General features: G+C 46.8%; 1 protein-coding gene and 1 non-coding gene across 3 annotated transcripts; one reads left to right on the top strand and one right to left on the bottom strand.

Moving 5' to 3' along the window:
* Positions 1-103,702: 103,702 nt before the first annotated feature.
* Positions 103,703-555,563, bottom strand: PCNX4 (pecanex 4). 2 transcript variants are annotated; one of them, XM_069638903.1, is made up of 11 exons: positions 555,349-555,563; positions 546,324-547,065; positions 420,193-420,372; positions 419,620-420,110; positions 342,146-342,252; positions 288,612-288,734; positions 224,474-224,837; positions 203,075-203,178; positions 107,979-109,039; positions 107,245-107,431; positions 103,703-104,338 (listed from the first exon to the last, which is right to left on the bottom strand). In XM_069638903.1, exons 2-11 carry the CDS (start codon positions 547,010-547,012, stop codon positions 104,087-104,089), a joined length of 3,558 nt encoding a protein of 1,185 aa, XP_069495004.1. In that variant the 5' UTR covers positions 547,013-547,065; positions 555,349-555,563; the 3' UTR covers positions 103,703-104,086. The 2 variants fall into 2 exon arrangements, with proteins under 2 accessions (XP_069495004.1, XP_069495005.1); XM_069638904.1 differs by having other exon boundaries at positions 103,948-104,338; positions 555,345-555,482.
* Positions 555,564-562,823: 7,260 nt separating this feature from the next.
* On the top strand, positions 562,824-562,974 carry LOC138527700 (5.8S ribosomal RNA). The gene has a single exon (XR_011284004.1). It is a non-coding gene; the product is annotated as a 5.8S ribosomal RNA (ribosomal RNA).
* Positions 562,975-572,406: the final 9,432 nt, after the last annotated feature.

Genomic DNA, 572,406 nt, shown 5'->3' with positions numbered 1-572,406 from the left:
GCCACCTGGCTTCAGCCAAAGTCTATTGAAGGTTGCAATATATGTTAACAAGTCTTGGTTTCCCTGCCAGAGGAATACAAGTTTGTTATCCACTGCTTGTTCCTGGTATGGCGAGCAAACAGTTTTTCCATCTCTCTCTGGAACCTCCCCATAGTTCTGTAACAACAGATCGTTATGGGTCACCAACGGCACCGACCAATCCGCTGCGCTTCCACTCAAGTATGATAGGATGAAAGCTACCTGAGCTTGGTAATTTGGAAATGCCCCAGGGCGACAAAGGAAATGAAGGCGACACCGATTTATAAATGCTGCATACTTCCGTGGGTCCCCTGAAAACCTTTCTGGTGGTGCCAGGGAATCTGTTCCAGGCAGCGTGATCTGTACTGGTGTGGGGGCATGAGATGGTGGAACAGGAGTTTGCATTGGTGGATTTACCCCAGGCAGAGGAGTCTGCCCTGCCTGCGATTGCAAGAATTGTCTGCCGATTTTGTCGGTGCGCTCCCTGGTCACTATTAAGTCTCTCTGGAGTGCATTAGTCTCTTGTCGGGCTGAATGAACCTCAGCACGAAGGTCCCCCAACAATTGGTCAATTTCTGATGTTTCCATGGCGCCCAGGTGGATTATTTATGTGAGGCTTTGCGTTCTGTTACGCTCACCTGGTATCCACGGGGACGCCACCCAGCCAGCTGGTCTTTGATGCCCTTCCTGATGGTTCCCCTGTGGTCTCGGTGTCAAGGGAATTCTGCCTGGAAAATGAAGACTATGTCAGGACTGGGCGACCAAGGTAAGTAGTTTAATCCCCCACCTCCTTATATTTCCAGCCCCTCCAGGTTCTCTTCTCACCTGGTTGCCGGAATCAGTGGGCTTTCCGCCTGCTCTCTGGGCAGGGGCGCGTTGGCTTTTGTGGGTGCTGGCAGTCCAGTTACTTCACTGACTGCGACCCTTGTAGTATCTTTCAGGTAGGTCTTATTGCAATGAATGGTGTCGTATTTCTTGCATGCCTTTTGTCTGTTCTAATGTCTCTTTTTATCTCCCCTAGGGGCGTGGAGTGTCCACTCGGAGAACGGGATGTGCTGGTTCTCACCGGGAGTTGATGGCGCGCTATAGCGCTATGATGCGGTAAGGAGGCGCTTTGCGTAGCGCAGCGATGCCTTGTCCTCACTGACCTGTGTTTTTCCCTTTGCGTAGGTCGCGGAGAGTACCCAGCGCAGATGGGGTTTCCGGAGCAGCGCCGGTCAAGATGTAACCAGCCAGGTAAGTCTTAGCGCTTTTATGGTTGTAATGTCTCTAGTACCTCCGTTTATAATGTCTTTCTCCTTTTCTCAGGTCCCTCGATCCGGGCGGCGAACTCCTCCAACAGAGATGCACAGGAGCTGTGAGCGGAGATGGATGAAGATTGCAGATAAGATTCTACTGCTAACGATGTTTCTTTCTTTTTTCTGCAGGTCCGGAATTCGTCGCGTTCGCGAGAAGCTGGACACAGTGAGCGGCAAGTTGCTAGAAGCAAAGTAACGCGAAGCGTGTGTTCTTGTTCGGGTGTGGTTTAAATAGCCACTGTAAAGTAGTCCAGGTAAAGTGTTTTTTCCCTTTTCGTAGGTCGTGGAGAGTACCCAATGCAGATGGGGTTTCCGGAGCAGTGCCGGTCGAGAAGTAAGGAGCCAGGTAAGTCTTTAAGCGCTTTTATGGTTGTAATGTCTCTAGTACCTCCGTTAATAATGTCTTTCTCCTTTTCTCAGGTCCCTCGATCCGGGCGGTGAACTCCTCCAACAGAGATGCCCAGGAGCTGTGAGCAGAGATGGATGAAGATTGCAGGTAAGATTCTGCTGCTAACAATGTTTCTTTCTTTTTTCTGCATGTCTGGAAATTCGTCGGGTTTGCGAGAAGCTGGACACAGTGAGCGTCACGTTGCTAGAAGCAAAGTAACGTGTTCTTGTTCGGGTGTGGTTTAAATAGCCACTGTAAAGTAGTCCCTAGGCCACCACTCCCAAAGCACTAGACCGCATAGCTTGGTTCTAGGAACCCAGCTATGTGGATGCCTCCATGTTGGCTGAAAGCCTTAATAACGTAGTCCCTTAAGCAGATGCCTCTCCCAACTGATGAGCCTGGCACCAAAGGTGCCAGGACTGGCCCCAAGAGGGCTTGAAAAGTGGAAGTCTGGCCTTATTAAAGATCCACGCCCTGATTCAACCTGGCTTGTGGGCTTGCCAGTGGGGGTCAATTGCAGCAACTATGAGATTAGCAGAGGAGGAAAGAAGGGAAGGAGGAGGAAAAGGGGAAAGTCTTGAGGTGCTTTCAGAATTTAAGGTCCTTCTCAAGACAGAGGGAGGGGGAGGCTGTTCCATAGGAGGGATCCAGCGGAGGAAAGTGAACAGCCCCCTGCTCTGTTTAGCGAAACGCTTTACACACAGGGAGTGGGTACAAGAGGAGCATAGAGGACTAGAAAGAGAATATTTTGTAAGAGAGAGTTGCAGATAGTGTGATCCCATGCCCCAGACAGCCTTGTGGATGATGCAGAGGGTTTTGAATTTGATCCGTGCAGCAACCAGGATCCAGTGGAGACTTTTTAGGGCAGGACAGATGCGATTCCTGGGTTGAAGGCCAAGGATAAGTCTTGCTGCTCTGTTCTGTATTAGCTGAAGGGGTCGCAGAGTGGAAGACGGTAGATTGAGGAAAAGGTTGTTGTAATAGTCAAGCCTAGAGAGAACCAGGGCTTGGGAGACATTGAGCTTCTGGGGGAAAGTGAGAATGGGGAAACTTCCTTGAGAAGGAAGAGATGAAAGTGGGACTTGGCAATGTCCTGAGTGTGAGGGAGGAAGGAGAGAGAGGAGCCAAAGATAATTCCAAGATTTCTGACTTCAGAAGGAGCGGGGTGGGGGGCCCAAGGCGAGAGGCCAGAGAATGGAAGAAGGAGGGAGCAGGGGTCCCAATGGGAAGGATCTGAATTTTGCTGGCATTGAGGTAGAGCTTATTGGAAGTGCACCAGGCCTGGATGGTAGATAGGCAGTCGGGGATGAAAGTAGGTGCGAGTGAGTCAGCAGGGAGTCTGAAACAGAGTTGAATGTCATCTGCATAACAATAGAAGTTAGGGGAGAAAGAGGAGATGAGTGCCAGCTGAGCAAGGTAGATAGTAAAGAGCCAGGCGAAGAGGATAGATCCCTGGTGGACACCACAGGTGGAGAAGGAAGTAGGAGAGGAGAAGGTGACCAAGATGACTTGGAAGAGGTCAGCCATTCCAGTGCCCGCTCCGAGATACCAAGGGTATCGTGGAGCCTTTGTATGAGGATGGAATGGTTGACCGTGTCAAAGGCAGAGGAGAGATCAAGTAGGATGAGGATAGCTGAGGAGTTGGAGTCCAGGGATGCAAGCAGTTCAGAAGAGCAGTTTCTGTGCCTCTGGATGATCGGAATCCAGATTGATGATCGCTGAGACCACCGACAAGTTCAGTGAGTTGAGTTGGGGGCAAGGCCAACTTCTCCAGCAGTTTCCCCAGGAAGGGGGTGATTGAAATAGGGCGGTAGTTGGGATGTAGAGGTAGGGTCTGCTGAGCAAGCGCACAAGGGAGTGCTTGAGGGAGGAGGGGAACCAGCGGCGAAAGAGTGGTTGCAGAAATTAGCTAGAGCAGGGGCAAGAAAGCCAATGTTGTCCTTGGTGGTTCTGGACGAGCAGGGGGAACTGTTAGGGAGAATTCTCTGTTTAGGCTGAATTTCCTAACCTAGTGAGTCCGCCAGCAGCTTTGCTGGATTTCTGGAGTTTGTTTTTTTCTCCTGCCAAGAGTGAGGCTCTTTTTCCTCACACTCTTGGACATGATTTGAGGTGTTCCTTTGATGGTCTGTGTTTTATGGGCTATGGGGTCTTTTACTCCATAGGGTCTCATGTGTTTTTTCTATGTGTGTTACACAGCACCCTCAGTGCAGTAACACAGGGGTGTCCTAGAGGACCCCCACCATAGACTCCATACCCTGGGTCAGACTACTGTCCCCGGTGGCATGTAAAGTCACCATTGGCTTTACTAGTCCCAAATTTACTAACAGAACCAGTACAAACCATCCTATTGTGGACGTACTGGTAGGGGCAATTCGATTGCCGCTGGGTCTGTTTGAGGGGGCACTGTCCTGTCCCCCCTCGTTGAGTTTTGGCTGGTGGCAGTGGATACTACTCTTTATATTCGACCGCGAATATAATCCTATGGGATTTTCCCATTGTTCGAGGCAAATACTTTTTACATAGCCTCTAACATACCGCCGGTTTGTTAATTTAATATCAATTCTCCGGTTGGTAGTTTTTGCCAGAACTCGGTTTTAAAATGGCGTTTGTGTTCGCCTCTGTAACTCCAAACCAAAGGTCGAGCCCTTTGTTCCACTTTTGGCGGGCTTCTAGTGCCACTCTGTCTGGGTACCACAGGGGGTGTGGGAGGGGTTTAGGCACCTTGGACTAAGTTGCCTTGCCAACTCAGGTCGCACTCTTGCGTGATTGGCCCAAGTGGTGAGCCACCCCGCTCACCACTTAGCATGTTTGATTGACAGCTAGGCTGAATGAATGGGTGTTTCTTGCATAAAAGCAGGGCTTTTGGGACTGGAACTTCAGAAGTCGCCACAGGACCTGAAAATCCGAAGAGGGAGAAGCTGAGCCGACCTGCTACGACGACACCACCGGTGGAGCCCTGCTGAACCGACTCACCACTTCCCAGCGACAGAGGAGATCTCCCTTCTGGAGAGTCTTCTTCCCTTGACTGGTGGGAACAACCAGTTTACCTTCTTTTCGCTTCCAGGACGTCCAAGTGGTCGAATTGCCCGTGCCAAGCACCCCGGCAACCGGATAGCCACTTACCACTGAACCGCGAATAAAAGGACCGCTCCTTTTTAATTGAGAACTCCACGGCTGGTTTCTTCCCTGGCAGTGCAACGACCGTCTGCTCTCCTCCATGACGAGATCTTCTCTTCCCCCGGTCGAAGCACCCGCTGCCAGGAACCACTGCCTCCGCTGGAACCTTCTCACCATTTTAAGGTACCGTGTCCGCCAGGCCTCCCTTTCTATAGATTGCTACAAGGTGACAGTAAATCCTTAGCCTTCTGGACTGGGCTGGCCGCCTTGACCATCTAACTGGTCCCTTTCTCTGTCCAACTCTTTCTGAACCATTTGAGAGACTTTTGTGCACTTTTTAACCGTGTGACCTTGGACACATTTCGTCCGGAGCCTCTTAAAGTGGGTCCGGCCGTTGGAACTTTGACTTTACGGTTTTATCCTGCCTTCTCCTCTCACTGTGTTCTTCCGAAAGTTTTGGGATCTGTTTATATCTTTGCTCTGCCTTTCTCTCCCTTTTAAACTGAATTAGAGTGCCATCTGCGTTAAGCGCTCACCGCTGTCTGAAAATAAGTGGTGCTTTACTTAAGACTTGTCTAATATTCTTTTTAGGGAGTGTATATACTTTAGTGACTGTGTTTTGGAACTGCTTGATATTAGTGGCAGTGTGTTTAACTAGATGTGTTTTTAAATAAATAATTATACCTCTTTTACACCAAGCTCTGGTCAGTGTTTGCTTGTACTACTGTGTTCGTTTGACCTATTGTGTATGCTCTGTATACTGCCTAACTCTTCTTGAGAGAAGTCTGACTGCTCAGCCACAGCTACCAGGTAAATCTGGGTGGTACAGACTGCTACCAATTGGGTTTACTGCCAACCACCTGTAGTCTTAAATCTTTTGCAGTGGTCCCAGAGGGAACTGCACAGGTTTCTGCCTAACAGGAACCTGTTCGGAAGAAGCCTTCATAGAGTGGACAACTCTGGTAACTTCTTCAGGTGTAACAGGGGTGACGGAGGAGAGGGCGGAAGGAGGGCGAGTGGCCAAGGGAGGCAAGGGGGTGTGGGATGGGTTAGGCGGGTGAGTAACAAGGGAGTTCAGGATGTCCTGAATTTTGGTGGCAAAGGGAGTGGCCAATATGTTGCAGAGAGCATGGGAAGGAAGAGGGCAGGAGGAGACTGCGGAAGGGTTGGCTAGCTCTGCAGATTTTGAAAAGTTAAGCTGTGTTATTGGATGCACCAGATACCTGTACCTGAATGTGCACTCTTTTCTTGGCACGGATGGAGAGTCTGTATTGCCATTGGAGCAGGCCAGTTTGTCAGAGGGTGAACCTAAGGTTTACCACTTCCGTTCGGCTGCTCTACACTTTCGTTTCAGGGCTGCATGTTTGGAGTCATACCAGGTGTTAAACCTGAAGGGGAAGGGGGGGGGGGGGTTCAGGCGGATCCTCATGTCTGGGGCAAGGATGTCAAGAGTATTGGTGATGGCTGAGTGAAGGTGGCTGAGAACAGAGTCGTGGTAGAGTCTGAGGTAGGGGGCAAGGGAGGATGAAGGAAGGCATCAGCTGACACTCGTTTCATCAGGCGAATGTTCGAGAATGAGGCTGGTAGGGCATTGAGGGTGCAGTAGGAGGGCTGAAGGGACCCAGGTAGAAGGAGAAGAGAGAATGGTTTGACCAAGATAGAGGGGTGACCAAAGGGGGAGCTAGAGAGAGTTCAGAGCGATTGATGATGTACAGGCGTGTGTCCAGCCGAGTGGGTTCGGACTGGAGGGGAGAATGCTGTCTTGCACCCCACCACTGTATCACCCGATGGAACTCCTCGTTGAAGGATATCTTGTCCGCAAAAGTCCCAATACTTGCATCCACTTCGCATCCAGGAACTCCTGGAGAGGTATCATGTGAAGTCTGCAGAGGTGGACAAGGCCAATGCAGGATGACATCATGCCCAGCAGCGACTTGATCAGACTTCGCCGTCTGTGCTGATGATAAGCGTTGCACTTTGCCTTGTATGGCTACCACCCTCTTCTCCGAGGGAGACGCCAAACATGTTACCATGTAGAGTTGGGCATCTAGGGACAGCACGTCTTGAGATGGCGTCAAGCAGGACTTTGGATAGTTCATGGAGAACCCAAACTCCATCAGCAGACGTAAAGTCCTCTGTGTGCTTGCTTTATCGGGAATGCACCAGTCAGTCATCCAGTTAAGGGTATACGTGGATGCCTTGTAGACAAAGATGTGCCGAAGGGCAGAACCTTGAACTGGTAGTGCTGACCCTGAACGATGAATCGTAGGAACTTGCTGTGTTCCTTATGAATGGGGATGTGGAAGTAGGTGTCCTCCAGATCCAACAACCTCATAAAATCTGCTTCATCCAGTTGGCCGAGCATGTGCTGCAACCCGACCATCCAGAACATTTGTCACCTTGAATTACTTTTGTGATGATGCAGATCTAGGATTAGCCTAGAACTCCCCTGTTTTCTTTAGAACCAGAAAGTATCTGGAATATACTCTGGACCCCCAGAGACGCTGGGGAACGGGTGTTCTTTTGCCCCTTTCTGTAACATGGCCTGTGTCTCTTGCAGAAGCTGTGGTCTGTGTTCTTGTTGCGGAATACGAGGACACCTGCATTGGAACTCCAGGTGTGCCCCTGTCCGATAGCATCCAGCACCTATCTGTCCATGAACGTCTTTTTCCACGTGCTAACTTCGCCAGCCGGGCTCCCACTGGGGTGCATAAATGGGGGCCCAAGGCCACAGCTGGTTCAGACCTGCTTGTCGGTCGGAGCTCTGCCCTGCAGGCGGTGCAGGCGCTGACTTGAGAGCGACCCCTGTACGCTTCTTACAGGAAGGCTACCGGTATGGGGTAGTATAACCCTTGGAAGATCTGCCAGGTTTTCCTCTGGATGAACAAAAGGATGACAGCCGTCATTGCTGCAAGGTTCCCAGGGAGCGCACCATCTCTGTGTCTGCTTTTTACTGCTCGCAACGACTCGTCGACTGCCTTGCCAACAAGGTTTTCCCCATCACACGGCATATCCAGCACTTATTATTTTTTTTTAATGTATTTCCTTGAATTTTAATCAAAAAGAAGTTTTTAATTTTTACAAGGGACTTCGAAACCAAACGTGTTTTCCGGAGTCCTGTTTTATCGCCTTCCTAGTTCGAAGGAACCAGCGTCCACCTCTTCGACTGCAGTATCGAGGTCAGACTTTTCTCCGACTTTAAGTGGCCCTCTGAATGTACCAGGATGGTTTATCGTTAAAAAGGCTGATTCTATTAGCTTCACCATTGTCAGAGTCCATCGTGTTGTCTCTCCTGAGATTAGCATGTTCCACACAGCTTCTTCATCCAGCGTTATCGCCCCTTGCAAGCGAGGTTGAAGATATGTGTCTCTGCTTTGTTGTGTCATAGGGCACTGGAGCACTAAATGTTTCAGTGTTTCCACTTGATCTATTTTCTCACATAGACGACAGCTATTGTCCATCGACAAGGAGCGAATGGCTAGAATTTCGTGTCTCATCAGTAGGTTGAGTCTGGCCTTCAAGAACGTACCTCGCATACCTTTATTTGGGAATTCATGCATGAATTTTGAGGTTTCTTAACTTTGTTAAACGTCGGCGGGAGATGAGCCAATAGTTTGTTGGTGCTAGCTGTGTCAATCGTCTTGATCCAGTCCATCAGTTCCATTTTCAATTTCACTCGATCTGGGTTGGTTATCAGGACTTCTTCCGAACAGGCTATTTCTCTCAGGATGTCTTGCTGCCTTGCCGCCCAGTTCTTGAGAGCCTTACATGAGCCTCTCTTGAGTTCTTCTGCGATTATGTTGTAGATTGCCATGGTGTCCGTCATCAGGATTTTTCTAAATAGTCTCACCTTCTTTTTGCTCTACCAATGAGGCCAAGGAAACCAGGCCCAATTCTCGTCTAATCGCGGGCATAGATGTCGACTTTGGTAGGCCCAGTACCGATTTCCAGACGTGACCTTCCAACTTCTGCCATATGGTAATTGAGATGTTTAACGATGATTCCATGCCATGGATGATCGACGGGACAACCTTCCCCTTATAGAAGTTGATAGCTGGCAACAGCGAAAATTTACCAAATTTCTTATCCACCGATCTTGATTGTGCTGTTAGTATTTTCACCTTGGTCCATAGCTGGTCTTGCATCGCTTTATCTCTGGTCGAACCGTCTATGGTCACCCCTAAATATTTGAACTCATTGACGACTTCAATTTTTGTTTTGTCCAGAAAGCATTTGGGCGGTCGAGACTACTTCTTTGTTGTTTTGGTCAAAACTAGCACTTTTGTTTTTGCTATATTGATTTCCAGATTGTTCTCTTCCGTATATCTTGCCAAGTTCGTTAATTTACGTTGTAGTCCAATTTGTGTTTGGTCGATGATAATGGCATTGTCTGCATAGAGGAGTCGCGATATGTTTGTTTTTCTGATTTTAGGTGGAAATGCTCTGATTTTTTTCCTCGTCAATTTGATAGTCCCCGAGGAAAGCAATAAATAGGGCAGGAGCTAAGGGGCATCCTTGCTTGACGCCTCGCCTGACCGGTATCTCCTTTGACAGTACTGCTTGTTTGTTTAGTTTCACCCTGATCTTAGTATTGGCGTGCAATGCTTTTATCGGATTCAAAATCGACGCAGGGCATTTCCAGTCGTTTAACTTGGCCCACAATTTTGCTCGGTCTATTTTGTGAAAAGCTTTCGACAGGTCTACAAATGCAAGATACACTCTTGGAGCTCCTTCTCTCACTTTGGCCTTCAGTAAGATGTTTATAGCGGTGCTTCCATTTTTCTGGAAACCTGTTTGGAAGATGTCACTACATGGAGCAGTTTTGGCCCAGCTTTGGAGGTGGTCTAATAACTGTGATGCAAAGATTTTCCCCACAATGTCCAGGAGTGTTATAGGCCTGTAGCTTTCCCGGTCTTCTCTGCCAACTTTATTGGAAACGGGGACAATTATGGCCTTCAGCCAGGTTTCAGGGTTCATGTTTGTATTTCCTCAGTGGGGAAAGATTTTGCTGATTGCGCCCGCCCATGCTTTTGGCGATTGTTTCAGGTCTAAGTTGGTCAAGCCATCCGGGCCGGGAGTTCTCGATGTTTTTAGTTTGTTGATGGCATTTTCAAAATCGGCCACGTTTGATACGTCTACCCACGATGCAGTGGAGTCTTCAACTACCTCAGGTGCTCTCCCTTGTGGGAGGTCGAATTAGCCGCTTGATACGTTTCCCATTTTTCTTCTGACACTGCGTTTGCAATTTCTGTGGATGAGGGCGAGTTCATTGTTTTAATTAGAGCCCAGAAATCACTTGATTTTTTTTGTGCTAAGACTCCTCAACATTTTTTTTCGGCGTCTTGTTGGTACAAAAGAAGTCTGTGATGTTTTAGCTAATGTGTTTTAGCTAATGTTTGTACCCTTTGGTTTCAATTTGCCATTTCTCGCATGCTTCTTTGGTGTTCGTTTTCTTTGCAGTTCTCTTCCATTTCCGTACAATTTTCCTCTTTTCGACTACCAGTTTATCGTAGGTGTGCTTTGGTTGTGCTGCCTTACTATGTTTACCGGAGACTGGTCTTCTGTATGGGAGCAGTAGCGGGAGATCGTTTGGACGCTCTACACCACCCTCGGGTGCGTGTGCTTCATCGGTCTGTCCGTAGTTGCTGGTTATCTTTAGGATGTCGGCTTCCATCAGGCGTAACCGGGATTGCTGGTTATTCACCTCCACATTGAACTTATATGTTTGATTGTCTGGCTGCTTTCCTTGCCATGCACAAGTCAGGAGGTTATGGTCACTATGCATAGTTCTTTGGACTTTGTACTCCAGAGAATACTGGGCAAAAGGCCTTGGGAAGCGTAGATATAGTCCAAGGTGGCTTTAGAATTCAGGTATTCCAAGTCGAAATGTTAACTTGGTTAGGGAACAGTGTTTCGATGTTATGTAAATTTCTTGGTTTGGCGACAGACCTCCAGGCCTTTCCACGTTTGGCAGTGTTTCCTTGTGTCGCCCTATCTTTTACGTTCAATTGGGGTCCAGTGCAATCAGCGTTCAAGTCGCCGCACATGATGAAGTCGATCTTTTCAAACTCCAAGTAGACCCAATCTATTGTTTCCCCCATTTTCCTGCAGTAGGCTTTTGTAGTCGTCCGTTGGGGGGTTCCAATATGTATTTATTATTGCTAATTGGATAGTATGCACCTGTTCCCGCACTGTAGTTTGGTGGATCTGTGTTGTCAATATGACCAGCATCTCATATGATTCTATTAGCTTCCTCTGTGTGGTGAAACCTGAACCCATTTGTATTGCTGTCAAGAGCCCCGAAAATGGGCGACCCAGCAGGCCCTTTACAGCCAGGGATATTTCTACTTCAAATCCATCTAGGGTCAGTTTTTCTAACAGCCATGTCTCTTGGAGACATACGATGTCCAGGCTGCCTAGATCCACGTTGCTCGCAGCTGTCAGATGTGCATGACCTTGCGTGTTCCATGATCCCAAGGTAAGTCTTTCAGTAACTGCAACTGTCCATGTATTGGCTGATCCTATGGGAGTTGGTACTGGGGTCGGTTTTCGCTGCTATCTCTGTGGTTTTGGGTTCAAGGTTGATTTGAGCCGCAACCATGGACCTTGAGGTGCTGTCGCCACTTTTGTTTTTTCCGAATTTCTATCACGACTTTTATCGGTTGACTTCCTGTGTGTAATAATCTCTGGACTGTGGTTGATTTCCCTCTGGTGGTCCTCTGGTCTGGACCATGCGTTGTAGTTGCGCTGTCCATTTTCATAACTTTCTTTCTCAGGTCTGTCTCTCTGTTCATGTGGCTTCTTGTTTTCACTGTTGTAGCTGAGCTGGCGACGACGATGATATAGGTCCTCCTGGCGGGAGTGCCTATTTGCAGTGAAGTTCGTCTTTTCGCACCAGTCTTTGCCAGTTCGATTTGCTTGGTATCGCTCTCCTGTTCTAGATGTGTATCAAGGTCTTCGTTCATCCGTGCCTTTTGGATGTCGCACTTTGTCTTCGCTGATACTTGAAGGTTTTATTTCTGACAACATGAAGCCAATTTTCTCCATTTCTCTAACTGCGTTCGAGTTTATATGTTTGATCCCTGCTGCCTTGACATGAGGATATGCCTTTGCTGTATTTCCTCTGTGATAAGGCTCCACTAATTTTATATCTTCTGACTTGATGCTTTTTAGTGTTATTGTTTTACTTGTTATTTTTTAGGATAGTTTTCCTATTCAGAATCATATAGCCTTCAATTTTTTTTGTTTGTTCAACTTTGAACGTGCGTTCGGCATCGTCTGTTCTTGTGGTGATGTTATTTTGTCTTCTTTGTTTTCGATGATGAACACCTCCTGGTCTAGAATGGCAGGGGTGTCTTCCCAATGTTGCGAGAGGTTCATCAGATCTGTATCTTTCAAGAACTCTTCAGCTGATCTTGGGGAGCTGCTAGTATTTCCCGCCTTTTTCGTTGATCCAACGGCTTCTAGACGTTCGTTTTCATGGGTTGTATTCTTTGGGTTTGGCTTCTTCGGTTTTTGGTTATCTCTGGTGAGTGCTCGTGACGTCATAATCGCTGGATCTTTGCTAGTTACTTTAAATACCACCGGGGTACTTATGGCAGGGTGGTTTGCTGCTCCCATTTTCGCTGATAAAGTTGAGCTAGTACGGGGTGGGTCCCTGTTTTTTTTCTTTTGCCTTTTCTTTTATCTCCTGCGATGCGTCTGGTTCTTTCAACCTATCTCTGGCGTCATTCTGGCTCCGTTGTGTTTTCTCCATTATCGTTTGGCTTTTCTTCTCTGCTTGGAGCGACTCCACTAGCTTTTTCAGATCTTCTACTTTTTTCTCCCAGCATTTGTGATGGTTGGTATTTCTTTCTTCTAGGGCGGTGATGTAGCCTTCAATGTAGGTCATTTTTGTTGTTAAGCTTGCAAGAACTGAGGCATTATCTTGTACTCCATCTTTTATCGCCTCGTAAAGTTTGCAGAATGGGGATAAGGCGATCGTAATAGCTGACATTACTGTTAACATGTCAGGTTTTTTGCTTGATGAATCTTTTAGTGTTGATGAGGATATTTCACTAGGCCGTCTGGTTTTAGGGGATGGCATCGTTATCAGTGGTCCCCCAGGAGTTTGGGACCCCTCCAATGTTGCATTGTCCCTTGAGTGCTTTCCCGATTGTTTGTATTCTGACATGTTCAATGTCATGGACCCTCTGCTCCTGTGCCCTAGATGATTATTTGGGTCCTGGGCCCCCGTTCTGGCTGGGGTCGAAGATTTTTGACTCGTACTGATGTGGATTTTGGTCCAGTCAAGGCAGTGGTCGTTCATCTGTGGGGCCTTTGTACTGTCCACCTGTTTGAAAGGTGGCCTTTCTATGTTAGATGTTTGAACCTGTAGCCTTCTTTCCTCCTCATGGGGAGTTATACGCCCTTCTTCCTGGTGGTCCTTCTCCATTTGTTGGGTTTCATTGTTTGGCAGTATACTTTTGTCCCCTTCCCCCCACCCCCCCCCCCCCGCACAGTTGGTTCCTCGCGGGGGTAGATGGTGTGTTGATATCCCTTTGTGCTTGGTTAATGTCTGTTTTTTCCTTTTGCCGGTGACCTCTGAGGTGGGCGGGGTTCACCTATCGGTGTGCTTGGAACTTGATCTCGCACTGGATCAGTTTTGCGAGATTTGCTAACTGGCGTAATTTCCTGGACGGCTTCTAAAATTTCTGCATCTGACAATTCTGATTCAATGGCCAGTTTTCTTTTTTGGTGGTTGCAGAAGAATGCTTTTAGAGTACCCGACATCAGGGTGGTTGGAAGCCATTTCGGTTGTGCTGCCCTTCTTTTATAGGGTTTCTGTTGCCTGGTTGCTGCCGGTTTCCCCTTTGTCGGTTTTGTATCGCCATTTTCTTGTTTTTTCTTCTGCGTTTTCAGGTTTGTGGTGTTAACTTGAACTTTTATTTGTGTCATGGATTTAATGTCATTTTTTTTTCTTTTTGTTTTTACCGGCGGTTGATTGGCCTCTGATTCTGAGACAGACTCTGAGTTTTCGTCCTCATTGGTTTCTACATCGTTGGTTTCGTCCTCATTGGTTTCATCACTGTCGTCACTCTCCTCACTGATCAGTCCAGATATTGCCTTTTTTTATTGGATTGATTGATACCTATGGACTTTTGTAGGCTCTTTTCTGTGGACAAAGGCACAATGTTCTGTGCAAGCCTAGGCTCCGTGTGCACTAAGGCCATAGTACACATTTTATTCTTTTCTGTATGTTGATCCAAATGCTGATTTGGATTAGGGTTTCTTGGGTTCCGTAGGTGGATTCGGAACTTTCCGCGTCCACTGGCCGGTTTCGGGAGCTTTCGGCAGCTATGACGGCTGCGCTCTGAGAGCTTCCGGTCTCATGGAGAACTGGCTCCGCCCCCTTCGATGATGCGATTGCCGGCTCCAGCGCAGCTCCAGGAAGGGCAGGCGACGCGAATGCCGACATACTGGCACCCCCACTTGTGTCTTCTTTTGCTGTGCAGCGCTGCTCAGGGTCCAACAGAGGCCACCCATCGAAGACCCGCTCGCCATGTTGGTGGTTGGTTGGGTGCTGCACGCATCGCGTGGGGGTGAGTGGCTTGTGTCTCCGCTGTCTCTGGTATTGTCTTGTGTTTCTTGGCTTTCATGCCTTTCATGGGCTTCTCCCTCAGTCCTCAGTGTGCCGTGAGGCATATGGCTCGGAGACTGACCCAGACTTGTTTGGGTCATGTCGTCACTGTGGAAGTCTTTAGTATTAAGCACCTTTGCTGTAGTTTTGGGGTTTTTGGTGCTTCTAAGCCGACAGCGGCTCTGCTCCGAGTCCATATCTGTGGCTGGATCATCCGGCTGATCCTTTCTTACACTTTTCCTCTCTGTGTGCTTTGTTTGTCTTAAAGGTTTCCCATTAGGATCCATAACTCACTTGCTTACTTACTCGCGCGGATCCCGCGGACTCCTGCAGACTCCAACTCTCCTCCCCATCTGGCGGAAGCCTGTCTCCGTGATGTCCACTGCCACTGTGATAGCGTGGTCTGAGGCTAGTTCCCCCTTCTTGAAAAAGTTCTAGAGCTTTGACCTTCTTGTCCCATCTTGTACCATAGTTCCTGGTCATATCGGGGACAAAATGGTTAGGGTGCTAGCTGCCTTCATGGTTGAGGCTGCTGTATAAATTATCCTCTTGCCCATTGCATCTAGCTTCTTCCCCTCCTGATCCAGAGGTACCATGGCTGCCAATGATGCAGTCACTGAACACTTCCTGGCTATGGCCGAGACCTTAGGCACCTGGGTGCTGAAACTGGTACCCTGTACTTTTTCTCCAATCTGTCACGCTTGGGCGAGGCTGTACTCGGGTTCTTCATTAGCTCTAGGTCTTCCTCCCAGATGTCGTCCAGCAAGGGAACGGACATGATGGTCTTTCTTCTTTGACTCGCGCCACTGGTACAGGAACGCCTCTTTCTTAGTCTCCTCGGGAACCAACTGAAACAGCTCAGAGGCTCTTGACATCATGGAAGGAAAAGATCCAACTTCGTCCAGTGGGGAGGCCCTTTGGGGCTCTTCTGTGTGTGGTGTTTTTCCGTCAGCCGGGATTTCTATGACCAGTGTGTGCAGTCGTTATAATATTCAGCGATGCGTCTCTCGGTCTAGGGGAGAAGAAAGCCAGTGGCATAGGGTCTAGACTGATGCGTGTCCTCTTGCAAGCAGGGGACTTAGATCCTCCCCCTTCGTGATCTGTGTAGTAATCATCAGGAAGATTATCGTCTCCCTCAACAGAACTTGAGTAAATCTGCTCTGGTGTATCCGGACCAGCCCGTGGGTCCACATACCGAAGAGGTTCCATCAGGGGGGGGGGGGCGTGGGGCTTCTCCTTCTTCCTCTGAGGGGGCTGCTGGGTTGATGCAGTTACTGGGTCTTTCCCTGACCCCAGAGTGCCCGCTGCCCATGTTGCTGTCTCTGCAGCTGTATCTCACCTCAAGGGTAAGGGCACCCGTGGGGTAGTCGTGTCAGACACTTCCTTTGCGGACCCACTCTCCTTCATGGTGGATGTCGACATAGCTGATTATGCGCTCGTCAAGGCCCTCGTTGACGGAGCCATTGTTGACTCAGTTGACCTGGCAGGCTGAGAGATCTTAGCTTTGTAGAGTCCTCTCCGGACTTGTGCCTTGTCGGTTTATCCATTGACACACAGAGTTTGGACAGGTTAGGGACTTTCTCTCAGAAGAGGCCTCTTTCGTCAGAAGGCTCACTGTGGAGGCTGATGGTGATCACATTCTTCCAGACTCAGGACCCACATCAGCAGTGAACCCAGTGGAGCCAGCGTCGCAGAGCTTGGCCTCTCTTGGACCCCTGCCAGCGGGGCGTCCTCAAAGGATCGGTCCTCGGACCGGCTGGTCGTAGATGCGGCCTGACCCTGCCTGGAGACTGAGTCAATGGCGTTGCTCTACTTGAGCCACACTGACAGTCTGCTGTAGCAGATTTCTTTGAGAAACCATGGCACACCTCGCATCCCTTCTCATCGTGGTACGAATGCAGGCAATATAAGCATTTATGATGCCGATCTTCCATGAATACGTTTCTTAATCCACACTTCGCACAGAGTTTGAAGAGGCTTCTGCTTTCCTTCCTCAACTCAGACATGGCTGAAAGGTGCAAAGTAGCCCAAGGCCGGGCCGTCTCGGAACTTCGATAACAATCTGACGGTGAATGAAGATCTTTACCGACAGAGGGTTCCCGCTGCTGGTCTCTGTCCTTTGTCGAAGATGATCAAGCAAAAATCGGTCAAAATTCTAAAACTTTTTATGGAAAAAAAATAGAAATGGCACAAAAATAGTTCAGAGAGCAACTTGAAGACTCCCAACACTGAAGCGTGCGGTAAAGATCTGAAGATGGCTACCAGGGGTGGAGCTTAGGGAGAGGACTGTCATTGGATAAGGACACTACGACCCAGAGAACAGTGATTGATTTAGAGGAGAAAAACATTTTTAAAGTGAAAGTGAAACAGTTTTTTCTTTTACTGAGGATTCCCAGCCTGACAAAGGGAAATATTTATGAACATGTGAATCCTGACCAGACCCTATGCTGGAGAAGGGTGCACATCTCTGCAACACCCACCATGAATGATCCACAAAGGCCACTCGGTCACAGCCATAGCCATAGCCATGAGATACATCCCACCCCTGCTCACCCCCAGATAATACCAGCATGCAAGTTGGATGCTTTGCAAACCTGGCACCCACTCAGCCACTGGGGGGGACAAGTCTCTGAGGTTCTCATACCCCTGCATAAAAATACAGTTAGCTAAGATAAGTGGTTACCTCCTGTTGGCTCCAGACTGAACACTCTTTTTCCAGAGCAGCTGTGGCACACCTCACACCAGTGTTCTGGGGAGGACTAGAAGACCTCTATTCCTTTTCGAACGTTAGACCCATGGGATAAATTCCGGGTGAGGCCCCTCCGTATCCCACTAATTGTATATGTTACATCCTTTTTGTAGAGCACTCTTCTGCTAGCCTCATGGCACTGTAGCTCTCCAGGGAGTCTTTCTGCCAGCGAGCATGGTTTCCTTCGGGCTGAGGCTCAGCATAACATAATAAATGGCATGAGGTAAAATGTTGCATCATTCGTTCTTTAAAGACGGAAGTTAACACTGCATGCAGAAAAGCATCAGATATTGTAAACTATCCTTTACCGATACTTCTATCCTGGTAATACTGCTGTTGCTATGAGCAGTTGTGATGTAGTATGTGGTTGGCTATGTCAGTTGCTGGCGGATGGTTATGTGTTAGCCCTGATTGTATCATGACTGAATTTTAGCATTACGGTTAATCATGTGCATGAACCTTCAGTGGGAAGTTGGGTTGGTTCCTCCGGCTCATTGACTACAAATTGACGGAACTGAATTGGACATAATTTACATCTTAAGACATAGCTGGACCTAGCAGAACTTTGTATCTTTATCAATCACAAAACTCATCCCTTTGCGTCATTTCGCAGAACTTATAAATCTGAAAGGAGTGGTCAGCCATGGGAGTAGTATGCTTGGCTGCACTAATGTGTCTGTATTATCACCAAGCTTATTGTGAGAAACGGTTAAGTCGACTGGAGTTTTAGGATCGGACAGATCATAGAATCAGTTTTCATGAACATAACAAAATGGATAAAAAGGGACGCATCTTGTGTTTTAGGCTTATTGTTGTCAGAGTGGACCCCCAAGTCCCTACAGCCACCTGCCAATGTTGCAGGAGCCGATGAACAAGTTACTTTCTTACCTGGTAACGTTCTTTCGATGGGATGGTCCGACGACATATTCCATATCTATGACAGGTAATCACCACAGCTGTGCTGCTTCGGAAACTTTTTTCGGCGTCTGCGTCCTGCGTCAATGACGTCGATGCGCCGTCGTCGAGGACCTCCTCCGACGTCATCCGATGTGATAAGTAGGACGCACGACGCCCGTAGCCTCAGTTGTGGTTTTTTCCCCCAGAACGTGTGACATTAGTCCACTGCCAGTCAGACACAAAGCCTTGCGGAACGTAAGCTGCAATCGCAAAAGAAATTCTGCAGTGGGGAAGGTAGGGAGGGAGCGATATGGAATACGTCGTCGGACCATCCCATCGAAAGAACGTTACCAGGTAAGAAAGTAACTTGTTCTTCGAGGGGCTGGGTCCTCCGACGTATTCCATATCTATGACAGACTCCAAAAGCAGTACCAGAGCAAGGAGGAGGGAAAGAATTTAGAATCAAAATTTAGAATTGCCAATCAAATAGCAGAGCAAAGGACTGCCTTGCCAAATGCCAGATCCTGTCCTCGGATGGAATCGAGGGAATAGTGACGTACAAATGTATGTACTGAAGCCCAGGTGGATGCATCACAGATGTTGCGAATAGGAACACCCCTCTGCAGGGCAGTAGATGCAGCCATACCCCTGGTAGAATGGGCCCGCAAGCCAGCCGGGGGGGGGGGGGGGGGGTCCTTTACCCGCCAAGCGGTAACACTCTGAGATGGCCAAAATAATCCAGCGAGACAAAGTCTGTTTCGTCACAGCTTGTCCCAAACGCTTTCCAGCATAACCAATAAAGAGTTGATTGTCCACTCTGACCCGGGACATGCGTAAAACATAAAAGCTTAAAGCTCTCCTAGGATCAAGCCTATGGAGCCTCTCCTCTTCCTTACCAGGATGTGGAGGAGGATAGAACGCCGGAAGAACAACCTTCTGGCTCAAATGAAATTCCGAAACCACCTTCGGAAGAAAAGAAGGGCGAACTCTAAGGACAACCCTGTCCTTGTGAAATACAGTGAAGGGTGGCTTAACTGAAAGTGCCTGTAACTCACTCGCTCTGCGAGCGGAAGTAACCGCAACTAAAAAACACAGTTTTCAGAGTTAACAGCCTCAAAGGGCAAGAATGTAAAGGCTCAAACGGAGCACCCATAAGAAACTTAAGAACAAGGTTTAAATCCCAACCGGGCACCAGGAAAGGTGACGGAGGGAACACATTAGTAAGCCCTTTCAGAAACTGTGAAATTAAAGGGATTTTAAAGTAGGAACACTCTTCAGACAAGCGCTTAAAGATGGACAGCGCCGCCAGGTAACCTTTAATGGTACCCACTTGTAAGCCCCTGTGGGCCAAAGAAAGTAAAAAGGACAGACCCATGGGGATGTCACATGCAAAAGGATCCACATTCTGAACTCTGCACCAGTCGCAGAACTTACACCAACGGTACAGAGACTTTGTTGCTGGCCGTCGGGCCGAGAGCAACACTTCCATCACGTCTTCAGGGAGGTCCTAATCCTTATACCTCAACCTTTCAGAAGCCAAGCGCGAAGGTTGAGGGATCTGACCTCTGGATGGAGAACCTGACCCCCCTCCCGTGAGAGCAGATCGTCTCAGTAGGGAAGACGACGTGGAGGACAGATGGACAAGTCGAGAAGGTCCGAGTACCACGTCCTCCGAGCCCACGCCGGAGCAATGAGGATCATCCGGGAACCGAACTTCCGTAACCTCCGCAGCACTAGCGGGATGACGGGGACTGGAGGAAACGCGTACAGCAGTGGGAATGACCACTCCACCACAACGCGTCTCCTAAGGCTCCTTTTGGAGGAAATTCCCGCAAGCAGAACCTCTCGCACTTCCGGTTGACACTGGAGGCAAAGAGATCCACTTGAGGGGTCCCCCAAAGGGCGAAGATCTCCAGGAGAATCTCCTGAGCCAACTCCCACTCGTGAGAGACCGTGCTCTGCCTGCTCAGAGCGTCCGCCGTCACGTTTTCATCTCCGGCCAGATGAACTGCCGAGATCGAAACTTCCTGCTGGATGGCCCAGAACTCGAGCTGCATTGCCTCCCTGCACAGAGGACGTGCCCCTGCCCCTCCCTTTTTGTTGAGGTAGTGCATGGCCACTGTGTTGTCCGTCAGGATCAGGACATTCTTTCCTCGCACAGTCGGCAGAAAAGCCTTCAGGGCTAGCCTGACGGCCCTCAGCTCCAACAGATTGATGTGGAGTCTGGACTCTGACGGAGACCAACGACCGCTGACTGTCAGCTCGTTGGCACGAGCTCCCCATCCCGTGAGGGATGCATCCGTCACGATCGTCACCTCCGGCAAGGGAAGCCAAAACGGAGCCCCCTTCATCAAGTTGCCTTCGACGGCCCACCACAGAAGGTCCTGGGCGACCGAGGGCGGCACCTGAACCGGGTCCGACATCCTGCCGGAGGACTGCGACCATTGCATCTTGAGTGCCCACTGCAAAGATCTCATCCGCAGGCGAGCCTCTGGCACCAGAAGAATGCAGGATGCCATGAGGCCGAGCAACCTCAAGAACTCGAACGCTGGGAGCGTCTGGGCATGCTGAAACATGTGTACCATCTGCTGAATGTGAAGAGCCCTCACCTGGGGAGGAAAACACTGCCCCAGGGAAGTGTCGAGCACTGCTCCGATGTACTGGAGCCGCTGTGTTGACGTCAAATGGGACTTCTTTAAATTGAGGGAGAAGCCCAGCCTGTGAAGGGAGTGGCAGGTGATGGACAGATGATCCAGGACTTGCTCGGGAGAGCTCCCCCTGATCAACCAATCGTCCAGGTAGGGGTAGACGTGAATCCCCCCCGTGCCTGAGATGCGCTGCCACCACCACCATGAGCTTGGTGAAAACCCTTGGGGCGGAGGTCAATCCGAACGCAGGACCCGAAACTGAAAGTGCGAGTCGCCAAACGCGAACCTCAGGTACTTCTTGTGCTTGGGATGGATCGGCACATAGAAGTAAGCATCCTTGAGGTCGAGAGACACCAACCAGTCCTGAAGCTGAAGGGCCTGGAGGACTTGAGAGAGAATAACCATCTTGAACTTGTCCTTCCTGAGGAGTTTGTTCAAACCGTGCAAGTCCATGATGGGTCTCAATCCCCCGTCTTTCTTCGAAATCAAAAAATAAGGGGAATACCATCCCTTGTTCCTCTCCGCTACAGGCACCAGTTCTATGGCGCCTTTCTCCAGCAGGGCTTGAATTTCCTGCGCAAGGAGCGGATCCGGACTCTTCAAAGAGAGGTTCCCTGGTGGATTGTTGTGAGGCCTCTGCCGAAAGGGAAGACAGTAGCCGTGGGTTATGATCTCCAGAACCCACACATCGGAAGTCATGGCACGCCACTCTACAAGATGCTGCGCCAGCCTTCCCCCAACCGGCAAACCATGGGACATGGCCTCATGACTGAGTGGTCACGGATGCGGCATTACCTGAGGGCAAAGAGGCAACTGCCCGAGCGGCCTTGGCACCACGGGTACCCTGTCGTCCACCTCTGGTACCCCTGCGTTGGCCTCTGACTGCTAGCACCTCTCGCTTTACTGAAGGACGAGTAATAGCGAAAGGAACCACCCCTCCATTGCTGTCTCCTAGGACGAAAAGGCAGAGGTTGGAGAACTGCAGCGCCCAACGACTTCGCTGCGGCTTTGGAGGTCTGCAACCTCTCGAGGCTCTCGTCAGCCTTGCTGCCAAAAAGGTGTTCACCGTCAAAGGGCATGTTGAGGAGCCGGGACTGCACATCAGGAGCAAACCCCGACTTCCGCAACCACGCAAACCTGCGTATCACGGTGCCATGGACCTGCTGACACATTCAGCCATGTCCAAACCCGACTGAACGGACTCACACATGGCATCCTTACCATCCTGGACCATAGCAAGGAAACCATCCCGTTCGTCCCCTTCGGGAATATGTTCAGCCGCTAACGCAACACAGTTCCACAGAGTGTGTGTGCAACGAGACAAGGCACATATGGAGTTGGCCGCCTGAAGCGCCATACCATCCGAAGAAAACACTTTCTTCGCCCAGCCATCAAAACGTTTGTCGTCCCTATCAGGAGGGATGGTAGGGTACGACACCTGCTTTGCCGGGGCCGTGGCCGCCTGTACCACCAAACTCTCCGGAGTGGGGTGCCTGGTCAAGTAGCAGGGGTCGCTACTGGCTGGACGGTATTTTCACGACAAGGACCTGCCCACCGCCGGGAGACTCTCCGGAGCAGTCCAAGCTGCCGCCACCCTTCTCTGTAGAGCCATATGAAACGGCAGTACCGGGTCAGTTGGGGGACCAACATCAAGGATGTCCGTGAGATCATCCTGCACAGACCATCCCAAGTACTCGGAGACCCGAGCCATAAGGCGCCGGTACGAGGAATCGGCATGAGAGCCAGGCTCAGGCCTACAAAATTCCACCTCCGGAGAGGTGTCCAGTCCACTGGTATCATGCAGTGACTGCCTCAAATCGTCCAATTGGCTATGGCCCGAGACCATCTAATCTGGAACCTGATTAGGAACCAGGCTATCAGAATCCTCATCCACCTCCGAAATATATTCCAGCTGGTGAAAAGAAGGCACCCGAGAGTGCTTGCTCTTAACCAGAGCCTTTCTAGGGGGTTCCCCCGTTCAGACCAGGTGTTCGAACTCTGTCTCCTAGTACCATGGCCACAAACATTAAGGCTGTCACCTGGAATGTGAGGGGACTGGGCACCTATCTTCGCCGCAACAGAATTAAATCCTATCTCAGCAGGAAAGGGGTGGGCCTGGCCCTCCTGCAGGAAACCCACCTAACTGGAGAGTCCACCGCAACGCTCCAAACCCACTGGGGAGGGCAAGGGTTTGGATCCTCATACTCCAGATATGCCAGGGGGGGTGTTCACATGGATAAGCCCCCAAAACCCCTTTCAACTCAACAAAGCCGACATAGACCTAGAGGGAAGGTACGTAATACTGTGGGGCCATATTGAGCAAATGGAAATATGCCTCGTAAATACATACTTGCCCAACAATGACATACCTGCACACCTAGATCGAATGTATGCCAAGATCACGCAATACAGGGATGGACTCTTTATTTGGGGGGGGCGATTTTAACTGCGTCTGCAACCCAGAACTCGACAGATCCACCCCTCTTCCCAGGGGCCCTCCGGCATCCACCGCAGCACTTAACGTCATGCTAAATCGCCTGGACTTAATAGACATCTGGCGTGAGCAACACCCGAGTGCCCGATGCTACTCTTACTTTTCCTCCCCACACAACCTGCACACCAGGATCGACTATATCTTCACCGGCAGAGAGAGTCTTCCCCAGATCAACACAACTAAATACTTGGGACGAACCATCTCTGATCACTCCCCCTTACTGATGGAATTGAGCACCACAGGACCCAGATCGGCCATACCCACATGGAGGATGCCCACAGAAGCGTTGAAAGACCCAGCATTCAGAGATGATCTCAGGGAGTCTATTGTGAACTACATATCGGAAAACAAGGACAGTGTGGAACACCTTGGCATAGTTTGGGACGCCCTGAAGGTAGTGACACGAGGAGAAATCATAGCAAAGGCTGGGGGTATCAGGAAACATCTCAGAACTGAACTTGAACAGCTGGAAACCGACATTGAACGGCTGGAATCTGGAGCTAGCGCTTCGCTGCAATCAGAAGAAGAACTCAAGCATGCTAGAATCAAATGCAAGAAGGCTTGGGACAGGCTGGCCAAGTTTGATTACACCACTAGGACCAATAGGGCACACGCCCAAGCAGACAAACCCGGAAGACTGCTGGCCTGGCTATGCAGAAGAGAGCATCCTAAACACCCAATCACATCCTTGAAAGGCACAGACGAAACACCACTTCATACCCAACAGGGCATCAACGATACTTTCAGCCAATTCTATGCCAACCTGTACTCCCACGATACCCAGGTGTCTCCAAGCGTGATTTCGGATACCCTAGACGAAATAGGCTTGCCCAAACTATCGCAAGCACACAGAGAAACTCTGGAAGCAGACATCACCAAAGAAGCCATAACCGAAGCAATCAATTCCCTGACCACTGGCAAGGCCCCGGGCAGCGACGGGCTACTCACTGAATTCTACAAGACTTACGAACCTGAGCTAATCCCGTTACTGCACGAGGTTTTCCAAGAAACCTATGAACGAGGTATCCTCCCGGGAAGCATGCGTGAAACATTGGTGATCCCAATGCTTAAGCCCAACAAGCCTGCTGATGAATGTAACTCTTACCGCCCACTCGCCATGCTCAACTATGACGTTAAGATCCTGACAACGATCCTAGCTAGGCGGCTCTCCAGGGCTATAGGAGAGGTGGTGCATCCCGATCAAAACAGCTTTATACCAGGCCGCAACACCACCGCCAACCTCCGCAGGCTCCAACATGTTTTATCCCAGACCAACCTGGGCTCTGGCTCTTATGCATTGCTCTCCTTGGACGCCATCAAGGCGTTCGATTCCATCTACTGGGAATGGCCGCTGGCGTCGCTTCGCGAATTTGGCTTTGGAGAGAGGTTCATCAGATGGATTGAAGTCCTGTACACCAAACCGAGGGCCCGAGTGAAATCTGGTCGACACATATCTGCAGCTTGGGACATACAGAGGGGCACTAGGCAGGGTTGCCCTCTCTCCCCCATGCTCTATATTCTTGGCCTTGAACCCATTGCCATCTTCTTCCGAAAGCAATTTTTTGATGCTGGCATTCAACTGGATGGCACTGATCACATAATATCCCTATACGCGGACGATGTTCTCCTCTACATAAGGGACCCACACCTAAATGTCCCGACTATGTTAGACGTCCTTGGTAATTTTGCCAGGATATCGGGTATACAATTCAACAGCAGCAAATCCTGCCTCTTCCCCCTGGGTGGCCTGAGAAGAACACACCCAGACGACCTACCTCCGCTGGCAGTGAACTGGCACCCCAACACGTTCCGCTACTTAGGAGTCAATATATATCACACACCTGACCTAAATCAATTGGGTTCTGGTCCCGACTCCCACTATCTATGATGGGAAGGGCGTCGATCGTCAAAATGATTGTCCTCCCCAGATTCCTCTACGGATTTCAAAATGTGTTTTACTATATCAAGGCTTCCTTTTTTCGATTACTGGAGACACTCCTTAAGGATTTTCTATGGGGGAAGGGCAGACACAAAATGGCGCTTACCACACTGACCCTCCCATACCGCCAAGGCAGCATCCAATTACCAGATCTTGAGAAGTACTACTTGGCTGCCCAGCTCAGCTTCGTAGCCAAATGGCTGGCCGATGACAACACTTCAGAAACGACATTATTACAACACCCAATAGCCCCAATCCAGCTGAAGGAAATCATCTGGGCCCCCCAACATCTTGCAGGCGAAACCCCCTTGTTGGCCACCCTGGGAAAACAAGTATGGCACAGAACAAAATCGCTCCTCCGCTTGAAGCATGCATATACCCCCGACATTCCGCTCCTTTCTGACTTATGCCAAAACAGCGTCGACCTAGCGACCACCCGACTATGGGAACGACTAGGAGTGTACACCTGGGGTGACCTACATGAAGAGGGCACCTTCCGTGACTTTACCTCCTTACAACTAGCAGATGATATACCCGCTGGCCAATTCCTTTGGTACCTAAGGATCCGGAAAATAGCGCAAACCAAATGGGCCACGTGGCCTGAAGAACCCGAGACCAATCCCTTCATTACACTACTATATAGCCTGGGCGATGGGTGGAAGCCATCGCCCAAGTGTCCCAAATATACAAACTCATGGACAGGCCCAAGCCCTGAACTAAAACTCAAATGGGACAATGATCTAGGACAGGAATTGACTACCGCAGAATGGGAAAGAGCACCATCGTTCCATAAAGAGGTTTCCAGGAACTCCAGATTCAGACTAATCCAGCTTAATGTTCTGTATCGCACATACCTCACCCCACACAGAATTGCCAAGATCTATGATCAACCCCAGCACAGCTGCCCATGGTGCGACAGAGATAAAGCCGACTTAATGCACATGTTCTGGGAATGCATCAAGGCCCGACACTTATGGGCTGGCGTCGAGAAAACCTGCAGAGACGCGGGCATGTCTAGATACGATTGGACCCCCAAAGAATGCCTCCTGGGTACTTACCCCAGGCTAGCTAAAATCAAGCACACGACAAAGCTTATGGACCTGGCTTGCATCCTCACCAAAAGAACTATCGCTATGGCTTGGAAGAGACCAGATGGCCCACGCTTTCAGGTATGGCGCAACAAGCTTGAACGCTGGGTAGGGGCAGAGACTGTGGCCTGGGAAGAAGGCATCGCCAGATCTCCCGATGACGCGAGTCGAGCATTTGAAGCTTGGAAGACCCTTACATGGGCCCTGCTCCATCCCCTCAATGACTATAAACCTCCTTGAATAACCCTCCCCTAACGTTCTGATTGCTTTACGATCCAATCACCTCACCAACCCCTCAACATCGCTGATACAAGGTCCTTAGCCCCCCCTCTTATGACACTTCTTCCTCCACTATTCCTTTGAGTCTCCCCCTCAAATGATTTTGCTTGAACGTTGGAGACTTTTGTTGTTGTTTCCTCGTTTTGTTTGGTCCGGAAAGGTATTGTTTTTAACTTTTCCTGTTTATTAAAGATTTGTCTTGCTACCACATTTGCTTGCATTACAGTTGGCAATCACTCCCTTGTTGCCCTTGTACCTGCTTTAAATGCCAATAAAGATATTTAAAAATAAAATAGGGGGTTCCCCCGTGCCACGGGGTTCCTCCGACACCCCGGCCTCGAAAGGCGTCGAGTGAATCGGCGCCGTCGTCGAGAGAACAGGCATCGGCGCAGAGAGGATTGGCGTCGACGTCGAGTAAATCAGCGTCGACGTCAGATGCAGCGCCGCCAGCATCGACGGCGTCAACACAGTCCTCGAAGCCGGAGCTCCGAGCGTGTCCTTCTACGACCTGAGCGTCGACGGCTTTGACGACTTCCTCAGAGCCGGAGCCTCGAGAAAGCCCGTCGACGCCCTCGACGCCTCAGGCGTCAATGTCTTCCTCGAAGACATCAGAGGTGCACACGGTCTCAAATGCGTCGAGGACCGGGACCTGGAACGGGTACGTCGAGAACGAGTCCCCTTGTCCGAACGGGACCTCTCCCGTGACTCGTGCCGACCACTCTTGTGAGCGGTGTTTTCCCAAAGGAAGCCCATTCCTCCGGCGTCGCACGGCTGGTGGGGTAAGCAACGTGCCGGGCAGAGTCCTCAGAAGAGGACCTGGAAGACGACCGCTGTCGGCGCTTCCGAGAATGCCTCGAAGAGGCCGAGGAGTGGCGAGACCGACTCCTAGAAGGAGACCCACGAGACTTCCGACGACGACGCAGAGAGTCACCTCTCGAATCATCCGTCGAAAGCCCCGCAGACTTAGACTTCCGGGGCTTGGACACCCGACCTACCGACAACTTCTTCTTACTTTCCCGTAAGGCTTTGGACGTGAGCGACTGGCAGTCGATACAGTAATCCATGTCGTGGGCCTCCCCGAGGCACCAGAGGCAGGCGTCGAGCGAGTCCGTCACCGACATCTTGGACCCACACTCCCCGCACTTCTTGAAGCCCGGACGCGGGGTCGAAGACAAAGTAGAAGACATCTTCTTACAAAGGATTTTCTCACAAAAACGAACAGGTTCGAAGAACCGAGAAGAACAGAACTCCAAAGAGTCGAGGCGTAACCGAGATTCACGAAGCAACACGTTCGCGGAAAAAACGGAACTGAGGCTACAGGCGTCGTGCGTCCTACTTATCACATCGGATGACGTTGGACGTCGGAGGAGGTCCTCGACGACGGCGCATCGACGCAGGAAAAAGTTTCTGAAGCAGCACAGCTGTGGTGATTACCTGTCATAGATATGGAATACGTCGGAGGACCCAATCCCCTCGAACTTCCTGTTCTTGGCCTACTCACACTTGCTGACCTTAATTATGGCTTCAATGTTCTGCCATTGAACTTCCTTGATTATTGCTTACACTCCCAACTACTGGCCTGCAACGGCGGCCCTTCCTTTAATACTGGAGTGAGGGGTAGGGGGGGGTGTAAGTTGAGTGTTTGAGAATTGAATGGGTGCCTAAATGTCATTGGGATGTGGTGGGTGTACTTGATGGTTTGCATAAGAATGCAGATATTAAATCTGCGGTGTGTGAGCAGGGAGCAATGGGGGTAGGGAAAGACATATGTAATGGGGCGAGAGAGCCATAAAGAGGACATACACAGTCGTGATGCAAGAGGAGGAAAAAGTGACAGAGGAGAAACATCTGAACAGAACAGAACAGATACATACAAAAGGAGTAAGGAATACACAGCATGTCCTTGTTTTTATTCTGAATTTTTAAACAATGCATATCAATGTAAATGCACAGATATAAAAGACATGGAACTCTCCTGTCCATGGCATGGTTGTATCCTTTATTGTGAGTCTGGTAGCCTGGTGAAAGTAAGCCTTTGTGGCTTGCTTGTAGCATGGTCGCGGAGACTTGCATCATGCTTATGTCTTTCCATTGAGGAGAGCCCGTGGCATCGTTGGAGGCAACCTTGTGGGAAGCAGTCCATGGCATCACATAGAAACGATCCCTTCGCCCATGCAAATAGAGGGGCGGTGGGGGGGGGGGGGTCTGATATTCTTGTCACTGAGAGACAAACAGGCTTTGAGATCATCTGGGATACCTGGGGACCGCCATTTTACATTGCAGGAAAGAACAAATAAAATGAAATACAGACGCATGCCTACAACAGAGTAAGACGAGTGACCAGAATAAAGGAAAGAAGATTTCAAATGACGGCAGTCATTCATATCCCAGCCCTTGCCAATGCTGCTGCCATAAGCCCCAGATCTGCTGGAAAAAAATGCTATCCTGTTCTGGAGACTTTTAAATAAGGGTTGAGACCCTCTGTTGGGCTGCAGGGCATTGTGAATCCATCCACGACCAAGCGAACAGAAATCAGGCTATTGAAGTATTATATAAACACAGTTGTCTGCCATTTCACCTTTATGTTCGCTCTATCCCAGAATAATGGTAATAGGGTAGCCTGTACTTTTTATCCCAAACATTATTTTTAAAAAACTTCTCCTTCCAGAATTTCATCCATTCGGAAACATGTTGTGCCTAATTCACAGAGCGTTTTACAATGGAGTTTTGTCATTATAATACGCTTCTGTGAATTAGGCCCTTAGTGCGTCATCGCTGTACCTTATACATTTCATCCTTTGTGGTGGATACAATATCACGTTTTGCTGGTGTGAGATATGTCAAAACGTGTCGCAAACTGCTGAAGCTCTTGTAAGTCTGCCCATTGTTTAACAAGAGCGATTTAAGATTTCCTTGGTAACGCAGTTACCAGCACGTCCGACAAACTACAATACCCAGTATTTCTGGTCTCAGAGAACATATATCCAGAAATGTAAAAATGGTAAACCAGCATAAATGTTAATGTTCACTCTACTGAATGATCAAAAACACTTTCTATATGGTAAACCAGCATACATTTTATTGTTCGCTTCACTTAATGATCAAAAAACACTTTCTAAAAATCCCTAATTTTTCGAATACCAGCTTCTTCCCATTAACGAAACTAATTATCCTGATACAGCCAACCACTGCCAAATACCTCATAACAGAGTGAATAGGGTAACATTCAAGTATAAAAAGTTTCAGACCATGCCAGCAAAAGTGCATTATGAGTTAAATGACCATTTACTTTTACAAATCAGGATTTCCAACGTCTAAGCAGGAACCTGTATGGGTCTCTCCAAGCGAACAGAATATTGTTGGTTTCAGGGTGGCCACTTATCAAAAGGGCGTATCCGATCCCCCATGGCTGCTCAATAATAAAAACAAAGTTTGGAAGGACAAGTCAACGTCAGAAGGTGTAGGGACTGTGATGAATTCCCATGTTTGTTGCTGGAAGATGTGTAGAGGGGATAAGGAAGTGAAGCTTACCCTTTGCGATTCCCCATTTTTACTTCATTTTTTATTTTTTTACTTTAAATGGTATGTTTGGTATCCAAACTTTTAATTATCTTCTCGGTTTGCGGCTGTCGTTTGCTTCGCAGTGTCGTTTTTATTCCATGATGTCTATCCAAAATTGAATGATTGTGAAGATTAGAGCCTTGTCGGTGCCACTGAGAATTTGGGACCATCTTTCATGTGTATCTAACTGCTTCTTCGAGATGCCAAAAGTCTCTGAACAGATTTGGTTTCTCTGTCAAAGCAGGACATATAATCAGTAGATGGAAAAGAGATTCCGTGGCGTTTTCCTGCTTGCAAAATCTGCAGTATACATTCTTCGTGCCTATTTGTTTAGTTTGTGCTAAATACTCCAGCGTTGGGAGTATATTCAAACGAAAAAGCAGGTAGAGATCTCAGATCTTTTGATCGGGAAATGGAACTAGATATTCTGGAAGTTCGTTTAAGGCTCTGGTTTGTTTCGCATTTGAGAAATCTTTTGTAGTGCGTTTGTTGTGCTTGTGTTTTCATCCAGTCGTTGCGTTGTAATTTGCGTTTGGCATATTGTGGTGTTTGGATCAGCATCTTTACGGAGAATTCTTCCCGTTGAATCAGTTTCTCAATCTGTGTTGACCACTGGGATAATGCAGTCACGTGCATTGCGTTCTCTTTTTTTTTCTCCAGAGAATCTCGATTGCAGGGATTTTTTCGTTTGCTATGATTTTTTTGTATAGATGAATTTGTTTCCACACAATTATTGAATCGAGTGATTGTAATGCAAGTTTGTGGCAAATTCTCAGCATCGGAAAGTCAGATGGTAATGCTAGTGTTTTCCTCCAAAAAGTGGCTTTGTACAATTCAACACTTGATATGATGTTGATTGATTAGAGTTTCTGCGGCGTAGGTAAGTATTGGAACTACATTTTGTTTGAATAGAGCTATAGCCGGTTTGATTGAAAATTTGCCAAATTTACTGTGAAAAAACAGCCTTGGCGCGCGAACGATTGGGCTTGTTTCTAGGTGGTCTTTCCATTCCTGTTCATTAGAAGATGGATTGATCATTGCACCTAGATATTTAAAGTGCTTCACTGTTTTGATGGTCTTGCCTCTGAGTGTGACTACTGGCGATTTTTGTTTGTTCCCTTTTTGATTTGACAGCATCATCAGTTTTGTTTTCACCATATTAATTTGTAGCTCATTGTCAATCATGTATTGATCTAGTTTGTCGAGGCTGGTGACTGTTTTATCTAGAATTATGATGTTGTCTGTGTAGATCAGTGTTTGGATGGCTTCGTCGTATATCTTCTGAGGATTCGTTGCTGCGGCTTGGATTTGATCGACATTTAGATTCACTGGTTGTCTGGCAGAGGTTGATCCCGCTTTGTGTGGCTACCACACAAAAAAAAGAGCTACTAATTGAGGTGGGATAATGCGCCAACCAGTTTTCTTAAAAAGAATAAGAAAGTAGAGCCTGTGCAGGACTAACAGTTATTATTGAATGGTGAGGTATTGTTTAAGTTTTTGTGGTGAGTCAAAGTTCAAATAACATTCTGAGAAGGTTTTGTTTCCCAAAAAATATAGTTTTTTAAAAAATTATTTCAAAGAGTATTCCATTCTACCAAAGGTAACGAAAATAGTGGTTCCAAAATCTGATTTTGCTTCTCACTGGTTTCCAATCTGGTGTTAATCTTACACCAAAGGTAACGAAGATAGTAGTTCCAAAAGCTGATTTAAATGATCTCTAGTTTCCAATAAGGTATTAATCTCTCATCTGGTATTAATATCTCAACACGTGTTTCCCCATTTTAAATCCAATGGTTCATCAGAAGAGATTTCATGAATAAATTGTTCTAAAAATTAACAAAAGTATATAAAATAAACATTTCTTATTTTTGCATACTGTGGTGTTTCAAAATTCAACTATATGCTAACAATTGTGCAGATTTATCTTCATCTTAAAGGTACATAAATGCATTTTTTCAAAATCAGATTTTTTGATATAGTTGCTTCATTCAATAGAGAGGTCTCATAATGACTAGATTTGGTAGTTCTGTTAATGTTAGACAGATGACTCACCCTAGGTTTCAATTGGTCCTGGTATGGTGTTTAAGGCTAAAGTGTGGTCTCAACTGTAGTTTGTTTCTCTGATGGTTACATCTTCAGACTGACATGATGTGCCCCAGGAGGATGGGAAATAGGAAGACAGAGTAGATGTTTAGAAGGGGTAGAATCTTAGAAAGATTTTTGAAAAGTAAACAAGTTACTCATCTAAGCAGCAGGTTGTACTAAGATCGTTATTTAGCTTACCTTGTGTGTCTTTATGAAGAAAAAGTGGCTATGGTGAGCCAGCTGGTTTCCTGTTGCTTTATGTATGAGGCACAGGCTTAGTGAGAGAACTTCGTCTTGCTGACAGTTTTGATCGGTCAGTGTGGGTTATTGGATACCGAGGATGTGCCTCATTACTCCAATTTCACTGTTTGTGTGCGTAGTCGCGGTTTGATATGATTCTTGATCTGTGTTCTTGTCACAGGCTTAGTTTGAAAACTTACGCTATTTATAGCCCGAAATATGTGCAGAAAACGTGATGACGTCATGCGCAGCTGCGTGCACTCATGCAGCAGTGTCATGGCGTCACCACGTACGTATGCACGCCCATTTTGTAATGGGAAATGTGACAATCTGCGGGTTATGCAGTGCGCTATTGAAATAGCTGTAATTTGTGTTAGCGGGTAGATGTATGACCATGATTAGATAGAGTAGGGGAGAAAAGTACTTTATATAAATAAAGTTCCGGATCCTTGGAGAGATGTTTGAGAAATCTCAGAATTGTTGATGGATTTAGTATGAGAAATTATAAGTATCTTATTCTTAAGTTTGAAGGCATTGATTTTGGTTAAGAAAAAAACGTGGTAAAAAGAGAAACATGAGAATAGAAAATAAAAAATAAAGTAAGCGGGGTTGCTAGGCTCAGCTCCTGCATTTTCAAATTGAAAGATAGTATGGCAATTACATTGTTACATTTACTTAGAGGCAGTTATACATCTCTGTGTCGCAATTCAAACCGGTAATGCATGTGTCCAACATACATATCCAATTTGATTCTTTTTGGCATAGGAGGCTCTCTTTATTTCCTCCTCTCGCTGGCTGTTTAACTTTTTCCAGGCCAAAAACTCAAAGTTCTTCTATGACAACGTTTTGATGGTCTGACGTTACATGTACTGAGAAAGGACATCTAAGGTCTTTGTTTCAGATAGCCCTAAGGTGCTCAAAGATTCTGACATTAAGAGCCCTAATTGTGCTTCCAACGTAAGTTTTTTTCACAGGTACATTTAATCCCAGAAATAACATTCTTGGTGTTGCAGTTTATGAATTGATTGACAGGTTTTTTTTGTGTCTAGGGGGAGACCCCCTACCAAGTGATGTCAGCACCAGCTGTGGTACATGGCAAATCCCCCAAGACCTCTCCCCTACTCTCAGCTTCTATGTGAGGTCCAACAGCACTGCTTCACATTGGCGTATCGAGGCTCGGTGTGTAGTAGTTGACTCCAGTATTTTGCCAATCCAGATTGAGATTACAGATGCAAAATTTACTGCACTTGTTCTCAGCCTCAAAATGCGGATTGTGGATCGCTTAACTAGAATATAGTGACACAATGGAAGTAGAAATGACTAAGTGTGTTAGAGTAGGTAAGCGAGAAAGACGAGCTTAATGGGAGGCAGAATCTGACAGCCACCATGACAGGCTGTAAGAATCCAAGATTGTGCCCCAGAATTCGTGTTTCTCATTTGCCTGTATGCCACCAATGAAGACACAGATGTTGAGGGCAGGGGCGGACCAATCTGCAAATCTAAATAAATTACCACAGAAGCCTCACATGAGCATATTATCCAATATCCCTGAGTATAAATGTTAGCTGGGTGAAAGGGTTGGACTTTGGAGAAAAAGAGAGAGAGCAGAGCGAAGGTGAGTATGAGAGAAGAGAGTAGGGAGAGGAAAGTATGTTAGGGGGCAAGAACAGAAGAAAAAGATTGATGACGAGCAGGAGAGGTCAGAAACGAAGGTAACACCAATACTAATTTACATCTCATCATACATACATTAAAAGCAGCATACTTACGTGAATCTCATTACACGGGTCAAAATGCGAAAATAATGCATTAAAAGTGCAATACCATAAAAATCATCCAATTTCTGATGGAAAGGTATTTTTTGGGAAACTTTCCACCTATAATGGGGATTTTAAGGTTTGCTGTCTCTAGCAATGCTTTAATATATAATGACTAGCTGCGTGTCACGCTGTGGGATAATCGGAGCTACGATAAAAATGTTCTTGAAATAAAATTGTAATAGTGGATAGCCTAAGAATTCGGACCAACCAATGATGCCTGATCTCATAGTAATGAGGACACCGGAAACATAACATAAGTGATTGTCTCTTTGTGGCACGTTTTGCATCTGCAGTGTTTATCATCGCAAGGATTCTTCCAACTGTCAACAGTGGTAAATCAGGCAAACTATGCAAATTAAAATTTAAATAATAAGCAATGCATTATTTCCAGATCATTTTCATATCCTGGTTTGCTTTTCCAGATCAGGTGGGCCAAGGATCACCTTGACATCACCATCTTAGCTATCAATACACCATTAAATGGATGCCAATAGGCAGATTTAACTGCTCGTTTATTGCAAGACACCCAGATAAAGACACTGATGAAGACTTACAAACCGACAAGAGAAAAGAAGTTGTGGTGCCACACTGCCCTTTGCACAAGGCATCAATGATGATGACCAGAAAAACCACCAGAGACCGACAGGAAGGAAATTAATGGTCTTCAGTAACCTACAGTAGCATGGGCCCATAAAAAACAGAGCGTTTGTTTCTGAACTCAAAGTAAACCATCCTGACTACAAACAGCTGTTGAATGTTATCACGTTGAGTCAACCCTGAAAGAGACCGATATTGGGCTTTGTAAATGTCCCTCTTCACTATTTTGGTCTGGTTAGGTAGCCCCTGATGCGATAGGGCTAAAAAGGAGGGCTTAGTCATGGCTCAATTAGTCTTGATGTGCTAATGGCTAGGCATGTGATGGACGTCTGCAGGGGGATTTGTGTGTACTGTAAGGTGGTGAGAGGGGAGACTGTTAGCTGGGAGACCAGGCAGCAAGCCTCACAAGGCAAAACACGCGCAATCCTGCCCGCCTATCACTGTTCTCTTGCAGACAGGTCCCCTTTCGCGTCCTCACATTGCCACTGTTGGTTTCTCACTCCCCTATTCTTTGTACCCCATGTACAACAAAACAAGGCTCGTGGAATTTGCAGATGGGGCAGTTTGGAAACAACTCATTATCATAAGATATTTGGGAGTCAAGAGCCTTTGGTTCAGGGATAGTTCAGCTTGAAAGTGTAGGATTGCAGCTGCCAGTTTAATCTTCTTTGGTATTTTGGAAGGAGAGCTAGCATGCTCAGAAGCCTGATGGGATTTTTACCCTTTAGGGCGTCATCCATCGGCCAGCACAAGGAGTGTTGGGCGTTCATCAGGAGGTCGGAGCAGGGGACAGAATCCATGCTCATTTCTCCTTCAGGTCTACGCTGTGATCTCCCACAAGCCTTAAACTCCACTCACGCAGTGCATGCAGTCACAGGCTAAAGTGGAATCCCCCTTCCCGCTCTTACTGGCCATAATGCAAAAGATAGGCAGCAACAGAACTTCGCTTTCAGAGTGATACTGCAACCCTGACGGGTTCTTCACAATGAAATGAGGAGCAGGAAAGATAGACGGTGAAGCTTGGATCTCTCCTCGTGCCCCACGAATCTTGGTGCACCCACCCTGAGCCTTACCAGGGCTGCACCAGCTGCAGAAAGCTGAAGAGAAGCATGTTGCAGTGAGAGAAAAGGTGTGGAGTGGTGGAATGGACAGTCTAACACTGCAATCTCTAACTTTCAGTCTCCCTGGCCTCTTTCTAAGTAAGGATCTCAAACCATATTTCTTACACAACTCTATGCAACAGCTAAAGGATCCCAGGGCAAAATCAGGCATGCAATAGTCATTTAATTTTAAGGGCTGACCTTTCAGGGGTGTGGGGGACAGTCAGGAATTAGCATATGCACAAGCCGTCTTGTCTCCACAGGAGGTCTCCTTGAGTCGGAAAGTATCAGCTCACCCATTAAGAGCTTTTTTGCACTGCCCAAAGGAAATGTCTGTAAGAGATCGGGGTGAACTAATTTGTGCTTGGTATTTAAAACGTTTAAATATTTTGCATGTTTTCTGGGATGAGTGTCAGAGAATTGTGTTTGCATGGTTTAGGAAGACCTGTTTTAGCCTAGTGGGCTCCTTATGGTAACCGGTTCACTTTCTACCATCTTGTGCCATGAGCTGTTACTTCTATTGTTTATGAGTTTGTAAGGTACAGTATATGCAGTTTAGGTGCTAGCTCTGCCATATAAAGCCCAAGCCTGTAGGGTGCAGTAGAAGGGAATTTAGGGGCATAGTGCTGCTGACTAAAGGCTCATTATGCAGTATGTGCAATTCAGGGGGATAATTCTGCCATTGCACACAGCTCTGCCAGTATACCTCAATTCTGACCTGCGGCATCCCTGTTAAAATCAAATAATGAACCACTCTGCCAAGATACCCCAGTCCTGTCCTTCGGTGTCACAATGCTGTTCCAGTACTATATAACACACAGCTCTGGCAATACACCTCCAAGCTGATCTGCAGCACCCCCTTCTGTTCCAGTACTGAAATAGCCACAAGGCTGCCAATGTGCCTCAATCCCGACCTGCAGCATCCCTTCTGTTCCAGTACAGAAATACTCCCAGGACTGCCAATTTGCCTCCATCCTGGCCTGCAGCATCCCTTCTGTTCCAGTACTGAAATACTCCCAGGACTGCCAATATGCCTCCATCCTGGCATGCAGCATTCGTTCCGTTCCAGTACTGAAATACTCCCAGGACTGCCAATGTGCCTCCATCCTGACCTGCAGCATCCCTTGCTGATCCAGTGCTGAAATACTCACAGGACTGCCATTATGCCTCCATCCTGGCCTGCAGCATCCCTTCTGTTCCAGTACTGAAATACTCCCAGGACTGCCAATATGCCTCCATCCTGGCCTGCAGCATCCCTTCTGTTCCAGTACTGAAATACTCCCAGAACTGCCAATATGCCTCCATCCTGGCTGAAAAGCTGTGTTCCAAATTACAAATCATTACTATTCGGTAAGAACATTTCCTATTATTTTCTTGACCATCAGATATACGTTATTGTCATGAGATGAATGACTCAATAGACAGATTAATTTACTGTATTTTCTCTATTATTTTTCCCTCCCCCTATTTTTGTCTTTGCATATGAAACCATATATATATTTTTCTTACCCTAATCAATCCTCCCCTACTCTCCTCCCAATTGTCTCTGCTTACATGCAACTATTTCATTTGAATGTTGTTCCATTTCTTGATGTATGTCAATGCACAAAATTAATTTTGCAATATAATTTAGCCCTGATTTGAAAAGGACGGCTGGGTCCACCGAAACACTTGTCATCACTACAGGGCAATTGTTTTCTTAATACACCATTATATAATTACAACCCTATTGAGTGGAGTTTTTATTTGATGACTTGGTGCATGAATGTAAAAAGTGTAACAATAACTTTACAACCTTTTCCCCAAAACGGAGTTGAGGAACCATTAATATTCTTGTTACTAAGCTCATGCGATCACCACTACATATTTTCGAACAAACATAAGGGAGCTAAGGTCTACTTCTAAGAGTGTCCACTGTGAAAAGGTTCCTCAGCCTTTGTTGCTCCACTGTGAAAAGGTTCCTCACCCTTTGTTGCTTCAGTTTGGATCAGGACACTACAAGACCTTGCTGACCAGGATTAAACCAAGGTACCCAGTGAGATGGCCGAATATCTAGAAACTAGAGAAGAGGATTCCATTAACTTATTCACTCCAAAAGGAAGTAATGTTCATGCGTTTGCATCCAATCTGCCTAAACCTCGAGAAGATCTTTGCTACAAATTTATTAAACTTGAGAGAGCCTCACGCCGAGAAGTTGATAAATATTGGGAAATCATTTCCCTTAAAAATTATATAAGTAAAGAACAAATACCAAGGGGACTGAGAATCCTAATTTTTCCTGATTTTACACTAGACAAAGATAAAGATTTGGCAGAACTTTGGGAAAAGAACTTGAATCTAAGCCCTAAAAACAAGCTAGAACTGTTGGTTGAACATGCTACCAGAGAACATAAAAGGATTACTGAGCAAATAGACACTATTAACAAGGAGATTACGGAAGCTAAAGCCCTAGAGGTTACAAAAGAAAAAAAAACGACCAAAAAATGTTTGAGATATTAAAAGACTATATGAAATTAAATTAAGGAAAATTAGAAAATTCTTTAGAGATGACCGAGATTACCAAGATGATAAGGTGTACACTTTTCAAGACAAATATAAACAATTCACAAAACCACTCTAGACCAAGTACTCCAAACACATGACCAGGCAGCTCGGATGCAGATTCTGAAGGTGATCAAGACAAAGAAACAGATAAAAAAACAAAACAAACAGATAAAACGACTACAGGACTAGGATTCCTTAATCAAATCAGAAGATACAAAAAAGGTAATAGAACCATGTATCAAAAACAAGTTCGTTTTTTACTTCCACCTCAAATGAACCAACAACAACCAGTCTCAGGCGTAGGGGACAATGTGGGAGAGGTAGATTCAGTGAATCCAGATGCCCTAGAAGATTTCAGATGATTAACAAGAGCAGGAGCGAGAGAGGCAGCGAAGAAGACAAAGTAAACAATCTTGTTTTGAACTTATCCAATCGCATTCTGAAAACAGAAGAAATTTCCTTATTGAATAAAGGCTTTACTTTTGCCCCGACAACAGATTACAACACTATGAATGTACACATAGACTTATTTAAGTTTGTCAGAAAACAAACTCAAAAAATAGTTTGCCACTCAAGTGACTAACACAAACCAACAGAGGAATTTTCAGACAACAAGAAGCGAACTCACAATTGAAGATTTGAATAACATTCATCTACTAAGATCGTTGGAAGACACCACAGAACGTCCCATTCACGTAACCTTACATGAACTACAAATACAACAAAGCAGTCTTGCAACAAGGGAAATGAAAGCGAAATTGAAATTAACACCACAATTGCTGCCAGAAAATCTAGTAGAGGCCTTCTACAAATCAGTGACCAAGGACCTAAATGATGAATTTGGTACAAGGAATAAAAGCAGAAAACCTAAAGCTAAATATAAATTTGATAATCTCTCACGAATGGAAAGAAAAGTGCTCCATGATTTGCAACAAGATTCTAATCTGACTATTAAGGCAGCCGACAAAGGTGGAAAAATTGTGCTGATGAACCGTGAGGATTATATAACAATGGCCTACAATCATCTAACAACACCTTTATGTTATGTCAAATTACCATCAAACCCGAAATTGGAAACAATTAAGGAACTCAGAGAAGCAATCATAAGTTGGCACCGTCAGGGTCTCTTAACTGATGAAGAAAACCAAGCACTAGAAATCAAAGATCCAATACTACCGACCATGTATTTTCTGCCTAAAGTACATCTAACTTTCCATTTGATTCCAGAGGGAAGACCTATTCTGAGTGGAATAGGTTGGGCTACTGTCAACATGGCAGAATACATCGACAATTTACTTAGACCTAGAGTAAGTATAACCAACTAATTTCTTAAAGATACAACATCAGCTATTAATAAGCTAGTAGGAGTTGATTGGCAAACTATATACATTTTGGCCACATGGGATGTGAAGGCACTCTACACATCGATCAAACACGATACAGCTTTGGATACTATAGATTATACTTTTTCCCCAGGATACAGCATCAAACTACCAATCAATCAAGATGCTCAAGGAAATGTTGCTTCTAACATTAAAAAACAATGTCTTTCTTTTTAATAAGGAGTACTACAGACAAACCCGAGGCGTAGCTATGGGTGTGAAATATGCCCCGGCTTTGGCAAACCTGGTAATAGCCATGTACGAGGACCAATATATATACTCTGATATAGACTACGAAGACAATGTTATTCTATGGCTTCGTTACATAGATGATGTTTTTCTTATCTGGAAGGGGGATGATGACAAATTGCAAGCATTCAGACAAAGAGCCAATCAGAATTCACTGGGAATAGAATTCATTGGAACCTCAAGTATATCAGAGGTTAACTATTTGGACTTACCGATCTACGTGGATGAAAACCAACTGATGACCAAAACCTACAGGAAACAAACGGAGGCGAACTTAACTTTGTTTGGTACCAGCTGTCATTACAATACGGTAATTAAAAACATCCCGAAAGGGGAATACATATGAGCTCGAAGGAATTGTACGGCAAAAATAGCCTTTGATGAAGAATGTAGGTTGCTCTCAATGCGATTTTTAGCCAGAGGGTATTCCAGAAAAAATATTACAAAAGCACGTGATCAAGCAAGGAAATTAAACAGAGAGACAACACTGACCCACCAGCAAGCAGACAGGCTGTCAGCCTGAAAAAATACGGTTTATTACAACATACTGCGCCAACAATGCTACGTTAAGCAATATCTTAAAAAGGAATTGGCATCTTTTGTAACTAGATCCTCATATTAAAGAGTTCATTGAAGACAGCCCCTCAGTGACATTTAAAAGAGCAAGAACGCTGAAGAACATTCTTAGTCCTTCGTTTTTACCAGAAGAGAAATGCACAGAAACGGCATAGTGGTTACCACAACTACCAATGGGATTTAGAAAATGTAGCACTTGCTCCATGTGTCAGTATGCAATGAATAATATAGAAGTTTTTGAAGATGAATATGGCACCAAGTACAAGATTACTGACTTTATAAACTGTAAAACCAAATTTGTAATCTATGCAATCATTTGCCAATGCAAAAAATGTACATTGGAAGTACAATCAGAGAGATGAGAGTAAGAATCTGTGAACATATGTCGAGCATTGGCAGTCAGAACGTAAACCTACCACTGGCATCTCACTAGCAAAAATATCACCAATTAAGCAATAAAAAAGACATCAGATACTTGGGACTAAAAAGAGTAACCCTTGGACCCAGAGGAGGCAATCAAGAAATTAAATTGAGAGGAAGCAAAATTAATCTGTCATTTTCGGACAGTGGAAAGAGGCTTCAATTCCAATAATGAGATGTCTCAGGAGATCACAGATTATAATGAATTATAGAAACATTAACAATGCAAGGACTCTGTGTCAACCTTAGGAACATGCAATCCACGCTCCACTTAGAGAATTAAGCATTAGCACACAGATTTTTGAAGACGTAATTATACTCTTGTTTTATTCGCACTTCTAAACTAATATTGTTAAGAGACATGCGACCCACAGACCATTTTAAATCATCAGTAGATAAACTTTAAAGATGCAACTTCATTCTCACTCTATTTGCACGTCTAAACTAAAACTGTGAAGAGATATGCGACACACAAAGAATAATGTGTTTTGTGGCAGTGGGACTCATCATGGTATATTTCATACAGTAGAAAAAGAAATAGTATGCCAGTTAATATAACTATGAAGTGCTATTCAACCCAACACAGGATTAATCATTCCAAGTTTTACTTGGCAGGTTGGGATTGATCCCATGACTTAGTCGCTTTTGCTGAAAAGCTGTGTTCCAAATTACAAATCTTTACTATTCGGTAAGAACATTTCCTATTATTTTCTTGACCATCAGATATACGTTATTGTCATGAGATGAATGACTCAATAGACAGATTAAGTTACTGTATTTTCTCCATTCTTTTTCCCTCCCCCTATTTTTGTCTTTGCATATGCAACAATATATATATTTCTTACCCTAATCAATCCTCCCCTTCTCCCCTCCCTGTTGTCTCTGCTTACATGCAACTTTTTCATTTGAATGTTGTTCCATTTCTTGATGTATGTCAATGCACAAAATTAATTTTGCAATATAATTTAGCCCTGATTTGAAAAGGACGGCTGGGTCCGTCGAAACACGTGTGATCACTATAGGGCAATTGTTTTCTTAATACACCATTATATAATTACAACCCTATTGAGTGGAGTTTTTCTTTGATGACTTGGCGCATGAATGTAAAAAATTTAACGATAACTTTACAACCATGGCTTATTTTAGCCACGCATTTCCCAACATATTTAATCAATTGAATTAGGGAGAATCGACCATATAGTCTATTGATTTTTATCATCTGAGCCGCTAGCATGATTGCTTTCTTTTTAAAATAATTGATAATTTGAGCTTTATTAGGACTAACCATTTCTGGAAAGCCCAGGTAAATAAGATTCTCCTCCATTTCTAGTCTTACCTCCTTCATCTTCTATATACACTTTGGATTCCTTCTTGTTTTCCCAAACCTTAAAATGTATGTTTTTGCTGGATTTATTTTCAGGTGACGATTGTTGGTCATATATGAATGAAAAGCATTTATTAGGCGCTGCAGGGCGACCTGGGTGCAATCTAGCAGTATAGAATCGTTGGCATGTGCTAGCCACATAAATTAGTGAGCGCCCAATCTGGGTGAAATAAAGCCTGCTGGCCCTAGGCATTCCTCAATATTAGAGACATACAAGTTTAAAAGACACAGGGCTAAAACACACCCTAGTCTTAGCCCAGTGTGTGTGTAGATGTTTTTTTAAAGTTATCCTTGATGGTTTCATCTAACTTTTATAACTGTCTCAGTATGTACATAAACAATAATACTTGGGAGTCCCTCGGGAATTACCCACTGCGACAATTTCCTCCAAAATATGTCTCTGCCTAATAAACTGAAGGTGGCAGGCAGATCTAATGATGCCATAAAAATGGGAACAGAGGATTTGCCACAGGCCCCTTCCTGTAATCAATTGATAAGAAGTCCATTAATGTTAGTGCTTGTGTTTTTATGGAAGCCAGTTGGATTTACTTTTAGGTATCCAGTAGAGCTAGCCCAATACTCCAATTCCCCTAATTAGCAGTGCAAAGATTTTACTGTCGACATCTAATAGGCCAATTGCCGGCCTATAGTTTTTAAGATTCATTTTATCCCCTTTTTTGAAGATTGGCACTACGTGAGAGGTCTTCCATGACCCAGGGGTCCTCTGTTGAGATAGAATATGCTTAAAACATGAAAACAGCATGGGGATCAAAGCATCTAGGGCTTTCTGAAAACTCAATTTGATAGTAAATTAGGACCACCAGCTCTCGAGCAACTGGCTTTATTGATAGCTAGACATATGCCTTGTATATCTATATCAACATTTAGTGACAAATATAATGCATATACAGTCTGCACCTCAATGTCAAGATATACCTTTTCCCCCCTATAGGTCCACAAAGTAACCCACCCACACATGCTCCATAATAGAGTTTACTTGACCCTCAGCTTGATTTGTTTCAAGCTAATTTATTAGTGTCCAGAAATTAATTTCCAATTTCCCCGCCAGTATAGCTAACATTGTTTCACCATTTCATTGGAGTAATAAGTGACGGTTCTGTCTAGACCAGTTCTATGTCTCAGGCATCTTTTGCCTCACGTTGTTTTTATGTGCATGGACTAGTTTATCGAAAAAGTGGGCATGTTTTTCTATTCCCAAATTTCTTAAGTGAGGTCATTTCCCTGCTAAGATTTCCCCTTATAAAGGTATTGAAGAAATTAGAGGTAAAAGTAACCATCTTCCATTCGAGTGTCAGTCTTAAAAACACCACCGATTCGTTCATTAAATCTTGTCATTTTTTTATCATTCCTTTTTACTCAATTATTCCTGAAATTACCAATTCAGCCAGGCCCGCAGCCATGGGATTGCCCACATATACATCGAATGCTGACAAGATCATATTAGGATCGCTTATGGCACCATACAATACCCTGAAGGTTGGGCATTAATTATACATTTCCTGAGAGACAAACATATAATCTGGTGTTGAGAAGGAATCTCCTCTATGCCATTTATACTGCATTGGGGATATTCCCTACCATATTCCGATTAAGCATATGCGTGCCCCAAACCTCTTGAGTGTCCGCCCAAAAACTACCGTGGCATTCTTTGTTGGTTTGTGGTATAGGCTCATTGAAGAGACCTTTTGCTCTCTCTTCCATTATTATTGCTTAATGTACAGGTGGAGTTGAGGGAAGTTCGCCATGGTCTTGATTTCAATGTATGTTGAGAATTGAAGGATTTCCACTCCTATTACCATACTCAATAGATAGGACAGTAGCTAAGGCTCCCCTCAGAATATTGCAGTGTCTAATCAACTTAAAGCCTGCATTGTTTTTAATGCATTTAATTAGGCCCCCGCTGACAGGTGCCTAAACCAACCATGTATTGTCAATTAAGATGCTACATGATAACCATCCAAATATACCTTTTCCGTTAACCGCGTTTCCTGTACCAGTATTATTGTAAATGTTTTCAATAAAGCACCTAAATTAGTGTTTGTTAGCAGATGAGAGTGCCCACATACGTTCCATGAAACGACACTAAGCTGATCACCTTGACTAAAGCTGGAGATTGGATTTCATGGGCCCAGAGTTATGGTAGTAAGTGCACCAATAAGCCAAGTCCAATCATTATCACCAGACCTTTTGTCACAACCCTCGCCCAAAACCCCCTCTGGCAAACCCATTGGCCAGGTGGAGTCAGGACACGGGCCTCTAGAGCCTGGCATCCTCTTCAAAAGCCCTCATGGGGCCAGTCCTGGCGCCTATGGCACCAGGCTCATACACCATGAACAACAATGTGCTTGGGAAATACTTTATTGTATTCTCAGCCAACATGGAGGCATCCACATAGCTTGGTTCCAAAGAACCAAGCTATGCGGTCTAGTGTTTTGGGTGTGGCAGGCCTGGCACTACTTTCCCTGGTACTACTTTACCTGGGCTATATAAACCACACCCTGACTGCAGAACATGCTTCGTGTTACTTTGCAGCTTGCAACGTGATGCTCACCGTGTCCAGCTATTTCCTCGAACCTAGGAGAAGCAGAACCTGCAAGGAGACAAAAGGAACATCCTTAGCAGCAGCATCTTACCTGCAGTCTTCATCTTTAAACACTTGCTGCTACTGAAAACAGCTTCCTCGAATCTGCACGCCTCCCGGACAGAACGACCTGAAAGAGGAAGATAGAGGCAACATTAAAGAAAGCTGTAGAGACATTTACAAATTACGAACTGCTCAAAAGGCTTACCTGGCTGGTCGCCTCTCGGCTGGCACCATTCCGGACATTCCACTCGCACTGAAGAACACCGCGACCTACAAGGAAGGAAAACACAGGTTAGCAAAGGCAAGACTTCGCAGCGCTGCGCATAGCGCTTACTTACCGCATCTTAGCGTTCTTAATGCGCCATCATTTACCAGCGGGGCTCAACCAAGCCAGTTTGCCGCGCTGAAGCTCTGCATACCTAAGGGAGATAAAAAAGAGACATTTTAAACAAAGAAAGGCATGCAAGATAGCAACAAAACTAAAGAACAACAATAAGACCTACTTGAACAATATCAAACGGGCCGGCGTCAGTGAAGTAACTGGACCGCACTCGCCCATGAAAGACAACGCGCCCCTGCAACGAAGGCAGGATGCAGAGCACGCCTAAATATACCACAAGGTGAGGTGAGGGCGCCAGAGGGACTGAACGCATACAGGGGTGGAGGGAGGATACTTACCCCAGTCGGTCAGTCTTGAACACAGTCCTCCTGTATTTACAGGCAGAACCTTCCCCGCAGACCACATCAGGGCAAAGCTGAGAAGCATACCAGCGAGTAACCCAGCTGGGTGGCGTCCCTGTGGATACCAGGTGAGCGTAACAGAACACGAAGCCTACCATAACAAATCCACCTGGGCGCCATGGAGACATCAGAAATGGACCAATTGGCCCAATTACTAGGAGAGCTTCGTGCTGAGAGGTTCATTCTGCCCGACAAGAGACTAATGCCCTCCGGAGAGACCTAATAGTGACCAAAGAACGCACTGAAGAGATTAGCAGGCAATACTTGCAATCACAGGCAGGACAGACGCCTCTACCTGGAAGCAATCCAATGATGCAAAACCCTGCCATACTACCCACTCCGGTACAGATCACGTTACCTGGAACAGTGCCCTTGGCAACACCAGAAAGGTTCTCAGGCGACCCACGGAAGTATGCAGCATTCATCAATCAGTGCCGCCTTCATTTTCTTTGTAGGCCTGGAGCATTTCCAAATGACCAAGCTCGGGTAGCTTTTGTCTTATCATACCTGAGTGGTAGTGCAACAGATTGGTCGATGTCGTTGGTAACCCATGACGATCCTCTATTACATGACTTTGGGGGGTTCCAGATCTTTTTGCTCGCCATACCCAGGAACAATCAGTAGACAATTAACTCTTGTCCCTCCGACAGGAGAATCAGGACTTGTTAACGTACATTGCTACATTCAACAGACTGGTTGCCGAAGCTAGGTGGCCAGAAAACAAAAGAACCACGTTATTCCATCGAGGCTTACGAGGCAGATTAAAGGACGTCTTAGCCCAGGTGGTTGATCCACCCAGAGACTGTGCAGAATTCATAAATCTGGTCGTGCAGCTAGACCACCGGTTTCAGGACCGAAAGGCAGACCGGTCTAAGACGGACCCTCGGACCGTGTATGTTCGACCAAGTGAAAAAACACCCCGTGTACCTGAAAATGCTGTAGAACCCATGCAGATTGGAGGGATACGGCCTCCATTAACAAAATAAGAGCGGGACAAAAGAAGACAACAGCTTTGTTTGTATTGTGGGAAACCAGGACATTTCCTGAAGGACTGTCCAGTAAAACACCCAAGAAGAACATTCGGGGCCACAGAGAAGGATGAAGCTAAGGAATCGGGAAACTACCAAGCTCGACAAACGTAGAGGTCAGTTTGTCGAGTGAGAAGAAAGAGTTGCTGACCTCGCACTTTGCAATACCAGTGATCTTAATTAACCACCAACAGTCGTCAAGAATAAATGCCGTTGAAGCATACATCGATAGTGGAGCAGTTGGAAATTATATTGATCAAGAACTGGCAGCAGAGATGGGGCTTCCTTTGTGTTCTAAGCCAACTATGGACAAGGTAACCACTGTGGATGGGACAGAAATCGCTTCCGGACCAGTAACCCAGTGCACAGCCTGGGTAACCTTGCTGTGTCAGGACGGACATCGGGAGTCTATTTCATTCGATCTCATCAAGGCACCTCAGTTCAGGCTAATACTAGGGATGCCATGGTTGGTTGCTCACAACCCTTTGATAGACTGGCGGGCACGAAAATTGACCTTCCCCGGTGACTGCTCCCCTGCCTGCTGTTACCAAGAGGAGAAACCCGACGTCTGTATCCCCATGACTCCCGGAGCGACAGTATCAACCATGGGAGCAACTAATACCTTGCCAAGTGAATACCATGATTTCCAGGATGTTTTCCGAAAGAACCAAGCCAATACATTGCTGCCGCACAGGCCCTATGACTGTCAGATCGACCTTGTTCCTGGTGCACAAATCCCTTGCGGCAGGATCTACGCTCTCACAGAACCAGAAAACCTTCATTTGAAATCCTATTTAGACCAGTACCTTGCAAAAGGATTTATCCGTCCTTCGAAGTCCCCCGCAGCCAGTCCTTTGTTCTTCGTACCGAAAAAGGAAGGAGACTTGAGAACCTGTATTGACTACCGCGCATTGAACCAGATCACTGAAGAACCGCTACCCCTTGCCACTTATCCCTGAGATGCTAGACCAAGTTAAAGATGCCCAGATTTATACCAAATTGGACCTTCGAGGAGCGTACCACCTTGTCCGAGTCAGAAAAGGAGATGAATGGAAAACCACCTTCCGTACTAAGTACGGCTTGTTTGAATATCAAGTCATGCCCTTCGCGTTATGCAACGCTCCTGCGGCATTCCAATATTTCATGAATGATGTCTTAAGGGAGTTAATTGATGTGTGCGCCTTAGTGTACATAGACGACATCTTGACATCTTAGTATACTCAGCCTCGGAACAAGATCATGTCAGGCACGTTTGTTCAGTCCTCACCAAGCTCCGTCAACATCGCTTGTTTGCAAAGCTTGAAAAAGGCTTTTTTCACGTCACCGAAGTAGAATTTCTTGGTTTTATCCTTACTCCAGGAGGCATCAGAATGGACGTGCACAAGGCAGATGCCATTCTGAAATGGCCTTCACCGACGTCTCTGAAAGGGGTACAAAGCATGCTGGGCTTTGCGAACTTCTACCGCCGGTTCATCCCAGACTTCGCTCAGGTTGTGCACCCAATCACAGTACTATTACAAAAAAACAATAAAAAGTTTGCTTGGACCGAAGAAGCAGAAGAAGCCTTTCAGGAACTTAAAGGTTTACCTCCACTCCAATCCTGTGACATCCTCGTCCAGACCTCCCTTATGTCGTTGAAACTGATGCGTCCAGTCTCGCAATGGGGGCTGTCATTTCACAGAGAGACCCGGAAACCGGCCAGCTACATCCTGTGGCCTTCTGGTCGAAAAGGTTCTCACCTCCAGAGATTAATTATGCCATCACAGACAAGGAACTTCTGGCTATCAAATCCGCCTTAAAGCCTGGAGGCACTACATTCTGGGGGCTAGACACACCATTACAGTCATCACAGACCACTGAAACCTGCAATATCTCAAAACAGCCAAGGCCCATTCCTCGCGCCAATTACGGTGGGCCCTTTTCTTCACCGAATGATTATGTAATCACATTTTGACCAGGAGTCAGAAACAGAAAGGCGGATGCCTTATCTCGCATGCACATAGATGAAATAGTATATGCAACTCCAGACACAGTACCTATTATACCTGAAGACAAACTCTTGGGTATCACGACAGCCTTAACACAAGCAGAACTACGAAAAGAAATCCAACGGACATTGAACCCTGATGCCTCCCTCGCATTGCAAACTCAAGGAGAACATATACCATCAAGGACCACCTACCCTTTTTTAGGGATCTCCTATATTTACCCAAGAAGGAATTACAACAGCATATTATTTCAAACTATCACGATTCACTGATCGAAGGGCATCCTGGAATCGCCAAAACCCTAGCTAAGGTGAAAGAGAACTTTTGGTGGCCTACCTGGCGTAAGGACATCATTCAGTATATTCAGTCCTGCAGTGTTTGCGCACAAAATAAATCACAGAAACAAAAAACCATCTGGTCTCCTACAACAATTGGACATTCCTCCAGTTCCATGGCACACTCTTTCCCTTTACTTCATCACTGATCTACCTCCAAGCCAAGGGTTCAACACCATCCTTGTAGTTGTGGACGTATTCTCGAAGGTGGCCCATTTTATTCCTCTGAAAGGCCTCCCAGATGCAGCCACTTTAGCAAAAGTGTTCCTGGAGGGCGTGGTTAAGCTACATGGCTTCCCTTCGGTTCTGGTCTCTGATCGAGGCAGCCAGTTTGTTTCAAACTTCTGGAAAAAATGCTGTCCAATGGCGCAAATCGACGTTCGGCTATCTACCAGTCACCATCCCCAAACGGACAGCCAAACCGAGAGAACCAATCAGACACTCGAGCAATATTTACGGTGCATGCTGCACCACGAACAAAGGAATTGGAAAGACCTACTATGGATAGCCGAATATGCATATAACAATTCTTTGCATTCAAGCACGGGACAAACGACCTTCTATACCCTTCATGGCAGACATTCACGTACCTCTGAACTAGACCTTCCAGCCAGCTTGGAAATGCCAGCAGTAAAGACTCTACACACAACCATTACTCAGGCTTTCAAAAGGGCAAAGGGACACCTTATTCATGCCAAAGAAAAACAAAAGAGATTCGCCGACCAACACCGGAAAAAGGCCCCTGATTATCAAGTAGGAGACAAAGTTTGGTTAGCCGCTAAATTCGTACCCATCAAGGGAATCCAGACCTTTCATCCCAGATTCTTAGGACCCTATACCATTAAGGCAATTATCAACCCAGCAGCCGTGAAACTGGATTTACCACCTAATCTACACATCCACCCGGTATTCCATGTGTCCCTCCTGAAACCAATGCAACCCGGCACACGGATTGGGACACCACCTAAGCCCATACTTGTTGACGGACAACCAAAATTCAAAATCAAAGATATCTTGGACTCTAAATACTCTAGGACCAAGCTATATTATCTCATCGATTGGAAAGGATTTGGACCACAAGATAGATCCTGGGAGCCCAGTGAGAATATCCACGCACCACATCTAATCAGGAAATTCCATTGGAACTTCCCAACCAAACCTGGGCCAGACAGAAAGAACACCATGGGAGGGGCCTTAGGGGGGAGTGCTGTCACGAACCTCACCCAAAACCCCCTCTGGCAAACCCATTGGCCAGGTGGAGTCAGGACTCGGGCCTCTAGAGCCTGGCATCCTCTTCAAAAGTCCTCATGGGGCCAGTCCTGGCGCCTATGGCACCAGGCTCATACACCATGAACAACAATGTGCTTGGGAACTACTTTATTGTATTGTCAGCCAACATGGAGACATCCACATAGCTTGGCTCCTGAGAACCAAGCTATGCGGTCTAGTGTTTTGGGTGTGGCAGGCCTGGAACTACTTTCCCTGGTACTACTTTACCTGGGCTATATAAACCACACCCTGACTGCAGAACATGCTTCGTGTTACTTTGCAGCTTGCAACGTGATGCTCACCATGTCCAGCTATTTCCTCGAACCTAGGAGAAGCAGAACCTGCAAGGAGACCAAAGGAACATCATTAGCAGCAGCAACTTACCTGCAGTCTTCATCTTTAAACACTCGCAGATACTGAGAACAGCTTCCTCGAATCTTCACGCCTCCCGGACAGAACGACCTGAAAGAGGAAGATAGAGGCAACATTAAAGAAAGCTGTAGAGACATTTACAAATTACGAACTGCTCAAAAGGCTTACCTGGCTGGTCGCCTCTCGGCTGGCACCACTCTGGACATTCCACTCGCGCTGAAGAACACCGCGACCTACAAGGAAGGAAAACACAGGTTAGCAAAGGCAAGACTTCGCAGCGCTGCGCATAGCGCTTACTTACCGCATCATAGTGCTCTTAATGCGCCATCATTTACCAGCGGGGCTCAACCAAGCCAGTTCGCCGCGCTGAAGCTCCGCATACCTAGGGGAGAAAAAAGAGACATTCTAAACAAAGAAAGGCATGCAGGATAGCAACAAAACTAAAGAACAGCAATAAGACCTACCTGAACAATATCAAACGGGCCGGCGTCAGTGAAGTAACTGGACCGCACTCGCCCATGAAAGACAACGCGCCCCTGCAACAAAGGCAGGATGGAGAGCACGCCTAAATATACCACAAGGTGAGGTGAGGGCGCCAGAGGGACTGAACGCATACGGGGGTGGAGGGAGGATACTTACCCCAGTCGGTCAGTCTTGAACACAGTCCTCCTGTATTTTCAGGCAGAACCTTCTCCGCAGACCACATCAGGGCAAAGCTGAGAAGCATACCAGCGAGTAACCCAGCTGGGTGGCGTCCCTGTGGATACCAGGTGAGTGTAACACCTTTTTACTTGTTTAGCTTTAACAAGCTAATAGATCGATTTCCCGTGTGACCACCAGTTATTTAAAGTGTTAAATCCTTCATATGCCGGGGAGTGAAAGCATTCAAATTATCATTCTAATTAAACAACTTAGGAGGCTTCGGCCCATAAGGTGCAAGATCATATCCCAGCTGTCTCAGTGCATCAGCCTCACTAATTAGGGTATTGTGCACAATCCTGGAAGTAATTTCTATGGTGACAATAGTTTGTTGTTGGATCAACAAATTCAACTAAAAGTCGATATCCTGTGATGAAATTAGTCTGAGGCTAGGGATTTCAAATAAGAACCCAAGAATAGTTGATCTATTCCAAAATAGTGTTTGCGTCCTCTTTAAATAGGTGCTCAAACAATAACCTTGATGGGCACGCTGAGGAATGAGCATCCTGCCACCTGTTGCTTTTTGCTGGAGCATTTCTTATTCCCCCATATTCTATCAAAAACTTGGCTGGACTTAAAACTCCTCGGCTCAGAACTGGAAAGAGCACCTCTTAAGATATGCGTTTGACCCTTTGGTTGGATTTGCCCCTCTCCATTGAACACTTCCTTCTTTATCAGGTTTCGTATTCTGTTTAATGACATCTATATTAGCGCAATCCAACCTACCACCAGGGGGAGAATTTGGTGCACTTTCTCCATTGAGACTTTTTCCTTCACCCCGAGAGTCCTTTTCATAGCAGCCTGAAGGCTCTGGTGGGGCAACTTGGACCTCTTCCTTACCTTTGTTTTTGGCAGCCTGTTTTTCCCTTTCCTGTCGTTTGGGCTTTACTTTGAATATTTGCAGTTGAATCCTTTCTTGTATTAATACCATAGTGCTGATTCCCTGCTACTTGTTATGCAGACATTTTCTGGAAGACTTTTTTATTCACTAATCATTTTTTTGGTTTTCCTTTTTTGAGGCTGTTTCACAGTTTTTTTAAGACAAGTTATTCACTTCAGTGATATTTAAGTTTTCATCTAGTGTTATAGGCTCATCCTCCAAGTCTATTAGTGTCCTACTGTGTACAACACTTTAATTTACATCCTCCCAGAGTCCATAATCACAATAGCCCCTGTCTCTGTGCTACTAGAATCAGACACTCTTTCTTGATGCGTCGGGCAGGCCGCATGGAGTACTGTTGTGGTTTTAGGTCCATGGCCACCTCCCACTTATCCAGTTTGACTTTTATTACTTTTAAGAGTGTTGTATCTAATTTTACATTTGTGCTAATATTGTCATAAAGATTCACAAACAAGGTCAATACCAGGTGTAGTGCCATCAGTGATGAAGGTCCTATGTTGCCAGTTTTGTTGAGTTCATGAACGCATCCAAGGTCTTTAGAATGACTCATTGCAGGGGAGGTGGTTGTGGAATTCTTTGTCAAAGATGATTCAAAGTCTGTAAAAATTGAAGGCGTATTCAGAAAGGACTCTTGTAAGTCTAGTCTCATCATTTCGGTCGCCATTCCACCCCTCTTCTGATCTGCGTTAGGCAAGTCCACTTGCCCATCTACTTCCAAACTACTAGTACTAGTCAAGGTTTAACCTCCAGGATTAGCTTGACTGGGAGCATATTGAAGCCATACATTGCAACACTTGAAGGCACGCTCCTGTATGCTCACACTAGAATAAATACAACCCACTAGGGAAAAAAGGGCAAGAGATTTCTTGCAAGGACAACAAGTTTAATCGCACAAAAATAAAGATGCAAGCAAAGAACTCTGCTGCTCGAGAACGTTCTGGCTCAAAGTAGTACAAACAGAAGCTTATATGGCATCACCCCATCATCACGGTATAGTACAAAATCTGCATGGCTGGTTGGTAAGATCCTATACAGCTCATCTCTCTAGCGACTGAAGGTCAGACTCTTCACATGTTGCTATTACAGAGTTACTTTTGTAAGATAATGCTACTACATTATTATGGCATGCACCTGGGAAGCTTGGGGACTGGTACAGGGGGGAGGAACACGATCATGCTGACCCACACATTCTTTGCCCAGTTCATATCACACTCTCCGCTTCCACCCTCATTTTGAGCTATAATGTACTCCTTCCTGTACCTCGTACTACAAAGGGTGTATTTATGGGATAAGGTGAAATGGTTGTGTTTGTTTAGATCTTTTATGGCTATTGGTTTTACAGTTGTGGTCTGAGGTCACCCATTATCACAGAATTTCAGGGGTCTTGGACTGGGTCAGTGGTGGGTGCCGTTACTCCTGGTGGGCTGGTTGGGGGTTGGATGTCTGCTGGTGGCCTGGCTGTGATGAATGTGTGCCGCAAGGAGTCTGGTGCGGTCTCATGACCTTGCAGGGCACATTCCTTTTTGGGATAATGAGCAATTGCAACAGTTAAGGAAGGGATGTTTCTGTGGGAATTAGCAGCACAGGTTTGTTTGCCCTCAGTGTGTGGGCCTGTATTTACCGCGCAGCCATGCAGGACTGAATGTGTCTAACATTTCTTCAAAATGGCGCCTCTTTATATGCGCGCACTAAGCCTATACATCGATAATTCATGCAATATTGTGTTTGTATCAGTTTTCTTAGGACGACCTTATACCCCCTGGTACATCGCATGTCTATGGGGCTCGCCTCACTCGAAAGCACCTAGGGCAGTGGGAAAGGCCGATTTCCTCCCCAACACACTGTACACCTTATTCAAATTTGTATGGCCGTTTAGCATGCTGGGAAAGAAATGTTATATTCTTTCCTTTAACCACAGTCAATGATTTCAGTCATGTCGAGAAGGTACAGGGCTTGGGTGATAAAGGGAGGGCGGTTGCTGTGGTAAGTGCCATAGTTCCCAGTACTGACTGGACTGCTCGAGTACTTGTGTTACTGCCTTTGCTTTTACTGTTTAACTCTTACATTCACAAACGGGTGCAATGTTAGACCACCTGGATTCAAGGGGGCTAACCTGTGACTCAAACCAGTCAGTCCACCCAACTGCACTCTGCAACATGCTCCACGCAGACGCAGGGTTATTCTGTAGTGCTGTGCTACTTCAAAATCCTTCCTGGTGGAAACAGCCACTCTGCAGCCAACGGTCCTGCAGCTCAACTGCAATCTCCAGCAGATATACACTGCTCTGCCAATACATCTCAATCCAGATCAATCATCAGCTATCTCTATACAAATAATGGTTCTTAAGCGATAAACTGAGTAACATGACCAGGAACTCTTGATGTACTTCTGACAGTGTTCCTAGACTTTTATTTTTAAAAGAAATTGTTCCGGAATGATTTAGTATTAAAATAAGTCTAGGAAGAAATTGAAACTTGCACTGAACGTTCCCCTAAACAGCAGGAGCATGTGTTTGGGGGCTTGGATTGCACATAGGAGCGGGCGTGGCGATTGGGTTTGTGGTGAGCGGTGCAGGCCAGTAGGGAACATAGTTCCACTACGTCTTTTCCTACACTTTGACCACTGACTTCTGAAATGGCCTATAAGGCTTCTCGAATGGAATGGCAACGATACCTTAATTATGGGTAATATTGGTATATAGGTCAACATTTACCATGTCCATATATGTAACATTTATTTTTTCAAAAAAACCTAAGTATCTTGAAACAAGTGACTGCCTTTGACAATAAGTCTTTTCTATGATATTGTTGTCTACTGGTTCTATTATCCCCACACAATGCAAGGCTATTGCCTCATCCGGACTCCAAAGTGGATTTTCACAGTAATATATTTTTCATAGAGTAAAAATAGCTGGTGGTTTTATAACCTCTTGGATCAATGCCAACTAATGCTCCACCTCGATTTGCATGTCTAATTGTGGTGGAGCTTCAGAGAATTAAAGGCATGGTCTAGTAAAAATGTTTATTGTCCCTACGGGTCGGCCATGTTTTTTTAAGCCTAAGTGGCTCGATTTTAGAAAACTTTCCTATGGACCTTACCCGAGTTTTCGTCCATTAAACGCACGCGAAAACAGGCACCAGGGAGCTGCCATTTTGTGATAATCCCATAATTTCCCCCATCGCCCTGGCTGACCTGCTTTTGCGGCACTAAATAATATCCCCCGCCCCTGAGCCTGACATTATCCAAACATTCATATTCCCCGCCTCTCTCCGTGACGTTACTGTGCTGCGTAGGCAAACGCGCCCAGTCGTCTTCTACGCGACTCCACTCAGAACCCGAAAACCAACACAGACCATCTCACAACACAGCGCGCCACAATTCGGAATATGAAACTGTACTTTAAAATCAAACAGCAACACGGTACATTTGGTAAAGTACATTTATTTGACATTAGATGTTTAGAGAATATTCAGCAATTGCCATATGAACTCCGAAAGCCATTTATTTTCTTTTATCTGTATCCGCAATGGTACACAGGGTGTTACTTTTCGTTAAAAGAAGCACTTTGGAAGCACGGTGAACCGCAAGGCTGTTCCATCAACTAGGCACTAGTCCATCATAAAGGTTGATATGTTGCTTCTAGCCACTAGTACAGCTTAAGGGCATGTGGGCCCTTGGCGATCGTCCCATAAAATTGTCAGTGTGCTCCAGTTGTTCACACGAAGCTGCAGGTGTCTACTGTAAAAGCCATCTGCTGGTGTCTCAAACCGATGGCAGTAGCAGAAGGGGAGCAAATACCGTTATGAAACCAAAAAAATTATAATTAGTCTCGCCAGCCGATCTTCATTAATATTACTCATTTTATTTATTACAGCCGATCAGAAACTATTTGCTTGCAAGGATAGTTCAATGGAGTATGGTCGGCTCTAAAATCAATGCGAAAAGTAACGAAATAAATTGAGGCCAACACACAATGATAAACGACAGTTAGTCTACATGCGTGAGGAATGATATGATATATGATATGGCATTTGTAACGCGCCTATACTCAAGTGTTTCAAGGCGCGACGAGGCAGGTGGGGAACAAGGGCAGACAGACAACGATCCTACTAGGCCAGGTGTCTTTCTGATCGCGCATGGGGAAGGGGGGGGAGGGGAGGTAAAAGTGCTGTACATGGTTAGTTGAATACAAATTAAATAATAGGGCCAGCTGGTGGCAAGTGCAAGGTAAATGCCGGGAGAAGGGGCTGAAGGATACAGAGACAGTCCCGTAGTGCAGCTAGGCAGTGCAGGGAAAAGTGGCGGGGCCAAGGACCGAGATCAGTGAGACCAGTGGACCTGCATGCCCATGTGCCCACTACGAACACATTTTCCTTGCTTTTCCTAGCTCTTCATTCATTCATTTATTCATGCATCCATTCATTACATCTTCATTCCGGTATAAAAGCGTGTAAAGATTTACTTACATTATATTTGAAATTTCCATTGTCTCTCTTCGTAGTGCAGTCTGTAAAACAGACCGTGCTCTTGACAACTATTTTTCATATACTGAACTAAAATGAAACTCGGTCTAGTTTCTGAATTTTCTGCCTTATCGTCTCTTATGTTATTGCACACCCCCTTCAAATGTAGTTCTTTCGGCATGGTCCCTGTCTCAAGGTCAAAAAACAATAGACCCTTATACTTCCAGTGCGACTTGTGGGCCTCACCTGGGCGCAAGCTGAAAATCAAAGCCGCTGTCCTTCGCATTCTTTATTTGCAACATCACGTAGTATAGGCATCTGTGAGAACTTGAAGTTTAGAATCCCTCTATGTTGTGCGCCTCAATGTGCAAATGCGAACTGGCTTCTCTCCCAAATGCCACGGCGCGCTCTAAGTGCCCCAATTTTGTCCCCGTTGTCTGCAAGCTTTGCAGCCCAAATTGAGACATTTAATTTTTGGCGGAAGGTCAGGGAAAGTATAAAGTACCACAGGAGTTGAGTTAAAAGTGAGATTTATTATTTGTTTGTTTTATTATTTGCAATACGCAAGCCTCCCCTCCGTTAACAGTGCGCAACTGTGCGCAACATTTACATGAGATGAGACATGAGAAAAATATATACATACACATATATGAGGTGAATGTAGAGAATTCAAAGATGACACCCAGCTTGTTCGCCACCCATGATGGTGAAGGTAGGGGTTAGGGTTACAGGTACACTGTACAATAACATTTATTTACAAAAAGACAATCGTACTGCAATTATTTAAACCAGGATTTGTACTTCACAACCAGCTGTGCTTTGGGTGGGCATGGCACAGTCGCAATGTTCGGTGGCAATGGATCACTGCTCTGTACAGAAACGTCCAAAATTCCATATCTGTGCTTCTCTAACACAGTAACAATAAGGCCTTTCACAAAGTCGAACTGCAATTCATCATAGACTGGTTTGATCACCCATTGCTTACTTAGTTTTGAAAACACCTTAGTGTAGCGAGGCATCCTTACTTTACCCCTAGTCCTAGATTGTTCACGTCTGACATTGCTGTTATGGGCCAAGACCGCTAGTAGAGTGCGATGTTTCATGCCCCGAAAGCTAAAATGCAAGCGCTTTGGCCTGTACTTTAGGCACATATTGTGGAACACCTCCAAATCTCCTGTGTGACAGAATTCTGTCAGTCCTCTCAAACCTCGATAGAGTTTTGTCGAAAACAATCTTCTCAATGGCTTTGTGTGTCGGTGAAGATGGAATCAACCACTTCTTCTTCCGTGCCTCCTCTGGGGACAAAGGGCCATGTTCACATTGGTGGAAATGTTGATTTGCTGTCCAGCGGAAAACGTTGGTACAGTGGTGCATCAGTGACCGCCATTTTTCGAGTAGTATTTCCACTGACCCTTCACAAGTTTTTGAGCTCCACCAAAGATGGTTGGTGATAGAATGGGACCACTGCAAAATACTTTCAAAACCCTTTTTTTTCCTGCAGCCGATATTTTCTTACTGATTGATTTAGCAAGATGCCATACGTCAAATTGATGATTAATATGTGGGAACTGCTCTCTCATTGTCTTGGCAATTGAAACGTGTCTGTCCGTGGCTATGAGGTCGATGTGCATTCCCCTTGATTGTAGATATTCCACTGATTTTATAAATCCTAGTTTCTCCATGGCCACTGACGATGTACATTGTGTTACCTGCACGACCACCGAACTCACAATTTTCTTACTATCCATGTCCTGAAAGTGGTAGGTGCAGTACTTGGCAGAAAATCCAGGGCTGTCGCACTGTCCATCGCCGGCTAGCCTGAATCGTTTGCCTTCGAATGTACTTGCTAGAGACAATTGTTCAATTTTCCAAGCATCACTAATGGCCGGAAACAGATAATCACGTTGGTATATGTAGTACAGCGCTTTAGAAATGAAATGGAGTCCCACAAACTGAAAGAAAGCCTCTAACTTTCTAAAACTGGAGCCACTAAAAAGTGATGCAGCTGCACACAGTAGATTGCCTGCTGGCAGTTTCCCCAGCATCGGTTGTGCAGACCATGAGAACCTACAATTTAATCTACAGGCGGCATTTATTTTGACGTTACTGCCTTTTATTTGACGAGTCATATTAATCAATGGCTTCCCACATACTTTCCCTCTAATGGAATGCACACATTTCAGCATACTTATAATTTCCATCAAACAACTGTCGAATACAATGTATTTGCTCTCTTTCATTAGACTGTCTTCCTGCGTCAACGTTGTTTCGGCCTGTGACGTTGTGGAGATGTAAACACATTGGAAAGTAATATCGCTGATATCAAGTTCTGATGTGTCTATGGATGCTGCGACTGGTTCATTCTCTGTCATTTCGACACCTTTTACTTCAACATTGATGGGAGAACACAACAATGTCGATAGGTTTTTGGGTGGCAAATTTTTGGCGGGTGTAGATTGTGTGAATTGATCTGCAACTACTTCAGAGCTATCTTCAATACATTCAATAACATCTTCTTGTGGTGGTGCGGTCGCACTGTAGCTATGGTCCAATGCAACTTTGCTGTAGTCTCCAAACACAGTTAATTCATGTTCTGGCCATTGGACATGAGCATCTCGAGCCTGAACACGCCTCGCCTCAATTAATAGTTCCTCCATAGTGTACATGGTCTGGCAAGCAACATCTCTCATTCGCTTCACTGTCTGTGTATGTATAGTTCTGACACCCACGGGTAACTGGAGGAGAGATTGGAAAAGGGATGTTCAGTTTAAACACAAGATAAAGTCTAGTCCAATTGACTGGAAAAAAAACAAAATAGTCCCCAGCACAAACATTTTTTTAAAATAATGAACGGTTTGTAACTAAACTTTTTTTGTTTTTTTTTCTTTGCAACTTTTTTGACTCGACCTTCAACATCTGCACGCTGTAGCTCAGATTCGTTTCCGCATGTCCTCCCTTCTTCTTGCGCTGCAACGACTATATTTTCTGTATCCGCATAGACAGCACGGAATGAGGCTCCATCGTCTCCCTGAAACATAGTACTTTCATTACTATGTATCAAAATATTGTTAGCATAAAACACACGTGAGGACGAACACACGGGTACATCTCAATAGCCAAACACGATTTAAACATTGTGTGCAACAATCAAACGACAAGTATTCGACCAGTGATGATCTATTTCGATGGAGCGGTCAGTATCCATACCTCTGGCTCTGCATGGACTGCCATGAATGGTTGTATTGGAGAGGAGGCATCCGCATCTCCCTGAAACACAGTACTTGCATTAGTATGGTTTTCAATATTGGAAACATAACACACACTTGGGGTCGACGGCACAGGTACATATAGAGAGATAACCACAAATGATGCATTGTCTAAAACAATCAAGGAAAATATAAGTATGCAGATTTCATCGACTTATTTCTCCGATTCCTTTACATCTGCATCATCTACATTGGATGTTGTGATTGTAGTGGAAGCTTCGTCGTCTCAAGCACTTGCGTTAATAGGGAAGAAAGTATAGCAAATGGAATCACGTTATATGATCACGCATGATGGAGCTGTCAGTATCCATACCTCGTGCTGCTGAAGAATATCTATGGATGTTGCAAATGTAGTGCGCACTTCCGAAAGCTGTTGCGCCAATTCGTATACGCATAGTCCCGCTTCCACTTCCCCTGGAATTACTTGAATGTCAGGCTCTGCATCAAGTGCAGGGGTTGACGCTCCATCAACTGCCTGAAACATAGTACTTGCATTTGTGAGGATTACAATAGTGAAAACATAACACACACCTGGGGTCGACAGCACAGGTACATATCAACAGCTAACCAAGAATGAAACATTGTGTAGAACAATCAAACGACAAGAATTGCAGCTCTGATGATGACGCTCGATGGAGCCGTCAGTATCCATACCTCCTGCTGGTGAAGAACATCTAGAAATGTTGTAGATGTGGCGGACGCTTCAGCATCTCCCTGAAAGACAGTACTTGCATTAGTATGGATAACACTAATTATAACTGGAAAAAAACACCAGTGGACGATAACTAAGGTGTATATCAATTGGAAAGCACGAACCAAACATTCGGTAAAATAATTACACGATAGAATAAAACTATTACTTGACATGCATAAAACAAGTCTGTAGCGGATTAGCCTAGTATTACCTGATACGTGCTAGAAGTGGTTGATAACTGCGACCACGTCAAGGATGTAGAATGTTCTTGCTTCAGATTCAAGGGATAGTCAAGAAGTTGTAAAGGTAAATTAATGATTGATAATGAAATGCCAATATTAAAAATAGCCATGTAAGGCGACAGAATACTTGAAAAATGCTCAATACAGCACAGTTCCCTGTTCCCATATATATACATTGCGTTTGTGGGTTATGAAATCGAAAAAGAATATATTGATAAATGTCATTATTCAAAAAACTATACACTCATATCAATATCGAAATTATTACAAGGGATAGAACACCTACAATATCTATTAATCCATTCGGCTACCTACACACTACCGCAAGGCCTAAAGCTAAATCCGGACACTTGACTCACCGGTGGCGGAATGTGGACGAATAGAGTGGGAATAGCGTTTGAGCAATTCGTGTCGTTCGCCGTTTATTCTTCTTTGTTACCCAAGATGTTGTGTACATGTCCAAGGAAAAGTGCCGGCTGCAGATGCGGTATTGATCACCCCTCTTGTCCTGTAAGACTTGTTGGACTCTACTTTCCAGCTCATCCAGTGGATATCCGCAATGTCTGACCCATTCTCTTATTCGATCAACAGTTTTCGGGAATACATGCATTGTAGTGCCTTCAGATTTCGCATGGGTCTTCGAAGGGCAACCGCTAATCGAACAGGCAGGCATTGTTGATAAATCTGAAAAGTAAATATCGACATTATTATACAATCTTCAAGAATAAAGATTTGATACAAAAGTAAATGAATCATACAATGATCAATAAAAGGTTTGTTTTGGTCGCACGAACTATACAAGTTCATTATGTGCGGCTTAGTATTTGCATAAATTGCAGAAATGTATAAATTATGTGACTAAAATCTGAACATGTGACTCGTCCCTTGGATGTTCTGTCTTGCACGAGAAGGAAACATGCTTACATTATAGACAGGACCCCTGAAGGATGCAATTCGATGACAATAGACACAGATGAAAATAAATAGATCTATTGATAGCATAGCAATGGAAACTCAAGTCAATGCAATGAGACCAATGAACATAGCACTAATTTGTACTCTACTCGCAAATAGATAGAAATTTAAAAATCTGCAAAATATGACTAGGATACATGGCCTTACCTTGACCAACAAACAGTTGGATTCAGCAAGCAGAGCAGTATGTTGCAGGAGAATAGGTGGGTGGCCACAGGTAGCACACTGATGGGTTTGCTCTAAGCGGTCACAGAAGTTCACGGATAGCACGACGACGAGCAGATTAGCGTAGATCTCAGTGGTTGCTAGGTAACACGTTCAGGAGTTGACTTGCAAAGCACAAAGATGTTCTCATGAGACATATCAAGTGGTTTATAAAGTATTAGAAGCGGGGGTGTGTTTGTGAATGAATGACGTATGTATGTCGTGGTTTTAGGGGGTGACCTGCTTCAAGGGGAGGCCTGGCTGGAGACACGGGGTCTGAGGAGGCCATGTGACCGATGGCCTCTTGGCGTGGGATACCTTTTGAAGTGTACATGCTGTTTGGCACCTTGGCCTTTCGCGCCCCTGACAGCCCCCCATGCCAGCGCTCATCCCCGGGTGCGAACCGCCTTTGATAGAGGGGGTGGGATGGATGGGACTGGGGCGTGCAGATAAGGCACAGGAAGAATGCTGAATGGAGACACACTTATGTGGATTGCAGGGGGGCGGCCTGCTTCAAGGGGAGGCCTGGCAGGAGACACGGGGTCTGAGGAGGCCGTGTGAGCAATTGCCCCTTGGCATGGGATACCTTTTGAAGTGTACATGCAGTTTGGCACCTTGGCCTTTCGCGCCCCTGACAGCCCCCCATGCCAGCGCTCATCCACTGGCGCGAACCGCCTTTGATAGTATATCATTGCTTATCAATAACAAATGCCACATACCGGAGATTCTTGTGAGTACAGACCCACACTTCAACCGGTGTATTATAGTGGTCAAGACCCTAAGGCAAGGCCTGTATAATCCAATGGTAATTGTTAGTATAGATATATGTGTGACTTTTATAGAGACATAACCTACTGAAAGACTTTGAACAAGTGTTATTTAGTGCATGCATTATCGAGAATATGTTATGTTAGCTTAGATAGATAGTGACCACCCTGCTTCACAGCAACCAGACCTTCACCCATTCGGAACACAGATGTCGGACGTCCATCCTTGATTGGAGACACACTTGATTCATTTAAAAAATCGAAACAACCGTTAAAATATATGTGGTGTTTTATTTTGTATCTTATTTTCATGACCCAAAAATACAAGGCTTTAAAGATTATACAGGTCAGGTTGCAGCACAGCGAGAGAAAATCCCCTGTACTGACCGTTGTCACTCGGGAACGTTTCTCTAATGGCACGAACGGCACAGGCGGGTATCACTCTTCGAACGCGGTGTCCAAGCCTCCCGTGGAGCCACCATGTAAAGGAACGATAGGCCACCAGCCTGTACCACCTGTGAAAAGGAATGAAACAAACTGTTTTTAAATGACCAAGATAAGTTTAATAAACGTTTGTTGTCAATGACAATTCTTGTAACTAATGGCATTCTGCACGGACAAATGCTATCTAGACAATGCACACTATTGAACGAATTACATGCGTTACAATGATAGGTAGATGTAATTTTGGATATAGTAGAAGAACATGAAATAGGAGTGACATGACAAGCAGAGTATACTTACTCGTTACTCGGATTACGAGGACGAACAGTTGCGCGAAGTACCATCATTATTCTCAACACGGCCCGTGTGAGGCAGGCTGCCCTGAAGTCTGGCAGCTCGGTGATCCATTGCGGTCGTGGCTCGCCTTCCGAAATGTAGGCCAGGCATCCCGAGTTTTCTCGGCAGCAGCAGTTCTCCTCCTCGGTTGGCATTAGCTCGCACCGATTGCATGTGCACCAGGTGGAGACGCCGTCCATGCGAGTAGGCCCAGGCTCTTCATCTGTTGATTCGTCCTGCCAACTGCCGTCCGAATCCCCATCGTTTTCGCGTGCTTCCCTTTCCAGTAGTTCCTCCTCGGTATACTCGGGCTCGTACATGTAGGGCATTATTGTAGCCATTATGTGGTAAACAAAGTAAAATAATTTACCGAGATGGTACAGGTGTTCACACGGGCTACAAGTGGCGAAGGTAGCTGACCAGAGCACAGAAACAAGTCACAAAATACTCTAAGTAAGACAGAGAGAGGAATGGAATCGAAAATCTGCTGCTGTGTGTTGTGAAACGGTCTGTTTATACTTATTGAGGAAAGAGGCGTCCTGCCATTTCCATGGCGACACGTCATTAGCTGAAGCGCAGCGAATGTTGACACGAGACGTGCTTTGGCATTGGGAAATGGGCGGTACGAGTCTGTTGATGACAGGCTCAGGGGCGGGGGAATTGATTTAGTGCCGCAGAAGCAGGTCAGCCAGGGCAATGCGGCAAGTGATAGGATTATCACAAAATGGCGGCTCCCTGGTGCCTGTTTTCGCGTGCGTTTAATGGACGAAAACTCGGGTAAGGTCCATAGGAAAGTTTTCTAAAATCGAGCCACTTAGGCTTAAAAAAACATGGCCGACCCGTAGGGACAATAAAAATGTTTACTAGACCATGCCTTTAAGGGAGGCATATGCACTCCATATTTGGTTTGAATCTTTTACTTCTTGTTGGATGGTATTCATAACATGTAATGTCTGGCCTTCACTATAGGGATTAAGTCACTCTTTAGAGAAACCTGCTTGTACTTCAGGATGGGAGCCTTCATGCGTAATTTTTGGGCAATAGAAAGTTACTTTGGTTCGATGATAACCATGGATCCTTTTCTAGCACATTTCTTTTTGACCTTACCCTTCATGGGGTGGTTTGTCCCATACACTTAGAGCCGCACCTCTTTGCCCCCGCACCTCCCAAAATCCCTTCTTCACAAAGACCCATTATGTCAGGCGTGGGCTTCAAAATTCAGTTACCCAGATCTTTTGAATATATATTTTACGAAAATGACTAAGTCCCCTGCCTAACTGTGTTGGTGGCTTGTGAGGTCGTCAAGGGGACTGGATGTCATCACAAGGGAACATGGGTGGCATGGTGAGATCCCCTTGCTACCCCCCACTGTGCCAAGTGCAGAAGGCAAGGTTTTGCCACCGTTTAGCCATATATGCTCCTGCCTCTTTAAGGCAATCAAGGAGCAACAGTCCTGCCCAAATGGTTCTATGTCATTCTCACATTTTAAAGCACGAACCCAACAAAAGATAGATTTTTTTTTCCTTCCACACCCTCACCCTCTCCCGCTCATTCTCTCATTACTCGGGGGTTTTAACCGCCAGTCTACCCCTTTAAACAACCCAACACCCACTTCCTGCATCAATACATCCATTCTCGCCACACATACCCACACAAACACATACACGCACACACAAAGTCATAAACTCACCTCGGATTCCTGTGACTCGTGTGCAGCAGGGGCTTACACTGTGCGATTTAGATAGACCTCTCTGTGCGGTCACAGAGGAGTCTTTCTAAATCAATCTTTTTTCATTTACGGTACAGTGAAAAAGATCTTTTCACTTAGTACAGCCCACATTCAGCTCCCCCTTGCATGTGTGCAGAATCTGCTCTAAAACCTAGCAAGAGATGGGCCTAAGCTAGGCCATGACATAACTGGCAGTGAACCAGTTCTCACACGAGGCCTTCCCTCTCATACAGTTAAGAACAGATATGCTAGGGTAGTCCACCCTGAGGGCAGGGCCAGAGTGTGACAACAATAGAAATGATAGTCCAACAGGAAGAACTAGCCAGCCCCATGTCCCGCCTCCGAACTGGAAGCCCTCCTCAGGGGTGGAACCCACCAGCCAGGCACTATGCCAGCAACCTAAAGAAAAGTGGGAGTTAGGAACTCCAACATGGTGGGTGCAGTTCATCAAGTTGCGGTCCAGCAGACACTAGAGTCTCACCCGGGCCCAGAAAACTATTGCTCACAGGTCCCCTGTGACAAGCATTCAATTTGAATCCCCTTACACCAGAGGGGAGCATGTAGATGGAGCCTAAGACTTACAAAGCCCCAAGGCGCAGTCAGCTGGTGGTGGAGTAAGGAGGAAGAGCTCATTTGGAGCCAAATGGAGAGTAGAAGCAGGAGCTGAAGACAGGAGATTGGAGGAGAGGCTCTGGAGCCTGGGGAGAGCAGAGATACAGGGGGGAAAGAGGCCATGAAGACTAGGTTAAGGCAGAAAAAGGAGACTGCAGTGAAGTTGCAGGAGGCTGGGGGAGGACAGACATTGGGCAGTGGGGGTGTTAAGAGGCCACACAGGCTTGGAGGATTAAGGCCTAGAGGGCCAGCAAGAGAAAGGCCAATGTGTTTGGGAGGAAATTGTCCCAGCGGGCTGGGAGGAGAAAAACCCAGTGGGATGGGGAAACGAGAGCTGAAATGATGGTAGAGAGGGAGAAGACCCTGACTAGTATATGAGAGGTGCCCTAAGGGGTGAAGAAGATGGGAAGGAGATTAGATGGCTGGTACAAAAAACAAAAGCACTGATAAGCACAGAATAGGTGATGGAGAAAAGAGACAGTAAGTGGAAAAGTTGTTTTAAAGAGGTGGAGGAATGGGGAAACATCAGGAAGGGGAACGAGGAGGTGATAGAAAGAAGTAAATGGAAAATGTGCAACATGAAAGGAGCAGGTGAAGCAGTAATAGAGTGGTACAGAGAGGTAGAGGTGTAAAAAGAGATGAGATGTAGAGTGAAGAGGTGGTGGACCCAACGATTTAAAGGGGTACAACGTAGGTGAGGTGCAGGGGAAAAAACGTGCAGCGAGAATCCAGGGAGGGGAGAAATTGAGGTTGGAGAAACAACATCCTGGGAGAGGGGGAAAATAAGGGAGGCCTTAGTGACAACCTGGTCCAAATCTTGGGTTGCCACCACCCATACCGTGCCTTGGATCCTTGCTGGAATGCCAGCCCCTCAAGGCCCCACTTACAGAGTCGGACTATAGCTCAAGGAATGGGAAGCAAAAGAAGGGACTACATGGATGATTAGTGGCTAAACCGCCTACCCATCCCACTCAAACCTGATCAGAAAGTGCACTCTAAGTTTATAAGCAGGGTTGTTCAGGCAAAAGTGCCAGTGTTTGAGAATATGTGAAAAGAAGTCGACTGGGAGACAGGGCCTCTTCTAAATATCTTTAGTTCCTGCCTTGTACGCTCAACACCATTGAACCAGGCTTTTAGCCACTTTTGCTGCGATCGAGACTTTTGAGTCATATGGTCCCACTCAAGAATCAGTGTGTTGGTTCTTTATGCAGGGTACCATTGGGACGATTCAGCATTTGAGGCGGTCAAGTCAATTGCTTCAAATGGTTTAAGTTGTGGTGAAACAATACTTCTGCTGGATTGAGTCAGCATTTGAGACGGGAGAGTCAATGGCTTCAGGCAGGTCAAGTAGATATGCATGCCAGTTGCTTTGTCAGGCACCTGCTAATATAGTCACATGGTTGTTCAACACCCACAGAGTTTAACTGCGCTAACACTGCTCCAATTCCAAATTCACGGGCGTCTGCCTAAATGGTAAACTCCTGTCCATAATCTGGGATCTTTGGAACTGGAGCCCTGCACAAACTATCTTAAAGCTTGACAAGCTTTTTGGCAGGCATGAGTCCAAGCGACCTTCTTTGGCATCTTTTTGAATGTCAAGTCATTCAAGGAAAGGGGGAATAGTCTCATATTACTTGATGAAAGATCTGTAATACCCAATGAGGCCCTCACCAGAGTGAGTGGTAGGGATGTCCCTATCCTTCACCACCTTTATTTTGCCTCAAGAGCCAATTTCCTACTGCCACCCAATTAGTGTGCTTAGTAAGACTCAGTAACCTGTGCTATCTGGCACTTTGAAGCCTTGCGAGTCCAGCTAGCCTTCTGCATGACCCGAAGAACCCATTTCTGGAGAGATAAAAGGTCTTCCTAGGCATAGCTGTAGACCACAACATCATCTAAATAATCAATGCTGAACTGTTCTAAACCAGACAGGATTCGGTACACCATCCTCTGAAAGGTGGAAGAGCCCTTCTTTAACCCAAAGGACATAACAGTGAAGTGCTCTTCCGCTGTGGAGAATGCAGACCTCTTCTTTGCTATCTGTCAGGCCAACCTGCCAGTACCCGCCGTGAGGTCAAAAGGTACCAACAAACTTTGCAGCACCTAACTTGTTAATCATTTAATTTGCCAGCTGTATGGGGTGAGCATCTGTTTTGTTCACATAATTGAGCCCTCTATAGGTACCCCTACCCCAAAATAAAAGCTACATTTAGTGCTCCTACTTCTGGACTTTTTAGGAACCAGTACCACAGGACTAGCCCAAGGACTATGGGAAGCCCAATAACCCCCAGGACCGACATCTCGTGAATTATGCTCTTTACCAGCTTACTGTCTCCACTGTCAATGGCATGGACGCACCAATCTATCCGGCCAGTGGTCAATGAGAACAGACCTGCAAACTGACCCAGCAGTTGCTGGTAGCCCCGTAGCTGTTGTTCTGCTAAGTCAAGGGAGATGTGTATTCCCTACAGTGATCCATATGCAGACAGAGTGCAACAACTCTGAGAGGGGATCAATCTCCTGCTCAGTCTCATCGGTCACTGGAGGCTACACCAAGTCATTCCTGTGCAATGCAGTTAGAGACAGTTGACATGAAAACCCTTGTGCGTGTCTGCCTAGGGGCCTTTGTATCAAGGACGTAGTTCACATCACTGATGTTATCCAGAACCACATATGACCCTGGTCACTCGGGAAAGAGGACAGGGTTTGAAATGTCCAATAATACAAACCATTTGTCGTGGAATATATGATGTCACTGTGGTTTTCTGGTCATGCCAGTGATTCATTAGCTGCTGACCAAGCTTCAGGTGTTTGGTACTCTTTTCCATGTTCTAGGCCATCCTGGATCTGAGCCAAAGCACACAATCCACTATGTTGTGGGAAGGACTTTGGGGGTTACCCTCTCACACCAAAGTTAAGGGACACCTAACAAGATGACCAAATGGAGGTTTAAAGGGACTCAACCCTACTCCATTCCAGTAGGGACATAAGGTATGACAGGAAAACAACCAATTTTCTCCTCAAGTGTTCTTCCAAGACACAAATCAGGTCTTTCACGGTCTTGTTGAAATGCTCAGTTGGGGCCCATGTCAGAGATAACGACCATGGCTAAAGTTGTACCGGTTCCCTGCAGTGGCATGCAGGATCTAAAGGACCCACAATGTCCATGCCAATCTGCTCTAAATCCGCTCTAAAGGCAACCCAACTACTGATAGTGGAATTAAGGGGGCCTTAGTCGCTCAACCTGGTTTCCTGGATGCGTTGTCAGCACTGTATGAGAACACAAAATCTTTGTTTTTAACATCCATCCAAGGTAGTAAAAATGGGCAGACATGTCAGCTATCTTGGTCACTCCTAAGTGTGCTGTCAGAGGAATGTTGTGAGCCAAGTACAGATGGAGCCTCCTGTGGCATTAGGGTAATGCCAACCGCTGGCTGGCCCCTGCCTCAGTATTCTTGTGCAAACGGCACACAAGACCATTCTCCCGGAAAACTTAAAATCCCAGGAGTGTCACCCTGAGCCAGTGTCTCTGCCTGCTCACTCTGCTATGCTGGAGTGGGGGAAGTCTATGTGAGCCTGTAAATATTCTGAGCTGGGCTCCCAGCTGAGGACAACTTGCTCAGTTCTGGCAGGTCCCCGAGATAAAAAAAAAAACTAGCTCATTGTCAAGCTCAGATGGTTCTTACACCAGTTGGCAACCCGAAGATCACTGAATCCTGTACCACAGCAGTAGGCACATCCAAGACACCTATGCCTTTATCAGGAGCAAACACCTCTGTAGCCTGTGGATCAGGACTAGATGCTACTGGGATATCCATTCTCTCGCATTGTCTAGCAGGAAGTATCTCTGGGCACATGGCCACAGTACACAGGCAGCAGAAAGGACTTGATCCAACAGCCGTGTCACCCCCACTGTTCCCCTGTGGATGGTTAGGGAGAAGAGCTCGTCTCTTCAGTGATAGACTTCTGTCTTCGCCTATGAGGCAGAGGGCTTTGGAGTAAACTATATTCCAACAGATTTCCAGTGAATCGTTCTTGAAAAGGGAACATGTCACAGGATATTGGTCCAAAGAAAGCCAGTTGTAAGGGGTCCAATCCATGCTATTTTAACGAGTGCCCTTTGCATTCTGACATCATACTGCCCCCTCCCCTCCAGCCTACTTCTGCAGGGGTCTGTCCTGATACAGTCTTGTTTCACCATCACTGTCTTGTGGTCAATGCTGAATTTGACTTTTATGGCCTTCATTGATTAATGGTGCGTCACCCTTTCTCAACTCTCATGCTGGACTTCCTTTGCATCTTGTACTTATGGTGGCCCTGAATCATGCTGTTCCCATCTTCATCCTGAATCCTGGCTTGCAACATTGTGTGTTACTACTGACTTCTGCAATAGTATTCGCTCTCCCCTCTTGCTTCTCCGCTCTTTTTGACTGCTTACTCTCTGTTCTCTCCCCCTCTCCATCTCCTCCCCTTACTTTCTTCTATGCACTTACTCTATCAGAATTGTCCCTGAACCTAGCATGATGGCAACCTGGTCCGTCTCCGCCCTCTTCACTTACTTGCCCCCCCCCCCGCCCCCAAGCACTATCTGAAATGTCGTCAGGCCTAGTAAGACAGTTGCTTGTTTTGTTCCTCCCCTCCCTTTCTGCACCCCTCTCCCTCACCTTTTGTTTTTCCCCAGCTCTACCAGAAATGTTGTCAGGCCTAGTACGGTAGTCGCCTGTCTGTTTCCATTTCCTTCCCACTCTCCCCCTCCCTTACTTATCTATGTCTTAGCTCTTGCACTATCTGAAATGTCGTCAGGCCGAGTACGATAGTTAATTTCACATCCTTACTGTTCATGGCCTGTAAGAATGTCACAGTACTTTCCCTTGTTTCCTCCCTGCTTTGAAACACATTGTGTATATGCGTTATATAAATAAAATATCATATTGTATCATACCCAGAAACTAATATGATGGAACCTCCTCTCAGTTTACCCCTCTCCTCTGGCTAATCCAACTCCATTCCTTCTCATGTCTGCTGACTTCAAAGAGAAACCAGTGGTCAGCACCGTGGTGTGACTACATATTGTGTCCAAGCAGGCATGTCTTTGAAGTAGATAACCAGTACACTCCCTCAAGGGGTTTCCTGTTCTGGGAAACAGGGAACATCTATTCCAAGAAACATCAAACGGAGGACGCAGCTTGACCTCCAAACAGGGATGGCTGGGTGGGATCCGGCAGAGTTAATCCACATGGATGTATGTGAATTCTTCGAATGTTTCTCCTAATGGAGATTTCACTGAATCCATTTCACCGAAAAGCGAATTCTTTTTACTTTTTCAACTTTGTTTTATATGCAGGGGGGCGACGCCCTGCAGCCCCCCTTCACTCCTCCCTACCCTAACTTATACCCTTACCTCACACCCCACCTATTATGCATTACACATATACCATTTCCCCTACCTTTTTTCGGTGAAATATATTCAGTGAAATCGCATTAGGGGAAATGGTATTTGAAGAAATCTACAGTAACAAACCCACATGCCACTCCCATGGAGAAGGATCTGGCCCAGGTTTACAACTAAGTGACACCAAATTTCTTTTTGGCTGTATAACTGTGTGACCTCAAGAGCTCCCATGAGAAACCAGCGAGTGCTTATCTTTAAAGTTTATCTGTGGAAAAGGGAGTCTGGCTACAAAGGCCATGCTCCCGACTGCTCTGGGGTTCACTCCAACAGGCTGTACTAAAAAAAGCACACGACCTTCGAACTAGCTCTACTGCCACTGCGTAGATGGCAGAAGACTGGTACAGCCAGGGCACATGAATGCACTATGCTTTTAGAAAGGAGCTTTCTGCAAAGTGATCTGATTAGCAGACCTCAGCTATAGGGACATAATTACCAGCATTGTTTTATGTAATAAAAAGCAAAACGTTTAGGCCATACTGCCCTCTCAGATGGACATTCTGTCATCATGTTTTTTGTTTTGCTGAAGTCATTTTACTCTGCTTTTAAATTGTTGTTTTGTCTGATATTAAATTATTGTACACTTGTGGAGTAACAGCTGAAATAAAAGTATTTTGAAGTGACCTCAATTACCAGTTTTCTACAAGGGCATAGCAACATATAGCACCGTGTAGAGCACTGACAAATATGTTTTCTAGAGGAAAGATGTTATTTATTTTTAACTGATCAAGTGTGCCGTCAGTGGGTTGACATTAAGCAACGTCTGCCCTTAATGACTACATTGCTAGTTGCTATATTCTTTTCACTTCATTTGCCTGCTTTACTAAATCGCATTCTTGTAACCTAACATCCTTTGTCATTGGCCAGTCGTTCATGCAAGCCTTTTCTGATATTGCTGTGATACTTTGATATAATGATGTGCTGGCTTAAAAATGAAGGCAGACCATTTTTGCAGGCATTATCTGCTATAATGAAATTAGGTAGGTAGGGGATTTTGTGAAGGCATTTTAAAGTTACTTGTCAAAAAACCTATATTACACTTACATGGACCACCACACATTGACCATCGCACAAAACATTAATTTATATTGTTTGTGTCATATTACACCTCAATCCCTAGTGGAGAGTAAGCTATGCAGGAATCCATAACACTGCTGTAGTGTCACACAAGCTTGCAATGCTGCCGGGCTAGATCATACCACTAAAACCCAAGCAAAGACAATTATTGTCTTGAGTGAGACACTGCACTGAAGTGTAAATATGAATGCCTTGTAAGCAAAGGAGCAACGGTATATAAAGAAAGATATTACGGCTACTTCACTTTCGAAAAAAGGCCTCGTCTCTCTAACTGAAAGGTCTGTTATAAGGTTCCCCTATGTCTCGATGGGTAGCGGGGATGTTGCCTATGTAACATTTGTTGTCCGGTAGGAAACAAGGGCCTGAGACTAGCATGCACACAGTTCCCCACCGTATGCAGGTAACCATTTCGAACATTGCAGACTATTAACAACATCCCTGCAGCTGGCACTCTAGGCAGCCATATAGTGTTGCCTTGATCTAGAAATAGTTATTTCGTATTACCCCCAACTCATGAAATAGGCGGAAGAAGCTTAGGAGAAGCTATCACCAGCCTACAACACTTAAGCTTTTTGGTGCTAAAGGGTATGGGCATCTAGGCCCTCACATTTACCTATACAATGCTATGAAATTAATTGATGAATGCATCCAGGATTCCAGCTAGAATTCCCACAACACCAAAGAGTTTTAGGAATATTGTTTGAGAGTAAAGGTACTCTGAAGTAGGTGTTCACCGAGGGTCAGGATCAGAGTATGCAAAGTAGAAGCAAAGGGCCCTACACCCCTCGAGTGTATATCCATCTAAAAGTGCCCCCACACTCGGGCAATATTGCTATTGTACAGTCCAATTCCATGGCACAAGCCTTGAGGCAGTGGCAGCACTTCCAACAGCAGAGGAGCAGCTCTACTTCACTCACAAAGTCCACAGTAATGATGCTGCCAAAACCAAATGGGTGAACCAAGGGGTTTAATTCAGAACTTGTATTCAGGCTAGAAGACATGACCTGTGGTGGACACTAGGGCATTGTTTCTCTTGATCCTATTAAAAGTCCAAACACCTGCACCAACGCCATAGATTTAACAGCAGGGACGCTTACCAAAGCAGGGTATCGACATGCTGGAAGGAAGATCAGCCTCTTGCTCCCACAGATGTCAGGAACTATACAGGGACCCATCACCCATGGACTATTTACCAGCCAGGCACCAATCCAAACATTCCCATCGCGCATTAACTGCAGTTCGAAGTTTGCAATCAGGACTCAAACAAAAGCAATTACTCCCAATTCTCACTGCCTCCTAGTACTTCTTAAGAAGATTCTCCTTCACAACAGAAAATGTAACTGATGCAATCCCTTATCCTCTCTGACCCATGCAACTGCAATAGCATGAACCTCAAGTGGTAATGAAGAAAGCGACATAACTGACTCTAGGCATTAAGCCCTGGGCCAATCACACTGGCGCCGAATACTCTTTTCCAGCCGGATCCATAAAGTCTTTTGAAAGAAAGGGACAAAATACCTGTCTTAATGTCAAGTAACCGCAGGTGAACCTCAGCAAGGAATCGCCAGTTAAATTGTCCTAAGAAAGACCACATTGGATGCATACTCATGAACTTTGTAATAGCCCCAGGAGTAACAGCAACATTTATGACATTTCTGAAATGGAAACTCCTGCAATATACACTTCCCTCAACAGGACCCCAATGGATAGCCCGATTACAGGGGCCTGCCATCTTGTGCATGAAATTGCAATATTACTCCACCTCACCACCTTGTACTTCCTCTTCCCCTCTCTTCCTTCCTACTATCTCCACATAGATAGCATCCTGAAGTGGGTTGCTTTGCATTTTGTTGCTGTATAAACCATTAACAGAATAACAGAAAGATTATGAAGAGTTGCTTCAGATGAAGGCAAGTCTAAAGTCAAAGTTCACAGGCTATTCTTGCATACTTGACTGGTATAACCTGATGCACCAGCATTTGGAACAAACATGTTGACAGTTCAGCTTCCCCTTTCGTAGTGGGTGGCGTGCAAGTATATCAATGGGTCAACACCCCATGAGATATGCAAGATTCCAAGACAAAGGTACAGGATTCCAGAAAGTCATCATGCCAAAAAACCACTCAGTTTTAAGAGGACGAGAAGGGGGTGCTAGATGGGTCATTCAAGGATTTTTTTGGTTAAATGGGAGAATTAAAGTTATAATTTGCTACTCTGGTGCAGTGAGCCTATATTTATCCCTGACTAATTTACAGACATTTCTCTGATGGGTCCTGATCTAAGGAACCAGGTGTGGATAACCTCCGTGCCCACTGTTGAATTGCAGGTCGCTGCGGGGTCGGGTTGCACCATGTGTTCGGTTTCGCTAATGTGAACTCCCTTGAATAGTTGGCTATGGGAACTAAACTGGTTAGTGACAGCCATTGGAATCCAGCCCTTTTCTGTCAGAGTGCTTTTACCTACAACCTTATGTACAATCCAGTGCAGAGGCTTCCTGTGTTTGAGTGAATGTGAGCAAGGATGTGCATGTATATCTTTGGCTCTGACCGCCTAGAAGCACCAGGCCAGAAGTAATCCTGTAATCTGTTACGACCAGTTTATAGATGAAGTCGTGGGATCTGTGTTTGATCTCAATCAAACGTTGGAATTCTGGCAAGTCCAATCAGCCTTTCATTCCTCGTAGGTTAATAAAAAGGAGTACCACTGAGTTGGGTAACAAAGATCTGTTATCAACATGAACATGCCCCATTTGCTGTACACATACTCTCGGTATTCTATGTCATGCTGCACTGTGGTTAGCATTTGGGGTCCCCCCGATCTACAGCTGTTTCCTCAAACGGGGAGAGTCTGCTTTAGTTACTCGAAGACCTTTGAGGACCAGTCCCTAAATATGGTAGATGAGAAGGTTGGACATTAAGAAGGTGTGTTGGAATCTGACACCCTTTGAAGATCTAACTTGACTGCAGAAATCAGACTTCTACCTACTGTAAGGGTGCAGAAGTACGAGTCCGACACAATGTGGTTGGCAAAGACTTAATAGATGAAAATAAAGAAGGGAAAAAAACGAACTATCCCCAATACAAAGAGGGGTTTCCCCGCCTCAACTAAAATACTATGGAGTCTGTCAGGATGTCCAAAGTAAAGAGCCCACTCTCCTGTGTCAAAAATCTATTTGCTTCCCTTACACTTTGAACTTAAACTAAAGAACTGGGGGGGGGGGTTAGCGGCTCAGCATTGAGACTGTGGTCTGAGGGCATGCCTCTGTTCCTCTGGTTATAGTGCCGGTTGTAAACAACAAAGTTCCATGTTCACCAGGTTTCTCCAAAACAGTTCACAAGAAATGTTTTTGTTGCATCACAGTTGTCTTCACTGAGATTCCTTTTGGCATATAGGTTGCTTCAGCTCTTTGGCCAGGGGATGACTCCTTCCCCTCTGGTCCCAGTTCGTAGTGCTAGGAGGACGACTCCCTCCCCATAACCTTTCTCATGTTTCCGATTGCTCAAGTATCTGTAGGGAGAATGTCTCCCTTCCCCTGCCTTCCTCAGGCTTCTGAAATAATATAACACTTTTTGGGGAATATCTCCCTTCCCCTGGCCTTCCCTTCTCAGGCTTCTTGCCAGTTTGTGTTGTCAGTGGGAATGGCTTCTTCCTCTGGCTTCCTTTACCTTACGTTATGCAGTCTACCTGGCTTATCACACTGCCAGGTAAACTATGAGGAGGTACCAAGGCTCTTTCTTCCTTTTTGACAGGTCTGGTCCCAGACTTGCTTCTTTTGTGTGGCCCTCCTGGATGGATTTGGTTCACTCTCCTGCCATGCACTATCGTGCGGTCACTGATATGCAAATGCCCCCCCGCCCCCCCTAGTTAGGGTTCCAGGCCCTATGTCTTCGTCAGTGCAGGTCTCAAACTCCCCTTGTTTGTGTGGCTTTCCCTCCTTTATAGTACTTGGCAGGAGAGTGAACAAAGTCTATTGTGCGACTCAAGGTAAGCCAATGCCCCTTCACCTTGGTCAGGGTCCAAGACCCTGTATTCTGGACTTGCTCTCCTCTTTTGGACTCTGCACTACCTTCTCTCCCAGTCCGCGACCGTTCTGGGTCTTCCCTGGCATCTGCAATCAGCTGTGGGGCTTACCTGACCCTCGTGGTTTCTCTGCGGTGGCTCCACACCAGTACACTTGCTTTGGGTGGCGCGTGTCTGCTTTCTCCTGCTGTCCTGTTGTAAGGCCTGTAAAGTGGTTCTCCCATTCTGGACCGGCCTTGTAGCTTCCCGCTCCCTACTCGGCATCCCGGTCTGTTTTCTTCTCTCCTGTGCCATGCTGGCTCTCACGGCTCCTCCAGGGAGGCTCTAACGTATTTTTCAGTCCTCCTTTCCTTTTTATGTTTAAAATGTCCACATTGAATGGAGCACGTACCATTGTTCCGCGGTATGCTCCTTATTCCTCTGCAGATCATCTTGGTCTCAGTTTCTTGATATAGTTCATCTAGGTAATCCCTACTCTTCCTTGTTTCAGTAGGTCTTACGAGGATGGGATCCTCTACTTTACAGCAATTATATAGAGGTATTGGGAACTGCAGAGGCAGGTGTAGAGTAGGAATATAAGGGAGGTAGGGGTGGAAATATTGTGTTCTCCCATAATAGTCGTCACTGGCCCCAAAGGGTGTTTCTTTCTCCATGAGATCCTCCTGTTGATTACCACCCCCAGGGGCACTATCAGGTAGCAGCCTCACCTCCCTGGCCTCATGGTAAGGGGCTCCCCCATGGGAGCAGTGACAATACTGTGGGATTTGTCACACTACCTTGGTGAGAGTGAGGCCAGTGCTCATCTCCCTTGACTTAGTGGAACCAGCCATGTCAAAGTGTCTGTGGTCAATGAAGCCTTGGTTGCCCTTCCTGGGTGGAATCAATATCAAAGAGGACAATTGATGCACTCAAAAAGGAGTAGAATTCGGACAACAACAGTTCTGTGTCATATGTATACAGAGATATTCTTTAATGTCCATTCATCATAAAAATATCGCCAACACGTGTTTCAACCTCTTATTAGCTGGTTTTCATCAGGGCTTTAGACATCACAATGCAATTACAAATATTACATAAGGCAAGAAAAATATTCATATACTGACCAATAAACAGGCATAAAGGCGCGATGAAAAAAATAATACATGAAAACATAAGAAACACATTCCCACTATAAGTATCCAATAAATCAACCAATTCTATTGCAAATGCAAATCAATCATTTGGGCATGCCAGTGCTCATATAGATTCTCACCTATTAACTCTTTTATTAATATCAAACCTCTCCAGTGTCCACCATTAACACTCATTGTGTCTTATGAAAACTGTAGTGGTCTAATCTAATCCATTCCATGCACCTAACATGACCCAAATTAATCCACAATTGAAGTTTAGTGTTGATCAATAGTAAGTGTTAGAACGTCTTCACTATACAGATTCCCAATGGTTCTTCAGAGCATCAGAACCATGTCCAGCTTGACTAATCAGCATTATGTTTCTCTCACTGTTTTGTTTAGGGAAATGTGTTGCCTGCTTCAGCATGTACTGGTTCAAAGGTCTGCCATGCGCAGCCATTGAGAACAGTGACGAAATTGAGATCTGATGTCCTTGAACAGACAGCGACTAGCACGGCAGACACTAACATTAATTGTTTGGAGCTTAAGAACCTTACCCCATACATCTTGCTCGTCTTCACTTTCTTCAGTACATACACATCTTATTAACTTCAACAAGAGAAAAAAAGGTTACTCACTGTAGTGACTACTGAACTCTTAGACCCCCTTCCTGCATACTGTGTGTTCCTTCGTAGGGTCTGGAGAAGAGCCGTTTGCAGTGCAAATTGTGCCTTCCCCATTACTTTGAAAGGCATACAGCTGGGGGGGGGAAGGCCCCACTTTTCCTCCAAAGTTGGGATTTATTGGTGCAGGACACGGGTGATAAAGTGACCGTAGTTCTGTTATTGCCACCCCCCCCCCCATATTGCTGGTCTGTAATAAGGCCCATGCTGCTGTGAATCGCAATTGCAGGATAGGAGGGACAGATGGAAGTGGAAGCTGAAACCACCAACAGTCACAGGTCTGAAAAGTAGTGGTGCCAAGCTTCTAGATGAAGTGTCAGCCTGCCTCAACCACAGACTCTGGACCCAGGCATCAATCACATTTCTTTATGGCATCTGAGGCTGGCGCGGAGGAGGGGGGACTCTGCTTCCGGCAATGCGTGCTCGAGAGCTATCAGGCTGGCGTGCCGTGCTCCTCTGGAAATCCCAGAATCCCCAAAAAGTGTGGGCCCAGGGATCCTGCCTGCTCTGTTCTTGTGAGTAATGCTTGTTTTTCTTTGTGAAAACCAACAATGACTTTGCTGTTTGTGAATTTCCATTTTTAATTGCGTTTTGGGAGAGGAATGAAACAGTTCTGTTCCACCGAGTGTAAGGTCCAAAATGCACGCTTTATGATGTGGTGTGAACTTGGTGGAATGCATCCAGATTGTGCTGATTCCACAAGATCCTGCCCCCTTCCCCCTGATTCTTGACCTCTGCCAGTGCAGATTTAAAAACGGTCTGTCTCTTGTGGGAGGTCTACCACCAAGGCTGCAATTTCTCTCCACAGGTGCTGGGTTAGCTGCAGTTAAGAGAATCAGAATGAGGGTGCCTTATATGCAGGGGCACATTGGAATACGTTTTTCTGCCATACGATTTCAAAAGCTTAACTTCCTTGGAGAGAAGAGCTGTTGAAAGACCCGAAGCACATCCCAGAGAATGACAGCTTGCACATAGTGAAGCCACTGCCACCAAAGAGGAATGTAGTAGAGGAGGAGAGTATAAGCAAGGAGCATCCATAGCAAGTAATGCTAGGTGTCTCCAATATTTTGTTGATGGGAAGGCAGGGCTTCTTGGGCCATTCGACTTCCATGCAGACTGAAAAGCCAGAGTTCTGCTAGGACCCTTCCTCAGGTTGATCTCTGCCAGAGCTGGGAAACCAAGGAGCATGGCTAACGCTGCCATTTGGACTATCGATTCTACCCCCGAGAAGAGGAACTACCTGGAATAGGGTACCCCTTCCAGGGTATCTGTGAAAACAAAGAGCCACTTACATTAGGGGCCTTAGACTTCTTTCTGTGAAAACCCCTGAGACAGGCTGGAGTCTGTTCTTTAAAACACTGAGTGTGCTGCAGGCAACAGGCATCCCACCAGTGTTCGGGTGCCAGGCACTCTAGAAAGAGTGCATAGGAATCCGGAGCCAGAAAAGGACTATTGCACAGCACTCAGTGAGAGAATCCGGGCTACACTGAATTTCGTTGGAATAGTGTATATGGCAGATCTACAAACTGTATTGCCTTGCCGAGGTAAAGGATCTTCTGCTCAAGACTGGAAAGGTTCACATAGCCTTGGCATTCTATGCGGAAAACTTTGTTTCATCAGATCATATGGAGAGAGCAATTACTATTGAATGCAGTAGCAGATTTGTCTGCCACCAATCACTTGATCATCAATACCTCTGAAAGTAAAATGACATTGAACAGGCAGAGTAAAATAACCAAATTCACTTGGATACTAGACTGGACAACTCTCCATGTACATACTGAAATTCAGTGTCTGGCCTGGTAGCCAATTACAGGGCTCTGATTTTTCGCCTATTTAAAATGGAGATAAAATGAATGTACTTGGCCGCTTTGTTCAGGTGGTTTGGTAGGAAAGTGGGACGATTTCGCCAATCGGTGCTCACCGTATATATAATCAAAAATGTACTTCAATGATATATTGTTTAGAAATCCTAGCGACAGATATAGATCCACGGCTAACAAAAACGGAAGGGATATTTTGGTGACCATGTCTCGGTAACCCTAAAAATACTCCTATTATACCGTTAATTTAACAGTGCATAAGGTTTTTTAGTAAACCATAAATGCACTATAAAATACAATTTAAACAAAAGATTTCAGTTTCTGAACCATTCTAAAGAAGCTGAAGATGAATATTTTCAGAGAAGACTAGGAATTTCCAAGTTGGCCAAGTTATACAGAACGAACTCTGTGTGCATGTAATGTATAGTACATAACAGAGTATTCCAAGAGATGTGGATAAACCTCTCAGTATTATGGGGAAAATCACAATAGTTTGCATCATGATAGATAGGGCTGTATGCCAAACTGCTGCACACAGATATTCTTATGGCACACTTTATTAGGACCCAATGGCACTTGGTTGGGCATTTAGGCCATGGATATTGCATTTCTTAAAGGGATGGTCTAGTAAAAAATGTTATTGAAAAAAGAGATAGGCAACATAAAAAAAAAAATACTAGCATTCTCTTTTTTAAAACTTCCTAAGTAAAATTTTGAGCTATTCAAGCTCAAAATTCGCAAAAGCAAGCACATGGGCGCATCCATTTTGTGAAATGGAGGCCCTCCTGGGCTGGCTTTTGCTTTTGCGGCACTAATGAAGGAAAAGCCAGCCAGCTGTAGTAAACAAAAGCTACCGCTGGGTGGCTTTCCCTTCATTAGTGCTGTAGGCGGAGGACGGGGACCGGAGACCAGAGCAGGAAAGCTGCAGCTGAATCTCGGTAAGTGCTATTTATTTATTTTTTTAAAATAAGCACTAGCTGCGTTTTTTTTTTTCTACGTTTTCCGGGCTGGAGGAGCCCGGAAAACTTAGAAATAAAACCGCAGCTTTAAAAACGTTGTATTTATGTTTGCAGTCGCTTCAAAAGCGACCGCAAACATAAATACAACGTTATTGTGTTGGAAAACGCTGCGGTTTTTCTTTCCAAGTTTCTCAGGCTCCTCCGGCTCAGAGGAGCCTGAGAAACTTGGAAAGAAAAACCGCAGTGTTTTCCAACACAACCGCGTGTGTTTCTGCCTGCTGTGGAAGCCACAGCAGGCAGATACACAACGCGGTTATGTTTACATGCCGCGCAGTGTTTCTACCTACAGCTGATTTCCCATTTGGGGCTCTCGGGCTCCGCGTGGGGAGCCCGAGAGCCCCAAATGGGAAAGCAGATTCAGGCAGAAACAACGCAGTTTTCCGCAATGCCGAGCCCGAGAACCCCAAATGGGAAAGCAGATTCAGGCAGAAACAACGTGGTTGTGTTGGAAAACGCTGCAGTTTTTCTTTCCGAGTTTCTCAGGCTCCTCCGAGCCGGAGGAGCCTGAGAAACTTGGAAAGAAAAACCGCAGCGTTTTCCAACACAATAACGTTGTATTTATGTTTGCGGTCGCTTCAAAAGCGACCGCAAACATCAATACAACGTTTTTAAAGCTGCGGTTTTATTTCTAAGTTTTCCGGGCTCCTCCAGCCCGGAAAACTAAGAAAAAAAACTGCAGCTAGTGCTTATTTAAAAAAAAATAATAAATAGCACTTACCGAGATTCAGCTGCAGCTTTCCTGCTCTGGTCTCCGGTCCCCGTCCTCCGCCTACAGCACCAATGAAGGGAAAGCCACCCAGCGGTAGCTTTTGTTTACTACAGCTGGCTGGCTTTTCCTTCATTAGTGCCGCAAAAGCCAGCACAGGAGGGCCTCCATTTCACAAAATGGATGCGCCCATGTGCTTGCTTTTGCGAATTTTGAGCTTGAATAGCTCAAAATTTTACATAGGAAGTTTAAAAAAAGAGAATGCTAGTATTTTTTTTTATGTTGCCCATCTATTTTTTAAATAACATTTTTTACTAGACCATCCCTTTGTTATTAAAAATCCGAAAATAGAATCATCTCTTGAGAATCATAATATTGAATCCTAATTTAGCGCTTCATACCAGACCCCCCCTGCTTCTAAGCACTATATTAACAAATTATGATTACACAAATTAATGAGACCCTGTCCAACGTTCTCTGAAGAGTAAAACGCTAAATGGTCCTTGCTGGGATTTCAACCTTTGAAAGCAGTTTGTACACACATCTAGGAGCCAAGGCTTTGACCAGTTCAATTCGCTTACCAGATCAAATTGTAATACAGGTTTCTAAAAGTAAAAGGTAGTGATTAAAGAAACTGAATGCATCCTTTCCTGAGTCATCTAAACTTCCAAGCACCTGGAAAGGGCCGTCCTATAAGACAGCCAGCAAGAAAATTAAGAAATCCTTTAGTGTCCCCAGAGTTACACGGCATAGTCCATCTATAAAACGGTTGCTCCCACTAGCTCTAGTGTCCAAATGAATAAGATAGTACTACAAGCGGGTGCACATCCTGAAGTACCACACATGGGCTACATCAGGCAAGACTTAAACATTCATTGAAGTCTCAATACACGAACCCATCCGAAGAGCGTCCTCCTCTCACCAGCTCTTCTTCCAACAGTCTCTCACGCATTCCAGTTCCAGCACTCATTCACATACATCCCATGCATCCACCCACACACACACACTTACTAAACACCGCCCTTCCCTAAGCAGGGAACACAGAAGAAATAACAGGGGAAACATAAAACATTAGGAGGATGGAAAGAGAGCAATTCAGAACTATTGCTAAAGTAACCGAACATGAACCAAATAAACAGTTGTGACATAACTCAGTTATTCATTACTATTGCACATGCCAACTACATATTCTTTGAACATTTTAGGACGGCTAGATAACCGTCCACACTCTCACCGTTTCCACCACCTCTTTGCCACTTCTTTCAGTCAAACTAGTAGGATCCCTTCAAACTCCTACCTTTACTACCCTATTCACATTCCAGGTTCTACCTTTCTCCGTCCTGATGGCATTATGAAAAACATGTTTGATTCTACACGGTTTTGACCACTTCAATGGACCTTGCCTTAACACCTCGGGTAACTTCATTCTTATAAGATCACCCGAACTAAACAGCATCTTTTGACTGCTTTCCTCCGGTCATACTCGATTTAGTTGTACAACTGCCTCTCTTTGATATGCAATATTCCACTTTGCTCTCTTCATCCACGGAGGGCACATATTATAATTCGCCTTCCTCCCCCTACTCAACTCAAAAAGGAGATACACCTGTCATTATGTGTGGCAAAAGGTTTAAGTTACTTACCTGTAACTATTGTTCTCCAGTATGGGTCTGGCATGAATTCACATGCTCATGAATATTCCCCGTCAGGCTGGGAATTCTCGGTAAACGAAAACAGTTTCACTTTCACCTAAAAACTGTATTTCTCCTCTAAACCAATCCCTATCCTCTGGGTCATACTGCCCCCATCCAATGACAGTCCTCTCCCTAAACCCTGCCTCTGGCAGCCATCTACAGATTTGGTAAGCACATAAAGGGCAGTATGACCAAGAAGAGCCGCAGAGCAGCTGGAGGGAGGTTTGCATGTGAATCCATGCCAGACCTATGCTGGAGAACAATAGTTACAGGTAAGTAACTTAAACCTTCTCCAGCATGGGGTCTAGCATATATTCACATGCTCACGAATAACTACACAGCAATACAAGGTTACACAACCACGGGAAGTGGCAAGGTTCAACAGAAACACTTACCCCTAGACCAGACGCACCTCAAGCGACCAGGTTGCGTAGAACTGCCTGGCCGACTCTGGACTTCTTCCTGGAATCCCTGTCGACGCAGTAGATCTTCGTGAAGGAATGCATGTGCTTCCACGTTGCAGCCCTGCAGATGTCAAGCAGGGGCACACCAGAAAGGAACGCTGTTGTCGCAGCAATCGCTCTGGTGGAATGGGCCTTCGGACGGCCAGGCATAGGCCGATTCGCCAGCCAATGACAGTGTACGATGCAGCCGCAGAGTCACCTTGAAAGGGAAGCCTTGGACAAGGCCTTTCCATGGTTCACAGGACCAAAGTTCACAAACAATTAAGAAGTCTTATGAAAACTCTTTGTGCATGTTCTGTAGAATTTCAAGGCACGAGCAACGTCCAGCGAATACAAGGCCCTCTCTGCCGGCGACAAAGGTTCTGGGAAGAAAACCGGTAACACCAAGGGCTTGTTGAGGTTCTGACAAAACCTTCGACATGAAAGAGGCGTGTGTATGCAGTACCACCCTTTATTAGTGGAAAGTCAGATATGGTTGCTTGCAGGATAGGGCCTGAATCTCACACACACACACATCTAGCAGAGGTGATGGCCACCAGGAAAGCCTTTTTCCACGAGAGAAACTTGAGTGGTGCGGGATGCATAGGTTCGAAAGGTGCCCCCATGAGCCTTGTTAGGGCCACACTGAGTTCCCATGCCGGGGCAGGAGCCTTCACTGGCGGGAAAGATCGGAAAAGCCCCTTGAACTCCTTGACGAGTCTGTGGGACCACAGCGAGGATCTTCCCGGGGGTTCTGGTGTAGGGTGAGATGGTCGCCAGGTGTACCTTGATGGGTGTGTGAGCCAGTCAGCTTTTACCAAGGACAGCAAGTTTGGAAGTAACTGAGGAGCCGTGACCCTCAGAGGGGCAATCTTCTGCGACCGGCACCACATAGCAAAACGCTTCCACTTATGGCCGTAGCAATCCAGAGTCGACAATGCACTGGCTTTGGTGAGGACTTTCCTGCAGTCCTCTGGCAACTCATAACCTCCAAACTCTAAGGCTGCAGGAGCCATGCCCTCAGGTTCAGCGATCCTGGGTAGTGGTGAAGGATTGCGTCTCTCTTTGCGGTAACTTCACTGGAGTCGATGCGACAGACTGAGCAGGTCCGGATACCAAATCTGCCTTGGCCACGCCGGGGCAATGAGTATCATCTTGCATGGACACTGAGTGTGTTGACGCATAGCTGGAGAGGATACTGGGAAAAGTGTTCAGAAACAGACCTTCCCATGCGAAGAACGTGTCCCCCAAGCTCCTCGGTTGGTTGAATCTGCTGGCAAACTTCTGGCATTTGGAGTTTGCCGCCGTGGCAAAAAGATCGATTGGGAGTCTGCCCCCATTTGATGAACAGGAGGTCCACCTGATCTTGACGAAGTTACGTTTCCTGCTGAAGGAGTCTGCAATGGTGTTCTTGACGCCTGCCAGGTGGAGCGGGACAAGGAACATCCGGTCCAATGGCCCAGTGCCACAAGTCCTGTGCTTCCTTGGAGAGCGTTTGGGACCGAGCACCCCCTTGCTTCCTGATGTAGAACATGGTGATGTTGTCTGTGAAGATCCTCACCACCTTGCTCTTAAGCGATGGTAGGAACGGCTTGAGGGCCCGGACCACAACCCATAGCTCCAGGATGTTGATGTGCAGAACCGTCGCCTCTGGAAGCCATAGACCTCTGGCATGTAGAGGTCTGGTGTGAGCCCCCCAACCTTCTAGAGAGGGATGCGTGGTGACCGTGTCCTGGTATGTCAGGTTTTGAAATCCCATCCCCCGGGTGATGTGGGAGCGCACCCCCCACCACTCTATCGTCTGACAGAACTACTTGTTGAGGGATCTTGTCTGCAAAACTCCCAGAAACTTGGATCCATTGTGCATCCAAGAATTCCTGTAGGCGTCGCATCTGCAACCTGCAGAGACAGACGAGGTAGATGCAGGATGACATTGTGCCCAGTAATGACTTGATGGCCCGCACCATGGCTGTCTTCACTGACGACAGTCGCTGCACCTTCCCTTGAATGGCTGCTAGCCTTTCGTCCAAGGTTGACGCCAGGCAAGCCACTGTGTTAAGTCTGACAACGAGGAACAGTGCGCATTGCAAAGGCATTAAGCAGGACTTCGGGTAGTTTACAGAGAATCTCAGCTCTGTCAGAAGTCTCTTTCGTGTGCTTGTCGGCCAGTTCGCGAGAGCGGGCGCGTATCAGCCAATCGTCCAGGTACGGGTATACGTGTATGTCCCTGCAGATGCAGATGGGCCGCCACTGGGGCCAGGCATTTCGTAAAACACTTTTGGAGCCGATTTCAAGCCGAATGGTAGGGCCTTGAACTGGTGTGAACTTCCGATCCGATGTTTCCTGTGGATGGGGACATGGAAGTACGCGTCCTTGAGGTCCAACAACATCAAGAAATCCCCTTTCTCCAGTTGGATGAGCACAGGCTGCAACGTGACCATCCTAAATTTTTGGGACTTCAAGTACTTTTTCAGACGGCGCAGGTCCAGGATGTGTCTCAAACCCAGTCTTCTTTCGTACCATAAAGTATCTGGAATAGACTTGAGAGCCACGGAGCCATTGGGGAATTAACTATCGCCCTTTTACGTAAAATGGCTTGCACTTCATCCAAGAGCTGAGGGATGTGCTGCTCCTGACAGGGAACCGGTGGAATACCTGAGCACCTGCGCTGGAACTCCAAGGTGTGACCCTGGGTGACAGCATCCAGCACCCATCTGTTGGTGGTGATCTTCTTCCACTCGCTGTCTAACCTAGTCAGCCGGCCTCCCACCGGGGTGCACGAGTGGGGGCCCGACGTATTGGCCGGTTCAGGCTTGTTTGGTAGCCGGTGACCCTGACCTCTGCTACCGTAGGCCTGAAAGCGACCCTTGTAGGCTTCCTACGTGGAGGATCGGGGTGGATGCCTGTATGATGAGAATCCCTTGGATGATCTGCTCGATTTTCACTTGGAGGAGCAAAAAGGCGGCGAGCGATGATGCTGAAGAGTGCCAAGGGAATGTTTCCTCTCCGTACCGGTCTTTATAGCTTGAAGGGACTTGTCTGACTTCCCGAAGAGATTTTCATCAAAGGGAATGTCTAGCACCTTCGCATGAACATCCTGACGAAAGTTGGTGGCCTTCAACCATCCCTACCGATGAAGGCAGACTCAGTTTCCCATCTGCCAGAAACCTGTGTCAGCAAGGTCTACTGCCACTGTAATACCTCCCATTCCTGAAAGAGGGCGAGAGCTTCCATTTGCTTGTCATCGGGGAGGAATTCCAGGATCGGGCCCAGCTTGTACCCAAGCTCCTGGTCGTATCGGGCCAAGGCAGCTAGAGCTTTAGCCGCCTTGATCGTGGATGCCACCGTGTAAATGACTTTCTTCCCCATGGCGTCCATCTTCTTCCCATTGTTGTCCGGGAGAACTGATGGTGAAGCTGGGTTAGCCAAACGTTTCTTTGCAGCAGCCAACACTACAGAGTCTGGCGACGGTTGAGATCTCAAGCACTTGGGTGTGAAGTCTGGCACCATGGATTTCTTCTCCAAGTGGTCTCGTTTGGTTGGAGCCGTGCATGGATTCTTCATGATGGATAGGACTTCCTCCCAAATGTCATCCAGAAAAGGTACTGCCATGATAGTCTTCATCTTGGACTCTTGTCGCTGATACAAGATGCCCTCTTACTTGGCTTCCTCTGGCACCAGCTGGAACAGCTCAGAAGCCCTGGAATGATCCCACCTCGTCTGGTGGAGACACACTATTAGGAGGAATCCAGGTGCAGTGATTCATTGTCTGCAGGGACGAAGTCCTCATCTTCGTCAGTTTCCGTGGCTGTCTCCATACCAGTATCCATGTGCATATCCGGGTCCGCTGGTGGAGTCGGGCCTGACGTGGAAGAGGCTGATGTGGAGGCGTCGGATGATGCTTTTTCTTCTTACGCGGAGGCTGACCTTGGCCCTGGTGGCACCACAGGTGCTTGGCGCAATCTCTGCTGTATCCCGGTCACTAGGATGTGGAGAGTCGACAGAATGCCCATGGATATGCCCCTCGGCTGTGGAAGGAACGATGAAGCGCTAGGCCCTGCGCTGTTGCCAACCTCGTGGAATGTATGATCGGACTCTTGGTGGTCGTCGTCCATGGATGAGATGTCCATTGGTTGAATGCAAACCTTAAAGGGCTGTTTTGGGGCCTCCTCACCCCAACCCTTTTTTCCTCCCTGAGGGTTTTGAACTGGGATCTGGATCAATGTCTCCCCCCCACCCCCCCAGGGGTGATTGCAGACTTCGCTGCTGCCTCAGCGGCCGTATCGCGCCTTGGAGGCAGGGATACCCATTGAGCAGTAGGAGCCACCCTTGCCCGATTAGCACCTCCCGCCACTGTGGTCGTCACAGCAGATGTTGATGTGGTGGTCGACAAGGACTATGTCTGTTCCAGTTGAGCCTGCTTGGGCTGCACAGCCGTCTCTTCCTCGGGCCTAGGCTTTTCTGATTTCTCCCATAACTTGGCCGGGGTGGACAACTTCCTCTTTGAGGAGGAGCTCGATGGTAGGCTGGCTATGGAGACGGCTGGCAATGGTGATTGCGGCTTATCCAATCTGGGACCTTCGTCAGCGGCGAACACGGTGGAATCTGACTTGCAGTTCTCGGCCTTATCTTGGACCCCCACAGATGGGGCAACCTCAAAGGACTTTGATCTCTTCCCAGAGGGAGACCGCTCTTCGGACCGGCTGGTCCTGGGAGAGGCATGACCCTGCTCTGAGCATGGGGCAGAGGCCTTGCTCGAATTGAGCCATGCTGCCAGCCTGCTATGCCTGTCCTTTGTCTTCTTCGAGAAGCGCAGGCATATCTCGCACCCATCCTCGTTGTGGCCCGGGTGCAGGCAGCAAAGACATTGTAGATGTTTGTCCTCCACAAATACGTTCTGTAGCCCACATTTTCTCATCCGTCATGTTCGGAGGGAGCGAAGTAGGCCCAAGATGGCCTTCCAGAAAGTTTGACGAAACTTTGCCCTTGAGGGGCAAAACTTCACCGACAATGGCTCCCCGTTGCAGGCCGATGAGGAAAGAGCACACAGGCTCTGATGGAAACAAAAATCAAACTTTTCCCCAAAATAACTTGGGGAAAATGTATAAATCGCTTAGAGAGCAACATGAGAACTCCCAACACTGAAGCGTGCGGTAACAATCTGAAGAAGGCTGCCAGAGGCGGGGCTTAGTGAGAGGACGGTTGTTTGGATGGGGCAGTATGACCCAAAGGACAGCGATTGGTTTAGTGGAGAAATACAGTTTTAAGGTGAAAGTGAAACTGTTTTTTCTTTTACTGAGGATTCCCAGCCTAGCAGCAGGAATATTCTGAGCATGTGAATCCATGCCAGATCCCATGCTGGAGAAATCGATGCACCTCAATCCTACTTTCCACCACTTTTTACCAATTTTCTTCATTTGCCCCAAGCCGACCTTATGCAATCTTTTATCACCTTGTTGAATACTCTGGCCACACCATTGACCTGGGCATGATATATAGATGTTTGTTTATGTTCCACTCCGTTTTCCAGCAAATACTGACATCCTTCACCCTTAAACACTTGTTCTATGAAAACAATCACATCCTTGGTCGTTATACTCATAGTAATCTTCATCTCTACCCACTTGGATAGTAGATCCACCAAGACTATATAATACTTCTGAACACCCTTGTTCCAAATGGGTCCCACAATGTCAATTCCATCTCGATCCCATAGCATTTGAGGTACTGAGACCGAAGTCATGGAACTCTCCATGGTCACCAAACTTTTCACTCAAAGTACATGGTACCCAGTTCCTTACAGCTGACTCAACCTCTAAATCACATCCTCGCAACCAACACACTGCACGCACTACACAGAGGCTACATCAGGTGATACTTATACATTTATTGAAGTCTCAATACACAAGCCCACCCAAAGACCATTGTCCTCTCACGAGCTCTTCTTCCAACAGTCTCTCATCCATTCCATTTCCAGCACTTGACTCAAACGAGCAAGTTACTTTCTTACCTGGTAACGTTCTTTCGATGGGATGGCCCGACGACGTATTCCATATCTATGACGGTAATCACCACAGCTGTGCTGCTTCGGAAAATCTTACGACGTCTGCGTCGATGACGTCGATACGCCGTCCTCGAGGACCTCCTCCGACGGTCGACGTCACCAGATGTTATAAATAGGACGCACGACGCCTGTAGCCTCAGTTGTAGTTTTTTCCCAGAACTTGTGGCATCAATCTTCTGCCAGTATGACCACAGAGAGCCTTGCGGAAACGTAAGCGGCAATCGCATAAGAAATTCTGTAGCGGGGTAGGCAGGGAAGGAGCGATATGGAATATGTCGTCGGACCATCCCATCGAAAGAATGTTACCAGGTAAGAAAGTAACTTGTTCTTCGAGGGGATTAGGTCCTCCGACGTATTCCAGATCTATGACAGACTCCCAAAGCAGTATCAACGTAAGGAGATGGGAAAAGAATTTAGAATATACAAATTTAGAATGCCCAATCAAATTGCAGAGTAAAGGACCGCCTTGCCAAAGGCCAGATCCTGCCCCCGGATAGAATAAAGGGAGTAGTGACGTACAAAAGTATGGACCGAAGCCCAGGTGGCTGCATCACAGATGTTACGAATAGGAACACCCCTCTGCAGGGCAGTAGAGGAAGCCATACCCCTGGTAGAATGGGCCCGTAAGCCTACCGGAGGGTCCTTACCCGCCTAGCGGTAACATTCGGAAATTGCCAAGATGATCCATCGAGACAAAGTCTGCTTAGTAGCAGCTTGTCCCAAACGCCTTCCAGCGTAACCAATAAAGAGTTGATCGTCCACTCTAACCTGGGACATGCGTGAAATGTAGAAGCTTAAAGCTCTCCTAGGATCCAGCCTATGGAGCCTCTCCTCTTCCTTACCAGGATGTGGAGGAGGATAAAATGCCGGAAGAATAACCTTCTGGCTTAAATGAAATTCCGACACCACCTTCGGAAGAAAGGAAGGACGAACTCTAAGGACAACCCTGTCCTTATGAAACACAGTGAAAGGTGGCTTAACTGAAAGTGCCTGTAACTCACTCACTCTGAGCGGAAGTGACCGCAACTAAAAACACAGTTTTAAGGGTTAACAGTCTCAAAGGACAAGAATGCAAAGGCTCAAAGGGAGCACCCATTAGAAACTTGAGAACAAGGTTCAGATCCCAACCGGGCACCTGGAAAGGTGACGGAGGGAACACATTAGTGAGCCCTTTCAGAAACTAGGAAATTAAAGGGATTTTAAAATAAGAACACTCCTCAGACGAGCGCTTAAATATAGACAGCACCGCCAGGTAACCTTTAATGGTACCCACTTGCAGGCCCTTGTGGGCCAAAGAAAGCAAAAATGACAGAACGACAGGAATGTCACATGAAAAAGGATCCACATTCTGAACCCTGCACCAGTCGCAGAACTTTCTCCAACGGCAACGGTACAGGGACTTTGTTGCCGGCTGTCTGGCCGAAAGCAACACCTCCATCACGTCTTCAGGGAGGTCCAATCCTTATACCTCAACCTTTCAGAAGCCAAGGTTGAGGATCTGACCTCTGGATGGGGAACCTGACCCCCCCCCCCTCCTGTGAGAGCAGATCGTCTCGGTAGGGAAGACGACGTGGAAGGCAGATGGACAAGTCCAGAAGGTCCGGTACCACGTCCTCCGGGCCCATGCCGGAGCAATGAGGATCATCCGGGAACCGAACCTCTGTACCCTCCGAAGCACTTGCGGAATGACGGGGACTAGAGGAATCGCGCACAGCAGCGGGAATGACCACTCCACCACAAACGTGTCCCCTAAGGCTCCTCTTGGAGGAAATTCCCGCAAGCAGGACCTTTCGCACTTCCGGTTGACACTGGAGGCGAAGAGATCCACTTGAGGGGTCCACCAAAGGGCGAAGACCTCCAGGAGAATCTCCTGAGCCAGCTCCCACGTGAGAGATCATGCTCTGCCTGCTCAGAGCATCCGCCGTCTCGTTTTCGTCTCTGGCCAGATGAACTGCCGAGATCGAAATTTCCTGCTGGATGGCCCAGAACCAGAGCTGCATCGCCTCCCTGCACAGAGGAAGTGACCCTGCCCCCCCTTTTTGTTGAGGTAGTGCATGGCCACTGTGTTGTCCGTCAGAATCAGGACATTCTTTCCTCGTTCAGTTGGCAGAAAAGCCTTCGGGCAAGCCTGACTACCCTCAGCTCCAACAGATTGATATGGAGTCTGGACTCTGACGGAGACCAACGACCGTTGACTGTCAACTCGTTGGCATGAGCTCCCCATCCCGTGAGGGATGCGTCTGTCACGATCGTCGCTTCCGGCCAGGGTAGCCAAAACAGAGCCCCCCCCTCATCAGATTGCCTTCGTCGGCCCACCGCAGAAGATCCTGGGCGACCGAGGGCGGCACCTGAACGGGGTCCTACATCCTGCCAGAGGACTGAGACCACTGGAGCTTGAGAGCCCATTGCAGAGATCTCATCTGCAACCTGGCCTCTGGCACCAGAAGAATGCAGGATACCATGAGGCCGAGCAACCTCAAGAACTCGAACGCTGGGAGACTCTGGGCATGTTGAAACTTGTGCACCATCTGCTGAATTTGGCGAGCCCTCACCTGGGGAGGAAAACACTGCCCAAGGGATGTGTCGAGCACTGCTCCGATGTACTGGAGCCGCTGAGTTGGCGTCAAGTGAGACTGCTTTAAGTTGAGGGAGAAGCCCTGATCAACCAATCGTCCAGGTAGGGGTAGACGTGAATCACCCCTTTCCTGAGATACGCTGCCACCACCACCATGAGCTTGGTGAAAACCCTCGGGCGGAGGTCAATGCGAACGGCGGGACCCGAAACTGAAATTGCGAGTCGCCAACCGCGAACCTCAGGTACTTCTTGTGCTTGGGATGGATCGGCACATGAAAATAAGCGTCCTTGAGGTCGAGAGACACCAACCAGTCCTGAAGTTGAAGGGCCTGGAGGACTTGAGAGTAACCATCTTGAACTTGTCCTTCCTGAGGAGCTTGTTCAAACCGTACAGGTCCATGATGGGTCTCAATCCCCCGTCTTTCTTCGAAATCAAAAAATAAGGGGACTACCATCCCTTATTCCTCTCCACTACAGGCACCAGCTCTATGGCGCCTTTCTCCAGCAGGGATAGAATTTCCTGTGCAAAGAGCGGATCCGGACTCTTCAAAGAGAGATTCCCTGTTCGATTGTCATGAGGCCTCTGCCGGAAAGGAAGACAGTAGCCGTGGGCTACGATCTCCAGAACCCACACATCTGAAGTAATGGCACGCCATTCTACAAGATGCTGCGCCAGCCTTTCCCCAACCGGCGAAGCATGGGCCTCATGACTGAGCAGAAGCGGCTGCGGCGTTGCCTGAGGGCAACGCAGAAGCGGCTGCGGCGTTGCCTGAGGGCAAAGAGGCAACTGCTCGCAGCCTTGGTACCTCGAGTACCTTGTTTTTCACCTGTGGCACTCCTACGGTTGCCCCTTTGACTTAAAGCTCCTCTCTCTTTACTAAAGGATGAGTAATAACGAAAGGAACCTACCCCTCCATTGCTGTCCGCTAGGACGAAAAGGCGGAGGTTGGCGGACTGCAGCGCCCAACGACTTCGCTGCAGCTTTGGAGGTCTGCAACCTCAAGGCTCTCGTCAGCCTTGCTGCCAAAAAGATGTTCACCATCAAAGGGCATGTTGAGGAGCCTGGCTTGCACATCAGGAGCAAACCCGACTTCCTCAACCACGCAAACCTGCGTATTACGGTGCTCGCCGCCATGGACCGGCTGACACAGTCTGCCATGTCCAAACCCAACTGAACGGACTCGGACATGGCATCCTTGCCATCCTGAATAATAGCAAGAAAACCATCCCATTCGTCCCCTTCGGGAATATGTTCAGCCGCTAAGGAAATACAGGTCCACAGATTGTGCGTGAAACGTGACAAGGCACATACAGGGTTGGCTGCCTGAAGACTTTCTTCGCCCATCCATCAAAATGCTTGTCGTCCCTATCAGGAGGGATGGTAGGATACGACACCTGCTTTGCTGGGGCCATAGCCGCCTGCACCGCCAAACTCTCCCGAGTGGGGTGTGTGTGGTCAAGTAGCAGGGGTCACTACTGGCTGGGTGGTAATTTCTCGGCAAAGACTTGCCCATTGCCGGAAGACTCTCCGGAGCAGTCCAAGCCGCAGCCACCCTTCTTTGCAGAGCCATATGGAATGGCAGTACCAGGTCAGTGGGTGGACCTTGGTCGAGGATATCCATCAGGTCATTCTGCACAAAATCAACTGGGGGCGCCGACCACCCCAAGTAGTCCGTGACCCTTGACATAAGGCGCCGGTACGATGACTCTGCATGGGTGCCAGGCTCAGGCCTACAAAACTCCTCCATCCGGAGAGGTGTCCAGACCACTGGCGTCATGCAGTGACTGACGCAGGTCCTCAATCTGACTATGACCAGAAAGAATCTCATCTGGTACCATGTCCGGAACTAGCCCATCTTCAGAACCCTCTTCCACCTTGGAGATATACTCCATAGGCTGGAAAGTGGGCATTGAATAAGGGAGAAAGACATGTGTTGCCTTGGCCAGAGCCTTTCTAAGGGGTTCCCCCGTTCCACTGGGTACCTCTGACACCACAGCCTCGAAAGGCGTCGAGTGAATCGGCGTCGACGTCGAGCGCGGCGCTGACTGCATCGACACAGGCCTCGAGGGCGGAGCCCCAAGCGTGTCCTTCGACAGCCTGGGCGCCGATGTCGACCTCGGCGTCGACGTCTTTTTCGAAGACTTCACAGGTGCACACGGGCTCGAGCACGTCAAGGACCGGGACCTGGAACGGGCATGACTAGAACGATTCCCCTTGTCCGAGCGGGACCTCTCCCGCGAATCGTGCCGACTACCCGAGCCCGAAGGCGTACGAGCGGTGTCTCTAGTACAGACACGGCCGACCCCTCTGAGGCTTGGACAGACCGGAGCCCTGCGATTCAAGTATCGCCAACATATTCTTCTCGAAGGAAGCCCATTTCTCCGGAGAGGAACGCTTGGTGGGATAAGAAACCCGCCGACGGGCGGAGTCCTCGGATGAGGACGGGGAAGGCGACCGATGACTGCGCTTCCGGGAGTGCCTCGAAGAGGCAGAGGAGTGGCGGGACCCAGTCCGGGTCCGAGACCCCCTAGACTTACGACTACGATGCAGAGTGTCACCCCTCGAATCGTCCGTCGAAAGCCCAGTGGACCTCGCCTTCCGGGACTTGGACACCTTACCGACCGACAGCTTCTTCTTACATTCCCGCAAGGCCTTGGACGTAAGTGACAGGCAGTCGACACAATCATCCGTGTCGTGGGCCTCCCCGAGGCACCAGAGGCAGGCGTCGTGCGAGTCCATCACCGACATCTTGGACCCGCAGTCCCCACACTTCTTGAAGCCCGGATGCGGGGTGGAGGAAGACATCCCGATAATACTTCACAAACGAACAGGTTCGAAGAACCGAAAGAACCGAAACTCCGAAGAGTCGAGGCGCGCCGAGATCTCCGAAGCGAACACGTTCGCGGAAAAAACAGAACTGAGGCTACGGGCTTTGTGCGTCCTACTTATAACATCTGGTGACGTCGGCCGTCGGAGGAGGTCCTCGAGGACGGCGTATCGACGTCATCGACACAGGACGCAGAAAGATTTTCCGAAGCAGCACAGCTGTGGTGATTACTGTCATAGATATGGAATACGTCGGAGGACCCAACATACATTCCATGCATCCATCCATCCATCACATTCTACTCAGCACATTCCACTCACACACGCCACAAGCATAGTACACATACCGAGAAGACCTCATTGCACCCTCTATCAGTTTGGTTTTTCAACATGCACAGATTAATTTAGATGCTCACCACTTAAAAGCTTTTTGTTTCAAGATTCCCTTGTTCCACTTTGAGATATATGTATAATTAGGGTAAAGGATATAGGTGGTATGGGGTGGGTGTGGTTTGGAAAGGGGGTTTTATGATTAAAATAAAAAAAATGTTAAACCATGAGATAAATCGAAGTAATTTTGTCCAAGTAAACCGACACGTAATTTCGTTAGGCAAAGAATATAGAACCTCCCTCAGTTAACTAAAGACCAGCCACTCTCTTGCCCTGCACCTGTTGAGAGTACAATGATATATGATATGGCATTTATAAGGTGCCTATACACAAGTGTTTCAGGCGCGACGAGGCAAGGGAGGGTGAACAGATGGAAGACAGACAGCGATCCTACTAGGCCAGGTGTCATTCAGATCGCGCAAGTGCATGGGGAGTGGAAGGGGAGAAGTGCAGTACATGGGATAAAGAATAATAAACAATAAGTAAAGTACGGCCAGCTGGTGGCAGGTGCAAGGGTAAGTGCAGACATCAGTTGTCATGTGCTGGTAGTGGAACTGTAGGGATACAGAAAACAGTCCCTCAGTGCGGGGGTTGCCAGGAAGGCAGTACAGGTGTGCGACTGGCGGGGCAGGGGACCTGGGCCCGAGATCAGAGGTTGGCCACGTAACCAGTGCAGTTTCAGATTCAGCCAGGACGTCAGCAGGGAAGAGGAGAAAAAGCAGAAGCAAAGAGAAAGGTTTTGAGGTGCTTCCGGAACCAGAGATGATTCTCCTCAAGTTTCAGGGAGGCTGTTCCAGAGAGAGGCCCCAGCCGAGGAAAGAGTTTTACCCCCAACTCGTTGCTTGGAGAAGCAACTGATCCTGAGGGAGTTGGAGGCAGAAGAGGGAAGAGCTCGAGAAAGAAGATATTTAGGAAGAGAGAGCTGAAGATATTGAGGCCCCAGGCCCCAGAAGCCTTGTGGACAATGCAGAGGGTTTTGAACCTATTCCTCGAAGCCACTGGGAGCCAGTGCAGAGATTTCAGTCCTGGAGATATACGATCCCTGGGCTTGCGGCCAAGGACAAGTCTTGCAGTCCTGTTCTGGATCAGTTGCAGAGGGCGGACAGTAGAAGCAGGCAGATTTAGAGAGGCTGTTGCAATAAGCCTAGAGAGAACCAGAGCTCTGGAGACAGTGAGCTTCTGGGGGAAGGAGAGGAAAGGAAGAATACCTCTGAGGAGGTGCAGCTGGTAGTGTGACTTCTTAGAGAAGTCAGAGATGTGAGGAGAGAAGGAGAGTGTGGAGCCGAAAATGACCCCAAGGTTTTTAGCCTTACAGGTGGGAGCAGAAAGAGGACCAAGGGAGGCCGGCCAGAGAGCGACAGGAAGGGAGGGAGCGGGTGTTCCAATGAGGAGAATCTCAGTCTTACTGGCCTTACGGCAGAGATTATTGGCGGCACACCACTCCTGGATGGTGGACAGGCAGTCAGAGATGAGAGGGAGAAGAGGTGGCTGAAGGTAGACTGAAAATGAGCTGTCGGCCGCATAGCACTGGAAGTTGGGGCAGAGTACAGCAAGGCAGTGGGCAATAAGTGCCAGGTATTGATTAAACAGCCAGGGAGAGAGGTTAGAGAGGTTAGACCCCTGGAGAACACCACGGGTAGAGATAGAGATGGAGGAGAGGAAGGCTCCAAGCTGAACCTGGGAGGGTTGATCACAGAGCAAAGAAGTCAGCCACGCCAGGGCCTGACCGGTGATACCCAGGTTATCACAGAGACGGTTGAGCAGGATGGCATGTTTGACCGTGTCAAAGGCAGAAGAGAGATCAAGTAGGATGAGGACAGAAGGGGTGTTGGAAACAAAGTTGGAGAGCAGGTCTTCACAGATGTTCAGGAGAGCAGTTTGTGCTTCTTGCAGCTCTGAAACGAGACTGATGATCCTGGAGACAGCCAACAGATTCAGTTTGAAGATTGAGCCGTGAGATGGCCAGCTTTTTCAAGAGTTACCCAGGAAGGGAGTGATGGCGATTGGGCGATAGTTAGCCAGGCAGGACGGGTCGGCAGAGGATTTCTTAAGAAGAGGGTGCAGTTTGAAGGAAATGGGAAAGGGACCTGGGCTGTGTAGTGGGGGATGGGCTCTGGGGACGCATCTGCAGCAGGGCTTTTAAGACATCCATCTCCTGCCAATACAAGACACATGCCGTCAAACTTCTTCATAGGTGGCAGTATGACCCGATCGCCCTCTCTAGGATGTTCCCGGACGTTGACCCGGAGTGCTGGCATGGATGTGGGGAAAAAGCCGACTACTGGCATATGTGGTGGTCATGCAGGAAGGTCCAAGCTTTCTGGTCAGAAGTCCTGAGCTGGCTAAGGGAGGCGGGAGAGGGGGTTTATCCACAAGATCCTATCCTGTTAATGTTTGGCCTTCAGCTAAGGGAGGAACACTGGGAAGAACTCCCGGACCTGACACACTCGTTACTCTTGGCTGCCCGAGCGGCTTGGGCTAGAACATGGAAGAGGGCCACCCTACCCACGAAAAGAGAGTGGGTAACTGTGGCTAAGGATATCTACTTCATGGAAAGACTCACAGCGGCCATACAGGGCTCAAGCGCCCAGATAGAGATGGACTGGCTGCAGTTTATGGAGGCATTTGGCCACACAGAGGGAATGCCCGGAGAACCGCGGGGTGCCATGAACCGGCCCGAAACCACCCTTAGCATAGGACACTTTGCCTCAGTCTTGGGGGAGTCGGTTAACCACTGACGGCTGTTAGCCCGGTCGGAGTTGCCCCAGGAGAAGTGCTAGGGACAAGCAGTGTTTGCGTCCCGAGTCAATGGGTTTGGGGGGAGTTGGGTGGGGGGTGAAAACTTCAGGGATTTATGGTTTGATTGTGGTGTTATGATGGGCATCTGCCCAAAGGTTTACATGCTGTAAAAGCTCTCTGTTACCATTAAATACCAATAAAAATGGATTAAAAAAAAAAAAAGAAAAAAAAGACGAGGGTGCACAAGGGAGTGCTTCAGGGGGGAGGAGAAGACTCCAGTGGTGAAGGAGTGGTTGCAGAAGGCAGCCAGGGCCGGAGCCAGGGAGTCAATGTGGTCCTTGATGGTTTTGGAGGAACAGGGATGAACCGTTTTGACAAGACTTTCATAGATCAGACTTGTCTAGAAACATTGTCTGGAAAAAACAGGGGAAAGGCAGAAAAGGAGACAGGAGAGGTGGCCGAAGAAGGGCCAGAGGGAGAGCAGGGAGTAGAGGGAGGAAGGGAAGAGGACGAAAGGGAGGACAGAATGTCCTGAGTTTTAGAGATAAAATGAGAAGCCAGTGCCATGCAGAGGGCCTAGGAAGGGACAGGAGAGGTAGATTGGCCAGTCCTTGCAGATTTTAGAGAGTTCAGCCGAGTTGTTAGATGTCGCAGAGACACGGGCTTGGATGTGAGCTCTCTTCTTGGTGAGGACAGAGAGCCGGTATTGCCTTTGGAGCATGCGGCAGGCCAGTTTGTCAGAGGATGTACATGAAGCACCCATTTCCTCTCAGCCTCCCTGCACTTGCGTTTAAGGGTGATGAGGTCTGAGTCGTACCAGAAGTTGCACTTGGCTTTGGGCTTCAGGTGGATCCTCATGACAGGAGCAAGAACCTTGAGAGTATCACATATAGCAGAGTGGAGCATGGAAAAGGATGTGTCAGGGTGCGAGTCAGCCAAAGGGGGGGGGCATGAGAAAGTGGTGGCGAAAGACTCAACTAACACGCGCTTCATGGGTCGGATGACCGAGAAGGTGGGTGGCAGTGATGGAGTTGGCTTGGCCTGAGGGGTAGATAGGGTGAGCTGGGAGGAAAGGAGAAAGTGATCACTCCAGGAGAGAGGAGTAGTGAGAGGGATAGAAAGGGGAAGGTCTGAGGAGATCAGAACATCCAGAGTGTTCCTTGCAGAGTGAGTCAGGCCAGAGGGGAGAATAGAGAGTGAGAGAGAGTCGCAAAGGTCACCAAAGACTCCAGAGGAAGGACAGGAAGCATCAAGGTGGATGTTGAAGTCTCCAAGAACCATCTCCGGTTCCGGAAGCACCTCAAAACCTTCCTCTTTGCTTCTGCTTTCTCTCTCCCTCTCCCCTGCTAAATTCTTCACTGAAACTGCACTGAATCTGCAACTGGGCCACTCTCAGCGACCTCGGTCCTGGGCCCAGCCACTCTCCACTTGCACTGCCTCCCTGGCTACCCCTGCACTGCAGGACTGTCTCTGTAGCCCTACAGCCCCCCCTTCCCAGCACTTGTCTGCACTTGTCTGCACTTACCTTGCACTTGCCACCAGCTGGCCCTATTTATTTATTTTTATTATACTTACTTTGTACTGCACTTCCCCTCTCCCCTTGCACTTCTTCCCTTCCCCCTACCCCTGCGCGATCTGAATGACACCTGGCCTAGTAGGATCGTTGTCTGTCTTCCCCTTGTTCCCCCCCCTCCCTGCCTCGTCGCGCCTTCAAACACTTGTGTATAGGCGCGTTACAAATGCCATATCATATCAAGAAGGAGGAGTTGAGTGGTTGAGACCAGGAGGGAAGAGGAGAGGTCTGTCCACTCAGAGAGGAAGGAGATCTGACCAGGTGGCCAAAAGATAGAAGCCACAGTAATGGAATGAAAGAGAGAAAGAGAGAAAGAGAGAAAGAGAGAAAGAGAGAAAGAGAGAAAGAGAGAAAGAGAGAAAGAGAGAAAGAGAGAAAGAGAGAAAGAGAGAAAGAGAGAAAGAGAGAAAGAGAGAAAGAGAGAAAGAGAGAAAGAGAGAAAGAGAGAAAGAGAGAGAGAGAAAGAGAGAAAGAGAGAAAGAGAGAGAGAGAGAGAGAGAGAGAGAGAGAGAGAGAGAGACTGCAGAGGAGGCATTCGAAAGAGGAGTAGGCCTGTGTAGGAATGACAAAGGCAGGAATCCACTCGTGGAAGATAAGGGCTACACCCTCTCCGGAATGGTTGGACCTGGGCACGGAGAGGATCTTGTAGCCATCAGGGAGGAGAGTGTCAAAGCTTGTGACAGAGCTGGCCGTGAACCATGTCTCGGTGAGACCGAGGACATTGAGGTCAAGTTCCTCCAGAAGGTGGCAGATCTCGGAGAAGCATTTGACAGCTGAGCGAGAGTTTAGAGTGGCAATATGGAGAAGGTTGCCGTCCTTGAAAGACTTCCGGGGAGGGGTACAAATCAGAGGTACGCACTGCAGAAGTGTAGAGGAAGCCCGAGTGGGGGCAGAAGTGGAGGGAGGAGAGGGCAGGTAGCCAAGGAGGAGACAGCAGGCGAGGAAGCTGTGGAGGGAAGAGAGGGGACAGCAGGAGAAGAAAGGAAATGTATGAGGCGTGGTTAGCGTCTATCGAAGAGGAGAAGGTTGGCCTGAGGGCTTTGGACCAAGACGGTACCATTCACATAAACATTAAGGATGACCTTAGAGGAGTAGAAGGAGGTCAGGAGGGCCTCCCACCAGAGGCCACCATTAATGGGAGAAGAGGAGACGGGAGAGAGCACAAAGACCATATTTAGGGTCCATAGGTCTGGCGAGGGAACGACAAAGAGGATGTCAGTGAAATGTTGCCTGGAGCAGGCACTGGTATAGGCGTCAGCAATAGGGAGGCCTGGGTTGGAGACCAGGATGTCCTTTTTAAACTTCTTCCTACCAGATTTAGTGAGGAGAGCAGGATAGCCAATAGAGAAGCAGTTAGAGAAGATAGGAGAGACAGAGAGCACCATAGAGTAGGTAGTGAGAGCAGAGGAAGGGAAAGGGAGAACACATCAGACGAGACAAGTTGAACAATTGGACAAGACGACAGACACTCCGATGTTAAAGACTATCACAATGCTCCCTAAGTCTGAGGTGAAAGGCCTAGGTTTCACAATGCAATTTTAAATACTTCCACAATGAAATTTTAAATACTTTCACAAAGCAATTTTAAAAAACAGGAGAAAAACACACCTAAATTTGAGAGTCCTGAATAGAGGGGGGAAAAAGGCCTAGGTTTCACAATGCAATTTTAAATACTTTCACAATGCAATTTTAAAAAACGGGAGATAACACACCTACATTTGAGATTCTGCTAGGTGGACGGTGGGGGAGGGGGGCAGGGTACAGTGCGGGTCGCCCCCGGTAGATGGCTGGCAACTGGCTGCCCCTGCGGACACCTGCAGACATGACCAGGAGCCGCCTCTATGGGAGCCACCCTTTGCTTGGGGGCCCTTCACCGCTGAGGCTGCCGGGCTCTCAGACACTCTAAGATCTGTAAATGAGGCATGACTTAATTGTGAGGTGAGATTTCTTCTTCAGGCAGTATAGCTTTTCCACAAGACAAAGATTAACATGAAATAACGTGATCATGATGCGGGCAATATGCGCCAACTTACTTGGATATGGTGATCGGAAACATGACCTTCAGAATCAGGTTGTCCATCTCTGGGATCTCAATGAAATTACAGGACTACAATGTAGGTTTAGCTACATATATGCATGCATATATAACTCAGTTAATGTGCTTTTGGTCACTTTCAGTAAAAAACTTCAAATATGCCAGTAGGCTCACAACATTGGCTGTCAAATTGAAAAACAAGCAAAACAATAACATGTATGCATATGGTACAGAACATAATTAAAACGCACTTTATTTTTTTATTTTAACACGTATGAAGCTTTGCACACACATCTTTCGTTGTCCAGCCGAACATCAAATCCAGCAATTTCTTTGCTGGACACATAAGTTATAGCACACAGGAATAACAAACTACCGCTAATAACAACAATGCAATTGCTCCAAAGTGGGTGTTCCTTTGTATAGCAAGTCTTACTGGGTGTATGAAATGTATTTTTTCACAGGCAGATGTGTCGGAGTGTTTTCTTTGTATCCGTGTATGTTCTCACTATCATTTGAAGAGCAAAGCTGCATCCGATAATGCCATAATTTTCTTTGAAAAGCTCTTTTCAATATGGTAGTTGCTTGGTTCGGTCATTTGATTATGGTTATACCAAAGGGGTGGCCGGGTCTCTACCAAGCCCATCTGTACAGGAAAGGTTTGCACTCTGTGCAGGCCCGCCCCTTAGGTTAAATAAATACACGATTAGACAAAAAGGTGCCAAACCACAACTGAAGGAGCTGCGGAATGGGGAAAGGATTGACATTTTTAAGTTAGTCCAGAGTAATTTGTTTAATTACTTTTCTGGGGTTGGATACTTTTTGCATAATGTCAAGCAGGTGGCTGGATGGGGAAAGGTGGAAGTGTTCAGGGACGAAGAGAGGGTTGGGAGAAAAAGTAGTCACGGGACATTTTTCTTTTTCAAAACGTTTAGCATGGGCTGGTGAGCGAAGTGGACCAGAGGTAGTGTTAGAAGAAGTGTGGCAAGAATATTCATCCAATCGGAGGGTGCCTGACACTGCCATGACAGGGTCAGGCAAGTACAGAGATTGGTTGAGTGCTTGATTGTGTTGCATACCCATCCAATCTTAGTGTGGCTGGTGCTATCAGGTTTAGCAAAAATCTGATTGGATTAATGTAAAATAGGAATGAGAAAACAAGCACACCTACAGTTCTATCCTTACGTAAGTATGAAACATCACACGTATTATTCTATCCATAATTGGGTTGACTTTAGTCATGGGAATTTCACAAGAACAATTTGATATTAACTACGGATGAAAGACACAGGATTCCAAAAAAGTCAATGGTATGTAAACAAAGTGATATTTAATATAAATATTCAGACAATATGTACATTTGGTCAAACAGGTTACCTGCTGTCAAGAACACCATTCAGAAGTCACATTTTAAACTGTAACTCGAAATTAATACAAGTTACTTGGCAAATTGCTTATAAATAATCAATGCATAGGTGTTTTATACAGCATATTCATCACAAAATAGGGAATGTATAAGGAGGAGAATGAAAAAGACGTGGTTATGTAGTGTCTTTTGTTCCAATCGCTCCATGGCAAATGCCAGCAGTCTTATGTCTGTTAAAACGGTTGTTCCTGAATCGTTGGCGAGTCAAGTTCTGTATTAAAAGCCACAAAATACTACCTCTTACTCCAGTATAAAAGGACATGATGATCCTAAAACAAGGGCACATTGATGGGTTCTGAGGAATAAATTGGGTATCCGAGTGGTGGGTCTGCGGCTTGCACAGTTAGGTTTCTTAAAAGTACCGGGTGAGCTTGTATGCTGTATCGTTCTTCATCATCATTTGTGGCATATAAAAGTTCCCAAGACAGGTTTGCCCATTGTCCTCGGACAGCTTCTGCATTTAACTTGCCAACCTGCACCAACAATTCCTGAAGGGTAAGCACCCGGCCCGTGTAAACTCCCTGTAAAGGAAATTAGATGGGTCATTCATCATGTGAGGCTTTTCAATATGAAACCATGTGCAAACTACAATAACTGTTAGCACAAGATTGGCACTGCAATGAGGGGTGTGAGCAGGGATGTGGGTTGTATAGTAAATATCATGTGATTAAGTGTCTTAGACCTTTCTTTGCCTTTGTATCCGATAACAATTGTTAATCATGTGCAAACTTGTCGCTCCGATTTGCCAAATGAATATCACTCTTTTTAATAAACATTCCTATGTGAAGTCAGGGGTCTGCAACCTGCCGCTTTTCAGATGTTTTGGACTATGACTCCCGTGATCCCTCACCATTGACTATGATGGCTAGGGATGAGTAGTTGTAGTGCAGAAAATCTGAAGAGTGAAACGTGGCAGTGCCCTGCATTAAATTAATATCAAGGCTGGGGATATTTAAAATGTCCAATTCAAAGTCACAGAACAAAGTACAAACAAAATCAAAGGAGTATGCAAAGCGTTTTTGTTGATAGCGAGACTTTAAACTGAATCCCAAGGCACAAAAGCAAAGCTCTGTAACTGCGTTTGTGACATTCCCATTGATTTAAAGCTCGACACCAGATACCACAGCATGCTCAAAAGGGGCACTTCATTGACTTTTGAAACAGTACTTTAAAGGATTATTCAGTTTGTTTGTTTAGTATTTATTATGCGCACCGGACCCTGGGGTATAAGGGCGCAGAAGGTAAGAAGATGTACAGCTTAGAGCACGGTTACAGGTTACAATAGTCATAGGTTACAGGCGAGTAATACATGTGTCAGGTAACAGACAGGTGGGAACAAATTCATGCATTCATTTAACATTTGTTGTCGTCAACCAGTTGATCACATTTTGCCTGAATTTGGTGAAAGATTGTTCTAGCCTCGCAGTGATAGGTAGTTCAATTCCACAATTGAGCAGCTTTGACTGGCAAGCTAGCTCCGCCTATTGTGGCGAGTTTAAATCGGGGTACTTGGAGGCGATTGGTGTTGGCTAGTCTAGTTGAGTGTGTTCTGGTGAATCTGTCCTTTAAGTATTGTGGGGCTTTATTATAAAGTGATTTGTATGTGAGGGATGCGGTTTTGAGTCCGATTTTCTCGTGTGTGGAAAGCCATTTGTGTTTCCTTCTTGTTTCTGAGATGTGTTCTCTCTTGGGAATGTTCAATGCTGCTCGGAGGGCATTATTTTGCTGTATCTGAATTTTGTGGATGGTGGATTTAGTAGCTCCTATGTACAATGCGTTGCAGTAGTCTAGTTTGGAGATGATTAGGGCTCTGGCTAATGTTAGACAACTGTGCTGAGATAAGAATTGTTTTCCTGCTCTGATTAGTTTACATGTGTAAGCTGTTGATGAGGCTAGGGAATTTACTTGTTTGGAGAATAAGTCAAGGTAAATACCCAACGTTTTTACTTCTTTGGCTACTTGTATACAGTTCTCATCAATGATGAAGGAGGAGTAGTTTGTATTTAGTTTATTAATGAGGGAAGCGGTGCCTAGGATAAGTAGCTCGGTTTTATCATCATTCAGACATAGGCCATGGGTTGCCATCCATGCCTGAACGATGCTGTAGATTTTGTTCACTAGTGCTAAGTCCTTTTCGTAGTCCCCTGTGAGTGGGAGGAGGATCTGGGTATCGTCAGCGTAGTTAGTATACACGATACCTAGGTGGTTCAAGTCATCAAACAGGGGCTTAGTGAAAATGTTATAAAGTGTTGGTGAAACGCAAGATCCCTGTGGCACGCCGCAGGTGATGGGGATGGGGTCTGCAGCTGCAGTAGGTGAGAAGACCCTCATGGTGCGGTCGCTAAGGATGATTGGATCCACACTATAGCCTCAGTGGAGAAGTGTGCTGCTGTATCTAGGTGGTTACACAAGACTTTATGATCTACTAATTCAAATGCGGCAGATAAATCTAATAGGAGAAGTGCTGGTCTTCCAGAATCTCGTACTTTATCTATTTGGGCTTTTAGATCAATCAATGCAGTTTCTGTGCCGTGTAGTGGACGGAAACCGGATTGACAGGAGCCTGGTAGTTGGTTTTGTTCCAGGAAGTTCTGGATTTGGATATATGCCACCTTGTCCAGAATCTTCAATAGGAACGGTACGGTAGTAAATCAGGCTATAATTAGTGGGAATAGCCGGGTCTAAAGTTGCCTTTTTAAGGAGTGGGAGCACCCGGCCTCTTTTAGGTTGCTCGGGATGGTACCCGTGGTAAAGGAGGCATTAATCAACTTTGTGATGAACGGTGCTAGGTCTCGTGCAGCATCTTTGATGAGTTGTGCTGGGACAGTGAGTCTACCGGCACAGGCAGATCGTCTTTTCTCACTTATCAAGCAAAAGCTAATATGTGGCCTAAAGGTTAATTTGTCGAACTCAGACCCTTGAGTTCTGGTTATCGAGGCTTGGGAAACTGACCAAGAAAATCCCAGGATTCTAAGCAAACCAATGTATGAACCCATTCTCTAAAATGTACAGTGTGCAGTCTAAAACTCCCAATTACATGTTCATACCTCCCTCTACAACTCTTCCTGGTATCCAATCTGAAGGGCACCCTAAACCATATATTCCATGTAGCGACCCTCATGCTCTTGTTACAGTAACTGTTCTATGTAAAGCACTAATCAAGCTCATACACATTTTATAATATTGATAAATATGCTGCTCGATACTTTAAGGATTACCTAGAGGCCAGATTCCAGTGGACTATTCGATTTTGTGAGATCTTGTAAAACTGACAGCAATGTTCATCTTTGCAACTATTTTAACAATTTCCTCAGAGAACTTTTTGGGAGCAATGAAACACAGGCTCATTAAGGTCCTCATAACCTACCAACAGCCATAGAATTCTTCACGCTCTAGTTTACTTTCCGGATAGTATTTGTTTTCTTACCATGTTAGGATCATGCCCCAGAGAAAACAGGTACGGCTTCTCTTGCAAAACTGCTTGCTGCCATTCTGCATCGGATACCAAACCTATATACCAGTCGTTCTCATATTCTTCAAGGTAGTTTAAGAGTTCTTTGAAATCTTCCAAGGGACCCAAGCTAGCTTTGTCAACCATAAGCTTGAAAGCATATCTAGAAGGATGGAAACAAACAGTATTTTACACTTTCTATTTACAATCATTTATATTAAACATGGTAATATATAAAAGAAAAATGGCAGAGAAACCCATGTGAGAAATGTTAACGTTTCAATGTAGCCTAGGACACTAGACAGCAACCAAGAAATATTAAACCAGTAAACTTGCATAACTGGATTTCCACGTAAAAGCATGCAACAAAGCCAAGTGACGCATCTTGTTTACTGTGTGCCAAGTAGTGATCAGGAAAAATGTAGATGAGAAATTACTGAAAGTGTACACTTGACTAGGTTCTTAGAGTTTCACAAAATGTGGACTGAAACATGCAAACCTCCCACTTGAATAATGGCAAAAGCATTCATTAGAAGGCATACGTCAAAACAGCTTCATTTTTATAATGTAGGTAAAATAACATTCTTCCTTGGTAGAGTCAGAAACTTTGTTTTCATGAAGCAGGGTCATATCCCAGAGGTTCAAGAAACCTTGAAAGAAGTACATGTGCACCAATCCATCCAGTGTGTTCAATAACCATAATATATTACCTGAATGCTTTGAGGGCAAGTTGGAAAAACTCTGGTTTGCCTGCTAACCAATCCAATTCCACAGACCAAGGAATGCCACCAGAGTATGCTCTAAACAGGTAACTAGGGCTGGGAACAGTGTGCTCGGTCCCAAACAAGCCATAGTAGGAAGATAATATTCCTTGAATGTACAACTCTTTTAAAGTGGTGTCTTTAATCATTTCTTCAGTCAAATTGGTTGGTTTATCTGGCAAGTGATGGAAGTCCAGCTGACTTAAAATGAACTGGTACCAGTCGTTTGGAAACAGCCGTCTCATCTCATGCAGCCTGTTGCTGGGTACAGAATGGACTCTCCAGTCCTCGGGTAAACTCAGTAACTTTGAATATGTACAGCTGAACTCTACTAATGGGACATTTGAAATGCGATTCAGCTGTCCCCTGTCAACAGCTGGAAGCCCAAAAGTAACAACACTGAACAGTTTATTAGCCGATAAGCCTTCTATCGAATCGCCGCTCATGCTGTGCGTTTCTATAGTTCCTGGAATAGTTAAAATGTTACTTCTTGGTTGTTTGATTTCTTTTGCTACATTTGTCTTTCTGTTGGATTCTAGATCAAAAAGATCATCTTCATCATCATCTGACCATTCTTCCAGAGCATCAGCGTTGAAACTTATACTGTCCTTGGTGCTCCCAGATTTCTTAATTGTATTGCTCATTTCTTCTGGTTTCTGAATTTGTGTTTGAAAAACCGGGTTGTCTTTAGTGTCTCCCACTTCTTCAACACACGTCTGTGTTTGTGACCTTCTGTAACAGTAGTGCACAAGAGTCCAAAGAAGGACTTTAATGAAATCATCTTTGAATTGTCTCAGATTTTCATGTGCATCAATGATTCCAGATAAAACGTTCCTTGCATCAGAATACAATCTTACTGGAAGCACGGCACACGGGGTTAGGATGTTCCCAAAATGATGGTTAAGAGACAATGCTGAGCCATGCTCTTCTTGCTCAAAGGCCATTTCAAAGACCTCATCTACTCGACGAGCTTCTGCAGTGTGGCATGACGTTTCCTGCAATTCCAATCCCTGAAACATAAAAATACAATTATTACTTATTTCATAATAAAAACAATAAACGCTTCCCTTTATTTCTTGGACGCCAATCATGACACCTTTTAGGCATAAAGTAGCCATGTAATGTTAGTTAATACCCTCATAAAGCCATCCACCTATTGCAATGATCGAATTGTTGAAGCTTCTAGGGTGCTCTTCAGTGTTTCTGGTGCCTTGCTTCTTACCCTTTCTATACCACCTCAGGACTCTTCCATGCGCAGTGGGATGAAGTCTTTGTGCTCCCACCTAATGGCACCTTGGAGAATGCGACTGGTTTACTTATTTGATATTTGTAAGGAAACTATACAATAAATGGTGTTTCAAGGCGCCACAAGACAAAAAAGGGAGCAAGGGGGGGGGGGGAACAAGGGAGACAAATACAATAACGTTCCTACTAGGTTTTATGAAATTTGGATCGTGCAAGTGTAGAACAAGATGTGCGAGGGAGAAAGGGGTGGGTGGGAGGTGGAGTGCCGGTCTGTGCAAAAAAAGCAAAGTGCGAGGCTGGGTAGGGAAAGCAGGGTAAGAGGAACGGGAGCAAGTGCTCAGGGAAGGTAAGGAAGGCAAGTACCAGGGATTGGGGTAGTGCAGGTCCAAATGCTAAGTGCGAGGAAGGGGGGTGGACGGGGCCAGCGCTGGAGCGCTGTAGAACTCAAGAGAACAATTGCAGGCAAACCAACAGGAAACTCCAAAAGGCCCCTCAGTTTCAAAATAGGGCCCCACAAGGAGCCAAGCAGCAGCATCCCCGGCCGGGATCAGGGCCATTCACTCAGTGAATTCAGCCCCTCGTCACAGCAGGGAGGCCAAACAGCCAGCAAGACGCTGCTCAGCACCAACAGAAAACCAAACAAGCTTGAGACCAGGAGGAGAGGCCGCACTCAGCCATGGAGACGTGTACCTCCCGGGGCCCCGAGCCCCGTAGGAGAGGTTAGATGCAAAAGAAGAGTCAGAGGGTTAGGCGGCCACTCCTTGTCCAGAAAGTGATATCCCCACACTTTGTTCAGACCAATGAGGGAGGCAGTGCTGCAGCACCTCACAAACAGCAATCCAGTCACTGTTTATGGCCACCAGCTCCGCCACAGCAGTAGCACCAACACTAACAGCCACCAAGACTCCTGGGAGCCTACACACCCAAACCGCTGCAGAGCGCTACGCCGATCCTCACAGGGACGTCCGCTGTAGCAAACGCTGCGTCCCCATGTACAGGGATCACACACACCCAAAACAGCTTACCAAATGTGGCCCACAGCAGATAGATCCCGCGAGCTTCCCCTCACAGACTCAAAGTGGAGCAACGATCCACGGAAAGCTTTATGAGCCTGTAAACCCTCAGCCAAACTATATCCTGCGAAACAGTGAGATGGAGGCAGCCTTCACCTTATTCAGCTCCATGCACGGCTTCCATATATTGAAGACGCTCTCCTCTGTCCTAGGTCCTTCTCGTTCGTATCTGCAGCGAACGCACTTGGGCACCAGCACCACGGATCTCCTCAGCTGCATGCCGTGTCCCGCCAGCCTTCCTGTACAGTTACACCACTTGCGGCCCAAAGTTCCGGAGCCACCATCTGCACCAGTTGATTGTTAGGTACTGATTGCTGAATACCACTCTTTGAGGCTTTACCCGTCCCCCACACCTTTCTTTCCAAATTCTGCTCCCCACTCCGTTTGTGCGTTCCTCGTTCCCCACTCTGCATCACTGGTTAGAGTTTTCCAAGGTTGGGATTGTCTCGCTATCGCAGAGCCATTGCGCACGATGTGTCAACCAATAAATGTGATTACTTTGAAAACACCAAAGTGTGAAAATAAAATCTCAAACTAAAATTTGAAAATGCATCTTTACACATACTTTAGTTGTGCTTGTAAGTTAAACCAAGTATGTATGTTCTTGATGCTCCTGCTGCCTTTCTGACCATCCACCTTTTCTATCTCCAAACTATTTTTTTAATTCCTGTTCCCCATCCGGTATTCATGCAATTCTCTGGTTACGCTTCACCTCCCCTTTTACCCTGATGTCATTTTCTCGTCCTTTCCACAAAACGAGGAGTCGGTCAAAAATGTGCATTTTATTTTTAAAGTGAGTCTTCACCCTATATTTAACAGGCTGGAATTCCCTTTTATTCTGAATTATTTTTAACCATTGCTTCTATTTATTTTGGTTTTGAAAATATTTTTTCGAAACCTTTAATCTTCCAACTGTTATTTTTTAAATAGAACATAAGGTGCCACTGCCGGTTTAGCCCTGCGTATATCCCAGTGGTGTTGGTGCCAGGTGGAGTGGATGGCCTGGTGCAGAAGGGGGCTCGGTATCCTATAGTGAGGGTGCGCCGGAGTCCCGTTGGATGCTCTTGGTCTACCATATAGAGGGAAAGTGAGATGTCTGGGTCGCCATATAGTGGTGCCTCCTCCATGACGGGCAAGGGGGAGGTCAGAGGATAGTCTTAAAAAGAAAATAACATGCAACAGTCCCCAAGGGAAGCCCTCCTCTACAGGGGACACGTGAAACAAAAGCAAGAGAATGGAGTGCCGTGTATGGCCTTGGAGGCAGAGTTGTATCTTATAAAAACCAATACACAGGAATGGAACGGTCTCTGGAAATCTGTTTTTTTTTGTTCTGCTGTACATATACAAGGTGCAGGAAGTGGGACAGATCTAGGCCTCCTGCAGGAACCAATGTGTACTTTAGCCTTTAAGAACAAAACATTTTCTGACTGCATGCCAGTATTCCTATCCACAGCCCCATATACAGACATAAATGTTTACAACTAAACTAGGACATGTGTCACTGTTCCCTGCCTGACACTAGGAGTGTGTTATGAGGGGAAGGGCAGGGGTTACAATTGGGACCAGGTGCCCCCACACACTCGGTGATGTAGGGCCTGGGGTGCTGTGGGAAGGATTCCCTGGTCAACTCCACAGCACCTAGGTCAGCGGACAGGGAATTGTTATATTGATACTACGTGAGCATCCGACTCTCTTTGTAAGAATATGCAGCACAATGCTATACGTAGCACTACAGGGACGAATTACACGGGCCCTTCAATATAGGCCACATGGGCCAGAAACACTTTGCGCTCTCATACTGGTAGCTGTAATACAAGACTGGCAGGACACTGCTTACCATCAGAGCGAAGGGGAGTGTGGCTTGTGGAGGGGTGCGCCCGAAGTTGCCCTTGCTCGATATGGAAATCTCGCAATTGCACGCGCGTGCGAGACCTACAAAGAATCCAAGATGGTGGCCTGGCCTTGTAAAAACTCAGTCCAGGGAAGGCGATAAAGCCACGCCCAAGCACCTTCATTGAGGAATCAATTTAACACTAGCCCAAATACTGCACTAACTCATAGAATCATACACACATGCAGACCCTCACTGCGAGGCCAGTCCAAGGGGCAGGAACACTGACACATGGGTAGTGGCCCAGGGAGCACATAGGTGTTGATATTTAGAGAAGGATCAGTTAAAAAAAGGAAGGATAGGCTGGAAAAAGAAAAGCGGTTGAAGGTGACAGGAAGAGAGAAAATGGTGGCCGAGAGAGTAAGTAGTGCATATCCACCTCACTAAGGCCTTGACACTGTTTACTCCCTGATAAATAACCTGGTCCTATCAGTCATGGCTTTCGGTACTGCCCATGTTGCAACAATTAGTCTAAAAGCCCTTGGGCTACTGGTATCCCCCTTTCTTTCCTGCAATCTTTATCCTCAAATTTTGCTGTGGATACGTAACCACGATAACCATGGCGCTGCGTTGAATTGTCACAAGAATCATTCCCATAGATATCAAACATTATCCGATGATCGTGGTTATGTGCCAACACTTGAAAATGCTCCGCCCCACTGCCACTCTACATCTGCACCCATACTCCTTTTTTAGGCCCCCCCCCTACAAATTGCATAAATCTTTCCAATCAAACTCGTTTATCACTCGTTACCATGACACTTTTTTTCGAGTGTGTCTTGGGATTTCCCAGAGGGAACCCCACGGGATACCGCAGTGAACACAAAAACAATATTACCCAAAACAAGCTCTCCAAACATCACAAAAGTGCCCAGCTCACCATTCAGTCTTCTTTCCCACACCCCACCCCTACCCTGATGCCAAACTACCCATTTCCATTTATCATCTGAGCACTCTTTTTTGCCTTCCAGCAGGACTGTCACGGGAATTGCTACCACTGAGAATGATGGCTTTTCATTCCTGAAACACCCCAGTGCTGCAATGTACTATGGGAGATATATAAAACATTTTTGAACCAAGGCAACCTTTCCATGTCCATTTAAAAAAAAAAAACAGAAAACGAATGAAATTAAACATAAAATGAACATCAGCGACACGCGACAACTTGCTTTTCATTTGGTGCAAATCCATCAAGCGGTTTTCTCTGCGCACATGTTCAGTGGAAGCACCTTTTTCAACTAGAACCGTCAAAAGTTATTAGCAAGAGTTCAGGGATAAGGGTACGCACATTGGTTTTAGCTTTACTATGGGAAGGTGACTGCAGCCATATATCTCCTCAACTGTGGCCCTATAATATCTCTCTGTATACATACAGTCAACATCATGTACATGTGATACGACTGTTGAGCAAAGGAGGAAGGGGCTGTGCATGCCTCAACAGAGATGATGTTGCAGCACTGCTTGGCCAACTTCCAAAATCTTCACTTAGAGCCTTAAGGCAGTAGAGCCTGGCGAAGTTGTGGGCCGACTGACAGTGTCCACTGGTGAAGGTGGTATAGCCCAAGTGGGTTCGATTTTAATAAAGCTAACAATGCAAATAATTCTGTTTCTGAAAGGGAGGACTGCTAATCTGACCAACCCCCTTTTCCTGCTCCATGACAAAATTATACCGTTGCGTGTGTTTGCGAAGACAGTCTCTGTATGCACACCCAGCAGCAGCCCTGCAATGACCACAAGGCAAGTTTAAATTTCACATGTGCATTCCTGACAGCTGCTGTAACACAAAGTTACAGCAGGCTGAGGTGTTTTTTAAAACTATCTGCACATCTGATCCAAAACATAACTGTAAACTAGTCAGCCTGGTGGCATGTAAAAACTACAAATAAGCCATGCCTGGGTTGAGATGGTGGTTTCTAGGGTCACACAATTATACAGCCACAGCAATTTTATATCACACTAGTATCAGGTTGATGAACATTGCTCGGGTGACAGGGATGCGTATTAGCTGTCCTCCCCATTTCCTGCATAAAAGGGACTCTGGGTATGAGTAAAGGACATTTGCCACAACTGTCTGGATCGGACCCCTTTTTACAGGCTTGCATTGGGCTAATCCTGTGACATTTTGCCCTTCAAGGAGGAGAAATCCTCTCCTTAATGGATTCCTCTTTCAACTCTTATAAGAGGAACTCACTGGACATCTGCTGGGAATACAGCCTCTCCCAAAGTAGGTGAAGACCGACTGCATCCAAGACGGAGGCAAACTCTATTCTGAGTTGTACCCAACTCAGAATAGAGGGAACAGTGAAGGTGACACTGTTGATGATCAATGCTGATCTGCTGCCCGTGTACTGAAACTGGGAGCGCGATCACTGGAGGTGAAGGGCAGCCAGTAGGTGGCAGACAACCTCCTGGAGTGGAGGTGCAGGACCAAGGGCTAACCTTGTCCTTTAAGACGCTGGATGGGGCCTCCCAGCAATCCAGAAGTAGCCGGAACCCGGTTTCATCTCCTCAGGATACCTTTCAGTAGGTTTGATGATGCTCAACGTACTTGAGTTGTTACAAGACCTGCAGTGCCACTTTCAGTACTCTATGCATTTTTCAACCGCTTAACTGCCTTTTGAAATGCTGCTCGACCCATTGAAGTGGACCACCTTGTCTAAACCTGTGGTAGCAACTGATTGCAATGCAGACTCAACCTGCTGAAAGCTGTCAACTCGGCATAGCCGAAGTATCATTTCAATGACGATGCCATGCTGTCTTGAACCATTGGAAGTTATGGACTCAACCACCCCTCAAACAGGATCGATCCCATAGAACAGACTTGACGCTGAGTCACCAGTGACACCACATGACAAACGGCTCGACATCAGTTCAATTGCAGTAAAAGTGCCTAAAGACCTGGCTTGAAGTGGTCGAGCACCCAAGACAAGAACTAATCTGGTCCACTTTAAGGGAGCATGGTGACATGTAAGCCCTCCTTCTTGCCTTTTTGAGAACATTTGCTTGCACACGGCCATTGCTGCTGAAATCTCTTACCTTAACACCCAGAGGGCCCTATCTCAAAGTTTTCTTTCCCTGTGTTTCGCTTACATGGCTGGGTCTATTGTGTTTTTTATTAGTTATGTTCATTGATTGTTTTTATTAAAATCCCCATTTCTACAGAACCTTGATCGGACATGCTTATATTTGATACCACTGTACTATTGCCGTTTTGGGTTGCAACTGTGGCAGCTCATAACCCTCCATAAAGGAATAGCCTACCCTCAGAAAACGTTAAGAAAAGAGGCAAAGAAGATATACTTGTCGGGGTGCACATATTTCACTTATACGATTGGCATTACTGCTTCTTTAGTAGTAGTTTGGGTCTGAGTAGGCGGTTGAGCTACAACTCATCTCTGTAATCCTGCAGAGCAGTAGTCATTTCATCACAGCACCCTCCACATTGATGCTCTGAGGATTTCACATGAAGGTAGGCAGGTGTGAAACGCTGTAGTGCCAGCTATGCCTTGGGCTCAGTGCACTGTATCCATGGATGCCCAGCATGTCATGGCAGTGATTGATACAGATATGATCCAACATGTCAGGCTACGCCTTTATGGAGACCACCATAAATTAGAAATAAGCCAGTCAAAAGAGATGGATGCACCCTGAGGTGAATTGGTTCTGTGTTTCTTGATGAAGATGGGGTGTTCCATTTGTTTTACCCATGCCGACACTATGAGGATCATCTTGAAGGGTAGTTCCTAGAGATGCCAAAATACCTTTGGCACTGTTGGAATTGGTTGGAAGGCATACAGGAATTTCTTCTTCCGTGGGATTGTAAATGGGCCTTCAAGAGATCCTTTTTTCCAGAGCCTGCTCGCAAAGTGTCGGCACTTGAGTTGTCCTTAGTGATTAAAAGATCAAAGGGCAGGACTCCCCAAGCAATGCTGCTATCTTGAGGTGGCAGAGTGCATTGACTTGGGGGTGATAAGAGGTTTACTTCTAGGGAGGCATCCGTGTTGATCATAACCTGGTACTGCGACATCTGAAAAGGAGCTCCTTGCATGAGATGTGGGCGCACCATCTTAAAGCTTGCCAGAACTCGTGGGTGAGGGCGGTGTTGCCCATCCAAGCTCCCGTGACCCGCAGCCACCAATGCGTCCAGAAACTCTTGAAGAGGCCTCACCTGGAGCCTGCAGGAGGGAACGAGGTGGAGGCAGGACGACATCATGCCCAAAAGCGACTTGATAGCTTGTACTGTTGCGGATTGTGCCTCCGACAGGTGCTGTACCTTCCCCAGGATGGCTGTCACGCTCTCCTCCAAGGGGGGTAGCCAGGGATGCGACCATGTTGAGACAGGCGCCCAGGAACAAAGTGTTCTGCGGTGGCTCCACGCAGTACTTCCTTCGGTTAATTGATGGAGAATCTGAGTTCTGTCCGCAGGCGTACTGTCTCCGCTGTGCGCTGGCTCGCATGCGCGCAGAAGCGGATGAGCCAGTCCAGATAAGGGTAGGACATAGACGCCTTTGCGACATAGATGCACCACCATTGCGGCCAAGCACTTCATGAACAACTGATAGTGCCGCCCTGGGACTACAAACAGTTGGAACCTCCGATGCTCTTGGTGAATGGGGACGTGAAAGCAGATGTCCTCCATGTCCAAAGTCGCCAGGAAATCCCTTTCCTCCAGCTGGTCGAGCATGTGCTGCAGGTGACCATCCTGAACTTCTGGGACTTAAAAGTGTTTGTTGAGGCATCTTAAGTCTAGGATGGGCCGCCTGACCTTTTCCATACCAGAACATATTTGAAGTACACTCGGAGCCTGGGAGCGCTGAGGGACCAGTCAATCGCCCCTCCTGGTGCCGCCTCAAACTCTGGTGAGTTGAGCACGGTGGAATGCCATTTTGGCCTGTGTGAGAAGAATTTTGGGGCTAGTGGGAGACATCAGGTTAGACCTCTAGGAAGAAAGAGCCACTACCCTGACTTGAATGAGCAGGGATTCTGGCCCCTTCCCAGACCGTCTGACGAACGCCTAGCAAACGTCATCTTGATCTGCCCAAGATGGGCTGAATTCCCAGCAGGCAGCTGAGCACAGATTCTGAGAATGCTAGAGTGAGGTTTGAGGCATCTCTCAGCCTGCCAACCAGTATACTAAGGAAGGTGAAAAGGGTGACTGTGGCCTTGCAATTTCAAGTAGCCCTTTCTCCGAGTCAAAGGTTCTTGCCTTCCATAACCCTTAGCAAGTAACTTATAGCAATTGAGTGGCGTTTGCAGACTGCCCCTTCCTGCTTGCTCGTAGATGCTTGTTTTGATGCACATGGGATGCAAAGTGTCTATGTGAAAGAGACAGAAAGAGAGAAAAACAGAGTGGGAAAGAGAAAGAGAGGGATATAGACAGAGAGAGATTGACAGTAGCAATGTGAGTTAGTGAAATTAGACAGTCTGCAAGACGCCAGTGGTGGGAGAGCAGGTTTGCTTGGTGTCTTGCCTTGTAAGGCCTTCTACTGCTTCCTCTGACTAACCGACTCTCCTCCACAATCACCTGCCAGTTTACATCAGACACATATGCATACATACCTCCCTACAAATGGCCACCACAGGCCTAGCCATTTGCACATTAACACTAGGCAAACCACCACTAAGCGCCCATCTTCTGCCCCATCATGCTCTCCCATATCAGCGGCTAACCAGACGCAAAGCACTGTAGACTGTGTAGAGATTTTATATAGTCTTTATCTCCACAAGGATTTCTCCTTTGGCTGGATATTTGCGCCCATGAGTTACAAGTATTGTCAAAGCCCATAGCCCTGGATATAGTTGCAGTATTCTCACAGACCAGCATGTAATCACTAGCCATAGGGCAGCAACCTGACATCACTGAGGTCAGGGCAAGGTTCTTCTAATTGAGATGTGTAGATACCCACTTACGTTCTTGTGCCATCTCCAGACTCTGGCTAAATTGCTCTAGTAGACCGGCTTTCCTGGACTACAAACCGGGAAGTGTCCGGGGACTGGAATGATTGTGAATGTCAGAATTTTGTCACAGATCTCAGGAGCCATGTATTTAAGCTCTGGGATAAAAGATATGGATGATTGATCTTGCTTCACATTCCGATCAGCAAGTAAGGTCTTCATGGAGAACTGAAAGAAGGAGACGATGCAGAAACCAACCCCTGCCCCTGCAATGTTTGAGCTATTAGGATTAATCTGGCACGCCGGCTCCAGGAACCTGTGTGACTCTCCAAATGAGGATGGTGGAGGTAGCGGGGGCGTGGGAGGATATGATGAAACAGAATATAGAAAACTTTCTAAACAGTGAATCAAAAGAATTCCCAGAGAGACTTGTTCTTGATTGCAAAGTCTGGACAGTTATAGTTTTTCTATCTGCTGAGGCAGACCGGTATACATCTGGAACACCCCAGTCTGCAAATAGCTTGTTGAACACTCATTTGTGCTCCTGCCATTATACATTGTTGGGAATGTCTGCCTTTGCATTGTGCTTAGTAGGTTTGCGGCCATTAGCAACAGAACGTTCTTCAGTGTCTGTATGGATAGAGGTATTTTTCCCCCATTATTGCTTAGTGCTGTCTGGGTGAAAATCTATTTTCCCACATCTGAAAGAGAAAATAAAGGGCTTGAAAGCCGGCAAAGTCTCAAGATGTGCATGTCTCTCGTCTTTTCGGACTGTGACCATGCAACCCAAACTGTTCTTGCTTGTCGATTCTGAGCACTGCAACATTAAATCGAGGCACTGGTTAGAATGGTAACCTCTGGACCTGGATCCTGAAAATGATGGCACTGCCATCCCATTAGAATTCCTGGGAATTCAGGCATTCACCACCTTTTAAGCGATACATGTCTTGTGTGACAGGACCGATGTGATAGGACCGGGGTGAACCTGTGGGCCAGATACCACCACCTCAGTAATGTAGGCCATTCTGAAGGTACAATAAGTAGCTTCCAGGCCTGCCCAGTCCACCACCAGTCTCAGTATAATAGCTTCCCATAAGAACGTTCAGGGCGATGGCTTGCTAAACTCAAACTGAAAATGGGGCAGCTTAAAAGTTTGTCTTCGAAAAAGTAGACAATTGAGAGGTAGCTCACCCAAAAGCCGGAACGTAGTATCCCGGGCCCCTCTGGCATGAAGTCCTACACAAACAAACTGGGTAACCCGACGAGGCTAAGGATCAACTCGGGGTCTCCCATCGAGCGAGATGTCCTAGCTATAGCAGCCCTTAAATACTGTGTAGCCATTAGAGACACCCATGCAGCTTAACAAGAAGAATTGGTTGCCTCAAGTACGTGCAAAGGTCCTGATCCTAGTCCACAAGATCTCACTGCCCTTCCTGTATAAAATGTTACAATTTAGGAAAATGGGCTGACTATTCTGGAAATAGGGAACAACTTGCTAGAAGTCCAATATAAGTTTGTAGACAAACCTACTCAATGAGCCGCTACTGCAGATTGTTAACTGCTTACACTTTGGTTAGTGGCAACATGGTTTGGAAAAAGGAAAGGTTCACCTGCAGAGCCTGCTCGCGCATGAGTCCAGAGACCAAAATGGATGTGGTTTACAGCCACAGAGTGCTGCCAGGTGCAACCAAGTCTTACACTGTGTCCCAACCGTAGAACGAGCCTATGTGGAGAAGGCCGATCACATGCACAGCAAACAGAAATCCAAGATGATGACTCACCTACTTGGACACTCAGCCGCAAACCCACGCACTGATGCACATAGCAAACAGCTGGGTAGTTAACAGTTTCTAATAAGTGTTTACAATTAATTAAGGTAGCATATTTAGGGTCAGGACATACAATGAGGAACAAATCATGTAGACACAGTTACTGTATTACAGCCAAGATGGGCTATCAGCGTCCGTTCTAAACAAATGTTAACAATGACTAGAACATTACGTAAGCACGCCCTTGCGGACGTCGATAAGTCAATATTTAAAGCAGCCATTTTGGATGCCTCTGCGTTCTCGATGGGATTCCATGCGATTCTCCTTGCATCCTACCTACAGGTAAGAACGATAGACATCCAATATGATTCTGCAAGAGACACCGCCAGCAATTATTAGGATAGGTAGCTAATCACCATTGTTTTGGCATTGTAGATCCATATAGAAGGGACGTAACGGAACAAAATACGCCTGTCTTAGCGCATGACGGCCATAATCTCTGCTCACAGTGTGCCTAGTGATAATGTCACGCCGAGGTAAGAAGTCTATCGGACTATACATAATGAAAAGTTACAGGCTGACCCACACATTACAAATGGTATCTGGTCATTATGTTTTTTTTGTAGACGCCCACACCTGGAATGAACGAGTGTGAACATGGAGTGAAACTCGCTTGATACAGCATTTCCATATATTGGGAGGTAGGAATTTTGAAACTCAACTATTAAACCACACAACAGTGTTGAATATACACACGTGATATAAGTGACATCACTTATTGTATAACATTTTTCAGGTTGCAGTACAAGAACAGAGTATTGAACACATGCAAGCACAGCCAATCAAGAAGATTATTTCAAAAAAGGTAGCAGGCGCTCCTCTCCAGAAAGAACATGGCATGATAACCTGTTCTGCGATGAGAGTTTGCAGCACACGCCTTTTGCTCACTGTACCTTTCACAGATGGGAAATATCCATTTGCATATCAGTCTTTGTCCCGCCCACATGGCCAGTCCAGCACCAAAATGATATGGCAATTCCTCTCTGAACAAGAGTACCAACAGCAACCCCATACACGTGTTTCAGCCTTGTTGGGCCTCATCAATGAGGTGAAGCTGTGCCTCTCTGAGTGCATTGAGCAGGGAGTCCACGTCTGGTTGTCCCCAGGTAACTCAGGGTGACCAACCCCAAGTTCCTTGAAAATATTTCAAAAAAGGTAGCAGGCGCTCCTCTCCAGAAAGAACATGGCATGATAACCTGTTCTGAGATGAGAGTTTGCAGCACACGCCTTTTGCTCACTGTACTAGATACAGAAAAATACAAAAAGGAGGCGAAAGAAGAAGTAGAGGAGAAATCAGGAGGTTTGTGGCGAAGGCGAGAACCGAGCATGGCAAACTGTCGAGGAGAAAAGGAGGGGAGAAGAGACAGAGGAGGAGAGTGTTAACTGAAGGAGGAATGGAGTAGTGACTAGAAGGAGGGAGGCAAGATCAGAGAGGTTCAGTCTGGAGCAGAGTACTTCCTGAGGTTCTTAGCTTGGTAGAGAAAGATTAACCAAGTAGGTCCCTCCACAAGATGTACAGGAGGTCAAGTCTAATAACCACGGGCCAAATGGAATCCTGCAAAGGAGCTTAAAGAGTTGGACAGGTTGCCCACTTTACAATGATGCAACAGGCAGCAGTGGTGGTGGTGCCTAAGGTATCTAGGTCAAGAAGCAGACTATCAACATCCTCACAAAAAAAACATCTCAGCCCATTAAATCTCCAGGGAAGGAAGTGGTTTGGTTCGCTGCCAGGAACGCAGAGCCTGAGCAAGAATGGAAACGACTGAGGACTACGCCACAAAAAGGAAGACCTACTGCTAATGACAGGTCTCACCTCAGGCATCTTTGGCCTTGGTTCTTGTGAATGGCGGCTGTCTAAGGAAGGCACCCTGATGGTAAAAGAGACTACCACCAAGGTGACCCCTAAAGATGGAACCCAACTGTGAAAACCACTCCAAAGGGTAAAAACCATCCACTTCTAGTGACAAGGTTCAAGATTATAGAAGGAATCCTGATGGAAGAAGAATGGACACATGGAAGCTGGTCCAAGGCAAAGGCAGAGCCGAAGATCTTGAAGGCAATCTAAGAGGACCAACCAGAATAGGAAGAATCAGGCAGGATTCAAGAAGGTAGCAAGAGACAGGTCAGAAAGAGGGTAAATACCGAACATACACTTAATAAGGCGTGGGGCACATTTCCAAGTAGGTCCTGTTATAATGCAGCTGCCATTTCTCTGCCGAGCACGACGCGAAAGAAAACACCACCGCCATCATGTTAAGGGTGTAAACGCAACACAACAGCCACCATTTGGGACTCGGCCGTTATGCTGTGCAGCCACGAGAGCAAGGAGCCGGCGCTGTACCAGTAGATGCACACGAAGGCTCAATCTTCGTCAGAACAACGCGTAAGGCACAACACCCGCTTTGTTTTCTTACATTCCCAACCACATACATAAACCCTAATGCCTTAGTTTTCTAAGGTTTTAATGAGGAGACTTGGTTATCAGAATCTGGCTATCTCTCTGCCTGTGTAAGCTCCTAGTAACAACACCTGCAGGTATGATCTACAAGGCATACATGCAACCAATGGCTTTCACACTGTGGAAGCAGGGGAAAAATAAAAGAAAAAAAAGAACACCAGGGTTCCTAGCACAGATTGCGCTACAGCCTGTATGAAAACGATCCCTCGTCACATGTGCATCTCATCTCTCAGTGATCATAACCTCTCCAAGAAGTAAACCCTTTTGCCTTTTCAAGGACCTAAGAAGGCAGCTTTCATGCTTGGGCGAACAAGAACAGCTTCCTTTCAACTGAAGGATAGGTCTAGATTCTATAGAATCTGTAATGTGTGATAAGTGCTCGTTTTGCGGCATCCAATTGGTCGACTTCATGACTATTCGTCCAGGTAAAGGTGAACCAATTCACCTTTGTTTCTTCAAATGTGCTGAAACCACTGCCGCATTCTTCAATTACGCTATTGGGAGGATTTTTTTATTTTATTTATTTAGCGGACTTACATCAGCTTTTCAATATGCACAAGTGAAAAACAGAATACATAATATAACATTTTTACACAGAAGAAAAAAGACTACTTAAATCTCACAAATATCACATCAACAACATAACATTTCTCATAAAATGAGATGGTATAGTCATCCTTTTTACAATTCTAGCGTCAAAAAAGAATTAACAGTCGCTATTTGTACTGAAATATTTGCAGCACATAGGATATATGGCCACCGTTGTTCAGGAATTAAAGAACCTAGATAATTGCAATGGCGTCCAAAATAGGTAATTCTATGACCGACTAGTGATGGACAAAACGTAATTAAGTGTTCAAGCGACTTTTCTGAATCTTGATTTAGACCGAAACGGCAAAAGTTCAGCTGCTTAGGCATCATCTTGCGTCTAACTTGTATCTCTATAGTAGGCCACAAATTGAAGCGCAATCGTAACATTGCAGATTGTGTAACTGGTGCTGGAGATTTTAACAGGTAAAGTTCCATGGTCCTAATATGTTTTGGCTGAAAAAGCGGTTCACAATTATGTTTATATTGCAAACACTTAGTCCAAGTGTCAATCCATCACAACGGTATAACATTTTTTGCTTTATCCGGATTAGTGACTAATATGTCAATAGTAATATCCGCATTACTGAGTATAATATAGACCTCCTTCATCCAGCTTTGTACAAATGTATGGGTTGACAAAAACAAATAAGATGATAGTGTCTGCAAAATGTTGTTACACTGTGTTGAAATCAAACATTTGCGGAATAAAGCACATAACCGCCAGTGTTAGAGAGCGTGAAGAGAAACGAGACCTAATTCATACTGGAGTCAAGGTCCAGGTACGCACTGCAGTAGGTGGAAGATCCTCCTCCAAAATTGAGCTTCTAATCTATCCAGCGAATGTTGTGCCAAATTGCCTACGTTTCAAGACCATATAATAGGCATGGGTTTGCTTTTTGGTTCCAATATAACAAAGCTGGTTTTAGTGTAAATTTGCAATACCGGTGCAAGATGATCTTTGTTTGTGAGATAGCAGTGTCTAGTTTGTGTTCCACACTCTCCAACTGACCTTTGGCATTAATAGATCCCTCAAAGGTCATTCCTAAGTATGTATATCTTTGCACTATCACTAGTTTTGTTCTATTGATCACCCATACAAATTTGTTATGACAGGTCTTAGTAGCTGAATAGGTTACAATTTGGGTTTTGTTTGTATTGATTGTCAGTTAATTTATTTCGATATACGAGTTAAAAGCTGAAAGTAACTTTTGTAGACCTATCAGTGTTTTTGCAATAAGAACTAGGTCCTCAGAATACATTTTGATAGGAACTCCATTGAGAATTGGCAAATCTGAAGATACTTTCCTGAAAGTTTCCCTGACGTCCTGGATGAAGTAATTGAAAATCGCGGAGGCAAGCAAGCACTGTTGTTTGAGGGCCTGTGCTGTAAAAACAGGGGCGGACAGCAGGTTGTCTAAAGTGAGTCGAATGCGAATTGATGTTTCTGAATGAAGTGCGTAGATGATATCACGCAGAGTCAATGGGCAATTGTCCCTAGTTAGTTTTGGCATAAAAATGACACGCGATAGAGAGTCAAATGCAGCGTGTAAATCTATGAACGCAAAATACACTGATTGTTTGATCATCTGATAAATGCCCTACTCAATGCCCTACGGGACACCAATGATCCTAACACTCTGATTACCGCCTATAATGAGACCATGTCTAAAGCTATTGATGCTATTGCCCTGCTAAAACTGCGCAAAAGTAAGCCCATAGCTCATCTTAACTCGTGGTTCACCCCAGAGCTAAAAATACTCAGGACTAAAAAAAGAAAATTGGAATTACGCTGGAAATCCTCCCCCACACCTGAAAACAAAACAAACCTCGCCATCATCACTGCCACTTACAAAAATAAGATAATCCAGTCCAAAAAAGAAACCTACAACAGAATAGCCCAAGCCAGCTCCAGTACTAGAGAATTATTCAACATCCTAAGAGAACTAGAGAACCCCAACCCCCGCAAGACACATGCACTAAGGATAAAGCCTGGTGCACCAGTATACAAAACGCCCTTTCTAACAAAATGAAAGGACTTCAGACCAAAATAGGCGACAAAAGATCCCAACTTGCAGTCAACATTCCAGTACCTATCCCCACCTCACACATTAATTCAGGCTTCATGTTTAAAAAAGTTACCATACCCGTAGTTCAAAAAATCATTGCGTCTCTTAAACCATCTAATTGCAAGGGCGATAGTTGCCAGGCCCAGATCATAAAAGATGCAGCCAGAGACCTAGCCCCATTCATTACTAAGATCATAATTCCTCCTTCGCTAGTAATTCTGTCCCAAGTAACCTCAAACAGTCCTGGGTCCTACCGCTACTAAAGAATCAGACCCTCGACCCAGCTATACCCACCAACTATAGACCAATTACGACAGTCCCCTTTTTAAATCTTGGATAGAATTGCCTACTTGCAAATACAAGACTATCTTGAAACGCACAAATTACTCGGAATTCGTCAATCTGGCTTCAGACCTCAGCATGGCACAGAAACCGCCCTTGTTGACCTCAAGAGCCAGATCGATGAATTGAAAGATAAAGGAAAGACGGCCATCCTACTCCTCCTGGACCTCTCAGCGGCCTTTGATCTGGTGGACCACTCTATACTTTGTGACCACCTATCATCAGCTGCTCATTTCTCCAGTTCTGCAGTTTCCTGGATCCAATTTTTCCTCGCAAACAGAACAATGCATGTGTTCTCACCATCGGCAGCTGCTGATCCCAACACCCTTCACCAGCGGAGTCCCCCAAGGTTCATGCGTCTCGCCCACTTTGTTCAAGATTTTTACAAAGCCACTATTTGACAAACTGGACCGTCTGGGTGTCACCTACACAAATTATGCAGACACCCAGATACTCCTACCCCCATCAGGAACTCATGATATAGATGTCATACGGATCAACGAAGTCTACACCATCATTCAGGCATGGATGGCCACACATGGCCTCTGCCTGAATGATAAGACAGAGTTACTCCTAGATGGCTCACCTAACAACCTGCTCAAATTAAGTCCTCGCTATACAAGCATCCTCATTGATGGGAATAATATACCCATAGCCAAACATGTAAAAACTCTAGGTTTTTACCTCGATGCACAGTCTAACCTAACTAAACAGATAAACATGACCTCATCTGCCACTGCCTGCACCGGCAAGCTGATCAGAGCCTGTAGACCTTTACTATCTCCCGCCAGCTGCCTTACACTGGCGAGAGCGCTCATACAATCCAAATTGGATTACTTTAACAGTCTCTACCTAGGTGCCAATAAAGCCATTCTAAATAAATTACAGATCATGCAAAACAACGCGCTCAGAGCAGCGTTAAATATTCCCAAAAGAGCACATATCAGAAAGCAGAAAGCAACACAAGTGGCTCTCTATGCATGATAAAATTGACAAAAACTATCTGCCTCACTCACAAAGCGCTTAACTAGCAAGCCCCCTCCCCCCACCTCCCTATCTCACAGACAAGTTCACATGGAAAGTGTCCAACAGAACCACTAGATCGTCTAACATACCATGTCTGGTGGTGCCCAGATATAATTTAAAAAGAGTCGGTGGCACTAGCTTCCCGGTATTAGCCACCCAGCTTTGGAACACCCTCCCTCAGAATATTCAAACGATTCAAGCATTCAACAAATTTCAGAAGCCATGTTATCACATGGTTACTCAACAAAACATAAATGCCACAGTTTTAGATACCACTGACCTGGTGGGACTGCATAATTTGTACATATGTTGCCCTGTACTATTGCTATGACCTTAATGTTTGACTGTATAATATGTATAATTTGTATATATATCTACCTTTGTGATCTTACCTTTAACTGTTTAAACTGCATCTCTCATGCTTACAACTGTCTTTACTATGCCATGTATCCATTAATGTACTACCAGCGCCCAATTACCTCTGGGTCAGGTGCACGATATAAATAAAATAAAACAAACATTGTGTCTTTAACGCATTGAGACACAGGAGGTTAATATTTGTGCCCATGCCCGCGACAAAACCAGACTGTTGAGGATCCCGAAACTGCCCGGCTTTGGTCCAGGCATTAAAGTCACGTAGAATGAATTTTGCAAAAAAACTTGCCCGGGGCGTCCAATAACGCAATTGGCAGATAGTTCTGCAGCAGAGTGCGATCGCCTTTTTTAAAAATCGGTACAATTATAGTGGTTTTCCACGACAAACGTATAGTTTATGAAATCAACACCTGTTGGAAGATTTTGTCCAGGATCATGGCCCAGTAGTGAGGATTAGATTTAAACATGACATTGCTGAGCCCATCCGGGCCAGCAGCTCTCGAGGAGCTTGCTTTCTTGATAAATTGCTCAAAAATCATTGGCGAACATTCAACTGACCAAGCAGTTGAACAGGATCTAAAAATTAGGCGGTCAAACTCTGTGTCTGCATATAGGTCAGTATAGTGGGTCACCCATTGTTGTTCTTTAACACTGTTAATTTGGGCTTCAGCTTGTTGTTGACGAGAACAGTGATTGAATAAGGCCCAAGTCTCTGCCGAATGTGTTGTGGCTATGACTAAGCATGTGTTCACTGTCCCTTTGTGTCCTCTGATCCATTGCCGATAACTACACTGCACTGAGTTTAGGGCTTGGCTTGGCAAACACCTATTTGATGCCAGAATAATCCTTCTCTGATTTTGATATTCTGTCTTTCTAGTTTTAACTTCAGGGTCAAATGCATGTGTTTAATTGCAAGTGGTGACCCGCACTATCCCTAAAAGTATTCAATATAAGCTCCAGTTTATTGTAATGTAACACATGTGATCACAATTATTAGTCACAAAAAACGTTCTTGTGCACAGTTTATTAGCAAAGTCTGTCAGCCGACAAGTGTTTCGACATTCAAGTCGTTCTCAAGGCCTACTTCTTGTGGTTTTCAAACAAAATTTGATGCTCCCAACATAATATTTAAATCAGCGAATCGTCACCTTCTAATGTCATCATCAAAATGTGAGACATCTCAGTCGTATATCTGTGCTGGTTCCATGTGTCTCGGTAAATATAGAAGCCCCCAAGCAGCTATATGGTATCTGTCTCTTTGTTTTAGCAGTGTTCATCCTATATAGATGGGCTTAATCCCAGACTACATGTTCGTAATGCTGTTTAGGCCAACTGGAGCTTATATTGAATACTTTTAGGGACAGCGCGATAGTAAATTAATTGCAAGTGGTTAACCGCACTATTTACTGGGCAGTGATAGGCATACCCAGCAATCTGACCATAGCATCGCCGCAGGCCCCTCACATTCATATTTGATACGTGCAAAGCGCACACCAATAGGACTCTATGCCTATTCCCTTTTTGTGACTTTTTAAATGCATGTGTATGTTTGCTCCTTTGTTGAGTTGAAACCATGATTGTGTTTTTAAAAGGCAGGAGGTGGTTTGTATATTGTGTCGTTGAGTAGAGACAGATGTTACGATCAACTGCTCGATTAAGTGTGGCCAATTTAGGTGCTGACCAACGGAAACGCAATTTAGCATTATTGACCAATAATTGCTGATGCATCCATGGCCTATTACTTGGTGTCATGGACCAATCAATATTTAAAGACAAGAGATTATGGTCACTTTGATCTTGAGTTACAATCTCGAAAGAACGAACTTTCCCGAACAAATTTGAACCAACAAACATGTAATCAATAATGCTATTGGCAGAGTCCCGATGCCATGTAGGGTGTGCAGGGATGTCTCCATCAACCACCGTTTAGCATGTGGAAATGTCTCTCCATCATGAAGGAAGTCATCTATTCACCTCCTTTCAGTTAGATTTTATCTTATTAGATAGTGACATAAATCTGGATTGTCTAACAATTATGGTGTCCGTTATGTCTGGAGACATCAATACTAAATCGAGTAGACTCACCAACCCTGAATAAAAAGCTTCGTCGATCAGCCCTGCTGGATTACGGTATATATTTACAAGGCGAGTTTATGCTGACACAATTCTGACTAAATGGATAAAGGAACTTACGGAGTCCCTTTCGGTGATAGAGAAGCCATTACACATTAACACCCACCATCATACCAGACGACGGTCTGCCTTTAGCCCCAAGTATGGTCGGCAGTAGTACCACTTCATAGTTATCCCAGGATGGAGTATGTGTGAGCCACGTCTCCTGGGGGCAATAATATCATAACTAATAGGGAGACCACTGATAAAAGACTGCAAATGAGAATGCCCTTGTGTATTCCAACTCGCCTCCCTGAGAGAAGAATGAGGAAGTTGGATTGGTGGTTAGGTCATGTGAGATGCTTCGGGATACATACGATTCAACACGTGACCCTAAATGGCCCAGGTGCTTTATTTAAAAAGAATCATCCGCACAATTAATACAAGGGAGACTGCTGGCTCGCTGTCTTTTGATTATTTGCGACTATTAACCATATCTTTATCCCCATTATCATGTATGTCCCTTCCCCCCCCCCCCCCCCCCAAAGGGGTCACTCAGACTGCTTTTCATTCTAAACAAAGGAGGGGGGGAATACATTGTAAAGGAGATAAAGATCATGTTAACAGCCGCATTAGTGGAGGTGCAGACTGTCCCTGTCAAACAGTTTACTTATGTAATGAAATGCGGCCAACTGCTTGAAGTGGGCCGTATCTCATTCCAAAAGTAAACACTCTTGGTGGGCCGCATATCGCGGGATGGAGGGCAACATTTGGCCCGTGGGCCATATGTTGTGCACCCCAGCCCTAGATAAATATTTGCTTGTGGGATTTGATGGTCCATTCTCAATGAGCTCCTTTCTGGATCCTGAGCAATTAAGAAGCCCATCTCAAATAGTTTCATTTTAGCCTTTCATAGGGTGACCAGACGTCCAGGTTTTCCTGGGACAGTCCGGGGGAATCCCCTTCCATCCCGGGTCCCTGGGAGTTTTTTCATTTTAGAAACCCCGTCCGGGGTTTGCACGGCTGGGTGGCTATATTAATTAAAATCGTAATTATTTTTCACAACGCTTACAGAAATTTGAATTTGGAGGTTTGCCTCGAACCCCTAACCTTTCAGGTACAAGTCTCAACACACAGACTGTTCCACAGCGTCAGACGTGGAAATCATTTTACAGCAAGCCATGTAATATCAATCAGAGTTAACGCTTGTTTTGAATTAACATGCCAGGATTCACAGACAAAACTGCACAAATGAGTTCATATACAGTTTATGCAAAGGAGAAGTGCTGGAAATATGGTTGGGTGGTGTGTTGGGGGAGGGGCAGTAATTGGTGGGCTGCGATGGGGTAGTCCCTCTTTTATGTTCTTGGTTGTCCAGGTTTTTAGTTTTGGAAATCTGGTCACCCTAGCCTTCCAGATGGTGTTGAGAACACCAGAAGGTATCCGCAGTGTCACAATCGAACATACAGTGTCAGATATAAACTCAATCTGGTCAATATCTTCCAAACAGATGTCTTTGAGCGCCACCCAATATATTGAGTACACTACGCCTGTTCAAATTGTATGGCTCAAAAGTTCCCTCTCTAGACTCATAATCAGAGAGTGGCAATCAGAGTTATGCCGTTGTGCATGTCGTGAGACGCCCTGGGTGTGCACTATCATCTTGGTAGCAATTCGCTGGCTATCTGATTGGGCACTATGCCTCACAACATTGGAATGGTGTAGTTGTGAAGTGTTTGATACTGAAGAATTTTTCAAAGGGCCAACAACAGGGATTGACTGAATCGTAATGTTATTCGCCAAAGGGAGGATTTGAATACGAACATCAGCGTATTTAATTGGTATATTTACCCATCTATGTACAACCTTAAGAGTCCTATGACGAACCAGATGAACCGGAATGTGGAAGTGCGCATCTTGCAAGTTGGCTGTAAATAGCACGTTTTCGGAGTAGCCAGTGCATTGTGCCGTACAACCAGCATACAGAATATCAATATATAAATATGTTCACAATCATGGGAACAAGGCATCCCGTGCTGGATACTTCTGATTGAAATGTCTGACAATCTAACACTGGGTTGTCCAACATGCGGCCCGAGGGCCGCAATGTGGCCCTCCAAGCCATTTTATGTGGCCCTCCAAGCCCAAGATCACAGACAAAGCATTAGGGTTACTTTGTACATTTTGTATTAATTTTATACTCAGTGAGTGTTGTGGCTGCAGTTTCAGGGTAGGAATTGTAGTCCACACACATTACGATTTCCATTGGCTGAGAAACAGCCAATGGAAATACTGTTACCATGCAAGGAAGGTTGTAGTAGTGGAAATAAATACAATAGATACAAGCCTTGCACAGTAACACTATTTCCATTGGCTGTTTCTCAGCCAATGGAAATCATAATCACGTAATGTGTGTAGGTGGAATGACGGGCACACAGCGCCACCTTCACACATCGGCTTTGCCGAGCCCAGGGCAGAGCCTGCGTGAGTCAGCAGCTCAGCCCAGCCCAGCCCAGGTTCTCAGTGCCACATGCTCCTCCTTCTCCTGTGGGAAGTACTGCCTGCTATATTTTGCGACGTATGTTTGCGGCATGCAGTGCTTTTGAGCCTCCATGATCCTGCTGGCCAGATACACCGAAACACAAGTATCTGGCCAGCAGTATCTCGGAGGCTCAAAAGCAGCATGGGCTGCCTTAATGTTTGAACATTCCGCCTGGGGAGGGAGGGTACAATTTGCATCCCGTTTTACAAAAACCTCACCCTTGGGTACTGTTCAAAATGAGTCACAAAATGAATGATTTTCCACATGATTTTACCGCATATGGGAATGAATTCTTTGCCAAAATGGCTAAGCAACACAATCACGCCATCCATACTCGGAAAAGCAGCACAGCAGGTAAAATGCCTGGGGTTCTATCTAGTTTTTGCAACTGACAAGTGCTAATCTGGACGAGGCAAAACAGCCCTTGGGGGGTGTCCGTGCCCCTGTTGGAGGAAGGCCAGCTGGGGAGTGAATTTTCAGAGTGCATAACACCGTAGCCCACCAGATCCAAGACACTGTGGTCTTTACAGCAGACACCATGAGGTCAATTCCCTTCCCGGTTCCTACACCATGGCCTTCATCTCAGCTGGAGTGATCCAAGTACCGGCGTACCGGCCGCCCCTGGGCGCTGGGAGAGGAGGGCACCCGGCCATGTCTAGTTCTTCATACTTTGAGATTGTGCTCACATTGCGTTTCTTCAATTAGGTTCACCTTTGGGTGATCGCTTTTCCACATTTTATCTGTTGAATTGGATTATGCTTCTTTCATTAACACAGAAGTAATGAATGAATTGGAGTAGATAAGCTGCCATATGTATTAGGCACACTGCACAGGCAGCATCAATCATTAACACAGAAGTAATCAATGTGTATTACAGAGATAAGCTGCCATATGTATTAGGCACACTGCACAGGCAGCATCAATCATTAACACAGAAGTAATTAATGTGTATTACAGAGATAAGATGGCATATGTATTGGCACAACACTGCACAGGCATCAATCATTAACACAGAAGTAATGAATGTGTATTGCAGAGATAAGCTGGCATTTGTATTGGGCACACTGCACATCCTCAGGCAGCATCAATCATTAACACAGAAGTAATTAATGTGTATTACAGAGATAAGATGGCATATGTATTGGCACAACACTGCACAGGCATCAATCATTAACACAGAAGTAATGAATGTGTATTGCAGAGATAAGCTGGCATTTGTATTGGGCACACTGCACATCCTCAGGCAGCATCAATCATTAACACAGAAGTAATTAATGTGTATTAGAGAGATAAGCTGCCATATGTAAAATTCAACCCCATATTTGAAAAAATATTCTTGGAGGGGGAAACCCCCCCCAAACCCTCCCTAGATCCTGATAGCTCCCTCGCTACGCTCGGTCGCCCCCATTATTTCAGGAAAATATTAAACACGTATACACTGAAAGAAATCACAAGCAACTGGCCTCGGATCATTTGATGGAGGGGCTCCCTTAGATACTCACTGCCCCCGACACCAAAAGCTATCTTTGGGACTGCATGGCGCATCATTGCCTGTGATGCTATTGTGTCAAAGGTCACACAATATCACTTTTTAATATACTGCTTTGGGTGAGGTTGTTGACTTTTGGCTCACCGGCCCACCGGGTGGCAAAAAGCTAATGCTTCGGCCCCACATTCAAAAAGGTTGGACAAGCCTGATCTAACACATTGCAGTTGTAGTATGCAATGCTGCCGCCTGCTGGCCAAAGCTATATGGTGAGCGTAGACTGCACACATTAAAAAGCTGCACTGCAGAATGGGGGATGTGAGATGGTTCAAACAGGGAGAACGTGGTGACTGATCCAATGAAAGCGAATTTATCAATAATGATTTTGCCAGTGATCGCTTCAATCTCTCGAGATGTGATCTGTTATTTCATAAACGTGTCGAATCAGCAACATAGCACACCGCGGGAATACATTGTAATGCTCCACATACTTTACCACTTACGTTTTAATTATGTTTGAATTAAACAAAGATACAACATGCACAACAAAGTGAACTCTCTTAAAGAGGTTTAAAATTGAACATAAAAATTGGGAAGTGCAGTCAGCTCCCAGCGAAAAAAGGTAGTGGAACAACTGTGGTCTCGGCTGAGGAGAGGGTAGGTGGAAGCATGTGACAAGGTGTGGGCTGGGCATTCTAAAAGTCTAAGTGACTAGTAACTAAGGCTCTTATTACAACTTTACACTTGCACAGGGACATGAATGGACAAATCCTCCATAAAGAATGGTGAATATGGCCGTAAAGAGTAGAGGAATGGTAAACAGATAAAAATAAAAGTCGTGGAACACCGCTCCCAACCGTTCCCGCTCACATCCATCACTGGCTCCCAGTTGAGATTCCGGCCCATATGCACTGGGCTCTAGACCCCTGCCGATCTACTAGGAGTACACAAGCACGTCCGCCAGACGGCTGCAGCCAGCTGTGGCCAGGCCAGCATAGGCTAAAGTGTCGCTAGACCTAGACCCGAAGCGTAGGGAGGCATCCTGAAACGTGAAGACAAGCGTGAGCAATGGCCAAAAAGGTCAAATAGTTTAAGTTAAAATGTTGGTGCAGCGCATCACATTTCAATTGCCCTATGGTGCGGTTTGACCCTCTCGCTTTCTTTTCATCCCAAGTGGTCCGGAGAACCTTTTGATGAAGTCTGTCGGTTCAAAGTGGCGACAGTAGACCAAGGAGCCAAGGCCTAGAGCCATTTGAAATGTTGTAAACCCTTGTATCATTCTGCTAATAGGAGGCGAAGGGACCCGTGGGGTCCAAGTGAGGGCTATTCGGAGACACCTCTGTGTAACAGCGATTAGGGATCGTGGTCACGTCTTGAGAGAACGGTGGTGGAAAGGCTCCTAGGGCTTAAAGAACAGTGTTCTATACTTTAGTGAGGCTGTAACCAGCGGCCTTGGCTACACTGCTGGGAGCCGCTGCAAAGTTATAAAGTCACAAAGTCGATGGAGCAAAGGAGCCGAAGGCCTCCTGAGACTTGAGGGCCCTAAAGGGACGGCATGCCATGTTCTTGAAAAGTAGGCATGAAAACCATATATTATACCTTATTCCTAGGGCAGAATTATCTGCAAGTATTTAAGATAAATTGATAAACTTCTTTCAGCCAAATTCTAATTAAAGTACATTATAGTAATACACCTTGAACGATTTTACTGGTTTAATGATTGGTTATGAAACTGGCTTTGCTGTGTAAATGTGTAGTGAGCAGGGAACACTGCTGCTAGGAAGAGCTGGAGGCGTGGCTTGCCGGGATACGTAGAAGAGGAAGGGTTGAGAGGCGTCAAAAAGGCACACTCGACGGCAAAGTGTTCTGGGCTGCTGCTGGCGCTGTTACAGTGGTCGGACATCAGAAACTCAGTAGCCCACGATTGCCTTCAATGGAACGAGTGAGTAATCATCGTTCATCAATAGTCCTCCACCAGCGACTCACACACTCGCACACCTCTCTATTTATATACTATCTATTTATAAACAGTTGTACTTGTTTCGTGCTATGTGGCATATTGTTTTGTACCGCGCACTATCTATCTGTTACGGAAGCACCTCAAAACCTGCACTGCCTCACTGTCAACCCCTGCACTGGGGGACTGTCTCAGTATCCTACAGCATTATTTTATGCTACTTACCTTGTACTCCACTCCCCCCCCCTCCCTGCCTCGCCACGCCTTTAAACACTTGTGTACACCCAGTAGCGCTGTCCTAGCTATGAAATGAATAATTTTAATAAAGATCTGATGGTGAGACTAATTTCATTTTTTATGTTTTTAGGTACATCATTCACTACTGTCTGTGTCACGAGTACCAGACACCGGCGGACGGCTTCTACAACCGCCAGTTGCTTCTCCGCGTGAACAACGTTACCACCCTGACCATTTTATGGGACGATCGCCAAGTACAAGTATGCCCTTACGCGGTACTAACGGTTAGATGCAACATACCTACCGTTGTGGTGGCCTAGTGCCTCGTTGTTGGAACAGCCATGCGATTATCAGTGCGACCGAAGAGCTTATTTTTATCGTAAACCAACACCCTGTGTACTGCACACGAACATCGCTTCCCTCAAGACGAACTATTTTGGATCGAGAGCAAAGAAAAATGCAAATCGCTGAATATTCTCTAAACATTTGATGTCCAATAAATGTACTTTGCCAAATGTACAATCTTGCCGTTTGCTTTTAAACCACAGTTTCACATTCCAAATTGTGGCGCTGTATTGTGAGATGATCTAAGACCCTGTGTACAGCAAAGGACCATCGCGTTCATCAAAACGAACTTTTTGGAACGTGAGCAAATAAAAATGCAAATCGCTGAATATTCTCTAAACATTTGATGTCAAATAAATGTACTTTACCACATTTACAATCTTGAGGTTTGATTTAAAAGTACAGTTTCATATTCCGAATTGTGGCGCGCTGTGTTGTGAGCTGATCTGTGTTGGTTTCCGGGTTCTGTGTGGAGTCGCGCAGAAGACGCCTGGGCGCGTTTGCCTACGCAGCACAGTCACGTCACGGATAGAGGCGGGGAATATGAATGTTTTGATAAAGTCTGTTTCAGGGGCGGGGGATTTGATTTAGTGCCGCAAAGGCAGGTGAGCCAGGTCGATGGGGCGAAATGATAGGATTATCACAAAATGGAGGCTGATTTCGAGTGCGATAATGGGCGAAAAGTCGGGTAAGGTCCATAGGAAAGTTTTCTACGATCTACCGATTTATGCTTACAAACACATGGCCGACCCGTAGGGACAATAAAAAAAAAGTCCCGGAACTATCCTTTAAGTTTTGACTTTTAAACACCATGTAACAGTTACTTTAATTTTTATCTGATATTTTACATTGTTGCACTAGCACTTAGCCTGAGGTTCTCCCCACCCCTCTTGGGTCCCCTTAGCACTTTCCTCCCAGGCTCTCTCCCAGCACTTGTCCACTCCTCTCCTCCTTCCATGCCCATCCCCTGCACTTCTCCTCAATGCACCTGCAAGGCCGAATACCACAAGGCCTAGTAGGACCACAACTGTATATTTACTGTTTTTGCCATTATTTCTGCTGTTCACTTCCCATTTAGCCTTGTGGCGCTTTGAAACCCAATTCTGTAGTATAAAGCGCCTTACAAATGCTCAAAATAAAATAAATAAAAATACAATAAAGAAAGACCAGACATACCTCCTTGGTAGTATCCCGCTGGATCTATTTTATACCTATCCTATATATTGTGAGCTCCCATTAGGCGCTGCTAAATGATTGGACCCGAGGTGGAGGTAAATGAAGTGGCCTCAGTCTCTCCAGATACATTTAGCGTGGAAGTTACTGGAGCCGACGAGGGTGCCACTGGACATTTTCTTTTTTTTAAGTCGGTATCATCCTTTAATGATACATTGGGAATCGTGAGACAGACTATGGCGGCCCACAAGTGGTCAGGTGCTCCCTCATATCCGAGCACTTAAAGGCAAGAACTCAGAGACATTGAGCCATATCCAAGCTACAGCTAAATTTATATTGGATACTATGTACCAGATTACCTTTAGATTTTTTTTTCTTCTCAAGAGCGGATTGCAGTTGTAGTTTTCACTATCCCAAAGGATACGGCAGACGAGCAATTGAAAAGAGGTAAAGGATTATGGTAAAATCGTATAAATGAGTACTTAATAACCAGGAGATTTAAATGTCATGGGCAGATTCCGTCTCATATGCGGATGCCTCAATTTATCCTTGTTGACCATTTGACCATAGTTAAGGGTGGACTTCCTTTGTGACATTGTGAAAACGGAAGTCGTCGTGCCCAGTGAAGTAGTTGTTCCAATGGCTCAACATGTGAACTCTATTGAACAATAATCCGTTTCGCAGCTCATGCATAGACTGGTTCAGTTGTTCATCCCTACTATTTAGCCTATAGACCATTCCACACTAACAGGCCGATTCATGGAATAATTAGCGCCGCGCAAGTGGGCAAAAACGTGCGAATCGCAGTGGAATAGCGAAAATCGCAGTGCAAGTGCGAAAATCGCACGAAAAGCAGCGCACATCGATTCATGGAAGGCCGTGCGCGAGAAAACCAGCGGATGTGCGATAAAAAAGTGCGCGGCGCACGTTGGCGCACAGGCCATCTAACAGCGTGCGCCAGGTCACAGCGAAAATCGCACAGGCCACAGCGAAAATCGCACATAGCGCGGCGCACGCAACAAAAGTAGGCGGAACACGGGCGTAACACTCGGAATGGGGAACAACTTGCCAAAACGTGGGCGTCACGGGGGAAGTACAGGGCACAAGTGCGCAGAACGCCCACACGCTCGCCTACAACACGTATTCATGGAATAGAATAGGGCAAAAAAGCGCACGGTCAAACCAGCGCACAGGCACAAACACGACCGCCACAAGAAAGCAGGCGGTAGCGTCTCTGCGGCTGTAAGAAATGTGCGCCAAAAGGTGCACCAACAAATAGCACCTATATACTGCCATAATGAATGTCCTATACTGTGGCCCTCCAGGACAAATGACGTGCAAAGGGGTACCCACAAACACGGACACCCGCTGACAAAAAATACGTGTGCGTGTATCCCGGGGTGCGCGGGAAGTCTCACACGCGATTTGGCCGGGTACGTGTATTTCAGGGGTGCGCGGGAAGTTCCACACGCGATTTCAGCAGGGTATGTGTATTTCAGGGGTGCGCGGGAAGTTCCACACGCAATTTCATCAGGGTACGTGTATTTCAGGGGTGCGCGGGAAGTTCCACACGCGATTGGCCCAGTGCGAGCAGGGTACATGTATTTCAGGGGTGCGCGGGAAGTTCCACACGCGATTGGCCCAGTGCGAGCAGGGTACGTGTATTTCAGGGGTGCGCGGGAAGTTCCACATGCGATTTCAGCAAGGTATGTGTATTTCAGGGGTGCGCGGGAAGTTCCCCACGCAATTTCATCAGGGTACGTGTATTTCAGGGGTGCGCGGGAAGTTCCACACGCAATTTCATCAGGGTACGTCTATTTCAGGGGTGCGCGGGAAGTTCCACACGCAATTGGCCCAGTGCGAGCAGGGTACGTGTATTTCAGGGGTGCGCGGGAAGTTCCACACGCGATTTCAGCAAGGTATGTGTATTTCAGGGGTGCGCGGGAAGTTCCACACGCAATTTCATCAGGGTACGTGTATTTCAGGGGTGCGCGGGAAGTTCCACACACGATTACAGCAGAGTATGTGTATTTCAGGGGTTCTGGGGAGTACCACACGTGAATTGGCCGTGTGGGCCCTCCCAGGTGTACGCTCCACAACCTCCACGGACCCTGCAGGCAGCCCACACCACGGGGGACTACCTTGCACCCATGCTCATGTCCCGCAGGCAGCCCATCCACCATGGGCATGCCCCCCAGCCAACCCACATGTCACCTTGCACTACTGATCAACAATGCATGTCTCCCACCACCCCCACCCCCCAGCCACCAGGGGCAGCCCCCACCAGGCCCCCACCCATGTCTCCCACCACCCCCACGCCCCTGCCACCATGGGCAGCCTCCACCAGGCCCCCACTCATGTCTCCCACCACCCCCACCCCCCAGCAGTGCAGGTGCAGCCTCCACCAGGCCCCCACTCATGTCTCCCACCACCCCCACCCCCCTGCCACCAGGGGCAGCCTCCACCAGGCCCCCACTCATGTCTCCCACCACCCCCACCCCCCGGCCACCAGGGGCAGCCTCCACCAGGCCCCCACTCATGTCTCCCCCCACCCCCACCCCCCTGCCACCATGGGCAGCCCCCACCAGGCCCCCACCCATGTCTCCCACCACCCCCACCCCCCTGGGCAGCCTCCACCAGGCCCCCACTCATGTCTCCCACCACCCCCACCCCCCAGCCACCAGGGTCACCCTCCACCAGGCCCCCACTCATGTCTCCCACCACCCCCACCCCCTGCCACCATGGGCAGCCCCCACCAGGCACCCACCCATGTCCCCCTGCACCCCCACCCCCCAGCATCCAGGGTCACCCTCCACCAGGACCCCACTCATGTCTCCCACCACCCCACCCCCCTGCCACCATGGGCAGCCTCCACCAGGCCCCCACTCATGTCTCCCACCACCCCCACCCCCCAGCAGTGCAGGGGCAGCCTCCACCAGGCCCCCACTCATGTCTCCCACCACCCCCACCCCCCTGCCACCATGGGCAGCCCCCACTCATGTCCCCCTGCACCCCCACCCCCTGCCACCATGGGCAGCCCCCACCAGGCCCCCACTCATGTCCCCCTGTACCCCCACCCCCCAGCCACCAGGGGAGCCTCCACCAGGCCCCCACTCATGTCTCCCACCACCCCCACCCCCCCAGCAGTGCAGGGGCAGCCTCCACCAGGCCCCCACTCATGTCTCCCACCACCCCCACCCCCCTGCCACCATGGCCACCATCCACCAGGCCCCCACTCATGTCTACCACCACCCCCACCCCCCAGCCACCAGGGTCACCCTCCACCAGGCCCCCACTCATGTCTACCACCACCCCCATCCCCCAGCCACCATGGCCAACCTCCACCAGGCCCCCACTCATGTCCCCCTGCACCCCCACCCCCCCAGCAGTGCAGGGGCAGCCTCCACCAGGCCCCCACTCATGTCTCCCACCACCCCCACCCCCAGCAGTGCAGGGGCAGCCTCCACCAGGCCCCCACTCATGTCTCCCACCACCCCCACCCCCCTGCCACCATGGCAAGCCCCCACCAGGCACCCACCCATGTCTCCCACCACCCCCACCCCCCAGCAGTGCAGGGTCACCCTCCACCAGGCCCCCACTCATGTCTACCACCACCCCCATCCCCCTGCCACCATGGCCACCCTCCACCAGGCCCCCACTCATGTCTACCACCCCCCCCACCCCCCAGCCACCATGGCCACCCTCCACCAGGCCCCCACTCATGTCCCCCCCCCAGCCACCATGGCCACCCTCCACCAGGCCCCCACTCATGTCCCCCTGCACCCCCACCCCCCAGCCACCATGGCCACCCTCCACCAGGCCCCCACTCATGTCCCCCTGCACCCCCACCCCCCAGCAGTGCAGGGGCAGCCTCCACCAGGCCCCCACTCATGTCTCCCACCACCCCCACCCCCCAGCAGTGCAGGGGCAGCCTCCACCAGGCCCCCACTCATGTCTCCCACCACCCCCACCCCCCTGCCACCATGGGCAGCCCCCACCAGGCCCCCACCCATGTCTCCCACCACCCCCACCCCCCAGCAGTGCAGGGGCAGCCTCCACCAGGCCCCCACTCATGTCTCCCACAACCCCAACCCCCCAGCCACCAGGGGCAGCCTCCACCAGGCCCCCACACATGTCCACCTGCCCCCAGGTCCTGACGATACTCAATCATGGCAGTAATGGGCAGCATACCCAGCACAAACCCCCAGGCAAGGATTGCATCCACCCACATAATGAATGCAATTACATGATACAACCCCAATGGCAAGTATGTAAATGAACACATGTCCGTCACACACACATACACAATGGGTGCAAGTGAATGTCAAAACCCATATCATGACATGTATGAAACCAATGAGAAAATACCACAAGTGAAAGTAAAAAAAACATGTATTCAAGATGAAAAAGAAGTAAACAAATCAAACATACAACAATGGGGATAACAAAATAAATGGTCCATGTCCGAGAACAAATGTAAAAATCAAAAAAACAAAGGAATCCAAAAACAAATGTTGTCCAAAGCAATATCTCGTGGAAGGAAAATAATGAAAAACCATTGCCTCATGGTGAACACAAATATTAATCAAAAAAATGTTCCTTCAAAAAGCAAACTATACACAAGAATATTCCAGGGTCCATGAGCCCAACACCATAAATGAAACCTACTACTACCTAATGGAAAAAAATATATACAGAAAAGTGGCCATTGTCCGAGCGGTCCAAAAAAATCTCAATAAATAAAGGAAACCTAACACTAACTAAATAACTATATACAATGGCAGCGGGCAAGTCCTGCGGCTCACTCTGATGTTGCCGGCCAGGGCATCATCGAACTCCATGTCGATGTCCTGGAGGCGGGACTCTGTCCTGGCCCCGAGGTCTCGCAGGCATAACCCCATGTTCAGCTCAAACTCCCTGCGAGCCTCCTCGAGGCACTCAGCCCGCCTCAACGCCCGACGCATGGAGAACTCCGCCCCGACCATGGTGAGCCGCTCCTCTTCCGCCCGCTGCCGCTCCGCACCTATCCGCTGGACCAACTGCTCCCACACGGAAGACACTACCGTCCCAGGGTTCCCCTGCCCTCCGGCCGATGCCTGCCCCTCTGATCTTGATGGCCCCGAGTCATGATGCCTCCCACGTCGAGCCCGCTGCTGCCTCCGACGCCACTGCCTCTGCCAGCACGACGGCATCCAGGCTGATGGAAACCACCGACGCCGTCGTGCACGTGCCCTGCCCGATGATGCCGTCACATCTTCCATCTGCTGGGGTCCAGTTGCTGTGTTGTCCACCCCTGCTGGACCTCCGACTCCCGACTGTGGCAGGGATGGGATCCCCACCGAGCTGGCTGCATTGGTCAGGGCAGGTCCACAGGGGGCCCTGGTGGCATCTGGGCCGGAAGACGGCAAGGAGAACGACTGGTGTATAGCCTGCACAGAGGAGGAGAGGGCCGCCAGATTGGCCAACACATGCAGGAAACCCCCGAACATGGCCGATCCCAATTGGGCCACGTCGGCACGGTGCACTTCGTGATGACGTGCGTGCTCCTCCCGGGAAGCACGCACGGCATCACGAATCACAGCCGTGCGCATCGCGACCCCAATCAGGACCTTCTCCACACGGCCAGGGGTCCCCTCGTCCGCAGGTGGAGGGGAGTCAGGTGACATGGACATCCCCTCCACCTGCGGACGGGCCTGGGACGGGGCATCCCTGCTGGTGCATGGTGGTGCACTCACAGGGTCGGGGACAGCGACATGCAGAGGCCCCTCCACGGTGACCTGTGCTGCCTCCTGCCCCTGGCCCTGGACTGCACCACTTGCACCAGCAGGGATGCCCCCACCAGGCCCCATGTGTGCCCCAGTGGCGGCCTCCTCCTCCTCTGTGCAAACCACCAACCTGGATGGCTCCTCACCGTCTCCCGCCGTAGCAGGACCCTGTGGGGGCTCACCCACCCCTTCCGCTGCAGCCGTGGGGGCATCCCCGCTGCCTTGCTCCACAGTGCCGTCTCCGCCCTCTTCTTCACTAGCCGCTGCGTAGAGGGAGACAAAGAACACAAGCATCTGGGTACTGTACAATGGTCCCCTAGACAGGAAGCAATAGCAGATGAGCACCACTGTCAAAGTACACTTCCATCATGTCGCTCCACAACACATGGGTCAGTCCAGGCAAAACACACACAGTAACAGGCATGGTGCATGCCATGGACATTTCCATGCATGTCCAATGGACTCCTGAAACATTCAATGATATGTAACTCACATGCATCATGGGTCATGCCTATCACATGCACACACTTCACCTCAGTCACATCCATCTGGCCCCATACACCCCAAACACAGCGGATACAAGGGTAATTTGGCTGCTTCACTGAATCTGTGCATTGTCACACACATGTGTCATGCATCCATGGCATGCACAAGTCACAGACACGGCTACCATATATGTACCTGGCATCAGCACCCATCCCTCACCCCCACCCATGTCCAGGAACAGAGACTGGCATGCTCTCATGTTTAAAATCTGCATAGGGCTCCACATGTGGCATTCAAACACATGCAACAACCATGTGGTTCACACATCACTGGTCGCACATGCATTACCATGATGTCCCTGCACACATACATGCATACATGGCCTATGGCACACATACAGGCAAGTATCATAGAACCAGCACACCGCAACATGCCCTGTCTCACACAGTAATGCTTGGACACTTACCGCTCAACTCCAGACGGGTCTCCCTCTCAAGGATCTGGGCGTGGAGCGCTGGGCGTACGCGTTCCAGGACCCTCATCTGGATGGAACTCATGCGGCCCCGGCCCCCCTCCACGAGGCGCTGGGCCTTCACAAGGGTCCTGGACCTCAAGTCCTCCCAGCGCTTCTTGATCTTCTGGACGTTGCGGGTTGCCACCCCCTCCGCGTTGATGGCAACCACACAGTCGGCCCAGATCCTCTCCCGTCCTTCCTTGCTGGCGCGGGACGATCCAACGAGGGCATCATACTGCCCCAGGACATGCTCCACCAGGACACCAACTTCGGTGGCAGTGAAGCTGGTGCCCCTCTGCCCCTCTGGCCTGGGGTTGCCACTGGTGCCAGATGTGGAAGTGCCCGACATGGCAACCCCAGAGGCAGGTGTGGGTGGGCAACTGGGTCCTGGGGCTGGGCTGTGGAGCGATGTAATCCCAGTCGGGAGTCTTCAGTTCCAGCAGGGGTGGTCACAGCAACTGGACCCCTGCAGATGGCTGATGTGCAGGCACCAAATGGCAGGGCACGGTGGCAGCAGGCAGGCAGCAGCAGATGGCACGTAGGAGGCTGCTCGGGGCACTGGGGGGCAGTAACTCGGCCTTCTGGGTAGGAGCGTGGTCTTCCGTGTGTTTTTGCGTGGCCAGCTTGATACGGAGTGATTTGGCACGTGAAAATCCTGCACGTCAGCGTGAAAATCGAGGAAAGGCCCTTAGAGCGTAAGCGCGTCAGCACGCATACGCGATTCTATTAGACCAAAGTCCCTCAGCGCGTAAGCGCGTCTGTGACCTGACCCGCACGGGTGTTCCCCACCCAGCATGTGATGACGGAGCACACGTGGAAATACTGCACGTCAGAGTGTCATCGCGTGTAATTGGACAAAAGTGCGCGTACACGCGATTGGCCTATGTACATGTATTTTAGGGGTGCGCGGGCACTTACACACGCAAGTACGTCAGCGCACCTGTATCCCGTGGTGCGTGGAAATTTCCACACGCCATTGGACTGGGAACTGGATTCCAGGGGTGCGCGGGTCACACGCTCGCCTACAACACGACACGCGCAAAGCATAAATTAGCGCACTTACAAAATAACAAGCTCAGACGCCAGGATGAACATACCGTTCCTAGCAGCAGTGGCCGTGGCCTACCAAAGGAGGAGGAGGATAGTCAGGGCCAGAATATTCACACCCAGAACCAGCCTTTTCGGGATGCCCGACGACCAGGTGTATGGGAGGTACAGGTTTCCACCACACATAATACTGGACCTGGTGAGTGAGTGGGAGGATGACCTCACATCACCCACCCTGTGCTCCCAAGCACTCAGCCCCCTGGAGAAGGTCCTCAATGCACTGCACTTCTTAGCCACTGGATCATTTCAGCGGACAAGTGCCATAGTGGGTGGGGTGTCACAGGCCACCCAGTCACGCTGCCTACACCAGGTCTTGAACATCATCACTGCACGCCCATCAGTCCGCAGGCACATATACCTGCCCAGAACACCTGCAGAAAGGCATGCTGCCGCCCTGGATTTTTACGGTGTGGCACGATTCCCCAAAGTGCTAGGTGCCATCGACTGCACCCATGTGGCTCTACGTCCCCCCAGGGCATCTGAGCACATCTATAGGAACCGCAAGCACTGGCATTCCATCAACGTGCCGGTAGTATGTAATGCCAAGGGAATCATCACCTCAGTATATGCCAACTATCCCGGGTCCACCCACGACAGCTTCATTTACCGAATGTCCACCCTAAGCCGGGACCTAGAAGCTGGGCGGCATGGCGATACATGGCTGCTTGGTGAGTATGAATGCCACTGCACATGCATGCATGTTGGATACTGAGCAAGGTCACAACCCCACCAATGATACCAATCACCACCTCCACAGGGGACAGTGCCTACCCTCTCAGCCCCCACATGATGACGCCAATTCGGAACTCCACAACGCCACCCCAGGTAAGATATAACGCAGCCCACATTACAACCCGGGGCATAGTGGAGCGCACATTTGGAGTGCTGAAGTCACGCTTTCGCTCCCTTGACCGTTCTGGCGGGCAGCTGTTGTACGCTCCCCCAGTAGTGTGCAGGATCATAGTGGCAGCATGTGTCCTGCACAACGTTGCAACACGCCGGGGCCTGGCCGTGGACATGGTGGTGCCCCCCCATCCCCAACCACATGCACAGCCGCTGCGCATGGGAGGGGAAAGGGCACGGGGGGAGGCAGCCCGTACACAGCTAGTGGCTAATTACTTCACATAGAAATCACACCCCTGTGGAGTGCACACTGCCCTGGCACATTCCATCTGACAACCAATGATGACTCAACCTGACACTGATCCTGAATGTCTGGAGAAAGAACCGTTAAAACCATATCAGCCTGAGATTGTTCACCTGGAAGTGTCACAATGTGTGCATCCCTACCCACACTGACACCACCAATGCAGTTTTGTGAAGTTACAAATTCAAGCATCTGAAATGAATACCCACTTGCAAAATGCAACAAGAGGACAGTGCCATGTCAGCCAACCCAACCCCAGCACCGCCACACGACACACCGTGCCATGTCATGCTATTTGCACGTAAACAAAGTAATCCCCACAACATGACACTAGTGTCACAATGTACAGTGTCCCTATTAGAAACTTGCAACACCTGAAATGCTCACAGTAATGCCGGACCAACAACAAACTTGAGCACGTACTACCATTAACATGACATCACTAATGTATAATATTAGTAGTCTCACCACCTGGAAATGCCTGCACTCCCACTGTAACGCTCACCTGGTTCCCACGGAGGCGCGGCGTCGAAGGCGCAGAACTCTGAAGATGGACAGGCAGGGCCCCTCTATTCTGGCTTCCCTGGCTCGTTGGATACCCTCCTGTGCGTGAAAAGGGAGTATTACCAACTGTGGAACAATGCTCAAGCCTCCCACTCCCTTCCAACCCTCCACGATACCTCCTCCACGATTCCCCGTGAAGCCTCACCTTAGGGTTTGGAAGGATGAGCTCTCCATCCTGCTTCTGATGCAGGGGCGCGTTGAAACCCAGTTACTTCACTGGATTGAGGATTGTTGGGAGTTCAGGTAAGCTTGACTGTTCAGGTAAGGCGCTGTAAAAGTTCTGTTCAAAAGTTCAAGCTTAATAATAATGTTCGTTGTCTAATTGCAGCAAGCGCTAATGCTTATGTCTTTTTCCGCTTAGGGGCCGGGGTTCGGAGTGCCGGAGATATGGCGCCGACCCGAAGTGAAACAGTTCTGGATGAGCGCTCAGGTAATGTCTTTCCATTCGCTCATTCAATGTCTTTGTCTTTTTTCCCCATAGGGGCCGGGGTCCGGAGATGCCAGGAAGCGGCAGGACCCGAAATGCAGTGGGAATAATCCAACAGGTAAGACTTAAAAGGAAACTGAGCTTTCCTTATTCCTTTTCTCCCTCTCACCTTTGTTCTTGTCTTTTTTCCTCTAGGCGCCGGGGCGTAGCTGAATCCGGAAGATCGCTGCTGAAGATGGAAGCGCCTTGCAAAGGTGAGTAAAATGCAGCGCTGCAGCGATCGAAACAAAATGCCTTTAAAATGATGTCTTCCTTTTCAGGGCCGTTGGAGAAATGACTCCGGGATGCAGATTTAGCAGGTAAGGGCTTTTCTTCTCCTATCCTCTTCCTTTCTCCCCTTGCAGGTGTTCCAGGGTGCTGGCAGGCGTGGCTGAAGTCAGGATGCAGGAGCTGACACGGTGAGCGTCCAGCTGCTAGGTGCAGAACAACGCGAAGCATGTGTGGCTGTTCGGGTGGGGTTTAAATAGCCTTGGAAGAAGTTCCTGGTATGTATCCTTCCACCAATCAGGTATGTATCCTTCCCCGACCACGCCCGGGTGGTGAAGTAGTCCTACAGGTTAAGTAGTCCCATTCAGGCCTCAAGAGGGCCTGGATGAAGCAGCAAGGTCTGCATCAGGTAAGTGTGCACCCAAGCACTTAAACACATATCCTCTCCTATGAGCCTGGCGCCTAAGGCGCCAGGACTGAGTCCAAAGGGCCCCGACTTGGGCCCGCTGAGACTTCCCTGGGGAAAATGATGTCTGCCTCTGAGGTTGCTGGGCCCGGCCTGGCTCCTTGGAGGTAGGCATCATGACAGTACCCCCCTCAAGGCCCCTCCCAAGGTCTTTTCCTCCGGGGGTTTTGGTTTGTGCGGGAATCTTCGATGGAATCTTTGAATTAATCGTGGTGCGTGAACATAGTTACTGGGTTCCCAAGATCTTTCCTGAGGTCCATATCCTTTCCAATCAACAAGATAGAAGAGTTTCGACTTAACTATCTTGGAATCTAAAATGTCTTTCACTTCGAGTTCTAATTCTCCATCAATTTGGACAGGGCCTGGGGGCTCAGACAGTCTGGTTCCAGGTTGTACTGGTTTTAGAAGAGATGCGTGAAAAACGGGATGAATCCGCATGTTGGATGGTAAATCGAGTTTAAAGGCCACTGGGTTGATAATAGCTTTGATGGGGTAAGGCCCAATGACTCTGGGATTAAAAGTTCGCTGACCCTTGAGGGGTAGATGTTTAGTTGCTAGCCATACCTGATCTCCTACTTGGTAAGGAGGAGTTTTACTTCGGTGCAAATCAGCGTTTTCTTTATACTTTTTCTTGGCTTGCTGTAAGTGGGTTGTAGCTTCTTTGAAGGCTTGGGTTATTGTGGAATGTAGGTGATTTACTGCAGGCATCTCCAGGGTCAGAGGTGGATCTAGGTCAGAGGTCCGAGGATGGTGACCATACAGGGTATAAAAAGGAGTCTGTCCGGTTCCAGAATGCACTGAATTGTTGTATGCATATTCTGCAATCCAAAGGATGTCCTTCCAATTCAACTCGGATTGGTGTAACATGCACCGCAGATATTGCTCGAGAGTCTGATTGGTTCTCTCGGTTTGTCCGTCGGTCTGGGGGTGGTGGCTGATGGATAACCGCACGTCTATTTGTGCTAGTTGGCAACATTTCTTCCAAAAGTGGGAGATAAATTGACTTCCACGGTCTGAGACTAATATGGAAGGGAAACCATGTAACCGCACTGTATTTTCCATAAATTCCTTGGCCAAGGTGGAAGCTGACGGCAATCCTTTTAAAGGGATAAAATGGGCCATTTTGGAGAATAGATCCACTATTACGAGAATCGTGTTGTAACCACCACAAGGAGGCAGGTCAGTTATAAAGTCCATTGACAAGGTGTGCCAAGGTGCTGGTGGAATGTCCAAAGGTTGAAGTAGGCCGGCTGGCCTTTTCTTTTGACTCTTATTTTGGGCACAGATTCCGCAAGACAACACAAATGACTATGTCTTTTCTCCAAGAAGGCCACCAGAAGTGGCGTTTGATCTTTTCTTCTGTTTTCGCGATACCGGGGTGTCCTTCCATTAATGATTCATGATGACGGGTAATGACAAGTTCCTGCAATTCTTTACTTGGCAGAAATAACCGCTCTTGGAAGTAGGGTAAATCATCCTTAACGGTGTAGTGAGGACCCTTTTGACTCCATTCCAGTAAGGCAGAAGAGTCAAAAAGCTGTTTTACTTGAGCTTGGATGTCCTCAATGGTTTGCAATGAAGTCAAGCCCAGAATTCTTTGTTCCGGTATGATTGGCACAGGTTCTGAACTCGAATTGGGTTCTTCCATGCCTATCCGGGATAATGCATCTGCCTTACCATTCTTGCAGCCAGGGCGATAGGTAATTACAAAATCAAATTCCGCAAAGAATAAAGCCCATCTGAGTTGTCGCGAAGATTGAGCTTTGGCCGTCTTTAAATACTGCAAATTTCTGTGGTCCGTAATTACGGTGATGGTGTGTCTTGCACCGAGAAGATAGTGACGCCAAGCCTTGAAAGCTGATTTAATAGCCAGTAGTTTTGTCGGTAATTGCGTAATTGAGTTCAGGTGGAGAGAATTTTCTGGACCAAAAGGCTACAGGGTGTAGTTGGTTAGTTTCTGGGTCTCTTTGCGACAGGACAGCTCCCATGGCCGAACTGGATGCATCGGTTTCCACGATGTAAGGGAGATCTGGGCGCGGGTGCTTCAATACAGGTGCAGAGGTGAATTTGGTTTTCAGGTCCTGAAAGGCTTGTTCAGCCTCAAGAGTCCATTCAAAGCGTTTGTTTTTCTTTAGGAGAGCTGTGATGGGTTGAACAGTTCGAGAAAATTCCAGGATGAACCTTCGATAGACATTGGCAAAGCCAAGCATGCTTTGCACTCCCTTCACAGAGCTAGGAGATGGCCATTTGAGAATGGCGTCCACTTTCCGCGAGTCCATTCGGATTCCTTGAGGTGTCAGGATGAATCCGAGAAACTCCACTTCTGTGGTATGAAAAACGCATTTTTCGAGCTTGGCAAATAATTTGTGCTGGCGCAATTTCTCAAGAACTGCCCTAACATGGTTTCTGTGATCAGATTCTGAGGAGGAAAACACCAGGATGTCGTCAATATAAACGATGACACAAACATCGATAAGTTCCCGAAGAACATCATTCATGAAGTACTGAAAGGCGGCAGGTGCGTTGCACAAACCGAAGGGCATTACTTGATATTCGAAAAGCCCAAATTTGGTGCGGAATGCAGTCTTCCACTCGTCGCCCTCTTTTATACGTACCAGGTGGTAAGCTCCTCGGAGATCTAGCTTGGTGTACACACGAGCATCTTTTACTTGGTCGATAAGCTCAGGTATCAGGGGCAAAGGGTAACGATTCTTAATCGTTATCTGATTTAGGGCGCGGTAGTCAATACAGGCCCTAAGGTCTCCTTCCTTTTTAGGTACGAAGAACAAAGCGGAAGAGACTGGTGACTTTGATGGGCGAATGAAACCATTGGCCAGGTATTGATCCAAATACTGGCGCAAATGCAGGTTCTCAGGTTCAGTAAGAGCATAAATCCTACTACAAGGTAGTTGTGCATTAGGTACCAAGTCGAGTTGGCAATCGTAAGATCGATGGGGAGGTAAGGTGTTAGCCTGCTCTTTCTGAAAAACGTCTTGGAATTCTTGGTATTCAGATGGTAGCTGTACAGGGGTGGAAGTTACAGAGGGTAGACCCATAGCTGGATTCCTTGGGTAACAGGTTGGTTCACAATCAGGAAAAGTTATCTTCTTTGCTCGCCAGTCTATTCTCGGATTATGTGTTTCTAACCAAGGGATTCCAAGAAGTACTTGAAATTGTGGGGCCTTGATCACATCAAACACGATTGCTTCCCGATGTCCGTCCTGACCCACCAGAGTGATTTCAACTGTGGAATGCGTTACAGGCCCTGAGGCTATTTCGGTTCCATCAACTGTAGTAATTACATCTTGGGTTACTTTCGGGCGGAGAGGAAGCTTAATACTGGAAGCCAATTCACGGTCTATGTAATTTCCAATAGCTCCACTGTCTATGTATGCTTTTATAGCATGCAACTGCTGAGGCTGCTTTGGGTTCACAAGCACCATTGGCATGACAAAATGCGAGGTCAAAGAGTTTGTTTTCAAGCTCGGCAAGCGGACCCCTACGCTTGTCGGGCTAGGTCGTTTCCCGAACCAGGTGTCAATAACTCGTTATCAGTGGCTCCAACCACCTTCTTGGGTGGTTTAACTGGACAACTTTGAAGAAAGTGATCGGAAGTTCCGCAATACAGACAAAGTTGCATTTGTCGCCTTCTCTCTCGTTCCTTCTGCGTTAATGGTCCTTTAACACTGCCAATTTGCATAGGTTCGGAAACGTCAGTACTCTTGGAGTTAACGTGGGTCTTGATAGGTACTCTGGTTTCATACTTGAGCCGATCTGCTTTTCTATTTTGAAGTCTGTGATCAAGTTGAACCACTAAGTCTATGTAGTCTGCGCAGGCCTGGGGTGGATCTACTAGCTGAGCTATAACATCTTTAAGCTCTCCGCGCAGGCCTCGATGAAACAATGTGATCCTTTTATTTTCAGGCCATCCGGTTTCCACAACTAGTCTATTAAAGGTGGCGATATAGGACAAAAGATCCTGATTACCTTGTCGTAAGGATAGCAGTTCGTTGTCAAGGGCCTGTCCCTGCGAGTGTCGAGCGAACAATCTTTCCATGCTGGCCTGGAAGCCCTGGAAATCCCGGAGAATGGGATCATCCTGATTTACCAATGGAATAGACCAATCGGCAGCACAGCCACTGAGGTAAGATAGTACAAAGGCTACTTTGGTCTGGTCGTTGGGGAAGGCCCCGGGCCTGCATAAAAAGTGTAAACGGCATTGGTTCATAAAAACGGCATATTTCTTGGGATCCCCGCAAAACGTTCCGGCGGGGCCAAAGGCATGTGTCCAGGTAGATTGATTTGTACCGGGTTATTCGAACCCATTGTTGTAGAAATATCTCCGGAAACAGGTAAATGAGTGTGCTCTGCCTGGCCCTGCAATAACCTTTTGGCCAGATCATCAGTTCTTTCCTTGGATAGGATTAGTTCCCTTCTGAGAGCATTAGTCTCCTGGCGGGCTGAGTGCACTTCTGCCCGTAATTCCCCTAAAAGATGGGCCAGCTGATCTGTCTCGGAAGTCTCCATAGTGCCCAGGTGGGAAATTGGGGTAAGGCTTCGCGTTCTGTAACGCTCACCTGGTTCCCACGGAGGCGCGGCGTCGAAGGCGCAGAACTCTGAAGATGGACAGGCAGGGCCCCTCTATTCTGGCTTCCCTGGCTCGTTGGATACCCTCCTGAGCATGAAAAGGGAGTATTACCAACTGTGGAACAATGCTCAAGCCTCCCACTCCCTTCCAACCCTCCACGATACCTCCTCCACGATTCCCCGTGAAGCCTCACCTTAGGGTTTGGAAGGATGAGCTCTCCATCCTGCTTCTGATGCAGGGGCGCGTTGAAACCCACTTACTTCACTGGATTGAGGATTGATGGGAGTTCAGGTAAGCTTGACTGTTCAGGTAAGGCGCTGTAAAAGTTCTGTTCAAAAGTTCAAGCTTAATAATAATGTTCGTTGTCTAATTGCAGCAAGCGCTAATGCTTATGTCTTTTTCCCCTTAGGGGCCGGGGTTCGGAGTGCCGGAGATATGGCGCCGACCCGAAGTGAAACAGTTCTGGATGAGCGCTCAGGTAATGTCTTTGCATTCGCTCATTCAATGTCTTTGTCTTTTTTCCCCATAGGGGCCGGGGTCCGGAGATGCCAGGAAGCGGCAGGACCCGAAATGCAGTGGGAATAATCCAACAGGTAAGACTTAAAAGGAAACTGAGCTTTCCTTATTCCTTTTCTCCCTCTCACCTTTGTTCTTGTCTTTTTTCCTCTAGGCGCCGGGGCGTAGCTGAATCCGGAAGATCGCTGCTGAAGATGGAAGCGCCTTGCAAAGGTGAGTAAAATGCAGCGCTGCAGCGATCGAAACAAAATGCCTTTAAAATGATGTCTTCCTTTTCAGGGCTGTTGGAGAAATGACTCCGGGATGCAGATTTAGCAGGTAAGGGCTTTTCATTCTCTTCCTTTCTCCCCTTGCAGGTGTTCCAGGGTGCTGGCAGGCGTGGCTGAAGTCAGGATGCAGGAGCTGACATGGTGAGCGTCCAGCTGCTAGGTGCAGAACAACGCGAAGCATGTGTGGCTGTTCGGGTGGGGTTTAAATAGCCTTGGAAGAAGTTCCTGGTATGTATCCTTCCACCAATCAGGTATGTATCCTTCCCCGACCACGCCCGGGTGGTGAAGTAGTCCTACAGGTTAAGTAGTCCCATTCAGGCCTCAAGAGGGCCTGGATGAAGCAGCAAGGTCTGCATCAGGTAAGTGTGCACCCATATCCTCTCCTATGAGCCTGGCGCCTAAGGCGCCAGGACTGAGTCCAAAGGGCCCCGACTTGGGCCCGCTGAGACTTCCCTGAGGAAAATGATGTCTGCCTCTGAGGTTGCTGGGCCCGGCCTGGCTCCTTAGAGGTAGGCATCATGACACCCACCACTACCAACTGTGCAGTGTTGGCGCCTGTAGAGTTGTAGGTGCACTGCTGCCAACATGGACCACATCTCCAGACTAGAGGTCCTTGTGTAGACATGAGGAAGGGACCTGCAAATTGGGAGGTAGACACAGAAGATGAGTTACACATCAATGCAACATGCAGTGTACAACACAACAGCATTATGCACTAGGAATGTATACACAGTATTGACTACAGACTGCCCACACAGCTCATGGGAGTCCAACGTCACTGTGTAATTCACTGTCACTTGGGCACACCCTTTGCAAGCCCATGGAAACGGGAAGCAGGAGGGGTGTGTGACTCAAACCCAAGCATCTGAACCAAATACATTACAAGCCTGCATGTGCCCAGCCACAATGCAGCGTATGCCCACAGGAACCACGGAAGCCAACAAATCGTCCCAAAAAAATGGGGAATAAAAGAAATAAAAATAAAAATGAAAAAAAATAAATAAAAATCAAAAATGGCCATTGAAGGGCCCGGGGGGGTTGGGGAGGCCACCCAGGAGGTCCGAGGACAGGATGCACACCAGAACCCACCTGCGTGGATCCTGGGAAAAAAAAAAAACACCTCCATGGGCTCATGGCCCACACGGCTACCCTATTGTGGGAGTATCACTGCTGTCGCTATTATCACCCTGTGCAGCTGCATCCGGAGGTGGTTGCACTATGGGAGGCAGCCCACGCAAGGCCCTAGTCTGCTCCTCCATGGCTGCAAGCATGCGGGTGTGGTAGGTCTGGTTCTGGAGGATGAGTGTGCGGAGGTCCCCATGCAACAACTCACGGGATGCCCGGACCTCCGCCCTCGTTGCCTGCATCTCAGCTGAGAGCGTACGGGTGAGACGCTCCAGCTGCTGTTCTGTCCTTTGGTGTGTAGAAGCCTCAAGCTCAACAAGAGTCGTCCTGAGGTGAAGGAGCTCCTGCCTCAGGGCTTCTCTGTGGCCCTGGGACTCAATGGAGATGGCCTCCTGCAGAGTCGCCAGTGCCGCCCGCCTGTCCCTGTTGGACCCCAACATGTCCTCCCTGTGTGACTGGCAGATGGTGTCGGTTGCCTGCTCTAGTCGCTCCATCAGCCTTTCAGGGGGGACAATGGAAGTGGCCACCCTATCCATGGCCCGAGCCATCATCTCGGATGATGCTGCCTGTTGGGTTGCCATACCGTAAATGGATTGCTCCCATGCAGTATTGCCAGGTGCCGTACGCCCACCACATCGGCGGGCACCACACCTGTCTGGGGCAAGGCGAACTGCGCCTTGCTGTGCCGACACTGCCTGAGGCTGCAGGACTGCATTCCCCCTCTGATCTGCTGGCCCAGGAACAGGATCAGATGTCGCGGAGTGTGACCCTGCATCCGTAACCACCAAAGGCGTAGCTGCCAACACTGACATCCCCATTGAGGGTTCTGACCCTGGTGCAGGTGGGTGAGACAGAACAGAATCCCTCCCTGGAATACTCACCTGCGACGGCACGTAGGTCTCATCCGAATCAACACCTGAGTACAGCTCGGGGGAGGTGCAGCCAGAGACACCCCTTGAGAGCAGGACCTGCAGCACTTGTGGGTTCTCACCCACCACCACACCACGTCCCTCACTGGTGGTTGGTCGGCCCTCGGGCCCCTCCTGGGTCAGCACCATCTCCACAACCCCAGCAGTATCAGGTGCGTCTTCCCCTGCAAAGACATAAAAACAAAGAAATGGAAACAGGCATTAGCACCATGGCACACAATGAGGGCTGAGAAGCAAGAGAAACAGTACTTGTTTGACACATGTCCCACATGACTAAAACCCTCCCATGCATGCAGCCTCACTGCGTATGAAGGGCAGGCAAATGGCACACACTGATGACACCAAGATTGAAGATGAACACATTTTCTGCATGCTGCCTGGCAGTGGCATCACACATTGGCCTGTGATTGGCAGGTGAAACACACATGCCATCACACAGATGGCATGTACCATTGCTATTGAGTGTAGATGGAGAGGAGGGCAGCACCTATGCACACTGTCCAGTTCCCGCATGTAATAGCTTTTCTAATTCTAACAGGTCAGATTCTTCACCTGGAGCTGCCAGTCCGAAATGGTGCAATTGCACAGGGACATGTTTGAACAAATGATATCCAGGTAACAAAGTCACTCAACTTTACCATAGCCATGTCAGACATGTGACTAGAGGACTGCGACATGCCTAGTAAAAGTGGTGCAATGGTAAATATCTGACTAAATGAACAGTGCTAAATTTTGTAACAATGTTGTGGCAAGGTGACACTTCAAGGGCAACTGGCGTGCAGTTGGACTACATGTCTACTGTTGGCAGAAGGGATACAGCTATGGCCAAATGCAGCTGCGCAGGATGTATTGCATGAAGCACATGGATGACCCATACGACTCGGGCGCACACACTCTCACCTGGCACACAAACAGAAGCCCTCACACACACCATGCACATGGATGACACACATGCACGTGCACTCACCGGACAATGCCTCGTAATCAGGGAGATCTCCCACGCCTTGGATCTGTTCCTCCGTGACGTAGGTCCCAGCGACTGACTCATGTGGAGTGAGTTCCATGTCTACTACTGGAGACCCACCTCCAGTCACTAGAGTTGCGGCATGACTTGAGGCCAGCTTACTCTTTGCCCTGCGCTTTAGGTCATTCCAGCGCTTATAGCAATCATTGGCTGTGCGCCTCACGATTCCAAGGGCACTTACGATGTCCGCAACGGTCTGCCAGTGTGCCTGGCGTTGTGCAGGTGTGGTCTTGGATCCTGCAACAATGACCATCTCGTTGTCATGTGCGGACACATACTCGACAAGTGCATTCAGTTCGTCATCCGTGAAGCTGGGCTTCCTGGACGGCCCGGACTGTGTAGCCGTGTCTGGGGCATCAGCCTGTGCCGGACGAGCACTCTTCCTCTTCCGCTTGGAAGGTGGTGGTGATCCTGAGTGTCCTGCGCCGCTCTGGACACTAGGGGCAGGAGCCCTGGTGGACTCTGTATCAGGAGTGTGGGATTGCACACTCAGCATGGGAGTTGGTGCAGGCATTGGCTCTAGTGTGATGGTGTCAGGGGGAATATCAGCAGCATGGACTAGGACCGACACTGTCCGGGCTGGGTGTGTGAGGGCTGGGGTGGATGGAGCCGCAGCTGCCCCTGCAGCCTCTCCGCCCTGCCTACTTGGTGCAGCAGATGACCTTGCTGCCCCAGATGCACGTGGCATGGTGACATCAACGTGCACCAGCGCACGTGTCATAGGCCTGCTGACCTGGAAGTCAGCCATGGAGTCAGCCAGGTCTGGTGCCACAATGGGCTGGTCCAACAAGGGCTGAGCATGGATGGTGTCAGCCACATCAGCCTCAACGGGGGGGAGGGGGATTATGGGTGCCCTTGACTGGTCCTCCACACATGGGGGGACAGGCTCACCCTGCAAGTAACGACCACGTCCCCTACCGGATCCACCACGGCCACCACTTGTGGCTCTTCCACCTTTGCCACCCTTACGGAATCCTCGTCTCCCAACCATGGCACTGATGTTGATGTGCGTATGGGAGTGGCTGTCAAATATTGTCCTGGGCAATTGGGGGTCAAAGGGGTTGGGTACCAGATGGTAATTGTACCCTAGTGCTCTTGCAAGGCTGATTGTAACCCCTGGGGAAAGATGACGGGTCACGCTACGCACAGGAGCCCCAAAAAAGGGCGATGACGTGCACGCAACCCATCCTAGACCACGTGTGCAGAAAGAAAAACCTGCACTACGCTGTGGCACCCAGTAACACAAGAATGAACGTATGCGTGTCACACGCAGCCTAGATTGACCTCTGAAGGGGTAGACTACACACGGGGCAAGCACAGATGTTAGATACGTGCGTGACTCACCGTCTGCCAGGTAAAAGAGCGTGAAAAAGGAGCGCGTTTGGTTGGCAACACCCCCGCCAAAAGAAGATTTGTACGCTGTCTGAGGAGACAGGACAACAGTAGAAGGGAACACTGTTTGAGGGAACAGGCCCAGGTAAACCAGTAAAAGAGAAAAAAGAGAAAAATCTGTCAGAGGTAACAGGGAATACGAACTTGAAACGCCGTGAAGTAAATCGCGTGTGAACCGACAAGAAGTACAGAATTCACCCACTCGCTCTCCACGAAAAGCACGTGCGAGGAAATGGTGTTCTACGCGTACCTTTTATACAGGCCCACACGTCCAACGTCACTTACGCGGCGTGTACGCGCTAGGGCCATTTCCACCAATTACACGCTTTGTGACTTATGCGTGTACGGCCATTGCCACCAATTACACGCTTTGTCACTTCTGCGTGTACGGCCATTTCCACCAATCACACGCGATGAGACTCTGACGTGCAGTCTTTCCACGTGTGCTCTGTCATCACGTGCTGTGTGGGAAACACCCGTGCGGGTCACGTCACAGACGCGCTTACGCGCTGAGGGCCTTTGGTCCAATAGAATCGCGTATGCGTGCTGACGCGCTTACGCGCTAAGGGCCTTTCCTCGGTTTTCACGCTGACATGCAGGATTTTCACGTGCCAAATCACTCCGTACCAAGCTGGCCATGCGTAAGCACACGGAAGACCACGCTCCTGCCCAGTAGGCCGAACTACTGCCCCCCAGAGCCCCGAGCACGCTCCCACCTGCCATCTGCTGCTGCCTGACTGCCTGCTGCCCACGTGCACTGCCATTTGCTGCCTGCACATCAGCCAGGGGTGCTGTTGCTGTGACCACCCCTGCTGGAACCGAAGACTCCCGACTGGAATTCCATCGCTCCACAGCCCAGCCCCAGGACCCAGTTGCCCACCCACTCCTGCCTCTGGGGTTGTCATGTCGGGGCAAACATCATCTGTGACCACTGACAACCCCCGGCCAGAGAGGCAGAGGGGCACCAGCTTCAGTGCCACCGAAGTTGGTGTCCTGGTGGAGCAAGTCCTGGGGCAGTATGATGCCCTCTTTGGAAGTTCCCGCGCCGACAAGGAAGGACGGACTCGGATCTGGACTGACATCGTGACTGCCATCAACGCGAAGGGGGTGGCAGTCCGGGACTTGCAACATGTCAGGAAGCGCTGGGAGGACTTCAGGTCCAGGACCCTGAACAAGGCCCGGCGCCTCTTGAAGGCAGCGGATGCCCAGGGGCACCGGGGCCACTTGTCGGAAGAAGAGATGGGGGTCCTGGAACGCATATCCCCAGCGCTCCAGGTCCTAGAGAAGCAGACCCGTCTGGAGTCGAGCGGTGAGTGTACATGCATCCTGGTTGTGAGCAGGGCGTGTGGTGATCATTCGCCATTGTGCCGGTTGCACATCTGTTTGTATGGGGTGGAGTATGGGTGGGGGTGTACAGGGCCGTGGGGCTGACACATGCGAGGGCTGTAATGTGTGAGACATGGATGGTGCTTGTGTGTGTGGGCTTGCATGGCAAATGCAGTTGTGCGTGCACACATGTTTGGATGAATGTGTATGTAAGTAGACATGTCCGTGATGTCAGGCATGTATGTTGTTTTCGACTGCATGTATGAGCACTGTGTACATGTGCGTGTATTTGACAAGGGTGCAACAGTGATGCAACATGGATGCATGTGACAGCGGTATGTGGAAGCCTGATTGGCAGATGTGACATGGATGCCCGTCTGAACAGTGCGACACTTGGCAGAGGTGTAGACATGCATGCAAGTGTGGTGGTGTGTGTACATGTGTGGTGCACTTCCTGTGTTGCATGTGATGTCTGGCTCCCCTTTGGCTGCTCATGCTGTTGTATGTGTAGGGATGGTGCTGGCAGTTGCGATATGGCTGTGGTATGGCTCATGTGTGCCAGTTGCAATGACATGTGTGTTGGGGATTGTGATGACATGTCTGAGGTTTGCCAATGCCACTCATGTGCAACTGTCATGCGTGTATGTGTCCATTGTACAGTGCCCTGATGCCTGTGTTTTGTTTCTCCCTGTCTGCAGCGTCAACTGATGAAGAGGGCGGAGAAGGTGCTGTGGAGCACAGCGGCGGGGATCCGACCGCCAGCCGGAGACGCAAGGCCCGGCTCCCCTCCCGTGTTGTCATCTCGTCGGGGAGTGAGGAGTCCGGTGCCACGTCCCAGGCCGCAGCTGCCGGGGGGAGGTCCAAGAGGCGGAGGTTGCAGTTGGACTCCTCGGCAGCAGAAGGGGCAGCTGGGACCCCACAGGGCCCAACAGCGGAAGATGGCACGGAGTCATCCAGGTTGGTGGGGGGTTTGGTGGAGGAGGGGGCCGCGCAAGCACCAGAGACAGGGTCTGGAGGTGGGGATCCCACTGGTGCTAGTGGTGCAGTGCAGGACCAGGGACAGGAGGCAGCACAGGCGGCCGCGGAGGTGCCTGTGTGCAATCCTGTCCCCGATCCTGTCCCTGCATCATCTTGCACCAGCAGGGATGCCTACGTCCAGACCCGTTTTCAGGCAGGGGATGAGCTGACGTCAACTGGCCTTCCTCTGCCTGCGGACGTGGCCATCCAGGTCCGGGTTGAGCCTGTCCTGGCTGGTGTGGCGTTGCGTCAACGGGCCATGCGAGGTGACCTGCAGTCTTTTCATGGAGAGACTGCACGTCATCTCGAATGGCTCGTTGACCACGTCAGCCTGCTGGGACAGGTCACCCAGGCCGGATTCCGCTGTCTGATGGGGCTTGCTCCGACCCCCTCCTCAACTGGACCCCCTACGCGCCAGTCGTCCTCTGTGCCATCTTCCCACCCATCAGTCACCTGGGTGCCCTGTGGAGCTGCCTCTGACGGTGCGGCCAGGCTGGTGGAGGAGGCATCCCTGCCACAGTCGGGAGTCGGAGGTCCAGCAGGGGTGGCCACATCAACAAGTGCACCCCAGCCGGCGGAGGATGTGCAGGCAGCAGGAGGCAGTGCACGGGCAGAGGCAGAGCAGCAGCAACATGGTGGGAGACATGAGTGGGGGCCTGCCCATGGTGGCATGGGGGTGGGGGTGCAGGGGGACATGAGTGGGGGCCTGGTGGAGGCTGCCCCTGCACTGCTGGGGGGTGGGGGGTGGTGGGAGACATGAGTGGGGGCCTGGTGGAGGCTGCCCCTGCACTGCCGGGGGGTGGGGGTGGTGGGAGACATGAGTGGGGGCCTGGTGGGGGCTGCCCATGGTGGCAGGGGGGTGGGGGTGGTGGGAGACATGAGTGGGGGCCTGGTGGAGGGTGACCCTGGATGCTGGGGGGTGGGGGTGCAGGGGAAATGAGTGGGGGCCTGGTGGAGGGTGGCCATGGTGGCAGGGGGGTGGGAGACATGAGTGGGGGCCTGGTGGAGGGTGACCCTGCACTGCCGGGGGGTGGGGGTGGTGGGAGACATGAGTGGGGGCCTGGTGGAGGGTGACCCTGCACTGCCGGGGGGTGGGGGTGGTGGGAGACATGAGTGGGGGCCTGGTTGGGGCTGCCCATGGTGGCAGGGGGGTGGGGGTGGTGGGAGACATGAGTGGGGGCCTGGTGGGGGCTGCACCTGCACTGCTGGGGGGTGGTGGGAGACATGACTGGGGACCTGGTGGAGGGTGACCCTGCACTGCCGGGGGGTGGGGGTGGTGGGAGACATGAGTGGGGGCCTGGTTGGGGCTGCCCATGGTGGCAGGGGGGTGGGGGTGGTGGGAGACATGAGTGGGGGCCTGGTGGGGGCTGCCCATGGTGGCAGGGGGGTGGGGGTGCAGGGGGACATGAGTGGGGGCCTGGTGGAGGGTGACCCTGCACTGCCGGGGGGTGGGGGTGGTGGGAGACATGAGTGGGGGCCTGGTGGAGGGTGACCCTGCACTGCCGGGGGGTGGGGGTGGTGGGAGACATGAGTGGGGGCCTGGTTGGGGCTGCCCATGGTGGCAGGGGGGTGGGGGTGGTGGGAGACATGCGTGGGGGCCTGGTGGGGGCTGCACCTGCACTGCTGGGGGGTGGGGGTGGTGGGAGACATGAGTGGGGGCCTGGTGGAGGGTGACCCTGCACTGCTGGGGGGTGGGGGTGGTGGGAGACATGAGTGGGGGCCTGGTTGGGGCTGCCCATGGTGGCAGGGGGGTGGGGGTGGTGGGAGACATGAGTGGGGGCCTGGTGGGGGCTGCCCATGGTGGCAGGGGGGTGGGGGTGGTGGGAGACATGAGTGGGGGCCTGGTGGAGGGTGACCCTGCACTGCCGGGGGGTGGGGGTGGTGGGAGACATGAGTGGGGGCCTGGTGGGGGCTGCCCATGGTGGCAGGGGGGTGGGGGTGGTGGGAGACATGAGTGGGGGCCTGGTGGAGGGTGACCCTGGATGCTGGGGGTGCAGGGGGACATGAGTGGGGCCCTGGTGGGGGCTGCCCATGGTGGCAGGGGGGTGGGGGTGGTGGGAGACATGAGTGGGGGCCTGGTTGGGGCTGCCCATGGTGTAAGGGGGGTGGGGGTGGTGGGAGACATGAGTGGGGGCCTGGTGGGGGCTGCCCATGGTGGCAGGGGGGTGGGGGTGGTGGGAGACATGAGTGGGGGCCTGGTGGGTGCTGGCCATGGTGGCAGGGGGGTGGGGGTGGTGGGAGACATGAGTGGGGGCCTGGTGGAGGGTGACCCTGCACTGCCGGGGGGTGGGGGTGGTGGGAGACATGAGTGGGGGCCTGGTTGGGGCTGCCCATGGTGGCAGGGGGGTGGGGGTGGTGGGAGACATGAGTGGGGGCCTGGTGGGGGCTGCCCATGGTGGCAGGGGGGTGGGGGTGGTGGGAGACATGAGTGGGGGCCTGGTGGGTGCTGCCCATGGTGGCAGGGGGGTGGGGGTGGTGGGAGACATGAGTGGGGGCCTGGTGGAGGGTGACCCTGCACTGCCGGGGGGTGGGGGTGGTGGGAGACATGAGTGGGGGCCTGGTTGGGGCTGCCCATGGTGGCAGGGGGGTGGGGGTGGTGGGAGACATGAGTGGGGGCCTGGTGGGGGCTGCCCATGGTGGCAGGGGGGTGAGGGTGGTGAGAGACATGAGTGGGGGCCTGGTGGGTGCTGGCCATGGTGGCAGGGGGGTGGGGGTGGTGGGAGACATGAGTGGGGGCCTGGTGGAGGGTGACCCTGCACTGCCGGGGGGGTGGGGGTGGTGGGAGACATGAGTGGGGGCCTGGTTGGGGCTGCCCATGGTGGCAGGGGGGTGGGGTGGTGGGAGACATGAGTGGGGGCCTGGTGGAGGGTGACCCTGCACTGCCGGGGGGTGGGGGTGGTGGGAGACATGAGTGGGGGCCTGGTGGGGGCTGCCCATGGTGGCAGGGGGGTGGGGGTGGTGGGAGACATGAGTGGGGGCCTGGTGGAGGGTGACCCTGCACTGCCGGGGGATGGGGGTGGTGGGGGACATGAGTGGGGGCCTGCTGGAGGCTGCCCCTGGTGGCTGGGGGGTGGGGGTGGTGGGAGACATGAGTGGGGGCCTGGTGGGGGCTGCCCATGGTGGCAGGGGGGTGGGGTGGTGGGAGACATGAGTGGGGGCCTGGTGGAGGGTGACCCTGGATGCTGGGGGGTGGGGGTGCAGGGGGACATGAGTGGGGGCCTGGTGGGGGCTGCCCATGGTGGCAGGGGGGTGGGGGTTTTGGGAGACATGAGTGGGGGCCTGGTTGGGGCTGCCCATGGTGGCAGGGGGGTGGGGGTGGTGGGAGACATGAGTGGGGGCCTGGTGGGGGCTGCCCATGGTGGCAGGGGGGTGGGGGTGGTGAGAGACATGAGTGGGGGCCTGGTGGGTGCTGGCCATGGTGGCAGGGGGGTGGGGGTGGTGGGAGACATGAGTGGGGGCCTGGTGGAAGGTGACCCTGCACTGCCGGGGGGTGGGGGTGGTGGGAGACATGAGTGGGGGCCTGGTTGGGGCTGCCCATGGTGGCAGGAGGGTGGGGGTGGTGGGAGACATGAGTGGGGGCCTGGTGGGTGCTGCCCATGGTGGCAGGGGGTGGGGGTGGTGGGAGACATGAGTGGGGGCCTGGTGGAGGGTGACCCTGCACTGCCGGGGGGTGGGGGTGGTGGGAGACATGAGTGGGGGCCTGGTGGAGGGTGACCCTGCACTGCCGGGGGGTGGGGGTGGTGGGAGACATGAGTGGGGGCCTGGTGGAGGGTGACCCTACACTGCCGGGGGGTGGGGGTGGTGGGAGACATGAGTGGGGGCCTGGTGGAGGGTGACCCTGCACTGCCGGGGGGTGGGGGTGGTGGGAGACATGAGTGGCGGCCTGGTGGAGGGTGTCCCTGCACTGCCGGGGGGTGGGGATGGTGGGAGACATGAGTGGGGGCCTGGTTGGGGCTGTCCATGGTGGCAGGGGGGTGGGGGTGGTGGGAGACATGAGTGGGGGCCTGGTGGGGGCTGCACCTGCACTGCTGGGGGGTGGGGGTGGTGGGAGACATGAGTGGGGGCCTGGTGGAGGGTGACCCTGCACTGCCGGGGGGTGGGGGTGGTGGGAGACATGAGTGGGGGTCTGGTTGGGGCTGCCCATGGTGGCAGGGGGGTGGGGGTGGTAGGAGACATGAGTGGGGGCCTGGTGGGGGCTGCCCATGGTGGCAGGGGGGTGGGGGTGGTGGGAGACATGAGTGGGGGCCTGGTGGAGGGTGACCCTGCACTGCCGGGGGGTGGGGGTGGTGGGAGACATGAGTGGGGGCCTGGTGGGGGCTGGCCATGGTGGCAGGGGGGTGGGGGTGGTGGGAGACATGAGTGAGGGCCTGGTGGAGGGTGACCCTGCACTGCCGGGGGGTGGGAGACATGAGTGGGGGCCTGGTGGGGGCTGGCCATGGTGGCAGGGGGGTGGGGGGGTGGGAGACATGAGTGGGGGCCTGGTGGAGGGTGACCCTGCACTGCCGGGGGGTAGGGGGGGACATGAGTGGGGGCCTGCTGGAGGCTGCCCCTGGTGGCTGGGGGGTGGTGGGAGACATGAGTGGGGGCCTGGTGGGGGCTGCCCATGGTGGCAGGGGGGTGGGGGTGGTGGGAGACATGAGTGGGGGCATGGTGGAGGGTGACCCTGCACTGCCGGGGGGTGGGGGTGGTGGGAGACATGAGTGGGGGCCTGGTTGGGGCTGCCCATGGTGGCAGGGGGGTGGGGGTGGTGGGAGACATGAGTGGGGGCCTGGTGGGGGCTGCCCATGGTGGCAGGGGGGTGGGGGTGGTGAGAGACATGATTGGGGGCCTGGTGGAGGGTGACCCTGCACTGCCGGGGGGTGGGGGTGGTGGGAGACATGAGTGGGGGCCTGGTGGAGGGTGACCTGCACTGCCGGGGGGTGGGGGACATGAGTGGGGGCCTGGTGGAGGGTGACCCTGGATGCTGGGGGGTGGGGGTGCAGGGGGACATGAGTGGGGGCCTGGTGGAGGGTGACCCTGCACTGCCGGGGGGTGGGGGTGGTGGGAGCCTGGTGGAGGGTGACCCTGCACTGCTGGGGGTGGGGGTGGTGGGAGACATGCATTGTTGATCAGTAGTGCAAGGTGACATGTGGGTTGGCTGGGGGGCATGCCCATGGTGAATGGGCTGCCTGCGGGACATGTGCAGGGGTGCAGGGTAGTCCCCCGTGGTGTGGGCTGCCTGCAGGGGCCGTGGAGGTTGTGGAGCGTACACCTGGGAGGACCCACACGGCCAATTCACGTGTAGTACTCCCCAGAACCCCTGAAATACACATTCCCTGCTGGTATCGCGTGTGGAACTTCCCGCGCACCCCTGAAATACACGTACCCTGCTCGCACTGGGACTATCGCGTGTGGAACTTCCCGCACACCCCTGAAATACACGTACCCTGCTCGCACTGGGACTATCGCGTGTGGAACTTCCCGCGCACCCCTGTAATACACGTACCCTGCTTGCACTGGGACAATCGCGTGTGCAACTTCACGCAAACCCCTGTAATACACGTAGCCCGCTCCCCCAGGCCCGATCGCAGGAGGAAGTTCACGCTAACCCCTGAAATACACGTAGCCCGCTCCCCCAGGCCCGATCGCGTGAGAAAGTTCACGCGAACCCCTGTAATACACATAGCCCGCTCCCCCAGGCCCGATCGCGTGTAAAAATTCACGCGAAGCCCTGAAATACACGTAGCCCGCTCCCCCAGGCCCGATCGCGTGAGAAACTTCACGCGAAGCCCTGAAATACACGTACCCTGCTGTAATCGCGTGTGGAACTTCCCGCGCACCCCTGAAATTCACATACCTTGCTCGCACTGGGCCAATCGCGTGTGGAACTTCCCGCGCACCCCTGAAATACACGTTCCCCGCTTGGCGTTTGCTGTTTGTCAGCCCGGTGAACTGGTCCAGGGTTAGCGCAGCCCTTTGCGATGATTTAGCGATTTTGATGGCTTTTCCTTGTGCAAGGGCGTTCTTCGGGGCGTTACTGGCGCTGCTGCAGGGTCGCTGCGATTCTCTGCGCCACGGCTGGTTTGGGAGCCTAAAATCCATGAATACGCTGTGCGCGGAAATCGGTTTTAGCGCACGTGCCTGGCGCAGACAATCGCACGCGGACACTCTGCGCCAGCCGCTTGCGACACTTTTCTGCGAAATTCTATGAATTACCCTGTAAGGGTAGTTCTAAGAGGCTTAACATTTATCCAGGACAGCCTAGGTTAAGGGCCATGAAACCCAACGGTGCTCTTTTAAAGAACACACAATGCTCCACTAGTTAAAGCAAGATAATCAGAAGACATTATAGTGTTAAAACAAGGGGTGGAATGTTGGTGAACTTAGTCATGGAGAGATTGGAAAAAAAGCAAACAAAATTAACAAATCGTAAAAGTTAAACACACATGCCCCCATTAACCTGAATCCTTGTTTGGAAACTATATTAAAGTCTTTAGCATTTATTGAAAGACTGTTAGGGAAATTAGCAAACCCGATAGGAAGCTTAGGTCCGGGTGCAGCCCTATAGGTACCTCGAAAACATAAGGTCTCCTAGTTGGGGTGGGTACAACTAATCTTATCATTAGAAAATCCTGTAATGATAATTCAGCTACCCCTTTATTAGAATCTCTTTTACAATCCTCAAAACCAACCATTTCCCTGATAACCCTTCAAATTATTGTTCCAAGTAACATAATAGTATTAAAACAGTTTCACATAAAACTCAATCCACACATTTAGGAGGGATTGACAAGAGAAATGGTCACTCAACATTTCACAAGGAACCTTCCTTATTGCATTATAGTTACCACTGGAAGTAGATCCCCTTGGTTTCCACCCTTAAGCATCATGACAAGGAATCTACTAACACACTATGTACCAAAGCAACTCACTGGAGTAATACACATCACAGGCCTTTCGATTCAATGCCGTCCATGTAATTATGGCCAGGAAAGCACAGTTGATCGGTAATTCCAATTGAAAAGAATTTGAAGGTGACTGTATTGTCTTGGGAGGATAGCTCAGGGACAACATGCTCACCTTGGAAGCAAGACGACATGGAGCACCACAGGTTCGAATCCCGGGTCCGCGCTTAGAAACCTCTGGGTATTAGGTGCGTTCTACATAACCTATCATAACTAGAGGAGATTTCTTCCCTATTAGATTTTCGGATTCTAACGATGCTGGTTTGGAGAGAAAAAAAGTAAATCAATGAAAAACAAATCTGACATCATACATTGATCCTTCATTTTTGATCCATCTGCAAGGGCTTTAGATGTACTATTTGAAGAATCATACATTTAATAGACCCTCTAGAACACCAGCAGAATTGGAAGTTTCAGCCCATTACAAACAAGCCTAACCATCATCACTGAAAAATACCAAGACATGTAGCTTGCCATATTGTATTCAAAAGTGCAAATGCCTTCCTAATATCCAAAAGATTCACCCCCTTGGCAGATCACAATGTGGAATGACTAGATTGGGCGGTTCCTTTGAACCCTCTCATTTTTCCGTTTCTCATCAATTTAGAGAACAATGTTACAACTGAACACAAGGTGGAAATTATATCTCAACATAGCCCTCATCATATCAGAGATACACAAAGGGGGCCTTTAGAGGTTCATTTTCAGATGGAGCCCCTGTTCTGAAAAAGAGTAATCTTGGTCACCTCTTTTGATAACATTATAGACTAGAGTAACCCAATTAATAATTATGCCCCCTTCAGCCTAAATCAGAAGCATTTTCCATTTTATCGAGCAATGTGGTTGGCTTTAATTCCAAATATACTAATGAGTGGTAACCTTTTGATAAAAATGTTGATATGATTGTGTTGCAGGAAAACTGGTGTCGTAATACTCCTAGTATTTTTGGTTTTATTTTGAGACTAAAGCCACTCAACTATTTGTGGAAGAAATTTAGGTGGGCTTGCAACATGTGTAAGCTTCGCTTGATTGCTCACTTTCACGGTATGCAGTGTTCATATCAAAAATGTTATAGTGAAAGAAACATATCCAGTATTTTATAACGAAAACCTGTATACCAAATGCATTTTGGGGCTGGGTAAAGGTTTACATTTTTTCGGGAAACATTTGGGGTGGGTTTTTAGGGGTGGTAAACCAGGGGTTGTGGGGAGCCCCCCTAAACCCCTTCCCAAAATGCATTCACTGTAAAGGTTTTCGTTATAAAATACCTGAGATATGTGCATTCACTAAAACGGATTTTCGATATAATGACATTTAACAACATTTACAAGTAGATCTTTTAAACCACTTGTTATACCTCTGTTTATTGTTATCAAATAATTCCTTTTTGTATTAAACTTTTTTTCCAACCAAGTGCGTCATAACATGGTAACGCAATACTTAACCTTTATATGTAGAAACTTCCCCCTAGTCCCCACCCCTCCAGCTCTAGCTAGTAGATCCTTAAACCTCCTTAAACTGCCATCCCGTCCTCTCCATTCGAAATTCCCAGTGCCTGCAACCTCCTCGGAATGTACAAGTGTGCTGTGTCTTTAATTGCATGGTGTATGAAGGGTGACCAAACCTCGTTACATTTTCTTAGGGAACCTCGTATTGTCGCTGTCCTCTTTTTCACATCCACCGTATCCCATCCGCTGTAGTACCATTGTATGATAGAGGGGGCTTCTTTCTTTTTCCACTGTTTAGCTATGCACCTTTTTGACACCAGCATTAAGCTGGCCCATAGCCTTTCCGCTCCACCCGCCAGTTCCTGCCTCCCCTGCAATATTACCCCCAGGAGCATCTCTGCTGGCATGAATTCTCTGTCAATTCCCATTATTTCTAGAACTTTTGTCTTCACTTCTTGCCAGAAATGTCTGAACCGCTGACACCCCCACCAAATGTGTTCCATCGTTCCAACTTCCCTGCATCCCCTCCAGCATTCTGCTTGGGTCAAGGGGAACATCCTATGGAGCCTCTCCGGATTGTAGTGCCATTGGTTTAACACCTTATATTGTAATTCTCTGTGTTGCACTGAAGTGTGCGAGGTGAACTAGCTTTTCAGTACCCTGTCCCATTCCTTGAATGTCTTCCCTCCCACCTTTCGCCATTTGTCCCTCAGGGCTGTCCCATCTTCCTCCTCCCCCCTCCTGTACGATTTTGTAGAATGCCGATATTAGTCCCTCGTTATCCTCTGAGGCTGAAGTTAGCTTCTCCCATTCTGCGTGTTCTCTTGTAACCCCTTCCACACATTGTGGGTGTACCTGCCCAGTGCCTTAGTTGGTGGTACGCGAATAAGTCCTCGTGTGTTAGGCCCAGATCTCTTTTGCCTTCTATATATGCTTTGAAGAGAGTTCCCTCATATAAATCTCCTAGCATCCTTGTCCCTCCCCCTCCATCCACCGTTTAAATCTAGAATACTCTCTGCAAGGTGGAAAATCCCGTTTGCCAAAGATAGGCGTCTTCAGGGATGGCCAAGGAGATAGCTCACATCTCTTGTTTAGTTGGTCCCAGACTTTTATGGCGTTTTTCGTTATCGGGTTCTCCCAGAGTCCCTCTGGCTTGTTGGCCATTCTCATCCCTGAGATTTTCCACAGGTGTCCCCCTGCCACACCCTGCTCTATACAACACCCCGTGCTTCCCATTTTCCGCCCTCCCCCATTCCAGCAACGCTCTCAGCTGCGCAGCCTGGTAGTATTTCATTATATTAGGCCATGCCAACCCCTGCCCCCCGGGCCATGCTCCTAAATAATATCTTGCTCCCTCTCCTCGGTTTCTTGCCTCCCCAAATATATCCCATGATACAGTATATTCATTTTAACTATAGCTATCCTTCTAAACCACGAGATATAGAGTCCTTTTCACCTCATTAAATCTGCCTGGATTTGCTTTATTAAATGTGGATAGTTTGCCCCCACTATTTGCCATATGGATGCTGTTAGGTTAACCCCGGGTATCTGACTGGTCACTGCGCCCACCTAAACGGGTTGCTCTCTTCCAGCTGTCGTCTCTGCCTTTCGCTTATAGATATGTTTAATATCTCGGACTTCCCAAAATTGACCTTGAAACCCGACACCCTAGAGAAGGTCTGCATTTCCTCCATGATTGCTGGAAGCGATCTTTCAGGTTCAATGATGATCAGGATCACGTCATCGGCAAATAGACCTATTTTATGCTGTGTCCCTGCCCAGCCTACCCCATGGATCTCCCTGTTCTCCTTAATCCGATGCGCAAAGGGATCCACCACCAAGGCAAATAGGAGAGGGGAAAGCGGGCAGCCTTGCTTTGTTCCTCCCTTTATGGGGAAGGGATTAGTCAGTCCCCTATTTACCCGAGGGTCTCGGTAATTAGCCTGAATTATTTTCCTAAACTTCAGTCCCAGTCTGACCCTTTGCAGTGTTCGCTCCATGAAGGCCCAGTTGACACGATCAAACGCCTTCTCGGCGTCTAGCATCATTAGACATGTGGGTGTAGCTCCTCCCGTCCTCCCCGCCTTGTCAATGATATGCAATATTCTTCTTCAGTTGTCAAATGTGCTCCCTTTAATAAACCCGGATTGGTCCTGATTCACCAGTCGCAGAAGTATTCCCTCTAACCATGTCGCTAGTATCCGCGTATACAATTTAGCATCAACATTAATCAATGCTATAGGGCGGTACGAGGCGCATTGATGCAGGTCCTTCCCTGGCTTCGGGATGAGAGTGGTATGTGCCAAATTCATTGATTTAGGTATTTCCCATGTCTCACGGAACCAGCTGAATACCTCGACTAGGTTTTTGGCTAATGAGTCCTTGAACGTCGTCTGAAAGCCTGTCATTAGTCCATCCTCCCCGGGGCTCGCGTTTCCCTTCAGATGCGCTATCGCTCTTAGCACTTCATCATAGGCTATGGGATCCTCTAAACGGTCTATTTGCTCCTGAGGCGCGACTCTTCCCACCCCTTCAGGTATTTCCCTTGTTCCTCCACCACTGGCTCCTCCCTGTATAGGGCAGTGTAAAACTTTCACCACCTTCCGCTTCCCACCCTCTAACCCCAACCTGTTTACCCCCCCTTATCATCCAGGACATCCATGAACGCCTTCTGTTCCCTGGCTCGTATCTGCCGTGCTAGCACCATCCCCACCTTATTGCCATGTTTGTAGAACCTCTGCCGGCTCCTCAGTAGGATGCTCTCTACCGCCCTATTGGTTATCTATCTGCACTGACCACTCTCATGGGCTAATCTTCTGGCCACTTTATTAGTTCCTTTTTCCTTATGCACCCTCTCCAGCTCCCTTATCTCCCCCTCTAGTTTCCTCTCTGCTTCCCTCCTTTCCTAGGGCTTCCCCATTGCGGCCCTTATGAAGTGTGCAGCTTGAATCTGTCCCATCTTTCTCCCAAGTCCTCACTTCCCTCTCCCTTCTCCATGAAGGGACGTATCTCGTTTTCCGTTTGCCGCCTCACCTCGGGGTCTCTTAGGATGTATTCTTCCAGTCTCCATCCCCTCATCCCTCGACTCGTGTTTCCTCCCTCCCATTCTAGTGAGATCATCATCTGGTCTGAGATTGACAAACTGCCAATCTGTGTTCTGTTTATTGTTTGAACTACCCTTCTAGTTGCCATGATGTAGTCTATTCGGGAGTAAGTCTTGTGGGCGTGCGAGTAGAAGGAGTAATCCCTTTCTTGTGGATGGTATATCCTCCACACGTCATTCCCTCCCTCCTATTGGAATCTTTTCAGCAGATATTTGGACATTGTTCCCGTTGCGTGACCCCTCATACCTCCCGACCTATCCTACACCAGATCTGCTGCCCAAAATGCAGGCACTAACAAGGTTTACGTTATAAAATACTCGAGATATGTGCATTCACTAAAACGGTCTGTAAAGAATTTATTTTTATAATTGGTTTTGAATTGATTGTATTTAATGTGATTTTACAAGAAAAAGAGATCTAATATGTTTAATAACTTGAAATAAAATAGGTTCCCAGTAGTTTGAATGGGTCGTTTGGGTATCCTCAAATAATGAACGGAAGGCAAATGCCAGGCTCTTCCAAGCCAAAATAAAAAAGATCTGTTCACATGACAGCACCCACAAAAGAGGCAAATGCTTGATTTCAGACAGGGATCATCACCCTTGAGTTAGATAAGACTAAGGAACAGGGAATAACCAGGTGGTCTCTGACTCAGAGAGACATGGTAAATCACTCTGAAATTGCATCTCAATCTGCATCACAACCTACTATTACCAGAGGGAACATACTGGTGCAGACTCCAAAACAATAATCAGGTAAGGTGAATCCTAAATAACAACAACTGCATAGTCATGTGAAACCACCCCCCAAAGTGTGTTATCGGACGTACCTGTAGGGAAGATAATTTAGCCCAGTAGGAGGTGGAGCATGGATATCAACTAAAGGGGTGCTGAAAATGTGAGGTCCCGGTTAAGGTGCATAAAGTTCAGAAAATATGCAAAGGTAGAGGTAGTCCTTCGTGGTGCCCCATAGAGTGACAGTTTTAACTATGGTGGGCACGAGACAGTTTACTGTATCTCAGAGGATATCAGTTAGGTCATAATTTCTCCCCATTCCCTCTGACACAGGACATAATCCAGAGGATCAGAAAATATCAAATATGCAGGGGGAAATTGTTCCCGATGACCCACCAAATTAGCAGGATGTGGCAATTGCAATAGGTCTATTTTATTTAATTAATAGTTTTTTTTATAACGCGCTTGATACCCGAGTTCGCTTCTAAGTGCAGATCTGGGATTCGAACCTCTGTTGCTCTGCGTCAACTGGCTTTCAAGACCAGCACTATGCCCCTGTGCTATCCTCCTTTTACAAGGATACCCGTTATTGATTCAATTCTTCATATTTCCCTTATCCTGAATCTGGATACAAATGGTCTTGGTGATAACACAGCCTCATGATGAGCATGGAAAATATAATCATTCCATCCAAAGCAGTGCAATATATATAACTAATATTATAAGGTTACAGAATTGGGTAAGAAAACAAGGAGATTCCTCAATGAATAAATGCATACATTGGCTCAGTCATATAAAGGATTGCCACATTGTTATTCAGGAGTATATAGTGTGAGCGACATGCTTTGGTTCTTCGGGTGACCATAACTGTAATTATATTTGCATCAAGCTACAAAATCACCACCTGGTAGAAGGAACTTTGCCTATTACATATAGAGAATCACCCCAACCGGCTAGTCTATCCAACTTAAAGCATTGCCCCAAATCTCTTTGTAACTGCGCAGTATGGGTAAAAGCTAGTTTTGGGGCAATGTAATGGAGGAGCAACAGGGATATCCTGGCAGGATTGCTCAGAAGTGGGGGAGACGTGTAGACTTATTGATTACGCCCTGGTAAACGTGAATTGTCTTGCATTGAAAAGATCAGTGTTTGTCCCAGGCCTAAAAATGGTCACCATCTGCTCACAATGAAAATGGGTCGGTCTCTTAAAATATCACAGAATGTCATTACTAGCTCTTTAGCTAGTAATGACAACTGGAGACAAATACGTTTGCTGTCCCCCGATAGAATCAGGATGTGCCCTCAACATTTACAAAAGTGTTCTTCCATTATTTTAGAATGTTCTTTGGGGTATATACAACTATTCAATTACTATCTGGGATACATACAAGAAAGTGGCAAATGAAAATATCCCTCTGGTTCTGAAACCAATTCTGGAAGTTACAAATGGAATGTTAGGGGAGAAGAGAAACACCAGGTGTGATGCTGAATTCAGAGTGGCTAAAAAGGAATTCTCTTTTTGCTTTAGAATAACGAAAGCTGTAATGAGATCAATATATCAACTGCCTGCTCTGCACGTACATAACTTGATTGGTGCTAAGAAGTGTGCCCTTGAAGAAAACAGATGAGAAACTCCAGAAAACCTCTAAAACCACTAACTATTATAAAGACTTATGTTATATGTGCCTCTGGTGGCACAGGCTCACCTTCTGAATTACTCACAGACACTGAATTATTTTCACATATTAATTAGTAAACCGTAAAAAGAGGATGGGAATGATACAATGGGATTGGAAACATTTTTTATCAGAGCTCGGTTTTGATTTTAGACTATCAATATCGCCAGTTTCAGGCACTCAAATCTGGGAGATAGCCCATGGCCTTGATAGGATTCCCATCGAATTATTTAAGGAAGAGTCTTGTATTTGGGCCCCCTGATCTGACCGGTTTGTTTATTGCAATTAATAAGTTAGTTCTTGAAATACGTATCAGCAGAAATAGTACCACCATACAAAAAAGGAAGGGAGAGTTAAAACCCATGCAATTACTGTCCTCTCAGTTAGACTCTGCCAGAAAAATATATGGTAAAACATTCTTGTTCCGATTAGGTTGTGGAATAAAGGGGAAAAACATGCATAGTCACTGAAAGGTTGGCTTCCAAAAGGCAGTGTGTACATTACAGCAAGCATACAGGATCTCACTGTTATTGCTGTATGCCACACTGAAAACAGAATGTCTCTACAATGTCTATATAGATATTACTATGGCCTTTGATGGATTCCCTCAGATGGAAATCCCTGGCCGCATATCATATGCCTAGATGTGTACTTATAATGCTAAGGGATCTCCATCATCAGAACTCTGCTATAGTGAGATTTGGGTGGGGGCGGGGTTGGGTCGGTCCTGCACTAGAGAAAACTAGAAACTTTACTTACCAAATCTGGCAACCTTCTTTCGATGGGATGTTCCTCCGATGTCTTCCAAATCTATGACAGGTAATGTCCACAGCTGTGCTGTTTTGGAACATTTTCGGCAGAGGGCGTCGATCCAATGTCCCTCGTGGGCCCCCGCCGAGGACGTCACCGGATGTTATATATAGGACGCATGACGCCCGTAGCCTCAGTTGTAGTTTTTTTCCCAGAATGTGTGGCACCAATCTCCTGCCAGTCTGACTGCAGATAGCCTTGCGGAAACGTAAGCTTCAATCGCATAGGAAATTCTCCAGAGGGGCAGGTTGGGAGGGCGATGTGGAATACGTCGGAGGAACATCCCATCGAAAGAACGTTACCAGATTTGGTAAGTAACTTGTTCTTCGAGGAGATTGTGTCCTCCGATGTATTCCAAATCTATGACACTCCCAAAGCAGTACCAGACTATGGATGTGGGAAAAGAATTTAGAATACTCGATCAAATGGCGGAATAAAGAACCGCCTTACCAAAGGCCAGATCCCGCCCGTGGATTGAATCCAGGGCATAACATTTGACAAAAGTATGTAGAGAAGCCCATGTGGCTGCTTCACAAATATTCCAAATAGGACCACCCCGCTGAAAGTCAGTGGAGGTAGCCACTCCCCTAGTAGAGTGAGCATGTAATCCTACCAGAGGGTTCTTACCCGACAGACGGTAACACTCCGTAATAGCGAGGATAATCCACCTTGACAAGGTCTGTTTGGTAACAGCCTGGCCCAAATGATGTACAGCATAACCGATAAATAGCTGATCGTCCACTCTGACCCGGGACATCCGTGAAATATAAAAAATCAGAGCTCTCCTAGGATCCAACCTATGGAGCCTCTCCTCTTCCTTGCAAGGATGCGGAGGAGGATAAAACACCGGAAGAACTACCTTCTGGCTTAAATGAAATTCAGACACTACCTTCGGCAGAAAAGAAGGCTGCACCCGAAGGACAACCCTATCCTTATGGAAAACAGTAAAGGGTGGCTTGGCTGAAAGTGCCTGCAACTCACTCACTCTGCGAGCGGACGTAACCGAAACCAAGAACACCGTTTTGAAAGACAACAGTCTCAAAGGACAAGACTGCAAGGGCTCAAACGGAGCACCCATCAGAAACTTCAAAACCAAATACAAATCCCAAACCGGCACCTGGAAAGGGGACGGCGGAAACACATTAGTCAGCCCTTTTAGAAACTGCAAAATCAAAGGGATCTTAAAGTAAGAACACTCTTCAGATGAGCTCTTAAATATGGACAGGGCCGCCAGGTAACCCTTAATGGTACCCACTTAAAGGTCCTTGTGGGCTAAAGAAAGTAGAAAGACAAAACCATAGGAATGGAACATTGGAAGGGATCAACATTCTGTGTCCTGCACCAGTCGCAGCACTTACGCCAACGGCAACGGTACAGGGACTTTGTTGCTGGTCACTTGGCCGAAAGCAACACCTTCATCACATCATCCGGGAGGTTCCAATCCTTGTATCTCAACCTTTCAGATACCAAGCGTGAAGGTCGAGATTCCTGACCTCTGGATGGAGAACCTGACCCACCTCCCTCGAGAGCAGAACCTCTTGGTAAGGAAGATGCCTTGGAGGGCAGATGGACATTTCTAGAAGGTCCGGGTACCGCGCTCTCCTGGCCCAATCCGGAGCCACAAGGATCATGCAGGTCCCGAACCTCCGCAACACTTGAGGAATGACGGGGACTGGAGGAAACGCGTACGGCAGCGAGAATGACCAATCCACCACAAACACGTCTCCCAAGGCTCCTCTCGGAGGAAATTCCCTTGAGCAGATTCTCTCGCACTTCCGGTTGACACTGGTGGCGAAGAGATCCACTTGCGGGGTTCCCCAAAGGGCGAAGATCTCCAGAAGGACATCCCGAGGCAACTCCCACTCGTGAGAGACTGCGCTCTGCCTACTCAGAACGTCCACCGCCACGTTTTCGTCCCCGGCTACATGAACTGCCGAGATCAACAGACCTTGTTCGATGGCCCAGAACCAGAGCTGCATCGCCTCCCTGCACAACGGAAGTGACCCTGACCCCCCACCCCCTTTTTTGTTGAGGTAATGCAAGGCCACTGTGTTGTCCGTCATGATCAGAACACTTTTCCCCCGTACAGTCGGCAGAAAAGCCTTCAGGGCAAGCCTGATGGCTCTCAGCTCAAACAGGTTGATGTGGAGTCTGGACTCCGACGGAGACCAACAACCGCTGACTGTCAGCTCATGTGCATGCGCACCCCATCCTGTGAGGGAAGCATCCGTCAATATCGTCACCGCCGGCCATGGTTGCCAAAACAGTTCCCCTTTCAGCAGGTTCCTTCCGTCAGCCCACCACAGAAGATCCTGTGCGACCAAGTTCGGAATCTGAACGGGATCCAACATCTTGCCCGAGACCTGGGACCACTGCAGCTTGAGAGCCCATTGCAGAGATCTCATCCGCAGTCTGGCCTCCGGCACCAGAAAGATGCAGGATGCCATGAGGCCCAGAAACCTTAGGAAGTCGAAAGCCGGGAGACACTGGGCACTTTGAAACTTGTCCACCATCTGCACAATGTGATGAGCCCTGACCTGGGGAGGCGAACACTTCCCCAGGGATGTGTCTAGCACAGCACTGATGTACTGGAGCTGTTGGGAAGGTGTCAAATGAGGCTTCTTGAAATTCAGGGAGAAGCCCAGCCTGTGGAGGGTGCGGCAGGTGAGACCGAGTTGATCCAACACTTGCTTGGGAGAGCGTGCTCGGATCAGCCAGTCGTCCAGGTAGGGGTAGACGTGAATCCCCCCCTCGCCTGAGGTACGCTGCCACCACCACCACCACCACCACCACCACCACCACGAGCTTGGTGAAGACAATCAGGGCGGAGGTCAAACCGAATGGCAGGACCTGAAACTGAAAGTGCGAGTCGCCAGCCGCAAACCTCAGGTACTTCCTGTGCTTGGGATGAATCGGCACATGAAAGTATGCGTCCTTGAGGTTGAGAGACACCAACCAATCCTGAAGCTGAAGGGTCTAGAGGACCTGAGAGAGTAACCATCTTGAACGTGTCCTTCCTGATGAGTTTGTTCAACCAACACAAGTCCATGATGTCTCAACCCTCCGTCTTTCTTGGAAATCAAAAAATATGGGGAATACCATCCCTTGTTCCTCTCCGCCACAGGCACCAGTTCTATGGCACCTTTCTCCAACAGTGATAGGATTTCTGGCACAAGGAGCGAATCCAGACGCTTCAAAGAGAGCTTCCCCAGTGGATTGTCATGAGGCCGCTGAAGGAAGGGAAGGCAGTAGCCGTAGACTATGGTATCCAGAACCCACACATCTGAAGTAATGGCCCGCCATTCTCTGAGATGCTGTGCTAGCCTGCCCCCAACCGGCAAACCATGGGACATGGCCTCATGACTGAGATGTAGTGGCTGCGGCAGTGCCTGAAGGCAAAGAGGCAACTGCCCGAGCGGCTTTGGCACCACGAGTTCCCCGACCACCACGGGTACTTTTTCGCTGCCCCCTTTGACTGGAAGCCCCTCTCGATCTACCATAAGTGGAGTAGTACCGAAAAGAACCTCCCCTCCACTGTTGTCCCCTAGGACGAAAAGGCGTAGGTTGTCGCCCTACAGCACTCAAAGACTTTGCTGCAGCTTTGGAGGTCTGCAACCTCAAGGCTCTCGTCAGCCTTGTTGCCAAACAAATGAACGCCGTCAGAGGGCATGTTCAGAAGCCGGGATTGCACATCCGGGCAAAACCTGACTTCCGCAACCACGCAAACCTGCGTATCGCGGTGCTCACAGCCATGGACCAGCTGACACTATCTGCCGTGTCCAAACCCGATTGAAGGGATTCGCACATAGCATCCTTGCCGTCTTGCATGAGGGCCAGAAGGCCATCTCTTTCTTCCCCCTTTGGAATATGCTCAGCCTCCAAAGACGCACAGTTTCAAAGAGTGTGTGTAAACTTTGCCAAGGCACAAGTGGAGTTGGCCGACTTCAACGCCATACTCCCCGTAGAAAATAACTTCCTTACCCAACCATCGAAGTGCTTGTTGTCCCCATCAGGAGGGATGTGTCATGATCTCTGCTTCCAAGAGGTCAGGACTTGCCCAACTCCCTTGGAAGCAGACCCATAACCCAGGTTCCGAGCGCCAGCCGGTCCCAATTGGGACCTTTTGGACTCTGTCCTGGCGCCGGTGGCGCCAGGCTCATAAATGTGCCCAGTCCCAGCGCTGGAAGCGCCGGGCTCATAATGCTTGGGTGGACTTACCTGCGGCAGACCATGCTGCTTACTTACCTGCCAGTTGAGCCTCTGATCCTCTTCTGTTCGGGACTACTTTTCCTGTTGGGTGGGGCAGGAGCCACTCCCTAGGTTCAGAACCCTGGAACTCTTCTGGAAAGCAGGGACTCTTTTCTTTCCTAGGCGTGGCTGTGGAAGGAGACACCTAAGCACTACAGGAGGCTATTTAAACCACACCCGATGGATGAATCTTGCTTTGTGTTATTCTGCATCCTCTGCAGCAGAACGCTCATCGTGTCTTCTGCATCTGATCCTGGGCCTAAGGAAAAAGGCTTACCATCCTGAATCCAGTCTTCAGCAACACCTATAAAGACAAGAAAGAACAGGTTAGCATTACGGTCTTCAGTGACAGCGCTCCTTTTACCTGATCCATCGGCTGTCATCAACGCCTCGCACTGCATTCCGGCATCTGAAGACAAAAGCTTACCAATTCTGCGCACGCTCCGGAGGTCTTCGGCGCTGCATCCCGCATCTGAAAGATAAAACAAGGTGCGTTTAAAGACTTTGGGGAACTTAAATACTCACGAGCCATTACTCCTTTCGCATCTAACCCAGTGGGTATTCCGGCACCCTGCAGCCACTCCGAACATATACCTGCAAAGGAAAAAGACAGTTAGAGCGCGCCGTGAAGCAGGCAGCAAGCGCTTACTTACGTGCTTCAAGGCGCTTCTATTCATCACACGGGCTCCATCTTCGCCATCGCCGAAACCCTGCAAAACAAGATACAACATTACTAAAGACTTTTAAAGACATTTGAATTACTCGAAACTTACCGTGCGTGAAGAAAATGACGGACAGCAGTCCTCTGAAGTCAAGAGGCCTGCTTCCCTTATCCAGTGAGGAAACTGGTTTCAGCACCCTGCTCCGAAGCAGATGGAGAGCACGGCGTTCACTTACTTAAGACACCTTACCCTTCAAGTCAGACATACAGTGCACAGGGGTCCAGCCCAAAGAGCCAGCCGTGTGTTACACATCACCTTAGAAGATACGGTATACGCCCAGTCAAGACCGGCGCCTCTACGGGAATCAGGTGAGCGTTACAGGATGGCAGGGTACACAGCCTGCATCAAGGTGGCCGTAGGCAACTGCACCACCAAACTCACCGGAGTAAGGTGCGCCGATAAGTAGCAGGGGTCACTACTGGATGGGCGGTATTTTTTCGGAAACGACATGTTAACTACCAGCAGACTCTCCGGAGCAGTCCAAGCCGCCGCCACCCTCCTTTGCAAAGCCACGTGAAACGGCAATACCGGGTCAGTGGACGGACCCTGATCCAGGATATCACCCCAAGTACTCAGTCACCCTCGACATGAGACGCCGATAAGAAGATTAAGCATGCGCCCCAGGCTCTGTCCAGCTAAACTCCACCTCCGGAGATGTGTCGAGGCCACTGGCGTCATGCAACGACTGACTGAGTTCCTCCATCTGACTATGCCCAGACAAAAGGTCATCAGGGACTTCAGGATGCACAGGCAAGCCCATCTCCGGATCAGACAGTTCATCAACCTTTGAAATTTCCTGCAAAGGTTGGAAAAAATCCAGTCTAGGCGGAGGAACAGACCTGGGCTCAAAAACAGGCCTCACAAACTTATTGCAAGCCTTCCTCAGAGGTTCCACAGCCCTCAGGGGCACCTCCGGCAAATCCTCCACAAACGGCGTAGAAATCTGCGTCGACCGAGACACTGACTGCGTCGATGACTTCTTCGAGGGCGGAGCCTCGAGATCGTCCCTCGCTGGACACGGCACTGATGGCGCCGACGCCTTCTTCCAAGGCTTCCCAGGTTTCGACTGTCTTGATGGCGTCGAGGACCGGGACCTGGACCTAGCACGGCTACAGCGATCTCCCTTGTCCGATGAGGACCTCGACTGCTCCCGATGATCGCGCCGACCTCCTGAGCCCGAAGGCGTGCGAGTGGTGGACGGAGCCCGTTCTCTGCCAGCTTCTTTCGAAGTGCAGATGGAACTGTGCCTTGCAACTGAAAAATCGCTAGCATCTGCTGGCAGAATAAATCCCATTCGGCCGGCGACGAAGACTTGGTGGGACAAGTCAACCTTCTGGCGGCGTCCTCCTCCGACGAGGAAGGAGACCAGTGACAGAGCTTCCTAGAATGCCTCGAAGCAGAGGAATGGCAGAAACCACTCCTAGACCGAGACCCCCCCTAGTTTTTCACCTATGCAGAGAGTCGCCCCTTGAGTCATCGGTCGAAAGCCCAGCGGACTTCGATTTACAGGGCTTGGACCACCTACCTACCTTTAATTTCCCCTTACGCTCCAGCAAGGCCTTAGACGTCATGGACTGGCAGTCCTCGCAGTTGTTGGTGGCGTGGCTTTCGCTTAGGCACCAGAGGCAGATGTGCGGGTCCGTGATGGACATTTTTGACCCACAGTCCCGACACTTCTTAAAGCTCGGCCTCGGGGTAGAAGAAGAAGACATTGAGCGAAGAGAAGAATCGAGCACGCTGAGATTCCAAAGCAAACACGTTTGCGGAAAAAACAGAACTGAGGCTACGGGCGTCATCCGTCCTATATATATATATAACATCCGGTGACGTCGACGGGGGCCCGCGAGGGACATTGGATCGACACCATCGACGCAGGACGCCCTCTGCCGAAAATGTTCCCAAGCAGCACAGCTGTGGACATTACCTGTCATAGATTTGGAATACGCCGGAGGACACAATCTCCTCGAAAAGGCAGTGTTGTAAGGCGGCCTTCTTGAGAAATAACTATATCCATTATCAGCAAATATCTATTTGCAGGAAAATGCACCAATCTCATCCAGTGATAAATTAGGATCTTACTGCATGCTGTGGTGAATCCTGCTGAGTCCTCACAGACACTTTACCTAAAGTCTCCTCCCAGGTGGCTATTGAAAGGCTACCTGATCCTAACCCTTGGAGGTGGTATTACCTGGGAGGATCACCTGGAACGAGAAGGGCCCCAATGGAATAGGACTCCATTGGATGAGATGCAGTATTTGTCTCTCTTAGAGGATGACATGTAAGTGATGCCCGAATATGTCAGGGCTTGTTGTCAGAGATATTTCTATTTATAAATGTATTCACCCTTGGGGTGCCAAAGCTTGTCTTAATCAGTTGTTTTTAGCATTTCGGTGCTGGACTGCCCCAGGGCAGGACAAAGACTGATATGTTTGGGATATTTCTTCTCTGTGAAAGATAGTGAGCTAAAGACTCTGGGTAAGTCCCTCGTAACCAGGACTAATGTCTGGCAGAGGGACTCCCAGGACCCCCCTTGTCAATTTAATCAGTTGTTAGACACAAAGCTCCCCCTCATAAAGTTATCCACATTTATAATGGTAATAACTCCTTCTGATAGAGCTAGCACTCCTTTGATTTCAAAACATGCATTGACTTAAATGTCCTCCTGAAAACATGATTAATAATGGAAGTGAAGTTCATTTATTTAAACGTGTTATGCAGGGAGAAAAAGCGAATTGTAACTTTGGGGACTTCAAGTCCCACAATGCGCAAAGTACTGGGATGAGGAAGAGGGATCTGGATGCATTAGACTGCGAGATGTAGTCTAATGATGTTAACGACCCACACCCGAGAGGGACTTGGGAGTATAAAGGGCCCCCTCAGGTGCAGGCCATGAGTTGCAGTAGTATAAGCAGGAGAAGCAGAGGGTGGTGTACTGTGCGTGACGCCACGTTGCAGCAGCAGCTGAGTTTGAGGGGCAGCAAAGACACCGGGGCCACCATGAACTGGCAAGCGGATGCTGGGATCGAAAGTGTCTCTGCCCTCAAGCACTGTGTCTGCAGAGACTGCACGGCAGGAAGCGTTATTGCGGAAGTCTTTCCCACTGAAGAGCTTGTGTGCAGAAGCTGCATGGTGGGAGGCATTCATTTTGCAAGCTTTCCCCAAAGTGAAGTGTGCTCCGGTGGTGGGCGAGCACCGGAGCACTTCTGGAGCGAGAACCGCTCTTTCCCTGACTGGCGCGGATTGCAGGCAGCAGGAGATGGCAAGCTACCTTGGAGCAGGAAGCAGAGAAAACAGAAGACACAAAGGCAGCGGAGTGAGCGGACGCGTATGCAGCACCCGGTGAGTTCACTGGCTGAATGTGTCCCCGAAATGCTCCGTGATCACCCGCTGGCCAGTCTTACTAATTTTGAATGCCAAACTAATGTTCAGAGGGAAAAGTGGAGGATTGGGCATAACTTTGCATACCAAAATAATCAGCGAAGGTGGCAGAATAAGAACTTTGGGGGCCTTTGGAATTCTAAAGAAGATAACTACCATTGCCAAAGCCAAAAAACGGCAATAGCAAAAGACAAGTCAAGGATAGGTTTAGTGAGTCCCCGGAATTAGGCCCATTGTATATGGGGACGCTTGGTAATTTGGTACATGATTACGATTCAATTAAATCACAACACTTTTGGAATTGCTGCCTTAATACTAAATAGACAGCAGTGCACATTGCACTTTATCAGATATGGGAAGACATTGAGAACAATTATATTTTAGAAATTTTACATTGAGAGGGATTTTAAGGTATCCTACATTTCAAGTCTAGCGTTCACTATGGTTGTAATTTGTGATGTGTCTTGGGTGAAATAGTGTATGTATTTGTTTTAAGAATTATGTATGTAGATGAGATATTGTATTTATTAATGCGTGAATGATGTATAGTTTAAATTGAATATGTATAATTAGGACGTGTAAATGTCAATTTTGAACTAAAACACATTAAATAAAAAGACCTTTACAGTAACCAATATTGCCCCAACCTAAACAGAGCTGTTAAGAAGAGCAATTGTAAATTCTATGGTCACCAAGAGGAAGAGGAATTTATTAAGAAGGACCCAAACAAGCATTGTCCAGACCCAAGAAGAGCGAGGGTGATAAAAGGTCATTGTCAGCATTTGATCGATACAAAAGTGGAAAAACAAGTGGGACAGAAGAACTGCCCTCATGATAGTATTTAGGGGGAGAGGAGTGGAATCTGCATCGCAGGTGGCAATCCCAAGGGTGGAACTAGCAACGTCAATGATTTTTATGTTTACCTAGCAGAAGTAAACCCATAAGGAAGTTGCTGACACTGATTTTGTTGAAACTAACAGACTTTGTTGTAGCAGAAGAGCTGCCCTCCCTATAGTCAGCATTCAGGAGGAGAGGAGCATAGTCTGTAATACAGGTGGCATAAACAGCACCAATGTGGTTCATGTCTTTTGTAGAAGAAGTATTCATTTCTGAAGCTGTTGAAAGACTAAAGACTTTACAAAGCGGTTACAGAAGTTGTTGAAAGTCGAAAGACTTTGCTAAGCTGTTACTAAATGAACTTTACCACAGACGTACCTGAAGTAGAGTTAAAAGTTGATGGCCCTGCCAGGCGAGTATACCAGGGAAAAAGGACCGCTTACTTTTGGACCTGGCATTAGAGTGGACCAGGTGGAAGATATTAAAGTACTCTGTTGTGGTTAAAGAATGAAGATGTGGCAAGGTCACTACCTTATATTTGGAATCATTCTGACAAATTATTTCTATTGCCAATAAGGAACTGTGAAAGAGCTATTGATTCTCAAGAGGTTGTGTTGAAATGTTTCTTACCAGTGCATGGTTTGAAATTGGGATTTGGTGAGCAGGCGCTAAAACCAGCTTGCGTGTGTGGGGAATCACCCTGTAGACAGGAGCTACCGCACAGGAACCAGGAGATAAAAGAGATGCTCCTTTAACTTTTTGTCCATTTTGTATGAACCATTCTGTTTAAATGTGAATGATATGTTTTCTAATTCTTCTTTATTAGCGTAGTCAAATACTGAAAGATAATGTCACATTTACATGTTTGGAAGGCACCAGTTGGCCCTAGGAGCCAAAAGTAGCTACTGGTAGCTGTTGGTGTCAGGGCAACCAGGCTCTACTATGCTCGAAGTAGGAGCTAAAGCTCCCCTCAATTTCAAATCCTGCCAGTGGAGAAACACACATTTGTTATTTCTTTTTTTTTTAACTTTCTTTTAACACACGGCCCAACACACAACATAATAGGGCATTCATACACATATGCAAGTGGGTTCTGGATGAGATCTGGGTGTAGGCATCACAACATACAGAGGGGTAATATACACATATACAGAGGGGGTGAGTTCACATTGATCTTGCAGCAGGTGTTCAGTATCGGGGGCACAGTTCACATCAGTTGGGGGGCAAGGGTGTATCCGGCCTTGTTGTTGCATGCCAAAAATACAGTTTAAGTGGATTCCAAATGTCTCATGGTCGGGATTTGTCATTTCTGTTGGAACTATGGGAAGTCCCATTGAGAGACTTGTTGGAGCAAGAAGAACATTGTTTTCCAACTGTGTTATAAAACTGAACTTTCCTATTTTGAACTATGGATAAAAAATTCCTGATTTGAATCTGGGGAAGGGAACATTACGGAGGTAACAAAGAGAAAAAGTATATGTTTGATATAACTGTGGATTTGTTAGATTTTGAATTGTCATACATTTCCTACATATGTTTGTTGCATGTATAAGCGTGAGGGAAAAGATTCCTTTTGTTAGCGTTTCCTTTAGTTATTTTGATAGGCAGGGAAATTTTCATTAGGATAGTGAGGCGTTTATCAAACCCTTTTAAGTTAATAAAATGGCATTTTATGGAAAACCTTTCCAAAGTTGTACGCCTCACATTTCTGAACCCTCACGGCGATGATTATGCAATGCTAATCTCTATCAATTTGACAAAGACCAATAATGGTTCGGAAATAAATTGGGGAAAACTAATTATTTGTACCCCAAAAAGAAAGAAACTGTAGAAACTGAGGAGTTGGAGCATTTTCTTTAGGCCTCAGTTTTAGGAAAGACGGGCTGGATTAATCAAATTGAGAAAGGTAACGCCTCACTTGTTCGCAAGTCAGGCAGTTCTTTGGTGACAGGGCTATTAAACACTACTTACAGGTGTACAAAATGCAAGCACCATTGGCCACAGTGTAGAGTCAATAACTTGTGCATTACTGGAAACTTCTTTCTAAAAAGGGTCCATGGTCTCCTAAGAAGTGCATCAAATATGATCCATGTTGAATTAGATATGAACAGTATCGAGTTCAAGGTACAAACTACACACTTGCAGCATTGGACCCGCCTATGGAACAATCAGAACCTAGGGTGACACAAAGAAGCTAGGCTAGAAGTCCTGAACACTGAGTGCACAAAGTGCTACCTTGGTTGGATCTATGTGACCACTGAGAAAATAACATTTAGAACACCAAAATACTGAATGTTGTTTTCCATCACACATTTTCTCGCAATTATATGCAGGGGCAGACCTCCCACAGCTCGCCCCATACTCCCCTTATATTTTTGATTACCCTATTACCGTCCTACATATAATTGCGTGGAAATTTGCTTTTTGAAATGGGGATATCTGGGGATTGTGGTTAGTAATTGTGTAGGTTTGGTGACAGATGCCTACCAATTTTGGTTGACTGAAGATTACACAGGGAAATCTTTAAAGTGTCCACTGGTACAGTTATACTTGATGTACAAATCAATAAGAGGGTATGAAAAGGATGTTGAGGTGCTACATCCAACTCGTATGCACAGTCGTTTAAAAATAAATGCACTGCAATATCCTTCTGTAAGCTACAGTATGGAAAAAATTACAGTGAAAGGCACTTCAATTATGTATCAGTAGTTCAGCTTATATCTATATCTTGTCTGATCTGAAAACGTAGGTATGATTTTAACTACTTTGTTTAGAAATTATGTAACATTAATTAAATCACATGTAGTTTAGTTTATATTGCATTATTTTCTATCAAAATAAAGCATTAACAACAATTATTGCTTTTCAATTAACTTTATGTACTTATTTTAAGGTGTGTTTTATTGTTAGAAAGAAAATAAAGGCATATATGACAGTAGAATTTGATGGGACGCAATCTGGAACTGAGGTGCAAGTGTGTTCCACAATGTTCAATACCCAATCATCAATTTATATTTCAATCGAACCCTGTTTGCTCCTGCCTCTTACTGGGGTGGAGAAGGAATTGACCAGGGTAACCATGGAAGCAACACTACACTCATATACAAAGAATGCACATTTATATTCTTAAAAGGAGGGTTGGATGAACATTTAAGGGTTCCTAGTGGACCTATAAAAGAACAGGATGGCTACCCTATCCGTACTATGAAAACCTAATGTAGAGCGGGTGAGGGGCTACAAAATACAAGCTCAGTGTGCACATTCCTAATTCTCTGGAACCTGATGTGCCATATTCGGCAGCCAAATGCTTGTGCTAAGGTTTAAGTCTCACTATTTTGGGATTCTGGGATTTTAGGATGTTGAACTCCTAAAGGGTCTAAAGGGGTCCAAGCCACTGGAACATAGGAATGTACAGATAGAGGTATAACAATGTGTGATGAATCCTATGGATCCCTCACTGAAACCTTGCCTAAAGTCTCCTGCTAGGTGGCCAGGGAAAGGCAGACGCTTACCGATCCTGACCTTGGGGGTGGTGTTCTGCAGGAGGATCACCTGGGAGGAGAAAAGGGCCAAGGGAGTAAGGGGTACTCATGGGATGAGACACAGCATTTGAGGATTTCGCCCAGCTACCAAAGTATCTGATGGCTTGTTTCCATAATAAGCCAATGGTTCCACGGATTAACCATTTGAATGTAGTTAGAATTCACCAGCAACCCTGTGGTGTTGGAAGGAACAGCTTTTAAGAACCTCAGAAACTCAGACCGGTAGAAGTTTTCCTAACTCCCAAAGGCATCACAAGAAGAAGTTACCGAAGACTTAAAGCCTTATGACTGAAGATTCATATTCCTCTTTTCAAACCTGCATTGTGACTAAATCTGATGACACCCCATTGATTAAAGGTCCTAAAGAGTAGAAGTCCAGCCTTGGGTGAAGAAATAGTTGAGAAACCTAACTTTGTCATCAGGGACTTCAAGTCCCATTAGTCCCCCAGTATGGAGACAAGGAAGAGAGAGCTACAGGAACAAAGATGCAGGTGTGGTCAGCTAATTGGTAATAATGACCCACACCTGAGGGAGACTGGGAGGCTTAAAAGACCCCCTCAGGTGCAGGTAAAGGAGAAGCAGAGGATGCAAGACTGGAGAAAGAGTAGAGGAGCCAGAGACGCCAGGACCAGTGCGTGTCCAGAGAGGGTCTGTGCCTCCAATACGGCTAACTGCAGAGACTGCATGCCAGGAAGCACGAGAGGGAAACGCTTGTCCATCCAGAGCACATTGTGCAAAGATTGCGCAGCGGGAAGCAGAAGCAGTAGAAGCAGCCGAGAGGTTCCAGGTGGCTGGGTTGCACCCGGAACGCTCAGGAGCCACGGCAGCTCTAATTCAGCGTGGCGAAAATGCAAAGGCGATCCAGAGCAGTGTGTTTGCCTGACTGATAGAAGCCTCAAATACAGTGGTCCATCGAGCAGTGAACGGGGTATACGGGAGCGACTTGCCTGGTGAGTCTGCAGCATATGAATGATTCCAGGACGCTCTGATGCTGGCAGCATGTGTCTGCAAGACCGTTTCACTTGCGAGTGATAGAGGACTGTGCAGATGAATATTACGAGTACCGAAACCAGCGAAAGCAGCATTCCTTAAAGATAAAAGAGCTACAACTGAGTTTGCAGGTTGTGGAAATTCCTACAACCCCGTGGGGAAGTTTCGTTAAAATCCAAGTCGCACAAGCAATACCCAAGCCAAAAGGGGTGACAACTTGGCAATACTGTTCATCATATATTGTCAAAGACCAGAGGGAAATGTTCAAAAGCCCCAGGGTTGTACAGACCAGTGCTCAGATTCTGGGATACCAACATGTGTAGTTGATACAAAACTACATTGCCAAAGCCAAAAGAGAAACCAGAGAAAACTGCAGACTTGTCACTAGTGGCAACTAGGCTGCGCGTCTGGAGAAGGTTATCCAGCTGGAGGGGAGTAGAGTTGCAAGTGAGTCCGTAAGGGCTCAGATGAAAGTTCTTTTCCCTAAAAGAAGTTGAACAATATGTTGCCAAAACATTGCATAGCTGTTAATGTACCAGGTTGGAGGGGCCACTGTGGTACATTTTCTTTAGTATTAGTCGGGCAGGCAAGTATACCCGAATGTCACCAATGTTGTGGTGACGCACCTGTTATGAGAAGTAAATCAGCTATTGTGGCATTGTAGGCTTGGATGAAGAGTAGACCAGGCATCAGTTGATACAGTGCAACAGTTGATGAAGTGTGTAATTGTGGCAACCAATATTTGTGACACCAAGAAGAGAACTGTATAAATTTACTTTTGAAGAGTGGTGGTTCTTTAGCAGTCCTAATATGATAAATCATCCTGACAAAGACAATTATTTTTGTTTATTGGAAAAGACATACATGAAGATTGTCCTATTTTGAAGTATTATTGAAGTGGTAGAACTTTATTGACTAACTGAAATTACCAAGAACTGTGTTGGAACTTTTTGGACAAGGATCAGCATTTCCTACCTTCCTTTTGGAACTGTTGAGCAAGACGTAGCACACATCTGGGGCAGGGAGCACCCAGAAGAGACATTGGTTATACTTTAAGCTTAATGATGCATTATGTTTTCTGTTAAATGATATTGCCATGTATTTCCTTATTATGTTATTGAATGTATGAGTGCGAGGGCCGGATATCCTTTGAAAGAGGGTTTCCTTTAGTTTATTTTAGGCAGGAATTCCTTGTTGGGGTAGATATAGTGAGGCGTTTAACCAACCTGTTTAATTTAATAAACTTTGAAAATCACTCATAAAGTTGTCTGCCTCACATTTCAGACCCCTCACAAAAGCAAGAGTGTGGGCTAAATGGACCTAGTGCCCACGTTCATGTCCCTATTCTACACAGAGATAAAGCTCCCTGCTAATTTCCGGTCCCAGGATTTTTAGAATGCCTCCACATGCTTTCTTGGCTGCTTCAGTGGTTGTTCCTAAATTTCACGGTTGTCGCCTGGGATGTATATGGCACATGCTTATCGGACAGAAACCTGTGATTCCCATTGCCTTAGGGGATACTTAACCTATTAGCTGGCAGGGATTCCACCTACCCCTACCATGCCCTGGGTGCTTCTCAGAATTAATATGTCACTCACCAACAAGGATCACCTTCTTAGGCTGAGCGTGCCACAGAACCAGATTTAGTTCCTTTTAGGTATGGTTCCCTGCCTCCTGCCAGGCTATTGGATCTAGCCCTCTGCAGGCTTGTAACCATACCTTATTTAAGACTCTTTGGCATAGTCTGGTCAAGCAAAAAAAGCCTAGAGGTCCAAACTACTACTCACTGATGAGGTCCAACAAGGCTGAAACTTTTTTGTGAGTGCTTGTGGTCTCGTGCAGAAGGGATGTGACCTAGCAGCTCGGGCTGGACTGCCCCTTTTAGCGTACAACCAAGCCTGATTTGCATATTGTCTTTCCTCTTCTGTAATAGCTTGGCAGGCGAAGAACAATGGTCTGCAGGGTTTAGGACCAAAAGGTGGAAAAGGGGACTGTTGAAGAGAAAACATTGCCGCTGGGTGGAAGGCCGTCTCTATCTTTGTGAGGGAAATGCCTTTGTTGCTGCCAACAAAGGAGGTAAAAAGGTGAAATAATAAAAGAGAAGTAAAGCTGCTGCCCAAGGGACATGGCCTTGTATTTTGAAAAGTACCCATCTGCCTTAGAGCCAAAAAGACTGGCCCCATCAAAGTGCATGCTTATTAGTTTTCCCTGTATACAAGGTTCAAACTGTTGGGAAGGAGCCTCGTGCTTTTCTTCATTCCCAAGTGAATTAATTAGGCAAGAATTCTGTTACTGTTTTCTAAGCACTACAGGAGTCCGGGGGGAGGAGGGTCACTAACTAAAGATAGGTAGGATTTAAATATAAGGCACAAATAATTATTTAGCTGAATATATTTGTAAAACTGTTAAAGGTTAGTTAGCTTTTCTGAAAGCACGGTAAACAGCAGAATCATCTGTCAAAAAGAATGCCGCCTATACTAAAAATAGACTACAGGCAGGTTGGCAGAAAGCATGAGGTAACTCAGCAGCTGTTCCCTGTCCATCACAAGCCAATGGAGACTAAAAAAGATTCAATGCACGACAGAGTACTATGGGAAAGCAGGTTTTTTTTTGCAGAAATTACTGGACCAGATGAAATATAAGTATATGGAATGAAGTGTTGAGAGTATGGCGGCAAGATGTGTTTATGTATGAATGTTTATAACATAGCAAATGATGCTAAGCAAGAGCTACAATGTGATCCTGCAGAGGCAGCAGTATGTTAAGCAGGATTGGTCCAAATGTAAACCTGGCTATGTAACACTGGAGACTACAGCATCCCTTGTATGGCAAGAAGAACAGTTTTGGATGAGCTCAGCCGGTATCTAGTGACCAAGTTGAAGAGTATATAAAGGCGCCTGCTTGCCATTAGTCTGGAGGAGCCAGCCAAGGAAGACCGCATGCTGGTCAGAAGGGCAGAGTCCTCTGCCATTCCCCCCACCCCTAATACTCATCTTTGTACAGATTAAAGGTTTGTTATCCTTGCAAGATAGACTCATGGCCTTAATTCCCTACAGGAGTGCATTTACTCTGGTGTGAGCGTGATCAGGGGGTACCCTAATATATTTAAGGGGTATAAGTATGGCCTACCTTACAGTGGTGACCCCGACGAGATACTTAGTTTCTTGCCCCTGTACATTGCGAAGCCCCAGGCAGGTCAGCCACGCCCATCTGTAGTGATCAGACACCTAAATCAAAAAACCCATGTATCCTGAGCGACTTTAGTAGAAGCCATTTTAAAAGAAATCCCTTCCGCTCACTGAAGCAGGGCGTGGCTCCAGACAGGCCAGCATGGGGACTTCGTAAAGGGAGGAAAAACTCAAGTGAACAACGCCCATGTGAGTATACTCCTGCAAGTGATAACAAAATGGGAACATGTATGTATGGTATTATGGTGATGTGAATGATATTATGTGGATGTTGTACAAGGTGAATGGAGTAGATGGAATAGTGCTTGGTGATGCAGTATAAAATAGGACTTTTGGTGATTAGGAATAAGATTGGATAGGATAGATTGGATTTCAGCTGATGTGTAAAGGAGTAGATTGGATAAAAAGTGGGTCATGCATTGAAATTGTCACGTATTTCTGTTTTTTTACTTTCTATAATGGAAAGGAAACCTCAGCATATATAAAATACTGAGATGAAGGGGATCCCCAGGCGTAACAGGTTGAGAAGGTAGTACCACACATTCTTCTTCTTATGACGATAAAAGCAATAAGTGGTATCACAAAAGTAGTGGCTCGGTATAAAGGAATGGGCCTGGATGGTAGTCTATTTTTTGTATATTTGCTCTTGCTGTCTTTTGCGGTAAAAAAGGAAGGAAGGGGGATGAGTCGCCGTGTGTGTATGGGTGAAATCAAAGTGAGAAAAAGTAAGGGGGGTCGGGGGGGGAAAAGTGGGTTGATCTGTATTTTTGAAGCATGTGCAGCATAGCAGTATGGTTTAAGTGAAGCATTAGGGATGCGGGCAACATTATGGAGGAAGAAACTCCAATAAAATACATGCATAGTGTTCTGCCACTGTGTTGTGACAGAATAAATAAACAATTGATAGTAGAAACAAAGGAAGGGGGGACGTCCTGCTCCTGGCCAGAGCAGGGCTCGCATAACAAACATGCTAGAAAAAATGTCCATCTTTGTAGCAGCAAAATATGAAGGGAACAAGTCCCAAAAAAGAAAAGATTCTAGATCTCTGTCAATTAGTTGAGGATGTGGAAGATCAGGAAGGTGAAAAAGAGATCCAATGTAAGGGGATATACCCCATAACGCCTAAACCTGCAGTAGGGTATAAAAACCCAGTCTATAAGCTTCCAGTGGTAGAGAGAGTCACAATAGGATTATCAGGATTAGCAACTAGGAGGGGGGTCCCAAGAGCTTTTACATCTCCATATAACCCATCCACAAGCTCGAATATGCCTGTAGCATTGGTGTACCCAGAGGGTCCACAAGTCGACATTGACAATGAGTTAAGAGCATTGCGGGAAAGGTTGGTCAGGTTACAAGAACCTGAAGAAGTAGCACCAGAAATAAGGGTACCAGTGCAGAAAACAGGGGATTGGAGGTCATGAGATTTTTTGTTTAGGTTTAACGCTGAGGCAATAAGAAGTATTCGTGTTGAAAAAGATAATGGCAGAGTGTATGGACGGTCCTAGGACAAGTAGAACAAACAAGGGAAAATGGAGGGGAAGATCAAGGTGGTAGAAATAATGAAGAGGCAGGGCAAGAAGGAGATCAAGGACAGGAGGCCGTGAGAAACCTGTCCATTCCACAAGAGGCAGTGAGGCGGGACAGACCAAGAAATAGAACAGATTTAATCGTGGTAGTTCAAGATCAGAAGAATACTAAAGGGGTAGAAAACTAAATAGATATGCAGATGCCTCGAATACATAAAAAAAGTAGGGATAACGCAGTATGCCATGGCCTCAAATGGATAAAAATAATTTGATTAAAGCTCCCCCCCCAGCTTATAGCTGGAGCTAGTAAATGGATACATGAATTAGAAAACAAACATCAGGGGTAGCCTTAGCACTTGGAGACTTAAGAGTCTACTGGTCACCATAGTTAGGGACATGTGGGCAAGGGCTGGGATAAGTCTTGCATATAATGAACATCATGGAGCAATCTTTGATGAGGTAAGGACAAGGGTATGGAATGCCCTACGAAGGATGTACCCAGATACCCCTGACTTACATTCTTTAATGCAGTGCACAATGGGTGATGATGAGGACCCAGTTAGGTTTATTCTTAAGTTACAGGAAATGTGGAGAGTTGAGACAGTACCATTTTTCAATTCTATTGTGAAGAGCGGACTGCCAAAAGAGGTCCAGAAGGCACTAGATAAAATTGTGGGAATTGAAGCCAAAGGGTGGGCAGAGATACAAAGTATAATAGTCCACAATTGTAAGAAAATCATGTGGCGGGACAGGGAGACAGTCCAGAAGCAGCAAATGGACGAGGCAAAACTAGTGGAAAACAAACTAAATAAGGTTGTCGTTCAAGCACCAGCAAGGCACCAGCTGGGGAAAGGACAGGAGATACTCAACAAATGGGAACGCCACAACTGGGGCACTATGGGGTGGGGGGGCAGTACCCCAACCCACAGTGGCAGTGTGAAGGAGCACCAAGGGGAAAAGGAGGATTTCGAGGAGCAGGAGGCTTTGGGAGGATAGGGCCTCGGGGAGAAGGATTGGGAAGATCAGTACTGGTATTGCGGGAAATTGGGCCATTTCGCAAGGGAACACAGGAACAGGCCTGGGATGAGATTTAATTATGGGCCACCACCTCCAGGGTAGGGATTCCAAGGGCCTCGAGGAAGAAAACCACAGCAATTTGGGCGAGGGGGTCAAAAATCAGTTCCCCTATGGAGCTGACAGGTAAGGGCAACAACTACAGCACGATGAGGGAACACAGTTTAACAGAATGGCAGGGGGCACAGGCGCCCCATGCCAAGGAGTTACAATGACAGGGGAGGCCCTTTTTCATTCCCCGAGACAAATACATATTCTGATTAGGCCAGCCCACAGAAAGCACTCATATTCAATCCTATTAATAACCGCACACCCTGAAGAGGAGCCCTTGGTGGAAGAGGAAATAGGCAATTTATATTTATGGTAGATTCAGGTGCAACTAAATCATGCATCATGGAGGGGAACTTTCCATTATCGGGTAAACCTCTTTACATGCAGGGATTCTCTGGGGCTATTTTTACAGTTCCATACACTGAGGAGCCGGATATAAAAGTGGGAGGGGAGTTAGTACAGTCTCCTTGTTATAGTCAGAGAGTTCCCCTGTGAACTTGTTGGGTAGGTTTCTGCTCAGTACAATAAATATAATTGTATTATTCACAGATCAAAGGGTAGTGTGTTCCACTTCAGGGATGTGTGAAACTCAAACAATGGTAATAATGCAATAGCAAGGGAGTCAGTAGTACATAGGGTTCCTGTGGTCCCAGACATATTTTTTGTTATGGTATTAAGGAATTAGTAAATGCAGTGGCTCAAATTGCGACAAAGTTGGCAAGGACCTACAGATTTTATTTCCCGACCCATGGTGCCACCCGAGATGGTGGCAGGGACAATATTCTCATCAGATTTACAAGGACTAGTAGTGTCAGAAAAAGAGCAGTTCTAATTGGAACAGACCATGTTGGGTGCGAGTGGCGCACAATATTATGTGTAGACCTGACAGTGTATTTAAAGAAAATGACTGATTAAGAGTTATTTGAGGACAGTGAACAAAATGGGGAGATTATTTTGGAAATCTGCATCCCCTGTGATATCACGGTGCAGTATAAGGAGGTACAGAGCCCTTTGCTGGCAGTGGTAACTCAGATGTTTTTATTTTTTGAGGAGGACATGCGATGTGTGCCAGCTTAATTATGGACTGTTAATCCACATGATGTTGGGTTACTGAGAGCTGTGACCCCAGTACAGATTACATTGAAGTCTGGTGCTTATCACAAATATCCAGTATGTGGATGATCAGTTGGTATGTAGTGAAAAGGATAATCCGTGCAGGAGGGATTCTGTTGTATTATTTTAATTGCTGGCTCACAAAGGGTACAAGGCAGATACAAAGAAGCCCCAATACTGCCAACAGGAGGAACTATACTTGGGACAACTCATTTTTGTAATGGGAAGAAAATAATGCGGCACCAGTACGCACCGCCCCTAGGTCCAGTACTGTGAAGGAAATGTAGCAGTATTTAGGGCTTATGTAATTATTGAAGGGGATGGATCCTAGACTACGCAGTCTACACAAGGCCACTGTTACAAAGTCTCAGGGAATGACAGAGGACTTAAAGTACATTTTAATGGACTGACATAATTACTAGACAATTTGAGGACTTGAGCTATTTGCACAGCCCCTGTTTTAGCAACTCCGGATTATATAAAGGAGTTTTATTTATTTTCCCATTCTGATGAACGGCTCATGTATTGAGGGAAGGAGACATATTATATGTTAATGGGTCATAAATAATTGACATGGGGACGGGACGGAAGCCCACAGGGGCGGTAGTGGCATGCAGTAAAGGGAGGGAGAAATAGTGACCACCCCGGTAGAAAGCAAGACCACAGTCCATACACAGCATTGCCCATATTAAAACTGGACCATTATTATCTGGGGAACTGATCAGCCCCAGGTTTAAACGTCCATATGAGGTAGTGTTCTGTACTCCTCTCTCCATCCGTATGAAGGAGTTAGATATTGGGTGCATCTCTTGAATGTCCCAAGAGCACCTTGGACGGGGCAAAGTTTAGTAAGGGCATAGCCAAAGAAGAGACATTTTTGAGGATCCATACCAGGGTGGTGTGCAGTGGCACACACCTGCTTTTTTCTTCCTTTTCTCTTTTTGGCATATATTTTTTGGAAGGTCCAGAACCCAGTCGGCCCTAGTGGAAAAAGGGTCTCTCTCCCCCACTCTACTTTTCTTTCTTGATAACCTTTTTTCTCCTCTCCAGAAATAAGCAAAGATGGCTGACCGACCTCTCTGTTAGGTAGGGATAAAGTTAAAATAAATTACATTTGTTTTAGAAATGATGTAGTGCCTCTTTTTAGTACTATGATGTTTTGTATGACACTGGTTGTGGTTGTTGGGGTGGATGAAGGTATGTTTGTTATCTGGGGTGGCCATATAAAGGGGGGGGGAATGGACAATCGGAAAATAATGCTAGCATAAATGTTTATGAAACAAAAACACAATCACAAAATGTATCACTTTTTACGGCCACCCCTACAAGTTTTCTTAGACGAATGAAACGGGAAGTATGAATGACGTATGATTCATATAAGGGATTGGGCTTTGATACTATTTCTGACATCCAGAGTGTAAAAACATTGAATAGCTGGTACTCTGATATGTGCATTGCAGGAAGGAGTATAATCAATGAAAGCTGTTACGTGTGTGCACTTATCCCGCACACATCAGGGGTTCCTAAGGTTTTAGTTCCACATCCAGTCTCAATTACAGAGGCACAATGCTTTGCACATCTTGCACTGTAAGGGATAAAGGGCACATTCCAGGCACACAGTGTGCAGTTGAGGAGCATTGATCTATACCCAGCGTTATGTAATGGCAACACAAAATACTGCCAGTGTCTACAAGGACCGTATTTCTCCTTGGGAGGTTACTCAAATGACAACGACAAATGGCAGGGCGCCACAGTGATGTGCCTGGCAGAGGGGCTGAACAAGTTCAGCGGAGAAGCCATGTCCCACATAGAGACTGTGTGCACAAATATGGTCCCAACACATCACAAGGCGGACACGGATTGCAACAATGAAGAAGCCAGTGCAAGTAGATTGAGCCATAGACTCAATGAAGGAACAGTTCCTGGTGGCACAAACACACAGTGCAACCACACTCTTGTGATACCTGGTATGACAAAAATTACAGCAGGGGTGATGGATTACTACTGGGTTTGTGGCCGACAAGCCTAACTGCACCTCCTGCCATCTTGGAGGGGCAAGTGTTCACTGGCCACTCTGCACTCAGTGCTAATCATAATCCTGGAAGAACAACCGAAAGGAGAAAGAAATGTCTGTCTAGGTGCCAACAGCCACTAAACAGCACCTAAAGAAGCAGAAAGAAGCTTGCAAATTACACAAGAATTTGGTATGCTGCCAGACCAAGGACTATTTCAATGGCGGGGAAGAAAGAAGAAATCAAACTGTCTCAAAAGACTGTTCCGCACTGCTCAGAGGAATACCTGACAAGTATCGGCTTTTTAGCTCAGCAGAGACTCTCTTTTTCATCTTTTTTGTCTCCTGGGGTACACTTTTCTACCCCGGGAGGATGCCGAGAATGGGTCACTACCCCACGTCATCAAGGCGGTGCACAATCTAGGTGTTCAAATGAAGAAAGAAGGTGGAGTTCAGAACACAGATTGGCTATTGCTTGCCTTTGATTGGGTTGTGTCATGGCTGGACGCAGCAGTAAAAATACTGGTTCCTGTGATTGTGTTCTTCTTAGTTTTCTCCTGCACGTGCCAATGGGGTCTCTGATGTGTTCCTATAGTCCTCAATAGTGCAAAGATGATGGTATCAATTGGGGGGATATATAACACCTTGCCATATAATAAACAGCGAAACACAAACTAATATTTCTGGGGTTGTAGATATGTCGGGTGGGGATGAGTTTAGTTTTTTACTGTAAACGTATCAAAAGGGGGGGAACGTTGGGAAGGAGCCTGGTGCTTTTCTTCATTCCCAAGCGCTTTAGAATTAGGCAAGAATTCTGTTAACTGTTTTCTGAGCACTGCAAGAGTCCAGGGGAGAGGAGGGTCACTAAATAAAGATAGGTAGGATTTAAATAGAAGGCACAAATAATTATTTAGCTGAATAGATTTGTAAAGCTGTTAAAGGGTAGTTTGCTTTTCTGAAAGCATGGTAAACAGCAGAATCCTCTGTGCCAAAAAGAATGCAGCCTGTGCTAAAAATAGACTACAGGCGGGTTGGGAGAAAGCACGAGGTAACTCAGCAGCTGTTCCCTGTCCATCACAAGTTAATGCAGACTAAAAAAGATTCAATGCACGACAGAGTACTATGGGAAAACCGGGTTTATTTGTAGAAATTACTGGACCAGATGAAATATAAGAATATGGAGTGAAGTGTTGAGAGTTGGCGGGAAGATGTGTTTATGTATGAATCTTTATAACAGAAAATGATGCTAAGCAAGAGCTACAATGTATTCCTGCAGAGGCAGCAGAATGTTAAGCAGGAAGCAGGATCGGTCTAAATGTAAACCTGGCCATGCAACACTGGAGACTACACCATCCCTTGTATGGCAAGAAGAACAGTTTTAGATGAGCTCTGCCGGTAGCCAGTGACTAAGCTGAGGAGTATATAAAGGCGCCTGCTTGCCATTAGTCTGGAGGAGCCAGACAAGGAAGACAGAATGCTGGTCGGAAGGGCAGATTCTTCTGCCATTCCCCCCCAATCCTCATCCATCATCAGATTAAAGTTTTGTTATCCTTGGCCTTAATTCCCTGGAGGGGTGCATTTACTCTGGTGTGAGCGTGATCAGGGGGTACCCCAATATATATATAAGGGGTACAAGTATGGCCTACCTTTCAAAACCCATACGTAGGGATCCAGGAGTGCTTCCTGGGCATAGTCCCATAATCCATTGAGCGAACGACACAATCTGCCATGTGGAAGCCCATTTCTGAGATTGAAATTCATAGCTTCTTGGCCATCATTTATCAAATCATGAATCAAACATTCATCTGAGAAGATAAATTGTAGTGGTCTCAACCAGCACATTCTGTAAGGTGTTTATATTACATTACATTTGTTATGCGCACTATTGACCCTCGGGCATAAAGGAGCAGACTACAGAAAAGGACAAAAAACAAAACCGACAGAGTAAGTCAACAATAAAAGGAGAGGTCCAGGAGGCCTTAAGGAGATTTTGCAAGATCCCCAGTCAGAAGACGGTACCGTAGGGAGTATCCGAGTTTTTTAAAGATGTCAGGCAAATAAGAGGGTCTTCAATTCCTTCTTAAAAGTGAGGAGAGAGGAGTGCCTCCTCAAGCTTATGGGGAGATTATTCCAAAGCGAGGGGGCCTTCACATTAAATGCTCCCTTTTCTGCTTTTGATGTCTTCCATCTTGGCTGTATGGTCTGGTTTAGGGAACCCGATCTCAGAAGTCTTTGACTACACTTCTCTTTTATGTACTGTTGTAGATATGCTGGCCTTATTTGAAGTCGGCATTTAAAAACTATAACTAGCACTCTAAAATTAATCTGGGATTCAACAGGGAGCCAGTGCAAGGAGCGTCTAGCCTCGGTTACAGGGCTGTTCCTGGGGAGTCTGAGTACTACTCTGACCACCCAATTCTGAGCGACCTGAAGTCTATGCAATTCTCGTTGATGGATAACCAGCTGGGGACTGCCACAATAATCCAATTTAGCACCCATTATTGCCCTGGCTGATGTCTCTGCGCTTTCTTGGGAAATCATGGGCCTCAAGTGAGCCAACAATTTAGTGTAATAAACTACCCCCGCCACCACAGACGAAACATGTGCTTTCATACTTAATGTCGGGTCCAGTATTACTCTTAAGATTTTTGCTTTTGATAATGGGGAGATAATATCATTTACCCAAGTTAAATGCACTATAGGCTTGATCTAAGTTGTTGAGCACCTTAGAACTGCCTACAATCAGCAGCTCTGTCTTGCTGCGGTTCAGAGCTAGGAAGTTGTAAAGCATCCACTTTTCAATCAGTGCAAATACTCTATTAACCTCCTCCTCATCATCATTTTTGTGATGACCCATTAAAGAGATGACACATGTTGTCTGCATAATTAGAAAACACAACCCCCTCCTTCTGAAGCATGAAGAAGAAAGGGGTCATGAACAGATTATATAGACATGACGACAAGCTTGCCCTTTGTGGTACCCCATAAAGAACTGAAAGAGGGGTAGCTTCGGCCGTGGCTGAACAAACTCTGCTTGTTCTGTGCTCCAGAAATGAAGCAATCCACATAGCTGCCGAAACAGAGGTTTGCAACCTCCTGTAGCCTTGAGATGAGGATAGAGGGACACGGGCTGGTGTCAACATCAAAACAGTTAGTGTTAAGACAGCCCAACCAGTCCAAAGTGTGGCCAGATACATGTGTAGGGGAATACATTAATTGGGAGAATCCCAAATGGTCTAAAGACTGTTTAAGCTCTGCAGCAAGATGATCAGTGTCTGTTCCCAACCAGTAGTTAAAATCACCTAGAAGAATAAATCTAGAGGTTGGTTTAAGTTGTGGTAAAACGTATGAGCCAAGAGCCTCAGCCAACTGCAAATTGCAAGAAGGTGGTCGATATAAGAGCAGAAAGTTTATGGTAGTCTCTGCATTGAGGCCTATTTTAAGATGAATAGATTCAATACCTTCTAAAATGAAACCAGGAGACTCCCAAACTGAGAGTGAGTCCTTCACAATTATAGCTACTCCACCCCTTCTACCTTCTAATCTGTCCTTCCTCAGCATTACACATTGTTAAAGCGCAGATATCTAAAGTATTTGACTCTACATAATTATTGACCTCTATTAAGTGTTTAACTAGAGATCTTGTGTTCAAGAGCAGGCAGCGTAGCTCTGATACCGAGTTTACTACCCGAGAGAAAATTGTAATAGTCTCAGCTTTACTAACCACATCAGTTGAAGATTTGACTCCCATATCAAACAATGTTGTTTTATGTTTTTGGTATTAGCAGTATCAATTATTGGATTACTTGTGGAGGTGATGGAAGCAGTCGGACTGTCCTTTCGGATTCCGGGTCCTCCCAAGTTCACACTACTCTCATGTACCATCTGACCATCCATCATAAGTTTATTACAAACTGGGAACAGCGGACCACTAGCCTCCTGGGTCTGTGGTTTGTTCAGATTGGTACTAGACTTTTGTGGGGGACCTACCTTTCTCTCTAAGAGCATGCCTCTACTTCGGTCGAAGGATTTTGTTTTCTCCACCATTATTGCTCTCAATACATCCTTGACCCCATAATGAACTTACTATGCTGCTAGCGTCCTGAGTGCATCCCTGTTGCGGACTGGTGCAGACTGGCCCCAACTCGTTCGCGCCGGGTTTCTACAGAAGAATGCTTCCGGACTACAATCCTTGTGGGGGTTGTAGTTCGGAGCTTGCACATGCCTTCAAACAAGGCAAACAAGGTCGTGCTTCTAAAACAGATGCAAAAAGTCAATTACAGACAGCTACAAGTGCGTTCAGTGCCAGAACGTCAAACTATGAAAGCCCTGAAAGTCAAATGCAATTTTAAAAGGTTCAAATTACTAAAACTCTAAAATATAAACAGAAAAGCAGTTCAAGCTGCTGGTTTATTGCAAGATTAAATAATTAATTCATATCTTCAAGCTTTTTCCTCTCCTTGTCAAGTGGCAGGATGGGGAAGGTATAAACCTTTGCTTCCCTTGTGGAAACCTGACTCGCCACAATCTGAATAGTGGGTGGAGAGGAAAGGTGGGTCTGAAGGAGTTTAGCGATGCTTCTTGGCCAGGTCCTCGCTCGTGGCCGGGTGGAGGCGGAGGTAAGCTTGAATAACACAGCCACAACAGTGTCAGAAACCACAACACTGCAGGGCCGAAGTTTTCCATAGGGCGCTACAGCTTATAAATATCAGCAAGTTCATACTGAGACTGAGGGAGCAGCCTCTCTAGCCACTCAACCACTTTCCTGATGGTCTTTTTGAATTGGACATTAGCCATCCCATAGGTTGAGATTTTCTGTCTACCTGAACTCCAGCTCAAGAGATGGTCAGACACCAAGGTGGCCAAACATTAACAAAAACATTAATCCTGCTCATAGAGCTCTTGAGGAAAGTCACCCATATTACCTTCACCCAAGGACTCATGCCTAAAAGGGACAGGCTCACCTTGAAAGATCTGCCAAAATGTAGACAGCAACTCCAATCTGCAAGCAGGAGCAAATGGCAAGCTCTCCTATGCCTCTGCAGAGATTGGCTGGTGATTGGCAGTGGAGATGTTGAAGCCACACAGGAAGGAAAAGCAGTAGAGCGTGAGAAGGCATTCGTCTCCATGTATGGGGAATACACCAATCTCACAAGTGTGCAGCATATTGGTGAAAACGCGTAACTTTTTTTTGCCAGAAATCTTCTCGCAGCTTTGGGTAGAGCAGCTTCTGGGCAATGGAACCCTTACCAGAGCAGGAGGGGATTCCTCAAAGTCTGAACCATACACCATGGTGCAGAAGGGATGATGGCACTTCTTTGTCAATGAAGATAGGAGCCTAGAAGAGCAGTTGCTAGGGGAACGGGACCTCCTCCAATCTGGCTACTTCTTATACTTCCCTCCTTCCTGGGGATGAGCCTCTCTCGCTATTTGGCTTTCTACTCAGAGAGGGGTATTAGCCTTCAAAACAAAGGGCTCTTAAGAAGGCAGAGAGTTGGAGAACATCTTCTCACCCTTGCAGAGAGTGGCGCAGGTCTTCTCAACAAACTTCCTCTGGATTAGCAAGAGCTTCACTCCTGTGTCATGGATGGGATACAAGCATCAGACACAATGCTTATGAAAGTTGTGCACCGATGTGATGTTCCTGGAGTCCTTGCATGGCTTGACACCAAAGTCCTTCTGTGAACTCGTGATGCAAGACAAAAGCAGTGTTGCAAGTGTGCAGGACAAAAGTCATGCCTGCCGAGCACAGGCAACAATGAGCCACTGGGCCCCGTGATTGATGAGTTTCTGAAGCAATACTTGCACCTGGAGGATATTTATAGGAGGAAATGGTGTGAGAAGGAATACATAAGAAAATGGGTACACCGATGTTCCTCATCGGCCATACCTGTTCACATCGTCACCTTCATTTTTGAAAAGATACTTCAATAGAGATAGAACATTAATAATCATGTTATTACATCTGTATATAGTGCTTTGTGGCAGATTACATCCTTTTGTTTAAGGTGGCAGTTATAGGTATAATTACTACACAATTTAACAGTACTTTTATACATTTAGCGATTTAACTTCACCTTAATATTGACACAGCAATATGTGAAGCCTCTTTCCAGCACTAACATCCATATCAGTCGATCTTGAAATCGGCACAGATAGTGTGAACCAGGCAACAGAAAACCTAAAACGTTAAGAAAGACCCCATTGTTTTGAATGAATAAAAGCAAAAATGCAACACTTTATGGTAGTTACCTTAGCAAACACAAGCAACTAACAATTAGAAATAAATCGCACAAACATGCATGTTCAATGTGAACACAAAAAGGTGCACGTTTTGTTGGCATCTATTGGAGCAATCAATCAACACAGGTTTCTCTTTTCCCGGCTTTTCTTTAACTTCTTACACTCACTCCTTTTTCAAAGCTTATTTTCCATCCTTTCATAAAAATGTTATCTGTAGCCACTTAGGAGGTTGAACGGGCCTGGACATTTGCAAACAGATTTTATTTCTTTGAAGATCAGTTACAATTGAAAAACCTCATGCCCTAAATTGCACTTTACTTTTTAAATTATTTATTGTCTGAAACATTACATGATACAGACCAACATTTCAATTGCAATGTAGTCCTCTGCTTACATTCAAACTTTACATGGACTCCATAGTAAATAAAAGAATCCAACTTTTCCTCATCGCTCTATGGGCTCCTTCATAAATCAATTTCTCGAATAGTGTACCTTCTCCAATTCTTTCCACAAATGACACATCCTTTGTGGTTCAGTTCCTTCCGCTCTTTAAGTGCCCTTGGCTGCTCCTAAACCTAGACTGTTAAAATCTACGTTCCCTGTGAATACTTCACCAAATACCAAGTTCTTTTATTTTTCAACAGCATTTTTTCATGTGTCCTAAATACTCACAACCAAAATGGAAAGAAATCTCTACAGGACCCCAATATATGGTACACATATCCCTCATTTCCTGCATCTAAAGCAGACACCTATGGTCACCAACTCCCCTGAACCTTGTTATATAGCCCTGTTGTATATATGTCTGCAAAAACTGAGGGGAGCAATGGTTTATCCCATTGCACCGTAATTCTTTCTAAGGAATTGAGACTTTTCTAAACCGCTGTGTAGGAAAGCTTTGAATCTAGTAACAAGATGAAAGCAAACATTTTCTGTAGTTTTCTTTGCTGCTCGAGCAGCAACTTAAAAACCTTTTATTGATATGCTTTGTGCATATATTGTTGCATTTTTGGAATAGTATGGTGCAACCGAGGTACAGTTTGATAGCATTTTCCGAGGGCAGGGTCATTTTCAGGAAGGCCTCCTTTAGCCACATGATGGCATCCCCTGCTCCTTGGGTGCCAGACACCTCAACTACAGGCGTGCCTGGCTGTGGGGTGGGAGCTGGACACGTTTTGTGATTATTCAGGGCAATATTGCTGTCCCCAATGTCCAAGAACCTCTTCTTGGCCTTGGTCCCAGTGCTCTGTAAGTTGCTGTAGCGCAAGTGGAATTAGAAGTTGTAGAGTCGGAGTTGCAAGTGCAGGATCATCCTGAACACCGCACTCACAGTGCTGTGAACTGAGGATCCTAGGGCCCTCTTAAAAGTGGCTGCCAAGGCAGCATCTAGGTCCTCATTTTCAGCTGACCATTTGTCAGCCTTGTTTTGTCAGTTGCCAATTCCTGCATCTACTGCCCAAGAACTCTGTTCTTTATGAATTGGTAGCAGTGTGGTGTGGTTTCATTCCCTAAAGGTCTGCAGCAAGTAGGTCTAGAGTAGGCCTCTGCCCAAATGGTACCATAGGTTCGTCGCTATTACATTGGGGGCCATCTCTTTCTGCACAAGCTGCATGCGTCCAAGAAGCAGTAGGTTTGAGCTGGCCCTCTCTCCTGGTGGAATGTGGTATAAATTGTCTCCTGCGTGAGGCTTGGTGCTCAGACTGACAATGGCCTGCCACACCTCCCTGTGCCTAGTGCTTCTGGCTTTGCACAGAAGCTCTGACCCAGATACTCACGTAATCTGCCTGCAATAAATAGAGCTTACTAAGGAAATGCTAGCCTCTCAAGATGTTATTAGGGCCGAAATCTAGATTCAGTTTAACTGGATTGTGATCACTTTTTGGACTAGAGGGGAAAATGAAAAATGTCTACACTATAACATTCATTCACATTTATTAGAATGTTCTCTATAAGACTACAGCGTATCACCTCTTTAACAGGTCCGTGTTGCCTGAATATCTCCTATAGCTTTTTCCATTACTTGCCCAAAGGCCAGCTTTTAAATAGATATGGATGGTTTCAAAGGCAAAATGCTATGGACTCTTGGCCTTCTTGGCTGTAGACCCCAGCTAGAGTCATCAGCAACGTCTTTACAAGCCGACCCTTGCTCAATCTGAAGACTGAAATCACTAGCAATAAGTTAATACATCGATTCTTTAAACATGGTGATTTTTCCAACTTTTCAGAGTCTCTTCCCTACATATCACTGAAATCCCCCCTTTACAGAGCTTGTTGCAAAGGGCTTTCCACAAAACAACATGAGTAACCCTGGGAGTCCTCACAACATTTCTTTCATATTCTAAGCCCATCAAAAACAATTTTGTAAAGTACAAATGTCCTAAATATCATTTTCAAACATATTATTTCATCCTGATATAATTAAGGATTGATTTTATTTTTTAAAAATGTGAACATTGATTTATCAAAAAAGAAAAACAATCATTCAGTATATCAAAAACACAAATGTAAAATCCATACAGCTAAACAAAGACCAAACACAGACCACAAGAGACTTCTATTATCTTTTTCATAGCACAACCAATGCAAACTGGTTTCGATGCATAGCCTCCTAATTCCGATGGCTGCGTCTTCACCAAGACATTGACATTTAAAAAAAAAAAAAGTCTCCACTACACACAACAGTAAAAATCATACTTTTCGCACTTCTGTTGTCAAATATTGACCAATTGTGTCTTTCATTTTTGTTGGGAGGATTATGAGTAACATACCTCTTCGTAACCAAGTTCACTGCTAATAACTTCATCGGAGTTGACTTCTCTACCAATATTAGTCATCCTTGCCCACGGGCAGATGTTAATACTCACATTGATCTTTCCCAGAATCTTTCCCCCCCCCCCCGGCCCAGATTCATCATTTCAGCTGCACTACCCACCATATTTCCATTTCTTTGTGGTTACCTTCTCTTTGTAACAAAACTGTGCACCATATTAGCTAGAATAACATTACTATAAAATGTAGTTCAACAAAAATCACAATCCAAATGAGTGCACCCTTCGACTAGAGCGCTCTGAGAACAGTAATGTGCGTCTAACGCTGCCGACGGTAACACTACAAAAAGACACAAAACGAACATCTGTGTATGCTGTGCAAATAGGTACGAAGTACTATTCAGTAAATCCCTCACTGAGCTAGACCTCTCTCCTTACCTGTTGATGCCGCTCGGCGTCCTGTCTATCGCGCTCTCGTGAATGAGTCACGCTTGTTCTTCATTATTTCTACTTTTAAATTGGGTCACATGCAGGTGCACTTGAAATCGTCTGAAACAATATGAATGCCTTGAGGGACCACACGGGTGTCCTCCACAGTGCCAGCTCAGCGATGGTGCTCCACTGAATGTTTGATGTGTGGTGAAAGGAGTTAGTGTGTCAATCCATGGAAACCACGCAATCACGCAATCACGCATAGGGCTGACTATTGCCAATGTATATGAAATTTCATTGGCAAGAAACATTCTTTTTTCAAATAATTGCAAACCAGAAGTAATCTGGGTTATACTTTTATTCAGATAACTATATCCAGTCTGTCAAAGACCAGTCTGTGCTATCTTTTTTTTTTTAAAACATTCCTGCAATTCCCTTCCCAAAAATTTAAGTTGTTAAATGATGCATATTTACAGCATTGTGAAACATGTTTTTCAGTAAAGTGTAATTGTATCTAAATCTCATAGAGTCAACTACTATTTCATTTTGTTGGGGAAAGTTCATCATATTGACAAGTGATCAATTTTGAAAACGTACATGGTCACATGGCCAAATGCTTTAGATGTCAAACCTCGTTCTGTGATCTGCTGGTTGCATAATCTGTGCAATTGATGCTCAACCTATGATCTTATCTCAAATTCCTTGTCATCCTATCGTTTTACCCTGTTGCTTTATACCAGCGCCCTTAAAAGGGAAATGGTCGCAAAACTACAATATTCCACCTAGTTTGCCTAGTTCTCGGTCTGCTACACCATCCACTCTGCTTAGTCACCTAATTTATTTCCTCTATCATAATGAATACACAGAGCTAACTAGACGTTTAGGCAAAGTGATCAATATCTCCATCCAGTAGGTACAGCTACAGATCTACTGCTCAGAGTGTTAATAGTGATACATATCGCTTTTATGGATGCGTAGGGTTGGAATGCTGCACTGGTCTTACCGGACTTGGGCTTGAGGACCATTAGCAGCCCTGTCCTCACCCCCCTGAAAAGTGGTAATTAACGCTATATTGAAAACACTTAATATCAATGACATGCGAGGGCCATCTTGTCCACCTAAAGTTGACAATTACCATGCCTGCCACAAAACCATACTACGTCTCAGACTATGACTTTCCTTTAACATTGTGAACTTTTTGGTTTTATGAAACTTCTAACTTCTCCCTACACAGCAAATGAAGGGACACACATACAATATGAAGGACACTGCCCTGTGCAACACTGAATGCACCCAGCCAACACACACCATTGGACTGAAAAATGTTTTCAGAGCCTTTTCATCAGATTTAATTTTTTTGTCCTTTCTTACAGTTAACATTTACACTGGCACTGGTCCTCTCTATGCAAGATTGCGTGATTTCCATGGATTGAAACACTACATCAACGAGGTCATTTTTAGACACCAATGACATTCAGTTGAGCACCGTCACTGAGCTGGCACTGTAGAGGACACCAGTGTGGAGCCTACAGGCACTCAGATTGTTTCCGACGAGTTCGCAGGGGTATGCACTTGACCCGATTTGAAACTACAAATAATGAAGAACAAGCACAACTCATTCACGAGAGCGCGATAGACTAACAGGATGCTGAGCAGCATCAACAGGTAAAGAGAGGTCTAGCACAGTGAGGGACTTTGGCACACTATACACAGATGCTCCATTTGTGTCTTTTTGTAGTGTTACTGGCGGCAGTGTGAGACACACATTACTGTTTTCAGAACTCTCTAGTCGAAGGGTGCACTTATTTGTTAGGTCAGACGTTACGTTACGGTCTGCATCTTGAGACTCACAGAACACCACTTGCACCAACAGTGTCAGCTGAGATGATTTATTACATCATTGAGGTTTATTCTGGGTCATAGCACCATGCAGTTGGATGCACGCATGGTTTTACTCTTAACATTGTAGCTAGTGAGATTGATACTGGTCAAACCCGTTATCACCTTTTCTTTTCTGTTTCCCTTTCCTCCTCTTGTTACATTTAAAACTGTTGACATGCCTATTGTGCGGATCAAATTAATTGGATCATTGGGTTATTGCATCTGGATGAATCCTTTGGTTTCTGGAAACAATCGTGCTAACCATATGAAAATGTAATGACGGTGGCGGGAGCACATTTTAATATATACTGCATGCCTATCACGACCGCACACTGATCACTATTGTCTAGTATTATTTTGTTCTACATTCGGTTCTTGTCGCACCACGGATTTGTCTGGGATCCCTGTGGCTTCCTGCATTGCAAAAACAAGAGTTGATGGCTGGAAGGTTCAGAATGAATCCTAACCTCTGGCACTGCTCTGGGGCAACCCTCCAGACCATCGTCCTTCACCTGCAAAGCCATTACAGAAGGGGAAAGAACATGGGCAAATCAGGCTTGTTCCCACCCCAAAAGGGGCAGTCCAGCCCGAACTGCTAGGTCTCATCCCTTCTGAACGAGACCACAGCATCCCCAGGCATGTTTCGGCCTATTTGGGCCTCATCAGCGAGGAGCAGCCTGGGTCTCCAGGCCCAACAGGCACAGGACACACGTCTGGGCATACCTATCCCACTTTGGGGAACAAAGCAGAAACAAAATTATTGCATGCACAGCTATTTGCCCCGATGATGGACAATATGTCCGAAATGCATTGGCATAGTAGCACTTTGGCATAGGACGCTGTAAAGTGGTCATTTTTATGCAAATACAGTTTTCTCTTGTCGCAATCTAAGCTTGATATTATCCTTATTCAATGAAGAAACCTGAGCAACATTACAGCTATACTTTATAGCAATTTCATTCTAGCAAATACACTAGACCTAGGGTGTGCAGCTCTCACTGCTGGCTTGTTTAAGCCAAGGTCCACAGTTTTAATTGGCAGTTGAACTATTTTGTGGTTCGGCCCTTCAGACAGATTCCCCTTTTTACCAGTAGAAGGGAGTCATCCTCCTGGTATCTCATGTTTCTATTCTTTGGTTAGTGGTAGGGCTAGGGTGGGAGATTGGACAGATGTTTTGGACTTCCATCTTGACGGCACGCATCCCTTTATTACTTTGGTTAGCTATGGGAAACCCCCATAGTGATAGGGAAAGACAGGTTTTTACTTTATTGGTTGAATAAATATATTGTTGAAATGTCACAACTCCTTACTCCACCTCCCCACAGTGCATCATTTGGAAACCAAAGTTAGAAAATGTTACCGTACTGACTTCTGTACTCCTAGTCTATAGCCTCCTTTCCTACATACTCATGGGGATACCTTCCAGGGGACGGAACCAGAGCTCTTTCCTGCACAGCTTAGAAAAGAAGTTTCCCTTTAAAAGAGGTTTGTGTTGCACGGTAGGCGCAGCAGCGTGGGCGTGTTTAGCCCCGCATGGCAGACCTTGGAGCCGCTAGACGGGTCAACTGAACCAGGATTATTTAATGGGGGGACTGATGACGGAACATATGGAGGAAAGAGGATTATAGACTAGAAGTACAAAAGTCACTACAGTGAGTAACATTTATTTTCGTACTTCTACGCCCCCATCCCTCCATACTTATGAGAAGATTAAAATGCATCAGAACACCTCTAGGAGGCTGGAACATAAATCTATCCGAACAAGTTTTTAAGAACCACTGGTCCGAATCTGGCATTAGACCTAGTAGCTGTATCTATGCAATAATGCCTGCAAAAAGTAGAAGGTGAAGCCCAAGAAGCAGTTCTGAAGATAATGTCCCAGGGAACTTGTTTCCGAATAGCTATAGCTGTAGCCTTCGCCCTGACAGCATGTACATTTAACCCTTTTGGAATGATTGTCTTTTGAAGGTGGTAAGCTTCAACAAAACAAGAAACAATTCAGCAAGTGATAGTCGCTTTAGATGCTAACACACTTGAGTGAAAACTACTAAAAGTAACAAATAGGCCATCAGAGACCCTGACATCTTTCGACTGGTTCAGATAAATTTTGAGGACGCGCCTAACATCAATGTAGGTATGAGAGTGAAAGGTTTATGTGAAAGGATAAAAGTATCGTGGGCAAAAAGGAAGGATGCGTTCATAAAACCAGCTTCTCTTTATTACATGTATGGCTCTGAAGCAGATAGAGTGTGAATCTCACTTATTCTTCAAAACGAGATAAACGCCATGAAAAAAAACAACATTTTCCATGACACTAATCTAAATTTGCTGTGGCCATTTGCTCAAAAGATTTCTGATAAAGGGCTGCAAGCACAATGCTAAGGTCCCATGTAGGGTGGGGCATTGCAACTGTTGGTTGCAACTGAAGAAGACCCTTAAAATTTCTTTTTATGATCGGATTGGGCATCAAAATTGGAAGAACATGCAAGCCTAAATATGCACCAATCGCTGACAATATGACCTGCATGATTGAACCTGGACCCCAGACGAAGACAGGTGAGACAGAAAAGAAGGCATTTTATAGAGAGAAGCTTTGATGCAAGTGATTATTTTACCACCCAATGGCAAAAGGGAGGCGGCAACAAAGCGTGCAGAGAGAGAAGGCGTGACAAGAAGTGCAGTCGACCCATGGGTGCTCCGGCGCCAAGCACTCTAAACAAAGCCTATGTGAATTTGCTGCCATGTAGTGCCTACCGCAAGAAGAACAGGCTAACATCCTGTTACACTGGTCATAAATGCTCTGACAGGTGGTGCCAGATGGTGGGTGATGGAAGAAGAAAATTGAGGTAAAAAGTAAACCAAGCAAAACATTCACCATGTGCTGTGCTGAGCGTCCAGTCCCAGTGAAGCAGAGCAACGGACAGACCGTGTGTTGCAAGGGGGGCAGGGCCAACAGGGATAATCACGTCCATTCTGCCACACCTACCGGACAACAAACATTTTTTAAAGAGAACGGTTCTTTTATATGCTGTGCAAGAAAGAGCTCCGCTAAGTATGGACGAAAGGGGACGGGACGTAGGAGTATTAGATTTACCAAAATTGTGTGGTTGTGGGCAGATCACCTTCTCTTTCTGTGCCTCAATTAAGTGTCGAAATTGGGAGTTTATAACAGACTACCTAGAGAAGTTCTATATAGCAAGTAAGCAAACAGTGAAAGCCACTAGTTTTGGCTGTGGTATAGACATTGTGAAGAGAATATATGAGGAGTGGGAAAGACGGGTGAGTAAGGGAAAGAGGGATAGTGATTTGCCAGAAAATTTTTTCTTTTATGGAGCTGTCTGCAGATTAGGGAGAGGCTGGGTGGTGCAGTGCACAGGAGTAGAAAAAAGTAGAAAATTACATAACACTAAAACTTTCTTCAAAGCAGTTCAGGGGGTTTACAAAGACTTATACCTCAGCAACTAGATTGAGTAGCAACTATTTGGAAATAGTAAAGTGGAATTTCCCACACAACACTACGCCTTCAAATAAAAAATCTTTGACAACAGAGGCTGGTTACAGCAGGGGTGGATTATCGCACATTGTTCCAAGTCAGTTGGTAGTAGCTAATTCTAGTAAACAAATGGCTTCTATAAGACCCAGATGAAACATGTGCGTTTTAATAATGGAATTCAATTGATAAAACTAAATCGCCCCTGGATCTTGATAGCAATTGAAGAGAAGTATAGCAACCCATCTGCGTTTAACTGGATCCATTACAAAACATTTGGAAAGCTGTACTAGGATATAGTGCTTTAAGGTGAAAGGCATAGGACAGCAGAGTTTATTTACAGCAAGGCTGGGGTATGGCAATTGGCTGTTACAGGATCCAGTTTCTGACGCATACTTTACAAACAGGTAAACTATACACATGGTAGAAAATACAAAGCACACTTTATATGTACCATCACAAAAGAATGGTTTTTCAATATGTAACATTCACAATTTAATTCAACACGGAGCACATAAATAATTGTATCCTTAAACGTGCTTCCACAATAAAAGCCTTTTTTATTCCTCTACTTACATAATATAAATATGTACTCCATTTCCAAGCCTATGGAAAGCATAATATTTTACCTATGTGTGCTTTGTGAACTTCTTAGCAGTTTTGTTCCTGTTTAAATAAATGCTTCTTGCTTGTGGTCTTTAAAATAAAGGTTGAGTCCAGCAGGTATTCGTGTAAAATACAACCGTACGTACGAAGAGGCAGGCAAGCCATGTTTTGTCATGTTGCTATAAGATGTTGTACAAATGGGTACAGGTGTTTCAGTTTGCATAATTTACGCAGAATTCACCCGATTATTTTCATCTTGGCTCAATGTCACCTCATTTATATGTCTTAGCCCAATGTGAAAACAGCATTTGTTGCAAAAGAATCCAATAGAAATCATTTGCAACTGACCAACTGAAAGGTCCATCGAGGCTGTATGAAATTTAGGGGCGGTCCTCATGGAACATTTTCCGAGCGACGTGGGTCAAATGACTCAATTTTAAGGAAGCATTTTATTTGTTATTTAAAATGTACAATTTTACACTAAAAACAGACCATTACGTCACAATGTAACAGAAAAATAAAATATTCCATAAACGTATTTTAAGGAAGCATGGCTACAACCCTAAAATCATAGAGGTTGTTAGACTATGTGGTGGGTCAGAAGAACAGACTCAGATTTTCCATCTCACTGCTGATATTTATTAAATGAAAGGTGAAAACTATCATCTTTCCCTATGCTAAGGATGTGCCCTACCTAACAAAACTAAGCTGCTTGTCAGTCGTCAGAGCACAAATCAAGATCAGTCCACTGTCCAAACAAACCTATTTTAACCCCATCTCTAGTAGACCAACAAAGCACAGGAGAATGACTTCCATTCTCCTGTGACATGGTTCTTCACCAAGTTCAGTTCAATAGTACTTCTTGGTAACTACGTTTCATCAAATCACACAGTTTCAATACTGGGTTCGTCAAAGTTTCAACCGTCTTTCAATTGATTATTCTTTTACTTCTTGTTTTTTTCTAGTTGGGTTTGCCCCTCTCCTTTAATGGGACAAGTTTATTCCTTTCTCTTTGTTCAGATTTAAGATTTTCCGTTTGTTCAATGTCCACTATCTTGACTGGGACGAGTTGGAGGGTTCCATTATTGATTATCTTGTCCTTCATTCACTCTTAATACTATATCTCGACTGGGACAAGTATAAATGTTCCAGTAAAGATCCTACCTCGCTTAATTTATTCTTGACACTATCTCAACTTGGACAAGTATGAGCGTTCCAGTAATGATCTTTGGTCCCTCTCCAGCTCTCCTGCTACCTGGATTGTTCAGGGATAACGTCACTGGGGTTTCTAACAGGCAGGGACCCTCTCCTTTTGTCAAGTTGGCTTCTTGTTTTTTCTGTAGTTTCACACATGGTTTTTGAGTTCTTTCTTTGGTCGGTTCGCTCCCCAATACCTCAATGGACGTGGTATCTTCTGCATTGTTCATGAACCCCGAGGTCCACCACGACTTGCTTGCGGTCACGGCACCAGTTATCTCTCGCCCGGGCTCAGGACGCCTTGCGTCCACCTCGGTTTCTCGCATCTCCTCACCAATGCTGCACTTGGGCTTATTTCCGGCATCGGACACAATACACCCAGATGTCCTTCAGCTTACCTCTGCTAGCTGATTCAAAATCGCTTCACAAGTGATTCCTAAGTGACTGTTGGCTGTGTTGGGCTGTGGTGCTGCCGGCTTCTTTCCCATGGTCTTCGCTTCAGCGACTGCGACCGTGCCTGCAAGATTGCTATTGGACCATATGGTATGCCTGACCACCCCCACCTGTGACGAACTTTCACAATGAATTTTTGAACTTTTTGAACTTTTTGTCTGTGTGCCGCTTACGGCTAATTTATTTGTATTTTGGTTTTAGAGTGCCTTGGCTCCACCTACACCCGCCCATTTTCTCCCGGCAATCCTTCAACTACCTCGTGAACGCGCTTCAGCGCGCGCTTCACAAGTGATTCCTAAGTGACTGTTGGCTGTGCAGCGTGTAGTGGGCACTGCCTCTACGCTTGATTTTTAATCTGCGTACCTTGTGTTTTTTAACTTTACTATCTTTTTAACTAATAATAGATTTGTATTTTTCTATTGTGTACGAATATAATGGTTTAATAGTTGGGATATAAATGCGACGTCGTGTTTACTTCCTGAGATCAAACATGTCGGATTTGGCCCCGTCCTCTCCACCTCCAGTAAATCAGAAACGTAAGCAAATGGGAAGTACTCCACGGCCACGTTCTTCCTCACGCCCATGTCGCCCTAAAATTGATATAACTAAGCCGATAGTTGTTTCCCATGATATTCAACAGATGTTTTGCCCTTTACCCAAAGAGGCACAGGTACCTAATAGCATTTTGTCCTCTAATTGTGTTACTACTAATAATTTTATCCCCTCGACAACTTATAACCCATTATGTTTTGTCTCTGATGTTACAATGTTAAAAGGTAGTGAGATATCATTTCTACCGAAAAGAAGCCCCCGGTTATTAGCCACTAAGTCAGCTCCTTCTATTAATCTAGATATAACTTCTTGTGCTAATAATAACCCACCACTTTCACAATTGACTGCGAAAACGTCTCAAGCTCAGAACCAGGGCTTCTCTAGCAAACTCACTACTGGATTAGGCTCAGTCTCATCTATACCTTTACCTATTTCAAGTGTGCTACCTGAATCGGATACATCCACTAAACCTACTGTTGTATCTTTACATGATAGCTCTATGAGGGACCAAGTCGTTATCGAATTACACTCTAACTCACCCTTCAATGAGGATAATTTGGAATCCGACATTAACTATGAATTACCCGAAGTTTATCATCTATTCGGATGATGAGAAATCAAGGTCAGTTTCTTCTTACACAGCTCCTACTCCGCGGAGGCCTCAAATCACCCCTATTCTTGATGCTCAACCTGAGCCTCTCCCTCTTTCTCAGTTACCCTCCTCCACTGTATCACTTTCTTCGTCAATATTAGTTGAAACCACCCTGCATGCGATGAATTTAGCAATATCTTCCTTATTTAAACTATATGAAACTCTAAATGACAAACTCCAAAAACAAGATAAACTTATGAAGCTAACCAGATGGCAATCTCAGTTACTTTTACAACGCCAAAAAACAAACATAGGACCTACTCCTAACCTGTCTGAAAAAGTACAGTCTCCTACTGTAACCCTGGCGCCTTTGGGCGTTTCAGGCCTCCCTTTTTTCCGCAAATACAGGAAATCTGCTCCCCCGCCAAGAATACTGTTCCTGAATGCCCGTCATCGACTTCTGGCCCAGCAAACAACATTGGAGCCAACCTTCAGCCTCTCAGAGAACCATTTACAATTTTCTCGGGTCCATTCCAACCCAAACCTATTGAGGCTTTGATAAGAAGCCCATGGAGAAAAAAACTAAAAATTGCTCCAAACAACATATCCCCTCATCTATTGCAAAATCCTTTTTGAAGGGGCTGAAGTTACCTACAAAACAAAATGCAAAACAAAATAATAAAATCATTATGGCGGCTAAAGCAGTTCAAAATAAATATGCCAAACTTACTGCTGAAAATAAATCAAAAGAGCTCTCTGCTGAGAAAGAACTGGCAGAATATTCTCCCTTAAATAATATCGTGGCATTGATAGAGAATAAGCCCAAGATTCTACCTAACTCACAGAGTCAAATTAATACTGTACAAACAAAAGTATTAGAGGCTACTGAACTGTGTATAAAACGAGCTGAGCTACGCAAAGAGATAGATCTCTATTTGAATACTAAATCTACCAACCCGCCTCCCATCGAAATGAACACCACTGATGTTAATAACTTGAAAGATGGTTGTATTATGTTATCACAAAAAGCTACGTTACCCCAACTGTTTCACCCATTCATTACGAAGACAGCACCTCAAGATTTGCCCCCTGCACTCATGATGTTTGAGAATAAATCAGGCCCTTGTAATCTCCCATTGAAGACAGTACCTCAAGATTTGCCCACTCCACTTATGATGTCTGAAAATAAATCGGGCCCCTGTTCTCTCCCATCGGAGACAGTACTTCAAGATTCGTCTCCTCCACTTATGATGTCTGAGAATAAATCAGGCCTCTGTAATTTTACAACGATGCCCCCCACTTTGGATTATATTATATCCTCAACTATAGAGCAATATATGCTGAAACAGCTACCAGCTGAGAATAGAACTGTTGCCCTATGTAATGAAAGACCAACAAAGCAGCATTTATCTACTATTATTTCCAATGAAAAGCAAATGCAGACCTTCTGTGATGGAACGGGCTCTGTCTTTAACTGCGCCCGTTATTAATACTGATAAAAAACAGTCTGGCCAGAAAAAAACGGATACAAAAAGTAATCTTCACTCACTAGTAATTAAATGCAGATCTACACCGTTCCCAGCCTATGATTTAAATCATTCTTGTTTATTGGCTATCTTTAGTGATATTTATGCTCTTGAGGATATCAACTCAAGTGACATCGAACAAGTGGAATTTCCATCAAGTCATGATCTTTCTACAGCACGCATCTGGATGCGCTCAAGAGTAGTGCTAAACACCATATGGGCCGCCTGATCCACGCTGTGGGACATGGGTTTTGAACTCTTGAGTGATAATATAAGAGACACGTCAAAGATCGTCCCGTATGTTAATGAACAACAATTAGAGAATCTTCTAAAATGAATTTTAATGCCCAACAGATTAAGCAGCCGTGCAAATGCCAATGTTCCACTTCTCAAAGATAAACCAATTTCCTGCAAACAGATCTCGTTTCTGAGTTGGAATACTAGAGGTTTTCGCCATCTTTTTTCTACATCCTCTACTAAACTTAGAAAATATGATATTATCCTGCTACAGGAAACATGGCTTCTGCATTGTCCGTCTTGGGATGGTTATCATTCTATCTTAAATCCCGCAATTTCCGCTTGGAAAGGTCGACCCATGTCAGGGTTACTGTTTCTGATGAAAACCTCTCTGACTATGTCGATCATATCATATGAAGCTCCAACGCCATATATTCAATTTGTGCAATTAACCATCGCAGAAGTTCATTATTTCATAATTAATACATATTGGAATCCCCCCTTTTCAACGGATTCATATTTGAGGGCTTTAGAAAATATATGGGTGAAAATATATCGACATCCCAAGCAGTGCCATGTTATCTTAGCAGGAGATTTGAATTTGCATTGTTTAAATAAACCAAAAACATCTCTGGGTGATAGTTTGCGGTGTTTGAATATGTTTATTCAATCGAAAGATATGCTTATGGTGAATGGGTCTTTTCCGGAAGACTGTCCCCCCCACCCTACTTGGAAAAGAGGTAATTCTATGGCAATCATTGATTTTATATATGTTAGCCATGACTTATTCAATCTATTAAAAGGGTTCAAGGTCCTGGTAACCTCTGACAGTGATCACAACATGTTGAACCTAAACTGGCTATATAGTGGTGAAATTATCTATTCCCCCAAGTATATCACTATGAAGGGTACATTTGAGGCGAACTCTGCTCGGAACCGACTACGGTGGTCTAGACCCAAGCTACTGCATTTTACAGAGTTACTTAAAACCTCTTGTACGATCTCCCGTGATCAAAATAATGCTGATTGTGACTATTCAAAACTAATACACCAGTTTGCTACAACACAAAAGCTATCGAGATCTTCAACTGCTCCACATTGTTTTGATATAAATATGCAGATGGGAAAAACTATTTAGGAAAAAAAAAAACTGGCTATGTCCTTACCCGTTGACCAGCGGTGGGCTGCGTGTAAAATTATTAAGACTCAATATAGGAACTGGAGAAGATCTTATCGATCGACTCTGTTCCAGAAAGATGGTGAATCAATGTTGGCTAAAGTCCTAACAAAACATTCTGCAGGGTGTTGGTCCCTAATAACTGGAACCTATAAAACCTCACAGTGTCAAATGCCGATTAATGATGTTGCTCCTACAGCATGGCGAGTCCACTTTTCCCGTCTTTACGCTCCACCTCCGTCTGCCAAATATATACCACCTGTTAATCTAGAGGGCCCCTTTTCGATTGCCTTTACTATTGATGACATCCTTTATTACATCCACAAGGCCAGTAGATCGCGTGCCCCTGGCCCGGATGGGCTCTCTAATGCTATGTTGAAACAGTTTCCGGACCTATGGGCACCGATCCTATTTGAAATCTTCTCGCAAATTATAACCACTCAAAAGATCCCTAGTTCATGGTGTACTTCACCGATTGTCCCTATTTACAAAAAGGGCGATAGACATGATCCTGCCAATTATAGGCCTATCGCCCTGCTGGACGTCCCGGGCAAAATATTCGCCTCCTTAATTCTAAGAGACCTTAATCAATTGATCAAATCATCAAATATGCGAGATAGGTTCCAAACAGGCTTTGTTGCAGGTAAGGGTACGGCCATTAATATTGTTACCTTAACATCAATTAAAGCCCTCTGCCATCAACAAAAGCAGCCCCTTTATATATCCTTTGTGGACTTTAAGGAGCCTTTTGATTCTATAGATCGCAATTTGATGCTACATAAATTGTTATCAATGGGTTGCCCGCAATCACTGATCAAACTCATTGCTCTTCTGCATGAAAATACGTCAGTTTGTATTCGCTTAACCCTTGATGGTTTATTGACACCGCCCCTCCGAACATTCCGAGGACTGAAGCAAGGGTGCATTCTGGCGGCTACAAAATTCAATCTATTTATCCTAGACATGGGTGATAAATTTAAGAACATTAACTCCGATGCTCCCAAACTAGGCTCTGAGCAGATACCCTGGATTTTTTACGCAGATCTCATCTTGCTTTCAAAAACTCCAGCTGGATTGCAAAGATTGATCAATGGGTTGACTGAGTATACTGTAGAAAATGTCATGACCATCAATCTAACTAAAACCCAAATTATGATGTGTCATAACTTCAAAATGACCAAATATTCTCAATTCAATTAATTAATTGTGACCCAATTTTGATTACATCATCATACCGATATTTGGGCACGATGATTGGTTGCAATGAAAATGATAAAGTCTTCCAATTGGATCTTGAATCAAAGCTAAATGCTCTGATTTCTCAATCTAAGGTTATACTATATACATTTGGAAAATGTACATGTAATCATATATTAGCATTTTATACTATGAAGGTTAAACCTATCATTGCATACGGATCTGAATCTGCCCCGATGCTACCACGATCTTTTTGGGACAAAATGCAAGGCAGATATTGGCGCTCACTTTTTAATCTCCCTACATGTGTCTCTATTGCCATTCTCAGATTCGAACTAAGGTTACTGTGTTTATTTAGTGCTGTTGCGTGGAAACTGATAGCTTTTTTGAGAAAGTGCATAATATCTTTACAACATATGGACATCTCTTATATTTTGGGACAATATCTAACATCCTCTGATCATCAGTACCCAAAGAAATGGATTAATACCGCATTAAATATTCTCATTGATGCTGATATTTCCCTTGATACTCTGATCCATAATCCAAACCGAGCTAAAATAAAATTGTACCAAAGAGATTGGATATATACTCTGGACAAATGCTATCATCTTAAAGATTGGAATATAGCTCAGTTTGGCCAAAAGAGGTTCAGAGCCACTGAATTATATATTATCAAATATCCATCTCCTAAATTTAGAGACGATTATATGCGCTTTCACCTTAATCTTTGGCATACCAAAGATATACTGGTCAGACGGAAATTATTAGACATCAATGAGAATGTTTGCCGATTTTGTAAAGACTGTACCTCTATTGAAACACTGAAGCATGTCATCGCTTTTTGTCCAGCACTGTCTACTATGCGCTGTAAATACTTCTTGCATTGTTTTAAAGAGCAGACCATTACTGATCCTGAGGAATTATGGCAAAATATTTTTGGTGCAAGACGAATGACAATCAGACTAACAACTGGCTTTTTAAATGAATTGTTCTAAAAAACAATGGCCCAGATAGTTATTAATGCACAATTATTCCTTTTATTATTGCCTGTGATGAATTTTTGAAATTTTGTAAAAAAGTGTAATTCAAATGTATTTTTAAAAAATGTTTTATGTGTTTATTGAAAGGTTGTCTAATACAGCCATACAATAAAAATTAAAAAAAAAAAAACTCATGGGCTCTCTCACTACCAATGGTCCTTTCTTTTATGACGCTGCCCTTTGATTTCCCCAGCGTAATGTCCGTTTGCTTCATACTCTGTATTCTTAGAGTGGTTTTCTTCATCTGGGTACCATACAAGATTTCCTTCACAGGTATCAGAGTATTTGGAAGACAATAACATTCTGGTTTGTTCTTCATATCTTCCTTCACTGGATGTTTTTGAAGGTGTGCTAGTGATATGCTGCTTATGGAGTTCCTCAAAAGAACCCGAGTCTCTGTCCCCAGAGGAGGAGTCTTTCCCGTTGAGGTCCCGATTGCCTCTAACCCTATGGTGGGTACGAGGAGCGGACTCACCTCCCTAGGCTCACAGGGAAAGGCTCCCCCTGGGAAAAAGGGACGGACTCCCACGATTCATCACAGCAATCTTAGAGACTCCTTTGCATTATGGGAGGCTTGCACAACCTGTATATCGCAAGTTTCCCATTATATGTTATGCTTCCTTTTTCCATTGGTGCCCATCCTTCACACCAGTACAATTGCCCAATTCCCCTCTGGTTTCATTTCTGAGGCTTCTAGCGTAAACCCATGAATAGAGGGCAACCTGAAGAGATTTATATTCACGGGACAGGGTTTGAAATGCATTTTTTCCCCCTGTGGTTTTCTCTCGAGTGGCAAAAACGTACACACGCCATACAAATGGTTTTTCTATGATGCTTGTTTTATATTAAATAATAATTTTACTTTAGACATATGACCCCTCAAGACTACCTCCAAAGATTCCAACCATGTCAGTGAGCTACTCCAGCAAGACCGGGGATGCCAGTGGCAGGAATCTGCCATTAATAGTGGGATACCATTCCTTACCCATGTTAAAGAAGCATACTGTCCCTGGTCAGTATGAATGTATGCAATTTACAGAGCACAAACCTATCTGGTAAGCAACAGAGTGGTACATGTAGGAGACGCATGAGGGTACAGAAGGGTGGAAGAAGAGCTGGAATGGGAATGGTGATAAGGGGAGGTACGAGCATCAGAGAAGTATGGTTGAGTGGTTCCATGTGGGAAGACCTAATTTTAAAGGTCTCAAGAGAAAAAGACTGATTTACAATGCACGATTTTATATTTGTATTTCTTATTTATATAGCGCACCAAACCTGGAGATGTCTAGGTGCTTGTACTTAAGAAATTGGTTACAGTGCTTATGGTTAAAGTACAGTACGTGCATGGGGTAAATACAACATACATAGCAGTACAGCGGTAGGTACCTCACAGACGAAGTGCAGGGTTTCAAATGTGCACCTTAGGGGAGCCAAACCCCATTTTGCAGGGTGGCCACATCACAAAATGCAGAAGGTTAAAGGCAAATTAATGGCGCCTAACCCCATGTTGCAGGGCGGCTACAGCACAAAAAAGCAAGTTAGGTAAGTTCATCAAATTGTGTAGCCACACCTCATGTTACAAGTTGCTTAGACAAATAATGAATGTCATAGCATGTGGGTTCATCAGATTATAAAGCCACGCCTAGTGTTGCTGGGGGCTTAGGCCGGTAGTAAAAAGCAAGTATGGTGGGATCCTTCTCGTGTGTGAAACCGCATATCTTGGTAGCGGGGGCTAAGCAAGTGGTAAGGGATGAGTCATGTAGAGGAAATGCTCACAGAAAGAGCTAATGGCAATGGACGATTGCAGGACAAATGTAATTACTTGCGGTCGGAGGAGCAATCATGCTAGATGAGCTTAGCTAGGAACAGCAATGATAAATCAGGTACATTGCAATATGATATAGGTAGATAGCACAGGGCTATATTGACAAGTAAGATGAAGTATCAGGAAAATGAAAGTAGGTAGCGCACAGCTGTAAAGTCAATCAGGTAGGAATGATGTGGGTGAGCAGCGCACAGCTGCAAATGTCAAATCAGGTGAGTTTCAGGGAGGACCCAGTATTAAATGCAGTTAGGTTACAATGAAGAAATAAATCCGGTAGTGAGCGTAGTTCGAGTCCCATGTGCAGATATGTGGACGTCTCACCTCGTGTTGCAGGAAATTACGCAGCACGTAATTGCAGGCAGACAAGGGAGTAGGGGCTAGATTGGACGAAAGGGTGTAGGAGGTACGAAATAGTGGGGTGCCCGTGAGGGATACCAGTGGTAGAACAAGGTGAATCCCGTAATCCGCCAAGGTGTACACAGTATAAGATTGTATGTGCCGATGGGAGAAGGGATAGAGGGGGAACATTCTCAGATCAGAGCCTGGGCTCGGTGGATGGGGAGTCAGACAGGTAAGGAGTCGAGTAGTTGGCATCAAGTCTTACACCTTGCTAAGGCGGTATGGTGGCGGAAGAATTGGTGGAGGCCAAAGATGACAAGGGGAGGGGGTGGCGCTGCGGCCGCTCGGTCCGCCCCGGACAGCCCCAGACAGGCATTGAGCCTTATAAGGGGGCTTTGCAAGGGGGACTCCAGCAAGCCTTCTGGCTTGGATCTGGGCAGGTATTTTATCGGAAAACCAGCATTGTAAAGGTCTTTTTCTCTTGAGACCTTTCAAATGCAGTTTCTTTTTTTGTTTGTTTTAATATTCAGGGGGTTTCACCTCCCCTCCACCCCCAAGCCTCCATTGTCCTCAACCGATCCCCCACCATCTCCCGTGGGATTTCACATAAATCTGGCATTTTGCTGCCCAAACCACCATCTCTCGGCCCCCTCCCCATCCCCACAAACCAAAACTCATACATGCACACAACACACACACCAATGCACATGCACCCACACATTTAACCGTTCTCCTCATCCTGCACTTCTGGGCCCCGTCAGCCCCTGTGCGCACTCGTGTGCGATAGAGGCATGACAGTTCCATTTAGAAAGACTGCTCCACGCGGTCACAGAGCAGTCTTTCTAAATCTTTTTTTGGTGAGAAACACATCTTTTCACCTAGAATGGGTTCAGTGGAGCAATAAGCAAGATGTTCTTTGAAGAGTAGGGTTTTCAGTTCTTTTCTGAACTGTAGGATGGAGGAGGAATTCATAACCGTTTGGTAACTTGTTCCAGAGACGGGGCGATTAGCAATATCATGTAATCGTATTAAATTTGGGTTTTATATAGAAAAAAAATAATTTGCCAAAACAGAGCAACTCTAGGGTGCTCAAGAGCCCAAAGTCGGGATTTCTGTGAGTTAGCATTGGGGATATTTGGGTCCAAATAAGATATATGCCTCCTCTTAGGCTAGCATTAGGCAGTGCAGACGATAATTGGGATGCACAAAGTTAAAGCGGATGCCACTGAAATAGCCATTGATATGGCAAAGGAGGATCTATCCTCTCTAAAGAAGTATGCTTTGTAGGCTTGAGAAGGTTAGATGGCACTGCTTGTTGATAGTAAACAGTAAGGTTGCGGGTGATATGGTTGGCACCACTGAGTACCCATAGCTCACAAGTGAAACTTCATTTGGAGATATTGATCCTCATTTTTCCTTGGTGGAAATTCCAGCCAAACAGTTGCAAATAGTTTTTACTGAATCTATTTGGTGGCTTGTGGGCTTTCGGTCACCTGATGGGCCAGGAGGATAGCTCAGGGGCAGCGTGTTTGTCTTGGAAGCAAGACAATGTTTAGTAACACAGGTTTGAATCCCAGGGCTGTGCTTAGAAACTGGTCCCCAGTATTAAGCGCATTACAAAAGAACAATTATATAAAATGCTTACATAATTTTCCCATTCGGGACAATACAGCAAACAGAGGAAAGGACCCAGTACAGAGGTCATTTACAAGGAGGAACAGGATACCAATAGTGGATTGCTACCTGCAACATGATATAAGTGAGCATGCAGGGCAGAGGATGGGATTTACTGTAAATGTTGTTCACAATTACATGCATCAATTGTGAATTGGGTGGTTAGATCCTTATTTAATGCCTTACTCTATTTTGCAACTTTGCTACAATTTTAGGTTGTAAATAAAAGAAATGTCCAACTTACCTAGGCTGCCAGTTCTAAATGCAGATTGCAATGCAGTTGCTAGGCTTGGAGACATTTGCTGATAGTAGACTGTATCTGAACAAATACAGGCTGATGCACCCACTGCTCCAGGCCAGCTTCTTATAGGTCTGGGAAACCCAACAATAAAAATTGGAAGAGTGAAAAGTGCAAGTAAAGGGGAAGACAGCACAGCTGACAGGAGGATGAAAGTCAACACAAAGGGGAAGAAGATAATGTTGAGTGTGATTAGACTGGGTGAGGATTTACGTCGTTGCTTCTTCTCTGTCCAAGATGTCAGGAAAACAGTAATTGCAAATTGCAACTTAGAGATCAACTGACCTAAACGATCCCGAATTATTGCTACCTGTATGGACAAAAACAAAGAAAAAACAGGTCAGGATTTTGTTAGCCTATTACTCTCTATCAAGCCAAAATGAAGCAGATATTCAGGGTGGGACAAATTCGGTCACAAGCATGCCAAAGCTTATCTAATTCAAGAGTCCATCACTTCTAGTTTCCCTCTTCACCAAATGTGGACCGTGTTGATTGTCCAATAATCATGGTCATTGACCAGATGCCTAGTCATGGATAAAGATCCTGTACTCTATATTTAAAAGTAATGCAATGGGAAAGTTACAGAAGTGATGCAGCAGAGGCAATTAAACGGAGTATATTATTACAAGAAACAATAACATGTCTAGTCAACTGAACAGCATTCCCAACTGACACAGAGTTCACTTACAACAGGCATCCCACAGAGGCACAGACCACACTGTCACAGACACCAACACAAACAGTAAGGCTTTACACTACGAATTGTTTACCCTTATAAAAGATAGCATAGGACAAACTGACATCAAACCTATCAGTCCAACCATTTGCAAACTAATTTAAAAGAAATTCCCAAAGATACAAAGACAACCCTCCTGCATGGCTCCTTGGTGGCATGGTCGTGTACAACTAATCAACCTGCAAAAACATTAGATTATTCATTGAAACCGCTCTTTTCAGCATAGATGCAATCTGCAACACAGTCTGGTGAGTAAACCCTCTCTCCTTTTAATTCTCATGGGGGGGGGTACCCTCAAATCTAAATGGCTATCACCACTCCCACTTTGTTTAGGTTACCCCCACTACTGTCCATTGAGATATGAGAAGCAGACACATATACTACTGCCTAGACTGGTTGCCTCATGCATACATGCTACTAAATTTCAGCTCAACCCATGTTGCACTGACCACTACTTTCTTCATTTAATGTGACTGAATTGACACACCCGCGTTCTGTCTCAACTTCCAAGCTTTGAGAAACAAAGGACACCAAAACCAAGTTTGCAAACTTTTACAATGTCTTCAAACTGAAAACTGGTCATTCTACCTTTTTCTGATGAAGTACCATGTTACTAGCACGTGCTTTTGTCAACTCCTGTGTTGCTCTTGCAAGCAACACTCCACATGGGACATAAGGTCATAGACGCCTTATGCTTGTGCAATAATTAAAACTTTGCAACACCAGTCATGCTATGTTATGTAGTGCAACAAGGCTGGGCCACTTGAACTGGTTAATTTATACTGCTAATCAGTTTAACCTCTCGCTGAAGTCTTACGAACTCCATTGTGCATTCAGAGAAGACATTACTCTGGGGGTAGAGCGTGCTTGATTTAATGACCGATGCCAAACTGCCAATACAATTAAAATTCCTAGCAGACAACTTTTATGCCATTATGACCGATTCATTTTTTCTGGGATCTTTTCTTTCGAAAAAGATCAGAGATCAACTGCAGAGGTGGTGGGGTGGTCTAAAAAATGTGTCCTCATCCCAACAATGGTATAGCCCACCACTAGCACTACCCCTAATACTACAGAATAGTGCATATAGAGAGAGCACTCATGAATAACTCGCAGGTAATTATTTATTAGCAACCTCTTGCTTTTGTTTGAATAACAGGCAGGTCAATTTTGATCAGAAAAGACTTACAAGTTATAAAGGCATTCCCAGGAAGGAGTATTTTGCTTACCTGCAACTCCTGTTCTCCAGCATTGGTATCTTTCATGGATTCCCTAGTAGCCCATCCATGTCCTTTTGGGTGCATTCTGTCCCAATCAATGGGACGTCGAGTATCTAGCTCCACCCAGGAGGTCCTCTTCAGATTCCAACCCCAGAGAGCTAGCGTAGTGCAGCCTTTCGCAGTACGAGGTGGTTGGTGGGCATGTGTGAATCCATGAATGATACCAATGCTAGAGAACTGGAGTTGCAGGTCAGCAACATACTCCTCCAGCATTGGATCTTTCATGGATTTACATGCTTTTAAAAAAGAGTATACATCAGTTTACATTCCTTCATTGGAGGTGGTGAGGGAGAAAGGCATACTTTATTGAAATAAGCATTGTAGGACGCCTCTGCCGAGCTTTGTTTCTGCCTCTCCTTGTCCCTCCATGCAGTAATGCTTCACAAAAGGTGTGGGGTACTGGCCAGGTTTCTGCTCTGCAAATGTCTGACAGGGGAACCCCAGCCTATAAAGCCGCTGAGGAACCCACTGCTATGTTAGAAAGGGCCCTTGCAAGGGTCTATTGGTTCGTGAATGCGCTACTGCAATTGTAGAAGAAACCAGTCTTACGATTCCTTTCTTAGAAATAGATTGACTCTTGTTAGTGGCCCCAAAAGCCACACACAGTTGTGATGTGCATCGAAAATCCTTAGACCTGTGTATATAGAATAACCTAACTCTTTGAAGATCGCGTGAATGCAGAGATTGTTCTGTTGGGGTAGTCAGATTTGCGAAGAATACTAGTGAGATTACTTACGGGGATAGGAGGTGGAATTCTGACAGTGCTTTCTGGATGGATTTGGTTTTAGGACGAACTTGTTCTTCTCAAAACGCACGTATGGAGGTTTAACGGATAATGCATGTATTTCAGATACCTGTCGAAAAGATGTGATTGCAACCAGAAAAGTGGTCTTCCAGGAAATGCATAGGACCCGTTTGTGGATTCTGCCCTGGCTGATTTCAGAATGTTTCTGCATTCTTCTGTGAGTGGGATTTGTCAAAATTTAGTGAAGTCAGGTCTTTAAGCGAGACCCCAGTCGTGGTGCAACACCTGCAAGTTGAATATCGAGATCAAGTCAGGATCCTGACCTAGAGGGAATCGGATGGTCCCGAGATAGATGAAGGAGGTCGGAGAACCAGGGTTGCCTCGCCCACGTTGGTGCAACCAGAATGACTGTGCACTTGTATGTTGTGATTATCTGCAGGACTTGGCGTATCACCGTAGTCGGGGGAACACATAAGCGAAGATCCCTTCCCATGATATCGCATAAGCTTCTCCTAGGGACTGGTGATGTGGGTGCGTATATCTGCTTGCGAATTGGGGAAATGTTTTGTTCTCCCACGTGGAGAATAGATCGATCGATGGTTGGTGTTCCCCAACACTTGTGTATAAGCGCATAATAAATAAACAATCATGCAACCGGCAGTTACTAATCGTGCGACTGATTGCCGGCCCTGCAGAGTTGGTCTCCAGCCTCATTTTCCTTACCCGGCAGGTGAAATGCTTTTAGTTGGATGCTGTTTTTGATTGCCCTATGCCATAACTGCTAGGCTTCTGTGGACAGTGCTCTTGATCTCGTACCCCTTTGTTTCCTTACATAATACATGGTGGTTGTGTTGTCTGTCAACACTTGGACTACCTTGTTCCTGAGTATTGGTTGGAACGAGCAAAGCGCCTGCGACACTGCCTTTAGTTCAGGAGGTTGATATGGAGTTTGGTCTCTGCAATGCTCCAGTGGCCCTTTACTGATCGGTGATTGGTGTGAGCACCCCATCCTGTCAGTGATGCATCTGTGACTAAGGTTTCTTAAAAGGGGTCTCCATGAACGGCATCCCTCTTGTGATATGAGGAGGCGTCAATCACCACTGCAATTATTCTGTTAGTAGTGGTGCTACTGTCAATTTGTCAATCCTGTCGCCTGAGACCATTGATCCGCCAGAAGTTCTTGCAGTGGTCTCATCTGTAGTCTGCAATGTTGGATTAGTGGTATGCAGGAGGACATGGTTCAGAGAAGCTGCATGCATGTCCTGACCGATACCTTGGTGCCAGGGTAAAATTTGGTTATCAGATGGGGTATTGACTGTCCTTTCTAGGGAGGTTGAACCCGTCCTTCGGTGGTGTTGAATTGGGCTCCTAGTTGATGACTCGAAGCAAGACTGAGTTTATCTCACAAACCGAGGCGTGAGAGGGTGCCCAACACGTGTTGGACTGCGTTTATTGTTTCTGTACATGATGGTGCTCGTATTAACCAATCATCAAGATAGGGGTATATGTGGTATCCTATCTTTCTCAGAGACGCGGTCACTGGAGCTAGGCATTTGATGAATGTCTTGGGGGCTGAGCGCAATCCGAACGGCAGGATCTTGAATTGATAATGGTTGGTTCCAACTACAAACCTTAGGAACTTCCTGTGTACCTTCCGATTGGAATATGAAAATATGCATCTTTGAGGTCCAGTGATGCCAGGAAGTCGTTTTTGTTTACCACCTTTATGACTTCGGGCAAGGAGACCATTTTCAATTTTAGCTTTTTGACGAATTTGTTTACATCTCTTAGGTCTAGGATTGGTCTCCAGGATTTGTCTAATTTCCGGACTACAAAGAACCTGGAATACGTGCCCTTGCCCCTTTGATGCTTTGGGACCTTTTCGATTGCTCGTTTTATCAGTAGTTTTTCAACTTCACTTTTCTGGATGTTTAAGTGCCGTTGGTGGTGTAACCGCGGTGGAGTCGGAGGTGGTCTTCCATTGAACTCTATCATATGTTTTTCCCATATGAGATCTCTAACCTACCTGTCCATGGTGATTTGTTCCCAATGTTGCAGACGGTACTGCAAGTAGCCTTCAACCTGCTGATGTTTGAATGTGGGGGCTCGGATGCAATGGGAGTCAGGCCCGCTTCTGTTGTCTACCTCTCGAGGTAGATGCGGTCTGTCGTCTCCTTGGAGCAGTTTTGTAGTCCTCCTGTTAGTAAGGATAGGATCCTCTATATCCTTGGTAGTATGTCTGAGAGTAGGAAGACCCTTGTTGCATATCTAGCACCTTCGATTACAAGTCTGGTCTGAAATATGTGCAGTTTAGCCATGCTGGTCTTCATAAGGCATCCATGTTGCAAATTAGTTTGAATCCAGTTTCTGCTATATCAACAGCAATGTTGATAGCATGATTTGATGAGTCTTCTCCCTCTCGCAGGATGTCGAAGGCTTGTTTGCATTTGTCCTCTGGCAAGTGTTCCTATTCTGGACCCATTATGTTCCACATCTCGCGGTTATATCTTGAAATTAATGCCAGGAAATTTGCCACCTTGACTGTAGTGACACCTGTTGCCAAAATCATCTTGCCAAAAGCATCTTGTTTTCTGCTGTCGTTATCTGGGGGTATCGTGCACTTCTGGCCTTGTGTGATATTTCCTTCCTGCTGCTGCCGATACCACTGAGTTGGGGGTTGGTTGTGATGTCAGGCCTTTCGGGGACACATCTGGTGCCCTGAATTTCTTTTCCAAGCAGCCTTTCAATGTTGGCTCTGAGAAAGGTCTTTTCATTAACAGCAGTCCCCCCCCCCCCCAAAACGTGATCTAGAATGGGGGTAGACACTGTTCTACATTTCTGCATTAAATCAAAAAGGAAGCAATCCTTCTGTTCAGAGGGAATCCGACCAAATTCCTTGCATGCCTTTTGTACTGTAGTGTGGAAAGTGCCTATTTCGTCCGATGGTGACTGTCGAGACGGTTCCTCTGATACTTGGTCTAGGCCCATGTGTCTTCCCAGTCGTCTGGTTGTGGAGATTGGAAGGTAGTACTGTCTGTTTTTCTATTATCGCCATCGTCGGTGGTCGTCAAGTGGCGTTCTCCCTCTTCGTGGTCCCAATGTGGCGATTGTATTGGTCTTGGAGAAAAGTCTTGTGTTCTCGCCGGGGTTCCTGGTCTATTTCTCTGCCGATGTGTCATAGGCTTGCTAGGCGGCTCCTTTGGTGGCGATCTTGCACGCCTAGTTGGGGTATCTTTAGCGTGACCGCTTCCCTGTTCTTGCAAATATTCTTTGGCAGATTTCAGGGCATTCCAGAGGGACCCGGTATCTCCTCAGGCATGTGTGGTTGCGCCTGCCCAGATGGTAGTCTCTTACCAAACTGTTAAGATATGATAGTTATTTATATAGCGCTTATACACAATGTGTTTCAAAGCGCTTCAAGGCAAGGGAGGGAAAATACAATGAAATTCTCACGGGCCATGAACAACAACAATGTGAAATTAACCATCGTACTCAGGCTGGTGACATTTTAAACCGTGCAAGAGCTAAGACACAGAAGAAGAAGGGAGGTGGGTGTAAGGGACATGGAAACAGACAGGCGACTACTGTACTAGGCCTGACGACATTTCAGCTAGTGCTGGGTGTGGGGGATCACAAGTAATGAAAGTGGGAGGAGAACAACATTGGTTGCTATCATACTAGGTCCAGGGACAATTCTGATAGTGTAAGTGCCTAGAGAAAAGTAAGAAGGGGAGGGAGGAGTGAGGGAGAAGGGGGAGGAAGAGAGAACAGAGAATAGAACTGCGAAAAAGATCAGAGAAGCAGAGGGTACAGCGAATACAGTTGCAGAGGTCCTTAAAACACAATGTTGCAGAGAACACACACACCGTGGGTAATAATAAGCAGCGCTCGGATACCTGAGGGTTTGTAGCGTTATATAAAAGCCTAATTATTATTATTATTATTATTATAAGCAAGGATTCAAGATGACGGCAAGCACAGCATCATTCAGGGCCACCATGCGAGATGCAAGGGAGGTACAGCATGAGAGTTTAGAAGGTGAAGCACCAAAAGACAATGTGTACTTAAGTCAAATTCATGCATTAGCAACAGGTCGGTGATGGTGAAAACTGTAAAGAATCAAGATAGTACCTGCAGTGATCGGGTGTATGGGGGGGGTGGAAGAAAGGGAAAGGTGGGAGGGGAAGCAGGTGACAAGAGATCAGGGGGGCACACAGACATCACAGGAGACCAAGGAGGGGGTGGGGAGCAAAAGGATCACGGGGACCAGGGAGGTATGTGGGGGGCAAACAAACATCACAGGGGACCGGGGAGAGGGTTGGAGGGCACATGGACATCACAGGGGACCAAGGAGGGGGTAGGGGCACACAGGCATCACAGGTGCCCAGGGGGAGGGGCACACAGACATCACAGGGGACCAAGGAGGGGTCACACGGACATCACAGGGGGACCAAGGAGGGGGGTGGTGAGCACACAGACATCACGGGGGACCAGGGAGGGGAGTAGGGGGCGCACAGCCATCACAGGGGACCAGGGAGGGATCACAGGGACATCATGGGGGACCAGGGAGGGGCTGGGGGGCACACAGAGGGGTGTAGGGAGCACACAGACATCACAGGGGACCACGGAGGGGGTGGTGGGCACACATCACGGCAGACCAGGGAGGGGATGGGGGGCACACATACATCATGGGGGACCAGGGAGGAGGTGGGGGGCACACAGACATCAGAGGGGACAAGGGATGGGGTGAGGGAAAGCGGGTGGCATTCCGGTGACAGACAGGGGCTTTGGTTGCGGGCCTTAGGTGGTAGTGGCTGGCTCCGAAGGAGGCACCAGGTAGAATAAAATCAGCAGATGGAACAACCGAAGAGGGAATTGCGCGTAGCGCAAAATGCTGGCCTCGGAAGTCAATGCAGAGCATAAATATACACAAAGTATTTACAGTCCGAGATGAGATGAGCGTTGCACACCATCAAATCAATATGTCCCTAAATTCATCAGCCTTACCCCCCCCCCTTCCCAGAAATGTGCAACATCAGTTGGTAGTTCAGCGCGATGGAGGGTGCTGGGGATCAGGGGGAAAGGGCTCCGTCCACAACAGGTAAGAGTGAAGAAAAAAGGCAAATGAGACTAGACTGCGACTTGGACTAGAGACTGCAGAGTGGTCCATATTTGCAGCAATAACAAAAATTGTGGGTTAAGCAGAGGTTCTGCCAGCTGGGGCAGGTCTATTGGTGTTGGTCCACCTTGATCCTTAGGTCCTGGTGATCGCCTTAATCTTGGGAGATCTTAGGGGTGCCTCAAATGGGGAGTACTGTTCCTCGTCTGAGAAATGGGGTGCGTATTCCTGTTCGAATTCTGAGTTAATATGGTGTTCCAATATTTGTTCAGGTAGTATCGAGGAGACTGGGGACAAGAATGGCTGCCTGTTAGTGCGTATTATGGGCTGATCATCAGTTTTCTTGGGTGACTGCAAGATTTTGAGTGGCAGTTTTATAACTATTGGTCTTTCTTCTGTCATTACAGAACCTTCAGCAGCCTCTGATTTCTTTGCCTATGGCTTCAGTGGTTGTTTTCCAGTGGATGTGTGAGTTTTGTGTTGATTTGAACGATTTCTCAAATTTTTCTCCTCCGATGTCTTTCTTGCCGTGTTTTGCAATTTCTTTTTGTGTCCCCGTTGACAAGGACTTTTTAGTAGCATTCTTAGTCGCCTCGGCTGTCGACAATGGTATCACTATTGGAGATTGTAAGGGTGTAGAGAATATTCAATGCACCGCCAACTTTGTCATCAATGTTTCAATTGCCTTAGACCGATTAGTCGGTAGGTTCTTCGTGGACAGGGTTGCTGTCGACAGGCGTGCCATGGACGCTGTCATCGTGGAGGACTTAGTAGTAACTGGTCTGACCGTTGAGGGGGCGGTCGTCAATGTCGTCGACGACGACTGGTTTCTTGACCACAGTCAAGGAGACGGTCATGACCGTCAACGAGGATTTTGATTTAGTTGACGATGAGGATTCTGGCCCTTTTGCCTCGCCAGTCATCGGCAGGGTTTTCGTCCGCGGTGGTTCTGTTATCGGCAATGTCGTCGACGGCCAGACGTTTGTTATCAATTTTCCCTCCTTTTTGAAAGAGATGGCAATCTTTCTTCCGACCTGGACCGGACCATTTTTTAGGGGTCTAGGTCTATCTGCCCTGTCATCCACCACACTTCTGGAGGGTTCTGCCACTGAAGGGGAGGAGGTGGGGGGGACTTTTTCATTCGGTACCTGTGCAGGCTGTCGGGTTGGTTTTGTACGATCGAACCGAAAAAAAAAAAAAAGGTCAGACCGTACAAAACGACCGAAAAATGCTACCACCAAAGGTTCGAACACCAAAACCTTTGGTGGTAGCATTGCAGGTAAGTAAAAATAAAAAAATTAAAAAAAAAAAAAAACACCCTGCTCACTATACTGTGTGGCATAGTGAGCAGGGTGTTGCGGGGGACACCCCCGCAGCACACCCGCAAAAACAAAACAAAAAATGAAAAAACGGGCGGTGCAGGGGTTTCCCCCGCAACACCCCGCTCACTATACTGTAAAGTATAGTGAACAGGGGTTGCGGGGGAAACCCCTGCAACCCCCGTAGTATGTAAGTGTGTTTGCATGAGAAAGGTGCAAACTTTTGGTAGTTGGCACCTTTCTCTTGCGAACATTCCAGCCGTGGCAAAATCAGCCGCGATCGATCACTTAGAATCGTCAGGTTGGAGCTTGGCTTGCAGTCCTTGACCTCACTTTGGAAACTTGTCGACTTTGGGCAAAAATCACACTTGAAGTAAATAGTGAGGCCAACCTTTTGAATCATGTTATACATGCACGGAGGGTTTCTCGGAGTACCTGGTATCGTGGGTTGGTAAGGACAGTTATGATTCACCTTTTGGACATTGGTTGAAGTACTATTCCCTCACTGATTGATCATCATCTGGCTAAAATGGAGGACAGGACACAAGTCTTTGACCGTGCCCAATCTACTGACTTACTGGCTTTACGCCCCAGATATGTACAATTATTTTTATTTATTTATTGCATTTGGTTATGCGCCCAAAACTGGGGGTATCACAGTGTAGGTTACAAGAATATTTACAGGCTTAATTGGTTACAAGAAGACTTACAAACTTATAGATTGCATGGTGGATTTGCTTTGAACTGGTTACAAGAATACTTTCATGATGATTAATTACAGGATGCAATCAAACGTACATGGTAGGCATAGTTAGAGTAAAGACAATGTGATATTTGCCAATAGTAAACAAGGTTCAGGGTCAAAGGCCTGGAGAACAACAGTGTCCACTGTATAGCTAGAATTTATTAAAGATCCAGGTTTTTATTAGTTTCTTGAATTGCAGGTGGGAGGGCTCGTTGAGATGTTGGCTGGGAGTGAGTTCCACATTCTGGGGCTACTACAGGGAAGCTGGCACTACCTGTTCTGGTTCACTCATCAGGGTCTATCTGGGAGTAGTCCACAGAGTTACTTGACCAAATATGGTTTCCTTGGTTTGGTGCAATTCATATTATATCTCAGGTTTGATATTTTCCAGTGTTGTCTTACACTGGGGCTTGGACGGGTATACCGCACAACCTTAGAACCTGTAGGCTTTGTGGTAACGCAATGGAGACAGCTCGACATGTCTTGACCCAGTGCTCTATTCTTTTACCTATGTACGATAGAGGATATGAGCCATATCGTTATATAGGGTCCGATAAATTTTGGAATCTTTTGTATAGGGCAGAAGCCCTTGTTCTTACCGCAGGTGCGAACCACATCTGGGAAACGGTGAAACATCGGTTGTGTGTCTAGGTGTTTTCTATCCGTCTTGTTTCTTTGATGGTCAGAATGGTTTCTTTTTAATTGTGTGTAACCATATATAATTGTATGTTTGTAATTTTAGTGTATGGTTTTATGTAGTGCGAAAAGTTAATTTAACCACATGCACTTAAAAGAAAAACGATATATATGGGATACATTACTCACCGTAATCGTATTTCTGATGCTTGTATTTGCTTAGATTCACATGCTGTGCATAGGCCGACATCTAGTGGAAGCTGCGGAGTATTACAGTTTGTTTTTCGAAACTCGAAAATGGGCGTCGACACAGGCGTGCCAGTATTATTATCCCTAGTGTGACGTCCACTGTACCCAAGATCCCTCACGCGTCTAGGATCCTCAGATTGTATTTTTTCTGACATGAGGAAGCATGAGGAGTAGCGTGAGTACAGATAATCCAAGCAGATAGACAGAAGGTAAGACTACAAGCAATCATGCGCCTTCTCTCGGAGGGGAGGAAGGGTGGGTCGCATGTGAATCTAAGCACATACAAGCATCAGAAATACGATTACGGTGAGTAATGTATCCCTTCTGAGGCTTGTGGAATCTGCTTAGATCACATGCTGTGCATAGATTAGCGAGCAGTACCAGAAGAAGGAGGTGGGATGTGAGAAGGGTCATGAGCAAACAGGTGTCTTAGAACCGCTTGTCCCACTTGTGTATCTGTCTTGGAATGAGTGTCAATGCAGTAATGCTGAGTAAAAGTGTGAATAGAGCTCCAAGTAGCTGCTTTGCAGATGGTGTCGAGGGGAACATTTGCAATGAAAGCCAGAGTGGCCCCAATGCCTCTAGTAGAGTGGGCTCTTGGCGTAAAAGGCAGAGTCTTTTTAGAAAGAGAGTAACACAGCTGTATACAGTTGATAATCCACTTCGAGATAGCGCCTTTAGAGACGCGATCTCCCTCTCTGCCTGTAGCTACGGAGACAAACAGTTGATCTGTTTTCCTTAGCGGTCTGGTCTTATTTACATAGTAGAGGACCGCCCTACGCACATCTAGGGTGTGTAGTTTCACCTCAGCCGAGCTTTGCGGGTTCTGGAAGAAAGCCGGAAGCTCGATGGACTGGTTTACATGGAACTTTGATATAAATTTAGGTGAGAACCTAGGGTGTGTGCGTAAAACCAGTTTGTCTTTGTGGATAGTAAAGAAAGGATCCTGCACTGACAGCGCCTGAATTTCACTGACCCTTCTTATAGATGTAATGGCTACTAAGAAGGCCGTTTTATAAGTCAGGTGTTTGAGACTACTTTTATGCATGGGTTCGAAAGGGGGGCCCATGAGCTTAGCTAGCACCACATTAAGGTCCCATCCTGGCAGTGGGTTTGAAATAGGAGGGTGAAGTCTCTTTACTCCTTCCATGAAGGCTTTAACTACTGGTACTTTCCACCACGACACCCTGTTATGGGATGTGGTGTAAGCCGAGAGGGCTGCCAGGTGTACTTTCAGAGAGTTAAAAACCAATCCTGCATCCAGCAGGTGGAGCATGTATGTCACAATGTTGGAAGGAGTGCAATTAACAGGATTGATTTGTTTATTCTGGCACCAAATAACGAATCTCTTCCACTTGTCAAAGTAACAGTGCCTTGTGTTTGGTTTCCTGGATTCTTTTAGGATGTCCATACACCTCTGTGGTAAATTGAGATGTCCAAACTCTATGACCTCAGGAGCCATGCTGCCAGGTTCATTGAGTTGGGTTGTTGGTGCACTGTCTGACCTTGTTGCTGGGACAGTAGGTTGTACCAGGCTGGAAGTTTGATGGGCTCGCACACCGCCATCCTGCGTAGGTGTGGAAACCATGGTTGTCTCGCCCACATGGGAGCAACTAGGATGAGCGTCATCGATTCCTTGTTCATTTTGTACACCACTTTCCTGATGAGAGGAGTTGGTGGAAAAGCGTACGCAAACATCCCAGACCAGTTCATCCACAGGGCGTTCCCTTGGGAGTCTGGCTGGGGGAACCTGGATGCAAATCCTGGGCATTGTTTGTTTTCGCTTGTGGCGAATAAGTCTATAGTGGGGAAACCCCACTGAGAGAAGAGATCTTCTACGATCTTTCTGTGAAGGACCCATTCGTGTTCTTCTGGGAGGGAGTCTCTGCTTAGAGCATCCGCTAGGGAATTGAGCTCCCCTGGAACATGTTGCGATGACAGGAAGATGTTCCGTTTGAGTGCCCATATCCAGATTTTCTGGGCAAGCTTGGACAGATTTGGCGAACGAGTCCCTCCTTGCTTGTTCAGATAGAACATGGCTGTCGTGCTGTCCGTCAGGATTTGCACCGACAAGTTTAGTAGATGGGGCTCAAACGCCTGAAGCGCTCTGAATACTGCCAGAAGCTCTAGCAGGTTTATGTGGTTCTTGGCAACTGAGTGAGACCAGAGACCCTGAGCTGTGTGGTGGAGATGGTGAGCTCCCCACCCAGTCAGGCATGCATCTGTAGTCACCACTGCTTATACTTCGGGATCGTAAAAGGTTTTTCCCCTTGCGAGATTCTCTCTTGTCCACCAGTGTAGGCTCTGTACAAGTGTTGGCGAAACGACCACTAGATCGTCCCACTGACCACTTGCCTGAGACCACTGTTTCGCCAACCATTCCTGCATGGGACGCATGCGCAGTCGCGCGTGGGGGACCAGGTAAATGCATGATGCCATCATGCCCAGTAACCGCATTGCTTTGCGTACCGTTATTTGTTGACCGGACTGATAATGTGGAATTTGCAGTAGTATATTCCGAATTCTTTCTTCCGAAGGGAAGGTCAACCCTTTCTGAGTATCTAGGATTGCTCCTAGCAACTGTTTTGAGGTGCTTGGCACCAGGCTTGACTTCTTCTCGTTGATTGAGAAGCCTAATTCGTGGAGGAGGTCGATAGTCCTTTGAATGTTTGTCCTGCAAATCCCTGGGGTTTCCCCCGTTATGAGCCAGTCGTCCAGATAAGGGTACACTGGGATTGCCTCCCTGCGTAGGTGTGCAGCTGCCACCGCCAGTACCTTGGTGAATACCCTTGGTGCTGAAGTTATCCCGAAGGGCAGTACCTTGAATTGGTAGTGGCGACTGTCCACCTTGAAGCGCAAGTACTTTCTGTGCGCCGGGAGCATGGAAATATGAAAATAAGCATCTTTCATATCCAAGGTTGCCATGTTATCCCCCTTTTTTAGGAGGGGGATTACCTCTTGTAGCGTGGTCATACGGATTTTTTGGGGCTTGACATACTTGTTGGCAGGCCGTAAGTCCAATACTGGGCGCATTGTCAAATCTTTCTTTGGCACAAGGAAGTAAGTTGAATAGATACCCTTGTTTACCTGGTGTCCTGGGACGAGTTCTATCGCGTCCTTTTCTAGCAGAATGGCGATCTCCTCGAGAAGGATCTTCTGATGTTCTAGGGAGTGTACTCTTTGTCGTGGAGGGTGGTTGCGGGGACGCTGCAGTAATTCTATACAATATCCTTTGGACACTGTTGACAGCACCCATCTGTCTGAGGTGATCCCTTCCCAAGCCTGGGTGAAGTTGGAAATGCGTCCCCCTACTGGGGTTGCGTGGGAAGGGACCCTGAACTGAGCGTCACTGCTTTGGTGGAGGCGTGCCACCTCCTTTGTTGGGGCTGCCTCTGCCTCTTTGTTACCCCTGCCGTAACTTTGGGTAGACTGCTGGTTGTTGTTCCATTGTGTACCCTGTCCCTGGGCATAGTTGCCTCTTTGTGAATTTTGGCCGCGTGGGCGACGAAAATTACTGTTCCCCCTCTGGTTAGGGGGTTTGTTGGTAAGCTGGCCAAGGGATTTGAGAGTCTCGTATTCATCCTTGGCATTTTTAAGTGCGTCTTCGACCGCTTTCCCAAACAATAGATCGGGTTCCACCGGCTTGTCTATTAAAGAAGCCTGGGTTTCTGTTTTGAACCCAGACTGCCGTAACCACGCATGTCTTTTGATAACAGTACCTTCTGCTATCAATCTTCCTGCGTTGTCCGCGGCGTCGAAGGTTGCTTTTAATATGCAACCAGACACGGCTCTCCCTTCTGCCGAGATCCGAGCCAGCTGGCCCTTTAACGGTTCTGGAGCAGAGGCAATGAGCGCCGCAACCTCTTCCCATTGATGGCAGTTGTAACTGGCCAACAGGGTGGTGGAGTTAGCAATCCTTGCTTGGTAGGCGGACGTTGAGGCTACCTTCCTGCCAAACCCGTACAGTTTCTTGCTCTCCTTGTCGGGAGGAGCTTCTGACGATAAGGGTGTCCCCGCCCTCTTCCGAGTGTTGGTGACCACTAGGGAGTCTGGTTTAAGAAGTCCCCTTATATAAAGAGGGTCAGACTGGGCTGCCCGGAAGAGTTTTTCGACTCTGGGGTTGACGGCTCTGGTGAGGTTAGGATTCGCCAGAGACGGATCTATTCTCCGTTGGATGGACTTAAGGATAGGGATGGTCTGAGCGACCGGCCTCCTTTCTCCCACCAACTCTTCTGCGAAGTCCCTTTCCTCCTGTACACCGTGGGTGTCGATATGAAAATGTTCTGCTGCGCGAGCAAGAACTTCATTAAGGAGGGGCTGGTTATCAACTGGCGAGTCGGTAACTGGGGCTTCGCTCTCTACCGGGGAATCTACTCTGTAAATTTCCTGCTCATCTTCTCCCTCCTCTAGGTCCTCATCATCCGCATAGTATTCAGTGCCGGTTTGTTCCTCCATAATCTCAAACTCCTGATCCCCTTCAGGGAAAGCTTGTCCCTGGTATCTGGGGTGTGGAGTAGAGTATGGAGTAGAGTAAGGCTGCACCTCGAAGGGTTCAGGTCTTTCGAACCGGCCCTTTTTACTTGTTGGGATAGGGTCAGAGGAGCCTGAGGGTGTGGCCCCTTGAGGGTCATACGAAAGAAAATGTTCAGGGTTTTTGTCATAAAAATCAGCCAAGGAAGACATCCTTGACATGACCCTGTCTATGTCTTCACTGGACCATTCTTTGGAACAGGGGATGACTTTTGTAGGTAATTTAGAGGACTTATCAAGAGTACTCTTGTTGGATGTTGATGTCCCAGTAAACTTGTGTTTGTCTGACTGCCTAGGGTGGAGGGATGGTTTTACATTAGTGGAAGGCTGTGCTTTCCGCTGTTTCCCCCCCTCCCCGTGCGTGGAAAAATGTTTTCCCTGCCCCTTGGAGGCCCCAGAGACTTCTCGACGCCTGGCGTCGAGGGTCGGGAGAGGTATCTGTGTGTTTCGAAAGTGGGGCCTCGCTGGTGTTAACTGCGGCCTCGGTATCTTGTAGCGCGGCCTGAGGGTGGAAGTCGTCTTCGTCTTCCGACGATCGAACTTCCGTTAATCTAGGGAGCGAGGCACTCTTGGCAAGAGTGGATGATTGCCTTGCGTCGTGAGGCGATCTCGATCGAGAGCGCCCAGAGGACACCGAGTCGGACCGTTCTATTTGTGCCTCTTTCCGAGAAGTCGACGTCGTCGAGGTTCGGTTGGACTTAGTGTGCTTAGTGTGTGTAGGGTGTGTAGCGCTTGCGTCGCCGGGGGTCTTCCCCATAGCCGCTCTGCCGGACGACCTTCCGAGGTCGGGGACCTGCGCTCGGCAGTCTTTCGACGCCGTAAAGCCCTCGCCGTCCGAAAGTATGGCGTCGCTGCCATCGCTGAAGGCGCCCTCCGCCGCCATGGCCGCCTGCCTGGCGTGGTGGGCCCAACGCTTTGTCGAACGGTCCTTAAGTGTCTTAGGCTTAAACCTACTACACGCTCTGCAGTTCGCTTCGGGGTGGTCCCTCGGCAAGCAGAGATTGCACGTGGCGTGCCTGTCGACCCAAGGGTATTTGCGGTTGCACTTGGGGCAGAATTGGAAAGGGGTACCCTCCATACGCACCTTGAGGCAGCAGGCTAGTAAGTGTAGGAAATATATAAGGTGTACCTATATATCAAGAATGAAGAGTATGTACCACCCCCCACTCTCCCTACTTGTAGGGCCGAGGCCAGCGGCCTACTAGGCCCGGGCCGAGGCCAGCGGCCTTCCGAGGCCCAGATCCGTCGTGCAGCAGCCGACGGTCGATGTCTTCTCCAGCCGTCGTCGAGGGTCGACGATGGGGTGGGGAAGGATGTCAATAAAGAAGTTAATGTTCAATAATTAGCAAAAGTATGGCTAAGGCCAGGGGACTCCGCAAGATGCTTCCGACCAGTATGGCGGAAAAAAACAATCTGAGGATCCTAGACGCGTGAGGGATCTTGGGTACAGTGGACGTCACACTAGGGATAATATTACTGGCACGCCTGTGTCGACGCCCATTTTCGAGTTTCGAAAAACAAACTGTAATACTCCGCAGCTTCCACTAGATGTCGGCCTATGCACAGCATGTGATCTAAGCAGATTCCACAAGCCTCAGAAATATATATATACACACACACAGACATTATATATAAAAAATAGGGCCCATCTCCTTTTCCTGTCCTTACGAGTTTTTGTGCTAAAAGGTAGCCCAAATATCAAGTCTTCCTGTATGTGGTTAGGGTAGAGACAGTATATGCACTGAGCATGCCGGTCTCCCTGAAACATTTTTAATGCCACATGTTTGACATGCCTTAAAAAGGGCTGTATTTCTTCCATTCCCAGTATCAAGGCACTCATCTGTTGAAAGAGGAGTTTGTTTTCCTGGAGAATTACAGGTTTCATGAAATATCTTCAAGGATTTGAACTTTTTCCTCGGGAGAAAATGTCTTGAGGACTCCTCCGCATTATGTGTGGTTAGAATCTGAAGATGGCCTCCTGGTTGGGGCTAGATATTCGACGTCCGTTTGGTTGGGGCAGAGTGCACCCAAAAGGACTTGGATGGGCTACTAAAGTGAGCATAAAATCTTTATTATAGGCTATACTAATAAGGTTACTGAGGATTCCCAGCATGTCAGCGTGGAATATTCAAATCATGTGAATCTATGAAAGATCCAATGCTGGAGAAGGGTGTCTGTACAACAATAAGGAGAAGAAGGGGTGAGCCCGATTATGAGGGCATGAACAACGTGGGATACTGACCAGGGACAAAACAAAAAAAAACAGTTGCCGCACCTTCAGACCCATTCCTGCAATTGAGAATCCATCCCAAGCCATCAAAAATCAGCTTTCACCTTACAATTTGTGCCAGTCATCCACAGTTAACCCTAATACGCAATCTTTAAGGGCTTGTGTAAGTTTCCAAGCAACAGGGTTGAATCCAGCCTCAGAAAAATTATTTTTGTGGATTGTGTGAATTCCAGCTCCACCTTTCTCTTCGATGTTTGTCAGCATCAATCTCTATATATTATTCTGAATCGATCCAGTCTGATGTCATACTGAACTATCTCCTGAAACTGCACAACTGTAACAATGTCAGTTTTTCTTCAAGTGATTGTGGCTTATTTGTTGGTATCTTTAAGATCAGAGCAATGATTCTAAACAAGTACATTTTCTCAGGTCAGTCAGTATGCCTATACTAGATTGGACAGGCTGAGTAAAATAATGTAAATGCTCAATACAGGGTTTTAAGTGGCTGGCTACTGTTTTGCTCCTGCTTCTAACCTGGAAGAGACTAGTAAGCTTAAAACTAAGTTCGTAGGAGCTCCTTTTTGCTTCCAAATTCAACTGGTGAATTAAAACATGCATATGTGACATTAACTAGCGTTTTAAAATGTAAATGAATATGAATACATGTAAATATAATGGATCATAGATAATGAGCAAAAGTGTGCATCTCATGTGGAAGTTAGATTTGCAGTGTGCTGTGTTCTCACTCCTGGTTCACAAGCGGTAGCTCCTGCCTAGTGGTTAATACCTGGCACCCCAGAGCTGCTTTTAGCTCCCGCTAATCGAATCACAATTTCAAAGCCCGCAATAAAATACTCTTCTGCGAATATCCAGACTTAGACATAATTGTACCACATCTCCCAAAAGGTAATCTTTCTCGGTTTCACTTGTCTTGGTCAGCCATTCTATGCTGGTTCTGTGGAGTGATTAAACCACAACAGTCAAAAAGTAATAAGTCTCTGGATCTCTTCACTTGTTCAGAGCATCTATCCTACGTTTTCAAAATAGCTGTACCAAAACTCCCAATAGAGAATGTTTCTCTGGTTCCTTTGTCCTTGCCAGTGTCTCTATACTGGTTCCTCGGGCCACTGAACAGCTGTCAACAAGCAATGTGTCTCTGGACCACTTGACTTGGTTAGCGTCACTGTGCTCAGAGTATTTGGAATATTCGCACCACAATTTCCAATAGATACCGATGCTCTATTTCACTTGTCATTGACAGTGGCTCTGAACTGGTTCCTTGCAGAGAATGCTGCATATTTCTCAATGCATCTCTGGGTCACCTGATTTGGTCAGTACCTCTGGGCTTGATCAATGAAGTTACTGAATTAACATTCCCAAAATGCTTTTTGTCTTCCAGTTCCTTCTGTGTGCCTCCAGTAGTCTCACTCGGGTGTTCTGCTGTCTTTCGGCCTCAAGAACCACTTTAAATTCTTGGCCAACTTACCCAGCCTACCCATCCCCTCCCTAAAACTATCTCCATAGCCCACAGGTTTGGTGAGCAGATATTCTGTCTAGCGCCCACTTCTCAGCACTTGTCTTTACTACAAATCTTGTACTCACCTCTTTGCTGGTGTGGGCTCAGATAGCTTTTTTAAACTCTGTGGAATGAGGGAAGTTTGACTTAACAATAAGCATCCCTGCAACCCCCGGGTCTCGCAATGCTTGAATATCCGGGAAACCATTAGCATCTCGGTTCTGTCACCCTCTTCTCATTAGGTCTTTTTCAACCGCATCCAGCGCAGCTCTCTGGTGTGCATCCTCCCTCTGCAGAAGGGTCCTCAACTACGAACCCACCCCTTTCCAAGCGATCTTCTATTTCTTTGAAATGCAACCCAGCTAACCTCAGATGCTCCCTGAAAGTGGAAAAAAGTCTCCTTCAACTTTCTGTTCAGCGAATGGTGTAACTTCATCACAATTGTCACGAATAACTTTGCGTTGAACCAATCGATTTCCACTCATAATAAACTGATTTTTCTTAAAGAATTTTGAAGCCACTTTGACATAACCATCCATCGATGGGTCACATTCCTTATCTGTGGACAGCCTCCAATAAAATGTTTCACTTTCAGTTTCAACACTTCATTGCCTGACTCTTTCATCTATGGTCTGTCACAATGAAACGAAACTATAGAGACAACTGGGCAGTAATCATGTTCTTCAGAGTCTTCTTCATGTTGGTCACACTCAAAGAGGTAACCAGGGCAAACAAAATCTATAGAGATTTTCTTTCCATCTTAAATATGCTCAACTTCAACTGAGGTTCATGTAAGACGCAATCCTTGCAAGAAACACAAGAGCTCTTCCAGATCCATTTTAGCTCAAAAAGTAGATAAGACAAATGCTTTGTCTGCATGGTGAATTAAGTTTCTATTTTATTCAATTTGTATACCGCTTTAGTCAAAGGGACACAATTGTGGAATCGCTCCACAGCCAACATACATGACAGTGTCTTCAGTTCAATGACAGGGATTGTGGTCCCTTCTCACCACCTAGTTCTGCCACACACCCACTTATAAGGTTTACTTTTCCCAGAAGCTGTGTGCTAGTTTAGTGCTGGACAAAACTTGGAAACAACATTGCGGGTAAGCGATCCACACTTGTGAATCCCTCTGTGTTCACACTTTCATTGGTACACTGGAACAGCGAGAGCTGCGGTGCTTACTGCTGGTTTAGTACCTTTGACAACATGGCAGGGCATTCTATGCTAGATAGCGATCGCTTTTACTGCTGGTTACTCAGCACCTTTGACAGCAGGGTATTCTATGCTTTGGCAGAGTCTTTTGTAATGTGGGATAACTGCTATAAATTAATCTCTTATATTTTGATATTACAGCAGAGGGGATTCTGAAGTCTTATGAGCTGTTCGGTGAAGTATTATTAACAGTATATATACTGAGCGTGGACATAGCTTCAGGAACAAAAGGATCACTGAACAAGTCATAGGGCGAGGGAACAAATTGCACAATCATTACAAGGAGGCGGGGAACTAACAACGGGGGAAGGTGGGCAATTAGGCAGCAAAAGATCTAACAACCATGGGCGAGCGGACCACCAAGTCTCAAGTTAAGTGGGGTGTGGAGATTGCGTGGATCGTGGCGAACCAGACGAATGAGTCGGACAAGGATTCGGCATGTTCAATGTGATTTTATTCAAATAATACGAATATGCCCATCTATCCCTATTGCTACGAGGGTAATTCCCTACCTACTAAACTAAGGGTGCTCCTCAAATGTCCAAATCAAAATTAGTCCTCTGTCCAGAACCTACTTGCCATTTGTCGCTGCCACTTCATAAAAAAACATAACAAAAATAGACCAGAGCAGTAGCCTTACTAGTTGGGTGTTGCCTGGTCAAAATACTTGAGTTCCTACCAGATAATGTTAATAATAAAAGGGTCAAAGTTAGTCAGTATTTCAGACTATAGTTCTCATGCCTCTTTTCAGGTTCTTCATGACAAATCCCAAGTCTTCACACATCAAATACTTTCCGTTCTTTTAAAATGGTAAAAGTATTTTTTGAGTGCGATTCCCCCACCTTTGATCTGGTCTTTGATAAGGTCCTTGATGTGAGTTAGAGCAATGGAGTGTCTCTTCCCAATCTTGATCACAACGGTTTGTATTTCTAGCACTTCGCAAAGCCCCCTGGCCCCTTCAAGTGTAACTTAACCGTCTCTCGTGGGCGTCAGCCCGTATCCAATGTTTGGGATTTTCGGGCTCTCGTAACCTTTTAGCTTCCCCAGCCTCGTATATCAATGTCACTTGTTTTTCTAGGGCTCCCCAAAGCCCTTATCCTCCAATATGCTTAGTTCAGCAGGATCTCGATTTGGTGCCTGGTTGTGTCCAGCGTTCACGTTTTCCAGGCTGCGTAACCATCTTGGCTTCTCCAGCACTCAGGGACACAAACATTTGCCCATCTTCCCACGTTACCTTCTCGGGAGAGTTTGCTTACCTTTCGCCGGCCTGCTCGTCATGTGTCGCACTTCTCATGCAGAGGTCAGTGATCCAATCTCTGCTCTGTGGTCTGGCCTCGGTGTCAGTTAACGACCCACAGGCCCAACATGGCTTTGGCGTGGTCGCGCCACCAGGGGAGACGGTCCTTCTACGTCCCAGTCTCATCGTCTGCATCAGCTTAGTTGCCTGTCGGGACACCAGCCTTCCGGCATCTCTCTTGCGATCAGCTCACTCTCTAAGCTACCACTGGCTCCACCGGCTAGCATGCCTCTGCCCCTCCAGGATGTCTTTCCGTCAGAGGCTCACCCCTGCGTAAGATTTTTTTCTCCTCCACTCAACGTTCATCGACTTTTGAGGTTTGCTGCTACAAGCAAAAGGGGTGTGTCGTTCCTCTTTGACTGTTGAGCTCAGAGAGAATCCAGCACTACCTGAAGCCAAAGAGATTGAAGTAATGTCACTATTTGTAGAATCCAAAACAGAAGTAACATCAGTCTTTTGGATTCCCATATATGCAGACAATGTATTCTTGATAGGGAGCTCCTCTTTGGAATGGAAGTCCTTATCCCCTAGAGCGGAGTTACTCCCAATGAGGTCCCACTTTCTCAGACCCCAAGTGAGTGTCTTACTTAACGGGCTCACCTGCCTAGCCTCAAAGGGGACGGCCCCTCAGGGTAGAAGGGACTAATAGTCCAGATTTGTGACATACCCCTCCTGTTTAGCAAGTGGCTCCCCCTTGAATGGGAAGAGGGAAACAGCTCAAGATTGCCTTGCCTTGTTCTTTCCCTTTTTGATGCTCCACCGAGAAACAAAAAGGTTGCAGATCTAAAAACCCTTTCATAACCTGGGCATTGGAATCTTTCCTTAGACTCATCCAGGTTAGGGGTGAGTGGCCTGTCACAACCCAGAATCATCTTCCTGTTAAGATAATAATACAGGCTTAAGATTGCCCATGTGATGGCCAAGGCTTCCAATTCAACTGTCGCACTTGCTCGTCCTCTAGTGAACAACTTCCTGGTTGTATACGAGATGCGACATTCCATTCCATCATGTTCTTGTGACAACACAGCTCCCAATCTGACCTTAGAGGCATCAGTCTGAAGGATGAATTCTCGGTTGAAGTCCAGCATTTTCAAGAGCGGTTCTTGACACAGTATTTGTTTTAAACCCTTGAAGCTTCGATGATCTTTTCCCCAGACAAGCTTATGTAGGTGAGAGTTTTCCAACATGTCCAAGATTGGCGGCCAAGGTGGAATAATTGGGTATAAACACCAGTAATAGCCTGTCAATCCTAGGAAAGCTCAGAGGTCTCGTTTTGTCTTGGGTACAGATGTTTGTTGTATGACCTGACTTTTTCAGTCTGAGGTTTAATCAGTCCATTTCACATGCAGTAGCCCAGATATTTTACAGCTGCCTGGGACAGATGGCATTTCTTCAGGTTTCCCATTAAACCTACTCTCCTGAGGGCTTGTGCAATCACATATAGATGGTGCATGTGTTTACACAGGTCTTGCTGTGGATAATGTCATCCGAGTATGCTCCAGAAAAACTAGAGCAGGGCCTTAAGATTTGTCCATTAACCTTTGGAATGTAGCAGGAGATCTGTGTAAAGAAAACGGAAGTACCTTAAATTGGAAAAGTCCTTGAGATGTGGAGAAGCCAACCTTTTCCCCATTGATTGGGTTTAGAATGGGGTAGTTATCGAATATAAAAATGGAGCTCAGTTTCCGGAAATCTGTGCAGAATCTCTAAGTCTTGTCCAGTTTAGCCACTAAATTGATGGTAGACCACAGGCTTTCTGAGGGATCAATTATGTCGACCTTGAGCATTTCCGTGAGCTCCATTTACGATTTTGCACCTTGCCTCCGAGATCCGTTAAGGTTTTAAGTGTACTGTTTGTCCGGCTAGCGTACGTATGTAATGGAAAAGGTTATTCACTGCTCGGCTGTTCAGAGAAGACCTCTGGGGACTGGTTTAACAAACCATAAGGTCTTCTCGTTGGGAGAGTGGTAGATGGTTTGTTCTCTAGGACCTGGTCTATGAGGAGTGTGGCCATGATCATGGTAGCTTCCTCGACTGGATCAATCTTCCACTGCTTTAAAAAGTTTACATGCTATATTTGGGTCTTCTGACGTTTATCGAGCTGGCCCTCTACATAACTCACAGGACATTTTCTTTCCCGAATTTTATATGGACCATGCCATTTATTTTATTCTCGGAAGTGGGAAGGAGAACTAAAACAGATCCACCCATCGAGAAAAAGTGGGATACAGCTCGTCTATCATGCAGAGCCTTCTGATGTTCTTGTGCTCTACCAAAATTATGTTTCACAATTTCCCTAACAGCAGTAATATGGCTTTTGACTATGTGCTTTTTGGGAAATGGGTAGGGTAGCCTCTTCTTTCCTTCCATGTCACTTTCAGCATACAGAGTACATCTCGAGGCTCTCTTCCATACAATAATTCGAATGGGAAGTATCCTAGAGAGGCCCGAGGTGTTTTTCTGAAAGCAAAGGGAGCCAAGGGTATCGTCTCAATTACAGCCACCAGTCTCTAGCAGCTCGTATAGTATTTGTTTTAAGGTTTAACTGAACCTTTCCACAAGACCATCGGTCTCAGGGTGATATACTGATGCGAGTAAGGTTTTGATACGTAGTATTTCTTGGAAGTCCTGCAAAATTGTTGGACATAAAAGTTGATGCCATGATCCGTGAGGAATTCCTATGGGAATCGGACTCGAGAAAGGAAGGGAAGAGTTTTAAAATTGGCTCACTGGTCTTATTTCTAAGCGGCAATGCTTCGGGATGTATAGTACCATAGTTAACAATGACAAGAATTAACTTGTTCCACAATTTAGAGGTTTCTAAAGGGCCTATGTCCATAGCTATGCGTGAAAGAATGAACTTGTTCCACAATTTAGAGGTTTCTAAAGGGCCTACTATGTCCATAGATATGCGTGAAAAAGGGTACCTCAATTATGGGTAGAGGTTGTAATGGAGCTTTGGGTAGTGGAGTGGCTGCAGTTTTTTAGTAGATGGTACAAGTGGAGACAGCTCTTTACATCCTCAAACTCTGGGCCAGTAAAACCTGGGTATCACCTGGCTTTGTGTGTTCCCTATTCCTTGGTGGATGGCGGTAAGATGGGAATGTGCCAGCTCCAACATGATTCTCTGGTGACTTCGGGGAAGACCCTCTCTCCCGTTGTCACTGCTATATAATAGTCAATTTTTGTGGAAGAAAAAGGTTCCAGCTTGACTTCGCCCATGCTCTTCCGATATTACCCTTGCAAAGGCCTTTAGAAGGACCAGGTCATTCTTTTGGGCAAAGGCAAGGTTGGGTAGTGGTGAAATATCTTCTGTCTTGATTAGGTCTCTCTCATCTCTATGAAGGCCAGCCTCTCCAAACCCCAGCGATCCCCTTTTCCGTTTCCCTTAAGGTCTCTATCTCTTGGGGAACAGGATTACAGGTTTGTTCTAATATCCCCTGCACTATGGCTTCTTCTTCCTTGACTACTTAAGGTTGAGACCCGTAGTTATGGATGATTATCTTAACGTCCCCCCGATAAATAGGATCTATTACACTAGCCACGATATGTCGCCAGGCAAGTCCTGATTTTGCGGCCAATCGTAAATACGTCCCACCAGGTGGAGGGGAAACACCAAGCCTGGTAGTTATCAAGCGTCTCTCGTTAGGGGTAAAGAGACTTGCGCTTTGCTGTAAAAATAAACCCTGATGGATTGTGGCTAGTGTGGGAGCTTTGCCCTGGGAGGATAATTTGGTAAACATGGGTCACAAACTATTATAAGTGGTCTTGATCCCACTCCTAACACCATTTGCAACGAACCAGGAGTCGTCGAACTAGGACTTGGCATGTTCAATTTAATTTTATTTAAATAAGAAAATGTCCATCTAACTATTGCTATGAGGGTAATTCCCTCAAATGTCCTTCCGTTGTAGCTTCTCACTGAGATGGATCACCAGTTTTAGGATTGTGTGCATCCGCCTCCCCTGAATGCACCCATACTGATCAGAGTGGGTGCGCTAAGAATAATGTGGTAGCAAGGAGATGTGAGACTCAGAAATTGAGGCAGTCTGCCCGTATCACAAAATTAGTTAAATAGAGCAGTCAGTGACTGGGTCAGTTGCCCCCTGGTAGATTTATAAAAAAGCACTGGGGGAAGGCATTTGCTCTAGGTGTTCTATTTACCTAAAGCCACTTAATAGCACTTGTGACCAACCCACTGGAGAACAGAGGCTCCAAAAAATGTATCTATGCTTCTGTGTAAATGGGCAAAAAAACACCTCTAAAAGAAAGATCTTTCTCTTCACCATCCACCCCATTTAGATTCACATTAAGGTTTCTAACTGTTGGGGTTTACCCATATCATCTGCTATGATAAGTGCAGCTTGGCTTCTAACCGGCATGCCAACAATTCATAGGCTTTGTTACCATTCTCATAAGTCTGTTTTTATCTCATTAAAACCATCTCCTTTTTATGTGTTCCGTGACGGATCTGGAGGTTTTGTCACCTCTTCCTTGGTGGAGCCACCCCCTTTGAGTCTAGGGAGGTGAACCCATTAAGCAAAACCCTCCCAAGGAGTTTGGAAAAGCAGGACTTCAGTGGGAGCGACTCCACACTTGGGGACAGGGACTCATATTTCAGTAAGTAACTCCCTTGTTCTGAGACTTTATCTGCATACATGGGAACACCAGAAGTGGATTTGTCTGCTAGTTGTGGGACAAAAATAATATAAGAAATATGTTTGAACAGTTAGGTTAAGGCAATGCTTAACTTTCAAGGGGCTGGGCAATCAAACACACCCCTTTCGTATCTGACGAGGATAAAATGGCTTACTCACTTGAATGGAGAGATGATACGCAGAGGAGAGCCTCCGACGTACGGACATCATTGGTAGGTTCAAATGGAGACTGGAAAAGAAGCCAGAGGGGAAGAGAAACTTGGCCAATGACGCACAGGGCTATGCAGAATTGACAAGGCTGAACAGAGCCAGCTGATAGGGAAAGCGTGACAAGACGGAGGACATGGTAGCTTGAAGCCCAAGACACGTAACAAACCCGGCAGGCCAAAGGGTAACTAGTCCCACACTCGTACCATGAGACGCCAAAGAGAGGAACAAGGCGGTGAGCAAAGAAACGCTCCCACTGGCATACCGGAGGGGACGCATAGGAGACGTGGAGAACGGCAGCAGACCTGAGCCACCTCGCGGGAGCACGACTTGCAGTAGAGAAGGGAAGCGGGTTCCTGCCAGTCGATGGGACACAGAGACCGAACCCAGTCAAGGGGAGAAATAGTTAAAAACTGTAGGACAATCAGACGATCAATCAGGGCCAGTAGTGGAAACCAGACACATAATAGGAACAGTTACGGGAACCCTGAAAACCTGAGCCTTAGAATCGGGCAAACGACTCAAAGGCCCAAGCAGAAACCAGGGGAAAGACACCCTGGAAGGAGACGCGCATATCCCTTTGGATTGAATTAGAATCTGGGAACAAGATAGTCAAGGGAGCCAGGATGGCCCCACAAAGCAAAGCAATTATCAGCCCAAGAAGAAAGCAGTGTCAAGCAAGACTTGACTCTCGTGGGGAGAGATTCACGTAGTGAATGGAGGAAGATTAAGGAAATAGCCCTTCATCTACAAACTTTGAGAATGTACTTTCTTTGGAACATGAGAGTTTAGGATCGTTATATCTGAGAAAAAACCCTTTTATTTTTTGAACGGACACAAGATGGACATGAAGTTACAAATTTGCAAAAACCTATCTCCTGATAAAGAAACATGACACTAGGAAAGAACCCTTAATCCACCAGGAGACAGCAGAATTAAGGACGCTGGGGCACAACCGATATTCTCCTTTTTGGTTATTTTTCTGAGGGATAGGGCCAGTTTAGAACTAGTATTTGGACAAAGTACAAGCTTTACTATTTTGAATATGCATTGACAAGCACCCTTAAATTTAGTTTGGTAGATAGGGAAGTTCCCTATTAATAGTAGAGTTAGTAAGGCATTTACTTTAAAATAATTAAAAACCTTGTAAACCGATTAGGTCTTCTGCTCCAAGTCTTTCTGGTATGCCACAGTTGCCAAAGTATTAAGGTGATCTAAAACCGCCATCAATTTTGGCTCTCGGTTCCTTGCAAAAATGTATATATGTAAGTTCACAGGAGTATGGCCAGTTACCTTTATAGATCTTATACTCCATGTAGTAGGGACACTGTAGCAAGGCCGAGCAATGATACAGGCGAGGCAACTTAAGATAGGGCCCAAGTAGGTCATGATCAGAAGATGCAATCAAGATGGGGTTTGTAAAATGTGTTTAGGGTCCTGGGGAAATGACTGAAAAATTCAAAAGGAATGGCGATGGATAACATGCGGGTGAAGGGCCAACACTAAGTGAGGGGGTCGGAGGGTTTGCAACCTTAAACATGGTATTTAAATCAAAAGAATCTAAACCTATTCTTTATGAATACTCGTCCCTCTGGGATACCCTATGCCATCCGAGTGAATGGTCCACCAAAATGCTCAACACAAATGTACCAAAACTCGAATCTTAAGCCTCCTATTGGCATCCAGACTTAAGCCCTACTGGCAACCCTATTCTAAGAAAAAAAAGTGCATACGCCCACACTGCGCGCTCAGTATTGGGAACCTATCACAAAAAGAAACAAACTATATATTTGACCATACAAATATGGTTTATTGACTAATTGTGCTCCTTGTACACTATAACCTGTTCCTACATACAATGGTACATAAATGTATTTGAATAGTCAACAATAACCAACATTTTGTTTTGCCAATACTCTTGGCTTTCTCCAGGCTATACACTGCATTCCTATTCTACAGCATATTCCAAGACATGTTTTCACAAAACATTTTGGCAACATTAATATGTTGACCATGCAATTATTGATTCCACCCGTGAAACAAAATAGAAAAAAACGTGTCAAGAGTGAGTGGATTGAACAAGGAAGAAGTGCAAAGTTCAACAAATGTTATCTTCATCATAGTTGTATTCTTATGCTTCTTCAGTATCTGAATCCATAATTATGGGTATAGCAATATGTACCCGATTGGTAACAAAAAAAGGCCATCTGTGAGAACGTGGACCTTTAGACAGTGCTCGTTTACACACATTTCTGTCATGCTATGCTCAATATAAACTTACGGGACCTTTGGCCACTGTGCTGCATCTCTTATCTGGATTGATCTATACAGGATTGTCTGAATCAGACTTATATATATCTAAATAATAATCAATAGCTCTGGTTGCTGGTGTGTTTCTTGTGCGTATATTTTGTTTGACATTTAATACTCAAGTTTCATCTTTATGCTTTGAGCTAATCCATCCTTTGTGTTAGTGTTTAGACGGTCAGAATCTCTCAGATCCTCATTAGACATTCACATGCCCCTACCCTCCAGGGCAGTGTCACTACATAGTGTGTATCCCCATAAAAACATTTATATGAAGCTGTTGGCATATCATACTAAGTAACCGTTCCCCTTATTAGTAAACTAATAATCTTATCTTACCTAATGGTTGGGAAACATTACCTTCTGTTTCCAATTAGGTCCCGTTTCAAAATTCTTCACTGTCTGCTTCAATCAATTTGGATAAGGTATTCCTGCAATCTTTAATCATTCATTGGGAATCAGATTCTCATTAATTCTTGGGTGATGCCCACTCTCTTACATGGGTCACCAGCAATATATTTGATATAATTAAGGATCACCCCTAAATGTTATAAGCACTATTAGCGGCAAGGCCTTGGGTATTGACTTACCAGTCAGTGTATAGAAAGTTCTTTCAAGACAGCAGGAGTGTTCCTCGTGTGGGCAACCCCTCCAGCGAGCGGGCAGGAGCCCCCACCTCTACTCCATCGGAGCGGGCAGGAGCCCCCACCGCTACTCCATCGGAGCGGGCAGGAGCCCCCACCGCTACTCCATCGGAGCGGGCAGGAGCCCCCACCGCTACTCCATCGGAGCGGGCAGGAGCCCATACCCCTCCTGGGTCCCTCCTTGCCACCATTGCAGGGCCCCATTTGCAGGCCCACCACCCTCTTTGCCCCACAACCCGCTCGCGCCGACATGATGAAAAACAAAATGTCGGGCGCGATGCGGGATGAAAGCGAGGCTTGGCCTCGTCCTAGTTGCTAAGCAACGCGTCCCGATCCATACCATCAGGAACTTCCGCCGGCAGGCGGAACAGCCGGCGGCCACCTTTAAGGCCACTATAAGGCCGAGCCGCCTTGCTAGCCCTCACCAGAATCCCTCCAGCGAGCGGGCAGGAGCCCCCACCTCTACTCCATCGGAGCGGGCAGGAGCCCCCACCGCTACTCCATCGGAGCGGGCAGGAGCCCATACCCCTCCTGGGTCCCTCCTTGCCACCATTGCAGGGCCCCATTTGCAGGCCCACCACCCTCTTTGCCCCACAACCCGCTCGCGCCGACATGATGAAAAACAAAATGTCGGGCGCGATGCGGGATGAAAGCGAGGCTTGGCCTCGTCCTAGTTGCTAAGCAACGCGTCCCGATCCATACCATCAGGAACTTCCGCCGGCAGGCGGAACAGCCGGCGGCCACCTTTAAGGCCACTATAAGGCCGAGCTGCCCTGTTAGCCCCGGTTCGCCGCTGGCAGGCGCAAGGCGCTCGCCCCCCTCGAACCCTTCCACAGAACTTGCTTCTACCCAACAGTACCTATGATCCAGGTCTTATAAAGTGCCGAGTGCCAGCTCTCATGCTCCTTCTGAAACTTACTCACAACATCCTGATTATGCCGGCACCTATTCAGGGTAAGAAGCTCAATACCAGTATACATCCCCAACCATTATTGCAACCGTATTGCACTGTCAATGCATGGCTGTGTGACCTGAGTATACTCACCATTTCCAAACTATATTGTGCCTTATGTTCGCTCTCAGACCACTCTCAAATTGTGTTGTGCCTTAGGGTCGCTTTTAGACCACTTTTTAACTGTGCCTTATGGTCGCTTTTAGACCACCCTCAAATTGTGTTGTGCCTTAGGGTCGCTTTTAGACCATTTTTTAACTGTGCCTTATGGTCGCTTCTAGACCACTCTCAAACTGTGTTGTGCCGTATGGTCGCTTTCAGACCACTTTTAAATTGTGTTGTGCCTCATGCCTTTGTCAATTTCCAAGTGCCATGCCCCACTATATTGGCATTTTTAGCCACGATTAGGACTTACCAAGCTTGAACCCTTGCTGTAGCATATCCGCCTTACAGATACTAACAGGATCTACCAACCTAGACTGATAGCACATTCGCACCCCTATCCCCTCCAAACTCACCTAATACAAGCATTACCCCATCGCTCCCACAATATGCACACTACTACCTGCGTCTCACACCCACGTGGGACCTTAGCCTGGACTCTCCTAACCATCACCATCATAATGGCCCTCACCAACTCTACAACCTGCAACTTGCATGAGAGAAACTTGCGACTTAGAGCTAGGCTCCCACGACTTTATGACATCAAAAATAAGAGAACTAACCCACCAGTATCCACGCGCACCCCCACTACCATCAATCCTAACCTCCCAGACCTTGCGACGATAAATCGCCCTCAACCACTTGATTACCCATACCACAAACAGAGGAGACACAACCACCCCAATCCCAGAACTGCCAAAGATAACAAGACAAATCCAACACTATCAGGAGCACTCATTAATGCTAGGTCCATTATAGCACACAACACCGAAATAGCAGATATACTGTCTTCGGACAATTTAGATATCCTTGCTGTCACTGAAACCTGGCTCCATGATGCAGCTGGCCCTGCCCTCTCGACTGCCATACCAGATAACTTCAATATCCTTAGAGTCGACCGCCCTAACACTAGAGGAGGTGGCCTAGCCATCATAACCAAAACACATCTAGCTGCCAGACTCACCCCACACCCAGATCTCACATCATGCGAACTTCTCTCAGCTAAAATACCTATCTCAAATAACAGCACACTAACTATACTTCTTGTGTACAGACCACCAGGCCCACTAGGCAATTTTGAGGAAGACTTATCTAGCCTCCTCACCAACAGCATCAAAGACTCCACTCAGCTCCTTCTACTAGGCGACTTTAACTTAGGCTTTAATGACGCTGAAGACAAACAAGCACAAGCAATCCAATCTATTCTAGCCAATCACGACATTACCCAAAATGTCCTAGTTCCTACACATATAAAAGGCCGCACGCTAGACTGGATAGCCAACCACAACTGCAACATCACCATCTCCAGTATCCTACCCCAAATATGGACTGACCATCATCTTATTTGCTTTACAGCCAACATCGAACCTCCCAAACCTAATAAGAATAAAATAGCACCCCCCATGCCAACAAGAAGTAAAAAAGAAATCACAGCTGAAAAACTACTCCCACTCCTCCTACCAACTCTCATAGCTAGTCCAAATGACTCCAACCCCAGTGAGTTAGTCGAAACGTTTAACAACGCCATGACCAAAGCGCTAGACTTGATTGCCCCTACCAAACTCCACAAAAGTAAACGGGAAACTCACCTTAACTCTTGGTTTACCCCCCATCTCAAAGAAATGCGTATCCAAAAACGCAAACTCCAAGCTATCTGGAGGCATACTCCCTCTGCCGACAATAGAACCACACTGGCAAACTTTGCCAAAAAATACAAAAAGGAAATCATTCAAACGAAAAAAGACTCATTCAATCATAGAATCAGTAAAGCCAATTCTAACTCCAAAGAGCTCTTCACTATTCTTCGTGAATTGGAAAACCCTATTGCCCCCACAGACAATGTCCCCAAGGACAAATCCTGGTGCAACTAGCATCCAAAACGCTCTTGCAAATAAAATCATAACCCTTCAATCTAAAATTGCTGAGAAAAAAGCCTCCCTGCACCCTCACGGTACCCACACCACCCCATTGAAGGAGTCACCCACCACACCCCCCCAAAAAAATGATAAACCCTTCAGGTTCACCAACATCTCTATACTGGAAACGGAAAAGGTCATTCTGTCCCTTAAACCGTCAAATTGCCAAGGCGACAGTTGCCCTGCGCAAATCATTAAGGATGCAGCTAGAGATCTAGCACCCTTCATCTCGAAACTTATCAATGCCTCCTTTAACACGAGCACTGTACCTACCAACCTTAAAGGATCCTGGGTTCTCCCCCTCCTCAAAAAACAGACACTTGACCCAGCTATCCCCACTAACTACAGGCCTATTACTACGGTCCCATTTCTCTTTAAATCATTGATAGAGTAGCCTACCTCCAAATCCAAAACCACTTGGAGACGCACCAACTGCTAGGTACACGGCAATCTGGCTTCAGACCACAGCACGGCACTGAAACAGCCCTCATTGACCTTAAGACACAAATTGACGAGCTGAAGGATAAAGGTAACACAGCTATGCTCCTCCTCCTTGACCTGTCAGCGGCCTTTGACCTGGTGGATCACGCAGTATTATGCAACCATCTAGCGTCTGCCGCTCACTTCTCAAGTGAAGCTATAGCATGGGTACAATCCTTCCTAGCCAACCGTTCAATGAGAGTGTTCTCCCCTGTAGCAGCAGCGGACCCAATCCAGATCACTTGTGGTGTCCCACAAGGCTCATGTGTCTCCCCGACTATGTACAATATCTTCACTAAGCCTCTCTTCAACAAACTTGACAAACTAGGGGTAACCTACACGAATTATGCAGACGATACGCAGATTCTCATACCTCTATCAGGCAACTTTGTCGAAGATACAGCTCTAGTAAACAAAATCTACCTCCTCATTCAGGCATGGATGGCCTCCCACGGCCTCTGCCTCAATGACGACAAAACTGAGATACTAATACTGGGTTCCGACTCCAACCTAAAAAAACTAAGCCCCAACTATCGTAACTTTAACATAGATGGCAATACTATTAAGGTGGCTACCGAGGTAAAAACCTTGGGCTTCTACCTTGACTCCACTCTATCCCTCAAAAAACAAGTCAACACCCTGGCATCCTCTACAGCGTACACCTGCAAACTAATCAGGACCTGCAGACCATACCTCTCTAAAACCAACTGCATCATGCTTGCCAATGCGTTAGTCATGTCCAAACTTGACTACTGCAATGCCCTCTATGCAGGGGCCAACAAATCCATCATAAATAAAATGCAAATCCTTCAAAACAACGCTCTCAGAGCTGCCCTTGACATACCCCGCAAAGCACACATCTCAAACGTTAGGAAAGACCACCATTGGCTCAAAATCAGCGACAGAGTCCTGCTCAAGACACTATCGCTTACCCATAAAGGGCTTAACAACACTGCTCCCCCCTACATCTCAGCCAGACTAACTAGAAAATCATCCAGGTACCATACCAGGGCTACTAACCACTACCTGCTCGAAACCCCTAGATTCAGACGCTCCAAAGCGGGCGGAGTAAGTTACCCTGTCAAAGCTGCCCAGGCCTGGAACGCATTACCCACTGCACTAAGAGCCAACTTACCCTACTCCAATTTTAGACGCAAGGTAAAAAACTGGCTCTGGACAAACGACAACTAACTCCTGAGGCACCCAATGACCATGATACCGTTGTCCATAATGACTTCTGTTCTCAGACCTGCACACTCCCTCAAAACTACAATATGCTAGTTCTCTCGTTCTTCTATCACACGGCAAGCATTGATCTGTCTTACTGTACTGTTATGTTGTTTCTCGCCTATACTCTGTATGTAACTAAGTTTAAGTAACCTTGTACCTGCTGCGCCCGGCTACCCCTGGGTTTTGTGCGCATTATCAAATAAATAAATAAACAAATAAATAATAATAATAATAAATAAACCGTCATCTTGAAACTCCTTATATGTGTAATGGACGTCACGACTGTGCTGACGTCACTACATCCAGCGCCAATGACGTTATGTTTGTTTCTCATTAAATGGCCGCAGAAAAGCTAAGAGCTGTACCCGTACCCTCCATTGTGGGTCATGTTGAACAATGTATAATGGTCAGTACCTGTTGTGTTGCGCTTTGGTCATCATTTTCATCATAATACACTACATGCATCACAATGCCCAGCTTCTGTGCCCTTTACTGGTATTTATCACGGGCAACTGCCCTTTATTTTTGTTAATTCCGTGCCAATAAATTATGGAACAATAGAATTCAAATTTATGATGGACTATTTGACTATATATTCCATCTTACTACGTATATGTCATCTCCCTACTAATTTTGGGATTTATAACATTTCAATCACTAATTATATGTTGGACTTTGATTATATTTGGTTGAATTCTGATATGTCAATCTGGATGAGAATAGCACATGGCAATTACTATAATGTGCCTAAGTGTATATTCAGATACATTCTTGTTAAACACACTGCGTGATACTGGTTCCAGGGCCAACCGAGTACAGATGTGCCCATGTGCACTGTAGACGTTTGAGTTGTGCTCAAATTGATTAATACAAAATTCTGCATATATACGAACAATACGCACTTATAAGAACACCTGCATATCATCATCCTTATTCAACCTATGATGGTGCTGCGTAACTTCCCTGATAGACAGTTGTTTGGCATTGCATACACACATCATGCTGTAGTGTTGAATTGAATCCTCTTACAAAATCCATACCTAGATTTGTTACACTGACAATATTTTTTCACATCATGCTGATGTGTGTATGCAATGCCAAACAACTGTATCGGGGAAGTATGTCTTTAGGTCAAATATAGATTGTGTGTAATTTGACAGGGGAGTGTCCTTTCTGCAAGCCATTAAATGACATCGCTCTGACACTCCACTTCTTTTCCCCAATCAAGAGAGAAAGGAAAGCTTGACCAATGGGCAGTTGAGAGAGGGGCTGGCTAGTGATGCTGCACACACACCCACTTTCAAAACACATAAAAGCAGACAGTCAGGACAGATACAGAGATTCTATTCCATCTGCTGCGGGACGCTCTGCCTGGAAAATCCATACTTTACCTCCATCAACCTCCAGAGAGCCAACACAGAGACTTCAATGTATCCACCTTCAGAGACCAAGACTTTACTTCAGAATTTGTAGCAGAGAGGTCAACTACAAGCTAAATCCCTCTTTAGCAGGCCTCAAATCATTGCAACTATTCACAGCCAGGCGAGCTGTTTGAATTCTTTGCAAGAACTCTTGCCATTTGCCAGAAAGCAGTGTTGTATCCAGAGAGAGACCAGCTGAACCAGAGACCGCTGTATCCGGACCCACAGACCTGATCAGAACCAGAGACCCAGACCAGACCAGCAGAGTAGAGCTGACCTAGACGCTGTGTGCAGAGACCGTCCGTGGCGAGTGAAGAAAACCCGCTGACCAGATCGTGATGAGGCCCAGTCCTTCTAAAAATTAGGAGTGAGTATCCGCCAAAACTGTGCAGAACCCAATCTCTTAGTTAAAATAATCTAATGCAAGCTATTTTAACTTGAGTAGAACTGTCTCCTAGAGATCCTGTCACCTGTCATTCTTAAGCTGCGAGCTGTCATATGTAATTCCAAAGTTGCACGCTGTCACTTGGCATTTTTGAGTTGTTTTAAATCCGAAAATCTACCTTTACTAAATCGTTCATAACTCCGGAACCGTTTGGGTTAGGAACGAAATGTAACTTTCATCTGGAAGCTGAGATCCTAGGCTGTCCTAGGACCCCAACACGATAGTGCTACTCCTTGTAGTTCCTCTGTAATCGCGCCCGGCGCACTCGGAAAAATCTGCCGCGATTTGACATTTTGCCGCGAATTGAAAGGTTAGCTCACGTGTAAAAATCTGCAGCTGCTTGCCTTCCGTTGCAAAAATTCGTTTGCAACCTGACAACCATTCATAGAGCATTGCTAAAGTGATCCTGAACTCATTCAAAGTATCTATCACTCACCCTGAACCTCTAGAGGGATTTAAAAGCATTTTAGCATATTTTTCACTTCCTTGCAAACTACATTCAAAGCATTTTGGGCCTGTGTTTAAAACTCCGACCCGTTTTCCTCCAAGCTTGCAGGGGGGGAACTGAATTTCGTATTGTATTGATTGCATTCCTGAGAACTGTGTGCTCTCCTTTCCATCTCCTTATATTGCACAAAGGGGGGAGTGAATTTTCAAAGAAAAGTGATTACATTGTCTTTTAGTGAAGTCCTATCAAGTCGATTTCTGTGCTGCATTCTTTTTCATCTGTGCAATTCATTGAAACCATAAAGGATTCTCTGATACTTTATTCCCCTGTTCCTAGTCATAAGTCACCAGAACTGTGCTATTGTAGGATTGCTTATTATTGATTACTGCTCAGATTAAGTGTGATATTCAATTATTAATTTATTATAAAGTGTGATATATATATATATATATATATTGTTTAAATTATCAAATAAACCGTTTAAACTTGCGAAACAGAACTACTTCCTGGCTCAGTGGGGTCAGGGGGATTCCAAGAGAGGGGTGTTATATAGGGGTAGTCATCCAGAACTCATGAACTGGACGTAAAGATATATCAATAAGGGTTTCCATTCAGTATCCCAGACTAGGCATTGACTTAGCTGTAGTGTTGAATTGAATCCTCTTACAAATTGGGGGCTCGAGCCGGACGTTTGGGTTAGATCTATCACTTGTGCAGATTAATACAGCGTGCCAGCTGACCAGATGCACATAAACGGTCGGATCACCACGCTGTGTTACGCTGTAAAGCACTCCTCAAAGGAACGCTCTAAGGAAAAGGTCTGTTTTGCAAAAATAAAATACAAACTTCTGTAAGTCAGGACAGAGACCAATCTCTAGAATGACGACCTTAGTAGACATGAAAATAGCCAGAGAGCACTTCTTACATAAGTTATTTGTGAGAGGTGAGTGGACTCACCAGGACCGCATGGTCTGGTTGCAGGCCATCACGCAACAGGTCACTGAAACAGGGTCAGATATATGGAGAGATCAGGGTCCCTTACATGTGGCCCTGAGTGAACTATACATGGCTCCTAAAGCTAAGGATGAACAAGACAAGATGGTTAGGATAGCGGCATACCTGTACCTATATATGGGAGACATGCAGGATAAATGTACTGAAAGCCAAGATCTGGCGAATAAGCGACAGATGGCGTTAGTGAAGGTCCAATCTGACCTGGTCTCTTCTGAGCAGAGGCTGCAGGGGAGCCAGGAGTCAGAAAATGATAGTAGGCAGTATATCATTAAAATAAAAGAGGATATGGATGTCCTGCAACAGGAAAAGGCTGATCAGGATACCAGATTTCGGGCCTTGCAGAAGGAACACCAAGAAGGTTTGGACTCCCTACTGCAAAGCCAGAAAAAGCTGGAGCAACAACTGGACTTCAACAGGTTATGTGCTGAGCAGGTAGTCACCCTGCAAGGCCACCTAGATAGGGAAAAGGCAGAGAGTAATAAACTTGTTTTGAAAGACCTGGGTACCCAGGCAGAGTTTGACCAAGAACGCCAGAAAGCTGGTGCCTTTCAAAGGCAAAGGGACGACCTGGCGGCACAAATGCAGGCTCAGTCAGGAAAGGGATACCTTAGGCCAGGAAGTCTGCCATTTAAGAAGGAAAATTGAAGAAAATCACCTAGCCCTCTAGGGACTGGGTGACCTCTAAAAAGAACACCAGAACTTGCTGGAGCACACCAGGAGGGTGGAAGATGCTCTGGCAAGAAAGGAGCAGGCCAGTAGGGACGGTGCCCAGGAGGTAACCACCCTGCAGCAAAGACTGACCCAGTGCTCCAGGACCAATCAGGAAACGCAGAGAGAGAATGAGGCTCTCTGTCAGCACAACGATAGGCTCCAGCAGCAGGCAGCCATGCAGGAGAGACTGATAGAGTCTAGTAAGGCCTTAGTTGAGGAGCTGAAAGCACAGGCTCTTGCATGGCAACAGGGAGCAGGGGCGGATAGAGATGAGATTTGCTGGGAAAGAGAGATTCCTGAGCATAACCTTAGGAGCCCTAGTGCCAGAGGCCTTCATCTCTACCAGTCCCTGGACTCTGCCACCCCCATGCTCCCTGGCGCACATGAGCACGGGGCCACAGGGATGGCAGATTACTATCCAGCCAAAAGTATGGGGCTCATAGGCCAGTACCACCCAGGAATGGAGGGGCGGGCATACGGGTATGGGCACCCTAGTACAGTCCAGTTTAGTGGGGAACCCCAGGGGAGTAGGCCCATTAAGGGCATCCTGAAAACCTCTGCCCAGTTAGGTCAGTGGGGGGGGGGGTACCCAGCAAATCCTGGCAGCAAGGAGGGATCTGAAGACTCCTCTGAGCGGCGCAGGACACAGGAGACCAGGTCCCCACATTCTGCCAGCCATTCCCAGGCTCGCAGAATCCGGGAAAACCTGGAAGATCAGACAGGAACCTCTGGGAGCAGTGCCTCTGAGTCAGAGGATGAATGGACCAGGGTTACCCGAACCAAAAAGGCCAATAAGGCAAAAAGGGCCTTGCTTAAGGACCCATTGAAACAGATTAAGGCAATCAGGAGTGTCATCACGCCTTATCATAAGAACGCCAAGTACTCTGTTTGGGAACACTTGGAGCTCTATGAGCAAATGATGGAGACTTTCCATTTGAAGGACAGCCAAAGCTGTATTCAATATGTAAAGTGGACCTTCTCCCCAGAATACTCCAGTTTCTTTGCGGGGCTGGAGGACCAAAATCATTTAAGATGGTCCACCTATAAGGCGGCCATCTTGAAACATTTTTCTGTTCACAGAAATCCTCAAGAGGCTCGCAAGGCAGCCTACAATTTGCAATGTGGGGAGGATCAGGCCCCACAAGAATTCATGTAAGAACTGAAACGTGCCTTTGCGCAGACCACCAGAAGGGTGCGCACAGACAGCAGAGAATTTGTCAATACATTTTTCCATGCCTTGCCCAAATATATAATGACCCAGCTCGTGAGAGATTTTCATGAGAAAAGATCTTTAGACTGGGTCATTGAACAGGCTACCCGGATCTATGAGGTGCAGAAGCCCATAGAAAATAAAAGCAATACCCAGAAAAATCCCAAAACCAACAGCACCCCTGCTGCTGCCAAGGTGGCAGAGGTAAAGGTCACCCCCGTTTTGGATTTGGTGATGGGGGGGCCTAAAAACCTACCTGCACCTAATAATTCACAGCCCAGAAGGCCCTCGGGCCAGTCACAGACAGGGAGTCGAGGAGGTAGTCCCACAAATGGGGTCTCCCGCTCCCCTGACTATGCAAGTCCCCGCTATAAGGGAAACCGACCAATCCTGGGTTATGTGTGGACTCCTCCAGCCCAAGGGGGGGGATCCGGCCAAGCACCTAACCCAGGGAACTTCCCTCCCAACTTCCCACAGGAGGGCAGAAATTCTCCAAATCCTGGGCAGAACTTTTTCCCCAGGTATCCGCCCAATTTCCAGCCCCAAAATCCTCCACCCTTCTTTCCCCAATTCCCTGAGCCCAGACAACCGAATCCGGGAGAGGGGAGGCCAAGGGTGGAGGGGTACCAAAATCTTCCCAACCAGGGGTACTACCAGAGAAGGGATAGCTACCCTTCCCGGGATCAGCCCAGGGGAGAAAATAGAGCCCCGTTTCAGCCTGAGCGGGTTTCCCAGTTAGAGCGCCAGGTCCAAAATATGGCACGGGATCTGGGTCACATACTGAGGGCGCAACATAACCCTCAGATGAGCATGCCACCGCAGAATGCCCCAAACTCTGGACCTGGTGCTCCAGAACAATGACAGGGGCAGCACCCCGATAACACACCGGTTCCCAGGGAGGAGGCGCAAGGGGAAGGGGGGTGTAAAGCCTTGGAGGAAGCTTCCTTCCCCACTTGTAAACAGCCCCTGGAAACCCAGGAACCGGAAACAAAATCCCCTGCCCCTGAAAGTCTGCCTCCAAAGGAGCAGAGGGGGGGTAGGAGAAACAAAGTACCCAAACAGACCCGTTTTGTGGAAGAAATACAGGTCTTCCAATTTGAGGGAGAAGGATCCTCAGAGGATCCTGGGAAAAGGATCTTCTCCTTCAGAGATGGGGGAACTCCTCCCAAAGAAAAATGGGTCCCAAAGGATTCCAATCCAGACTGGGGAGATATGGAGACTGAGCTACCGCCATCCCAGAACCAACAGCAAGAAAATCCCCTGGTTCAAACCCATCCTGGTGACTGCCTCCAAAAAGGAGGGGGGGGGCCCAGAACTGGAACCAGGGGAACCGACAATGGCTCTGATCTCCAGTTGCCAAATTTTTCTTTCAGATTCCCAAGGCTCTCCACAGAATTCTGCCCAAATTTCCTCTCTTGCAATGTCCAAAACCAGAAAGTTAGCCCACCAGTTGTCCAAAAATGTGCATTATCTGTGCCCCCTTGAGGAGAAGGAGGGAAGATATTATGCCCCGGTACAAGTACAGGGGCAGGGTACGATTTCAGCGCTGGTGGACACGGGATCTCAAGCTACCCTTCTGTCCAGAAGGGCCTTTGATGAACTGAATGCAGGAAGGGGAGGGAATTACCAAATTCCTCTCACCTCACTTCCTGGACAACTCCAGAACTTTGACGGGAAGGAAATTCCCGTCGAGGGGACGGCAGATTTGGACATTAAAATTGGGCGACACAAGTTGAAACACACGGTCATAGTTGTGACTCCAGAGGGCACACCTTGTTTACTAGGGAATGACCTCCTGAGAAGGTTTTCACCCCTAATAGATTGCGTAAACAAGGTCCTCTGGACCCAGACTAGCCGACCCATAAAATTAAAACAGAGTGTCAACCATGTTAGTTTAAACGGCACATGCCACATGGTCGAACAAATATCTGACCAAGTAGAATTCCACTTCCAGAATAACCAAATTCCAGACGTGACAGTAATAGCAGTAGGACAACAGACTGGTGATGGGGGGTCCTCTCTATTTCTGAAAATCAACCTTCCTTCCAGTCTAAAGTGGTATTCCACGCTGGAAGGAAACACTCTGAAATTCTATACTAATCCACAATCAGAAACTCCCTCTCCTATAGTCCAGAAAGATGTGAAATCAGCTCAGAGCCTGGCTGATATTCAGCAAATTGGAGAGCAGTTGTTCATCCCTGTCCAGTTAAATGATGGGAAGGACTCTGTTCTCGCTCGAGTGTGTGTGAACAACGGTAAGAGCTTCATCAGCGAAGCCATGTTCCGCCAACTCCCAAAAGATCCAGCCATTCCCACATTCAAACTGATAGACAAATGGGAAATGGACCTGGAAGCACCCAATTCCAAACATCTCCTGCCAAGCAGGTGTATGCTCAAAATCTCCATTGGCAACAAGAGCATAGTCCACAATTGTTGGGTCGTGCGAGACGTCACTGCCGCTTTTTACTTAGGCAGTGACATTCTCAATCGCTTTGCCATTAGTTTGGACCTAATAAACTTCAAAGCTTGGTCCCGATTAGCGGATAATCCCATGGGCTTTGATGATCCAGAAAAAGCATCTAGGTCAGCTCAATTGCTACCTTATGCAGTTGAAATTCAGATCAAAGAGGAAGTCACCATCCCAGAAAGGACCCGACAATTCTCCCTGGAAGTGAAAGCTAAAAGAGGACAACATTTGAAAAACCCTGATGCTTACATACATCTAAACGCTTCTCTCCAACAGCAAGGGTTGGGGGTAAACCCAACTCCATTAGTCAACATAGAACATGACACCATTCTAATAGAGGTGGATAACAGCGACTTAAAGAGTATTACTCTAGCCGCAGGCACCATTATTAAAATGGCGGTTGATGACTGACATTTTTCCATCGATTTAGGAAATGAACTGTTAGGACCAATCCCCAAGGACTGTTTTGACAGTGATGACAATAGAACACCAGGCAGGATTTTTACCCGGCATGGGGGGAACTTCCTGGTGTACACTTCTTGCCCTTATGGTAAGGAAGATGTGACTTGTGACTTCAGGAGGGATGAGGTGATTTTCCAGGTCCATGAGGGCCGCCTTTCCCACCTGAAGCCTCCAGTCCAAATCAGCACTCTGACCAGGGACTTCTCCACCCAGCTGGAGGAGGCCGCTGAAATAGCCAAACCAGAAGTCTTTCCAGGCTTCAGGCAGATGGTGGAAGAGAGAGTCAACCTAGCCGATGCCTGTGTGACTCTGGAACAAAAGCAAAAGTTGAAACAAGTTTTCTTGGATTTCCAAGATCTCTTTGCGGTAGACTCATATGACTGTGGTCGCACTGACATCCACACAACAACAATCCCCACGGACCCTGGCATGACTCCTGTGTTTGTGAAGCAATATCGCTTGCCTCTCGCATCAATGGAGTCCCTTACTGAAATAATTAAGAACCTTGAGTCCCGGGGAATAATCTGTCCAGTTCACAGCACCTTCAATAATCCGGTGCTGGGAATATTGAAGCCAAATGGCCAGTGGAGACTCTGCGCCGACCTCAGGGAGCTCAACAAACGGGTCCATACTTCCCGATGGCCTCTGCCCTACATTGACCAAGGGCTGGCCCAGATTCAGGGGTCACAGGTATTCACTGCAATAGACCTGACCAATGGATACTGGACTGTGCCTGTCAGTAGGGAGGACCAATACAAGCTGGCTTTTACCTTTGGGGGCCAGCAGTACACATGGACCCGGACTCCCTTCGGATACCTCAACTCCGGCAATGAATTCAACATTTTCCTACACAAGGCCATGCCCGACCTGGGTGCAAGGGGTAACCTGGCTTATGTAGATGATGTCCTCATCAAAAGTTCATCTGTGGAGGAACACATAGCGGAGATCCGTTATGTTCTGACGCAGTTGAGGGCCGCCGGAGCAAACTTTCCTTTCAGAAAGCACAGTGGTGTAGAATCCGTGTTAATTTCTTGGGGCATGAGATTACTCCTCAGGGTCTCTGTCCCCAGGAAAAGAAAGTGTAAGCACTTCAGAAACTGAAAGACCCCACAACTCTGCGGGAACTAAGGAGCCTCCTTGGACTGACTAATTACAGCAGAAAGTTCATTGAGGGCTACGCAGAGATCACCAGACCCCTGATTCATCTCCTGAAGGGGGGGGGTCAAGTGGGAATGGGGTCCAGAACAAGCCGAGGCGGTAAAACAACTCAAGAGAAGCCTCTCACAAGCGCCTTGCCTAGCTTACCCTGTCAGAAACAAGGAGTTCTTCCTGGAGACGGGGTTCTCCAATACGTGCTTGACGGCAGTATTATACCAAAAGCATGACAAGGTCAATAAAGTAATCTCCTATGCGAGCAAAACTTTATCCTCTGTGGAGGAAAAATTCAACGATTGGGAGAAGGCACTCCTGGCAACGGTGTGGGCATTGAAGAATTACCGCCCGTTTATCCAGGGGGAACACATCATAGTGGAGACTCCACACCAGCCTCTGCAATATCTCCAAAGTGATAGAATCCGGGCCGGAAATGTGAGTAATTCCCGAATTACTTCCTGGATTCTGTCAATGCAAGGCTTTCCTGTGGAGGTCAGATATGGCCAAAACAAGAAGAGTCCCCTCGCGCAAGGTCTGGCTGACTTGCATGATTGTGCCAGAGAAAACTGTCTCGAGCACGAAAGTCTAAAAATCAAGGACAACATGGAGGCATACCTTAATTCCCCACACAAAGTCTTTGAAGAGGACAAGTGTGAGGGAATGCCCACTGTCTATGTGGATGGATGCTCTTACCATGTTGACAACAACGGGGAAAAAGAACTGGTGGACGGCGTAGGGAATGCATGGGTGAAGGAGTTCCCAGATCCCTCGGCTGGGTACAAAATTGGTCCCCGAAGTAGTCAGGTGGCAGAGTTGATGGCTGTGCATCAAGCCATCCTCACCGCTGTCCAACATCAACTCCACGAACTGGTCATAATCACAGATTCGGATTATGTCCGGAACGGGTTCGTGGAGCACCTGGTTAATTGGAAAACCAGAGGCATGTTATGTGCTAATAACAAACCCTTGAAACATGGGAAGTTGATCCAAAACATTGATGATCTGGTCACCTCGAATGAGATGACCATCTATTGGAAAAAGATCAAGGGTCATTCCAAAGTAGAGGGACCAGACAAAACTGGAAATGACTTAGCTGATCAGCTGGCCAAAACCGGGGCCATCCAAGGGGATCTAATTGAGATTGAGTCCCTGTTGGGGGAAATCCAGGTCACTGCTATCACTAGGTCCCAGACAAATGCTCACAATGATCTTTCAATTGCACAATGGAGTAAGGAGACCCCTGATGCTGATTTGATTACCGCTCAGAAGGGGGATCCAATAATTGGTAAGTTTTACCAGCACATTGAGGACCCTGAGAACTTTCCCCTGACGGATACCAATTACATTGGGAAAGAGGACCTAAGAGTGCTGATTAAATGTCCAAAAATGTTCCGAATCCAAGACGGTTTGTTGGTAAGGAAATCGAAAGCTGGCCACGATCAGTGGGTGGTTCCTACCTCATTCCGAAGCCTGATGTTAAGTCACGCCCATGATGCGGCCACCGCCTGTCATAGGGGGTTGCACACAACACTGGAAATTTTAAGAGAGGTTGCATACTGGCCACACATGGGCCAGGACCTCAACCAATACTTGTAGGGTTGTCTTGTGTGTGCACAATTTCAGCCAACATTCCTCACACACCGGGCGCCTCTCCAAAAGAGGGGGATGACACTGCCATGGTCAGATTTACAAATCGACTTCGTAGGCCCCGTGATTCGCTCCTCTCGGGGGAATAAGTACATGTTGACGGTCACATGCTTATTTACCAAGTGGGTGGAATGTCTCCCAGCCCCAAATTGCAAGGCAGAAACTGCAGCTGCCCTGATGATTAACCACATCTTTTCCCGTTTTGGTCTACCTCAAAGGATTGAGTCAGACAGAGGTAGTCACTTCACCATTGAAGTAATGACAAAGATGTGGGAGATACTGGGGGTCAAAAGAAAGCTACATATTGCTTACAGGCCAGCTTCTTCTGGATCAGTGGAACGCTACAACCGGACCATTGTGAGCATCCTAAAAAAGTTTGGGGCAGATTCTGGGCCAAGTTGGGATATCAGATTACCTCTGGTCCTAAAGGCCATCAGATCTACCCCTTCATCTGCAACCAAAATGTCACCATTTGAGTTGATGACGGGGCGCAAGATGGTGCTTCCTCAGCATTTGCTCTATAGGACCCAAGAGCAGACATTGATAAATGCCTCCACAACTCATGAGTATGTGGAGAATTTAAGGAAACACCTTCAACATGCTTTTGCCTATGCTCAGCGGAATCTAGAAAGATCAGCTAATAGCATGAAGACCCACTATGACCTGAAAACTTCCAGGAAGGAATATCAGGTGGGAGACCGGGTCTATCTATACAATTTTCAAAGGAACCAGGCCAAACAGCGAAAATTTTTGCCTACATGGAAGGGACCGTTTGAAATTATAGACAAGATCTCCCCTGTAGCTTATAAAATCTGCATCCCCAAAGGCGGTTTGGCAGAGGGGGAAGACAAGTGGGTCCATATAAACCAGTTAAAGTGTTGCCATCCCAGGCACACTTTGCAGCAACTGGAGGAGTCCTCGGTAATCCCAGAGGGTACCGCTCCAGAGTAATTCAATTCCAACCCTAAAAGATCCTACATATAGCCTATCAAATTCTGTGTTTCTCAAGTTTATGTGTTCCTGTCTCTTAATTTAAAAAAAATGTGCATGTTCATATCTGTTGAGTTCTAAAATATATATGCCACCCACTATATCAATGGTGGGGGAGAAATGTCCATGAATAGGTATTGCCGCTCTTCCTTTGTCGTCCTAGGAGAAAGAAAACCTGGAGACTGGCCAAGGAGGACGATCCGGAGACCGGGAGCAGAGACGCAAGGGGCCCAGTGTACCGCCCAATACTCCCATCAGGACCGGCGAGGAGAACCGACTGATCCACCCCTGATGGAGGAAAGGATGCTGAACTTTGTCATCTGCGGAATTGGAAGAAGATGATGCGGACCTCCCAGCACGTGGGTCAACATCCTTAGCACCCGACATCCCTTCGACTCAATCCAAGTGCAGTCGGGCGGGGGGGGTTTGTTGGGTGTTCTGACCCACGTTTGGACTATTATGCTACAACATTTGGTGCTGTGGGCTTAGGAAATCCAAGATGGCCGAAAAAGCCCACATGTGCGCCAGAATCTATGAAAACCGTGCAGTTTGTGCGCACACCAAAATGGTCGCCTGACTTGCCACCCCCCGGTGCGGGTGTGCTGGGTCAGAAGAGCCATGAGTGAAATGGGTTGCCAAAGAGAAAAACAGCAGTGCCTGTTCGCTAGAAAGCACTTTAAAAATCACCCTTTGTTTCTCTGAAGGCAAGCTCAGAATGCCCATTTCAAACATTGCAGAATATCCAACAATCTCACTGAACACCAGCAGACATTTGAAAGAATAAAGTCTTGTGGGCATACAAAATCTGGAAAGAGGATGAGCCTAAAATAATGTTCATAGCAAAACTGGCTGAGCTGATGATTTCAGCAGTTTAAGTAAATTTGGACTGAAAGACACTAAAAATCTAAATGTTTAAAAGAAATGAGTGACCTACTTTTGAGTGTCACATAGGTTGCAATTGTTTAAATGTCATAGTTTTAAACTTAGAATCAGCATTCTAGCTGCATGCGTAAAAATTGGAAGTTTGATTTGGACAGGAAAACTGGCAGCCAAAGAGACATTTAGCTGAGGCCTGGCTTAAAAAGAGAGGGAATTTTGCCCACCAGCTACCCCCGACAGGAGTGGAGACTTGCACAACAGCTGTGTTCCCAGGCCTAGCTGCCTTTTGCTGTTCCCACCAAAAGGGATATGACACTTCTCTGATTGAATTACCTGGGCTCTGCAGGAAATTAAACAAAGCCCTGTCCTGACTCAGGCAAATGTTTTATTGGGGGGGGGGGGGTCGTAAAAGTGGCTTCCTCCTGGAAGGAAAGGGGAGGAGCACTGCCTGTGAGAGTAAGCTGGCTTGGCAGAACTGGAAATACCAGAAATTCAACCTTGTGCTGGGGGGAAACCACACCCCTTTGGGGCCAGAACATAAATCTAAAAAGATGGATCATTCATGGAGCGGACTTGTGAAAATTTTATAAGTGATATCATTATTCTTGTGATTTTTCTGTGCACATTTGAAGACGTTTTAGGACCCGGTGGTATGTTCAGGGGGGTTTTTAGCAGAAAAGAGGATATTACTCTAAATGTATGTATGTTAAAAATCTGACACTCCACCACCTAATGCCCACATGCTTTGCGAACATTTGTGTAAATGCGGGGACAAATCAAATATTGGTAACCCGACCAAAAAGTGAAATATGTTGCCATTTTTGAACCCAAGCTCCTAGAAACGACAGAATTGGAACAGGGGCTACCATCAATAAATGCATGATGTGTGTATGCAATGCCAAACAACTGTCTATCGGGGAAGTATGTATTTGGATCAGATATAGATTGTGTGTAAAGTTGACAGGGGTGGGTTCTCTGTATCATAAACAGACCTCATCATGATGACACTTCATTTCATTCCCCCAATCAAGGGGAAGAGGAGGAAGTGGCCAATGACAAGTGGAGAGGGGTAGGGCCTAGAAAGCTAGCCTCTCCACCCACTTTCAAAACACATAAAAGCAGACAATCAGGACAGATAGAGATATTCAATTCCATTTGCTGCGGGACGCTCTGCCGGGAAAATCCATACTTTACCTCCATCAACCTCCAGAGAGCCAACACAGAGACTTCAATCTATCCACCTTCAGAGACCAAGACTTTACTTCAGAATTTGTAGCAGAGAGGTCAACTACAAGCTAAATCCCTCTTTAGCAGGCCTCAAATCATTGCAACTATTCACAGCCAGGCGAGCTGTTTGAATTCTTTGCAAGAACTCTTGCCATTTGCCAGAAAGCAGTGTTGTATCCAGAGAGAGACCAGCTGAACCGGAGACCGCTGTATCCGGACCCACAGACCTGATCAGAACCAGAGACCCAGACCAGACCAGCAGAGTAGAGCTGACCCAGGCGCTGTGCGCAGAGACCGTCTGTGGCGAGTGAAGAAAACCTGTTGACCAGATCCGTGGCGGGGCCCATTCTATTTCTAAATATATTGCGAGTACCTAGCAGAACTGTGCAGAACCAATCTCTTAGTTAAAATAATCTAATTCTAACTTTTTTAATCTAAGTAGAACTGCCTCCTAACTGTCACCTGTCATTTGCAAAGCTATCACCTGTCATTTTCTAGCTGCAAGCTGTAACCTGTCGCTTTGAACTTTTAAAATTTCAAATCCGAAAAACTACCTTTATTTAATCGTCCATAACTCTGGAACCGTTTGGGCTAGGAACTTGGTTTAACTTTCATCTGAAAGCTTAGAATCTCAGTTTTTCAACAAGCTTAATATCGACTTCCTACTCCTTATATGTTCTCCGTAATCACGATTCTCGCATTCGCGAATTTTGCCGCGATTTGGCCCGATTTCTTTACTTGTAAAAAGACAGCTGCTGTTACCTGAACTACTAAATTTCGTTTGCCTCTTAAGAACCATCCCTGAATCATTGCTAGAGTGAGCCTGGACTAATATTAACTAGATACCACTCACCCTGAACCTCCTAAAGGGAATTAAAAGCATTTTAGCATATTTTTCACTTCCTTGCAAACCACCTTCAAAGCATTTTGGGCCTGTGTTTAAAACTCCGACCTGTTTTCCTCTAAGCTTGCTGGGGGGGGAACTGAATTTCGTATTGTATTGATTGCATTCCTGAGAACTGTGTGCTTTCCTTCCATTTCCTTGCATTGCATAAAGGGGGGGAGTGAATTGCCAGAGAAAAGTGATTACATTGTCTTTTGCTGAAATCCTATCAAGTTTTTTTCTGTACTGCATTTTCATTCCACCTTGCATCCATTTGAAACCATAAAAGTATTGTTGCTATCTTATCCATCCTATAACCACTCATCATTGATTATAAAGAAGTGTGCTAGTGCCAGACTATCAATTATTGATTACTGCTCAGATTAAGTGTGATATTCAATTATTAATTTATTATAAAGTGTGATATATATATATTGTTTAAATTATCAAATAAACCGTTTAAACTTGCAAAACAGAACTACTTCTTGGCCCAGTGGGGTCAGGGGGATTCCAAGAGAGGGGTGTTATATAGGGGTAGTCATCCAGAACGCATGAACTGGACATAAAGATACATCAATAAGGGTTTCCATTCAGTATCCCAGACTAGGCATTGACTTAGCTGTAGTGTTGAATTGAATCCTCTTACAATTTTAACTGCGAAATCAGGATAGGCGAAAACATGCATGGATACATAAATACCCATGAAGAAGTTAGCCAATGTGGTTGCATAACTGCCCCCAATGGACACTCCCTTAGTTTGCCTGTACAGTGTGTTAAATCTGTTTTGCGTTGTGAATATCAATAATTCTTTGACCATTTCCATTTGTAATGCAAAGGAGGCCGATTTCTCATTAAAAAAAGTGATCAATTGCCAGTGGAGCCAAGCCATGCTCACTAGAAGTAAACAAGGCATTGCCATCCATGGTGCAGAACATAAAATGCTTATTCCATTTGGTTTTGCTGAGAGAAATCAAGCACATGCATGGTGTCTCTTATTTATGATGGTAATTTGTACAGCTTTGGTCTTAGAACAACATCTATGAAAATGGACATTCTTTCCGTTAACCAGCCTTTCCCACTAACTATTGGACACCCATCAGTTAAGCCATCGTAGTGAATTTTCAGGAGAAAATATATCGTCAGTAATTTTGGATGTTCCATACTCAGGACCCCCCCCCCCCCCCCTGTCTGGTGCCATTTGTGTATGAGCTCTTTCATGGCTTTGCTAATGCTCGTTACACAGTGCTGATTTTCTAATAACAGTCCGGTAATGTAATTGATTTATTCAATACAACAATATTGCCCCCTTTGTCTGCTTCTTTTATCTCAATGACATCATACTGTTGCAATCTTTTAGGGCATTGCATTCTTAGTAGCCCAGGTTCGAGGGTGCATGCCGTTTGTTGGTTGGTTTAGTCTTACTCAGTTTGTGTATATTTTTGATAACTGCCTCATGAAGTGTAAATTAGATTGCTCTGGACAGTGGTGGCACAAATTTGGAAAGCGGTTTTAGATTGGCGTCTTTTACAATGGTACTCTCTATCCCTAGGCCCTCTATCAGTTGTTCAGCAGGCCTCATGTTTCCTGTTTCGAAGGACATGAGCAGTCTTGTATTGTGAAAGTCCCTGACAGTAAGGGATGATATTTCTGGATGGTATCTCACATTAGTTTATTTCCAATTGGTATTATGGAAAAATGCTTTTTTAGTTTCCTTATTAATTCTTGTGTCAATCTGAATCTTGGTACGATCACAAGCGAGTGTAGGGGTAAAGGAAAGTCCTTTGTTGAGCACTGTTTGTTCATATTTGTCCATTTGCCTATTGGAGAGATTCAGGACTATGTAGACCTCCTGCACTGACTGATGAATTCTCTCTCTCTCTTGGAATCTGATCCTGTTCTCATCCCTGTTCTTCATTCGGAATATATAGGCGGATATAGTCAAATTGGCCTTCAGAAGTTTGAATTCCATTGTTCCATAATGCATTTGCACGGAGTTAATAACAAAATGCAGTTGCATGTGATAAATACCAGTAAAGGGCACAGGAGCTGGACATCGTGATGCACATAACTTATTATATTGAAAATTATGATGAAAGGTCAACACTACAGATACTGACCATTATACATTGTTCAACATGCCATACAATTGAGGGTACGGGTGCAGCACTAAGCTTTGCTGCGGCCGTTCAATGATAAACACCCATATCATCATTGACGCGGGACGTAGTGATGTCAGCGCAGCTGTGTCGTCCACTACACATAAAAGGAATTTCAAGATGGTGGTGGCTGCCCACACACTCAAATGCCGCCATCTTGAAACAACTTTCTCTACACTGACAGGTAAGCCAATACCCAAGGACTTGCCGCTATTGGTGCTTAGAACATATCAAATATATATTGCAGGTGACCAATGTAAGAGGGTGGGCATCAACCAAGAATGAATGGGAATCTGAGTCCCAATGAATGATTGCAGGAATACCTTATCCGAATTGATCGAAGCAGCCAAAGAGGAATTTTGAAGCAGGACCTAATTGAAAACAGAGGTTAATGATGCCCAACCATTAGGTAATACAAGATTATTATTTTACTAATAAGGGGAACAGTTACTTAGAATGATATGCCAACAGCTTCATATACATATATGTTTTTCAGGTGATACACTCAATATAGTGACACTGCCCTGAAGGGTAGGGGCAAGTGAATGTCTAATGAAGATCGGAGGGATTCCGAACATCCAAACATGACCAAAAGGGATGGATTAGCTTAGAGCATAAAGGTAAAACTTGAGTATAATATGTCAAACAAAAGACGCGCAGAACACACACTGGCAATCAGAGCTATTTGATGAGATATATGTATAAGTCTGATTTAGACAATCCTGTATAGATGAATCCTGATAAGTAATGCACTGCAGTGGCTACAGGTCCGGTAAGTTTATATTGAGCATAGCATGACAGAAATGTGTTTAAACCAACACTGTGCAAAAGTCAGCGTCATCACAGCTGACCTTTTCTGTTACCAATCGGATACATACTACTATACTTATAATTATGGATTCAGATACCCAAGAAGCATAAGAATACAACTATGATAAACATCACATTTGTTGAACTTTGCACTTCTTATATCCACTCACTCGACATGTATTTTCTTCCACAGGTGGAATCACTAATTGCACTATCAATATATGAATCTTACCTAAATGTTTTGTAAAAACATGTCTGGCAATAAGTTATAGAATAGGAAAACGCATGTGTGCCAGTTGGTTATTGTTGGCTATTCAAATACATGTATGTACCATTGTATGTTGGAACAGGTTATAGTATACCAGGAGCACAATTAGTCAATAAACCATATTTGTATGGTAAAATATATAGTTGGTTACTTTTTGTGATAGGTTCAGTGTGGGGGTACAAACTTTTATTTCTTAATTGAAGACTGTTTAGGTGTTACAGCCCCTCCCCCACCAGTTCTAGAGAGTACCTACCAATAGATACCTATATATATCTATGAGAACAGTACAAATGAGAGTTAGGGCAGGCGCTGCGAACCTCAACACTGATGCCACGTATTTTCTAACCCTAGTCTAAGCCACACCAAGTCCAAAGTTCTGGCCAACCACCTAGCACTATAGTATCTAGCCCTAATCCAACAAAATGTGTGTTTTTGGTCTCCTTTCAGAAATACTCGCAGGGCCAAGGGGTTTCTTCACCATCTGGCTTCTCAACTTCCTGGTGCCTTTCAGAATAGGACTCTCTTTCACTCAAGGTTTTGCTGACATCTCTCCCTCCATCCTTTCACAATACCAACTCTAAGGAGTCTTGTTGTGCCTGTTACAACAATGTTCTTATTTCACCGTCTGATTTCTCTGGGCATTACTTGCACCAGATTTCACTGCTTCCACTATCAATTTCTTGCTGGTGTCCCTTTCACCAAAATTTTACCTCACCAGTCTCCCGTTAAACCACCCCGCAGCGTCCGTTTTACCAGGTATAGCTATCACAAGTCTTAGGATTCCCCAGATGTCCATTTCTTTGGGTATCACAAATCTCAGGATTCCCCTCGCATTCTTTCTATTAGGTAACATTTTCACCAGTCTTGTGACACTCCTGGCAGCCTTTCCACCAGTTTTCCACACTTCTTTCCAGCAGATTCCCTCTAAATTCAAGTCCCAGAATGCACCTTTCTTAGATCACCCCCCCCCAGCTCTCATGTGCAAAGGTTTCTAATTCAACGGCTCAAGCAATATTTTCACTTCCACCCTATGCAGTCTTCCTCTTCTCTCAGGGGTGCAGAAGAAGGTACCTCCCTTTCATCTGGGTTAGCAACCTTCCAATCAGGCAGCTGTCTCAATTCCAGGTAGGAAGTAGTGGTACACCAGTCTACCTCTTCTAGCTTCAAGACAACAAATGATTGCCTGCAGCCCCTTATACCAAGTGATTTTGGACGTTCTCGTAAGATCACTCCAGATTCGCTCTTTCTGGTTGTATTAGTTTTAGGTTTTCCCCATTGTCCTGTGGCTAGGGAACCCACAATCCCACCGCTTAAGACATTATTACATGTAGTCTCGGATTGGATAATTGGGAAACCAGGGTTCATAGTTTTTGAGGTTTTAAAAGATGTGCATGGTCCTCAGTGGCACCTGGAAACTCAGCAGTGTGCCTGTGGAGAATTATGTAGTCACTGGCTGCCTTTTGGCATATGCTACTGTTTTCGAAGGTTTGTGCTGTAAACAAGTGATTTCATTCTGCATGGTAAATCCTGAGTTGGGGTTATATACGCGGTGTCTGTCCCTTGTAGATATTCCTCACTATGGTTTATGCAGTGCATAACAAACGAAGTCTGTGTTTTCCAGTCCCTTTTAGATCTAGCCTGGGTCTTGCCCCAAAGTTTGTGGCTATACTGCACCCCTTCTGGTGGGCAGGGGTGCAAGGGCACATCGCCAGCGTCCGAACCAAACAAGTCCACTGTGAGACAGTTTGCCCCATATTGTATTGTATTGCATTGTAGTTGACATTTATACAGCGCCTTTTACCATTATAGTCTCAATGCACTAGTGGTGGGAACGCCCTTGGGGACTGAAGTCCAAAATGTGGGAAATTACATAGTAGGTTTAGAATGTGTGTGCGCATTTGGTCAATATAAGGCTTAGAAGGGCTGGCCAGGCTCCCGTAAAAGCAGCCCAGGCGGTCAGGCATGTGAGCGATCAGGAGAAAGCGTGAGTGCAAGAGACTCGTTATGTGACCAGCTGGCCAGAATTTACCATAGGTCTTCGCTGCATACGATGGCAGAGGTGTTGAGCCGTAGTCTGGTGTAAGAAGGCAAACCGATATGTGAGCAGCGAGACTAAATTTGTTGAAGTCGTTGCTATATTTTTCCGATGAGTGCGGGTAGCCATGCCTGTGGCCGGTGTCCACCGGTGTGGTGCGTATATACGTACCTAGAGACTCGGATGGAGTTTTTGTAGATGCATCTGTTTTGCGGCTGCAACAATTGGTTAACCACACAGGCTAGCCTTCACAAATTACTATTAGTAGAGCAAGGGCTATACTTTTAATCTCAACCTGGCGGAAGCATGCTGAATCATCACAAATGGAATGCTTGCACTGAACCTTCATAAATGTTACAAGTACCATGAATGGCTAACCTAAACGTCCTTGGTTGGATTCAACTTTAGCAGAACATTTAAAAAAACAATTAAATTTCGACTTTAGCAGAGCAATGAAAAACCAGATAAAATCAATTTTAGCAGAGCAACAGGAAAGTTACTACTTTGATGGGGTATTAACACAATTTGAGATACTTTCCAGTAGATTAGTCGATTGCAGCTGCAATCGGACCAACTGCAATACTTCAGAGGTCTTTGAATGGGTACGCGGGGATAGCAAGTTTGAGTGAGGTTGGAAAGAATGCAGGATGGAGGGGGCAAGGCGGGGCATTGACCTGAAACAGGACGCAGGTAAGTGCAGTTTCCGGTGGTTGAAAGCTGGTTTTCAATAACTTGGGGTAAACATTAAAGTAGGTAAAAACTGGAATGCAGCATAACTTGATGCAGGTACTGAAAGGGATGATTGATGGGTGTTTCACATTGAACTTCAATCTCTGGGTTAAAGTGAACATTGTCCAGGTAAGTGTTCTACAAAAGATATTCTATAGTTTTAGGTGCATCCCACATAAGGTCCACAAAAGACTACTGGACACTATATAAAGAAATGGGCTGCATACTATGGGAATGGAACACAATTTGCTTGATTGTCTTGATTTTGAAGGGCCTAAAGGAAGCTTTGGATTTCCGTACGGGTCGTATACAAGGCTTGCATTGTACGTCCGCTTGAAGTGGAAATAAGCAGCCAAGAAACAAACATGTGGAGGGAGAGAGAGCAGAGCATGAAAGATGGATTAATCAGGAGGGAGTCGTGATGACAGAGGAGCCACCTTCGGGGTGGTCAGGGGCTAGTACCATGAAAAACAGAATTGATTACTTGTGCAGGGGGGCACTGGAAAGGTTAGTCAGCGACACTGGAGCTCATCCACCGTTTGGTCGAGTAAATTGTTGAAAATAAGTGATCGAAAGGTATTTTCGAATTGTGTGTTCAGTGTGGCACAGTCTTGGTAGATCAGCTATGACACAGTGGGGGAGGGGTTGAGCTCTGAGTATCTGAGGAACGAATACTTCAGCTGGGATAAAGTGGGGATTCCACCAACCCACAGATTGTTGTAGGCTGGCAAGGGAGCAGAAAAAGTGGTGCCTGAAGTCGCACTTACAACTGGATAGATTGGGTAGGTTAAGGCAGAGAAGATATTGGAAGGAGGAAGACAGCAGGTAGTGAAAAGAGGAATACATCACAGGGCTACAGAAGGAAGAGATCAGCTGAAAGACATCAGGGATGATATCTTATGTTAGGTTACTAGGATTTACACTGTGCTCTGCTGCCATCTGCATGGTTCCCAACTCTAGCAGATCATAATATAGGTCAGAAAAACCTGAAAACACCGTATCTACTTTACTCTCAAATAGATAATTTGTATCCTGTGTCAAACAAGGATCTGGCATTTGGCAGTGAGTGGAGGGGAAACTCCACTCATTACCATAATGCTAAGAGTTAAGGGAGGCAAGCACGTTTGGTTTAGAGAAAGGGATGCCTCACATGAACACAGGCACCAATTTCACCTTGCTTATTATGTTTGTTGGCAAGCTGCGCTGCCTCAATCCTCAGTGGCCTGGGCCAGCTGGGACTTTTGACCATAATGGCAATTGAAAGCCTTGAGTGTTCGAAGCAAGGGCCAGGATCCCTGGTCTTTCTTTTCTCAAAATGTCGACACCAGTGTCTTTCATAAGCCTCCCACCCCTCTCACAGAGCACATATAGTCACATGCTGAAATGAAATAATACCTTCCTCCTTAACTGGTTCAGAAGCTGGTCCATACCTACACTTTCAGAATAATGATAAAATAATACCCTGTAGGGGATTGTTCATGATAAGGTGAGGAGCAGGAACGAAAGGTGAAGTGCGGTTTCTGCAAAGTGCCCCACAAAGAAATGTGCACCACCACTGAGACTAAACGGGGTGCCATGGCTGCAGAGAGTTGGAGAAGCATGCAGACGCGGAAAAAAGGGCGTTGAAGCAGTGGGGGAAAAGATGGGCAGTACAGGATCTCCAGTTCATGTATTGTACTGATCTGTGCCAGAGCTCCTTGGAGAGCTGTGTTGAAGCACTGGAGTGTAGAATGGCATAAGGAGATTTGCAAACTTGATCTACTGTAGTGATGGTCCTTCAAAGATAGGGAGGGACTGTCACGGCTTTCCAAGCACAAGGTAAACTATCCCCAAAGGGGGTTTATTAGAGCTATGAAGTAACAATTTCACCCATCAACAGCTATTTGCACTACAAAAGGGTGGAAGGAGAGAGGAGCTGCATTTTTGGCGTAATGTGGGGTGGACTGATTTATACCCAAAAATGCACACTTTTAAAGATTTTGGTATGATTTCTAGGATGAGTGGCAAACTGTGCTTGAAATAGTATGCATGTAGTTCCAAATTCTATGGAATTAAGAATGTTTTCCCCTTGTGGGCACCTTTTAATTGCATAATCATTTGTAATATTTGGCAAGTGGGCCTTTTATGGCCTTCTGATTTAGGAGCAGGTAGGAAGCAGCCATCAGGAGACGGCAGATGGAAGACAACAGGGCGTGGCTGGAAGGTATCAGGAGGTTAGGAACTAGAAGACACCACAAGGAGCTAGTAAGGTGGCAGCTAGCAACAGCAGGAAGGAACGTGTGTCCAGGAGCAGTCAAAGTGAAAGAGAAACTTTAACTTTATATGCAACTTGTGGAAGAGTCTCAGCAACATGGGCAGAACCTGCAAAGTAATTGGAGGTGAGCCTAGAACATTCGGAGAGGGATCTTTAGAGAGACCGTGTGATGGGGAGTGGCCCTGAAAATCTAGTGACCCTTCTAAGAGCCCCTTTGAGATTTCAAACCTTTTTTTGTAGTTGAACCAAAACTTTGGAAATGCTGAGAAGGGCAGGGGAGGGACAGGGACTGAGAGGGAGGGGACAGGGACTGAGAGGGAGGAGGCAGTGAGAAAGGAAACTGAAGAGGGGAGGATTGTGAGAGCGAGAGTGAAAGAGTGTAAGAAAGAGCAAGAGGCGGAGGAGAAAGGAATAGAGTGGAGAAAGGTAGTAAGATGGGATAAATGGGAGACAACCCAGGGAGAGTGTTGGGGGAGACAGCCTGGGGGGTGAGGGGGGAAGAAGAGGAGGCTGAGGGAGATAGCCTTGGGGGGAGGAGACTGAGGGAGATGGCCTGGGGGGGCGGGGGGCGGGCAGACTGAGGAAGAGAGACAGCCGGGGGGGAGGGAGACAGCCCAAGGGGGGTGGGGGGGGAGACTGAGGACAGCCGGGAGGAGGGGGAGACTGAGGGAGAAGCCCGGGAGGAGGGGGGAGACTGAAGGAGACAGCCCGTGGGGGGGGTGGAAGACAGTTCAGGGGGAGAGACAGCCTGGGGGGGGACTGAGGGAGACAGCTCGGTGGGGGGGGAGACTGAGGGAGACAGCTCAGTGGGGGGGGAGACAGAGAGAGCCTGGGGGGAGGGGGACTGAGGGGGACTGAGGGAGACAGCTCGGTGGGGGGGGGGGGAGACTGAGAGCCTGGGGGGAGGGGGACTGAGGGAGACAGCCTGTGCAGGGGAGACTGAGGGCGAGAGACAGCCCGGAGGGGGGGAGACACCCCGTGGGGGGGGGGGGAAGACAGTCCAGGGGGAGACAGCCTGGGGGGGACTGAGGGAGACAGCCCAGGGGGGGAGACTGAGGGAGACAGCCTGGTGGGGGGGGAGACAGTCCAGGGGGAGACAGCCGGGGAGGACTGAGGGAGACAGCCCAGGGGGAGACTGTGGGAGACAGCCAGGGGGGGGGGAGACTGAGGGAGAAGCCCGGGAGGAGGGGGGAGACTGAAGGAGACAGCCCGTGGGGGGGTGGAAGACAGTTCAGGGGGAGAGACAGCCTGGGGGGGGACTGAGGGAGACAGCTCGGTGGGGGGGGAGACTGAGGGAGACAGCTCAGTGGGGGGGAGACAGAGAGAGCCTGGGGGGAGGGGGACTGAGGGAGACAGCTCGGTGGGGGGGGGGAGACTGAGAGCCTGGGGGGAGGGGGACTGAGGGAGACAGCCTGTGCAGGGGAGACTGAGGGCGAGAGACAGCCCGGAGGGGGGGGAGACACCCCATGGGGGGGGGAGACAGTCCAGGGGGAGACAGCCTGGGGGGGACTGAGGGAGACAGCCCAGGGGGGGGGGGGGAGACTGAGGGAGACAGCCTGGTGGGGGGGAGACAGTCCAGGGGGAGACAGCCGGGGAGGACTGAGGGAGACAGCCCAGGGGGAGACTGTGGGAGACAGCCAGGGGGGGGGGAAGCACTGAGGGAGACAGCCTAGAGGGAGGGGGACACTGAGGGAGAGAGACAGCCCGGGGGGGGAGGAAGACAGCCTGGGGGGGAGACTGAGGGAGACATCCCGGGGGGCGGGGACTGAAGGAGACATCCCGGGGGGGGGGGGGGAGACTGAGGGAGACAGCCCAGGGGGTGGAAGAGACTGAGGGAGACATCCTGGGGGGGGCGGACGACAGTCCAGGGGGGAGACAGCCTGGGGGGGACTGAGGGTGACAGCCCAGGGGGGGGGGGGGGAGACGGAGGGAGAAAGGCCAGGGGGGGGAGAAGGAGGAAGACAGCTCGGTGGGGGGGAGACGGAGGGAGAAAGCCTGGGGGGCAGGGGGACTGAGGGAGACAGCCTGGGTAGGGGAGACAGTCCAGGGGGAGACAGCCCGGGGAGGGACAGAGAGACAGCCCGGTGGGGGGGGGGGACTGGGGGAGACAGCCAGGGGGGGGGCACTGAGGGAGACAGCCCGGGGGGGGGAGACTGAGTGAGTCAGCCGGGGGGGGGGAGACTGAGGGAGACAGCCCGGGGGGGAAGGGGGAGAGACTGAGTGACCAGCCCGGGGGGGAAGGGGGAGAGACTGAGTGACCAGCCCGGGGGGGAAGGGGGAGAGACTGAGTGACAGCCCGGGGGGGAAGGGGGAGAGACTGAGTGACAGCCCGGGGGGGAAGGGGGAGAGACTGAGTGACAGCCCGGGGGGGGGGGAGAGACAGGGACTGAGAGAGACAGCCGGGGGGGGACTGAGGGAGACAGCCGGGGGGGAGACAGCCGGGGGGGGACTGAGGGAGACAGCCGGGGGGGGACTGAGGGAGACAGCCGGGGGGGGGACTGAGGGAGACAGCCGGGGGGGGGACTGAGGGAGACAGCCGGGGGGGGGACTGAGGGAGACAGCCGGGGGGGGACTGAGGGAGACAGCCGGGGGGGGGGGACTGAGGGAGACAGCCGGGGGGGGACTGGAGGGAGTCAGCCGGGGGGGGGGCTGAGGGAGACAGCCGGGGGGGGCTGAGGGAGACAGCCTGGTGGGGGGGGAGACAGTCCAGGGGGAGACAGCCGGGGAGGGGGGGGAACTGAGGGAGACAGCCGGGGGGGGAACTGAGGGAAACAGCCGGGGGGGGGGACTGAGGGAAACAGCCGGGGGGGGGGGACTGAGGGAAACAGCCGGGGGGGGGAGACTGAGTGACAGCCCAGGGGGGGAGAGACAGAGACTGAGGGAGACAGCCGGGGGGGGAACTGAGGGAGACAGCCGGGGGGGGGAACTGAGGGAGACAGCCGGGGGGGGGAACTGAGGGAGACAGCCGGGGGGGGGAACTGAGGGAGACAGCCGGGGGGGGGAACTGAGGGAAACAGCCGGGGGGGGGAACTGAGGGAAACAGCCAGGGGGGGGGGAACTGAGGGAAACAGCCGGGGGGGGACTGAGGGAAACAGCCGGGGTGGGGGGGGGCCTGAGGAAGACAGCCGGGGGGGGACTGAGGGAGACAGCCGGGGGGGGACTGAGGGAGACAGCCGGGGGGGGGGGGAGACTGAGTGAGTCAGCCGGGGGGGGGGGGGAGACTGAGTGAGTCAGCCGGGGGGGGGGGGAGACTGAGTGAGTCAGCCGGGGCGGGGGAGACTGAGTGAGTCAGCCGGGGGGGGGGGGGAGACTGAGTGAGTCAGCCGGGGGGGAGACTGAGTGAGTCAGCCGGGGGGGAGACTGAGTGAGTCAGCCGGGGGGGGTGGAGGGGGAGAGACTGAGTGAGTCAGCCGGGGGGGAAGGGGGAGAGACTGAGTGACAGCCCGGGGGGGAAGGGGGAGAGACTGAGGGAGACAGCCCGGGGGGGACTGAGGGAGACAGCCGGGGGGGGACTGAGGGAGACAGCCGGGGGGGACTGAGGGAGACAGCCGGGGGGGACTGAGGGAGACAGCCGGGGGGGGGCTGAGGGAGTCAGCTGGGGGGGGCTGAGGGAGTCAGCTGGGGGGGGGCTGAGGGAGTCAGCCGGGGGGGGGCTGAGGGAGTCAGCCGGGGGGGGCTGAGGGAGACAGCTCGGGGGGGGGGGGACTGAGGGAGACAGCTCGGGGGGAGGGGACTGAGGGAGACAGCTCGGGGGGAGGGGACTGAGGGAGACAGCTCGGGGGGAGGGGACTGAGGGAGACAGCTCGGGGGGAGGGGACTGAGGGAGACAGCTCGGGGGGGAGGGGACTGAGGGAGACAGCTCGGGGGGGAGGGGACTGAGGGAGAGAGCAGGGGAGAATGGGGCAGAGAGCAGGGGAGAATGGGGCAGAGAGCAGGGGAGAATGAGGCAGAGAGCAGGGGAGAATGAGGCAGAGAGCAGGGGAGAATGAGGCAGAGAGCAGGGGAGAATGAGGCAGAGAGCAGGGGAGAATGAGGCAGAGAGCAGGGGAGAATGAGGCAGAGAGCAGGGGAGAATGAGGCAGAGAGCAGGGGAGAATGAGGCAGAGAGCAGGGGAGAATGAGGCAGAGAGCAGGGGAGAATGAGGCAGAGAGCAGGGGAGAATGAGGCAGAGAGCAGGGGAGAATGAGGCAGAGAGCAGGGGAGAATGAGGCAGAGAGCAGGGGAGAGAATGAGGGAGAGAGAATGAGGGAGAGAATGAGGGAGAGAGAATGAGAGAGAGAATGAGGGAGAGAATGAGGGAGAGAATGAGGGAGAGAATGAGGGAGAGAATGAGGGAGAGAGAGCGAGGGAGAGAGCGAGGGAGAGAGAGCGAGGGAGAGAGCGCGAGGGAGAGAGCGAGGGAGAGAGCGAGGGAGAGAGAGCGAGGGAGAGCGAGGGAGAATGAGGGAGAGAGCGAGGGAGAATGAGGGAGAGAGCGAGGGAGAATGAGGGAGAGAGCGAGGGAGAATGAGGGAGAGAGCGAGGGAGAATGAGGGAGAGAGCGAGGGAGAATGAGGGAGAGAGCGAGGGAGAATGAGGGAGAGAGCGAGGGAGAATGAGGGAGAGAGCGAGGGAGAATGAGGGAGAGAGCGAGGGAGACATCAGAAAAAGTGGAGTGTGAGTGCATTTTTGTGGATTAGATTCCAATGCAGTAAGGAAGGAAAAACCATCCATACTCTTCCAAAGATTAGATTTTGTTGGAGACTAACTGCTTTAAAATTATTTTAGTGAAGGCAGAAGGCATCAGCCTACTAAAACGAGAGGGGAGCTTAGGTTGGGGTTCTGGTGAAGTAATTTAATTGCTTTTTTTCTCTACAGGGATCATTAGAAAAATAGAGCATTCACATCTGATCCACAGACATTTCTCTGGTGAAACAGCAGATGCCTGATTTATACGAATGCAAGCCAGGAGCTATACTGGTTCCTTTCTGGAGCTGCTGCCCACCCATATTAACAGAGGAAAGTGCTACCACTTTGAACACAGCACCACCGTGAACTAAGCTGAGTGGAGATTCTTTGCTTTCACCAGTTCGTCACAAGTTAAAAACATTAAAGATACAGTGCATGAAAATAAATTGAATGCGCGGCATCCGTTTAGGAGCCGGATTAAACTGCCGATAAAGTTTCCTTATACGTCCCAAAGAAATTGAGAAACACTCATATGTTCTATTAATGGGAAAGTATCAATTACTGACAACAACAACATTTTCTCTGTCCTGAAGACGGCCATTATTACCATCGGAACCAACGGCACCAAGAGAGAATTCCGTATGTGTCAGAAAGGCCGAAACATATGTCGACTTGCTAATAGGAACTTTTTCACTTCTCCGATTCCTATCTCTCATTTCAGTAATTTGTTAAAGGGTAGCTGGCGTGTATTAAGTAACTCTCAGTTACCCTATATTAACGTAGGTAAATTAGCACAGAGTGGTTAATAAATATAACAGAACTAGATCACCCGCTCTGGTCACAAAACCTTTGAGGCATACATTACAGTTGGGAGGTTCTAATATATTTGATTCTTCCTTGAGATTATATGTATTCATGCTGGCAGTAATATACACTGTTTTTCCCGTTACCTTTCTCCATGTAATTTGGCATCTTGAAAGGTCTGGTGTGTCCACACTAGTTAGATTGTAAGTGATTAGCACAGTTTGTTTTTATAGATTTAGGCGTTAGAAAGCCTTTTTTATTTTAGGCATGTGTTGTCTGAACAATAAAAAGAAAAATATTTTTGATAATCACGTGTGGTATGAGTAATCTTAAAATTGCATGAGATTACCTTGGATTTAACCCTGTGTGACTTAGGGTCTTAAGGTAGGGGTAGTCGACCTATTATCCTTTGCTTTCAGCGTATCAGTCTCCCATTGATAGTGTCGTCCCCCCGATAACAAAAAACTGGGAGTACCCAATTTTGAAATACTACATCTGATCCACAGACAGGACCAACCTGGTGTCAATGTTAGTGCTAAGCACATACAATTAATAGGACAACACATGCAAGTAGCTTGCAACGGCTGAATTTAGTTATAGTGAGATATTAAGTTTTACCCTGCATGCGTATTAGCATAGATGTAATGTCTTCCTGTTTGGCACAATCCAGGCGTTAGTTCGCATTCAATAATTATTCAGGGTAAATGTTCTTGATGAGCGCTAAATCCCTGTATGAATTCAACACTTTTCTTTTTCCGGTAGTATCCGTCTGCTATCCCCCGTCGACAGTGTCAGAATCCCCCTCCATTCAATACATGGACCCCTCCCATAAAAGAGACTGAAACCCCCAATCCCAAGGGGTCCTTAAACAATATACATATCCAACCAGAAGATCACACGATTGTGAAATTCTATGCCTTTTTTAACTAGAGCAAAAAGACAAAGCCACTCCATCTTCTAGAAAACCTATTAAAACTAAGTGACTACTACACACACAATCAAAATGTCATGGCACGGACACGATCAGGGTGCATTTCCCCAAACATGTTATATCGACCTCCAGTAGCTTCTGAGTTGATCTACTGTCTTCTTCACAGTATTCACATTAAACACACTGAATTATGCCTTATTTTATACAAAATGGCAATTAAAAGCATGTTGCTTTATGCTGGATAACATCATAAAACAGCAATTTAATTCACAAAACAAAACCTAAATTATGCTTACCAGTAAAAGCCGAATTCCTGTATTCAATCCTACATTCCACCACATACTTGTATTGAACAGGAACAGCTGTCCTATTGATACAACCACCATCTCTAACAAAGCATTCTCTGTATGTTGCCATACCTGCAATAAAAAGAGCTGCATCAGGCAATCTTGAAAAGGTGTTTTCATATGGGGCCTATTAACAGACTCTGAAACTCTGCACAGGTCTAGGAATATATAACAAAATATGCAACTCAACAAGATACACATATTGTTTCTGAAGTCAACCACTGACATTATGATACTGACCTAAAATCTCTCCTCTAATGTACAGCCTAATAAAACTCAATGTATTAAGGAAAATATACTTACCATAGTAACTCATAACTTCATATTTTCTTAAGCTGTTTCGCTGCCTTAGACCTTTTATATCAGAATCTAATGCCGAAACCCAGTCAAGAGCCATAATCGGCTCCAAGATTGACTATTGCTGTAGTCTACTTGTAGGGTTGCCGCTATCGGACATCCATCGGCTGCTGGTCATACAGAATGGCTCAGTTAGGGTAGTGAAAGGCCTATCAAGAAGAGACCACGTGTCGGAGGCTCGGCGTAGCCTGCACTGGTTACCGGTGCAGGCCAGGATTATGTTTAGGCTTCTCCTCATCACTCAAAAATGCATACACAGAGTTATGCCACTTTATTTGAAAGAACTAATCTCAGTTAAAAATAACATCCGATCCCTTCGTTCGGATGAAACAAACACTCTGGCTATGCCACGTTTGAAAACCAAAAAAATCCAGAGACTCAGCCTTCATCTCAGCAGCACCCCTTAAGTGGAACTCGTTGGCAGTTACATTGAGGACTACCACCTCTGTGGAAATCTTTAAAAAGGGGCTGAAAACCGCACTCTTTTCGTAGGCCGGACCAGACCTGTGTATGATTTTTGCATATGAACCTGTCTTGAGTTGGTTTCCACTCCTGTATATTTTCTTATTGTTTGTGTTGTCGTTTCTAAGCGCCCTTAAGCCTTACGGTACCTGGTGCGCGATACAAATGTTAAACAAACAAACATCAACTCAATGCTGGTGCTGCCAGTCCTGTATTGTGCAAAAACGAATGTATTTGATTGTTGGCTAAATATTATCTATTCACTTTAGACTGTGGCAAAGGGAGCTCCAATTTATCTTGCAGCTCATTACAAGAAAGCAAACAAGAACACAATGATGCACATGGCTTGACAAATTCATTTTTTTTAAACACACAAACAGGATAACCAGCAACCCATAACTGCTATTGCCAAAAGCTTACTGCAACAAATCAGACGAACAAAGCTGTGCAAATGATTATTTTTAAATAAGGGAGGACTGACGAAGTCCTGTCCGGGAGGACAAAGTTGTGATCTGGAGGACAGGATGTACGGTAGGCAGTGGAGTAACTTTGCTGAACATATTTGGGGGGACATGACATCTGAAGAAAAGGTGCCCCAGCCAAATGAATGGGGACAAAATGGTGTCCCATTAAAGTTGGGGGGACAAACACCCCTGTCCCCCCCACCTAAAATTAAGCCCATGCCGGCGGTAGGGGGGTTTGTGGGGTCCAAGAAAGGTTGCCTGTTGCTTAATGCCGATTCCAGAGAAGGTACATTGGGCAGCTGCCAGAAGCCAAACAGGCGCTAAAAGTCTAGCACCCGAATCCCTGCTTTAATGTCCCTCAGACCACTAGGCCAGGCATTCAAGGTACCCAATGGCTATCCCACCCGTGCCATCAGGCTCCGATTAATAAAGTACTATCTGAAAAACAGGGCACATTTTTGACTTTACAGTGAAATGTAATTGCAAAAGTCATTTTAAATTGTATTGCTTTCGGCAGTTTCTACAATGTATGTGCTTAAATCTTTTTAAAGGTAAGATGCATCTTACAGTAATAGGTACAGTAACAGGCACCCACCTTTATAACAGATTAAAATGGTAACTTTGTATAATAGCCCTTCGATGGATATGGTTTAAAGCCATATGCCAAATGTGTAAATCAATGAAGCCCAGGAACCAGCTCTAAACATTTTAGTTCATTACATTCACATACATCTACCTCGTTTCTAACCGCTCCATATTTTGCCATATAAGGGAATGATGATGTATGGAAAAGATTTCCTCAGAATTACACATTGGGGGGGGGGGGGGGGGGGGAGTATGGATTAAAAATAAACAGTTGGGACCACAGTTATCAACATACTCACTAGACTACATCTTCTCACAAGAAATCGAAATGTGTTGACTTCTGGAGAAAATAGTACATTTCCCATTAGACTGCTATCTCTGGAAGGTCGGTAAAGACTGTTTGTCATTTGCATAAAGGGCGCTTACTAGAATGTTCATATGTCTCACCTGTAAAATAATTCTAACGAGCGGGTGCAAACAGTTATTAGGTGCCGAACAAACCACCAATAATGTCAAGAAAGCACAGCATAATTCAATAGTCAAAAGAAAGTTCCCATCAGTGGAAAACCAGACTTCGGACGTGACTTGAGCAATGAGATTTGAGTCAGGAGGTAACCTATTCCACAAACGTTGACCCTGAACTCGGATTTCTCTGGCACTCAGTTTGACACCTTACTAGCGATGGGACAAGGGGTCTAAGGCAAGATGTTCTTACTAAAATAAGAAAGGGCCTCATGATGAACATTTCTTCAGATAAGAATCCCTAAATTAAAATGTAATATGGGCCTGACTATAGGGTCAATGTAGCCTTAAGTTGCTAACATGGTCTCTTTCTCAAACCACCGACTAGCCTAACCTCAGCATTCTGAGCAACCTGAGGGTGCTGCAAGTGCCCCTCTCCTAACTCAGCATGAAGGGCATTGTGATAATCTAGGAATGAATGAGCATGTGCACCCATCATATGGGGGTCATCAGTATGGGGGATTAAAGGAAGCGCAGATTTAGGGTTGTGTAGCTATAAATAAAAACACCCTGGCCTGTAGACTTCACTTGACGAACTAGGTTTCATCCAAAGTTTATTTATCGAGTCTTGATGGAAATTTCATGTGGATAGAAATCAGGTAAGGAGAGCAGAATTAGATGTTGAGGCACAGTGGCACCTTCAAAGAAGATCGCCCCCGTTTTATTGGCGTGATCTCGCATCCAAGCACTAACTGCCCCAAGACAATCCAACAAAACCTCTACTCTGTGTGGCCCACCATTCAAGGTTAAATACATTGGAGTATTATCAGCATTTGAATGGCAAGCTGGAAAAAGGGCCAATATAGATATTAAATTGTACTGCGAACCCCGGAGACCATTGGATAAGTATAAAGTTTCCGATATCAAGTTTAAGTATCAAGTAGACAAGCGGCTTCCCACCTGTACCAAAGACAATCCCCCAAATCTGTGGCAAACCACTCAAAAGTGTATAGATCCAACTCTGTGAACGTTAACAAACTTGACAGCAAAATCGTAAAAAGCAAATGGTGTTGAGGGTCACAAAGGTTCTAAAGTATAAGCAACAAGGTGACACCTGTTTCCGCCAGAGTGATTAAGTTACCCTGTACCTCAACTAGTGCAAACTCTGTTCCATGCTTAGGCCTGAACCCAGACTGAATGGAGACGTTTCCCTAAATGGCCTTTAAACTGATCAATCACTGACCATTGTAGGATTCTAACACCTTCAAATCTAAGGTACTTTTAAAAATAGATATATGTTTTTTTAAAATAGGTCGTTGAATCACTCTTTTTAGTGTGCCCTGAACCATCCCCTCATGCAAGGGCACATCATACATACAAAAAAAAAACTAACAAAAAAAATCAAGCACACATTTTACTTATATATGCATATTGGTCACTAGGATTTTAGTGAGAGCAGAATGCACCAGGCTTTTCCTCAAGGAATACACAAAACATGCAGGTACATTGACAGGTCTTGCCCACCCTGTCATTTACAGCTCAGGAGTTTGCGTCAGCGGCTTTGCCACCTGTGTTGTTGATTTATAAAGCTGAATTCATAAATCAATTGTATTCAGCAATAGAGCACGTTCAGCAGCCATCGTTCTAAGATGCAGGGCCGAGAGGATTGTTTATAATACTACCGTATGGGCCTTTGCCTCGTTTACAAATAGTCTCGATTTGGAACATAAGGGAACAGAGGTAAAATGATGGGCGCAGGCTGTCAAAATGTGTTCAAGAGGGCACAACGAGATAAGAGTCCACGTTACCTGAGATCACAGTCCCAAACCTAGGTCACTAAACTACATCTTCTTCCAAGCATAGTTTGTGCGACATAGGAAAACACGATAAATCCTAGTAGACCTATATCCCTGAAAAACAGGTATGGGTAGAGCCTAGCTGTACTCAGGAGATGTCTACAGTGTGATGGTCCGTAAGAAACTGATCAATGTTTTTTTTTTAAACACATTTCAATAAATCATAATACTAAGGACAGAGACATGACATCAACAGCAGCAGACCCTTAGGTAGCCCACCAAAGCCAAGGGCATAAGGTAAACACACAGTTGCCACATCCAAACCATAATAGCAAGGCAAGCCATGTACTAATGTATCCTGTTGTACAAGCATTAAGCAACATTTCTGTATCCTCTATACTTGAGATGAACACTATGCAAACAAAAGGATGTTGACAGACCGGCAACAAGGAGCAGACAACAAGACAAACACCAATGAATTTAAGGATAAATGTTGAACACATCCATATTAAATTCTACCTAACCGGATTGTGGTTTATGGTGAACATAACCTTCTCCCTAGCTGAAATAGTCACAAGGTCCGGGATCTAGCCCTCACACGAGAGTCTAAGTTTATTTCTTCCAGGAATTCAAGATCTCTTTTGCCCATAGTTTCCGCAAAATAGCAGCAGACTGAGGGCTTTTGACATTTGCAAGTCTTGCAGAAACATCCCAAAGAGGACTGACAAAGGTTCCTAAGGCAGACTTCATCCAGAAATCATGACAATGCGAGTTCTGACATTCGATCACTAAACACTTAGCAAATTGCACGACAAGAAAATGTGAGCACAAGTTTCTCTGCCATGCTCAGTGACGGCAGTCTGCCAGCCTACATGACAACATCTGGTGCCAGCGACCAGGAAAGTCAAAAGATACACATATGGTGGGTGTAATGCAAGTTGAGGTTCAGCCTCGCCATTAGTAGGCACAATCAGACCTTGGATCATGTTAGTTGGTTGAACTCCTGATGCGGTTCTTCCAACCACCAATCACAGATATTCGCCAAGTTTCTCCACTCCACCCTTCTCTACAAAGTTGTATAGGGAAGATGCTGGCAAAAAGCAAGAACTTGACACAGAAAGAAGAGTATTCCTGCAAGGTTCTGCGCTGAAAGCAGAGCTTCCAACATGTTCATCATAGAGCATGAAGACTGACCTCCATTTCCCAGCTTAAACGTGAACATCAGCAAGTCCAGGAAAGTATCTTCCCATCAACCCAAATTTGTCAGATTAATAAAATATCCAGGTTCGACCAGGATTTCTAATGAATGTATTTGTTATAAATCTTTAGGCTTACATTTTTCCCATGGAGACACATCCAAAATCAGTAAGGAGTTCTTTCCTATTCCAAGGATAGCCTCCCTGCTGGATCCCTACCTGCCATCCCTATCCAGGAATTGAGAACACATCGTGAAGGCCCTGTGATACCTACACAGGTCAAGGAAACAAACCCCCTTCTCGCCCACCCTCAAAATGGCTCCCTCCTCTCGAAATCACACTAGTCGATATCCTTACAATCAGTGGCCATGTGCTCAAACCAAAATAATTAGGGAATAGGGTCAATCTGACAGCATTGTCCATCCCTCCCTCCTTCACTCGCCGACTCCCTACCTCGTTTCACAAGTCTAGGTGAAAAGGTATTTCTCTCCCTCCCACCAGGAAGGGTGCTTTTTAGACAGCTGATCTTTTAATGCACTTTTGCCATGGGCCAGGGTCCTCTGCTACACTTTCATAGGGTTTGCAGGTGGTAGGCCAATTGACATGGCCCTCAAGTTCCTCCCTCAAAGATCTAACAGGCATTCCCCTAATCATGCTGGTTACTCGATCCTTCTAGGGCTTTTAGGATCATCCACCTGTCTTCAGCCTTCCTGCAGAGTAGCAGATCCATCTTTGGGCGGAGTCATATGCTTGCTGCTCTCCTATCTTAGCCTCTCCTCTTACATCCCGGAATAGTAGATCAGTATCTCTGGTACCTCAAGGAATCTCCCCCCACCATACTAGATTTCCCCAGCCCGTTTTAGGCTCCATAGGCTAGGGATGTGTTTTTAAGAGCTCTTCTGAATGGTTATTCCTCGTTTGGCTCCGTCTCTGAATACAGAATTGGTTATTCATACTATTTCCTTTAACAACCCTATTTAGAGCTTTATTGGTTAACGGGCAGCATTGGTTCATGGTTTCATTAAGTCCAGTGTAGTTAATCAGTACCATAACTGTTTTAAAAGTATCTGTGGTGGGGGGCACCGTCTTGGATTTACCTCCATTCCTCTCGGCGTGCTCATGGTGCTCCACAGTCGCTGACCTGCTGGCGTCTACCTCGCTGCGTCTATGCTGGAGTAAAGAATCATTTGTCAGATAACATGGCAGCTTCCTCATAGTGGGATTAGAGAAACCTTTGCACCGTTTTATCAGTCCACGAACTAGGATGGTTAAACATTCTTCCGATTGGTTGATCCCGGTTTGACTTAGTCGCTTCACCTGCAAATTGTTATTCCCAATTGTTACTTTAACGACTCTAAGAGCTTTATTGGTTAAATTGGTTAAAGAAACTCTGCATTGGTTCATTAAGTTGATAAGGGCCAACAAGGTTTTTAAAGTGTCTGCTGTGGGCAGCATCATCTTGGATATTCTTCCATTCTTCTCGGCGGGCCCACAGTACTTCGCAGTTTTGTCCCTCTGCTGGTGTGTACCTCGTGATGTTTGCGCTGGAGGGAGTACACCATGCTCCGCTCCCAGACTTTTCTCAGATAACATGGCAGCTCCCTCCCAACAAGGAAACCTACAAGTGTGCTTGTAACAACGCAAACCGGGATGGGTTGGTCACTACAGACCGTTGGCCAACAGATTAATTAACAAAACATTTCGGCACTTGAAGTCCTTTGGGAATTTTGATGAATCTGGATGTCAGGGGGAGACCTTTCCCGTGAGGCCTGGGCGGTTCATCCACAGTACAATAGTCCCCCTGGGGGAGGATCACATGGGATAGGAAGCCCCTTATGGGATCAGGGATGAGCCTTGCGAGAGAATGTGGTATACCTCCGCTTCGTTAGACCCTCTCTCTTTGCCCAAGCCAAACTCCCCTTCCCTGTTCCTAACCAGTACCAATAGCCTTAGTTGTAGGGTCAACCAACCTAGTGTGTTAGACCAGGCTAGCAGCCCTGAAAATACTGCTTTCCATAAAAACTCCATTACAAGTACAGGGAAGAAGATGACCAAGAGTATGAAGATCACTCCAGAGAACCGGAGTGAACTGTCTAGTCTCTCACAGCATTTGAATGGTCAAAGGAAGTACAAAATATCAGAGGAAAACCAACACAGAGAGCCATGCTCCAACGAGGAAACCCAGAAGACGCTCACACCCACTCCCCGAAGATCTCTCACCCAGTTGATCCTTTTGCACTGGTCCACCCCCAGGAACTGGATCCAAAAGCGATGGCTGTGTCCTAACCACCTGGATGACCGATCCCCGGGGACTAGCAGGTGAGACACCTAGTTTCCCACAGACCTGTGAGAAACCAGAAGGTGCCTCACCCGCTAGTCCCCAGGGATCTCTCTATTAGGTGGCCAGGGCACGGCCATCGCCTTTGGCTCTAGACCCTGGGCGTGGACCAGTGCGGGAGTATCACCTGGGTGAGGGGTCTTCGGAGAGTGGGACACCGGATGGCGAGACGCGGTATGCATCCCCCTGTAACACCTTTACCCCATCCTATCAGGTAGGATAGGCAGCAACTTTACCCCCCTCCCATTTCCCTTCCCTTCTCCAACACTTGCACACGTACAGCCCACTCAGGGAGAAAACAGACTCACGGTCGAGCAGTGTACCCGACATGTCTCGCTACTATGGCCAGGCAACGTCAGGCAATTACTGACAATCACTTACACCTGACTTCCATTAAACTTCCCCACACGGATAAAAGGCGGAGCACAAGAGCACACTCTGAGCGAGGCAAAACACATGAAGGAACAGCAGTTTTGAGTCGGCAGCTGAACAAGGGGAGAAAGACGGGAAACCAAGAAGGGTTTGCAAGGAGGGAAATACCTTTGACCTTTTACAGCAAGATGCCATTATTTTCCAGAAACCTTCGAAGCAGAAAGCATAAGGCCAGGAAATCAGACTGAAGACTCCTACATTGTTTGGCAGCGATACCAAAGGCCCTCCCGCGTAACCAACCAAGGTGGGGAGGAGCGGCAGCCGCCGGGGTATCATCCTTGGCACCAAGAGCAAAGAAGCATTAGAGATCTCAAGACAGCCAGTGAGTTGGGGAGTCCGATGCAAGACCGGTCTGTGTTGAGGTCAAGGCTGCAAGCGGCAACTTTGTATAACGAACGCTGGAATGAACATTGTTAAACGCGTGTGATGACAGATGGGAATAAAGCTAAACTGCTGATGAATGTTTTAACTTGAGACAGAAAGTTACGATACCATTAACAGAGTGGTCTGGCACCGTGTGCTCAATTGAAGGTATCCTGCTAAAAGAAACTAAAGCCAAGAGATTGATGAGAATATCGTATGAAGTGAAACGAAGTGGTCCTGCAACGGTTTAATCAAAACCCATTGCACATTTGAAAGTCTTTGATTTAGGATTTAAGCCCGTACGAGGGAGACTAAGAGTAAAATTGTCGTACAAAGGGGTCCAAGCCTGAAGGAGGCAGACCATGATAAATACTGGAGGCCAGAACTTGTGAATGAGAAGATCCTAATGGAAATGGAACGTTGACATTTGTTTGTTATGACAGGCCCTCTGCAGTAAGAGACTGTTATTGGAAAAGAGACACTGATGTCTATACTGTGAACTGTGTCCTCGTGGCAGAGAAGTTCGAACATGCCGCCTGCCCCGTGCTGAAAACGTGGGGAAGGGAAGCCAACAGCTCAACCATCCTGACATATTTCTTGAACACTTTTCTTTGCTGCATACATTACTGCCCCACACTCTCTTGTATTTAGAAGGATTGGCAATAGGTTTATTATTATAGGCCCTTTCATTTTGACAGAGACTCGACTAGGACTGCATCATTATTTGATGGTCGTAGCTTGCTCCCATACTTATATTTAGTTTAGATAGGCGTTCTATCAACCCATTCAAGTTCAATAAACACCATTGAACTGAGATCACCTGCGTCTGTCTTCACTGTTTGATACCTTCCTTACAGACCCCAGAGAGAGAGAGAGAGAGAGAGAGAAAGTACAGAAGGAAGCATATGTTTAGCAGGAGAGTAAACCAAGCTATCACAGCAGTGCATTGCAAGTCTGGGACTTGCACCCATATGAGAACCTGAGAATAAGAGGGTCTGGGACCCTGGAAGCAAAAAAGAACTATCAGAAGAAACCATACGCTTGGCAGGAGAGTACACCAAGCCGGTATAATACAGTATTGCAAGTCTGGGACTCGCACCCATATGAAAACCTAATAATACAGTGGCGTTCATTCAAGAAGATACAGGATTTGGGACCCAAGGAGATAAAAAAACGAACAAGAAACCACACAGGAAGGAGACAAACTCCTAAAGTAGAACCAGAAGGAATCCAGGGGAAAGGACCTAAACCCCAATTCTTGGAGTAATACATTTTGAAACATTTCTGTTGTCATTTTGACCACCTGAGACACTGGGGACTTTTCTGTTGGCAAGAATTCAAGAATTACCATTAACACTTTAATATGGAAAAGAACACCCTTGTACATTAGATTTATGTATTTAGTGTTAAGGTCAGAAGTAGGGTTTTTGAGACACAACAGTGACTGACTATTTGTTTGACATCCTGACGCTTTCTTTAGATTTCTTTGAGGCAGGGGAACTCCTCTTAGCTTTAGGGACAGAGGCCATTTTCCCAAACCTTTTACTGGTTAATAAAAGTTTATTAACAAAAACTATGCCACCTGTGTCCGAGCCATACATCTGCACACTTACAGAATATATTCCAGGTGATTGTCCCTGCATCTAAGAGCTGTGTCGCTGGGGCAGTAGTAGGTCTGTGGGAATTCCACCTATGATGAGACAACGGGAAGCAGCCGGTTCAACCTTGTCCCTCGTGTCCAGCAACCCCCATATGTCACAATGGGGTATTCCCAGAACTCCCTGCAAGTGACATCAAGGCCCATGCAACACAGGAGCACCACTCCCCAACCAAGGAAAATATTTAAATGCACAAAGATCTGAAAAGCAGCCACCCCCAAAGTGACTTCCGATGCAGGTATATTGCAGGACAACACAAATACCAAACACATAAGTTTGCATACAAATGCAATGAATGAGAACCAAAGCACAAAGTGTGGGCACAACATTACACCTTAAATTCAGTAAATATGTCCAACACAAAGAGAAACTTCACAACCTAGACTATGGGAAGAGGACCCCCCTCCAGGCACCCTCTCACTACCCAGTGAACACAATCACTTCTGGTCGACATCAAAGAACATAACCATAACCCCACATTCAAGGGTGCTTAGAATAGCTGATGACAAACATAAGTACTGCAGTCAGGCCTAAAAATGAGTACTTGCCAGTCACCTTGGGGTGTAAGTAAGGATGTACTGTGTAACTTTGGAGAACTGAGGAGTGGGGACTTTGGGCCTAGCTAATAGCTTGCAACGGACATGTTTACTCCTGCTGCAGTACTGGGCAAGATAAGCATCAATGTCATTAAAAATCAACAAGGAAATGCATGGCAGTGAACTCAATTGAAAAGCACGAATTCCACAATATAAAGTGGTGTCTCACTATGGTAGCCCAGGAAACAAAAATCGCTCGACCTGCCCCCCCCCGCCTCCCCAAACAGTGCAGTGCCTTAGAGTATCCAGTAAGAGAGGATTGCGCTAAATGTACATAGTTGTAACGCAATGCAAGAATTATCTGAAGGTGCAGTTGGGTCAATGGAGGGGTGCAGGGTTTAGGTGCCCTCCCCCTATCCCCTCTTGCACCTTCCAGACAAATCCAATAGTTGTGCCGTATCAGGAGAGGTACAGGGTCAAGGCAACTCCCACTCTCCATCCATCCATCACCCCACAACCCTTGGGAAGTTAAGACCACAAGCTACGCAGAGGAACGGGTTCCTGTTGCTTCCCCTCCACACCCTTGGCGCATTCTGGCAGTGAAAGGGGTGCAGCGGCCAGGGCAAGCACCTTCTGTACCACATGTAGACACAAGCAGACATGCCATGTTGGGCAAGTATTTCATATGTGGCCTGTGATTCATAGAGGTTACTTGGGTTTATAAAGTGACAGTCTGCAGGCCATGCTGTTTAATATGAATTATAACATTTGGGGTTCCCCTCTGGCAACACAGATGGCATGTGCACTAACCCAACTCACAATTTTACTAGGACAGAGAAAAGAGATTCTTCCAAACTGCATGCAACAACATGGGAGGTTTTGCATCTTTCTTCTCCCTTTCCCCACCAACTACTTCAACCCACACAGCTCTCTCCTACAAGACCAATGGCCAAGAAGCATCCCTAATAGCAGATGCTATACACTACACAGTTACTTTACATAACATTTCCACACATGTCAATGGTCATACTTTCTTTTTCCTGCATGCCTCACATTACGACTAAGACAAACTTGCTGTTGAAGGACATACTCAACATCCAAAGCTTGTCTGGGGACTGCAGTGGGTTTTGAAACATCAAGGAATCTATGGACTTGGAGCATGTCAACTGCCATGAAACTTAACTTTCTACACTGCCACCAGCCTCTTTCATATACCAAACACAAGGAAACAGAATACAGTGAGAAAGAAAGCGATCCACAGTAACTTCTGCGTTTTTAGTTCTAAAATCCATCCTTTTATGCACAGGAAACCTTTCAAGAAGCCTTAGCAAAGAACGGATTTCCAGGCCTCCAATGCATTTCGCCACATTAAAGTAACCAGACCACACAATTATCTGACATGGATTCATACATTATTTTTGAATTGTGTTACACTTAAAATAAGAATGCTTGAAGTTTGTTGCAAGCACATACATTATATAATTAGGGGCTGCTAAACAGCAAACCAGTAAGATGGTTCAAAACTATCTGCTTATAAACCCTCAACAAAAGAGGAAAAAGTTAGCCTATTAGGGGGACTCCATCGAGTTCAGGGAGACCACAGTCGTCTGCACTACAAATGTCTCATGCACAGGAATGTTTTGAACTGATCAGTGAGAGTCTTGACATCGGGGAGAACAGAGTTTCCTTCAGTGTAACCAAACAGCCTAGGTGGGTATTGGTTAAGAATATTGTTACGATGTTGCTGCTCACATAGCAGCCTAAGCTACCTAGCATAATAAAGCTGGGTGGAATGGAATGTTATATGCCTCTGGTTCTGATGAGGTCATAGAGAGTGCTATGGACTGCGCTACTCTCAGAGTTCTAAGTTTGTCAGTTAATCTTGCTCAGTGTATCTGTAGGGAGCCCATGTTGATGTTGGGGGTCTTTTCCCTATTTAACCTAAATAAACTCATATCTTAAGACTTACCTGTGCCTGTCGATGTCTTTGCAACAAATATGAAGGGTCATGGATGGGAGGTGTCCATTGCTTTGATGGTCTCAATCTTCCATGACAAATGGCGGCCTGCCAAAGTCACCTACAATGCGTAAGACTTAAACATACACGAGGGGGACAAGCCTCAAAGAGCTCCCATCTTAAACACACAAGGAAGGAGAAAGATTATGAGACTGGGTTCCACTTCATAGACAAGTCATTCATAAGTGCTTTTCATAAGTGCCTGGATACATACCATGCAAAAGATATGGAATCTACTACTCAGTTTTTGAGTACGTGTCTGCTTCCTTCTAATTTTATGGTCCAATAAAAGAAATAGGGAGGGTCACGTTTGGCAAGTAATACTATATGGTGCAAACTTGAACCAATTACAAATTGCCATCTTTCCTCTGAGAAGATATATATATATATATATATATATATATATATATATATATATATATATATATATATATATTCTATGTATGAATAATACACTGACTAAATAGGGCTGCAAGAACTCCTTTATATAAACTGAACGTAAAGACATTTTTGTGACCCAATTTTTTAATGAATGATATTTTTATGCACACTTACCACTATGGCATTTTTGGGACTCTAATCGTATAAATTCCTTTATCATTTCTTTATTTAAACCATCCTACCACTCCAGAATCGTTGGGTAGGAGTAGCAAAGATGTTTTCCCACCAAGCTCACTCCCCCTCCCACCCTCCCAACGAGCAGCCCTTTCTACTTGCAAACCCAGTTATCGTGTTTATATACGACAGTGCATTAAAACTTCCTTTTTAAAATAAATATAGTATATTTCTGGCATTTAGAATGGAAAACATTGTTACATCCCCACTTTTCAAATGCCCATATACGCCAATATATCACCATATTTGTGCTGTGCTGTGCTTTCATTTGTGTCATAGCCCCCACAATCCCCTTTTTCCAAAGCCACTTCTCTTTCTTTCTACATTTAAAGCACTATTTCTGTTATTTATGGTTTATTGAGAAGTTCCTTATTGCACTTTTATAAGTGTCTCATCAAAAAGCAGAAGGGACAGGTTTGAGAAGGGGAAATATGTCCACTCCTAAATGAAGATGCTTAGGATTTTCCCACTTGCAGGGAAGAAGGGCCTGGTTCCATTGCAGAGGTATGTTTGTTTATTTGATAAAGCGCAACCAAAACCCTCAGATAGCTGGGCGCAAACATTACAAGGATACTTGGAAGCTTAGTTACAGGGTAGGTAAGTACATAGATACAGTGAAAACATAGTTACATACAGTGATAAACATATTTACTGCTACATAGTTTACAGTGATAGCAGTAGTCCCAAATGGATATACCAAAAAAGTACAGTCAAGTGGTACAATAGAACATATACAGTTGCACATGGTAAGGTCTAGCAGTCATTATATAGACTATGCAGTCAGGTGTGGGTGCAGCGGGGGATCAATCGAGATGTGAGGAGGTTGGCAGGATTAAGTATCATTAGTCGGTAACCAGGTGAGGACTTTTCGTCTAAAACTGGAGTAGGAAGATCTAAAGGGAGTTCATTCCAGGATTGAGCAGCTATAACCAGAAAGCTAGAACTTCCGGCTGTAGTCTGTTTCTATCTGGGAACCTCTAAAGTGTAAGCGTTGGCAGTTCTCATGGGTCAGTCAGAAGTTCTCTTGTTTATTATTTCTACAAGGTAGGGTGGCGCTATGTTATTTAGACATTTGGACATGAGAGAAAGTGTTTTGAGGAGGATTCTGTCCTTACTCTTGAGCCAGTAGACATCTCTTCTAAATGCAGGGATATGATCTCCGTTTGGAATATTTAGAGCTGCTCTAAGGGCATTATTTTTGAGTATTTGTATTTTGTCAGTAACGTACTTATTGGATCCCGCGTATAATGCCTTGCAGTAATCCAGTCTAGATAATATAAGTGCTTTGGCTAAAGTGATGCGGCTAGTTTCAGAGAGATATGGTCTGCAGGCTTGGATCAATTTGCAAGTATATGCTGTAGATGATGCTAGTGAGTTGACTTGTTTCTTGAGGGTGAGTGCAGAGTCAAGATAGAAGCCAAGGGTTTTAACTGCAGACATCACTTTGATGACATTATTGTCAATGTTGAAAGAGGCATAGCTAGGGTTGAGTTTTTTAATGGCCGTCTCTGAACCCAAGATCAGTAACTCCATTTTATCGTCGTTCAGGCATAGGCCAGGGGATACCATCCATGCCTGAATGAGGAGGTATATCTTATTTACTAAGGCTGAGTCTTCCAAGAAGTTGCCTGAAAGGGGAATGAGGATCTGGGCGTCATCTGCGTAGTTGGTATAGGTGACACCCAAACTATCCAACTGGTCAAACAAGGGCTTAGTAAAGATGTTATACATTGTGGGAGACACACATGATCCCTGAGGTACGCCGCAGGAGACTTGTATGGGATCAGCGGCTGCTAAAGGGGAGAAGACTCATTGTACAGTTTGCTAGGAAGGATTGAACCCAGGTTATGGCATTGCTCGAGAAATGGGCAGCTGACCTAAGGTGGTTGCATAAGACTGCATGATCCACCAGGTCAAAGGCTGCCGATAGGTCAAGGAGGAGTAGCATAGCTGATTTCCCATTGTTCTTCAACTCGTCAATTTGGGTCTTAAGGTCAATCAAGACTGTTTCAGTGCCATGGAGGGGGCGGAAGCCAGACTGACGTGATCCTAATAGGTAATTGGCTTCTATGTAGTCTTGTATTTGTAGGTAAGCTACTCTGTCGATGATTTTAAGTAAGAAAGGGACTGTAGTGATGGGTCGGTACTTAGTCGGAATAGAAGGGTCTAGAGTTTGTTTTTCGAGCAGTGGGAGCATCCAAGATTGTTTAAGGTTATTAGGCACTAGGTCTGTCCTGAAGGAGGAGTTGATGAGCTTCGATATGAAAGGGGCTAGGTCTCTGGCTGCATCCTTTATGACTTGGGCTGGGGAGTTATCTCCTTTGCAATTAGAGGGTTTAAGTGAGAGTAGAACAAGTTACTTACCGTGTCTGGTAACGTTCTTTCGATTGGGATGTTCCTCCGACATGTTTGACATCTATGACAGGTAATGTCCACAGCTGTACTGCTTCGGAAACTTTTTCGGCAGAGGGTGTTCTGCGTTGAGGACATCGGTCCGTTGTCCCTCGAGGGCCTCCGTCGAGGGTTGACGTCACCGGTTGTTATATATAGGACGCACGGCGTCCGTAGCCTCAGTTATAGTTTTTTCCCCGGAACGTGTGGCACCAATCTCCTGCCAGTATGACTGCAGAAAACCTTCTGGAAACGCAAGCTGCAATCGCATAAAACATTCTTAGTAGAGGGGCAGGCTGGGAGGGCAATGTGGAATACGTTGGAGGAACATCCCATCGAAAGAACGTTACCAGACATGGTAAGTAAGTTGTTCTTCGAGGGGATTATGTCCTCCGACGTATTCCACATCTATGACAGACTCCCAAAGCAGTACCAACTTATGGAGGTGGGAAAAGAATTTACAATTTAGAATTTTCGAATGCCCAATCAAATGGCTGAATAAAGGAATGCCTTAGCAAAGGCCACATCTTGCCCATGGATGGAGTCCAGGGAATAGTGTCTCACAAAAGTATGGACAGAGGCCCATGTGGCTGCTTCTCAAATATTGCGAATTGGAAGGCCCCTCTGTAGAGCAGTGGAGGCAGTCACCCCCCTAGTAAAATGAGCCTGTAAGCCTACTAGAGGGTCCTTTCCCGCCAAACGATAACACTCAGATCGTCAAAATGATCCGTCTAGAAAAGGTCTGTTTGGAAACAGCCTGACCCAAGCACCTTCCCGTGAGCTGATCGTCCACTCTGACCCGGGACATCGGTGAGAGATAGAAACTCAAAGCTCTCCTAGGATCCAACCCATGGAGCCTCTTCTCTTCCTTACCAGGATGTGGAGGAGGATAAAACGCCAGAAGCACCACCTTCTGGCTCAAATGAAATTCTGACACAACCTTCGGAAGAAAAGAAGGCTGCACGCTCAGGACAACCCTGTCCTTATGTAAAACAGTAAAGGTTGGCTTGGCCGCAACTAAAAACACAGTTTTAAAGGACAACAGTCGCAACGGGCAAGAATGTAACGGCTCAAACGGAGCTCCCATTAGGAACTTTAAAACCAAGTTCAAATCCCATCCCGGCACCTGGAAAAGCGACGGTGCAAACACATTAGTTAGCCCTTTTAGAAACTGAGAAATCAAAGGGATCTTAAAATAAGAACATTCCTCAGACGAGCGCTTAAATATGCACAGCGCCGCAGGTAACCCTTAATGGTACCCACTTCCAGGCCCTTGTGGGCAAAAGAAAGCAAAAAAGACAAAACCAAAGGAATGGAACATTGGAAAGGATCTACATTCTGTATCCTGCACCAGTCACAGAAATTTCTCCAGCGGAAACGGTACAGGGATTCAGTTGCGGGCCTTCTGGCCGAAAGCAACACCTCCTTCACGTCTTGGGGAGGTCCCAATCCTTATACTTCAACCTTTCAGATACCAAGTATGAAGGCGGAGACACTTGATCTCCGGATGGAGAACCCAACCTCCCTCCCGTGAGAGTAGATCATCTCGGTAGGGAAGACGGCGTGGAGGGCAGATCGATATGTCTAAAAGGTCTGGGTACCACACTCGCCTGGCCCATGCCGGAGCAATAAGGATCATTCGGGAATCGAACCTCTGTAACCTCTGCAACACTTGCAGAATGACGGGGACTGGAGGGAACGTGTACAACAGTGGGAAGGACCACTCCATCACAAACGCGTCCCCTAAGGCTCCTCTTGGAGGAAATTCCCGCGAACAGAATCTTTTGCACTTCCGGTTCACACTGGTGGCGAAGAGATCCACTTGTGGGGTTCTCCAAAGGGCGAACATCTCCAAACGAACTTCCTGAGCCAGCTCCCACTCGTGAGAGACTGTGCTCTGCCTGCTCAGAGCGTCCGCCGCCGCGTTTTCGTCTCCAGCCAGAAGAACTGCCGAGATCGAAACATCCTACTGGATGCCCCAGAACCAGAGCTGCATCGCCTCCCTGCACAAAGGGAGTGACCCTGCCCCCCCCTTTTTTGTTGAGGTAGTGCATGGCCACTGTATTGTCCGTCATAATCAGGACATTCTTCCCCTGCACAGACAGCAGAAAAGCCTTCAGAGCTAGCCTGACAGCCCTCAGCTCTAACAGATTGATGTAGAGTCTGCACTCCAACGGAGACCAACGACCGCTGGCTGTCAACTCGTTGGCATGAGCGCCCCAACCTGCCAACGATCATCACCTCCGGCCACGGTTGCCAAAATGGTGCTCCCTTCATCAGATTGCCTTCGTCGGCCCACCATAGAAGATCCTGGGTAACCAAGGTCGGAATCTGAATGGGATCCGACATCCTGCCGGAGAACTGTGACCACTGCATCTTGAGAGCCCACTGCAGGGATCTCATCTGCAGCCTGGCCTCTGGCACCAGGAAAACGCAGGAAGGCCGAGCAACCTCAAGAATTCGAATGCCGGGAGACTCTGGGCACGTTGGAACTTGTTCACCATCTGCAGAATGTGATGAGTCTTCACCAGTGGAGGCGACTTCTTTAAATTGAGGGAGAAGCCCAGCTTGTGAAGGGAGTGGCAGGTGACGGACAGATGATCCAGGGCTTGCTCGGGAGAGCGTGCCCTGATCAACCAATCGTCCAAGTAGGGGTAGACGTGAATCCCCCTTTCCTGAGATACGCTGCCACCACCACCACCATCAGCTTGGTGAAGACCCTCAGGGCGGAGGTCAATCCGAACGGCAGGACCCGAAACTGAAAGCGACTTACTAACTGCCGGTAGACAGTCTCTGGAGCAGTCCAAGCTGCCGCCACCCTCCTTTGTGAAGCCAGGTGAAATGGCAGCACCAGGTCAGTTGGTGGACCTTGATGCAGGATGTCCGTCAAATCATCCTGAGTAAAAATCAACAGGTGGAGGAGACCACCCCAAGTATTCAGTCACCCTTGACATGAGACGTCGATTGGAGGAATCCGCATGCACCCCAGGCTCAGGGTGGCCAAACTCCACCTCCGGAGAGGTGTCAAGACCACTAGCGTCATGCAATGACTGACAGAGTTCCTCCATCTGACTATGCCCAGACAAAAGATCATCAGGGACATCAGGAGGCACAACCACCTGCTCATCAGGCAATTCCTCAACCTCTGAAATATCCAATCTAGGAATAGGAACCAAATAAGGCTAAAAAAACGGCCTCACAGACTTACTGAGAGCCTTCCTCAGAGGTTCCGTAGCCCTCTGGGGAACCTCCAGCAAATCCTCCACAAACGGCGCAGAGGGAATCAGCGTCGACAACCTCTTTGAGGGTGGAGCCCTGAGAGTGTCCCTCGACAGACACAGCGCCGATGGCGTCGACGCCTTCTTTGAAGGCTTCACAGGTTCCGACGGTCTTGATGGCGTCAAGGACCGGGACTTCGACCTGGCACGGCTATGGCAATCTCCCTTGTCTGATCGGGACCTCGACGGCTCCCGATGATCGTGCTGACCGCCCAAGCCCGAAGGCGTGCGAGTGGTGGACCGAGCCCATTCCTTTCCGGCTTCTTTCAAAGGTGCGGACGGAACTGTGCCATGCAACTCGAAAATCGCGAACATCTGCCGGCGGAATGAATCACATTCGGCCGGCGATGAAGACTTGGTGGGACAAGTCAACCGTCTAGTGGAGTCCTCCTCTGACGAAGACAGGGAAGGCAACCGGTGACGGCGCTTCCTAGAATTCCTCGACGAGGCAGAGGAATGGCGGGAACCACTCCTAGACCGAGACCCCCTGGACTTTGCCGCCGCAGAGAGTCGCCCCTCGAGTCATCAGTCGAAAGCCCAACTGTTAGGAAAGATTTCATATGTGTATGTAATTTTCCCTCCATGTGTCAACCCTACAAACCCCCAAACTTTTTGCTGCTGTTTAGAGTCGCTTCAAACTGGAAGACTTCCCCCATCTCTCTCAGAAGAAGTGATTACCATTCTTTTGAAACCTAATAGACCTGCTGCCGACATGGGCTCATTTAGGCCATTATCCTTGATTAACTCGGACACGAAGATATTTGCCAAACTACTGGCCACTTGGCTTACCATACATGACAAAGTTAGTGCACTCTGTACAATCAAGGTTTATCCCCGGACAGTCGAAAGCATTTAATTTGCGAAGGCCGTTTGGCATAATTTCACAACCATGCCCGAATGCACAAGCAGTGGCAGCCTCACTGGACGCAGGGAAAGCTTTCGAATCTGTCTTCTGTCAATTTCTATTCTCAATCTTACGGCGTATGGGGCTGGGAGAATTCTTCGTTCACTGCGTTTGCTTGTTGTATGCCTCCCCAGCTGCAAGGCTCTGTACTGGGACCACGCTATCCCCTATGTTCCTGCTTGGACGTGGCATGAGGCAGGGTTGCCCGCTATCCCCGTTATTGTTCGCACTCACCATACAGCCTCTGGCGTGCATCATGCGCCTTAAACATATACATCGAGGCTTACGTATGATGGGACCAATTCACATTATATCACTATATGCTGATGGTGTTACTATATATCAGAAACCCAGCTACGAACCTCGGCCCTATTCTGGACGAGGTCTGCAAATTTGCTATCTATTTGGGGTACCATATTAATGAAACCAAGTCTGAGCTGTTTCCTTTGAATGAAGCCACCACCCTCACCACCAGATTTAGCAGGAATTGGACGGGTCCAGGATAAAATAAAGTACTTGGGCATAATGGTTACCCGCCAACACCATGAAGTCAAAACCAAAGAACCAGTGTGTCTAATCTCCTTAAAACCTTTTCTCTCACTAGTCAGTGCCTTACAGGTATACACATTTTCAATTATGGCAGTTGAAAGAACAAAGCTACGATGATAAATATGTAGCAGTTATTGGCCCAATCCTCTCTGTTTTCAGATGAAGGAGAAGGTACATTGATCACAAATTTGAGCAACTGGGACGAATTACTCCAACTCAACGGTTAGTACGCACTGAGCTTCATGGAATAATTATGATTGAGAATTTACGCTCAGGGTCATTGCCACAAGGCCTTCTAGTCAAAAATGAACCGCGGTTGTTCCTAGATGATAAAGAGTTTGTGCTACAGTGGAGCTATATCGCAAATAAATGCGGCCGCAATTGGGTTATTCTCATAATCGACACAGCGCTCAACATGTCAATTAAGATCACTAGTGAATTGGACAAGCTGAACGAAAATATAAAAAAACTAGTCCCTTTACAGACATAAGAAACGTCTTGATGAAATTACCCCAGAAATCACAGAGTGTAAGAATTTTTGTACGAAAGATCGTATAACCCGGATGAAGAAAGATCTGGTACAATTCTCTCATGAAAAGGCATTTCAATACACAAGGGAAGGTTATGATCTATTCACGCAGAGGGCCATATCCAATCAACAACGCCAAGTAAGATTTGGCAACACTTCATTTAGCTCCGGGAGTTCTACTAGTGGTAGCTACAATAACTTAAGAGGTCAGAAACCTTACAGGAACCGCGGAAGGTCCAATAGAGGCGGCAACCGTAATAGACAACAGAGAGGAAATGGAGGGAACCATAACCAGTTTTACAATGGTCCGCCTCAACAACAGCAACAATAACCATGTTACTCACCGTAGTGACCACCTTACTCCTAGTCCATAGTCCCCTTTCCTCCATACTTATGGGACATCTCTCTGTCCTGTGGGACAGGACCGGAGCACTTTGTAAAAGGCCTCCCAAAATAATTTTCCCAAAAATGTGTCCTTCCTCTCTTTATGCGTGGGGCCCGGCACGCGGCTGTAACCCTGCCCACCTTGGCTCCGCCCCGCGCATCAGTCCTTTTCTATCACCAGGTCCGAGAGCCATTAGCAATAACAGAGGAACCTTATTAGAGGGGACGGCGGGCGTATGGAGGAAAGGGGACTATGGACTAGGAGTAAGGTGGTCACTACGGTGAGTAACCTGGTTATACTCCTACGTCCCGTCCCCTTTCCTCCATACTTATGGGAGATTCCAAAGCACTCTTAACTGGAACTACGGGTGGATCGAAATACCCCTCATTGAAAAAGGTTCTTCAGCACAGCCTGACCAAACTGAGCATAAGCTCTCGAGCTCATATCAAGACAATACTTACAAAAAGCAGATGGGGAGGCCCAAGTAGCTGCCCTAACGATGGACTCCCAGGGGACATACTTCTGAAAAGCAACTGCAGCTGCCTTGCCCCGCACCAGGTGTGCATGAATACCCTTAGGAGGTTTCAGCCCTTGGATGTTGAAAGACTCTGTAATGCAGGCGGCGATCCACTGAGAAATAGTCGCCTTAGACGCCTGCTTACCCTGAGGGTTACCGAAAGTCACAAAAAGCTGAGAAGAACTCCTAAGCTCGGAAGTCCTGTCAAGGCAGAACTTAAGAGCCCTTTTGACATCAAGACAGTGCAGAACCCTTTCTGCCTCTGAGGTAGGGTTCGGAAAAAAGACCGGCAGGGATATCGACTGATTCAGATGGAACTCAGTTACCACCTTCGGTAGAAAGGCAGGGTTTGTCCGTAGGACCACCTTGTCCTTGTGAAAAACCAAGAAGGGATGCTCCACTGACAAGGCCTGGAGCTCACTCACTCGCTTTGCTGAGGTAACGGCGTCTAGAAAGGACACTTTCCATGATAGGTACTCGAGGTCCACCGTGGCCATGGGTTCGAAAGGCTTATGGCACAGCACCGTCAGGACTACATTTAGGTCCCATGATGGATGCGGACTACGAACTGGAGGGTAGAGGCACGTCAAGCCTGCAAAAAGCCTCTTGACAACTGAGATACTCAGAGTAGGAACATTGGTCTGTAGAAAGATAAGCGGAGACTACTGAAAGGTAAGTTCTGCAGGACAGAACGTGAACACCCGACTCTGCTAGGGAAGACACGAAGGACAGCACAGTGTCAATCGTAGCCACCCTTGGGTCCAACTGCTTTCCCAAACACCAATGACAGAACCTGAGCCATTTACTCCTGTATTGGGATCTGGTCGAGGGTTTCCTGGCTGCCTGGATAATACGCATGTTATCCGTAGACAAGTTAAGATGCTCTAAAGACCTGAACTCAAGACACCATGCCGCCAAGCTGAGCGATTGTGGGGAGGGGTGCCATATCTGCTGCTCCCCCTGATGAAGAAGATCGGGGGTCACCAGTAGTCTGATCGGCGGATACACCGACAGGTGTTGAAGTTCTGAGAACCAAAACCTGGCCGGCCACCAGGGGGCTATGAGTAGAAGGGAGCAGTTCACTGAGTTCTTAAGCTTCCAAATTGCTCGATGGACTAGAGGCAGAGGCGGCAAGCATAAGCTCTCATGTTGTGCCATGGAATCTCGAGAGCATCCCCCAGAGAGGAGGCTCCCAGCCCCCCCTCTGGAAGCATACAGAGGAAGCTTCCTGTTCACCGCCGTAGCAAAGAGATCCACCTCCGGTGTGCCCCAATGCTAGAAGATCCCTGAGAGGATCTCTGCCTTCAACTCCCACTCGTAGCTGACCACTGTCCGCTGGCTGAGAGCATCCGCTGTGACATTCAGCTGGCCTGGAATGTGTACTGTAAGCAGCCAGACACCATGAAGCACGGCCCACTCCCAAATCTGGATGGACAGTTCCACGAGGGGGGGGGGGGGGAGACTTCGTTCCGCCTTGCTTGTTGATGTAATACATTGACGCCACATTGTCCCTGCATATGCGGACTACCTAGTTGGCAATGACCGGTCTGAACGCCTTGAGCGCTAGAAAGATCGCCAGAAGCTCCAAATGATTTATGTGCAGGAGCTTGTCCTGAGGCGACCAGAGGTCCGCTACTTGTAGAAGATCTTACGTCTCACCCCACCCCAGGCGGGAGGAGTCCGTCGTTATCGTCACCATCGGAGCTGGGTCCTGAAACCCTGCACCCATTGACAGGTTGCTGAGAGATGACCATCATTCCAGGTCCACTCTCGCAGAAGCCAGAATCATTATCAGCCTGGAATCCGGGTCCACAGCCTGACGCCAAGAACTCTGAAGAGCCATCTGGGTCCTTCTCATCTTGAGACGAGCAAGAGGAAGAGCCAGCACACATGAGGTCATGAGGCCCAGAAGCCTCTGGAACCACCAGGCCGACATGCTCTCTGACTGTGCAAACATCTGACATGTGGCTAACAGATCCGCCATTCTGTCCCCGGTCAGGTGCACTCTGCAGTCGATCGTGTTCCAGCGAAACCTAGAAAAATCAGGTCCTTTGAGACCGTCATGAAAGATTTCCGCCAGTTCACCGACAGCCCAAGATGGAACAGGAGCTGAAGGAGAGACTGGAGATTGCTCGCTGCTGCCCGCGGACAAGGGCTGCGTAAGAGCCAGTCGTCCAAATATGGATACACATGGATACCCTGGAGACGAAGATAGGCCGCAATCACTGACATCTTCGTGAAGACACGCGGCGCCGAGCTGAGGCCAAAAGGAAGCACTCGAAACTGGAAGTGCTCCTCTCCCAAAGAGAAGTGGAGATATCTCCTGTGTGGGTTCCAAATCAGGATATGCATGTACGCATCCTGAAGATTCACGACGCTGAGCCAATCGCCCATCTGCAAGGAGGATTGTATCTGGCCAGGCGTGATCATCTTTAATTTCTCTTGGGGTAGGAAAAGATTGAACTGGGAAAGGTCTAGGATGGTGCGCAGGCAAGCCTGGTTGGGATTGGGCACCGTAAACGGCCGGGAGTAGAAGCCCTCCCCTCGCTCCCCAAGGGGAACGGGTTCCACAGCTCTGAGGTCCAGAAGTTTCTGAACTTCGGCTTTGAGGGAGGGCGAGCCCGACAGCTGAAAAGGAGGGTTGAGGGGTGGGGTAGGGGTAAGCGGAAGCCCGCTCGAGCGACTGACAAGACCCATCTGTCTTCTGTGATGGTCTGCCACACCTCCCAATGAGACGCAATGCGTCCTCCCACCGGGGTCTCGTGCGAACGTGGAAAACCCTAATTTAGTAGGTTAATCAGTGGCGGTGCCACCTGAACCTGAGGAGAAGATGGAGGAGCGGGAGAAAAAACGCGTCCGTTGTTGCCTACGGCGGTTGTTCCCCGCAAGGGTGTCCACTCTGCGAGACAGACAAGGACTTAGCTGTCTGAGTGCTATCCTTTGTCTTGGTGAGCTCTACATCTGTTGTAGAATGAAAGAGCTCCTTCCCATCGAACGGAAGGTCCAACACCTTGTCCTGCACTTCTTTTGAGAATTTAGTTGCATGCAGCCGCGCCTGCCGTGAGGTATCAACCCCCAGCATAAGGCCCCGAGCCGAGGTGTCTACGTGATGAGCTGCAGCCTCCAGGAGATCCTGGCCCAAGACCCTGGCGTCGGATAGGCCTCCTTTAAAGTATTCCAGCTTCTTGACCGGGATAAACTCTTCAAACTCCGACAGACGTTTCCACATCCGCATGTTAGCTCCCGCTAATATCAATTCAGCATTGGCCTCACTGAGTTGCAAGGCCGAGTTGGCGAAGATTTTCCTCCCGAGGAGTCGAGGAGCTTGTCCTCCTTTCCCAGAACCCGAGTCGCCGTCGTGGAAGAGGATGCTGCAGGCCTGGACTGCAAAGTGGCCGCAGCCACTACTGTGGAGGAGGGGGGCAGACAAGACGACAGGGCCACCTCTTCCGAAGAATGCAGCCTGTATCTCGCGTCAATTTTCTTATTAACAAAAAGTCCAGAGTGTGGCTTTTCCCAGACTCTGCGGACCTCGGCCAGAACGTCCTTCTGCAAGAACAGGCCGGTACGCTCCAAGGGAGATAGGGTGAACGCCCCAGAAAGCAGGCCCTCCGGCAGAGCCGGTGCCTCGGGCACTGGAACATATAAGAAGTTCATCATGTCCAATACCCGGTCATGAAAAGCTCTGATAGAGCGGGGAAGGTCCTCGCTGTGCTGATCGCCTTGCGCGTCATCCGACAGATTAGGATCCTGCTGAACCGTGTCAGGCGCTGCCTTGTCCACAGGGGACAATGGGGGCAAAGGCGGAAGAGTCGGGGAGGGCACCGTAGGCAAGGGAGGCGCCGGGGGAACAGGTGAAGCCGGACGCGCGGGAGGACATATCTCCCTAGAGAGCCCTTTGAAATACTCCCTCATGGGGTCGGTACGCATAAGCGTTTGAACTTTACCGAAAAAAGCGTCCTCCGGAGACTGTTTCAGAACCTGAGGAGGCCTCTCATGAGGTGGACAAATCCAGGGACGTAACGGGGGAAGGGTGCCACACTGGTCCCTCCACCAACGTATCCACATAAATCAACGGTGCCGACCCTGCAGGCAACGAAACATTGTGCGGAAGAGGCATCCAAGCGTTCCAGTCAAACTGGCCGATAGGGATGCGCACAAGGGACTCTATGTTCACCCAAGGGACCAAGCCCTACACCTGAGGCCGATGGCATAGTTGTAAGGGTAGCACCCAAAATGGCTGCCGCGGTCGTGGCGGGAACGGGCGCCATTTTGTCCTCATCTGAGGGGAACTGCGGCACGTGAAGAAGTGAGGCAGGGGCCCCCCCATCGATGGATCAGGGGTCTTAACTTTAGCCTTAACATAAGGGACCTCGGCAGAGCCGGTACTGTGAGGCCTGGAATGTTTTTGTGACATACCAACCGCCAAATTAGCCTTCGAAGGACGGACCTCGGCATTGCCGGTAAAAGAAGAACTTTGCTTCTTTGCAACAGGTCTGGTGTCGCCGCAAGAGCGGGAATGGTGAGAAACAGCTTTCACCGACAAGGCCTTGACAGACCTCTCAGAACTGTTAGCTTTAGCCTCTGGACGAGGGACCGTTAACAGCCTTATCTGTGGGGGCCTCCAACATCCGTTCGGTAACAGCAAGCCCACCCAAGGCCTCGGGGCGCACCCCGGTCTTATTTTTGAGGAAAGCCGACAGAGCCCTCAGAGCGAGCTCCGGTACCCACGACTCAGTAGAACTGGGTCCACAAACAGCCCCCACAGGAGGGGCCTCGGAGTGTGCTCTGGTATCCACAGGCCCCTTACGGAGACTCTCAGAGAAAACTCTGGTACAATTATTAGGCCCAACGGACACCTCAGGGCGAACCCTGGTGACAGAGCTATCAACGCCCCTACCGGCCCGAGAGGAACCCGGAAAAGTATCCCCCCGGCCGGGGTGCTCTGAAAAGTAAAGAACTTACCGGGCGTTTTTTCTTCTCGTCGATGAACGCCTGAAAATGTGAAGGAGGAGTTCGTCGGAACACCTCCTCCCACCGCTCCAACCAACGTTGAAGTGCCCGGACCGAAAGGGAGTCGCAGTAAAAACAGGAGTCCCAACGGTGATCCGGACCCAAGCACTCTAAACAAAGAGGACGGGGATCTGCCCTCGCGAAACGACGGTGACACGATGAACAATCTGGAAAGTCTAGTTTGAATGACAGACAGACTAGTACACGATCGCTAGCGAGAGCCAGAGAGGAAAAAAGGGAAGAAAATCTTCTGAGGATGCAAGTGCGTCCAGTCCCGAACGAGCAGAGAAAAGGACTGATGGCCGATGCGCGGGGCAGAGCCAAGGTGGGCGGGGTTACGGGCACGTGCCGGGCCCGCGCAGAAAGAGAGGAAGGACACATCTTTGAAAAAAAACATTTTGGATGCTTTTTACAAAGTGCTCCAGTCCCGTCCCACAGGACGGAGAGATGTCCTATAAGTATGGAGGAAAGGGGATGGGATGTAGGAGTATTACAGTTAGCTTCTGCTTCTTTGGCTTCCTCTTCAACGTCGTCTACTTTTTTAGACCAACAACCTCCCATGAACAATTGGGAATACGACCAACGGAGGACCAGGAGCAATCATCCCTATTAGTGAACCTTTCAGACTATATTCCCAATGAGCAAGAAATAAATGTGCTAAATAAAGGCCTTGACTTTGTACCGACAACTAAATATGACAAATTCCAAACACGAGTTGAAATAAGCCAGCTTTTAAGAAAGATCCACCTACGCCAATAATTTCAAGACAAAACGTTCGATGAACCTGTCAATGAAAGTGGTTTTAAAGTAAAATCCACATTCGACTCACCTACTAACAGTCATACCCCAGATGCAATAGTTTTTGCAAAACGGGTATGGGGAGTCAGACGCTGGTGTATTTCAGAATTTCAGTAATTCAGAAAGAAAGGAAGTGAAAAGCCTTGCTCAGAATTCTAATATTGTGATACGGAAAGCAGACAAGGGCGGAGCTGTGGTAATTCAGAATAGAACAGCATATATTGATGAATGTGCAAGGCAGCTGCAGACACTACCTTTTACCAGTTGATCACAGATGATCCAACTAATCGGTTACAGAACATGATCAATGATAAACTGTGTAAAGCACTAGAGAGAGAATGGATTTGTCAAAAAGAACATGAATACTTGAAAGTAGAAAAACCAGCAATACCGAAATTTTACACCCTCCCAAAAATTCACAAAGCTCTAAGGAACCCACCAGGATGTCCAATAGTGTCTGGTAATGGCTCCTTACTATAGCTGCTGTCTAAATACGCAGACAAATTTTTGAAACCGTATGTGGCTACAATGTTTTCTTACATCCAAGATACGTCAGAAGTTATCAATCTGATTGAGGGGTTAAAGTTTGATAAAGCTAAACAACTTTTGGTTAGCCTAGATATTGTCTCTTTATATACTTGTATCCCTCAAATAGACACACTGTCTGTACTGGAAGAGACATTATTAACAAAAAGGACCACAGGAATCACCCCTAACAGTTTTATCTTGTGGTGCGCCGAGATGGCCCTTACTGAAAATTATTTTATGTTCAATCAAGACCTGTACCACCAAATCCACGGAACAGCAATGGGCTCATCAGTGGCGCCGACAGCAGCCAATCTATATGTACAGTATTTTGAAACTCAGGTGATCTACCAAGAAACCAACCCCTTTTTTGACCATATCTCCCAGTGGAGAAGGTTTATAGACGACATTCTTATGATTTGGGATGGAACAGAGTCATCTTTTTCCCTGTTTATAGAATTGATCAATAAACAGAATCCGTACCTGAAATTTACCTCGACTTGTGACAACACAGAAGTGAACTATTTAGACATTACAATTAGTGCAAATACTGAAAAGAAAATACTTCAAGGCCATTTCACAAACCAACAGACAGGAATGCACTGTTGCGTTTTGATAGCTTTCATCCCCGCCATACAAGGGAAAATGTACCCTTTGGCCAGTTTTTGCACCTCAAACGCAACAGCACACAAACAAGCGTTTTCCAAACAGAAGCTGAAACTTTATGCTCTAAACTGCTAGCTAGAAAATATCCAAAAAAGATTGTGAAGAGGGCATTCAAAAGATCAAAACACAACAATCCGGAAGCACTTTTGGAATAGAAGACTAGAGAACTAAACAGTTCCAAGATGGTGTTTGTCAGTACCTTTTCTCCCAAATCTAACAAAATAATTGGAATCATCAAAAAAAACTGGCACATTTTACAAAGAGGGGAATGCCCTCTGGAAAAACCACTCTGTGCCTTTAAGTGCACTTCCAACCTGAGAGAACTACTAACGAAGAAGTATATTTCAATAAGACCACAGAAACAACAAAGTATCATGGAGAGTTGGGGACTTCCAGCGATAAAAGGACACTCACCCTGTGGAGGTTGTGTAAACTGCAAGTTTACCTCGAGATCATACGAGGTGGATTTAGGTCTTGCCAAACCATGGTACCAAAAGCACTTTACAAACTGTAATTCATCAAACGTAGTATATGCTATTTGGTGCCCTTGCTCTAAAATATACATTGGGATGACAGAGCGGAAGGTTAAAATAAGGATTAGTGAACATCGGAGTAACATCAAGAACAAAGTAATTACAGCACCAATGGTAGGGCATTTCCTATCAATGGACCATGGACACGATGTTTCTAATTCAAGTTAAGAATACTCCCTCTGATTTGAGTCCCAATAAAAAGACTTTTTAACCGGGAACAATGGTTGATTTTCCTAACCAATTCATCCGAGGTAGGTCTCAATGAGCAAGTAGACTGGATGAAGTGTTGTTGAGAGCCCCGGTACTGTATAATAGAAAGAAGGGACCCTGTTTATACAGTGGCCACCCTGAAGAGTAACTACGAGTGAGTCTATCTGTCCCCACCAACAGCCAAAAATTAGGTCAAAGTAAAATTCGTTCAGAAGTCCCCGCGAATATATGTGAGCTTCTTCGCATGGTAGTTATGACACGCGAATTATACCACCTCAGTGCAAAGAGTTTTTTTAATAATAAGTTTATTATTATAAAGAATCTTTTGACCTCCCTTTTCTTGAATAGAGCAATACCTGGTGACGGCGATCGCTGCACCGGCAAACTTTGGGGTCCGCAAACCGAGAAGCGCTGTCTTTTGTTCATTTCCGGGTGTTGTGTCTGGGCGCTGCATGGGCGGATCCTTAGCGCGAGGACTGCGCGAATGTCGGCGTTCGGCATTGGTTTACACGGTTGTGATCAGAGGAACGTAGGACGGTAGACACGGGGTCCCGTCCAGATCGCGTGCGGTCCTGTGACAGGAGGCCGCCACTTACAAACACAATATAGCCCAGGGGAAAGGCATTAGAAGTACGCAGTGCATCCAAACGGGACAAGGTAGACAGGCAGTCAAGAGTATGCGGTTTACATAGAGACCATGCTGGTGAGTAAGTAGGGAGCTTTAATTTAGCCAACCGTTAGTGATTTACTGTCTAGGGCTTGCGCAAAACATGATGAAGTATTATATATATATATATACATATACATATACACACACATACATACACACACACACACGTGCACCAATTTGTTGTACATTTCAACTAAGGTTTGAGAGTTGACTGAATTAACAGACGGCTCTAGGCAGTTAAAGTAAGTTGCTATATGGTTACATATGGCACATCTATATCAAAGCCTCTATGGTGTTTTTTACAGGGCGCGGTCCAGTCAAAGGACACCTGGACATTCCCATGCGCAGGACTATAAATTTAACCAACGCATGGTAAGTGAGGAGAAAGCATAATATAATGCTTTTGAAGTATGCTGTAGCTAAAACCTATATAAGTGGTAATTGCTACTTGTTCTTCCTTTTCTCTCGCCCTCTCCCGGTAGGGCTTAGCTACCCTCTCTTCGATTTCAAGAAGTAAAGAAAATTGACCCGTGAACCAATTGTCCAGAAGGGACTCAAGGAGTTACATTAGGGCGTCAAAGTTTATCCTATAGAATACATCTTTAACTAGGATTTGAATGGTTCACGTTCTGTGTTTTATGTGTGTACTGGGATTACGTTGGTCCCCCTGAAGAAGTTCTCATATTTAGAGCAAAATAGCTGCAGTGGAACGAAACATGTTGGGAATGGAACAATGTCATTTATTAACGGTGTGGCAAGACCGAAGTTATTAATCATGAGATACCTTTCAGAAGAAAGGAGTGAGACATTGTACTATTTAAACAATAAGGTTTAAAAAGGTACCCAGATGAAAAAAGGTCCTTTGAAAAAAACTGTAAAAATCCAACGCTGATTTTGCACCACATCTTTTGACACCATCGTTCAACTTGCACTTTTGCACCTAGCACTTTAAGGTTGATCCATTCATAGTGGACAGTTGACCACTGTGGAGGAATCAACCATACAAAGGGACTTATTTAAGGTTCAAATTAACAATGTGAATTATTTTATGATTGTCTATATTGTATTTTTAATGTTTTTTTAACCACACTGGGTTGTTAAAGATTGTGTTTTAGATATACATGTATTTTTCTGTGTAATATTGTTAACTCAGACATGTATTAAATGAAATAAAAATATTTTTTATATTGATTGTATTCGAGTGATACCCAGTACCTATTTGGTTCATGGTCTGGGAGACTAAATAAGAGAGGGTTAAGAGAGGAAGTGAGAGAAAAGGTTTTAAGGAGATTAGACACACTGGTTCTTTGGTTTTGACTTCATGAATGTGCTATGGGCAGAACCACTGTGTCATTAAAATAGCCCAGTGTCTCTTTTTGTTGTTACTGGTACCCGCCAACACCACTCATTAATTGAAAACCACGAAAAACATATGCAAACACTGGGAGACCAATTGAATGTGTGGACTAGGCTCCCAATCTCGCTATACGTTAGGCTATCCCTTATAAAAATGATTGTGGTCCACAAACTTATTATATACTTCACTAATATACCTGCTTGACCGGGGCGCGCATTTTTGGATAAGCTGCGCTCACTGGCAGTGGGGTGCACATGGGGTGCTGGAACACTGCGGATGGGATGGGAAGCCATGACCAGACCAGATGAGCAGGCAGGGCTTCAAGCCCCGGACTTCGAGTTGTACTATGAAGTTGCACAGGCGCAGTTTGCTGGGTACGAGGATGCCCCACATGATCGATGACTACACACAGGCTTGGAATTATATAGCGCGTCCCCAGCTAGCCTACGCACAATAGTTTTGGCTAAGCGGCATACGGACACCTGTACATTTGATCCGGTCCGCACGACCGTGAATGCCTGGACAAGGATATTTAAACGACTGTGTGCTACTGAGCCCTACGTAGGGGCAATCCCGCTCTGGAATTGTCCAGGACTCCCCCCGACTTATGATAAGGCTATTCAGAGGGGGTGGGATCCGGGTGACACTATATGACCTCTTCCCGGAAGGCTCTTTCATCACATATGCAGACTTCTCTGAAAAGCTGGGCAGGAGTTCCATTAAAATTCTTCAATATTCTAGAATAAGAGCAGCGACTAGGAGGCGCTGGCTATCATTTCCGAATGAACCTGAGGATTGCGAGATGCTGGGCATGGTGGGAACCCCAGAGGGCTGGTTTCCAGATTATATAAGAAATGCCATGAAGCACTGCACCAACCTCAGAAGTCCAAAGAGAAATGGGAAACAGACTTGGGTCCTCCACTGGACGACACTGATTAGATCCGGTGGCGTTGCCTGACCAAGGAGGTATCCCTCAAAGCTAGACACAGACTCATTCAATTTAAGATACTTAATAGGCTACACTACACTCCAGCAACAATGGCTAGGTTTGCCCCTATGGCGACGGTAGCTGTATCAAATGCAATGCAGAAGTGGCCGAAGCACATCATAAGCACTGGGACTGTCCTCGGGTGGCCCAATTCTGGCAAGAGGTTGCTAATAGTTTGTAGGAATGCACGGGTGCCCCCCACCCTTCTCTGTCACTCCCAAAATACTTATTTGGAGACATAGGAAAGATTACAGTTAAATTGAGATGCCTTTTTAACCTCGGATGCTTGGTGGCCAAAAAATGCATATTGCTTAAATGGAAGTCTGGAACTGCTGCGGACATTGGAATGTGAATCGGAGAAATTACATATGTTAATGAATGTGAGGAGGCCTATGTTTCACCTGTTACACCGAGCTGCAAGCCTAAAGACATATGGGAGCCTTTTTGAGAATACTTAAGTAAACGAAGAACTGTTCAATGACAATCATGCAGAGAGTAAATATATTAAGATATGCTGTTCGTATAATACCGGCATGTGCGGGTACTATAAGCCCAGAACGATTTTTTCTAAAGGAAGCATGTTCTGCACTGCAGCACTGCACTAAAATAAAGTTAGAAAACGAAAACGGCTGTAGGCTGGGGAGATGTCTCAACTACAGTTTCAGATGTTTCAAAAGTTGAGAAGCTAGATTATTGTTTTACTTCTGTGTTTCTTACAGTTTAGGATGGCCTGAAAAATGTGAACTATTAAGATCTTACATGGCAGGCAGGGATATTGTGTGTGACCAAGTTTAAGTATTCAGGTTCACAATCTACCATGGCTTTGAAAATGTAGAGAATTACTAACTGGATGTGTTGCTCTACTGGGAGCCAGTGAAGCTCTTTTAAAGATGGCGAAATGCAATAGGTTTTCTTATTGGGTTCAGACAGTCTTGTTGCCAGATTTTGAATTCCTTAATGTTAAATGATCTCCATTTTAGATACACCATGGTAGAGTGGAGCGATGATCAACTGGGGAGATCATCTTTGAATAGGAGGGTCTTCAAGCCCTTCCTTAAGTGTTGAGTGAGCGGCCTACTCTAATCTACGTTGGCAACTGGTTTCAAAGACAAGGTGTGTAGCAGGAAGAGGACAGTTTTCTAGATTTGTATCACTTGCAGTTCCTTGTTTGCAGTCTGGTGATATCATGGCTTCTGGTGCTGCATGGTCCTCCAAAGATGGCGAGTTTCACGGCGGGTATGGTGGTGTTTTGGTTGCGACTGCTTTGTTGGGCATCCAGGCTGTCTTGAAGACGATTTGTGCTTGAAGGGGTAGCCACTACAGCTGATGTGGTCGAATTGCCTTAGTCCTATGATGAGGCTTGGTGCAGGATGCTTGATTGCTTTCAGAGTGGTCAAGGTGGAATCTAAGACTCCTGCTAATAAGATGCAGACTCTGTTGAGGTGGGAGATAACTTTGGGTTGGACAACTGTTCTGAAACTTAGGGGAGTTGGTAACAGGCTTGGATTGGACCTTGGTTGTTTTAATTAAGTAGAAAGAATCGCTGCACAATTGACCGGAGTCTATTTTGCTACAATTCTACTTTGGTAAAACAACCCAAAACTGCCTAAAAAACTAAAATTCACCCCCCCTACATACCTTTTCACTGGCTGCCGCCGCTTCTCCTTTACCCTGCGGCATCAGGTCCGTCCCTCCAACGTGAGTTGATCTGATGCCGCAGGGTGCCTTTATTTTTTTTTCCTTTTCTTTTCCTTTCTGTCCCCTGCTTCCAATGTCAAGGAATCGGGGAACAACCCTGCTACCCTTGAAACACAAAATACCGAGCATGAGGAGTGTGGGACAACCCCGCAACCCCCGCTCCTCATTTTGAGTATTTTGGGCTTCAAATAAACTGTATTGGCTGAATTCGGTCAAATTCTCAATAAAAGCATTGTTATTCAGTCAAACTGGGTAAACCCACAGGCTTCACTTTGTGAAAGAGTACAGCTAGTAATATGTAGTTTGTTTGTCCTTGCAGATGTGGGCTTTGAAGGAGAGGTCCCAAACCATGGTAAAGCAGAGAGATTTTGGGGGTGGTGTTCTGCAGGAGGATCACCTAGGAGCAGGAAGTGCCCAGGGGAATGAGATGCAGTATTTGTCTTCCTTTAAGGAGGACATATCAATGCCACAGTATGTAATGGCGTGTTGACAAAAACACTTCTTGTTCCACAAGTTGAACATCTTAATGTGGGTAAAAACAATCATACATCCTTAGGCATTGAGAGAAATAAAACCCCTTTTACAACCCTGGAGACTTATAAAGCTTGAAGCTCCCATAACTCCCAAAGTTAAAGTGAAAGGAAGTCTGAATAATAACAATTTAGACTCTAAAGAACTTTATTCCTCTACACAATCCAGTCTTGTGATTAATTCTTATGATGTTTCTTTAAAGAATATTATGGGGAACAAAAAGCAGTTGAAGACTGAAACTCAAGTGAGAAAACTTTTGAAAAATCTTCACAAACTTGTCTGCCTCACGTTTCTGACCCCTCACAATACACTGAGCTTTATTTCCGTCTGATGCAAGCGTTGGGGCAGAGTTCCCCCTGAGGGTGCATGTAGTGGTTGATGATTAAGGGACAGAATAGAGCTGTGTGAAATTTTTAAAGTTACTGGACAACACTGGCATCTGTTGAGGCCCATGTGTATGAGTTGGCGTCTGTTGGAGGCATTGTATGACTGCTCCGTCACAGCCAATGCAGGTGGCGAGGGTGCTAAGGAAGGCTTCACAGTCAACAGTATCAAAGACTGTAGAGAGGTCAAATAGAATGAGTAAGCAGAGGTTCCCTTTGTCGAGAATGTAGTGTGGGAAGGTGGCAGTCTCTGTAACATATGTAAGGGATACTGCTTTGCAAGGCAGTCTTTCTTGTGACGCAATTGAAGATACAATCTGTTACTGTCCAGATTTTGCACAATGTCTGTGTACCTTGAACTTTCCAAATTGGTGACGTATTTCTGGTCTTGATATCTTCCGATCTGACTGGTGGTTGGCATGTTGCAATTGCTTCAGGTTTCATTGCGAAAAGACGCTGTTCCTCTCGTCCCTTTGTATACTGTTCCCCTTGTATAAGATTCTTATGGAGTATAGCACAAGTCCAGTTCCTTCCAAATCTCCGTCTCTCCCAGCTTCCATCCTGGCTTCGGCCCCTCTTGTTTGCCTTCCTTCCTCTCCCTTGCATCTTACAAGGGATGGATCGGAGGATAGCTCAGCGGCAATGTGTTTGTCTTGGAAGCAAGTCAATGCAGAGCAACTCAGGTTAGAATACCGGTCCGCGCTTAGAAAATAGTCTACGATGTTAAGACGCGATATAAAAGATGAATTAATGATCGCTTACCTTGGTCCAATGGTTCACCTCTGTCACTCTGCTCCATGGGCCCAAATTCGCTGCCTCGCAAACCCTGATGTCATATTCTAAAGTACATCTGCAAACTTTCCACGAACCGTCTGCAAGCTCCACTCGGAAAATAATCTGCTGCAAGCAAATAAAAGTGGGAGTTTTTTCTCCTTTGGGCCACCACCCCTCCCCCCCCCCCCATCATCAGTCAAGCTTCCTTAAGGTCTGTCTCACTTTAGGTTACAAGGTGGCTTTGGGTAGAGCTACATCATTTCTCTACTCCTCGCTAAGCTACAAGATCCTGACAGTAAGGCAAGACGCTTACTTTTGAAAGGCAGAAAAATAAACTTTTGTTTTTTTGTTGTTTGGTGGAAACAGCTACAACAACATTTCTAAAAGAGACCTTATGAATGGCCTGGCTTCCTTAAAAGACCATGGTTTGTATCTGGCCAGGATGCAATGACCAGACAAAACAGAAAAAAATATATTTCAAGTGTTTTATTTGGGAACTATTGCAGTACAGGGAAAAATGTATAAAGGGAGACAGACAAATCGCAATTGAAACGTTTCGGGATATTTCTGGTGGATTGCTAACTAAAATTGCAGGGTAACTTCAAGTCCGAAAAAGTCTTTTGAGGCTCATAGATTATCAAGGTTCTTTCCGGGAAGGGAATATAGCCCTCAATGAAAGTCTTTAACACAAATTAAGTATCCGGGTTCTCCAGTTTCCAGGACTTCATACTCCTTGGTCTCCTCTTATGGCTTGAGCAGTGTTTGGTTTCACAGCATGGAAGCAGCATTTACATATGCACAGTCATGGACAGTTGTGAACGGAGGATAGCACAGGGGCAACGTGCTGGCATGGGACGCAAGTCCACGCAGAGCAACAGAGGTTTAAATCCAGGATCTGCGCTTAAAACCGAACTCGGGTATTAAGCATTTGATTAAAAAACAATTAAATAAACAAATGCAATATAGGTCTAAGACGGGTAGACATGTTTGTTGGCACAGGGAAGCTGGGAGGACCTCAAGGGATTGAGATTAGAAAATGGCAGAGCCCATAAAGCACTGCAGAGATGTAGAGTTTAGAGGGACTCGTAGCAAGTGCCTGGAGGGAGCTATTATGTGCAATTGACAGATGATAAACTTGACCAGACCAAGCAGGGGACGGTACTATATTGATAAAATAAGGTAATGAAAATCACTATCTTGCTTATGTGATAAACTACCCTTTTTTCCTCAGCGTAATCAAACTGCTTTGTTTGATGAGGGGTTTCCTTTTTCTGATGGGGATACTCGGTTGGGTGGTTTCATTGTATGCAAAAAACAAAAAAATAAAACTGGAACGGACATCTGAGAGTGGTGTTTTTGATTCGGCAATGTGGTGCCATGACTTGGATAGCAAAGACCCAGCTTCGATGATGGGACTGTGCCTCTCCGAAAACATGGCACCAACCCGAGATATAAGAAACCTTTTCAAATCTCTACCGGGATATTCCAGGGGTTGCATGCAAGTCCGTGTCTCTACAGATTTTATCAAACAACAGAGGGCAGATACAGATTGGGGGAGGATGCTACCCTCATATTGGCAAAACAGGTTAGGTCTGAATTAAATATATGTGCGCAATGTCAATAAGTAGGATATCATGATGCATCCAGAAAACTATGACCAATCAGTATATCAGAAATAAAATTAAGAAACAGGACAGAGGGATGAACCAGTGCGGGTAAACTGGACGAAAATACTGAATGTATGTTTAAGCTGCTCAGCAGGTCTGTGACTTAAGCAGACTCCAGACGCACCTGGGCCTTCACTTCTGAGAAGGTTTGAAAGCAAGGAAGGAAGACAGGGGTCAGTAGAACTTCATGACCCAGCGCCTTGATGCCTCCGGGTTTAGTGCGCTTAATAAATGCAAAAATAAATAAACCTTTCCTTCCTTGGATAGCATCTGGCAGAGGTTCCCTTTTGTATGACAGAAAAACTTTCCTTCCTCGGGCCACACTATCAATAGGATTTCCTTTTGTATATGTGAGAAATGGGGCAGAGCAGTCTAGAGAAGTGCAGATTCCAACAAAAAGCACATAGCATATTTCATGCATATGCATTAGAACCATGAAACCTGCAGGTTTTTACATAAATGGAGCTCCTTCACATGGTATAGTGGCTCTAAACAATTTCCAAATGAAGATAATACAGTTTGGGGAAGCCACTTTTTCCAAGTACAGCATTGGTTCAATTCGAAGCCCCACTCATCCCCAGCTAACCCAAGAGACAAAGGATGAGGAATCGTCAGGGTGGTGCTAGAGTGCCCGGCCAAGATGGCGGTCTCTGTGTGAGGCTGCTACAAATCCTGATAAAATAGCCGCTTCTGAGGCAGCCCAACCTCCAAGAAGGCGCGATAGAGTGCAGCTAGAGGCCACTTCCTGCACCTTGCAATCTGGTGCGACAGTGACACCTTCGGTGCCCGCATAGCAGACCCGACCAAGCAGCCGTTGTGAGGAGGAGCCGGCGAGCAGCAGAAGGTGTGCTGAGTCCGGCCTGGGTGGGGGCACGAGGAAATTCGCACTGCCCGCCTGTACGGGACACGACTGGAGGCTGTGGGGAGGAGAGCCAGAAGGCGACACAGCCAAGCCGGCAGTGAGGAAGCAGAGCACTGGAGATACATGACCGGCACACAAGGAGAGGCAGTTCGGAGCCCGCCCCTGAGGCCGGTATAAAGGATCACGACCGCCTGCCAACCCAAGCAGTGAAGGTGAACGGCAGGGGCTGAGGGGGGGGGGGCGCAGGGGCGCATACTCAACCCCCACCCCTGGAGAAACACCAAACGGCACCTCCACCGCGGGAAGTGGCTGTAACCCGGCCGGAGTCCCGGGGAGCAGCAGAACACTGCCTGAGGGCGGAGGCAGTTGTGAGCCCACCCCATGGACCAAAATCCATCTTGGATCCCCGGACAGGCTGGTGGAGGCACCAGATAGTGGGCCACACCTTGCGGGTCACAGGACTCAATATTGGTGGTGCTGCAGAAGGGCAAGCTTCCTTCGCCTAACGGGACAACAGCACTTCCATAGCTCCATATTGCACAGCTAGGGAGCAGAGGCAGTTTGGAGCCTGCTCCCACCATCTAGAAAAATCTCGAACCGGGCGACAGGTTGTGTCGGAGCTAGAAAGGGGCCCCAGAAATGGGAGCACTCAGCCAGGTGATGCCTCAATGTGCCTGGAAAGCGTGCCAAGTGGTGTGACACAGAGGGCAGCAGGGGCCGCCCCTATGCTGGGGTTGGTTGACAGGGCAGACCTGAGTGGACAGGCGCACAGGAAGACGGCACAGACGCGGCAATGTGAATAGTGGTTGGACCCAAAAGTTAGAAGCACCTTTGTTGATGAAAGTGGGGCCTCTGCGATATACCCGGCCTCACGGTGCAACGGGCCTGGCTGTCTCCCCACCCCCCTCCCTGGCCACCTAGGGCCGCAGCGTCAACAGGAGGCTCACGGACCCCGTGAGCCCCACCGAAGGGACTCTACTTTGCCTCGCTGGAGCGTACCACACAATCAGAGCGCAGAGTGGGCATAGTGGTAGGCAATCCGGATGAATACATACAGCGACAAGCCCAGTGAAGGTCCACAGCTACACCAAAGCCGGGCGGGCTGCCGAAGCATTCCTCGACAAACTCCCCCGGGTCCGAGGTGACCCTCCCGCAACATGGGCAAGGCTGATAAAACCCAATGAAAACTCACCTTCGAGGGGGGACCTCTTTCAAGAAATCCAGATCACAGCATCAGGCGGAGACACCAGAACCCGCAGAAGCGATGGCCGAGGGAGCCGCCATGATCCCAGAAGCAGACATCAGGGAAATGCTGCTCGACCTCAAGGCGGGCATTGGGGGACTCAACTCCAAACTGGGCTCACTCTCTTCCAAGGTCGACCTACTTCCAACATCGGCTGTACAAACATGGTGATCGCTTGGACGAGGTAAAGAGTATCCTGACTGGAAGATGGGTCAGCCTCACTTGTTGCCAGAGTGTCATCCCTCAAAGCTGTAACGGCTAAAAATGAAGATTTGGAAGGCAGGGCCCTTAGAAATAATATTTGCCTGTTGGGGGTCAGAGAAACAGATGAACAGTTCAAGAATGAGGAATTTGTTGAAGCCCTATGCAAGGAGCTTTTCGAGGGGGTCCAAGTTGTCCCCTCTGTTCGTGGTGGAAAGGGCACACCATATACCAGCGGCTCAGCCGATACCCAGAGCAGTCGCCCACCCCATCATTGCTTGTCTCCACAATTACAGAGACTGGGACATGATCCTGCGTCTGGCTAGAACGAAGGGAGATCTGCAGTACGAGGGGGACAAAATCCAGATATAGCCAAACTTCTCAGCGGTGGTGTAGGTCTCACGACAGTCCTTCGCAGGCGTCAAGAGATGACAGATCACAGCATTCAATACTCTATGCTATTCCCAGCAAAACTCAGAATTCAGCAAGGGGGGGGGAGGGAACACAATTCTTCACATGGCCGGAGGATTCAAGCTCGTTTCATGATGTTATGTTATGTTATTTTGCATTTATATAGCGCCTTATATACCATTGGTATGGTCTGAAGGCGCAGGTAGGTTTAGGCCCTTGGGAATCTGTTCTTCCACTCATGCATTCTTCCACTCAGCGCATTCATTTGTTCCACCTGTTTCATCCATTCTAACTAATTCATCCACGCCATTCACTTTGTTCACTCCTCATGCATTCTGTCAATTTCAGGAGTTTAAATCGCTTTACTGTTTCCGTATGATTTACTCTTATTAACCATTTCACTGCTTTGATCTACTTTATTCGTTTAATTCCGTTTGTCCTTCTAGTTTATTTTAGGGGTTATTTGCTGTCAATTTCTCATATCAGGTGGTTTGATGGGTTGGTGTCGTTGAGCTGCTGTTGGTTAGTTTTAGTCGGGTTGGCTTTAGGGTAAGAGCCAGGTTTTCACCAGTTTGCGGAAAGACGTTAAATCCTCAGTTGGGCAGATGTGGGGTGGGAGTGAGTTCCATAGGGTGGGGGCTAAGGCTGAGAATGATGAACCACCTAACCTGATTGAGTTTGTCTTCGGTATGACTAGGAGGCCGGCTGAGCTTGATTTTAGGGTGAGTGGGTGGTGATAGGGTTTTAGCTTGTCTTGAAGATATTGAGGTCCGGTTTTATGCAGTGCTCGATGGGAGATGCACAAGGTTTTGAAAGTCACCCTTTGGGCTATTGGAAGCCAGTGCAGCGTCTTAAGGGCTGGGGAGATGTGGTCTCATGGGCCGAGCACAAGTAGCAATTTGGCTGCCGCATTTTGTGCCCTTTGGAGTTTATTCAGCTGGTACGCGTGGATTCCGAGGTATAGGGGGTTTGCGTAGTCCAGTCTTGATTTGCGTAGTCCAGTCTTGATATAACGATTGATTGGACCACGGAGAGTCTGTTGGGAAAGGAGAGATATGGAAAGATGCGCCTAAGGGTTTTAAGGTGGTAGTGGCAGGACTTTGAGACATTGTTGACTTGGCGCAAGAGTGTTAGATCAGAGTCAAGGGTGCATCCAAGATTTTTCACTGAGTTGGAGGGGGTCGGTGAGTTGCCCATGGCGGATGGCCAGGCTGGTGGGTGCAGAAGAAGTTCGGAGTTGCCACATAACATGATTTCCGTTTTGGAGGGGTTTAACAAGAGGTGGCTTTGGGACATCCAGAGTTCTATGTCAAGGAGGCAGGAGGCCAGGTCGGGAGTTGGGTTTTGAGTTCAGGAGTTTTAGAATTAGTCGAGTGTCGTCGGCGTAGTTGTAGCACAGGATGTTGTGCAAACGAATGATTGGTGGGAGGGTGATCAAGAAGAGAATGAACAGGAGAGCAGATAGGCATGCTCCTTGTGGGACTCCCGTGTCGACTGGTCAGGCTTGACAGGAATAGGTGGAGATTATCGTTATTTGGTACCGATCTTTGAGGGCTGGAGCTATCCATTTAAAAGCGGCTCCACGAATTCCTAGGGAGTGGAGGCGGTTTAGGAGGATTGATTGTGTCAAAGGTGGCGGATAGGTCAAGAAGGATTAGTGCTGCGCATCCCGCGGAGTCTGCCGTCATTTTAAGGTCATCCCAAATTGAGGTTAGGGCAGTTTCAGTTCCGTGACGGGCTCAGAAACCCGATTGAGCGCGGTCTAGGAGATTGTTGGCTTCGACAAAGGCATTTAGTTGGGAGTAGGCGGTTCGGTCAAGGAGTTTGGCAAGGAATCTGGTGTTTGAGATGGGGCGGTAATTTTTGTGCTCGACAGGGTCGAGCGAAGGTTTTTTAATTAGAGGTTTGACATGAACTGTTTTGAATGCGTCAGGAAAGATACCAGAGGAAAGGGAGGCATTTATGATGGATCTTGTGTGCTCTCCTGCGCAGGTGGAGGCGAAAATTTCTTTGAGGGTTGTGGCTGGGCAAGGGTCCAGCGGCGAGCCAGATGGTTTGCGGGCAGATAAAAGTTTGTGAAATTGCTCTGGTGATATTGGACTAAAGGATTCGAAGGTTGGTTGCATAGTGGTCGCAGCTGGCGGGCTGGCCGGTATGGGGGGAGAAGTGCTTGATGGATGTAAGAGAGCCAGTTTGGTGGCTAGGGTGTTTGTTCTTTCGAGAGCCATGGTGTAAAAGTGGAGGGAAAATGAGTCGCACAGCGATTGTGAGGCGGTCGGGACCGTCACGTTGCATGCCGGATTAGTGAATTCGGAGATTATTTTGTGGAGTTCTTTGCTTGGGTTTTTGCAGTTTAGGATTCGGGAGTTGTAGTGGGCTCTTTTCTTCTTCCTGGATTTTAGCCTTGTACTGATAAAGGTGTCGGGCCAAGGTGGCCCTGCTCTCCTGGGTTTTGTCTTTCTGCCATTTGCGTTCTAGGTATTTATATAGTTGTTTAGTGATCTTCAACTCAGGAGTGAACCATCTGGGGAAGAGGCCACAGCGGGTTGATGGTTTGCAAGGGGGTGTGAACCGCATCAGAGGTGCGTTGAGCCATGAGTCAAAGGCGTCAGGGGTTGTTTGTTGAGTTGGCAGGTAGGTGGTGGAGACTGGAGGAGTGCGTCAGGTAGGTCCGGGACGATTATTAGTTTTTTCCATCATTTGAGTAGATTCGGAGGTTCAGATTCGAGTACGGGAAGGGGGTCGGGTGAGTGAATGGCAAAAGAGAGAATTAAGTGATCGGACCAGAGGATAGGGGTGGGGGGCTTTAAATGAATCAGGGTGTTGGAGCTAAAAATGGCATCAAGAGTGTGTCCTTTATAGTGAGTCGGGCCGTTTATGTGGGGTTGGAGGTTAATTGCGTCCAAACCGTCAACCAGAGAGTGTGTCATAGGGTTGGTGGGGACGTCGAGCCATATGTTGAAGTCTCCAAGAAGGGTGAGGTTGGGATGGTTTAGTTGAAGGGTGGCAAGAGTCGCAGAGGTTGTTTGCAAATTGTCTATCGTAGCCAGGGGGCCTCTAGATTATTAGGAAGCTGTGTGAGAGCGACGGGTAGAGGGATAGTTTAACGAGGAGCGATTCGCAAGAAGGAATGGAAGGTTGGTTGTCGATGACTGAGGCGTGGAAGAGAGACTTGAAGACGAATGCAAGTCCCCCTCCTCTGGGGGGACGGTTCAGTGGGGTGAGGGAGTAGTCTGGGGGGAAGGCTTCATTAGCGATTGGGGCGAGGTAGTCAGAGAACCAAGTTTCAGTGATGAAAACCAGGTCTGGTTTGTCAGAGGCGAGGAGGTCAAAGATGCAGTGTCTGTTTTTTGCTACGGATCGGGCATTAAATAGGATGCAATTCACATCGGCAGCCGAGGTAGGTCTCGGAGCTGGAGCGGAAGGGGGTGGTGGCGGAGAGAGTGGAGACTATAGGGTGGGTGATGCTCGATTGGAATAGTGGGCGAGCAGTAAAATTGGCTGGCTTCGGGCGGGATTGGGTGGCTGCGTGTGTTAGGATGATCGGGTTTGGTTCGGGGGGGTTTGAAGGTGGGGTGTGGGCGGTTAGGAGTTTCAGTTGCAGTTGATGAGAAATCCAGGGAGAGGGGTTTTAGGAAGGGTGAAGCCACGGGGAAAGAAGGTGATTGCGGGAATGTGGTGGTGGGTTGAGACAGGGGAGGTGAGGAGTGCTGAGAGATTGAGGGGGACCAGGTACGTTTCCTCTTTAGTTTCTTTGTAGCGATTGGGGTGTGAGAGAGGGTAGGGAGGGTCAGAAGGAGAGGGTTGCAGCTTCGGTTCTTGCTAGTGCTAGGCATGCAGTTTTTAGGGAGGGGGAAAAGGTACGGTCGGGGAGGAAGGTGGCGGGGGTTTGTGGGCAAGGCAGGGGGTTGATGATTGCAGGGCGGGGTGTGCCTGTTATGATAGTGAGGGGAGCGGGCGTGGTCAACATTGGCTGGTCTGTGGTGGTGTTCGGGGGAGGGGTGGTTGGCTCGCCATCATGCCCCTCTGGCTTGGTGTTTGGAGAGGGGAATGGTAGGGAATGCGAAGGGGGGGTGGGATGATTTGGGCAGGGGGGGACGGGAGGGAAGGCAGATCGGGGGGTGGGAGCGGTCCACGGCGGTCATTTCCGACAAACTCTGGTGGAGTGGTGTACTCATGCTTGGTACAAGCTTTTAGGTGGATTTTAGGAGGGCTTTCTAATTGTAGTTCTAAACTCAGTGGGGGCACGCTTTAGGCACACTTCTAAATTCAATTTGCACAGGGATTATATTAGACTATTAGGTGCGCTTCTAGGTTCGACTGTACATAAATGTGATATTGGGCTATTAGGTACACTTCTAGATTCGACTGTACACAGAGATGATATTAGGCTATTAGGTACACTTCTAAATACAACTGCACATAGAGATGGTATTAGGTCTACTTCTAGATTCAATTTTGTATAGAGGGGATATTAGACTATTGGGTGCAGTTCTAAATTCACTGTACACTGAGATGATATTAGGCCTACCTCTAGATTTAATTTTATATAGAGATGTTATTAGGTCTATCTGTAGATTCAGTTTTTGTGTAGAGGGGATATTAGACTATTAGGCACACTTCTCTCAATTCGTCTTTATACAGGGCGGGTATAAGGCATGATTCTAAAATCAACTTTGTACACAAAGGTTGTTAGGGATATTAGTCGATTCAACCAGGCACGGTATTAGGTTAATATTGGGCACATTTCCAATTCAACTTTCACACAGGGGCAGTTGGGATACTTCTAGATTCACAGAGGTTATTGGGCACACTTCTAAGTTCAACTTCTAGTGCACTTCTAAATTCAACTTTCACTGAGTCTATTGGGTGCACTTTTAAATTCAACTTTCACAGAGCGGCTATTGGGCGCACTTCTAAATTCAACTTCTAAATGCACTCTGAATTTGAGTTTCACATAGAGTCAATTGAGCACACTTCTAAATTCAACTTTCGACAGAGAGGCTATTGGTCGCACTTCTAAAATCAGCTGTCACAGAGAGGCTATTGGGCACACTTCTAGATTCAACTTTCACAGGGATGCTATTGCGTACACTTCTAAATTCAACTTTGCACAGAGGTGGTACAGGGCACACTTCTAAATACAACTTTCGACAGAGAGGCTATTGGGCACACTTCTAAATTCATAGAGGGGCTATTGGGCACACTTCGAAGTTCAACTTTCACAGAGAGGCTATTGGGCACACATCTGAAATGTTGAAGGTTGAGTGGTAGGGTAGTATGGCGAGAAGTAATTGCTTCTGTCCCCGCCCTTGCCACACTTACTTGTTGGCGGCTTCTTGCTTCTCCTGCAGATACGACCTGGATCCGTCTTGTTGGAGCTGTCCTTTGCTCTGGGAGGGTCGCTAATGGCTTGGGAAGTATGGTCGTAGTACCCTATCAGGGCAGGGTGGGGTGGGCGGGTCGGCCGGCGGGAGGGAGGAAAGGCACCAGGAAATGGTTAAAGCGAGGGTTGGGAGGGGAATCAGGCTACGTGGGTGCGGGAGGGGGTTCAAAATACACAAAATGGCCCTCAGAGGAGCACATGGGTACACACTCACCGGTATAGGCGCACTGGTCAAAGGCGCCTCGGCAGTATCAGCGGGTCGCTAGACCCAGAGAACACAATCACAGTACCCAATCAGGACAGGGTGGGCGGGTCGGGAGGCGGGAGGGAGGAAAGGCACCAGGAAATGGGTAAAGCGAGGGTTGGGAGGGGAATCAGGCTATTTGGGTGCGTGAGGGGGTTCAAAATACACAAAATGATGAGTGACAGGCACTCCCCCCGCAACAACCCAAGACCCCAAGAGGACGATAGAGGACAGGGCCAGGGGGACCAGAGAAATCCGGGATGAGGAGACTCCGATCACTTGGAAGAGAGGAGGGCTGTATGAATAGTAGCGCAATGACTATTGGCACCTTAATCTTAAAGCTTGTCTGCCTCAGTTTGTTCATGTACCAGCTATTGGTGGCGGAGCGACCCAAGCACAGCAAAGCTTTGGTTGCTGGTGGGGGGGGGGGGGGGGGAGAGAAGGTGAGGGACCAACGAGCGGGTTGGGGTACTGGGGTGGGGAGGGAATGGAAGGCCAATTGGAGGAGCCGGGGGGTTTGGGTTTGGTCAGGTTGTCAGGAGTTTGATTTTCGTCAGACCGTCTCACCACTATATCCTATGGTGCAGTTGGATCTTGTTCAGAATAATGAAAAAAGGGGCTGGGCGGCTACCCCCCAATGCTTACAAACTTTGGGGATCACTGGTGTCCCGGGTAGCAACATGGAATATATGGGGGGAGGATAGCCCCGGCAAGACCTGGAAGGTTGCGCAGTACCTTAGAAGGCACCAGATTGATGTGGCCTTTATCCAAGAAACCCACCTTAACCCCTCTTCCGAGAACAAGTGGGGCGCCAACTGGAGGTGTCACAGATATTTCTCCGCCTACTCCTCTTATGAAAGAGCGGTCACCATCCTGACCATCAGAGGCATCAAGTTTCACCTGATCTCGACAGCAAGAGATGATGGGCGGGCTCTTCTGGTGTACGGGGTCCTCGAGGGTGTATCAGTGGCCTTGGTGAACTCCTATGGTCCCAACGTGGACAGTCCGAATGCACTTGACTGGGTCATGGTGCACTTAGCTGGATGTCAGGGTGCCACTATGGTATGGGTGGGGACTTGAACACTGTGCTGAACCCCCTCCAGGATAGGACTGGGGTGGGACAGGGATGTGTGCCCAAGGAAAGCCTACGGGTACAAGAAATATGTAAAACATACAATCTTATTGACGCTTGGAGACATCAACAGAGGGGATCGGACTATACATACCACTCCTGGGTCCACAGTTCCAGCTCCAGGCTCGATTATCTAATAGTGTCCCGCGAGGGCGGGCTCGAATGGGGCGAGTGTCAAATACTCCTGTGGACTGGTATTCTCTGGTGCATCACCAGGATCAAAGAGCTAGAAATAGAGTATGCAGAGACTTCAAACTCCAGTCCCCTTACGCAGACTGGGTTCCTGGCCCGGGCCACCAAATACACCAATATGGTGAGGGGCAGAAGCCGGGGGCACTTTTCGCATGACTAATAGCTGCCGATAAAAAGCCCCCACATGTGGATTGCTTGAAGGACCCCCAGGGTAATCCAGTGTGCTCCGAGGAGGGTAATGCAGCAGTGTTTCAGTCCTTCTATGGGTAATTATATAGATCCAGAAATGTGCAGGATTCAGAGGCACTACGATGCTACCTAGATGAGGTGGAACTATACTGGGTGGAGGCACATCTTCTCAAACCTCTCAAGTGGATAATATCCCTGGAACTCCCGGGGTTGAAGTCACCGGGGCCCGACGGCTTTGAGTTCTACAAGGCATATGCCACTATCCTGGCTCTGGTACTCCCCCCTCGTTGAAACTGGATTGCTCCCCCCAAAGTAGCGTGAGGCCAATATAGTGCTGATACATAAACAGGGGAAACCTTCCGAAGATTGTGCCTCCTATAGGCCAATCTCCCTGATTAACGTCAAAAATAAAATATTTGTAAAAATCCTTGCAAACCGGCTGCTCCTGCTAATGCCTGGATTGGTTTTGGCTGAACAGGCGGGATTTATTCCCGGGAGGAGTACGACATTTGGCCTCCGTCGCCTCTTCAGGGTAATACAGGCACTTGACCGCACATCTCATGCGATTGCTGTGTTTTTAGATGCTGAGAAGGCCTTTGAATCAGTCAAATGGCCTTTCTTTTTTTTATATTCATTTATTTATAATATATAAATAAATGCAGAAATCAAAAAATTCATCAAACTATTGTACAGAAATGAATGAAAAAAAATCGATAGGAAACTAAAATAAATCATTGAACACATTCCAAATCTTCTCATATGCAGACAATTTACCTTTCAGTTTGTAAATCAATTTTTCTGTCCTTGACAAATTGTGCATTTCTTGGATCCATTCCTCGTAGGACGGAGGGACCCTACCATCCATCCACGGAGAATCAATCTCTTGGCCACAATGAATGCCCTATAGATCCACTTTTTCACGGCTGAGCAAACATCATCCAACCCTGAATCATCACACAGGACTACCGTCCTAAAATCCAAAACAGATCCTCCACCAATAATTCTTCCACACACCTCACAGACTTTGTTCCAAAAATCTCTGACCCTCACACAGCTCCATAACATGTGTTCTAGTGATCCTACCTCCTGAATACAACCCCAACAATCTGCATTATCTGACATACCTCTTATATGTAGTCTCTCAGGGCACCAGTACACTCGATTCAGAATCTTGACTTGGCGGGTTCTCTCACTCAAGTTCAGTGAACATAGAGAGACATTGCTACACATATTCTGCCATGCATCAATATCTATTTCAGACCCTATCCTCTCACTCAAAACTCTCCGCAAATCATTATTCTTCCGACAATTTGACACAAATAGCTTGTACAATCTACTGGCTAAACCACCACCTTTCCCATCTGATTCAGTCAGAAAGGCCTTCGCATCCCAAGAAACAGCTCAGTCTACCTCACCTACTGCCCTCTTCAGACGTCTATATGCAGAGTCCAATAGTCCAACAAAATTCCATCTCTCTCTCATCTCAACAGCAGTCAACCACCAACCTTCATTCCCCCAAGTCAGAAACCAGTTTAATATCCATCAAAAACCATTCAGGCCAAACCACTGTCCTCAAATTATCTCTAATCCTAGGATTCAGCCAGATCGAGGCACTTCTGCACTTAAATGAGTCACGTCCCAACAATGACAAGACTTCCGCCCATGAACTGCGTAAAAAAGACGTAGTCAAAAGATTACCACCAAGAATCTTCGTATTAGTGGTCAACAATGCCTCCGGGCCCAGCGGCCCATATGCACCTGACTCAGAAACCGCCCAGGTATCCAGCCCATTTTGCAAAAATGGTACAAATGAACGAGCTGAAAAGGCCAAATGATATGCCCTAAAATTTGGAACACCTAAACCACCTAAATGAACTGGAAGCTGTAATTTCCAAAGACTGAGCCTCGGAGGTTTTCTGTCCCACAAGAACTCCTGAATCAGACGATCCAAATCTTTCCAGTGACCACTCTTAATTTTCAACGGCATCATGCTCGATACAAAGTTAATTCTTGGAGTCAAATTCATTTTCAGGCCATTATTTACCCCACAGCGACAGATTAAGCAGTGACCATCTTTCCAAATCCACCTTGCAATCCTGAAGTACGACATTCATGTTTTCATCAGCCATAAGCGCGACAGGATGTGTAAGCCAAACCCCCAAATAGCGTAATCGCCCATCACACCAGGTAAACCCCAGCCCTGTAACCAGAGTCTTATCACATCGGTTAGACACGGGTAACACTTCTGATTTCGTACAGTTAATCATGTATCCAGAACAATCGTGGTATTCTGATAAAATCCTCATCAAACAGGGCAGGGACACTTCCAAATTCTGCAGCACCAACAATAGGTCATCCGCATAAAGCCACGCTTTTTGCATAACACCCCAACAATTAACACCTTGCAAATCCGGTTCATTTTTGATGCAAACTGCTAGAGGCTCAATCGCCAATATGAATAACAAAGGAGAAAAAGGACAACCCTGACGCGTACCTCGATGCAAACAAAAGGGTTCCGACATCACCCCATTATTCTTAACAGTGGCCGTTGGATTTGCATAAAGAAGTGCAACCCAAGAAATGAAGTCCTCACCCAAATTCATCCTCCTCAATACCGAAAACAAGAATTCCCAACTAACCCTGTCGAAGGCCTTCTCCGCATCAAGGGAAAGGACAGCGGCATCACAGTCCATTCTGTCCGCCATTTCCATGGTAATTAACAATTTCCTGATATTACTGGACGTACTTCGATTTTTCATGAACCCCGATTGTTCCTCATCAATCAAAGCTGGTAGAAACTGCTCCAGCCGCATACCAAGAACTTTGGCTAGAATCTTATCCGTATTGATGAGACTAATCAGACGATAATTAGCCGGAAGATTACTGTCTTTACCTTTTTTCAAAAAGACTGAAATAGACGCGTGATTTGTACTTTTAGGCAATGTCCCTTCTAGTTTACTTAAAATAAACATGTCTCTCAAAAGCGCCAAGGCCGAGTTCGGAAGTATCCTATAAAACTCACACGGGAGACCATCCGGTCCCAGGGATTTACCTACATTCAGCCCAGAAATCGCATTCTTAATCTCATCCACCGTAATTGCATCTCCAAGAGTATCACGTTCAGTATCTTGAACCTTAGGTAGGTTCAAATTGCCAAAAAAATCCTCACCCCTACCAGTAACACCAGCCTCAGTACTATATAGATTCTTGTAGAAAACAAGGAAAATGGAGTTCATTTGTTTGGGATCAAATGTTATTCTACCCTCCCGGTCCACTACCGAAGCAATTGCAGACTCCGAAATCTTTTTCCTCAGCCGGTAGGCCCTTCTTGTTCGCTTTGGGACTTGGCCCCTACTTTATGAAATTGGTCTCTCTTTATACAGCAATCCCTCTGCGAAAATTATAGTGGGGCGAGCGAGATTGGTCGGCTTCGAGATGGGAACGTGGACTAGACAAGGATGCCCTCTCTCACCGCTCCCATTTGCCTTGGCAATGGAACCGTTGGCATCAATCATCAAAGAGTGACACATACAGAAGGGGCTTAGTCTCGGCCAGCACAGGTTGATCATATCTCTGTATGCAGATAACGTGGCCCTCTACATTAGCAACCAGCAGGACAATCAGGTCTGAGAATTAATCATAGCAAGTTTGTGGTATTCCCCCTTACGGAAGGTACCGGTGAGTACAGAGACGAGTTCGGCCTCAAGTGGTAAACCACTGGAGTCCGTTACTTAGGGGTGTTGGTATCTCGCAGTCGGGAGGAACTATTCGGCGATAGTTATGGGAGGGCGACCGAGAAACTTCAGGAGGCAGTGGCCAGATGGTGGATGCTAAATTGTTAAAATGATAATTCTCCCCAAATTTCTTTATCTCTTTCTCAACAAGCCCCTATTGCTGCGAGGCAGCTTCTTTAAGCGACTGCGCAGGCTTATCCTTGATCTGGTATGGACTGGGAGGCCAGCAAGAGTGGCCTACACAACACTGATACAGCAGGCAACAAGAGGGGGCCTGTCTCTACCCGATCTCGAGCGTTATTATTGGCCGGCGCAGGCACACTTCCTTGGGCACTGGTACGCCACGCATTTTGTGAGGCTGCATGTGCAGGTGGAGAGGGCACTAGTGGTCCCTCATCTGCAGGCGATGATCCTTGGGGAGAATCGGGCAACACCCAACACTCTAAACGTGGTTAAAATTACCTGCGCGATCTGGAAAAAGAGGATGGGGAGGGTAGGCCTTACCATTCTGTACACACCTCTCCTTCCTGTTGGCAGGTGGCCATGGCCTGGTGAAGCGGCTGTCCTCCCAGCGTACAAGGGTGGCTACAGGACATTGCTTACTGTCATGATGTGGAGACTGCCTTCATACAGACTTTACCATTGCATGCTCGCCCCCCGAGTGTATGGGGCCCATATGTTCAATACCTGGTTACAGAAGCGTACTGACAATCTATATTTTCAGGCTTGGGTGGGCGGTGTGGGGGAAATTGAACTACATGTATGTTTTTGTTTCATTGTTAAAGGATGAGGAATCGTCATAGGACATTGAATTTTCATGCAATGTTCAGCTACCTCCAAAGGGAAGCTGCTCTGCACAAACAGCACGTTCTGAACCAGCAAATCATCCTACGCCTCCATGCACCTTCTTGTTTTATCACCTTCACCCTTTTGGACAAGACTATTTCCACCATCCAGATCATGATGTTCACTTATCTCCCCCTCCTGATAATCAACTCTCTCCAAGCTCTGGATATTCTCTAGCTCTGGCCATCTCTCACTATTTGCCTTCTGAGCTAGATTCTCCCTTTAATTTCTGCTCACCTTTGTCCCGCTCCTTCATCCAGGCATCTCTGAACTCTCCTTCTCCAAACACTCTCCCTGAAACACCGGGGCTGTGAGTTTTTATACTCCTTCAGGCTCCTTGTTAGGGCTTGCAACTCGGATAGAAAATGTGGGCATTGTAACTGCCTCGAGTTTATACACTCAGCTGGGCAGACTTTGGCACTGGGAGGTTGGACCAAGTCCTAAATTAGCTGGTCCATCATTTTGGATTTTATTTCCCCTCCCCTTGGGCTGCAAGCACCTGAAGGAACTGTGCACAGTTTCTCTGCCTGTTAATCTTTGGAGATGGAGTTGTTTAAACAATGCTTCTGAAGCTAGTGCCTATGGGGGTACATGGAATTGTAATTCTGTTTCATTTGACTGGGGAACAATGCTTCAGTAAGATTGCATCACTCCTAACTGGGAATGCTGCAAGTGAATAATGAAGTTGCAACATATAACTATTGCAAGTGCTTGCTCTGTGATGTGAGGACAACTCCAAGTCTTTGTTATGGTTTTGGTATTCCGAGGGGCTTTTGAAAACAGTATCAGACTGATTCCAGTCACTTTCATTATTACAATGCAGAACGCTGGTTTGGCCGTGTCTGATTGCTTGGAAAGTAGGATTCTGCTTTCTTAAAGGAATATCAGCGGCAGAGTCCCCAGATTCAGCGGGTGCTAAAAACATATGTCTCCCTTATCCCCTAAAGGGAGCCTGTCCTAAATTAGCACTATGTGGCTGCCTCCTGCCAATCAGCCAGGGAACCAAGCAAGAGTGACCAGGGGATTCTCCTCATACCACCCAAAGACCCATCATCTGCTATCTTCGGGAGGTATCCAGCCCTTGTAACCATACTAGACCAAAATGTGGCAAGGACCCGTGATGCAAAGAACAATGGACCATACATGAAAGATATTGAATATTATCTAGTGTAGCCTAGACTTTGATGAATTGAAATACATAGGTTTGTTTCATCAATGGGAAACACAACAGGATAATAAACATGAAATTAATTACCCAAACTAGTTATCTGATGGAACAAAAACAATACATTGAATAATTAACATGCATAACATTTTAGTTTTTAATTTATACCTCATACAAAAACACAAATTATTAGCCAAGAAAAACAAACATGCCATTTATGATGTCAATTACCGTTCTAAATGCTCTTGTAAAGCCGATACAGATAGACACCGAGGGAAGACTTGTTGACGTCAATGAATTATCAAGGGAAAGATATGCTATCATGGCAAATGGAGATACTAAAAAAAAAAAAAGAAAAAATGCAAGACAACAAATTCATTAGTTCATATTCTAGACAAAAACCTATGGATGCTTCACAAAGACTCATACATGTTTACAACGCATATCAGGGTGCCGTATTTACAAAACATTTACATATTAAATCTCATTCCAATAATTATAATTGTTCTTTTATAACGTACTTAATACCAGCGAGTGGTCTCTAAGCACGGAATCGGGATGCAAACCGGTGTTGCGCTGGATTGTCTTGCTTCTAAGACAAACGTGTTTCCCCTGAGCTATCCTTCCTCCCCAAAAGTGCAAGCTCCAGTTTTATCTTCCTAAGTGAATCTTACATTTCTTCCTACATCTATCTTTGCAAATAACACTATTAGTCTAGTTTCATTACACGCCCAAATAAGACTATACTAGTTTGTGATTTCTTGAAACCAAAATGTTACGCAAGTATTTAAATCAAATAATTCGACATAGCTCAGGGGGCGGTGGAGGGGGAGATGGAGGATGAGGATCTAGAACTCACTGAAAATAATCCCCAGTTACCAAACCATGTGGCTCAACTTTAATGCCTTTTCCCATATTAGTTGGAGACAAGAGCCCAGTTCAATTATGGCCCAGAGAGTTTTACACAAGTTCCTCCATCTTCATATGCAGGGTTGACAGCATAGGTAGTACATCTATTTTCCCCATGATTGGCAGGTTTTTATGTGCAACAGCAAGGCCCGATATTGACGCACACGCCGCCTTCCAGTGCTGTAATCAAGTCCAGCATATACCTGTTCTGGAAGGTCATGAGTCCGATAGCCCTCAATTCTTCTCAAATCGCATTAAATCCTTTTATTGTCATGTTTATTGTTTGTGACAACTCCCACCTGGTTATTTGTAACCACTTGGCGTTCACTGCAGTCTGAATTTCTGGCAGGAATGTGCTTGTAAATATCACTGCCGTTTTACTGAACAGATTATGCATGGAATATCATCATAGGCTTCTGTTGATTTTGCTGAGAAATAGTTCTCTCTCTTCAGCCGAAGGAGGTTAAGCAGTCTCCTCTTTCTCTTTCTTTGGTGTGCACCCATCTTCGGAAAGTCTTCGATATGGAGATCACTTTGGGGAATCACCAATGCAGGAACATGTATGGAGCATATTCCTCTCCAATTTTTAGACAGTTACATATAAGCTCTGGATCCACAAGGCCAGTAGTGGTCCATTAGTACGGCAGTCCATCCATTCTTACCTGGTACGTCAATTATCTGCTTACATTCCTTATTTTCTCCAACTTTAGTCAAACCCCTGTTCCTGAAGCACTCTGTGGCATTCTTCATTGGCATTATGGATACAGGACCTGCTGAATTTTTGACCCATGTTAATATTTTTGCATACTTGGCCCATGATTTCAGACACTCATTTACTATTTGCACTATCTGCACTGGTGCTGACATCAATATGTGTGCTCTACAGGCCAGCATTCGATCTACCCATCCTTTGCTAGTTGCTACGTGTCCACATACACCAATAGCTGATGTGTCTCCCAGCATCCTGGCAATCCTGGGGTTTCCTGTGCATCTGCACAACCCAGTCTCCTTTATTTGACAATCCTTATCTGGTCTCCAGTCATACCACTGAGCGAGTACATGAGCATTCGCTTTTCCAGTCTGTGTCTTTTTCCATTTGCTGCGTTTTTATGTATTAATCTTCATATGGAAATGTCTTCCTCTACCTCCATCGTAGGGTTGCCCATGTTTCTTCAAATTGTCCTCTTGTTGTGCACGCCGCTAGATGGCTGAGACACCTCACATCATGTACAGGTATTGCTCTTGCAATAAATGTTCTTGTTTGTCTCAGGGCATAAGGGATGGGCGTACACAAGTAACAGCTCATCTGATGTTTTCCTCCCCACTCCCTTCTCCAGCATCACTCTTAAGTCTGGTAATTTGCTTAGAAATATCAGGGAAAATATTACTTGTGCGTTTATTAGGGATAAAAGCAAATATCTCATTGCTTGATACTTCATCCGCATTATTAATCATTATTTGTCGAAATGCCATGATAAGGAAGAAAAGACAAATCATTGTACAAAATGAGGTTATCAGAAGTATTCCAAAGAAAATGATTGATCTTTTTGTTGGCAATGATTCTCTTATAACTTGGAAAACTCCCATTCTTTTTAATTCAACGTGAAATTGGTCACTTTTATAAACCACACTTTATTTCAAATTTTTTAAAATAATCGCAATAATGATTCTGAAATAATAGGTCAGTTTTTAGGATTTCCAAAGAATGTAACATCAACGTGTCATCTTACTAAAAGCTGGGTAAGACTGGAGTATGTAAGTGAATACAGCATACAAGAATGTGTGCAACGTTATTGTAATAGGCAACATAAAGTGTAGTGTGCTCTTCTTCTTTGCTTTCTCATCACCAACACATTGTCTCTTTTGCCTATCTAGAATAGTTCTGGAACTGCTACAAAAACCATTCGTCCTTTCCCCTTAGATTTGGGAATTTTTAAAGTTCAAAGTTCGATAAGTCTTTGTTTTGGCTTGTGGTAGCCGATCTCGTCATCCGTGGGGCTTCTTCTCTTGCTTGTCTGTCAACAGGTGCAAGAGGGGTCAGGGTCTCTCCTTTACACAGCCTCACATCATGCAGATGCAACCAGGCTCCTCTTCTTTCAAGTTGTACTGCAGTAGAGTCACTCCTACTAGGTACGGTCCTTCAAAGCAGGGCTTGTTCCAAGTGCATACAAAACCTCTTACAGGCACTTGGTCCCCTCGGTACAAACTAGGATGTTTTAACAAGTCACTGGGATCGATTGTTTGGCTGTCTTCCTCAATCTTTTTCAACCCTTCCCTCAGATTTTCTATCTGTTGAGAAATAAGACACTCTAGCGGTCATATTTGTTACATAATCATGCACCTCATCACCTAATGCTTTTGCTACACTGTGGGCATCAGTTCCTATTTGAGTGGGGGGCACAAGAGGTACTCTCATGTGGCATCCGGTCACCAACTCATGGGGATTCAGGGGGTGATCTGGGCCAGGCTGATTCCTAACTGCAAATAGTGCAAGGGATAGACAATGTAGCCATCCCTTCTTCAAAGTCCATTTGATTTTCGCAATCCTTTCTTAAAGGAGTACATTTCATCTCTCACAAATACCACTCGCCTGTGGGTGAAAGGCAGATGAAAACATATGATTTATGCCTAATAAAAGAGTTATATGTTCAAATAGTTCACTTACAAAATGTGGCCCTTTATCCGACCGCAGGACTTCGCACACACCCCATCTAGGAAACCCCTCACTTACGAGAAACTCGGCAGCACATGTGGCATCAGGGTGCGCACATGTATCTGCCTCAATCCATCTGGAAAAGGGACATACTACCACTAAAATATACCTGTAAGCATTGCATGTTTGCAACATTTCTACATAATCAATATGTAGATGCTGAAAAGGACCACTGGGTCTGGAGATTATGCCTCTCACTGTTCTGAAAGTGTGCCCTGCTGTGAACCTCTGGCATACAATGCAGTTCACAAAAAGCTGTGCCACGTGTTCTATTTAATTTAGTGAGAACCAGTCTTCTGCGATTATGGGTGCAAGACTCTCTAGTTGTGTGCACCGAGTAGTGAAGCTGCTCCAGCGCCACCTTCAATAATGCTAGAGCATAACAGACTTTCCAGTACTAGTTTGTCTCCATAGAGGCTCACTGCAGGATAAAGAAAACCCTGTCTCTTCCATAAATTCTGCTCTTCTTGTGGTGTTCGACCTTCTAGCTCAATTAATTGTACAATGGATAACATTTTAAAACCTTCCTTTACCATCATACCTCATCCTGACATTTGCTTAACACTTTATCAGAAATGTTTGGGAAATATGCTGCCCTTTTAGCTTCAACGTATGTGAATGTTAACGAGAGAAATCATGTCTGCCCTTTTAGTATGGGCTGTGCATTTCACCACAGCGATAGCCAATGGGAGCTTTAGTGCCTTAATGAGTTTGTCCAATAAAGACACATTGCACTGGTGTGCCGTCTGTACGGAGGAAGCCCCTCCTTTTCCATTGTGACAATGCAGCATGTATGGTTGACATCACATGGGCGGAGTCAGAGTAAACTGTCACTTGTTTATTTATACCGTGCACAATGGACCCGTAGGCATATGGGTGCACATAGAAACATAAAATCAATGAATAAAAAACACATACTAATAACAGAACAATGCAAACAAGAAAAAATACAAAAACACAAATAACAAAATTTGTGGTGGATGGCCCCTTTCCCAGATTGTCACAGTCTCAGAAAGTATGTGAGAAGGCTACGAGCACAGCCAATGAAGATATAGTCTGAGCCATTTATGAGAGACCACTCCTTGATTTTTGCCTTCCGCAGACATTCTAGATCCTGGGTTCTAATAAAACTCCCCCCAGATTTATAAGGTAGCCAAGCCAAAACTTTATTCTGTAGGGCTTCTCTTGGCTCAAGTATTTCTGGTTCATTCACAATCACTATATTTCCATGGTCCGCCACCAGACCTTTTAAATATGGGTCTGCAATCTCTGGAATAACAGCCTTTCTGATACGCATGTCTCTACTGACCACACGTTAAGTCGGATTATTAGTGATGCAACTAAATGGCAGCATGTTTGGGCTATTAAAGGTTGAATTGCCAGCCTAAGTGGTAAGACTTGAAGTTGGGGTTATGCCAGAGGCCAAACCCTGTGGTGTGGTATGGCTTACAGGCGATACGCCCTTTCCAGCCAGTAAACTTCTGATTGGCTTCAGATCAGTTTGGCAACTTGCCTCCGCCTTACTAGCATTCATCTGCAATAAATAGTCCACCCTTTCTACCTCACTAGCATCTGCCTGTGGTAGACCATTCACTTTCTCTAACTGAGGAATGATTTTGCCAAAAGGAGTCTACCCAGTCCTGAAAGTCCATGACATTATCACATTTAGCCAAATCAGAAATAATGTTTTCCTTGATAGATTGCCACATTTCATCAACTTTCATTTCCTTCTCTCCATGCTTGTATTGGAGATTACTTCAGTGGTTAACTTATCCATGCTCTTAGAGGGGCACTGCATTGCTTTATGCACGGCTACAGAAAGACAGTCCTGGAACGCAGCAGCATCATCATCATCATCATCATGTACGCCTTGCGTCCCATTGGCCCTGTAACAATGCGTCTCCAGCACCATATGTCTTTTCAAGACGAAGCAATGGCAAGGGAAAGATAGGGCCGCCATCCCTTTGCCCCTGGTTACAGGGCCAACGGGACACGAGGCGTGCGTGATGCTGCTGCGTTCCAGGACGCGCAGCATCACATCGCTTAGCAACGGCATGCCTTATACAATTTAGTTGAAACGAAGGAACACGCACGCTGGTTCACTTCTAGTCGGCTCTCAACAACACTCATCACTAAGGTAAGATCCCCATGAAGAGCCTAATAACTCTTGCACCACCATTGGCTTGACCACAGCGAGAGTCTATTCAGCAATCCTTTCCTTTTTTAAGCCAATCAACCTCCGAGAGTGCAGAACGCGCCTACAGGCAGGCTCTGACTTTCACCAACGCTATAGTGCAATGACATGGCTCGCACATTTTAAGAACTTTGTGACTGTGAACCATTTCCAATTTTTGGCAGATAATTGTGCGAATACTGGCCTCACGGCCATCCTATCGGATAACAATTGCAATGTCCATACAGGTAATCATCCGTTTTGACAACGTTGTCCAATACATATAGACTAACCTCTTATCTTTAGGTTTAATATATCTTGTGTTCTATTGATTGACCCGAATCAGACATGGTATGGAAATAATTATTCCCCTGATCTTGATGAATATATACACTAAAATTACCTAATTGCATGCACACAATGCTTTGGATTTAGTTTTTTGCCTTATTTATTTGTTTCATGTTTTTTCGATTTGGATCAAAGTATATACTGTACCTGAATGCTTATTTACACAGTGTCCTAGCCCTGAAGACAGACTCGGTCCGAAATGCATTGGCAAACCACAAGAGTGGCACTGATTATCCAGATGCACTTTTGCCTTTCAAGCAATTAAAAACTGAAAATATGTTTTTAAAATTTTCATTTTTTGATATGGGAAATACAAGCACAAATAAACAGTACAATTACCTGCAGCTCTTTAAGAGAGCCCTACGAGAGCATACCTCGAACTAGAATTCCCTTCTAGTTTTTTCTCTCCTATAGTACAGTCTTGCACATCGTGGCTAGTAGTAAATAAATCCGTTAGCCGACAGTGACCATCGCCCAGTAGCTCTCTTCTCTCCTTTTGCAGACGTGGTCTTCTTTGAGAGCTTCTGGCCAAGACATCTCTCATATGACAGATGCCTAGAGATACCGGACTACCCTTCCGTTCCCGTGGGAACTGAGCTGGAGAGTCAAATATTGTGCCATTGTGCCTAGGGGTTCCATAGCCCTTGCATTGGTGGATTTCAATGTGGGTCTCAGCATTACCGCTCCAATAGACATGCTAAGATGATTGAATGAAGATAGTAGCAGAAGGCAAGAACAAGTAATCCCCCATTTCCTACTGCCAGTGATAAAAGTTGAGTAGCAGCATATAATAATATTTGCCTGGAGCAGGCCAACCCAAGCAGCAGCCAGCCAGGCCAAGCACTACAGCTTCTACCATAAGCGGCATGCACACAACCCACTATGTGCACGCCACACACTGCAAACTAACCCAACTCAGTGTCCTTCTACCCTAAGCAATTTGCATATGGCGTATGGCCTCATGACCGTTTTCCCAGGTACCAAACATCCAGTACTCACAAGCATTCGCTTACTCCCCCAACAGCCACACCAGCTTCGGGCTGAGAAGCGGAAGCCAGACTATGAGCCAAAATCCGAATGCAGACCGTGCCTCCTGTCCCCCAACCTCTCCTTGACAAAACTGGAGTCCGACACCCCAAGCTCACGACGAGAGCTCCAAACAAGTGGCTACAAGGAGATTCAAATAAGGAATCTAGCACAGTCAAGCCGCACCGAGGCCGCTTGCAACAGTCAAGGGGCAAGAATGGGTGTTGAGGGCCATTAAACTTCCTCATATCTCTGGAGTGCAGCGATAAGCACCACTAATTCTGCAGTCTGTGCTGAACAATGTGAAGGCAGTCTTGCACTTGTCACCACTTCAAATTCACCAATCCTGTTTAGCTTCACTACTGACGTTCCTGTGTGCCTTTCTCTCGTCGTTTGGTCAATTTTCGAAGAACAGTTAAACAGAATTTCCCCCCTCCAAGAGCATTTTCTCTAGCATGGGGGTTATCATAACTCAGTATATGTTGTGAAATCACGTACATAGTCCTCCTTTCCCACTGGTCCTGCTATAATTGTTGCTAGATTAACACTACTCTACATCTAACAATTTTGATCACTGGGTTCGAAATTATTACCTCATATTCTGATTGTCTTGTGTAGTCAATGTACTTTTGGGCTTCTCTAAAATGGCAAATAAGGAATGCTCGACAAATAACGTTATTGAGCACCCCATTGTAATACTTGCAGCTTTGAAGTTTTTTCAATCGTGAAAGCAGCAGCAGCAGCTTATGGTAGTTTTCAAGGATAGTGGCCTTTCATTACTGGGTCTAAAATCCCACTGTAGAAGCCTAATGGTTTACGTCCATGTCTTAATGTCGCCCTCTGTGTGAGGACTGCTGTCATTACTTATCCATTTGATTGTGAGAATAAATAAAACTCTTAGGAACTCCTAAAACAGGGGCTGTACAGATTGCCTGTTTTCATTCTTCCAATCCTTCAGTCATTTCATCGGTCTATGTTATCTTACTTTTGCCAACCTGTGCTTCCTTAAGTCCTTTTAAAAGTGATTAAATATATGCACTGTAATCAAACACCCAGACCTTGCAATAGTTACATAGGCCTAGAAATTGTTGCATTTCCCTCACTATCTCTGGTTTGGGGGCCTTCATGATTGCTTCTGCTCTCTCAGGTGTTGTTTTTCTCCCTTCTTGAGAGATTAGAAGTCCTATGTACAGGACCTCTTCCTGGCAATATTGTAATTTCTGTTGGTCTACTTTATAGCCTTTCTCTGCTTGTAAGGTCATTAATTGACCAGAGTCTTTTCTGCACTTTACTTATGTCTAACTGCACACCAATATATCATCTACATATTGAATTATTGTGCTCTCGAAGTTACCCAGGTCCACCTGGAGGACCCGAATGAAGATCAAGGGGACCTCACAATACCCCGGAGTGTAACGCTTACCTGGACTCCTCGGGAGCGTAATGCCTTCTCAACCAGTGGATCTGTTACTTGGGCACTTTTAGGATTCCTTTTCTGTGTAAACGACAATAATAACAATAGAACTACTATAATATCAATTTTTCTGGGAAATTACTGTATAGCAGTGTGCCTTTGGTAATCCCTCCCTTCTCACCCATGTTTATGTTTTGTGGAGCTCTCATCCTGTATTGTACAGGGCCGAGTTGGAATGACGAACCTTGAACTTGGAAGGCTGCAGAGTTCAATGGACTCTTGTCTTTAATGTCATTGCTTTTCTAGAGTTGTCTTGGGTAAGTTGAAAATATGATAGTTCGTTAGATTCTGAATTGTTCCTACGTTGGAGAGATCTCTCCTTCTAATATTTTTCCCTTAATCTTCCAGGTTCCTGGATTTCAGAAAGGTTAGTGGCTGCGGAATGACTGCAAAATTACTCGGATTGAAGAAACATTTAACAAACATATGTTCGTCTATGCAGAGTAATTGCAGCCTTCAGGGAAGAGTGCAGTAAAAACTAAGTGGTGAAAACTTGAAGAAACTTCAGGTACGTAACTTAAACTTATTTCTTATTTCTATTAAGTACGTTAGTTAATGAAATACCTTTTGTTTGCAGGTTTTCGGAAAGCTGAAGAAATACCTTCGGAAGATGCAGAGTCTGCTGAGGAAACTTCTGAATGAAGGTACTGCGACCGCGAATGAAGACTGCTGCGAATAAGATGCTGCGGCTGTGAGGGAACTTCTGACAGGAGATGCTGCGGCTACGAACAAAAACAGCTGGCTGAAGAAACGCTTCGGAAATACTTCGGTAAGTCTATTCAAATAGTATGAAATTCTGTTTTTTTCGGTGAAAACTAATGTCCCAGTTTTTCTCCTTCGACAGGTTCTGTGAGTAGAGACGCTGGTAGCGTTATCTGCGGTCAGCAGAGGAGACGCGAAGCGAGCGCTCCAGCGGAAGCGGGGCTTAAGTAGCTCCCTCTGCAATAGGTATAGAGTGTGCTGTAAGTTATCAATGGACTTAGCGGCGGCCATATTTGGTGTATGAAAACCACTGTAAGCACTATGCGAGCCTATGGGTGCACATGCTAAGAATAGTACAAATGCCATTTGTGCCAGGCTTGTACGCATTGTTGGCCTGCTGATTGATGTGATGTCCCTTGCTTCTCCTGTATGACTGAATTGGAACTGTGCTCATTTACTGGGATCATGACACTGAGGCAGTCTTGTGTGTTTCCAGCGCTGGTTTCTATATGAAAACAAAGACAAATCTTTTGAGTCCTCATGAAGGGGAATTGAGAAGAACAAGTTACTTACCCATGGTAAAAAAATTTCGACTGGATGTTCCTTCCACGTATTCCTCATCTTCTATTTCCATATCCAGCTTCAGAAATGTTTTCCAGCAAAGGGCGTTGCGCGTCGATGCCTGTCGACTCGATGTCCCTCGGAGATCTTAGTCTGTGTCGATGTCATTGATGGTATAAAGCACACGCAGCGACCATTGGCTTCAGTTCTGTTTTTTACATGTAAATGATACCGTTACTCCTCCTGAAAAAGCAAAGACTGTAATAACATGGAAAATTGTACTGCGGGACAGGTTGGGAGGGGCGATGAGGAATACGTGGGAGGAACATCCACATGAAAGAAAGTTACCATGGGTAAATAACGTGTTCTTCGAATGCATTGTGTCCTCCCACGTATTCCTCATCTTATGATAAACTCCCAAAGCAGTGTATGTATTCCTGGAGGAGGGGGTCAGAATTTTCAGACTCATGATAATTTAGGAGTTTGTTTATAGGTGGGTGTGCCCAGAATAGAGCACTGCCTTTCCAAATAAACCTTCTCAGCTTGAGGAAGAGTCCAAACTATAGTGTTTGGTGAAAGTGTGTACGGACGACCATGTGGCTGCCGTACAAATATCTTTAATTGGAACTCCCCTCTGTAAGGGAGAGGAAGTTGCCATGACCCTGGTCGAATGAGCTCCAAGACCCTCAGGAGTATCCTTTCCAGCTAATCTGTAGCATTCAGATATTCCTAAAATGAACTATCTTGATAAAGTTTGTCGGCCTGATGTGATGGCCACTAAAAGGATGGTCTTTAAAGTTAATAACCTTGAAGGACATGAATGTATAGGTTCAAAAGGAGCACATATTAGAAATGTCAACACCAAGTTGAGGTCTCAAACTGGACTTGAAAAGGGACTGGAGGAAATGTATTTGTTAGTCCTTTTATGCATTGTATAACTAGGGGGATCTTGCAGAAAGATATATCTTCAGAGGTGCACTTAAAAACAGAGAGCTCCCAGATACCCCTTAATTATACCAAACTGGAGCCCCAGATTGGCCGGGTGTAGTAAGAATGATGACACCATAGGTGTATTATGTCATTCGGGAGGTCTCAATCCTTGCATATCAACCTCTCAGAAACCATGCGTGAAGGTTGAGTGTCTTGATCTCTGGATGGAGAACCTGATCTCTCTCTCTGAAAAGGAGTGAGAGAGTGGGAGATCTCTGTGGAAGTTGTATTGGAGGGCAGATGGACGTGTCCATATGGTCATGGTACCACGTCCTTCTGGCCCAATCCGGAGCTATTAGGATCATTGATTTCCTGACCCTCCTTATGACTTGAGGAATGACGGGGACTGGAGGAAACGCATACAGGAGTGGAAACTCCCAGTCCACTATGAAAGCAACCTTTAGAGGTCGTCTTGGGAGAAATTTCCTTCAGCAGTACCGCTCACACTTTTGGTTGACACCGGTCACAAACAGATCCACTTGAGGGGTTCCCCAAAGGGTGAAGATCTCTTGAAGGACTCATGGTAGACTGTGCTCTTCCTGCTCTGAGCGTCTGCCGCTGTATTCTCCACTCTGGCTAGGTGAACTGCTGATAGGGAGATTCTTCTTGAATTGCCCAGAACCTGAGCTGCATTGCCTCTCTGCACAGCAGTAGTACCCTACACCACCTCTTTTGTTGAGGTAGTACATGGTATAAAGAACTCATGGTGGCAACAGTAAAGACAGACAAGTGATCACAGTTTCTAGGGTGTTTATTGAACAGTGAATGCATGGTGGAAAAACGCCTAACCTAAACCCAAATCCAAGATGGGAGCAAGCGTCGACCATCAAATGAAAAATAAGGCAATCCTAGTGGCATCGTGTCAAAAGGGCCTACACTAAGAAAAAACTATTGTCAATTCCTTACATCTTACCAACCCTTGTTCCTCGCCACTACTGGTACTGGTTCTATTGCACCCTTCTCTAGCAGGGTCAAGATGTCCTACATAAGGAGCAGATCTGGAACTTTGAAAGAGTTGTTAACCAGTGGTTGACACTGAGGCTTTTTTTGAAAGGGAAGGCAGTAAACCCTGGGCAACTGTTTCCAGTGCCCATGCATCTGAAGTAATGCCTTGCCATTCTTTTAGATGGTGTGAGAGTCTGCCTCCCATCAGGGTGTAGTGAACTAAGGCCTCAGAGAGGTTTTGAGGTGACTGAAGCAGTGGCTGATGGCAAAGTAGCCGCTGCCTGGGCGGTCATAGTAGCGCTTCTCCGTCCACTACGGGGGAATATTTTTTGACCTCTTTGATTCGACAGTCCTCTCCCCCTCCCAACTGAGGAGTAATAGCAAATGGACCCACACCTCCAAGGTGTCCCGATGGGGCGATTTTGTGGCTGTCTAATTGCAGTACGAAGGGATTTGGCTGCTGCTTTGGAGGTCTGCAGCTTCGCCAGACTCTCCTCAGCCTTGCCACCAAATAAATGTGTGCCGTCAAAGGGCATGTTAAGAAGTCTGGATTGCACATCTGGAGCAAAACCAAACTTTCTTAACCAGGCAAATCTGCACATTACTGTATTAGCCGCCATTGACCTGCTGATACTGTCAGCAGAGTTGAGACTTGTCTGGAGGGATTCACACATTGTGTCTTTCCCATCCTTGACTAGATTGAAACATCAGTCTCTTCCCTCCCCTTCGGGGATATGTTCAGCTGCCATTGCTACACAATCCCAAAGGGTGCAAGTGAACCTGGCCAATGTGCACATAGTACTCACTGACTTTAGGGCCATACTCCCGCAGAGAAAAATGTCTTGGCCAAAGTGCTGTTACGCGTGTCACCTCTGTCTGTGGCAATAATTGGGTAGGCATTTTGTTTTTAGGTGGAAGTGGCAGCCAGCAGTACCAAATTTTCAGGAGTCTGGTGTTTTGTCAGATAATCGGGGTCACTACTTGACGCCCTGTATTTAGATGTTAGCTTTTTATTTACTGCCAGAATTAACTCTGGCGTCACACAATTGGAATTTTAACCAGCTTTGCAGTCACGCATGAAAGGGAAGAATAGGGTCCTCCTGGAGTCCTTTATCCAGGATATCGGTACCGTCACCCTGTTCATATATTGGTGTGGGTCTTTTCCACCCCTGTATTCAACCACCATGGACATTAAATGTATGCAAGACTCATCTGCATGGTCAGTAGGATCAGGTCTCCCAAATTCTATTCCTGGGGACATATCTAGTCCACTTGCATTTTGCAGGGACTCCTGTCGATTTTTGATCCTTGATTCTTCTGAGATCAAGGATTCAGGGACCCCAGGTGCCCCATATTGTAGACCAAAGGGACCCGAGTCATCAGAGGAAGGTTCCCCATAATCATAAATAGATGAGTCTTCCAAAAAAATAAAAACTATCTTGGTAGTGGTCTGTAGGACTTTTCAATAATCCTCAATGCCGTCACCGATTTTTTTGACCCAGTTGACGTCAAGGGTTTCGACGCATGCAGCGTTGAGGGCTTTTTGGGGCCCAACGAGGAGTCTTTCGGCACGGATTGCATTGATGACTTCTTCCTCGAAGGAGATTTGTCTCGACTCAAGGGATACTTTGACCGCTGCCAGAGACCTCTCACCATTTATTTCTAAATTAATCAATGCCTCCTTCACATCAGGCACTATCCCAGCTAATTTAAAACATTCCTGGGTGCTCCCACTTCTCAAAAAACAGACATTAGACCCACTTATCCCAACCAACTACCGCCCCATCACCACTGTGCCATTCCTCCTCAAAATATTGGACAAAGCTGCCTATATTCAGATACAAAAACACCTTGACTTGTATAAGCTCCTAGGAGCAAGACAATCTGGTTTCCGTCCACTTCACGGAACAGAAACCGCCTTAATTGATTTAAAGACGCAGGTCGACGAGCTGAGGGATGGAGGGGGAACAGCACTCTTGCTCCTACTTGATCTCTCAGCAGCATTCGACTTGGTCGATCACAAGGTACTCTGCAAACACCTGGACTCTGCTGCCCATTTCTCCCCTGAGGCCATCAAATGGCTAGAATCCTTCCTCAGCGAAAGAACAATGAGAGTTTTTTCCCCATCGGCCGCAGCTGACCCTACCCCTATATTATGTGGCGTCCCCCAGGGTTCTTGTGTCTCGCCTACCCTATACAATATCTTCACCAAACCCTTGTTCGATGATCTAGACCTTCTGGGTATCACCTACACTAACTATGCAGATGATACACAGATTCTCCTCCCGCTTTCTGGGGGATCATAGGAAGGACTCGGAATTGGTGAATAGGGTATATCTCGTCGTTCAAGCATGGATGGCCACACATGGCTTGTGCTTGAATGACGACAAGACGGAGCTGATAATCTTGGGAACACATATGAACACCAAAAAATTAGGTCAGGAATTCTCCTCCTTCAATATTGATGGAAATCCTATCAGGGTCTCCAAGGAAGTAAAAACCCTCGGTTTCTACTTGGATTCCACACTATCATTCGACAAACAATTAAAATCCTTGGCCTCCACCACCGCATACACCTGCAAACTGATAAGAGCAGGCAAGCCTTTCCTCTCCAATGACAGTTGCATGATCCTGGCTAGAGCACTTATCCTCTCCAGGATCGATTACTGCAATGCCCTCTACAGTGGCGCCAACAAATCTACCATTCAGAAACTTCAAACGCTCCAAAACAATGCTTTGCGAGCAGCGCTTGGCATAAATAAAAGAACACACATCTCCACCATTAGACGTCAACACAAATGGCTATCTACAAACCACAAAATTCAATTAAAAATGATATCCTTGACACAAAGCTCTTAACAACGCCGCCCCAAGCTACCTTACAAACAAAATACAAAAAAAAAAACCTCCATCAGAGCTTTCAGAGCTACCAATACTAACTGTCTGGTAGTACCTCGATTTAAACTTACCACGGTTGGTGGGAATAGTTTCCCTGTGAAGGCGGCCAAAACCTGGAATCTACTACCCAATAATCTAAGAGCAGATCAGCCGTACCCACTATTCAGAAGGAATGCTATCCAATATCTTATCTCCAACGACCACTAGATATAGGTTTATAACATTCCCAGACCTGACACTTGTCCCTCTCTTCTACCTCACAATATGTTATGCGTACCATCCCCTATGTAACTCATCGACCTGCACGATGATGGTCCTGCACATTTGTATACTATTACTGTATCCTGTATAATTTGTATAACCTGTATAATATCTATAATATCCATTACTGAATCTTGTATAATATGTATAACTTTTACTGTATCCTGTATAATCTGTAACAATGTAAGTTTCGCATTATCCTACCTGCTGCGCCCTTCTACCCATGGGTCTGGAGCGCATTAGAAATAAAATAAACAAACAAACAAACCAACCGCTCAAGGAGTTTTTTCTTTGCCTACCAGGCACACAGGTTTTGCCCTCATCTTTTTTATTGTCGAGTTTTCCGACCTGGTCATGGCTTTCATGAGTCTTCGAGTGGGTCTAGGCCGCATTCTCAAATACCTTCATCATTTTTAATCTGAAATTCTCCCACTCATCCGGAGACAGTGATTTTGTCTGGCACTTGACCCATTCTGGGGAGGAACTAGAAGACGACGAGGATGGCAACCTATGGTGCCTTTTCTTCGAAACCCTGCGAAGGTGACGAGTGGCGAGAGCCACTGCGTGATCGGGATCTTTTTATATTCTTTCGACAAGGAGAAATATTTCTTGACTCGTCTGAAGATAGTTTTTTCGATGGAGTCGTCGATGGGGATTTATTAAAAAATCTTCTATCATCGCGCCACATGCCCATAGTCCTCAGGGCGCGCACGAGAAAGACACAAACAACCGAGACAGATAGCATTAGAGCAGAGCGAAAGGGGAATCCATGGCAGAACTCGGGGTCAACTGAAAGAAAATGAGGAAAAAAACAAAACACCCTACAGCAATTGTCCCTAGTAGGGTGAAAGATTGAACAGAAGCATCTTCAGCTCCTTTTTAAACTTAGCTGTTGTGTCCACGACACTGAGCTCAAGCAGATTCCAGCGGTCGGGACCTTGTACACTGAAACTGCATCCACCAGCCTTTACCAGTTTGAATCTGGGTTTAACCAGCCTCCTACGGTACTGGGGCATGAGTGGACGGAAAGAGGTCTGGAGTTGAAGGCGAACTACCAGATACTGGGGTTTCCCAGAGTTCGTCATGCATTCATGTGTGATGGTCAGGACTTTGTGTCTTATTCGAAGCCTTACAGGCAGCCAATGAAGGCTACGCCTCGCTGCTGTAACACGCGCTCGCCTAGTAAGCCCTGAGACTGCCCTCACTGCCCCATTCTGGGAGACCTGCGGAGCTGCTATGGAGGAGTGGGCACAGCCACTGAGCCGGCTATTACAATAATCCAGCCATGTGTTGATGAGAACAGAGGCCAGCGTGGCTAAATTCTCGTGTGCAAGAAGAGGGCTGATATTCCAGAGCAGCTTTGAGATCAACTCACATGCGGACCGGATCAACGCGACCTGATGAGACATGGACAGTTCGGCATCCAGGACCACGCCAAGGGTTTTTACTCTCTCTTCCACAGAGATCAATGTGACGAGAAGCAGAAACTGACCATACTCAGCTGGCAAGGACCTCAGCCTTGACGTGGTTGCGACGATTAAAATCTCATTTTCTTAGCATTTAAAGCCAAGGCGTTTGCTGCTATCCAGGAGTGGATGGCTTTATAGATGACATTCAGCTTTTCAACAGCCTCATTCTATGAGCCTGACAGTTTAAAAGTCATCTTGTATCGTCAGCATAATAAGCCACGTAGACACCAAGGCTGATTAGCATAAGCAGGAAGGGGATCCAATAAACATTAAACAAAGTGGGCGAAACGCAAGATCCCTGCGGCACCCCAGAGGTGAGGCATCCGAACAAACTTCACCTATGTTTACAGTGGAATTTCTGGGGCCCAAAAAGGATGCAAACCAGAAGGCTGATTTATGGGAACACCCGACCAGGGACAGTAATCTGCCTTTGAGTAAACCATAGTCCACAAGATCAAATGTTGAATATAAATCTAACATAAGGATTGATAATAGACTCTGGTCCATATTCAGTAATAGATTTGTCTGTAGGTCAAGCATTGTGGTCTCAGTACCATACCCCTTCCGGAAACCAGATTGACAAAAGAATATCATTACCCTCCAGGAATATTTGGAGTTGCGAGTGTGCCCCCTTGTCAACAATTTTCAGCAGGAAGGGTACATTGGTGATGAGACTATAATTGTCCAAAATGAAAGGGTCTAAGGATTCCTTCTTTAATGGGGGGGTGGTGTTCCAAGCCTTCTTCAAAAATAATGCAACTCTACCCTCTGCGAAGGAGCAGTTGACAAACTTGGTTACCCAAGGACCGCGGATGTCCCTGCACTCTACAGACTGAGAAGCATCGCTTTGACACGACGTAGGTTTCTTTCCAGAAATGGTTTAATAGATTTTTCAGAGCAAGGGGTAAAGTCAAAAACATGGGGAGTGGCGCAGGTGGAGGCTCCCCTATGACATCCTGCATCAATGCATTTGATCAGTTGGATATTAGCCTGGTGAGAGCCCACCTTGTTGGAGAAAAAGTTATGGATTGATTTGTGAGACCTACCTGCTAATAGTTTTCCTCTTCGCTCTTTCAGGGCTTTTGCTGTCATCGATAGGCAGGCCTTACAGCCAAAAGTAGCATGAGAGGAACCCAGGCACCTCAGACACATCCGATGGCACTCCTTAAACCCTGATCTAGGAGTTGATGGCGCTGATGACAATGCCATTTGTAAGTATTAGGTTATCGAAAATTCTCGTTGGGAACCGAAGCGCACTGTAGCCGAAGCAATAGCTTTTGCTGAAAAACAAACTGAAGCCAACGGTCGCTGCGTGCGCTTTATACCATCGATGACATCAACATCCAGACAGAGGCCTCCAAGGGACATCGAGTCGACAGGCTTCGACGCGCAGCGACATCTGCTGGAAAAAATGTCAAAAGCAGCTAAAGCTGGATATGGAAATAGCATAAGATGAGGAATACGTGGGAGGACGCAATCCATTCAAAAAAAGGTATTGTTTAAATCTATTACTGTAAAATACTTGGATGTTGCTGGAATATTGCAGAATATTGTAGCTGGATTCGGAACCAGGGGAAACTCTGCTTCAACTATATTGTTTACAGGATAGAGATCCTGAATAAATCTCCACAATCCCCCTGTTGATTTCTTTACTGGGTGCCCAGCAGTGTTACATGGAGATTCTGATGGCACCAATATTCCCTGCTGTACTGAAGTGGAAATGTTTTCAAATATACCTTCATCTGCTTCTCTGGATATGGGTACTGCTTTGCTCGTGGTAAAATTGCTCCAGGCTTGAGCTTAAACTACTCCACTCAATAGATCTGCGTCATATAGACCACTGCTCCATAAGATGTTGGCACTTTTTCTAAAACTTCATGGAAAAATTACGGTTTCTTTTTTACCAATGCTGTTGTCTGCAATATTTCTCCATTTTATTCCAATAAGTGAGATTTATGAAAAATACAAATTCATTGTCTGAATAATCATCTCTAAACAATTCTTCATCTGTTAGTCTATATTCTTCACCAAGAGCCATTACTGCTCTCCATGCTCTTCCCTCATCTGTCCCATGAACAGGCACCCTTTCCTCTCCGACCACTGCTGCCTCTAGGTCTAGAAGGATAATAACCTGTCCTCCATCATCCATAGGTATTTCTGGCCTAAAAAAGTATTTGCAATAACTGACCTACACATTTTGGAAGGCGTGTTAACATGACAGTTACACCATATAAAAATACTTCTGGGTCTAAAGCAACTTCTTGTAATGCCTTTTGGCCTGTAAATGCCAATATAAAAACTCTTGCATTCATTGAATGTATCCCTGGAGTAGAGCACACTATCCCTTTGTCAGTAAAAGATATTGCCACGTTAAGTTTTGTCATCAAGTCACGTCCTAATATTTTAACAGGTGTCTGTTGAGAATACAATAGTGCCATAGACACGTCATGTTCCTATAGAAATTGGTAACTCGTTCAGTAAAAGGAACTAAACTCATAGCCCGAGAGAATCCCTGTGCATTCATGTCAATACCAGGCATTGGGTACTTCCCCTCTCGAACACAGGAAAGAGTTGCTCTAGTGTCTACAAGAAACGAAAATGTCTTGCCTCCAATCGTTAGCCTGACCCTTGGTTCATCTTGGGGGTCTGGTGTCACTGATAGTACTGAATACATTAGGTCACCCTTTGGACTTTCCTATTGTGGATCTAAATTCATCCCTTTACCCGTGAAAGGATTTTCTCCCACCACAGTCACACTACCTATCCTGGGTGTGGATGCCTGTGGGACTCCCGTATTCTCATTCCATTATGGCACCATTGCTTGTTGCATCTGTGCTTGTGTTTGCATAGGCGCATGCTGTGTTTGACCATGTGGCAATTTTGCTTGAAATGGAACTTGCTGTATTTGCAGCGCATGTGTCCGATTTTGTGTGTGATCTTGGTCATTATATTATTGTGACTCTGTATTATACTGTGGAGAATAACCCATCTCCCCTCTTGTAGCTTGCCAGTTCTGCTGCATGCCCCCTCTACTTCTACATGTTTGGGCCGTATGTCCTATCCTCCCACAATTCCAGCATTGCTGCGGGTATCCTCAATTAAACCCTCCTCTTCCTCGAGGGGTTTGAAATCCACCTCGTCCTCCTCTAGGTCCATTCCCTCTACCTTGTGGCCAAAAAGTGTACCAACTTTCATCTATCGGGTACCCTCCTTTGCTGGACTGCGCTGGCTGGCTTTACCTCTTGTGTTGCCACCAATTGTCAATGCCACTCCCTTCTATGGCGAATTTTGAAAACATTTTTAGAACTAGCTTTGCTTCCTCCTGCTTTCTACTCAGCTTTTTTGTTATTCTTCTCTTGTAATCATCAACAATGATGTACAATTGTCAACTGGCCATGGCTTCGCTTTCATCTCTACCTGTTACTTTATCGGCCGTTGCACTAGCTCGGGCAGTCCCGGACATAAAATATGATCGAATAATGCCACTGTTTTATCACACAGTTCTCTCGTCTCGAGACGCCAACACTCTTGAATAAAGGCATCAGGATCTTCGTCCTCACCCATTTTCCTTGTCATAATCGCACCCATATCTGATGTGTCGGGATATTGTACTCTGAGCACCCTCCATTTGTCTGTTCAGTAATTATGAAATGGCGCTGCATTATGTGTTTTTTTTTGCGCTGTTACACTCACATACCCTGCTCATCTCCAGATGTCGTCAGCTCTCTCCCCTAGGATGGCTGCTAGCAGACCACCCACTGATAACGTCATTCCTGCTGTCATTCTTTCTAGCTCCTAAATCAATTTATCTTTATCCATATGTGGCCATGGTATATATTGTGGTCGTACTCCCACTTTCTCTAAAAATGGAAATTGTGTCAATCCGGTTCCAAAATCATACCCACCTACACTTCTCTTCTTCCAAGTGGGGCTAGTTTCGCCCGCTTGTCTTCGTCCTGGTAAAAACCTAAATCTGCTTACATATGGCAGGGATATATTCCCTGCACTGTGCAATCATACTTGTGGTCTTTCAGTACAAGGTGTTTGTTCTGGTGTTTTTTCTTATGGATCTTTCCAATCTGACCATGTAACCCCTCTTTCTATGCTTGGGTGTATCGTAAAAATGCATACACCTTCCCCTTTGCGCTCTTTCGTTTTCCTCCCTTTCTTCATCTGACATCATTACACCCCAGCTTGTAGGTCTATCGTCCCTTTCCTTGTCATTAAGATCGAGTGCGTTCTATGCTCGTCCATCATTACGTCATCCAATCTGCCTCTTGTTTCTTTTGGTAGAGACCCTTCGACATTTCCTTTGGTTTTATAACTATTTTTATCCCCTTTTTGCCTATATAAATCCCCAATACTTTTCCCTATGCCTTCTGCCTCATGCTCATCAGCCAGTCTGTATTCTTGGTATCCCTTGCAGCTCCCTGTGGGGCTGTTGTGACCCTCTCTTCTTCCCAACGTTCTTGTGCTTCAATTGGCACCATGTATCCATTAACCAAGTGATCTATTTCGTCATCCCTTTGTTCCCTACTCCTCATTTCTTCTTCCCTTCTTCTCATCTCCCTTTTTTCTGCTTCCTCCTCTAACCTTCTTTGAAACCTACATTCTTTCAATCTGTTTCATTGCATTTCTTTTCTACTAATCTTTCTTTTGTTCCCCATACCTTATTTGTTCTTCCTTTCGCTTCCACTTTTTCCTTCTCTTTGTATGCGCTCATTCCTTTTTCTTCTTTTCCAGTGCCAGATGGAATCACCAATAAATGATCTCAGACACAAATAACCAGACAGACTAAAAAAATATGGTGAAATACTACTTTATTATCAGCTAAAATAAAGTAGGGAAGCCTGGTGAGCAAACAGATCGCAGCTCACAGACTCTAGTCTACATTCCGATTACACAAAGGCTTTATAACTATGTACGTCAGCTATGACGTCATCCTACGTGGCAAACAGTAAAAACCTATCAAAAGGAGGGATTGGTTAAGGGAACATATATACCTTGTTTAGGTGTTCATAACATAATTGGCTGCCCCATATCTGGTAGTAACGCCACAAACTCTCTCTAAATGGGTACAATACAGATTAATAGAATAACAGCAGAGGATTGGCTTCTGCAGCAATGTATAGTACACTGCTACATAGGTCTTCATGACTGGTTGGCCTTCTCTCACAACCTTGGACATTCGGCACGTTAGCAGCACGCAAGCAAAACGAAACCCAGGTGCGGGGAACAAAGTCAGACCACTGCCTACTTGGTCAATTAGCCTACCATCTCTCATTAGTTAGGACTTAAGCCAAGGCTTCTTCTCTGTAGTTGACATTGCAGACTGTTCTTTTCCTTGGGACTTTTAAGGGAGTGCAGGTACATCGCCATCTTCAGTTGAAGCTTAATTAATAGGCCTTGTTTTTTAATCTTGCACCACGTGTGAGACGACTACGATTTAGTGAATTTTAACCTTTTATTTAGTGCTATTTAAATTAATTATACTGGGTGCCATTACTCCTCTTGGCCTCTGTAGACTTGCTGCTCCATCTTGCATATGCTTTCTGCATCTTTAATTGTTCAATACTTGGCATTTGCAAATGTTTTCTTCTTTACTTAACCTAAGAGAAATATGTTGTGCATATGTAGCTTATCCTCTTGGACTCCCCTAGTACCTTGCAGTTACCCCTTGACGTGGCATCCTTGATTGTAAACCAAACAAATATTCTTTGTTCTTCGCACAAAGCTGTTTTTCCAGTGCCTGCCAGCTCTAAATCCGTATCAGTTTCGTTTCTGATCAGTCTTTCTTAGAAGTAACCAATCACTGGTCTCTGGGTCATACTGCCCCCAGCCAATGACTGCCCTCCCCCTAAGCCCCGCCCTCGGCAGCCATCCTCAGATTTGGTAGCACGTTAAGTGGCAGTATGACCAAGTGAAGAGCCGCAGAGGGGACGCATGTGAATCCATGCCAGACCCATGCTGGAGAACAACAGTTACAGGTAAGTAACTTGTTCCTTCTCCAGCATAGGGTCTGGCATGGATTCACATGCTCATGAATATAAGAATACATAGCAGTACACACATGCACAACCACAGGAGGTAGCAAGGCTCAAAATCAAGCATTACATACAACTCAACATTAAGCATTTCTTACCTCCTCACCAGGCTCACCTTAAGCGAACAAGTTGCGCAGCACTGCCTGACCGACTCTGGACTCCTCCCTGGAATCCCAGTTGATGCAGTAGAATCTCGTGAAGGTGTGCGCCGACCTCCACGTAGCAGCCCTGCAGATGTCCAGCAGGGGCACACCAGACCAGAACGCTGTGGTAGCAGTGATCGCTCTGGTTGAATGGGCTCTCAGACGGCCGGGCAACGGTTGGTTTGCCAACCGATGACCGTGCATGATGCAGCCGGAGAGTCATCTGGAAATAGAAGCCTTTGAGAGAGCCTTTCCTTGGTTCACAGGTCCAAAGTTGACAAACAGCTGTGATGTCTTCCGAAAACTCTTCGTTCAGTCCACGTAGAACTTCAGCGCTCTAGCTACATCCAGCGAGTGCAAAGTCCTCTCGGCCGGCGACGAAGGGGACGGGAAAAAGACTGGCACTACAAGGGCCCATTGAGATGGAAGTCCGACGGCACCTTGGGCATGGAGGAGGGGTGCGTCCTCAGCACCACCCTCGTCTCGTGGAAAGTCAAGTATGGAGGCTTGCAGGAAAGTGCCTGAATCTCTCCCATGCGTCGTGCAGAGGTGATGGCCACAAGGAACGCCGTCTTCCACAACAGAAACTTCAACGGAGCCGAATGCAAGGGCTCGAATGGCGGGCCCATGAGCTTTGTCGGCACCACGTTGAGTTCCCACGCCGGGGCTGGAGCCTTCACCGGCGGGAACGATCAGAACAGTCCCTTCATAAACTCCTTCACCAGTCGATGAGACCACAGGGACGACCGTCCTGCAGTTCTGGTGTATCGGGAAATCGCTGCCAGATGTATCTTGATGGAAGTGTGAGCTAGTCCAGCTTTCGCCAGCGACAGTAAGTACGGTAGCACTTGAGGGACTGTAATCCGTAGAGGGTTAATCTTCTGTGCATGGCACCAAACAGAGATTCTCTTCCACTTGTGTCCCTAGCACTTGAGAGTTGAGGACGCCCTGGCCTTTGCAAGAACCTCTCTGCAGTCAGCCGGGATATCGTACCCTACAAACTCTAGTGCTGCAGGAGCCAGGCCTGCAAGTTCAGCGACTCCGGGTCGTGATAAAGAATGTCGCCTCCTTCTCTCGAGAGGAGATCCGCGTCCGTCGACAGTTTGACTGGTGGGGACGCTGACAAGTCCAGAAGGTCCGGGAACCATATCTGTCTCGGCCACCTCGGTGCAACGAGGATCATCCTGCACCGGGACCTCTTGAGTTGGTTGATGAGCCTGAGCAGCAACGGCAACGGCGGGAAGGCATACAGGAACAGGCCGTTACAGGGGAGCGAGAAAGCATCGCCCATGCTCCTCGGCTGGGGGAACCTGCTGGCGAACCTCTGGCACTTGGAGTTCGTCGCCGTCGCGAACAGGTCGATTTGGGGTTTGCCCCATCACCGGAAGAGTTGATCCACTTGATCCTGGCATAGTTCCCACTCGTGGCAAGAGCGCAGCTCCCTGCTGAGCGAGTCGGCGATGGTGTTTTTTATCCCTGCTAGATGAAAAGGCACCAGAAACAACCCCTGGGCAACGGCCCAGTGCCACAGATCCTGGGCCTCCTTGGATAGGGCTCGGGATCTGGTTCCTCCCTGCTTCCAGATGTAGAACATTGTGGTGGTGGTGTTGTCGGTGACGATCCTCACCACCTTGCCCTTGAGGGACGGGAGGAATGACTTGAGGGCCCAGAACACTGCTCGGAGCTCCAGTATGTTGATGTGGAGCGGCCTCTCCTCCGGGAGCCACAGGCCTCTTGCGTGAAGATCTCTGGTGTGCGCTCCCCACCCCTCCAGGGAGGCATCCGTCGTCACCGTCACCTGGTATGCTGGGGTCTGAAAGTCCGTGCCCGCAGCAAGATGCGCGCGGGTGCCCCACCAGCAAATTGCCTGGCGGAATACTTTGTTGAGCGAGATGTCATCGAAGCTGTCCGTCGCCTGTGTCCAACGGGCGTCGAAGAACTCCTGCAGAGGACGCATCCGAAGCCTGCACATCCCGGGAAGGGACTTGATGGACCTCACTCTGGCCACGTCCGTGGCCAGCAGACGCTGTACCTTGCCCAGGATGGCCTGCGTTCTTTCCTCCGACGGCGAGGCCAACTGCGCTACTGTATCGAGCTTGGCTCCCAGAAACAGTGCAACCTGCAACAGAACCATGTGGGATTTGGGGAAGTTGATGGAGAATCCCAGGTCCGTGAGCAGCCAGACGGTCTTTGCCGTGTGTTCGACAGCGAGTTCCCTTGTCTCTGCTCTGATGAGCCAGTCGTCCAGGTAGGGGTAGTGTCATGATGCCTACCCCCGGGGAGCCAGACCAGGTCCAGCAATCCCGGAAGCAGGCATCAAGTTATTTTGGGCAAGCCCAAAAACCCTTGCTAGGGGCTGTTTGGGTGCGGTCCTGGCGCCTATGGCGCCGAGTAGAGCTTACCTGATGCAGGCCATGCTGCAAGAGCTACAAGCCAAATGAGGCTTGGAAGGGACTAATTTACCTAGGGACTATTTTTTTTACTCTGGCGGGGCTGGGGAGGAATACTTACCGGGGACTACTTTGGAGGCTATTTAAACCACGCCCGAAGAGCAGCACACGGTTCGTGTTATTCTGCATCCAGCAGTGTAACGCTCACCGTGCCTGCAAGTCTGCATCCAGTCTTCTGCCACGCCCGCCTCGAGTTTGGAGCTCCTAGAAAAAGGGAGAAAGAAGGAGAAAAGGTTAGAACAAGAGCAATACTTTTGATCCTTACCTGAATTGCCGATCTATCGCGCCTTCCAGCTGGAAGAAAGTCGTCATTTTAAGTGCGTCTCCTCGCCTGCTGCAGCGCCGCGCTGAACTCACCGGCCTTCGCAGCATCTTCACATTCCACTGCATCCTCACATTCCACTGCATCCTCCTGCATGTTCCCGCCGCATTCCGGCACCTAAGGAGTAGACAAGAACAGCAAGGTGAGCCAAGGGAATACATAGAGGAATATTAGTAACCCCCCCCCATAGACTTACCTGATTTTACCACCAGAGGTACTATTCCTCTTCACGGGTCGGCGCAGCTTCCACTGCATCTTCGCCAAACCCCGGCCCTTAAGGGGAAACAAAAAGGACAGTAAAGTGAAACAAAGGGACTATCAAGGGGAACCCTCCACACCACATTAGACGTACCTGATTTTACCGCCGGAGGTATTATTCCCCGAGACTTCATACTTTCTCTCAGTGCCTGAATAAGGGAGAAAGCAACAGCTTACATTTTGACATTATTTATCGAACTGTGTTGGAAATACAAATCCTTACCAGAATATTACCGGTTGCCACGAGGAATTCTTCACTAGGGTCAAGCTGCAATCTGCAAGGAATCGGACAAGAGTTAAAGTCAGGCATTTGAACTCTTACGAACTACATACTTTTCGGAGTCAATATTGTTCTGGAACTCACCAATTCCTTCGAGCCAGTGAAGCAACTGGTTATCAACGCGCCCCTGGGCTCAATGCAGGATGGAGAGCTCCTCTTTTCAAACCATCAGGAGGGGACATCAAAGGTGATCCGTGGGGAGAACAGCAGGGGGTGGGGGGATTTACAATCAACTCCACGGGTGGTTAATTCCCTTTCTCCATTTGCAGAAGAATATTCCTACGGGCCAAGCAAACGAAGCTAGGTGGGCCAGTCCAGTCCGTCATCTCGGCCCTACGCGTCACATTGGTGGAGACCGCAGCTGTCCAGTTCAGATCGACACCTCTGTGGGAGCCAGGTGAGCGTAACAGGTAGACGTGGATCCCCTGCAGGCACAACCACGCCGCCACTGGTGCTAGGCACTTGGTGAACACCCTGGGCGCCGACTTCAATCCGAATGGGAGGGCCTTGAACTGGTAGTGCCGCCCTTGGACTACGAACCTGAGAAACTTTCGGTGTCCTTTTAAGATGGGGATGTGAAAGTACGCATCCTCCAGATCCAACGACGCTAGGAAGTCGCCTTCCTCCAGCTGTACCAGCACGTGCTGGAGGGTGACCATCCGGAACTTCTGTGCCTTGATGTATTTGTTTAGCCGACGCAAGTCCAGGATGGGACGCCAACCTCCTGTCTTCTTTCTGACGAGAAGCATCTTGAGTATACTCCGGAGCCCCAGAGCCTCTTTGGCTCCTTTCTTGAGCATTGCCCTTACCTCTAACAGCGGTTGAGGGATGTGGTTTTCTTTTCTGGCCACAGGCGAAATTCGGGGGCACTTCTTTAGAAATTCCAGTGTGCGCCCGTGGGCCAGGGCATCCAGCACCCAACGGTCGGTGGAGATGTATTCCCACACGCTCATGAACTTTGTCAGCCAGCCTCCCACCGGGTTGCTTCGGTGGGGGCCCGATGCGGCGGCCGGTTCAGTCTTGCTTGGAAGCAGCCTTGCCGCCTTGGCCTCCCTGGCGACGACGGCGAGATCCACCTGACTTGCCTCATCCCCTGTAGGCTTCGTGCGACAAGGAGCAGGCTGCCTGACGGTAGGTCGAGGAGCTGCCGCCGAATCCTTTGGAGGCACCTTGCTTGCCTCCGGAGTTCTGAAAGGGCGGCCGCCACTGCTGCAGAACTCCCAAGGCCCGAGCCATCTCCGTGTCGGTCTTAATGGCCTGTAGAGACTCATCCACAGTCTTTCCAAACAGATTGTTCCCGTCGAAGAGCATGTGCAAAACATTGGCTTGCACGTCCTGGCGGAAATCCGTCGCCTTGAGCCACCCCCGACGTCGAAGGCAAACGCTGTTGCCCAACTGGCAGAAACCGGTGTCGGCAATGTCCGTGGCCACAGTTATGGTGTGGTCTGACGCCACCTCACCCTACTGTAGGATTGCCAGGGCCTCTGCCCTCTTATCGTCCGGGAGGAAGTCCAACAGGGGGGCGATCTTGTACCACAATTCCCTGTCATAGCGGGCCACAATCGCTAAAGTGTTGGCCGCCTTAATCCCTTAATCGTCGTCGCCGCCGACATGACTCATCGTCCCCCAGTGTCCAGCTTCTTTCCCTCGCCGTCCGGTGTGGAAGTTGAGGATGAAGCCAATGCGCCCCCCCCCTCCCCCACTTTCTTCTTGGCGGCTAAGGAGACGACCGAATAAAGGGTCGGCTGGGCCCTAAGGCAAAACGGGGCAGCATCGGGGACCCGATACCTCTTTTCGTAACGGTCCCTCTTGGCATTTGTCGTGGACGGGTTCTTGAGGAGGGCAAGTCCCTCGTCCCAGATGTCATCCAGCAACGGAACAGTGAGGACCGTCTTCCTCTTGGCCTTGCGCCGTTGGTAGAGGAAGCCTTCCTTCTTCTGAGGGCAGAGCTGAAAAAGCTTGGATGCCCTGGCAATCATGGCGTGGAAAGAGCCAATCTCGTCGGCGGGTACGCCCGAGGAATCTGAGATGGGAGGCCAGTCCCGTCGTCACCGCCGTCGTCATCATCTGTCCCTGTCGTGGCCGTGAGGGCAAAAGGGGTACTGGATGAATTCTCCTCCTCTTGTTCAGAAGGCTTCCCGATGGACCCGGTACAGCTGGGTCGTCCGTCGGGGGTAGGGGCAGTCTCGTCCTTATCTCCATGCATAAGGCTTGGATTGCCGTCAAAATGGCCACCGAGTTGTCCTGAGGCTCGGGTTGCGACGGGCGTGCCGGGAGCGATGGTTGTTCCTCCACGGGAACCTCATCGTCGTTGCCACCCTCGCTCTCGTCGTCCCCCTCCTCGAGATTCCTCCCGTGGGGCTGGGCCTCTTCCAAATTCTCGGCCAGTTCCTCCTCGGAAGTTGTGTCCGTGACAGCCACCACCCCCCCCCCCCCTCTTTTTTCACCGGGGGTCTTCTCGATGGGCTTAAAAGAGGATTCCCTCCGCAGAGGCAGGGAAACTCTGGGCCCCCGAGGTCGCCTCCACTGGGATAGCTTCCACAGGCTTCGCCAGGGTCGCAGTGACTCCCTCGATAGAGGCCTTAGCCGGGTGAGTCAAGGCCTTCACCACCTTGGGCGCGCTTGAGGCCTTCACCTTAGGGGGAGGGTCACCGCCTCGCTCCACCTCGGCCGGTTCCTCCGAGATCGACTGGGGCCTCTCCAAAAGCTTAGCCGGGTTCTCGGATTTTCTCTTCCCGGAGCCAGAGCGTTGGCTCGCGGTTGATGGCGCTGGTGAAGGTGCGCCCTGCCTGGCAGCCGAGGAGCCCGACCGTTCGGCGCTCCCGGTGCCCGCGGACTCGCAGTGCTTTGCCTTCTGTTGGGCCCCCGTCGCCGGGGCGCCCTCACAGGACTTAGAAGACCGCTCGGACTTCTTCTTCTCACCTGCTGGGCTCTTGCCTTCCAGCCAGTTGGAGGGATGGGTCCGGCGATCCCTCATCGTCCGATCCGACATGTTAAAGCAAAACGCACAGTCCTTCTCCACGTGCGTTTTGTCCTCGTGGAGGCAGTAAAGGCATTTCGAATGCTCGTCTTCCTTGAACACATTTTGTAGGTTGCATCACGGGCAAATCCTGAACAGCTTGCCGGGGGGGGGGTCGAGCTTCCCTTCTCCTGCGCCATGTTCTTCTAGTCCACGAGGTAGGCCTCAGAAACTTCTGGAATCCTCCAAGGAGCGTAACTCAGCGAAAACTTCACCCTTGAGGGGCGTAGAAAGATCAGAAGTAGAAACGGAGCTTGAGGCTCGATTAAACTGAAAAATGAGATAAATCTCTTTGAAAAAGCGCAAAACGCAGTAAAAGCTCGAGAGCTATTGCACGAGGACTCCCAACACTTGAGCGTGCGGTAAAAATCTGAGGATTGCTGCCGAGGGCGGGGCTTAGGGAGAGGGCAGTATGACCTAGAGACCAGTGATTGGTTACTACTAAGAAAGACAGATCAGAAACTAAACTGATTTTTTCTTTACCAAGGATTCCCAGCCTGACGGGGAATATTCATGAGCTGGAGACACACAGACACAGACACACGTTAATTCAGTTACATCTTCATTCTTTAAGTACTCGCATATCATTTCAGTATGTCCTCGTATCTGCTCTTCATGACGTCACTTTGCTCTGGTCCGGTTTGTTAAGCAATGCGTCTCGCTGGCGCTGTGTACCTGTTTTTCCTGTTGATGGTGGTGTCAAAACATCAGGCTGTCAAACCTGAAGGTACTGATGTTAGGGTGGCATGAGAAGTCCACCTAAAACTCCCCAGAATGCAACTAGGAAACTCTGGATAAGTTCCCCCACCCCACTGGACATCGCTACCCAGATTTCCATGGGGCAGGAACAGTGGAAGCACTGACTAGGAAAACCAAACTGTGAGATGTTGTATAATGGTTGCTTGAAGTATCCAAGTAATAGTGGCTGATGTAACAGGCCAGGCCCGAGTGAAGGATCAGGAAGTAATATGCAGGAGTCGGGCAGCCACAGAATAAGGTAATGAGTAACTGTGTAATGGCAGACAGAGAAACAGAATGAGGGTACCAGAGCATTTAACAAGAGAAAAGGAAAAATAACCCCAAGGGCAGAGGTTCAGTGGTGGCCAGGAGGAACAGAAGGAGAACAAGAAGAATAGCTGGAGGTAGGGCAAGGCAAGGAGAAGGGAACAGGATCGAGGAACAGGCCGGAGCACTGCATGGTTCAGAAACAAGTGTGTTAAGACGCAGCAAACTGGCAGGAGGAGGAAGCAGATGAGGTCCTATTGTGAAAACGGGGCTTAAACAGAATGCCATTATTGACATAAAGCCCTGTGTATTGAGCAAGCGTGGAACTTTGGAAATGGCAGTCCGCGCATGCGCACGCTCAAACACCATTGAGTCCATAGAATGAAAAGTCTGTATGGATTGGACCTGCGGAAATGCTGCCGTAGATATAACCTCCACGTCAAGGATGAATGGAAGGGCTCCCATAAGGTAGGAGGCGGCCAGCGGGAACAGCCCCTGGGAGGAAGCGGTGTGACACTATGCCCACAAACATGGGGCATGTACATTTGAGCGGGGTTCCCAAGTGCGATCACTGGCAGGGTATCTTTTCCAGTCAACCAAGAACTGTAGAACCCCACGTCTGATTTGCGAGTCACAAATCTCCTATACCTCATATTCAGGGGTACCATGGTGACACAAAGGAGCAGGTCGAGGGCAGGAATTACCATAGGAGTCAGATGTAGGGCTTCATTATAAAGACATGAAATGCTAGGTGAATGTGCCATGAAGGAGGTAGCTGTAACCGGAATGCCACAGAGGACAACCGTCTGGTGATCTTGGACGGGCCAAAGTAGTGTGGGGTCAACTTAGTGGGCAGATTATGGAGTGGCAAGTTCTTCGAGGCTAACCATACCATATCTCTGAGAAGGATGCTTCCAAGGTGCGTTTGTCAGCCTGGTGCTTCTTAGCACCTTCCAAGATTTCCATCGCCAGCTTATGTTGATTCTGTATCTGGTTCACCAGAGCATCAGCAGATGGAACAGAAGTAGGCATTATGGGGTGAAACGGAACCACTTTAGGATAAATTCCAAAAGTACAATGGAAATGACTTTGGACAATGGCTGAATGTAAGAAATTGTTGTAGGCCACCTCTGCAACATCCAAATAAGAATACCAATTGTCCTGAGAAGTATTGGCATAGCAGCATAGATATTGCCTGAGAGTTTGATTTGTCCGTTCTGGCTGGTGGTTAGTCTGAAGGTGGTATTGTAGGGGAGGCATGGTATCACACGTATGACACCGACACAATAGGTACAATTTGTAAAAACCTTTATTGAAATGGTTGGGGTTGGAGAAACTCCTATTCTACCCTATAACTAAGATGGGAGTCGTCTCGATCTAGTGGAGTCTGTCAAATCAAAATGGCCTATGCTAACAAAACCTAATGCCTGCCCCATTTCTTGTACAAAAAATTTAAAAAGGACAAATGTATGCAAAATGAAAAATCAGTGCTCAAACTAATAAATGTGGTTGAACTAGCTCTCCTCCCAACGTTAGACTTCACAGAGTAAGGCTGTCCCTGTAGGCAGGATGACACAATCTGGCTCAGCTTCCAACACAATAAACAGTTCCAGACCATGGATCGAGGCCCATCTGGCCCTTCCACGTTGAAGTCTTGTTTCTTGACTTCCAAAAGAACAAGTTACTTCTTACCTTGTAACGTTCTTTTGATGGGATGTTCCTTCGACGTATTCCTCATCTTGATAGATTACTTCCAGCTTGCTGGCTTCGGAAAAATGTTTCAGTAGAGGGCTCTGCGCTTCGACGTCCCTTGTGTTGGTGTCCCTCGACAGCCCCCGTATCGGCGCCGACATCATCGTGGGTATAAATAGACTCACGAAGCGTCCGTTGCCGAGTTCTGTTTTGAAGCTTAAGAGTAGCTGTGCGTGAATTGGTTATTGACCTTGAAGGAGCGTAAGCTGCAACTACAAGGGAAGTTTTACTGAGGGGATGGATGGGAGGGGCGATGAGGAATACGTTGGAGGAACATCCCATCGAAAGAACGTTACAAGGTAAGAAGTAACTTGTTCTTCGAAGGGATTGTGTCCTCCAACGTATTCCTTATCTTGATAGACTCCCATAGCAGTGGTGTGTAAACGGAGGTGGGAGTAAAATTGAAATATTTCCCTTGGAGTGTAACACAGCTTTGCCAAATCTTGTCTCCTGGCTAAAGGAGGAATCCAGATTGTAGAATTTTGTAAAGGTATGTGCGGACGACCATGTGTCAGCCACACATATGTCTTGAATCGGAACCCCTCTTTGGAGGGCCGAAGAGGCTGCGATACCCCTGGTTGAATGAGCCCTAAAGTGTTGAAGGAGCTCTTTCCCTGCCAATTTGTAGCATTCTAGAATGGCTAAAATAATCCATCTGGAAATGGTCTGTTTTGTGATTGGCAATCCTAATGTGTGTCCTGCATAACCTATAAACAGTTGGTCTGCTTGCCCTATCCTAGCAAGTCTGCTGATATAAAAACTCAAGGCTCGCCTTGGATCCAGCCTATGTAGCCTCTCTTCCTCTTTCCCAGGATGGGGAGGAGGATAGAATGAAGGTAAGGTTATCTTCTGAGTGATGTGGAATTCAGAGACTACCTTTGGGAGGAAATTAGGCTTCACTTGTAGGACAGCTTTGTCTTTGTGAAAAATTGTATGAGGAGATTTGCAAGATAGAGCTTGTAATTCGCTCACTCTTCTGGCAGATGTCAAAGGCACTAGTAAGATTGTTTTAAGGGTGAGAAATCTTAATGAACAAGAATGGAGTGGTTCAAAGGGAGTACCCATCAGGAAATTTAAAGTCCCACAAGGGAACTTGGAACGGCTTTGCGGGATAGACATTAGTCAACCCCTTCAGAAATTGGATTACTAGGGGTAATTTGAAATATGATGGCTCCTCCGCAGCACGCTTGAAGCTAGACAGCGCTGCGAGGTAGCCCTTGATCGTACCAACTTGAAGACCTGAATTCGCCAAATAGAGCAAAAAAGATAACACCATTGGTGTACCACATGAAAAGGGTTCAATATTCTTTTCTCTACACCAGCTGCAAAACTTGTTCCAACGGCAGCGGTATAAAGTCTTTGTTGCTGGCCTTCTAGCCGAAAGCAACGTCTCCATGACGTCATCTGGGAGGTCCCAATCCTTGTATCTCAACCTTTCAGAAACCAAGCGTGAAGGTTGAGGGTTCTGATGTCTGGATGGAGAACCTGACCTCCCTTCTGCGAGAGAAGATCCTCCCTGTGTAGAAGACGAATCGGAGGGCAGATGGGCATGTCCAGAAGGTCTGGGTACCAAGTTCTCCTTGCCCAGTCTGGGGCAATTAGGATCATAGTCTTCTGGAATCTTCTCAACCTCCTGATCATATGAGGAATGACAGGGACTGCAGGAAACGCGTACAGAAGTGGAAACTCCCAGTCCACTACGAATGCCTCCCCTAGAGCTCCTCTCGGGGGAAATTCCCTTGAACAAAACTGATCGCACTTCCTGTTGATACTGGTGGCGAACAGATCCACTTGAGGTGTTCCCCAAAGGGTGAAGATCTCTTGAAAGACTTCCTGAGCTATTTCCCACTCGTGGGAGACTGTGCTCTGCCTGCTCAGAGTGTCCGCTGTCAAGTTCTTCTCTCTGGCTAAGTGAACTGCCGATAGAGAGATTCCTTCTTGAATTGCGCAAAACCAGAGCTGCATCGCCTCTCTGCACAGTGGCAGTGATCCTACGCCTCCTCTTTTGTTGAGGTAGTGCATGGTCACTGTGTTGTCCGTCATTATTAGGACATTTTTCCCTTGTACAGATGGCAGAAAAGCCTTCAGCGCTAGTCGGATAGCTCTCAGCTCCAAGAGGTTGATATGTAGTCTGGACTCCGATGGAGACCAACGACCGCTGATGGTCAAGTCGTTGGCATGGGCTCCCCACCCAGTGAGTGAGGCATCCGCGACTACTGTTATGTCGGCCCATGGTTGCCAAAACAGTTCATCTTTCAAAATGTTCTCCCGACAGGCCCACCACTGAAGGTCTCAAGCCACTTTGTCCGGGACCTGAAGGAGATCTGTCATTCTTCCTGAGAATTGCGACCACTGGGTTCTTGGTGCCCACTGGAGAGATCTCATTCTCAGGCGAGCCTCTGGCACAATGAAGATGCAGGAACCCATGAGGCCTAGCAACCTCAAAAAGTCGAAGGCTGGGAGACGTTGGGCATTTTGAAACTTGGTGACCATCTGCAGAATATCTTCAGCCCTCACCTCTGGTGGCGAGGCTTTCCCCAGGGAAGTGTCCAGGACCGCTCCGATAAACTGGAGTCTCTGTGATGGTATCATCTGTGACTTCTTTAAATTGAGGGAGAAGCCCAGTTTGTGAAGGAAGTTGCAGACATAGATCTAGTTGGATCTGAGCTTGTTCCGAAGATACTGCTCTGATCAACCAATCGTCTAGGTAGGGGTAGACGTGGATCCCTTCCCTCCTTAGATTTGCAGCCACTACCGACATTAGCTTGGTGAAGACCCTCGGGGCAGAGGTCAGCCCAAATGGCAGAACTCAAAATTGATAGTGAGAGTTGCCAATTGCGAACCTCAGGTATTTCCTGTGTTTGAGATGGATTGGCATATGGGAATAAGCATCCTGAAGGTCTAGAGATATCAACCACTCCTGAAGCTGGAGGGACTGAAGGATCTGAGAGAGAGTCACCATCTTGAACTTGTCCTTCCGGAGGAATTTGTTCAATTCTCCTAAGTCCAAGATGGGTCTCAGTCCTCTGTCCTCCTTCGGTACTAGAAAATAGGGAGAATACCAACCCTTGTTCCTCTCCGCTACAGGTACCGGTTCTATGGCACCTTTCTCTAGCAGGTCTAGAATCTCCTGCGAAAGGAGCGGATCTGGAAACTTCAAAGAGTTGTTCCCCGGTGGCTGACTCTGAGGGGTGCGTAGAAAAGGCATGCAGTAACCTTGGGCAACTGTCTCCAATGCCCAAGCATCTGACGTAATAGCCTGCCATTCCGTCAGATGTTGAGTGTCTTGTGAGGAGAGACCTCAGAGTGGTTTAGAGGCGGCTGACGCAGATGCCGAGGGCAAGGAGGCACCTGCTGCGGCTTTTGTACTTTTAACCCGTCCACCGCGGGTGAATCGTTTTTGGCCCCTTTGAGCTGGCTGTCCTCTGCCTTTTCCGAATGTGGAATAAAAGTGAAAGGACCTACCTCTCCAAGAGGTTCCCGAGGGGCGATACAGAGTTTGACGGATTGCAGCTCCAAGAGATTTCGCTGCTGCCTTGGATGTTTGTAACTTCTCTAGACTGTCATCAGCCTTCTTACCAAACAAAGAAGTGCCGTCAAAGGGCTTTTTCAAAAGTCTGGCCTTTACATCTGGAGCAAAACCAGACTTTTGCAACCACGCAAATCTGCAGATTATAAACTAAACTAAACTAAACTATTGTAGTACTTGCCACTATGGCCCTGCTGATACTGTCAGCTGAATCAATGCCAGTTTGAAGGCACTCACACATTGCGTCTTTACCATCTTCAATGATGTACAGAAATGCTTCCCTTTCCTCGACTTCCGGGAGACAGTCAGCTGCAGATGAAGCACACTCCCAAAGTGTATGGCTGAATCTTGCGAGCGTGCAAGTAGCATTAATGGATTTAAGCGCCATGCTACATGCCGAGAAGACCTTTTTTGACACAGCGTCAAACCTTTTATCATCCCTTTCTTGTGGAATAGTAGGGTATGCAGATCTACTGTTCGATGAAGTTGCTGCTTGTACAACCAAACTCTCTGGGGTTGGATGTTTGCTCAAATATTCAGTGTCAGAAGCAGATACCCTATATTTGGCAGATAGTTTTTTGTTAACTACCGGGATAACCTCAGGGGTTTCCCAGTTGACACATATTTTTCTCTGCAATGCAGTATGAAAGGGAACCACAGGATCTTCCTGTGGGCCTTTAAGTAAAATGTCCGTAGGATCATCCTGTTGAAAAGAAGGTGAAGGTGTAGACCACCCCATGAACTCTATTATTCTGGCCATTAAGACCCTCTAAGGGGTCTCAGCATGTTCCCCTGGGTCTGTTTTAGCAAATTCTACTTCTGGAGAAGTATCTAAATCACTTGCTTCATGCAAAGAGTCTTGAAGGTCCTTCAATCTATTCTCTTCAGAGATAAATTCCTCTGGTATAGGTCCTCTGTAACCCAAAGGGTCTTTCATGGTCAGAATCCTCCCCTTCCTCATATATAGAGGACAAAGCTCTGAAATAATCAGACCTTGGGTATGGTTTAAAACCAATTTCTAAACCAGAAGGGGCCAAACTTGTAGTCACCGGTTGAGAAAACGTCAAAGTTGTTGACGCGGAAGTCGAAGGCTTCGATGAAACCGAAAAAGGCGTCGAAAAAGTATGAAGAGGCCTTAAAGAACTCGAGAGGATCGGGATCCTACTCGGAGTCGGCGATGTTATCGACGACATCCTCGAGGTAATGGTCGAAGCCCTCGGTATGTCTACTGACGGAGATTTAGTATCAGCAGTAGGTCTGTCCTTTATCGGTGTCGACAGTGGCGTCGAAGACGGCGTCAATTCGACCGATTTGTGTGTCAACAGGCCCTTCGATAAAGGCGTCGATGACGCAGATTTATGAGTCTAAGGGACCTTCGACGACGGCATCGATGACGCGGTTTTACTGCCTTTGCTCGAGGGTTCATGACGCTCTTGGGCAGTTTCTTTCGCCGGGTGCAACGACTCGCAGCGTTTCGATTTTTCGGGTCTTTCACCCAGGGTATCACCTTTAGCCGTCTCCAAGGAGGTCGAGGCCACTTTCTCGAAGACGCTAAGCATTTTTTTACAGAAATCCTCCCACTTAGCTGGAGAGCTGTGTTTCGTGGGGAAGGTGACCCTTTCCGGGGAAGTGGAAAAAGACAAAGAAGAGGGAGATCTACGACGCCTCTTTGTCGAGTGTTTAGATCCCGAAGACTGATGGGAACCGCTTCGAGACCTTGAGCGGGAATGTTTCCTGTGACGGCGAGGAGACTAATGTCTCGACTCTGCCGAAGAAACTTTCGAAGTAGAGGTTTTAAGAGTCTTACCTCTTTCTAGCTTCCCTTTAGGCTCCTTCAAGGCTTTCGCCGTCATGGACATACAGTCCTCGCATTCCGAACAGTGATGCTCCGATCCCAGGCACCACAAACAGATCATGTGAGGATCCATCAACAACATTTTTTTCCCACAATCTCGACACTTTTTGAAGCCGGACCGTGGGGTCGACGGTTCGGAAGAGGAAGCCATCGAATGAAGAAGACATCTTCGAGTAATAATAAGAATATACTTGAATAAAGAACTGAGCAACACGATTCCGAGGCCCACGAAGTGCGGAAAAACGGAACTGAGCAACGGACGCTGCGCACGTCTATTTATACACACGAGGACGTCGGCGCCGATACGGAGGCTGTCGAGGGACACCAACTCAAGGGACGTCGACGCGCTGCGCCCTCTACTGAAAAACATTTCCAAGGCCAGCAAGCTGGAAGTAATCTATCAAGATAAGGAATACGTCGGAGGACACAATCCCTTCGAAATAATGTTTCAACCAAAACGTTCAAAAAAAGGTCCCCCTCTGTCAGGCTCAGACCTTTCAACACACAGTTCTCGTAGGTCCCCCTCTGCCGGGCTCCGACCTCTCATTACAAAGTTCAACACAAACTTGCAAGGATGGGCTCCCTTCCCCAAGCTTATTTCACTTTGGGTCTCCCTCCGTCGGGCTCAGACCACTTTTGGATGTCAAAGGCTTTCAAATGTTCATGGCTTACTTCTGAGACCACTGCAGGACCACTTCAACTCAAAATGTACTCCCCTTCTCTAAGCGTTAAACCTCTTTATATCACTTTTGCTGTTCACTCGCTTTCTTGCGTCCAACAATTTACCTTTCACACAGACTTTCAAGTGGGCTACTTCCTTTCGCCGGACTACTCAGTTATTTAGTATCGCTGATCTTGCAGCTGTCTTTTACTTCAAAGTTCATTCACAGGTCTGCCTTTCCTCGTGTCTCATTCACACTCGTGCATCCTTCCCTTGTGTTAAAATGTTGCTATTTCAAACTTTAACACACACTGGTTTTACAGGTCACTTGCCAACTCACCGGCTGTGTGCGTCTCTTTTTTTTTTTGCGATTTCCAATTCACGAGTCAAGGTTAGTACCACAGGCTTGGCCTCGCCTCCCCAACTTTCCCCATCACCCGGCCGGATCGCTGCCATGCTTGAAACGCAATGCAGTTTTCATTAGCGGGATCTGGCCTTCTCCAAGTGTCTTTCGCAGCCTGTCGGAGGCAACAACCTCCCGTAGGTAACTCTTGGGGTTTCTGACCGTTGCTCTCATCCCTTGGTCTGTCGCTCTGCTCCAGGTTTGCCTTCGTCATGAAGCCCTGCCGGTTTTCGTGTTCCACCTTGCTCAGAGTGTCTGTTTGGGTTCTGCCTTTTATTTGTGTGAGGAGCGCTAATTGGTATCAGATGTATGCACTTAGAATTAAGTGCCTGACTTTGCCTGACCTAATTAGCGGGACATGGCCAGTACGATGTGTGAAAGTCAATGTCACCCTCTTACTCGGCCCAGTGTTTGTGTAAAAGGGGGGCGGGAGAATTGGGACTTCGGAGCATCCTAAAACATAGGATGGGTTGGATAAAGAAAACAGGGGGGAATACCACATCTCACCATCGGCTGTCTCAGCCCCACTCCCTGAATACCCCTCATCCTGGTGATCTTCCCAGGCGATCGTCATGCCCTTGCCACCTGCGAGAGAGGTCTCTGGGGACTAGCAGGAGAGACACCCTCTGGTTTCTCACAGTATCCAGAACTCAATGCACAATGTATGCCCAGATGTTTGCATACTTGGGTCCAGAAGAAGGAAATTAACGGGGAACCCCTGTCAGATAGTATTTTCTCAGAAAGACCATGCAGACGGTAGATATCGTGAAGAAAGACACGTGCCATCTGGGTTGGAGTGGGAATCACAGGAAAAGGTAGGAATGTGCCATTTTGGTAAAGCAAATGACTACTGCCATGATGCACGTAAAACCTCCAGATGGTGGTAACTCCACTATGAAGTCTGTGGCGATGGTATGCCAAGAAAAAAGCAGTGTTCCGGTAGGTTGTAATAAACCAAAGGATCTTTTGCATACCATCTTTGTCTGGGCACAGACAGGGCAGGAATTTGCATAGTTTTGTACCTGGCGTGCCGATCCTGGCCACCAGAATTGTCTTGCTATCAATTCTTGGGCTGCTTTCACACCCCGATGACCTCCGATTCGGGAATCATGGTATCCATGCCGGATCTCCTTGCAGAGTCCGGAAGTGGGTACAGATAGACATTCCAAGTAAAACAGAAGACCATCCCGTTCTCCGATTTCATTCTTCCAAAATGGGCTTGTTTTTGCAGGATCAGACAGGGTGTCTTGAAGAAGGGTACCCTAATGGGGATGTAATCCAGATAGAAAAGTCTTCGAGCGATCGCTGGGGTATCGGGATTGTTGAACATCTTCTCATTATGTAAAGACCGGGACAAGGCACCCGCTTTTCAGTTCTCGTTACACAGTATATATGAGATGGTGAAATCAAAATGAAAAAAGAAAGGCCCACCTAGCCTGTCTGGTGTTACGACACTGGAGCAAACGCAAATATTGGAGATTACCGTCCTCCCAATAGATGTCTCCACTCCTCAAAGGAGGCTTTTATCGCTAACAGTTCTTTCTCAATTACCGTATAGTCATGGTCGCTCTAGGTCAATGTCCTGGAGAGATAAGCAACAGGATGTTCAATCTTAGTGGCAGGATCCATTTGTATTAAACCGCCTTGATGGCAAAATTGGAAGCATCGGATTCACTGATGAAGGGGAATTGAACAGGAAGTCGCAGAATGGGGGCCGAACCAAATGTTCTTTTCAGTTCCTCGAAGGCTTCATCAGCACAGGTATCCCAGATGTATAGCACTTTGGTTCTAGTGAGCCGTGTTAAGGTGGTGGAAAGACGTGAAAAACCTGCAATAAAGCATCTGTAAAAGTTAGTAAACCCCAAAAAAGGCTGTAGGGATTGAAGCTTCCGGGGGTGTTTCCATTGCAAGATTGCTTTTACCTTGTCTGGATCAATTTTTCTATTCCAAAGCCACTGAGAACGTATCCCAGGAACTCTATGCTGTCGTGACGAAAAAGACTTTTCTGCTTTAGCATAAAGATGGTTCTTGGCCAACTGGGACAAAACCTCCTGGACATGCCAAACATGTTCCTCTTTAATGGTGAAGAAAATGAAGATATCATCTAAATAGAGCCACATAGACAATCCGATCAGATGAGTAAATATGCTGTCCATGAAGCGTTGGAAGATGGCAAGGGCATTACAAAGTGCAGTCTTCCATTGATCGCCTGCTTTGATTCGGACCAAATGATATGCCCCTTAGAGATCCAGCTTGGTGAAGTGCTTGGCAGTTTGTAATGACTTAATGATATCCCGAATCAGGGGCAAAGGGTATCTGTCTTTGCGCGTGATATCGTTCAAATGATAGCCTATGCAGGAACGGAGACCACCCTCCCAAAAAAAAAAAAAAAAAAACGAAAGCCTTCTGGTGACTTGGAAGGAACAATATAACCTTTCGCAAGGCATTCTTCTATATAGGTCTGTAATGCTTCCTTCTCAGGTTGGGATAACAAGTATAACTTTCCATGAGGGATTATTTTATCCAGTAACAATTTGAGGGAACAGTGAAAGACCCTGTGTGGTGGAAGAAGAATAGAACCTGGTTCGGAAAACACACTGTAGTATTCTTCATATTCTTTGGGAATGGTATCCAGGGAGCATTGATGCTGCATGTTAACCTTCCAAGTGTATTCCAATGGCGTGGTGACTACGCTGGTTATTGGCATAGAACAGACTGGAGTACAATGATTGGATGAAAAAATGTGTGTTCTAGTCTCCCAGTTCATAAGAGGGTTATGAAATAACAGCCAAGGTAATCCCAATACCACTGGGTATGAAGGCGTCTTGATAACATTCATTGAAAGAAATCCTTTCTGTATGATCATTGATCCGAAAACAGACTACCCGTATGTTGACGGATGGGTCCCTATGAAAGGGTTACCGTCTCCTTTTGGTATATCAGAATCTTGGTTTGAGCAACATGAGTGGCATCGATATAATTCCCGGAGGCGCCACAATCGAGTAGACCAGTGGTTTCTTCATGTTGATTGCCCCATATAATCTGGACTTTCAAAACCAGGAGAGTCGCCGATTGCATGGGTTCAAGGATTAGAAGGACAGGGTGAAGCTGTTGGCTTGGTGTTGCCTTCTTTGTAAACAAAAAGTCACCTTGTTTTCTGATAGCCTGAGAGGGCGCAACAGACAGGTACCCAAGTAAGGCCCAGAAGCACCACAATATAGGCAAAGATTAAGGGCTCGCCAGCGTTTCTTTTCGGTCTCAGAAGGTGGACCCCAAATTGCCACAATTGCATGGGTTCCGGACCAATTTCTGATGGACTACCTGCGACTGTAGGGTTGGTTAAAGGTCTGGGGGTACATGCGTGCTGTTCTTCTTTCGCTGCTCCTTTCGCTGTTAGATTTCTGAGAATAAACTAATTTTCGCCTTTTCATGAGTGTAATGTGATGGTCGGACTATAAAGTGAATCTTGCAGTAGTTCCAAAACTCAGCCATACGTCTGGGATCCCTGTCGAAATTTCATAGAAGTGTGTGCCATGGCTTTTTTGGCCTGCGGTGCCACTGCGGCTAGTTGGGCTATGACCATCTGACGCAAGACATTCTCTTGCCTTAGGGTTGTCATTTCCTGGCAGAGAGCCTGAAGCTTATCCCTTATATCCTGTGCAGAATCCATGTCAGAATTGATGGGTAGCCGTCTTAATCTGTTAAGCAATGCGTCTCGCTGGAGCAGTGTACCAGTTTTACCGGTTGATGGTGGTGTCAACGTCAAGTTGTCGAAACTGAAGGTACTGATGTTAGGGTGGTGAGAGAAGCACACACAAAACTCTGCAGAATACAACTAGGATACTTTGGATAAGCTCCCCATGCCACGGGACGGCTCTTCCCAAATTTACGTGGTGCAGGAACAGTGCAAGCACTGAATGGGAAGGCCAAACTGCGATGAGGTTGTGCAATGGTTGCTTGAAGTAGCTCAGTAGTAGTGACAGATGTAACAGGCCAGGGCAGAGTTCAGGTAGTAATATGCAGGAGGCTGGTAGCCAAATAATAAGGTAGGGAGTAACTGTGTAATGGCAGACAGAGAAACAGACGGAGGGTACCAGAGCATTCAACAAGAGAAGAGGAAAAATAACCCCAAAGGCAGAGGTTCAGTGGTAGCTAGGAGAGGAACAGAGGGCGAACGAGAAGAATGGCTGGAGGCAAGGTAAGGAGAAGGGAACCAGATCGAGGAACAGGCCACAGCAAGCTGGGCCGGAGCACTGCACGGTTCAGAAACAACCACGTTAAGACGCAGTGAACCAGCAGAAGGAGGAAGCAGATAAGGGCCTATGGTGAAAACGAGGCTTGAATAGCAAGCCGTCGTTGCCATAGAGCCCTGTGTATTGCACAGCCGCGGAACGTCGGACATGGCAGTCTGCACATGTGCAAGCTCGGAAACAGTATCGGGCCCACAGAATGAAGAGTCTGTTTTTAACGGGACTGCAAAAAATGCCACTGCTGATTTAACTCCACGTCGCATATGAATGGAAGGGCCACCACAAGGAAGGAGTTGACCAATGGTGAATGCAGACATTTCACCACGTTAGTGTGAGGGTACATTCGATATGGTCGGTATCTTTGATGCAGCATTGGGATGATACCTTGCGTCACACACACTGCTCTCTTGCTGTTATTCCAGTATGACGTAGGTGAGGGGGCAGGCACTGGAGATTACGTGTACATCTGCCTCTCTACAGTATTGGTCACATGGAAAGATTCTTTTGCAGAATGGCATGACACCTCTCCTGGAAAAACGTCAGATTTTGGCCTGGATAAGATGCCATCGCCTTGACCGTGGTCATGAAAAAAAATCTTTTTTTTTTTTCATAGTTCACCAATGTAGCTTGAGGAGGACATCTTTCAGGCCTTCAAAGTGCTCACCTCACACAGGGACGTCATTTGGAGTCGCCAGGCCCTGTGGTCTCCCTTGCTACTTCAAAAAAAAAAATAAAGATTTTTTTTTTTAATAACCTGAATATCCTAGGCTGTGGCCACAACCATGTGGATCTTCGTTTCAGAAGTGGCTGGGTTTCTCGTTCAGGCCTCAACAAAACAAAAACAAAAAATCTGGGTGTTTCACAAGTGTAACACTTTGAGCAGTGACCCTAAATGCGAAAGAATAGGAATAAATAATCATTTGTCTTTCTGGAATTCTATACAATCATTGCTAGACTCATTAAAGGTTTATTTTAGGCACACTTCAGGGGGTGAGTCACTGATTTAGTCTTAAACACCTCAAATTCACAATACAGATAAAAACGTCCAAATAGCATTTAGAGTAGAATAAGCATACATTTTGGACTTTGGGCCTCATCACAGCCTTGGCGGTATCTCTGCGGTAATAGCGCAGGGATACTGCCAGAGCAAATAGCGTTACTGCAACTCAGTTCAGCGCTATTAGCGCTGGATCCCGAGCTGTGGTAAGGCTGTACTTCCCCATTTTGTTAAGAGTCCATAGGACTCTATGGGGCTTTTCGGTGCTCTTACCGCCGGCGGGAATAGCACTGAAAAGGGGCGGAAAGCTGGAGATTTACCTCCAGCTCGCAACTGGAGGTAAATCTCAAGCTTTCCGCCCAAACTCAGGATTGGGCGGAGCGGTAATAGCGTTAGCGACACATTTTTACCACTCCGCCCAACCTCGTATGAAGCCCTATGTATTTTGCTTTTCACAAGTTGCAGTTACAACCTGTTCTTTCTGCTGTTGTCTCTGTTACAATCACCACGACATTCCATCTCAGTGTACTCAGTCACTTGACAAAATTCTTCTTCTTAAAACAGTGTAGAAATGTTTGACCATAGCACATAAAGTGGCCCTTGATTTCATTGTGCCACAATGAATGCTTTGTTGTAATATGTCGATCTTTCCTATCGCCCTGGCATGCTGTTCATGACGATTGTTTGCATGTATGAGGTAACGAGTGCACAGAGTACAGGATGCCGTGAAAGTGCACTGCTTTCACTGCGCTACTCTAAATTCTTTGCTACACAGTTATGAACCCTCCCAATGGTATGTATTTTGCCAACCCATGTAGCCTGAATAGTACATCCACGCAGGCTTGACATGTGGCCAACTTTGCACCAGACCTGCAGATGCACTGGCGTGCTGTTAAATGCCAGTTGCCAGTTTAATTGTATCCACGATAGAGTGTAATTTGCTTTCTAATTTTTAGAACATTCAGACATGTAATTGCTAATGTTACTATAGCCAGTAAATAGCTCAGTGAGTTGAGCACTCGCTGCTGCGATGTGTGAGAGATCTGCAGGTTTGAATCCTGGCAAGACCAACTCAGCCTTTCATCCATTTGAGGTCGATAAATGAGTACCAAGACCTGCTGGGGGATAGTGTATGTATATTTGTTCTACATAAAGCAGTTAAGCGCAAGTGCTATATAATAACACATCATTATCATTTGGCCTTGGACGTCTGCTTGCATTCACAGTAATTTGGGAATATGGGCCTATACACACTGATATTAACGATAGATATGGTGATATTCTTGTATGAAATGTATATCACATTGCAGTGAAATCGTAACCATAGTGTACTTAGGAACAATGCTATGTGATGGCACTTCCTGTTTTGTCTAGTGGTGAAAGGTCGTGTAACATCACTTCCCGTGATGTCATTTCAGGCTGGGGTCCAATGACATCACTTCCTGTGAGGTCATCAGTGGTCAAGGGTCGTGTGATTTCACTTCCGCTACCCCAGGCATTTTGGTGACGTGAGGTCCCTGCTCTCACATGGCCCATCATAGGGAAGTGATTAATAACGATACCCTAACAGAGTTCCTGTACACGTTTAGCAAAGATCTGGATCAGAAATGCCTTCAAGCCCAACTCTTTTGTTCCCTTAATGAAGCCCTGACCCTTTGTTTCTCCTGCCAATTTCTGTCACAAGCATAAACATAGAACCAACTTGGCAAGGTTCTCAGTATCAGAGAGGTTTCCTTGTATAATCAAGATTAGTCCAGAGGGCCCAGAAGTCCTTTTCATTAGCATTTATTCCGAGGACCAGGGGATCACCATCTTTCCTTGTGTCAGAGTTGGGAGCCAACAAGTTCGGCATGCAGACTTCACTGAAACCCAAATCTAGGACATCCTTTAAGTTAAAAACATTGGACAGGAACTTGATTTGAAAGCGGGGCAAGGTCGGCTTTTGCCAAAGCCATGATTGTGTCTGTAATTGTAGGCAAGGTATTGGGTGGGGCAAAGTCTGTGATCCCTGGCGAGGATAGAGATTCAACGGACACTCCACATGTTCTGCTCTCTTCCAGGACCATCTGGATAATATATAGTTAACTGGTACTATCAGTCAAACAAACGTTCCTAATTCCTATGCCACAGCCAGACCAAGACAAGTCCTGCAAGAGATGAAAACCTTCACTGCAAACAGTGACACTCATTGCTCAGATGTAGGTTCAGTGTCAAATTAAAGGATCCCGTTCCCCAAGCCCAAGGAGGGATTCCTCCCTGCAACAGGGCCCATCGCAACTGTATAAACAAACAGACTCCAAAACAAAAACAGCAAGGCCCGGAGCAGGAGGCTCCCAATCAGGCTGGGTAGGGAGAATCCCAAACGTGTACTGGCTTACATGGACATGCAGAGGCACCAGATGCTATCCAGTTAAGAGAGCAGGGAGGTGTCAGGAAGTCCCAGCTACTCAATTATAGATTTGAACACACACTACTCTCCCCCGTCACCCAAACTGCCACCTCCCGCATGACACTAGGACCTTTTCGCTCACCAGGTGGTCAGAGACTCCTTCAAATCTGAAAAGTTGCACTACAAATAGGATCCCCACCCCATTGCCCAGACTGAAGACAGCTGCCAAAGGAGAGGATTTCCAAATTAAACATAAGTATCCATGCAGAGTGGCCAGCACAAGCAAGAAGGCAGAAGACTGGGGAGTTGGCCTGCACATGCAGTCCCCACTCACCCCTCTACTCCCTCACACTTCCATGCAAAGATTATCTTTCGAGTAGCTTCCCTGCCGGCAACCAGGTCAGTGGTCACCTCCACAAAGTAACACTGGCCCTCAGTGAGGACATGTGAAGCAGGGGCATTCCTCTAGAGCTTCACTCAGACCCACATTTCAGACCTTTAATAAGGTGCCTACATCTGCATCAAGTGAAAGCAGAAAGCGGTTGGGGTACAGGCAATTCTAGAGCTCCTTAGAAGCACTCGCAGCCCAGTGCGCCTCCATTCGGATCCAGGTCAAAGTCGGTCACCACCTTCTGTGTACTTACCGCCTACAGGGCCCACAGCTGTTGGAACAGAGGCAATCATCAGCTACCGGCTCAGATTGCCACCTTACCATCAGATGGGGTTACAACGATGCATCAGACAGGAGTATAAGCGGGGCAGGAATCGCTTGATCACATATCTCTGGCAACGGGTGCCATTCTAAACGTGCGCTATCCACGTCACCCTAAAAACATAATTGCTAACAGAGGTTTTCCTACTTTGCCAACAGAGAATATTCAATAAACCTATTAATCTAATGAAGATCCAATGATGGAGAACTTGTACTTACTGGTATGTGCCCACTTGCCACAAGAATCTCTAGATAGATTTTCACTAGATAGATTTTCAACCCCTTTCCCTGGAAAGACTTGGTGCAGAATCCGATTGTATGTAATATTACAGTTATTAAATCATTGATTGTGAAACATACAGTTCCATAAATAGTGTGACATTTTACATCGTTATTCCATGAAGTCAAAGGACTAGTAAATAAACATTGTCCAGGGAGTATCGACATAACCTACTTGCACACTAATAAAAATTCAAATGGAACATCAGCAAATAAATTGGTCCCCAACTTCAAATAACTTCAGCATTGAACAAACATTCTCAGCAAAGAAAAAAAAAAAAAAAAAAAAAATTATTATATATATATATCTGATACATTACTCACCGTAATCGTATTTCTGATGCTTGTATCTGCTTAGATTCACATGCTGTGCATAGGCCGACATCTAGTGGAAGCTGCGGAGTATTAGTTTGTTTTTCGAAACTCGAAAATGGGCGTCGACACAGGGCGTGCCAGTAATACTATCCCTAGTGTGACGTCCACTGTACCCAAGATCCCTCACGCGTCTAGGATCCTCGGATTGTATTTTTTCTGACATGAGGAAGCATGAGGAGTAGCGCGAGTACAGATAATCCAAGCAGATAGACAGAAAGGTAAGACTACAAGCAATCATGCGCCTTCTCTCGGAGGGGAGGAACGGTGGGTCGCATGTGAATCTAAGCAGATACAAACATCAGAAATACGATTACGGTGAGTAATGTATCCCTTCTGAGGCTTGTGGAATCTGCTTAGATCACATGCTGTGCATAGATTAGCGAGCAGTACCAGAAGGAGGTGGGATGTGAGAAGGGTCATGAGCAAATAAGTGTCTTAGAACCGCTTGTCCCACTTGTGTATCTGCCTTGGAATGGGTGTCAATGCAGTAATGCTGAGTAAAAGTGTGAATAGAGCTCCAAGTAGCCGCTTTGCAAATGGTGTCAAGGGGTACATTTGCAATGAAAGCCAGAGTGGCCCCAATGCCTCTAGTAGAGTGGGCCCTTGGCGTAAAAGGCAGAGTCTTTTCAGAGAGTGAGTAACACAGCTGGATACAGTTAATAATCCACTTCGAGATGGCACCTTTAGAGATGCAATCTCCCTCTCTGCCTGTAGCTACGGAGACAAACAGTTGATCTGTTCTCCTTAGCGGTCTTGTTTTATTTACATAGTAGAGGACCGCCCTACGCACATCTAGGGTGTGTAGTTTCACCTCAGCCGAGCTTTGCGGGTTCTGGAAGAAAGCCGGAAGCTCGATGGACTGGTTTACATGGAATTTTGATATAAATTTAGGTGAAAACCTAGGGTGTGTGAGTAAAACCAGTTTGTCTTTATGGACAGTAAAGAAGGGATCCTGCACTGACAGAGCCTGAATTTCGCTGACACTTCTTATAGAAGTAATAGCTACTAAGAAGGCTGTTTTATAAGTCAGGTGTTTGAGACTGCTTTTATGCATGGGTTCGAAAGGGGGGCCCATGAGCTTGGCTAGCACCACATTAAGGTCCCACCCTGGTGGTGGGTTTGAAATAGGAGGGTGAAGTCTCTTTACTCCTTCCATGAAGGCTTTAACTACTGGTACTTTCCACCACGAAACCTTGCTATGGGAAGTGGTGTAAGCAGAGAGGGCTGCCAGGTGTACTTTCAGTGAGTTAAAAACCAATCCTGCATCCAGCAGGTGGAGCATGTATGTAACAATAGTGGAAGGAGTGCAATCAACCGGGTTGATTGATCTACTCTGGCACCAGATAACGAACCTCTTCCACTTGTCAAAGTAACAGTGCCTTGTGTTTGGTTTCCTAGATTCCTTTAGGATGTCCATACACCTCTGTGGCAAATTGAGGTGTCCAAACTCTATGACCTCAGGAGCCATGCTGCCAGGTTCATTGAGTTGGGTTGCTGGTGCACTGTTTGACCTTGGTGCTGGGACAGTAGGTTGTACCAGGCTGGAAGTTTGATGGGCTCGCACACCGCCATCCTGCGTAGGTGTGGGAACCACGGTTGTCTTGCCCACATGGGAGCAACTAGGACGAGCATCATCGATTCCCTGTTCATCTTGTTCACCACTTTCCTGATGAGGAGTTGGTGGAAAAGCGTACGCAAACATCCCTGACCAGTTCATCCACAGGGCGTTCCCCTGGGAGTCTGGTTGGGGGAACCTGGATGCAAATCCTGGGCATTGTCTGTTTTCGTTTGTGGCGAATAAGTCTATAGTGGGGAAACCCCACTGAGAGAAGAGATCTTCTACGACCTCTCTGTGAAGAACCCATTCGTGTTCCTCTGGGAGGGAGTCTCTGCTCAGAGCATCCGCTAGGGAATTGAGCTCCCCTGGAACATGTTGTGATGAGAGGAAGATGTTCCGTCTGAGTGCCCATATCCAGATTTTCTGGGCAAGCTTGGACAGATTTGGCGAGCGAGTCCCTCCTTGCTTGTTCAGGTAGAACATGGCTGTAGTGCTGTCCGTCCGGATTTGCACTGACCGGTTTAGTAGATGGGGCTCGAACGCCTGAAGCGCTCTGAATACTGCCAGAAGCTCTAGCAGATTGATGTGGTTCTTGGCCACTGAGTGAGACCAGAGACCCTGAGCTGTGTGGTGGAGATGGTGAGCTCCCCACCCCGCCAGACATGCATCTGTAGTGACTACTGCCTGTACTTCGGGATCGTAAAAGGGTTTCCCGTGCGAGATTCTCTCTTGTCCACCAGTGAAGGCTTTGTACCAGTGTTGGCGAAACAACCACTAGATCGTCCCACTGACCACTTGCCTGAGACCACTGTTTCGCCAACCATTCCTGCATGGGACGCATGCGCAGGCGCGCGTGGGGGACCAGGTAAATGCATGACGCCATCATACCCAGTAAACGCATTGCTTTGCGTACCATTATTTGTTGACCGGACTGATAATGCGGAATTTGCAGTAGTATATTCTGAATTCTTTCTTCTGAAGGAAAGGTCAACCCCTCCTGGGTATCCAGGATTGCTCCTAGGAATTGTTTTGAGGTGCTTGGCACCAGGCTTGACGACTTCTCGTTGATTGAGAAGCCTAACTCGTGTAGGAGGTCGATAGTCCTTTGAATGTTTGTCCTGCAAATTCCTGGGGTTTCCCCCGTTATGAGCCAGTCGTCCAGATAAGGGTACACTGGGATTGCCTCCCTGCGTAGGTGTGCAGCCGCCACCGCCAGTACCTTGGTGAATACCCTTGGTGTTGAAGCTATCCCGAAGGGCAGTACCTTTAATTGGTAGTGGCGACTGTCCACCTTGAAGCGCAAGTACTTTCTGTGCGCTGGGAACATGGAAATATGAAAATAAGCATCTTTCATATCCAAGGTTGCCATGTAATCCACCTTTTTTAGGAGGGGGATTACCTCTTGTAGCGTGGTCATACGAAATTTTTGGGGCTTGACATACTTGTTGGCAGGCCGTAAGTCCAATACTGGGCGCATTGTCAAGTCTTTCTTTGACACAAGGAAGTAAGTTGAATAAATACCCTTGTTTACCTGGTCTCCCGGGACGAGTTCTATCGCGTCCTTTTGTAGAAGAATGGCGATCTCCTCGAGGAGAATCTTCTGATGTTCTAAGGAGTGTACTCTTTGTCGTGGAGGATGGTTTCGGGGACGCTGCAGTAGCTCTATACAATATCCTGTGGATACTGTTGACAGCACCCATCTGTCTGATGTGATCCCTTCCCAAGCCTGGGTGAAGTTTGAAATGCGTCCCCCTACTGGGGTTGCGTGAGAAGGGACCCTGAACTGAGCGTCACTGCTTTGGTGGAGGCGTGCCGCCTCCCTTGCTGGGGCTGCCTCTGCCTTTACCACAACCTCTCCCATTACCTCTGCTGTAACCCTGGGTAGACTGTTGGTTGTTGTTCCACTGTGTACCCTGCCCCTGGGAATAGTTACATCCTCTCTGGGAATTTTGGCCGCGTGGGCGACGAAAATTACTATTCCCTCTCTGGTTAGGGGGTTTATTGGTTAACTGGCCAAGGGACTTGAGTGTCTCGTATTCGTCCTTGGCATTTTTCAGTGCGTCTTCGACCGCCTTACCAAACAACAGATCGGCTTCCACCGGTTTGTCCAACAATGATGCCTGTGTTTCTGCCTTAAAACCAGACTGCCGTAACCACGCATGTCTCTTGATAACAGTACCTTCTGCTATCAATCTGCCTGCATTGTCCGCAGCATCGAAGGTTGCTTTCAAAATGCAACCAGACACGGCTCTACCCTCTGCGGAAATCCGAGCTAATTGGCCCTTTAACGGTTCAGGAGCAGAGGCTATGAGAGCCGCGACTTCTTCCCACCGATGGCAGTTGTAGCTGGCCAACAGGGTGGTGGAGTTAGCAATCCTTGCTTGATAGGCGGACGTTGAGGCTACCTTCCTGCCGAAACCGTATAGTTTTTTGCTCTCCTTGTCGGGAGGAGCTTCTGACGAAGACAAGGGTGTCCCAGCCCTCTTACGAGTGTTGGTGACAACCAGGGAGTCTGGCTTCAGATGTCCTCTTATATAGAGAGGGTCAGACTGTGCCTCCCTGAAAGTTTTTTCAACCCTGGGATTGACTGCTCTGGTGAGGTTTGGGTTCACCAGGGACGAATCTATTCTTCGCTGAATGGATTTAAGGATAGGGATGGTCTGGGCAACAGGCCTCCTTTCTCCCACTAACTCTTCTGCGAAGTCCCTTTCCTCCTGTACACCGTGGGTGTCAATGTGGAAATGTTCTGCTGCGCGAGCGAGAACCTCATTTAGGAGGGGTTGGTTATCGACCGGGGAGTCGGTAACCGGGGCTTCGTTCTCTACCGGGGAATCTACTCTGTATGTTTCCGGGTCATCCTCATCTTCTTCTTCCTGGTCCTCATCATCCCCATAGTAGCCCGTCCCGGTTTGCTCTTCTATTATACCAAATTCTTGGTCTTCACAAAGGGAAGCCTCCCCTTGATACCGCGAGTATGGTGTTGTGTAAGGTTGTACCTCGAAGGGTTCAGACCTCATCAGGGTTTCAAACCGGGCCTTCTTACTCGGGGGGATAGGATCAGTAGAGCCTGAGGGTGTTGCCCCTTGTGGATCATACGAGAGGAAATGTTCTGGATTTCTATCATAAAAATCAGCCAAAGACGACATTCTTGACATGACCCTATCTATGTCTTCACTGGACCATTTTTTGGAACTGGGAATGACTCTCTCAGCAAGTCTATGGGATTTATCTTGAGTAGCTTTGCTGGTTGTGGACCTATCAGCAGACCTGGGCTTGTCTGTCTGTTTAGGGGGGGTGGAGTGTTTCACAGGTGTGGAAGAATGTACAGGTAGTTTCTTCTGCTGGTTTCCCCCCTCCCCGTGCGTAGAAAAATGTTTTCCCTGTCCCTTAGTGGCTCCGGAGTTTTTCGACGCCTGGCGTCGAGGATCGGGAGAGGTGTCCCTGTCCTTCGAGCGTGGGGCCTCGCTGGCTTTAATTGCGGGCTCCGACTCCTGGAGCGTGGCCTGGGGGTGGAAGTCGTCTTAGTCTTCCGACGATCGAACTTCTGTTAGCCTAGGAAGCGAGGCACTCTTGGCAAGAGTGGATGATTGCCTGGAGTCATGCGGCGATCTTGATAGAGAGCACCCAGAGGACATCGAATCGGACCGTTCTGTCTGTGCCTCTTTCCGAGAACTCGACGTCGTCGAGTCTCGGTTGGACTAAGTGTGTTTAGTGTGTGTAGTATGTGAAGCGCTTGTGTTGCCGGGGGTCTTCCCCATAGCCGCCCTGCCGGACGACCTTCCGAGGTCGGGGACCTGCGCTCGGCTGTCTTTCGACGCCGTAATGCCCTTGCCGTCCGAAAGTACGGCGTCGCTGCCATCGCTGAAGGCGCCCTCCGCTGCCATGGCCGCCTCCCTGGCGTGGTGGGCCCAACGCTTCGTCAAACGGTCCTTAAGTGTCTTAGGTTTAAACCTACTACACGGTCTGCAGTTCGCTTCAGGGTGGTCCCTCGGCAAGCAGAGATTGCACGTGGCGTGCCTGTCGACCCAAGGGTATTTGCGATTGCACTTGGGGCAGAATTGAAAAGGGGTACCCTCCATACGCACCTTGAGGCAGCGGGCTGTTAAGTGTAGGAAATGTATAAGGTGTACCTATATACCAAGAGTGTAGAGTATGTACCACCCCCCCACTCTCCCTACTTGCAGGGCCGAGGCCAGCGGCCTACCAGGCCCGGGCCGAGGCCAGCGGCCTTCCGAAGCCCAAATCCGTTGTGTAGCAGCCGACGGTCGATTTCTTCTCCAGCCGGCATCGAGTGTCGAAGTTCGACGTTGGGGTGGGGAAGGATGTCAATAGATTATTATTTTAAATTTTAGCAAAAGTATGGCTAAGGCCAGGGGACTCCGCAAAATGCTTCCGACCAGTATGGCGGAAAAAAAACAATCTGAGGATCCTAGACGCGTGAGGGATCTTGGGTACAGTGGACGTCACACTAGGGATAGTATTACTGGCACGCCCTGTGTCGACGCCCATTTTCGAGTTTCGAAAAACAAACTGTAATACTCCGCAGCTTCCACTAGATGTCGGCCTATGCACAGCATGTGATCTAAGCAGATTCCCCAAGCCTCAGAAATATATATATATATCCTTCTTCAAGAGTGAATAGAACACCCAGTTCTGCACACCCATCTTTTTCTGAAGGTGTATTCCTTTTTGTCAGTGACCTTTCTTGGGGCAATATAATACGGGGGTATGTGGGACACCCCCTGTAAGCTACTTTTACACAACTGCTCGTCCCAAATCCCCACCATCCTCTCCTGCTACTCCTCAATTGCATTTTGTTCTTTGTTCCTCTGCCTTTCACCCACTTCCCTTTTGCCCTGCATGGCACGTCCACTTCTGCTTGTAATCACTGACTTGACATGACTGAAATTACATTGATCTATTGTTTTTTGGGCACAGTGCGCCAACTCCAGCTCCAAACACTGCTGCGCAAGATGATGCCAACTGTAAGCAATGTTCTAAATGGTATGTCAGAGAAACTCAATGCAATAAAGAAATGTTCAACACCAAATTTGTAATGAAAACGTTCTTTTTTTTATTGCGTTTTCCGCTAACATTGTTTTTCGACAATATCATCACTGGCTACCCCCAAAATCAACATTGTAATCTGAAATGTGGGAGCTCTTAGGCTGGCGTGGGCCGAGTCATATTAATCTGGCTTTTCACAGGTTTGTTTTATCATGAACCTCCTTTAGGAATTACATTGCTTTGAACTAAGCCGGTCACACACACTCACTCCAAGGTTAAAGCACTCTGGGTGGCCATGTCAACATTACTAGACTGAGGCTGGTTCAAATTAGGGTAATGGTTTAAGTTACTTAACTGTAACTATTGTTCTCCAGCATGGGTCTGGCATGTATTCACATGCTCATGAATATTCCCCGTTGTCAGGCTGGGAAACTTTGGTAAAAGAAAAAACGGTTTCACTTTCACTTCAAAACTGTATTGAACCAAGATGAACCAGAGGGGACAGAGGCAGGGTTAGCATATGAATCCATCCCAGACCCATGCTGGAGAACAATAGTTACAGGTAAGTAACTACCTTCTCCAGCATGGGGTCTGGCATGGATTCATATGCTCACAAATAACTATTACACAGCAGTACATATACAGAACCACGGGAGGTGGCAAGGCTCAACAGAAGCAATAAAACTCCCCTCTGGAACAGACTCACCTCAAACAAACAGGTTGCGTAGAACCGCTTGGCCAACTCGGGACTCCTTCCTGGAACCCCTGCCGACGCAGTAGAACCTCGTGAAGGTGTGCATGGACCTCCACGTAGCAGCCCTGCAGATGTCAATCTGGGGTACACCAGAGAGAAACTCCATTGTTGCTGCGATGGCTCTGGTGGAGTGGGCTCTTGGCAGGCCTGGCAATGGCCTGCTCGCCAGTCGATGACAGTGCATGATGCAGCCGGAGAGCCAACTAGAGATGGAAGCCTTTGATAAGGCATTTCCTTGATTTACAGGTCAAAAGTTGACAGACAACTGAGAAGTCTTCCGAAAAATTCGTAGTAGGTGCCACGTAGAACTTCAAGGCATGAGCACATCCAGCAGATGTAAGGCCCACTCTGCTGATCGTCGACTGTTCCGGGAAGAAGACGGGTAACAGCAAATGTTAGTTGAGGTGAAATTCCGAAGGCACCTTTGCCATGAAGGTGGGGTGTGTACGCATGACCACCCTTGAAGCATGGAAAGACAAGTAAGGCTGCTTGCAGGACAGGGCCTGAATCTCACCAACCCTCCTGGCCGAGGTGATAGCCACGAGAAAAGCGGTTTTAAGGACCCGATGCATAGATTCGAAAGGAGCTCCCATGAGCTTAGTTAGCGCCACATTGATTTCCCAAGACGGGGCAAGACCCTTCACCGGCGGGAAAGTCCTGAAGAGTCCCTTGAGGAACTCCTTGACAAGTCTGAGACCACAGCGAAGGTCTGCCCGGACACCTGGTGTACCTGTATATGGTGGTGAGATGCACCTTGATAGAGGCGTGAGCCAGTCCCACTTTAGCCAAGGAAAGCAAGTATGTTCGAGGTTGCAGGGCCGTGACGGGCAGCGGGGCAATCTTGGGAGTCTGGCACCACACGAAGAAGCGTTTCCACTTATGCCTGTAGCACTCGATGAGGCTCTGACCAGGATGTCCTTACATTCTGCGGGTAATGCATAACCCCCAAACTCTAGGGCTGTAGGAGCCATGCCCTCTGGTTCAGAGACTAAGAGTCGTGATGCAGAATCACCCCCCCATTGCCTTTCTCAGGAAAAAAGATCCAGGGACACTGGCAGCTTGATGAATGGGGCCACTGACAGACACAGCAGGTCCAGACACCAGATTTTTCTTGGCCTCACTGGGGCAACGAGTATCATCTTGCAGTGGCACTGTCGGTGTGTTGATCACACGTAAAAGGGGAACGGAGGAAAAGCGTACAGGAACCATCCGCCCCACGGGGATGAGAATGTGTCCCCCATGCTCCTCGGTTGCGGGAACCTGCTGGCGAAACTGTGCAATTTGGTGTTCGCCGCAGTCGCAAAGAGATTGATCTGGGGCTGCTCCCATTTGCTGAACAGAAGATCCACCTGGTGCTGGTGAATTTCCCACTCGTGGCAAGACCGCAGTTTCCTGCGCAGCAAGTCCATGATGGTGTTTTTGACCCCGCCGAGTGAAACGGGATGAGGAAATGCCTTGATGAATGGCCCATCGCCACAAGTTCTGGGCCTGCCTGGAGAGTGCCAGCGAGCTGGTCCCTTCTACCCCCGTTTCCAGATGTAGAACATGGTGGTGGTGTCTGTGAAAACCCGCACCTCCTTGCCCTTTAATAACGGCAGAAAAGACTTGAGGGCCCAGAACACGTCCCGAAGCTCCAGGACGTTGATGTGGAGGTCCTTTTCTTCCAGTTGCCAGAGGAATCTGGCGTGCACTGTCTGGTGTGGGCTCCCCATCCCTCTAGAGAGGCGTCTGTGTTGACCGTCTCCTTGTAAGGAGGAACCTGAAACTGAGTTCCCTGGAAGAGATACTGCCGAACACCCCACCACTGTATCGCCCGATGGAACTCCTTGTCGAGGGAGATCTTGTCCGTAAAGTTCCCCGACAAATTCATACACCTCGTATCCAGGAAGTCTTCAGAGACGAACGAGGCTGATGCAGGACAAATATGCCCAGCAGCAACTTGATGGACTGAACCGTTGCCGTCTGAGCAGACAAGAGCTGCACACTGCCTTGTGTGGCTCTCACCCTATCTTCAGAGGGCAACGCCAATTGTGTCACTGTGTTGAGTCATGCACCTAGGGACAGAGCGTCCCGAGATGGCGTCAAGCAAGACTTTGGATGGTTTATGAATAAACCCAACTCAGTCAGCAGATTTACGGTCTTCGCTGTGTGCTTGCTTAGCAGAGATTTGTGATCAGAAACGCACCAGCCAGTCATCCAAGTAGGTGTAAACGTGGATGCCTCGTAAAAATGTGTCGGCACCAGGGCCAGGCACTTCGTAAACACCCTTGGGCCGACTTCAGGTCGAAAGGCAGAGCCTTGAACTGGTAGTGCTGACTTTGAACTACGAATCATAGGAACTTGCAGTGTTTGTGAATGGGGATGTGGAAGTAGGCATCCTTCAGATCCAACGACATCAGAAAATCTCCTGGTTTCAGATGGACAAGCACATGTTGCAACGTGACCATCTAGAACTTTTGGGACTTGATTAAGTATTTGTTGGGACGACTTAGATCCAGGATCGGCCTTCAACCCCCTGTCTTTTTTCGAACCAGAAAGTATCTGGAATATACTCTGGAGTCCTGGAGACGCTGGGGGACGGGTTCTGTAACATGGCCTGCACCTCTTGCAGAAGCTGGGGCCTGTGTTGTTCCAGATGCTGAATCAGAGGGATACAAGGACACCTGCGATGGAACTCCAAGGTATGCCTCTGTCCGAGAGCGTCCAGCACTCATCTGTCCATGGTGATCTTTTCCCTCTCTAGCTGGTCTCCCACTGGGGTGCGTACGTGGTGCCCCAAGGCCATGGCCAGTTCAGGCTTGCTTGGGGGTGATGGGGTCAGGGCTCTGCCTTGTCCTCCGCTGACTTGAGAACACCCCCTGTACGCTTTTTTGAGTGGAAGAGCTTGAAGGCTACCGGTATGGGGCATTCTAAGCCTTTGAAGATCTTCCTGGCTTTCCTCTGGAAGAGGGAAAGGACGATGATCGTCTTTGTTGCAAAGTTCCTAGGGAGCGTGCTGTCTCCGTGTTAGTCTTCATTGCCTGCATAGACTCGTCGACTGCCTTTCCGAAGAGGTTCTGCCCATCGAACGGCATATCAAATATGGCACCTGATATTATGGACTGGGTCACTAATAAATGTGAAAACTAAAGGAGACTGTTAACAGCAGTAGCATACATTGTTCGAAAAGCCAAATTGGTTTTATTTATGATTGTAAGAATGAGGTAGTATGGGACTATGAATGAATGTTTAAGATATGAATGTTAAATTTTTTTTATACCATACATACATTCATTATGTGAAATGTGTATTGATTAAAATGTATATTCTACTGAAGAATTTGTGTCTCATCCCGTTCCACTGGTTCAATCTTCTGCTTTAATATAATGTACTTTAGCTGACGGACCAGGGACTAAATTGCAGGTTTACCCCTTTATTTATAACCCTTTCCTAACCCTGGTACATTCGCCGCTGCCTCTGCAGCCATATCTCGCCTTGGGGGCAAGGACACCCGTGGAGTGGCCACCACTTCTTTCTTGGACCCGCTCTCCTTCAGAGTTGCTGTAGCGGACGTGGCTGACTTCGTCAAAGTGGTCGCTGTTGTTTTTGTCAACATTGCCGTCGTCGCATGCTGCAAGGTCTTAGCCAGCATCGACAAGTCCTCCCTGGACTTTTCTCTCGTCGGTTTATCCACAGACACACAGAGTTTGGACGGGGTTAGTGACGTTCTCTCCAAAGATGTTTCTTTCGATGACAGGCTCACCATGGAGGCCGACTGTGATGGCGATCGCCTTTTGCCCGATTCGAGACCCGCATCAGCGGCAAACCCAAAGAGCTAGCATTGTGGAGCTTGGTCTTCTCTGGGACCTCCATGAGCGGGGCGTCCTCAAAAGGAACTCGACCTCCTCCCGGAGGTAGACCGCTTCTCAGACCGGCCAGTTCTGGATGAGGCTTGACACTGCCCCGAGGCAGAGTCAGTGGCTTTGCTCGACCTGAGCCACGCTGACAGTCTGCTGTTGCAGTCCTTTTTGTTTTTCTTTGAGAAACCACGGCACACCTCACATCCCTCCTCATTGTGGTCCGGAGGCAGGCAATATAAGCATTTATGGTGCCGATCCTCTACGAAGACATTTCTTAATCCACAATTCGTGCAGAGTTTTAAGAGGCTTTGACTTTCATTCTTCTCCTCGGTCATGCTGAACAGGCGCAAAGTAGGCCCCAAGGCTGGGCCCTCTTAAAACCTTGAGGCGATCCGACGGTGGATAAAGATCTTTGCCGGTAGCGGATCCCCGCTGCTGGTCTCTGTCCTTCATCGAAGACGATAAAGCAAAAATCAATTTAAAAGTTTAACTATTTTTGAAAAATTTGCAAAGAAACAAGAAACCAGCTTGGAGAGCAAACTTGGACTTTCAGCACTGAAGCGTGCTGTAAAAATATGAAGATGACCACCAGAGGTGGAGCTTAGGGAGAGGACAGTCATTGGATGTGGCAGTATGACCCAGAGGACAGCGATTGGTTTAGAGGAGAAATACAGGTTTGAAGTGAAAGTGAAACCTTTTCTTTTACCAAGGATTCCCATTCTGACGACAGGGAATAATCATGAGCATGTGAATCCATGCCAGACCCCGTGCTGGAGAACTAGAACTTTCCAAAAGGGACTGTAGTGTGCTCTACCAATATTTATTTCACTTACAGTCCTTTACCCAAGCTCTTCACGATACATTTCAGCAGTGAAAATGAATGAAACCATGTATGAGGTGAGGCCATACAATAGCAATACAAACAATAATACACAATAGGAGAACACAACCCAAGAAATGGTCTCTATTGTTAAATAAATATTGTTAGTTTGGGATTTCCATTACTTGGTAATAAAAAGTCAGAAAAAACAGAAGAACAGGGGCAACCTGGGGAGGACAATGAGAAAGCAGGAAGGTACGAGTAGCAGAGCAGAGGTTTCTAAAAATATGATGTAAACTTACTATATCAGAAATAGGAAGGGGCAGGAAAGTGGATAGCTTTAAAAGTAATCCAACATATCAAGTTGAATCTTTGTCCTACAATGGGGTCTTGGGTGCAAGTCTAAAGATCCCAAAGTGTGAACATCCTTGCTGCTTTTGCTTGGTAAATAGGGAAACATTGAAACATCTTCTGATTGAACGCTCTGGACCGTCTAAGGTTCGGTATAGCCTTAGCTATATGGTGACACATTGTACAGTGTCATGGGAAAATATGTGGGGGCGACTGCTTACAGATCCTGGTGACCAACTTTCTATCGCAGCAATGACATTTGTGGTAATATGGAATACGTTTCTTTTAATTTGTATTCCCCTTTATCGCTATTGGGTCTTGTTGATTTGTGATATGAGAACAGTTTTATTGTTAGTTTGTGTGAAAAGTCTCTTTTATGGTGTTTAGAAATTTTAATATACAATAAATAAAAATAAATACAAAAGAAATTCTATTGAAACAGATAATATTCAACAAACAACCTTTCCATAATTGGGTCTGGCGCACTCCCCTGCATCTTAGATCACCACAGAGGGGACCTCATTGCACGCTGTATGCAGCTCTTAACTGGACTCTGTATTCAGGTCTGTGGAGCTCAGGACATTGTGGGCAGTGTTTTTTCGAAACTGCAACTCCTGGCTGCCTATGCGTGGCATGATAATGTGTGCAGACCGATGAGCCTAAATGCAATCGCACAACTTAGACTGCGTTGCTTGTCCCCACGTTCCTCAATCTGTCTGTTTCTTAGATTGCTTTACCAACACTCTACTTAACCTGCACTATGAACCTTCACTGGTCTTCCTGCTTTTCCTGTTTTTGCCTCTGACCCAACATGCAATTACAGATTCATTCAGTGCAATTCTATCCTTAAATTGCTTGCACCGCACTAGCTTGTGCCAGTTATATGGCCTGCGTTACTCCCCCACTGGGTTTGCTCTGCTCCCGCTGCACTGCCTTTGCCACATTGACTGTCCTTCTATACTCAGTCTTCCCGTCTACACTTCTGTTTGCCACTCCCCTCAGATTTTCCTGCCTTTTCTCCAGAAATTGCCTCCAAACGCCCTCATCTTTCCTGTTTTCTGTGCATTTCCTTCCTCAGTTTGATTGTTCTACCTCTTGGATTCCTTTGGATTTTCAACTGGGACTTTGGTTGTGCCAACATTCCTATGGGCTTCTGCTCTATTGTACTGTTTGTTCTCTCATCCATTTTTCTTTGCCATCCTTGTGTGGTCATGCAGGTCAGACGCCGCTTCTTGGAATTGCAATGGACAGAATACAGGTAATGCACAATGGAGGCATCTTTCATTGATACTCTGCTCACATTACTGGTGCATATGTCTTCTTTTGTTTTGCAACATAAAGTGGAATACAGCTTGCCGGTTCTGTTCTCCGCTCAGTTTGTTTTAACCACTCAGGCCAGTTTCTTTACTTCATCGGGAAGCACAGAAAGGAGTTTGTGAGGGCTAGCATCAAGGAATCCTGCCAAGTCCTGAGACCACCAAAGCCATGGAAGATGGAAAGAAGCAGATTACAGAAAATAGGGCTTAGTAGCAGACTGTGGAAGTGGGTTATGGTTTGGTGGGGTCATGGTTTTGGGGCTAGATGTTTAACTATTAAAAATAATAAAATTGTGTGGTTATAACGTTTTAAACGAAAGATGGTGGGTGAAAAGCTGAATGAAATCACAGTATTGTTCATTTTTGTGGGTCTTTTTATTATGGTAATTTTATCACTGTATTGTTTTACATATTCATTTTGTAATGGCTTTTGCTTAACACACTTAGCTGAATTGATTTACTAACAAAGAAACGTATGTGTGTTTAACAATGGTATCCAAGATAGAGGCCATGGTGTCGCTTACTTCTGCATGAATGGGACTCATTTCTTTCCCTTGGGAAAGTCCCCTTCCGACTGCAATTGACTTACAGTGCTGTTCATTTTGGGATTCAGAGCACTCCAAACTATGGCCCGACTGGTTCCTGGAACTGTGGCATCTGTTCTTTCAGAGTTTGTGGACTGAAGCCTCCATCCCAAAGGTTAGCATGTGCCCCTCTGCCAGTAGCAGGCTTCTCCTGAACTTGCACATTTGTATTTATACACTGGCCAGCTGGGCTAGTGGGCACCAATATGGGGGGTGACAAGCTATATATGAGGCCTGTGAAATGGTGCTTCATTCGGCCTTGAATACAGTCAACAGCCATCTGGCCTCAGGGACTGCCGTAAGGGAAGGCCCGACAAGGCTGCCCTTGCTCAAGAACTAGGACTCACCAAGGGGATCTCATCTCCAGAATAAGGCCTCAGGGTGAACTTTGGAAGAAACTATTTCCAGACAGACTGCAAATAATAAGTCAACCGGTTTCGGTACATTAGAAAAAAAGAGGATTACTCGCCACCTTCCTCACACCAAATTCCTTAAAAACCAGAGGGGCTGCAGTTGTGAACCCTGTTCTTGAGGGTCTTACCTACAGTGTTGCAAAGAGAGTAGACATGCTAATGATGCCTGGGGTTTCAAGGTACTGTAAACATATTGCAGGAATCGGTGCAAGAGAATTGTGCATGTTATCACCAGCATTATTTAAAGCTAGTCTGGTTAAGTCACACACAGATAAAGAAGGGCCTGTGAGAAAGCCTGTTGACGTGAAGAAAATAGATCCCACCTCTTCTTGATATAGAAACCCAACAGAAATAAAAAAGGCGCACTTTCAAGGAAAAAAACACAGCTGTGCAAGAAGTATCTGATCTAGCCCATGGATCAGTGGTACTATGGGTATGAAAGCCAGTGCGTGCGTAGGTGGAGATGCGGCAAGGCAAAAGCTTTCATTGCTTTGTAAGAAAATGTTCCATTCTGAGCACCAAAACTAGGGGGATGCCAAGAGTTTGGAGGAAGGGAACGGAACATACCAGTAACCAGTCGATGTAATACAGAACATGATTTAGACTGATGTATAAGAATTGCTTATAGTACTACATTCCAGTTTTGCAACTAAACCAATTTCTATTCTTAAATGAAAGACTAGCTTTCTCTTTACTTATGCATCGGGCATTCCCTACGTTTTCACAGTGGCGTAAAAAGGAAAAGTTACTCACTGTAGTGACTGCTGTACTCCTAGTCCAGAGTGCCCTTTCATCCATATTTCAGGGACATTTTGTCCTGAGGGCCACGACTGGACTGTTTTTTATGGCGCCACAAAAAATGTGTCCTTTTCCCCCCCCTTTTCACTTGCGGCCCACCTCCACAAACCCTGCTTCTGGGCCTTACTCTATCCTTTTTCACCCACTCAGGTCAGGTTATGGCGTTTTAGGGAGATGGAGGGCGGGCAAATGGAAGACAAGGTGTTCTAGGAGTACAGCGATCACTACAGAGTGTTTCCTTACACCTATGTGCTGCCCTCTTTTCCCCATACTTCTGGGAGATCCACAAACATGCATCTACTTCTTAACTTCAATTTTTAACACGTTTCCTCAGGATCACTTGTCAAAACAGAGCATCCACCCTTGAACGCGTCCAAACAGTAGTGTTTACAGAAGGCAGATGGATCAGCCACAGCCACCTTTGTGAAGAAGTTCCAAGGGAAGTGCTTTTGGAGGGCAACAAATGCAGCCAATGCCCTCGCCGGATGAGCAGGTAGGCATTTTGGTTGAGGCAGTTTATGAATTGCGTAGGACTTTAGTATAAAAGACATAACCCATTTGGCAAATGTCGCTTTGGATCCAGAAAGCGCCTTTATTGGCTACTCCAAAGGTTTTGAGTAGATTTGTACATTTTCTAAATTCTTTGTTTCTAAAAAGTAGAATTTTAATGCATTCCTGACATCCAAGGATTGAAGAACCCTTTACACCTCAGAAGACATTTTGGGGAAGAAGACTGGTAGAGAGACATCCTGATTGACGTGGAACTCACACTACACCTTTGTAAAAAAAAAAAAAAGGACGGGTGAGTTCAGAAGACCACCTTGGGGGTGCAGAATATAGCTTCTCTGCTGGATAAATTAAGTTAGGGGGAACAGGAAGACAGAGGGTTCATCGGACAGGGTTATTCAATCTAAAAACCAGAACCTGCCTGGCCACCAAGAATATTGCTGAGCACTGCGCGCTTCCCAGAACTTGCACAGAGCCACGCGGATCAAAGGTAGAGGGGGGAAAGGGATAAGACATCATGCCCTTCCACAAGATCTCCTGAGCATCCCCCAGTGAGTTCAGGAGCCGGCACTCACTGGAAGCAAAGTAGAGACATTTCTGGTTTGTGGCAAATTAGTCCACTTGTAGAATCATACAAGTCGAAAAGAGGGACTGTGTAACTTGTGGACTGGGTAACTAGAGGACGCAGTTTCCACTCGCGATTGGCTTTGGATGGCGTGTTACGGTAGTCAGCCTCTGTTCTGTACACTCCCATTACATGGATTGCTAGAAGCCAAATGTCGTGCTGGATGGCCGACTTCCAAATTTTAACCACTAGAGGAAAAAACTGCCTCGATTTCATGCGGCCATGTTTGTGGATATAAAATATTCAAACAGATTTGTTTGCTTTCATGGACACAATCTTGTTCTGAATGCTTGGTAAGATGGAGATGGCCTTTAGAGACAGGAATATCGATTTTAATGTTCGAAAATTCCCTCATCTTCCAGGGACCAAAGGTTGGTGACCTGAAGGAGAACTATGGCGGTAAGAGCCCATGGTAACATTGATCTGACGAGTAGGATCCACAAAGGGCATGCCCGTTAGAAGGTTCAGGGGGTCCAACCAAATGAAGTCCTGAACCATCTACATAGGAATACGAATTTCTGTTTCTCTGGAACAGTAGCCTGCGTCCAGGAATCTCTTAGAGCCATCTGAGATCTGCCCATCTTCAGCCTGGCCAGAGACAGTGCCTGGACGCAAGAGGCCATGACACTTAGCAGCCTCTGAAACCACCACAAGCTCAGTGAATGACAAAGTTACTCACCGTAGTGACCACCTTACTCCTAGTCCATAGTCCCCTTTCCTTCAAAATTTTGGGACATTCCTTCATCGGGACGAGAGAAGAGCACTTTTTAAGCATCAAAAAATTACTTTTTTGTGTTCCTCCTCTTATTTTTACGCGTGGGCCACCGCACGTGACTACAGCCCTGCCTTCCTGAGCTCCACCCCACACATCGCCCTTCAATCCTTTTCTATCGCCAAGTTGAAGGAACATTTAGCAAAAATAGAGGATACTTATTAGAGGGGAGGACGGGCAAGCATATGGAGGAAAGGGGACTATGGACTAGGAGTAAGGTAGTCACTATGGTGAGTAACTTTGTCAGACTCCTACGTCCCATCCCCTTTCCTCCATACTTTTGGGAGATCTTCAAGCACTGACCAAAGAAAACGGGAGCATGGAAATATCCCTTATTGGATCAAGGTTTTAAGAACCGCCTAGCCGAACTAGGCATCAGCCAGGGAACTCAGTTCAAGACAATGTCTGCAAAAAGCAGAAAGGGAAGCCCATATAGCAGCCTTGGCTATGGACTCCCAAGATACATATTTCTGGAAGGCAACAGCAGCCGCTTTGCCATGGACCAAATGTGCATGAACGCACTTTGGGGGCTGAAGGTCTTGAATTGCGTAGGCCTTGGAGATACATTAAGCTAACCAACGTGGGCTGGACGCTTTCGATGCAGGTTTTCCTTTTGGGTTACCCAACGTAACAGAGTAGTGAAGAACTTCCAAGTTCACTTGTTCTGTCGAGGTAAAACTTCAGAGCACGTCTAACGTCTAGGTTGTGTAAAAACCTCTAGGTATTGGAGACCGGGTTCTGAGAGAAAACCAGTAAGGATATCGACTGGTTTATATGGAACTCAGAGACAATTTTGGGAAGGAAAGAAGGAGGAGTGTGAAGCACAACCTTATCCTTGTGGACTGTTAGGAACGGATGTTCAACAGAGCGAGCTTGAAGCTCACTTATTCTTCTCGCAGATGTTACCGCAATCAAGAAGGCCAATTTCCAAGGGAAGTACTTCAGCTCGGTAGTGGCCATAGGTTCAAATGGCTTATGACAAAGCTGTGAGGACCACATTCAGATCCCATTTTGGATGAGGAGGCCTGACCGGAGGAAAGAGATGAAGACCTGCGAAGTGTCTCTTGATTACTGGGTTTGTCAGCGAAAGAGCAACTGTCCGTAGACAGATAAGCCGCAATGGCGGATAGGTATGTCGTGCATGATAAGACGTGGATGCCAGAGGCTGCAAGGTCCGATATAAAAGACAAGACACAGTCAATAGAAGCCCGTCGAAGATCAAGCTGTTTAGCTGGACACCAATGACAAAAACGAAGCCATTTGCGTTTGTACTGAGCTCTCGTACAAGGCTCTGGTGATAACTGAAATATACACCCATTATCCTCCGAAAGCTTAAACTGCGCTAAGGACCTGAACTCAGGAACCAGGCCGCCAAGCTGAAGGATTTTGGGGAGGGGTGCCACAACTGGCGATTGCTCTGGTGAAGAAGGTCGGGAATCTGCAGCAACCTAATCGGGTTACATACCACAGGTACTGCAGCTCCGAAAACCAGCACCTGGCTGGTCACCAAGGAACTATGAAGAGGAGAGGGCAGTTGGAAGCACTCCTGAGTTTCCAGAGCGACCGCTGAATCAACGGCAAAGGCGGGAAGGCATAAGCATTCATGTTGTCCCAAGGGATCCAGAGACTGTCCCTGGAAGCATAAATAGGAAGTTTCCTGTTTGTTGAGGTTGCAAAGAGGTTCGCCGCTGAGAACCCCATTGCTGGAAGATCCTGGTAAGAACATTGCTGTTCATCTCCCACTTGTAACCCGCCACAGATTGCCGGCTCAGGGAGTCTGCTGCAACATTGATCTGACCCGGAATGTGCACTGCCTGAAGCCAGACATTGTGCTGGATCACCCAATTCCAAATCTGGATAGCTAGATCCACCAGAGGAGGGCACCTGGTGCCTCCCTGCTTGTTGATTTAGAACATTGCTACGGAATCGTCAGTGCAAATTCGAACCACTCTGATGATGATAGAGGGATGAAAAGCTTTTAGCGCTAGATAAACTGCCAGAAGCTCTAGGTAATTGATATGGGAAAGTCTGTCCTGGGGCGTCCAAAAATCACACACCTCGAGGTGATGTAGCATCGCCCCCCCCACCCACCCTCAAACAGAGGAGTCTGTTGTAACTGTAACTTGTGGGCATGGCTCCGAGAAGGAGGTTCCCACCAAAAGGTTACTGGTGGATGACCACCACTGAAGATCCACTGTCATGGAAGATGGAACTGAATCATTTTGGAGTCTGGATCCACAGCTTGGGAGCAGCAGTTCTGTAGAGCAAGCAGAGTGTGCCACTTTCCGCCTTGCAAGAGGTAGGGCTAACATGCAAGAAGCCACTTGGCCCAGGAGTCTCTAGAACCACAAGGCCGACATGCGGGAGGACTGAAGGAAAAGCTGGCACGTGGTTAATAGGTCCACAATTCTGTCCTCCGTCAGGCACATTCTGGCACTGACAGTATCTCAACGGAAACCTAGAAAAATCAGGTCTTGAGCAACCGCCATAGACTATTTCTGCCGGTTCACTGACGGCCCCAGTTGGAACAGGATCTGGAGGAGTGACAGAAGATTGGCCGTTGCAGCTCGTGGCCAAGGCCTGCACAGAAGCCAATTGTCCAAATATGAATATACATGAATTCCCTGCAGTCTGAGGAATGCTGCGATGACCGCCATCATCTTTGTAAAGATATGCAGTGCCGAGCTGAGACCAAACGGTAGCACTCGATACTGGAAGTGTTCCGTTCCCAAGGAAAATGGCAGGTATTTCCAATGTAGGCCACATATCAGGATATGCATGTAAGCGTCCTGAAGATCTACCACACTGAGCCAATCGCCCTTCTGGAGAGAGGACCTTACCTGACTGGGCGTAATCATCTTGAATTTTTCTTGGGGTAGGTAGAGATTGAAGTTGGAGAGGTTGAAGATAGTGCGCAGGCCAGCCTGGTTGGGTTTGGGCACTGTAGCCGTCCCCATGCTCCCGCAAGGGCACAGGTTTCACTGCTCTGATGTCTAGAAGTTTCTGTACCTCGGCCGGGTGGAGGGCGACCCAGTCTGCTGAAGAGGAGGGTGAGAGGGTAGAGTATGAGGGAGGGGGCAAGCGGAAGCCCGCTCATGTGACTGACAAAACCCATCGGTCTTCTGTGATGGTCTGCCACACCTGCAGATGAGACGTTATTTGTCCTCCCACCAGAGTCTTGTGAGACCGATGGAAAACAATCATTTAGATGGTTTATCGGTGGTGAGACTACCTGTTGCCGAAGAGGAGGCTGTGGACCGAGAAATAAACTGGCCATCTTGCCTTTGCTGCTTGCAGCGAGGCACACCAGAGGGACCTTCTGCCCGGCGTGCACAGCGCTCCTGGAACCCTCTGAAAGCTGAGAAGGACCTTGTTGTGGGCCCCGACCTCTGAGTGTAAGCTTCTTTAGCTGGGGTTTTGGCAAGGACCAACAAAGATTTAGCCGTTTGCGTGCTTGCCTTTGTTTTAGTGAGTTCCTCATCAGTGGAGGAGTGAAACAGTTTTTTACCTTCGAAGGGAACATCAAGTACTTTGTCCTGAACCTCATTCGAGAACTTTGCAGCATGCAGCCATGCTTGGCGGGAGAGGTCTACTCCAACTTTAAAGCCCTGAGAGGAAGTGTCGACATGATGGGCCACGACCTCCAGCAGGTCTTGAGCTAGCACTCGGGCATCAGATAGGCCATCTTTAAAATCTTGGAGCCTGTCAGGAGGGATACATTCCTGAAACTCAGCAAGCTCCTTCCACAGCTTAAGATTTGCTGCTGCCAGGATGACCTCGGTATTCGCCAGTCGCAGCTGGAGAGCTGAATTGGGAAATACTTTTTCCCCAATGACATCAAGAAGCTTGTCCTCCTTGGAAAGGACTTGAGAAGCTGCCATAGAGGATGTCGAGGACGACCTGGACTGGAGCGTAGCTGCTGCCACCACCGTTGATGAGCAGAGTGAACATGCAGTCAAGTGTATGTTTTCTGACAGGTGTAGCTGGTAGTGAGCATCAATTTTCCTTTTCAGGTGCTGCCCAGAATGAGGTTTTTCCCAGACCTTGCAGGCTTCAGCTAGCACAACCTTTTGAAGGAAAAGGCACGTGCAATCCTGTGTCAAAACAGTAAAAGGCACCTTCTTATGGAGCCGGAGGCTCAAGTATCGGAATATCTAGCAACGCCCTCACATCCACAACCCGGTCATGAAAGGCTCTGACAGAGTGGGGTGGGTCCTCGCTATCCTGGTCCGTTTGTTCTTCATCCAATGCGGTGGGAGGAGAAACTTGATCCACAGCACGTGGCACCTCAGACCCCGTGGGCAGGCCTGAGTGCACTATGGGAATCTTGACTATAGGTTAAAGTGGAGGCAATGGTGAAAGTGGAGGAGGGGGGCCCCACCGGAGGAGGAAGAGGAGGAGGGGGTGGCAATACCGGAACCTGCTGAGGAGTAGCTGGAGCAGATTGCAGCTCGAGAGGCTTAGGATACATTTCTTTGAATAGATAAAGTATGCTTTCATCAGGTCAGAGTGCATAAGGGCCTGGAATTTTCCAAAAAACGCATCCCCAGAGGAAGGTCTAGGCACAGGAGTGGGTAGAGGCCACTCTGAAGGGGCATACCCCAGGATTGCAAAGAGGCTGGTTGCCAGGATGGCCGTCCACCAACAGGATCCATGTAAACTAAGGATGCAGATGTAGGAGGCAGCAAGATTGTGTGGCAGCGGAAAACGAGCACGCCAATCCATTGGAGGGCGGAACAGATTCCCATTGTCCACATTGCGTGGAAAAGGTTGCTCGACCCCAAAAACAGGCCCCTCAGTACCAGCCGTTGAGAATGTTGTTGTGAGAGGTAGTCAAAAGGGCAGCGTCAGACCGTGTGGGTTGGGCAGCCGTTTTGTTACTACCTGAGGTGAACGGAGTCACAGGTGTCAATGAGGCCATTGCTACCACAAGGGTTTCAGGGCACTTTTTCCATTTTAGCATTGGGACAGGGAACCTCAGCAGAGCTGGTGCTAGCAGATCTAAAGTGCTTTTGAGACCACCTAGATTCTGCTGAGGTGAAGGCCGGTACCTGAAGACTTAAGGCATTTGCCTTCCTTCTTTGCCCCCTCAGCAGGATTGGTTTGACCACAGGATTATGTGTGGGAAGGCTTAGGGTCACTCCACCGTAGCCAGTGCCCTCGGATGGGGCCCCTCAATCTTGCCAGTTTTAATTATAGCCCCTAGTCAGGGATCCTCGCGGTTAACCCTTGTGCCTTAAGTCGCTGTACAGGAAACCTCGAGACTAGTATCAGTATGTTTAGTTTCAGACTTGGAAATGTTGGAAACTGCCCCCTGGTAAAAACAGCCCCAGAAATGCTAGGCCCAACTTTAGCCCCCAGATGGGGAACCTCGGATGAAAATCCGGTCCAGACAGCCTCCTTACAGGTGACTTCGGAGCAAACTCCAGAGTCCAGGTCAGATCCCTTTCCGGACTTCTCAGGGAGAGCCCTGGTACCAGAGCCACTTGGGCCACTCCCAGAAACAGAAGACCCTGGAAAGGAGTCCCCAGGATGGGGTGCCCTAAAAAGGAAGGAACTTGCTGGATACTTCCTTTTCTCATCAATGAACTGCTGTAAATGCAGAGGAGGAATCTGTTGGAACACCTCCTCCCACCTGACAAGCCGACAATGGAGTGCATGGACGGGGAGGGAGTTGCAGTAGAAGCAAGGGTCCCCACCGGTGTTCTGGGCCCAAGCACTCCAGACAGAGAATGGGGCACGGCCCTCGCGAAACAAGGATCGCAAGATGAACATGACACAAATCCCATGCTCTCCTGCATAGACAGAAGAAAGAAGCCTGTGGAACCGGAGCAGGACAAGGGAACAAAAATAAAAAAAAATCCCTTGGAAGCAAGTTCGTCCGACCCCGACCGCGCGGAAAAAAGGACTGAAGGGCAATGCACAGGGAGAACTCGGGAAGGCAGGGCTACGGTCACGTGCAGTGGCCCTGCGTAAAAGAAGGACACAGAAAAGTTATTTTTTGATGCTTAAAAAGTGCTCCGGTCCCATCCCGATAGACGTAATGTCCCAAAGGTATGGAGGAAAGGTGACGGGACGTAGGAGTAAGAGTAGAATAGTGAGCATGTGATCTGAATGTCTTTGAGTCATTCTGTGTCAAGTAATATCTTTGCCAAGCAAATAACCCAGCAGAAGCCAATGCAAGTCAGGTCTTGTGGGACCGTCAAGGACAACTTCCCTCAGTTTACTAACGGGCCAGGATCGATAAGCAGGTCCAGTATGTATTGGAGTTGTGTCTCCGCTATATGCGTAGATTACAACTTCATCAGCCAATTGTCGAAGTAAGGGTATACCAGGATGCCCTGGAGGCAAAGGAAGGCGACAACTGCTGACAATTTTGTAAACACTCTGGGAGCAGAATACAGACCAAAAGGAAACACTGGATACTGGAAGTAAAGTTCCCCTACAGAGAAACACAGAACAACAAAGGTCAGGGCCGCAATTTGGAATGTAAAAAAAGGCATCTTTCAGATCTACAACACAAATCCAGTCTCCCTGCTGATGAGCAGACCAGGCAGATGCAGGTTGAAATCTGCTAAATCCAAAATTGTGTGCATGCCAGCCTGGTTTGATTTTGGCATGGTAAACAGCCATGAATAAAACACTGAGCCTCTTTCTGCTAATGGCACTTCTATGGCTTTCATCTCGATTACTTTTGACTTTTCATCCCCTAAGGAAGGAGATTTTTTACCTGCACAAGGTGAAGGCAGGAAGGTGGGAAGGGACAGTCAAACCCCTGCTGGCAACTGAAATCACCCACAGGTTGGCGGTGGTCTACCAGGAATTGATGCGAAAAGAAATTCTCCCTCCCAACTGAGTGCCGTGGGACCAATCCGCACCATCACTTGTCTTCTCAGTTGTGACAGAGGAAGCTCCTGTTGAGGGGGACAGAGGAAAGAAAAAAAAAATAAAAAAAAAAATAGCTGAAGTCTTCGATTGCTTTTTTCCATGAAGATTTGGACATCTGTCCTGTTGTCTAGCTTTACCCAAAGTATTTGACAGAGATGAAAGATGAAGAATGTCTGGAATACAGAGTGCCAACAAAATACCGAAGGGTTTGGTTGAGGGCACGATCCCAGCGAGACCTGCTCGGCCTGCATATCAATCTTTATTTCTAAGAGTTACTGAGTGAGGTTTCGTACAGATCTTCCTCACTTCAGCAAGTATGTATTTCTAGTCCTACTTCTGACCTCTCAGTGGCCCTCATCAAGAAAGCCATTGCAAGGACTTCAGATTCTGTTGGTGATTCTGGGATGGGAATTTGAGAAGCCCACAAACCCATTGTGGAACGCCCTTTCTGATGAAGGAATTTGCTCTTCTTGTGCATTGTAGTCTTCCTGTTCTGTGTGGCCAGTAGAAAGGTCCTTAGAATAAGATAGGCGCAGGAGGAGTCTCCATTATTTTGACAGGCTGAGGAAGCATTTTCTGACACTATCGCTGGATCTTGTGGTTTCGGAATTAGGTCACAAAGCAGATCCACAGTGCCTCGGATGCTGGAAATAGGCAAGGAAAGTTTCTTTTGATGACTGGCACACAGGTCTCTGAGGTACAGGGGCTCTGAACAATGAGTCTATTCAACAAGTCAGCCTAGCCAGCCACGATTTCACATAATACAGTGGAGACGATGTAGGGGCCAAAGACTAGGTTGGAGAGAGCAACATACGGGTTGGTGCTGACTAATCCACTCAAAGGATCTCTCCATAGAGAGGTACTAAGGGTGGACCTGGGTTGCGATTCAGAAATCCCAGACATGGATTTGGAGGACTTCGTACTTGTGGACCCAATGGATTTTGTAAATTTATAGAATAGCAGTTGGCTCTTATAATTTCTGCTGCGTCACAACAGGCTCCTATTTCGGCCTAGGCCTGACTTGATGCAACACCTTGAGAAAGTTCACCCTCCTCAAGGGTGAACTTGTAAGGTATTAGCCCTTGTTAAGGGATCCTCGACTGGCCTGGTAGTAGAATTAGCCCTCATGGAGGGAACCATCATGAAAAGTTACAGTAATTTAACCTCCTCAGGCAGCCAGGCCAATTTTTATCCTGAATGAGGGAGACTCGGAGTGGGTCTGTTAATGTTAGCCCCAATTGGGGATCCATGACTTGCAGGTTGAGATGTTGGCCCCTAAGCAGGAATCCTCAAGTCAAGTTCTGATGTCCAGATAAGGATCCTCAGGACAAGTTCCAGTAATGCTAAAGCTGGACTGGCTCCTCACAGGACAAAAGAACCCTGTGTGGAAATCCCCAGCCTGGGTGATCTGAAAATTAATTAGAATTACTGATTACTGTTATTCAGTGATAAAATACTGCAGTTGCTTCAGAGCAGAGGGTGGTAAACCTCCCAGTGTTGAATTGGACGACCTAGGACACCAAAAGCAAGCACATCACAAGAAAAAAAACATGCATTCTACCAGTGCTCTGGTTCCAAACACTCTAGACAAAGAGAATGTGGATCAGCTGCTTTGTAATGACGCCTGAAGAAAAGAGACACGGCAAAGCCTTTATCTCCGGTTTAACCGGGAGGAAAAAATCAACCGTGATGAGGGGAGAAAACATTGTGTAAAGGAATATTGAGCGCTGATGCGTACCGGACCATGGGGTCAGTTGAACAGAAGTCATCAAAATGCCCAATGAGACCAGAAGTGCACAAGATCGATACCGAAAACCCCACCCTGCACCAGTCAACCAATAACGCAGCCCCGCGGAGGCAGGACAAGTCTACCAGCACCACGAGAGGGTGCCCCAGATTAGCGTGATGCAGGAACAGTATAAGGCACTGGACTGGGAGCACCACAATGGTAGACAATGGAGTTTAGGCTGGCTGGCAAACTGCAAAGACAATTAGCAGGAGCAGGCAAACCACACGGTTGTAGAAAGAACAAGGCAGGGAGGGACCTAAGGTGAGAAGGGGGCAAAGAACCGACTAGTACGCAAGGAAAAGCGGGAGCACCCAGAGCGGGTGGACGGAGAAAAGTAGAACAGAAGGGCTGGAGCCCAGTCAGGGACACAGAGGTGCTGAGGAAGTGGTGTTTTGGTCCTTTAAGCCCCTGTGTGGAAACAAGGCTGTTTTGTACTGCTTGCTAGGAAACACCAGGCAGGTGTGCACATTGAGTTGTCAAGATGACGCACCAGCCTTAGTGTCCGGGAACAAACCTGGTGGCACCCAGCTCAGGGTTTCATTAAGCGGGAAGCCCCATGGTGGCGATGCATAGCAGGATGGAACTGCCTCCACCAGCACAGAGGATGAGGCGCCGAGAGACAAAAGGTAAGTGGTACGTCGCTGTGTATGCTGCCGGGGCAAACGCCACCAGGGATAGAGCCTGAAGACTCCAGGTCCCGCCAGAGGAACTAGGATGTAGGTTCTTGCTCGACACTCTGCCCCAACTCAGGGGTCATCGCAGCGCCCCAGTTTCCAAGGGAAACGCTGATAAAAGCATCTAACCAATTGACGCGCATGCACTTGCAAAGCAGGTTCCCATGTAGGATCACAGGGCGCGTAGCCCTTCCAATGGATCAGGTATGTTTTGGTTTTAATGGTCTTGCTTTGGGTTCCCCAGGTCAAAGCCACTTGCAAAGCAAACAAAGCTCAGTGATGCATAGCATGCACCAGCCCCATGGGAAGGCAGTCACTGGGCTTGTAGCTTCCTTCCCGAATGACAATCCCACTAGTTTACCACTGACTTCACAGGACGAATGAGACATTTACTCAGAAAATGTTTCTCATCTCCGCAGTACAGACACAAATTGTGGCTCAATTTCACATAACGCGGCTAGTACAACATGAAAAGGATTGTAGAAGTACTTCAAGAGACACAGTGGAACGCGGCTCTCAAACGAAATGACAACTTTTCCTGCTTACTGAAAAATGAAGGTTTCTGCCGACGGCTTCTTGCTTGAATATATTTATATAGCGAGTTGCCTTGCAAACCAGTGTTAATCACTTACTGACGTTTTCTTGTCTTTTTCTTCCACAGGTGCACATTTCCAATGACAGGGATGGCAGGCATGCGATCACCAAACAAACACGGTAAGTGTTAAGGCAGGATTGCAACAAACGCCAAGCACTCAACACCCACCTGCAGGAGATTTATATGCTGGGCGCACACAAAACACTGCACAGCTACTCATAGCTCACCAGCTCGACCTCATCTGTGGCCACCTTGGAAGTCTCTTGACAGGCGCTTTGGCAGCCATTTTAGCATGCTTTTAATGTACCAAGGCTTCCCATGTTTTTAAAGGGTTGTGCAACAACGAGTTCCTAACATCATCTCAGCTTCAGACAGAGGCCCTTGTACTGTACCAAGCTGCATAGGCTCCACTCCTACATCTCCAGAAGGAGGGAAGCCTTTTGTAGCCCGAGTTGGGGAATGCACTGTATTACTGTAGTCGTTTGGTGCGTCTTTCCATCAGACGATGATCTATCTTGATCACCTGGTGGATTAAAGTCTGGATAGTAGCAGGTTCTGGTACATGGACAACCTCTTCTCTTAGACCCAGAACATTCTTCACTTAGTCCCTGAAGAAACAGAGTTTTCAGAGTCTCCACTGGCCTTTTTGACTTGTTAGCCAATTGACAGAAGTGGCTAATGTGCAAAATGAGGTTTTGTGAGCAGTGTCTTATCTCCAACAGGTGACTGAGCTATAGCAGCTGTACTGGAAAGCCTAGAAGGCTTTTTTGAATTCCGTAAATGAGTACTGAATGGGACTCTGATCCAAAACGGAGGTTGTTGACCAAGCCAGGGCATTCCCAGTAAGATTATTCAGAAGATAACCTATTCCGGCTCTATCTAGGTAAGCTTTGAGGAGGACACTCATTGCCCCATGCCCCCAGCACCAAACCCTGCATTACGAACAAGGAAAAGACTATCTTTAAAACTGGGCATTATTTTTATTCATTGTGTTTGAACACAGCTGCATTTAATGTGAAGCACATGTGTGGAAGCACGTGTTTTTGCCTGTGCTCTGTGTAAAGTTGCTCAACTTGCAAGCTTTGTTTAGTTATAAACAGCCATCGACTCTTCTAAGATGGCTGCTACGTTCTTGTGCACATTTTGCTGCCTTGGCCTGTCCCCCTACCACTGGCTGCCTGCAGTTCATGAGCCAATTGGCAGGTCCGGGACGCGGGAGCTGGCCCATCAGTCAAAAGCCCACTTCCAAGGCCCCTGTTGGCTCCCTCTCCGTTTCAGGTACGCTTTCCCACCCCTCTCTGGTCCCCTGTTTTGTTTGTCTGGACCCCTCTGGTCCCCCAGAATCTTGAGATGTCTGGCTACTTAAATCCCTCTTGCTGTCCCAACCTCTACCCTCTCCTCTCCCTTCAGTTTATCCTTAGCACTTTTGCTATTCAGATGTCACCTGACCTATATGATAGCTGCTTGTTTGTCCCCACCCTCCTCACTTGTTTTCTCCTCCCTCTCCCCCTCCAGCACTATCTGAAATGTCATCATGCCTAGTATGATAGTAGCTTGTTTTGTTGTTCTCCTTCTCCCTTACTCCAGCCTCTCTACCCCCCCTCCTTCTGTTTAATTCCGGCACTACATCAATTGTCGTCAGGCATAGTCATGTCTCCCCTCGTTATCTATAGCACTTGCACTATCTTAACTTGCCAGGCCGATATGACAGTTAATTTTTCACATTCGGAATGTATCAAGGACTTGTAAGAATGTCACTGTACTCTCCAATGCTCTCTCCCTTCCTTGAAGTGCTTTGAAACATATGTATTGGCGCTATATAAATAAAACAATGAATATTGCTCACAAGTGCAGCGTGCGAACCAAGAATTGTACAGATCAGTGGTTGCAGAACTCTGTAAGGATCCAGGGGTACCCATTATATTTAACAGACCCTGACGAGGCCATGTTACTTTCAGCAAGTGATGCAACAGTTGATTGAGCTATGATAGCTTTTAAAAGTGAATTCTCTTGTTTGAGGGATGCTACTTCCTGGCACAGCACCGACTTAATCTCTCAAGTTGTGTATAGCCTCCATATTACTCAAATCGGACAGCAGGCGTCCCAATCGGTCAAGCAATATTGAGTGTTTGCACATACCCGATGATGGGGTCAGTTGGACAGGAGTCGCCACCATGTCCACTGAGACCAGAGGTGCACAAGAGCGAAACCAAAAAAACCCAACCATAAGCAGGAAGCCCCATGGTGGCGGTGCAGAACAGACTGGAACGGTCACCGGCAGCTCAGAGGATGAAGAGCCAAGAGGCCGAAGGTAAGTGGTGCGACACTGCGTACGCTGCTCGGGGCAAACTCCACCGGGGATAGAGCCTTCAGACTCCCGGTCCCCACTTGAGGATCCGGGATGTAGGCAGTTGCCTGACAAGGACAAAGGAAAAAAGTGTGGGGAAAAAAACACTTGGTGCCGCACACGTTTGATCCAGACAGTGCAGAGAAATGGACTGGAGGGTGAGGCACACAGGCAGGGCCCTTTGCTGTACATGTGCAGTCCCCACATACATTTTATTTTTTTAAAAGGACACTTTGTGGTGCTGCAAACAACGTGTCCGTCTCATAGGCTAGAATATCCCAGAAGTATGGAGGAAAGCGGACAGGACATACGAGTACCGAGCATTAGGCAATATATATCTTGGAACAGCCTCTAGTCCGGTCTTTGTTATTTCACTTTTGTTCAAGATAGCTCGATCCTTTGTGCAATTACTTAATGAAACCAAAAATTATATTGAGAAATATTTTAAGTAAACAAAACAACTATGCATTACTATAAAATCACAGAGCAATTTTGTATAGCTTGTTCTTTCTAAGCGATTGTTTAAAATATTTGTTGTTAAGGTCGATATCAGAGTTACATCAAATCCTACAGAACTATAGTATTTCTTAACAGAGTTCTGGGTTCAAACACAAATAAATTTTTGTTTTTAATCTAGAAAAGGAGTTAATCTATCGAAGATTTCATCCTGAAAGACTACACATTATCTTTCGGTTGCATTTAGCCCTTCTCAACTGTCCTTGTTGTCTACAACAAAAGAACAGAGTTAGACACAGTTAGACAATCAGTTAAAAATCCAAGCTTGCCACAATCACTTTAAGAATTAAGACGCAAGTTTCAATTTATATGCAAATATTACACATTCAAATTTTTACTTTAAAACGTAACATTTCTTACCTAGCGTTAGCAAAATCCTTCTAGCCATTCCAGCTTTTCTGAGGCTTCTTTGCTTCTCCATAAACATGTGTACAGTTCTGGCATCTTTGGGGTAGAAAGGGTTTCGGAAGAGTCCACAGATGTATACACCCTGAATTTCCTTAAGTACCCACATAACCACCAGTAATATCATTAGAATATAGCTCACTATAGCCTGTGGGCTTGTTATGGAAAACAGAGTGAAACAAAATTGGTGCAGCAAGCTGGCTTCTACAAGTGCCAGACTAAATACAAAGAAGTAAAAGAGGAACTCCTTCCAGCCAAAATGCCAGGTGAAACTGCTCAGTGTATTCTTGGGGGATACCAAGTGTCTGAGGTCACATCCAATGTCGGCTAGGTTAAGACTCAATAGAAATCCAAAGCCAGTCACAAACAAGACTAAGCCAAGAGAAAGAGGAATGAAATAGGATGCTGAGGCCACGCCAGCGGAAATTAGAAACATACAAATTAACCTGCAAGAAAAAGAAAAAAAATATTCAGTTAAGACAATAATATACATGAACAGATATGAGATATTATCAGCTGAATACTTACCTCAAGTTACTGGACATTGGTGATCCACCAAGGCCGAACTCCAATGTTTGCTCCATTCCCCATAACAAAAGTGCATCAAGCGGGGGAAGAATTCCCATTGCCCACAAGAATGGCAAAAACAGAAAAAGGACATGCAGGACTTGGTTTGTCCAAGTTAGAGCAGATGTTTCAGCAATGAAGCTAAAAAAGGGAAACATTAGGAGAAGGTTAGCTAAAAGGTATGGATCAAAAAGTTAATTGTTGTAGCGATGCAAGCCCTTTGTACAACATATTCAGGTTGAATAAATACCATGCATTTATTTAAATATGTAGACAAACAAGGTCAGGGTGCAGGGATTTTACATCTGCTGCCCATATATTAGCTACAACAACAACAAAATGGAAAACTACAATTGTGATCATAATAAAGGCAATGCTTGCATGTAATGTACTCTAAATACCAACATCTCCTCCCATTCCAGACTGAATGCCATCCTTTGTTAAATGACAAATTTAAATTTCCATTCTGTCCTTCCAACAAACACTGCCTGCTCCTACATTGCTGTTTTCATGCTTGCCAAATATCACGTGTTTTTGAAGTGAAGCGCTTTGAAGCTAGTAGTATGCTGCCACTGTGTGAACTCCCTTTAGTTTGTCTGCTACTTGGACATAGACTTTGCGACACAGTCCTTTTATGTGCAAGTATTTCATTAACATCTGTTCACAGTGCACTTGCAAGTTTATACCATTACTACCTCTTTGGTGGCTCCCCTCTGGCAGTTCTGCAAGCCACAAACAGTATTTGGGGCAATCTTCCTCCTTGCCTCTCGAGCTCTTAATTTGTTTTTAAAACTCTAGAAACCTGCATGGGTAGCATACAATGGCAAAGGAGGAATTTAAAGACAGTAGAACCCAGGCAGGGAAGAGGGGGAAAATAATAAGCAGAATACTCATGAGACATTGACTAATCTGCTAGATACCCCGGATGCAACACCAGTGATCTGCCTAAAGGACCTTTCAGCCCATTATCTCAGGCAACCACACGAAATCCCAGAAGAATCCAGGCTCAGACATTTCCATCACACACAAATCATTCCATAAAAAGAAAACGAGGCCAAAGAGGCATGAAACACCACCATCAACGATCATCTAACTTCTGATCAAGCTTGGAAAATCAACAACAGACAAGTACCCAGAAACTCTGCTTCTTAGAGAACAAATGAACAAAAAAGCAGAACACCTCCCAGTCAACAAACAGTAGAGAAAAACCACATAAGGGAAATGAGAAAAGTGTGAATAACCAATGCTCTGTATGCCACCTTACAGATACAGAAACTATCCTCATGGTCGACTGTCAACACCTTACCAGACACAGATTAACAAATTGCTAACTCTCTGATGAATTAAACTATCCTCCACTGATTCCTCATCTTAGAAATGTCCACCAGGCGCAAGACTCATGTCGGAAACCTTTCAGCCACAATGAGGTGGTACTGCAGCACCACACCATTGGCATCCAGGACTTGATTCAATACTCTGGGTGGGGTATATAGCGCCAGCTGTGTCCTATGAACTCAGTTCCACCTATTTTTCACCACAGAACTGCCAAACGTCACAAGCATTCTATAATGAGGCGGGGGGGGGGGGGGGGGCAGCGAGTTCTGAAGGAGGAAAGACTAATCCATCAGAAAGAAACAAAAAGGTAGGACATTTGTTCTTGTATCGATTCCTTCCTTCCATATGTTTTTATAAAGCCTTCCAAAGCACTAAAGAACCTGGAAAAGAGAAAAAGTGGGAGGAACCAACTAAGCAGAAAACCCTTTAGCACTGAACAAACAAAATGGGCATTCTGACCAGATAAGGAATCCAGGAAATAATGCTTGGCAAACAAATGAAAGGACACCCATGTTGCCACCTGACAAACGTTAACACATTGGACACCCATCTGCAAGAATATGTAGATGCCAGGCTTCTGGTAAAATACACCTCAAGGACTGCAGTAACGCCTTTGTTTGCCAGATTGTTGCATTCCTTGATGCAGAGAAAGTACCATTTGCAGAGGAATCTGCTTGGTAACAGCCCTGTCCACGTCAGCACCAGCAAAGCCAACAAAGCTGATTAGTCTTCTGAAAATCACTTGTTTGAGAGACTTAGTAACTCTGAGAACTCATGGGATCGGAACAATGGAAACTCTTCCCTATCATTGATGGATGACAGTGGGAAGAAGCTAAGAAGATGGATATTCTGGGAAAGATGATATTCCATCATAACCATGCATAAGAATGATGGTCTCAATTTCAAAGTTCCATTCTCCTTGGAAAACATAAGGTAAAGGGGCATAAAGTCTGGAACTTATTCCCCTACATTTCAGAAGTGACAACAACCAGAAAAGCGCAGAAAGTTAGAACAAATGCAAAGGGCACAAATGTAAAGGCTGAAACAGAGCAGCCACTAGAAATGTAAACATGAGATGTCACTCTCACAGGAACAGTAATATGGTGGAATCTAGTTAGACAACCCCTCAAAAATTGAGGAAAAGTGGGAATATGAAGAAGGCACCTTCTCTGAAGACTGCAATCCATCTTCAATAGTGCAACTCTGAAGTCCACCCAATGCCATGGAAAGCAGAAAATCGAAAACAAAACACAAGAGGTTAGAAAAATGAAGGGATCCAGACTCTCCACCTGGCCCCAGAGAGAGTACTTACCCCACCTGCATGCATGGATTAACAAAGTTACTCACCAAAGTTACTCACCATAGTGGCTACCTCACTCTTAGTCCATAGTCCCCATTCGTCCATACTTTTGGGACATTCTGTCCATCGGGATGGGACCGGAACACTTTTGAAGCATCAAAAATAACTTGTCCTTTTATTTTTACGCTCGGCCACTGCACATGGCCGTAGCCCCGCCTTCCTGAGCTCTGACCCACGCATCGCCCTTCAGTCCTTTTCTATTGCCAGAGTCTAAGGCCCATTAGCAAAATAGAGGATACTTTTTAGAGGGGATGGCGGGTGGGTATATGGAGGAAAGGGGACTATGAACTAGGAGTAATCTAGTCACTACAGTGAGTAACTTTGTTATACTCCTACGTTCCGTCCCCTTTCCTCTTCCTCCATACTTGTGGGAGATTCCAAAGCACTTCCCAAAGAAACAGGAGGATGGAAATGTCCCTTATTGGAACATGTTCTTAAGAACTGCTTGACCGAACTGGGCATCACCCCGGCACCACAGATCAAGACAATAGTGTTTGCAGAAAGCCAAGGGAGAACCCCGCGTAGCAGCCTTGGCTATGGACTCCTAAGAAGAACAAGTTACTTTCTTACCTGGTAACGTTCTTTCGATGGGATGGTCCGACGACGTATTCCATATCTATGACAGGTAATGTCCACAGCTGTGCTGCTTCGGAAAATCTTCGGCGTCTGCGTCCTGCATCAATGACGTCGATGCGCCGTCCCCGAGGACCTTCTCCGACGGCCGACATCACCCGATGTGATAAGTAGGACGCATGACACCCATAGCCTCAGTTGTAGTTTTTTCCCCCAGAACGTGTGCCACCAGTTGTCTGCCAGTCAGACACACAAGGCCTTGCGGAACGCAAGCTGCAATCGCAAAAGAAATTCTGCAGCGGGGAAGGTAGGGAGGGAGCGATATGGAATACGTCGTCAGACCATCCCATCGAAAGAACGTAACTTGTTCTTCGAGGGGATTGGGTCCTCCGACGTATTCTATATCTATGACAGACTCCCAAAGCAGTACCAAGCAAGGAGGTGGGAAAAGCATTTAGAACACAAATTTAGCATGCCCAATCAAATTGCGGAATAAAGGACTGCCTTGCCAAAGGCCAGATCCTGCCCTCTGATGGAATTGAGGGAGTAGTGACGTACAAAAGTATGTACTGAAGCCCAGATGGCTGCATCACAGATGTGACGAATAGGAACACCCCTCTGCAGGGCAGAAGACGCAGACACTCCCCTGGTTGAATGGGCCCGCAAGCCAGCCGGAGGGTCCTTACCCGCCAAGCGGTAACACTCGGAGATAGCTAAAATAATTCAACGAGACAAAGTCTGTTTCGTCACAGCTTTGTCCCAATCGCTTTCCAGCGTAACCAATGAAAAGTTGATCGTCCACTCGGACCCGGGACATGCGCGAAATATAAAAGCTCAACGCTCTCCTAGGATCAAGCCTATGGAGCCTCTCCTCTTCCTTACCAGGATGTGGAGGAGGATAGAACGCCGGAAGAACAACCTTCTGGCTCAAATGAAATTCCGAAACCACCTTCGGAAGAAAAGAAGGACGAACTCTAAGGACAATCCAGTCCTTATGAAACAAAGTGAAGGGTGGCTTAACTGAAAGTGCCTGTAACTCACTCACTCTGCGAGTGGAAGTAACCGCAACCAAAAATATAGTTTTCAGAGTTAACAGTCTCAAAGGGCAAGAATGCAAAGGTTCAAACGGAGCACCCATAAGAAACTTAAGAACAAGGTTTAAATCCCAACCGGGCACCAGAAAAGGTGACGGAGGGAACACATTAGTGAGCCCTTTCAATAACTGAGAAATTAAAGGAATCTTAAAATAGGAACATTCTTCAGACGAGCGCTTAAATATGGACAGCGCCGCCAGGTAACCTTTAATGGTCCCCACTTGCAAGCCCCTGTGGGCCAAGGAAAGCAAAAATGACAGAACCATGGGAATGTCACATTCAAAAGGATCCACATTCTTAACGCTGCACCAGTCGCAGAACTTTCTCCAACGGCAACGGTACAGAGACTTTGTTGTCGGCCGCCTAGCCGAGAGCAACATCTCCATCACGTCTTCAGGGAGGACCCAATCCTTATACCTCAACCTTTCAGAAGCCAAATGGGAAGGTTGAGGGATCTGACCTCTGGATGGAGAACCTGACCCCCCCCCCCTCCCGTGAGAGCAGATCGTCTCAGTAGGGAAGACGACGTGGAGGGCAGATGGACAAGTGGAGAAGGACCGGGTACCACGTCCTCCGGGCCCACGCCGGAGCAATGAGGATCATCCGGGAACCGAACCTCCGTAACCTCCACAGTACTTGCGGGATGACGGGGACTGGAGGAAACGCGTACAGCAGTGGGAATGACCACTCCACCACGAACGCGTCTCCTAAGGCTCCTTTTGGAGGAAATTCCCGCAAGCAGAACCTTTCGCACTTCCGGTTGACACTGGAGGCGAAGAGATCCACTTGAGGGGTCCCCCAAAGGGCAAAGATCTCCAGGAGAATCTCCTGAGCCAGCTCCCACTCGTGAGAGATCGTGCTCTGCCTGCTCAGAGCGTCCGCCGTCTCCGGCCAGATGAACAGCCGAGATCGAAACTTCCTGCTGGATGGCCCAGAACTCGAGATGCATCGCCTCCCTGCACAGAGGAAGTGACCCTGCCCCCCCCCCTTTTTGTTGAGGTAGTGCATGGCCACCGTGTTGTCCGTTAGAATCAGGACACTCTTTCCTCGCACAGTCGGCAGAAAAGCCTTCAGGGCAAGCCTGATGGCCCTCAGCTCCAACAGATTGATATCGAGTCTGGACTCCGACGGAGACCAACGACCGCTGACTGTCAACTCGTTGGCATGAGCTCCCCATCCCGTGAGGGATGCGTCCGGCATGATAGTCACCTCCGGCCAGGGCACCCAAAATGGGGCCCCCTTCATCAGATTGCCTTGGACGGCCCACCACAGAAGGTCCTGGGCGACCGAGGGCGGCACCTGAGCAGGGTCCGACAGCCTGCCGGAGGACTGAGACCACTGGAGCTTGAGTGCCCACTGCAAAGATCTCATCCGCAGACGAGCCTCTGGCACCAGAAGAATGCAGGATGCCATGAGGTCGAGCAGTCTCAAGAACTCGGACGCTGGGAGATTCTGGGCAAGTTGAAATTTGTGCACCATCTGCTGAATGTGAAGAGCCCTCACCTGGGGAGAAAAATACTGCCCCAGGGATGTGTTGAGCACTGCTCCGATGTACTGGAGCCGCTGCGTTGGTGTCAAATGGGACTTCTTTAAATTGAGGGAGAAGCCCAGCTTGAGAAGGGAGTGGCAGGTGACGGACAGATGATCCAGGACTTGCTCGGGAGAGCTCCTCCTGATCAACCAATCGTCCAGGTAGGTGTAGACGTGAATCCCCCCCTTTCCTGAGATGCGCTGCCACCACCATGAGCTTGGTGCAAACCCTCGGGGCGGAGGTCAATCCGAACGGCAGGACCCGAAACTGAAAGTGCGAGTCGCCAACCGCGAACCTCAGGTACTTCTTGTGCTTGGGATGGATCGGCACATGGAAGTAAGCGTCTTTGAAGTCGAGAGACACCAACCAGTCCTGAAGTTGAAGGGCCTGGAGGACTTGAGAGAGAGTAACCATCTTGATCTTGCACTTCCTGAGGAGTTTGTTCAAACCGCGCAAGTCCATGATGGGTCTCAATCCCCCGTCTTTCTTCGAAATAAAAAAATAAGGGGAATACCATCCCTTGTTCCTCTCCGCTATAGGCACCAGTTCTATGGCGCCTTTCTCCAGCAGGGCTTGAATTTCCTGCGCAAGGAGCGGATCTGGACTCTTCAAAGAGAGGTTCCCAGGTGGATTGTCGTGAGGCCTCTGCCGAAAGGGAAGACAGTAGCCGTGGGTTATGATCTCCAGAACCCACACATCTGAAGTAATGGCTCGCCACTATACAAGATGCTGCGCCAGCCTTCCCCAAACCGGCAAACCATGGGACCTGGTCTCATGACTGAGTGGTAGCAGCTGCGGCGTTGCCTGAGGGCAAAGAGGCAACTGCCGAGAGGCCTTGGCACCTCAAGTACCCTTGTTTCCACCTCTGGCACTCTTACGGTGGCCTCTTTGACTGCTAGCTCCCCTCGCTTTACTGAAGGACGAGTAATAGCGAAAGGAACCTCCCCTCCATTGCTGTCCCCTAGGACGAAAAGGTGGAGATTGTCGAACTGCAGCGCCCAACGACTTCGCTGCAGCTTTGGAGGTCTGCAACCTCTCAAGGCTCTCGTCAGCCTTGCTGCCAAAAAGATGTTCACCGTCAAAGGGCATGTTGAGGAGCCGGGACTGCCCATCAGGAGGAGCCCAGACCTCCGCAACCACGCAAACCTGCATATTACGGTGCTTGCCGCCATGGACCGGCTGACACAATCTGCCATGTCCAAACCCGACTGAATGGCCTCACACATGGCATCCTTGCCATCCTGAACCATAGCAAGGAAACCATCCCGTTCGTCCCCTTCGGGAATATGTTCAGCCGCTAATGCAACACAGTTCCACAGAGTTTGTGTGAAACGAGACAAGGCACATATGGAGTTGGCCGCCTGAAGCGCCATACCCCCTGAAGAAAACACTTATTTCGCCCAGCCGCCAAAACGTTTGTCGTCCCTATCCGGAGGGATGGTAGGATATGACGCCTGCTTTACCGGGGCCATAGCCGCCTGCACCACCAAACTCTCCGGAGTGGGGTGCCTGGACAATTAGCAGGGGTCGCTACTGGCTGGACGGTATTTTCGCGACAAAGACTTGCCCACTGCCGGGAGACTCTCCGGAGCAGTCCAAGCCGCTGCCACCCTTCTCTGCAGAGCCATATGAAACGGCAATACCGGGTCAGTGGGGGGACCAAGATCAAGGATGTCTGTGAGATCACCCTGAACGCACTCCCCTGGGGGAGCCGACCAACCCAAGTACTCGGTGACCCGAGACATAAGGCGCCGATATGAAGAATCGGCATGAGTGCCAGGCTCCGGCCTACAAAACTCCACCTCCGGAGAGGTGTCCAGTCCACTGGCATCATGCAGTGACTGTCTCAGGTCATCAAACTGGCTATGGCCCGAGATAAGCTCATCTGGTACCGTTACCGCAACCAAGCCTTCATCAGAGCCTTCATCACCCTCTGAAATGTACTCCAGGCAGTGAGAGGAAGACATCTGGGGACCAAAGCTGTGCCTGACCTTAGCCAGAGCCTTTCTAGGGGCTAAACCCGGTGCCGAAAGGCGTTGAGGGCGCCGAACGACTCAGCGCCGGCATCGACAGAAACGGCGTCGACGTCAGCTGCAGCGCTGCCAGCATCAACAGCGTCGACACAGGCCTCGAAGTCGGAGCTCCGAGCGTGTCTCGACGACCTAGGCGCCGACAGCATCGACGACCGCCTCGGAGGCAGAGCCTCGAGAGAAATCATCGATGACCTCGGCGCCACAGGCGTCGCCGTCTTCTTCGAAGATGGCACAGGATCACGCGGTCTCGAACGCGTCGAGGACCGGGACCTGGAACGGGCATGGCGAGAACGGCTACCCCTGTCCGAGCAGGACCTCTCCCGTGAGCCGTGCCGACAACCCGAGCCCGAAGGCGTACGAGCGGCGTCTCTCGATCGGTGCCGACCGACCCCACTCAGAAGCGCGGACGGACCTGTGCCCTGCGATTCAAGATTCCTCCGGTGTCGCTTGCATGGTGGGATAAGCGACCCGCCGTCAGGCTGAGTCCTCGGAAGAGGACAGGGAAGGCGACCGATGCCGGCGCTTCCGCCTCTTCGAAGCATTCCCGGAGGAGTGGCGAGACCGACTCCTGGAAGGAGACCCACTGGACTTCTGACGATGACGCGGAGAGTCGCCTCTCGAGTCATCCGTCGAAAACCCCGTAGACCTCGACTTCCGGGGCTTAGACACCCGACCTACCGACAGCTTTTTCTTGCGTTCCCGCAAGGCCTTGGCCGCGAGCGACTGGCAGTCGACACAGTCGTCCGTATCGTGGGCCTCCCCGAGGCACCAGAGGCAGGCGTCGTGCGAGTCCCTGACCGACATCTTGGACCCACAGTCCCCGCATTTCTTGAAGCCCAGACGCGGGGTTGAAGATGAAGTAGACATCGCCACGAACAGGTCTTCACAAAAAAAACAAGAAGAAAACAGCAAACTCCAAAGAGTCGAGGCGTACCGAGATTCACGAAGCGAACACGTTCACGGAAAAAACGGAACTGAGGCTATGGGCGTCGTGCGTCCTACTTATCACATCGAGTGAGGTCGGCCATCGGAGGAGGTCCTCGGGGATGGCGCATCGATGTCATCGACGCAGGACGCAGACGCCAAAGATTTTCCGAAGCAGCACAGCTGTGGACATTACCTGTCATAGATATGGAATACGTCGGAGGACCCAATCCCCCTCAAAACATTTCTGGAAGGCAACAGCAGCCGCTTTGTGACGAACCAACTGCACATGAATGCACCTTGGGGGCTGAAGGCCTTGAATTGTATAAACCTCTGAGATGCATGAAGCAATCCAGCGTGAGATGGACACTTTTGAAGACGGTTTTTCTTTTGGGTCCCCGAAAGTAACAGAGTTGTGAGGAGCTTCTAAGTTTGCTTGGTCTGTCAAGGTAAAACTTCAGAGCTCTTCCGACATCCTAGTTATGTAGAAGCCTTTCCGCATTCGAGACTGGGTTTTGAAGGAAAACCGGTAGGGACATTGACTGATTTATGCGGAACTCCGAGACAATCTTTGGAAGGAAAGAAGGATGACTGCAAAGCACCACCTTATCCTTGTGGAAAGTCAGGAACGGATGTTCGACAGAGCTTGAAGCTCACTTATTCTTCTCGCCGATGTTATTGCAATCTAGAAAGCCACTTTCCAGGAGAGAGCTCAGTAGTGGCCATTGATTCAAATGTCTTCTGACAAGGCAGTAACGACCACATTCAGATCCCATTTCGGGTGGGGAGGCCTGACCGGCAGAAAGAAGTGAAGAAGACCAGGAAAATGCCTCTCGATTACTGGGTTTGCCAGAGAAAAAGAGCAACTATATGTAGAAAGATATGCTGCAATGAATGACAGATATGTTCTGCATGATAAGACGTGAATACCAGAGGCTGCAAGATCTGATATGAAAGACAAGACACAATAAATAGAAGCATGTCAAGGATCAAGCTGTTTAGCAAGACACCAATCACAAAAACAAAGCCATTTACTTTTGTACTGCGCACTCGTACAAGGCTTACGTGCAGCTTGGATTATGTGCACATTATCCTCAGAAAGGTTAAACTGCGCTAAAAACCCGAACTCAGGCACCAGGCCGCCAAGTTGAAGGCTAGTGGAGAGACTATCACACTTGGTGATTGCTCTAGTGCAGGAGATCGGGGATCTGCAGCAACTTGATTGTGTCACATTTTGAAAGGTGCTGAAGCTTCGAAAAACCAGAACCTGGCGGCTATGAACAGGAGTGCAGTTGGAGGCACTCCTGAGCTTCCAGAGAGACTGATGAATCAATGGCAGAGGAGGGAAGGCATAAGCCTTCATGTTGTCCCATTGAATCTCAAGCGCATCCCCCAAGAAAGATGCTCACAGACCGTCCCTGGAAACAGAGTGGTAGTTTCCTGTTGGTTGCAGTCGCAAAAAGGTCAGCCATTGGAGAACCCCATTGCTGGAAAAGCTTGAGAAGAACATCGCTGTTCATTTTCGACTCGTAGTTCGCCACAGACTGGCGACTCAGGGAATCTGTCGCAACATTGATCTGACCCGGAAGGTGCACAGCCTGTAGCCAGACATTGTGCTGGACTGCTCAATTCCAAATCTGGATACTAGATCCACCAGAGGAGGTGCCCTGGTGCCCCCATTTGTTGATGTAGAACATAGCTACCGAGTTGTCTGTGCGAATACGCACCACTCTGCTGACGATATAAGGCTGGAAAGCTTTTAATGCCAGAAAAACTGCCAAGAGTTCTAGGTAGTTGATAGGAGGCATTTTGTCCTGGGCCGTCCACAGGTCGTAGACCTCGAGATGACCCAACGTTGCTTCCCACCCTTGGAGGGAGGAGTCAGTTCTAACCGTAACCTGTGGTAAGGGCTCCTGGAAGGGGGTTCCCACTGAAAGGTTGTTGGGAATTGCCCACCATTGAAGGTCCGCTGTCATGGAAGATGGTATCGGAATCAGTTTGAAGTCTGGGTCCAAAGCTTGGGATCAGCAGCTCTGCAGAGCGAGCTGTGTGCACCTCATCTTCAGTCTCGTCATCAACCTCATCTTCAGGCTCTGGAACCACCATGCTGACCTGCAGGAGGAGTTCAGGAAAAGAAGGCACATGGTTGATAAATCTGCAATTCTGCCCTCTGTTAGAAAAACTCTGGCATTGACCATATCCCACCGGAAACCTTGAAATATCACGTATTGAGCAACTGTCCTAGATTTCCACCTGTTCACCGAAAGCACAAATTGGAACAGGAGCTGTAAGAGCGACTGAAGATTGGCTGCTGCGGCCTGCAGGCAAGGACTCTGCAAAAATCCAATCGGCCAAACATGAATTGCCTGCAGTCTGTGGAATGCTGCAATGACTGCCATCATCTTCATGAAGACACACAGTGCTGAGCTGAGACCAAACAGCAGCACTCGATATTGGAAATGTTCCGTTCCCACAGAAAACAGTTATGTTCGATGTGGGCCCCAGATCAGGATGTGCATCCTGGAGATCTACCACACTGAGCCAATCGCCCTTCTAGAAAGAGGACCTTATCTGGCTGGGCGTGATCATCTCGAATTTCTCTTGGGGTAGAGAAAGTTTGAAGCTGGAGAGGTGGAGGATAGTGCATAGGCCAGCCTGGTTGGTTTGGGCCCTGTAAACAGACTGGAGTATTAGCCCTTCCCTTGCTCCCACAAGGGAACACGTTGCACTGCTGTGAGATCCAGGTGTTTTTTCACCACAGCTCCAAGGCAGGGAGACCCAGTCTGATGAAGAGGAGGGTGGGGTGTGAGGGAGGGGCAAGTGGAAGCCTGCTCGGGTGAAGAACAAAACCCATCGGTATTCTGTGATGGTCTGCCACACTTCTAGATGAGACTATCTACGTGCTCGCAGCGGAGTCTCGTGTAACCGATGGAAAACATAATTTGGATGATTTATCGAGGGCGAGACCTCCTGTTGTAGAGGAGGAGGCTGATGACCAAGAGAAAAACCGGCTACTTTGCCTTTGCTGCTTGTGGAGAGGTCTGCCATAGGAACCTTCTGCTCGGCTTGCTCGATGCACCTGGAACCCTCTAAAACCTGAGAAGGACCTTGTTTGGGTCCCCAACCTCTGCGTATAGGTTGCTTTAGCCAGGGTAGTTTTGCAAGGACCGACAAAGATTTAACCATTGGTGTGCGTGCCTTTGTTTTGTTGAGCTCCTCGTCGGTGGAGGAGTGGAAAAGCTCTTCATCTTCGAAGGGGAGGTCGATTAACTTTTCCTGAACCTCTTTCAAGAACTGTCTCGTGAAATTTCGATTTCAACCATAAGGCCCCCGAGCAGATGCATATACATGATGGGCTGCGGCCTCTAGCAATTACTTAGCTTTGGAATTGGATAGGCCCTCTTTAAAATCTTCCAACCTGTCTTGTTGGATACAATCCTGAAATTCGGACAGCTCCTTCCACAGCTTGCGAATCACTGCTGCAAGGATGACTTCAGCTTTCGCCTGTCGCAGCTGGAGGCCTGAATTGGAAAAAACGGTTTCCCAATGCTATCAAAGATGTTGTCCTGCTTGGACAGGACCCAAGAGGCAACCATGGAGGATGAGGACGGCTTAGACTGGAGCGTAGCTGCTGCCACTATAGTTGATGAATTGAGCGGACATGCAGTTAAGGGTATGTCCTCTGACGAGTGTAGCTTGTAGCGAGCGTCTATTTTCCTATTTATATGCAGCCCGGAATTAGGTTTTTCCCAGACCTTACGGGCTTCAACAAGCACATCCTTTTGAAGAAAAAGGCCTGTGCACTCTTGTGCGTTAAGAGTTAACGCTCCTGACTCCTTCTTGTGGGGCCGGATGCTCGGATATTGGAATATCCAGCAACGCCATCATATCCAATACCTGGTCATGGAAAGCTCTGACAGAGTGGCACAGGTCATCGCTATCCTAGTCTGCGTGCTCTTTGTCAGTTGTGGCGCGAACAGAAAACTGATCTGCGGCACGTGGTACTTCAAACACTCTGGCCATTTTTATCTGCGCCACCGGCGCCTTAAGCACTGGTGACAGTGGAGGCAGTGGTGGCAGTGCAGGAGGGGGGATCCACTGGAAGCAGAGGAGGCGCTACCAAATTTTCCTTCGGAGTAGGAGGAGCAGGCTGCAGCTCAAGAGACTTCGGATACATTTCTTTGAACAGATTCTTAAATTAAGCCTTCATCGGGTCTAAGTGCATGAGAGTCTGGAATTTACCAGAGAACGCGTCCTCAGAGGAAGGTCTATGCAGAGGAGTGGTTAGAAGCCACTCTGGAGGGTCATACCCCTCGGTACAGGACAGAATTGCCCTCTGCACGCTTGTCATTACCCACGTGTCTCTCAAACACCGTCTCCAAATACCTAGCTAATAAACTCAACATACGCCAACACACAAGACCTACCAGAACCATCTACTTTTACTGCCTAGTTGTTCCAAGATGCCTTCTAAAAAAAAAGCAGGTGGAGCGAGCTTCCCAGTACTAGCGGCCAAACAGTGGAATGCACTCCCCCACAGCATCAGGACTGAACCTGCATTCTGGTCCTTCAGAGCTAAAGTAAAGAGCTGGCTCTTCGGGAAGTTCCAAGAAGGGTCAGCCTCTGTCCCGCCCAGCCTCCCCTTCCAGCTGTAAATCCTTACACCCAACACTGCAATTCCTTACTCCCAACACTGTATCTCCCTATTGCATTGTGTACCCTTTACAACCACCCTGTAACCTTGGTCGACCTGCACATCACTGTAACTGTACTACTTGTTTTGTCAAATCTGTAACCCATGCATTAGCTTTAAGCACCCCGTTACCTGAGGGTTCGATGCGCGGTACAAATAAAGAAACTAAACCCCCAAGACTGTAATGAGGCTGGTTGCCAAGATGGCCCTCCTCCAGCAGGATCCACATAAACTAAGGGAGCGGACGCAGGAGGAAGCGAGAATGTGTGTGGCAGCGGAAACCTTGCACGCCAATCCGTTGCGGGCAAAAAGGGTTTCTATTGTTCACGTTTCACTGAAAATGCTGCTCGACCCCAAAGGTAGACCCCTCTGTACAAGTCGTTGTGAACGTTGGTGTGGAAGAGCTTGTAAAAATGGCTGGCTCAGACTCTCTGGGTTGAACCGCCATTTTGTCACTGCCTGAAGTGATCTGCGTCACAGGTTTCAGTGAGGCCATTGTCACGACAGGGATTTGTCATGAAAGCGCAACACTTCCCATCTTGACCGTGCCGGCCCCCAGCCAGACTGGCTCGGTGCATGGTGAGAACACGGTAGCTCCTCCCCACAGCACCAGGGGTTCTGTGTTGTCCATGTAGGTTGCCATTTGCATCTGCGTGATGCCAGCACCAGTTAGTTTCCCAGACGCATGTGATCACCAGTCAAGTGACTCCTACCTGCCACGTGACCTGCGTAAACAAGAAATCTCACAGCGCCCGCAGTAAAGGACCTTTTACTTATTCCTCATTGCTTCTCAACGCGTTTGGGTGGCTACTTTAATTCTTGCACACCTTACCTTGCCTTTTGTTTTTTGCCGATTCCCATTTGGATTACCTTCTTGCCCTGGACCCCTGGCTTTGTATACTGGACTGTTTGTGGATTATCCAACTGACTCTGCTGACCCTGTGACTTCAGCCTGGCTCTGACCCCTGGACTGCCTTCGGATTTCCCTGTTTTTTTTTGGTAACCTGTTTTTTTTTTAAACGTTGTTCTGTTCCCTGGATTGCTTTTGGATTGACCATTTGACTGGTGAACTGTGTTTTGGACTTCGCTCTGTCTTTTGGATTGCTTCTGGAACTAGTTGAACTTGGGTGGTCTGGACCATTTGCTTTCTACGGATTGTTTAGTCCCTGGCTCACAGCAAGAACCCTTGTGGGTCTCTCTACTGCACTCCTGGGTGGTGCGTTCCTACACTTCATTGGGGTCGTCTCATCTACGCACCAGTCTCATCTACGCACCATCATAATGTGAGTTTTCCTGGCATCAGGTACGAATAGACTGCATGCACACCAAGGAGAGGGTGCTTGACAATGTATTATTGCTAACCCCTGTATTTCCCTTTCAGCCACAGAGCACCTGGCGCAGTGTTTCCAGTTCCACCTCTGGTCTCAATAACTGGCTAGGGAGTCTAAACTCTCTCTGGCTGGTGCTTGGGAACAGAGTTATAAGTTCACCTGGGTCGGTCAAGTATAATAAGATTGCAGGGACATTTGAACTAGTTTTAGCCCTCTGACAGGGAACCTCAGCAGAGCCAGCACTAGCAGACCTGGCGGGCTTTTCAGCCCTTTTGGTTTCTGAGGAAGAATGAGCCCTTAGTGAGTGATCCTCGGCAGGGACGGTGCTTGAAGTCTTGGGGCCTTCGCCCTCCTTCTTTGCCCCCTCAGCAGGACCGCTACGACCACAAGATTGTTGTGAAGTTTAGGGTCACAGTGGAACATGTGGAGAACACTGTCAATCTACTAAACCTGGCAGCAGAGGATGAATATACCACCAGTAGATTTATAGGAGAACAAGAAATTGATATACATCTTACTGAACAGACATTAAAACCACAATCTAAATTTGTACCAATACTACCAGCTGATAATGTGATTGATCTCTTTCAAAAAGCAGTTTGCAATGCATTACGGTCCAACTATCTTTCAAATAAATGTACATACATTTGGTATAACCTGTCCTGGCAAGAGAAACAAGGTGTACAAGAACTACAGAAAAATCAAATCAATAATAATTGAAATGGCAGAAAAAGGGGGCAAAATTGTCCTCATGAACAGAGAAGATTTTATATGTGAAGGTAACTGACACTTAAGTAACCAAGAGTGTTAACAAAAGGCTATGAAAACCCACTACCAGATCTAGTGAAAGAATAGCAATCAAAAAGTAAAGCCTGGTCTAATGAAGGTTTGCTTACGGAAGAAGAATACAATTATCAGAGCATACCGTGCCCAGTTTTAGCAAAAACCTATTTCCTACCAAAGACCCATACATTTTTTTTTTCAAATGTGCACCTTGTCGTCCGATCATAAATAGCATTGGCTACCTAACTGAAAGGATTTCGCAATGTATAGATATTTACCTACAACCACTTGCCTCAGGCTTGGCCTCTTATTCTAAATACCAAGCAAAAGCACAGTAAAACAATTTTCCCTACAGAGAAATCCTAACAATAAAAAGGAACTGTAGCATATAGGCAGATTATCTTAAACATGTGGAGAAATCACTCGATAAATGTTGCCAACGTGGTTACAAATCTAAAAACCTCCATAAGGCAGTTGAAACAGCAGGTGGCATATCAAGAGACTTCTTACTAACAGATAAACCAAAAGTGAAAACCAAGATGACCCAAGTAAACTTTATCGCAACATATAGTACAGATGCTCAGATTACCAGGGGGATTTTAAGAAAACATTGGAACATTTTACAAATGGATCAGAATGTAAGCAAACACCTAAATGAAATACCATCATTGGTATATAGGAAAGCACCAACTATAAAAAATATGAATAGTCCTAGCTTATTGACAACGGATTTGTGCATGACATTGAACATGAAACATGTAACAGGGAACCAGCAATGTGGCAACTATAAGATATGTCCACAAATAAGGAATGGAACCAAAAGTTTGAAATTACCAAATGGAAAAACCAAAATAGTATCACAATTCATAAACTACAATAGCAAATTTGTAATATATGGTATTCAATGTGTCTGTAACACATTCTACATAGAAAACACTATCCGTGCACTCAAAATGCAGATTTTGGAACATTTTAGAGCCATTAAAAACAAGGATCTAAAATATCCAATGGCTATACATTTTTGCATAGAGCATCCTGAATCAGTGGATGAAATGGGTTTGGAAAAAGTAAATGTAGCACCAAGGGGTAGTAACAGAACTATTGCTTAGACAAAAAGAGGCAAAATGTATCTGTTTAATGGACACATGTATCGCAGGTCTAAATTGTGACAATGAAATGTCTAATTGGGTGTAATTATGAAAATGTTATATTTAACTAATTGAGAAAATGTGATATTTTACTACGAAGATGCTATGTTGGATCCGTTACCTATGGAAAGAATAATAACTTTCCGATTAGAAACTTTTTGCTCCATTTGGTCCAGTACAAACTATGTTAATAATGTGAATACTTAATGATTTTATAATATTGATATTTAAAAATGGAGTTCTAAAGTAAATAGTGCAGAATGTGCCTAAATTACAATGACTTGATTGGTTGTTTGTTCCAATTATATGAACCTGAGTGGTGTAAAGAATAGTTGTAAAAAAAATAGTGTTGAATAGATTTTGAGTAGCTAAGTAGGTTATTACTATAGAAACCTAGAAAGGCATGGATTATGGAGTACACACCAGGCCGCTTACCGTTAAGAGTAAGCAAAGATTGTTGCGGGATGCGCGTGCGCAAAGGTGTCATTGCGTTAACAAGACTGAGGACGTCATTGCGCACGTAACCATAAGGCTGCCATCTTTTTTCACCAATCAGAATCACGTATCAACGTTTTCCAGCACAGGACACGCGGATCGGATCCTCCGTTTTACAGTTAAACAGTAAGATCTTACTACAAAACAACATACTTGTAGTGGAGCATCCCTAGAAAATGTGCATTTTAGATGCTTAACTTAGTCCTAAAATAGATTTTTAGCAACCTTTTGTAGGCATTTCCTTACTTTGGCTTGAAAAGAGGGAACAGTTCATAAACACATATACTCCCTGAAGGAGCAAGCAAAAGTAATAGGGCAAGTGTTCAGTGGACTAGTAAAAAAGCATATGTGAGAAAATGTTTGGAAAGATTATTGAAGAAGTAACTTGCAATTTTAAGAAGCTAATTATTTTTTAGCTTTTGTCATTTGTTTTGATTCTAAATCTCCTGTAGATTCTCTCCTGATGATCCACTATAGAATGGAGGGGAAACACGTGTAGAGAGAAAGGAATATAATGAGAAAAAGACTTAAGGAAAATAAAACAAAAATTGCAACTTGTATCATATAAACATCATATTGAATTATTCCTTGGAGAAAATGAGAGTAGGGAGAAAGTGAGAAATAAGAATGGTATAGAATTGATGCACCCTATTTACTGGAATTTCTGAATATTTTTCACTTTAAGTTGTCGCATGGAGAAGGGTACCAGGAGTAACCTTTGGTATCTTTAGCCTGGTTTGAGTACTTCCTTGCAGAGCACCAGCAGACAGTGTCTTTGTTTTCATTTTCTTCCACCCCTTTTTCAGTGTCATGTGGGGTTTCCCAGGGCTCCTCCCTGTCCCCTTTATTGTTTAATTTATACTTGCGCTTTCTTGTTGACCTGGTCTCATCTCACGGCATACGTTTTTATACCTACGCCGACGACACTCAGCTGATCTTCTGCCTGAGTGCCCAGGCCACAGCCCACCCCACCCCCCTCCCCCCCCCGGTTGAAACTGAGGGATTGCCTCGCGGACATTGGGGTGTGGATGGTGAGAAACTGGCTGAAGCTAAATGGAGAAAAAAAACAGAGGTCCTGGTAGTTGGCTCCAGTGACCCTTCGGCCTATTGGAATTCAGACGTTTGGCCGTATACTTTTGGCCCGTGTCCTGCCCCTAGTAGCTGTCTGAAAAGCCTAGGGATAAAACTGCTTTCCTCTGGATCACAAGAGGCTCAAATTTCTTCAGTTTGTAGGGCGGCGTTCCAGAGGCTGAAAATACTGAGGAAGGCATTGCCCTTTCTGCCTCCTGCCCATCATTCCTTGGTGGCCACTGCTTTTGTCATGGGCTCTCTGGATTATTGCAATGGCATCTATCTGGGCCAGATGGTTGTTCTGATCCAGAGACTCCAGACCCTTCAAAATGCAGCAGCGCATTTGGCTTTGGGGGACCCTAAACTCTCCCATTCCAAACCACTGCTAGCCAATCTTCACTGGCTTCCGGTTAGAAGCCGGATTAAGTTTAAGATCTTGTGTATTGGGCACCGCTCAGTCCAACGGATAGGTCCAGCTTTTCTCTGCTCCAAACTCACCACCTATGTACTAGCACGAAGACTTCGCTCCATGAGTAAAAGTCTTTTGGTGGTTCCACGTTTTTGCAGAGCCAGACTTGGAGGACGTTCTTTTTCCATCCTTGTCCCCACCTTGTGTAACTCGCTTCCTCTTTTTCTATGCGAGACACCTGATCCCTTGCACTTTCTTAAAGCTCTAAAAACTCATTTTTTAGGCTCAAATTTTTGTTGCTGCCCCTTACGGTCTCTCCTTCCTCCTCTACCAGCTCCCAGATGCCTCCGGGCCAGGTTTCCTCCTTGCGCTTAAGAAATTTAAATACATACATACATACATACATACATACATACATACTTAACCCTCAGATGGTGAGCCACAGAGGAAAAAAACTTTCTTTGTAGCCCCTTGACCGGGAGCCTCTGAGAAAACGCTGGAATCTAGATTAGATCCCTTTCGGGACACCGCGGGGAGAACCCTGATACAAGAGCAAGATGGACCCTCCCGGAACCAGAAGACCACAGGAAGGAGCACCCCGGCCTGGGTGCCCTAAAAGGAAGGAACTTACCGGATGTTTTTTCGTCCATGAACTGCTGTAAATGTGAAGGGAGAAGCCATTGGAACACCTCCTCCCACTTGATGAGCCTATACTTGAGTGCCCCGACAGAGAGAGAGTCGCAGTGGAGACAAGAGTCCCACCGATATTCTGGGCCAAGCACTCTAGACAGAGAGAATGGGGATCCACCCTCACGAAATGACATTTGCATGAAGAACAGGACACCAATCCCTGACGCTCCAGCATAGACTGAGTAGATGACGACTGTGAAACCAGAGCAGGAAGATGAAGGACCAGTGGGGAAAAAAGAAAAAAAAAAAATGTCCCCACGATGCACATGCGTCTGACCCCGACTGTGCCGAGAAATGGACTGTGGGGCGAGCTCAGGAAGGCGGGGTACATTCAAGTGCGGTAATCCTGCGTGAAAATAAATGAAGGACAAGTTATTTTTGATGCGTCAAAAGTGCATCTGATGGACAGACTGTCCCAAAAGTATGTAGGAAAGGGGACGGGATGTAGAAGTATGACTTTTTAGCTAGCCTCTTAGCTGAAAGTAGCACCTCCAGGAGCTCACAGATCCTACGCGAGCCAATGCCTATCAGCAGCCAAGCATGAAGGTTGAGATTTCTCAGGCTCAGATGAAGAACCCTGCCCTCTGATTTGAGAGCACATGAATTCTTTCCTGAAGGTGCCAGAAAGGACAGAGTGACAATTCCATATGTTCCAGGCAACAGGTCTCCTGGGATCAGTCCGGAGCGATCAAAATGAGGCCTCCTGAGAATCAGCAGAGTGACAGGAATAGTGGGAGAGGGGGAAAGCATACAGTAGATCAAAGTTCTACTCCACAGGCAAAGCATTCCCAATAACCCCCTTTGGGGGGGGGGGATATCTCTAGAGCAGAATAATCCACATTTCCAGTTGACACTGGAGTCGAAGAAGAGCTCTCATCCAGGATTTCCTGACAGTTTCCACTAGTGGGAGACCGATGAACGCTTGCTCAGAACTTCCACACCAGCCTTCTTCCACCTAGCCAAATTGGCTGCCATCAGGGAGATGTTGTTCGCCAGAGCCCAAAACCAAAGACACACTGCCCCCTTGCGCAAAGCAGTGACCCCGCCCTTTTGTCGAGGTAGTGGATGGCACCAGTGTTGGCCATTACAAAACTGACACACCTGCCATACATGGAGGGAGAGAAACAACAAGGGCCAGTCTGGTGGCAAGCAGCTCCAGGTTAATGGGCTCCTACCCCTCTGTAGCAGGCCGCTCTACATCAGATCATCCAGGTGAGCTACACAATCTTCAATTAGGAATCCATGATCACTACCACATGCAGCCAAAGTTGCTGAAAAGGCCTCCACACCCACAATGCGCAAAGTTTGTATGGGCTCACCATAGGAGTTCTGCGATACTGCTTCAGACCTGCAGGAAGTCATGTTGCCTTTCAACCGAGACCACCGACGGCATAGTAGCCACTAAAGCAACCTTATGCACAAGCATCCGCAAGCACCAGAAAGATGCTGGAGGTCATGAGACACCCAGACACAAGCAGAAGCTTGGATACTAGGCTGGGCAAGGGTGACCATATTGAGTGTTCTTGTGCAGGTACAAGTCAGTAACGGCAGATTGAGGATTGGTTGCTGATCCTTGCCCTAGTTTGGCACCAAATAATTGTTGGGAATACCCACCTCATGCCCTCTGTGAATGGGGCACAAGTTTCATTGCAGCCTACATTAGGAAGCAAGAAATGTTCACTAAGTGGAGGGCATTGAGGAGCACTTGTATAGGGGAAAAGGAGACTGCAACTCTTGAAATATAACCTGCAAGTCTCATGCATTGGAGGTGATGTCCATCCACTCTGGGACAAACTGAGACATACACCCCTGCTGCTGGTATAGAAGGCTGGAATGGCAAATAAGGATTTGAAGGTTGGGATGGAGGAGAGATCGAAGGAAGTGGAAATGCTGACCCTTAGCCCAACTGTCCCACCTACCAGCAAGTGTTAACAACTCTGGTGTGTTCTGTCCTTGCACTGACTCCTGCACCCTGTGGACAAAGGAAGAGAAGGAATCTCCCTTTGCAAAGTCTGCTGTGTAAATTCTAGTCTCCCGAATCCGTTTGGTGGTGTCCTTGCAATCATGAGAAAATTTTACGAACACGACTGCATCTCAGGAACTAGGTTGTTAGTGGCCTCCTTAACTACATTGTACAAGTGCGCGAAAAACAGGCAAGGATGCACAAAGCATTAACTATCGTCAGAGCCAGACTGCTGTACGCAACCCCCCGCCTCCACACAATGCCCCCACTTCTAGCTTGCTGCTTTCAGAAGCAGGTTGGGGAAAGTGGCTGCTTTGGACCTGCCCACCGGACTCACAGTTGCGGGTCGAGAGAAGAACAAATCACTTAGCTATTGGTAGTGTTCATTCTGATGGAAAACCATTCTGCCTCCAGGGGGCACAGCATGGCACCACGCCGGCTCCACCCAACGCCTCTACATACCCTGCACCAGATATGTCATCAGGACCCGTTTATATGGCGGCACCACGCCCGTAACCTTTTCTTCACCCTTTTTCTCTAGTGCTCTGAAACTGAAGAACATTACCAAGAGTCAAATAATTTGTTCTTCTAATGGATTCCTTCCTCCCATGGATTCCTCATCCATGATACAAAAGCAATAAGTAAACCTGGAGGAGGGAGGAATCAAGGACACCACCTAAACCAGAAAACTCTGGAGGACTGTACAACCAAAACGGGCATCCTGGCCCGCAAGGTAATACAAGCAGTAAAGCTTCACAAACATGTGCAAAGATGACCACATTGCAGCCTGGCAGATGGCTGGGACAGGGACAGCTCCCTTCAGCGCAGAAGTGCCAGCCACTCTGGTAGAATGGGCTCCGAGACCCTAATCTACCTTGACAGGGTACGTATGGCGACAGCCCTGCCAGCACAAGCCAGAGTGTAACCCACAAAAAGCTGGTCATCTGTCCTAGTCCCTCTCGTTCAAGAGACAAAACTGAAGGGCCCACACCGGGTCCAACCAATAGACTCGTTCCTCTGCCTTGGAAGGGTGAAGTGGAGGAAAAAACACAGGAAGATGGATCTTCTGAGAGATGGAAATTCCGAGACCACTTTTGGCATAAAGGAGGGTCTCACTCTCAAAGTCACCTTCTCTTTGGAAAAAAACAAATAGGGAGGTAAAATAGACACCTGGAGCTAACAATCTAATAGAAGAGGAATAAAAGGGGCTCAAACGGAGCGCCAATAAAACATTAAAACTAAATTAAAATCCCACATCGGAGTCACAAACTGGCGGGGAGGAAATTGGTTAAACACGCCCCGCAAGAACTGCACAACAGTGGGGATTGTGAAAAGCGAGCCCTGTTCAGGGTACCTCTTTAACACTGAAATAGTGTCGAGGTAATGCTTTACAGTGCCAATCTACAGGCCCTCCTGGCCAACGATAGCAGAAAATTGAACACAGGGAATAGCAGACAGGATAAAGGATCCAGATCCCTCTTCTGGTACCAAATATATTCACCATCTGCAGGCATACATTGAGTTAGTAACAGGCCTCCTAGCTGAAAGCACTACATTGAGGATGTTATCCGACAAGTCCCACTCCCTGTATCTCAGCCACTCAGTAGGCAAGCATGAAGGTCCAGATGGTGGCCCGCCCCTTTGATCGGGAGAGCAGATCCTGCTGCCTTCCAAGGAGAGTCGGAGAGCAGATTGATAAAAGTCCAGCAACTCTGGATACCCCATTCTCTGGGCCCACTCCGGAGCGATCAAGATCATAGCGGTTCTGAACCAGCGTTATGGCAGGGATCGTCAGGAACGCATAACGGAGGTTGAATATCCACTCAACTGTCAGTGCGTCCCCCAGAGCTCCCAGATGAGGACATTCCCTGGAGCAGAACAACTTGCACTTCCTGTTGACACTGGAAGCAAAAAGGTCACTTTTGAAGACTCTCAAAAGGAAATCTACTCTAGCACTTCCTTGTAGAGCTCTGACTCATGGGAAGCCGAAGTATGTCTGCTCAAGGCAGATGCATTCTCCCTGCCAGACTGATGAGCCGCCGTCAGGCACCGTTGCCCAGAGCCCAGAACCAGTGTCGCATTACTTCTCTGTACAGAGACAAAAACCCTACACCACCTAGTTTGTTGAGGTAGTGTTTGACCACTGTGCTGTCTGTCAGAACCAACGCTGTCTTGCATTTTACAGACGCGAGGAAAGGAACCAGTGCCAGACGGATTGCCCTCCACTCCAGCAAACTGATGTGTTGCAGAGACTCTGCATGAGACCACAGTCCACTCACCATTAGGTCTGACAGGTGAGCAGCCCATCCAGTCAGAGATGCGTCCATGACCACCATCACCTGGGGCCAAAGTTGTCAAAACAACGCGCCTCAGCAAGTTGTCTCACACAGCTCACCAAGGAAGATCCTGAGCCACTTGGTGCAAGAGCTATACAAGGTCCGTCATGTAGGCCTGAAATTGTGACCATTGGTAACAGCGAAGCCACAGAAGCGATCTCATGTGCAGCCTCACTTCCACCACCAGTAGGATGTAGGAGGCCATGAATCTTAAAAAGGCACAGGAAAGCAGAGACTGGGACTTGTTCCTGGGATTGAAGGACACGGACCATTCAAAAGATGATCGCCAATCGATCATTCAGTGGGAAAGCACTGCCCAGGCGAGCGTCCAAGACCGTGTCAATAAATTGGAGGGACTGGGATGGTGAAACCAGAGACTTTCTGAAGTTTGGTAGAATCCCAGCTTGTGCAATAGTGACTCGACATCACAGGAAGAGTCTGCCTTGCATTGTACCTGGGGCTGACTGACCATGACCCCCCTCGGGCATAGGTGGTAGATTGACGAAAACCACTGGACCTTCTGAAGGATATGGAACAAGTTACTTACCTGTAACTGTTGCTCTCCAGCATGGGTCTGGCATGGATTCACATGCTCATGAATATTCGCCGTCAGGCTGGGAATCCTCGGTAAAGAAAAAATCTGTTTGTTTCAGCCCTGAACTGTCTTTCTACTAGTAAGCAATCACTGGTCTCTGGGTCATACTGCCCCCAGCCAATAACTGCCCTCTACCTAAGCCCCGCCTCTGGAAGCCATCTTCAGGTTTGGTAGCACGTAAAGTGGCAGTAGGACCAAGTGAAAGGCCGCAGAGGGGTAGGAGGGAGGGTTTGCATGTGAATCCATGCCAGACCCATGCTGGAGAACAACAGTTACAGGTAAGTAACTTGTTCCTTCTCCAGCATGGGGTCTGGCATGGATTCACATGCTCATGAATATAAGAATACATAGCAGTACACACATGCACAACCATGGGAGGAGGCAAGGCTCAGCATTAAGCATTACATAAACTCAACATTAAGCATCTCTTACCTCCTCACCAGGCCCACCTTCAGGCTAACAGGTTGTGCAGCACTGCTTGGCCGAGCCTGGACTCCTCCCTGGAATCCCGGTCGATGCAGTAGAATCTCGTGAAGGTGTGCGTCGACCTCCACGTAGCAGCCCTGCAGATGTCCAGCAGGGGTACACCAGACAAGAATGCCGTGGTAGCAGTGATCGCTCTGGTCGAATGGGCTCTCGGACGGTCGGGCAACGGTCAGTTTGCCAACCGGTGACAGTGCATGATGCAGCCGGAGAGCCATCTGGAAATGGAAGCCTTCGAGAAGGCCTTCTCTTGGTTCACAGGTCCAAAGTTCACAAACAGTTGAGATGTCTTCCAAAACTCTTCATGCGCTCCACGTAGAACTTCAGCGCTCTAGCTACATTCAGCGAGTGCAGAGTCCTCTCAGCCAGCGACGAAGGCGATGGGAAGAAAACTGGTAAGGGATTGTTGAGATGGAAGTCCGACAGCACCTTAGGCATGAAGGAGGGGTGCGTCCTCAGCACCACCCTCGTCTTGTGAAAAGTCAAGTATGGAGGCTTGCAGGATAGGGCCTGGATCTCTCCCACTCGTCGTGCGGAGGAGATGGCCACAAGAAAAGCTGTTTTCCACGACAGGAACTTCAACAGTGCCGAATGCAAAGGCTTGAAAGGCGCCCCCATGAGCCTGGTCAGCACCACATTGAGCTCCCACGCCGGAGCCTTTACCGGTGGGGATTAACGGAACAGTCCCTTCATAAACTCCTTCACCAGGCGATGAGACCACAGTGATGATCGTCCCATAGTTCTAGTGTAGCGGGAGATTGCCGCTAGATGCATTTTGATGGAGGCATGAGCCAGCCCTGCCGTGGCCAGCGACAGCAGGTACGGCAGCACTTGAGGGGCCGTAATTCGCAGAGGGTTAATCTACTGTGCACGGCACCAGACAGAGAACCTCTTCCATTTGTGTCCATATCACTTAAGAGTGGAGGACGGCCTGGCCTTTGCAAGCACCTCCTTGCAGTCCACTGGGATATTGTACCCTTCAAACTCTAGTGCCGCAGGAGCCAGGCCTGCAAGTTCAGAGACCCCCGGGTCGTGATGGTGGATGGCGCCCCCTTCTCTGGAGAGAAGATCCGCGTCCGTCAATAGTTTGACTGGGGGGGAGGGGGGGGGGTCAGGGGAGTGGACGCTGACAAGTCCAGAAGGTCCGGGAACCAGATCTGTCTCAGCCACGCCAGTGCGATGGGGGATCATCCTGCACCGGGACCTCTTGAGTTGGTTGACGAGCCGCAGTAGCAACGGCAACGGGGGAGGAACGCATACAGAAACAGGCCATCCCAGGGGGAACGAGAAAGCATCGCCCATGCTCCTCAGCTGGGGAAACCTGCTGGCGAACCTCTGGCACTTTGAGTTCGCCACCGTCGTGAACAGGTCGATCTGGGGTTTGCCCCATCGTCAGAAAAGTCGATCCACTTGGTCCTGACGCAGTTGCCACTCGTGGCACGAGCGCAGCTCCCTGCTGAGTGAGTTGGCGATGGTGTTCTTTATCCCTGCTAGATGGAAGGGCACCAGAAGCCTCCCCTGGGCAACGGCCCAATGCCACAGATTCTGGGCCTCCTTGGATAGGGCCAGGGACCTGGTTCCTCCCTGCATCCGGATGTAGAACATCGTGGTGGTGTTGTCGGTGAAGATCCTCACCACCTTGCCCTTGAGGGATGGGAGAAATGACCGGAAAGCCCAGAACACTGCTCGGAGCTCCAGGATATTGATGTGGAGTGACCTCTCCTCCGGGAGCTAAAGGCCTCTCGTGTGAAGATCTCCGGTGTGCACTCCCCATCCCTCCAGGGAGGCATCCGTCGTCACCGTCTCCTGGTGTGCTGGGGTCTGAAAGTCCATGCCCGCCGCGAGATGCGCGCGGGTGCCCCACCACGAGATGCGCGCGGTTGCCCCACCACCGGATTGCCTGGCGGAAGACCTTGTTGAGCGGGATCTTGTCTTCGAAACTGCCCGCCGGTTGTATCCAACGGGCGTCGAGGAACTCCTTTAGAGGACGCATCCGCAGCCTGCATAGGCGCACCAGGTAGATGCAAGAGGACATCATGCCGAGAAGGGACTTGATGGGCCTCACCCTGGCCACGTCTGTGGCCAGCAAGTGCTGCGCCTTGCCCAGGATGGCCTTTGTTCTTTCCTCCGACGGAGAGGCTTGGCTCCCAGAAACAGTGCGACCTGTGACGGAACCAGGTGGGTTTTGGGGAAGTTGATGGAAAATCCCAGATCCGTGAGCAGTTGGATGGTCTTCGCTGTGTGCTCGACGGCGAGTTCCCTTGTCCTTGCTCGGATGAGCCAATCGTCCAGGTAGGGGGTAAACGTGGATCCCCTGCAGGCGCAGCCGCACAGCCACTGGTGCTAGGCACTTGGTAAACACCCTGGGCATAGACTTAATCCCGAATGGCAGGGCCGTGAATGGGCCTTGAATTGGTAGTGCCGTCCCTGGACTACGAATCTGAGAAACCTACGGTGTCCTTTTAGAATGGGGAAGTAAGCATCCTCCAAGTCCAGCGATGATAGGAAGTTGCCTTCCTCCAGCTGTCCCAGCACGTGCTGGAGGGTGACCATCCGGAACTTCTGGGCCTTGATGTATTTGTTTAACCGACGCAGGTCCAGGATGGGGCGCCAACCGCCTGTCTTCTTTGTGACGAGGAAGTATCTTGAGTATACTCCGGAGCCCCGGAGCCTCTTCGGGATGAGCTCGATGGCTCCCTTCTTGAGCATCGCCCTTACCTCCAACAGCAGTTGAGGGACGCGATTTTCCTTCCTGGCCACGGGAGGAATGCGGGGGCACTTCTTTAGGAATTCGAGAGTGTGCCCGTGGGCCAGGGCATCCAGCACCCAACGGTCGGTGGAGATGGACTCCCACACACTGACGAACTTCGCCAGCTGGCCTCCCACCGGGGTGCTCAGGTGGGGGCCCGAAGCTACGGCCGGTTCAGTCAAGCTTGGAGGCGGCTTTGCCGCCCTGGCCACCTTGGCAATGGGTTCCTCCTGACTTGCCGTGCCCTCTGTAGGCCTCTTGCGACGAGGAACGGGCTGCCTGGCGGTACGTAGAAGCGCCACCGCTGAATCCTTTGGAGGCACCTTGCTTGCCTCTGGAGTTCCCAAAGGGCGGCCGTCCCTGCGTCGGTCTTGATGGCCTGAAGTGACTCATCTACTGTCTTTCCAAACAGGTTGTTCCCGTCGAAGGGCATGTCCAGAACTCTGGTTTGCACGTCCTGGCGGAAATCGGTTGCCTTGAGCCATCCCCACCGTCGAAGGCAAACACTGTTGCCCAACTGGCGGAACCCGATGTCCGTGGCCAGCGTTATGGCGTGGTCCGACGCCACCTCACCTTCCTGTAGGATCTCCAGGGCCTTCGCCCTCTTGTCGTCTGGTAGGAAGTCCAGCAGGGGAGCGATCTGGTACCACAACTCCCTGTCGTAGTGAGCGACAATCGCTAGGGCATTGGCCGCCTTAATTGTCGTCACCGCAGACGAGATGACTCGTCGTCCCATGGTGTCCAGTTTCTTTCCCTCGCCATCAGGTGGGGAGATTGAAGTTGAAGCCGTCGCCCCTGCCACTTTCTTCTTGGCCGCCACCGAGACGACCGAAACCGGGGTCGGCTGTGCCCTAAGGCACAAAGGGGCGGAGTTGGGGACCCGGTACTACTTCTCATACCGATCCCTCTTGGCAGGCGTCGTGGAGGGGTTCTTCAGGAGAGCAAGTCCCTCGTCCCAGATGTCGTCAAGCAACGCCACCGCGAGGACCGTCTTCCTCTTGGCCTCGCGCCATTGATTGAGGAAGCCTTCCTTCTTCTGTTCTTCGGGGCAGAGCTGGAAAAGCACGGATGCCCTGGCAATCATGGTGTGGAAGGAGCCAATTTCGTCGGGCGGGGAGGCCCGAGGGAGTGGTCACCACCGTCATCTGTCCCCCGTCGTGGCCGTATCGGTTCCACCGTCATCCCTAGGATCAGGGGAAGGAGATGAAGGCTGAGCGGGCCGCAAGGGCTGGAAGGGTGGGGGGATGAACTCTCCTCCGTTTGTTTGGAGGGCTTCCCGACGGGCCCGGTTCGGCTGGGTCGTCCTTTGGGGGGTAGAGGCAACCTCGTCCATCTCTGTGCATAAGGTTTGGATTGCCATCAAAATTGCCACCGAGTTGTCTTGAGGCTCGGGCACTGGCTGCGATGGTTACTCCTCCACGGGAGCCTCGTCGGCGCCACTGTCACTCTCTTCGTCCGCCTCCCCGGGACTCCTCCCCTGGGACCAGACCTCCTCAAACCTCTTGATGAGGCCCTTCACGACTTCAACCAGCTCCTCCTCAAAGGCTGTGTCCGTAATGGTTACCGCCCCCCCTCTTTTTCCACCGGGGTCTTCACAGGGGTCTTATCGGTGGGCTGAAAAGAGGATTCCCTCTGCGGTGGCAGGGAAACTCTGGGCCCCGAGGTCGCCTCCAATGGGGTAGCCTCCACAGGCTTCGCCAGGGCCGGCACGACTCCCTCAATAGAGGCCATATCCGGGTGAATCAGGGCCTTCACGACTTTTGGCACGCTTGAGGCCTTCACCTTGGGGGGAGGGTCACCGCCTCGCTCCCCCTCGGCTGCTTCCGTCGGGATCGACCGGGGCTTCTCCAGAAGCTTAGCCGGGTTCTCCGACTTTCTCTTCCCCAAGCCAGAGCGTTGCCTCGTGGTTCATGCCGTCAGTGAAAGTGCACCCTGCCTGGCAGCCGAGGAGCCTAAGCGTTCGGTGCTCCCGGTGCCCGCGGACTCGCGGTGCTTAGCCTTCTGTTGGGCCCCGGAGCACCCTCTAAGGACTTAGAAGACCGCTCCGACCTCTTCTTCTCACCTACCGCTGGGCTCTTCCCTTCCAGCCAGTTGGTGAGGCGGATCCGCCGATCCCTCATGGTCTGCTCCAACTTGTTCTTGCAAAACGCACAGTCTTTCTCCACGTGCGTTTTGTCTTCGTGAAGGCAGTAGAGGCATCTAGAATGCTCGTCCTCCTTGAACACATTCTGCAATCTGCATCCAGGGCAGTTCCTGAACAGCTTGGATCCGGGCGTCAAGCTTCCTTTGTCCTGGGCCATGTCACGGGGTAGGCCTCAAGGTCTTCTAGAATCTTCCAAGAAGCGTACTCGACGAAAACTTCGCCCTTGAGGGGCGTAGAAAATTCTGAAATAGGTCCCCGTTGATCGGAAGTAGAAACAGTGGAGCTTGAGGCTCGATTGACCAAAAAAGATTAGATTAAACTCATTGAAAAATCGCAAAACGCAGTAAAAGCTTGAGAGCTATAGCACGAGGACTCCCAACACTTGAACGTGCGGTAAAAATCTGAAGATGGCTGCCAGAGGAGGGGCTTAGGTAGAGGGCAGTAATTGGCTGGGGGCAGTATGACCCAGAGACCAGTGATTGGTTACTAGTAGAAAGACAGTTCAGAAACGAAACTGAAACTGATTTTTTCTTTACTGAGGATTCCCAGCCTGACAACGGGGAATATTCATGAACATGCAAATCCATGCCAGACCCCATGCTGGAGAACATCAGCCTAAGCTCCAAAGAGGTTTTGTCCATCGCAAAGGTAGGCCCAACAGTTTGGCCTGAATGTTGGCTGCAAAACCAGATGTCCTCAGCCAAGATTGAGACCTGGATCTGCCCACACTGTCTGGTCCAGATTGCAACATTTGCATGGTGCATCCTTGCCATCAGTGACCAAGGACAGGAAACCATCCTTACTTGTTCTTCCGGGAACTATTCAGTCACATCCACTGAATTGCAAAGCTTTTGTTGGAATACGTCAACTTAAATATATCGACGCATTATAGGGTGGCGCCTGCCCCCCTATAGTTAAGGTGAACGTGACTCCCATAGGAACCTCGAAAAAATTAATTGCTAATCATGTTTAATGCTACAGATTTGGCTGATATGTTGAATTGGAGATGCACAGGCCCCGCCCAGACTGCAAAGTTTTTAGTTAAAAAAATAAAAATAAAGAAAAAAAGTAATAAAGTTGCGGCTTACTTCCCATTTTACCCAGAGACAAAAAAAGGTCAATTTTTGCTGTACCGCAAAGCCCAAACCACTACTGCATGGATTTGAACCAGGTCCGAAGCAGCATGGGCACGAAACATTGACTGGAGGCCTTTTTGTGGTTTGCGGTTATTCCGTGCAGTAGTTTTTTTAAATAGTTAATGGAGAATGGGGGCCCTCGTCTCCAAAATAGATAGTTATATCTCAGATAAATTGCCAAAACCCAGTGTTTTTAGAATTGAAACAGCCGCCATCTATGTTTATTTTATAATTTAGCGCAAGCATAGTTGCGGCAAACTGAAAAGAATTTTCAAAATTGACTTGGCCAATTTTTAGATATTAACGTCTAAAATGTATCTTTATAGGACACGTGCAGAATGAATGCGCATATTTCATACGAACTATACACAAAGCGTATGAGTTTTACAGCTCGTACATTACACTATTAACATCTAAAAACTCACATCAAAGGCAAGTCTCAGTTGTCAGTCAATTTTAAAGTGATGGAATAAATGTACACTTTTCATACGAAAATGAATGCTTTAGGAGGGATACAATGAATGAGCAGAATGGAGTACATTACATTTTATATTAAAACCCTACACATAGATTTGTGGTATTGACTGTGTATATGAACACTAATAACATGCTCCTGCGGCACACGCTTCTAACACACACGCGGTTCCTACACAACATGTAGACGTACAAGCACTTTCATATACACCTATCAGAGACACTCCTACAACACGCGCTCCTACGAGACATGTACTTATATAACACACGCTTCTAGGACAAGTGCTCCTACAACAGGTGCTACTATGACACAGGACATGTCCTGCCATTACTCACACACACTCTTACAACACACGTATCAAACACGCTCCTAAAACACGTGCATCCACCACACCTTGGCGCTCCTATACCACATGCTCCCGTAACACACACTTATGACACAAGCTCCTACAACACGCGCTCCTACCACTTAATTATTTTTTTAATGTATTAATAAAGTTTATCTTGACGTTATTTCTGATGTTTGTAGGCTATTTTTTTGATGATGTAACCTGAACTCTTCGGTAAAAGTTTGTTTTTCAAATCACATACAAGATTAACCACATAAATGAGAAAGTAGTAATGTGATATAAATGAGGCAGATATTCTCTGATGCAAATACTTGTCGATGGCTTTAGAGACACTCCAATTAACTACAGTTTTTAAACCTTTCTATGATGCCAACACTTGTTGATGTTAAGAGAAAAAAGTATTAAATTGCCAGTTATTTTTTATTTTTTTTATTGATTTAGCTGATGTTAATCAACTTTTCAAATTTATCTTATTACAAGTAAGATCATTACAATTTATGTCATAATTACAAAATTTGCAAGACATTTTTAAAGCACATAAAACATTTGATCAAGGAAACCAAATGTCACAACTAATTAATTGATAAACTCATCACAACTGAAAAACAAACATATATGCATTGAATAAAATTGTGACAAGATACATTTAGAAATAAATTTCCATTGGTAAAATGGTTTCCAGGTAATGTACTATAGATTTTATGATTGAGAATCTAGAGCTATTTACTAAAATGTTCCATATCTCGCCTTCTTCTCGTGCCAGATACAAGTTCATTAAATTGGCAAATTGTTTAAGACGTATAGGTTTTAAATATGGACATGTTACTACTAAATGCTTCAGAGTTTCTATAACAGTAGTACATTCACAAAACCGACAACATTTTTGATCATCAGGTATGATTTTTCGCCTCACCAAAACTTCCCTCGTGGGCCATAAATTCATTCTTACACGTAAGAATTGATTCCTGATTTTTGCTGAGGGACACTTAACAAGGTAACCAGCCATTTGCCCCAAATGTTTCATACCAAAGGATTTGATGTCAAAATCTCTGTATTTTGCACATAGTTCATAATTATGAATCCAAGCCCATTGATAATATTTATGTTTGGCTCTTACTGGGTTCTCCATTAGATATTGTAAGGAGATCAGCTTTTAATAAAGTATTCAACATTAGATTTCGCCATTTGGTGGGAAAAAGCAAATTGGAGGATGACAAATAGCAAGCAACCGTACTCAGTAAGTTATTATTAGTAATGCCATGCAAACACTTACGAAAAAAAGCACACATGCTCCATTTAACTCTGCTGGATAATGATTTGATTCCCAATTCAAAGCGCAATAGCGGCATGGGCAAACAGTTTGGTAAATGGAGCACCTTCCTCCAAAAAGCTGCCTCCAATTTGTCCCACATCTGGTCATTGGTATTCAGTTTTGATTCAACACCATACTTGAGTATGGGAATTACTTTTTGCTCGTAAAACATATAAAGATGTTTTAGCGTGAATTTACCATATTTGTTGATAAGAATTTTAGCCTGAGATATAAGAGACATGAGTTTTACTCGCAACTAATCCGAATATCGCGAGTCACCAACAGTGTTTTGAATATATAGTCCTAAGTATTTATATTCTGAAACTATATCCATTGATGTTTGTTGTAGATACCAAGCAACATTTTGTAATTTTACTCTGCCTGGGGGCTTGCAAATCATGATTTTCGATTTCTCAAGATTTATAGTTAGTTGATTTTCCAAGGCATTTTGGATAAAGCAGACAACAAGTTCTGCAAGCCTATGGGTGTTTGAGAAATAAGAACCAAATCATCGGCATATAGCAGCCACGGAATACGCTGACCATTTAGTTCTGGTGCATCTGAAAGTATTCTAAGAAAGGAGAGGTCCATGTCAAATATAAACAAATTAAACAAGAACGACGCCAGGATACAGCCCTGTTTCAATCCCAAAAAAGTGGGAAAAGATGCTGACAATAAACCCTCAATAGGAAGTCTTACACGCATAGAGGTCTCAGTGTGAAGCTGGATTACAATTGCCAACAGAGAGGAAGGACAGCCAAGAGTCTTTAATTTGTGAAATAATATATTACGATTTATATAATCAAAAGCAGAGCGAAAGTCAATGAAGGCAAAATATAATGCTTGCTTCCTTAAAGCATATTTAGACTTAAGCCTATTCAATGTTATAATGTTTGGGAGAGTGCCTAAGCCACTAACAAATAATGATTGCAGAGGATCTACTTTAGAACCTTGGTTTGCCCAATCTTTCAGCTTCTTCAGAATTATTCGGGAATACATTTTCCCAGGCACGTCAAGAAGTGAAATAGGGCGATAACTTGCTGGATTGGTTCGCTCGCCCTTTTTATAGATGGGAACAACAATGGATTGTTTCCAGGATGAGGGAATCCTCTGCGTAATATTGATAGTCCAAATATGAGAGTTAGTATGTCTGCCCAAATATCTGGATGTCTTTTGAGATGTCTGTTTGAGAGACCATCCGGGCCTTGCTTGCTCTCATTATGCATAACAGAATATCCTCTCTATCGAATTCAATAAAAAATGGAGAAGAAGAGGCAGAGCTACCTATATCTATCCAATTTGATGGAGCCGCAAAGGTGGCAGAATAATGTTGAATCCACCTGTTCTCCGTTACATCATTCATTTGTATTGCCACCTGGTGCCCTGCTGTCACTTGATTTATAATGTGCCATACCTGTGCTATATTCTTCGTGACCAAGGCTTGCAACATGTTGTTCCCATCATGTTGATAAAGTTTAGCTCTTAAGCCTCTTACCCAGTTTCTATACTTGGTTTTGATGTTAGCTAGGGCAAGAGGACGCATAAGTGGTGAAAGTTTAACAATGGCTCTTTTGTCAACACGGAATTTAGCTTTTCTAAGTCTTACTTCATGGTCATAGATATGAAGATGGGGAATTTGTTTAGACTTAAGTACAATTGAATCAGGTTGAAAACATTGCATTAAGTCATAATAAACTACTGTGTCATGGGGAAAAAAACCCTTCTAGTTCTCAATTCAGCATGATAATTTCTAAAGGCTACCAAAGAGGATTCAGACCATGTCAATTTATTCCGAGCAGTATTCGTATTAAGAGAGCCCGGTATATGTACAAAAGTAGATTGCTTGCTACTAGAATTTAGATACCAAATCATGTTCAAAATATTATGGTCACTTAATTCTGTTTCAATTACTTGAAAAACTGTTACATTTTGAAACATACGAGCAGTCGTATACATAAAATCTATAATTCCTATGGATGCACCTCGATGCCAAGTTGGCCTTGGTGGAACGTCCTGTGGTAAAGCTCCATTTAACATAAGCAAGTCCCGTGATTTCACAAAACGTGACCATTTATCGAGCCAAGCTTTTTCTGATTGCCGTAGAGGCCCCAAACAATGAAGATTTAAATCACCAGCTACAAATCTTTGATCGGTAAGACCTTCACATATAACTATATCAAGGGCTTTGGCCATACAGTCCAAGAAACAGTTATCCGATATGCCCACCGGATTCCAGTAAAGATTTCTAAAAGCACATGTACATTTTCCCCCATTGATTTTTGTCATTTGTATGAACGGATTAGGAGAAAACCACGGTACAATCTTTAAGGATGATGTCTGTTTGACCGCTGTCAGGAGACCCGACATAGGTCGGCCAAACAGGCCTTTAGCTGCTGGAATTAAAAACATCAAAATTATTCCATGAGGGCACCTCAGTGAGCCATGTTTCTTGAAACATAATAACATCATAATCATTCACACACACATTCTTGTTATTCAGCAAATGCTTGTTTCCTCTGGTATTCCAACTAATACAAGAAACAGCCATTTTTCCCACGACCTGAGTCTAGCATTGACTTATTTTAGCATCACATTTACATGTTTTCATAGATGACAGTTGATTTTTGTTCAAGGTACGGGCCGGCTGTAAAATCTGAGAACCATTTGCTGGAGAGTCAATAGTGTCCAACATAATCTGAAGATTGAAGCCCAGTTCTAACAAATGGTCTCTTGTTGCCCATATGGCATTTACAACAATCCTAGAATTGAACCAGAGGTTTACCGATGTGCGATCTGTTTGATTAATAAACTCAACAAGTTCAATATCAATCGTTCCAATATCATCCAATTCCGGAAATTCACAAAAAATTGCGAGGACAGAGGCTCGATTGAGATTGTATTGTTTTGCTGGAGCTGGCAAGCATGTGAGTATTAAAGCGTGAACCGCTGGGCGCTTAAATCCTACAACCATTCTCTTTTTGTTTTCTGTTGGCGACAACAGTTTAGGTGTTTCCTGATTTCGTGAACAAGATTTGCTTTGAGAGAAATCAGAGTTCTTAAAAAACTTAGAGAAGACTGTATCAATGATTCCATATTCCCCACAACTCCAGTCTCACAGGGGGATGCAGTTGTGTTGGTTAAGGTAGGCGCCTGAGGGGTAGCACTCCCAACTACGACCTTTGGGGCCTACTGGGATGTGATTTTCGATCGATCAACGTCAGTATCAATAATTTTTGCAGCTAAAACTGTGTTATTTGCGTTGAAAACCAAGTTTTTAGGGGCTGGTTTAAGTGCCATATACTCATCGATCGCATGCTTCAGTTCTTTAAGTCGCGTTTCCTTTTCCACACAACTCATCGGAGGAACCACATTGGATGAAGAACCATTAAATGCCTGTTTTTGCTGAGAATCAACAGACATATCAGTGGCAACGTGAATCAGGTCATTTAAGGGACTGTATTCAATGACTGGGGGTGCTAACACCAGGTGAGCATCTGATTTTTGGATCTGTTGTTGAGATGCATATTTCTTTACAATCGCTTTGGCCGCAACTACAGAATTTATACCCGGCAAAGAAATATTTTTAACAAAGGATTTAATTTGCGAAGGCCGTTTTGCCATGGCTTTAATATTTTTAGTTTTTTTGCAGGAGGAACTTTTTTTAAGTCCCATTTTTTTGACATCAAAGGGATTTGAGTTTGCGTCAAACAAAGGATATATAGCTTTTTGCGAACAGTTAGAAACAGTATTAAGTTGGTCATCCAAATGATCAGTTATGAGATGTGAAATACAGGGAATGGTTTGATAAACGTGCGCAGAGGCAAGAGCTGGGAAAGAGGTTTGGGAAGCTATGGACCTCTTGCTGCTTAAGGGAGTATTGACTTTCGACAAGCTTCCCAATTTGTTGGCAAGCATAAGGTGTTCTGCCAATAATGGATTTAATTGGGTAGAATGCAAATCTGCTTTTGTTACTAAAGACTCGAACAGTTTGGCTAAAGCCAGGATGGCTGTGTTCATAGACATAAGGGCAATTCCTGTGTTTACATTTGAGGAGTCGACCTTCCCTGCTTCTTTGATGTTCTGAGGAAACATTTTGCGCGGGGTACGCGCTATGAAAGACAAATTTGCGATTGATTGTGCCGCACTAATATTAGTAAACAAAATGGGCGAATTAGACAGGTTTTCTGAACGAGTGTAAGAAGAAAAGGCAGTAGCATCAAGATCCAGATCAATCACCGGTATTGTGCCAACATTTGATGTCGGAGGTGGACTAGGAGATGTTCTTGACTTCATAGGGTCACTTGAAGTTATAACAGCAAATTCACGTGTTTTGACGAGTAGAGTGACAGTACCTGTTCGTACATTATTTAATAAGATGCTGTCTGTCAAAGATACATTTTCTTTGGCAAAAGTAACAGTGCTGACTGCGGTAATACTTGAGTTCACTAAATCTTTCGTTGAGCCTTCTTCCGCAATTGACTTGGATGCAGATGCCACTAGGTCGATTCCTTGAGTCAGGGAATGATGCATCATAAAATTATCAGATGAAGGTATATTTTTATCTTTTACAAGTTGTACGCGTGTCGGAGTAGTGATATCACAGCAGAATGGGCGAATATCCATTCCCGCTGTGTTTTCTGCTTTAGTTTTAGCTTTTATAAGCATGTTACTCCCACAAGGGGTGGAACTTAGACGCGATTTCTTCACTTTTGCTACTGATTAATTTTCAGTGAAATTTCCTTCATTTGTGAAGTGTGTAACCGATGCAGGAGGCATGCCTGTTTTAAGGGAGGAAATACCACGTTTCATCTTAGATCAACAGTCGTGGTATCTGGTAGTTAGTTTGAAATCTTGGTGATCTTACCCAAAGTTCAAGGTGTGTAGTCTTAACAAATACCGCCTCAAACAAACACGGCGGGTGAGCGGCACTTAACCGTGTATTGCTCCCAATACTAATTGCAGACGTTAAAAGACAATATCAATTTAAATATTCACTTGCCGGTACTTCAGTGGTGCACATTAGAGCACCTCTTACCGCCCAGAGCCGAACAGCAGACGAACAGTACTGAAAAAGGCTGCGCCCTTGTCACCGCTGCGGGCTTAACGCCGCAAGGGTGGCTGGGGGCTGGCTAAAAGCCCAGTTGAAATCACTTGACGAGTCACGCGACGGCGATAGACTCCGCCTCCTCCACGAAGCGATCTGGGCACAGCAAGAGCTTCCCTTAGCTCGCAGTGCTGTGGCAGGAGCTGAGAGCAGGCAAGACGTTCCTTTTGCTAAAACGAGGCTTCCAGGAGCAAGTGAACACCCCGCTCGGGCGGCTGGGTCTGGCTAATTGCCAGTTGTTGAATGTTTTATGACATGGAAGCCGACATGGGGCGATACTTTGCATATTGTTCTTTAGAATAAGCTACAAACACTGACTATACAGAGGCAGGTTTGTATGCATTTACAAGTAGCGAGACAAAGCAAGCAGGCACATTTCTCTACTGTAGACAAGCTGCTTGTGATAGTAGAATACTGTGGGGAACTTCGCCCAGAATGAAGGGAGGGGACCACATGTGGTTTAGATATACTCAGGGTTCGAAATTGCCAAGACATGGGAGCTATTTAGCTCCTTGTTATAGACCAGGGGAGCCTGGTTAGCTTGAAACCAGCAGCTACCAGGCACTACTTTTGACTCCACAGCCAAGGTGTGCCATACACACATAAGCAGGGGTGGACTGGCCTATAGGGAAATCTAGAGATTTCCCAGAACGCCTCTGCACCCTGGGCCCCTCTTCCGTGATAACCTACGTGCTTTCCGAATGTTCTCATAGGAAAAGGGTTAGGCTTGCTGAAAATGTAATATGGTCCACTTGAAAATTATTTCCAGGGCCTCTTCTTGTTGCCAGTCCACCCCTGAACATAACTGTGATATTAAATGTGAGGGTTAGGGAATGTGTATTAAAAAAAAAAAAAGTATAAAAAGGAAGGGACATTTGAAGCATATTCTATAAAATATGATAGAAAAAAAAGGTAGTTTTCATCTTGCGCACAGGATCGATTTGCTGCGCACTAGCTCCTCGTTCCCCAGAAGTAGCCCCTGCTTATCTGGTGATGCCCGACACTCAGGACCTACTTTTTGCTCCTGGTCAACAAATCCTAATTTCGACCCCTGTAAACTATTTTAATAAAAAAAATATATATTTAGATTAAATACAACCTGGTTCTTGTCCCAGAGTTTGGGGTGTAATTGTCATAAGGGGAATACAAGATCTGGGGTTGCGGGCTCTGCGAGAACAGTTTTAAAACAAAGGTATATTTTGTAAATCAATTGAAATGCCTTAAACGGCCAAATTCCTTATCCACAGTCAAAGCTGATGCAGGTTTCGCCCAGACCCAGAGGACAGAGTCAGCAATGGCCAAGTGATTCCCAGAGTGGCACCCACAATGCCACTCCGATTACGTTCCACCCTGAGCTCCAAGGGGGAAGATTTCCCTAGAATTCAATTTGAAAATTGGGTATGATAAGCTTATGACCTAACACTAGTTTGTTGTAATCTAAAAAGGAGGGCGGGCTGAACAATATTACAAGTGGGTGAATCACCCAGACTTTGGTGTCGGTTTCATGTTATTAAAATGTTTTCATAACAATTTCATGCACCTCAACCAAAGAATCTTTTATGAAGCATGTTGGCATTCCATTGTAATCTAGAAGTAGGAAACTCCATTTGAGCCAAGTCACATTCCACAACGCCCGCGGTAGCGGTCGTGTAGTTATGGTGTTAAGTTGCTAAACCCATAGGAAGACCACTTTGACGGCTTCTAACTTCGCTCCCCCTGCTCACCAAACTTTGCAAAAAAAGTCTATGGCCCCCTCTGAATTTTTTCAGCAAGTTTGGCGTGGTTTCGTGCAGGGGGGGGCAAAGTAATAGGGGGTCCCAAAATTGTTTGAATGAGGAAAAATCAGGCCGAACGGCTGGACGGATTTTCACCAAATTTGCGCCAGTAGTGGGGGCTTGGGTCAGAAAGCGTGCTTTTGTGTGTTGGTGGAAATCCAACCAGTACTTTTGTTGCAACAAACGGAAATGTACATATAAAAAAAAAAATGTGTGATATCTGGCTCTGCTCCGCTGACCCATTTCCCTGTTCACTGCGCGGACAGAAGGCTCTTTGGCTTGCAGTACGCCGTGCTGTCGACAAACTTTGGAAGCGGCCGGTGGTTGACTGGAGAGAAGTGTGCTGTGCATTAAAGCTTTTTGGGAAACGCTGCTATGGTGTATCAGAGTATAGTGTTGTGTGTGCCAAGCCCCTAAGGCATTGTGTTCATGGCTGGGCCTCTTGTATGTAACAGTGTGGCAACTAAAAGTAGTCATATCTGCCTCCGTTCTGACGTCTTATTACCATGTACGCCCAAAGTTTTGATTGCACTGCCGTGTGCGGTGACGTGTTGTGCGTCAATAGTTGTTGATATGCCGCCATGTTGTATCCGAGGACAATGCCGCGGCGAAAGGGCCAGGAAAACATAGTTTACCGGCATCTGGTGGTGGGAAGAAGGGATGAAAAGGGCAGGGGAGTGAGAAGTGCTTCATGTGATATAGCTCATTAGAAGAAGACAGTGGTGTGCCAGCGGTGTCCGTGCATACTACGCCAATTCACAGTTACCTCAGCAGCCAACAACCGTGTGTGGTGATTGCAGGCAGCCTTCATTATGGCATGACGGCTCCAGCGGCAATCTCTTTGTGTGATGAGTGGTGGCAGGCTGAATTGCAGAGGGGAGTGCATTCCACATGACATGATCCTTTAAACAAAGCATGTACTATGGTGTGCTGTGTGTGGTAAGTCCGTAGCCCCTTCGATGCATGACTGGAGCCCTTGCACAGAAAAATATGTCCACTGGTTGAAAAGCTATGTCCACTGGGTGAAAGTAGGTGCCACATTGTTCCTTTGTGTGCGCGATTTGGCTGCATTACAGACATTGCTGGTTGCATGGGTGTGGTGATTGTTAGCACATCGTACAGTTGTCGGTGTATGGGTGGAGATGCTGCAGCGAGCAGTCGTGCAGTGTGTCCACTGGGTGCACTATTGGAATAGTGTACATAAAGAGGAAGTTACGGTTGAACTGGTTCTCATATGTGCCTGGGTAGTCTGTATAGCACAGATTAGTAAGTGTTGCAGTGCACTATGCAGTATTGCTTGTATGCACGTAGTAGAGTGTGGAGAGCAGGACCAATGTTGTGTTTGGTTGGCATTATTACAAAGGCTTCTGAATGGAAGTGGGTACCGGTGCCAAACAGTGGTATGTTTGTGCATTACGGTAAGTGCAACCCTGCTTTTCAGTGTGGAGGTTGGGTAGAAGTGCTGGTGCCTATGTCACCTTTCTGAATTGTGGCACATGCCTACATGTTTGCCTGAATGGCTTTGTTATGTTGTGGTGGGTGTGGGCAAGGCCTAGACTGTTGGGTGCATGGCCGAAGGCCGTAGGCCATGCACCCAACAGCCAAGGTCTTCATCACAGCCACCACAATATAAGACTTGGTAGAGCAGCGTCTTCATCACAGCCACCACAATATAAGACTTGGTAGAGCAGCAGAAGTGAGCGGCTATGCAACATTAGCATACAGTGCACATCATTGCCCCTGTTGCACAATAGGGAGCCACATGTCACCATTTGCGTTTGCTATGGTTAGGCAATTATAAGACCCTTGCTTTAGCTGTAAGATACTGCAGCATGAAAGGACGTGATCAGCAGCACACATGTAAAATATGGCCAATGTACACAGCCTTGTACATACCGTTCACCACACCTGCACCAAACAGCCTAGGCCTTCATCACAGCCACCACAACATAATGCAGCCATGCAGTTGTCACTTTGCATGCATTTGAAGTTGGTGACTTTTGCACAATGGTTGTGGAGGACATCGTAGACTTGGTAGACCAGCAGAAGTGAGCTGGTATGCGTACATGAGCATATGGTATACATCATTGCCCCTGTTGCACAATAGGGAGCCATATGCCACCATGTGCATTTCTTATGGTTTGGTCCTTATAAGCCCCTTGCTTTAGGGAGTGCTTTAAGGTATTGCAGCATGAAAGGACGTGTTCACCAGCACACATGTAAACTATGGCGAATGTAGACAGCCTCCTAGATACCGTTCAGCACACCCAACGCAACGCTATGCAGCCATACATGCAAATATGTGCCCAGAGTGAAAGCTGGCAGGCTCAATTGCAGATGGGGAGCGCAGTGCACATGACATGAGCATTGAAACATAGCGTGTACTATGGTGTTTTCTGTGGTGAGGGCCTAGCACCTTGCATGCATGGCTGGAGTGGAAAGGGAAAAAGGACTGTCCCTGCTTTACTGGGGCGTGGCACTCACTGTAGCTGGAAATGCACACATGCCACATCCTGCCCTTTTAAGGATGGTGGGCATGGAAATGGAACTGTGCGATTTACCCAATCAGGTGTCGAGGGTGTGGTTGACAGGAAAGGGTGGTGATATCATTCCCCAAAAGTCGATGCAGTGAGGTTGGTAGGGATGGAGAGACGTGGGTGATACCTTTGTGCAAGATCTGCACAGGTATGCCGTGGAAAGAGGCTTTGCTGCTAACTTTCAGTTGGAAGGTGTGGAGCCTTTTTGGGGAACAGTCTATGAATGGGGTTTCGGGGCCATGGTTGTCCTTTGTACATGTGTCGCCTCTGTCGGTACTGTTGATGTAGTCGTCGTGCATATGCAGGACTACATGTGGGGTACATGTCATGCTCACGTTTGCTCCGTCACCTCAAAAAGTTGACAGCAGTGATGCAGATTTTTCCCACTGCCAAGTTGATTTTCTCAGCCATACCACCAAGAGGAGCATGGGACCATGTTGGTGTAATTTGTCCACAGCCAGAGGTCGGAAGGCGTTTCATAAACGGAATAATGTGTGACTTTATGAGCAGTGCTGGGATGTTCTGCACCGACTATGACAGCATTAACGAGTAAGATTTGCAGTGGTTTCAAGGAAATGGCATTTTTTTTTACCTCCGTTGGCAATGCTGTTTTGTTTGCCACTATGCACGAAGCGTTGCAGAGATTTCTGTAGAAATGTAAGAGAAGCGTTCACCTTCAGTCAGTAAAAATGTCAGGAAGAGAAGCAAACAAACGCATCAAAAGATATAAAAATAAAATTGTATGCAAGCACGTACATACAAAAATAAAGAGAGAAAAAAAAACAAAAAACACCTTTTCAGAGACAGTACTAAACACCCAAACTCCCCCTCCCCCCTACCACAAAAACTCTAGATTCTGCAGTAGTTTCAGAATTACACGTGCCACACCCAGCGATTTGCAGGATGGGAGCCATGGAAATGGGACTGTGGAGACTAAGGCATTGCTCAATAAGGTTTGTAGTTGTGGTGTGTAAGCAAAAACTGTGTCAGAAGGTCCCTTTGTACAAAGAAGTGCAAAAGCCTATGATGGAAGTGTGCAAGGTAGGGGGCAGGCATCCTGTTTTAATGCATGCAGTGCATGTACCTGTTTGAAGTTGGTAAGCGGCATTCAGTGGTGCTTTTGGGTCGACGGGTCAAAGGATCGACACCAAAGGGTCGACAGGTCAAAGGATCGAATTTTTTCAACCCCCTTTTTTTTGGCTAAAAACCACTTTTTTCCCTAAACGAAAACCTAAAAAAATATATATAATTTAAAAAAAAAAAAACGATCCTTTCACCCGTCGACCCTTTGACCTGTCGACCCTTTAGATTCGAGCCTTTGACTACACACCGTGCTTTTGTGCTATATAGTTAGAAACGATTGTCGTAAGTGCGATACTGCAGACAAAAATACATGTGAAGTGCGCAAGGTAAGTGGCAGGCATCCTGTTATGAATGCAATGTGGGTATGTCGTCAAATTGTAGGATATGCCATTTACAGTGTGCCTATATACTAGCTGTGCAAGGTGCAACGAGGCAAGGGAGGGGGAACAGAGGGGAGCCAGAGACAACAAACCTACCCGGCCAGTTGGCACTCAGATTGCCCAAGTGCATGGGGAGGCGAAAGTGCAGTACATTTGAAGACGAAAAAATGACAAGAAGTGAAAATACGGCCCGATGGTGGCAAGTGCAAGGATAAGTGCAGACATCTGGAGGTGGTGAACTGTTAGGGATACAGCAAACAGTCCCCAAGTGAGGGGTTTGCCAGAAAGGCAGAGCAGGGGTTCAACTGGCGGTGGACCTGGGCCGACTTCAGAGGGTGGCCAGGTAACCAGTGCAGAATCAGCTTCAGGCAGTAAGTCAGCAGGGGAGAGGAGGAGCAAAAGCAGAGGCAAAGAGAAAGATTTTCAGTTGCTTCCGGAACCGGCGATGGTTCTCCTCAAATTTCAGGGAGGCTATTGCAGAGGAAGGCCCAAGCCAAATAAAGAGATCTACCACTAAGTGGTTGCTTGCAGAAGCGAGTGACCCTGAGGGAGTTGGAGGCGGAAGAGCTCGAGCACGCACATATTTACGAAAAGTGACAGTTGCAGGTATTGAAGCCCCAGGGCCCAGAAGGCCTTGTGCATTATGAAGAGGGTTTTCACCTTATTGCTCGCAGGTGCTGGGAGCCAGTGCAGACATTTCAGTCCCAGAGAGATACCATCCATGGGCTTGAGATCAAGGACAAAGTGCAGAGTCCTCTCCTGGATGAGTTGCAGAGGGTGTAGCGTGGAAGTAGGCACATTTTGGCCGAGGCTGTTGCAATAGTGCAGCCCACAGAGAACCACAGCTGTGGGGACAGTGAGGTTTTCGGACCTTGCTTCATGTTGCAAATATATATTCAGTGCTGGTTTTGAAGCCACATTTTTACAATTTCTATAAGACATAGGTTAGTGGTGAAAAGAATTTGTACTATTGTCGGAAAGGAAAGAAGAGAGTTCCTATTGCGATAGAACAATGAATGATATGGATAAATGGAAACATTGCAAGCATATGCAAATTGACGTGTCACTTCATGGCAGTGGATGGGGGGGAAAAAAACTAACATTTTAACGAACGTAATGGACGCTCCGTGGCACATATCATGCGCACAGACATTTCGCAGAAATAATATTCATACCTCCAGTTTGTGGCGATGGGTGCTCACGTGGATTAATGTTAATGCACACATTTTGCATTATTTTACTCAACTTTCTACTGGATGTGCTTTACAATGACACGCCACTTGGAGGCTTAATGTTCAATGGTACATATGCAGTGTTGTACAGAAGTGGCCGTGTACAATGCTAACGTCTTGAATGCCATTGGTGGATGCATGTGTGTGACTATTTAACAGTCCCTAATGAGGTAGTGATGGACAGGAAATACTGCAGAGTGAAGAAGGAGGAGTCCTGCTTTACTGGGGCGCTGCCCTCGCGGTACTTGCGGAAGTGTAAATGCCATATTCTGCGCTTCTCACCATGCTGGCCAATGGAAATGGGACTGTGGGCATTGTCCAATCAAGTGCTCAGGGTGTGCGTCACAGGCAAGGGCACCAATAGGAGACGGAGGACTCCTGCTTCACTGGGGTGTGGCCCTTGCGGTACTTGGGGAAGGGCACGTGCCACATTCTGCGCTTCTCACCTTGCTGGCCAATGGACATGGGACTGTGGGGAGTGTCCAATCAGGTGCTCAGGGTGTGCGTCACAGGAAAGGGCAGCAATAATATTTTTCATTACTTTGTGTAGTGGAGCTGGCAAACATGGCAAGACGCACAGTTTTCGTCGTGGGTGATGCCTTTGTGGAAGATCTATTCCCGTATGCCCTCCAAAAAGGCTTTTGTGTCAATTTCGATTTGGAGGGAGTGGATGATTTGTGGTGCAGTGTCGAAGCGTGTTGTTTCGGCAGAGTGCTTGTAAATGTAGACGCATGGCCACTTACTCAACTGCACATGTTTTGGTCGTGCACTTTGGAGACTTCTTTTTGGGGTTCCATGCCTTGTTCCTGTGTTTACTGTCAACTGAAGAAGATGATGAAAGCAGTGCAGCACGTTTTTCCCACAGCCAAGGTGCTTTTCTCATGTATATCACCGAGAATAGTATGGGACTATTCCAATGATTCCTGTCGCCAGCCAGAGGTCGGAAGGGGTCTCAACAGAAGCATGTGTGACTTAGTGCTGCTGGGATGTTCTCCTGTGAGAATGAGAACATTGGTTCTTGATATATACACCTTTTTCAAAGCAAATGGCATGTCTTTGTCGACCAGTGGTAATTACATTTTGTTTCACAATATACAGGCTGCACTGAAGACCCTATTGTAAGAATGTGAGCCGACGTACAAAAACACAAAAATACTTAAACGCAAAAAGGTGTTTCTATGGCAGCACCTTTAAAAAAAAAACTTTTAAAAAAGGGTTCTTTTCAGAGCTGTCACAACTAACGACGTTCCCTACCCTGGTTGAAAGTTATTCCCCCCACTACTGCGCGCACAGCACAAAAAGTCTGCAGACATCACGATAGTTGCAGGGTGGCATGTGTTAGATATGCCCCTTTTGCATATGACGGCCATAAAAATGGGCCTGTTGAGGCTACGGGATTGGTCAATAAGGTTTCTGGGTGTGGTGTGTACGCACAGACTGTGGTACACGGTGTATTTGTCGACAGAAATGCAGAGGGTGTGGTTATGGCTCTGTTTCACGAGCCAAAGCGTGGGGGTTTTGGTGAGTTAGAAATACATTGATTGAAAGTGAATGGAAAACACTGTGCAGTGGCTGCTCATTTGGATTCGATCATGTGGATGTGTAGTGCTATGGAATACATACAATGAAGTGACTGATTTTGGTTTGTCTGTGTGACACTTTGATGACGCGCAATCATGTCGATATTATTGTTGTTCATTGTGGAGGGAAAATTGCACAGCACGTTACTTGAGTTTTAGTGCCGTTTGCGATGAAGGAGGCTCTTGCCCGGGTAATGCATCCGTATCCGATCTCCTGCATAACTTTTAATCACAATACGCAAACACTGATGTGGCTGCATTATTTCTCATTTGGTCCGCAAATGGAGAAAGCGCGGTACATTGTGAAGAAGTCCATTTGTGCCTTTCTACGACATTTGCCAATGGCGTGCTTCACACTTAGGAATATGGCGTTTCACAGCACAAATAGTTTTCCCCGGCAATAACATTCATCTTACTATGCCTGCCATCCCGATTTCTGCACACCCCATCCAAATTGCCTTGGTGCCCTTCTTGACAGTCGAAGAATTTTTGTAGTTAAGTGTTGCGCACTGAAACTCTAACGCTCTGCATCATGTAAAGAAACCTCTTTCTACAGCAAACCCCTTTCCACCAGATTCAACTTTAGTGTTTTGCACAGTGTCACGCCTCCCGCCTTGCATCCGTTCATTGGCAATTCCATTGTTCATCTCTGAAAGGAGCTTTATTTCCCTTTTTTCCTTTCCCAGTTCATTTCCATTTATTTTGGTCTTCTAACACATGCCACAGAAGGAACGGCAGGAAAGGCCCGGTACGGAAGGGGCAGCACCTGCATGGATATTATAGAGGATGTGCCAAGAGACGGAATTATTGGGTGGCCCTCACCTACATAGGCACCAGTCATTGTCATGCTCCCGGACCGAACCTTCCCACGCACTTCCAAGTACCTTCCCTCTGTAGAGTAGCATGTTGCGGTACATGCACAATACAATGCGCTTTGCCGGGTAAGAGTCTGTAGCGTGGCATATGGTCTGCACGGATGTTTTAGAGATCCACAGCCCTACAGGCGTGCCCCTGTTGGCCGCAGCAGATGTGGAAAACGCTGTACATGAAATTACCCTACTGCATTGTTGGAAGGGCGGTAGACTGCCCACTGGTCACTGGTCCCTTTTGCTTCCATTTCAGTTGTCGTCACATGCAGTACAAACCCTTCATGCTACGTCATTAGCCGTTGGAGTAAAATTCACGGGGATGCGTACATTCTGGAATACAAGAACGTTTACAACAAAGCGAAACACTGCTTCATTACGTGGTACAGGAAGACAATTATTCAGCGCGACCCATGCAGCTACAGTACTTTCCTAACCACCAATGACACTGTTTGCGCTCTTAACATTCTGCTGTTTGCTTACTCGCCTTTACATGCACTAGTATGTGCGTGACCAAGCTGCACCAGCTTTGCCATTTTGCAGACTCACTACAAACTGTCCCACCTCCAGTTATATGTTTTCTTCAACTGTATGACCCGCAGGCGACCTCTTGTCACTTTCCGTCACAGTGCTCAGTGCAGAGATGGTGTGTCTGTTTCACGGGTCATGGAAACGCAAGCAGCACATCAATCAAATTAATGCGAAATTTAACGCGACCACATTACACTGCAGGTTGCTGTTCCTTGTTTATCAGTGGGCCTCATACAGCCAGGCGTGCTGCAGCCAGACATTGTAGGTTTGCAGAGCCACCCAAGTAGTCGGCAGGAGTACTTCAAATGCGGTAGTCTGCTGTATGAATCTGTAGGGCTGGCGACAGGGACGGTGTTACCAGAACACAGAGGATGCCTATGCATGGGTATAGCTGTGCAACGGATACACGTGCGCTCCCACAACAAGTTAAAAGTGCATTAGAAGATGCAGACATGCGCCCACTAATGGAGTCCTACGGATACTTGCAGTGTGATTGCACATACGCCAGCCAGGTGCAGTCTCCCTAGGAAACATCCATATTGCTCACCTGCAGTCATCTCGGCCAGTACTATACAGCACAGATTCACCATGGAATGTTAACACAAAAAGAGAAACTACTCAAACACCCGCCAACACTTACCATGTACATCTGTAATTGCTAAGATACACCAACACTATTAGGAAAAGGAAGGGGTAGCACAAATGGATACATACACCAGAGAATTTAGCCTTTCCACACGTTCATCATGAGGGCAGACAAGGAATCATTGACAAACAGTTGTTAACGGGACATTATGGTTCCGTTGCAGTATCAAACAGCTATCATCTTTACAGAAAACACTATGCTAAAGCAATGGTCCGGTTACAGTGCCCTACTAAAAACCTATGAAATTCACAAACAAAAATCGTTATGGTTAAGTTGCACTATTACAAACCTATCCCCTTTACTGAAAAAACTATGCTAAAAGGAAGGGTCTGGTTACAGTGGCCTACTAAAAACCTATCAACTTCAGTGCAAACATGATGGTGAAGGGACGTTATGCTTCAGTTGCCCAAAGAACAACCTAGCAACTTCTGTGCAAAATCTTTTGTTACAGGACCTGAACTATACAAGTTAATCATAGAAACGAGAGTATTCCAAATGCATACTTATAAATAAATATACAAGAAAAGAAGGTAATGTTGCACTAACAAAAAACCTATGAAATTCAGTGAAAACCTTTGTAAAAGGGATGTTATGGTTACAAGTAAAACCGGGAAAAAAAACCAAATTCGCCAGTTATGGTAAGCTTAACAACCATTACTAGCGGCACCACCGTGCACTGCTAAGACTTGCACCCAGGACAAATATGACATCACAAATGGCTGAAAATGTACCCTGGCACAGCTCCTAAACCTATTTTTACTGATTATACCTTTGCAATCTAAGACGGAGGACATGCCTGGAAGGATATTAGCAGAACTGCTACTTATTTTGAAAAACGACTTCAGCTTTTGCCATCCCTTCTCTCCAGGAGCCACCACCAGATGCAGGGCACACACAACGGAAGAAGCGCAATCATGCAGAAAACAATCAAGAGGACCAGGAAGATGAAGTAGAGGAAATAGCTACCTCTAGCACCCAGGGAGAATCATGGGTGTTGCAGTTCTTTACCACCGTTGGGGGTGTACCAAAGGCAAAAAACGACCGAAGTGAAATGCACCGAGTAGAACTCAGTCACGGACAACCTGGCCAGCACTCCTACGGGATCACCTCCATGCGTCGCCACACTAAATCCAACCAACAGAATGCTCTCAGAAAGGCTGTTCCTTTCTCAGGAAGTAGTAGTCCGTCTTCCTCTACCTGATCCTCCTCAACCAATACTACCACGACACAGGTCCTGTGGGGCAGAATATCCCACCAGCTACCTTGCAAGCCATAAAAGCTGTTGATCCATATCTTTCCAAGACAACAGTACTGTGCATATACTGCAACACACCACTCTGCAGGCGCGAGCAGTTGCAAAGTGCTTTCAAGGCTGTAATCAAAGAGCTTGAGAAACACTACATCCTACCCTAAAATTGACGCACACTCGACATCTTCTCCTGTCCACCTGCCCCTCTATATCTGTGGTTGGCGCCCCGTCCCTTATTTGCCTCCCTCACCTTACTTCCTAACCTCTCCTACAAAAAAAGGAGAAAAAAAGAAAAGATCTATAAATAAAAAAAATAAAACAAAAAGGTTCCTTTAGGAACCACCTTTCACAGTTTAAAAATTGAAGCAAAAAATAAGCTTATAGATCTATCTACTATACATTTTTCCGTCGATAAGATTCTCTAACATTCCCATTAACATTTTATACTATGCTAATAGGAATAATGGAAAATGGTATACTAGAGAAAGCACAGAAACCATTTTCTATCCCAAATATTTGTCTCTAGCATACAATAAAGACCCTAATCCATGGCCCTTCATGACTATCCGCGGTCTCCGCAGTCCTCGCTCTAAGGCCATGAATTATTAAAAAAACCTGGATTGCGAGTGAACGCCATCGCAAAAGACACCCCTTCTAACCTTTTTTACTGTTAGGTTTGTAGCACTCCTTCCTTGCCTGCTTTCAAACAGTCACACATATATCCACCAATCAGTTCCATTAAAAAAAACGCTACATATAACCCTAACATATTAAACTTCCACACACCAACTACCACTTAAAAATGTTATACAAATCTTTTTTATATGCATTTCACTTGCTTATCCAAAGAAATGTTTACACACTGCTGCTATAAACGCACATATGCATAAGTGCAGTAAAACAAGTGCATTAATGGAAAGAGAAGTAGGGATTACCAAGTGCACATAGAAGCTCAGAAGGAAAGTGCCAAGACATGCCAAACTGGGATGCCACTGGCTACCTGCTCGGGCAGAGGAGTCCCAAGGGTGTGGCACACATCCGCCACACAGTAGAACCGCAAGGGCAGTGCTGAAGGGGGAGTGTGGGTGTGTACTAAATAGGAACACAGAAGTTTTCAGAAATTCCTAGAACTTAAGGAAGTCCATCTGAAGAATAAGGAGCAGGAAGGCTGTTCCAAACACAGGCACCGGCCTAAGACAGACGCACTCGGTTTAAAAAAGCGTCTGACAAGGAGAGTACTGGAGTTACAGCAGCGGAGGGCTCTAGCAGGGAAGTATTTAAGGAAACAAACTTGGACATATTGTAGTCCTTGCAATTAGCAGGAGCCAATGTACATGTTGTAGGGCTGCAGAAATACGATCCCTGGGTTTGAGGCCAAGGATAAGTCTTGCAGCCCTATTATAGATTAGCCAAAGGGGGCATAGACAACAAAGGGGGAGGTTAAGGAACAGGCTGTTGCAGTAGTCTAGCTTACATAGGACCAGGGCTCTACAGACTCAGCTTCTGGGGGAAGGTGAGGAACGGTACAATGCCTATAAGGAGGTCAAGCTGAAAGCTTGGGCTTTCGGTACAAGCTCCAAAATGTAAGGAGTAAAGGAGAGAGAAGACTTCAAGAAAACCAAGGTTTTTGGCCTCACAGGATGGTGAGAGAAGAGGGCCCAAAGACAGCGGCCAAAGAGTAGGAGAAACACAGGGTACAGGTGTCACAGTAAGAGATCTCCATCTTGCTGGCATTGAGACCCAGATTGTTAACCGCACACAATGCCTCAATGGCGGTCAGACAATTACAGATAAACAACAAGGACAACAAATTAGGTCAGGGAAGTTTAAGGAAACCTGTGTATCATTAACATAACACTGGAAATGAGAAAAAAGAGAAATCGAGTGAGCTAGAGGGACGAAATAGGTAGGGAAGAGCCACAATCATAAAATAAAACCCTGGGGTACTCTGCAGGTACACAGTGAGGTGGAGTACAAACAGCTCAGTTGCAGCTAGTAGGGGCAGTTAGTAAGTAAAATAAATCGGCGAGTCCAGTACCCAGTCCATTATGCTAATGGTATCATGTAACCGTTTACTGAGGATACAATTGTTGACCGTGTTAAAGGTGGAGGAGACATTAAGGAGCACGGTCCTCAATTGTACTACAATCATAAACACCACTTTAATTATATCATTCCACCATATTAAAAATACTGTATCCTCCCACTACATTACCTATAATTACTATACACAGTATCACTATTGTGTTTGTGCCAGTGGCCACATAACAGGTACGCACAATACACCTTCAAATAACAAAGCGCACTCTAAACCAAAACTGACCGCGGACTTGGTGGGACCTCAACACCTTTTTCATCTAGACTAGCAGCTCCATATCATCTTTACTGCACTCCCCTACCGTTTCCACACCCCCGTCAGCCATTAAATAACCCAAAGTGTGTTTCCCAAGCTGTTCGTTCACAGCGCTGTCCACGGAGTGAGCGGCACCCGCGGCCACTTTTTGCAACTGGAAAAACAGCTCCATATCATTTATTCAACCCCCCCCAACCTTTCCTTAACCTTCTTTCGACCACCAAATAACCGCAAATGTTTTCCAGACATTTTCTCCCACCGCGCTGTTCGCGGATCGAACATGGCGACCGATTAAAAAAATATGAAGCACCTCACGCTTCTCACCATCCAAACAACAGGCGTATCCCATGTTCGCATATGTCACGCAGGTCCCCAATTGATCCAGGGGGGTGTCACCGACTGAATAGGGAAGTGAGACCACAGACCGGATGCAGAATTTACAAAAAAATTGTTTACCTACTTTATGCCCAACGGATTTACACCAGATTTATAGAAGCATTCCTTCGGGACCAAGCCGTTACTCCTGTTGCAAATTTTGTTAAAATCTGTCCAGCGGTTTGGGCTGTAGGCGTGAGCAAACTATTTTTTCCATTACATCTATGATGATTTCCACACATTTTGGGACACCCTATAAATATGCGCCCCCTTGACGAAACCGCACCAAACTTCACAGAATCATTACAAGGGGACCATATACTTTTTTTTGCAAAGTTAAGGATTCATTTGGGAACGTGGGGCCATGTTATAAGCCACCCAAAAAATGATCCATCAGTTGAGCAACTTAACCACTAAACGGCTACTACCGCAGACCGTGTAATTATAGGGTGCTGATAGCCCCCCGCCCCGACTGCAAAGTTTGGTAAGATACATTAAAAAGTAAGAAAGATATTAAGAAGACAAAAACATTTCTTTTCCAAAGTTTCTGCCTATTACCCCTTTCATTTTCCCATAGACAAAGATGGTCAATTTTTGACAAAGCGCACAACCCGAACCGCTGGACGGATTTGGACCAGGTCCGAAACAACTTGGGCATGCATCCATGCTTGGTTTTGGGTGACCGTGCAGTATTTAAATATTTGACGGAGAAGGGGGTGCCACTGTCCCAAAATGGATAGTTATATCTCGAGGATTTACCCCAAACTGGGTCTTTTTAGCAATGAAACCGCTGCCATTGTGTTTTTCTCTCGATGCGTCAGAGAATCAGCATGTGTTGTGGGGTAAAAGGAGAGGGCAGGGGAGGCCATCTAGAGAGGTGGGAGCTGGCACAGATGAGGGGGGCACATGGTGAGGGCCTGAGGTGGGGGGGCAGGTAAGCATTTTTATTTTCGTCTATTTTTCCAATATTCGTGGCTATAAAGGACTACAAAAAGCCGAGGGTATGTGCAGTTCAGTACCCGTGGTTAAATTATTATTATATTTTTAAAGATATTTTTACAGCTATATTGACTTCGTGGTTGAACAATTACTGTCCATGGCAAAAGGCCATGGACAATGACAAGATGGTCATCCAGTTCTCCAATCCATGCAGTAACCAGGACAGACCCGGCTTAGCTTCAAAGTGAGGAAGGGGCCAGACTCCTCAGGCCATGTTGTCCGATAAATGAACCAAAGTTACAAGACCACTTACAGAAACAGGCCGTCACTTTCCTTGTTTTGAAGCCAACCAGGGTCAGCCCCGCTTTGAAGCTAAGCAAGGCCAGTCTCGGTTTTGCATGGATGGGTGACCAAATGGGCATCCAAATTATTTTTTTATAAACCGTGCTACTGTCAGTCCTTGAAAGTTTTGTACTCAAGAGACCATCTGTTTGCCTTTTGCTGAATTGCATTTTAATATTTGTAGTCTCCCAGTCAATAATAATTTAAAAAAATTATAATTTTACAGCAACAGTGGGTTTCCCATCCCTGCAGTAACTGGGACGAACACTGCTTAGCTTCAAAGCGAGGAAGGGGTCAGCCACATAAGGCCATGTTGCCTAATAAATTAGTCCACCTTACAAAACCACTTGGAGAAATATGGCTTAAGGGGGCTGGATCCTTCCTCACTTTGAAACTAAACGGGGTCAGTCCCGGTTACTGCATGGATGGGAGAGAGTCGAAAGTCCCAAATGCTGAGTGTTTTCCTAATTTTAAATATCTCATAGCACACGGTATCTGCATTATTTATTTTTTAGACTGTGCTATTGTCAGTCCTTGAAAGGTTTGCACTCAGCGATCATTTGTTTGCCTTTTGCTAAATTACATTCTGGTATTTATAATCTCACAGTCAAGATGGGGGAATAATGCCACAATTGTAAACTTTTTGCCGAACATAGTTCTATAGGGATTTATATATTTGAGTGACACTATGGGATGTGTACTTTTCAAGTTAGTTTTATAAAGCAGAGTATTGTTGAAAGCCAGACATGAGGCTGAGGAGGGTAAATGATGAGAGGGCAAGTAAGTCATGAGTATTTGCGCAGGATGTGGCCAGAGAGTTTGCAGTCCTGGACACTGCTGCAGTATTGTGTTTGGTCCATGTCAAATAACGTAATCTCACTACACATTGCCTAAAACATTGTGTGTTCTCAAAGTCTGCAATCTTTTATACACAGCAATACCACTGTCAAAACAGGACAAAATCAGTTTGTGATTGGTGAACGTGTTTGAGCAATGGTTTGAAAGGGTTTTAAAATATAGAGTGAGCATGCACACTTGCCATGGATAGTGGTCTGGTAGCGTTTTAAAAAATGGACCTGTGCCCACTGACCATGGCCCAAGACCATGCTAGTGGTCTGGAAGCATTCTAAAAATCTGTGGAATAACAAAACCCTTGAAATTCAAGGAACAAACTTTAATTGCAGGGATGTTAAGGCGAGAACTTCACACAACAAAACCCCTGAAATTCAGCTAAATTCACCTTAACTTTGCACCTCCTGTTTCGCAGCCTATGACCACAATGATGACATCACAGATCACATCACTAATTACATGTTGTATGAGAACACTGATGACATTACAAATCGCATCACTGATGGCATCACTGGTGACAACACAAATGACTTTGTATACAACTGATTACATCAATAATGGAATTAGACATAATATCATTTGTTAAGTTAGCTCATGAAAACATTGATTACCTTAACAATTTCGGCCATGGACTTGGCCATGACAAAGGCTGGGGGTCACTGATCAGCTCCAAAGGCCATAGCTAGTGGTCTGTTAGTGTTAAAAAATACCACTGTGCATGGTTAAAACCCCTGCCTGGTAGCCCATCACTGTATTAAAATGTACTGTGGGCAATTTTGAAAGCTGTAGTGAGTATATGTTAGAATATACAGAATATGTTAAGACTATACAGATCGCACAGCCAAAGTCCACTTGCTAGTATTGTGTTGAAGAAAATGGCTAGTGGTTGGTTAGTGTATATAATATACAGTGGGCATGGCCAAAGGCCATAGCTAGCGGCTGGTTAGTGTTGTGTAATACACAGTGGGCACAGCCAATGCCCATCACTTATTGCATTTTATTGTTTTAAAATATACAGTGGACATAGCCAAACGATGCAAAAACTGCTCAAGGTCAAAGGCCAAGGCTAGTGGCTCATTTATATGTTAGATTATATAGTGGGCACAGCCAAAGATTGTGGTGTTTGGCCAGTATGCTGCTAAAGTCCAGGGCTAGTGCCTGATTAGTGTATATAATATACAGTGGACATGGTTGAAAGCTGTATCCACTGGTAACGGCCAAAATCTATGAATGGTAGACTGTTAGTGTTTTAAAATATTCAGTGCACATGGGTGAAGGTTGTGATCATTGTCCATAACTGAAGGCCATGACTAGTACCCATTCAGGTGTTCAAATATATTTGGCCATGCAGATGCCCCCTGCTCCTTAAAACCTTTATATCAGTCTTGGTGCTCTGCAGAAGAGAGGCTGGTAAAATGTCCAGGAGGGGTCTGAGGTTATTCCGTCCAGTAGTTGTTAAAGCATTTGACAAAGAACGGGTGCCCCCTTCTCCCAAGATTATAGCTATATATGTGTCCCACAATGCATTAGCAAGTCTTTTCAGAAATGAAGACTGCATTTGTTTTGTGAGAGATAACCGTGGTTATAACGCATATAACCTGGGAATCTCTTCATATACACCTATAGAGCACTGAAGAAGAGCTTTGGCTCGAAACACATGTTGACTCAAGGGAAAGAAGGAACTTTCAATGAATAAATCAGAATTCCACTTCATCTATGTGGTCGTAGTGTTTGAATACAGCATATATTCAGAACAGGGTTCAGCGCTTAAGGAACCTAGCCAACCCCTTTTTCTCTTAATATAATTACTTTAGAAAGACATTTCCTTAGTACAGCTACATGTAATTTAAACAAGAGTTTTTATTCTTGTGACGGCCAATATGGTTTTCACTCTGAGTGAGCGTCTTCAGTCCCAAATGTCAAACAATGGTGATAAACAGGGTTCGAAATTTAGGGGAGCTGGGGGCTATTTAGTTCCTGCTTGTAGCCTGGAAGAGCCTGGTTAGCTTCATAACAATAGCTACCAGGAGCTACTTTTGGCTCACCAGCCCAACTGATGCTAAACAAACACATCTATGTGAATTTAACTCAGAGTTTGGGACAACCTATAAACAAACATTGGGAAGAACAAGTTACTCTCTTACCTGGTAACGTTCCTTCGATGGGATGGTCCGACGACGTGTTCCATATCTATGACAGTAATCACCACAGCTGTGCTGCTTCGGAAAATCTTCGGTGTCTGCGTCCTGCGTCGATGTCGATACGCCGCCCTCGAGGACCTCCTCCGACGGCCGACGTCACTGGATGTTATAAGTAGGACGCAAGACACCCGTAGCCTCAGTTGTAGTTTTTTCCCCCAGAACGTGTGCCACCAGTCTTCTGCCAGTCTGACACACAAAGCCTTGCGGAAATGTAAGCTGCAATCGCACAAGAAATTCTGTAGCGGGGAAGGCAGGGAGGGACCGATATGGAATACGTCGTTGGACCATCCCATCGAAAGAACGTTACCAGATAAGAGAGTGACTTGTTCTTCGAGGGAATTGGGTCCTCCGACGTATTCCATATCTATGACAGACTCCCAAAGCAGTACCAATGCAAGGAGGTGGGAAAAGAATTTAGAAAACAGAAATTTAGAATGCCCAATCAAATTGCGGTGTAAAGGACCGCCTTGCCAAAGGCCAGATCCTGCCAACGGATGGAATCGAGGGAATAGTGATGTACAAAAGTATGTACCGTAGTCCAGGTGGCTGCATCACAGATGTTACGAATAGGAACACCCCTCTGTAGGGCAGTAGAGGCAGCCATACCCCTGGTAGAATAGGCCCGCAAGCCAACCGATGGGTCCTTACCCGCCAAGCGGTAACACTCAGATAGCTAAAATAATCCAGCGAGACAAAGTCTGTTTCGTCACAGCTTGTCCCAAACGCTTTCCAGCGTAACCAATGAAGAGTTGATTGTCCACTCTGACCCGGGACATGCGTGAAATATAAAAGCTTAACGCTCTCCTAAGATCAAGCCTATGGAGCCTCTCCTCTTCCTTACCAGGATGTGGAAGAGGGTAAAACGCCGGAAGAACAACCTTCTGGCCTAAATGAAATTCCGACACCACCTTCGGAAGAAAGGAAGGAGGAACTCTAAGGACAAACCTGTCCTTATGAAACACAGTGAAGGGTGGCTTAACTGAAAGTGCCTGTAACTCACTCACTCTGCGAGCGGAAGTGACCGCAACCAAAAATACAGTTTTAAGAGTCAACAGTCTCAAAGGGCATGAATGCAAAGGCTCAAATGGAGACCCCATCAGAAACTGAGAAATTAAAGGAATTTTAAAATAGGAACACTCTTCAGACGAGCGCTTAAATATGGACACCGCCGCCAGGTAACCTTTAACGGTACCCACTTGCAAGCCTCTGTGGGCCAAAGAAAGCAAAAAGACAGAACCATGGGAATGTCACATGCAAAAGGATCCACATTCTTAACCCAGTCGCAGAACTTACGCCAACGGTACAGGGACTTTGTTGCGGGCCGTCTGACCGAGAGCAACACCTCCATCACGTCTTCAGGGAGGTCCCAATCCTTATACCGCAACCTTTCAGAAACCAAGCGTGAAGGTTGAGGGATCTGACGTCTGGATGGAGAACCTGACCCACCTCCCGTGAGAGCAGATCGTCTCGGTAGGGAAGACGACGTGGAGGGCAGATGGACAAGTCGAGAAGGTCCGGGTACCACGTCCTCCGGGTCCACGCCGGAGCAATGAGGATCATCCGGGAACCGAACCTCAGTAACCTCCGCAGTACTTGCAGGATGACGGGGACTGGAGGAAATGTGTACAGCAGTGGGAATGACCACTCCACTACGACCACGTCTCCTAAGGCTCCGTTTGGAGGAAATTCCCGCAAGCAGAACCTCTCGCACTTCCGGTTGACACTGGAGGCGAAGAGATCCACCTGAGGGGTCCCCCAAAGGGCGAAGATCTCCGGGAGAATCTCCTGAGCCAACTCCCACTCGTGAGAGATCACGCTCTGCCTGCTCAGAGCGTCCGTCGTCTCGTTTTCGTCTCCGGCCAGATGAACTGCAGAGATTGAAACTTCCTGCTGGATTGCCCAGAACCAGAGCTGCATCACCTACCTGCACAGAGGAAGTGACCCTGCCCCCCCCCCCTTTTTGTTGAGGTAGTGCATGGCCACCGTGTTGTCCGTCAGGATCAGGACATTCTTTCCTCGCACAGTGGGCGGAAAAGCCTTCAGGGCTAGGCTGACGGCCCTCAGCTCCAACAGATTGATATGGAGTCTGGACTCAGACGGAGACCAACGACAGCCGACTGTCAACTCGTTGGCATGAGCTCTCCATCCCGTGAGCGATGCGTCCGTCACGATCGTCACCTCTGGCCAGGGCAGCCAAAATGGAGCCCCCCCTCATCAGAGAGCCTTCGTCGGCCCACCACAGAAGGTCCTGGGCGACCGAGGACTGCACCTGAACAGGGTCCGACATCTTGCCGGAGGACGGAGACCACTGGAGCTTGAGTGCCCATTGCAAAGATCTCATCCGCAACCTGGCCTCTGGCACCAGAAGAATGCAGGATGCCATGAGGCCGAGCAGTCCCAAAAACTCGAACGCTGGGAGACTGGGCAAGTTGAAACTTGTGCACCATCTGCTGAATGTGATGAGCCCTCACCTGGGGAGGAAAACACTGCCCCAGGGACGTGTCGAGCACTGCTCCGATGTAGTGGAGCCTCGGAGTTGGTGTCAAATGGGACTTCTTTAAGTTGAGGGAGAAGCTCAGCTTGTGGAGGGAGTGGCAGGTGACGGACAGATGATCCAGGACTTGCTCAGGAGAGCGCTCCCTGATCAACCAATCGTCCAGGTAGGGGTAGACGTGAATCCCCCCCCCTTTCCTGAGATGCGCTGCCACTACTACCATGAGCTTGGTGAAGACCCTCGGACGGAGGTCAATCCGAACGGCAGGACCCGAAACTGAAAGTGCGAGTCTCCAACCGCGAACCTCAGGTACTTCTTGTGCTTTGGATGGATCAGCACATGAAAATAAGCGTCATTGAGGTCGAGAGACACCAACCAGTCCTGAAGTTGAAGGGCCTGGAGTACTTGAGAGAGAGTAACCATCTTGAACTTGTCCTTCCTGAGGAGTTTGTTCAAACCGCGCATGTCCATGATGGGTCTCAATCCCCAGTCTTTCTTGGAAATCAAAAAATAAGGGGAATACCATCCCTTGTTCCTCTCCGCTACAGGCACCAGCTCTATGGCGCCTTTCTCCAGCAGGGATTGAATTTCCTGCGCAAGGAGCGGATCCGGACTCTTCAAAGAGATTCCCCGGTGGATTGTCGTGAGGCCTCTGCTGGAAAGGAAGACAGTAGCCGTGGGCTATGATCTCTAGAACCCACACATCTGAAGTAATGGCACGCCACTCTACAAGATGCTGCGCCAGCCTTCCCCCAACCGGCGAACCAATGGACACGGCCTCATGACTGAGCTGAAGTGGCTGTGGCGTTGCCTGAAGGCAAAGAGGCAACTGCCCGAGCGGCCTTGGCACCTCGAGTACCCTGCTTTCCACCTCTGGCACTCCTACGGTGGCCCCTTTGACTGGCGCCGACACAGTCCTCGAGGCCGGGGCCCCGAGTGTGTCCCTCAACGGCCGGGAGGCCGATTGCGTCGACGACTTCTTCGAAGGCGGGGCCTCGAAAGAGTTCATCGACGACCTTGGCGCCACCGGCGTCGACATCTTCCGTGAAGACACCACAGATTCACACGGTCTCGAGCGCGTCGAGGACCGGGACCTGGACCGGGCATGACGAGACCGATTCCCCTTGTCCAAGCGGGACCTCTCACGCGAATCGTGATGACAACCCGAGCCCGAAGGCATGCGAGCGGTGTCTCTCGACTGATCACGACCGACCCCACTCTGAAGCGCGGACGGACCAGTGCCCTGCGATTCGAGAATCGCCAACATTTTCTTCCAGAAGGAAGCCCATTCCTCTGGCGTCGCATGCTTGGTGGGGTAAGCGACCCGCCGTCGGGCGGAGTCCTCGGATGAGGACAGGGAAGGCAGAGGACTGGTGAGACCGATTCGAGGACCGAGACCCACTGGACTTCCGACGACGACGTGGAGAGTCGCCCCTTGAGTCGTCCGTCGAAAGCCCCGCAGACCTCGACTTCCGGGGCTTGAACACCTTACCTACCGATAACTTCTTGCGCCCCCGCAAGGCTTTAGACGTGAGCGACTGGCAGTCGACACAGTCATCCGTGTCATGGACCTTCCCGAGGCAGGCGTCGTGTGAGTCCGTAACCGACATCTTGGACCCACAGTCCCTGCACTTCTTAAAGCCCGGACGCGGTGTGGAAGACAAGGTAGACATCCTCACGAAGAAAGACTTCACAATACCAAACAGGTATTTCCGAGAAACAGAAACTCCCGAGATTCCCGAAGAGAACACTTTCGCGGTAAAAACGGAACGGAGGCTACGGGCGTTGTGCGTCCTACTTATAACATCCAGTGACGCTGGCCGTCGGAGGAGGTCCTCGAGGGCGGCGTATCGACGTCATCGACGCAGGATGCAGACGCCGAAGATTTTCCGAAGCAGCACAGCTGTGGTGATTACTGTCATAGATATGGAATACGTCGGAGGACCCAATCCCCTCGAAACATCTATATAACATTAAAAGCATATGTGGCCCTAAATAGTGGACAAAAGGAAATGTTTTTATCTTCTGTGGAAGTTAGATTTGCCGCACACTATATTCTAGCTCCTCATTCTCCAGTGGCAGCTCCTGGCCTCTGGTTAATGCTGGATACCAAGGAGCTGTTTTTAGCTCCTGCTTATCTAATCTGAATTTCGATCCCCAAGATAATAATTGTAGTCGTCTTTGGTACAAATGAACATGGAATGTTTAGGACTGAAATGGATTCGAATTACTGAACTAAGGACATTTTACACTAGAAAGTACTGTTGTTATCCACAAACATATGACAGTTATCATGTATTGACCAACACATTGACAATAAGAAAAAATGAGAGAAAAAGAAGGAAATGCAAGAAAATAAAACATCACAAACATATATCAAATGAACGAAAGAAAATAATTGGTCTTTAGTGTCAAATTAAAATAACACAGGAAATGAAAGTCCCCAGACTCATTTATAATTCATTCAATGGATGATCCATGCATGCAGTGCCCTATTAATGGACATTCTATAATTGGTGTAAGGGTGTAGAAGGAGGAGACTGACACAGGTGGCATGCTTGTTGGCATAAATATTTATTTAGAAAGAAAATAAAGTGAAAACGTACCTCTAAGAAGGGTTTCCCTACATCAACTAAAATACTAAGGATTCTGTCATGATGTCAGTGAAAATCATGAGTCTACCATCCTGTGTCAAACCTCTGCTTCTATCCCTTACACTTATAAATAAACAAAAGAGGTGAAGGATCCATTCATGCAGTGTTATATTATTGATCTAGAGGAATCTCTCCCTTCTTCTGGACAGTGGATCATAGTTCCAATTGTACTTCGGTCCTTTACCTGAGATAGTGACTCCCTTCCCCAGGACACAATCATTTAAGGGTTATAAAATTGAAAGGGCAACAATCAGCAAAGTTCTCCGTTCAACTCAAAATGGAAAAGTTCAGATTCTTCAGGTGGGATCTTTACCTGAGGGAATGCCTCTCTTCCCCAGGTCTCAATCCCCTTTTCAAGGCATGCAACAATGTTCCAGGTTTTAAGGTTACAACATAAACATAAACATCAACGTTCCTTATTGATCATAGTTTCTTCACTATTGGGTTCCTGGAGAATGCCTCCCTTCTCCAGGCATCTTGCTTTCAGTATTTTCACAATGCCAGGGGAAGGCAGACTTTACAGTTCACAATACCCAGGCTTACTTTGCAACTCACAATGCCAAGGGGAATGACTCTCTTCCCCTGGTGGCCTTTCCTCAGGCTCCACAATATACTTCACAATTCACAAGGCAAGAGGGAAACTCACCCTCCCTCAGGCCCACTTACTCTCTCAGGACTTTAGGGTATTTTCCTCTCCCAAACGTTAACCATACTTGGCAGGCGAGTTGGTAACAGCGAATGGATATTTGTCTCCGTGCTATGAGGGCTTTTCATCATATGACAATTCACATAACCCAAGGGAAGTTCTACTTCATCTGGGTTCCCTTTTCCCCTCACGGTCTTGGGGCATTCCCCCCCCCCCTTGTCCAGGTTCCACCAACTTGATTTAAGATCCTGCCAAGTATGGTTGGTTTCTCTCAGTAGCATTTCGCTAGGGTGACCTCTCACCCTGTATCTTTCATTCTCTAGGTTTTGATTTACCCCACTGGTACAAGGAAGATTGCTCCACTTTTCCTCCCTCTGTTGACCACAGCCCTCAGAGATCCCCATGGCATTCTAGGGAACCCTCTGCGTACCTTCTTGTTTGGCCTTAAGGGTTTCCAGTCTTCCCTGGCTTCTCTGGCTCGCCTCAGCTTCACTTTGGCTCTCGAAGTTGGTTCTCATGCGATTGTGGCATCTCCATGCTGGTATCTCCCCGGACGGCAGATCTCCTGCAGACAGCTTGGTTCCCTGCTCCTCTGGAACCGGACGTCAGATCCCCCAGGCTTCAGGTAAGCCCTTCTCTCTTCTTCGGATGCCGTGTGCCCGCTGCACGGGTCATGGCCTGCAGCATCGCCAGTCAGCGCTGCTCCCCTACCCTGCTCAAAGCTAGCTGAAGTTGCCCGTTCTTACTTTTTAACTTGGGGTTTGCGCGTGCCTTCTCTGAGCCTACACTGCTCGCTGTAGGTTTTTCCCCCTTTGATCTTCAGGTAAGAGCTCTGTGCTTCTCCCTCGTTTCAGTATTACTATTGTGTTTCTCCACTGGGTCACACAGACTCTTCCTCGCTCCAGTCGTAGTCTATATCAAATGACTAGCCCATACTCTTCCTCGTCTCAGTACTTCTCAGGAAGGAGGTCGGCTTTCCTATCTTACACACATACATAGAAGTATGGGGTACTGAAGTCACCCGTGTATGATAGGAGGGTGAGGTAGGGTGTGATGGAGTATGGGAATACCGCGTTTGGCTAACTTTACCATTACATACATCAATTCTCCATATTTTCTATTACCTAGATTTGGGATTGCCTAAGAGCAGCAATAATGTCCTAATAAGAACATGTAGCTATGCTGAAGAGTTAAGAATGGACATTTACATTAGATAGATTCTAATATTAGGATCAAAAGGTTGAGCGAATTAGTATGGTTAGTTTTCATTTGAGCTAATCTGCATACCCACAATGCCTTGCTGTTGTGGCTCAGAACTGGAGGATGGCCACTAGGTGGTGGTGTGGAATGTGAGACATGGCTCAAATGGACTTTCCTACTTTCACATTTCAGGTGAAAGTTGTTTTTTTAAACCCACCATACACTTTCTTGGTGATATTTGTATATAAAATTTCTCTTCAGTGAAAAAATGTTAAAAGGGACGATGCTTACAAGTGAAACCGAAAAACCCTACAAATTTGCCAGTTATGATAACCAGAATTTTTTTTTTGGCCATTCAGGCATATCCTGATTTTTAAAAACGTTACCAAATAGCCGGTCTCTGGTGGTTATGCCCACTTTAACACCATTGCCAGGCCCTCGTTGTCATGACCAGTAGCCAGATTCAGCCATGACCCGGACTATCTGGCGACTGGCAATGCCCACAGACTATACCTCAATCACCAAAGGTATTTCACAAATGTTTGTACCTATATTATGACAAATTTCCCAAAAGTAAAAACAGACCTTAACAAAGCCATGCTTTCAGTTCCTTGTCAATGCTCCTTGTACAAGTTTGCTGCAAATCCGTCCAGGTTTTATTTTTTGAAAAGTGTCCAAATGTATATACAAAAAACTAGTCGTATAACTTAGCCCTCACTTGCCAAATCCATTCAGACTTTGCACAAACATTCAAGGTTGGGTCTACAATCTTTCTGCAAACTTTTCTACGGATTCGTCAAACGGCACCACATTTATAAGCCTTTCAAATTATTTGGTACCCCACCCCCCTCTAATTTAGCCCCCTCTTTGTAACCGCACCAAACCTTGCAAAACCATTCAGAAACGGGTCTAAAATGGTATTGCAAACTTTCAGGCCGTTTCATTGAGGAGCACCAAAGTTATAAACCATCTAAAAACTGCTTTTCACCAACGCTATAATGCAGAAATAAGCATGTATGTCGTCGAACATCTGAGATGTCCGCGAACATCGCATGGATGCCCCGGATCATCGGACGTGTTCGCAGACTTTGCAGATGAACAAACACCGGATTTTGGGCTTTTTATGGCCATATCCCATCCGCATCAACCCTCACCTCATCAGAGATTGTATCATTAGTTTGAAGTGTAATGTGTTTTTAATATGTTTTTTCTGCGACGTTAGTGGACTATGGATGCAGCTCGCGAATCCAACATGGCAGCCGTTTCAAAAGTTTTGATGCACCTCACGTTTTTAATTGACCAATCAGCATGCGTGCTTGATGTTGGTAACATTTTGGACCTACTTTCTGCCCATTTTTAAAAAAATAACTACTGGACGGATTTACTCTTAATTTGCAAAAGCACGCATTCGGGACCAAGCCGCCGCTCCTCATGGAGGTTTGGTGCAAATCTGTCCAGCAGTATTTTTCCATTACGTCTATGAGGATTTCAAAGGTTTTAAGACCCTACCCCATATAACTTTGTTCCCCATTCCCCTTGAAGGATCTGCACCAAACTTAAGATAATCATTCGGAGGTGACCATATACTTTTTTTGCAAAGTTTGGTGAGGAATCGTCGAATGGTGCCAATGTTAAGCCACCCAAAAAGTACTCTTCCTAGGAGTTGAGAATCTTAACCATAACTACAGTGCTGCTACTGCAGGCCCTGTGATATATACATTAGTTTCTGGTTCATTTAATTGGTGTTCCTTCAGAATAAAATTTCAGTGCTAGCTGATTTCAGTGTTCAGGGGCATACGCTAGAAATTTTTTTATTCTAACTTTAGTAGGAGCAATGAAACAGGTCCTGTTTAAGTGTGCCAAAATCATCATCCATTACTTTAATGACTGGAACATGTAGGATTCCTTTAGTAAATCCTGCGTGCCATGTAAACCCGGGGATGCAAAATTGCTTACTGGTCCACGTTCATACTAGGGTGTGCCATACTTCTATTCCGTTACACAATATGCTGTGATGAAGTAATTGCATATTGCACCTGATCAATGAGACTAATATGCAATGAGGCCACTTTAGAAAGAAAAGCTCTCGATGGTGATGATTTGCAATAGTACTGAAAATGTGTGTTAGAAACCTGCAATATCACAGTGACTTGTCTTAATGGTGCTATAAATTATTCAGAAAACATAGTAGGGGAGACCACCAGGAGGAACGGACCAAGATGGCCGCGTAACAAATAAGCTCTGAACGCCCTCGCCCATCGCAGGAGAATTTCCATGCCTAGCTGAGACCTGATGGGGAATTGTAACATGCAGAAGCAGCAGTAGTGTGCAGTGAGCAGATCTGCTAGTACCAGACTCCTGTGTGCACTAATGAGGAGTGATACAATCTGGGCCTAGATAGCGGTGGAGAGAGGTCCCCGCACTGCTGATCGGACTTCAGAGTGAAGGACGTGGCAGGTCGGAATAGGCGAGACGGGAGCGCTGGCGGGGGCCTGACAGAGGTGGTGGGGCCATTGATAAAAGAAAATCAAATTTGGTACAGGTTGACATATCCATTGGCCATTGTGTTTGAGGTCAATGAAGTGGACTATCGATTGACAAATGGATCCGAGGCACAGCAGATGCTGAAGCATCTTTCAGAAGGGGAAAAGGTGGGAGATCAGCTGTCGGAGGAGATGGGGGCGGCTACAGTCAAGGAAAATGGAAGAGGTCTTCTGCAACAAAAGAGGATCCCCAAAGGCAGAAAGTACCAGAGACTGAACACCCAGTCGCCCGAGAATTGATGGGAACTGTTGCTGATCCGAGGGCATCTTTATTATGACGAATGTTATTACGTCGGGGTTGAGGACTCTGCTGTTTGAGTGTTTTTTGTGTGGAGTTTGAGGCATGGTAGTATTATAGAAGGGGTTTTCGGTGAATGGTAGGGTGAGGGTGGGAGCAACTTACATTTTGATGGCCCATTTGCAGATGGGCGTCTCAATATGTAGGGGAGGTGGGATCAAGGGGAAAGAGGGGAGGGCAATGGGATAGAGGAAGGGGTATGGATTAAAGGAGGGAGTATGGAAATTGTTGCTCAACATTTTGTTTACGTTGTATCAAATGTTTTATATATGGCTGGAGTAAGGATAATTAAATGGGGATGGATGGATAATTTGTTGATAGGAACTTCGAATGTTAAGGGAGCAAACTCTCCCACCAAACGTTCCTTGATTGCCCGTGTTGCAGAGGTTGGGACTAGATACATTGATGAATCAGGAGACTAGAATGTTGGCTGGGGAGGAATGCTACATACCTAGTGGTCAGATCAGCCAGCCTTTTTGGGCTTCAGGAGACAAGAAAGGTGGGATGGGCACCTTGTTGCACAAGAAACTCAGAATGGGCGACCCGAAACCGTGGTGCGAAGCTAGTAGCAGAGCACTGGTGGGGTCTGGAACCATAGGGAGCATCAATGAGGCTGGCTAAAATGCACAGTGCGAATTAAGGACAGTTGGAATTTTTAAGGGCACCCTGGCACAGATATTGGGTGAAAGTAGGGTAGCGTTGATATTGCGAGGGGATTTTAATATGTGGGCGATCCTCGTGGATAGGCGCGCCCGGGTCGATGAGGGGAGTAGGATACGGCAAAGTGGCCACCAAGAATATTTGGATTCACAGGGATTGCCAGACTTGTGGAGGGAACTACAGCCGGGTGAGAAGGGCTTCACTTTCTTTTCCCCACTTCATGGCACACATCCTGTATTGATTACCTGTGTCTATATAAGGGGCTGTTGGCGGAGATGGTTTCTTGTGACCTGGTTCCCATTGGCTGGTCGGATCATGACATGGCGTTTATTGATTTCACAATGGCAGGATTATATACTCAGGAATCACTTTGGTGCTGTAACTACTCCCTATGTAATGAGTTTTTTTGTTGTTGACAGAAATGAAAGAGGCGATCACGGAGTATTTGGAATGGAACGATACAGGAGAAGTTGAATTCTGTATAGTGTGGGAGGCGGTGAAAGGGACTTGGAAAGGGTTGTTTATCAGAGAAGGGACCAATAAAAAGATGGAAAGGGGTTGTTGGAGACCAAACTTCTGGCTGAGATTAGCAGCTTGGAAGGGAGGGTACAGGCTGGACATCAGGGGCGGGATGGTCTTATTAAGGAAGTCAAGGGAAAGAGGGAAGAATTAAAGTCCCTGGAGATGGGAAAAGTGGTGCGGAAACTGCAATACTTACGCCAGAAATATTATGAAAAGGGAGATAAAGCAGATGCAATAAAGGCGCAGCTAAGGGTACAGAGGGCAGATAGATGGGTGGAAGTGATCCTGTGTGCCCAGGGGACTGTACCTTCAGCCCCAGAGGATATAGTTAATCACTTTGCTGCATTTCACTTGGCTGCATTTTATAAGGGCATTTATAGTTCTGAGAAGGGGTTGAATGAGGAGGATTTCAGGAGGTACTTAGCTGGGGTTTCTCTCCCTTGTTTGGAGTTGAGCGAAGTGTAGGGGGTGGATACTTCGATTTCAAAGGAGGAAATTCTCCTGGCAATCTGGAGAATGCAGGCGGGTAATGCCCGGGGAGATGATAGCTATAAAGTAGGTTTTTACAAAACATTTGCGGGTTTGTTGGGATTTCCGTAATACCAAAGGAAGGGAAGGAGCTGCGTCTTTGTGCGTCTTATATCCCATATCTCCTCTCAATGGTGATGCTAAGATTTTTACTAGGGTGCTGGCTTCGGGATTTGAGATGTTTATGCCGAGATTGGTCCATTCTCACCAAGCTGGGTTTATAGTGGGGAGGCAGGGGGCAGACGCACTGAGAAACACTTTACACTTTATGGATGCAGCTCGGGGGCACCCAACCCTTTTGACCTTGGACACAGAAGGCCTTTGATAGAGAGGACTGGGCAAACCATATCTTGGATGGGCCAGTACACCCTAAAGATACATTTTCTCCCGAGAATATTACATTTGTTTCAAATGTTACCAGTGGCAGTTGCAGATGGGTTGTTAACGGAGGCAAAGGGTTGATGTTCCGCTTTCTTTGGTAGGAGAAGCCGCCTTCTTTGGTGCATTTTCTCCTTTTGACTGCAAGAGCCTGCCTGGTGTGAGAAACCTTACAGTATTCTCCCACCCGCTCCCTTGGGATCTTCCATTCAGGTGGCCAGGAAAGGGCCATCGCTTTTGGATCCCACCCTAGGGGTGGACAAGCGAGTGAGGATCACCTGAGTGGAGGGCCACAGAGGATTGGGAGGAGGATACCAAATGGCGAGACATGGTATCCCCCCACCCTCTCCCAAGTCCTGAAAACACCCTAACCTACTCACCCTCAGCTTTTGTGGGTGGTTTACAATCTCACCTCATCTCCCGACCACCCCCCTAGTTCCAACAAATACCGAGACGAGGAGGAGGCAACTAAGATCAGTACAGATTACCCATAGGAATAACATGGGGAAAGTTAGGGAAACCTACCCTAGAAAGAATTCAGGTTGTCCCACTAATAGAGTCAGGCAGGGTCAGACACTCAATAGTAACTACTCACACTGGAGTCCACTTTACAGATTGGCTCACTATAAAAGGTGTGGTCATGCGCACATATGCGAGCGAGCTGGGGATGCAGTCCGGACTGGTGGAGCCCAGCTGTAGAGTGAAGCAGGAGCAGAAGGAGGACGACATGCGGAGACGCTGGCCCTGTGTGTGTGGGCTGCAGTGTGGCAAGGGAGCCATGTCTCCAGGGAGCCAGAGAAGTGTTGCCTGCATTCTGCAGGCCAGGTCCAGGAGAGTGCTCGTTCCCATGGAGCCAGTGTCGACCAGAAGGGTGTCCGAGGCGCAGGTGGTAAGACACTGACCTCAACCCCGCAATTCCTGGAGGCAATGCCTCTCAACGCAAGACTGTCCGGTGAGTTTCGTTGAGAATGTGAGAGAAACTCTGGAGCGTTGGTTTGGATGAGAGAGGAGCAGGACAATGGCATGGAAAGTAAAAGCGGCATGAAATTGCAAAGAAGGTAAGTATAAAAGCGGAAGTGCAGCTGAGAGCAAGAGAAAAGCAGAGTGCGTAAAAGCTGAAAGCCAGAGCAAAGCAGAAAGCATAAAGGGCTGAAAGCAATAATTAAAAGGAAAGTAACAAAAGCAGATGCAGCAAAAGACAGAAGAAAGTGAGAGAAATAGGAAAGAAGCCCAAGGGTGCGAGTGTCCCGTAACAAGAGGGGCCTGAGAAAAGGCAAACAAAAGGTGCCAGGGTTAAAGAGGAAACCAGAAAGGAAGATGCAAGGTAGCACAGAACGAATAAAAAACAGGTGCCAGGTGCACGATACGAAGAGCAACAGTAAAACGGTGCAAGTGTGCATGGAAAGGAAAGAAAAAAGGGGTGCAGGAAGCATCTGAAGGGAAACAAAAAGGCATCAGAAAAAGTAAAAGCAAGAAAACAAAGAGGGGCATAAGGGTCAGAGGGGTCGCGCCCAGGAAAAGCAAAGAGCCTAGCGTTTTCGAAAGCCTCTGACCCTACCCCATGAATGGATTGTAGGTGGAAAAAATCGTCAATAAGGAAAAGGTACATTTTAACCAGTGGAATTTGTGTTGTGAATTAAAGGGGCCTAAACCTGGGGAAGGGCACTCTGAAATTAAGAAAGAACTATGATGTGTTATATTTTGGGTTTGATAGCTGGAGGAGACCTAAAGCTTGGGGAAGAGAGCCTTAAGAGCCCCAACCAAGTCAGAGACTTCTTCATTTTTGATGTACTGTTGAGAGGATTGAAGCGTGGGGAAAGGAACCCCGGGAAGCTTACAAAACAAACTGTGTTACAATTCTTCCATGGTGTTTTTGAAACTTTGAATAAGCTGAAGCTTGGGGAAAGGAATCCCAAGGAACTCAAAGACACTGAAGGTAGTTGGAATAAGTACAAGGGGCCTGTGGAGAAGGTCTTACGAGCAGCCCTGTTAATTGAACTCATTTGTGTAACATTGACCAACCAGCAGCTGGCGAGAAGACCACCTGAAAGCAACTTTGGTTGGCATTTTTGCTGAACCACTTGTTTTCTTGTTTTGAAAAGACTCCCCTTCACATTTTTGTACAGAGTGAGGGCAAGCATAGAATGAGCCACATACTTTTATTTTGGACTATTGACAACGACGGCCATTAGAAACATCAGTTAAGGGAATTACCCCTTTAGAGTTAGGGCCAGTCAGGCATTACAGCAACCCAGGAACCTTAGTAAATAAAGGTTTTAATCAAACCCCTTTGAGTCCGTCTCTCTTGATACCATGCCTGTCTCACATTGGCCACATGTTGGAAGCAAAAACCCTTACTACAGAATGGTTGGTCAGAGCGAAAAAAAGAAATGCCTCATGGAAAATATTACTGCTGCCCTCCATGGAGGGAACACTGGTCTGGAAGTGCTCAGGGTTTCTCAGCAAGTTTCCGGTTCTATTAGCACATAGGGCCCATTGGGATGAATAGTTGAACCTGGGTAGGTGGCAGTTTGGGAAGAATGATTCATATGGCCTCCCCTATTCTTTTGAGCCCAGTTGGGGGGTATTCAGGTTGATCTGGAAGGGGCACGGCTCCAGGTACATATTTTGGGATCATAGATGCAATAGCAAACTTAATTTCAGTGGTAGCGTCAGCGATGTATTTCCATATGGGGAGGGGTAAAAAGTAGGGGGAGGACATGATGGGTTATGTTGGTTTATGGTGTACTATGTGTTTTGATCTTTCTCATTGGAGAAAGAGACAAAAAATTGAATTAAAAAAAACATTAGGACATCATTTTCAAAACCATTACGCTGTACGTTGTTAACAAATCTTACAAATTCAGAGATGCAACTCCTTATGGAATATTAAACATTTTCAAAATGTTAAATTGTGCAGCACCTGCCGTAGCCCCAATTGAAAGTTATGACAGGCCGACTTACAAAACATAGCAATATGTTCGACTTGACAAAACCTATATGTTAAAGCAATAGGAGGTGATCACAAAAAGACAATAAGTTTGGATCTGCATTAAGACCATATATATATATATATATATATATATATATATATATACACATATATACACACATATTGTCAGTATAAAAGATACATTTTGCTTTCTTCTTTCTCTGTAGGAGCTCTATTTAATCCTCTTGAATCTACAAGTTTCTCTATTCCTAGATAATGCTCATCTTGTAGTCCAACTGCAGAGTATTCTATGTACCCATGTTTTGCAAGGGGAAATCAACAGTCCTGATTTTTGGATTGTTCGTAGGTGCTCCCAGATTACTGCTGTACTTTCAGTCTAATATTCCCCACAGATACATTTAATAAGAAATATGACAACTGCTTTTACATTAATTGATATGATTATAATGTCTATTAATGTTCAACTCCATAACTGTCCAATGTATGGTTACACAAAATCCAAATGCCACATTTGTGGAAACCCTTAATGTTGCGGTCCAACCATGTAATGGTTTTCACTGTAGGAGTTGTTCAAAAACGTGGACTGACTATATTTGATCATGGACTCCTTTGTATACAGCATGGTAGGATACTAATCCAAATCTTGTGAGTTAATCATGAGTAGATGCCAATGTTTGTATACAATCTTGGAAACTAAGTAGTTTTTAGAGGAATATTGTGTTACAAATCTTACTAGCTCTCTTGATAATCAATTCATTTCAGGTTCTGGATTGGTACTCCACTGCCTTCTTGGCCATAGTGCTCTGGAAGGGAACGGTGCCTTGTGCAGAGCTGTAGAGAGCAGCCTGAATAAAATCAAGCACTGGACAGTTTTCAAGGCAACTGGTGTCCCATATGTCGGAAGACAAGTTAACACGAGCTATATCCTGTTCAAAGATCTCCTCTGGGAAGTCCCCAAGTCTACACCGTACAAGTGACGAGTCCAAAAGGGACCGAGTCCACATTCTAATCAAAGAACTGACCAAACCTTTTGCGGCACTCACTCCTGGAGGCAGGGATAAACCTCTGCCTCTCTGGCATCTCTTGAAGTGTTGTAGACTGGAGCCAAAGTTGTGTCCAGCACATAGATGTACACGCTTGTAGGCAAAGCACATGGCATTGAAGTGGAGCAGTAACTTCACCTGGACAGAGCTCACAATTTTGCCTGGATAGTCCTTTACCGACCTTGGAAGGGACAGTAGGCACTTTCTCCCACACTGGAACTGCAGCCAAAGCCACAGTCAACTTAGCAAAGACGTCTAGCATCTTTTAACGGAACCCTTCACATTGGCCTGAAGTAGAGAAGATAGCGGGGCATAGTCCTTCAAGCAATGAAAGTGGCAATTCCCCAAATTCATAAGTAACGCCTGGGAGTGGGAGTAACCGTCATTTCTTAGAGGACGAAGGGGAGTGTCATCTGGAAGAATATTGAATCGGAGAACATGACCTCCTGCGCGCTGTGTCTTCTATTTACAAACCTCCTCCAGCTTCTTTACAGTGGACTGAGGCTGCTGTCTTTGAAGCCGAAATTTGTGTTTTCCTGTTCTTTTTCTGAGTGTCAAAGATCTAAGCGAAGCACTCCCCAACCACCTTAAAATGCACAGCGTGACAAGAGCTTGACAAGATCTGCATTCTTTACTGTCATGATCCGGGCCCAAGCAACAGAAACACCATTGGTTTGTATCCTATACTGACATGATTTCTGCAGTCCATCCAAAGCTTGAAGCTGGAGCTGTCTTTAGGGGCAACACGATGCATGTCAAAATAAACAAGTAGTTGTGTTCTAAAGCAGGACTTTGAGTGTGTGGGGGGAAAAAAATAAACAAAAAAAAATGTAAAATAAAGGGAGAACTGAGGTCATGGGGCGCAGCCGGCTCCGTATATAAAACCTATGACATCACATTCAGAGTCATAAGCGCCAATGACGCCGGGAATCAACGTGGAGTTGTGGTATGCCCACTGGTGGTTGGAACAGTTATTGTAGCCAGACTTTCAGAAAAGAGACATTTGTGAGGAGTTAGGGGGGGGTCTGTTAGAATTAATCTTTAGGCTGGAGTAAACAGATAACAAAGTGACCAGCTAATCTGGGCACCCTTCACCATAATCAATTAATGCAAGGGCTCACAAACTAGTTGTATGCACCCTGGCTAAAGTATTCTGCAACGAAAATATGACCACTGTGACAACCCACCACCCATACCACGGAGCAGCGGTCTGCAACATAGGGCTCATCAAATGTTTTGTACTACAATTCCCATGATCCCTAATTGACTATGCTGCCTAGGGATGATGGGAGTTGTATTACAAAAGCATCTGGAGATCGAACGGTTGCAGACGCTTGCCCAGGGGTAACCATATTGCCATCCCATTGCCATAATCACTCAGGCAACATAACTATAATTAAGCATCAAGGCTCCTTCAACATTAGCAAGAGAATTAGAGGAATTGCATTCATGCACAAAGACATTACCAAAGGTGAGTTGCTGTTCCTACTTTGTTCTACCTCACCCACCTCCACATGAAGCTTCCCTCTTATCAACTGACCACTCGTATACAACAGTCCTTTACCCGTTAACTAGGAGGATGTGCTCGCTAATTGTTTGGTAAACCGCAAATACCTCACCCTACTAAGGGATTTCAGCTTCTAACTGGAAATGGATGACACCACAACTAGTCAAACCTGGGTGCCTTAGACATAAAACTAGTCCAAGGACCCCCCTCAAGTGACTGGCCACATGTTGGATGAGGTCTTTGATAACAAAAATACCACTCATCTTTTCCCCTGTGCAGCCAGACTTTACCTCTTCAACCCTTTCAACATCTGCACCCTAGCAACAACTCAACCAAAATTGATCCAAAGCACCACCCACTTCAATCAGACATGGTAAGGAAATCAAATGCGACACATTCAAGAAACTGGAAGCATCCAAAATGCAGCACCCCAACTGGAAACCATAGGGGGATGTCAGTTGTATTTGATAACTGTAGGTCATTGCGTTGTACTTCTTAATAAGGGCATGGCTGCCTCCAAACTCGGGTCCGGGTTCCCTGAATGGGGAAATACTGGGCCATTCCGACCTTGGAGGGCCCGGTATTTCCCCATTCAGGGAACCCGGACCTGGAACATCCCCCATTCCCATTTGAGCCCCGATAGGGGTCAATGGGAATGGGGAGCATGCTAACAATGGGCCCGTTAATGACGGGCCCATTGTTAACATGCTGGGCGGCTCGCGGGACCCGCTAAGGACGTCTGGTAAAACCAGGCATCCAGAGCGGGTCCTGCGAGTGGACCTCGTAATAGGGCGGTAAGGGGTTAACGGCTCCGGCACCTTTACCGGCGCCGTTAACCCCTTACTGCCCACCTCGTAATGAGGCCCAATGTATTTTGAAGGAGGTTCATGCCTTACACATATTTGCAAGGCAAACCATGGCAATCAGCAAATGTACATTATAATGAATACACAATATAATTTAGGGACGGCTGCTCTGTAAAGCCACCCAAGGCAGTGACGAATTCCACAAAACAGCCATCCCATGCATAAAAAGGCCAACATATTAGTGCAGCCATTTCTAGTATGTCCAAATTAATGTTGCATGTAGAATCCAGAGAGTCCTGCATGCTTTGCTCACTCGTGGTAACTGTACCAGAATTATGCCCAACAGATGGCCATGCTATACAATGAATTGTATTGGCACTAAATACTTCCTCATTTATTGTGCTTAGGCTGCAGAGAAGAAGGTACACTTCCCCATTCACAAACATTGACATTCATTTTTAATGATTATTCAGTTATGTTTGATATGGAAAATGCCTACAAGTTGCATTATATAAAAAATGGTTTCCACAAATGTTCTATAAATGTACAGTGTTCCATTTATTTATTTTTGCATATATTTCAGCGCACAAAGGCCTGGCGATTTCTAGACGCTAGTTACAGAAAGTCCATGGAGTGCAAGAAAACATATGGGTAACAACGTGATGGTGAGTAGAAGAAACACGCTTTATCAAGCCTCACCTCATGGTGCGGAGGGGGTGGGGGGGGGGGCTACTTCAGGTGTGCAAGCATTACAGTGCAATATGGGAGGGGTCACCACTGGAGAGGTCACGCCAGTGCTAGAGTAGAGGCATTAAGGTTAAGTAGGGAGTTAAACTTGTTACTGTGCAGTAAGGAAGTGAGAAAGCTGGAAAGGCCAGTGAGCAATTAGGTTACAGCTTACATGGTCGTGATCTGTGGTCGAAGTGCACGAAAGAAGTCGTGGAACTATGTTCCCTGCTGACCTGCCCCCGGCCCCCACACACCCCATCACCACGCCACCTCCCACGCGCAATCCAAACCCCCAAACACACACACATACTGTTTAAGGGACTGTTCAGTGCACTGCACCGAAGTGCAAGCTTCAACTTCTACCTACACTTATTTTAAATCGAAAACATTCCAGAATGGTTTCTTTTAAAAAAATAAAGGTATGGGAACAGTAAAACATAAAAAATAAAGTACAGGAGCACCACCCCTAACCGACCTTAAGTCATTATCAGTTTGCTTGGTTTAGAAACAGCACGGTGGGCGTGCGGGAACATTAGCATCATCCGGAGTGACAGGGGACTACATCGGCAGTGCAGGCGTTGGTTGTAAAGTCAGTGGGGTATAGTATATAAGGCTGACTGTAGTAACCAGGTCTGCCGTTGTGAAACGTTGGTGGCTAATCTGTAATATGCATTATCTGATGCAACCGTGGTCCACAGAGCATAAGAAAGGGGGGGGGGGCAAAGAGCGGATGCCTGCGGGGCCGCGTTACAGGCCTCCTGGTATGACATCACCAAGGTTGATTCTGTTCCCATAACCATTAAATTGCAATGTCTTTGGGTTAGCCATGGGGAGAGAAGACAGTGCAACCATGAATGTTACAGTAAGGTCGTATGATCGCATTTTTCTGTAAAATGAAAATCGATGTAATGAATAATTAGGTTCAAAATACAGTGAAACTCTATTGCGAGAAGATGAGCGAATGTGTCATTATCTGATCGTTTTTTCACCCTGGGACTGGTTAGGGCAACATATTTTTAGGATAAAACACCCTAGGATAAAGATTCCGTTAATGTGGGAGTACACACCACAGTGCAACAAACGTTCCGACTCATTACAATATCTTCACATCCAGTCACGTCTAGTGTAAAACGCCCCTTAGGTCAGATCCATGATCCCAAAGTGCCCTCTGCCGGATTAATGTGTACACATATTTTGAATTGGATAACGTTGTTGCAAAAGCTATACAACCCAGCTCCGGTATTCCATGCTTTTGGCTTGCCATCTCACCATGTGGACGAGATGGCCTTTCTCAAGATTACTGGCCTTCGTTTGCCATTGTGATCACCATTCTGTCTTCACTTAATAGTTCTTTCTGGGCCCGAGAAAGCATTTGTCCAATCCCTGGCCTTTGTTCACAATTACTCCCTGGCCTGTGCTTGCACATTGCTCCTCCCCCAAATGCTAAACTAAACTGAAATCATAAGGGGAAACTCGCTCCTACAGAAAACGACATTTTTGATTTGAAAACACAATTTTTATTCAGAGGTGAATAAACCTTAGTCTTTCAAAGATGTGCCCAATTCCTTCAGTCCCCTAACAAGTGGTGTTAGGAAAGTGCCCTTTCTTTACCAGACCCCTTGGGTAGCTTGCATCTTATTGCTTAAGAACCATTTCTGGGAGAATCCAGAGCAGTAGTGAATCCCTGGCTTTCCGAATACCGATATCTACAAGCTACATCACACACTTTGTAAGCATGAAAACAATAACAGATAATGCAATGGAAACACACTGACACGATCTAGATCGCTTACTTCCCCATGTAGAAGGAAACAATTTAATCTCTTCGTTTTTCTCAGATTAGCAGTGCGCATTAAATAATGGCTTAGCAGAAAACAAAAATGACACCATTAAGTATTTTTTTCGATACAAATAGCATTGAATAGGATTGACCAGATATTTATAAAACTCAAGCTTCATGTTGCAGATTTTGCCATAAGGACACAGTCACATATCTTTTGGAGGATGGGGGGTGGGGGGGTGAGGTGTGGGGGGGGAGGCGGATCGCCCAGCAGGCGTTACCTTGACTTTCCTTGGGTCTGAAACCAACAGGCAGTGCTCCACTTAGACACAGACCCCCCGCCCCCACCGAGTTTCACCGCAACATATACGCATTAAAACGAACACCCCTGATATCTGGTCTTCTTATTGCATGATGGGCATGCAGGATAGCATACAACACCGGCACGGAAGTGGTGGTGCGCAAGTGACAGCAGCAGTGGAAGTGAGTGGCTGACACTTGGGGCAATCTCCCTACATTGTTAACTTCGTCTTGTGTGCTGCGGCTTTAATTCCAAAAGGAATATTTGAACACCCCTTGGCAGGAAGCGTGGAAGTGGGGGTGCGCAAGTGACAATCAGTGGCAGTCGGTCGGCAGAGCAGGCAGACATTGACTTCGGGCGGAGTTTGGGCAGCAGAGTTGGGCAGTCTGCGGCAGACCGCGGCGGACGATGGCAGCAGGCGGAAATCCTGAGCAGGAGCCTGGAAGACGACTACGCAGTTATAATCAACGGTCAGAAGAATCTGAACTGGATCATCGGAGTCCCTTGAGACCGGCAGCCTCAAAAAGAGGTAAGAGCCTGCAGGAGGATAAACTGACACAGCAAGGGATGCAAGGGTCGCAAAGGCAGCGGCGGACCTCGCCCTCGCCTCTGAATGAGGATGTATCCCTGCTCTCGCCCTCCTGGTCCCCGGAGGGGGAAGTGATAAGGTCGCAGGACCTTGCACCCACCCCAGTCAACACCTTAGAAGAGGAGAAGAGTGGAGGTGAAGGGGAGGGTGCACTGGGAGGTGAAAAAGAGCAGATGTTCTGCCACCCAGGAGCCCATGACTCGGAAAACGAGCCAAGAGTGGGTATTACGGACTCCGCCTCACTGAACGAAGAAGGGAGTCAAATCGACGGACTCGCTCTAGGCAAAGCGAGCACGATGACATGGAACCGAGAAAAGAAGGGAGTCGGCACTAATGTGCCCGATCCCTCTATAAAGAGGGGAGATGACAAACCTATAGACAATATGAAAGAGAATGACGGCGTGGTTGAATTTGTTCAAGAGGGGGTGGGGAGAAAATACACAATGGAACTCACCATCTACCCGGTACCTGAGGTTGGAAACCTCAAAAGCCCATCAGCAGATGATAACACGCCTCACCAGCAAGACCTAGTCCTAGTGGAAAAACTGACGGAAGTATCTGACTCAGTGATCTCAACTGACAGCATCGTGAATCTGGATGAGGATCTGGACCAATCACTAGTAATGGAAAACCCGCTAAACTCCACAAATAATGAGGAGAGGACAGAGCTTACAAGGAAACCAAAAAGTAAAACAATCTTAAAGAAATCTCAGATGAAGCTGAAACCGAAGGAGTTGAAACCCACAAAACCCAAGACTAAACGCACTCCAGTAAATCCGCCTAACCCTACAAGAAAAATAGGGAAGGGGCAAAATAAACTGGAAGATGAGATGAAAGCAAAACGGACATATATAAAAATCAATCCGTCAAAGAAGACAACTATGTCAAGCCAAACAACAGTTTTGCACTTCTTTTTGAAAAAACAAAACAACGACCCAAAATTTGGGAGAGCCATCAGATGTGGAAATGTTACAAGGAGCAGACATAGATCCTAAGATACAACTGCCAGGCCTGCAGGTTTTCACCTGGGCGGGCCTGTCAAATGCAACAACCAAACAAAACTTGAGAGAAGTCCCCTCCACTCAGAAAACTCATACATCCCCGGATGAAAGGGGACTGTCTTTTCAACCGGGGGTGGAAGTAATGGAAGGAGACTCCTCTGCGAACAGAGCAGAGAAAACTGTCTTTAACACATCAAAAACACAGGGGGGTGACTTAACGATACAATTAAGCTTACCTGAACCGCGAACCAACATAAAAGAAAGCACCTCAAAGACAAAAATTCAATCAAAAGGGATTCGAACATCAGAAGAACTAAGACTTCTATTGAGAGGAAGTGCCCCATCACAAGGAAATCAGGGAGAATGGTTGACTCATCATCTCCTCCCCCAATCCCAGGGGAAACCCTCCCTAATGAACACACATCTCCAAGAAACCCGAAAGAGGGAAGCCCCACGAGGCTAAAGAGCGGTAAAACGTTAACACCAACGCCCCTGAATAATGATATATCTGCAGAACAAGAGGTGAATGACTATTGTAGGGAGTATAAACAGAAATAAATCAACACTACCACTCTTCAAGTCACCGACAAGAAGACGTACTGCTTCAAGTGTCACAGATTTTCCACACAAAGAAACCCCTTCTAAAAAAACGGACTTAATGGCAATAATGTCTACATTCACAATAGCTTTAGCACCTTTTACTAAATTGTACGAGTCACTCAACGACACGCTTAAGGATCAGACATTATTGGCAATGATGCACACTAAAATGATCTTCTTAGAGGGCTTTATCACACCAACACCAAATCTAAAAGAAATGTACAAATTAAGTACATTCGAAAAATCTACGGATAATCCGGATGGAAGAATACATTTAAAAGATCAAAACACAGAAACAACGGTAATAGAAACGAGGAATCAAATGACTCAAACAAAGCAAGAGAATGAAGGACAAAAGGATAACCCATATAGATTGGAAGGTCTACCACAGGAGAAAATCGCCACAACAAATGATGAAGAGCAGAATACGAGAACAAGATCGGTAACAAGGCAACCAACAGAAACAATGCTACAAACGCTACGCCAAGCAAGGAGTCAACTTAAAAAGCTAGGTAGTAGAGAAAACTGTAAGCGAAGAGAATCTCAAAACACAACCGCTAAGAAAACTACTAATGGTTGTGTTGTCTTGAAAGTGAAAACAGCATCAGAAATAGAACCATTTCTAAATCCCAGGACTTACCAGGACAGTTACCTGGAAAGACGAAGGGTGAGATCTACCCTGTGTTCTCGCAGGTCCAGGGGAAAAATCCTGCTGAGAGAAGGAGAGTAATATTTGAATCCCCGGAACCTAAGGTCAAGACAACTGTAGCAACGGAGGAAGAAATAGAGGTAGAGGCAGCACTCTCCATCTTAGCACAAGGGATACCACCAAATAACTTCACAAAATAACAACTCGGACGGGGATCAAAGGGAACCACCTACCAACAGAGCGATTAAGAGAACCGTGACGTTCGATTTGGAGGAAACCATCAACGTCTCAGATCTATCTCAATACTGGGTAGAGGAGATCGACCAGGAGAGAAAACACGCAAAAGAACATTCTCAACAAACACGAAAGTCAACGAATAATTCTAGAGATGGTAATCTAAACGGAGACTCATCTCCATTCATCTCGTTAGAGAACAAAAGGAAAAAAATTGATAATGAAGAAAAAAAACAAGAAAAGATGAGATTGCAGGAAAAACATATTTAAAAAAATACAAGAAACAATTATGCAACAGACAGTACACAATAGGCACAAGTTGACACAAAAAGGAAGAGAGTACCAAGGGAGACTATAAGAAGCCAGCGGGACAGCCCATCTCCTTTGAGAAATCGGACTGCAAGTTATACATCCACCAAGATGGATAGAGTAACTTACAAAGAAAAAATAAAAAGCATTAGAAGTGTTCTCCTTGAAAGCATAGGAAAATCAGACGGTACAATCTTGAACAGGAAAAACATAATGACACTGTTGCAATGTATACCGTCATTAAGTTCAGTCATTTCAGTGGATATCAGGATTGTGGAGTTTGCCAAAAAAGGTAAACAGGATAGTGTTTACTTACATGTCCCTTCACCGGTGGTGAGAACAATGATCGCACAAGCAACCGAAAACTTTCTGATATTGGGATACGAGCTATCAATATATAACAATCCAAAAGAAAAGTGCGAGAAAGAATCACAAACAAGATCCCCTATTAGAACTAGGGAGAAACAGAAGAGGCAAGAACATCGAAACCCCGATAGGCGAACATCGAAACCCCGATAGGCGAACAGAAGTGTCAAACGGGAACACAATTCGAGAACTAAACCTGCAGATTCAACTAATACCAATAATTCGAGTAAGAAAGAAAAACATCAGGACGGGAAATCACAGCGAGACAGGAAGACATCTGTATCACCGCAAAATTGGCCTACAGTAGCATACAAAGACCCCACGGGGGCGGGGCGCTTTCCCAAAAGTCCCTTACCGAAAATGAAGGTCACATTCAACTCTGAAATAGATGATAAAGAAGAACTAGCACCGGTAGCTCTACAAAAAGAATGGAATAAACTTAAAGAGGGTCAAAAATGGAGGTGGATTTCCAAAGTTCTAAACCCGAGTGACACAAGTTAGCAAATCAAGACCAAAGGACTAGAAGACGCGCTAAACGAGGAAACAAAGGAGAAGCTCGTCTCTTTGAAGTTTGCTTCCTGGAATACCCGAGGTTTTTCTCATTTGCTAAAGCAAAGCGATGTACACCTAGGAGACTTTGATGTTCTCTGTCTACAAGAGACATGGCTAAGAGATCCCCCAACAATGGACGGTTATGAAACATCTTTCCCCAGCAGCTAAAGGGCCTTCAGGTAGACCCTCATCGGGCCTCTTGACAATGCTACGCTCAAATAAAGACCTACAAGTGATAAAAATACTACAATCATCTTTATACTTTCAAGTGCTACTACTGAAATGGGAAAGAAAAAAACTGAAACTTTTGGCCTTGAAGCCTGAGGACATAATTAATACTTATTGGAATCCCCTCACAATAAATGATGATCAGTTTCTAAAACAAATAAACAATATCTCGACAAAGAACATCAACTCAGTCACTTGATTATATGTGGAGACCTGAACTTGCAATATCCAAAACAGCAACAATCTAACCAAAATCGATCATCCAAAACTCTGACAAAAAAAAAGAGGAGTTAAATGGGACAAATTAATGAAGGTAAGATCCCTACAAAATCTACATTTCTTAATAGAGGAAGATGTTACCTTGATGCCTACCTGGGAAAAGGACCTTTCCACAGCTACCTTAGATCATATTTTTGTCAGCCCCGAGCTTTTAACTCACATCACTAACTTTCGAGTTAAACGTACTGGAAACAGCGACCATAATCTGCTTGAATTCGAATGGCAATCCAAACATGAAATAAAGGAATTCATGAAAACGGAGATCGAAGAAGCAAGCGGAAGAATAAGACTAAAAGTAAAACCAGAAGATATAACGGCACTTACAAAAAATACATAGAAAGGAAAGAAGTTGATTAGTAACAATGCTTAAACGTCTATAAACAAAAAGCTAACGCCTCAACAACCAAGGGAAGTGAACATATTCATAATTATGAGAAGCTTTTGGTCGCTGAACGAAAAAAGCTAAGAAAAGCGCAAAGAGTGGCAAAAAAGACGAAGGACAAAAAATACGAGGAGGTAGCACGGAAAGCAAAAAAACAGTATAAAAACTGACTGAGCTCGCGCAGAGCTGCAATGCTGCAAGCAGACGCAGAACTGATGCAGAGTTTAATGAACGGCCGTAACTCCAGGGATTTTTGGTCGCTTATTAAATCAACAATGAACACTCCTCAAAATGTAATTCATAACAGTGTAGGAAAAGGCAAGTGGATTGATCACTTCACAAACCTTTATAAAAATCCAAATAAACAGACAGAGATCTCAACTGGCAGAATGGAAACGAAATGGGTTCTTCCCAACGACACATCTTCAATCATAACAAGAATTAAGCGGCTGAATACTTCTAGAGCACCGGGACCAGATGGTCTCACTAACGCCCATTTAAAGGAATCTCCACAAAACTGGGCACTATTTATCAGCAAAGTATTTGATACAATTATGGAAACAAAGTCGATCCCAAAATCCTGGAAAAAGGCTATAATAGTCCCACTTTACAAGAATGGACCGAGGCAAAATCTAAAGAACTACAGACCCATAGCATTGTTAGATGTTATTGGGAAAGTATATGGTTCAACTTTATCGGGAGATGTTTCAGAATTGGGCAATGGAAAACATACTAATGGATCCCTTTCAATCGGGCTTTGTAAGGAATGCGGGAACCTTGGCCAATATATTGTTGATAAACATCCTGAAAAGCAGAACGAAAGAAGGGAAACCGGGCATATATATGGCCTTCATTGACCTGGTTCAAGCCTTTGAACAGGTCAATATGGAGCGCCTTTGGAAAAAAACGGAAACCAAAAACTGCCCTGGTAACATACTGGAGCAAATTCAAGCACTCTACACAAAGACGTCTTTAACTATCCGTTTGAATCAACAAGGCACCCTGTCAACCCCTATTGAAACAGCAAGAGGGTTGAAGCAGGGCTGCCCAATGGCCCCCACGTTATTCAACGCATATTTGTGGGATTTCAAAGATTCTGAACTTGACCTTAGATCTTATCCTCCAAAAATGGACGGCGCTACAGTGTCTCGTCTACTGTATGCGGACGATCTCATTTTATTGGATCAAACGCCGATAGGATTACAAAGACAACTGGACAATCTGAGCAGATACATTGGAGAAAACGACTTAGAAATTAATAAAAGCAAGATGAAAATCATGACGCTACAAAAAACTACTCCTCCTAACATTTCGTTTACTTGGAAGCTGGAAGACGAAAAGATTGAGATGGTATTAGTTCAAATACCTGGGAGTGATCTTGAGCAATAACCAAACTGAAACAAGTATGCAGCTCTATCTTTGGGAAAGAATGAAGAACCTAACATCCCAAGCTAAGATCCTTGAAAGGAAATTCTGCCGGTATTCACTCAAACCATTTATACAATTTTATCGATCTAAAGTGATCCCATCAGTAACATACGGGGCAGAGGCCTTCCTCAACATCCCAGGAACTTTATGGATAAAGCTGGAAAGTCATTTCTGGAGACAGATATTGAACCTTCCTCCTTCTACGCCGATGCCTTTAATAAGGGAATTATGTATTCTGTCCCTACAAAGCATTGTATCAAGGAACGAACTGATCACATACAGAAAAGTGATTATTCCGGAGCGGTCTAACATCTTTGATATCATCCATAAAGAAGTTTTTACAACAAACTCTAATACCTTAAAGAGCTGGCGCCAGAAAATAACATCTCAACTAGAAGAAATCAGATCCTCAGAAGAAGAGCTAATAACCAATCCCATGAAAGCAACAACAAGACTAGAAACTTTAGATTGGATAAAGACCCAGGACACAGCGGGATCATATAAATCAGCGGCGCATGTGATACCGATTAATAGAAAGCTGAACGAGATCAGACCCATCTGAAAGATTTTCCAAACAGACAACACCGGCAAACATTCATGAGGGCTTGTCTCAACATTTTGCCAACTAATGAGATAAGATTTATCAGAGGAATATCATCGTCCAACAACTGCCGTTTCTGCCAGGATAAAGTGTTTAAAGAAACACTAAGACACCTACTCTTGAACTGCACAGGCTTGACCGAACTAAGAACCACACACACATGTTGCATTTATTTGAAGGATTTTCCATCTACGAAGAAAAAGACTGGTGAAAACGCTTAATGGAGGGGGAAACGCACAAAGGAAATAATCGCAGCGTCGCAATTTTTACAACATATTGACTTTGGAAAGCCCTAAACCAGAAAGAAGATTAATTTAAAACAAACTTAAAACGAACTAAATAAGGATGAATGGAGGAGCAGGACTAAGGAACGGATTCAAATAATTTGTAAAAGAAAATGTGTAAACATTTTTTAAATCAAATAAAAAAAAAATAGCAGGAAACAATGTAATGCAATATTAGACCGTATAAAAACACTTTTTGACCAAAAACACAGATGTTCTGATAAAACTAGTTGTGGATGAGATTTTCGACAAGAATGCCGCAAATAAAATGCTACATGTATTTTCTTCCATCTTTAGATACAGTGTAGGCTCCCATATTTATAAAATCATGGTTCATACCAGGAAATACAAGCATTAGCACAGCCAATTGTTTTGCCTTTTGTAATTCATTGCATTTAACTTTTATACGTGATCCGTTAGCCTCTGCTGAAATATTAAATACTTTAACAAAAAGAGATCGCACCTAATGCTGCAAGGAGGATGAAAGCATGAGAAGCCCGGGTTTTGCATATATATATCTATCACTACAATTCTCTTACCAAAGCCAATTACTCTACGCCCCCTTGAAAAAAAACCATGTTACTTAAAGAACACGAGTTGATTAATTGTATAAATATGTTCATCATACAATAAAACATACAATTATTAATAGAGGATAAATCCTCTCAAAACAGAAACTCGGCAACTGAGTATCAAAGGCTACAGTTAAAGCCTCGTCCGAAGAGAATAATAAACAAAAATGTTACCATCCATGGCATTATCAATAGATTACAAACTACTTTATGTCCAAATGAACCTATTACCTATGGCCATAATCATGTCCAAACAGAATGGTGTCATCTTAAACAATACATTTAGAAGGGAGTCAAAAAGGTGGACTGTCCCACTATGATGAAACCGAATACAGACATGCATGATGTAGGAGACCATGTGTATGAAAGTATGGACTGCTTGGTAACTATCATTTGGAGCAATATGAGAATATTATGCTGCACCAAGATTGAACACCTGTTTGCCATCAACACCCATGCAAAGAGTGGATCAAGAATCGTGTCAACCATATGCCCATTTCTGGCTTTGAATCATTTGAGCTAGATTCAAGCCTCACCATTTACTTAACCTTTGGGAAACCTAAAGAAAGTGCTCCAATGCGTGCTTCCCTGCAGGTTCTATGCCTAATAACAGCAACTACATTCCATCCAATCAGGCAAAGCCCCCAACTGCAAAACCTAGAAATACTAGATCAGAAAAAGTAACAATAACATGAAAATATACCACAGTAACTGGACTTGGATTGTATAATTGGGGCATTTGTGGCTGCACTCAGCACATAATGTCAGGGGCAGGACATGTGTGGGCTGCATCTTACAATTGGGGAATATACCATTCATAAGGCATTAAAGCAGTGGTCTTAAAACTTTTTTGGCCTGAACCCCCCCCCCCCGCCGTGCAAAATCCGGGCAGGCTGGGCACCCCCAAAAAATGGCAAATTGACAGTATGTAAATGGTTATGAACTATTTTGTGCCGTCACCACACCCTACTCCCAGCACATTCCCTGGGCTCCCCCACCTGCTCCCATCACAGTTGCTGGCCTCCCTCATCCCACCCCTACCCAGTCCCTGGGCTCTACCCACCCCATCCCAGACCCTGAGCTCTCCCCACCCTGCTCCCACCACGATCCCAGTGCTCCCACCACAGTCCGTGGGCTCCCTCCACCCCACTCCCAACACAGACCGAGGGCCAGTGGGATCTGGTGTATTTTTTAAGTTGAGGGGCATAAATATTTCCCACAAAAATGCCATAGCGACCGAGCACAGCAAAGTATTTTTGACTGGACATCTATGATAGAAAAAATACCATCCCTGTCCCCTGGGCTGCACAGCGCCTCAGAAGGAGAGACGATTTTGGCAGGTGAATTGTGCAACAAAGGCATTTTAAAAATGCCTTTGTACAACCCTCCTTCCCCCCTCTACTCCCCACTCGCCAAAATCAGCTGAATGGCCAAAACAAACACCACACACACACACACACACCAATCCCTAGCATTCATACGAGCACCCATCACCATACATTCACTTATAACACAAGCATACATACACCTTTAAATAAATAAAAAAAATAAACAAACATACCTTCTGCAGGGCCCTGCGCGTGGGTGCCGAAATGCCCCACTCAAGGTTGCTCCATCCCTATATGCGAGGAGGTGCAGGAGCGCCCCCTCCACATACAGACATGCAGTACCCCAGCCAGCATTTCTTATGAGCTATGCAAGGCTGGCAAAGCAAGCCGCCCCCAGTGTTACATGGCTCAGTGAACATGTGCGGCTGGGGAACTGAACTGTCAAAGGGAAACAGTGTTTCCCTTTGACAGTTCAGCCAGCCCAGGAGCACTCCCTCAGCTGGAAAAATCAGCTGAGCGAGTGCTCAACGTTTCATGGGGCTGGCTCCTCACCTCCTCCATAATGGGTGAGGGGGCCACTGGGTGGACGCCCTCTTGCACATTATGGATGAGCTGCCAGGCTCGTACTGGCCTATAGGAGAATAGGGCGATGCCCGCACCAAAAATGCAAAATGGGCCAATTTTTTGGCCAATGTGGGCCAGTTTGATGAGTTACTTCACTATGCAGCCAGTCATTTTGACCATTGCTGCTGAATAAATATTCTCTAAATATCACAATTTGCTTACATTTTAACTAACACCGCCTCCTTGGGTACTATTCAAACAGTCTGTTACTAAAGAAATGAATATCCATTTGCAACTGAGGGCCAATTTTTCCATTGGTGTCTGAGAACGTTTTATGATCCAGTCTGACCATGTGAGCCGCCCCTGCCCATTTCCTCCAATCTTAAAAAAAAAAAAAAAAAAAAAAAAAGATTTTTCTCTTTTTTTTTTTTTTAACATTTCATGCTGGGCTCTCGTGCTCCCCCGCCTCCCTGGGAAGCAGCCGCACAGTTTGAAGACCTCTGCATTAGAGGATGTGGTTGGCATAGGATGGCAGCAACTAGAGATGTGAGGCTGCCTATTATATTTAAATGATGGATGCATGTGATGCACTGGATGGAGTTTGAGGCCGTTTGCACACACAATGCCAGCAATTGCACATGCATTGCTGCACCTTAAAATTAAAATGCCCAGCATAGAAAATTATTCAATTCAAAATCCAAACCACATGACTCTCGCAGTTTTTTTCATTATTTGTCTTCCTCTCTCATGGGATGGCATACATTACTCACCGTAAACGTATTTCTGATTCTGGTGTCCAAATAGATTCACATGCTACGCATAGGCTGACATCTAGTGGTAGTCAGAGTATCAGATGATTTGTTTTTGAAACTCGAAAAGGGACGTTGACTGGTTTTTTTTCGTAATACTATCCCTAATGTGACGTCTACTATACCCATGGTCTTTGACGCATCAAGGACCCTCAGATAGTTTTGTTTCTGACATGAGGTTGCAAAGTGTAGCGCAAATACAGAGGTACTAATACAGAAAGAGGTAGAGGAAAAAAAACATCTATGCACCTTCAAATGCAGGAGGGGAGGAAGATGGGCGCATGTGAATCCAAGCAGATACAAGCATCAGAAATACGATTACAGCGAGTAATGAATGTCTTCTGCGGCTTGTGGATCGGCTTAGATCACATGCTATGTATAGATAAGCGAGCAGTACCTGGAAAAGGCAGGTTGTGAGAAGGTACAGCAGCAAATAGATGTTTTAGCACCGCTTGTCCCACCTCTGGGTCTCCTTTAGAGTGTGTATCAATGCAGTACCGCTGAGTAAATGTGTGAATTGATCTCCAAGGAGCTGCCTTGCAAATTGCGTACAAGAGGACATTTGCAATAAATTCTAACGTAGCTCCTGTACCTTTAGTAGAGTAAACTCTTGGTGTGAAAGGTAGAGCCTTTTTTGATAGTGAATAGCACAACTGTATGCAATGGACTATCCATCTGGAGATGGCCTTTTTAGAATTGGGATCACCTTCCTTACCAGGTGCTATGGAAACTATGAGTTGGTCCGTTTTCCACAGAGGTTTTGTCTATGTATAAGACTGCTCTCCTTACATCTAAAGTATGGAGGATTCTCTCAGCTGAGTTAAGATGGTGATTGGAAAAACGTAGGTAGTTGAATGGACTGGTTAACATGGAACTTAGATATGAATTTTGGTGAGAACCTGGGATGTGTTCTAAGACCCAACGTGTCCTTATGGATGACAATGAAAGGGTCTTGTACAGATAATACTTGTTGTTCACTGACTCGTCTTATAGAGGGACTAACTAATAGAAATGCAGTCTTGTAAGTTAAGTGTTTAAGGCTGGCCTTGTGCACTAGCTCAAAAAAAGCGGACCCATGAGCTTTCAGAGTACAACATTAAGTTCCCAATCTGTAGGAGGGTTAGGAATGGGAGGGTATAGTCGGGATATAGATAAGGTGCGTATTAGCTCTTTTTACGCAGACAAATCTGGTCAATACAATGCTTTTAATTCTTTCTTATGTACCACTTGCTCAGCTATTCATGGCAGCACCCCCATAAACCATGGAGTTCACTGGTGACAGCCTGGCCAGCAGAAGCTTGCAAATCCACTCTTTACTTTAGCAATCATCACAGTTCCTTGAAAGAGACAGCTGGGGTGAGTCCTGGTCTGTTCATTTTTTCAACACTCATCCGTTAATGATTCTACCAAGATAATACTTTTTGAGAAATGTAGAGGGGAATTTGTGGTGTTCACTTTGTTATCAACTGCTTGCATTTTGTAGGTTACAGTATTATTACAGCATCTTGAATGATGTATTACACAGTGCTTTTAGGACACATGTAGTATTGTGTAAAATCAAAATGGTCTAAAACTAGGGTCTGCTTGTTTGCTTCATTTTCATGTTTTAATCAGCTTTAATAGAGGCAGCGCAGTTGCAGTAGCATGGGCATTTTCGTGCTTTCTTTTCATCACAGAAGTGCATCAATGCATTTAAATGCTTGGGGTTCTTGATGTCTTGACATTTTAGGAGAGCCTGCCAGCAAGCAGTTTGGCATTTGTAAGAAGGAAAAGCTTTTGGGTTTCTATGTGAAGATGTGTTTTTTTTAGTCTTAAGATTGCATGTGTTTGTGTGCATAGTTTATTTTCTTAGAGAGCAAAGAATAGCTGTGCATGTGGTCTGAACTTTACTTTAACTTCCTTTCTGACCACCAACTGCAAGGAGATATAATGGATACAGGTAGAAGCAGTACTGTATATATTTTCAGTGGCACAGATTGTACCAGTACCTCAACAGAACGGCTCTATATTCAGGGAAAGAAACCAAATGCATCAGCAGAGCCGCTACACGCATGTCATGGCACAATGCCAATTATTCAAAGCAGAGGTGATTGCATCATGCCCCCATTCCTTAGCAGTACCTGAATTTAACAGAGCTGCTGTAATGACACAGCACCAATAAGTGTTTGCATTTTCTGCGTAGAGGTAAAGTACCGAGCAAAAACAGTGTCCGAGTTCTTCCCACCATCCTCCTGAGTTGGTGTGATGCACATTGGTGGGCAGTGTGACAAGATAATATAGCTGTCATGTACTTAAATCCCATCTAGTCGTTCTTCCTCTTTTCCAAACTACTGCTTCTCCCCTGTTTTATTACCGAGTCCCACTGCCAAAAATGTAGCACATTTCAAAGTCTCAAGATGAATCTCCGGACTCATGTAGGATAGTCCAAACAGGCTGAGAGTTTTGACAAGCCAGTTAGGTCAGGCAAGCCTCACATGGAACTGCCAGTAGCCTAACCCTGTGTGCCTTTCAGAGTCAGCAGCCTGTTGGGAAAGGTAGCTCAGTGGATCAATAACCCTGTTGCAGAGATTACTGTGTAACCCGTTAGTTCAAATCCTGTTGATAGGCGAGTTAATACATCTGCATCAGAGGTATATGTTTAAGATGCAGCTAACATTATTGTAAACAGAGCCGACATAACTTTCGACTTATCCAAAGGACTACTAAATGTTCAGTGATTCAAAACACACACCTCATCAGGGCTGCTTTACCGGTGATGGCTCTTAAGCAGAACATGCACTTTTCATGAGAGCGGCTATGCTTGTAATGCTCAGAACAAACCTATGTCTGTCTACGTATTTCTAAAGCTCCAAAGCCCGTAGGCATCCAGGCGCTACATTGAACAAAACAAGCACGGAAGGAAACAAGAGCTTTGAAACGGCTGCCTAGGCAAATCTAGTTTTCAAACGTTTTCTGAAAGTGCAATGATTATTTTCTTTCCGCAGATGCTCCAGAAGCTCATTCCAGGCTTGTGCGATCAGAATCGGAAAAGACCGCCCATTCCCCTGGATTCTCTTAAACCAGTGGACAATTAGGCTGTGTGCACCAGAGGACCTCAGGCTTCTAACTGATTTATAGAGCTCAGGTTTCTCCTTTAGATAACACGGTTCAGTCTGAAACAACCACTTATGACCAAGCGCGAATTTCTTAAACTGTACTCTGGCTACCACAGGGAGCCAATGGAGTTCCCTGCAGGTGGTGGATACCGGGTCCAAGTGCAATGTTGTACACAATGGGTACAGCATCATTTTTAAGCTTTTGAAGCTTATTCATAAATTCCTTGCTAGCAAAACCGAGCAATGAGTTACAAAAATGGAGCCACTGTAGAATAATGGCTCAAACCAACTTTTCCCCGATTTGGCTTAGTGACCAACGGGCAAATCTGTCACAGGACTCTTAAGTAGTAATTGGAGGTTTTGACTATGTATTTATCATGAGCATCCGCATTAAGCGAAGCCTCTATGAAAGTACCAAGAGTCATCACACCTTGCTGGTCACAGGAATATGGCCTCAGTCAATGCAGAAGTTGTTATAGTCCCAACTTAAGCTATCACGGGCATAATTAGACCCGTGCACCATGAGCTCCGTTCTTTTGTGGCCTTTAAGCAGAGCCAATTAGAAGACATCCAGTCTTTAATGAGCATGTAGGTCAGTTGCGTAGTCCCCACTCAATTCCATAGAGAGCTGGACATCATCTGCATAATTGGCGAAAAATACCCCCAAACTCAATTTCATCGCACAAAGGTTTGATGTAGATGTTAAAAAGGGACGGGGATAGACACGCCCCTGCGGAACACCACACAGAGTTGGCTCCTGGTCAGATGAAAGCATCTCCAACAGATTCTAGAGTTTCGGCCACAGAGCAAGGATTCCATACATGCTGTGGCTTTCACTGAGAAACCAATCAATGTCGGCCAGCCTGTGCAGCAGCCTTTTATGATCAAGGAGGTCAAGAGCTGCCTCAGCAGTCCCGAAATACTCCTTTCTAGGCCGAGAGCATATGGGTTTGAAGGTCAAGAAGCGCACTGTCAGTTCCATGGGCACGCCGAAAACCAGATTGCTTCTTATGGAGGTAGCCGATGGCTTCCACATGAGATTGCATTAGGACGGTCGACACTTTATCAATTATTTTTAGCAAGAATGGGGTATTGGTTATTGGCCAAAGATTAGAATAGTCCTTGGGATCGAGACCTTGCTTCTTCAGGAGAGGGGTAACCACCACATACTTAACTGCAGGGACCAAACTTTGTGCAAAGGAAGCATAAATGAATCTTCAAAGAAATGGCGCAAATAGGTCATGTGTTCATGTGCCTCATCTGGGCTGCTATACTTTTTTTTTTTGTAAATATTTTAATTGAGTTTACAACAAACATTTTAACTTCTCCCTCCCCATCCCACCTCCCCCCAGGAATTCCACTTTTTTTCTCCGCTCAGGTTTCCGAGATGCGTCTAACTCCTTTCAATTAAACATGTCCAGTATCTTTATTTTGTGTGGGCACCATTACTCCCTATAGTCACTTTGGAGGTATTCCAGGGTTTCCGCCCAATCGTCTCTAAACTTCTGGCTGTTCCCCTGTATATTATACGTGATATGTTTCATTGTTATATGAGACCATACTCTTCTTATCCAATCGAGTGCTTAGGGGTGGGGGGGCGGAGTTTCTGCTTCCACCTTTGAGCTATTTCCAGCCATACCGCTATCAGGAGACCCATAAAGGTTTGTTTCTGAGATTTGGACAGGATCTTGTCTTTCGGGTCCCACATCCCGCATAGCCATATTTCCTCTACCATATCCACCATTTCTGAGAACATCAACTTCATGTGAGACTTCGCATCCCCCCCCCCCAGTGGCTGCTATACTTTTAATGGCTCAGTGAACACACATCTCATCTGGGCTTTTATACCTGTAATGGCATTCAGTGCTGGAAAGCATCTGCATTCAAGCAAGTGTTGCATCTGGTGATACAAACCTCTAACTCAATTCCCAGCCTAAAGAAGGTTTGCACACATCTAAAAGCAGCACCAAATAGTAAAACTGCACTAGATTTGTAAATAGAAAAGGCATTTTCAGCTTGCTGAATATTTGTGCAATGTCAAACTAGAAACAGAAAAACAAGGAGAGGAGGAGCAACTCCGAATCCGAGCAATACAGGAGAACAAAGTGTGCTGGGGGGTTGGGGCGAGAACAGAGAATGTATTAGAAATCCAAAACAAGAATTCGAGCAATAGGAAGAGAGAGTCCATTAAGCTACATGAGAGAGCAACAAAGAAAGTGAGAAGGGAAACAGGGGTAAATAATAGGACACACACACACACACACACACACACACTAGGAGCAGGGGATAGAAGCAGAGCAAGAGACATTTAGAGACAGTAAAATAAGAAAACAATGATCAAAAGCAGGTGGGGAGAGCTGAAAATAGAAAAGCAATACTAGACAAAAGCAGGCCAATAACATACGAGGAAGTGCAAGAAAGATAATCAAAAGGAGGAGCAACCACACCAGAGAAAATGAACAAACAGATATAGCCAGCGTAACACCATGTGAGAGGAAGAGGGGTTATATGAACCGATAAAGCAATAATAGAACACAGAGATGGGGCAGGCAGAGTGATAGAGCAACAGACAGCAAAACGTGGAATAGCAACACTTAAGGGTGAGAGGCAGAGCGGGAGAGATTGCGCAAAAACATGGAGGGGCTGTCAAACAGGTAGTGCCAGGCAGCAACAGTAGGCCCAAGAGGAAGAGTAGTGATGATGGTAGGGTGACAGACTTGATTTATGATTTAACTAGTTGCATCTGTAGTAGTTCCTAACAGTTTTAGTGTCCAAGTATCGTGAAGATGAAGCTGGGTAGTACACATCTACAAGTTCATTGTCACTAAGGTTTTCAAACACCGTTTTAATTTTATGCACAATTGGATAGTTGTCAGACACTTTTTACTCTTGTGAAGGAGGAAACTAACTTTTACTCTCTTGAAATTGGATGTACTCGAATTTTAAAAACTGGGAGTAAAATACTGTCACACCAAAATCCTATTTGGAGCACTGGATATGCTGATTATTGAATAGAATTAAACTATCGGCAAAGCTAATAGTTGACGAAAACTAAAAGGGAAAGTGCCCTTTTTAAAGCAACCTAAGGAAAAGAGCACAAGTGTGAAAGAATGCAACAGAAAGGTGGGGAATACAGGAGGCCACCTCAAAGGAACTCTTATGAATGGGTACAGTGCTGCAAGGCCAAAGAATGGCAAGAGGTGTGACACACATAATGGCAAAGCCAAGAGGCTAACCAGGAGAAGCCAGGAGAGTGTGAACCTTTATATAAAGCCAAGAGACCGAGAAAGGTAAGCAAAGTAAAGGTGAGTTTGGACACAGCGGCACATACAGAAGAACCTGGGCTGATGAGCCTAGGGTTCCTGGTTGTGCAACCTGTGAGGAGTAGACCGTGTGGTCTGACAACTGCACCTAGATCAAAGAGCCCTGAATGGTGAAAGCCAAAGACATTGTGAAATATACCAAGAAGGAGCATTATGTACCAAGAAGGAGCATTATAAGTAAGCTGGTGATGCAAACCATAAGGAGGGTCGAGTTGGCCTGGCGGCGTGTTAAACTTTGAAAGACTTAAAGAGATATCAGTTGTTGTATTGAAGTCTTGGGGAAGGGAACCCCGAGACCCGAGGAACTACAAATGCTGTGTTGAGGACAGAGCCTCAAGCCCCTTTTCTTTTGGACTGCGTTGCTTGGAACTTGTGGAAGGAAACCCTGAGGATTGTGCAGAACTGTATTTCCTTGAACTTGAGAAAGGTAATCTTGAGACTTTTGTCGAACTTCCTTAAACTTGGAGAAGGGGAGCTGAAGAGGAAGCTAAGAGCTGGAAGAAGCTCAGACTTTGTGTTGAGCACCATTTCTTTGATTATGGACATCCCTACACATTGTTTAGCTTTAGTTGTGAGGGCAAAGATAGGTTTTGGACAAAGATAGACTTTAAGTTGAACTCTTTGACTCAGACTTCCCTTTTTTTCATTCAGGTGGGGAAATCCCACCTTAGCATGGGCAAGTTAGGCCTTCTACCATCTGACTTTCTTTAATAAACCAATTTTGTTTTGAACTTTGAATCTGTTGTCTGTGTCTTGCTTCATGATGCCTTCAAAGAACCTACAAATGTTTGTGTATGCGTCGAATGCATTTGTCTTTGGGGAAGAATAATAAGGTCTCTGGTGGAAATCCATCCTGGCACCAAAGCTCGACACCTCACCGACAGTTGGTCCATTTTCGATGTAAAAATAAATTAAGTATCTTTACAAGAAACAGATGAACAGTATAGAGAGCGTGTAGGAGGAAAAATATTGACCTCCATTTTTCAGATGACCAAACTACAACAGCATGGTTTCTGGAGCAATCCCATCAAACCGCAATCTATAAAACCAAAAAGTAAATATACATGAAATCTACCGTACCTCAGGGCGCACTGCTACAAAACCATCAAGAGATCATAATAGGTCATTACCTGGCGAGTAAAGAGAAACACGGTATTCACTCACACAATGTCTCACAGAAGTCTGGAAACTACAAGCTATTCCGGTGCCCGGTCATCTAGAATATGTGGGCTGAGTCACGTGTCTAAGCCTGTGGTGCGACAATGTCATAAATAGGATTGGCAGCCATCTTGGAATTGAAAAACGCAATATACACTCACGAGTACAACCCTAATAGGAGTGCCATAGCCAAGTATGTGAAAATGCCTACACTGCAATACCAGCACTATAAAGCTATGCGATTTCTGAGTAGAACCTGACTCAAGGTCGAGAAAAGACTTATTCTACCCAACGATCAATGAAGACCACACCTAGCTGCAGCAAGTAAATGAAAACCTCATAGTATAATGGACCATTGGATATCCTCATTCAAACCCACTTTATGGATTGTCGGGGGGGGGGGGGGGGAGCCTCAGTAGGCGGTTGGTAGCACAGAAAATATTCAGATCTGGATTGATGTGATCTATGATCATCCATCAGATATCTTGGTCGGTGTGGTGTAGTGTAGTGTTGGACCAGCAGGGTGGGGTATGATCACGTATCCTGGACCAATGTTGCCTTATTTGGTGGACACTTTCTTAGTAGTCATACCGATGTGCAACTTCTGACAAGGGCACTGGATCACATAGATAGCATTTCTGGCATTACAATTAGTATGTTTCCTTAATGTCCAATGTATTTCGTCATTAATGCATACAGTACTTGTGATACATTATTCACAGGTATTGCAATTGCCTTATGGGAAGTGACCCACCACAGGATTGTGTGGCAGATTCATACAATCCAATAAAGTGTTACTACTCAGTATCTTGGTTGGAAGGCGCAAATGAACTACATCGTCTTATATGTTCCTGCCTCTCTAAAGGGCAACAAACGGGTGTTGCGAGAGACAGCCCGTGCTGCACAGCAGGCTCCAATATTTCCTGATATGTTTTATAACCAAGTGGTATTTTGTGAAAAGGTGGCAACACAAACCAACCCATTTTCTGCTGCGGGTCTATGTTGTGTGGATAGTAGCATGTGTGATGAATACTGCAGAATCTTCTCAAAATCCCTGCTTGAAGTCTCCTCCAAGGTGGCGAGGGGAAGGCTTACGCTTACTGATCCTAACCCTGGTGGTGGTATTAGCCGGGTGGATCACCTGGTAGGAGAAGGCTCCAAAGGGAGCAGGAGGGTTCTGCTACGAGAGACACAGTACTGATTGTCTCTAAAGGATGAGATACCCAAATATCTAATGGCTTGCTGTAAGAAACAAACTCCCTTTCCTAAAGGTAACCAAATAATTGGTGAGGAAAGCCATTATGGTCGATATAAGGATCAGAACAGTAATCTCCTTCCTTTGCAGAAGTATATTCTCTCCTCTGGTTTAAACTGTGAAAATAAGACACACATATCAATATCTTCAAGTCCTTTATCTAGAGACATATTGTACAAAGTAAGTTAACTAAAACTGAAAAATGTGATCAAATAAAGAATGAAGGTGTCAGGGACTTTAAGTCCCAGAATCACACAGGTACTGGGACGAGTAACATGAGCTTTGAGGCAGAGAACTGCAATACACAGAGTGTTCTAAACAATCGCCACTTGAACAGGAATTTGGATTATTTAAACCCCCCCCAGGACCAATGCAGAGGATGGAGGAGTGTAGCAGTATAGGTTTTTTTCTTCTTTTTTTTTGGCTGCGAAAACTCAACCTTTAATAACACAATTACATAAAATACAATTCAATAATAGTTACATTTTTCATTAATACAGAAAATCGCAATAAAATACTTGAAAAACACAAACACATTTTAATTAATTCAATATTACAATCAAATTGTCGTTAAAATTCTTCTAAATTCAGTGCTTTGATAAAACATGTAATCCCTATTACTATAGGGGTAGTACGCACCGACAGTCAATGGTGCAAACTCACATTCTCACAGACTCCTAAAAAAAGAAGGAACTTTTCCAAATATATACCCTTTGCACCTTGGCTAATGCAACGCAATCCATTACCCAATGTTTAGTAGTTTCCAATGTTCATAAAACTGACAGGTACCTTGATCAGGGGAAATCTTGCCATACCTTATCATCTGTTTGGAGTACAATAGATTCCAAAGAAAACAATTTGTCTGGGCATATACTAAACAAAACTGGGTTAATACGCTCCTCTTTTTGTAGTCATCTCTCAAATGTACCAAAGATGGATAAGAATGGAATGATTCCAAGGTTACTGCCAATCGTATTGATACAGCAATTACTTAACTCTAGCTTGGTGATCTATCAAATCCTGTGTGGTACACCTTATTGAATCTAGAATCATATTACATAAGTCATTATCCTAGTACAGCACTGCTTTGCATAAAAAAATATTAAAATCTACATATAGGGATTCTTCAACCGGACAAATAATCTTTCGTAAAGGCGATAAAACTTTGCAATAAGCTCTTGACTTTGGTGAGACGATACTCAGTTTTTATCTTATTGCCACCATTGGAAAGCTATTTGTCAAATTCAGTATTTGTTTCCAAATTCTACCCTCCAAGATAGACAAATGGTCCGCTGTGGATAGCGGGTAGGTTTCAATTCCGTACAAGAGCTTTGGAATAATTTTAACCTCATAATATCCAATGACTGGTTTCAACAAGAACTTTCCAAATTTGATGTCGATAATTTTTTAGTGCGCAGTTAACTTGAAAGTACGCTCATTCAACCAGACAGATACTGTTCAATGAAGATCTCGCATTCACGAGGAAACTCAAATATTTAAGAGAATTAACGCTGGCAACAGCAGTATTTCCAATGTACTGCTTGCACTTCTTCCTACAATTTGCAAATCAAATTATTTTGTATTTTTTGTAATTAACAATAAGAGCCAGACCTCAAGATGACTAAGGACAATTGATGCAAATACCTTGCTGTCTGCGTTGAGTAACACTGTCTGGTGGTAACTAGCTGGGTTTGCTCCATCCCCTCTTTTAAGATGCGGACAATATAGGCAACAGACCACGTGGGTCGGGGGGGGGGGGGGGGGAGTTCCCAGAGCGAGTATAAGTAGAAGTGGTTTTACATGGCTGTGTGTGCAGCAGAGGCAGAGCGGAGACACCCGCACTACCGCTGTGCCTTTGGCGGTTAATGATGTTGAGAGGGTTATAAGCCGAAAGAGCTCAGACTGCAGAAGTCGTGCAGCGGGAAGTGCTGTGGTTGCAGGCTGCCTTGTGGGGGAGAGGGGAGCTCTCTGCACAGCGTGTTTTTGCTCGGTGGCTGTCGAACACTGAAACACAACAGGAACAATGGGAAATCCTGTCGAGGAAGGCATGATGCATTCAGCGACAACCCGAGCTGTCAGATGCTCCAGGTCTGGCCGAAGAAGCAGAAGTGGCAGCAGCGGGACACACAGATGTGCAATGAAAGACCGTTGAGTTGGGCTATCAGAGGTGACCCACAGGTGCTCCATTGTGAACTGCTGGCCAATGAATTACCTTTCGAATACCGAACTAATGATTAAAAGCAATTTTGGCGTAATACACATGCTAAGAGAAACCAAAACAAGAAAGTTTGTAACTGTTATTTTCTAAGTTAAGACAGAATAATATTTAACAAAGGCTGTAATTATAATTGCCCAAGAAAGGAGGGGACAATTGTAAATCTGCAGAATGACCACCATTGGCAAAGTAAAGAGGAAGCTGAATTAGAACAAAACTGTAACAAGTATTGCCAAAGCCAAGAGGAAGCAAGAAGAACATCGGATAACATCAGAGACACTAAAACTACAAATCCCAGGAGTGTAGTTCGACGGTTCTTTTTTCACGTCAGGCGCATAAGCGCCGGCGCGTAGGAGTCTGTTACGGAGTAGGGAGGAAGGCCCACCTCTCGCTTGGGAGCACTAAGTACATATAATGGGAATCAATTAAGTTTTGAATGCCATCAAGATAGCAAGAGAAAAGTTAGATGTGCGGTGTAACTATAGGGTACTTCCTGATCCTTTATTAAAGAACACGCAATCTACGCAAATGGAGAATATTTCCATCATGCCCCCCGTACAATCTAATGTAATTACTAGTACTCACGAAAACATGAAAGTTAATTGTAGAGGGAACACCCTACTTAATACACACAAAATTATTTTACCGAGTATAGTAGTGATCCCCGGCCCAAAGACACACAAGGTCCAGATGACTAAGATACTGTCACTATATAAGGAGAATATTAAGGTTCATCAAACACGGGCAAATACATTATGAAATGTACACAATTTAGAAAGACATGACAATGGGGTACCAGCCCTTCCTGTAGCTGTGCACTCGCACATCTCCACGGAGATACGTAATGTTCCAATAGCCACGATGGATGCTCCTCCGTCAGAGGATGGCTCTAAAGTACTTTTGGGGAACTCTGCCGGTAAAGTAAGTGAGCCAGGACAATGTGAAGACCCTTTTAAGTCAGATACTTCTCAGTGCATTCTTAAATATTTACTTTTAAACACAAGGTCACTTCTGAAACATGCCACAGAGGTGGCCTCTATTATTGAAGATCGTAATCTTGATATTTGTGCTCTAACAGAGACTTGGAGTCATGAAGCAGCTGATCCCACTTTGTCGCTGACCATTCCAGAAGGCTACCACATGATTAGACAGGATAGAGTACAGAACAGGTGGTAGGGGGGTGTAGCTCTTATTATTAGATCTAGGTTTAAAACATGGGAAACCAAAATTGACACCATTCCAGGTTCAGAAATGTAACTTTTTAAAATCGGTATTAGTGCTGAAACCAACCTGATTGTTCTTTTACTCTATAGATCCCCCACAGCTGACCCTACAATCCCAGCGGTTCTTAATAGTTTGCTCTTATCATTCCTGAAACCGAACACGAAACTTGTTCTGTTAGGTGATTTTATTCTCTGGTTGGGGAGCGATTTAGACATTACTGCCAAAACAATGGAGAACACACTTGACGCTCTGGGTTTTTCCCACCATGTCAGAGACTCTACCCACATCAAGGGTCATACCTTGGATTGGGTCTCCACTTTTAATGTGATTGTGAATGTAGATGTGCGGCCTTGTCCCTGGTCAGGTCATTTTTGTATATGTTTCCACTCACAAGTTGGATTTTTTAACAAAAAATGAATCCAGCCTAAATCATATGCTGCCAGTAGAAGTCGAAAATATTTGAATAAAGACATCCTGGGTCCCTGGGCCGAGGCCCTTAACACCAAAATTGGAAATGTAACTAATCTTGAAGACATGTCAGTTATAATGGTAAACTCTCTAAAGGCAGCTACAGAGAAGTTTGATCTAGTTAAAAAAAAAAAATAACAGAACATAAAAACACTTGGTTCTCCAATGATTTGATGGAACTTAAAGCCAAGAAAAACAAACCCTTTCATGCATGGAGAAAATGCAGAGATCCAAGCAATTTAGAAGTATAGAAAACTGTTGCAGCAGAATTTAAAAAAGCGATCCTTATAGCAAAAAAAAGGAATCATTGAATGACAATCATTAATGCTAAATCTGATTGTAAAGAGCTTTTGAAAATTCAAAAAAAAAAAAAATTCAAAAAAAAAAAAATCACATCATCCTATTCTTAAAAATAAGGCATGGTGTACATAAATTCAATTAGCCATGTCCAACAAATTAGTAAAAATCAAAGAAACAATAGAGATAAAAAAAACTTGCCATGAATATAAAAAGGACAGGTAATATACAATGTCTGGTGGCTAAGGATAAAGAACTATCCACCTTCAGATTCATGCCAATTTCTGAAGAGGAACAAGCCAAAACAATTAGCCAACTTAAAAGCACAAGCTGCAAAGGATATCCTTGCTCCTCGATCATGATTAAGGAATGCTCACCCATTCTGATCCCGGCACTTATCATATTTGTCAATGCTTCTTTTCGGCTTAATCAGGTGCCAGACAACATAAAAAATGCTTGGATCACGCCACTCCTGAAGAAGCCCAATCTGTGTTAACACCATCTAATTTTAGACCGATCACCAATACTGCTTTTCTATTAAGAATTCTAGATCGTGCAGTGTACAACCAAATCTCTGTATTTTTGGAACAAAATCAAATTTTGCATAAATATCAAATCAGGTTTTCGTATTAACCATAGAACAGAGACAGCCCTTCTTGCCCTTAAATCTCATCTCCTCCAGGATATGGACAAGGGACATATTGCTCTCCTTATGATTTTAGACCTTTCGGCAGCCTTCGATCTGGTGGATCATTCCATCTTGTCCACCGGGCTAAGGAAGAACGCACATTTCACTGAGGAAGCAATTCAAAGGATATCTTGAAAGATAGACAAGTCAGGGTGGCTAGTGAGTTGGCAGAAGCTGATCCTATGACTATTATATGGGGTCCCACAGGGAGCATGCATGTCACCATGCTTTTATAATATCTTTATGATCCCCTTCTTCCAGATGTTGGAAGAGGAGGGGATCACATTTGCTAATTATGCAGATGATACGCAATGTGTTTTACCTATTTCGGGGTGTTATCAAGAGGACGAAGCCTATATCAACAAAATGTATCTAAAAATCCAAAATTGGATGGTCACCAATGGGCTGGCCGTGAATAGTGCTAAAACGTAACTTCTCTAAGTGGGCTCATCTAGCAAATTGGATAAACTGAGGGCTGACTATAAGAAATTCAATTTGGATAACTGTGTTATCAAGATCTTGAACAAGGTGAAGATCCTAGGTATATAGCTGGACAAACATCTGAATATGAAGGCCCAGGTGAACAGTTTGATCTCATCATGTTCATACTTTAGCAAACTTTTTCGCCACCTACGCCCCCTTATATCTGAAAAAAATTAATAAACCTTGGCCAAGACTATCATTGGATCCAAATTGGATTATGGCTGTAGCCTATTGGTAGGCATATCGCAATCAGAGTTTCAACGTCTTCAGGTGATCCAGAATGTGGCTGTGAGAGTGGTGAAGGGCATCCACAGAAGGGATCACGTGTCTGAGGCTAGAAGGAGTCTTCACTGGCTCCCGATTATGGCAAGGGTATCGTTCAGGCTTCTTATTACTCATAAATGCATTATGGGTCAAATGCCTTCATATTTGACAGAAGCTATTGTCATGAAACATAATATCAGGGCCTTAAGATCATATAAGGCCAACCTTCTAAGAGTTCCGAGCAGCAACGCCAACAAGGCACGGCAGGGGTCCTTTGAAGTAGCAGCTCCAAATGCTTGGAATGCCCTTTCACCCATGCTAAGAACTATAGCCGCAACAGAACTTTTTAAGAAGCAGCTGAAGACGCTGCTTTTTGCCTAGAGAGCTTTATTATTCATATGTGCCCAGCTCTTAAAATCATCAGCCCTCGGGTACCAGTGTGCATTATAAATGGCTAAACATAAACACAAACATAAACATAACCAGAGCAAAAGAAGTGGCAGAGGGGGACTGGTGAGGTCCAGCGCAAGGACTAGACAATTAGGTTAGTTTGGATGGGCTGCGGGTGAGAGCATGTAGTGGGAACCTGCCAAGTTGAACACTGGGTAAGTTATGCATAAGAAGGTTGTTCGCAATCACAATGCGCACACAAACTGCAGTTATGTAATTGTTTAAGATTTTAATTGAGATGGACGGCAGCCTGACACGTGTTTCGAGCTAGAGAGCTCTTCTTCTGAGGCTGCTTATTGATTAGACAATTACAGTTATGCATTGCATTTGATAGTAGAACATGCAATATGTACAAATCCCAAACGCAAGAACAGGGCACATTTGGTAGTTATTTCAGAGCAATTGAGCAAGTCAATCAAAAATTGCACAAAGTCATCATATTTATACATAGAAAAACATATTAACAGAATATATAAATTAAAAAAGGGTATAGATTGGCCGAATGCAGTTAGCGTGTATCCAGTATAAGGCAGGTGAGATAGATATTTCTTTGAAGAGTAGACGTGACTCATGTACTGTACTTACATAACTGTAAATCACATAATTGTTAACTCTTGTCCTATCATCCATTTAGCCTTCATTACTACGTGCAACTAGCATGGATCGCTTTTGAAGGGAAGACTTGAACAACTATGCACAATTAGCATAAACACATATCTTATGGAACTATCAAACATCCAGAAAGGGTGGACTGGCCTTTTTGTGCACCCCCTGCAAAAGTTAGGCTTTGGTGCTAAGCAATGCAAGTTACTAATGATAAACTTAATAATTAATCGCAGCTCAATATGTCCCGACAACCAGTCACTATTTGTCTTTTCATATCGGGTTCCCTACTGGACCCAGAGTATGTTCTTTCAGTTTATTCCATGTACTGACTTTGCTTAATCTTAACTGCACTTTATTGGTGCATATATCATATACGCTAACTCTTTCCCCATACAATCAATCGCAACTATTGCTGGCAACCGCTTGCAAATCGTGCCTTACCGTTTCAATTTATGATTATCTGACGGTTACAACCGCTGGATTCCCTTCCCAACGTATTATACGTGCACTCCTATGATGGCAGACTGAAGGTACTTAGCATGGTCTAACTGATTGGCACAGCACATTACCGAGCTTATAACAACCAGCGCTGACTGCTTGTGGCTGGCTCCAGTCTCGTCCCTGCAACAGAGACGCTGGTATTTGTATTTATTTTTTGTTTATATAGCGCTTTACTAAAGCCCTGAACATTTAACAACTTGATACATATATCATTATAACAGTAGAAGCAAATTACAATTATGAATCAGTCCAACAAAACAGTAAGAAGAGCAATTAAACTGAAGGGAAGAGGGGAAAGTAGTGCAGTAGGACAGAGGGACAGGGAGGGGTGAGGAGGAGGAGGGAAACGTTAGGGAAAAGGGTAAGAGTGGGGTCGTGGGGGAGGAGAGGGAGATGATCAAGGGGAAAAAGATAAAGGAAGGAGGGGGAGCAAGAAGGGGAAGGGGTTTCATGGCGGGGAATGGAGAAGGAGAGATTTAAGGGAAGTGCGGATTGAGAGAGGTAAGGAGTTCCAGTGCAGGGGGGCTAGGAGCTGGAAGGACCAGAAATGGGAGTGGGCACAAGGGGATGGAGGAACAGTGAGAAGGAAGTGGTCAGCAGAACGAAAGGAGCGGGAGGGAGTGTAGAAAGAGGAGGGAGGAGAGATAAGGGGGAGCAAGACCATGGAGAGATTTAAAGACTAAGCAGAGAAAATGAAATTTAAGTTGGGAGTGAAAGGGAAGCCATCCAAGGGAGGAAAGGGAAGCAGAGATGGAGTCACGGGAGGTACGGAGACAGAGGGTACGGACGACAGAATGGTAGATAGATTTGGGAGGGGCGAGATGAGAAGTAGGTACTCCAAAGAGTAAGGAGGAGCAGTAGAAGAGGTGAGAGAAGATAAGGGAGGAGATGGAAAGTGAGAGAGGGGCGGACTTTGCGAATATTAAAGAGGTAAGTGTAGCACTTTCGCGTAAACCCCTAGACTGTCTATTAGGGTCTTCCTTAACGCATCCGACTGTTTACACGGGTCTAATTATTTTTTTTAAATCAATTTTATTTAGGTTTTCAGAGCAATGTAGGAATAGGTACATCCATAACCAAAAGTGATAACAAATATACATTATTTCGTATCAGCTCATTTTACCCTTACTTGGGATGCAGCAAAACCATTACTCATCTTTTAACAACCCCTGTTCAGTAACCACTAAACCCCCCCACCACCCCCTGTCCCCAACACATATCCCAACTTATAGGTGACGAAAGTATTCTGTCCTTGCTTTAAGAAATCAACTGGTTGAACCACATTTCAACATGATGTTCATAGCTTTCAGATAATAGATACTGCCCGGAGCAATCTAGGTTTAAAGAACATCTGTTCCCCATCATTCATGAATTCATGCAGCGGTAGCCAAGTGTTTGAATATTTCGTGTATGAGCCAAGGGCTAATGCCGTCACTTTCTCCATAGCCATCACCCCCCACAATCTTAGCCACCACATAGCTACTACAGGGCCCTCTTTGGTTTTCCATGCGTGTGCAACTGTAATCTTGGCTGCATTCAACATGTGAGTGATAAGTGTGGCCGTGGGTCCTGAGCTTGCATAACATCCCTCCACTACCTCTCCCAGAAATCACCAGTGGGTCGAATGGAAGCTGCACCCCAGTTATTTCTTTAATATGACTTAAAATCTCTTTCCAGTAGGTTTCAACTAAAGGACAAGACCACCACATGTGAATAAGGTCCCCTGGAAGGCCGCAGTTTCTCCAGCAAGTCACAGGGTATTCTGGATTAATTGAGTTTATACGGACTGGTGTAATATACCAGCGGAGACATAATTTATATGCAGTTTCTTTAATTGAGGTGCATCTAGAACTTTTGGCGGCTCTCTGCCAAATGCGACTCCAAGTGTCCCCAGTGATTGATCTCCCCAAATCCGCCTCCCACTTTTGCATGTATGCAAGGTTTTCCTCGGGATCTGTCCCTTCAATTAGGCGATATAATCTGGTTATCCCTTTGTCCGGCTGGCCTTCTTGCATTGTAATTTCCACCCCCGTTGGATCTCTAGTTGCCCTTTCTTTTACCTTTGCTTTTGAGACCCAGTGCCTGAGCTGGGCATAGTGGAAGCGCTCTCCTTCTGGAATGTTAAACTTAATCTTATAGTCTTCGAACGTCAGGGGAAGCCCATCTATATAAAGGTCATGTAATACCATATTGTGTTCTCTGCCCCCCCAGTGTATCCAGAAGTTGGCCTGCATGCCTGGGGTGAAATCTGGATTAAAAGCGATTGGTGCGAGTGGCCCACCCCCCACTTTGATCTTTTTATGTCGCAATATCTTATCCCAATACCAGAGAGTGGTTTTGGTTGACTCTAATAGCTGTCCACCTTTTCCCCCGTTTCGTGTGGCAAGAAAGCCCAGGTTTTTAAGTTGTACCTTAGTCGCAATTTTTTCCAATGTGACCCATTGATTAGTCTCCTCCCCGGCTGTCCATTGCAGCATTGGGGCCACTTGTGCCACCCATAAGTATCTACGAAAGTCTGGTACCCCTAATCCTCCCAGGACCTGTGGCCTGAAAGTACTTTTTTGGGGATTCTCGTTCCCCGCCCCCCCCCAGATGAATTTCATTACCTCTTTCTGTAGAGCTTGAATAGCAGGACCCGGAATTCTGACTGGGAGGGCGCCTATTACGTATAAGAATTTAGGAAGAAGATTCATTTTGACCGCAGTAATCCGCGCAATCCAGGATAGTTCCTGCAGTTGCCAACGTTTTAGATCATTGGTTAATGTTTAAAAGAGGTCAGGGATGTTGGTGCCGTAAAGTTTACTGTAGCTGGGAGTCAACTGTATCCCCAGGTATTTAACTGCTGTATGCTCCCATTTCAGGGGGTATTGGTTTTCCCATTTTGGGATCCGGTCTAACTTTTCTGTGACGTTAAGAACTTTAGACTTGGGATAGTTAATATTAAATCCTGAGGCCCTTGCAAACTCCTCCAACAAATGTAGGGCTGCTGGTAAGGAATGTCCAGTGTCTCTCAAGAACATAAGGATATCGTCCGCGTATAGAGCTACCTTTTGTTGTCCAGCAACCCCCACTTCCACCCCCCGGATCTCAAGGTGACCCCGAACCTTACATGCAAATGGCTCCATAGCCATGGCAAAGATCAGGGGCGACAGAGGGCACCCCTGTCTTGTGCCTACACGGGTCTAATTATTACGCTAATGAGTGCAATTGCTCTTTCCTTCTCTTCTCTGCTTTGTACAAATGCCTATCACTTCAACACATGCTCCGGTCCGCAACGATGTTCAGCCACAACTACGTTCAATTGAGTGCCTGTACTTGCAACTGCAAAAATATAGGTATGATCTTATTACCCCTTTCTATATTTGAATTGATGCATGGCTAGTTAACCATTTGGAAACACAATAGTGCGGGTAACACAATCCATTTCCAATTTCAGTGTAGCCAGTGATTTGTCACTTTATCATTAGTTGAGCCCAACATCAATATATGGGTAAGTGTTATATTGCTTAACTCATTGGCACTTTTAGGTTTCAGCACCAGCCAAGACAAGGTCATTAGAAGGAGACGGGGAAACCGCTTTCGTGGAAAGAGACACTTTAATTATTCATTAACAGAGGTGATAGTAGAAACCCAGAGTGTGCAGGAAAGTTACCCTCCTTGGGCAGAAAGTCATGAGGTAGAGGAACATAACCTGCATTGCGTGTGGCCAATCAATTGTTGGAACAAATAGGACCAATGGGTGTTGTAACCGTATGGAAGAAGTTGTGAATTGTATTAAAGTCAAAGACTTAACCAATGTTTTGAAGTATCCTACATTACAGAGTACTGGTATTAGTGGTAGAAGACTCATCCTGGCAAGAGAGAACACCGGGAATTGGATTGTTAGTGGTGGTAGTCCTGTCAGGTTAGTGAACCAGGTAATTGAAGTATGTTATTATCATGTAAGGATGTAATGCAAAAAAAGTGGCAACGCCGCCCATGTTTTTAATGAACTATGCAAAACCCACCCAGATGAAAACATTGTTATATATACACATCTCTCTCGAAGGAGTGTGTAGTAGTTGTGTTTTTCAAGAGAAGAGAAATCCTATTAAACTATTCATTGGATGTATAATGAACTCTATTTGTAAAACAATCATGATGCCAAATGAAAATGTACAGAAGTCAAGGAACTTTGTATTGGAAACAGAACTTTGCGTTTGAGAGAAACCTTTGTGCGTTACCTTTTGAAGGATAACCTGACTATTGGAATTAACTTTGTTCATTGGAACTTGCATTTAGGAATTCTACCTTAATTCTGGGAAAGGGGGGATAAGACCCAGGTTATAAGAATATTTGGATTTGAATTATTCTTTTTGTTGAACTTTAACAGAGATATGAATACATCAACTGCTTGTGTTGTATGTTGAAGTGTGAGGGACAGATATCGGTATAGAAGAAGGGGAGGGTACAAGTGACAAATGTTAGCAGAAGCTCATTATACAAGCGTGTCCATGTAAATTCAGGGTGGAAGAAAAAGGTCCAGGTTCTAGTACCAAAGTTCCCCAAAGCGTGCCTGCTCAATGGCACAGTCCCAAACTCCTCACAGGAGCCATCAGTGACTTCAAATACAGAACCCAGTAAACCAAGTAAAGCAACAGTCAACAAAGTCCGAACCTGTACTTGCAGTTGGCAAACACTGGTGTTTGGGCACTTCACCCAAAGACGTGCATTGCCAGTTTACTCAGCCATCTGTGGTGTCCTGCAGAGAAACCAGAGTGATGGAATATCAGAGAAACCTCTTCGTGGAGAGAGAGGCCAAAACCCAAACGGTGAATTGCAATACTAAGAAATCAAAAAAGGCTACTCTGGCATTTACAACCTTTGTGGCCTACGTCATTTGACATGGGTCAAATCAGAGAAAATCATGTACTGAAGACCCTCAACATCAAACACCAAATCAAAGATGGTGAATCACCCCATCAGTTAGCATACAAGTTAAGGACAATGAAGGGTGAATTGTAGCTCAATGAGTAGTGACTACTCTGTGCTAGGGTAAGGACCAGCTGAAGTTGCAGGTTCCCTTGCAGTTCAAGAGGCTGGTGTGCAGACTTTTCAAATAAATGTATAATTGGTAAGCAAGTCAAGCAAGTAGGTGTATGACTCCGAACTCTGTCCAAGCTGATGATAGCCAAGAGGCTAGCAATAAGCCTCCCAAGAGACTGCTTCAATTTAAAGTTCTAAGAGGTTAATGTGAGATAGTACAACAATCCTCTATCACAAGAGCCTGACGGGATGCCTCTGAGAAAAATCTTTAAAAAAAAAAGAAGTCCTGAAAAATCCATTACATTTAATTTGTTATAAATAAAGGAGCAATAACCAATAATTTCCTGGTCTAGGTTTGTTTTGGGATTCGGGTGGAGGGTCAAGACAGGACCTTGGGTGCTACAGACCCATTTATTTGTTGAATGAACATCCAAGGTCTATGGGAAGCGACTATTGGAAAACGTCCAAGCTTGGGTTGAACAGGCAGTATTAAATCACCCTTCCAGCCTGGCTTCAGGTGTGGCATTGGCACGACTGCCTTCACCTGTCCCCTATCATTTCCAAATATATGTGCTGGCCAAGTGTCAATCTTTGTACATTGTTTTTATAGGTCCAAGTCAGGCTTTAGACTTGGAGGCCACCATTGTAGAGATTGGTCTGGGTTAGCACGCTGACGGCAAAATTGCTGGTGGCTCCATTCTCCCTCCCAATACAAGGGAGGTGGGTACAACCCACAGGATTGCCACCACCAGCATTTCTAGGGCTGGGATTTTCACATAATACCACTGGCAGAGATACAGGTTCTGCGCACAGTTAATAAAGCAGGAGTTAAGTACAGTCTAGGTTGGCAAGAAACCAGATTGGTTTGAATTTTATTTCAACAATGTAAATGACACAAAGGGTGCTATTGTAGGCAGTGCATTAAAAGGTCTTGGCTTCCAGCGTATAGAAGCTGACTTGCAATCCCATTAAGTGCTGCACTTTGAGCTGGGCCATTACTTGGAAAGTCCTGCGCAATAAGCTGCTGACCTTTCATTTAGATTGGTCAGATCATGCAACCTTTTGTAATGCTATCTTCTTTCCTTATGATCATGCCTGCACCTTTGCACTTCATTGTAAATAGTTAACATTGTGTCACCATACAAAGCTGTTCATGGTTCTTAGAATGAAGAATGCAGGACCTCATTCTCTGTCAGCCAGTATGGAATTGTTATGACTGTGATATAGTTGAGAAGTTCACCCAGAGAGGTGAGAGGCGCAATCTTACCCTATTCCTTGCAATAAAGTTTTTCTATTTTCACTGGAGTCATCTACCTTTACTTCAACAAGCACCAGCAGCACCTTTACAATACAATCATCTTGTTTGACACTGCTCTGTCAGCATTCCCTGTAAAATATCCAATAAGGCTCTGATTTCCTTCAGAGATAAATGCAAGATTTCCAACCCTCATCTTAATTTATGCTGTGCATCTGCGACTAGGTGTAGAGAATGGAGCTCCTGCAGGTCCAATTGTTATCACTTCTAATTCTTTTGTGTCTAAAACCATTAAAACAGATTTCTCCTCCGAAAGCAAAACTGGTTCTCCAACCAAGCTTTTTCGGGTCAAGGAAAACCCACAGATCAAAAGAGGTCCAAATGCAAAGAATCTTTCACGGAGTACCAGTTCCTCATAGGAGAACACATTATGGACATTGACTCAAAAATGACAGTACTGCAATATCACAGATCAACTTCTAATTCTCAGGGGCACCCATAACAATCATTTTATGTTATTCGGGGAAAAGCTCAAGTCAAAAATGAAAAACTATTTAAATTCACCAAGGGTCAAGTTGAGGTTGTCCGGATGCTCTTATTTACTGTTATGGATTGTATTCTATTGTTTTGCAGGAATGACGGATACATTGTCGGAAAGGCCCACTGGTAGCTTTTGGGTGACTTGTGATCAATAAAAGTAGGAGGTCGGGAGGGGAGCTCAATCAGGTGGATCAGCTAGGTGAACAATGCAGTTATCCTTGACTTGCAAGCCAATGAATAAAGAGGTCGCTCTATGCAATAAGCCAAAATTGATGCACAAGCCTGGTTTCTCCAACTCCTATATCCAGCAGTTAGTTTGTAGATAAATAAGTGGCAGGGCCCAAACATTTTCATGTATGGCTGTGCCATGTCAGGGCGGTGGCTAACCATCTACCGCTGCCCTCTAGTGTAAGCATTTTTGTGGCTATAGCTGCAAATAACCAGCTCATTGGGATGATACTAGGTAATAGGATGATGTGTGCACCATCCGTGGCAGAAGTGCCTTTTACAACTACCACTCGAAAAAACAGTTGTGTATTGAAATGAGGCATCAAATGTTAAACTGCTTCTTTAAACACATCCACCGTATAATTTTTCATCGGGAGAGACTACCCCCATGGGGACAAGGACTACTGTAGCGATGAGGAACTCCCTCCCCATCTCCATCAGCGATCCACCAATGTCAATCTGGTTGGAAGAAGACAAGAAGAAGAGTCCTTGTGCATCCGTTACTATACCTGCCTGGTACCGAGACAAAGTAACCCAATGTACACATAATGAATGTGGCTAGGACAGAGAAGTACTTCCACGAGACGCTGGGGAATCCCCAGAGTAGCATCATAAGAGTGGGAGGAGAGATAGCAAAGTTGTCAAACCAACCAACGTAGCTATAATAGAGCATGTTTTAATTTATCAAATTACTGCTTTTGTTCACTGGAGAACGGTCTATGCACAGCAGACATGTCTGAAAGGGAGTGAGGCCAAAGCTTTACTCTTTGCGCTTTTAGATTGCATTTGCATAGCCAGTCCTCAACTAGGATTATATCCTTACTGTTACCATGTTAGAATGCACAGGTCACTTTATTATATATTAATTGCAACAGCAACATGTTGTACACTTTGTCCACGGAAGCTCAGATCTTTGTCCTCCCAGTTTGTGACTAGAAACCTGGCACACCCACTCTGCATCACATACATTCAAAGCAATGCCAGCGCAGCACTAATGGCAAGCCCATCTGAGCCAGTCATCCTCTCTAGCCTTTAAATACTGCCCAAAAATAGTTGTACTCCAGTAAATCCTTGGGTGCTATTGTAGGCCTATTTTGCTAAGACTATCAACTGAAAGCTTCCGATGTATGTTGAATCTCTTACAATCCTATAACATTTCAAATTTCGGGATCTTGCTCCACTCAACTTTGTCCCTTTGCATCATGGCCCGTCTAGACAACTGAATGAAACAGGAGTTCCCATAAAAGGTTATCTATTTAATAGACGATCAGCAGTTCCTAACTGCCTTTCTATCCACATCATTATTCTCGACTCTAATGCAGTTAGGCGATGTCCAACTGAAACATTGCTGCCTGACTCAACAGCATTGAATCTAGGATTTGGTTCCTACCAATTAAAATATTTTCCATTGCTCATGCAACAGTTGTACTGGGGAGGGGCAGCTTCTGTCTATAATGCAACCATTATCCAGTAGACATAGCTTGATTTTAGGGCACTCATTTTTGGTTACTCAAGACTTCTAATTCAGACAAACTGTATCTTATTAATAGCATGAATGATCTTGGTTTACAAACTTTGTTCTCAGTTCCTACATATAAATTAGGACACAAGGCTAGGTCAAATATTTTGATCCTACTCTGAAAAACAGCTGCATAATTTCACCGATTTTATGTTGGCAGGCCAATTTGATATTCCTTTCTTGATTAATTTGGAGTTATCCAGCATCCGCACTAATCGGGACACCTCCAACTTACATACGCTCTTGAATAGTGTGATTCATGATTTTCTCCATTTAAATCATATTCCTCTGGAAATGGATCTTGATATCAGTCCTTGGCCATAGAAATGTTATAAATTGCATACTGGATCTGGTGAATAAATCAGTGCCTTTAAAGTTCCACCGTCCTAAACTAACTTGGTAAGCATGGAAACATGGTTTACACCTGAAATAAACACATTACACCACGTCTTATGTAACCTCGAAAGGAAACAGTGAGCCAATTAGAATGTGAAAGAAAAACCAGTTCAGGATACAGCTTCGAACTTAAACTGTTTTTCATGAACTAGATAATATCACAAACATTTCTAAAGAGATGCATCTGTACCGCTTGTTGCTAATAAGGAGCTTGTTGATCCTCTGGCTTCATTGAAAACAAGATCCCTCATCAGAGATAGTAAACCTCAATTACTGTTTCCCCACCATCCCCAAGTCTCAGGGATTGTCTTCTACCCGTCAGCCATTTCCTCCTCTTACACATTTTGATTTACTTTTGTTGGATGACCTTTTAAAACACCTTAGGATTAGCACGATTAGCTGGCCAATTGGAAGCGGCCCGAATTCTCTGGTATAAGCCTGCGTTTCAAGCAGCCCCAGTGCTGCTGGCCAGTGCCCCCTTCACCTTTCCGCTCCTCTTCCCCTTCCCCACTCCTTCTGAACCTCTTTGCGTCCATGTAGTTCATATGCGGGTGCTAAGGGTGTGTTCAACTTAAAAGTGGTGCTGTACACCATCATTATAGAAAGCAAATCTTCTGCTGTACCATGCATCACCTTATGTTTTCTAAAGTTAAACGCCTGCGTATAAACTACACAGGTGTCAATAGCAATATGGCCCTCTGCGCTGCCCATACCCTGCCAGTAACAGCAAAGCAAGCCACGTGAAAGGGCCCTTGCTTCGCTTGGGCGCTTAATCCTCTATCGACAGGGTCGGTCCGCCACCTCGTGTCATATTGCTTCAATACAAACCTTCGGGCTCAGCTAATGATATTGTGCCTTCCAAGATCGTTAAAAGTATTTTTGCTTATTAAAACATGAAATTCTTCACAACACTTCTTTAAACTTCTGGTGAAAAGGCACACTTTTGGAAAGAAGAGGTAAGTTCGTCCCCTTCTTAAGAAACGATGTTTGAGCATACAGGATGTTAATAGTTTTTGACCTAATTATCAATTATATGCTCAGCTACTGGATTCCTCGCAGGCAGATTTTGATTTTAAAACCCCATTATAGTACAGACATGATTACTACAACCTTGCAGGGAAGAAGCAGACAGTGGTGGTGCTGGATCACGGATACTGCTCGATTTATCCATCACGATTGATAAGTTAGATGATAGGATCCTTCTGACCAGCCTACATAATATGGTATAGGAAGCCAGGTGTTAAAATGAAGAGTCATTTTTGTACAAACCGTTTGCAGGCAAACTCAATACATTTCAGTTTGCTAAATAAGCCATAAATCTGTGGAGTTCCACACTGGCCGGGTTGCACACCCCTAATTTTGCATTTATACTTTGCGCCTCTGACCAACATCATTCATAGATATGCTCTGCTTTTGTCAAATTGTTTGGAAAAAGATCAGAGCAAGCCAACAAGAATAAAGTATGATTGCTTATAATTAAGAACTGGATGGATGTCAATGGAGGTAATACAATAATGCCCGTGACTACAATTTCTGGCCAGAATCTTTCTAAAAATGTTAGTATGATGATCGACCACGACCTGCCCCTTTTCCAACTGGTTTTCTCAGAAACTAAATCTGGTTTGTTTTAGCTCAGGCACCTTAAGTCTTATCTTTCTTTTCATTTAACCAGTCTCTTCAAGATTAGGCTTGGTAACAGTGCCTATAATGGGCTTAGTTTTAGAAATATTATAGATTGCAGCATGTGTCAAATGCTGCTGCCAGACTCCAGCTTAGAGTAAAGGAAGTCGACCACATCTCCCCTGGCCTGTTCACTTTGCATTGGTTACCACCAGTAAAACAAAGAATGTTGTTCACATGCATATGCCTTATTCATAAAACGGTACATGACCACAATAAGAAGCCTTTAGTAGACAGCTACAGATTTACAGCATATTTAGACCCTATAGACTATCACAAAATGGAACAAAGTGAAGATGGGGATTATTACTTTTAGCTATGGGGCGTCCAGATCCTGGAACAATCTGCCCTTGTCTATTAGAATCTTTAGCAAACTTCCTACTTTCCAGAAATCTCTTGAGGTTTTGGTTTTCAAGTATGTACATGAAAACATGGCATCTTTTCAAAATGAACACTAGATGCCAGTCACACTTCCAGCTAGTCATGTTTACACGTGTTCTGCAAAGGTGGTGATAGGACGCCAGCCCATGCAAGTTCACACATAGTGAAGTCATGGTCCACCTCAAAGTGTGGTTTGAAACCACTGTCAGCAAACGTATTATCATGTGCATATCTGGATACTTATCTTCCACTGCAATAGATGTGGTACATTGTATAAATGACCATCAGCACAGAGCACTGAAATGTACACGTTCCACATTGATTAGCCGAGTTCTGCAATGCGAGAAAATGAATTACAATATCCAATAAATCATGGCTGCTGGGACGAATAGTGGGAATCAGACACTTCTCCCCGGGCGGAGGAGCCTTTCCTTGTGAAGCTAAGGAGCTGAATCCGCTACACAATACCCTCCCTAGGGCAAGAGGCAAGTGGGACCTCACCGTTAGAGACTCCCCCATGGGGACAAGGACTCCCGTTCCAATGAGGAACTCCCTTCCCACCTCAATCAGCAATCCACCAATGTCAATCTTGTTGGAAGAAGACAAGAATCATCCTTGTACATCTGTTACTATACGTGCCTAGTACTGAGCCAATGGAGTCATAATGAATGTGGCTAGGATAGAGAAGGATTTTCACAAGACAGTGGGGAAGCCCCAGAGCAGCGTCATAAGAGTGGGAGGAGAGATAGCAAAGTGGAGAGAAGCTCGGGATGTTCAAAGCTGCGCCGGCAGCTTAGTGAGTTAAGGAGAGAAGGCAATACAACTTCTGTCAGGGAAAGGAAGCGTAAACTCATCGTGGCCCGTCGTGCAACACAAAGCAGACATGTTCTGGAGAGACAGATGGACTAGTCCAGCTCACGGAGAAAACTTTCTGGACGGGACGTGGAGAGTGAGAAACTTGCTGCATACCACCCAGGTAGTGAAGCTGACAGAGCGAAATAAGTTTCCCGGAGGTAACTACGAGGCAGTGGTGGCATTTCCGAAAGCAAGGGGGGGTGACTAGACCCCGTGTATAGGAGGCACCGGCAGAGGGTGCCTAAAGAAGGAGGAAGCACAGTGGGAGAACCAGTGATGCAACCCCAGGTTCACACAAGTAAGGGGGAGAGCAGGAAACCTTCCCCACCCCCTGAGCCACCTGTGTTTTTTAGGCCATGGCAGCCCTCAGGAAGAAGAGGGAGGCAGGGATGGAAGGACTGTTACATCAGGAGGACTGGAATAATGAAGATTACCATACCTAATCCAGCCATTACACCCAGTCCTCCCTCCTCATCACAGTTCTTAATTGAAGAAATAGCAGGCAGTACTGTCCTACCACGGATGCCCCGTGAACTAAAGACAAATAAAAAGTAGACTCAATGCCAAGGGTGTTTAATACAACAACAAAAAAAAAAAATCAAGAACAGGAAAGTTGCAAAGACTCCAAATCCGTAGTTAGACAGGTCACCGTCCAAGGACAGGGGGTAATGCTTCAAGGTGTGAAGGGAGGCCCAACTGGCAGCATTGCAGATATCCCCAAGGGTAAAACCCTGAGCCACAGCCCATGAAGACCCAATTCTTCTAATAGAGTGGCACTGTGGCAAAACCGGAAGGGGAACATCTGCCGTACATTAAGAAAGCACAAAGGCAGACTGAACTCATTTGCTGAGGGAGCTGGCTTCTTCCCCCTAGAGGCACCACCAGTAGCTTGCAAACACTGCACTGGTCACCAGCAACAGCTCTGCAACCGGGTTCTCAATTGTCTGATTCAGAAAACATGTGGATTAGAGAGAAGGGGAGTATATAGTCCCTGTTAGGGATGGTGGAAAAAGAGTTATGGGGGTAAAAATCTTGGGACCGTCTGGAAGGCAGAGACGCCTTCAATCAATAAGGAAATTGTGACAAGTGGGGAGGACTGGGGGTAATGGATATTTCACACAGCATTTGATATCAGCATTTAAGTGAGGAAAGCCAGAAAAACACAGCTTTCCCATTACAGAAAAGTCGTTTTGTGTTCACTCACATAATGCAGGGGATTAAGAATGTCCCCAGCACTTTCTCAAGCAGACTACAGAGTCTTTTAGCAGATATCCCTCAACTGCTTGCAATATGTAAATCAGGCCTCAAAATGTTCACTCGCCACTAGCCATTGCATAGCAATATTAGAATCTTGGCGAGTAAGAAATGATGTACTCTGTGTATGTGGAGTAGACATTTTATGCCTGGCTATTAGCCGATACTTTTTTATCCCTGGAGTAGATGGTAGCTACGTCACTCATGGGGATTTACATGAACACTTGCAGCAAGTAGATTTAATAATTTGCGCATGTTGGCTACCAATGGGTATAGCTCACCGTGAGACCACCTTCGTAGGGTACACAATTATGAATGAGGGCAGAGGTTTGTCTACGAAGTTCCTTGACAAATGCAAAACTATGCAACCACCTAACAAAGACAATTGCCAGCCTTTTTAGGTCTTCTGAACTATGGCATAATTTTGCAGAAGTAGTGAGACCATTGCATGCTTTGATCAAACCAAATTTCAAAGCAGCTCACTGGTTCGCCGAACACACCCACATTTTGCAGCGTGTGTACTCAAGGAACGTATACAGTTGGTAATTTGGGGGGGGGGGGGAATCAAGTATTTTAAAATCACATCTATTCTACTCTGGAATTAAAATTGACATAAGCAGAAAGAAATACACAGTCAGCCGCCCAAACAATTGTCCAAAAAGGACCGCACTTTAGCTGCAAATAAAACAATGCACATAAACACCCTTAGTTGGTCTTGAGGCTGCGACACAATCTAGTGTAGCAAATGCAAAAGCATTACATACCATTATATACGACGGGCAGCCTCCCAGCATGGCCCGGATGTGAAATATTATTATAAAGCACAATTGAAAAGAAGTCTTGGGAGGATAGCTCAGTAGCAATGTACTCATCTTGGCAGCAAGATGACACGGAGCAACACAGGTTCGATTCCCGGGTCTGAGCTTAGAAACCTCCGAGTATTAAACAGGTTATAAATAACCAATTATAATTATAAGCGACACCGGACGTGGACCATGGCAATAACGCCAGAAACCACATTACCGGATATCCCATGGTTTGATTTCTATCAAGTGATATATTGTGGTGGGGCAGCAATGCCGGACCAGTTCAAAGTATGCAGTTGGATGTACAGCCATCACAGAGCATGTCACACATGACAAAAACTTTATACATTCCGACATTGCAACTAAACACCTAGGAGATGCTTCAGCTCAGAATGCCGAACTACATGGGTTGTTGCTGGCTCTAGACCAACCTGATTTACAGAAGGCCACATTTGTGGTCTTCGAATCAAAGAACATTGTCAGGGCTTACAAGACAGACTTACAATGGTGGATTCGGAATGATTTTAAAGACAATTAGCATAAAACGGTCTCTTCCAGGCAGCTCTGGAAACAAGTTTAGGACATTAAAAAGATACACCCTCTATTATGGATGATGCAGACAAGGGCTTCGCATTAGCATTGGCAAACAAATAGGCCAATGTGCACACAGCCATACCTCGCTCAGCTATTGGAATTGATGAAGTAAATAAAGAGGCACGTTTGGATTTTCTACCCAGGCCAAAAGGTTTTGCAAAAGGGTTTCATGCAATTATATTTATGACAGAGAACAAAGACTTAGTCATAATTCCTACAAAAAGTGTAGCTCCCCAATGTAGCAGATGGAGAAAAACGAATAGCTACCACTCACTGTGGAATTGCATCTACTCATTTTGGGATTAATGCAAACACAAAATTGCTTTTTGATATACATTAATGGCCAGGTTTGAGAAAAGAGGTTGGAATATACCTAGAAAATTGTGACATGTCTGAAGAAGATTGTGGATCACAGTAGAAAACCAAAGGAAGCTCCTTTAAGAAATGCAGGTTCTTCTTTTGAGATTCGCCTTGAGCGTGGCGTCAGAAGTGGCCTCTGCAGCTTACACCTGGAGGGTGTCCCTCAGTGTTGCTGCCAGCAGTTCTTGTCTAGAGTGAACTGGGATAGGGTGAACTGGGATAGGGTGTAGATCAGGCATGAACATTTTTCTCCCAACTAGTTCAAATGGCGTCTTACCCGTGCATAGACTGGCATGGTAATGATTTGAGCTTCTCGTCACTAAAGGCATGTGGTCCACTCAGTTCACCCCACTGAAAGAATGCATTTTGTCAGGCACAACTTTATGGAGTTATTTTCCCCCTTTCGAGTACACCATTGGTCTCTGGACGAAATTGATTAGAACAATGCAGCTCAGATGCCCAAGCCTCTTCGGCCTGCCCAGGGAAAGCTGAACCATAATTAGCATGCAATGCCCGAGTTGCTGTCATGGCTAGTAAACCCTCTAGTGCCTGTCGGACTGATTTTTGCAATCTGCTTTCTTCTGAGGGATCATCTAGGTGAACTGTGTGCACGTTTCTACTATTATTAAAATATATTTATACTTATTTACTGCAGGTAGTGGGAGTATGTCATCTAAATATTGAAACTCAAAAGAAGAAATGTGCATTTCTTAAAGGAGCTTCCTTTGGCTTTCTTCTGTGATCACCTAGAATCAGTACAAGTTCCCTCCAGAGCAAGACAGTGCACAGCAAATGTATGTTGTAAATTCAGTTATATTTGAAATAATTATTTTTTAAGAATGACTGAACAAACGTGACTAGAGGCTGTCCTTCTTTGGTCTAGACAGCGTCAACAAACATGGCAAATCAATGCTGTTCACAGTTTGGACATGACATGCAGATTCCAACATTTAAGGTGTTGCCAAAAAATCACACAGAATTCCAGAACACATGCAGCATTAATAACATAAGCATCTATTCTGATTAACAGGATAAAGAAGGGGAGTTCTGTAGTGCATAATATAGAGAAGAAAAGAAACGCAATGGCACCAAGCATATTACCTATGCATCAGATAGTCCAGTTTTGTGGGCTGTCCAAGCAAACAAGTGCAATACTAAAAAGGAGAGCAGGGACCAGTTTGGGCCCATATCGTGCTTGGAACTCCCACAACACTTCACATACTCATGCCATGTAAACTGTGTCAAAGAATGCTTTCACAATCTCACCTAAGTGAGGTGATAAATTCCCTAGATACACATATTAGACGTTTCAGGAGGACAGCCACCTGCACCACCTCAAAAACTAGGATACCTTGCAAGGAAGGGCAGGCGTCCATGACAGATAGAACTCACACTTGATAAAATAGCAATAATCCAAATCCTGCAGACCGAAGGGGGCAAAGATTCCATTCAGATTCTACCGACCAAGCGCTAAAACAGGGCTTCTATGCGCATGCCATTACAGATGCAGCAGTGAGATTGGTTCAAAATGTCCAGGCCATTATTAGAAGTGACCAGGAAGCAGCAGCGTGTCTTTCTTTTGAATCAAACTTTCTGGACACTTTCGAGTAGAGGTGTTCAAGATGGGAATGTGATTTAATGGCCAGAAAAGATCTTTGCCCTCAACTAGTCCACTACTGCAATACACCAGGTAATTGCAGGTTCTACATTCCTTTTACTCAGCATGCCCAGGAGAAGCTTTGTGGATCATCTGTCTGGGCACCTGAAATGTCCACTTGGATTGTGCATGGTCTTTTGAATATATCCATACAAACCACACCTTGTGTGGTTTGTCAGGAGCTACAGTGCTGGGGAAATTCGCACTTAATGACACTTGAGTTAGGGAAGTCTATGAAGTACCTTATATACATTCCTGTGTTTTACCATCAAGTCCTGAATGAACACTGTGCTCCTTGCAAGGGTTCCACTCGTTTAACATGCACATAAGCACTCCAAGTGAATTCCTGCAAGTACAGCACTAAATGCAAAGTCCATGTTACACCTGGTACAGTCGGGTGCACATCCTTTCAAATGGTTCCTATCTTGTGCACTTAAATGCCTCATGCTGCCTCATTGAGGTTGGGGTCCCAACCATGAGCACTGTAAGCGCACAAGTTAGATGTTGTGGATTTAAAATCAAGCCACGTACTCCATCAGAATGACAATTCCTACCTTGGCCACGCATCAATTTGAAGCCATTTTAATTTCCAAAACAGTGTGCAGCAGTGAAGATCCTCATCCTAGAATGTAATCCAAAGCGGATAAGCAGATTGCATCACTTCTAGCCTTTCAGGATTTTCAGGATACTATGCCCAGGGCTATTCAAGTCTTGACTGACACATTCCACTTCACATGCGTTTTTGTGCAGTCACTGTGGTTGCAACAGGGGAGCTGAAAAGGGTCTGGAAGCATTGAACGCATTTATCAGAACATTGACATTCTGGCCAACAAGTTGGCCATTTGCGGTAATCACTATACTTGTAAATTTACTCTTGTGCTGTGCCAAACGCTGAATGAGTGACAAGTGCAACCAGCACCTTGAAGCAGACCTTTTTCCTTTCAGAGTTGAATTCTGCGGACGCGTTGGTTTTTCCTCAATGCACTCAATTTCAACAGCATTTTGTCTTTTCCTTGATTAGGAACAATTCTGCAATCAAAGCCAGTGCCAGATGTGTTCGAAATTGCAAAGAGTTGGAGAGAAACGTGGGGTCAGTCTGACACCCAGAATATTTGCGTCTTAGCAAGATCGAATCTCTAAGACGCCGTCTGAGCACAGATATATCTGTGGAAGTCAGCAGCGGTTTCCACATGTGTTCTAATGCCAATCTGTTTTCATCAACCAGAGAAGCCAGCAACCCTAAGAGGGAAAAAAAATAATATATACCAATGGTGCCAGCTGCGCACTTGCAAAACAATGTGGAACAGATGCCCAGTTCACGCAGCCTGCGTCAGATCGAAATCAGGATGACCTCATGCTTCCTTTCTCACCCCCCAAAAGAGGAAAACGGCTTTAGCTGGTTCCAGGAATGTATGGGGTGAACCACAACAGTACTCCATGGGACGCAGAAGAGGAGGGCATGACTAGCCCCTCAGCTTGCAGAAATCTGGGACACAAGTTCACCAATGTGCTTCTTGGCACACCTCAAGCAATGTTTAAAGGTTATCCTGAAATATTGGTTAATATGCCTGTATATGAACCACAAGCTGCATCATATAATCTAAAATGTTAGCAATGATTAACTCATGGGCAGAGTGTGAGCACACATACATGCCGGAAGACCTCCCCCTACACATCACGGCAGGCAAAAAAGCACAATTTCAGACTTTGGACTATTTACACATGTGCTAATAAGCTCAAAATCGCTAAGTCTATTGTGCCAACAAGTCCAGAACGTCTTTGTGCTGGACACTGATGAGAAATAGTTTCTCAAAGTAGGTGCCTTCAAACCTTGATGCAATGACCAGTGGTAGGAATTAATCTAAATGATTCACATAAAATGTATTTATTAATTTGTTTTCTTAGCACCTATAAATATATGTCTATGCGCTTAATACGCAGTCTGCAAGACATTTAGATTTTGTACATGCAGCTATTGCTTATGAGACGAATGAAAATAATTGTACCCATTATTTTTTGGTTGCATAAAGGCAGTGTACATGCAAGAAATCACACCTAAAGTGTGAATAAGGGTTTCTAGAAGCTACATTAGTAAACTAATTTTAACCCATGGGAAAGTCATTATTTGCCCTGCTAAATGCAAACTTCCTGGTTTTACCGTCAGCAGTCTCGTGGGGGGAGGGGGTAATATGATGCCAGCCCATGCGACATCACACATGAATGCCATGGGCCACCTCAATGTATGGTTTGAGACCGCTGTCAGCAAACTCACTACAATGTACATATCTGGATACATGTCTTCCACTGCGATGCATGTGGTATGTTGTATAAATAACCGCCTTCAGCACAATGCATTATGATGAACATGTTCCTTGTTGATTAGCAAAGTTCTGAAATGTTAGAAAATATATCAAAATAGTGAATGCATTATAATGGTTAACACATTGTTACAGATTGCCACAAATGTGTGCCGAAACTAACAGGAAACAGACCGACGCTATCAAAGTGATTATTGGCCAAATGTTCAGTTTACTTGCAATAAAAATAGAGTAACCAAAGGCAGCTTCCTGTAGCCGAGCGGAAAGCTAGATTCTAACTTTCTGTTTAAGAGACTTTTCGAAAACCACATGAGCCAAGAGGTGAGTCAGAGAAGATATGAAATTCCAGCCTTTAAAAATCGCTCACTGTGTACAATGGTTAAATTTACCCAACTAGCTTCAGAAACTAAGGTTGGCATTTAAATCTTACAAGTCACCCTTTTGACACAAGGGGTGGGGAGACACGACAGGTTTAGCTGGGCGGAGCAAGTCCCTCTGCTTGCAGAGAGCTGGGTACTAGGGAGAGAATAGAAGGCTGGGCAGTTTGTCACCACTAGGAAGGAAGTCAATAGCCATACACTTTTTTCTTAACGAGAGTAACAGTAGCATTTGTGGAGCTGCATTGAGACTTAGCGTGAGGCTTAGACTGAGGGCAGAAAACATGTGCTTTTAAATTGTTTGCATGTAATCGAGAAGATATTGTGTTTTTCCACCCAAAATGACTATATGTTATGTGATTTTCCTGCTATTAGAATTGATTGTATGTTTCAGCCCAATGGTCATTAGAACTACTTTTATGATGCACTCACATGCTTTAGGAAAATCCTGCATACATTAAACTACACTTGTATTTCCTTATCCTGTATCATTTATTCAGGAAATCAAGGAGAACCGTCATCCAAGGCAAGGCCCCCAGAATCCCTCTGCCCGCGTTCACCATTATTGCCTGGAATTGTCGTGCCTAAGACGCGCTAGGCCTTGAACACTGAGCAGAGCGCTAGCAGCGGTCGATCGCTAGTCTTTAGGTAAGAAGGAGTACATGATTACCACAGCTATGACTCACAGCCCGTCCAAGATGGAATTGCATGGCCATTGTGCTCCCCTGGTTGGATACGATTAAGTCAGCTGGAAAGGGGCAGTTTCTACTACATATTTCATAGGCTACCCACACTGTCTTTTTAACCACAAAGTGTTCCAACCGGTTCAACATGGCACAAACACGGAAAGAGGTATTTTTGTATTTGAAAGAGTTAGGCTGAGGAAAGAGAATACAATTTCTAAACTGGGTGGCTAAAAAAAGTCACATCTGATATGTCCTTTGGTAGCTGGATAGGTGAAAAGAGGAAAGCAATAGGTACTGCCATCTGGTATCAGACCCTCTAGCCCAGAAACAATATGGATTCTTGATGAATCTTAATGGGCCCCTGTGGAGAAGTGCAACAAATACAGGATCCCGTTCAGATCTACAATCCAATAATGTACTAAATCGGTAATCATGAGCGTATAAAAGGTTATTGGGAAAGACTTATAACCCCCTCCAAAAAATGAGACAATGTTTATCAACAAGCCATTTGCGTGTGCGTTGGCCATAAACTGGCAATTTTGCAGTCTAACAATTGTATCTGTATCACCTGACCTATTTCCGGTCGATGGGCAATTTTCATAACCAACATTTTTAACTTAATATGCAAGTAAGAAAGGATTCACAGCTAAGAGAAAACAGTGTCCCAAATAACACATGGCAAGCGCTTAATGTTGTTACTACCCACATATGATACTAGACCACCTTGATACATTAGACGTAGTTTCTTGCTTTTTTAAGCTAAACTAAATAATGTAAAGTAACAGTCTTAAAAACATATTTAACATCCTGGATTAGTTTGCAGATCACAAACCCAAAAAGACAAATGGGCTGAAGCACAAAGATTTACACTGGAGCAAATGTGAAGATGCGTTCTAGCCTCTCAGATTTGCAATTGCCAGTTCACGCAAGAAAAACAAAGCCAAAACAGGAGAGAATCTGGATATGCCTGAAGCATCCTATTTTCTTGCAATTTGCTCAAGGGCCTCTCAGAGATGTTCTAGGCATCTCCAGATTTCCTCCACTCTAAGGTTTTGAGATTCAGGTACATGGTCCAAAGTTGAAATGCTCACAGGGAGTTTACATGTATTTATAAAGCTACAGTGTAAATGAGACATAACTGGCTTAAACTTCTTTCAGGTTTACAATTTCCCCCTTAATGTTTTCTAGACACAGTTTATACTTTTAAGCCAGGGAGTGACAGCGTGGAAGAAAATAATGAATAAACACCCATAAAGATTACCTGAATGCGAGATCCACTGCAATTAACGAAAAAATATAGAGAGGTCGCATGAGAGCAGTAATCTCATATGTATCCTGTGGTTGGAAAGTAGCAGTCTCTGTAGCTGTATTGACGATCAAGGAATATTCACCAATGCATATAGTTAACCATCCAAATACGAAAATCATAACAGTTCCGCCAATGTTACTATAAAGGTGGTTTATTCTGCTTGGCAGCAAATACCAGGTTCCTAGCCCACACATCACCCCAGCGAGTATGGAATGAAAGACCGTGTTAGCAATAAACTTTTTACCAGGAATTATAAATTTCACAGTCTCTGAGCCAACACAACTTGCAAATTCGTACTCGTCTTCATCCATTAGGGAATTTGGATTTTGCAGCCTTTCTACAGTCACAGTTTTTTGTTGTGCACGTCGATTGATTATCTGGATGATAAATGCAGCCACAAGCATCAGGCCTCCTGAAAGTAACGCACAGAACAGGTCCTTCTGAGATCCAAGCTCGTAAAACACAGTACCAGCTCCGCCAAAAAGCCATGGTGTCAGAAAGAGAACGATCTGATTAAAATATATGTAAGATGGGGCACAATATCCCAATTTAAACCTCGGCCCACCAAAAACTGTTTGTGGAAAGCGCTTCCAAAAGAAATCCTGTTTGTAATCATTCAACAAAGGAACATCTGGACCCATTCTTAAATTCAAAACTCCCAGATCAGCCCCATTTTTCTGCAGGGTATAGGTATCTGTGAAGAAAAGAAAAAAAGTTTCATTTAATATCTAATTTAATTATAAAAGGCTGTCATCATACATTTTAAGCAACCAATATATCAAAATAATTTCAGGGAATAAACATAGGTCAAAATATAGTTTTTGGTTGGATCGGCATTACAATTGTACCAATAACATTTTTTTTATGGTGAACAGTTTAGCAAACTAACCACTTTTAAACAGACCCACCAGGCTATTGCGGCATCAAATTGAACATTTTGCCGTACAAAATTGCATTTATTGTGCCATTTTTGCAGCACATTTTTCATTGACTGGAGGGTGTAAGATGAACAGGTTGCAAGAAAGATGCAAACTACGAGGCTATTAGAGAGTCAGGTTGTCATGACTTGCAGCTTTTGTATCTATTTAATAGTAAGAGTACCAGATGTCCCTGGCTCGATAGAACAGTGTTTGGTTTGCTCTACTTTTTTTGACTGAATGTGCATGCCTATTTAAAATTATTAACTTTACTGACCATTATCAGTTGCAATGGCGATAATATTTTCCATCTACTTTCTACAATCCTGCAAGCAAGCACCCACACGTCGCATTCACCAACATCCCTCACACTAACCAATTCCCCATCACAACATAGACTCCCAAACCTCCCACTCTGCTAGTCATGCGCATTCATTCCCACATGATCTGTCACACTGCCAAGTCACAACTCGCACTTCCCAGTCCCTGCCACACTCCCAACTGACACCTTATGCTCTGCAGTTTCTACTGCAGTCTACAGTCCTTCATTCTTTCTCGCTCCTGCTGCGTCTGGGATCCTTTCTCCCATTCTATCGTCCTCTTCCCCCATCCCTGCTTCCAATGTGCAGCTAGCTACCTCTTTCTGGACAATCGCTCCCCCTCTACTTTTTGGCCCACTGATAGCTCTCTTGCCCTCCGCTCCCTATGCTTTCTGGCCCACTACCCCACTTATACCTCTCTGCTCTTTCCCACCACTTCTTCCTCTGACCCACTGCTCTCCCAGTCCCTTCCCCCTCATATTGTGATTATGTTTGAAGCATAATTACACATTTCTGGAGGATTTTGAGAGTCAGTCCCAAGGACCGGTGGACAAATTAGAAGGAGGGTATAGCGTACGATTCTCAAACTGGCGGCCAAAAGAGCTTGGTACACCAACAGGGATGTTTTAAGGACACCTAGAGTGGTCAGGAACGATTCAGACAGGTTGGTGTGATTTACTAACTTCTCCAACACAAAAAAATAAAAAATAAATTAAAAAAAAAACAACAACACACATCGACGCCTTGTCACTAGTACAGGTTGTGCAACTCAGTTGACTTTATTTGCATTAAAGAGGGGGAAGAATCTGAAAGACAGACTGGTCCAGTCCAGTTTTCCACGGCCTCTGAAAGTTTGGGACAAAATACTATAGAAGCTGCCTGGGTCTCCCAGAGGAATCCCGTGAGCTGTCATCACCCATGTGGAAACAGCAGTGGTTGTGCCTTTACCACAAAAAGCACAATATTTAACTATGGGTCTTTCTCAAGAATTTCACCAATTGTAATTCGTCCAACGTGGTATACGTAATCAAATGTCCCATGTTCACTACTCTATATTGGAACGACCACCAGAAAGGTATCAATTAGAATCAATGAACATCTGAGTGGGATCCGCAACCGGATCCACTCAGCACCCTTGGTTCAGCATTTTCAGGCTCAAAATCACAGTGAAGATAATCTACGATGGCTGGTTATTGATCAACTTAAACCAGACAGAATAAGGTTTCCAATTGCTGCTAGTTTCTTCAAATTGGAAGAGACGTGGATTTACCACCTTGAGAGAGGGCTAAATGAGGATTTGCAATGGACAGCAATTATTAACGAACAACAATACTAGCCTTCATACAAAAGACCTTCGATGGTAGGAGGTGGCAGTATATTGATATGCATCATTATTAGGCCCGTTTCCAAAAGGGAGCTACCTATTAATGTCACACTACAGGTTGGAGATTCGACTTCACATTGGGTGAATATAACCTGTCATCTTTTTAAACCAAATAACAAAAGATGAGAAAAGGTCGGAATTACAAAAATATATCAGATTTTATTCCATAACACATAATAAAAATTGGACACCATAGGTACCATTTATAAAAAACATGAACCAACATGTAACAAAATTTGACAGAACAAATGCTGGTTCTATAGCACTAGTATGCTTATTCACGTACTGGTGTACCAATAATGTGCACCCGAGCTAAAGTGATGTTAGTAGCTTATGGGCGACTTCAAACAATACAGTACATAATTAATAAAAATAATTAATAAAAAAACACTATTGGCGATGCGTCTCAGCCGCAAGGAGTTGTGCTTTCAAGCTGGCGGCAAACAACAGTGTTGTTTGCCAGTTTGCAGATCATTTTGAGTTCTATCTGCAAAGTTGTAAAAGGTGAGCCATAGAGGCTGATGAGTTCCAGTAGAGGGGTTTTGTAGATGCGGAACATTGGGGGTACTCCACATGCATGATGACATGGAACAGATCTGTCAGGGGCCCTAATCAGACCATTTAGCTAAATGCTGTGAAAAACAACAGTTTTTAAAAATAAAGAATATGCAAAAACGAATGACCGGCTCTTGCCTCCATTGCGCAACAGGGTTTCATTTGGCCCTCTGACTTGCACGCATTTTTTAAAAATGGAGGAGTAGCCCAATCCACAAAGGGCATCTGAAGGGGTGCACCTTATCTTCAAAAATGTATTTTTCACATGTTTGCGCAGATCAGGAGGTGCTTCTGCGCATTTAAAATTACATCCTGTATTCACAAACAAGATGCACTTTTTTTTTTTAATATGTAAAGAATAAAAGGTAATCCCATGCACCTGTTTGGAATAGGCAGAGGAGGGGCACATTGCATGACAGGGTCTTTGCTGAACCTGTTGTGCATTTTTTAAGTGACACAGCAGAGGTATGACCCACTGCAGTTGAACTTGCATTTCTATTCCTCAAACAGGGATAGACTTTTTTTAGGATCTACAGTGAGAAGCCCTTCATGGTGAAATGCACTCCCAGCACCTACATCGGTGCTGGGAACTTGTACAACATTAATTAGTGTACGGAAAGCACTCCTGACACTAACGTATTCAAAGCAGATGGCCAGAGGAGCATTTGCGCTACAGCTCAGCCCTCGGGAAATTCGCAGGTCACCTTTGAGAATAAGGTGACCTGATAATTTCCAACAATGGGGCATCTTTAAGGGTGCAAACTCTGCTTTATTTTTCGTCTGCCCATTTTTTGAGGAACTGGCCCAAAATCTACCATTAAAAAAAAATCATCAAAACATGAGGGTGAAAGAAGAGGGCAAGCAGTGGGCCAGAAGGGGAAGTGGTGGGAAAGAGGATATATGATATTTTATTTATGTCCTGTCGCGCTCATACACAAGTGTTTGAGAGCGTGTCCTAGCAAAGGGAGGGGAACAAGGGAGACAAAAACAACGATCTTCCTAGGCCCAGTGACATTAAGAACACACAAGTGCATGGAAAAGGGAAAAGGGGAAAATTATGTGGAAGTGGGAGAAGTGGAAAGTGCAGAACAAAGGAGAGAACACAAATAATAAGTAAAATAAATAAATAGTAATAAAAAGTGGAGAGAGGGAGCAGTAAGTCGGTGGTGGGCCAGAAAGCGGAGGGAATGGAGGCTACAGGGGGTGAATAAGTGGCACAAAAATTAGAGAAGTCGCAATTGGCCAGAAAGAGGCAGCGAGCTGCAGATTGAAAGCAAGGATGGGGGATGAGTGCAAGAAAATGAGAGAAAGAATGCAAGACGCAGCAGGAGTGAGAAAGAACAAAGGACTGTAGACTGCAGGAAGAACTAGGGAGAATAGGGCGTCAGTTGGGAGTGTGTCAGGGACTGGGAAGTGCAAGTTGTGACTTGGAAGTATGACAGATCACAGCAATATGCACATGACTAGCAGAGTGAGAGGTTTGGGAGTGTAAGTTGTAATGGGGAACTGGTTAGTGTGAGGGATGTTGGCAAGTGGGATGTGTGGGTGCTTGCAGGATCGTGGAACATAGATGGAGAATATTTTCACCACATTAACTGATAATGGTCAATAAAGTTAATAAGTTTAAATAGGCATGCACATTCAACCAAAAAAGTGGAGAAAACCAAACACTGCTTTGTCAAGCCAGGGGCATCTGGAACTCTTCCCATTAGATACAAAAGGGGAAAATAATGACAACCTGGCTCTCTTGTATCCTCAGACTGCCTCCTTCTTGAAACCTGTTCATCTTACACCCGCTAATCAATACAAATGTGACGTAAAACAATGCCACAATAAATGCAATTTTGTGCCGCAAAATATTCTATTTCATTCCGCAACATCCAGGAGGGTCTGCCCAATGCAAAGAGTAACATTCACATAGGTACCTTTGTTTGCCATTACTTGGCCTGGGGAGCCACTAGTAGTTCCTAGTAGCCGTTGGTGTCAAGCTAACCAGGCCCTATTAGGCTACAAGAAGGATCTAAATAGCTCCCAGCTCAACTCAATTTCGAACCTTGCTAAACACAGACCCGATTCCCTACTACTCCTGCCACACCAACTACTCATTTCTAAATCTGTCAACTTTTTACACCACTGCCATCCCCATTAGACGACCTACATGGCTTACCACATGATATACACATTCCTACCATTCCCCATAAACATCTCAGACCCCACCACTCCAAAACGATGCCTCTATGCTCTTAACCCTGGGACGAATAAAATATACCCTAATTGCCCTAACACAGAAGAACCCAGATTCAGCACACAAGCGCTTCCAACCCACAATCGGAAACACAGCCGTCTTGCTCCTTTCCTATCCAACTATCACTGTCTCCCAATAACGTTTGCATGGTTAAAATTATTGCAAGAAGGGCTCACGATAAAAGACCACTTTAGCTTACAAATGTCGAGCTTCAGGGAACAGTTATATTAGAAAAATTATTATTCTCGACTCTATCATCGTATTAAATTAGGCTTCAATTTGGATACACGGAGTCTAGAAGGACTACACGTGTGAGATTAACGGTGACTACTGATAAACTTGATCGACTATACAAATCGAGCAATAGAATAAATGGACAGAAATACCGTATTTTATTAGTCTATTAAAACAATGAAACAGGACTGCAAACGCATCCCACTTGGAAACATGGACATCTAAAGATGATATTTCAAATGAGAAACTATTCTGACAAACAGGCCAGAAGCCTAAAAAGAAAACATACCTCGCTATGTACAAAACCAACTGTTAGTGGATTCCTATCGCGGAATTGGACGCTTCAATTAATATTTCGATCCACAAAATAAAGTGAATGTGCAAAAGACTTGCAGGTTCAGCTAGACGAGCTTCCTCCCTCGAGGCAGCACCGTCTCTCAGAGGTTTGGATGTCTGTTGCTTAAGAGGGACTGGTTATCCACAGTCCCAGTAGTCATGTAAACAAAGCACATGGCGACGAACACACCCAGCAAAGACACTCCTCTCCCTGAATCATTTAGCAATCACAGCTGAGCTCACTACAACGGTGGTAGCCAAAACAAACCGCAGCACAACACATGCATGCTATCTAGAAGACCATCAAGAAATGCACCACACGATCAGGATTTCGGAGACAACGGCGCACAGAGACAGCAAAAACCCATCTACGTGGGGTAGATCCCGGATGACTACTCTGCTAACAGACGCTGCTAGATTAAAATACGTATTTTCTTTTGCAGTTTCAACGCACACTGCCCAGAGTATCCAAAGTGTGCAAATGGTCAGCACGAACACAACTTACTAGTCAGTACTGAGAGGCTATGCCTACAGCAGAATTCAAAACTGCATCTCTGCGATGGCGTACATGGCCTAGTAATGTCTGGGATTGCTTGGAGTGCAATACAGTAAGATAGTGCTTTAAGTGGGCTGGGACCAGCCAGGCCTGCAGTCTACAGAAAGTGGGGCTAAGGCAGGGTCCCCTCGCTCCCGGTCCCACCACGCCAGGACACATTATCCCGCTGCAGCCACGACAGGAGATGCACCTGCCAAGTAAGGCAAGCTGTGAGTTACAGAAGTGCCAGCCAGCCACTTCCTGGCTGGCACTTCTGTCAGTCACTGTAACTTCCTCTTGTGACCCTAAACAAGGCTCACAAACCTCCCTGAGGGTCACGAGAGGAAGTTGCAGTGTCAGGCCATCCCTGGTGAAAGGTTCTGCACCTGCGGCGTGCTGCTTGAATAGAACCGTTGTCATTCTCAGTGAGGCTTTCTTACTGGAAATTCACTCACTGCGTGAGCCTCTTATAAATATACTGCAGGGCCTAAAGTATTTTTTATGAGGCTCCCGAAGTAAATGAATTTCCAGTAAGAAAGCCTCACCGATAATGGCAACGTTTCTATTCACGAACATACAAGCGTGTTACTCTGATAATAACAATAAAAAAGGTGTCCACGAAACGCTCGGGGAGGGGGGTGTTAAAACGGGGAATTTGAAAACTGAATTCCCACTTGACCATTTCGTTGACACGGTTTTATTCAGATAATTAAAATAACACGTGTCTGCTATGCATGAACATGTCTCGCCTGCAAAAAACATAAGGAAATCTGGGCTAGAAGCTCCTGTTCCTCAAAATGAATTCTGGGATATACAATACGGAGCTGTGGACTGCAGTTTGACCCTTCACCCTACTGGCTTTTGCTTTCCTCTCTCTTTCGCTGCAGAACAAAAAGGGATTATCTGGGCCCTGCATAAGTGCCTGGCTAAGGTGACACCATTAATTTACAAGGCCCACAAAACCAACTGGTTAGGCAGCACCCTCTAAATATACAATGCATAAAAGGTGTTAATATTCATGTATGCACCAAGTCGTTTAGACAATACCGTAAATGTATACAATTTGTATTTGGAAATGTTGTCCATGACTCCCAGAAAGGTACTGGATGCATCCACGATTACCCTAGTAGCCAATATGAATTGCCATCTGAACTGTGACCAGGTTATCTGAAAAGTAGTCTTTCCTTTCATTAGTGGGAGCTGCACAATCTAGGGTCCTCGGGAGCCAGTCAATGGCAGAGCCAGGAATTCTTGCCCAGTGGCAAAGGCACACACAGCTATGTGCAGCTCTAATAATCTGGCTATTCCTCTTTAGGGAGCCGAAAAGTGCCGGCCCGAGTAAGGTTATGGCTGGATGGGTAACAGTTACTTCGGCCAAATTGATTTTTTTCCCAGTTGGAGCTTGTTCTTACACCGTGTGGCTGTATATTTACGTTGCTCTTTTTATGTAGTGTGTTACATTAAATAAATACTTTTTGACAACCAGACCACTCCAATGCCTTCTCTTATATGTGCTTCTTTAGGTTACGCCCACCCATTCTTAGACCACGCCTAACAGTTGCTACACCACACCCATCATGCAATCCAAAAACCCAAATGAGAACCTCCTCAATGTATTACCCCACTTAAAGCACTGAGTAAGCACCTAGAAGGTCCGTTCTGACCAGACGTTTTGGGGTGGGCCCAAGAAGACAGGCTTCCGATTGCATGGTCTAGCATTCAGGCTACATTATTTTTGTCCTTGCAGCTCCCGTTTCTTTCAATGGACACCAACGGCCAGTGAGTTACTGGATCATAGAATGTTAAACACACGTGTTGCATCCGGCAACATAAGAACAGTGTGGAAATCCCACAATAGCAGTAAACTTGGTTACTGACCAAAGAAGTCTAGAACGCACTATAACTACCCTGTTATCGCACCCATTACTGCCTGTAACCCGTATAAATGTTGTAAATGATGCATTGTTTGCCTTATTTTGTACATATTACCTGTATCTGCTTTACAATGTTTTAAAACTTTCTGTATCGTCCATCTATGGACCATGTTGTATTACACTGTTGTGTTGTACCAATTTCCAATTTCAAGCGCCTGGATGCCCCAGGGCCAGGCAGCGCTATACAAATAATAAACTAAACTAATCAAAACACGTCACTGTGCCTCTAAACTTTCCAAGCAGGGTGAAGAGAAACATCCCAATGAAGTTACAAGTACAAAATTACAAGTCAATGTGCCTGAACTATTACTGGATGCATGCTACGGTATATGTATATTAAGAGAACGCACACACTGAATTCTGCGTGGGCATTTGGCTCGCTGGAAATACAAAGATGCTTCATGGTACATGACAAACTTCGAAATGATGCTCTGTTGAGAGTTTTCTATCAAATAACCGCACCATAGAGCCCCAAAGACGTGCCACATTAGTGGTCACCGAGATTTAACGTACTCACTTGCGCCGCCACCTTAGCCTCTCGCTGGCCTTGGCCACGCAGCCTTCTCTATCCGCGAGCTTCCTTGTTTTCTCGGACACGAGCACCGCGACCCAGTAAATTCTCATTCTGCATGTGTGAAAGGGGCCGTTCAAACGGTTCACATACTGCCCAGAAATTGAGCTGAAGCACTTTTGTTTTGGTAAGGTAGCGACTAGTTCCCATCCGAGAAAAGGACCATAGCAACGGCCCGCCCACTCTTCAACACGTGGTCTGTGATGTCATCCCTGCGATTTCCGTCGGAGCAATGAAGCGGTTCCGGGGCACTTTCTTGCTCGGGATGCAGCGGGATTCGGGAAACGGGAAAGCTCTGGCTGCTGGTGCAAGGGCACTGAATGCTTTCGGCTTGTAGTGGGCATTTTATTTTGAATACCGGAACGTTTCTATGAGATCCTGGAGCGTCGGACTTCGTCTGGGCAAGGCTCAGGCTGCAGAAGCAGCTGCAGTCCGTCTGCTCTTGGCTGGCTGCAAATACAATTAGCATTTTCTTTCGAGATACCATGAACGTTCCTGCAAACCACCAGATTTCCACAGGGAAGCGGGAAATTGCATTTATTTTAAAAATCACATTCAGCTATTCACCATGGAAGGTATGGAGGGCTAAGAAAAGGAACAGGGAGACAGTGGATTGTGGTGTTTAACTGATCAAAGGGGACTAATAGAGTAATTTAATCTTTCATGAGGGTGTCTTTAGGATGGGTGGTTTTAGAGGGGTCGACTGCGGCTGAGCATCTGTTGCAAGGGGAAGGGGCATCTTGTTATGAAGGGAGGATGGGGCATTATGGTATTGGTCTAGACTAGAGGGAGGGATGGGGCATCTTGGTGGGGCCTGAATGGTTGGATAGGGCACGCTGGTATAGGTCTGGTGGGATGGGGCACATTGGTGTGGTTCTGGAGTGGTGTGGATCTGGGGGGAGGGATAGGGACAGTGGTATGGGTTTGCAGGGAGGGTTGGGGTACATTGGTGTGTGTCTGAGGAGGGATGGGGGACATGGGTGTGGGTCTGGAGGGTGGTATGGGCCATCTAGGTGTGGGTTGGGAGGGTAGGATGGGGCATCTTGGTGTGGCTTTGGAGGGAGGTGGTGGGGCACATTCATGTGGGTTTGATGGGAGGGATGGAGCACATTGGTGTGGGTTTAGGGGGAGGCATGTGGCACATGGGTGTGTTTCCAGAGGGAGAGATGGGGCTCAGTGGGTCTTGAGGGTGGCATTGTTCATCTAGGTGTGGGTTGGGAGGGTGGCATGGGGCATCTTGGTGTGGCTCTAGAGGGAGGGGGTGGGGGCACATTGGTATGGGTTTGATGGGAGGGATTGAGCACATTGGTGTGGGTCTGGGGGTAGGGACTGGGCACCTGGGTGTGTTTCCGGAGGGAGAGATGGGGCACAGTGGGTCTGGAGGGTGGCATGGGTCATCTAGGTGTGGGTTGGACGGGGCATCTTGGTGTGGCTTTGGATGGGGGCACATTGTGGGATTGGGGGGGTGGTTCATCTAGGTGTAGGTCTGGAGGGCAGGATGGGGGCATCTTGCTGTGTGAATGGAGGGATGGTGGCATCTTGGTGGGGTCTACAATGCATAGGGGCACGTTGGTGTTGGTCTTGTGGCACATTGGTGTGGGTTTGATGTGGGGGCTGGGCACATTTTTTTTGGGTTTGATGGGAGGGACGGGGACATTGGTCTGGGGAGGGATGGCCGCATATTGGTGTGGGTCTGGAAGGAGAGGATGGGGCACATTGGTCTGGGTCTGGGGCATACTAGGATGGGTGGTTTTAGAGGGGGTTGGCTGGGGCTATCTGCGTGTGATTCAGTATCGGCACATGGGCATCTGTTGCAAGGGGAAGGGGCATCTTGCTATGTGTAGGGAGGATGAGGCATTATGGTATTGGTATAGAGGGAGGGATGGGGCATCTTGGGGTCTGGATGGATAGGGGCATGCTTGTGGGTCTGGTGGAAGGGGCACATTGGTGTAGGGCTGGAGGGATAGGAACGTGTGGGTCTGAGCAGAGGGATAGGGACAGTAGTGTGGGTTTGGGGTACATTGGTGTGGGTCTGGGGGAGGGATGGGGGACATGGGTGTGGGTCTGGAGGGAGAGATGGGGCTCAGTGTGTCTGGAGGGTGTCATGGTCATCTAGGGTTGGGAGGGTAGGATGGGGCATATTGGTGTGGCTCTGGAGGGAGTTGGTGGGGGGCACATTCGTATGGGTTTGATGGGAGGGATGAGGCACATTGGTGTGGGTCTGGGGGGATGGATGGGGCACATGGGCGGGTTTCAGAAGGGAGAGATGGGGCACAGTGGGTCTGGATGTGGCATGGGTAATCTAGGTGAGGGTTGGGAGGGTGGGATGGTGCATCTTGGTGTGGCTCTGGAGGGAGGGGGTGGGGGCACATTGGTGTGGCTCTGGAGGGAGGTGGTGGGGGCACATTGGTGTGGCTCTGGAGGGAGGTGGTGGGGCACATTGGTGTGGATCTTGGCGGAAGGATGGTGCACATGGGTGTGTTTCTGGAGGGAGAGATGGGGCACAGTGGGTCTGGTGGGTAGCATGGGTCATCTAGGTGTAGGTTAGGATGTTGGGCGGGGCATCTTGGTGTGGCTCTGGAGGGAGGTGGTGGGGCACATGGGTTTGTTTCTGGAGGGAGAGATGGGGCACAGTGTGTCTGGAGGGTGGCATGGGTCATCTAGGTGTGGGTTGGGAAGTGGGACGGTGTATTTTGGTGTGGCTCTGGAGGGAGGTGGTGGGGGCACATTGGTGTGGCTCTCGAGGGAGGTGGTCGGGCACATTGGTGTGGATCTTGGCGGAGGGATGGTGCACATGGGTGTGTTTCTGGAGGGAGAGATGGGGCACAGTGTGTCTGGAGGGTGGCATGGGTCATCTAGGTGTGGGTTGGGAAGTGGGACGGGATATTTTGGTGTGGCTCTGGAGGGAGGTGGTGGGGGCACATTGGTGTGGCTCTCGAGGGAGGTGGTCGGGCACATTGGTGTGGATCTTGGCGGAGGGATGGTGCACATGGGTGTGTTTCTGGAGGGAGAGATGGGGCACAGTGGGTCTGGTGGGTAGCATGGGTCATCTAGGTGTGGGTTAGGAAGTTGGACGGGGCACATTGGTGTGGCTCTGGAGGGAGGTGGTGGGGCACATTGGTGTGGCTCTGGAGGGAGGTGGATGGGGCACATGGGCGTGTTTCTGGAGGGAGAGATGGGGCACAGTGGATCTGGAGGGTGGCATGGGTCATCTAGGTGTGGGTTGGGAAGTGGAACGGGGCATTTTGGTGTGGCTCTGGAGGGAGGTGGTGGGGCACATTGGTGTGGCTCTGGAGGGAGGTGATGGGGCACATTGGTGTGGATCTTGGCGGAGGGATGGTGCACATGGGTGTGTTTCTGGAGGGAGAGATGGGGGAACAGTGTGTCTGGAGGGTGGCATGGGTCATCTAGGTGTGGGTTGGGAAGTGGAACGGGGCATTTTGGTGTGGCTCTGGAGGGAGGTGGTGGGGGCACATTGGTGTGGCTCTGGAGGGAGGTGATGGGGCACATTGGTGTGGATCTTGGCGGAGGGATGGTGCACATGGGTGTGTTTCTGGAGGGAGAGATGGGGGAACAGTGTGTCTGGTGGGTAGCATGGGTCATCTAGGTGTGGGTTAGGAAGTTGGACGGGGCATCTTGGTGTGGCTCTGGAGGGAGGTAGTGGGGGCACATGGGTGTGTTTCTGGAGGGAGAGATGGGGCACAGCGGGTCTGGAGGGTGGCATGGGTCATCTAGGTGTGGGTTGCGAAGTTTGATGGGGCATCTTGGTGTGGCTCTGGGGGGAGGTGGTGGGGGCACATTGGCGTGGATCTGGGCGGAGAGGGATGGTGCACATGCGTGTTTCTGGGGGGAGAGATGGGGCACAGTGGGTCTGGAGGGTGGCATGGGTCATCTAGGTGTGTGTTGGGAAGTAGGATGGGGCATCTTGGTGTGGCTCTGGAGGGAGGTGGATGGGGCACATGGGCGTGGCTCTCGAGGGAGGTGGTCGGGCACATTGGTGTGGATCTTGGCGGAGGGATGGTGCACATGGGTGTGTTTCTGGAGGGAGAGATGGGGCACAGTGTGTCTGGAGGGTGGCATGGGTCATCTAGGTGTGGGTTGGGAAGTGGGACGGGGTATTTTGGTGTGGCTCTGGAGGGAGGTGGTGGGGGCACATTGGTGTGGCTCTCGAGGGAGGTGGTCGGGCACATTGGTGTGGATCTTGGCGGAGGGATGGTGCACATGGGTGTGTTTCTGGAGGGAGAGATGGGGCACAGTGGGTCTGGTGGGTATCATGGGTCATCTAGGTGTGGGTTAGGAAGTTGGACGGGGCACATTGGTGTGGCTCTGGAGGGAGGTGGTGGGGCACATTGGTGTGGCTCTGGAGGGAGGTGGATGGGGCACATGGGCGTGTTTCTGGAGGGAGAGATGGGGCACAGTGGATCTGGAGGGTGGCATGGGTCATCTAGGTGTGGGTTGGGAAGTGGAACGGGGCATTTTGGTGTGGCTCTGGAGGGAGGTGGTGGGGCACATCGGTGTGGCTCTGGAGGGAGGTGATGGGGCACATTGGTGTGGATCTTGGCGGAGGGATGGTGCACATGGGTGTGTTTCTGGAGGGAGAGATGGGGGAACAGTGTGTCTGGAGGGTGGCATGGGTCATCTAGGTGTGGGTTGGGAAGTGGAACGGGGCATTTTGGTGTGGCTCTGGAGGGAGGTGGTGGGGGCACATTGGTGTGGCTCTGGAGGGAGGTGATGGGGCACATTGGTGTGGATCTTGGCGGAGGGATGGTGCACATGGGTGTGTTTCTGGAGGGAGAGATGGGGGAACAGTGTGTCTGGTGGGTAGCATGGGTCATCTAGGTGTGGGTTAGGAAGTTGGACGGGGCATCTTGGTGTGGCTCTGGAGGGAGGTAGTGGGGGCACATGGGTGTGTTTCTGGAGGGAGAGATGGGGCACAGCGGGTCTGGAGGGTGGCATGGGTCATCTAGGTGTGGGTTGCGAAGTTTGATGGGGCATCTTGGTGTGGCTTTGGGGGGAGGTGGTGGGGGCACATTGGCGTGGATCTGGGCGGAGAGGGATGGTGCACATGCGTGTTTCTGGAGGGAGAGATGGGGCACAGTGGGTCTGGAGGGTGGCATGGGTCATCTAGGTGTGTGTTGGGAAGTAGGATGGGGCATCTTGGTGTGGCTCTGGAGGGAGGTGGTGGGGGCACATTGGTGTGGATCTGGGTGGAGGGATGGTACACATGGGTGTGTTTCTGGAGGGAGAGATGGGGCACAGTGGGTCTGGACGGTGGCATGGGTCATCTAGGTGTGGGTTGGGAAGTGGGACGGGCATCTTGGTGTGGCTCTGGAGGGAGGTGGTCGGGTCCCATTGGTGTGGCTCTGGAGGGAGGTGGTGGGGGCACATTGGTGTGTTTCTGGAGGGAGGTGGTGGGGCACATTGGTATGGCTCTGGAGGGAGGTGGATGGGGCACATGGGCGTTTTTCTGGAGGGAGAGATGGGGCACAGTGGGTCTGGAGGGTGGCATGGGTCATCTAGGTGTGGGTTGGGAAGTTGGACTGGGCATCTTGGTGTGGCTCTGTAGGGAGGTGTTGGGGGCACATTGGTGCAGGTTTGATGGGAGGGATGGGGACATTGGTCTGGGGAGGGATGACCGCATATTGGTGTGGGTCTGGAAGGAGGGGACGGGGCACATTGGTGTGGGTCTGGGCGGATGGGGGCATACTAGGATGGGTGGTTTTAGAGCGGTTTGGCTGGGGCTATCTGCATGTGATTCAGGATCGGCACATGGGCATCTGATGCAAGGGGCATCTTGCTATGTGGAGGGAGGATGGTGCATTATGATATTGGTCTAGAGGGAGGGATGGGGCATCTTGGTGTGGTTCTGAGAGGAAGCGATGGTGCACATGGGTGTGGGTCTGTAGGGAGGGATGGGGACATTGCTTTGGGTATGAAGGGAGGCACAGGACACATTGATGTGCATCTGGAGGGAGGGATGGGGCACATTGGTGTGGGTCTGGAGGGAAGGATTGGGGCTCATTGGTCGAAGGACGGATAGGGGCATCTTTCTGTGTGGAGGGAGCATGGGCCATCATGGTATGAGTCTTGAGGAAGGGATTGTGCATCGTGGAGTCTGGATCGGAGGGGGCATTGTTGATATGGAATGGGCATATGATGGGGGCATGCGAGGGAATGGTGGAGCATGTGGGTCAGGGCTGGAGCGCTCTGGTGGGAAGGAAGGGGGCATCTGGGTGTGAATGGAGGGATGGGGTATGTTTGTCTGGAGAGAAGGATGTTGGTTTATTGGAGTGGTGGGAGCATGTGTGTGTCGAAGGGATGGGGTAATCGGGTGTGGGTATAGAGAGAGGGCGAATGGCGCCATCTGGGTGTGGAGGTAGAGATGAAGCATGGGTGTGGCTCTGAGGGGTGGAGCATCTTGATGTAGGTATGGAGGGACGGATGTTGGTGTCTTTGTGTGGGTTCGGATGGAGGGATGGTGGCATGTAGGTCAGGAGGGAGGTGGCATTTGAATCTGGAACGTGTTTGGAAGGAGAAATGGGGCATTTGAGTGTGAATGGTTTCTGCTTGTGGGTGGGGGCATAAAGGATCATTAACAGCGGAGCAGCGGGAGGGAGAGCCGTGGGCCCGACCTCGGTTGCATCCCAGACGTGCACACCCACAGCCCGGGGCACCTCTCGCAGAGCGGTCTGGTGCGCGTGGTCAACCAGCCCCCTCTCCTCACTGAGCCCGCATCTGCGCTGGCCGGGGGGCGCACACTCCTCTCTCTGACCTGCCAGCGGCTGGGCATTGGTGGGCACACCCCGGTCACCAGGGAAGCCCTGACTGGGGGCAGCCGGGAGCCGAGGGAAACCTGACTGCTCTCGAGGGGTGCCTCCCCAGGCACCCGGGCAAGCCAGGCATGAGCCATGGTGCAGCTGGCTCACTTGACGGTGGGCGCCAAGGTTCCAACCGCCCACATCTGTGTGTGAGCAATGGCCAGGCCCGCTGGCACAGTGGGTGACCTTCCCTCTTGCCCAGGTACCTGGAGCTGGGTCCTATGCGGCCGGGCTGGGGTTTGAAGACTCTAGTGGTCCCACCCGACCCCCTGTCTGTGCTGTCTCTGGCCTGCCTCGTTGTCCATCTCCCAGCCTCCCCTCCCAAAAGCGAAGCGGAAGGGGTCGGGGAAGGATGAGTGGATCGGGCCGTGTGGGCAGGTGGCGGAGCGGCCTACCTCCATCCCCCTGGGAAGCGCTGTGCTGCTGCAGCTGGCGGTCAGGCTGAGCACCTGAATTATTATTTTTTATTTTTTTGAAACCACAATGGTTTCGGCCGAGCTAGACAGGGAGCTGGGCTGTCCTGCCACAGCCAGCGCTGCCTCCCCCAACCTCTCCTGCACCGGCAGGGTCAGGCCGAGGTCTAGGACAAAAAAAGTTGCCTGTGGCTCTTGGCGGTGGATCACTCGACTCGTGCATCGATGAAGAACGCAGCTAGCTGCGAGAATTAGTGTGAATTGCAGGACACATTGATCAACACTTCGAACGCACCATGTGGCCCTGGGTTTTTCCCGGGACTACGCCTGTCTGAGGGTCGCTTGTACATCAATCGCCCTGGGGTTCACTCCCAGGGGCGTGGCTGGGGCTGTCGCAGGGACCCCATTCCATTCATCCCCCTGTGGTCAGACCCCGATCAGCACCGTCGCTGGATCCTTGGATCTGGCGCGCAAGCTCATTGCCGACGCGTCCTGGTTTCCCCAGTTTCCCCACCTCATGCTGGTTTCGGGAGGGCCAGGGGGCCGACGCGCCCCGGATGTTGTGGCGGCGGCAGCAGGCTTTAAAAAAGCCTGGTGCACCTTCACCCTACCCCGGGGCACCTGGCCCTGCTGTGTGTGGCTGTCTTTGGTGTCCCACGGCTGCCGGCGCAGGATGACCATGGAGCACGGACCTCGTGACCATGTGGGCTTCGGTCACAGATTGGGACAGAATACACTTGCCTGCGCCAAGGGCTGGGGCAACCCCCCATACGGGCCCGAGGCCAGCTGCCCTGAGCTTTGTGCTCCACGGCCTCAGATTAGACATGGTGACCTGCTGAATTTAAGCATATTACTAAGCAGAGGAAAGGAACTAACCAAGATTCCCTCAGTAACGGCCAGTGAAAAGGGAAGAGCCCAGCGCCGAATCCCCATTCAGCAGCAGGCGTGGGAAATGTGACGTACAGAAGACCGACTCCCCGGCATCACTCAGGGGGCTCAAGTCCTTCTGATCGTCTCCCCACGCAGATGGTGTTAGGCCGATAGCGGCCTCTTGCCCACCGGGATCAGGTCTTCTTGGAGTCAGGTTACTTGGGAATGCAGCCCAAAGCGTGTGGTAAACTCTGTCTAAGGCTAAATACGGGCGTGAGACTGGTGACCAGCAAGTACCGTAAGGGAAAGTTGAAGAGAGTTCAAGAGGGTGTGAAACGGTTGAGCGGTAAACTGGTGGGGTCTGTGCAGTCCACCCACAGGATTCAACACGGCAGGCAGGTTGGTCACCTGGAACGGTGGAGGCCCTTGTGGGTCTGCAGCGCGGGCACATCCAGCCCCAGCAGGGTGCATTTGGGAAGGCCCCAGGGGGCAGGTGGCTCTCTGCTCCAGCAGAGAGTGTTACAGCCCCCTGACAGCAGTTTTGCTGTGTCCACCGAGCTGAGGGAGATAGACCACCACCGGGCCCTTATCCGGCAACTGTCCTGGCCCCTCTTGGGGGTTGCTAGAGTGGCCACGGGAGACGGGGCTCCCGATGTGACTGTGGTGGACTGCCCTCAATACACCCCAACCACGTCGTGCTGCCGGGCGGGGAGGCCCACAAAGGGCGCCAGAGGTCGGTTAACCACCCGACCTATCTGGAAACACTGACTAAGAATATAATGCATGCCCGAGTCAGAGGGATGAATGAAACCCTGTGATGTAATGATGTTGAGGGCTGGTGCCCGGCGATTGCAGTGGCATCCTGTTGCGGTGGGCTCTCCACCGACCCGTCTCCCCCGCTCTGTCAGAGATGATGCATGAGCGTATGTGATAGGACCCGAAAGATGGTGAACTCGGCCTGGTGGAGGTCCGTAGCGGTCCTGATGTGTAAATCGGTCATCCGACCTCGGTATAGGGGCAAAAGACTAATCGAATGATATAGTAGCTGGTTCTCTCCGAAGTTTCACTCAAGATAGCTGGCGCACGGAAACCCCAGTTTTATCTAGCAAAGCGAATGATTAGAGGTCTTGGGGCCAAAATTATCTCAACCTGCTCTCAAGCTTTAAATGGGTATGAAGCCCGGCTTGCTGGCGTGGAGCCGGGTATTGTATGAAAGTGCTCAGTGGGCAACTTTTGGTAAGCAGAACAGGCGCTGCGGGATGAACCGCACCCGGGGTTAAGGCGCATGATGCAGATGCTCATCAGTCCCCAGAAACGGTGTTGGTTGATATAGACATCAGGACGGTGGCCATGGTAGTCGGAATCCGCTAAGGAGTGTGTAACAACTCACCTGTCGAATCAACTAGCCCTGAAAATGGATGGCCCTGGAGCATCAGGCCCATACCAGGCCAGCGTTGAGAGCCGCGGGGGGCTAAGTCAGGCGAGTAGGAGGGCTGCTGCAGTACGCACAGAAGCCCGGGGCGAGGGCCCGAGTGGAGCCGCCGCAGGTGCAGATCTTGGTTGTAGTAGCAAATATTAAAACGGGAACTTTGAAGAATAAAGTGGAGAAGGGTTCCATGTGAACAGAAGTTGAACATGGGTCAGTCAGTCCTAAGGGATGGGCGAGCGCCGTTCGGAAGGGATGGGCTATGGCCTCCATTGCCCTCAGCCGATCGACAGGAAGTCGGGTTCAGATCCCCAAATCCAGAGTGGCAGGGACAGGCGCCCTTGCGGCGTCCAGTGCGGCAATGCAAATGATCCCAGAGAAGCAGGCGGGAGCCGCACAGTTTTTTTTTTTTTTTTCTTTTTCTTTTTTTTGTTGGAAAAAACAATGTTTATTTTATATAACACACAATTCTTGGGACTTCCATCATCAGATTCAGCGTCAGAGTGTTACAATCAGCATTGTCCAGTCCCATGAAACTCCCTCCCCCCTAACTTGAGCCAATATGTCCATGTCATCATCCTGTGATTTTTCAGGCGGGTTTATCGTCGTCTCTTTATCCGTTTTATCATCGCTCTGATCAGACTGGGGGGGCCACTCATGGTAGCCACCAGCTGCCTCCATTCAATTAGGGGTCCTACCTCCTCCCCTCCCCTACAAACCGTGTCCCACCAAACAGCCGTTTCTGCCTCTGCCCATTTTAAGAGGTCAGCCCATCACAACTCTATCCTCAGCCTCTGGGCTGCCTTCCAGCACATTGCTATCCTTCGTTTGGCCAGGACATATGCTAGATCTTTCATTCTGCTTATGTGCTTTAAGTTACGTGGCCTAGGGAATCCCCCCCCCAGCATGCATGCCCAGGCCGACTCCACCTCCAGTGTAATACCGGTTCCTGCTAAGCGTGCCTTCACTTCTTGCCAAAACCGCCCCACCTCAGGGCAGGCCCAAAACATGTGGAGTAGCCCAGCCTCCTCCACCCCACACCTAGGGCATTTCTGAGTCGTATGGCCACCAAACCTAGCGATCTTACTGGGGGTGAGCTATGCTCTATGTGTGACATATAGTTGGATCTGCTGGAGCATTGCGTTCCGGGACACTTTTTTATATCTTTGGGCTCTTTTCCAGAGCCCATCCGACATGGGCTCTCCCACCTCATCCTCCCAAAGTTGTCTGTTGGGTCAAGTCCTTCCCCACCTTGGATCCCAACAGCTCGTATATGCGGGAAATCCCCTGCCCACCCTCTGAAATATCATATATAGCCTCCATGGTGGCATCCGGTTGTCCGGTGAGCACCTCTGTTGGCCACTTCACTCGTACTTTCTTGACAATTCTGGTGTAAGTTATGTACTGCCCTTTATGCACCCCAGTATCTTCGATCAGGTTCGGGAACTCTAATGCCTCCCCTTCCAGCCATATGTTTCCCAGGGTGGCCAGGCCCACTGGTTCCCAGTACTTGCGGACCCCTTGTATCAGCTGGGGATCCTCTCCACATAGTGCTGCAAGCGGCACCTGCATAGAGTACGGAACCAGGTGTCCCGCAATCTGCCACGTTCTGTGCCATATCTCCCATCCCAGTACCAGCAGCCCCGCCATCCCCCGGACCCTTGACTTGGACGCCACACCACTTCTTTGTGAAAGAAGGGGAGCAGTTCCCTGCACAGCAGCCTGGTTTCTGCCGTCTCCTCGCCAGACAGCCATCTTGCTACATACTGCAGCTGCTCTGCCAGATAGTATAGCTCAAAATTTGGCAGGTTGATCCCTCCCCTATCACACGAGTTCTGTAGTTTCCAGAGGGCCACCCTGTTCCTGGAGTTGCCCCAGATGAAGCTCCTACACAGGCTATGGAGGCTAGCGAAAAAGTGCCTCGGGATCCCATGCGGGATGTTAACAAAGAAATGCAACAGTCTGGGCAAAACTACAATTTTTAGCAGAGCAGCCCTCCCCATCATAGCCAGGGGTAACCTGGACCAGAATCCTGTGATGTTCTTAATTCCTTCTACTGCTTTAACCGTGTTGCGTGCATGTTCTTCTGCCATATGGTATATGTCAATTCCGAGATATCGGAACGACTTTGTGTGCCAGGGTAATCGGCAACACTGGCAGACTCCTAGGCAAGACAAGCTTGTATCTCCCCATAGGGAACACGCTAGACTTTTTGGGGTTAACCGCTATGCCAGAGAGAACGGCAAATTGCTTCATCATGTCTAGAATATATTGCATGTTCTCTTCTGGGTAGCGTAAATATAACAGTATGTCGTCCGCATATAAAGAAACAAGGTGCATGCCATCCGCAGTGCGAATACCTATCACCTCGTATTGCTGTCTCAGGCAGGTGGCCAATGGCTCCAGTGCCCATATGTATAACATGGGCGTGCACGGGCAGCCCTGTCTAGTGCCTCTGCTTAGTTACCATTTGTCCGAAATGATAGCACCCGTTTTGACCCTGGCGATCGGGGAGCTGTATAACATTGTCACCCACCTGAGGTACCCCGGTCCCATTCCATAGCCCTTAAAGGTCGTGATCAACTAGGGCCTTTTCACTGGCTCGAAGGCCTTGACCGCGTCTAGTGAAACTATTGCCAGTTCACCTGGGTCATTTTTTGTCTGGTCAAGGATGTGATGCAGTCTTCTGAGATTATCAGTTATGTTCCTGACATAGCCCGTTTGGTCGGCGTGTATCAGTTTACCAATGACAGCCTTAAGCCTATTTGCCAGTACAGCAGTGAGGATTTTACTAACCTGATTGAGCATCGATAAGGGCCTGTACGACCCACAATCAGTGATAGGCTTGCCCGGCTTCAGAAGTGGGATAATCACCGCCTCTCGCAGGGTCTCTGGTAGCCTGCCTTGCTCATACGACTGGTTAAGCATGGCCAGCAGCGGGGGAAGCAACCCTTGTTCATAGGTTTTATAAAATTCACTTGGAAGCCCATCGGACCCGGGGGCCTTACAGGTGGGCAAGTAGCGAACCACTAGTTCGAGTTCTTCCATCGTAATAGGGGCATCTACGTCTGCGCGTTCTGCCTCATCTAAGGTGGGTAGGCCCATGTCCTCCAATCTTACCCGAATTTCGTGGTCTCTAGGGCCACCTGGGTCCTCATAAAGATGTTTATAGAATCTCAGGAACTCCTCATTCACCCCCTCCTGGGTATTCTGAGTCCACCCTCCCTTGCCTTTAATTTCCCTGATCACCGTTCGCGGCGTCTCACTCTTGTATAGCCAGGCCAGCAACCTGCCCGGCTTATCTCCCCCTGCGTGCTGTGTCTCCACGTATTTCTTATAGCTTAGTTTACATAACCTGTCCCAGCAGTCCCCACTGGCCTGTTGTAATTGCCTTATCCTGTCTCTGTCCTCATCAGCGGTGCCTTCTGTACGCATCCTGCCCTCCAACTCCTCCTCAATTCCCTTCCACTCTGCTCTATGCCCCCCTGGAGCCCCCTAGACTTTGAAATGGCAACCCCCTGCAAAACCACCTTAAACGCCTCCCAAACAGTTCCCATAGAGCTTACACTACCAGTATTTATCTCGAAGTACTCAGTGATCGCCTCTCTTAAATCCTCCCTGAATCCCAGGTCCTGCAGAGCCTCGGCTCTGAGTTTCCAAGTGGGAATCCGTGCCCTGGGAGGTTGATGCCGCCACTCCAGGACCAGGGGGGAGTGGTCCAAAAGCACCCTAGCTTTGTATTCCGCACCTTCCATCTCTCCTGCCAACTCTGTGGAGGCGAACACATAGTCTAATCTTGTGTGAAGGGCGTGTGGTGCCGTATAGTGCGAGTATTGTCTATCCACTGGATGCAACTGCCTCCAGACATCCACTAGGTCGAAGTCCCTCGGGACGGCCTGCAGCACCTTTGCTGCTGGGGTTGGTTTGTCTATCTTATTATCCGATCTTTCAACATTAGGGTTAAGTACACAGTTAAAATCACCTCCCCAAATAATCCCACCACCCAGCAGAGGGCCGACTCTACCGTACAGGGTCCTAAAGTAAGCCGCTGTGTCCTGGTTAGGGGCATATAAATTTACAATACACACTTCTCGGTTTTTCAATATACCCTTCACAACAGTCAATCTGCCATCTGGGTCACCCGTGACCTGAAGCAGCTGAAATGGCACCTGCGGCGCCACCCAGATGATAACTCCTCTAGCGTAGGCCGAGTATGTGGATCCCACCAGGCACCCCCTCCACTTCTTCTTAACCACCTCCAATTTCTCCCTAGTAAGGTGGGTCTCTTGCAATAATGCTATGTCGGTCCTCATCCTTTTCAGATACATCATCACCTTGTTACGTTTCAGATAGGCGTTGAGGCCCCTGACATTCCAGGTAACCACTGTAAGGCACCCTGGCGCCATCACCATGATATCCCGCCTCTTAAGGGTCACATTCTGGCTCAATACCCTTTCCCTTCCCTCCAACCCCCCAACCCCCAACTTCAAACCACTGCACACCCCTCTCACCCTCCCACCTCCCCCCCTTCGTCTACCCCAACCCCAACAAGTGCCCAGCTCCATCCCTGGATCTCGGGCCCCCCTGCGTTTGGTTCTGCCCTAAAAGGCCCCAGCCCAGAACCCAGCAGGGTGTCACCGAACTACCAGTGACCTAACTAAACTATTTGCTATGGGGGTGTGAGGTCATGCTCCGTATAGCTCCTATATCTATATCAAGGTTTCCAGTGCCACTGTCTCATATTTATAATTGTAGCTCTGAACACACTCCTCTGCCGGTATATGCAATGCTATATTCAAGTCCCATTGTTATGAGCTGCAGCACTTAGGGTGCTTTTCCGACGCATGTTACTTATCTCCACCTTCTGCTCCCTGGATGTCCGGTTCCTGGGGACAGCTCTGCGCTTCTAACCATCCCATGGCGTCCTCTGGGGTGTCAAAAAACAAGGTTCTGCTCTTGTAGAAAACCTTCAGTTTAGCTGGAAAAAGCAGCATGTACCTATGGCCTGCATCCCGCAATCTTCTTTTCACGGACCCAAAGTTCATGCGGCTGCGCTGTACTTGCAAGGTATAATCCGGGTATGCCGTTATGTTCGCAGCACCTCTTTGTATCGTGCCGCCCTTCCGAAAGTGTTCAAGGATTGTTTTCCCGGTCCCGGTAGTTTAGGATCTTCGCTATCACCGGCCTGGGGAAGAGGGGGGGATAGGGTTCCCCGGCGGCGGCTTCCTCATCAGGGCCCTGTGTGCCCTCTCTACAGCGAACCCCTAGGACAGAGCTCCCCCGGTTATCTCCTGTAATAGCATAGACTCGATGTATTCGTAGGGTTAGTTCCCTCAGCTCCTTCCGACAATGGGAATATTGTTCCTTCGGGCGCGTCCCTCCGCCTCTTCCGACCTGCTCTCCAGATTGCCCACACGTTGTAGCAAGGCGTGAAGTTCAGATTTATGGGCAGCACAGGCTGCTGTGTTCGGGGCCACCTCTTTTTCCAGGTCCTCCGTGCGCTCAGCCAACAATCGTACGTCTTGCCGGAGAAGATTTACGTCCTCCTGCACCGCTCCAACTTTGAGCTCAAGTACAGCTTTCAATTCACTGATTGCCAGGCCCAGTTTGGTCTCCAAGGCCACTTTCAGGTCCGCAAGCACCTCCTGGTTGCCCATAATGTCTGGGCCCCCAGCGGGGGTCCTGTCTTTCTTCCTGGCCCCTTCTGCACCTGGTGGTGTTTTGGCAAAATCGTCCAGTGTGGGCTGCTTGCCTTTCTGTCTGATGGGTTTGTTGGACATCTTGTTGCGTCAGGGTAAAGTGAGTCGGCCCCAAAACGTGCTGTCCTCTTTTAGAACGTGCTAAGTTGCCCAAAATGTCTAGGCCCGGCCTGATCGTTTCAGGGGTGTCCTCCAGCGACCTCCCCTATTTCTAGAATGGACTGTGTCCTCCCACGTACCCATGTGGGTTCATTCAGCCTTCACAGGACTAAGGACCCTGCCCCAGTCGATCTAGCTCCCTGGGCTGTCTGCCTGCCGCTGGTGTGGCTCTGCGGGCTCCGGTGGCCACTCTTGCTGGTCCCCACTTTCATGGGGCAACCCCGTACACCTTCATCTGCAGTTACCTCTTGCGGCCACCTCGGGCACGTTGTCTGCGTCTCTTTGTTCCCACTTCAGGCGGCTGCAAGTCTCTGTGTTTCTGTCTAAGCCTGTCTGTGCCGCTCGGGTGGCTGGATCAGCATTCGTAAATCAATCATAGGCATGTCTTGTTCTTCGTTGTGCTATTGTGTTTACTAGCCTCCACAGGATGGTTTAGTGGAGTTTGTTGCAGGTTGGGTTGCCGATGTGTGCCTGCGCCTCTTCGTCTCACGGTGCGGCGCTGGGTTTATTGTGTCATGGGCATTTCAGCTTATCAGCTGTCTGTGAGCAGCAACAGTGCTCTTTTCTCTCCTCCCATCACCTCGTTAAAGGAGACGGATGCTCCCAGCGTCGCCTCCCTCTGATCGATCCGCTTGGTGCACAGCGTACCGGGCAGCTCCCTGCGTCTATATACACACGCGCATTGGCGCCATTTTGAATGCGCTATCCAAGCTCCGCATCGCAGCCCATTCAAAGAATTGCTTGGCAACATGATAGTTAGTTCAATATAAGTCAGTAGTGCTCTGGTCGCCACCGGTTCATTCTAGTTACTGGTTCCACATTCCACCATGCAATAGTTCCATGTTTGCAGGGTCAGCGCTCTGCATGACCCTGCCCTGTGCTGCAATTGCAAGATCAACTCCCTTGTCCCCGGTGGATGCGTGAACCTATACACGTTGCAAAGGGTAATATGATTAAGCTGGCATCTGTTTTGCTAGGAGCTGCTATCACATCTAATCAGGGTCCCCCTGTGTGCCTCCGTCAGGTCTCAGGCAACCCTTAGGCTGTGCTCGGCTTTATTATCAGTGAAACTTGATTGCATCCGTTTCAGGGTCTTCCTGTGTGGCACTCTGTATACTAAGCTGGCCCTGTACATCCGTGTTATTGCGTTACCTTCGGTCCGGATGGCCGCAACACAGAGCCTGCAGCCGTGGACACCATGCGCGACCCGAAAAGCTGCCCTGTCATAGGCCTGTCTAATGACCAAGTCTCCACTGCGGCTGCAAGCGAAACCGCCCATAATGCTTGGACGGCTCACACGCCGTCACTTCGCTACAGCTGCTTGTGGACACGCCGGTGCCTCGTATGTGTTGCGCATACACTGCCGAGTATTGCAGTGTATATTGTACTGTCACTTATTCATGGGTGAGCAGCCTTGTAGTCTATCACGCATACACGCGGACTGCTTGGGGTTCCAGTCCCGTTTCGTCGCGCACCGGGCATGCGCTTTTCAATCACGGCACTGTTCGTTTGCCGTTTTACTCCGACGTCTGGCTTCTCCCCTGTGTCCCGCGCTGTGGCCACAGGGGGTCTTCACAGCTCCGCTCTACTCGCGGCCCCTTCTGGCAGACCCGATCTGA

Source organism: Ambystoma mexicanum, chromosome 14 (assembly GCF_040938575.1).
Source record: "Ambystoma mexicanum isolate Mex_15411 chromosome 14, UKY_AmexF1_1, whole genome shotgun sequence".
Lineage (NCBI taxonomy): Eukaryota > Metazoa > Chordata > Amphibia > Caudata > Ambystomatidae > Ambystoma > Ambystoma mexicanum.
This window is presented reverse-complemented; position numbering and strand designations above follow the sequence as displayed.

Excerpts from the sequence above, each read along its gene's own strand:
- PCNX4 (XM_069638903.1), bottom strand. The coding sequence starts at position 547,012 with ATGGGTCCAGATGTTCCTTTGTTGAATGATTACAAACAGGATTTCTTT. Across the intron at positions 420,373-546,323 it reads GCAGTGGATCTCGCATTCAG|CTTCATTGCTGAAACATCTG; the intron begins GTAATCTTTATG and ends TCCCTTTTTTAG. Across the intron at positions 203,179-224,473 it reads ATTTAGAACTGGCAGCCTAG|GTTTTCTGTTGCCTGGTTCA; the intron begins GTAAGTTGGACA and ends TTAACGTTTTAG.